Here is a 576,716-nt window from a genome sequence, read left to right as displayed (position 1 = left end):
CACACACCACGTTGCCGATCTCAAGCTTGTGCGGGGTCAGCCATTGCTCCACCTGTTTGTTAAGAGCATCCAGGAGAGCTGCTCCAGTGTGACTCTCCGCTTTCAGGCAAGACATGTCTAACACTGCATGACACCGTCGCACCTGGCATGCAGCATAGGCCCTGGGGTGCTGGGGCTGTGTAGCTGGAGAGGAGATGGCGGCACCAGACAAGGAGGAGGAGGAGGAGGAGGATGACGACAGCGAAGCGGTGATAGCAGGTGGAGAGGAGGTGGCTGGAGGCCTGCCTGCAAGCCGTGGAGGTGTGACAAGTCGGTCCTCTGCGCAGCCACGTACTCCCTGCTTGCTGCCATCGGTCACCAGGTTGACCCAATGGGCTGTGTATGTAATGTAGTGGCCCTGCCCGTGCTTGGCAGACCAGGCATCCGTGGTCAGGTGGACCCTTGACCTAACGCTGTGTGCCAGAGATGACACCACTTGCCTCTCAACTGCACGGTACAGTTTGGGTATGGCCTTTTGTGAAAAATAATTGTGGCCTGGTATCTTCCACTGCGGTGTACCAATGGCCACAAACTTACGGAAAGCCTCCGACTCCACCAGCTTGTATGGTAATAGCTGGCGAGCTAATAGTTCTGCCACGCCAGCTGTCAGACACCGGGCAAGAGGGTGACTGGCAGACATTTGCTTCTTCTGCTCAAATACTTCCTTCACGGACAGCTGGGTACTGCTGTGGGCAGAGGAGAAGGAACCGCTGAAGGGAAGAGGCGGTGTGGAGGAGGGTGGCTGTGAAGGTGCAAGGGAGAAAGTGGATGCAGACGATGCACCTGATGGAGGAAGAGGAGAAGGAGGGTGGCTTGTCTTTTGAGGGGTGCTGCTTTTCCTCAGGTATTCTTGCCATAGCTGTTTGTGCCTTCTCTCCAGGTGCCTTCGTAAGGCACTTGTCCCTACGTGAGAGTTGGCCTTTCCACGGCTCAATTTTTGCTGGCAGAGACAACAGATGGCTTTGCTCCGATCTGAGACACACACGTTAAAAAAATTCCAAACCGCTGAACCCCCCTGGGGTGATGGCGCTAGGGTGGCATCAGCAGCTGACGTTGAAGGGCATGTTGGCTGGCTGGCCATAGCTGGTGATACATGGCGCCGGACACTGCCCCCAGCTGTTTCTGAGGACGAGCTCCCTCTGCTTCTATCATGGAGTCGTCTCCTCCTACTCCTCTCTGACTCCTCCTCTGAACTGTCCACCTGGTCATCTCCTCTACGGGAACATATGTGGTATCCGTATAATCTAAAGATTTCCGTGGAGAGAAAGAAAACTGAGTATCCGTATAATCGTCATCATAATCCTCCTGGCCAGCTGCGCTTTCCTCAGACACCTCCTCAAGTGCACCAACTTCAGGTGGTCCACCATCATCCCCATCCACACACGTTACGTCCATTCTATCGCCACCTAACTCAGACGTATGAGGTGGTGTACCTGCGCCTTCTTGTTGTTGTTGCAGTAGTGGCTGGGAATCAGTGATTTCACCACCACCACCAAATAACTCCTGCGAAGTGTCAAATGCAGCGGATGTGGTGCTTGTTGTAGCGCTGGTGGCTGCGGGAGATGAGGTGTTCTGTGTTAAATACTCAATCACCTCCTCACGATTTTGGGAAGTGATGGCACGTGCCTTCTTCTGAGCACTGTATTTTGGGGCAGGTCCGCACGAAATCACAGCAACACCACCTCACACAGCCACAGACCTGCTGGTGCCTGGTGGCCTTCCTCTGGGTCTGCCTCCACCTCTTCCTCTACCTGGTTTGTCCATTTTGTTCATCTCGGGGGTATGCTAGCTATATGCAGTGAGGTGGGTTCTCACTCAACACAACAGGTAGTTAGATGCAGTGAGCTGGGTTCACTGAACAGTAAAGGTACTTAAGATGCAGTGAGGTGGGTTCTCACTCAACACAACAGGTAGTTAGATGCAGCGAGGTGGCCAGGTGGGTTCACACTCAACACAACAGGTAGTTAGATGCAGTGAGCTGGGTTCACTCAACACAATGCTAGGTATATGCAGTGATGAGGTGGGTTAAGTAAACACAACAGGTATTGGGTAGTTAGATGCAGTGAGCTGGGTTCACTCAACAGTAAAGGTACTTAAGATGCAGTGACTGAGGTGGGTTCTCACTCAACACAACAGGTAGTTAGATGCAGTGAGCTGGGTTCACTCAACACAACGCTAGGTATATGCAGTGATGAGGTGGGTTAAGTAAACACAACAGGTACTGGGTAGTTAGATGCAGTGAGCTGGGTTCACTCAACAGTAAAGGTACTTAAGATGCAGTGAGGTGGGTTCTCACTCAACACAACATGTAGTTAGATGAGGTGAGGTGGCCAGGTGGGTTCTCACTCAACACAACAGGTAGTTAGATGCAGTGAGCTGGGTTCACTCAACACAATGCTAGGTATATGCAGTGATGAGGTGGGTTAAGTAAACACAACAGGTACTGGGTAGTTAGATGCAGTGAGCTGGGTTCACTCAACACAAAGCTAGGTATATGCAGTGATGAGGTGGGTTAAGTAAACACAACAGGTACTGGGTAGTTAGATGCAGTGAGCTGGGTTCACTCAACAGTAAAGGTACTTAAGATTAGTGATGGGCGAACACCTGGATGTTCGGGTTCGGGAAAGTTCGCCGAACATGGCCGAGATGTTCGGCATGTTCGGGCCGAACCCCGAACTTTCCGAACATCCAGCTTTTGGGGGCCATATGGGGTCGCAGGCATAAGGGGGGAGCATGCCCCGATCGCGGGGGGGGTCGGAAATTCCCCCCACCCCCTCCGCTAGCGCTCCCCCCTCTGCCCGCTTCCCCATTCAAAAGTTTAAGCAAAGTACCTGTAGTGGATGGCCTGGCAGTGGGCGGCACTGTGGAGTGAAGAGGAGGAGTCCGGAGAGTGACGAGTTGAGGGAGGCCGGGCAGCGGGCGTGAGGTCAGAGAAAGGGCGGAAGTACCACAAGGGTACTTCTGCTGAACCGCCCGCTGCCCGGCCTCCCTCAACTCGTCACTCTCCGGACTCCTCCTCCTCACTCCACAGTGCCGCCCACTGCCAGGCCATCCACTACAGGTACTTTGCTTAAACTTTTGAATGGGGAAGCGGGCAGAGGGGGGAGCGCTAGCGGAGGGGGTGGGGGGAATTTCCGACCCCCCCCGCGATCGGGACATGCTCCCCCCTTATGCCTGCGACCCCATAGGGGGGCAGTATTCGGCCGAACAGGGCCCCTGTTCGGCCCTGTTCGGCGGCCATTAGAAGTTCGGGGCGAACCCGAACTTAAAAGGCCGAACACCATCAGGTGTTCGGCCGAACGCGAACATCACCCGAACAGGGTGATGTTCTGCAGAACCCGAACAGTGGCGAACACTGTTCGCCCAACACTACTTAAGATGCAGTGAGGTGGGTTCTCACTCAACACAACAGGTAGTTAGATGCAGCGAGGTGGCCAGGTGGGTTCACACTCAACACAACAGGTAGTTAGATGCAGTGAGCTGGGTTCACTCAACACAACGCTAGGTATATGCAGTGATGAGGTGGGTTAAGTAAACACAACAGGTACTGGGTAGTTAGATGCAGTGAGCTGGGTTCACTCAACAGTAAAGGTACTTAAGATGCAGTGAGGTGGGTTCTCACTCAACACAACAGGTAGTTAGATGCAGCGAGGTGGCCAGGTGGGTTCACACTCAACACAACAGGTAGTTAGATGCAGTGAGCTGGGTTCACTCAACACAATGCTAGGTATATGCAGTGATGAGGTGGGTTAAGTAAACACAACAGGTACTGGGTAGTTAGATGCAGTGAGCTGGGTTCACTCAGCACAAAGCTAGGTATATGCAGTGATGAGGTGGGTTAAGTAAACACAACAGGTACTGGGGTATATGCAGTACTGGGTAGTACAATGTGCAGCTCCCTGTCACACACACAGGTAGTCACTGAATGTGCTGGGCTGCTGGCAGTGGCACACACAATATCAATTAGCAAGGCTGTGCATGCAACAAAAGTGTCAGTTTGACACACAGAAAAAAAATGTACAGGTTGAGCTCTGAAAAGAGCTGTTGCTGGGTGCTTTAAAAGCAATAATAATCAGTCAGGAGCAAGCAAAGCAGCCTAGAACCTAACAAATCTGTCCCTAGGAGAGAAAGTCTGCAGCAGCTGTCCCTTTCCTATCTCTAGCAGGCACACGAGTGAGGCTAATGGCCGCCGGACCCTGCCTTATATAAGGGGGGGGGGGGGCTCCAGGGCTTGGTGTAGCCTGAATGGCTACAATGTGCCTGCTGACTGTGATGCAGAGGGTCAAAGTTGACCCTCATAGTGCATTATGGGGCGAATCAAACTTCCGCAAAAGTTCGCCTGGTGCAGGCGAACGCGAACCCCCTAAGCTCGCCTGGAACCGCTCGCCGGCGAACCGTTTGCTACACCTCTAATAGCCAGTGTGTATAGCCAGATCCCCCTGCTTATAGCCAGTGTATATAGCCAGATCCCCCTGCATATAGCCAGTGTATATAGCCAGATCCCCCTGCATATAGCCAGTGTATATAGCCAGATCCCCCTGCATATAGCCAGTGTATATAGTCAGATCCCCCTGCATATAGCCAGTGTATATAGTCAGATCCCCCTGCATATAGCCAGTGTATATAGTCAGATCCCCCCTGTATATATAGCCAGATGAACCCCCCCTCTCTCCCTCTCACATATGGTGGATCATGGAATGGCTGGCTGGCTGACTTCCAAACATCCCCCCGCCCTGCCTCTCAGTGAGCCCTGGCTGCACTTGCCTTATCCAGACTCCAGCTCATCCAGCAGCAGTACTTCTCTCTCCATGGACGCATACTCTGATGTCCAATGGCCTTCAGGAGGAGGAGCGCGGCCGCTGCGGCTGGATGGCGTGTTGATGTCACGTTAGAGCCAGGATGAAAAGTAGCCAACTAGCCATGGAGACCTGGGACGCCATCACCGCCGCCGAGAAAGGTAATGTATCTCTGCACCGCCCCCCTAGTGCCCCTGCTCTCATACCGCCAGTCAGAGAGACCCTCACCCAGGGGCTTAACTAGAAATCACTGGGTCCCCCTGCGAAAATGAGGATGGGGCCCTTCCCATAGGCACCAAATAATTGTAATGGGGCAGCGTTTCACTATAAAATAATCCTAATGCAGCAATGTTTCACTATAAAATAATCCTAATGCAGCAATGTTTCACTAGAAAATAATCCTAATGCAGCAATGCTTCACCAGAAATGAATCGTAAATTGGGTAGCATTTCTCCAGAAATGAATCGTAAAATGGGCAGCATTTCACCAGAAATGAATCGTAAAATAGGCAGCATTTCACCATAAAATGATCGTAAAGTGGGCAGCATTTCACCATAAAATAATCATAAAGTGGGCAGCATTTCACTAGAAATTAATCATAAATTGAGCAGCATTTCACCAGAAATTAATCGTAAATTGGGCAGCATTTCACCAGAAATGAATCATAAATTGAGCAGCATTTCACCAGAAATGAATCATAAATTGAGCAGCATTTCACCATAAAATAATCGTCAATTGGGCAGCATTTCACCAGAAATTAATCGTAAATGGGGCAGCATTTCACCAGAAATTAATTGTAAATTGGGCAGCATTTACCTATAAAATAATCGTAAAGTAGGCAGCATTTCACCATAAAATAATCGTAAAGTGGGCAGCAGTCACCAGAAATTAATCGTAATGTGGGCAGCAGTCATCAGAAAATAATCATAATGTGGACAGCAGTCATCAGAAAATAATCGTAATGTGGGCAGCAGCCATCAGAAAATAATAGTAATGTGGGCAGCAGCCAGCAGTAAACAGAAAATAATCGTAATGTGGGCAGGAGTCACCAGAAAATAATGGTAAAGTGGACAGCAGTCACCAGAAAATCGCAATGTGGGCAGCAGGCACCAGAAAATCGCAATGTGGGCAGCAGTCACCAGAAAATCGCAATGTGGGCAGCAGACACCAGCAAATTGCAATGTGGGTAGCAGTCACCAGAAAATCGAAATGTGGGCAGCAGTCACCATAAAATAATCATAAAGTGGGCAGCAGTCACCATAAAATAATCGTAATGTGGGCAGGAGCCACCAGAAAATAATCGTAAAGTGGGCAGCAGTCACCAGAAAATCGCAATGTGGGCAGCAGACACCAGAAAATCGCAATGTGGGCAGCAGTTACCAGAAAATCGCAATGTGGGCAGCAGACACCAGAAAATCGTAATGTGGGCAGCAGTCACCAGAAAATAGCAATGTGGGCAGCAGACACCAGAAAATCGCAATGTGGGCAGCAGACACCAGAAAATCGCAATGTGGGCAGCAGACACCAGAAAATCCCCCCTGCGGCCGATGGGTTTGCATCCCCGGCGCACACACATGAGCAGGCGGCAGCTGCGCTATAACATCCGTGGCTGCCGCTGCTCAGATTCAGGAGGCACTTCCGGTCTCGGTGCGAGGGGGTGGTTCCAGACACCCTAAACACCCCCTTCCGTGCGCCAGTGTATGATGGACAAGCAAAGTAAGGGAGAAGTGACAGCTGGGCCAGCCAGCCCACTTGTGGTGCGGTTTGTCGGGGGCTTGTAGGTTCACGGAAGGTGAAGTCTAGGGTTCCAGGACACCTGTGCCTATAGGCTCCTGATAGGTAAATCCAGGCCTGCATAGGCAGTCATGTGACATGGGGAGGAAGGATCAAATTGCAACTTGTGATTAGACGCAAGTGAGGGGGAATTAGACAGGCTAAACTCTCTAAATACATTCAGGGTGCAGTTCTCTACACTTTCCTTCTGTCCTGTGCAAGAGTTCAGGTCCACTTTAAAAACATAATTTACCTGTTTTATAGAGCTCTTTAGTTTTGTTTAACCATTTCAGCCCGTGAGTATCTTTCACCTTATGCATCCGAGCAATTTTCACCTCCCATTCATTTGCCAATAACTTTATCACTAATTATCACAATTAATTGATCTATATCTTGTTTTTTCCGCCACCAATTAGGCTTTCTTTGGGTGGGACATTTTGCTAATAATTATTTTTTTCTAAATGCATTATAACAGGAATATTAAGAAAAAATGGAAAAAAATTAATTATTTCTCAGTTTTCGGCCATTATAGCTTTAAAATAAATTTTAATGGCTTTTAAAGACAAAACACCACTGTAAATGGGGCTATTAATTGGTAATACGTGGTTTTAAAAAGGGATATACGCGTTAAGCAATCAAAGAGGTGAAGGCGAGTTCCAATGGCACTTGGCGGCGAAGGTACCGCTGGAGGAGGATGAGTGGCTGAGGCCAAAAAGGCCCCAGAGAGGTTTTTGTAATTTTTTTTTTATTTTTTATTTTTTTGCAGCAATTAGCAATGACATCGCAGCAGAGTTGTCAGTGGACACGGGCAGTGTGAACGCAGAGTGCAGTGGTGGTAGCGACTGAGTCAGGAGAAGGACTATGCAGGCGGTCAGTTTAGCAGCACAGAAGGACCACGGCAACATACTGGTAGTAGTAGTAGCAGCACAGCGTCATAGTGCTGGCCAAAAAATTAAATGCACCCGGTGACCCGGGCAGTGTGAATGCAGACAGAGTACATTGGTGGAAGCGAGTGAGTCAGGAGGAGGAGGACAATGCGGGCGGTCAATTCAGCAGCACAGAAGGACCATGGCAACATACTGGTGGTAGTAGTAGCAGCACAGCGTCATAGTGCTGGCCAAAAAATTAAATGCACCCAGTGACCCGGGCAGTGTAAACGCTGACAGAGTACATTGGTGGAAGCGATTGAGTCAGGAGGAGGAGGACAATGCGGGCGGTCAGTTCAGCAGCACAAAAGGACCATGGCAACATACTGGTGGTAGTAGTAGTAGCACAGTGTCATAGTGCTGGCCAAAAAATTAAATGCACCCAGTGACCCGGGCAGTGTGAACGCAGAGTGCAGCAGCGGGAAGCGACTGAGTCAGGAGGAGGAGGACAATGCGGGCGGTCAGTTCAGCAGCAGCAGCACAGAAGGACCATGCCAACATACTGGTGGTAGTAGTAGTAGCACAGTGTCATAGTGCTGGCCAAAAAATTAAATGCACCCGGTGACCCGGGCAGTGATAACGCAGACAGAGTGCATTGGTGGTACCGTGGTAGCGACTGAGTCAGGAGGAGGAGGAGGACAAAGCGGGCGTTCAGTTCAGCAGCAGCAGCACAGAAGGACCATGGCAACATACTGGTGGTAGTAGTAGCAGCACAGCGTCATAGTGCTGGCCAAAAAATTAAATGCACCCGGTGACCCGGGCAGTGTGAACGCAGAGTGCAGCAGCGGGAAGCGACTGAGTCAGGAGGAGGAGGACAATGCGGGCGGTCAGTTCAGCAGCAGCAGCACAGAAGGACCATGCCAACATACTGGTGGTAGTAGTAGTAGCACAGTGTCATAGTGCTGGCCAAAAAATTAAATGCACCCGGTGACCCGGGCAGTGATAACGCAGACAGAGTGCATTGGTGGTACCGTGGTAGCGACTGAGTCAGGAGGAGGAGGAGGACAAAGCGGGCGTTCAGTTCAGCAGCAGCAGCAGCACAGAAGGACCATGGCAACATACTGGTGGTAGTAGTAGCAGCACAGCGTCATAGTGCTGGCCAAAAAATGAAATGCACCCAGTGACCCGGGCAGTGTGAACGCAGAGTGCAGCAGCGGGAAGCGACTGAGTCAGGAGGAGGACAATGCGGGCGGTCAGTTCAGCAGCAGCAGCATAGAAGGACCATGCCAACATACTGGTGGTAGTAGTAGTAGCACTGTGTCACAGTACTGGCCAAAAAATTAAATGCACCCAGTGACCCGGGCAGTGATAACGCAGACAGAGTGCATTGGTGGAAGCGACTGAGTCAGGAGGAGGAGGACAATGCGGGCGGTCAGTTCAGCAGCAGCAGCACAGAAGGACCATGGCAACATACTGGTGGTAGTAGTAGTAGCACAGCGTCATAGTGCTGGCCAAAAAATTAAATGCACGCGGTGACCCGGGCAGTGTGAACGCAGACAGAGTACATTGGTGGAAGCGACTGAGTCAGGAGGAGGAGGACATTGCGGGCGGTCAGTTCAGCAGCACAGAAGGACCATGGCAACATACTGGTGGTAGTAGTAGTAGCACAGCGTCATAGTGCTGGCCAAAAAATTAAATGCACCCAGTGGCCCGGGCAGTGTGAACGCAGAGTGTAGTAGCGGGAAGCGACTGAGTCAGGAGGAGGAGGACAATGCGGGCGGTCAGTTCAGCAGCACAGAAGGACCATGGCAACATACTGGTAGTAGTAGTAGTAGCACAGCGTCATAGTGCTGGCCAAAAAATTAAATGCACCCAGTGACCCGGGCAGTGTGAACGCAGAGTGTAGTAGCGACTGAGTCAGGAGGACAAAGCGGGCGGTCAGTTCAGCAGCTCAGAAGGAGGACCATGGCAACTTACTGGTAGTAGTACTATAACACCAAAAAATTAACCAAGGTAGGCACTAGGCAGGTAGTAACTGTCTTTATAAAGGCAGGCATAGTTAACAACAGCACATGCAGCAGCCACTTCATGTCCCCCTGTGTCCGACAATAGGGGCCAGGAACTCACCTTCCACCCAAGCCTGGTTGATTTTCAGGAAGGTGAGTTTGTCCACAGAGGCGTGGGAGAGCCGAGAGCGCTTCTCTGTGACCACGCCACCGGCCGCACTAAAGCATCTCTCTGAGAGGACACTGGAAGGAGGGCAGGATAGGAGTTCCAGGGCGTACTGGGAAAGCTCGCTCCAGATGTCCAGTCTCTTGACCCAGTACTCCAAGGGGTCCACGGGGCTGTCGGTGTCATTGAGCCCGCTGGATGACCCCATATAGTCAGACACCATGGTGGTCAGTCGTTGCTTGTGCTGGTTGGTGGTGGATGCTGTGGCGAGCACCTCTGTTCTGGGCTGCTGCACTGCATACAGGCTCTTGCTTAGGCTCTTCAGGTCTCCGGGGCGCCAGTTGCTGCTGCTGCTGGTGGTTGTTGTTGTGCTGCTAGTGGCAATGGCAGGCACCTCTTGCTGGCTTGGCAGAGCAGTTACAGTGGGGGTGGAAGGCTGGGGGAATGCTTCCAGTAGTCTGCGCACAAGGGCCTCCTTCAACTCCCTTGTGCGTTGCTCGGTGGTGGATGGCGTCATTAAGTCTCCCAGCTTCCCCTTCAGACGGGGATCAAGCATCAAGGTAATCCAGATGTCCTCCCTTGAACGCATCTGGATCACCCGGGGGTCCCTGCGAAGGCAGCGCAACATGTGCACAGCCATGGGAAACAAGTGGGCCCTGCCAGCAAGATCTTCCTCGTCCTCGCCATTGTCCCATAACGCATGCCTGTCCTCTTCCTGTGCCATGTCGTTATCCTCCTCAAACCGCCATCCATGTACAACGCCTGCTGCACTCTGCTCCTCCTCCTCATTCAGGTTAGGGACCTCCAACTCTTCCACTACCTGCTGTGAGCCCTCCTCTGAGCTGGACTGTGCTGCCATCTGCTCCTGTTCTTCCAACTGCCTCAGGGCTTCATCCCCACGCTCAATTAAATTGTCCATTGCCTGCTCCAGTAGACAAACCAAGGGAACCCACTGGCACACAGAGGCCCGCTCCTCACTGACCATCTTGGTTGCCTCCAGGAAGGGACTCAGCACCAGGCATACTTGCTGCATCAGTGTCCACTGAGTGGCAGTAATCATGGGGACTTGCTGGTTGCTGGGGACACTTGGGTCTAGCATGTAGGCCCTAAGAGCCAGCCTTTGCTGACACAGCCGCTCCAACATGGCCAGAGTCGAATTCCAGCGAACTGGCATGTCAATGATCATCCGGTGTTGTGGCCTTCCATACTGCTGCTGTAAGGTGGACAAGAGTGCAGAGGCAGTGGCTGACAGGCGGAAAAAGCGTACCACCGCCCGGGCATCCTGCAGCAGCTCGCTCATCCCCTGGTAGGTGCGCAAGAAGCGCTGCACCACAAGATTGAGCACGTGGGCCAAGCAGGGGATGTGCTGGAGGTTTCCCTGCTGCACTGCTGTGCCACTAGGTTGGCCCCGTTATCGGCTGCCACATACCCCACTTCAGGCCTCTGGGGGTCAGCCACCTCCGCTCCTGCTTCCTGAGGGCGGCCAGGACGTTGGTGGCCGTAAGCCTCTCCTTCCCCAGGGTCACCAATTTTAAAAGATCTTGGCAGTGCCAAGGCTTGGCGCTGCTGCTGCCGAGGCGGGCTTGCTTCTCGGGTGCAGAGGGAGTGTCGTGACAGGACCCTTCTGCATCCCCCCCTGATCCCGCGTGGGTGGCACCACTAGCTGGGCTGATGCGCTCTTGTCCCTCCCTCCCTTCCATGAGTGTCACCCAGTGGGCCGTAAAGGACAGGTAGCGACCTGTCCCAAATCTGCTACTCCACGAGTCCATGCCCACAGAGTAGTCCAGGGAACGGGCCACGTTTTCCACCGCAAACTTGTGGAGTGCTGGGATCGCGCTCCTGCTGAAATAGTGGCGACTGGGGACTTGCCACTCGGGGATGCCAAATTGGAGCAGCGTCCGCATGGCGCTCCCCTCCTGCACCAGGGAGTAGGGAAGCAGCTGTGATGCATGGCCCGGGCCAGCAAGCCATTTAGTTTGCGGATCCGCCTGTGGCTTGGAGGCAGAGGCTTGGTCAGACCCTGAAAGGTGTCGCTCAGCAGGGTCTGACGACGCTGGATGCAGGGGAGAGAGAGGAGAGAGACGAACACTGGCTGCCAGCTCAATGTCTGTGTCCTGAGGTAGCCGAGGTGGAAGAGCGCTTGCGTGCTACTACTGCTGCTGCTGTGGGGGATTCACGACCCTGAGGGAGGGATGATGCTGCTGCGCTGGTGGGCCTTCTGCTCTCAGAACCCCTGCCAGCAGTGCCTGCTTCCTCTTAAACTCCGCATACTCGCGGCAGTGGCGTCTTCTCAGGTGGCCCTGGAGGGATGAGGTACCCATCTTGCTCTGACTTTTCCCACGGCTCAATCTTTTGCTGCATAACCTGCACACCGCATACCTTTTGTCATCAGTACATTCATCAAAGCAATCCCACACTGGTGACTTTAATTTACTGCGGCCCCCACTAGCAGAGGGTGCAGCGGAACAATGTGTGGTAGTAGTTGCCTGGGGTTGCATGGTGGTGGTGCCGGCTGAAGCAGTGTCCTGTCTACTTCCTCCACGCCCACTGCTGCCGATGCCCTGCCCCTCCTGCCTGACATATGGAGATATCCTTGCCTAGGCCGAGGTGACTCGTCATCCTGCTCTGCCTCTGACCATTCTTCCACGGACTCAGCAGGCTGCACATAGTTAGGGTCCACAACGTCGTCATCATCAGCAGCATCATCATAATCCAGCTCTTCCTCTGACTCCCCCGCCTCCTCTTCTGTCCCTACATCCCCAGACACAGAACCCTTTCCTTCATCACCAGAACTCAACAACGCTTGTGATTGTGGCCCGATCTCAATCTCTGCCACATCAGTCCCCAGTAAGTCCTGAGCTTCTTGCATCAGCAGGTTCCCAGATGCCGGACTGAGGGACAGAACGCTGTCATCCTGGGAGGGCTGCTGACCAGTGGGTGCTGGGGTGGATGTCACAACAAGCGTAGGACGTTGGCTGCTGCTGCTGCTTGGAGTGGTGCTCACAGTAGAGGTCTGGGAGGAAGTCATGATGTCCATGAGTACGTCAGGTTCCATTTGCTCAACCACCACACGGGGACCAGAAACGTTAAAATATTTGGACAATGGCATCCGCTGACTCGGCCCAGGCTTTGCTGCCCCCCTTTCTGCTGCATCACGACCACGTACAGCTGGGCGTCCTTTTCCTGGACGTGGAGCAGTCCCAGAAGTTGCTGAGGCAATTGAACTCCCTTTCCTCTCACCCCGCGAAACCCTGCCAGACATGTTGCTAGTAATGAATCACTGGATGCAGTGGGCACAGTACAATGTCACTGAAGGATGCACCAGGCACAGTACAATGGCACTGAAGGATGCAGTGGCACAGTACAAGGTCACTGAAGGATGCAGTGGGCACAGCAGTGGGCACTGGATATACAACTAGGTCACTGAAGGATGCAGTGGGCACAGTACAAGGTCACTGAAGGATGCAGTGGGCACAGCAGTGGCCACTGGGTATACAACTAGGTCACTGAAGGATGCAGTGGGCACAGTACAAGGTCACTGAAGGATGCAGTGGGCACAGCAGTGGGTACTGGATATACAACTAGGTCACTGAAGGATGCACTATGGTATATAAGCATGCTTTTCAAAAAGTACAAATCCTTAATCATGCTACTTTTTCTATCGAATTGATCATAATGGAAGTATGGTTTATGCTACCGCCAGCTTTAACATGTAGTGTGGGTCATGGTCTAGAGGTTAAGGACACATACCTACTACACACTAGGTTCTGGGTTCAAATCCCAGCTATGGTATATAAGCTGTTTTGAAAATCTGCAATTCCCTACTGCATGATATGGATGGATGGATGGATGGATGGATGGATGGATGGATGGAAGGATGGAAGAGGAAGAGGAAGAGGAGGAGGAGGAGGAGGAGGAGGAGGAGGAGGAGGAGGAGGAGGAGGAGGAGGAGGAGGAGGAGGAGGAGGAGGAGGAGGAGGAGGAGGAGGAGGAGGAGGAGGAAGAAGAAGAAGAAGGAGGAGGAGGAGGAGGAGGAGGAGGAGGAGGAGGAGGAGGAGGAGGAGGAGGAGGAGGAGGAGGAGGAGGAGGAGGAGGAGGAGGAGGAGGAGGAGGAGGAGGAGGAGGAGGAGGAGGAGGAGGAGGAGGAGGAGGAGGAGGGGGAGAGGGAGAGGGAGAGGGAGAGGGAGAGGGAGGGAGGGAGAGAGGGAGAGAGGGAGAGAGAGAGGGAGAGAGAGAGGGAGAGGAGAGAGAGAGAAGAGAGGGAGAGGGAGAGGGAGAGGGAGAGGAGAGGGAGAGGGAGAGGGAGAGGGAGAGGGAGAGGGAGAGAGAGGGGGAGAGAGAGGGAGAGGGGAGAGAGAGGGAGAGGAGAGGAGAGGGAGAGGGAGAGGGAGAGGGGAGAGGGAGAGGGAGAGGGAGAGGGAGAGGGAGAGGGAGAGGGAGAGGGAGAGGGAGAGGAGAGAGAGGGGAGAGAGAGAGGAGAGGGAGAGAGAGAGGGAGAGGGAGAGGGAGAGGGAGAGGGAGAGGGAGAGGGAGAGGGAGAGGGAGAGGAGAGGGAGAGGGGAGAGGGAGAGGGAGAGGGAGAGGGAGAGAGAGAGAGAGAGAGGAGAGAGGGAGAGAGAGAGAGAGAGGGAGAGAGAGAGAGAGAGAGGGAGAGAGAGAATTTTAAAATTTTTCCGGCGGAATTCCGACTTAAACGGAATTCCGCGGAATTACCCCGGTATACCGTCGGAATGGAACGGTAACGGAATTTCTATATGACGGAATGCGGAATTGTGCCGGAAACGGAAATGGGCTATTCCGACCATGCCTGCTGGATATACAACTAGGTCACTGAAGGATGCAGTGGGCACAGTACAAGGTCACTGAAGGATGCAGTGGGCACAGCAGTGGGCACTGGATATACAACTAGGTCACTGAAGGATGCAGTGGGCACAGTACAACGTCACTGAAGGATGCAGTGGGCACAGCAGTGGGCACTGGATATACAACTAGGTCACCGAAGGATGCAGTGGGCACAGTACAAGGTCACTGAAGGATGCAGTGGGCACAGCAGTGGGCACTGGATATACAACTAGGTCACTGAAGGATGCAGCAGTGGGCACAGTACAAGGTCACTGAAGGATGCAGTGGGCACAGCAGTGGGCACTGGGTATACAACTAGGTCACTGAAGGATGCAGTGGGCACAGTACAAGGTCACTGAAGGATGCAGTGGGCACAGCAGTGGGCACTGGATATACAACTAGGTCACTGAAGGATGCAGTGGGCACAGTACAACGTCACTGAAGGATGCAGTGGGCACAGCAGTGGGCACTGGATATACAACTAGGTCACCGAAGGATGCAGTGGGCACAGTACAAGGTCACTGAAGGATGCAGTGGCACAGCAGTGGGCACTGGATATACAACTAGGTCACTGAAGGATGCAGCAGTGGGCACAGTACAAGGTCACTGAAGGATGCAGTGGGCACAGCAGTGGGCACTGGGTATACAACTAGGTCACTGAAGGATGCAGTGGGCACACAAGCATGTCACACTGTGTAATGAGATGCTTATATGCCAGCCGAGCGAGCAGTGGGCACTGGGCACGGCACAAGGTCACTGACAGAATGAATGAACAGCGCTGGCAGAGAGTGGTGGTGCCGGCGGTGTGACTGGCTGCCTGCAAATAGTACAAGTGTATAACTGTCACTGGAATATACAAGTGAACACTGCAGCTGCACTAACCTGCCTGCCTGCACTACACACAGATAATCCCCACTCCCACTACACTGACTACACTGCAGCACTGAACCTGCCTGCACTACACACAGTTAAATAATCACTAGACTCCCACACTCCCACTACACTACACTGACTACAACTAACTACAGCAATCACTCACTGACTAGCTAACTGTGTACAGTATAAGAGCAGTGTTAGCAAAAAAAAAACGCTTTGTTTTTAACACAATAAATGCACTTGCTCAAACAACAATGGCCTGGAGATAATCCTCTCAGCACCACAGTCTAGCAAGGACAGAGCTTTTCCATCATGGCCGCCGCTTTATATTCAGGAGGGGAGGGCATAGCTCCCCTCCTGTGATTGGTTGCTAGGGCCTGGCTGGGGCCCTCTGATTGGCCTGCAATGTGTCACTTCCGCATAGTTTGACGCATTTCCGCTAACCACAACTTCAGCGCCGGGTTCACGAGCGTGAATGCGGATTTCTGTCCGCATTCACGCGAAGCCGAAGCAGATTTTCGTGGTTGAAAATCTATTCACGGCTTAGCGTGTCCGAGGCGGAATGCGTCAAAATGGTCGTGAATCCACGCGTAAGCGTGATCACGACCTGGCGGTGAGCACCACTGCCCTTAGGTAACTATTTATGTGTTTTTTTTTAATTGTACATTTTTTTTCATTAAAAAATTTATCTTGGTAATTTTTGATGTGGGAGGTAAACAAATTTAATAAATGTGTGTTCATTTCATTAAAAAATGTATGTAGATGTAGTTTTACTATTTGGCCACAAGATGGCCACAGTCAAAAAACATTTTTTTTTAGTCCTGGAAGCAAGCACTCTCGCTTCCAGGAAGCATAAGGAGGACGGGAAACTTTTTTTTATCAGAAAGACTGCAACATCTGATAAGAAGCTGTCAGTCTTTCTATCTGGGACTTAGATCAATGAACGGGAACTATGTTGCTGTGATGCTGTGTAGAGGTAACACAAAACGGGGCATGTCACAAATGTCAAATACTACATTACTTTTGCACAGTGACAGTGGCCTATAACTGTGATGCAGCCACACACTACATGGTATATGGGGGTGTTGAGTTGCTACAACACACCACACAAAAGCAAAAACAAATTATAAGTACAGCAGGGTCAATGTCACTGTCAATCCTCAAAAGGAGTTTTCTGGTCAAGGAAAATCACCTAGGAAACAACTACAAAGCACAATAATCACAGAAGTCACCAAAATAGACCTATTTCTCGCTGTCCCTCTATCTACAGCAGCAGCTTCTCTCCCTACACTGACTAATGCAGAATGAAAAGGGCTGCTGGGTTCATCCCTTTTATACTTTTATAGGAAGGTGGGGGGGATGGATTGTCAAGAACCGCAAGGGCCGATCCTTGATTGGGTCAATCGCTCAGAGTCAGAAACTCGGTCTCTCTGTCGCTTTGCGCATAGATGCCCATATGTGGATTTGCAATCTATGAACCGACTAGCCGAGAGGAGTGTTCTCACTCCAAAGGATTCACCACACACATACAATTCAAATGCTTGCCACCATGTGCGAGTCAGCGCACAACTGTAACTATTTTAACACACTGAGAACACTGTAACTTAACCCTTAGCTGTATGCAGGGAACGGCGCCAGATCTGTCTATCTGTGCCTGATTCAAGCATACAGGTTGTAGATACCAGATACTATAGTACACAAGGTATCGTTTTCAGAGGAGTAAGTTCGATTGGGAATGTTCAGGAACAGGTCATAACCGTAAAACGATTTTTAAATGTTTTAATAACAAAAATGCATTACACACATGTATGTACACTAATTAACACAAAGACGAAAAACACAAAAGAGTTTGTCAGCACCCCAAGTAATATTGACTGCGTGTGCTGGGGCAGAACATGTATACATAATACTATAAGAGAAAAGATACCCCTATAAACAGCACCACTGCAGACCATATGTATCAATCAAAAAAATTTTTCTTTATTACAATCTTTGCAAACACATATCAATGATACACAAAATTAAAAACATCTAAAAACAGCATAATATTGTATTTCCAGCGATATTCAACATAATAGGCCTGCCAGATATAATAATCTATTATGTTCAATCTCAGTGGATGTACAACCTGTAACCACTGGGGGCTCAGAGAATGAGCCCCCTCGTGGATGAACCCGGGTTCAGTATGAATTATAAAGTGCAAAAAACCTGTGTATAACAGTGCATATCAACCCTGCTTGGGACCATGAAAGTGCATATAGTGCTATATTTACACAAACAAACAATCATTCAGCAAATGCAATAACCTGAACTGTGCAACCTATCAGACTAAAAGTGCAATTTAAATACTGTCAGAGTCACGAATGACCAAGTGTAGGCAGCCTAATGGCCCGTTTCCACTGTTGCGACGCGATTTCGCCGGCATCCCGACGCTTGTAAAAACGCATGCAGATGCGTTTCCGCATGCGTTTTTACCCGCGATTTCGCGTGCGATTTCGCATGGCAGGGTGCCATGCGAAATTAACCATGATTCTGCCAGGGCAAAATAACATTGAAAAAGGTGCGAAATCGCACGCGAATCGTGGGTAAAAACGCATGTAAAAAACGCATGCGTTTTTCCTATTAAATACATTAGCGGCGATTCGCATGGATTCCCGACGCAGGCGAATTCTGTGGGTCCCGTCGTGCAGATTTGGCCCGCCGCCAAATCGCTCCCGCACGCCGCACATATGGAAACAGCCCCGGCCACTTCAATGTACCAAGCGAATCCGCATGTCGGCGCCGCATGCGGATTCGCTATGGTGGAAACGAGCCCTATAGGGTCTGCAAGGAAGTGAATAAGTAGAAGATATACTTAGCCGGGTATAAAAAGAGGCCGGCGCAGACTGGCTTGGAAAGACGGAAATATCCCCTCAGGACATAGCCCACATGCTCCGCGGTCGTCACTCCCCTTTGACAGGTGAAGTGGACAGCCGTGTATTAGCTGACATTTAATTTATTTTAGAAAAGGGTAATAATTAAGCGTATACAGGGAATTTGCATCTCTCCTGAATTTGATTCCTAAATCTTTTATTTGTGATTATATCTGAATGTTATGATGATTAATCACATCTAAAAAATCTGATGAATTGGTAACATACAGTACAGTAGTTTACTTGTAATCTAGTTTAATTTAAACTCACTGTACTGCCCTAGTTCATACAATTGCAAAGACTTTAGTCGTCTCCTCTTTGGGATAGTTTTGATAGACGTTAACTCTTAGATGTGAAAAGTCAATAATCTGTCTTAGTTTGGTTTAGTAGATTCATTTTTTTACGTGTACGTTCCTAGAATTCTAGCAATGCATCATGTTTCAGGAAGTTACAGAATCTGGCTGTCTGTAATAGTTTCCTTTTAGTAAAAAGGTCGTAGCAGGACACCAGCAAAGCCATATGGCAGAAGGCCAATATCCATTTGAGATGTTAACATTAATATGTCAAACTATACTTGAGGTGTGTTTGTGTGTCAACCTATGAACCACTGGTCTTTCAGGTTACTATTGTTTTAGCTTTTTTCCCTGCATCTCTATGGATTAAGGAACTGGCGCCTCCTAACATAGATGGAGAGTCTGGGCTTAAGGTGGACACTGGACAAGATATCTTCAAAACAGATCAGGTGGGTAGTGGATCTTGAATATCAGCCCACCACCTTGAGGATCCCCTTTGTGTCCAGTGCTGAATGCCCAGGGGTTACTGTAAGGCTTGGCCTTCTATACCATACTATAAGTTTTCGGGTTTTTTAAATCCCGTCTCTTTCCTTTAGGACTTGTTTACACTTTCCAATAATTCAGCACTTTTCTCACTAGGAACCTAACAGGTTTCAGTTAAGTATTTTTTTTCCTATTTTGTGCAATTGTTTTAAAATGGCAGTTTGAATTATCGGACACCCTTTCATTCATCATGCAGGTGTACCTTTAGGTGACTTTATTCACAAAATCAGGGCTGTGACTAGTAATTTAGCTGATTAAAAGGGGTATAAGGTGGGATAAGCTGTTGTGACAATTATTTGCAATGTATAGGTCTTGCCTGTCCACAGTATACTCATAATTCACTTGGGGGAGAATGTCATTGTTTAAAGGATACCAGAGCCCAAAGGAATATGAGAAACGGGGGGAGCAGGCATGTATGTCGAGCTGTCCTGATGCTCACTGTTCCCCCGTTCTCCATTCTGCCCCCTTTGCTGCTTGTAATTGGACTCCAGCCCCCACTTCCGGTTGGGCATCAGTGTGCCTGCACTTGCCCAGCTGCACGAGTTCTAAAGCACGCAACCTCGGCTGGAACGCTCTGCGCATTCGCATTACGTCACAATGATTGTCAGATAAAAAAAAAAAAAAAAAAAGATTGCTAAACAGGTACATGGAGTTACTTCTGCCATCCATTGGATGGTTTTCTTTTGGAAATGTTGGCCTCGATTCATCATTGTCTTTGAGATAGCTTTTTCTAGTGGTGCTCAAATACCCCTTTTCAAAATTCGAGTTAGGTCGAATTCGAATAGTAAATTATTCGAGATCAGTCGAATATTCGAGTCGAATAATTTTTACTATTCGATTCGACCTCGGAATTCGAGCTCACTATTCGAGTCGGTATTCGAGCTCATTATTCGAGCTGACTATTCGAAATGGCCTTAAATAGCTTCCAACACTTGTTTTGAGGGTGAATGATGCAAGAAACCTCTTTTTTTCCAAGTAACAACAGCAAGTGATTATGTGGGGATGTTCCTTTAAAAAAAAAAGTTGAAAAGAGAAGTTGTGTCCAGAAATTTGTTCAGTACTGTATATACTTCTTCTTCTTTATCTTCTATATCTTCTTCTTCTTCTTCTATATCTTCTTCTTCTATATCTTCTTCTTCTATATCTTCTTCTATATCTTCTTCTTCTTTTATATTGTCTTCTTCTTCTTCTTCTTCATCTTCTTCATCATCATCTTCTTCTTCTTCATCTTCTTTTTCTTCATCTTCTTCATCTTCTTCTTCATCTTCTTCATCTTCTTCTTCATCTTCTTCATCTTCTTCATCTTCTTCTTCTTCTTCTTCTACATCTACTTCATCTTCAACTTCTTCATCTTCTTCTTCTTCATCATCTTCTTCATCATCTTCATCTTCTTCATCTTCTTCATCTTCTTCATCTTCTTCTTCTTCATCATCTTCATCTTCTTCTTCATCTTCTTCTTCTTCATCATCTTCATCTTCTTCTTCTTCATCTTCTTCATCTTCTTCATCTTCATCTTCTTCATCTTCTTCTTCTTCTTCTTCATCTTCTTCATCTTCTTCTTCATCTTCTTCTTCTTCTTCATCATCTTCTTCTTCATCTTCTTCATCTTCATCTTCTTCATCTTCTTCTTCTTCATCATCTTCATCTTCTTCTTCATCTTCTTCTTCTTCATCATCTTCATCTTCTTCTTCTTCATCTTCTTCTTCTTCATCTTCTTCTTCTTCATCTTCTTCATCTTCATCTTCTTCATCTTCTTCATCTTCTTCTTCTTCATCTTCTTCTTCTTCATCTTCTTCTCCTTCTTCTTCTTCATCTTCTTCTTCTTCTTCTTCATCTTCTTCTTCTTCATCTTCTTCATCTTCTTCTATATCGTCTTCTTCTTCACTTATTTCTCTTTTCAAATTTTTTTTTTTAAAGAAATGCAGCTATTTTTGAGCGTAACAAATAGCTGGTGGCGCACGCATGTTGGAAGCGCCATTGTATGTGCTCCCTGGCAGTGGAAACACACAGACAGCAGGAGGTAAATTCAGCAGCAGGAGGAGGAGGATGAGTGTGTGGCAGCAGGCAGTCAATGAGGCAGGCAGCGTGACATAATAGCCCTGGTACCTAGCGGTGATACCAGGGCTGTAAATAAACACAGCAGGCAGGAGGTCCCAGACAGCGGTCGTGCAGCCCACATCGTGTCCAATACACAACTGGGACAACACAGTTTTCAACCCGGGCACCTCAGAAAAATTAAACCTTTTTTTTTTTAATGGTTTTTTGGTTTTGTTTGTAAAACAAATTACACGGATATATAGCTATTGTTTGACGTAATAGCTGGTGGCAGAGTGGCAGCAGAAGGTAAATCTGTGTACCCTGGCAGTGGGAAACACAGACAGACAGCAGAAGGGCAGTACACAGCAGCCCACTGTAGGTGTAAAATGTGTGGCTGCAGGCGACGTAATAGTCAAAGTGAACCAGGCTGGCTTAGTGAGCAGGAGCCAGGAGGTGGTAAAGGGTGGTAAGGCACATTAACGATGGTTCTTAGCCAGTTCATGTCCCCCTCTCGCCGACAACAGGGGCCAGGAACTCGCCTTCCACCCACGCCTGGTTCATCTTGAGAAACGTCAGTCTGTCCACAGACTTGTGAGACAGACGTGAGCGTTTCTCGGTGACCACACCACCAGCTGCACTGAAGCAGCGCTCGGACAGCACGCTGGAAGGGGGGCAGGACAGCACTTCCAGGGCGTACTGCGCCAGCTCGCTCCAGATCTCCAGGCGCTTGACCCAATACTCCATGGGATCAACAGGGGCATCGCTGTCAAGCCCGCTGTAGGACCCCATGTAGTCAGCCACCATGCGGGTCAGGCGCTGGCTGTGACCGGTGGAGGATGCTGCTGCATGCACCTCCTCTCTAGTCACTGCTGCCGGAGCCTCTACAGTCCTGTAGAGCTCGTGGCTGAGAGACAGCAGGTCTGTGGGGCGCTTGCTGCTGGATGCAGGCACCTGCTGCTGCCTCTGTGCTGGCTGCTGGACAGTGGGGGTGGAAGGCTGGGGGAAGGCTTCCTCCAAGCGCTCAACAAGGGCCTGCTGCAAGCTCCTTATTTGTTGCGCTGGGTCTCCTCCTGCAGGCGGCAGGAACTGGCTCAACTTCCCCTTGAGGCGTGGGTCCAACATCATGCTGATCCAGATGTCCTCCCTCTGCTTCATCTGGATCACCCTGGGGTCTCTGCGCAGGCACGTCAGCATGTGCGCTGCCATTGGGAAGAGGCGGGCCACGTCTGCTGGCACATCGACGGCAGTGCTGCTGTCCTCATCCTCCTCCTCTGCCTCGTCAGCCTCATCCTCTCTCCACCCCCGCACCAACTCAGCTGCACTGTGCTGATCCCCCTCATCAGCAGCAAGGTCAGGGACCTCCACCAAGTCCTCCTCCTCCTCCCCCTCAGAGGTGGACTGTGCAGCTGCTTGCCGCTCCTGCTGGTCCAAGGCTGCCGCTCCCTGTTCCAGCAAAGCATCGAGGGCCCTGTTCAGCAGACAAACCAGGGGCACCCACTCGCAGACCATAGCATGGTCCCTGCTCACCATGTTAGTGGCCTGCAGAAAGGGAGCCAGCACTAAGCACACCTGCTGCATGTGCCTCCAGTCATCATCGGGGACGATGGACGGGATGTTGCTGGTCTTGTCCCTTCTCTGAGCGGCGGAAACAGTGGCCAGGGCAAGGTACTGTTTGACAGCGCGCTTCTGTTCAACCAGACGCTCCAACATCGCCAGGGTGGAGTTCCAGCGAGTCGGAACGTCAAGGATCAGCCGATGGCGTGGCAGATCCAGCTCCTTTTGCACGTCTTCCAGGCTCGCACAGGCTGCAGCCGAGCGCCGTTTCCAGCAGTTCGCCCATCCCCTGGTAGGTGCGCAAGAACTTCTGCACCACCAGGTTCAGCACGTGGGCAAGACAGGGGATGTGGGTCAGTTTTCCCCTGTCTATTGCGGCAACCAGATTGGCCCCATTGTCGGCCACCACCTCTCCGACTCTGAGGCCTCTGGGGGTCAGCCAAATCCTCTCCTGCTCCTGGAGTTTGGCCAACACATGGGTTGCCGTCAGCTTGGTCTTCCCAAGGCTGACCAAGTGCAGCAGCGCTTGGCAGTGGCGGGCCTTCACGCTGCTGCTGAGGCGGGGGGTTTGGCCAGGTGTGCCGGAGGATGGCAGAGGATCGGAGGAACCTGCTGCAGTTCCCCTGACCCTGCGGGGTGGCACCACCCACTGTGTTGCTGCTGCTGCTGTGCCCGCTGCTGCTCTCCCATCCTCACCCCCTTCCACCAAGCTGACCCAGTGGACAGTGAAGGACAGGTAGCGGCCTGTCCCGAAGCGGCTGCTCCAGGAGTCCATGGTGACGTGGACCCTTTCACCAACCGCGTGCTCCAGCCCTCGCTCCACATTGGCCATCACAAAGCGGTGCAGTGCAGGAATGGCCTTGCGGGAGAAAAAGTGTCTGCTGGGGAGCTGCCAGTCTGGGGCTGCGCAAGCAAGCAGCGCACGAATGTCGCTCCCCTCCTGCACGAGCGTGTACGGCAGGAGTTGGGAGCACATGGCCTGTGCCAGCAAGCCGTTCAGCTGCCGCACGCGACGGCTGCTGGGAGGCAGAGCCCTAACCACCCCCTGGAAGGACTCGCTCAAAAGGCTCTGGCGTGGCCTTTTGCTGGCACGGGAATCAGCAGACACAGCGGAGGAGGCCACTGAGGACTGGCTGCCAGAACAGGCCTCAGTGTCGGCGGCAGGAGTTGCAGAGGGGGGAGGAGCAGTGCGTTTCCGCACTCCTGCTGGTGCTGCTGGAGGAGCAGGAGGGCGGGTGGCTGCTGTTGCTGCTGCTGCTGAAGGCTGTGCAGTGATGGGTGTGGTGCCACTGCCAGCACCAGATGCCTTCAGCCTCTGGAACTCCTGATGCTGGTGGAAATATTTCGCAGCGAGGTGGTTGATGAGCGAGCTGGTGCAGAACTTTAAGGGGTCTGCACCTCTGCTCAACTTCCGCTGACAGTGGTTGCAAGTGGCGTACTTGCTGTACACTGTGGGCATGGTGAAAAAGCGCCAGATTGGTGACAGAAACATCCCCCTACGGCATGGAAGCGCTGCTGCCTGTCTCCCTGTGGTGGTTTGGGGGGGGGCTTGGGGGGCTTGGGTGCGGCTGGTGGTGGTACTGGCAGATGCTGCTGCTGCTGAGCCTGAGACACCAGCAGGCTGTGGGACCTGCCTACTGCTGCTGCCAATGCTTGCAATGATGCGCCTCCTTGCAAGGCCCACAAGAGCATCCTGCTCCTCCTCCTCAGAGCTGCTGAGGACGACACACCCTGGAGGTGGTGGCACCCAGTCTCTGTCTGTCACTGGGTCATCAACATCCTCCCCCTCCTGAAACATGTCCTGCTGGGATGAGGACCCCCCAAACTCCTCTCCTGATGCATGGATGGGCTGCTTGACTGTCGCCACAGTCTTGCTGTCCAATCCCTCATCCCCCAAAGTGCCCATCAGCATCTCCTCCTCAAGATCGCCAACAACAGCAGACAATTTACTCATGATGCCTGGGGTCAAAAGACTGCTGAATGACAGGTCGGCGAGTGACGGTGAACTGGCCTCCTCCCCAGACCCTGCTGGGCGGCTGCTGCGAACAGGGGTGGTGGTGGTGGTGGTGAGGGTGGAGGCCTCAGATGCAGAGCTGATGGCGGGCTGCTCATCCTCCGTCATGAGTTGCACCACAGTGTCTGCATGCTTTTCCTCAATGGGACGTTTCCGACCCGGCTGGAGGAAAATCGGAGCAGGTGCTACACGCTGCTGCTGCTGTGTCTCTGCAGCGTGAGTTGCAGATGCTCCTGCTGGGCGGCGCCCAAGGCGTCCACGGCCAGTGGCTATGGGAGGAATGTTAGCCACTGACGCTGCTGCTGCTGCTGCGGAACTGTGCATGGTGGCGCGCCCGCGCCCGCGGCTTGCCACAATGCTGCTCCCTCTCCTCCTGATTCCCTTGCTGCCCTTCCCCTTGCCCAAACCGCGCTGGCTGCCACTTCCAGATATCTTCGATGTTTTGGGCGTATAGACAAAAGTTTTTTAAAAGGGCGGGTGAAAAGTGGGGTACTTTAATGGAGTGGGTTGGTGGGTGAGGTGACTGAGTGAGTGTCCCTAGTACAGTAAGTAAGTAGTAACAGTCAGGAAGTACAACTAGCAGTTACAACTTACAATAATCAGTAGTAATCACAAGTAAATTTAGTGTGTGTACACTACAGACAGTGAGTGCACGCACGCGCAAACACGCGCAGGAGCTAGCCTATGAACAGTGACTGAGTGAGTGTCCCTAGTACAGTAAGTAAGTAAGTAGTAACAGTCAGTAAGTACAACTAACTAATTACAATAATCAATCAGTTATCAGAAGGAAATAGAGTGTGTGTAGTGTGTACACAGACAGTGAGTGCACACACGCAGGAGCTAGTAGCCTATGAACAGTGACTGAGTGTCCTAGACTCCTAGTACAGTAAGTAGTAACAGTAAGTACAACTAACTAATTACAATAATCAATCAGTTATCAGAAGGAAATAGAGTGTGTGTAGTGTGTACACAGACAGTGAGTGCACACACGCAGGAGCTAGTAGCCTATGAACAGTGACTAAGTGTCCTAGACTCCTAGTACAGTAAGTAGTAACAGTAAGTACAACTAACTAATTACAATAATCAATCAGTTATCAGAAGGAAATAGAGTGTGTGTAGTGTGTACACAGACAGTGAGTGCACACACGCAGGAGCTAGTAGCCTATGAATAGTGACTGAGTGTCCTAGACTCCTAGTACAGTAAGTAGTAACAGTAAGTACAACTAACTAATTACAATAATCAATCAGTTATCAGAAGGAAATAGAGTGTGTGTAGTGTGTACACAGACAGTGAGTGCACACACGCAGGAGCTAGTAGCCTATGAACAGTGACTGAGTGTCCTAGACTCCTAGTACAGTAAGTAGTAACAGTAAGTACAACTAACTAATTACAATAATCAATCAGTTATCAGAAGGAAATAGAGTGTGTGTAGTGTGTACACAGACAGTGAGTGCACACACGCAGGAGCTAGTAGCCTATGAACAGTGACTGAGTGTCCTAGACTCCTAGTACAGTAAGTAGTAACAGTAAGTACAACTAACTAATTACAATAATCAATCAGTTATCAGAAGGAAATAGAGTGTGTGTAGTGTGTACACAGACAGTGAGTGCACACACGCAGGAGCTAGTAGCCTATGAACAGTGACTGAGTGTCCTAGACTCCTAGTACAGTAAGTAGTAACAGTAAGTACAACTAACTAATTACAATAATCAATCAGTTATCAGAAGGAAATAGAGTGTGTGTAGTGTGTACACAGACAGTGAGTGCACACACGCAGGAGCTAGTAGCCTATGAACAGTGACTGAGTGTCCTAGACTCCTAGTACAGTAAGTAGTAACAGTAAGTACAACTAACTAATTACAATAATCAATCAGTTATCAGAAGGAAATAGAGTGTGTGTAGTGTGTACACAGACAGTGAGTGCACACACGCAGGAGCTAGTAGCCTATGAACAGTGACTGAGTGTCCTAGACTCCTAGTACAGTAAGTAGTAACAGTAAGTACAACTAACTAATTACAATAATCAATCAGTTATCAGAAGGAAATAGAGTGTGTGTAGTGTGTACACAGACAGTGAGTGCACACACGCAGGAGCTAGTAGCCTATGAACAGTGACTGAGTGTCCTAGACTCCTAGTACAGTAAGTAGTAACAGTAAGTACAACTAACTAATTACAATAATCAATCAGTTATCAGAAGGAAATAGAGTGTGTGTAGTGTGTACACAGACAGTGAGTGCACACACGCAGGAGCTAGTAGCCTATGAACAGTGACTGAGTGTCCTAGACTCCTAGTACAGTAAGTAGTAACAGTAAGTACAACTAACTAATTACAATAATCAATCAGTTATCAGAAGGAAATAGAGTGTGTGTAGTGTGTACACAGACAGTGAGTGCACACACGCAGGAGCTAGTAGCCTATGAACAGTGACTGAGTGTCCGAGACTCCTAGTACAGTAAGTAGTAACAGTGAGTACAACTAACTAATTACAATATTCAATTACAATAATCAATCAGTTATCAGAACTTGGAAATAGAGTGTGTGTAGTGTGTACACAGACAGTGAGTGCACACACGCAGGAGCGGCTAGTAGCCTATGAACAGTGACAGTGAGTGTCCTAGTACAGTTACAGTATATAACTACAATACTAATACAATCAGTAGTAAAGGACAGCAGAAATACTGGTATAGAATAGAGAGAAATAAACAGAGGACAGGAGGACAGCTGCCCACACAGGCAGGCCCTGAGGCCTAAAGCTGTAAGCCTGCAGCAGCTGGCCTGTCTCTATGTAACACAAAAGCTACTAACTAAAATACAATGTCTAACTAACTAACAACAATATAGGTGTGTATAGGAGGTGTATGTGAGCAAAAACGCTAGGTAAATGACCACAATAAAGCTCTTGCTAAGCCAAAGCACAAAGGAGCAACTCTCTCTCTATGCAAGTCTCAGGCAAGGACGGAGAAACGTAACATGGCGGCCGCTATTTATAGGGTAGGGGCTGGCCAGGGTCCCCCTCTGTGATTGGCTGCCGTCAGAGGGCCTGGGAGCCCTCTGATTGGCTCTAAGGACATCAATCTGGGCTATGACGCTATTCGAGCTCGGTACCGAGCTCGAATAGCGCCGTTTGCTCGAATAGCTCGAATAGTGAATGGGCTATTCGAGTGTACGCGAATAGCCCATTCGAATAGCTGCAGCTATTCGGAGCTCGAATACCGAGCTCGAATAGCTGAAAAAGAGCTCGAATATTCGAGCTACTCGAATATTCGAGCTCTGCTGAGCACCAGTGGCTTTTTCCAGTTTGTTAAATTACCGAATTCAAAGTTTATCGATTTCTAGTTGTATTCATCAAGGTTTTTCCGCATTCGGTGTGAATTCGATAAAATATATAACAATATAACAAGATAACAATTCGGTAACCATTTGGTAACGTGCCGATATTTCCATTTTACAGCGGTAATTTAACACTAGGCCATAAGATTCCCATGGAATTGTGGGTAAAATGCAGTCCTTTGAACACTACGTAGCAATATTCTGAATAGGGCTTAACACCTGGACCAGGATTCTGGAAGTGGCTTGGGACAATCCCACAATTTTGCCAGCGATAGGAGCCTTTTCTAAAAAAATATAGTGCAGCTAGCAAATTAGTTAACCCTGGCACTGCCTGTGTTCTCTTACATGTTGATTCAAGAGAAATGCAGATGTCCTGTTATAGCAAATACATCTATTCTCTTGCAAATTGATATGGGTCTAGAAATTATTCTTGCCCTTCTGCACCCTTGAATCACTCTCAGCTGATACATAAACACTTCAAATGTCTCCATCTTCTCTGTCAGCAATGATCTGCCAGGAATAACGACAGAGCAGCGAGGAGATAACTAATCCTAGATGTAACGCTAAACCACGCCCACTTTCATTTTCATAAATTGTACTTTCTTCCGTATTATGTCATCATTCCCAAATGATTACGAATGCTCGCTAACAGCTGTAGATAACTTTGATGAATCCTGAGCTTGGAAGAACAAAGAGAAATCGAGAGCCCAATATGGTGTAGTATTGTTAAGTTGGTTGTGGTTTAAAGCAAAATATTAAGATATACTCACAAACATGGGTTACCCATAGGCAACCACTTCAAATGCAGGTGGGGAGTATTAGAACCTGACCCCACTCAGGTTATTAAGATGTCGCTCTCTGTAGATAGGAAACGGGGTAGCACCCCTCCACCGAGGGTGGAATCAAGATTTCAGCAAGGCTTGGTGTACAGAGGCGCCAGAGTAGAATAAAAATGTTTAAAAACCGTCTAAAAGAGGGGGATGTTCAGGTGGACTTACCTCCCTCAAAAATATAGAACTCAATTGAGTCACAATATATCAATACAAAAAAACGTTTTATTTAACTCCACTTAGTGCAACGCGTTTCGCAGGTGTGGTCCTGCTTCATCAGGCAAACAGGCGCTCTGAGGCGCTCACTTCTGCATCTAGACCCATTGAGTTATACTCCTGTTTGCCTGATGAAGCAGGACCACACCTGCGAAACGCGTTGCACTAAGTGGAGTTAAATAAAACGTTTTTTTTGTATTGATATATTGTGACTCAATTGAGTTCTATATTTTTGAGGGAGGTAAGTCCACCTGAACATCCCCCTCTTTTAGACGGTTTTTAAACATTTTTATTCTACTCTGGCGCCTCTGTACACCAAGCCTTGCTGAAATCTTGATGAATCCTGAAATCAACTTATCGAGTTCGGTATTTTACCGAGCTGTCGGTAATTGATTCCATAAGTCATGATGAATCGAGGCCTTTTTGATGGAAGGAGGTGAAAGGTTGTGTTGTCAGGAGCTTCTTAATACATATATATATATATATATATATATATATATATATATATATATATATATATATATATACATATATATATATATACTGTACATATTTATATTAAATACATTATAAACAATAAAACATATATAGCAATATTACTCATAAAAAATGATTAAAGCAATACACATAAACACATAATTTTTCATTGGCAAAATAGGACAAGCAACATTCAATATCCATAAATAAAATTGTCTAAAAATCCAGCATATTTTGATGTCACAAGTGAGAAATAGCCCTGCCTCTTTTAGGTAAAATTAGGTTTATAGTACAGAGAAAAACAGGTATAATAGGAATAAAAGTAAAAATAAAAATAACATAAAACAAATATATTGTTTTGTGGATGGCCCCACACTGGATGGTCTACCTAATATATATTTTTATTTGGACATTTCGGACAACCAGTAATATAAATTAAAACTTAAAGTGAATGACATTACAAACTATACCTATGTGTGCCAGCAGATGTCACTGTATACTTGCACATTCAGAAACAATAAAGGATCGTCTTTTAAATGTCATCTTGTTTTTTTGTACCTTTGCTTTTCTCCCTCGCTGCATTAAAGTGTAACTGTCGGGCATAAAATCAAAAATCAATTCTTTATTTTTATCTGTTAAACGAGTAATAAGCATGCTAACCAGGCAATCCAAAAGTTAAAATCTTTATTAGTTTTCTTGTTTATAAATGATCATTCCCCAGTTTACCTGACTCTTATTTGGTACATTGCTGCAAAAAGGAAGTTGCAGGGCATGCTGGGTTGTTGTTTTTTTTTTTGCTTCTGTACATTAGTTAAGTCTGAGAGGAAATAAAGAAGCAAAAAAAGACAACCCAGCATGCCCTGCAACTTCCTTTGTGCGGCAACGTACCAAATAAGAGTCAGGTAAACTGAAGAATGATCATTTATAAACAAGAAAAGTAATAGAGATTTTTACTTTTGGATTGCCTGGTTAGCATCCTTATTACTTGTTTACCAGATAAAAATAAAGAATTGATTTTTTATTTTATACCCAACAGTTACACTTTAAACAAAATAGTGCTGAGATGAAAAAGTTTATATATTAATTAAGTTTTTGTATCACAAAATCAAATCTATGAAACGTGAAAGTTCCCTTTGGATCCAAATATTATTTTCTTCAGTGTTGCACCGAGGTAAATACTCTATGAGGTACGGGGCTGATGTACCACTTGCTTTTTTATCCTTCATTAAAAGAATATTGATGTGAAAATAAACTGATAAAAAAATTGTATCTACCCTGCTACTGAAAAAAATGACTTTTTGAGATATCCCGGAGTTTTATTTTATGTTTTGCATTATAATTTCAAGGTATATAGGGACCCACTACACATATTATCTCCACCAAAGCAGATTGGATCTGTGATATGTGTAAGGTGTGGTGGGTATTGGGATCATTCATAGCCACCTATCTCCAGCCTCTGGACTCCGGGGTAAGCGGACTGTTCACCTTGGTTATCTACCAACTGGTTACTTTGCTTGCTTTTTAGTGTTACAGCTTATTGATTTAAGGTACTTATCAAGCTGTCCATCATTTTATATTCATGTGATGGTTGTAACGTTCGGTGTCAGCACACAGAGAGAATCTGATTATTGGTGATCTTCAGTATCACCAAGAATACAGATATATACCTGATTATTGATGATCTGCAGAATCACCAATAATACAGATATAACTAACCTCTGGACACCTGATAAAGTGTAAGTGTTTGGTGCAACAGTATATGAGCCTGGACCACCTGAGGAGCAGGTGACCCTAGACCGTATAACGAGTATCTCCTAGACAGGGTTGGAGATAACCAGAGAGCCAGCGATTCCCTGGACTGCTGGGAGTCAGACTCTACTGCAGTCAAAAGGACTCCTATGAGATAGAGTCCCTGACTGGATTGCAGAGAGGTCCCTCTGAGGGACAGGGAGTCCCTGCAGCTACTGGACACCCCACCGAGGGGGGGTGTCACAGGTAGTACAGATAGACTGAACACCCAAGGAGTGAGTGACAGCTAGAAGGGTCGGCCAGGCCGGGTTGGCAACACACGAGTAGATAAGGTACAGAGACAGAAGGCTGATTCGGTAACCAGGGACAGGCAGGGTTGGCAACAGGTAATCAGATATGCATAGGTACCGAATCAGAGAGCAGGAGAAAGGTCAAGAGAGCAATAGGTCATAACAGATATCAAGCAGAGGCCTAGTCTAGAGTGTGAGGTCCGTGGTCTCAACACCCAGGAACTGGTCTAAAGAATAACACAGCAATGACACAGTATCCCTAAGCTTAGGTGTGAGGTCTGTGGTCTCAACACCCTGGAACTGGACTAAAGGATAACACAGTAATAACACAGTAATAACACAGTAATCTGGCTAAGTGTGAATTCCCAGGTCCACCTGGTTCTAACACACTGTGAGATCTGACTGGGGTCTGAGCGCTCACACGTAAGCATTCGCAACGGCAGACAACCAGCAACTGACAGGCAATATGTATATATAGCAGAGCGCTCCTCAGCGCCGCCCAGTCCAATTCAGCCAATCACCTACTGCGCTGGGATCAGCTGATCGTCCTGATCAGCTGATCCCTCTCCTATTGGCATAAAGGGCCTGCCTGTTAGCGCGCGCGCGCGTAGCTATCCATCTGTGTGCACTACTAGGCTCAGACAAACCAGACGCATGGTGCTGCGGAGAAACCGCCGGTCTGAACACGGAACCAGCCGCCTCGCTGTCAGACCGCGCGGCGGGGTCTCCGCAATCCATTACAATGGTATTGGTCCTGCTCATATATGTCCAGTGGTTTGCTTGAATAGCACATTTGTTAATTATTTTGTTGACTTTTGCTGCTACCTAATCATCATTGCTTTGTGGTTTTAATTGTTTTTGATGAGGGATAAATTCCTAAAAAAAACCTTTGTATCCGATTATGGAGTTATTGTTTGCTATATAGATATCAGTGTTTATGAGTATTTAATGATCTGTATCATCCATGACAGTTTTTTGGTAACTATTGTCTGTGTTCTGTCTTTTATGTTACTTTCAGAAGCTATTCTCTGCAAGAAAAGAGTTTTATGGCTGTAATTCCTTATCAGTGAGGATTACGCTATAATCCAACTGGGTCCCGACTGGAGAGAAACTGTCACTTGCATACCTGATGTCAACTCTTTCAGGCAAAGAATAAAGGTAACAATGCCTAGTTATTGTATGCTTTGCACTGTTCATATACATTCACCTCATCAGTTCATTTTCACCTCGCTATTCCTTTAAATTTTGGTATGCGATTTTTGGAGGTTTACTTCCAGATGAATTTCTGAAATACGCTTTGGATTGTCTTAAGCAGGATATTAGGAATCATTTCTATGGAACAGTAATTTAGGTAGATGCTTATTTGTGTTTATGATGACATTTGACATACTTCATAACTGGCTGAATTATTGGGATGAGTGCTATGGATCTAGCCATGGTACAAAATGTAATATAATACTGTATTTAGTATAACAAATGGGCAGCACAGTGGCATAGTGGTTATTGCTCTCACCTTGCAACACTGGTTCGAATCCTAGCCAGGTCAACTTCTGCAAGGAGTTTGTATGTACTCCCTGTGTCTGTGTGGGTTTCTTCCGGGCACTCTGGTTTCCTCCCACATCCCAAAAACATACAGATAAGTTAATTGGCCCTAGACTATGATACATACACTACACAATGTATGCATAGACATGAGACTATGGTAGGGATTACATTGTGAGCCCCTCTGAGGGACAGTTAGTGACAAGACAAAATACTCTGTACATCGCTGCATAAGATGTTGGTGCGATATAAGTACTAAATAATGATAATAAAAAAAAGCTAGTCTTTACTATATTACTGTGACTTCTTTTAAACCCCATTTATCGCTATAGTAACACATATACATTGCCTGTGGGTCCTTTGCCAAAGGGAATTAAATAAGTCTTTCTGCCAGACAGATGAAGACGTGAAACATCTTCCAATCCTCAATGAAAATCGTCCTCTCCTTTTTCAGAAAGGGGTGAAGATTTAGGTGCCAGTCTGATGGGAGGAGATGTCACTTGGCAGAGTTAACAAATATACTGGTAACTGTCATGAGCATTTTAGGGAAAAAAATCTTCTCAGCAAGGGTGTAACTAGGGGGGAGCGGCCACTGCTACCACGGGGGGGGGGGGGGGGGTGTTGAGCTGTAAGGGGGTCACAACTATTATTTCACTCCCCCTGATAAAGTCCATTCATCCTTCAGATCAGGTGTTTTTGCGGCTATACTTGCTATGAGTGTGAAGATTGCTTTGCTAGACGGGCTCCAGGCTTTGAGAGTCGTCCGGAGTAGGCAAGGCAAAGGGTGTGGACATTGGGGGGCTCCATCAAAGTTTTGCTGGGAGTACCATGATTTGCAGTTACACCCCCTGCTTCTCAGCAACCATTGGTTGAAAACCTTACTCTTCAAATAATGTATGTCATGCTTGCTGTCATGCTCCGAAGGGATAACATAGAGTTTACTTTTTAAAGATGCTGCTCGGGAGACATGGATTTTCCGTTTCTATTTAGAGCATTCAGAGACTCAGCTTAAACAGGTCTGGACTATTATAACATACTACTTTGTGGACTACCCTCTAAGGGCTGGTGCACACCAGAGCGGTTCTGAAGTGTTTTTTAAAACGCTTGGCTAATGGAAGTGAATGGGCTGGTGCACATCAGAGCGGGTCGTTTTTTCCATAAACGCAAACTCGGGGGCTGCAGTTTTGAGATTTCTGAGGCGTTTCTGCCTCAATGTTAAAGTATTAGAAAGTGGAAAATCGCTCTGAAAAACACTAGATCAGAGCGGTTTTCCAGGCGTTTTTGTTACAGAAGCTGTTCAGTAACAGCTTTACTGTAACAATATTTGTAATCTGCTACACAAAAACACTCCAAAAACGCTAGGCATGTTTAGAAAACGTCTCTAAACATGCCTAGAATCGCTCTGAAATCTGCTTCAAAAACCTCTAGCGTTTTTCAGATATGCTAGATGTTTTTGGTGTGCACTGGGCCTAACAGACTGGCCCCACTCCAGTCGGTACTGAGCTCAGCTGCTCATCCCATTCATCTTTCTTCTCAATCTTCCTCTGCTGCCCCTCTCTGTCAAGCTCTTCATTGGCTACCGATTAACCAGAGGATCCAGTTCAAACTCTTCACCCTACAAAGCACTACACAATCTCTCTCCCCGGTACATGCCCTCACTAATTTCCAGATACAAACCCAATCACAATCTCAGATCTGCACATGATCTTCTGTTGTCCTCCTCTAGAATTACTTCCTCACATTCACGTTTACAAGATTTTGCACGTGCTTCACCCCTCCTCTGGAATGCCCTCCCACAACAAATCCGTCACTCACCAACCTTTGTTACCTTTAAACGCTCTCTAAAAACTCACTTGTTCCTACAAGCATATGCTCTACATTAGGCCACTTCCTGTTGTCCTAAGTCCAAATTGCACTCCTACTAGATATCCTAAAACACACCGCCTCTATATGTTTGTTGTATACTACCTCACCTCTTATCCCACCCTCCCCCAATTCCTTTCGATTGTAAGCTCACTAGGGCAGAGCTCTCTCCTCCTTTGTGTCTTGGAATTCATTATATATTTCATTTATCATTTTACTTTTATCACTTTCATTACCAATTCTGTATTTTGTATTCTGTATCGTTTTGTATTTCGTTACCAATTATTTATTTTGTATATTGGTGTACACCATTGTCTGTATTATCATGTACCCCATGTTCGTTTCTTACTTTCTACAGAGCTACAGTATATGTAGACGCTTTATAAATTAATAATAATAATTCAAAAAGTGAATAAATGATTACTAAAAAATAGTAAATAGAGCAACAAAGGTAAACAAACGTAAATATGAACCACCGTCATAATGTATTGTTAGTTTGTGAAATACACTGTAACGTGATCATATCCACAGAACCAACTTCATGATTGACAAGTTGTTATAAGGATTTGAAATTGTAATAATCCTAAACGACTAAGTGCATGAGGTCATCCAAGAGAACGATATATCTCAGCCTATTAAGCTATTTGCTCCTGTGCTGACCCTTGATGCATCTTTATACAAAACATATTGAGCAGATCAGCTCTGCCCATCTGATTGTAATCTGTTGGAAGAGACATTATTGCAGAATAAATGACAAGAAATAAAAATGGGACGTGGAATCCTTGCTATATTTCTCTCACTCTTTAACCACTTTACCCCCGCGCGTACGTATTTCTCCGCCCCTTTTTCCATCCTTTAAAAACCAGGGACGGAGAAACACGTACTTTCCGCGTTCGACGCTGCCCACGCTCCCGCTCGTAAACACGCCGCCCGCCGCTAGTAAAACCGCTGCCGCCCGCTCGCCCAGAGATCAATGAACGGGAAAATCCATTCCCGTTCGTTGATCTAAGCCCCGCAATGATCAGCTGCTCTCCTATGGGCAGCGCGATCATTGTGAGAAAAAACTCACGTGTCCAGCCTCCTTATTCTTCCTCCAAGCTTCCGGAAGGAAGCTTGGGGGTCGCATTAAAACAAAAAGTTACTGTGGCCATCTTGTGGCCAAATAGTAAACTACACCCTACACATTTTTCACATACAAATAAATGACTTTTACACATAAAATTAACTCATTACCTCCCACACTCCCCATTTTTTTTTTTTGTAATTAAAAAAAAATTAAAAAATTTACAATTAAAAAAAATACATAAATAGTTACCTTAGGGACTGAACTTTTTAAATATTTATGTCAAGAGGGTATAACACTGTTACTTTATAAACTATGGGCTTGTAATTAGGGATGGACGCAAAACTGAAAAAAATGCACCTTTATTTCCAAATAAAATATTGGCGCCAAACATTGTGATAGGGACATAATTTAAATGGTTTTATAACCGGGACAAAAGGGCAAATACGTTTCATGGGTTTTAATTACAGTAGCATGCATTATTTAAAAACGTTAATGGCCGAAAACTGAAAAATAATTATTTTTTTCCCCACATTTTTCCTATTTTCCCATTAAAACACATTTAGAAAAAAATAATTCTTGGCATAATGTCCCACCTAAAGAAAGCCTAATTGGTGGCGAAAAAAACAAGATATAGTTCATTTCATTGCGATAAGTAATAATAAAGTTATAGACGAATGAATGGAAGGAGCGCTGAAAGGTGAAAATTGCTCTGGTGCTCAGGGGGTAAAACCCCTCAGTGGTGAAGTGGTTAAAAACATCTCTAAGTTCTAACACAGAAAAGGAACCGTGCTCATCTTCCATAGACTGTATTACAAAATCAAAAAAAAGTTTGTATGGGTTGGTTTATCACCCAGTAGGTTCCAACTGGCTAATAAAGCATTATGAGACAATCTGGAAACACCTCTTTAGCACCTGTTCTTGTGTAGCTGATATCCAGGCTCAGATTTACATCACAGAAGCCTATAGGCAATTGTAGCAGAGAAGAAAAGCAGGTCCGGCACCAGTCGCAATGCTTCAGTGAATTTTTATTCCAATAGGTACAGTAAGGTTATATGGAGGTACAGAAAGGACGGCCTGACAGCCGTTTTGCAGGTTCCCCCGCTTTGTCATCGTCAGAGGCCAATGCGGGGGAACCTGCGAAACGGCTGTCAGGCCGTCCTTTCTGTACCTCCATGTAACCTTACTGTACCTATTGGAATAAAAATTCACTGAAACATTGCGACTGGTGCCGGACCTGATTTTCTTCTCTGCTACAATTGTGATATCTTCACCAGGTAGAGAGCACAGTCTGCTCGTTTTTTTCCAATTGCAACTTCCAGCACTATCGAGTGCCAGTTAATTGTACTCTTCTGTTGCTTTATATAGAAGCCTATAGGCACAGATGTCCTCCTAACACCTTAGACTCTGCCCACTGTGGTCCTTCAAACCCCAACAAACTGCACTGCAAGTGTGCTGGCTATCCCAGCTCTCACTTCTCCTTACTTACTGCCCAGTGTAGGTAGCTACGGGTGCCCCATAATATTAGGAAGCCAGAAGTACCTTCAATATTAGGTAGCTAGAAGTGCCCCCAAGTATTAGGTAGCTAGAGGAACCTCAGTATTAAGTAGCTAGAGGTGCCCCTGACTGAGATCTTGTAAGTGGAATGCCAAGAGCTGGGTGAGTAACCTCTCATTTACACTCTCATCAGGACTCAGTATAGGGAAGGAGGGAGGTGCTTGGGGAGGGGAGTGAGCCACATTTCCATCATGAGGCACCTGTAGGCATGTGCCTACAGTGCCTTATGGTAAATCCGGCGCTGCTGATGTCTATTAATAATAAGCACAGTACCATTTCTGTATGAGTATTTGTCTACACTGTTCCTTTCTTAACCCTTTGCCATTGAAGCCCGTTTTGATAAATGTAGCAAGTAGCAATTGTTTTCAGACATGATGTGTGTGTTCCCTTTATAAAAGTGTTCAGAACACTAATACTTGAATATAATAGAAGGAGGCACTCCACAGGCTGGAACTTGCGTTCAGTTTATTGCATGTTGATACACACTACATGTTTCGGGCTCCGCCCTTCATCAGGTCTATTATATATCCTTATATTATATTCAAGTATCACTGTGTGGAGCAGGGGTGGTGTACCTGCTTGGAGGAGTAGCACCGGCACCAGCTCTCCTGGTCAAGGATTGAGCCATAGAGCTAAGTTCAATCAAGCATACTTCAGAACACTAATATGCGGACAATTAAAGATTGATGCATGGAGTATCTGATAACTGTATTGACTGGTATGGGGTAGTGTAGGGACCAGTTGGCTTGAGGAAACCATGACGTTTGTAATTTAGCTTGGCCAAAAACATGCTGCATTTTTTTGTAAACTTTCTTACTCATACACAATATAGCAGTATTAGTGGCTTTTATTGCTGTCTATGTAACAAGGTGCTATACAACTGAATTTTGTTGTGTGACTAGTTAATAGTAGTTTATCTCCTAGAGCTGCTTTCACAAAGGTTACCATCCTTCAGTACAGCGTTCAAGTCCGACTTTCGATCTACAGAGAACGACTTCTTAATCCTGAGTGGGGACAGGTCTTATTCTCCCCACCTGCCTACATATTGGTTGCCTGGATGGTAACCCTGGTTTGTGAGTATTATTTTATACTGACCTAATCACACCCACATTTACAATACATACTACACTAAACTGGGCTCTCAGTGTCTCCCTTTTTATATCCTTCAGTACCGAGTCAGCTACTTAACTTATGCATTATTACTCTATGTAAAACCCTTCCCACAAAGCAACCAACCAGATGTGTCCATAGTCTAGTCCTATCAGTATCATCCAAAACAGAGATCTTCAAAGCATGGCCACAGGGACAACTGTCTGAGTGTCATGTGGCAGAAGGGAGACGTCCTTGGGCAGAGTTCAGTAGAACATTAATCCTTACTACACATACTGCTAACTGCCACCTTACATTTTACAGGAAATAATCCCCCTTTGCCATAACAACTGGTTACAAATATGTCTCTTTAAACAAATTCTGTCTCGCCTTATCACATTCCAAAGCATAGCATGGAGTTTACTTTTATGGTAAAGCTCAAGAGACATGATTCTACATTTTTTACTTAAAGCATTTAGAGTTTCATCTTAAAAAAATAAATTAAATACAACTAACTCATAAAGTAAACTTAAACAAGAACACAAACAAAGAGCAAATAAAGATATAAATATTAATATGTCAGTCCTGAGTGCTAAGACATGAGTGGATAATGTCACAATCCGCTCTTCTGTGCACAGTAAACATGTTTTTGGCCCCTTCATGATGCTGACTCTGGATATAGTAAAAAGTGGGCGGTGCATGCATCATATGTCAGTGTGAAACCCATGGTCAGCTGCTCTCTTCAAGAGAATCTGTATTTAAAAAATGTAGCATAAAGAAACATACCTATGTGTTCAGGGACATCTCCTATTACCCTCTGTCATAATTTTGCCACTCCCCGCCGCATCAAGCATAATTAAAAACAGTTTTATAAACTTTGTTTATAAACAAAAAAATGGCCGCCAAAACCGGAAGTACGTCAGCACAGCTTCTTTTGCCCTGCAGCTCTAATCCACTGAAGTGTGGCAGGCTGTTTGTTTCTTCTGAGCCTGCAGACTTGAGCACTCTGCCTGTTACTGGGATTGCTCAGCATGTGACAGTCCAGGCAGCTCATTTCACAGCCTCACAGAAGACGATTTAACCTGTTTTTACAAGCTGTAAAAAGCCTGCTCGAGTCTGCAGGCTCAGAAGAAACTTGTCACTCTATACGCAGCTCTCTCCCTGGTCAGCCTCATAGGCAGCTCTCACTGATATCAGAGAGCAGAGAGGCAGCCTAATCTAAATAACACACACGGGAGTGTGCATAGAGGGGGCGTGGAGGGGGGGGCGTGCATAACAGATCAACAACACTGAAGAGTTGGCAGCCTTCCGGACACAGGGCGACAAATCCGACAGGGGAAAGATAAGTTGATTTATTACAGAGACGGTGATAGTAGAAAGTGCTGTAGTAAGCCAGAGCACAATAGAATAGGTTTAGGAACTTGTAGGATAGTAGAAAAAAGGATGACATTTTTGTTACAGAGTCTCTTTAGGCTGCTTGCAGGTGAGTTGATGCCTGATAACATTTGTAAGACAAGAAGAATGGCACCAGCACTGGTTATACAGTTTTGTACAAATAAGCAGCCTGGGGAAAATAAAGAATAATGTGAATGTAAACAAAAGAGGATGCAGCGTTACCACTTTCACTTTGCAATCACTGATAAAAATATCGTCCCAGTACTCTAACATGATTGTAGGCACTCCCAGGTATCTCTTCCCTTATTAGCAATGATGCTCCTGGTGGCGTGTCAAGTGCAGTACAGGCTACTTTCACTTTTCACTATTTGTCCAGCCTGGCTATGCAGCCCTAAGGTGTACTTAACCTTGTAGTCCACCATATGTGAAAGTGCTTGTACTGTACCTCCAATGGGAGGACAGAGGTGCTCCTTTTGCAGCAGAGAATGTACCAGGCATGCTGGGCCATTTCTATGACAATTTCTGATATAGTAAACTTCTGATATAGTAAACCACTTTTCCTGGTCCCTTGGAGTTTACTAAAAAGAGATCACGCTGTATGTATATATATATATATATATATATATATATATAAATATATATATATATATATATATATATATATATATATATATATATTGCAGGGTTAATGCTTAATATTATAATGACGGCTATACTAGATTGTGCTGTGGGCAGCCTGGAAAGGGATCTTAGGCATTCAAGGTTTAAGTTGTTAACGGAAGAATCTGATTTAGTATTATATATTGTCTCTGTATCATCACCCATCAATTTTTATGCAATTTCTACCCCATTTCTCAGAGTTTGCTTGTAAATCCACTCCATGAAATGAATACACCAAGAGCTACACAGCTGAAGGAAACTTGCAGTGAGAGGGATATAGACATTGCCATGTTCTCTCTCCCCCTACCCCTTAAATATATGTTCCCTGACTAGCTTTTTATGGTGATCCTTTTAGCTTCATAATTGTCACACGCCTGGTACAGGGATGCAGACTCAACTCAGAATATATGATCTACATCATTGTTTTAAGATCAGTGGCCCAGAACAATTTGGGCTTGATTCACAAACCGGTGCTAACTGTTAGCACGCCTGTGAAAACCCCCTTAGCACGTCTAAACAAGCTTTTTGCGCATAAAACTTTACGCGCGCAAAACTTTATGCGCATAAAACTTTACGCGCGTACTGCACAGAGCGCATGGCGCTCCGCGCGAAGTGCCCATTAAAGCCTATGGGACTTAGCGCGCGTAAAACTTTGCGCGCGCAAAGTTAGCGCGCGATCTGATTGAGAAATCCGGTGCTAACCTACTTAGCACCCTGGTTAGCGCGTCTAAAGACTTTAGACGTGCTAAGTAGGTTAGCACCGCTTTGTGAATCAAGCCCTTTATGGGCAAAAGATCACCACTACAAGCAACCATTGAGTAATCCCAAGGATCGCACACCAACGTCCAAAAGAGGTGGTGGCTGAAGGACCAAGTAGCCAAAGTCCATACAAGTATCCAAAGCAGGAAGACTTTAACAGGAATTTTTTATTGCTCCATCACTATATACACACAATCGATCGTAAAACTTAGGATCGTTTCGGGGCCACACAGTGTCCCCTATGTTGAGGCACAGTTATATAAGGAGGACCCTGTGGGGCCCCAAAAGGATTGTTGGTTTTACGGTCGATTGTGTGTATATGGTGATGGGGCAGTAAAAAGTTCCTGTTAAAGTCGTGTGCAGATCTTCTTTGGATACTTTTTCTTACAACAGGCAACCAGGCATGAAGCAGTGATGGCAGACTTCATATTTACTAAAGATTTCCTTTTATGAAAATTAAATGGGGCATTTAATGAATGGTCACCTGAGCTGACATACACAATCAATCGATTCCGGACTCAACCCTTGCGCAAATAATCTTCAGAATTTATTGTAATAATGCATGCGGTTATACAGCAGACAAAAAAGCACAACGTTTCGGGCTACATGTCCTTTCTCAAGTGCTTCAAACTTAGACCTTCATATAAAACACACACATATTGACACACCCCTCCAAAGCATTAAAGAGAAACTCCAACCAAGAATTGAACTTTATCCCAATCAGTAGCTGATACCCCCTTTTACATGAGAAATAGAATGATTTTCACAAACAGACCATCAGGGGGCGCTGTGTGACTAATTTTGTGCTGTAACCCCTCCCACAAGAGGCTCTGAATACCGCGGTACTCTGGGCAAACTGCCACAATGTAACAATGTTCACAGACAGGAAATAGCTGTTTAAAGCTGTCTGTAACAGCCAGAGCAGCTAGAAACAGCTACATAACTTGCCCACAGTAACAATGTCACCATGTAATACATGTCAGAATGTGAATCTGGGAGAGGAAAGATTTTACAATAAGCAAACAGTGACTAAATCATTTATACATAATTATTGTAAAAATGAAGCACTTTTTTTTATTAAATTATTTTCACTGGAGTTCCTCTTTAAGGGGCAGGCACAAAACTTTTCCAGAACATTAACCCTTACTCCTCAAAGGACAACCATTTATCATAAGAAGCACTTTAAACTGAAGTCCTCGTTAAGGCCACTGGGGGACTGCGTCCCCAACCTGTCCATCCACCAAGCCTCACGCCGCAACAGCGCACTCCTAAATTCTCTACCTTCTTGGCGCTGAACCACTTCGAGTACCTGCCATCGAAGCTGGCTCACGCCATGATTAAATTCCGCAAAATGGCGTGCGAGGGGATATTCCCGTTTTTTCTCCTCATCCTTTTTCTTTTTACACGCTTCGGGATGGCGAATGTTGCTCTTATGCTCGTTGAGTCTAGTTTTAATGTCCCTTGAGGTCTGGCCAACATAGGACAGACCGCAAGGGCATTTGATTAAGTACACAACACCCGTCGAATCGCAAGTAGCGAAATCTCTAATAGGAACCGGCTTACCCGATCTAGTACTTTGTACGTTGGGCCCCCTTATGATGCCATTGCAATGCTGGCAATTGAGACATGGAAAGGTCCCTTTCCTAGGGGTACCCAAAAACACCTGGCGGGGTAATTTAGATCTCCCAATGTCCGCCCTTACCAATTGGTCTTTAATGGACTTACCCTTGCGGTAGACGAACCTAGGGGGTGCTCGGCAGATCTGGGCAAGCAGAGGATCCGCCTCCACCAGTGGCCAAAACTGGAGGACATTGTCCCGCAGAATCGAGGACTCCCTGCAAAATGTCGTAATAAAATTTACATTAGTGTCATTATCATCCTTCTGTACACCATACGTTCTCAGTGCTTCCCTATTAATAGCTCCCACCTCTACTGCTAACTCCTCACATCTTCTCTGATCATACCCTCTTATTACAAAATCCTGAGTGAGGAGCTCAGCCTGCCTCCAATATAACGTATCATCAGACGTGATTAACCGAATGTACTGGCTCTTAGGGAGACCATTAATCAATGGTCTCGGATGGCAACTACTGGCCAATAAAAAAACATTTTTATCGGTGCTTTTACGATACAAATCGGTTTCGAATCCGTCGCTTTTCCTTCTAATTTCCACATCAAGGAAATGAAGCGTCTCTGCGCTATACTCAATCTTAAATTTAAGGGTGGAATGTTTCCTGTTAATTTTTTGGAAAAACAGGCCAAGCTCCTCCTCAGATCCCGTCCATCCAAAGAACAGGTCGTCTATGAATCTGCAGTACCCTCGGATGCTCCCGGGTGCCTCATCACCCAAAAAATGGATGTCCTCAAAATCGGACATTACTAGATTTGCCACCGTAGGGGCATAAGGGGCTCCCATTGGCACGCCGAGGGTCTGCAGATAATGTTCGTCTCCAAACCTAAAATAGGAATGAGAGAGGCTAAATTCAAGGATGGACATGATAAACAAAAGCATCTCATTTGATATGCTATTATCAACCATAAGCTTATTCTTCACTGATGCTAAAGCTTCCTCATGAATTATGTTATTGTTATTGTAAAGCTGACATAACATGGTGAGATAAACATGTGTATGCAAAGTGCCAATCCAGCACAGAGCTAGGCTGTGTTCTTTTTCTCACTGTAAGGAACTCTGGATGACAATTCCTTGCAAGTCAAACTTCAAGAGAAACCGTAACCAAGAATTGAACTTCATCCCAGTCAGTAGCTGATACCCCCTTTCCCATGAGAAATCTTTTCCTTTTCTCCAAACGGAGGGGGGGTCTGTATGGCTAATATTGTGGTGAAACCCCTCCCACAGTGTGATGTCAGGACAATGGTCCTGACAGTTTCCTGTCTGTGAACCTCATTGCTTTGTGGGTTATAACAGCTGTTTACAGCTGTTTCCAACTGCTAAAAAAAGCAAGCAGCATCTCCTTCCACTGACATCACCTGCCAGCAGTAAAAATGTCACCATGTGTTAAATGTCAGAATGTAAATCAGGGAGAGGAAAGAGTTTACAATGCGCAAACACTGACAACTCTGAGTGAACAGAATAGATAAAAAAGGTCAATAGTGAAAAATGGGGGTTATAAAACATTTAAAACTATCATCTATTCAGCTGAGACTATACAAATGTAAACTTTATTTTGTCGAGCTTTTAAATACAAAACAAGATTGCAGGTTTGTAAGAAAATCCTGTTGACTAGTAGGACTATAGATACAATTGTTTATCTCATCAATTTATTTTTAGCTCAGGGTTGCTTTAAGGTAAATGTTTACCAGGGTTACCAAAGATATTATTATAAATCTCATAATTATCCAAAGATGACCGTTACCTGAGTGTGAACATCACGAGGAAGGTCGGTCTCCCTTGTGCTTCCGCAGGTGTCAGTAACTCCTGCTAATGATTATGTGCCAAATAATAATGTGTGTCCCTGTTGGTGGTGTGAAATTTTTATAATTCTTGGGAAATCAGTGGTGGCCCTGATCTATGTGACATGCCGGTGAGTAGGCTATCCAGTTTATCTGGTATGCTGATGATGCGTTTAATCAGCGATATCAGAAAACTGAAGCTGGATATTACCTTGAGCAATGGAAAAGTATAAATACACTGCTGCTGGCTGTTATTTATGAAGGAACCAGCTAATTAGGCAGGATCGTCTTCTAAACTCCAGGAAAATTCATCACTGCTCCAGGTTCCAATCCATCTCACTTTAAAAGCAGAAACATCTCCTTTTACACTTTGTGCAGGAACTTCTCCATATCTTTCTGTAGTCCAGAACTAAATTCTAAACAACTACACGGAGGTGACTATCCAACCCACGCTGCAAAATGACGCTAGCAGATGCCTTTGGATCATTCAACAAGCCTGGATTTGGACTTTTCTCCACAGCTGTTGTGTCGCTGCTTCTCATCGGCATACAGGCGATCTTAGACAACACCTTTGAATGTCCATCATCTAACTACAATGCAGTTCTTGCAGGATTCTACAGCCTCTCGTTCTTCCTGTGTCCAGCAATCATCTTTGTCTTCTTGGGATTAATATATTTTCCGGGTACCAAGGGACAGTGGTGTCCATGTTGGGCCAGTAAACATACATTCTGGTATGTCTTCCTAATGCTTGCACAGCCTCCGATAATTTGGCTCTTGATTGCAATGACAGATGGACGATTCTTGTCCTGCTTTGTGTTTGCGGCCTCCAACTATCGGCTAGACCGTAACTATTACCAATACATCTTTCAGGTAAGTGGCTTGTTAGCCCCTCTTCTTATCATTATAGCTCCTGCTATAGGTTTCTGCTCTTTATATATTTTATACAGTCTTAATACATTTTTATTCTGTGGGTCACCCCTTTTCCTCCATCTCCCTTCTACTCCTTAATAATTACATTCTTCTTTATTACACCACTCACGCCTCCATCTTCCCCTGCTTCTCTCTCTTCTGCCTACATATCTCTCCCTATCTCTCCTCCACTCCATCTCTCCCCTTCACCTCCCTCTATCTCCATCTCACCCCCTCTCGTACCCCAATCTCTCTCCTACATTTCTACCATCCTCTCTCTTTCAGCTCCATCTCTGTCATATCTCCCTCGCCGCCACATCATTTCCCTCTGCGCAATCTCTCTTCCTCTCTCTACTCTAGCTCTACTCTCCTTCTTCTTCATCCATTCTCTCTATGTCCCCTCCCTCCTCTTACCCAATCTCTCCCCTTCTCCTCCATCTCTCCTCATATCTTCTGGAAGTTGCCTTATGTCTACCCCATGTGCTTTATCTATTGACTGCTTAGCTGGAATTGCCGCATATTAGTTACTGCTGGAATCCTCATTATGTCTCTTTTTCCTCCCATGCAGACCTCGGGGATGTTGGCCATCACAGCGCTAATTATTTTGTCATACATCATATCCAAACTACCCTGTGACTTCTTCTCTGAGAGTAAGCGCACCTACAAAGTGCTGGATGATGTGGAGACCATCCTGGACCAAGATAAGCAGGAGAAGCAGCAAGCAGAAGACAATCAGATGTTCCTGAATGCTCTGCAGCAAAGAGGAGAGTTCCAGAACACAAAACTGCCCCAATACATGGTGGATGCGCAACACGTGCTGAACACCAAGCTCCATCAGAAGTGCAGCACTGCAAACCCACAGGGGGATGGAGGAGCATAAAGGGGGGAATAATTAATTAAAGGATACCCGAGGTGACAAGTGATATGATGAGATAGACATGTGTATGTATAGAGCCAAACATAAAAATAACTAGGCTGTGTTCTATTTTCTTTTTACTGCTTAACTGAGTTAACATTTAGGTATGCATGTGACAGTTTCTCTCAAGTCGGGAATAAGTCGGACTGTAGTGTAACTGTCACTGATAAGGAATTACTGCCATAAAACACTCTTCTGACAGAGAATTGCTTCTGAGAGCAGAGGGATAGATAAAAAGGGTCAATAGTTCATATATTTTACCTTTCAGGATATCGAAAGACAATACAACATTAAATAGTATTTCCTTAGCTGTAAAAGAAAATAAAAATGCAGACTAAAGGTCTGAAAAGGTAATTTTTAGGAGTAGTAGGATGCATAAAATTGTTTATCTCCTCTGTTTATTTTCACCTCAGTTTTTCTTTAATGATTATATGAATTTGAGGAATGCCATGTGAGAACAAAGAGGAATATCAAGTATAACGTTTTAAAGCTTAAGGGGGACCTGTAGTGAGTTCAGGCCTATCACCCTACCGTAAACAAGTGAATCAGAAGGTTTTAATTAAACTGTCTAACTTTAGATAGGGGATGTGAGGAAGAGTGTTACATGTATTATTTGTAAGTTATATGTAACCTGTTCATATAAGCATTTCCTTCCATTTTAAAATTGAAGGACCACTGACGCAAAAATCGTAAAAGTTAAAATACATGTAAACACATATAAATAATAAGTATGTTTCTTCCAGAGTAAAATGAGCCATAAATTACTTTTCTCCTATGTTGCTTGTTGTCACTTACAGTATGTAGTAGAAATCAGACAGAACCGACAGGTTTTTGACTAACCCATCACCTCATGGAGGGTCTCTCAGGGTTATTCTTTGTACAAATCTTTTTCAGGGAGTGTCTTTATAAAGAATAAAGGCCATGCTGAGAATCCCCCACGAAGAGATGGACTAGCCCAAAACCTGTCAGTAATGTTAGATTTCTTCTACCTACGGTAAGTGACAGCAACATAGGAGAAAAGTAATTTATGGCTCATTTTACTCTGGAAGAAACATGCTTCTTAGTTGTACATGTTTACATGTTTTTTACATTTTAAGATTTTTGCGACAGTGGTCCTTTAAGGATACACAAATGAAGGAGTTTAAATGGAAAATTGTACATTTCCGCAATGTCTGTATTTTTATATTTTGCTGTTAAATTATAAAATAAGCTGTGAATGTTGTAACAAGAAATACACGTTAATGCCTGTAGATGTAACTATATAATATTAATAAATAATACCATACCAATAATATATTTCTGATTTTATATGTGTGCAGTCAGTTATGGTTATTTACTAAGCACAGTATTCTATTTACTATTACTTTACTATTAAAACTATGCACAGTTTTCCCAGATTCCCTTATTAAAAGATATATATATACATACATTTATTTTTTTTGTATCCCAAAAGGTACTTTGAAATAACAACTGCTCAAGCTCAGTCTGTATGGGAATATTTCCTTTACTATTTCGACCTCCCAAATTAAGGTGCCTTCTATTCATACAGTCTTGATTGTACAATGTAATCAAATCTATGTAGTAGAAGGGTAAACTGAGTGAATATACTTTGAAGGTATACTTTAAAGAGGAGTTGTCATCCATACTATCTCAGAAAAAAGCCCACATATATAAGTAGATAAATATTTACTCTACTTACACAACATATGTATTGCACAGTGTTTTTATTTTAGTGATTTTTCTACAGTAAAAAAAGAGAAAATCCTTCTTAGGAGTCTCCATCTTAACTGTGTCTACTTTGAAGCCAATCCTGAGGTCATTTCCTCCCTTACTCTCCTCTGCCTGATTGTGTATGCATTGCCCGCCCTTTACTACAGAAAGTGCATTGTCTCAGCATGAGAAATATTGGTCAGAGAGGAACAGAGGTGTGGGAGGGGAAAACAGGAGGGAAAGAGGATTTAGCCAATCAGGCTGTATTAGTAAAGTCTGAGAAAAGTAAGCATCTTTTATGGATAAGAAAACTAATTGTGATTTTTAACTTTTGGATTGCCTGGTTAGCATCCTCATTACTTGATTACCAGATAAAAATAAAGAATTGCTTTTTGATTTTATGCCCGACAGTTACACTTTAATAAAGGGAATCTAAAGCAAGACTTCCACATGTACAGTACTTCCTTTTAAGCAATACCAGTTGCCTGGCTATCCTGCTGATCCTTTTGGCTGCAATTGAGTCTGAATCACACACCTGAATCAAGCATGCACTTAATCCAGTCAGATTTCAGTCAGAGCACCTGATCTCCATGCTCGTTCAGGGTCTATGCCTAAATGTGTTAAAGGCAGAGGATCAGAAGGACAGCTAGGTAATATGCATTGTTTACATGGAAATAAATATGGCAGGCTCTATATCACTCTCGCTTTAGGTTCACTTTAAGCAGGCCCTCATATTACATACAGTAGAAGTGGTAAGATGGTGCAATCAAGAAGGGTTACTTGATTTCAGATTGCCACTTTTTTTGTTCACCAATTTTCAAACTACAATCTCAACTTGTGCAGCCCCATGTTTATAAAGGGCATTCATATTGTGATCATTTGCAATCAGTGCTTTATCACCAGTGCTGCAATTCCCTTAGACTGCTTAGCCACAGCTTCATTCACTAGATGGAAGTAATGTATCCCTGGGTTTTACAGTTTCTGTTTAGAGCATTGAGAGATTCAGCTTAATGATTTTGCATCATTTTAATAAAATAAAAAACTGTGCATACTTATTTTCTAAAGATAAAAATAGAGCAACAAAGGAGAAAAAATATAGACCACTGCTCTTATAAATTTGTGAAGAATAATATTAATTAAACAATTGAAAATCCATTACCAAGTCCTTCCTTATGTTTAATGTTTTGTCACTATTTGACAAATTTGTTAAATTTAACAAATAAAAAAAGAAAATGAAAAAACAAAACAAAAACAAACACATGACTTATGGTCACCTTTACCCATCCGGATTACATATCTCTTAACCTATCATGCCATTTACAGATTCTTTCCTCCAACCATCACCTGCGCCACAACTCTCCCCATGCCACCATAGAAGAACCACAGCTCCCTGCATAGAGCTCTATGGGGGAATGCTGGGAGCTGTGGTGCCTCAAAAGGGGCAGGGGGGGCATTCAGGGTGCTGTGGGGGGCATGCTGAGTGCTTTGTTTCCTGTATCAGGGCATGCTGGGTGCTGTGGTGCCTCTTTGAGGCATGCTGGGTGCCATGGTGGGTGCCGTGGTGCCAGGTGCGGTGCTGTGGTGCTTCTATGGGGCATGCTGGGTGCTGTGGTTCCATGCTGAGTGCTGGATGCCATGCTGGGGGGAGTGGTGCCTCTATGGGGTATGCTGGGTGCTGTGTGGTGGTATACTGGGTGCTGTGGTGCCATCTCTCCCTCTAGATTGTAAGCCTTTGGGCAGGGTCCTCCTCCTTTTGTGTCCTACCTGATCATGCACCTCCATTACTGTACACCCATGCTATGCATTTGTGTGAACCTAACTTGCCTAATCTCCATGCTCCCATCCAGTGACTGACTAAGCATTACCTGGTACTCATACTGTGCATGCGGGATCTGGTTTTTCTTGTATTCCTGTATTGTCGTATTGCTGTATGTCACCCCTAAATATTTTCTGTAACCTTACCTAATGTCCAGTAGATTTAACATAGTAATATGTTGGTGCTTTATAAATACAATAAATAAATAATGCTGGGTGCTGTTGTGCCTGGGTGTTGTGGTGACAAGCTTGAAGCTGTGGTGCTTGGAGCCTCTATAGGGAGCATGCATCGTTGTGTGTGTTCCTCCCCACGACCCCAACACCCCCCCCCCCCCCAGCAGAGTAGCACAGCTGGAAGAACTACTCAGCTCCTCCAACCGCACTCCAAGTCTTGAGACATCCTCTGTTACTGGGGATTCTCCCCCTACCATCCAAGAATCAAAACATTCTCAGACACTAGGGGGAGAAGCCCAGAAGAGAAGATGTCTGCAGAATCTGGAGACCAAGTGGCCTGAGGTGAGTTCTGCTGCCTGACTCTGCCTGGGGACATCCGGGGCACGTGCCACTGATCTTTGGGGCTAGCAATGCCCCAGCTGCAAAAATTCACAAAGAGCATTAAATTGTTTGTTTTAAAGCAAACATTTGTGAAAAATGATTTTTGATGGCATTTTCGCTGGAAAGTCAAATTTTATATTATTTTTGTGAAAGTAAATGCAAAAAGAATATCGGCATTTTTGCTCATCACTGCTTCCAATCAGTAGTCAGCGCTGCGTAATATGCTGGCGTTTTGTAAATACAATAAATAAATAAATAGTGTTTACCAGTTCCACAGTTTCTGACAGACACGTGCTATGCCCAATGAGAACATATTTGTTATCATATAAATTATACAAAACTACAGTGGGGAAAATAAGGAGCTTGGGACCCCAGTGCGAGTTTTACATGCGGCCCAAAGCACTCTATTGATATGAAGCCGCAAAACCTACCAAGGACAGCTGCAGTGTCAGAGAGCTGTATTTAGAGTAAAGATGCAGTTAGTTAAGGATTACTACTATTCAATGCACATATAGAGATGTTCATTTCCAGTATAGCACCAATAAAAAGCTAAGAAGATAGATGAAGGCGGGCCCCTAATGGGCCCCTCTGGTCCAGCCAGGGACCCCAGTGCAGTCACAACCTCTGCCTCACCTAATGCTACGCCACTGCACAAATACAATATCAGTACAATATTCAGTTTATTAACCACTTTAGGATCCCTGACATGCATATCTACGCCCCTGTATACTTCACGTGCCTATCAGGGGGGTAGATATGCGTACGGTTACCTTACTGCTGCGTTCACGATCCCCACGCCGTTTTCGTTCGATTCACCATCGCAGCTCCCTCCATCTGTGATCGGGATATGAGAATCTTTTATTCGCAATCCAGATCACCGTTCCTGTGTGTCTTCCAAGAGGTTGCAATGCAATGCAAGCTCTCAGACCCCACGCTTCCGTGTTCTATTAATAGAAACTCTTGTGGTCAAAAAGATACACCTAATAATACCACTATACTGTTTTACATAGAACATTTATTATTTGTTTTATTTTTATTATTTTTAACCCCTTCCAACCCTGCCCCACAGTTACAGAAATAAAACACTTGTTAAAAAAATGAAAATAAATTACATCATTTAAAAAAAATCACATAAATAGTTACCTTAGGAACTTTTGTAATATGTATGTCATGAGAGTATATTACTGTTAATTTCTCCACCAAAAAAGTCAGTTTTGTAATAAATGAAATAGTATTAAAAATCCCTAAATGGAAAAAAATCCTCCTTTATTTCCAGATAAAATATTATCATCATACATTGCACTAGGGACACAATTTAAACGTTCCCATGCCCGCCTGCAGGATTTCTCAAGAGCCGCCCCCGCCCTCTGGTACGCCCTTCCACCACCCATCAGACTTGCTCCCTCTTTCAACACATTCAAGCAAGCCTTCAAAACCCACCTCTTTATGATGGCCTACCCACCTCCTTTCCTACCACACGTTGATTCTCTACTGAATATTTCACAGCCCCACCTAGTGTTTCCACCCCACCCTTTAAATTGTAAGCCTCTGGCAGGGTCCTCCATTCCCTAGTGTAATCTACAGGATCATGTGCTCCTGTCCTATGACAGCCTGTACTTGTATTACTGGGCCTACCTAACCAGCCTATATCGCATGATCATGTATTTTGTACAATTTGCACGTATAACTTTGCTCTATGTTGTATAACCTTGTTATGTCTGTCATCCTTGTATCATTGTATGCATTTATTGTCCAGTGCTGCGTAATATGCTGGCGCTTTATAAATACAATAAATAATGATAATAATAACCAGGACAAATGGTCAAATAAAACGTGTGGGTTTTATGTATCGAGGCACGTTTTATTTTAAAACTATAATATCGGAAAACTGAGAAATAATGATTTTTTTTTCTTTTTTCTCTTATTATTCCCTTTACAATGCATATAAAATAAAATAATTAATAGCAAAAAGTACCACCCAAAGAAAACCTAATCTGTGGTTAAAAAAAAAAATATAGATCATTTCAGTGTGCTAAGTAACAAAGTTATCGCTTAAAGGAATACTATCGATACCCAAGTGTTCTAAAATGACATTGTGCAAATAATGTCTAAGTAGCTGTGTAAACATTTTCCTACTTTTCATGTTAAATATCAGAGGCAAAAGCTGTAATTTATTGAGGGTAGGATTTAGCTATATTGGGACAAATCAATTGCAGAAGGGGTGTCTGCTTCAATGCACAGCCAGAGTTGCATATCAGACTACAGAAAGCAAATATCAAACATATCAAACTCTGAAAGCAAAAACAGTATGAAAAACTGTAAGAATTAGTTACATTTCCTCTGCTCTCTTCAGACACTTCAGTCAGAAACACAGGACACAGGAGCTTCAGCTGTTGGGAGCTCTCTTCTCTGTCAGACACAGAGCTACACATAGGGCCTGATTCACAAAGCGGTGCTAACAGTTAGCACGCTGGTGAAAAGCCCTTTATCATGCCTAAACTCAGTTTAGGCATGATATGTTTAGGTGTGATAAGTTTAGGTGTGATAAGGTGTCTGAGCGCGCCCAGACTGGTGCTACTGCTCTCTAAGGCTGCTCCAGACATTACATCTCATTTCTGCTACTTTAAACCTCTTAATGGAAAGACTGGACCGAAATTTCAGTGGATTCTAATGTATCACCTCTCCAGCAACACCTATAACCTTTCAGAACACCTGGATTACTTGGGATGGCAAAGATTTAAGCTGGATTGGATCTTCCTTGGTATCACACACTGCTGGACACTGCACACCTTCCTTGGAATTGACCTGAGACCTTAAAGACTTTCTGCCTCTTTGTGCCCGCCGTCTCCCATCCTGTGAGTAACTTTCATCGATTATCTACAGCATCTATGCTCAATAGACTATATTTTTCTACATATATTATATATTATATCTTCAAACTCCTAAACAAAGGACTGTGATTTCAAATCCATGCTGTCCATCCATACATCTCTGTGTAAGGACAATTCAGTCTATACAGGCCCGTTGATCTCTGCAGGATACCAGCCACAGCTGTGAAAATTCACACCTTGACTTTAAATAGGGCCTTTCTTAGCAGGAGCCCTGAGCTGTCTCTTGTCCATCCTAATGTGTAAACATCAATATTCAGCACAGACACTTCTAGCTGTATACCAACCAAGAAATATATATCCAATTGACAAATCAACAATAATTCTACTTAAGTCTGTTGAAATCTACAGAAAGACAAAGAGAGGATCCAGGGGACGTGGGAAAAGACGTTATTCACTGCAGAACCAAAATAACTCTGTGACAAAATCTACAGAGTACACCCAGCCAACAACCCTAATAGCTCCAGCACAATCCAGCAGAGATGACAGCCACACATCTGGAGACTGTTCCCTCCTGGAGTCCTCAATCTCAGACCTCAGCTCCCAGGGTAGCCCCATCAAGGCTGTCCTCTGCAACGTCAGATCAATAAACAACAAAACAGCAATCATACATGATCTAATAGAGTCTTCTGATCTGGCCTGCCTGACTGAAACCTGGCTTTCTGAACCTGTTGGCCCCACCCTGGAGGCAGCTGTGCCAACAAACTATTCTGTGATATACTGCAACAGGAAAGAACGCAGGGGAGGAGGGGTTGCACTTTGCTTTAGATCAGCTTTGAAAATCAGACCACTTACTGTAGGTCCTACCAACTCGTTTGAATGCTTGGGGGTGCAACTTTCAGCTGAGGAAAACATTAACATATTGCTGATCTACCGCCCACCAGAAAAATGCTCAGACTTCCTTGAGGAACTTGTAGACCTCCTATGCAACCTAACACTGGAACACCCCAGATGGATTGTTCTTGGAGATTTCAATACATGGGTGGACGTCTCCTCTTCACAATTTGGAAAAGAGCTACCTCGTGCCTTACATGAACTGGGCTTCCTCCAATCAATCAGCTCTGCTACTCACAGGAAAGGTCACACTCTGGACCTTATATTCCATACTGGGCTGTCAATAGCCAATGTGGAAATTAATCCTGTTGCCTGGTCAGACCATCACACTATCCACTTCTCCCTCTCAATACCAGCCGTCAAACACCAGGTCAAGAATCAAATAAAATATCGCCGCTTAAAAGGGCTAACACCTCAACATATCCGAGATAACCTTAGCTTTGATGAATTGACTGACTCCAGCTTGGACCCTGATACTCTGGTGTTTAAATACAACAAATGTGTGTCCTCCACCTTTGAGACCATTGCTCATCTGCGCACCAAATATCTTACTCCACACCATCATGCACAGTGGTTTGATAACGCTATAAAAGAGCTGAAAAGACAAGGCTGAAAACTTGAGAGGCTGTGGCGCAAATCTCAGTCCCCAGAAGACAAACATGCCTTAATCTTCCACTTGAAGAGCTACCAAAAGAGATTGCAAATGCAGTTAACAAACCAGCCCAACTGTTCCGCACAGTGGAAAAACTCTGCAACCCAGCATGTCAAAAACTTAATATCGAGTCTTCAAAGGACCTCTGTGACCAATTTGCCCATTTCTTCACAGACAAAGTCTCCGCTATAAGGTCCGCCATCCAACTTACAGCATCTGAGCCTAATATAGCGCCGAAGACCATTAGCAGAGACAACGTAACACCTTGGTCAAACTTCAAAGAAATTGATGAAGAAGTCACATCAAGCATCCTCCTTCACGTCCGCCTAACTACCTGTGACCTGGATCCTGGCCCAACACAGTTCATGTTGAACTGCCCCGACCTGTTCGTACCGGTATTCCTCAAAATTGTTAACTGTTCCTTACAATCAGGGATATTTCCTGCTTTACTGAAGGAAGCAATCATCAGGCCTCTCCTCAAAAAAACCTCCCTGGACCCAGATGCAATGACCAGCTACAGACCTGTCTCTAACCTCCCCTTTCTGGGCAAGCTAATTGAAAAAGCTGTATACCTCCAGCTAGAAGCCAGAATCCTACAAAATAACAGTTATGACCCATTCCAGTCTGGCTTCAGGAAACACCACAGCACTGAAACTGCCCTCATCCAAATATGCAACCACCTGCTCATGGCAAGAGACAGAGGAGAGTGCTTGATCCTCATACTGCTAGACCTTTCTGCAGCCTTTGACACAGTTGACCATGACATCTTGATAAACAGGCTACAGGAATACTGCGGCATTGATGGCATAGTACTTCAGTGGTTCCAATCCTTCTTGAGTGGCAGAATCCACAAAGTGTCTATGGGGCCCTTCCTGTCCACCCCTGTAACACTTAAGTATGGGGTGCCCCAGGGCTCAATCCTCTCTCCTCTTCTTTTCACGATTTACAGGCTACCGTTGGGAAAACTAATCCAAAAACATGGCCTGACATACCACTGCTATGCAGACGACACCCAACTATATCTTTCCTTCAAGCCTGGTGTGACAGACCCAACTCTAACTATAAACGCCTGCTTACGTGAACTACAGCAATGGATGAATGACAACTGGCTGAAACTAAATGCAGACAAAACTGAAGTCCTTCTGATTGGAGGGCAGAGCATGATAACAAAACAACTTAACTTGCAGTCTTCACCACTGGGAATAGGAGGCACGGATCTACGCAGCTCTGATCATGTGCGTAGCCTGGGACTTCTAATTGATGGGGATTTAAACTTCAGAACTCAAATCTCTGCTGTGGTGAAATCATCCTATTTTCACCTGAAGAACATTGCAAAAATCAAGCACCTCATACCCCCAGAAGATCTGCCAACCTTAGTCCACTCCTTCATCACATCCCGACTGGACTACTGCAATGCTCTCTACACTGGCCTTTCAAAAAAGGTCTTGTACCGCCTACAGCTGATACAGAATACTGCTGCCAGACTGCTAACCAACCAACCCCGTCACTGCCACATAACGCCAGTCCTGCATTCCCTTCACTGGCTACCTATAGAATGGAGGGTCCTATTCAAGATCGGCCTACTGACATTTAAATCCCTGAATAATCTAGGCCCTGGATACATGAAAGATATGTTACAGCTGCGTAGCAATCCCCGCATTCTCAGATCCACAGGTTCTTATAATCTAGTCATACCCAGAGTCCACTTGGAAACTTTTGGTCCCAGAGCCTTCTGTCACGCTGCCCCTACGTTTTGGAACTCCTTACCTCAACAGATCAGGACAGCCCCATCCCTGGACGTGTTTAAATCCAGACTGAAAACCCACCTGTTCAGTCTGGCATTTGCAGAAATATAACTTTTGTTGTGTGAATACTTCATCCTACTAATTACTGAATCTGAGAGAGCCTAAGCGCTTTGAGTCCTATGGGAGAAAAGCGCTATAGAAATGTTATTGTATTGTATTGTATTGTATAAGTTTAGGCATGATAAGTTTAGGTGTGATAAGTTTAAGCACCAACTGCGTTAGCACCGCAGTGCACAGCTGATCAAAAGTCTGGTGCACTTTGCATAGAGTTTAATGGCGCTGCTTTGCGTGCGGGACTTTGCACGCTATCTACACTTATCTAAACTTAGCATGCCTAAACTTATCACACCTAAACTTATCACACCTAAACTTATCACACCTAAACTGTCTTTTCACCAGCGTGGTGAAATGGTTATCACACCTAGGGCCTGATTCACAAAGCGGTGCTAACAGTTAGCACCCTGGTGAAAAGCCCTTTATCATGCCTAAACTCACTTTAGGCATGATAAGTTTAGGTGTGATAAGTTTAGGTGTGATAAGTTTAGGCATGATAAGTTTAAGCGCCAACTGCGTTAGCACCGCAGTGCACAGCTGATCAAAAGTTTTACGCTAGCAAAGTCTGGTGCACTTCGTATAAAGTTTAATGGCGCTGCTTTGCGTGCGGGACTTTGCAAGCGATCTAAACTTATCTAAACTTAGCATGCCTAAACTTATCACACCTAAACTGGCTTTTCACCAGAGTGGTGCAATGGTTATCATGCCTAAAGTCTCTAACTGGGTTAGCACCGCTTTGTGAATCGAGCCCCTAAAGTCTCTAACTGGGTTAGCACCGCTTTGTGAATCGAGCCCATAGAGTTAACTGATCAAGTGTGAGGGGAATTTCCCCTCTCCTTATGGCTCAGTCAGCCGTCAGTTTTGGTGTCAGTAAAGATTGAAAGTATTTTGCTAACAGTAAACAATGAAGTTGCTACTAAAATGTATACACCAGTACTTAGCAGCACTTCCCAAACAATTCCTGTGTCAACTGATAAAAATATGTGAATCAATAGTATTCCTTTAATGAATAGGAGGAGTGCTGAAATTTGAAAATTGTTTTGGTTTTTAAAGTGGTCTGAAAGTCAGCATTTCTACTGAGCTCTAAAAGATTCCTCACAGCTTTAAGGCCTCTTTCACAGTGCGACGTTAAAGTCGCACGTTAGAAAATGTTTTAACATGGACTAACGCACAGCAGTCTGTGCAACATTCACAGTGCACACATTGCATTTGTGTGTAACGTGTAGCATTATTAGAAAGTGCTGCATGCTGTGCGCTATACACGTTATTAACTGCGTTGTAATGTTTGCACATGCACTGTAATGACTTGGAAGCATACTTTTCATTGCCTGTATGCCTACTGTATGCGACGATAACAGGGCATAGAGTTGCGTTGTGATAGTTTTGGGACATTGCGTTGTTAGTTTGCGTTGCGACTTTAACGTTGCATCAAAACGCAACATCCAACTGTGAAAGTAGCCTAAACCTACAATCCCAGAAGTATTTTTTTTAGCAGAACATCACTGAAATGGTTAAATAAAGCACTTCGTCCTGCTACTCAGCTTCAAATCTGCATCCAAACTGGAGATAACAGTATCTTTGTTTACATTGCAATGTAGATACATTGTGCATAACAAGTAAAAAAACACTTTCTGAGAAGTTGTCTTTGCTCCAGGCACACACACAGCTCTGGAACGTCTCATTAGAAGATTTTAATATATAATTAAAAGCAGTTAGAATAAAATGCAATGTAGTGGTTCAGAGCAAGAAAAACTACACTTTGGAAACTTATAATTTGTAGACAGACAATATTACTTGTGCACAAAAGCAAATATGATAACTGTATGAATAATAAAAAGTAGAAATACACACTTTTATTGAATGTTATGTCTGAGTTTCAGACCACTTTAAGGGGAAAAAAAACCTGTGATCCTGAAGTGGTTAAAGCACATGCGTCAGCAGTGCAATAATGACTTCTACATGTAGACCATACATATAAAAAGCAGACATACAACAGCACAATAATCAGCCTGCCAAAGCATACCTCCCAACTTATTGAGATGAGAAAGAGGGACACTTTAAGACACCCCCCCACCACACCTCTAATCACGCCCCCACCACACCCCTAGCCACGTATACCACTAAAAATTTATAAGCAAAAGATTTAATTTTAATTTAACTCAATCCACACTGGCCCTTTCTATCAGCACTAGTTATTCTTCATATTAACATTTGCAACTAATAAATATATCAATTTAAAGGGACCCTGAGCAGTGGCTAAAAATGGAATTCTTATCTTAACTATCCTCTAGCTCCCCCCCCCCCTACTCCATGAGGTCCCTTTGGCATCCTCGGGGTCCCCTTTGTGCTCCTGCTGGCGGCTCCGTAAGGCAAAGTCACGTGCTCCTGTGCTCCTGCTGGCGGCTCTTGGCAAAGTCACGCATCTTACGGAGCCGCCAGCGGGAGCATGGAATTCTCTAACTGCTGAGTTCTTGCAGGGCTCTTAAACAGAGAGGTCATACCTGCTGTTTGATTAGGCCAGAAAGCCAGCACAGTACACAATCTGCAGATAGGCCAGGAAAACACAAGACAGGATAGAGCCACCTGCTGTTGGACAGCAGAAGTCCAGGGCAGCCAAAACCCTTTCCTTGGATCCCATGTCTGACGTGTCCTCCACCTTCTAATTGTAGACACAGGTGTTGTAGACACAATGCTGATGAAATATTGAAACTATTAGAAAATTAAAAAGAACAGGTGCTCGAGAGCAGCTCACATAAAATGTTGGCTGATATGGTCATACGACTTAATACGACTAAATCAACATAAGGCATGTATCAGTAGGTGGTCTTGGGTCAGCTCATCTGAGTCTTGTCTTGTCCGGCGGCTCCCGGAGAAATACATAGAGGGCTTACTTCTCTTGTGCAGACGGGACCCGGACCGGCGATACAGAAGACTGAGGACGGCAGCGGGGGGGATCCGTGCACATGGGGATGGAGGAAGCCCCAGGTATGTATAAAACTTTTAGTTTAAATCGTATTTCAGTAGGATAATGTTGTACAAAGGAGAAACCAGTGGTTAATTAATCAGCATGACCAGGGGCGTAGCTAGAAATGACTGGGCCCCATAGCAAAAAAAATGTATGGGCCCCCCACCCCCACGACCTTCCAACCCCACGGACCTCGGACCCCCCACCCAAACATTCCTCCAGGACCCTTCAACCCAACATTCCCACACCCCTCTAAGTACAGTATAAGTAGCCAGGTCTATAGATGTCCCCAGAATAGGTGGCCAGGGGTATAGATGTCCCCAGAACAGGTGGCCAGGGGGAGAGATTTCCCCAGAACAGGTGGCCAGGGGGAGAGATGTCTCCAGAACAGGTAGCCAGGGGTATATGTGCCCAGTATATGTAGGCAGGGGTACAGGGCCGGTTCTAGACTGGCACATATGAGGGGGCAGTCAAAAATGGGTAGGGGGCAACATGTTCGAGGACATTTTTTAAAAATGGGTGTGGCCATGATGTCATGTGGGTGGGGCTAACTAATGTAGTTATACTCGCTAATGTAGTTACATTACAAAAAAATATGAAGTAAATGCCCATAATGACAGACAGCGTTTCCCCAGTAAATGCATGTAATGAGAGACAGCGTTTCCCCACTAAATGCACATAAAAGACAGCCTTTCACCAGTAAATGCACGTAATGAGAGACAGCGTTTCCCCAGTAAATGCACATAATAAGAGACAGCTTTTCACCAGTAAATGCACATAATAAGAGACAGCTTTTCACCAGTAAATGCACATAATAAGAGACAGCTTTTCACCAGCAAATGCACATAATAAGAGACAGCTTTTCACCAGTAAATGCAAATAATAAGAGACAACTTTTCACCAGTAAATGCACATAATAAGAGACAGCTTTTCACCAGTAAACGCACATAATTAGAGACAGCTTTTCACCTGTAAACGCACATAATAAGAGACAGCATTTTACCAGTAAACGCACATAATAAGAGACAGCTTTTCACCAGTAAATGCACATAATGACAAACAGCCAGTGTCCCCAGTATATGTAGCTGGGGATATATGTGCCCAGTATATGTAGCCAGAGGTATATGTCCCCAGTATATGTAGGCAGGGGTATATGTCCCCAGTATATGTAGTCAGGGGTATATGTGCCCATATATGCAGTCAGGGGTATATGTGCCCAGTATAGGTAGTAAGGGATATATGTGCCCAGTATATGTAGTCAGGGGTATATGTGCTCAGTATATGCAGGCAGGGGTATATGTGCCCAGTATATGTAGTCAGGGGTATATGTGCCCAGTATATGTAGGCAGGGGTATATGTGCCCAGTATATGTAGTCAGGGGTATATGTCCCCAATATATGTAGGCAGGGGTATATGTGCCCAGTATATGTAGCCAGGGGTATATGTGCCCAGTATATGTACCCAGGGGTATATGTGCCCAGTATATGTAGCCAGGGGTATATGTGCCGAGTATATGTAACCAGAGGTATATGTGCCCAGCATATGTAGCCAGAGGTATATGTGCCCAGTATATGTAGCCAGAGGTATGTCCCCAGTATATGTAGGCAGGGGTATATGTGCCCAGTATATGTAGCTAGAGGTATGTCCCCAGTATATGTAGCCAGATGTATATGTCCCCAGTATATGTAGGCAGGGGTATATGTGCCCAGTATATGTAGCCAGGGGTATATGTGCCCAGTATATGTAGCCAGAGGTATATGTGCCCAGTATATGTAGGCAGGGGTATATGTAATGTGCCCAGTATATGTAGCCAGGGGTATATGTGCCCAGTATATGTAGCCAGGGGTATATGTGCCCAGTATATGTAGCCAGAGGTATATGTGCCCAGGATATGTAGCCAGAGGTATATGTGCCCAGTATATGTAGCCAGAGGTATGTCCCCAGTATATGTAGGCAAGGGTATATGTGCCCAGTATATGTAGGCAGGGGTATATGTAATGTGCCCAGTATTTGTAGCCAGGGGTATATGTGCCCAGTATATGTAGCCAGGGGTATATGTGCCCAGTATATGTAGGCAGGGGTATATGTCCCCAGTATATGTAGGCAGGGGTATATGTCCCCAGTATATGTAGGCAGGGGTATATGTGCCCAGTATATGTTGGCAGGGGTATATTTAATGTGCCCAGTATTTGTAGCCAGGGGTATATGTGCCCAGTATATGTAGCCAGGGGTTTATGTGCCCAGTATATGTAGGCAGGGGTATATGTCCCCAGTATATGTAGGCAGGGGTATATGTCCCCAGTATATGTAGGCAGGGGTATATGTCCCCAGTATATGTAGGCAGAGGTATATGTAATGTGCCCAGTATATGTAGCCAAGGGTATATGTGCCCAGTATATGTAGCCAGGGGTATATGTGCCCAGTATATGTAGCCAGAGGTATATGTGCCCAGGATATGTAGCCAGAGGTATATGTGCCCAGTATATGTAGCCAGAGGTATGTCCCCAGTATATGTAGGCAGGGGTATATGTGCCCAGTATATGTAGGCAGGGGTATATGTAATGTGCCCAGTATTTGTAGCCAGGGGTATATGTGCCCAGTATATGTAGCCAGGGGTATATGTGCCCAGTATATGTAGGCAGGGGTATATGCCCCCAGTATATGTAGTCAGGGGTATATGTCCCCAGTATATGTAGGCAGGGGTATATGTGCCCAGTATATGTAGGCAGGGGTATATGTAATGTGCCCAGTATTTGTAGCCAGGGTTATATGTGCCCAGTATATGTAGCCAGGGGTATATGTCCCCAGTATATGTAGGCAGGGGTATATGTGCCCAGTATATGTAGGCAGGGGTATATGTGCCCAGTATATGTAGGCAGGGGTATATGTAATGTGCCCAGTATTTGTAGCCAGGGGTATATGTGCCCAGTATATGTAGCCAGGGGTATATGTGCCCAGTATATGTAGGCAGGGGTATATGTCCCCAGTATATGTAGGTAGGGGTATATGTCCCCAGTATATGTAGGCAGGGGTATATGTGCCCAGTATATGTAGTCAGGGGTATATTGCCCAGTATATGTAGCCAGGGGTATATGTGCCCAGTATATGTAGCCAGGGGTATATGTGCCCAGTATATGTAGCCAGGGGTATATGTGCCCAGTATATGTAGCCAGAGGTATATGTGCCCAGGATATGTAGCCAGAGGTATATGTGCCCAGTATATGTAGCCAGAGGTATGTCCCCAGTATATGTAGGCAGGGGTATATGTGCCCAGTATATGTAGGCAGGGGTATATGTAATGTGCCCAGTATTTGTAGCCAGGGGTATATGTGCCCAGTATATGTAGCCAGGGGTATATGTGCCCAGTATATGTAGGCAGGGGTATATGTCCCCAGTATATGTAGGCAGGGGTATATGTCCCCAGTATATGTAGGCAGGGGTATATGTGTCCAGTATATGTTGGCAGGGGTATATGTAATGTGCCCAGTATTTGTAGCCAGGGGTATATGTGCCCAGTATATGTAGCCAGGGGTTTATGTGCCCAGTATATGTAGGCAGGGGTATATGTCCCCAGTATATGTAGTCAGGGGTATATGTCCCAAGTATATGTAGGCAGGGGTATATGTGCCCAGTATATGTAGCCAGAGGTATATGTAATGTGCCCAGTATATGTAGCCAGGGGTATATGTGCCCAGTATATGTAGCCAGAGGTATGTCCCCAGTATATGTAGACAGGGGTATATGTGCCCAGTATATGTAGCCAGAGGTATATGTCCCCAGTATATGTAGCCAGAGGTATATGTCCCCAGTATATGTAGGCAGGGGTATATGTGCCCAGTATATGTAGCCAGGGGTATATATGCCCAGTATACGTAGCCAGAGGTATATGTGCCCAGCATATGTAGTCAGAGGTATATGTAATGTGCTCAGTATATGTAGCCAGGGGTATATGTGCCCAGTATATGTAGCCAGGGGCATATGTGCCCAGTATATGTAGGCAGGGGTATATGTCCCTAGTATATGTAGGCAGGGGTACATGTCCCCAGTATATGTAGGCAGGGGTATATGTGCCCAGTATATGTAGTCAGGGGTATATGTGCCCAGTATATGTTGCCAGGGGTAAATGTGCCCAGTATATGTAACCAGAGGTATATGTGCCCAGCATATGTAGCCAGAGGTATGTCACCAGTATATTTAGGCAGGGGTATATGTGCCCAGTATATGTAGGCAGGGGTATATGTAATGTGCTCAGTATATGTAGGCAGGGGTATATGTGCCCAGTATATGTAGTCAGGGGTATATGTGCCCAGTATATGTAGGCAGGGGTATATGTGCCCAGTATATGTAGGCAGGGGTATATGTGCCCAGTATATGTAGTCAGGGGTATATGTCCCCAATATATGTAGGCAGGGGTATATGTGCCCAGTATATGTAGCCAGGGGTATATGTGCCCAGTATATGTACCCAGGGGTATATGTGCCCAGTATATGTAGCCAGGGGTATATGTGCCCAGTATATGTAACCAGAGGTATATGTGCCCAGCATATGTAGCCAGAGGTATATGTGCCCAGTATATGTACCCAGGGGTATATGTGCCCAGTATATGTAGCCAGGGGTATATGTGCCCAGTATATGTAACCAGAGGTATATGTGCCCAGCATATGTAGCCAGAGGTATATGTGCCCAGTATATGTAGCCAGAGGTATGTCCCCAGTATATGTAGGCAGGGGTATATGTGCCCAGTATATGTAGCCAGAGGTATGTCCCCAGTATATGTAGCCAGAGGTATATGTCCCCAGTATATGTAGGCAGGGGTATATGTGCCCAGTATATGTAGCCAGAGGTATATGTGCCCAGTATATGTAGGCAGGGGTATATGTAATGTGCCCAGTATATGTAGCCAGGGGTATATGTGCCCAGTATATGTAGCCAGAGGTATATGTGCCCAGGATATGTAGCCAGAGGTATATGTGCCCAGTATATGTAGCCAGAGGTATGTCCACAGTATATGTAGGCAGGGGTATATGTGCCCAGTATATGTAGGCAGGGGTATATGTAATGTGCCCAGTATTTGTAGCCAGGGGTATATGTGCCCAGTATATGTAGCAAGGGGTATATGTGCCCAGTATATGTAGGCAGGGGTATATGTCCCCAGTATATGTAGGCAGGGGTATATGTCCCCAGTATATGTAGGCAGGGGTATATGTGCCCAGTATATGTTGGCAGGGGTATATGTAATGTGCCCAGTATTTGTAGCCAGGGGTATATGTGCCCAGTATATGTAGCCAGGGGTTTATGTGCCCAGTATATGTAGGCAGGGGTATATGTCCCCAGTATATGTAGGCAGGGGTATATGTCCCCAGTATATGTAGGCAGGGGTATATGTAATGTGCCCAGTATATGTAGCCAGGGGTATATGTGCCCAGTATATGTAGCCAGGGGTATATGTGCCCAGTATATGTAGCCAGAGGTTTATGTGCCCAGGATATGTAGCCAGAGGTATATGTGCCCAGTATATGTAGCCAGAGGTATGTCCCCAGTATATGTAGCCAGGGGTATATGTGCCCAGTATATGTAGGCAGGGGTATATGTCCCCAGTATATGTAGTCAGGGGTATATGTGCCCAGTATATGTAGGCAGGGGTATATGTGCCCAGTATATGTAGGCAGGGGTATATGTAATGTGCCCAGTATTTGTAGCCAGGGGTATATGTGCCCAGTATATGTAGCGAGGGGTATATGTGCCCAGTATATGTAGGCAGGGGTATATGTCCCCAGTATATGTAGGCAGGGGTATATGTCCCCAGTATATGTAGGCAGGGGTATATGTGCCCAGTATATGTAGTCAGGGGTATATCACCCAGTATATGTAGCCAGGGGTATATGTGCCCAGTATATGTAGCCAGGGGTATATGTGCCCAGTATATGTAGCCAGAGGTATATGTGCCCAGGATATGTAGCCAGAGGTATATGTGCCCAGTATATGTAGCCAGAGGTATGTCCCCAGTATATGTAGGCAGGGGTATATGTGCCCAGTATATGTAGGCAGGGGTATATGTAATGTGCCCAGTATTTGTAGCCAGGGGTATATGTGCCCAGTATATGTAGCCAGGGGTATATGTGCCCAGTATATGTAGGCAGGGGTATATGTCCCCAGTATATGTAGTCAGGGGTATATGTGCCCAGTATATGTAGGCAGGGGTATATGTGCCCAGTATATGTAGGCAGGTGTTATAATTTGCATGGAGTTTGTGCGCTGCACCTGGTGCAAACAGAAACCAACGCACAAACCCGCAACCAGGCAGAGATGTCACTGTTTAGGAAAAGACTGACAAGCCAGGAGTAAATGAATAATAAGGATTTATTATCAAATGAAAGTAAGGTAATACTGTGCATTAACTCATGCACGGAAACAATCGGTATCAACTTGCAGGCAACACACATACAATACACTGCATCAAATACAGGCAGAAATTCAATAAGCATACAAGGTATGAAATCAGGGTTTATACAAGGACCTCTCTGCATAAAGTGAGTTATGCAGAGTAGATCCAGTGTATAGAACTGTGTGCACACTGACCCTGGATCCGGAATAGTAACACAACATAAGCCTAGAATATATCTACAAAATACAGATTATAATCGAGGAGGAGACACACGGATAGTCAGCAAGCATAGGTCATACACAGGAGATCAAAACAGTACAGTAATCGCTAGGCAAAGAGTAGTCGGTATACAAAGCACAAGGTCAAAACACGGGAGATCAATAGAGCAGGGAAACAAGGAACAATACAACCAGGAACAGGGAACTCAGGACAGGAGGGCTAGAACCGGGAACAAAGAGCTAGCAACTAGCCAGTTCACAGGTGTGGCTTAAATGCCATGCTGAGAGACCATGTGACAGTCCAGGCCTCCTCCCTGTCTGTGGAGAGATCTCTAGACAGTCCGCCCTCTGCTGGTGGGCAGAGGAAAGTTCAGGTTGTAAATTCATGGAGGAGGCTGGTGACATCTGCTGGTGAAGCAAAGTTAGTTCATGCAGGAATTTACCAGCAGATGCAGATCGTAACATTACCCCCCCCCCTCAAGGAGCAGCCTCCGGATGCTCCACTTGGACTTATGCCCACCTGGGTCCCAGAAAATACTGGCAAAGAGGCAGGCCATAAATTGGTCAGTAAATGAGGCCACAACCCGGGTATTACCAGGCTGACTGGACAAAAGGACCCAGAGGCAATAGGACATGTTGCAAGTCCCTCTGAAGACCTTTGGGTGAAACAGAAAAATGAAGGACACCAGGAAGAGCCATAGATTGGACATCCACAGGAGCAGGGCATCTGAGGTCACCAAATAAAACAGAAAACTGGATGCCATCAGGAAGGGATGCATAATGGCCATAAACAGGAGGAGCAGGATACCACCAGGAGAGGCACTAGACAGGAACTCATCAGGAGAGGCACCAGCAGGAGCAGCAGATGGGAGGGCATCGGCAGAAGCAGCAGATGGGAGGGCATTGGCAGAAGCAGCAGATGGGAGGGCATCGGCAGAAGCAGCAGATGGGAGGGCATCGGCAGAAGCAGCAGATGGGAGGGCATCGGCAGCAACTGCAGACTTGGAGGCAACAGGAGCAGCAACTGCAGACTTGGAGGCAACAGGAGCAGGAACAGCAGACTTGGAGGCAACAGGAGCAGGAACTGCAGACTTGGAGGCAACAGGAGCAGGAACAACAGACTTGGAGGCAACAGGAGCAGGAACAACAGACTTGGAGGCAACAGGAGCAGGAACTGCAGCCTCTGAGGCAACAGGAGCAGGAACTGCAGACTTGGAGGCAACAGGAGCAGGAACAACAGACTTGGAGGCAACAGGAGCAGGAACAACAGACTTGGAGGCAACAGGAGCAGGAACTGCAGACTTGGAGGCAACAGGAGCAGGAACTGCAGACTTGGAGGCAACAGGAGCAGGAACTGCAGACTTGGAGGCAACAGGAGCAGGAACTGCAGACTTGGAGGCAACAGGAGCAGGAACTGCAGACTTGGAGGCAACAGGAGCAGGAACTGCAGACTTGGAGGCAACAGGAGCAGGAACTGCAGACTGTAGGTCGTCAGGAGCAGGAACTGCAGACTGTGGGTCGTCAGGAGCAGGAACAGCAGACTGTAGGTCGTCAGGAGCAGGAACAGCAGACTGTAGGTCGTCAGGAGCAGGAACAGCAGACTGTAGGTCGTCAGGAGCAGGAACAGCAGACTGTAAGTCATCAGGAGCAGGAACAGCAGACTGTAAGTCATCAGGAGCAGGAACAGCAGACTGTAGGTCATCAGGAGCAGGAACAGCAGACTGTAGGTCATCGGGAGCAGGAACAGCAGACTGTAGGTTATCAGGAGCAGGAACAGCAGACTGGAGGCCATCAGGATGGATAAACTGAAAGTCATTTTCCAATAAAGCAGGCAAAGCAGCAGACTGGATAACAGTTTGTAAATGCAGGGTATCTGGAGGGATCTGTGGGAACTGAGTACCAGAAAATGTTTTTGAGGACGAGCCATCAGCAGAGATGAGTGTGCATTTAGCCTCAGCAGAAAACTGTGGGAGACCTCTTTCAGCAGAACATTGAGGGAGCTGGATCTCAGCAGGAGTCTGTGGAAACAGGGCAGTAACAGAGGTCTGTGGTGCCTGAGTGTCAGACATCTGTGCGGGTTGAACTTCAGCATAAGTCTGTGCTCTAGCAGAAGTTGAAGGGCAAAGGGCATCAGCAGAGACTCGAGAAAGCTGGACCTTTGGCTGAGCGACTGGCTGGACCACTGGCTGCATAGCTGACAAGACCCTTGGCAGAGCTATTAGCTGAACCTCAGATCGAGCAACTGGCAGACCAACTGATCGAGCACCTGGCTGGGCCTTTGGCTGAGATGTGGAGTATGGTTCTGCTGGAACGGCAGACTGAGACTCTGCCGGAGCAGCTGGCAGGAGGCTTGCTGAGACGTCTGGAGGACCCACCGCCAAACCAACTGACAGAGGTTCTGCCAAGCTGTCTGACTGGGTCACTGCCAAACTGACCAACAGGGACACTGCCAAGCCGACCGACAAGGACACTGCCAAATCTTCTGAAAGGGAAAACATTGGGCCGACGGACACTGGTACTGCTGAGCTGACAGACACTGGTACTGCTGAGCTGACAGACACTGGTACTGCTGAGCTGACAGACACTGGTACTGCTGAGCTGACTGGCACAGGCAGGGCTGAGGAGACTGGCACAGGCAGGGCTGAGGAGACTGGCACAGGCAGGGCTGAGGAGACTGGCACAGGCAGGGCTGAGGAGACTGGCACAGGCAGGGCTGAGGAGACTGGCACAGGCAGGGCTGAGGAGACTGGCACAGGCAGGGCTGAGGAGACTGGCACAGGCAGGGCTGAGGAGACTGGCACAGGCAGGGCTGAGGAGACTGGCACAGGCAGGGCTGAGGAGACTGGCACAGGCAGGGCTGAGGAAACTGGCACAGGCAGGGCTGAGGAGACTGGCACAGGCAGGGCTGAGGAGACTGGCACTGCTGAGGAGACTGGCACTGCTGAGGAGACTGGCACTGGCATGTCAGGAGTAACTGGCACGACTGAGGTAAGTGGCACAGGCAGAGCTGGCATAATAGGGACAGCAGGCTGGAGTGAAGATGGATTACGTTTCGGTAACGATACAGTTTGTAGATCTGCGGAAACCGGCAACATAACTGTTGGAGTCTTTGCGGTGGTAACTGGAAGGATGGAGGCTGTAGGAAAATATTTCCGTTTGAACTTAGATTTTTGACTCAGTCTGGAAGCAGGGGTGAGTTTAACAAAGTCCTGATGTGCAGCAGAACAGGGCAGGTATGATGTAGGTAGCTGGAACGACCATGGAGTGGATCTAACCGCAGTCTGTAAAGGAGCAGTTCTTTTATGATTTTTGGATACAGGTAATTCCAAGTCCGTGGAACAGGTTACTGAGGACAGAGAGCAGGTCTCTCCCTTGATGCCTGGGGCAGAATTAACAGGTGATGTGCTCTGAAAATCATAAGAATGAGACAAAATTCTTTGCCAAGCGATTACTAGACCAGAACCTGATTCATATCTACAAGTCTTGTGATCAACCATGGACTGGACAGCACGCATGCATGCAAAAATATATGAATCACCTTTTTCTAGATAGAACTCAAGAAATCGGTCCCAGTCACTCTTAAGGTAACCAAACATCTGATCAATCTGTTCAGGATGGAATACTGGATCAAAGCTGACAAACTTATTGCTGGAACTGACAGAGTTAACATTGGCTGCTGAATGCTGCACAAACTGACTACCAGAAAACTCAGAAGGATCTTTTTTATGCCAAATCTTTTTCCATTCATCAATCAAGGGAAGTACACAGTCAGACTTGCAAACATTCAGGTTCATCAGAGAAGTTGCAGATTTAATACATGCATCCAAGAATGTCGTATCTTTTGTGGAATAGAATTCATTAAATGACTCCCAATCATACTTTAATTCATCATTCAGTGCATTAATTTCCCATCTACTGAATGGGGGATCCCAATCACTCTTAATGGGAGCTTGCAGATTACCCTGAGCATAATTGCAGGACTGAACTGTCTGTTTGGAAGTGACAGGAATATGATTAGTTTTAATTGGCTTGGTTTGGTTTATTACTGAGGAGGAGTTATTGCAATAGACAGGCAGGGATCTAACTTGAGTCCAGGAGGTAGAAGGATCTCTTACTGCAATTAGGGTTTGCAGAATCTGCAACAATGCTTGCATCTCGGATTCTGCAGAGTTGCCCTGCTGCATAAAAGATTTAACATGCATAACAATTTGCATTAACTCTTCACGGGAATATGCTGACAATTCCTTATAACACTCATATTGGTCTTCCTCTGCTAGCAAGGAGTAGAAGTTATTGTGCTGAATAGTCCAATCAACTTCCATAGCTGAAACAAATGAGATTCCAGTATTAATGGAAGTAGCAGGATCATGAGTGGGCTTAATTGATTGAATCTGGTTAATTACTGGCCAGGATTTGGCTTGATTCAAAGGGGCAGCAGGACTTTTAACAGGGCCTGATAAATTACCCGGAACATGTATTGTGGAATGAGCAACTGAATTTTGTTGGGCTTCAGAACAACATTCCTGCAAAACTGACAAAAAGTCTTTTAAGTCATAAGGAAAGGTTCTTTCATTACTCACGGACTGAACCCATGAAATCAGCTGCTGCAGATCCTCATAGGAATCGTCTGCAAACGTATGATAGCAAAGTTTCCTTTTGTTCTTTGCTAGAATAGCATATTCAGACAGGTGCTTTAAATCCATGTCAATCATGGCTGGAGAAAAAACAGGATCCCAGACCTTTTCCTAGTGACAATTTTTTCTGGCTAGCTCTTCTGTTATAATTTGCATGGAGTTTGTGCGCTGCACCTGGTGCAAACAGAAACCAACGCACAAACCCGCAACCAGGCAGAGATGTCACTGTTTAGGAAAAGACTGACAAGCCAGGAGTAAATGAATAATAAGGATTTATTATCAAATGAAAGTAAGGTAATACTGTGCATTAACTCATGCACGGAAACAATCGGTATCAACTTGCAGGCAACACACATACAATACACTGCATCAAATACAGGCAGAAATTCAATAAGCATACAAGGTATGAAATCAGGGTTTATACAAGGACCTCTCTGCATAAAGTGAGTTATGCAGAGTAGATCCAGTGTATAGAACTGTGTGCACACTGACCCTGGATCCGGAATAGTAACACAACATAAGCCTAGAATATATCTACAAAATACAGATTATAATCGAGGAGGAGACACACGGATAGTCAGCAAGCATAGGTCATACACAGGAGATCAAAACAGTACAGTAATCGCTAGGCAAAGAGTAGTCGGTATACAAAGCACAAGGTCAAAACACGGGAGATCAATAGAGCAGGGAAACAAGGAACAATACAACCAGGAACAGGGAACTCAGGACAGGAGGGCTAGAACCGGGAACAAAGAGCTAGCAACTAGCCAGTTCACAGGTGTGGATTAAATGCCATGCTGAGAGACCATGTGACAGTCCAGGCCTCCTCCCTGTCTGTGGAGAGATCTCTAGACAGTCCGCCCTCTGCTGGTGGGCAGAGGAAAGTTCAGGTTGTAAATTCATGGAGGAGGCTGGTGACATCTGCTGGTGAAGCAAAGTTAGTTCATGCAGGAATTTACCAGCAGATGCAGATCGTAACAGCAGGGGTATATGTAATGTGCCCAGTATTTGTAGCCAGGGGTATATGTGCCCAGTATATGTAGCCAGGGGTATATGTGCCCAGTATATGTAGGCAGGGGTATATGTCCCCAGTATATGTAGGCAGGGGTATATGTCCCCAGTATATGTAGGCAGGGATATATGTGCCCAGTATATGTAGTCAGGGGTATATTGCCCAGTATATGTAGCCGGGGGTATATGTGCCCAGTATATGTAGCCAGGGGTATATGTGCCCAGTATATGTAGCCAGAGGTATATGTGCCCAGGATATGTAGCCAGAGGTATATGTGCCCAGTATATGTAGCCAGAGGTATGTCCCCAGTATATGTAGGCAGGGGTATATGTGCCCAGTATATGTAGGCAGGGGTATATGTAATGTGCCCAGTATTTGTAGCCAGGGGTATAAGTGCCCAGTATATGTAGCCAGGGGTATATGTGCCCAGTATATGTAGGCAGGGGTATATGTCCCCAGTATATGTAGGCAGGGGTATATGTCCCCAGTATATGTAGGCAGGGGTATATGTGCCCAGTATATGTTGGCAGGGGTATATGTAATGTGCCCAGTATTTGTAGCCTGGGGTATATGTGCCCAGTATATGTAGCCAGGGGTTTATGTGCCCAGTATATGTAGGCAGGGGTATATGTCCCCAGTATATGTAGGCAGGGGTATATGTCCCCAGTATATGTAGGCAGGGGTATATGTGCCCAGTATATGTAGCCAGAGGTATATGTGCCCAGTATATGTAGGCAGGGGTATATGTAATGTGCCCAGTATATGTAGCCAGGGGTATATGTGCCCAGTATATGTAGCCAGAGGTATGTCCCCAGTATATGTAGACAGGGGTATATGTGCCCAGTATATGTAGCCAGAGGTATATGTGCCCAGTATATGTAGCCAGAGGTATGTCCCCAGTATATGTAGGCAGGGGTATATGTGCCCAGTATATGTAGGCAGGGGTATATGTAATGTGCCCAGTATTTGTAGCCAGGGGTATAAGTGCCCAGTATATGTAGCCAGGGGTATATGTGCCCAGTATATGTAGGCAGGGGTATATGTCCCCAGTATATGTAGGCAGGGGTATATGTCCCCAGTATATGTAGGCAGGGGTATATGTGCCCAGTATATGTTGGCAGGGGTATATGTAATGTGCCCAGTATTTGTAGCCTGGGGTATATGTGCCCAGTATATGTAGCCAGGGGTTTATGTGCCCAGTATATGTAGGCAGGGGTATATGTCCCCAGTATATGTAGGCAGGGGTATATGTCCCCAGTATATGTAGGCAGGGGTATATGTGCCCAGTATATGTAGCCAGAGGTATATGTGCCCAGTATATGTAGGCAGGGGTATATGTAATGTGCCCAGTATATGTAGCCAGGGGTATATGTGCCCAGTATATGTAGCCAGAGGTATGTCCCCAGTATATGTAGACAGGGGTATATGTGCCCAGTATATGTAGCCAGAGGTATATGTCCCCAGTATATGTAGCCAGAGGTATATGTCCCCAGTATATGTAGGCAGGGGTATATGTGCCCAGTATATGTAGCCAGGGGTATATGTAATGTGCCCAGTATATGTAGCCAGGGGTATATGTGCCCAGTATATGTAGCCAGGGGTATATGTGCCCAGTATATGTAGCCAGAGGTATATGTGCCCAGTATATGTAGCCAGAGGTATATGTGCCCAGGATATGTAGCCAGAGGTATATGTGCCCAGTATATGTAGCCAGAGGTATGTCCCCAGTATACGTAGCCAGAGGTATATGTGCCCAGCATATGTAGTCAGAGGTATATGTAATGTGCTCAGTATATGTAGCCAGGGGTATATGTGCCCAGTATATGTAGCCAGGGGCATATGTGCCCAGTATATGTAGACAGGGGTATATGTCCCCAGTATAAGTAGGCAGGGGTATATGTCCCCAGTATATGTAGGCAGGGGTATATGTGCCCAGTATTTGTAGTCAGGGGTATATGTGCCCAGTATATGTTGCCAGGGGTAAATGTGCCCAGTATATGTAACCAGAGGTATATGTGCCCAGCATATGTAGCCAGAGGTATGTCACCAGTATATGTAGGCAGGGGTATATGTGCCCAGTATATGTAGGCAGGGGTATATGTAATGTGCTCAGTATATGTAGCCAGGGGTATATGTGCCCAGTATATGTAGCTAGGGGCATATGTGCCCAGTATATGTAGGCAGGGGTATATGTCCCCAGTATATGTAGGCAGGGGTATATGTCCCCAGTATATGTAGGCAGGGGTATATGTGCCCAGTATATGTTGCCAGGGGTAAATGTGCCCAGTATATGTAACCAGAGGTATATGTGCCCAGCATATGTAGCCAGAGGTATATGTGCCCAGTATATGTAGGCAGGGGTATATGTAATGTGCCCAGTATATGTAGCCAGGGGTATATTTGCCCAGTATATGTAGCCAGAGGTATATGTCCCCAGTATATGTAGCCAGAGGTATATGTCCCCAGTACATGTAGGCAGGGGTATATGTGCCCAGTATATGTAGCCAGAGGTATATGTCCCCAGTATATGTAGGCAGGGGTATATGTGCCCAGTAAATGTAGCCAGGGGTATATGTGCCCAGTATATGTAACCAGAGGTATATGTGCCCAGCATATGTAGCCAGAGGTCTATGTGCCCAGTATATGTAGCCAGAGGTATGTCCCCAGTATATGTAGGCAGGGGTATATGTCCCCAGTATATGTAGCCAGAGGTATGTCCCCAGTATATGTAGCCAGAGGTATATGTGCCCAGTATATGTAGCCAGAGGTATATGTCCCCATTATATGTAGCCAGAGGTATATGTCCCCAGTATATGTAGCCAGGGGTATATGTGCCCAGTATATGTAGTCAGAGGTATATGTGCCCAGCATATGTAGTCAGAGGTATATGTGCCCAGTATATGTAGCCAGAGGTATGTCCCCAATATATGTAGGCAGGGGTATATGTGCCCAATATATGTAGCCAGAGGTATGTCCCCAGTATATGTAGCCAGAGGTATATGTGCCCAGTATATGTAGCCAGAGGTATATGTCCCCATTATATGTAGCCAGAGGTATATGTCCCCAGTATATGTAGGCAGGGGTATATGTGCCCAGTATATGTAGCCAGGGGTATATGTGCCCAGTATATGTAGTCAGAGGTATATGTGCCCAGCATATGTAGCCAGAGGTATATGTGCCCAGTATATGTAGCCAGAGGTATGTCCCCAGTATATGTAGGCAGGGCTATATGTGCCCAGTATATGTAGGCAGGGGTATATGTAATGTGCCCAGTATATGTAGCCAGGGGTATATGTGCCCAGTATATGTAGCCAGGGGTATATGTGCCCAGTATATGTAGGCAGGGGTATATGTCTCCAGTATATGTAGGCAGGGGTATATGTCCCCAGTATATGTAGGCAGGGGTATACGTGCCCAGTATATGTAGTCAGGGGTATATGTGCCCAGTATATGTAGCCAGGGGTAAATGTGCCCAGTATATGTAGGCAGGGGTATATGTCCCCAGTATATGTAGGCAGGGGTATATGTCCCCAGTATATGTAGGCAGGGGTATATGTGCCCAGTATATGTAGTGAGGGGTATATGTGCCCAGTATATGTAGTCAGGGGTATATGTGCCCAGTATATGTACTCAGGGGTATATATGCCCAGTATATGTAGTCAGGCGTATATGTGCCCAGTATATGTAGTCAGGGGTATATGTGCCCAGTATATGTACTCAGGGGTATATATGCCCAGTATATGTAGTCAGGCGTATATGTGCCCAATATATGTAGCCAGAGGTATGTCCCCAGTATATGTAGCCAGAGGTATATGTGCCCAGTATATGTAGCCAGAGGTATATGTCCCCATTATATGTAGCCAGAGGTATATGTCCCCAGTATATGTAGGCAGGGGTATATGTGCCCAGTATATGTAGCCAGGGGTATATGTGCCCAGTATATGTAGTCAGAGGTATATGTGCCCAGCATATGTAGCCAGAGGTATATGTGCCCAGTATATGTAGCCAGAGGTATGTCCCCAGTATATGTAGGCAGGGCTATATGTGCCCAGTATATGTAGGCAGGGGTATATGTAATGTGCCCAGTATATGTAGCCAGGGGTATATGTGCCCAGTATATGTAGCCAGGGGTATATGTCCCCAGTATATGTAGGCAGGGGTATACGTGCCCAGTATATGTAGTCAGGGGTATATGTGCCCAGTATATGTAGCCAGGGGTAAATGTGCCCAGTATATGTAGGCAGGGGTATATGTCCCCAGTATATGTAGGCAGGGGTATATGTCCCCAGTATATGTAGGCAGGGGTATATGTGCCCAGTATATGTAGTGAGGGGTATATGTGCCCAGTATATGTAGTCAGGGGTATATGTGCCCAGTATATGTACTCAGGGGTATATATGCCCAGTATATGTAGTCAGGCGTATATGTGCCCAGTATATGTAGTCAGGGGTATATGTGCCCAGTATATGTAGTCAGGGGTATATGTGCCAGCTCCATTCCCCCCCCCCTGTCCCCCCTAGCAGCCAGCAACTCTCTCCTCCATCCCCCCCCCCCCCCCTTAGCAGCCAGCAACTTTCTCTCCCATACCCCCCCCCCCCCAGCAGCCAGCAACTTTCTCCCCCCCCCCCCAGCAACTCTCCTGCCCTATCCCCCCTTCCCCCGGCAGCCAGCCGGTGTTCCGACGTGATAACCTACACGTCGAATTTGCCTACATCCACTGTCAAACGTATACCAGGAGGGTTAGGGTTGGGGGGGGGAAGGGATAGTAAAAGTCTATGGGATGTAGGTTAGTTCGACGTGTAGGATAAAGTGTTGGAGCACCGGCACTGGTTGCTTCATGGCCGCTGTAGTAGTCAGCACAATACTTACAAATGCCATGTGCATGGCGTGGGGTCAGTGACCATGCTCCGCTCGTTCTCCTCCTCGCAGCTCTCCTCTTCCCTCTTCGCACGTCTCCTCCTTCTCCCTCCCTGGCTGGCCGGAAGCCGGAACTATACAGTAAGTGTCGGCCCGGCCGTCAGGGAGGATCAATGCGCAGCCACATAGTCCCCCTCCTCACCACCAGCCACCTTATCAGAGGAGGGGGCCAGGGGAGCCTGGCGGGTGGCGGCGCTGTTGTAAAATTATCAGGGGGGGGGGGTAGAGCCCGGGCCGGATGGCATCATAATTTAAAAAAAAAAAATACCCTGGCTCACACGGGCCCCCTGTGGCGTAGGGGCCCTATAGCAACGCTATGGTGGCTATAGGGAATGCTAGCCCACTGAGCATGACTTTACTCATCAGTTCATATCCAGAAAGGGCCAGTTGGAGTTTTTATCTCCTCAGGAAACTCTTTAGTGTATTTTTGTGTTTCTAATCCTTTAGAGGAGTGATGTTAAAATCATAGCTATGCTGGCTTTGTTCTATTCATGTCCTTGGTCAGTGTATAGCTTGCTTATGCATTAAGAGCTGAAAACTAGGCATCGATATTGCCTCTTTTAAAGAGGGCATGTCTCCACAGGTGGTTATTGCTCAACACTCCACTGAGTTGCTGGAAAAAAATGGCTTGGTTTTATGACCTCTGCTATATAATCTTCTGGGGAGACCCTGCAAAGCTATATGAAGGTGTCCTTTTCTCTGGTGATCTTGGAGACAGAGAAGGCTAGGACTTTATGCTTATGAGGGCAGCTCTGGCAGTATAGTTGCGAGCTGTTAAAGAAAGAATCTGGCTATCATCATCACCCATCCATTCTGCAATATGATTGCACCAAACAGGACACCCAGATGCATAGTTAAAGGAAACCTGTAGTTATGTAGAGGTTGCCATCTTTTCTCGGTTTTAAAATTCTACTTGTCTAGCTGTCATGCTGATCGTTCTTTCTTTCTTTTCTTTTTTTATAGGGTAATAATGAAGGCAACCTCATATTCCACTCACTATAGGTTTTCTTTAATGAAAGATAAATGAGGCATTCATTTAAAGGGTACCTGAACCCAGTAAAACTATTTAACATAAACACATGATGTACCTGCAAATGAATATTACATACTTACCTCGCTGTCAGAAGCTCACCAATTTCTTCTAACAACTATTCCTTGATTTCCTTCCAGAAACGACTTGATCTAGTCTCACTTGTCTTTCCGGCAGCTGAAAGCCTTATGCTGGGCATACACGGACCTGGTTTTCTTATCAATCGAGCCGCTGATGGCCGCTGATTGATAATTTCCGACTCGTCCGATCACCCGCCAGATCGATTCCGCGATTGATACCGGCGGGCAAAACAATAGTATAAAACGAAATGCTGATACGTGCCCGCGGGGACGAGCTGGAATTGATCCGGGCGGCAGCGGGGACGTGCCGGGATCGAGCCAGCGGCTCGAATCTGCTGGAGAAATGGTCCGTGTATTCCCAGCATTAGGGCCCTCTTCCACTATATCAGTTGCTGCCAGTTATATTTAAAAGGACAACCGATGTGAAATGTAATGTCCATGTTTCCCTATGGCTCAAATGGGTGATATTACAGGTTAACTAAGTGCTTATCTGGAAGCTGGGTCATCACCATTTTTAAAATGGAGAATAGAAAATTTCACTGATCACAGTGGACAAATAGGACGTGGTAGAGGAGAAAGAGATTGGTGAGTAGACTACGTGGGAGGTAAGCGTGATGTTTGTTTTTGTTTTGACGTTCAGATTTGCTTTAAGGTAAATGTTAACCACAGTTGCCAAATATATTATTATAAATCTCATAATTATCCAAAGATGTCAATTGGCATGAGCAGTGAGAACATCACGAGGAAGGGCGATCTTACCTGTGGTTCTTCAGTTGTTACTAATTGACACTAATGATTACATGCCAAATAATAATTTGTGTCCCGGCTGGTGGTGTGAAATTTTTACAATTCCTGAAAAATCAGTGGTGGCCCTGACCTATGTAACATATCAATGACTAGTCTATCCAGTTTATCTGGTATGTAGAGGAGTTTAATCAGAGATATCAGAAAATAATAGGAGGATATTACCTTAGCCTTGGAAAAGGATATATATATATATATATATACACAGCTGATAGCTGTTATGAAGGAAATGAGCATTCTGCTTCACAGGCAGGAACTTCTCCAAAGCTATTCCTGGGTCTAGGAAATCTCCTTCTTGCTCTAGTTGCCAAGATAGATCCATCTCACCTAAGAAGCAGGAAAATCTACGCTTTGCGCAGGAACTGCTCCATATCTTTCCATAGTCCAGAACTGAAGTCTACACAAATACACGGAGATTCAACTAACGCTGCAGAATGACGATATCCAATGCCTTTGGTTCATTTTACACGCCTGGATTTGGACTCTTCAAAACAGCTGCAGTATCGCTGTTTCTGATAGGCATCCAGGCAATTTTAGACAATACTTTTCAATGTCCATCCTCTAACTACAATGCAGTTCTTTCAGGATTCTACAGCCTCTCGTTCTTCCTTTGTCCGGCCATCATCTTTATCTTCCTGGGATTGATCTATTTCCCTGGTACCAGCAAGGGACAGTGGTGCCCATGCTGGGGCAGCAAACATACATTCTGGTATGTCTCACTAATGCTTATAAAGCCTGCACTAATTTGGCTCTTGATTGAAATGACAGATGGACGATTCTTGGCCTGCTTTGTGTATGCGGCCTCCAACTATCGGCTAGATCGGAAGTTATACTTATACATCTTTCAGGTAAGTGACTCATATACCCACCTTCTAACCATTATAGCTTATTTCCAGCATTTTTTTTATTTTTTTTTGTAAATGTAATTCAATTACAATTAAACTGATCAGCTCTAGAAATATTATAGGTTATAATAATATACATAATATTATAGGTTCTAGGTTGTATTTTCCTTATATACTTGACACCCTGGCCCATATGCAATTGTCTTTTTCTCCTGAGTTTTCACCTAGGAGATAACTGTTCAGCTTCTCTTTAATATAACTTTTCAGTACTCTGCAATTGTAAAAAAAAGTACCAAAAAGTAGGTAAATTGTACAATAAAAATTATTCTGAGTATTTCCTTGCATATAAAATAAAATAATTCATAGCAAAAAGTACCACCAAAAGAAAGCCTAATTTGTGGTTAAAAAAAAAACAATATATAGATCATTTCAGTGTGATAAGTAACAAAGTTATCGCTTAATGAATAGGAGGAGTGCTGAAATCTGAAAATTGTTTTGGTTTTTAAAGTGGTCTGAAAGTCAGCATTTCTACTTAGCTCTAAAAGATTCCTCACAGCTTTGAGGCCTCTTTCACAGTGAGACGTTAAAGTCGCACGTTAGAAAATGTTTAACGTGGACTAAAGCACAGCAATACTAAGTCTGTGCAACATTCACAGTGCACACGTTGCGTTTGTGTGTAACGTGTAGCATTATTAGAAAGTGCAGCATGCTGTGCGCTATACACGTTATTAACTGCGTTGGACTGTTTGCACATGCACTGTAATGACTTGGAAGCACACTTTTCATTACCTGTATGCCTACTGTATGCGACGATAACAGGGCATAGAGTTGCATTGTGATAGTTTTGGGACGTTGCGTTGTTAGTTTGCGTTGCGACTTTAACGTCGCATCAAAACGCAACGTCCAACTGTGAAAGTAGCCTAAACCTACAATCCCAGAAGTATTTTGATTAATTAAATGAATTTTATTAAAGTGGGATAAAAATAACATTCAATAAAAATATGTTTTCCTACTTTTTATTACCCATACAGTTACTGTATTTTCTTATGTGCTCAAGTAACAGCAGTAATTGTATATGATCAGTGGCCCGAACTGGCTTATCTACTGTCCTTTCTGAACTTAATTCAGTTTTGATATAAATGCACTTGAATCTGTCCTCTCCACTTTTTTTCTGATCAACCAATATTTTCTTCAGATATCTCTTGCAGTACCTAGAACTGTCCATTTCTTGGTAATTTGACAGCTGGTTTCCCCAAAATTATGCTTAGAAAGTATTTTTCCGCTCTGAAAAAAAATAAGTTTTATATCCAAAAGTTGGAGGTCACTTTGGGCCATATGAAATTCACTTTTTCTCCTGCGCTTTCTCCTCGGAGATAATTTTCCTACTTCTATTTAAAATAACTTTTTAGCCTTTTGCAATTGAAAAAGTACGACCCCCAACTTTTCCAATTAAAATATAGAATTTGAGATATACTCGCCGTATTAGACTACCCCTCTGCAAAACATTGCTCCTCCATCCTCAAAATGGTAAAGAACATAGCACTGGGATAACAAGTCATCCAGGGGAGGGAAAAGAGATTGGGCTGTGCTTTTGATAGAACTGGGTGTCAGTATTTGTGCCAGGCAGAGCTTTAAATTATATACCGGGTACAGCAGTCTTGGTGGAAAGGTCCTCTCTCTGGGTCCCACTATGTCCTCCAGCAGCCTTGGCGGTCCTCTCGTGTCCTGGGTCCCCCTATTTCCTCCACTGTCCCCCTGCATCATCCATGCCTGTGTCCCGTGTTTGAAAAATCCGTATCCATTGAAAGCTGCAAACTGGAAAGCATCTTGCGAGCAGCCGCTCGCGTGGGTAACAGGGCAGCTTCCTGGTTCCGGGTCACCTGACTGGTGATGCGTGCGTAGTCAGGACACAAGAGGACCGCCAAGGCTGCTGGCTGCACCCGGTACGTAACTTAAAGCTCTGCCTGGAACAAATACTGACACCCCGCGTATAAGACGACCCCCCACTTTGCAGAATATTTTCAGGGGTTAAAAAGTCGTCTTATACGCCGGAATATACGGTACCAAAAAGTAGCTGAAAACTACTTCTGTCAAAATTATTTTGAGCATTTTCTTGCTTGCTGGTGGTTTCAATGGCATTTTATTTACAAGTTTGAAAATACCACCTAAGAGAAAACTGAGGAGAAAAAGTTAATTGCATATGGGCCTTTGTTTTAAATAATGCAACCTGGTTTTGAAATCAGAGAATTTGCTTTTCACAGGCACTTCTTAGGGTAAGTCAAATCTAACAAATGATCTTTCATATTGTTTGTAATATTGGCAGAATTAATCTGATGACATTTCCTGTATCTTTTGAGGGTTCCAGCAATAGGATATCCCCTACAAGATTTTATTAATATTATTATTTAACTCTAACCACTTAACAGTGAAATCATGGTTTCCCCGTCACATTTCTAAGTGTACAAAGATGCACTTGTGATATCTATCTGGTGAGGAGCAATACCATGATTTAAAAAAAATAAATACACTGGCATAGCCTTCTGTTCTAAAGTGATGCATTAAATGTCTTGCTTTTTGGACATGTTGAAGTGATAACAAGCAACAAGCATTTGCTTAAAGAAGGGAATACTGTACGTTGCAGTGTCTTAAAGGGAAGGTTCAGGGAGGGGATTAAAAAAATAAAAATAAATTTCCGCTTACCTGGGGCTTCCTCCAGCCCGTGGCAGGCAGGAGGTGCCCTCGCCGCCGCTCCGCAGGCTCCCGGTGGTCTCCGGTGCCCGACCCGACCTGGCCAGGCCGGCTGCCAGGTCGGGCTCTTCTGCGCTCCATTTCCTGGCACTTCTGCGTCCCACGCCCGCGTGCTGACGTCATCGGACGTCCGCCGGGCTGTACTGCGCATGCGCAGAACTACTGCGCCTGCGCAGTACAGCCCGGCGGACGTCCTATAACGTCAGTGCGCCGGCGTGGGACGCAGAAGTGCCAGGAAATGGAGCGCAGAAAAGCCCGACCTGGCAGCCGACCTGGCCAGGTCGGGTCGGGCACCGGAGACCACCGGGAGCCTGCGGAGCGGCGGCGAGGGCACCTCCTGCCTGCCACGGGCTGGAGGAAGCCCCAGGTAAGTGGAAATTTATTTTTATTTTTTTAATCCCCTCCCTGAACCTTCCCTTTAAGTAGATGACTTTCAAGCTTAGTTTAATCATTAAGTTGGTTCTGAGTCTCTACAGCTGGGACTAGGTTTCTGCAAAATGCCACACGCTAGATTGGCTGCTACTCAAAGGATGACTAGACATGAAAGAGGAGGCTCCATACAGAATAGGAGGTTGCAAATAGGACACCTGGAGTTGTGTATAGCAAAATGGAAGGAGAACCAGTTATATTTAATTGATAAGTTTGAATTGTCATTTTGAATCCTCATTATGTCTTTATACCTTCCATACAGACCTCAGGGATGTTAGCTATCACAGCTCTTATTATTTTGTCGTACATCATATCGAAACTTCCCTGTGACTTCTTCTCTGAGAGCAAGCGCACCTACCAAGTGCTAGATGATGTGAAGACCATCCTGAAGAAAGAGAAGAAGGAGAAGCAGCAAGCAGAAGACAAGCAGAAGTTCCTGAATGCTCTGCAGGAGAGAGGAGAGTTCCAGAATACAAAACTACCCCAATACATGTTAGATGCGCGACATGTACTCAACACCAAGCTCCAACAGAAGCGCAGAACTGGAAACCCACTGAGGGAAGATGGAGGAGAATAAAGGGGGGATTCCAAATTATATTAGAGGGATACCAAGTAGAAAGGTCAAAAGCTAAAAATTGACCTGTAATGAGTCCAGGCTTATCAATCTACAGTTATATATGTAAATATTAATGTTAAGCAACGTGAAACGTTTAACTAGAACCAGTGTTCTAAGTAGCACAGTCTAGCTTGACTGCTGTTGTCATTTGTATGGTCACAAGTCCGCCATTTCTTTTAAAGTCGCATGCTGTCTGCTCTCCAAGCTTATGCTGGAGAGAAGACAGCATGAGTCATCAGAAAGGAGAGCAGAGAATGATCTTGTGGTCACACGTTGAACTGAGCAGCACAGTTGCACTTCAGTTTTAAGGAAATAAAGTATATTCAGTGTAAGAAGCATATGGGTTTCCATTGAACACACGATTCAAAAATGCACTGTGGATTCATGTAAACACAGCAAGGAAAAGTAAATATGGACTACTGGACTCATACAAATTTGCTTAAAATGTATTGTAACTTTATTAAATGCACTATAAAATGATCAAATTAGAAAAAAACGCTGTAGTGTGTTATCTATGATCTTCTATGATACTTTTGTAATACTGAAATGAGCACTTTGATGACGTTAGGCAACTGCATTAATGTCAGAAGAGAGCATGAATTGGCTTGGGTTGGAGAGAAGTCTGACGAGTACCTATTATGAGGCACGTCTATTGAATTGGGTGCCTGTTACGTGCTGATAGTTATTATAAATAATATAATGTTACTGATCAACTTTTCAGTCTCCTATTCTAACTCTAACCCTCCCTCCAAATGCCTCACACTATCACCCTCCTAATGTGTAACACTAACACCCCTACAAATGTCTAACACTAACCTCCTCGAAATGCCCAACACTAACCTCCCTCCTAATGCCTAACACCTCCCCCCTTCCCTAATGCTATCTTAGCCAATTTGGCTGGTGATAGTTGATCGCATTGTGTTATATCAAAGCACTAGCTGACCTACTGGCCGAATGGCTAGTAATAGCTGATCGTGCTTTGAGTCCGTCAGGAGAAAAGCTCGATTTAAATGTTCTGTGTCTGTCTGCCTGACTAAAGCACTTGCCAAACTACTAGTCAATTGCCTAATATCGAACACCCAACTCACCACATAACCACAATTTAACATAATTTAACTGATCCAAAGCTTGGCTCCTCCCTTCTCATCGTTTCAACTCTAACCTGAGATCCCATCTCCTGTGTGCATCTACTGTAAGGACAAACCATTGTACATGTGTGTAAGTTGGTTAACTGATCGCCTTTCAGGAAACTGGTCAGAATGAACGATTGCCTAAATGATTGTCTGCTGACCCCTCGTGTACACAGCCACACTGATCAAATCTTGTTAAACAAGCTGTCTTTCTTCACTGCACATTCAATCAGATTTCTGTAGAGTTCTGGATGAATATCAGTCAGAACATTGCCGATGTTAGCTTTGCACTACTCGCTATGCAATACACAGCTGGATACCAGTGCCTCTATGCACCAAAATCCAGCTATGCTCAATTTACATAAAAGTGGCCTTCACCTGTTTATGACACTGGGGAAGGGAAAAATATGTGAATCAATAGTAAAATACACCAAGGACTAATTGCAGACAGGCTACGTACTAATGGTTTGAGTCATAAGGATCGCACACCGTAAGCAATGTGAAGGCAGGTGCTGGTGGACCTATAGCCAGAGGAAATCCAAATGTTTATAAGAAAGGTCCACACACTGCAATTCAGGAGGCGTGCTTTATTGTTCCATCACCAAAAATCACATCATGTGACCGCAACGAGCCAATGATCACTTCGGGGAGTTGCAGGGTGCCCTTTGTCAAGGCGCAGTACAGATACAAAATGATAGTGTACTGGTTAAGGGTGTTGCCCTTAACCAGTTGTTGCCCTTAAGTAGGTGTTGCCCTTAACCAGTTGAGTTGCCCAGGTCCACACACTGCAATTCAGAAACTGTGCTTTATTGTTCCGTCACCAAATATCACATCATGTGACCGTATGTAGCCAATGATCACTTTGGGGCATTGCAGGGTGCCCTTTGTCAAGGCACAGCACAGATACAATATGAAAGGGTTCAAGCCTTTGACCAGCGTTTGAATCCTGACTCAAGTCAGTACATAAGAAAGTAAGGAGTCGTTGGGCAAAGCTCCCCAATATGTTTAGTTGCCCATGAAGAGCACCCTAAGTGGCTGAAACTCTGAAGAGCTTTGAGTCGGTCAAGAGAAAAGTATGATATAAATGTGATATGTCTTGCCTTATTTGTCTAGAGTGGTAGTCTAGTTAACTGAGCAAAACACAAGGAGCACTAGTACGAATTCCCAGCCAAAGCCTTCTTTAGAAGCCAGTTTCCAGAAAATGTTGCAAAGTCTTTTAGTGATCTTATTGGAAGGAGAGAAGGCAAGGACTTTCTGCTTAAGCAAAGTGAGGCATTCACTTAAAGAGAATCTGTATTGTTAAAATCGCACAAAAGTAAACATACCAGTGCGTTAGGGGACATCTCCTATCACCCTCTGACACAATTTCGCCGCTCCTCACCGCATTAAAAGTGGTTAAAAACAGTTTTAAAAAGTTTATTTATAAACAAACAAAATGGCCACCAAAACAGGTTGATGTACAGTATGTCCACACATAGAAAATACATCCATACACAAGCAGGCTGTATACACCCTTCCTTTTGAATCTCAAGAGATCATTTGTGTGTTTCTTTCCCCCTGTTCTCATGCACTGAAGTTTCAGGCTGCTCGTTTCTTCCTGCAAACAGCTTTGCCCTTGTCTGTAATTCTTCAGTATGTGAAAGCCCAGCGAGCTCAGAGGACGATTTATGCAGCTTGTAAAAGATAAGAGAGAAGAGAGAAGCTGCCCTAATCTAAATAATACACAGGCAGTGGGCATAGAGGGGCCTGGAAGGGTGAGTTCATAGCAGAACCACAACACTGAAGAACTTGACAGCCTTCTAGACACAGGCTGACAAGTCTGACAGGGGAAAGATACATTGATTTATTACAGAGACTGTGATAGTAGAAAGTGCTGCAGTAAGCTAGAACACATTAGAATAGCTTTTGGAACTTGTAGGATGATAAAAAACAGGATGCAATTTTTGTTACGGAGTCTCTTTAAGGAACATGTTAACAAGGGTTGCAAAATAATTTATTACATATCTCATTATTATCCAAAGGTGACCATTGCTTGAGCATGAACATCACGTGAAAGGTCAATCTCCACTGTGATTCCTTCCTTCTCAATTGTTGCCCTGAAGTTTCAGGCTGCTCGTTTCTTCCTGCAAACAGCTTTGTCCTTGTCTGTAATTCTTCAGTATGTGAAAGCCCAGCGAGCTCAGAGGACGATTTATCCAGCTTGTAAAAGATAAGAGAGAAGAGAGAAGCTGCCCTAATCTAAATAATACACAGGCAGTGGGCATAGAGGGGCCTGGAAGGGTGAGTTCATAGCAGAACCACAACACTGAAGAACTTGGCAGCCTTCAAGACACAGGCTGACAAGTCTGACAGGGGAAAGATACATTGATTTATTACAGAGACTGTGATAGTAGAAAGTGCTGCAGTAAGCTAGAACACATTAGAATAGCTTTTGGAACTTGTAGGATGATAAAAAACAGGATGCAATTTTTGTTACGGAGTCTCTTTAAGGAACAAGTTAACAAGGGTTGCAAAATAATTTATTACATATCTCATTATTATCCAAAGGTGACCATTGCTTGAGCATGAACATCACGTGAAAGGTCAATCTCCACTGTGATTCCTTCCTTCTCAATTGTTGCCAATTGCTGCTAATGATTATGTGCTAAATTATAATTTGTGTCCCTATTAGTGGTGTAAAAATTGCCTGAAAAATCATTGATGGCCCTGAACTCTGTGACATCCCCGTGACTAGTCTATCCAGTTTATCTGGTATGCAGGTGAGTTTAATAAGAGACATCTGAAAATAAAAGCAGGACATTACCTTGAGCATTGGGAAAGGATATACATATACACTGCTGCTTGCTGTTATTTATGAAGGAACCACAGGCAGCACCTTCTCCTAAACTACTTCTAGGTCCAGGGAAACTCCTCACTGCTCTAGATGCCAAGACAGATCTATCTCACTTTAGAAGCAGAATCACATTTGCTTTGTGCAGGAACAGCTCCATATCTTTATATAGTTCAGAACTGAATTCAGCACCAATACACGGAGGTCGCAATCCAAAATGACGCTAGCAGATGCCTTTGGTTCATTTTACACACCTGGGTTTCAACTCTTCAAAACAGCTGTAGTAACGCTGCTTCTCATCGGCATACAGGCGATTTTAGACGACACGTTTGAATGTCCATCATCTGACTACAATGCAGTTCTTGCAGGATTCTACAGCCTTTCGTTCTTCCTGTGTCCGGCCATCATATTTGTCTTCTTGGGATTGATCTATTTCCCTGGTACCACCAAGGGACAGTGGTGCCCATGCTGGGCCAGCAAACATACATTCTGGTATGTCTTCTTAATGCTTGCACAACCTCCGCTAATTTGGCTCTTGATTGCAATGACAGATGGGCGATTCTTGTCATGCTTTGTATATGCGGCCTCCAACTATCGGCTAGATCATGACTATTACTTATACATCTTTCAGGTAAGTGACTTGTTAGCACACCTTTTTATCATTACAGCTCATCTCCAGCCATTTACATACCTACTGCGTGTCTCTCAGAGAGAAAATACTTGCTGACATATTTAAACTGATAAGCTGTAGATATACTGTATGCCCTATGTTATTGTTGTTATAGTTGTCACCCTCTCCCTTCCCAGTTAGTTTGACTTCCTACTGGGACTGGCTGCTGTAAATTACCTAAAACATTCTCCCCCAATGTCAAAACTTCAATTTTAAAGTTATCTCAGACAGCAAAATAGATGTACTTGCCCTTGATTATCTGTGATTCTTTTTAGGTATTATCCACTGAATAGGAGTCCTTGGATAGGAGTCACGGGTACTCTACAGCCACTAGTATAAGTGATAGAAAAACTGATGTCATTCTCTTATTTTCTGTGGAACCACAACAGTGGAGCAGTGCCCAGGTTTGATCCACTTATCCCCCCGCCTTCATAATACAGAGGAAGTTATCTGTCACTGTGTTGAACTACACAGGGTGGGGGTTTGAGGGTCTGTAGGACTGTGTGTGTTTTACCAGTCACAGGGGGGGGGGGGGGGATTTATTCCCAGGAGGGAGTCCCACGCTAATTTATTTGAGTGGTCCCTTGGGTTGTTGCTGCATCCTAGGTCCTCTGAATGGGCTGGCAGTGTGCTGTTGTTCTTTTCCTGCTTACAACTATGTACATTTGAAGCTCTTGAGGGCCACATACAATGGCAAAGAGGGCCACATTCAGTCCAGGGGCCTTGAGTTTGACACCTGTGCTCTCCAACCTAACTGGGTACAGTTTAAATTACCAAGATACATTGGAAGCACCCCACATCCACGGGTGTCATGTCATGAACCTGGAGGCTGCAGGGTTGCAAGTTTTGACATTTTAATTCACCTTTTCACAGCACAGGAGTAATGAGTGAATCAGAAAAGCACTGGTGTTTTTTTTTTAGGACAGTGGGAACAGTGAGTGGGAACAGAGCACCACAAAAAATAAGGGCTTCAGAAATCATATCAAAATGCGTGCAGTGGAAAATGGTCCTAATATATCTTCTAGCAGTTGCTCTATGTATACAGTCAGGGCCGGATTTGTACTCTTTACCGCCCAAGGCCACTGTCACCAGTCGCCCCCCTTTGGTGTGGGTAGCTAGATGACCCCTCCCCCCTTCCCTCCAGTATAGGTAGCCAGATGACCCCTCCCCCTTCCCCTCCAGTATAGGTAGCCAGATGACCCCTCCCCCTTTCCCTCCAGTATAGGTAACCAGATGACTCCCTTAATCCCTCCTTTCCCCACCCCCTTTCAGTATAGGTAGCCAGCTCGCCTTCACACCGCAGCAGCCATCAGTCTCACTCATTTCTCCGCTCATCTCCAGTGCAGAAGCTTCCTCTTCTTCTCCGTCTCCAATGCTGCCCCAGTCCATAGCCGCTGGCCACAATGCAAACGTGCACAGAGAGCAAGGTGGCTGCGGCACAGGCGGCTAGCAGCAGAGTATCGCGGTCAGGCGCTTGCCTGATCTCCCTGCATTGTAGCATTTACAAGCTTGCAAATGCTGCACCAGTTTAGCCTGCTTCTTTGGTGCCCCTCCTCCGGTGGTGCCCTAGGCCACGACCTAGGTGGCCTTGCCCTAAATCCAGCCCTGTATACAGTACTGTATTTGTTTCATCTATATATTTAAATGTTTAGCTTGAATTATCCTTTGTCCATGTCTCTTTTTCTCCCATAAAGACCTCAGGGATGTTGGCCATTACAGTACTTATTATTTTGTCGTACATCATATCCAAACTGCCCTGTGACTTCTTCTCTGAGAGTAAGCGCACCTACAAAGTGCTGAATGATGTGAAGACCATCCTGAAGAAAGATAAGCTGGAGAAGCAGCAAGCAGAAGACAAGCAGAAGTTCCTGAATGCTCTGCAGCAGAGAGGAGAGTTCCAGAATACAAAACTGCCCCGATACATGCTGGATGCACAACAGGTGCTGAACACCAAGCTCCAACAGAAGTGCAGCACTGCAAATCCACAGGGGGAAGATGGAGCATAAAGGGGGGAAAGATAATAGCAATTAGGAAAATGCCAAATGATATGCGAGAGGAATGGCAATTAGGAAGGTAAAAAGCTAAAAGTGGACCCGTAGTTATTATAATGTACAGTTATATACTTAAAAAGAAGTGTTTAATGACAGCACAGCTGCTCTTTCCTACCCTGATAATCTATCCTTCGTTCTGTACAGCTGCTTAAAAAGTGCACTGAAATTTTGACTTTATCAGTAGTCTAAGGTAGCTCAGAGGAGGTTGACTGCTGCTGTCCTATATGACCACTAGTCACTCTTTTCTTCTAATGACTCATGCTGTCTGCCCTCAAACCTACTGTATGTTAGAGAAGACAGCATGACTCATCAAAAAGTGGTAGCGCAGTGATCTTGTGGGAACAAGCTGAGTTGAGCTGCACAGTTTCACTGCATTTTTGATTCTGCTTTATTAAAGAGAAGAAAATATATTCAGTGTAAGCAACAGCATCTGGAGTTTCATTAAAGACTTCTGATTCAAATGATCAGTTTGAATTCATATGCATGGACTCTTTAGAGGGTCCCTTTAAGGACACTAAACAAAATGTTATTCCCTTGTATCCTCTCAGCATATAAAAATTGTCCACAACTAGTACTTCTATACCCATGTCACATGACCAATAAAATGCCAGTGACATATCCCTTATCCCCAGTGATTTTAAGCTGCAACTGGTTTTCAACAGGAAGTAAGAGCCAACAACAAACCAATATTAATAACGATATGAAGCTTAATCACTGCATGACTATGACTCCATATAGAAGAGCAGTTACAGCTGGAAATCACTGGTAATCTGTGTTTCAAAGTACCGATTAATTGCTGCCAGTTTATTTCTCATGTAACCTGCCTTACATTGTTCTGAAAGCAGCAGCCACAATTTTCTGTCCAATTTTCTCACATTCCATGTGCAGCAGCTCCCTCCCATTCTAGGTGCAGCCCCCTTCCAAATAGAACATCCACGTGCAGCAGCCCCCTCCCACTCCAGGTGCAGAATCCTTCCACATAGAACATTCATATGCAGCAGCCCCCTCCCACTCCATGTGCAGAACCCTTCCACATAGAACATCCACATGCAGCAGCCCCTCCTATTCCAGGTGCAGAACCCTTCCACATAGAACATTCACATGCAGCAGCCCCCTCCCACCCCAGGTGCAGAACCCTTCCACATAGAACATCCACGTACAGCAGCCCCCTCCCATTCTATGTGCAGAACCCTTCCACATAGAACATCCACGTGCAGCAGCCCCCTCCCATTCCAGGTGCAGAACTCTTCCACATAGAACATCTACGTACAGCAGCCCCCTCCCATTCAAGGTGCAGAACCCTTCCACATAGAACATCCACGTACAGCAGCCCCCTCCCATTCTACGTGCAGAACCCTTCCACATAGAACATCCACGTGCTGCAGCCCCCTTCCATTCTAGGTGCAGAACCCTTCCACATAGAACATCCACGTACAGCAGCCCCCTCCCATTCTACGTGCAGAACCCTTCCACATAGAACATCCACGTGCAGCAGCCCCCTCCCACTCCAGGTGCAGAACCCGTCCACATAGAACATTCATGTGCAGCAGCCCCCTCCCATTCCAGGTGCAGAACTCTTCCACATAGAACATCCAAGTGCAGCAGCCCCCTCCCATTACAGGTGTAGAACCCTTTCACATAGAACATTCACATGCAGCAGCCCCCTCCCATTCCAGGTGCAGAACCCTTCCACATAGAATATCCACATGCAGCAGCCCCCTCCCATTTCAGGTGCAGAACCCTTCCACGTAGAAAATCCAAGTGCAGCAGCCCCTCCCATTCTAGGTGCAGAACCCTTCCACATAGAATATCCACGTGCAGCAGCCCCCTCCCACTCCAGGTGCAGAACCCGTCCACATAGAACATTCACATGCAGCAGCCCCCTCCCACACCAGGTGCAGAACCCTTCCACATAGAACATTCACATGCAGCAGCCCCCTCCCACTCCAGGTGCAGAACCCGTCCACATAGAACATTCACATGCAGCAGCCCCCTTCCACACCAGGTGCAGAACCCTTCCACATAGAACATTCACGTGCAGCAGCCCCCTCCCATTCTAGGTGCAGAACCCTTCCACATAGAACATTCACATGCAGCAGCCCCCCCCCACACCAGGTGCAGAACCCTTCCACATAGAACATTCACGTGCAGCAGCCCCCTCCCATTCTAGGTGCAGAACCCTTCCACATAGAACATCCACGTGCAGCAGCCCCCTCCCATTCCAGGGGCAGAACCCTTCCACATAGAACATCCACATGCAGCAGCCCCCTCCTATTCCAGGTGCAGAACTCTTCCACATAGAACATCGACGTACAGCAGCTCCCTCCCACTCCAGGTGCAGAACCCGTCCACATAGAACATCCACGTGCAGCAGCCCCTCCCATTCCAGGTGCAGAACCCTTCCACATAGAATATCCACGTGCAGCAGCCCCCTCCCACTCCAGGTGCAGAACCCGTCCACATAGAACATTCACATGCAGCAGCCCCCTCCCACACCAGGTGCAGAACCCTTCCACATAGAACATTCACATGCAGCAGCCCCCTCCCACTCCAGGTGCAGAACCCGTCCACATAGAACATTCACATGCAGCAGCCCCCTCCCACACCAGGTGCAGAACCCTTCCACATAGAACATTCACGTGCAGCAGCCCCCTCCCATTCTAGGTGCAGAACCCTTCCACATAGAACATTCACATGCAGCAGCCCCCTCCCACACCAGGTGCAGAACCCTTCCACATAGAACATTCACGTGCAGCAGCCCCCTTCCATTCTAGGTGCAGAACCCTTCCACATAGAACATCCACGTGCAGCAGCCCCCTCCCATTCCAGGGGCAGAACCCTTCCACATAGAACATCCACATGCAGCAGCCCCCTCCTATTCCAGGTGCAGAACTCTTCCACATAGAACATCCATGTACAGCAGCTCCCTCCCACTCCAGGTGCAGAACCCGTCCACATAGAACATCCACGTGCAGCAGCCCCGTCCCATTTCAGGTGCAGAACCCATCCACATAGAACATTCACGTGCAGCAGCCCCCTCCCATTTCAGGTGCAGAACCCGTCCACATAGAACATCCACGTGCAGCAGCCCCCTCCCATTCCAGGTGCAGAACCCGTCCACATAGAACAGAGGTTCCCAACCAGTGTGCCGCGACACATTCATGTGTCGCGGCAGCACCAGCTATATGTCGCCGCTCTCTGCTCCCCCTGCTCGTCTCCCCCGCAGATCGCCCTTCTCAGGGCTACAAGAAAATGGCCGCCGCCGTTCACATTTGCAGACATGCGGCGGCCATTTTCTTGTAGATCTGCACTAACTACAGGCAGAGGGCGGAGGCAGCGCATCAAGGACGGAGCCACGGTGCGAATGAGTGGCTCAGGGAGGAGAAGAAGGGGCAGAGTGGTGGCTATAGAGGGGTGAGTTAGGGCGGGGATCCCCAACCTGCCTGTGGTCCGCGGGACGCTCCCAGTTGGGCCACAGGACTGTCCTCTTCCCTTCCTGGGGCGCTATACTGGGGCACTATACTAGCTATCCTGGGGCACTATACTGGCTATCCTGGGGCACTATACTAGCTATCCTGGGGCACTGTACTGGCTATACTGGGGCACTATACTAGCTATCCTGGGGCACTATACTGGCTATACTGGGGCACTATACTAGCTATCCTGGGGCACTATACTAGCTATCCTGGGGCAATATACTGGCTATACTGGGGCACTATACTGGCTATCCTGGGGCACTATACTGGCTATCCTTGGGCACTATACTGGCTATACTGGGGCACTATACTGGCTATCCTGGGGCACTATACTGGCTATACTGGGGCACTATTCTGGCTATACTCTATTCTGGCTATACTGGGGCACTATTCTGGCTATACTGGGGCACTATTCTGGCTATACTGGGGCACTATAATAGCTATCCTGAGGCACTATACTAGCTATCCTGGGGCAATATACTGGCTATACTGGGGCACTTTACTAGCTATCCTGGGGCACTATACTGGCTATCCTGGGGCACTATACTGGCTATCCTGGGGCACTATACTAGCTATCCTGGGGCACTATACTAGCTATCCTAAGGCAATATACTGGCTATACTAGGACACTGTACTAGCTATCCTGGGGCACTCTACTCGCTATCCTGGGGCACTACACTGGCTATCCTGGGGCACTATACTGGCTATACTGGGGCACTATTCTGGCTATACTGGGGCACTATACTGGGGCACTATACTAGCTATACTGGGGCACTGAGGCATCAGCAGATTGTTTCTGAGCCCCTCATTGTCACTATTCTGGCTATACTCTATTCTGGCTATACTGGGGCACTATTCTGGCTATACTGGGGCACTATTCTGGCTATACTGGGGCACTATACTAGCTATACTGGGGCACTGAGGCATCAGCAGATTGTTTCTGAGCCCCTCATTGTGCCTGCAGCATCAGCAGATTGTTACTGAGCCCCTCGTTGTGCCTGCAGCACCAGCAGATTGTCACTGAGCCCCTCGTTGTGCCTGCAGCATCAGCAGATTGTTTCTGAGCCCCTCATTGTGCCTGCAGCATCAGTAGATTGTCACTGAGCCCCTCATTGTACCTGCAGCACCAGCAGATTGTTACTGAGCCCCTCATTGTGCCTGCAGCATCAGTAGATTGTCACTGAGCCCCTCATTGTACCTGCAGCACCAGCAGATTGTTACTGAGCCCCTCATTGTGCCTGCAGCATCAGTATATTGTCACTGAGCCCCTCATTGTGCCTGCAGCACCAGCAGATTGTCACTGAGCCTCTCATTGTGCCTGCAGCACCAGCAGATTGTTACTGAGCCCCTCATTGTGCCTGCAGCATCAGTAGATTGTCACTGAGCCCCTCGTTGTGCCTGCAGCATCAGCAGATTGTTTCTGAGCCCCTCATTGTGCCTGCAGCATCAGCAGATTGTCACTGAGCCCCTCATTGTGCCTGCAGCACCAGCAGATTGTCACTGAGCCCCTTATTGTGCCTGCAGCATCAGCACATTGTTACTGAGCCCCTCATTGTACCTGTAGCATCAGCAGATTGTCACTAAGCCCCTCATTGTGCCTGCAGCATCAGCATATTGTCACTGAGCCCCTTATTGTGCATGCAGCATCAGCACATTGTTACTGAGCCCCTCATTGTACCTGCAGCATCAGCAGATTGTTACTGAGCCCCTCATTGTGCCTGCAGCATCAGCACATTGTTACTGAACCCCTCATTGTGCCTGCAGTATCAGCAGATTGTTACTGAGCCCCTCATTGTGCCTGCAGCATCAGCACATTGTTACTGAGCCCCTCATTGTGCCTGCTGCATCAGCACATTGTTACTGAGCCCCTCATTGTGCCTGCAGTATCAGCAGATTGTTACTGAGCCCCTCATTGTGCCTGCAGCATCCGCAGATTGTTACTGAGCCCCTCATTGTGCCTGCAGTATCAGCAGATTGTTACTGAGCCCCTCATTGTGCCTGCAGCATCATCAGATTGTTACTGAGCCCCTCTTTTCTATCATACGGGACGTGTCATGTATATCTGAATGTTTGGCATGATGTGATGTGTCCCGGATATCTGAATGTTTGTCGTGATGTGTCACGACCTGGAAAAGGTTGGGAACCACTGACATAGAACATCCAAGTGCAGCAGGCCCCTCGCATTCCAGGTGCAGAACCCTTCCACATAGAATATCCACGTGCAGCAGCCTACTCCCACATTAGGTGCAGAACCCTTCCACATAGAACATCCACGTGCAGCAGCCCCCTCCCATTCCAGATGCAGAACTCTTCCACATAGAACATTCACGTGCAGCAGCCCCCTCCCATTCTAGGTGCAGAACCCTTCCACATAGAACATCCACGTGCAGCAGCCCCCTCCCACTCCAGGGGCAGAACCCTTCCACATAGAACATCCTCGTGCAGCAGCCCCCTCCCACTCCAGGTGCAGAACCCGTCCACATAGAACATCGACGTGCAGCAGCCCCCTCCCACTCCAGGTGCAGAACCCGTCCACATAGAACATCCACATGCAGCTGCCCCCTCCCATTCCAGGTGCAGAACCCGTCCACATAGAACATCCACATGCAGCTGCCCCCTCCATGTGTTCCTACTCATTTGGGGCATAACAATTTAATCATGGGGCCCCCAGCAAAACTTTGATGGGGCCCCTTAATGTTTACAACCCTTCCTTGCCTCTCTTGGTGACCCTCACAACATGGGGGTTTAATATTCAAAGGTCATAAGACAAGTGTGGCCATCAGGATCTTCACACCCATAACATGTGCAGCCCCCAAACAAACAACTGATCTGGAGTATCAGAATAAGGAAGGTTAATAGGTGGAGCCCTCTCCGCTCCTCCTAGTTACACCACTGCTCCTCATTCTTATGCAGGAACCTCTTTTCCATACATATGTTAAATAGAGAAAGAACAAGAGCACTGGCACTGCAGTAAATACGATGTGTGGAGAGGGGGAGAGGGTGGTATAGGTGCCAATATCAGGCAACATAAAAGTAATCAGGCAACATAAAAAGCGTGCTCAGGCCATGGTGTAGTCTATGGATTGGGAAGGAAGAAAAGCGCCGGCACTGCTGTCAGTTGCTTTATTATACTCATAAGTGATAACAAATTGCTGCGACAAGTGCATACATCAATCATATATAAGGCACATACCGAAAATAGCTGCAAACAGATGCAGTGGGTGCAGGGGGGAAGAGACTTACGGCCGTAAGGCTCTTCACCCCCTTGGTTAGAAAAACATACGAACAGCAGCAGAGAAGTTCTTGTTTTTTTAAGTGGTATTATACTCAAATTTCATCTATGGACTCTAAAGCATTAAACACAGCATAAAATTAACAGCTAAAACCATTTGACTATTTTTCAAGGTACTGGAAGGCTTAAGACTTTTTACATCATCTACTTGCTAATTGAACAGCTTTCCTTTGCCAACCAGCATTATCAGATTGTTTTGGAGGCGTTATATACGGTATAAACAAGGTAAAAAAGTTCCTGCTGTATTCAGGGGGGATGCACATAACTTTAGGTGGCCATACATCAGACGACCGATCGACCATCCGATTCGATTATTATAATCAATTGAAAATCGGTGCCACCAAGTGCATGCCCAATCGACGATGCAACCAATTTTGGGCTGAAATTGGTTGCATTAATTGGTCCAACATGCTGCAAGATGTCGGGCCATCGTGGTCGGTCGGGTGTGCTGTGGTAACGGCAAGCGATATCGGAATGAGCAAAGAACGTGACAAAACCCTGACACTGTCCCCCCAATAGTCAATGTGCTCCCCTGGTGCCCAGTGCACTATACATTACCTGTCCGCGTCTGCCTCCAGGCTGGCTCTGGGCGCTGTCCTACTTCGGTACATACACGCTCCCCACGTGGTTGCCGGCATACACAGTTCACACACACGCCCACGGAACTCCGTCAACCACGTGGGGCATGTGTATGGATCGAGGAGCATGGAGGAGCTCGGAGGCAGCGGTGGGCAAGCAGTGGACGCAGAGATAATGGGGAGACAATGGGGAGACACATTGACTATTAGGGGGACAGCGCCTGGCTGGCAAGGAGGCGGATGCGGTGTCTAAAGGCCGTTTCCAGATCAATTTCAGCCTGAAGTTGAACTAGAATCGGACTGTGATGTATGATGAGATTTGATCAGAGAGAGATCTGTCTCTTGGTGTATGGACACCTTTTATCTACTTTATGTGCTAATTACTTAATTAGTTAATCATATAATTTGTCCTGCAGCAGCAATTATATCAGTTAGCTTCAGAGAGATGTAAATATGTATTGAAATGACATCAGAGCAGTCTTGTAGTGTTTCGTATTCATTTTCTACTGTGTTTAATGCATTAGGGCAAAAATGTAATTTTGAGTTTAATGCCACTTTTAATTTCCTCATTCTCTGATTGGTTGCCCAAAGTGAAAGCCTCACTCCACTTCATTTTGCTGTATAACTCTATAATAAAACCCCTTTGTCTCTGAATCCCGTGTCCCTGTGTGTGTGTCCCTGCATTTGCGCTACTGCGTATGTGCCGCAGGACAGTCAGGGGGCGGGCAGACGTGTGCGCGCGTGCGACGGACGGGCATGTGGACGCGGGGACGCATGCTGGCAGCGGTGATGGACCTAGCCCGTTTTTAAACAGACTAAGGTCTCTAGTTTAATAAATAATACTGTAATAATCATTTTCTTTTGCTCAATTTTTGTCATTTAATTGCATGTTTTTATGCATTCAAAATCTGTCACAAGTGTCAAATTATCTATTAAAAATACTGCTAAAGTATAGCATGAACAAATCATATTCATGTGTTTGTGCCCCGAGAACTGCAAAAAATAAATAAATAAATAAAAATTATTTTGTATGTTGTCCAATTTTGATGATATAAATTAGTCAATTAAGTAAGCATAATAATAACATACATTTGCTTCTTTTGAAATGTAATGCTGATGCAATTACTCAACAAAGCAACATAACTAATTTGTCTCTTTATCACAATTTGAGAGGGAGTTTTCTGGTGTTAGGCTGGTTTCACATCAGGATGTTGCGTTTTAGGGGACGTTATGGTCGCATAGCGTGCCCCTAACACAACACCTGGTGCTCCCTGCTTTGGACGTCAGAGTGAGCCGCGTTGTGCAGCTCACTCTGGCGTCCGTGATGCCGTGATGCGCACTCTTGGACGCATGCGGCATCATGTGGTCCCGCCGGCCAATCGCCGCACAGAGCGGCCGTTCCAAGAAGTAACCACTGCACATCACTGAGTGCAGTGAATATTAATTAGCCATGTGCCTGGCCTCTCTCCGCTCCTCCCCAATGTTACTGAGCATGTGCAAGCAGTCTAACGCGGCTCTGCCGCTTACAAAGTACTGCATGCAGTACGTTGACTTATGGCGCAGCATTACTGTGTAACGCAACGTGGGCACTGTGAACAGCCCATTGATTTTTCATTGCTGTGCTGTGGGCTGCGTTACAGGCTGCACTAACGTGCGCCTGTAACGTCCCACTGTGAAACCAGCCTTAATGTAGGGATTGCTCAGGGTGAAATTCTGTACTGTAGTGGCAGCTCTTTTATTTTTCTTGTAATAACGAACAAACAAAAGGATCTAGGGTGGTGGCAGCTGGATCAGCGCCCCTCAGTCGAAATTTGTCTGCAAAAAAGGGCTTTTGATGCTGTATTTTGGTGGTGGTGGGGTTGTCTGTCGAGGGTCCCCCTTTTAATTTTGCCCAGGGGCCCCATTTTCACTAGTATCGGCCCTGGATGTGCAGAGACTTTGTAGCCTCTGTGTTACTTAGGTTCTTCCTCCAATTGTTTAACGCTTCAAGAATGCCTCGCGAAAGACAACATTTATACCTCAGGGCTGCCTGTCACTGGACTGTTCAGATGTCTTCAAAAGGCAGCGTACCCGATACAGAAGCAGAGGGAGGAGATTACTGGGAAACCCTGGAACATTGCCAGAGATGCAAAGCAGATAAACCACAATGTTCCTGTCAGATTAAAAAGTAATGATTTTTACAGGCCCCAGTGTGCAATGGATACATAACTTTGAATGACACTAAACTATAAAATTACGTATCTAGGAATGATCTACATCAAATCCATTGTTTTACAATCTGGGAATTACTTGAGGAGCCTCAGGGGATACAGAGCTTGGCAGGAGCATAGGAATCCATTCAGCATGCACATGTTATAATTACGGAGAGATAATTGATAGTAAATATATTATTAGATGACATTTGGTGTGGTCGCCCAGCATCATGACACATTTTAGAGTAACAGAGAGTTCCCACATGCTGCCAGGCTGGTAAATGAGAACTTTTCGGAACCAACCCATCTACAGTAAAGTTCTACAACCCAATTACCCAAAACCACACTAAAGTGTGTGTTGGATACATGTTCAATAAAAAGTACAAACATTGTAACCACAGAATCGTATATGTGGAAAATGTGTGCAAGGACAAGTCTGAATGGCTCCTAAGGGGAGGCTATTGGACATATGTGTGAAGAGAAGGGAGCAACACATGACGAGGATGTGCAGATTCATTTGGCAGCATAGACGGACATGCAATGAGGGTATTTATAGTGGCCACATAAAAAAATGTAGATTGCATTGGGGCACATTAGGGGTCTGATGCACAAATCTTCAGTAATATTGATATTTACTAATACTAACACCAAAATACACACAATCTGATTCACAGACTAATCTGAACCATTACCATTTTTTGAGAGGCGGTTTCTTATGTTTAAAATACAGCTTTTAGTAAGTACTCTATTTAAAATAGATTCCTATTGCACGATCTGCTAAGTTTAGGTAAGACACATGTAGCAAGGGGGAGATGCTGTATACTAATAGTAGCAGGGATGGATCTAAACTTTTTTGCTGCCTGGGGCAAACTTTTGAGCATAATCTCGGCTATAAAAGGGCACCCTTCTGTAGCAGAATCAAAAACCTTTTAGCCAAATCAAAAATATGGACTACATAGGAGGCGCCCGTTTGTAAAACAACATATTTTTCTTATGAAATCTTTATGGCGCATGATTAGGGGTGTGGAAAGGGCGTGGCTTACTTTTTATCTCAAAAAGTTAGGAGGTATGGCATAGAGCATGTGACTACTCTACAGTGTGGGGTGAAAGAGGGAAGTAGGGTATTTCACAGTCCACACTTGTTCAGGGGGGAGGGATTGAAACATAGGAAGGGGGGCATCCTTTGAAAAAACGCCTGGAAAAAAGGGCGCCTGATATAGACAAAATAGTGTCAGATTCGGCTACAGAAGGCACCCGGTGTAGTCTATGAATCCAATTTGTCTACAAAAGGGGGCCTGGGCCATATTCCTAAATCAGCTACAAAATGTGGCAAATATAAAATATAATGAGATTCGGCTACAAGAGGTATCCGGTGTTTCCTATAAACAACTTTTAATGAATGATTCAAGTATTGTTTTGTTAGTTGTTGAGGATATATATAAATATATATCATGCAAATGTTTGGGCAACCCTCTTAATCGTCATGATTTTCCTGTATAAATCGTTGGTTGCTACAATAAAAAATGTCAATTAAATATATCATATAGGAGACACACACGGTGATATTTGAGAAGTGAAATGAAGTTTATTGGATTTACAGAAAGTGTGCAATAATTGTTTAAACAAAATTAGGCAGGTACATAAATGTGGGCACTACAAGAAAGAAATGATATCAAGATTTAGTAGATCCTCCTTTTGCAGAAATTACAGCCTCTAAACACTTCCTGTAAGTTCCAATGAGAGTCTGGATTCTGGTTGAAGGTATTTTGGACCATTCCTCCATACAAAAAAATCTCTAGTTCATTCAGGTTGGATGACTTCTGAGCATGGACAGCTCTCTTTAACTCACACCACAGATTTTCAATTATATTCAGGTCTGGGGACTGAGATGGCCATTCCAGGAAGTTGTACTTGGTCCTCTGCATGATTTCCTTAGTGGATTTTGAGCAGTGTTTAAGGTCGTTGTCTTGTTGAAAGAACCAGCCCCAGCACAGCTTCAGCTTTATCACTGATTCCTGGACATAGGTCTCCAGAATCTGCTGATACTGAGTGGAATCCATGCGTCCCTCAACTTTGACAAGATTCCCAGTCCCTGCACTGGCCGCACAGCCCCACAACATGATGGAACCACCACCATATTTTACTGTAGGTAGCAGGTGTTTTTCTTGGAATGCTGTGTTGTTTTTCCTCCATGCATAACACCCCTTGTTAAGCCCAAATAACTACATTTTAGTTTCATCAGTCCACAACATCTTATTCCAAAATTAAGCTGGCTTGTCCAAATGTGCTTTAGCATACCTCAAGCGGCTGTGGGTGGAGAAAAGGCTTTGCTCTCGCATGCAGCACCTCCTTGTATAAAGTACGCTGAATGGTTGAACGATGCACAGTGACTCCATCTGCAGCAAGATGATTTTGTAGGTCTTTGGTGCTGGTCTGTGGGTTGACTGACTGTTCTCACCATTTGTCGCTTCTGTTTATCTGAGCTTTTTCTTGGTCTGCCACTTCTAGCCTTAACTTGAACTGAGCCTGTGGAAACAGACAGCTAAAATCTCTGAGACAGCTTTCTGTATCCGTCCCCTAAACCATGATGGTGAACAATCTTTGTCTTCAGGTCATTTGAGAGTTGTTTTTAGACCCCCATGTTGCTACTCTTCAGAGAAAATTAAAAGAGGAGGGAAACTTACAATTGTCCCCCTTAAATACTCTTTCCCATAATTGGATTCACCTGTGTATGTAGGCCAGGAGTCACTGAGCGTACCAAGCCAATTTGAGTTCTAATAATTAGTTCTATAGGTTTTGGAATAAATAAAATGTCAACAGTGCCCACATTTATGCACCTGCCTAATTTTATTTAAACAATTATTGTGCACTTTCTGCGAACTTTCCGTAACAACCAACGATTTATACAGGAAAATCATGACAATTAACACCAAACTTTTGCATCCCACTGTATAAATATATATACTAGCCGCCCCGCGGCGTAGCATACGACGCATAAGCGGGTAGCGGGCAGGAAGGGGTTATTGGGCACAGCAGTGGGGAGAGGGGTCGGACCCCCCCTCCCTCACCTAGGTCCCCCATGTGTGCTCCCCCTCCAGCTTAGGATCAGCAGGACCCCCCTCCCTCACCTGGGTCACCCATGTGCACTACCCCTCCAGCTTAAGATCAGCAGGACCCCCCCTTCCCTTACCTGGGTCCCCCATGTGTGCTCCCCCTCCAGCTTAAGCTCAGCAGGACCCCCCCTCACCTAGGTCCCCCATGTGCGCTTCCCCTCCAGCTTAAGCTCAGCAGCAGCCGCCGCCGCTATTAGTAAGAGGCAGCGGGCGGGGATGACTCACCTCTTTCACGTTCCAGCGTGCGTTCCACTGTCGTCAATTCCTGCAATGCCTCCCACTGTATTGTAAGTGGACGGCATTGCAGGAAGTGACGACAGTGGAATGCATGCTGGAACGCGGAAGAGGTGAGTCATCCCTGCCCACTGCCTCTTACTAATAGCGGCGGCTGCTGCTGAACTTAAGCTGGAGGGGGAGTGCAGATGGGGGACCCAGGTGAGGGTCCGACCCCCCTCCCCGCCACTGTGCCCAATACCCCCTTCCTGCCTGCTACCCCCTCCAGCTCGGCGGCAAGCCTAGGACCGCCCCTGGGGGTAGGGCGGTACTTCTTATTCTTGCTTGGCCCGGCCACTTCTTGCTTGGACCGCCCCTGGGGGCAGGGCGGTACTTCTTCTTTTTGCTTGGACCGGCCCCTTCTTCTGCTTGGACCAGCCCTGGGAGCAGGGCGCTACTTCTTCTTGCTTGAAGGTTGAGGCACGTACTCTATTATATATATACAGTGGGTTGCAAAAGTATTCAGCCCCCTTGAAGTTTTCCACATTTTGTCATATTACTGGCACAAACATGAATCAATTGTATTGGAATTCCACATGAAAGACCAACACAAAGTGGTGTACACATGAGAAGTGGAACGAAAATCATACATGATTCCAAACATTTTTTTTTACAAATAAATAACTGCAAAGTGGTGTGTGCATAATTATTCGGCCCCCTTTGATCTGAGTGTAGTCAGTTGCCTATAGACATTGCCTGATGAGTGCTAATGACTAAATAGAGTGCACCTGTGTGTAATCCAATGTCAGTACAAATACAGCTGCTCTGTGATGGCCTCAGAGGTTGTCTAAGAGAATATTGGGATCAACAACACTGTGAAGTCCAAAGAACACACAAGACAGGTCAGGGATCAAGTTATTGAGAAATTCAAAGCAGGCTTAGGCTACAAAAAGATTTCCAAAGCCTTGAACATCCCACGGAGCACTGTTCAAGCGATCATTCAGAAATGGAAGGAGTATGGCACAACTGTAAACCTACCAAGACAAGGCCATCCACCTAAACTCACAGGCCGAACAAGGAGAGCGCTGATCAGAAATGCAGTCAAGAGGCCCATGGTGACTCTGGACGAGCTGCAGAGATCTACAGCTCAGGTGGGAGACTCTGTCCATAGGACAACTATTAGTCATGCACTGTACAAAGTTGGCCTTTATGGAAGAGTGGCAAGAAGAAAGGCATTGTTAACAGAAAGCATAAGAAGTCCTGTTTGCAGTTTGCCACAAGCCATGTGGGGGACACAGCAAACATGTGGAAGAAGGTGCTCTGGTCAGAAGAGACCAAAATGTAACTTTTTGGCCAAAATGCAAAACGCTATGTGTGGCAGAAAACTAACACTGCACATCACTCTGAACACACCATCCCCACTGTCAAATATGGTGGTGGCAGCATCATGCTCGGGGGGTGCATCTCTTCAGCAGGGACAGGGAAGCTGGTCAGAGTTGATAGGAAGATGGATGGAGCCAAATACAGGGCAAACTTGGAAGAAAACCTCTTGGAGACTGCAAAAGACTTGAGACTGGGGCGGAGGTTCACCTTCCAGCAGGACAATGACCCTAAACATAAAGCCAGGGCAACAGTGGAATGGTTTAAAACAAAACATATCTATGTGTTAGAATGGCCCAGTCAAAGTCCAGATCTAAATCCAATCGAGAATCTGTGGCAAGATCTGAAAACTGCTGTTCACAAACGCTGTCCATCTAATCTGACTGAGCTGGAGCTGTTTTGCAAAGAAGAATGGGCAAGGATTTCAGTCTCTAGATGTGCAAAGCTGGTAGAGACATAAAAGACTGGCAGCTGTAAGTGCAGCAAAAGGTGGTTCTACAAAGTATTGACTCAGGGGGCCGAATAATTATGCACACCCCACTTTGCAGTTATTGATTTGTAAAAAATGTTTGGAATGATGTAGTCAAATGTAGAAAGGAGGCTGGCACCACCAGAAGTAGAAAAGTAAAAATTAGCTCTTTATTGATCAGTCATAAAATGACAGCATGGTCAAAAATAAGGCTTAGGCGGCGACAGCCCGCTGTTTCGAGCTGTTATAGCTCTTTCTCAAGCCGAACAGCCCATACAATGTTAGCAACAATGACCACACCCTTATATACTGGTCTATGCATCAATTAGCCAATCATTTCAAAATCAGAAACACCAATCAGAGTGCAAGGGCATGTGGATGGACCTGATGGGGAACAGGCAGTGTGTGATGTCATCAAAACATACCTCCCAGTCAGCTGACCAAGGACAGCCCATCGCAGCATGGCAGAGAAAGTTCCACATGTAAAAACAGGAAGTGCATTGTAAACAAAGATCACATGCACCAATAGGGACAGGCTCCAACGGCCCACCCATCTTAATATGGCATGGTAAACGCGTACAAATGTCCGCATAATACGCGTCCAATAGACGCGATATCAATGCATAATAGCCGCCGTAACTCGCCATCCAAACGGATTATCAAAACAATGCGTACAAAAAGACGCATAATGCGTAATAATGGACGCTAGATAACCGCGGTTATCTAGCGTCCATTATTACGCATTATGCGTCTTTTTGTACGCATTGTTTTGATAATGCGTTTGGATAGCGAGTTACGGCGGCTATTATGCATTGATATCGCGTCTATTGGGCGCGTATTATGCGGACATTTGTACGCGTTTACCATGCCATATTAACCACTTGAGGACCTAGGGCTTTCTACCCCTTAAGGACCGGCCACTTTTTTTCCATTCAGACCACTGCAGCTTTCACGGTTTATTGCTCGCTCATACAACCTACCACCTAAATGAATTTTGGCTCCTTTTCTTGTCACTAATAAAGCTTTCTTTTGGTGCTATTTAATTGCTCCTGCGATTTTTACTTTTTATTATATTCAGCAAAAAAGACATGAATTTTGGCAAAAAAATGATTTTTTTAACTTTCTGTGCTGACAGTTTTCAAATAAAGTAAAATTTCTGTATACATGCAGCGCGAAAAATGTGGACAAACATGTTTTTGATTAAAAAAAACCCATTCAGCGTATATTTATTGGTTTGGGTAAAAGTTATAGCGTTTACAAACTATGGTGCAAAAAGTGAATTTTCCCATTTTCAAGCATCTCTGACTTTTCTGACCCCCTGTCATGTTTCATGAGGGGCTAGAATTCCAGGATAGTATAAATACCCCCCAAATTACCCCATTTTGGAAAGAAGACATCCCAAAGTATTCACTGAGAGGCATAGTGAGTTCATAGAAGATATTAATTTTTGTCACAAGTAAGCGGAAAATGACACTTTGTGACACGAAAAAAAAAAAAAAAAAAGTTTCCATTTCTTCTAACTTGCACCAAAAAAAAATGAAATCTGCCACGGACTCACCATGCCCCTCTCTGAATACCTTGAAGGGTCTACTTTCCAAAATGGGGTCATTTGTGGGGTGTGTTTACTGTCCTGACATTTTGGGGGGTGCTAAATTGTAAGCACCCCTGTAAAGCCTAAAGGTGCTCATTGGACTTTGGACCCCTTAGCGCAGTTAGGCTGCAAAAAAGTGCCACATATGTGGTATTGCCGTACTCAGGAGAAGTAGTATAATGTGTTTTGGGGTGTATTTTTACACATACCCATGCTGGGTGGGAGAAATATCTCTGTAAATGACAATTTGTTAATTTTTTTTACACACAATTGTCCATTTACAGAGTTATTTCTCCCACCCAGCATGGGTATGTGTAAAAATACACCCCAAAACACATTGTACTACTTCTCCTGAGTACGGCGATACCACATGTGTGGCACTTTTTTGCACCCTAACTGCGCTAAAGGGCCCAAAGTCCAATGAGTACCTTTAGGATTTCACAGGTCATTTTGCGGAATTTGATTTCCAGACTACTCCTCACGGTTTAGGGCCCCTAAAATGCCAGGGCAGTATAGGAACCCCACAAATGACCCCATTTTAGAAAGAAGACACCCCAAGGTATTCCGTTAGGAGTATGGTGAGTTCATAGAAGATTTTATTTTTTGTCAAAAGTTAGCGGAAAATTGATTTGTATTGTTTTTTTCACAAAGTGTCATTTTCCGCTAACTTGTGACAAAAAATAAAATCTTCTATGAACTCACCATACTCCTAACGGAATACCTTGGGGTGTCTTCTTTCTAAAATGGGGTCATTTGTGGGGTTCCTATACTGCCCTGGCATTTTAGGGGCCCTAAACCGTGAGGAGTAGTCTGGAAATCAAATTCCGCAAAATGACCTGTGAAAGCCTAAAGGTGCTCATTGGACTTTGGGCCCTTTAGCGCAGTTAGGGTGCAAAAAAGTGCCACACATGTGGTATCGCCGTACTCGGGAGAAGTAGTACAATGTGTTTTGGGGTGTATTTTTACACATACCCATGCTGGGTGGGAGAAATATCTCTGTAAATGGACAATTGTGTGTAAAAAAATCAAAAGATTGTCATTTGCAGAGGTATTTCTCCCACCCAGCATGGGTATGTGTAAAAATACACCCCAAAACACATTGTACTACTTCTCCCGAGTACGGCAATACCACATGTGTGGCACTTTTTTGCACCCTAACTGCGCTAAAGGGCCCAAAGTCCAATGAGCACCTTTAGGCTTTCACAGGTCATTTTGCGGAATTTGATTTCCAGACTACTCCTCACGGTTTAGGGCCCCTAAAATGCCAGGGCAGTATAGGAACCCCACAAATGACCCCATTTTAGAAAGAAGACACCCCAAGGTATTCCGTTAGGAGTATGGTGAGTTCATAGAAGATTTTTTTTTTTGTCAAAAGTTAGCGGAAAATTGATTTGTATTGTTTTTTTCACAAAGTGTCATTTTCCGCTAACTTGTGACAAAAAATAAAATCTTCTATGAACTCACCATACTCCTAACGGAATACCTTGGGGTGTCTTCTTTCTAAAATGGGGTCATTTGTGGGGTTCCTATACTGCCCTGGCATTTTAGGGGCCCTAAACCGTGAGAAGGAGTCTGGAAATCAAATTCCGCAAAATGACCTGTGAAATCCTAAAGGTACTCATTGGACTTTGGGCCCTTTAGCGCAGTTAGGGTGCAAAAAAGTGCCACACATGTGGTATCGCCGTACTCGGGAGAAGTAGTACAATGTGTTTTGGGGTGTATTTTTACACATACCCATGCTGGGTGGGAGAAATAACTCTGTAAATGGACAATTGTGTGTAAAAAAATCAAAAGATTGTCATTTGCAGAGGTATTTCTCCCACCCAGCATGGGTATGTGTAAAAATACACCCCAAAACACATTGTACTACTTCTCCCGAGTACGGCGATACCACATGTGTGGCACCTTTTTGCACCCTAACTGCGCTAAGGGGTCCAGAGTCCAATGAGTACCTTTAGGCTTTACAGGGGTGCTCAAAATTTAGCACCCCGCCCACTTGCCAGGACAGTTAACAAACCCCACAAATGACTCCATTTTGGAAAGAATACACAACAAGGTATTCCATGAGGGGAATGGTGAGGTCATTGAAAATTTTATTTTTTTGTCACAAGTTAACGGAAAATGACACTTTGTTAAAAAAAAATAAAAAAAAAAATTCTGCTAACTTGTGACAAAAACTAAAATCTTTTATGAACTCACCGTGCACCTCACATAATACTTTAGGGTGTCCTCTTTCCAAAATGGGGTCATTTGTGGAGTCTGTCCTGGCATTTTAGGGTCTCTGCAATCATTACATGTATGGCCAGTATTAGGAGTTTCTGCTATACTCCTTATATTGGGTATACAAGTAATGCACTCTGGGCTGAAAGGAAAAATGAACGGCAAACATACCTTGCTCCACATCAATGGCAGATCTTCCTCCACATCAATGGCAGTGATAACCTCAGGAGAGAGACACCCCGTGCCACCCTGCACTCAGGGTGAGCCACCAACTTATGTGACTGGGCCTCAGAACTTTAGTATACAGCATTATGCCTGTAGGATACAGCAATATGCCTGCCAATAGAGATGACTCTGTGTGGCATTAAAGCATCATCATAGGCCCAAATCACATATAAACCGGGGGTGTCCACACTCAAGGGAAATTCAAACATGCCGTCTTATATCGCCAACCCAGGACAGATCAGCAATATCAAGCATGGAAACCGATCCTTCTTCCCATTTTTATGCTTACCCGTTTGGTCTTCAAGCTTACCTCTCCTCTCCCTGCGACAATGTGCGAAAGACCACTGAGTGTGTGCCTACTCCTGTGTCTGGAGTTCCCTAGGTTCTAATAGTGTACCTGCTCGTGGTACCTCTCAAAACACGGCCCTACGCATAGACCAGGCTGGTCAGGACAGCGGGGACAATAATAAACGGTGTCACTCCTTGTTCCAGCCCTGCTGCAGACACGGCAACGTTTTCTTCGGATGCGTTGACCTGGGGCACACGGAAGCTGATAGGCGTAATGCCTTCCATGCAGTCGGCTAGTTGCATCTGGGGGGGGGGCCTGGCACCTCCTGGATACAGGATGTCCATAATGATCTCTTCCTGAAATTGGAGGAAAGATCCAGTTCTCCCAGCCTTACTGTAGAGAACAAAGCTGTTGTAAACTGCCAATTGAATCAGATAAAAAGACACTTTCTTATACCAGCGTCTTGTTTTCCGGGTAACTAAATAGGGCGCTAACCTCTGGTCATTGAAGTCCACCCCTCCCATGTTGACATTATATTCGTGGACGACAAGGGGCTTTTCAATGACCGCAGTTGCCCGTTGAATTTGGACTGTCGTGTCTGTGTGAATGGTGGACAGAAAGTAAACGTCCCTCTTGTCCCTCCATTTCACCGCGAGCAGGTCTTCAGTACGCAAGGCGACCCTCTGCCCCCGTAAAAGTCTGGTGGTAACGAGCCGTTGGGGGAAGCCCTGGCGACTAGGCCGCGCAGTGCCACAGCATCGGATTCCTTCTAACTTTAAGTGCTGAAAGAGGGCCACACTTGTGTAATAATTGTCCACAAAAAGATGGTACCCCTTCTGGAACAAGGGTGACACCAAGTCCCACACAACCTTTCCACTGCTCCCCAGGTAGTCAGGGCATCCGACCGGCTCCAATTTTGAGTCTTTTCCCTCATAGACCCTAAAACGACATGTATAGCCTGTGGCCCTTTCACAGAGCTTATACAGTTTCACCCCATACCGGGCGCGCTTGCTTGGGATGTACTGTTTGATGCCAAGGCGCCCGGTAAAGCGTAAGAGGGACTCGTCTACGCAGATGTTCTGTTCAGGGATATAAGCATCTGCAAATGTTGATGACAGGTGGTCTATGAGGGGCCGAATTTTGTGGAGCCGGTCATAAGCAGGGTGGCCCTTTTCATGACAGGTTTTGTCGTCGTTGAAGTGCAGGAAGCGCAGGATGGACTCAAATCGTGTCCTGGACATGGCAGCAGGGTACAAGGGAACATGATTTACTGGGTTCGTAGACCAATACGACCGCAGTACATTCTGTTTCATTAGTCCCAAGTGAAGGATAAGGGCCAAAAAGATTTTAATGTCGGAAACTTGGACTGGTTTCCACCCGAAAGGCTGGGCATACATGCTCTCCGGGTGCTCGGTGATGAATTGTGTGGCTTTACGGTTGGTCTCAACCACAATTAAGTCCAAGAGAACCTGGGTGATGAACAGCTGCAAAAAGTCTAGGGCCGTTCCTAGATGAGCTGTCGCCACCTGGACTCCAGACTGGGCGGTGAAAGGGGGCACTACGGGTGCGGCGGAATCAGGGGATTGCCAATCTGGTTGTGCCAGCACCTCTGGGAGTCTATGGGTACTACGGGCCCGTCTTCTTGTTGGTGGCTGCGACGGGGGTACTACTGCACTTGCCACCGTACCAGTTTCAACTTCCATGCTGACGCTCACCACTTCGTCAGGGTCTACGGAAGCACTGGCACTAAGTCCAGGAGATGCTGCGCTGCTGGTGCCTGCCTCACCAAGAAAACTATCAACAGCGCTAGCACCACCCTGCTGCCCTTGAGGCGGATCCTGCGCCACCTGCGGTCTAACGACTTGGGGTCTGGTACGCCTGGCTCTAGCCGGGACCATAGCCTCGTCATCACTATCGGTCAGGGAACCACTGCTTTCTACAGGTTCAAAATCGGACCCGGAAGATTCGACGGATGATTCTTCCCAAAAGAACTCATCCGACTGGTCCATGTACCTGTATACCTCGTCATCGGAAAGCCCCCTTCTTGCCATTTTGGATTGCTAAATTTATGGGGTTTTCCTCCGAGACTACCCAGAAAAAAAGAGCACCTACCTAGCAAAAAGGGAGTATTTGAGAGGTATTGGGGTTGGTGGGAAGTGGGGTCTCAGAGGCAATCAAACAATCACGGGACAATCAAATCCAATTACAGCACAATCGACTCCAATCACAGCACAAGCAGATCTGATGCACTCGGAAGGTGATGGGGGGAGGGTGGGATTGGGTGTGGCGGGAAGTGGGGTCTCAGGCAATCAAACAATCACGGGGCAATCGAAGCCGATCACGGGACAATCAAATACAATTACAGCACAATCGACTCCAATCACAGCACAAGCAAATCTGATGCACTCGGAAGGTGGTGGTTGGAGGTGGTGGGGGGTGGGGGGGTGGGGTTGGGTGTGGTGGGGGGGAGGGTGGGGTTGGGTGTGGCGGGAAGTGGGGTCTCAGGCAATCAAACAATCACGGGGCAATCGAAGCCGATCACGGGACAATCAAATACAATTACAGCACAATCGACTCCAATCACAGCCCAATCAAATCTGATGCACTCGGAAGGTGATGGGGGAGGGTGGGATTGGGTGTGGCGGGAAGTGGGGTCTCAGGCAATCAAACAATCACGGGGCAATCGAAGTCGATCACGGGACAATCAAATACAATTACAGCACAATCGACTCCAATCACAGCCCAATCAAATCTGATGCACTCGGAAGGTGATGGGGGAGGGTGGGATTGGGTGTGGTGGGAAGTGGGGTCTCAGGCAATCAAACAATCACGGGGCAATCGAAGTCGATCACGGGACAATCAAATACAATTACAGCACAATCGACTCCAATCACAGCACAAGCAAATCTGATGCACTCGGAAGGTGGTGGTTGGAGGTGGTGGTGGGGGGGGGGGGGGGGGGGGTGGGGTGGGGTTGGGTGTGGTGGGGGGGAGGGTGGGGTTGGGTGTGGCGGGAAGTGGGGTCTCAGGCAATCAAACAATCACGGGGCAATCGAAGCCGATCACGGGACAATCAAATACAATTACACCACAATTGAATACAAGCGCAGCACAATCGAATACAAGCGCAGCACAGTCAAATACAATGCACTTGGACGGTGATTAGGGGGGGGGTCTGAGGGCGATTTGAGGGGATGGGGGGTTGATCAGGAGCCTGCACGGGGCAGACTGAGTCCTGATCTGATGAGAGGCAGACACAGGGGGTTACTGATCAAAGATCAGTTAGTGATTGCTGGGGAGGACAGATGTAAACAAACAGCAGGGGATGTAATCAGAAGGGGGGTACGAGGGCAATCGAGGGCCTGGGCAGGTGATCGGTTACCCCCGCGGGGCAGTTAGGGTCTGCTCTGATGGGTGGGGGTGCTGAGGGCTGATGGACAGGTGATAGACAGGTGATCAGAGGGGGATCAGAGGGGGATCAGAGGGTAATGTAGCTGTATACAAATGTATACAGTATACAGGGGGGTAGTCTGGGATGGGGTGTGGGGGTGATCTAAAGGTAGGGAGGGGGGATCAGGGGTGACTAGGAGGCAGTTAGGGACCTAAACTAAGGGGCAGCGTCGCTAGTTAGTGGCAGGTGGGGGGGGTGGGGGTTTTGCAGGGGTGCAAGGGTGCTGGGCAGGGGTCTGCTGGGGTGATCAGGGGGGGTATGAGGCCTGGGGTGGGTGATCAGGGAGGCTGTGGGCAAAATCAAGCTGCGTGCAGTGAGACTTACAAGTGCTTCCTCCTCGCTGGTGGTCTCTGGAACAATGAGACCACGAGGCGAGGAGGAAGCACGTATAAGGCACTTTGTTTACCTAACAAAGTGCCTTATACTCAGGGATTGGCTGATCCTGCGGATTCCTCCGCTCGCCGGCTCTGCTAAGTGGCCGGCGAGCGGAGACAAAATGCCCGTGCTTCGATCCCGGGCGGAGGATCGCGTCACGGATGACGCGATCGCTCCGCCCATGCCCTTAAATGGACTGCCGCCTCTGTGGGTGAGGCCGTCCTGCAGGGCTCCACTTCCCCGCCGCCCCTGTGTAGTGGGCGGTCGGGAAGTGGTTAAGATGGGTGGGCCGTTGGAGCCTGTCCCTATTGGTGCATGTGATCTTTGTTTACAATGCACTTCCTGCTTTTACATGTGGAACTTTCTCTGCCATGCTGCGATGGGCTGTCCTTGGTCAGCTGACTGGGAGGTATGTTTTGATGACATCACACACTGCCTGTTCCCCATCAGGTCCATCCACATGCCCTTGCACTCTGATTGGTGTTTCTGATTTTGAAATGATTGGCTAATTGATCCATAGACCAGTATATAAGGGTGTGGTCATTGTTGCTAACATTGTATGGGCTGTTCGGCTTGAGAAAGAGCTATAACAGCTCGAAACAGCGGGCTGTCGCCGCCTAAGCCTTATTTTTGACCATGCTGTCATTTTATGACTGATCAATAAAGAGCTAATTTTTACTTTTCTACTTCTGGTGGTGCCAGCCTCCTTTCTACATTTGACTACTGAGGATTCTGAGGATACAGGAATCCAAGGCTTGGGCACACAACAGTTCCTTCCTATGGATGAGTGCTCCTCCAACTTCTATTTTTGGTTTGGAATGATGTATAATTTTCGATCCACTTCTCATCTGTACACCACTTTGTATTGGTCTTTCATGTGGAATTCCAATAAAATTGATTCATGTTTGTGGCAGTAATGTGACAAAATGTGGAAAACTTCAAGGGGGCCGAATACTTTTGCAACCCACTGTAGATGTATTATACTATATTTAAAAGCCCAATTTCAGGAGAAATTGGCCTAGATTGTTTACTTATTTTCTGTGTACCCATCTGTATATTGATCACTTCCTGCGCAAACAAGAAGTAGGTACATCTCTATACATTTGACAATGACAGCATCAAGTAAATACGTTTTATTAAAGCTACAAAGCTCCAAGAATATAGCAACTGGAAATTAGGAAAAATCTCTCCAGTTGACCATAAGGAGCAAAAAAAAAAACTAAACAAAACCAAAACAAACAAACACGTGAGACCTCTTTTACACTTCATACATTCCATTACAGTGTGATCATTCAACAAGGTCGCACTGCATGTTACCGCTGGGTTGCGATTAGCGGGAATCACTAAGCACTAGCACTTAGGAATCACCCGCTAATCGCCATAGTGTGAATGGGCCCTAAGAGGTTTCCTTCGTGACGCTGCCTTAGATAAAGAAAGGTATAGTTTCACAGTGTTATAGAGGAACTATGGTGAAAATAACAACGAATAAAATTGCTTATTTTTACAATATTCATTTATAAATTATTTAGTCAGTGTTTGGCCATTGTAAAACCTTTCCTCTTCCTGATTTAAACTTTGAAGTGTATCACTGGTAGTGACATCTTTAGCTCTGCCAGGTGATCCATGTGGAATGTTCATTTCTGAGAGTTCTATGCATAGAGCGAGTTATATCTTACTTGTAAGTTGGAAAAAGCCGTTATTTCCCACAATGCGACAAGGTTTGCAGACAGAAAACTGTCAGGACCATGGTCATGACATCACACTGTGGGAGGGCTTTCAACACAATATCAGCCACACAGACCCCCCAAAGATCTATTCAAGAAAATCTATTCGAGAAAATTTGAGATTTCTCATGGGACAAATCAGCTACTTTAATCCTGGGTTATACTGTAGTTTCTCTTTAAATCATTTGACAAGAGTCTGCAGATTTGTAAAGGCATGGTTTCATTATATATATAATTTAAGATCTTAAATAAAACAACAGTTCAAGCACACATTTTACATGCATTCAAAAAAATAAGGAAGCAATGCCTATATACGTGTATCTGCCTGTGTAATAATTCTGCATAATTTAACTTGCATCTATCAGCAGAATGCTGGTGACTATTTGTTCAACAACATTAACCTAAAACCCCACCAATTCTTCCCATCAACAGGTAAGGAGTGTGATGTTACTACAATGAAGTGATAAAATACCTTGTACAAAGATGAAATAAATGCTTAAAGTGTACCAGAGCTGATTAACAACAAAAGCTTTATATATACCTGGGACTTCCTCCAGCCCCACCTGCACGGATCGCTCCCACGTCGCCGTCCTCAGCTTTCTCCATCTCTGGTACCGGGTCCTGTAACTTCCCTTGCATCCGGGTACCAGAGCTGGAGAAGGCTGACGGCGGCGTAGAAGCGATTTGTGCGGATGGGGCTGGAGGAAGCCCCAGGTATGTATAAAACTTTTATTGTTAATCAGCTCTGCTTTCCTTTAAATAAAGAAGTTGATTATGCAGAGAATTAAGTAGAAGATACAGTAGCCCTTATTTAATTTACTTTTTTCTCCTAAGTTTTCTCCTTGGTTATATTTCAACACCTTGTCAATAAAGCAGCTTTTTTCAACAATATTTTATTTATTTTCAGTGAGAACAAATACACATATTATATGTGAGACATTATGACTATCAGCCTTCATATACAATAATGCACGTTGTGTTGTTTGCATATAGAACCCGTATTCTCACATGCAATGTATCCAGAACAACAGAGTTGAACAGTTTGGAAAGCTGAGAGTCTTGAAAAACATAGAAGTACTCTCCCCACCCTTCTCTTGCTGCCTTTTGAACCGGAAAATATCCCATTGGAACTGAACCTGCAAGTGTTGCAACTTTTACCCAGTGTCCAGCAACTCTAGCAAACTAGCAAAACCCTCCTAAAGAAAGCCATCGTTAAGTGGCTGAAATGAGGTTGAGGTTTCTTTACTTAAAACTCTGAAAGTTTAGTGGAGATCGTGGATTGTAAGGTGTACCGCAGAAGCGCGCTGCGGCCACCAATCAACTAAGTTCCAGCGATCCCGGAGTGGTGACGTCACCCATTACAAGCAACTTGAGTGAGAGTTAGCTGGGCGGAAGTGCGGCGAGCGAATCACTGTGTTTACCAGCGTGGAGCGCAGTAAGTGCAAAATCTGACAGTGGACCCGCGGCTGTGAGCAGGATCATTGGGAGTGGTAATGAATACTTGTGGATATACACATGCTGAACTGTAAGTGCGGAATCCTTGTGGACATATCCCGAGTTGAATGCTTTACACTGATTGAAGAAGTGGGACAGTGCTAGACGAGACTATTGGGACGGATCTCCTATGTGGGAGGCACACTCTGTGTATAATCACTAGAAGTTACTATTAGAAAAGGTTCCCCCTCAAATAAAAGAGATATCCCATCCCTATTTTTATCATCCTTTTTACATTTTTTTTATATATTTTTACACAACTTTTGTCTAGAAGGACCCTTGTATGGTGTGTATGCAAGAGAGGTGTAGAATGTATGAGTAAACTTAGGGGGATCTCCATATATACAATTGTTTTATTGGACTATATACTGGGAACTTAAATAAAGCGGACATTTATTTATTTGTAGCGCGTGTTAGACTCATGGTATAACTTTTTTTGGTCTATCAATTGAGGATTGAAGGGATCCCTCTGTCTCACACGCAGCTTGTTTGATAGGAATCCCCTCCAGCGCATGGTAATTCAATTTCTCTTAGGTTAAACTTGCACTTTGAGAAGACCCAAATGATCAAGAAGGTCCATGGTAGCATACCATTAACAACGTTCCTTTTAAGCCACCAGCAAGCAAATTATCTGAATAATTTGGACAGTAGTTTTTTCACCTACTTCTTCACCTACTGAAAAGCAGTTGGCTGCATAGTCCAACTGCCAAAATTGTGCAGAGTAGGGCGGCTGGCCGACATCTTTGGATAGATCCTTTACAAGGACTGCTTTTGTAAAGCATAAAGGAGATGCTAAAATTCCCCCATGAGGAGATGGACTAGTCCAAAACCTGTCAGATTTTTACTGCTTACTGTAGGGCCCTCTTCCACTGAGGGCGATTTGCTTAAAATCGCAAAACACTAGCAATTTTTAAATCACTAGGTTTTTTACTTTAACCACTTCAGTACCACATTTTTTCCCCTTCAAAACCAGACCAATTTTCACATCACTCTCCTCCCATTCATTCGCCAACAACTTTATCAATATTTATCACACTGAAATGTTCTATACACAGTAGGATGCTAAAGTTTGGCCAACCTTGTTAATCGTTATGATTTTCCTGTATAAATCGTTGGTTGTTGCAATAAAAAACGTCAGTTAAAGATATCATATAGGAGACACACACATGGATATTTGAGAAGTGAAATTAGGTTTATTGAATTTACAGAAAAGTGTGCAATAATTGTTTAAATAAAATTAGGCAGGAGCATAAATTTGAACTCTGTTGTCATTTTATTGATTCCAAAACCATTAGAACTAATTATTGGAACTCAAATTGGCTTGGTAAGCTCAGTGACCCCTGACCTACATACACAGGTGAATTATTATGAGAAAGAATATTTAAGGGGGTCAATTGTAAGTTTCCCTCTTTTTTTTAATTTTCTCTGAAGAGTAGCAACATGGGGGGGGGGGGGGTGTCTCAAAACAACTCTCACACGACCTGAAGACAAAGATTGTTCACCATCATGGTTTAGGGGAAGGATACAGAAAGCTGTCTCAGAGATTTCAGCTGTCTCTTTACACAGTTAGGAACATATTGAGGAAATGGAATACCACAGGCTCAGTTCAAATTAAGGCTCGAAGTGGCAGACGGAGCCGCTTGAGGTATGCTAAAGCACATTTGGAAAAGCCAGCTTCATTTTGGAATAATGTACTGTGGACTGATGAAACTAAAATTGAGTTATTTGGCCATAACAAGTGGCGTTATGCATGGAGGAAAAAGAACACAGCATTCCACGAAAAACACCTTCTAACTACAGTAAAATATGGTGCTGGTTCCATCATGCTGTGGGGCTGTGCGGCCAGTGCAGGGACTGGGAATCTTGTCAAAGTTGAGGGACATATGGATTCCATTCAGTATCAGCAGATTCTGGAGACCAATGTCCAGGAATCAGTGGCAAAGCTGAAGCTGTGCTGGGGCTGGATCTTTCAACAAGACAACGACCCTAAACACTGCTCAAAATCCACTAAGGCATTCATGCAGAGGAACAAGTACAACATTCTGGAATGTCCATCTCAGTCCCCAGACCTGAATATAACTGAAAATCTGTGGTGTAAGTTAAAGAGAGCTGTCCATGCTTGGAAGCCATCAAACCTAAATGAACTAGTGATGTTTTGTGAAGAGGAATGGTCCAAAATACCTTCAACCAGAATCCAGACTCTCATTGGAATCTACAGGAAGCGTTTAGAGGCTGTAATTTCTGCAAAAAAATAAATACTGATTTCATTTATTTTTTGTGGTGCCCAAATTTATGTACCTGCCTAATTTTGTTTAACAACCTGGTGACCGCACTACGCCAATGGGCGTAGCCGCAGCGGCATGCCCAGCACCGCCTAACGACAATTGGCATTAAGCCCTGGGGCTGCAGTTTGCAGGAGATCTCGCGCAGGTTGCACACGCATCTCCTGCTTAAGGGCGGAGCTCCGCCACGCCTTCAGTCTCCAAGCGGCGATCGACGCTCGGGAGACTGTGAGACGGCGAAACCGCCATCTAATTACCATCTACAGCACTGCGATCAGCAGCAGCGCTGTACTGGGGACAGCGGTAGGACACGGCTGTCCCCCTAGGGCATAAAAGAAAATAATAAATAAAATAGTAAAAAGTAATAATAAAAAAAGATACAAATATTTATTTAAATATTGGCCTTAAAGCTGCAGTGGCCAATTTAATAAAAAATAGCCTGGTCTTTAGCACTGTGGTCCTGAAGTGGTTAAACAATTACTGCGCACTTTCTGTAAATCCAATAAACTTTATTTCACTTCTCAAATATCACTGTGTGTGTCTCCTATATGATATATTTAACTGACATTTTTTATCCTAACAACCAACGATTTATACAGGAAAATCATGATGATTAACAAGGTTGCCCAAACTTTCACATCCTGCTGTATGCAGCCTGGAAATATCAGATCAGATGCAGCAGCTACTGCCCGATTGGTCTGTTTTCAAAGTTGCATTTATTTTGCATAGAAGTAGCATACCTTTTGCATCAACTCTGAATCATTAGCATCTCATTGATCATCCCTAACACGGCATCTTTACCCTGTGTGTACCCTGTAGTGTGTCTGTAGCTTTCCAGAGCCCCTCCCTTACTTGTCACACACATAGGGCTTTTCTCCTGTGTGGACCCTGTAGTGCACCTTTAATTGTCCTGAGCGAGTATATCCCTTCCCACACTGCTCACACACATAGGGCTTCTCTCCTGTGTGGAGCCTGCAATGTCTTGTTAGGTCTCCTGAGCATGTATATCCCTTCCCACAGTCCTCACACACATAGGGCTTCTGCCCTGTGTGGAACCTGCAATGTCTTGTTAGCTCTCCTGAGCATGTATATCCCTTCCCACACTGCTCACACACATAGGGCTTCTCTCCTGTGTGGACCCTGCAATGTATTGTTAGGGTTTCTGAGCGTGTGAAGCCCTTCCCACACTGCTCACACACATATGGCTTCTCTCCTGTGTGGATCCTGCAGTGTTTCTTTAGGTCCCATGACCTAACATATCCCTTGCCACACTCCTCACACACATAGGGCTTCTCTCCTGTGTGGACCCTGCAATGTCTTGTTAGGTCTCCTGAGCATGTATATCCCTTCCCACACTGCTCACACACATAGGGCTTCTCTCCTGTGTGGAGCCTGCAATGTCTGTTTAGGTTTGCTGAGCATGTATATCGCTTCCCACATTCCTCACACACATAGGGCTTCTCTCCTGTGTGGACCCTGCAATGTCTTGTTAGGTCTCCTGAGCATGTATATCCCTTCCCACACTGCTCACACACATAGGGCTTCTCTCCTGTGTGGAGCCTGCAATGTCTGTTTAGGTTTGCTGAGCATGTATATCGCTTCCCATATTCCTCACACACATAGGGCTTCTCTCCTGTGTGGAGCCTGCAATGTCTGTTTAGGTTTTCTGAGCATGTGAAGACCTTCCCACACTGCTCACACACATAGGGCTTTTCTCCTGTGTGGAGCCTGCAATGTCTGTTTAGGTTTGCTGAGCATGTATATCGCTTTCCACATTCCTCACACACATAGGGCTTCTCTCCTGTGTGGATCCTGCAATGTTGGTTAAGTTTTGCTGAGCATGTGAAGACCTTCCCACACTGCTCACACACATGGGGCCGCTCTGTGGCTGGTGCTGGACGGGGCTTGTCGTCTCTGGAGCGAGTCTGAGCAAGTTTGCCCGCTGGCTCCCTTGCCATAGAGGAACTTGGGCTGCGTCTATCTCTGCCGGCCCCTGCGTGGTTTGCTGAACCGTCCTGGAGGACAGACAGGTTCTGTGAGGACGGCTGCTCTTCTCCTGGCTGTCCTGCAGGCAGGGGGTGGTGTGGCTGCCGGTGCTTGCTGATCCTATTGGCATCCATAACGGCTTCTCCGTACCGCTGACAGGGGTGGCTGTGACTCCAGTTTATTTGTACTGCAGAAATAAAAAGAGAGACTTACACTCTGGTATCATTTGCTGACTCCTCTCAAGAGGATTGTAATATTGACCACACTCTGACAGATTGATTTGACAGATATCTAAGGCCTGGTACACACCATGCAATTTCCCGTCAGATAGATGGGTTGAATAGATAATTTCCAACAGGTCCGATCGTTTTTCTGATCTGCACAGAAGTGATCAGAAAAAACTATCTAAAATCAGATCGGATCTGTCAGAAACTATCTATCGACCCATCTGTCTGCATGGTGTGTACCAGGCTTATGAGATGAAGAGAATCTGCTTTCGGTGCAGGTAATCAATGACATAAATGTGCAGAAAACAGCAGTGAAGTGTCAGTGAAATACTTTTTCACTAAAAAGTAGTGTTTACTACAGTGAAACACTAAACGATATATAATAAAAACCACAGTAATGTCCCAAAAGAGTAGATGGGTCAGCAGGATCAGGTACTCCAGAGAAAAACAGTCACAATCAATTAAATATTCCATCTGCGCTCTCCACTACTATCCTATGTAATAATTCCCCTCCCGTGTCTCTGCGTCCCTGTGTCCGTGGGTGTGCGTTACTGGGCATGTGCCCCACGGACAGCCGTTGGGACAGGGGAAGGCGTGAGACCTAGAGCCTGTTTTTAAACGGGCTTAGGGCAACTAGTATATCATAACCTACCATAACCTGCGCATGTCAAGCACTGACAGCCATTGGGACAGTACACAGGGCGGGCCGGCCGGCAGAGCGGGTGGGCGTGTGCACACGGCGGGGGGGGGGGGGGGGGGGGCGTGTGCGCGCGAGCGCACTGACTGGCGGTGTGAAGAGACCTAGAGCCCATTTTTAAACAGGCTTAGGTCAACTAGTGCTTAAATATAATACAATAATTTTTTTTAAAAAAATCACACAAACCAAAACTTATACAAATAGAAATAATAAATACAAATAAATAAATAATGAAAATAAAATTGATTAGACCAGTCAATTGCCTGCATACTAAAGGATTAATGATAACTATACTGGTTTACAAGCGCCTTGGATCTGTGTATTAGAGATCGCACGAACATCAAATTTTTGGCTTTCTAATGTGAACCTGAACTTGCCGCAACCGTTCGCGAACAGCCGAGCTGCCATAGACTTTAATGGGAAGGCGAATTTTAAAACCTACAGGGACAGTTTCTGGCAACACAAGTGCCTCATTCATCTTAATAAAGGTCAGGTAGTCACAGGGCCGGTCCTGGACTTTCTGCTGCCTGAGGCAAAGATCGTGAAGGCGCCCCCCATGCCCCCCCCCACCCAGCCGATTACACCCCCCCCACTGGCAATATAGCTAGCCTAGCCAGCGCAGGTTGTAAGTATGGTGCAGTGCAGACCATGCAGTTGGTGAAGCCTGTATGTCTCCGACCCGACCCCTTTTATTATAGCACTGCAGGCAGGCAGCCAGTACAGACATCATCATCATCAATCATCATCACATAGCAGTGAAAAAAAATAAAAAAAAGGGACTCCATGGCCGACCAACCGTGAAAGAAAGCCTGAGAGGACTGAGGCAGGCAGCAAAGTGACTCACCAGGGATGGGGTCTGGCGGCGGCGGCGATGGCGGAGGGCAGGCGTCGGGCATCCAGCATGATCCATCCTGCACTGGCAGGCAGGGGACAGACGGCTGCGGCGGGCATGCTCCATCTCACGCTGGCTGGCAAGGCCGGTGAACAGCGTCGGCAGGCTCGTCATCATCGTCGTCACGGTCACGGCGGCGCTCAGTTACCGTGACTGACACAATCAGGGACAACAGGGCGGGCGGCGGGTGGCAGCCACCGCCATCATCATCTAGCAGGCCGCTTTTGGAGAGGAGGCCGCAGAGTTCGGAGTCGTCGGACTCGGAGGCCGGCGGCATCACGGTGGGTGGCACGTGGCAGCAGAACTGGCGTGCGGTGCACAGCCTAGTTGGGGGCGGGTCTCAGCCAGAACATAGTCCGGGCGGCAGGCGGCCGGGTCACTCACGGTGTGTGCAGGCACGGAGGCGTCACAGCCAGAAGCAGCCAGGACTTCACTCAGAGTCTGCACTGCAGCCTGCAGGCAAATTGAGGAAGCAGCCGGGCAGCGGTAAACGAGCACACGCTATCCTCTCCAGTCAGACTAGAAGGCGGCAAGAACCAGGCGCAGTCACTTCCTCTTTATGCCTGGTGCCGCCCCTCCACTTCCTGCCACCTGAGGAACCCGCCTCACCCCGCCTCATGGGCGGGCCGGCCCTGGGTAGTCAACACTTTGGTGACCTAGGTGACTTCTCTTGTCAGTGACAATCTCTTTTGCTGTGCTGAAGGTCGTTTCTGACAGGACACTTCCTGTTAATCGCCAGGGGAACCGCTGTCCTGCTTCCTTCCTCTGCACACAGAAACCAGGTTGCGCTGCTCTGACTCACCTCTGTGATGGAGGCTGTCAGGAACCGGCCCACGTCAAGCCTGCAGAGACGGTTCCTGACTGGGGTTTGGCAAGATCGAGAGGGGAAGCAGCCTTATTCAAGCTAACACAAGGCTATCACCCCTAAATAACACTTCACTCTGCCACCACTAGCACCTGCTAGACACTTCAACAATTCCTACTCTGCTGTCGAGTGGCCTGCACTCAGTCCAGTGTTTTTGTATTTGGGTCAGCTGCGCGTTTAGGCCAAAATATGGGAACGCCATACACACAATGCAATTACCCGGTAGCAAGGCACAATCCAAGCAGTACAATCAGGCACTGAACTTGTAACACGCTTACACTGCAGTCTCTCTCTAGGACATGCGAGCTCTGCTAGTACATCAGAAGTCAGGCTTATTAAATAAAGATTTAATATTCCAAAAAAAAGTGGAACAGGGCAGAAAGAAATATATACAAAAGATTTACAAAAAAAAACAAAGTAAAAATACAATGAAACACAACAAGACAGTTTGCAAAAATAAAAACCGGAGTTAAACGTTACCAGCATACAGAACAGAGCGTTGTTTGCACACACAGTTCCGACCAGTAGCCGGGGCACCTCTAGCGTGTTGCTAGCTCCTGAGAAGTACGAGTTCTAGTCTCCCAAGCTGATTTTTTATAGGAAGACGGGTGGCCCAAGGCCAATCAATGTTCATATCCAAAATAATCTAATTTCCCCAGATTGTGACATCACTCTCTGTGATGAGGGACCTTTGTCAACTCTTTGCTTGCTGTGATATGCAAATTCCAACGGTTTCCTGTTCCTGGACTCAAGACCTATTGTATATTCGGAACAGGTCTGTTTACATGTATACAGAGTTCAAAGCAATGCAGACCATTGAAAAGGGCATCAGGAAATTCAGGACAAATGTTAGGTCATTATTTAATTAACTGCTTCCTTACTGGAGGCTAGTACAATGTCCAGGTGTCTATTCAATTTAGCTGGTCAATGCAAATTGGATTCACAGGAAGATGCAGACAATTATATCCCAAAGCCAGCTGCCAGATTAGCTTCTAACAGACATACACTTATGACATAGTACACAGCAGACAGAAAATGAAGCATGGCTTCCAATGGATACAAGTTATACAAAATGGCTGCTGTATTATATCCAACATTACAGAGGCAATTGGGCCCGGGGCTATCATAGGACGTGGTAGCCGGCTCAGAAGGTAGTAGAAGCGGTGGCCACAGGGAGGGAGGGAAGGGGGAGTAGGCTGGAGGGAGGGAAGGGGGAGTAGGCTGGCCTCCTACCTAGCTAACCTTTATACTGGGGGCAACTATACTAGCTACCTATACTGGGGCAACTATATTACCCATACTGGGGAAAAGTATACTAACTAACCAATACTGGGAGCAACTATACTAGCTACCTTTACTGAGGCAACTATACTAGCTACCTACACTAGGGCAACTATACTACCTATACAGGGGGAAAGGGGGGGGGGCACATTCTCACAAGTTTGCGTCTAGAACCGGCCCTGCAGGGGTTCATCGCTCCCCAAAGTGTCAATATCTGCAGTTAACGCCAGGTGGTCCGCTACCTGTCGTTTTAGGCATGTACTGAGGGTGGATCCCGAAGGGCTGTGGGGATGCGTTGGAATAAAGAAACTCTGCATGTCTGACGTCACCAACACATCGGTACAGCATCCTGTCCTTGCCAGCCTGGCCGTGGGAGGAGGAGGATTACTGGCAACTCTTCTTCTGTTAAATTCCTGTCCTGCTGTGACATCACCCTTAAATGCTATGTACAGCATACTTTGCAGGCTGTCTTGGAAATGCTACATCCTTTCCGACTTCTGGTAATTTAGTAACATTTCCACCACTTTGTGCTTATACTGAGGGTCTAGTAGCTTTGCCACCCAGTACAGGTCATTCTCCTTTAGCCTTTTTATACTGGGGTCCTTCAACAGGCAGGGCAGCACGAAATACCCCATTTGCACAAGGTTGGATGCCAAGGTAGCTATCTCTCGTTCCTTGTTCTCACTGATGTCATTGAAGGTCTCCTCCCCCCAGCTATATACAATACCAAGGAACCACGAAAGGTGATGACAAGCAACCTGGGACACCTGCTCGGGTTGTTCTTCCATCTCCACAAAGCCACCTTCTTCTCTGTTTGAAAATGTTTTTTCCTCTTGTACCCACTGTCCTTCTATATGCTGCAAATTTGGTCTTTGGAGTCTAGCACGTAAGGGGGCTTTGCTATTAACTGCAAAATTTGGCGGCCATTGACTTCAATGTAAAATGCAAACACAATTTAAAAAAAAAAAGGGGGTTAAATGGGAACGGCGAAAAGGAACTGTCCGCCGGCTAACTACACAGTAGAGATGGCCCGAACGGTTTGCACCGTATTATATGTATTACAATGTATTATAATACCAGTCAGTGCATACCTTTCACTGCATCTGTGTGACTGCACATTGTATTATACCACCATCAGTCAGTGCATACCTTTCACTGCATCTGTGTGACTGCACATTATATTATACCACCACCAGTTACTGCATACCTTTCACTGCATCTGTGACTGCACATTGTATTATAACACCACCAGTCAGTGCATACCTTTCACTGCATCTGTGTGACTGCACATTGTATTATACCACCACCAGTCATTGCGTACCTTTCACTGCATCTGTGTGACAGCACATTGTATTATACCAGTCAAACAACAGCTCAAAGATGTGGGGTAGAGGTCAAATGGGAGAAAAAATAGTCCTATAATTTTAGATTTGAACTATTGAACATAACTTTCTCATGCATCATGCCAACAATATATGAAGGTAAATATAAAACAAGAGGATTGGCTCTTGGGTGAATGAGAAAATAGAAAAGATGCTTTATTAAACAATTACATTATATAGATAGACATAAAACACATATCACATAAAAATAAAAACAATAAGACCCCCTTCAATGAGATGTCTGGGATCAAATGTTCAGCAATTCCCTAGGCAGCAATAGATGTAAGTAATGAGGCTGTAGTCCTCATACTTATAAAAAGAGAGTCTAATACTGGAAAAAACAGGACCATAGGGCCCGTAACTGTAGTCCACTCCAAAATAGCAGGATCGGTACAAAACCACTAAGGCACAGTCTGATAGAAGCTGGATTTCAAAAGACTTGCAATAGACACCAGGACTCAGATCGATATAAATGATGCAAAGTTAAAGCCACAAAGATGTTTGGCAATATTGGCATCCAGTATCTTTGTCATATATGCATTGGGAGCAAATGGCAGCATGCAATGTAGTCCAGAGGCATATGAAGCAGGTGCAGATGGCTTGTATATATATATATATATATATATATATAATTCCAGTATTGCTCCAGATGATTGAGATCGGCTGCTAGGGGAAGGCCGATAGCTGCCTGGAGAGCCTGACATGTTTCGCCGCATCTCGCTGCCTTTTCAAAGGCAGGCAGCAACAAAATGTATCAAAATGTATGAAGTGCACGCCGTAATGGCGTATTTGATCCCCACCAAGTCCGCCAGAGCCACGCACCCATCCGCCAACATCAATGTACACGCCCGCCAAAGCACAGATGCTACAATTAGAATCCAGATGGATTTTTGATTTGAAAGCAACGGAACCAAAGGGACTAAATGATAGCATCAATTATCGGGTATTTCTACCAGGCTAGCTGAATGGTTGCTTAGTTGCTCCTTTTTATTGTTCTGGCTTCCCCTGTTTGCGGGTCGCCTACATTCTGGGTTCGGCAGGGGTCTACTCCCCTCCCTTGCCCTTTCCTCCTGCTGCATTACTCTCTTCTTTCCTGCTGCAATATTTGTAGGCTTTATGGTTAACTGGGGTTTAATATTATTGACCCAGTTTTCACTTATTTTTGGTTGTTACCCCATCTAGGTTTCACTATTTGCTGTTCCCAATAGGAGTGGCACACATATTGGTCCTTATTCTGTGCATCTGCAGTTGCAGGGTGACCTTCTGGTCCCGTTGTAACTGTGGGGATGTATTCTGGCTTTGGGCCATGTATTTGCGTCATCTACTATGTGGCTTATGTTTATATATACATATATTCTTGTGTTCAGATTTTTAGTTTTTCATTTTCTTTGTAGGCTATATATAATAATTTTGATTTATATTATGTATTCTAATATATGTGCTGTGGTACGTCCATGCACCTTTGTTATGGTGTATGGGCATAGATCTTCCTGTATACATAGCGTCTGGTGTGGCTCCGCCCCCTTCCACCCTCTGGCTGTAGTTGGGCGCCGCCTCGCAAACCTGCCTCTCATGGACACCAGCGTGGTGTCCTGTTTAGCTTATGTGGAGCGCATTTGCGCTCCAGCGGGCCGCCGCCCACACTCTTGCACTGTGCTTTGGCGGGCGTGTACATTGACGTGGGCGGATGGCGGCGTGGCCCTGGAGGACGTGGTGGGGATCAAATACGCCATAAAGGCATGCACTTCATTCATTTTCTTTGCTGCCTGCCTTTGAAAAGGCAGCGAGATGCGGCGAAACATGTCAGGCTCTCCAGGCAGCTATCAGCCTTCCCCTAGCAGCCGATCTCAATCATCTGGAGCAATACTGGAATTTCGTATTTGGCTATGAGACATATGGATCGGTAACTATACATCACTCATGCACCTGCATCCAGTCAGACTGTGTTTGTCAGCCACCTATGCTACAACCTTTGTGCTGTATTTTTGCCCTGTGATTGGGGGACATGTCTATCTCTCTGCATGACATGATGCATGAGCCGGCTCCTAACCGATCTATTGCCACCTCTATGTGAGCTGCTGCCTTGGCTTGCTTCTATTGCTTTAGCCAGTATTGAGACTTTGGCCTAAGCTTGCTACATATATATATATATATATATATATATATATATATATATATATATACAAGCCATCTGCACCTGCTTCATATGCCTCTGGACTACATTGCATGCTGCCATTTGCTCCCAATGCATATATGACAAAGATACTGGATGCCTATAATGACAAACATCTGTGTGGCTTTAAAGTGAACCTCTGGACTAAAAATCTACTCAGCCGAACTGAAAAGGCTTGATGTTTCTTTAACAGTTTCACAGCATTAGAACTTTGTTTTTCTTACCAAAGCATCATTTTAGCTGCATTTTTAGCTAAGCTCCACCCATCAAAGAAAAAACGCCTGGGCTTTTTCCCCCTGATGTTGTGCAGGGCATGATGGGATTTCCTATGTTGTTATTCACGTTGCCTAGCAACTGGGAGAGGTGCTCAGGACACAGGACAGTGTCTCAAGCTCCCTGTCACCTCCTTTCAACCAAAAAGATGGCTGCCATCATGAAATCAAACATTTGCCTGTTCTTTTAAAACAGTGTGGGTGAACGATTATATTACCTATCTATTTTAATTAACATAACTAATGTAACTTAATGACAGTATGCTTGTTTAGGCTGGAGTTCCTCTTTAACTTTGCATCATTTATATGGATCTGAGTCCTGGTGTCTACTGCAAGTCTTTTCAAATCCAGCTTCTATCAGACTGTGCCTTAGTGGTTTTGTACTGATCCTGCTATTTCAGAGTGGACTACAGTTACGGGCCCTATGGTCCTGTTTCTTCCAGTATAAGACTCTCTTTTTATAAGTATGAGGACTGCAGCCTCATTACTTACATCTATTGCTGCCTAGAGAATTGCTGAACATTTGATCCCAGACATCTCATCGAAGGGGGTCTTATTGTTTTTATTTTTATGTGATATTTGTTTTATGTCTATCTATATAATGTAATTGTTTAATAAAGCATCTTTTCTATTTTCTCATTCACCCAAGAGCCAATCCTCTTGTTTTATATTTACCATTGTATTATACCACCATCAGGCAGTGCATACCTTTCACTGCATCTATGTGACTGCACATTGCATTATACCACCACTAGTCACTGCATACCTTTCACTGCATCCGTGTGACTGCCCGCTGTTTTATATACCAGTCAGTGCATACCTTTCCCTGCATCTGTGACTGCACATTGTATTATACCAGCAGTCAGTGCATACCTTTCACTGCATCTGTGTGACTGCACATTGTATTATACCAGCAGTCAGTGCATACCTTTCACTGCATCTGTGTGACTGCATATTGTATTATACCACCACCAGTCACTGAATACCCTTTGTCTGTGACTGCATCTGTAATCTGCACAGATTACTGGGTGGGGCTGTGGAAGACCCGGCTGTCATGGTACACATTGGCACCAATGACAAAGTTAGTGGGAGATGGAAGGTCCTCAAAAATGATTTTCAGGTACTTGGAGATAAACTTAAAGCAAGGACCTCCAAGGTGGTGTTTTCTGAAATACTGCCAGTGCCACGTGCTACATCTGAGAGACAGAGGGAGCTTAGGGAGTTAAATAAGTGGCTGAGAAATTGGTGTAGGAAGGAAGGGTTTGGGTTCCTGGAGAACTGGGAAGACTTTGCAGTCGGCTACAGGTTCTACAGCAGGGATGGGCTGCACCTTAATGGGGAGGGTGCAGCTGCATTGGGGGAGAAGATGGCTAAACGGTTGGAGGAGATTTTAAACTAGGATCTGGGGGGAGGCGGGAGGATAAAGTCTCAATACGTAGACAAGATGAGGTAAAAAGACAGTGGGAACCTATCATTATGGAGGGTGGAGAGGGGGGTGGGGACAGTGTAAAGATTAAGGAGGTTGGTAAAAATTCAAGTAGCCCATTTCATGTAAACAAAATTGGTAAATGTGGTGGTAAAAATATAAAGTGCATGGTAACCAATGCTCGGAGCCTTGCAAATAAAATAGACGAACTAGAGTTCATTCTGAATGACAAAGGCTATGACATTGTGGGAATAACCGAGACATGGATGGATGAAAGCCATGACTGGATAGCTAATTTAAAAGGATACAATGTGTTTAGGAGGGATAGAACAGGGAAAAAAGGTGGAGGGGTTTGTCTCTTTGTTAAGAATTCTCTTACAGCTGTCCTCAACGATGAGATGGAGGAAGATTGCGAAGATGTGGAGTCCGTTTGGGTAAATATTCATGGTGGAAATAAAAGTTGCCAATTGCTTATTGGGGTATGCTACAGGCCGCCTCTTATTAATGAATCTTATTTCTCAGCATCAACATGGGTTTACTAAAGACAGGTCCTGTTTGACTAACATGCTCAGCTTTTATGAGGTAGTGAATGCTAATATGGATATTGGGAATGCTGTAGATGTGATATACTTGGACTTTGCAAAGGCCTTCGACACTGTTCCCCACAAAAGTCTGGTGCAAAAGTTGAGGATGCAAGGACTGGGGAAGAGTCTGTGTTCATGGATAGGGAACTGGCTAATGGACAGAAAACAAAGAGTTGTGGTCAATGGATCGTACTCAAAATGGGAGACTGTTAGCAGTGGGGTCCCACAGGGGTCTGTTCTGGGTCCAGTGCTCTTCAATTTATTTATTAATGACCTAGTAGATGCAGTAGTGAGCAATGTTGCTATTTTTGCAGATGATACAAAATTGTGCAGAATCATCAACTCTCAGGAAGATAGTGTCATATTGCAACAGGATCTGGATAGGATGGCTATATGGGCACATACATGGCAGATGAAATTCAATGTTGACAAATGTAAGGTCATGCATTTTGGACGTACTAATGGTCTAGCACCATACAAAATAAATGGGATACAGTTGGGGACATCAAACTTGGAGAAGGACTTAGGAGTACTCATTGACAACAAGTTAAATAATCGTACTCAATGCCAAGCAGCTGCAGCTAAAGCTAACAAAATTTTGGGATGCATTAAAAGGGAAATAAAAACTCGAGATGCTAGCATAATATTGCCCCTGTTTAACTCTCTAGTAAGGCCACATCTGGAATATGGAATTCAGTTCTGGGCACCACATTACAAAAAAGATATTGCAGTTTTAGAGCAGGTGCAGAGACGAGCAACAAAATTGATGCGTGGGATGGAAGGTCTCACTTATCGAGAAAGGTTAGATAAACTGGGTTTATTTAGTCTAGAGAAAAGACGCCTTAGAGGGGATCTAATTAACATGTATAAATACATCAGAGGGCAATATAATACCTTGGCGGATGAGCTTTTTGTCCCTAGGCCTTCTCAAAGGACTAGAGGACATGATCTGCGCATGGAGGAAAAACATTTTAGCCATTTATTTAGGAAAGGGTTCTTTACAGTTAGAGTGATTAAGATGTGGAATGCATTGCCACAGGAAGTCGTTATGGCAAACTCTATACCTGCATTTAAAGGGGGCTTAGATGTTTTCCTTGCGTTGAAAGACATCCATGGCTACAATTGCTAGGTAATGCCTAATGATGTTGATCCAGGGATTTTATCTGATTGCCATCTGGAGTCAGGAAGGAATTTTTCCCTTTAGGGGCTAATTGGACCATGCCTTGTAAGGGTTTTTTCGCCTTCCTCTGGATCAACAGGGATATGTGAGGGAGCAGGCTGGTGTTGTACTTTATACTGGTTGAACTCGATGGACGTATGTCTTTTTTCAACCAAAATAACTATGTAACTATGTAACTATTGTATTATACCACCAGTCACTGTGTACCTTTCACTGCATCTGTGAGACTGCACATTGTATTATACCACCACCAGGCACTGCATGCCTTTCACTGTATCTGTGTGACTGCACACTGTTTTATATACCAGTCACTGCATACTTTTCACTGCATCTGTAACTGCACATTGTATTATACCAGAAGTCACTGTATACCTTTCACTGCATCTGTGTGACTGCACATTGTATTATACCACCACCAGTCACTGCATACCTTTCACTGCATCTGTGTGACTGCACACGGTTTTATATACCAGTCACTGCATACCTTTCACTGCATCTGTGTGACTGCGCATTGTATTTTACCACCACCAGTCACTGCATACCTTTCACTGCATCTGTGACTGCACATTGTATTATACCACCAATCACTGTGTACCTTTCACTGCATCTGTGAGACTGCACATTGTATTATACCACCACCAGGCACTGCATGCCTTTCACTGTATCTGTGTGACTGCACACTGTTTTATATACCAGTCACTGCATACCTTTCACTGCATCTGTAACTGCACATTGTATTATACCAGCAGTCACTGCATACCTTTCACTGCATCTGTGTGACTGCACATTGTATTATACCACCACCAGTCACTGCATGCCTTTCACTGCATCTGTGTGACTGCACACTATTTTATATACCAGTCACTGCATACCTTTCACTGCATCTGTGACTGCACATTGTATTATACCAGCAGTCAGTGCATACCTATCACTGCATCTGTGTGACTGCACATTGTATTATACCAGCAGTCACTGCATACCTTTCACTGCATCTGTGTGACTGCACATTGTATTATGCCACCACCAGTCACTGCATACCTTTCACTGCATCCGTGTGACTGCACACTGTTTATATACCAGCCACTGCATACCTTTGACTGCATCTGTGTGACTGCATATTGTATTATATCACCACCTGTCACTCTATTCCTTTCACTGCATCTGTGAGACTGCAAATTGTATTATACCAGCAGTCAGTGCATGCCTTTCACTGCATATGTGTGACTGCGCATTGTATTATACCTCCACCAGTCACTGCATACCTTTCACTGCATCTGTGTGACTGCACATTGTATTATACCACCACCAGTCACTGCATACCTTTCACTGCATCTGTGTGATTGCACATTGTATTATACCACCACCAGTCACTGCATACCTTTCACTGCATCTGTGTGACTGCACACTGTTTTATATGCCAGTCACTGCATACCTTTCACTGCATCTGTGAAAGCACATTGTATTATACCAGCAGTCAGTGCATACCTTTCACTGCATCTGTGTGACTACACATTGTATTATACCACCATCAGTCACTGTATACCTTTCACTGCATCTGTGTGACTGCACACTGTTGTATATACCAGTAAGTGCATAGCTTTCACTTTATCTGTGTGATTGCACATTGTATTATACCACCACCAGTCACTGTATACCTTTTACTGCATCTGTGTGACTGCACATTGTATTATACCACCACCAGTCACTGCATACCTGTCACTGCATCTGTGTGACTGCACACGGTTTTATATACCAGTCACTGCATACCTTTCACTGCATCTGTGTGACTGCGCATTGTATTTTACCACCACCAGTCACTGCATATCTTTCACTGCATCTGTGACTGCACATTGTATTATACCACCAATCACTGTGTACCTTTCACTGCATCTGTGAGACTGCACATTGTATTATACCACCACCAGGCACTGCATGCCTTTCACTGTATCTGTGTGACTGCACACTGTTTTATATACCAGTCACTGCATACTTTTCACTGCATCTGTAACTGCACATTGTATTATACCAGCAGTCACTGCATACCTTTCACTGCATCTGTGTGACTGCACATTGTATTATACCACCACCAGTCACTGCATACCTTTCACTGCATCTGTGTGACTGCACACGGTTTTATATACCAGTCACTGCATACCTTTCACTGCATCTGTGTGACTGCGCATTGTATTTTACCACCACCAGTCACTGCATACCTTTCACTGCATCTGTGACTTCACATTGTATTATACCACCAATCACTGTGTACCTTTCACTGCATCTGTGAGACTGCACATTGTATTATACCACCACCAGGCACTGCATGCCTTTCACTGTATCTGTGTGACTGCACACTGTTTTATATACCAGTCACTGCATACCTTTCACTGCATCTGTAACTGCACATTGTATTATACCAGCAGTCACTGCATACCTTTCACTGCATCTGTGTGACTGCACATTGTATTATACCACCACCAGTCACTGCATACCTTTCACTGCATCTGTGTAACTGCACACTATTTTATATACCAGTCACTGCATACCTTTCACTGCATCTGTGACTGCACATTGTATTATACCAGCAGTCAGTGCATACCTATCACTGCATCTGTGTGACTGCACATTGTATTATACCAGCAGTCACTGCATACCTTTCACTGCATCGGTGTGACTGCACATTGTATTATGCCACCACCAGTCACTGCATACCTTTCACTGCATCCGTGTGACTGCACACTGTTTATATACCAGCCACTGCATACCTTTGACTGCATCTGTGTGACTGCATATTGTATTATACCACCACCTGTCACTCTATACCTTTCACTGCATCTGTGAGACTGCAAATTGTATTATACCAGCAGTCAGTGCATGCCTTTCACTGCATATGTGTGATTGCGCATTGTATTATACCTCCACCAGTCACTGCATACCTTTCACTGCATCTGTGTGACTGCACATTGTATTATACCACCACCAGTCACTGCATACCTTTCACTGCATCTGTGTGATTGCACATTGTATTATACCACCACCAGTCACTGCATACCTTTCACTGCATCTGTGTGACTGCACACTGTTTTATATGCCAGTCACTGCATCTGTGAAAGCACATTGTATTATACCAGCAGTCAGTGCATACCTTTCACTGCATCTGTGTGACTACACATTGTATTATACCACCATCAGTCACTGTATACCTTTCACTGCATCTGTGTGACTGCACACTGTTGTATATACCAGTAAGTGCATAGCTTTCACTTTATCTGTGTGATTGCACATTGTATTATACCACCACCAGTCGCTGTATACCTTTTACTGCATCTGTGTGACTGCACATTGTATTATACCACCACTAGTCACTGCCTACCTGTCACTGCATCTGTGTGACTACACATTGTATTATACCACCACCAGTCACTGCATACCTTTCACTGCATCTGCGTGACTGCACATTGTATTATACCACCACCTGTCACTGTATACCTTTCACTGCATCTGTGTGACTGCACATTGTATTACACCAGCAGTCTATGCATAACTTTTACTGCAACTGTGTGACTGCACATTGTAATATACCACCACCAGTCACTGCATACCTTTCACTGCATCTGTGTGACTGCACGCTGTTTTATATACCAGTCAGTGCATACCTTTCACTGCATCTGTGAGACTGCACATTGTATTATACCAGCAGTCAGTGCATACCTTTCACTGCATGTGTGTGACTGCACATTGCATTATACCTCCACCAGTCACTGCATACCTTTCACTGCATCTGTGTGACTGCACATTGTATTATACCACCACCAGTCACTGCATACCTCTCACTGCATCTGTGTGACTGCACATTGTATTATACCACCATTAGTCACTGCATACCTTTTACTGCATCTGTGACGGCACACTGTTTTATATACCAGTCCCTGCATACCTTTCACTGCATCTGTGACTGCACATTGTATTATACCAGCATTCAGTGCATACCTTTCACTGCATCTGTGACTTCACATTGTATTATACCACCAATCACTGTGTACCTTTCACTGCATCTGTGAGACTGCACATTGTATTATACCACCACCAGGCACTGCATGCCTTTCACTGTATCTGTGTGACTGCACACTGTTTTATATACCAGTCACTGCATACCTTTCACTGCATCTGTAACTGCACATTGTATTATACCAGCAGTCACTGCATACCTTTCACTGCATCTGTGTGACTGCACATTGTATTATACCACCACCAGTCACTGCATACCTTTCACTGCATCTGTGTGACTGCACACTATTTTATATACCAGTCACTGCATACCTTTCACTGCATCTGTGACTGCACATTGTATTATACCAGCAGTCAGTGCATACCTATCACTGCATCTGTGTGACTGCACATTGTATTATACCAGCAGTCACTGCATACCTTTCACTGCATCGGTGTGACTGCACATTGTATTATGCCACCACCAGTCACTGCATACCTTTCACTGCATCCGTGTGACTGCACACTGTTTATATACCAGCCACTGCATACCTTTGACTGCATCTGTGTGACTGCATATTGTATTATACCACCACCTGTCACTCTATACCTTTCACTGCATCTGTGAGACTGCAAATTGTATTATACCAGCAGTCAGTGCATGCCTTTCACTGCATATGTGTGATTGCGCATTGTATTATACCTCCACCAGTCACTGCATACCTTTCACTGCATCTGTGTGACTGCACATTGTATTATACCACCACCAGTCACTGCATACCTTTCACTGCATCTGTGTGATTGCACATTGTATTATACCACCACCAGTCACTGCATACCTTTCACTGCATCTGTGTGACTGCACACTGTTTCATATGCCAGTCACTGCATCTGTGAAAGCACATTGTATTATACCAGCAGTCAGTGCATACCTTTCACTGCATCTGTGTGACTACACATTGTATTATACCACCATCAGTCACTGTATACCTTTCACTGCATCTGTGTGACTGCACACTGTTGTATATACCAGTAAGTGCATAGCTTTCACTTTATCTGTGTGATTGCACATTGTATTATACCACCACCAGTCGCTGTATACCTTTTACTGCATCTGTGTGACTGCACATTGTATTATACCACCACCAGTCACTGCATACCTTTCACTGCATCTGCGTGACTGCACATTGTATTATACCACCACCTGTCACTGTATACCTTTCACTGCATCTGTGTGACTGCACATTGTATTACACCAGCAGTCTATGCATAACTTTTACTGCAACTGTGTGACTGCACATTGTATTATACCACCACCAGTCACTGCATACCTTTCACTGCATCCGTGTGACTGCACGCTGTTTTATATACCAGTCAGTGCATACCTTTCCCTGCATCTGTGTGACTGCACATTGCATTATACCAGCAAACACTGCATACCTTTCACTGCATCTGGGACTGCATATTGTATTATTCCACCACCAGTCACTGCATACCTTTCACTGCATCTGTGTGACTGCACATTGTATTATACCACCACCAGTCACTACATACCTTTCACTGCATCTTAGTGACTGCACGCTGTTTTATATACCAGTTGTATACCAGTCACTGCATACCTTTCACTGCATCTGTGTGACTGCACGCTGTTTTATATACCAGTCAGTGCATACCTTTCACTGCATCTGTGAGACTGCACATTGTATTATACCAGCAGTCAGTGCATACCTTTCACTGCATGTGTGTGACTGCACATTGCATTATACCTCCACCAGTCACTGCATACCTTTCACTGCATCTGTGTGACTGCACATTGTATTATACCACCACCAGTCACTGCATACCTCTCACTGCATCTGTGTGACTGCACATTGTATTATACCACCATTAGTCACTGCATACCTTTTACTGCATCTGTGACGGCACACTGTTTTATTTACCAGTCCCTGCATACCTTTCACTGCATCTGTGACTGCACATTGTATTATACCAGCATTCAGTGCATACCTTTCACTGCATCTGTGTGACTGCACATTGTATTATACCACCATCAGTCACTGCATACCTTTCACTGCATCTGTGTGACTGCTAATTGTATTATACCATCACCAGTCACTGCATACCTTTCACTACATCTGTGTGACTGCACATTGTATTATACCACCACCAGTCACTGCATACCTTTCACTGCATCTGTGTGACTGCACACTGTTTTATATACCAGTCAGTGCATAACGTTCACTGCATCTGTGTGATTGCATATTGTATTATACCACCACCAGTTACTGCATACCTTTCACTGCATGTGTGTGACTGCACATTGCATTATACCTCCACCAGTCCCTGCATACCTTTCACTGCATCTGTGTGACTGCACACTGTTTTATATCCCAGTCAGTGCATAACGTTCACTGCATCTGTGTGACTGCACATTGTATTATACCACCACCAGTCACTGCATAACTTTCACTGCATCTGTGACTGCACATTGTATTATACCAGCAGTCAGTGCAAACCTTTCACTGCATCTGTGTGACTGCACATTGTATTATACCACCACCAGTCACTGTATACCTTTCACTGCATTTTTGTGACTGCACATTGTATTATACCACCACCAGTCACTGCATACCTTTTACTGCATCTGTATGACTGCACACTGTTTTATATACCAGTCACTGCATACCTTTCACTGCATCTGTGACTGCAAATTGTATTATACCAGCAGTCAGTGCATACCTTTTACTGCATCTGTGTGACTGCACATTGTATTATACCACCAACAGTCACTGCATACCTTTCCCTGCATCTGTGTGACTGCACATTGTACTATACCACCATCAGTCACTGCATACCTTTCACTGCATCTCTGTGACTGCACATTGTATTATACCACCACCAGTCACTGTATACCTTTCACTGCATCTGCGTGAATGCACATTGTATTACACCAGCAGTCTGTGCATACCTTTTACTGCAACTATGTGACTGCACATTGTATTATACCACCACCAGTCACTGCATACCTTCCACTGCATCCGTGTGACTGCACACTGTTTTATATACCAGTCAGTGCGTACCTTTCCCTGCATCTGTGTGACTACACATTGTATTATACCACCACCACTCTCTGTATACCTTTCACTGCATCTGTGTAACTGCCCATTGTATTATACCAGCAGTCAGTGCATACCATTCACTGCATCTGTGTGACTGCAGATTGTATTATACCACCACCTGTCGCTGCATACCTTTCACTGCATCTGTGTGACTGCACACTGTTTTATATACCAGTCACTGCATACCTTTCACTGCATCTGTGACTACACATTGTATTATACCAGCAGTCAGTGCATACGTTTCACTGCATCTGTGTGACTGCACATTGTATTATACCACCACCAGTCACTGTATACCTTTCACTGCATTTTTGTGACTGCACATTGTATTATACCACCACTAGTCGCTGCATACCTTTTACTGCATCTGTATGACTGCACACTGTTTTATATACCAGTCACTGCATACCTTTCACTGCTTCTGTGACTGCAAATTGTATTATACCAGCAGTCAGTGCATACCTTTTACTGCATCTGTGTGACTGCACATTGTATTATACGTATTATACCACCAACAGTCACTGCATACCTTTCCCTGCATCTGTGTGACTGCACATTGTATTTGTGATGATCCGCTCAGCTGGCTGCACAGGCAGACAGCTGTTTGTCCATTCCTCTAATCTGTGGGCTGCAGGTCTCTGGAACAGAGACCTGTCTTTCCATTGCAAGTTTCTGGTCTATTCTCTTGCTGGGGAATTTGCATACATTCGTTATGCAAATCCCCTACCTGCCTTCTTTGATGACTGGCACTATAAGAGCTTTATGTTTCCCAGAAGGCTTTGCTGGTCATTTCCTTTCCATGGTCTGTTCCTGATAGACACTGCTGGAGTGTCAGCCATTGCTATCTAGTATAGTTAATTCCTGGGGGTTGCTTTGGGCTCCCCTTCTAGCCCAGTCAGGTTGTATTATCTGTATTGCCTGTTCTGTCTTGTCTTGCCTGTTGCCATTTTCCAGTCCCAAAGGTGGTCGACGGGAAATGGTTCTGATCTCTGTTCTTGGAGTATAGCTGGTGCAGCGGTTGCTACCAGCTATCTCTTTTGTTCTGTCTTCTGGGATCGCGCTAGCTACTTTTCGCTAGCGCTGGGGATCCTTCTGTTCTGCTACTCTGTACCTGGATCGCGCTAGCCACTTTTCACTAGTGCTGTGGATCCTATCTCTCGCTTGTCCCTGTTTTCGTGTGTCTGTCTTGTCTGCTACGCTTGCTGGAGGCTCGGTGAGGTAACCATTAAGCAAGCGCTTGCGTCCTCTGTTTCATGTTTGTCTGTCGATGGTTAGTTAGGCGTGCTTGTCTCTATTGTGCTTATCACGTGGAGACCGCGCATAACCGCGTGCACTGTTGCGAATGAGTGCGGTGTTCGCGGTTAGCTAGCGTTTGTTATTTTCCGTATCTCCTTATTGTATTATTTGCTGTGCCTTTGCTACCCTCGTATTCTATTCTGATCTGCCTTGTGTCACGTCTGGCGATCGCACCTCTCGCGATCGCGTTCCTATTTCATATCTGCTGTTGTGTGTGCGCGGTCGCGGGGTGGCGACTGGATTGGCGCACACACATACAACCTGTCCCTTTGCTCAATCCCATTCGCAATCGCCTCTCTTGCGATTGCGTTCTGCGCTTCGTACAATTCCTGTCTGGCACTTGTGGAGGTACAGAGGATTGGTTCCTCTGCACTCCCCAGCGCCATCTGCCGACAGGAATTTCCCTCTACAGGTGCGTAGCACCTTTTGCTGGGTGCCTGCAAATATACGCTTGTGGAGGATTTCCGACGTGTCAGCGCACGCGTTGTGCGCTGATCACGGAGAAAGTTCCACAATCGTTACAGTATTATACCACCATCAGTCACTGCATACCTTTCACTGCATCTCTGTGACTGCACATTGTATTTTACCACCACCAGTCACTGCATACCTTTCACTGCATCTGTGACTGCAAATTGTATTATACCAGCAGTCAGTGCATACCTTTCACTGCATCTGTGTGATTGCACATTGTATTATACCACCACCAGTCACTGTATACCTTTCACTGCATCTGTGTGACTGCACATTGTATTATACCGCCACCAGTCACTGCATACCTTTTACTGCATCTGTGTGACTGCACATTGTATTATACCACCACCAGTCACTGCATACCTTTCACTGCATCTGTGTGACTGCACACTGTTTTATATACCAGTCAGTGCCTAACTTTCACTGCATCTGTGTGACTGCACATTGTATTATACCACCACCAGTCACTGTATACCTTTCACTGCATCTGTGTGACTGCACACTGTATTACACCAGCAGTCTGTGCATACCTTTCACTGCATCTGTGTGACTGCCCATTGTATTATACCAGCAGTCAGTGCATACATTTCACGGCATCTGTGTGACTACATACTGTTTTATATACCAGTCACTGTATAGCTTTCACTGCATCTGTGACTGCACATTGTATTATACCACCACCAGTCAATGCACACCTTTCACTGCATCTGTGTGACTGCACATTGTATTATACTACCGCCAGTCACTGTATACCTTTCACTGCATCTGTGTGACTGCACGTTGTATTATTATACCAGTCAGTGCATACCTTTCACTTCATCCCCCAAATATGGACAAAGCAACAGGCAGAGGCAGAGCGAGAAGCAGGCCACCCGGCAGGTCCGTTCGAGGTCATGGTGGCGTGATTTCATGTGGCCCTCGACCAGAGAGGAGTAGGAGTAGATGAGTTGCTGAAAGAAGCAGGGGGAGCTCACCGTCAGAAACAGCTTGTGGCAGTGTCCGGCAGCATGTATCGCCACCTATGGACAGCCAGCCAACATGCCATTCAAGGTCAGCTGCTGCTGCCACCACCAAAGTGCCATCATTCCAGGTCTCAGCGGTGTGGACATTTTTTTGTGTGTCTGCCTCAGTTGAAAGCAATGCCATCTGTATGCTCTGGCACCAAAAATTGAGTCGTGAAAAGACCAAGACCCATGTAGGGACAACTGCCTTACGAAGGCACATGATGAGAAAGCACAAACAGCAATGGGATAACCACCTGAGGAAAAGCAGCACACAAACGCGAAGCCACTCTCCGCCTCCTCTTCCTCCTTCAGGTGCAGCATCTTCAGCCACTTTATTCCTTGCACCTTCACAGTCACCCTCCTCCACTCCGCCTCTCCCCTTGAGCGGTTCCTGCTCCTCTGCCCACAGAAGCCAGGTGTCCGTTAAGGAAATCTTTGAGCGGAAGAAGCCAATGTCTGCCAGTCACCCCCTTGCCCGGCGTCTGCCAGCTGACTTGGTGGAACGGTTAGCTCCCCAGCTGTTACCATACCAGCTGGTGGACTTTGTGGTGTTTGGGACACCGCAGTGAAAGATACCAGGGCGCAATTATTTTCTAAAAAGGAAATACCCAAACTGTACTGTGAAGTTGAAAGGCAAGTGGTGTCATCTCTGGCACACAGCGGTGGGTCAAGGGTCCATCTGACCACGGATGCCTGATCTGCAAAGCACAGTGAGGGCAGGTACATTACTTATACAGCACATTGGGTCAACCTGGTGACCACTGGCAAGCAAGCAGTACGTGGCTGTGCAGCGGACCTAGTTGTGACACCTCCACAGCTTGAGGCAGGCCTGCTGCCACCTCCTCTACTTCTCCTCCTCCTGCTACATCCTCTTCGCTGTCGTCGTCCTCCTTCTCGGCTTAGTGGCAGTGCTACTCTACTGGTGCTGCGATCTCCTCTCCAACTACACACCCCCAGCTCCCCAGGGCCTATGCTGCATGCCAGGTACGACAGTGTCACACCATCTTGGACATGTCTTGCTTGAAAGCCTGGAGTCACACTGGAGCAGCTCTCTTGGCTGAACAAACAGGTGGATCAGTGGCTGACCCCGCACCAACTGGAGATTGGCAAAAAGGTGTGTGACAACGGCAGCAATCTCTTGTCGGCTTTGAGTTTGGGAAAGTTGACACGTACCCTGCATGGCACATGCGCTGAATCTCATAATCCAATGATTTGTGTGTAAGTACCCCAGCTTAAAGGAGGTCCTGAAGCAGTCCAGGAAAGTGTGTGGGCATTTCAGGCATTCCTACACGGCCATGGTGCGCTTGGCCGATATTCAGCAGAGAAACAATTTGCTGGTAAGGCGCTTGATTTGTGATAGCCCGACTCGCTTGAATTCAATGCTCCTCATGTCTGACCGCCTGCTACAACAGGAGAAAGCCATCAACGACTATCTGTACAGCTACGGCAAAAGGTCAGGCTCTGGGGAGCTGGGAATTTTCTGGCGAAGTACTGGACACTCATGCGTAATGCCTGCAGGTTCATGCATCCGTTTGAGGAGGTGACAAACCTGGTGAGTCGCAGTGAAGGTGCCATTAGCGACTTGATCCCATATGCTTTCTTCCTGGAGTGCGCCGTGCATAGAGTGGTGCATCGAACTGTAGAGGAGCGTGAACAGGAAGAGGAGGAAGAGTTGTGGGAACAATCATCAGCAGAACCAGATTTGTCGACAACACAGAGGAGGGCCAGCCACTGCTGCCTGCCCCAAGACTAAGTCAGTCCCCACACAGCATCTCTGCCTGCAGGCCGCTTGACTGCCTTCTTCGCCAACACGGCCGCTAGCAAAAAGACTAATAATAATTTTTCTGGTGCGTGTACATGGCTGTCTAATTTTTCTGGCTGCACTGTGGCTGCAACAACAAAATAAAAGGCATGTAGATGTGTCAATTCCCCTACGTGATCGTTACCTTGCCGCGGTGAAGGGGCTTGCGTATCACAATGAAGTAATGACCTATATAAGTGTGTTGGGGGGCACACCCAAGATAATAAGGTCATTGCTTCATTGTGGACAGACCAAATTCAATCAGCTGGACAGTCACTGTTGTTCTGTCACTGAGCTACCTCAGCCCGGCCACATGGGCTTGAAAACCGCCATCGCCTGCACTCTCGCCATCGTGCGCACCAGTCCAGCACGGCCATCACTACGCAAACAGCTGTTTGCGGTGTGCTACACAGTGAGTTTGGTCTGTCAGTGTGAAGCAGTACATTACTTACACTACCTGATCCATGTATACACACGCAAGATGTTTTCAAGCACTTTAGGCCTCCAATTTAGGAATGCAATGTGATTTCTGCCCTTTAGGGATTATAACCCTGCTCTGCGTCAAATCCGTAATTTTCCCTCTGAAAATCAGAGATTTGCGCCATCTTTACTGTTCAGGCCATCGTTGACTCACATCACTCTTGCAGTATTAAATTCTACCACCATAACACATAGGGTTCAATCAAATTCACTTTTTCTTCAAATTTTTCTCCTAGGTGTTATTTTCACAGCTTAGAAATAAAATGCCTTTTAAGCTACCAGCATGCAAGAAAATACTCAGAATAATCTTGACACTGTACCTTTTCACCTACTTTTTGGTACTTTTTCAAATTCTGAAGCGCTGAAAAATTATTTTAAACAGAGAATGAAAAATTATCTCCTAAGAGAAAACTTAAATTAGATCAGGCCCATAATGTCTTCTGCTATGGTAAGACACACAAAGACTAATGCCCTTCCTCCAGCCCCACGAGTACCGAAAGGGGGGCGCATGCTCAGAAGACCCGACTGGTACTACTGAGCCGGATCACCGAGGTTGATTGCGGTTGAACGGAGGCACTCGAGAGGACAACGAGGGACACATCGCCATCGGTGCTCATGGGGCTAGAGAAAGCCCTGGGTGAGTATTTTCCTTTTGCCATCTCAGGCACTTAATATAGCTTTAATGACAGTAGACTGACAATAGCAGATGACTGGCCTAGGTTTCATTTAAAAAGCTGCTAACAGATGGACAGGGTTTGTATTCCCTGAAAGGCAAGTTTAATATACAGATCAAATTAGCTGATGATCAGTTTTGTTCCATGATGTATTAAACACATAACATACCTTTTGGTGTTGTTTTCTGTTTCCATGGCTTACACGACCTAATGCCAAGCTCCATTCCGTAATCTTCTCCATACCAGACAAGCAGCTCGGTGTATGACAGGATATCTCTACAAGCTCGATAATAGATATTCTGATGGTATTGGAAAGCAATGAGATTTTGCTCTTCTTCATACCTTGCACAATTTACGTATCTGCAATAAAAATTTCCAACCACAAAAATTAATAGAAATGTTTTACTACCTTCCAGCTTAGAGGAAAATGTTTTCATTAGTTTAGAAAATCAGTTTTTGACAGGTTGCTAGAACCCTGATGGTCATAAGGAAGTGACAGCAATTGAAACTTACAATTGTCCACACTATAACATTGTTTTCTTTTTGTTGATTTGTTTGCACTGGTGGATATATTTTCTCCTTTTCCTGGGAACTGCCTAAGTTCATCTTTGCTGTTCTTTTCTTCATTTGTATACTTCCATCTTTTGTTCTGTAATTCTAATTCTTTTTATACTATATACTTGATCCAGTGAACATTTTTTCTTCTGTATACTTTTTTAATCTACAGACATTGTCATCTATTCACCTTTATGTTTTCCTTTAACATTTATATCCAGACTTCTAAAGAGCTGAAGGTAAATACTCCATCCTCAGGGGCAAACCCAGGATTTTCAAGGGGGGGGTTCCTGAAAGGTCTCTTACGGCAAGCCGCACACTACCGCGCATGCGTTTGCCCACTAAATACACACAATGCGCAGTGTTTCCCTTCAAAATACACATGATGCAGTAGTGTTTCACCAAAATGTATATAATGTGGCAGTGATTAGGTAGCCAGATCACCCCCCTTTATTATGGATAACGAAATTACCCCCTCCCTTTAGTATAAGTGACCAGATGACCCCCCCATTTATCTCACAGGTAGCGAGAGGAGCCTCCTCTCCCCCCAGCCTCCCATTTACAGTATATGTAGCTAGATGATCCCCAGGTAGGATAGGTAACCACATGATTCCTATTTACAGTATATAGCCAGATGACTCCCCGTTCAGTACATTCCCCCTTGTATTTCACCAGATCCCCCTTGTATCTACTCAAAAAAAATATAGCCAGTGTATATACGCAGATCCCTTGTATATAGCCAGTGTATACAGTCAGATCTTCCTTGTATATAGCCAGTATATGTAGCCAGATCCTCCCTGTATATAGCCAGGGTATATAGCCAGATCCCCTTGTATATAGCCAGTGTATATAGTCATATTCCCCCTGCATATAGCCAGATCCCCTTTGTATATTGCCAGTGTATATAGTCATATTCCCCCTGTATATAGCCAGAACCCCTTTGTATATAGCCAGTGTACATAGTCATATTCCCCCTGCATATAGCCAGATCCCCTTTGTATATAGCCAGTGTACATAGTCATATTCCCCCTGCATATAGCCAGATCCCCTTTGTATATAGCCAGTGTACATAGTCATATTCCCCCTGCATATAGCCAGATCCCCTTTGTATATAGCCAGTGTACATAGTCATATTCCCCCTGCATATAGCCAGATCCCCTTTGTATATAGCCAGTGTACATAGTCATATTCCCCCTGCATATAGCCAGATCCCCTTTGTATATAGCCAGTGTACATAGTCATATTCCCCCTGCATATAGCCAGATCCCCTTTGTATATAGCCAGTGTACATAGTCATATTCCCCCTGCATATAGCCAGATCTCCTTTGTATATAGCCAGTGTACATAGTCATATTCCCCCTGCATATAGCCAGATCCCCTTTGTATATAGCCAGTGTATATAGTCATATTCCCCCTGCATATAGCCAGATCTCCTTTTTATATAGCCAGTGCATATAGTCATATTCCCCCTGCATATAGCCAGATCCCCTTTGTATATAGCCAGTGTACATAGTCATATTCCCCCTGCATATAGCCAGATCTCCTTTTTATATAGCCAGTGCATATAGTCAGATCCACGTGTATATAGCCAGTTTCCCACTTGTATCTAGCCAGTGTATATCATCAGATCCCCCTGTAGCTAGCCAGCATATATAGTCAGATCCTGTAGAGGTGACACAGGGGAAAGAGAGAGAGAGACAGGGAGATATCAGGTTTGGGGGGAGGGGGGCAGGAGAGATGACTACTTAGAATCCTCCTGGCAGCCACAGACAAGTGAGGTTACAATAAACAAGTCAGGACCTCACACAGTACAAATATCAGCCTTCATAACAATGCTCAGTACAACTGATCTCTGCAATAGCAGACTGCCCTGTACACTATTATCATTGTGATCAGTATTGCAAGGGATAGTGACACCTCACCTCACTATCAAGGGATAGTGACACTTTGCAAGGTCCTTGTGAAACTTTCAGAAACACAGCAATGGACAACACACAAGTATATGTCCCCCCTCCCCCCCTCCACACACACACACCTTCTCTCTGATGCCATGTTAGAACTGGAGCCCGTACATCTGGCATCAGTCTCTCCTCTGCTCCTCACTCTGCTGCTGGGCAGCAGCATGTCACACAGCATGTCACACAGCATGTCACTGCAGCCAGAGCTAGAAGCTCACTTTCAAATTGGTCTCTGCAGCCGGGAAAAGATAGAGGGCGGGGCAGAGCCTGCATCCTAATGGAAGCAGAGTGCTGGGGAAACATGAGTAGAGTCCTGCACAGTGCACACAAGCCTGGACTGTTTTTGTGCTAAAGAGCCCTGGTGCCTGGAGCTGACTCCTCCACTCTCTCACCTCTGTACGGCTGTCACAGGCACAGCCCCCTGCAGTGCTGACATCCTCCCTCTGCGAGTGCTTCCGCTCTCTCTCTCCAGCCGGTACTAAAGATTTATTGTCGGCTGGTGAGGACAGTGTGTCCTTACGCTGTGGAAAAATAGTTCCTATTCACCTGCCTGCCTCTGCCTTGTGGAACTGAGGGGGGATTAGGGCGAAGGCTGATGGGGTAGAGGAGTACTAAGGGGAAATTTTAAAGTAAAAAAAAAGACTATAGCAGCCAGGATTAGCCCTGCAGCAGGGGGGGGGTTCTGGGCATCGGTAACCCCCCCTGGGTACGCCACTGATCCTGCTCCTCCTGGATCTCTCCTTGGCAATTGACACAGTCGACAATTCCCTCCTCCTCCATTCCCTTCAGTCCATGGGTATCCATGAACTAGCCTTAGCCTGGATCTCTTCCTACCTGGCCACCATTCCTTCACAACATCCTTCAATGACTCCTCCTCCACCCCCACTCCCCTCTCAATTGGTGTTCCCCAAGTGTCTGTCCTGGGCCCCTTACTGTTCTCACTCTACACCGCCTCTATTGGGAAACTCATCTTTCCTGCGGAATGCAACTACCACCTGTATGTCGACAACATCCAGATAAACTTCCAAAAAAAACCTGATCTGTCCTCCACCAAAGACAAAGTCTTCTCCTGTCTCAAATCCATTTCCTCCTGAATGGCCGCCAGATTTTTGAAGCTCAAGAATGTGCTTCTGATATTCCCTCCCCATACAGCTGCACCCCTCCCTGATGTGCATACCCCAATCAATAACACAGCCATCCCTACCCTAACCCTTCCCCCAAAGCCCACTGCCTAGTTGTCACCCTGGGCTTGGCTCTCTGCTTTGCACCTCACATGCAAAGTATTACCCAATCCTGCAACTTTCACCTCTGAAACATCTCCAGGATCTTCTCCTACCTGTCCCCTGACACCACCAAACTCCCCATCCATGCCCTAGTCTTCTCCCAGCTAGACTATTGCAATTCCCTTTTATCAGGCCTTTCGCAAAACTTCATCACCTAATTTTAATTGGTAATGAAGGCAGCAGCCAGACTGATCATCTCCTCCCATCACAGTGCCTCCACAACCCACTCTGTAAAGCCCTCCACCGGTTCCCCATCTGCTTCAAGATCAACTTCAAAATTCTGTGCTTGGCTAACAAATCGGTGCACAGGACTTGTCCGACCAACATCTCTGATCTTGACCACAGGCAAATACTGTCTTTACCCCTCTGATCCTCCATTGACCTACGCCTGGTCTTACTGCGCACTTTTCACTCCCATGCATAATTGCAAGACCTCACAAGGGCTGTTCCTACCTTCCTGAACTTGCTTCCACGAGCCTTCAGACTTTCCACTACCTTCAAAGGAGCCTTCTAGACTTACTTTTTCCTGCTCGCCTATCCCTCTTTTAGATTGTAAGCCTCTGGCAGGGCCCTCCCTCCTAGTGTCTCCAGCTTGATCATACATCCTCACTGTCAACCTTCTCACGGGCTAGAACGGACTTGATTAATTTTACCAAAGATGTTGAACTATTCATACCAAAGAAATTCAAAGACGCATAATTCTGTTTCTTGTTCTGTGCCACCTGTATGTCCTAACTTGTATGTTAACTCCATTTATCTATTGTCCAGTGCTGCATAATATTTTTACACTTTATAAACACAGTAAATAATAATAAGTCTTTAACCACCTTCAGTGAATGCAGCTCTCAGTACCGGAGCATTTTTTTTTTGTCTTTGGGAGTGTTACAATTCCACAGCTTATAATTCTTCACTACTTTTTCTGAAATAGACAATCTAGGTATTGTTTTTTTCAGAACGGATAGAGATTAATTCTAATGTTAAAATGTAATCCCACATATTACAACAAAACCAAAAATACATAAAAACACAAAATTTAAAAAAAAAATGTTTTTTTTTTACTTTGACGCTACAAAAATAAATAAATAAAATAATATATATATATATATTTTAACCACTTCGCATCCAGACCTTGTTTTCCCCTTATTGACCAGAGCAGCTTTGACTAGTGTTGGGCGAACACCTAGATGTTCGGGTTCGCGAACGTTCGCCGAACATCGCCGCGATGTTCGGGTGTTCGCGCCGAACTCCAAACATAATGGAAGTCAATGGGGACCCGAACTTTCGTGCTTTGTAAAGCTTCCTTATATGCTACATACCCCAAATTTGCAGGGTATGTGCATCTTGGGAGTGGGTACAAGAGGAAAAAAATATTTGAAAAAGAGCTTATAGTTTTTGAGAAAATTGATTGTAAAGTTTCAAAGGAAAAACTGTCTTTTAAATGTGGAAAATGTCATGTTTCTTTGCACAGGTAACATGCTTTTTTTCGCCATGCAGTCATAAATGTAATACAGAGAAGAGGTTCCAGGAAAAGGGACCGGTAACACTAACCCAGCACCAGCAGCAGCAGACGTGATGGAACAGGAGGAGGTGCAGGAGGAGAAGGCCACGCTTTGAGACACAACAACCCAGGCCTTGCATGAGGACAAGAAGCGTGCGGATAGCATGCTTTGTACCGCCATGCAGTCATAAATGTAATAAAGATAAGTGGTTCAATAAACAGGGACCACGCGGCAACGCTAACCCAGCAGCAGCAGACGTGATGGAACAGGAGGAGGCGCAGGAGAAGAAGGCCACGCTTTGTGAGACACAACAACCCAGGCCTTGCATGAGGACAAGAAGCGTGCGGATAGCATGCTTTGTACCGCCATGCAGTCATAAATGTAATAAAGATAAGTGGTTCAATAAACAGGGACCACGCGGCAACGCTAACCCAGCAGCAGCAGACGTGATGGAACAGGAGGAGGCGCAGGAGGAGAAGGCCACGCTTTGTGAGACACAACAACCCAGGCCTTGCATGAGGACAAGAAGCGTGCGGATAGCATGCTTTGTACCGCCATGCAGTCATAAATGTAATAAAGATAAGTGGTTCAATAAACAGGGACCACGCGGCAATGCTAACCCAGCAGCAGCAGACGTGATGGAACAGGAGGAGGTGCAGGAGGAGAAGGCCACGCTTTGTGAGACACAACAACCCAGGCCTTGCATGAGGACAAGAAGCGTGCGGATAGCATGCTTTGTACCGCCATGCAGTCATAAATGTAATAAAGATAAGTGGTTCAATAAACAGGGACCGCCCGGCAACGCTAACCCAGCAGCAGCAGACGTGATGGAACAGGAGGAGGCGCAGGAAGGAAGGCCACGCTTTGTGAGACACAACAACCCAGGCCTTGCATGAGGACAAGAAGCGTGCGGATAGCATGCTTTGTACTGCTATGCAGTCATAAATGTAATAAAGATAAGTGGTTCAATAAACAGGGACCACGCGGCAACGCTAACCCAGCAGCAGCAGACGTGATGGAACAGGAGGAGGCGCAGGAAGAGAAGGCCATGCTTTGTGAGACACAACAACCCAGGCCTTGCATGAGGACAAGAAGCGTGCGGATAGCATGCTTTGTACCGCCATGCAGTCATAAATGTAATAAAGATAAGTGGTTCAATAAACAGGGACCACGCGGCAACGCTAACCAAGCAGCAGCAGACGTGATGGAACAGGAGGAGGCGCAGGAGGAGAAGGCCACGCTTTGTGAGACACAACAACCCAGGCCTTGCATGAGGACAAGAAGCGTGCGGATAGCATGCTTTGTACCGCCATGCAGTCATAAATGTAATAAAGATAGGTGGTTCAATAAACAGGGACCACGCGGCAACGCTAACCCAGCAGCAGCAGACGTGATGGAACAGGAGCAGGCGCAGGAGGAGAAGGCCATGCTTTTTGAGACACAACAACCCAGGCCTTGCATGAGGACAAAAAGCGTGCGGATAGCATGCTTTGTACCGCCATGCAGTCATAAATGTAATAAAGATAAGAGGTTCCATAAACAGGGACCGGCAACGCTAACCCAGGAGCAGCAGCAGCACACGTGATGGAACAGGAGCAGGCGCAGGAGGAGAAGGCCATGCTTTTTGAGACACAACAACCCAGGCCTTGCATGAGGACAAAAAGCGTGCGGATATAGCAGCAATGCTTTTTACAGATGAGAGGTTCAATAAACAGGGACCGGAAACGCTAAACCATCCCAGATGTTCATTGGTCATGTTACTTGGTTGGGGTCCTGGAGTGTTGCATAGTCGTTTCCAATCCAGGATTGATTCATTTTAATTTGAGTCAGACGGTCTGCATTTTCTGTGGAGAGGCGGATACGCCGATCTGTGACGATGCCTCCGGCAGCACTGAAACAGCGTTCCGACATAACGTTGGCTGCCGGGCAAGCCAGCACCTCTATTGCGTACATTGCCAGTTCGTGCCAGGTGTCTAGCTTCGATACCCAATAGTTGAAGGGTGCAGATGGATTGTTCGACACAGCTACGTCATCTGACATGTAGTCCTTGACCATCTTCTCCAGGCGATCGGTGTTGGAGGTGGATCTGCACGCTTGCTGTTCAGTGGGCTGCTGCTGCATGGGTGTCAGAAAATTTTCCCACTCCAAGGACACTGCCGATACCATTCCCTTTTGGGCACTAGCTGCGGCTTGCGTTATTTGCTGCCCTCCTGGTCGTCCTGGGTTTGCGGAAGTCAGTCTGTCGGCGTACAACTGGCTAGAGGAGGGGGAGGATGTCAATCTCCTTTCTAAAGTCTCCACAAGGGCCTGCTGGTATTCTTCCATTTTGACCTGTCTGACTCTTTCTTCAAGCAGTTTTGGAACATTGTGTTTGTACCGTGGATCCAGAAGGGTATAAACCCAGTAATTGGTGTTGTCCAGAATGCGCACAATGCGTGGGTCGCGTTCAATGCAGTCTAGCATGAATTGAGCCATGTGTGCCAGAGTCCTACCAGAATCCTCATCATCCTCTTGTGAGCGTTGTGATAGTTGTTGTGATGCATCATAGTCGTCACCTTCCTCCTGGTCTGCTTCTGCTGACCATTCGCGCTGAATTGTGGAAGTCCAACGTGCACCGCTCTGGCCCTCGTCAGTGGTGGCATGAAATTCCTGCTCCAACTCCAGCTGTTCCTCCTCCTCTTCTTCGTCATAGCTGCTGGGGCCAGCGTTTCCTGAGGCGGATGGCCTGATGTTGGTACCATCACGCTGATCGTTTTCTCCTTCAGATTCCCCCAGTTGCATCATGACAGCTGTTTCCTTGATTTTCAACATTGACCTCTTCAGTAAACACAGCAGTGGTATGGTAATGCTGACTGAAGAGTTGTCACTGCTCACAAGCAACGTGGATTGCTCAAAATTTTGGAGGACTTGGCAGAGGTCCAACATGTTGGCCCAATCGGATCCACAGAAGCTTGGCAGCTGTCCGGATGCGCCTCGGTACTGCGCCGTCATGTACTGGACCACTGCACTCTTCTGCTCACAAAAGCGGGCTAGCATGTGCAGCGTAGAATTCCAGCACATAGGGACATCACACAGCAAGCGATGGTGGGGGAGATTGAAGCGCTCCTGCATCTTGGCGAGTGCCCCCGAAGCAGTACTGGAATTTCTACAATGTTTGGCCACTCGACGCACCTGGGTATGTCTTCAGGAACCGCTGAACTACTAGGTTCATCACGTGCGCCAGGCAAGGGATGTGTGTCAGCTTAGCCAACCTTAAAGCGCGAATGAGATTACTCCCATTATCACACACAACCATGCCCGATTTCAGGTCCAGCGGTGCCAGCCACAAATCCGTCTGTTCCTTTATTCCCCTCCAAATTTCCTCCCCTGTGTGCTGCTTATCCCCAAGGCAGATCAGCTTTAGCAACGCTTGCTGACGCATGCCAACAGCTGTGCTGCACTGCTTCCACGATCCTACTGCTGCTGGTGCTGGGTTAGCGTTTCCGGATGAGGTACAGCTTTGAGATGCGTTGGAGGAGAAGGAGTCAGAGAGGTAGGTGCTGCTGTTGTTATCCAGTGGGAGGGACGGCGGTGCAGCTGTTTGCGGCGTGGGCAACACCCGCGCCGTAGCAGGTGAGGAATCGCTGCCAGGCTCCACAAGGTTCACCCAGTGCGCGGTAAGGGAGATGTATCGACCCTGGCCGAACGCACTTCGCCAGGTGTCAGTGGTGAGGTGAACCTTGCAGGCAACGGCATTCTTCAAGCTTCGGGTTATTTTGCTGACCACGTGCTCATGCAACTCAGGCACTGCAGAGCGCGCAAAGTGGTAGCGGCTGGGAACCACGTAACGTGGGATGGCCACTGACATCATGCCCTTGAAGCTGTTTGTCTCCACCACTTGATATGGCAGCATTTCGCAGGCCAGAAGCTTGGCTATGCTGGCTGTTACTGCCACGGCCCGGGGGTCATTTGCTGGCAATTTCCTCTTGCGCTCAAACATCTCCGAGACAGACAACTGAACCGTAGCGCTGCACACGGAAGGGCTGTTGGTTGTTGTGTTTGATGAAGACTGGGAGACCTCAAGAGCACTACTCCGGAAAGTGACAGTGTCAGCGTCGTCTGATGTTTGTGAATGTTGTGAACCACGCAATGGCTGGGCTACTGCTGCTGCTGAGGCGGGTCTGGTGGTGAGTCTGGTGAACCCAAGGGAGGCAGTGTTGCTGGTACCCTGTCCTGCCGCGTTTGCCCAAAGAGTGGGATGTTTGGATAGCATGTGGCGGCTCATGCTGGTGGTGGAGAGGTTGTTAATACTTTTCCCCCTGCTCAGGCGGGTCTTGTACACCTTGCAAATCGCCATGGTAACATCCTCAGTGCAGTCTTCAAAGAAAGCCCAGACTTTGGAGCACCTGCCTTGCTGGCAATTTCTGTTTGCTCCTCTTTTGCCTCTCACTTGAACTTCCACGCTTGTGGTGCCTGAAATTGCGCGCCGCCTACCTTGTGGCACAAGGCGAACTCGTGCAGCAGTGGGTTCTTCAACAGACTCATCTGTGCTGCTGCTATGACGGCGATGTTCTCGTTCACAAACAAAATCTGGGTCTCTGTCCACATTGTCCATACCCTCCTCTTCCATCTCCTCAAACTCGTCATATGTCATTGTGGGGGGCCGCCGCCATGGAGTAGAGCTCCCCAGAACAACCTCTGCGCAGCTCACTCCAACATCGTCTTCCAGAGCTTCTCGGCCGACCTCCTGCAATTGCAACCCCTCCTGCCCAACTTGCTCTGGGATTTGGGTTTCAAAGTCCTCGGACTCGCCTTGTATTTCAGTGCCCGGTGCATTTCCCACAGTTAATGGTTGTGAATCCGGGCACAACATTTCTGGCTGTTCCTCCATTGACCTTTCAAAGGTGGAAGTTTGTTGGCCTGGGAATAGCTCCTGCGAATACCCCATTGTGTCCTGAGGTAATTCATCGGACTGGTTATCTGGCAGTTGTGTGCGTGGTGTCGCTGCCGGTTGTGTCAGCTTTGTGCCCACTGGCTCCTTGTAACTGGCTGAGGACTCGGACCTCGTGCGTGATGTGCTGGTGCTGCTTAACCCACTGCTGGACGCTTGAGAGGTCATCCAAGTAATTATCTGGTCCTGTTCTTTTGGATCTGTGAGGGTTGTTGTCCTGGACAACATGGGCGGTATTGAGTGGGTTTTCTTGGGTGCTCCCCTGTGGCCTGTACGTGAACCGTCAGGGGAAACACCTCTTCCCTTGCCCCTCCCTCTTTCACCGGATTTCTTCCTCATTTCACTTATCCTTAAAGTACACGCTGACTGGCAGCAGTACAGTGGCAGTACAGAAATGCTATACAGTGGTGGGTGAGCGGTGTACCACTATTGCCAGCAGTGACACAGAGCACAATGCTATACAGTGGCGGGTGAGCGGTGTACTACTGTTCCCAGCAGACACAGAGTGGCAGTAAACAATGCTATATAGTCTGGCTGAGCGGTGTACACAAAGTGGCAGTACACACAATGCTATTTAGTCTGGCTGAGCTGTGTACACAGAGTGGCAGTACACACAATGCTATATAGTGTGGCTGAGCTGTGTACACAGAGTTGCAGTAAACAATGCTATATAGTGTGGCTGAGCCGTGTACACAGAGTGGCAGTAAACAATGCTATATAGTCTGGCTGAGCGGTGTACACAGAGTGGCAGTACACACAATGCTATATAGTCTGGCTGAGCGGTGTACACAGAGTGGCAGTACACACAATGCTATATAGTGTGGCTGAGCCGTGTACACAGAGTGGCAGTAAACAATGCTATATAGTCTGGCTGAGCGGTGTACACAGAGTGGCAGTACACACAATGCTATATAGTCTGGCTGAGCGGTGTACACAGAGTGGCAGTACACACAATGCTATATAGTCTGGCTGAGCGGTGTACACAGAGTGGCAGTACACACAATGCTATATAGTCTGGCTGAGCGGTGTACACAGAGTGGCAGTAAACAATGCTATATAGTCTGGCTGAGCGGTGTACACAGAGTGGCAGTACACACAATGCTATATAGTCTGGCTGAGCGGTGTACACAGAGTGGCAGTACACACAATGCTATATAGTCTGGCTGAGCGGTGTACACAGAGTAGCAGTACACACAATGCTATATAGTCTGGCTGAGCGGTGTACACAGAGTGGCAGTACACACAATGCTATATAGTCTGGCTGAGCGGTGTACACAGAGTGGCAGTAAACAATGCTATATAGTCTGGCTGAGTGGTGTACACAGAGTGGCAGTAAACAATGCTATATAGTCTGGCTGAGCGGTGTACACAGAGTGGCAGTACACACAATGCTATATAGTCTGGCTGAGCCGTGTACACAGAGTGGCAGTAAACAATGCTATATAGTCTGGCTGAGCGGTGTACACAGAGTGGCAGTACACACAATGCTATATAGTCTGGCTGAGCGGTGTACACAGAGTGGCAGTACACACAATGCTATATAGTCTGGCTGAGCGGTGTACACAGAGTGGCAGTACACACAATGCTATATAGTCTGGCTGAGCGGTGTACACAGAGTGGCAGTACACACAATGCTATATAGTCTGGCTGAGCGGTGTACACAGAGTGGCAGTAAACAATGCTATATAGTCTGGCTGAGCGGTGTACACAGAGTGGCAGTACACACAATGCTATATAGTCTGGCTGAGCGGTGTACACAGAGTGGCAGTACACACAATGCTATATAGTCTGGCTGAGCGGTGTACACAGAGTAGCAGTACACACAATGCTATATAGTCTGGCTGAGCGGTGTACACAGAGTGGCAGTACACACAATGCTATATAGTCTGGCTGAGCGGTGTACACAGAGTGGCAGTAAACAATGCTATATAGTCTGGCTGAGTGGTGTACACAGAGTGGCAGTAAACAATGCTATATAGTCTGGCTGAGCGGTGTACACAGAGTGGCAGTACACACAATGCTATATAGTCTGGCTGAGCCGTGTACACAGAGTGGCAGTAAACAATGCTATATAGTCTGGCTGAGCGGTGTACACAGAGTGGCAGTACACACAATGCTATATAGTCTGGCTGAGCGGTGTACACAGAGTGGCAGTACACACAATGCTATATAGTCTGGCTGAGCGGTGTACACAGAGTGGCAGTACACACAATGCTATATAGTCTGGCTGAGCGGTGTACACAGAGTGGCAGTAAACAATGCTATATAGACGGGCTGAGCGAGGTACACAGTGGCAGTACACACAATGCTATATAGTCTGGCTGAGCGGTGTACACAGAGTGGCAGTAAACAATGCTATATAGTCTGGCTGAGCGAGGTACACAGTGGCAGTACACACAATGCTATATAGTCTGGCTGAGCCGTGTACACAGAGTGGCAGTAAACAATGCTATATATAGTGTGGCTGAGCGAGGTACACAGTGGCAGTAAACAATGCTATATATAGTGTGGCTGAGCGAGCGGTGTACTACTGTTCCCAGCAGCGACACACAATGACTGGGGGGGACCCTGGCTAGCGTGGCTGGAGAGCGAACTACCCTGCCTGCCTACCCAAAGCTAAACCCACAGAGAAATGGCGGAGATATGACGTGGTTCGGGTATTTATTTACCCGAACCACGTGACTGTTCGGCCAATCAGAGCGCGTTCGGGTCCGAACCACGTGACCCGTTCGGCCAATCACAGCGCTAGCCGAACGTTCGGGGAACGTTCGGCCATGCGCTCTTAGTTCGGCCATGTGGCCGAACGGTTTGGCCGAGCACCATCAGGTGTTCGGCCGAACTCGAACATCACCCGAACAGGGTGATGTTCTGCAGAACCCGAACAGTGGCGAACACTGTTCGCCCAACACTAGCTTTGACGCTTTAGCGGTGTCCCTTTTTAATCAGCAATAACTTAATCTCTACTCGTGCCACTTAAATGATCTATATATCGTTTTTTTTCAAGACAAACTAAGCTTTCATTGGTCGGTATTTGGTACGAAGTAAAATGTTCCTTTCTATGCATTTTAATAGGACAAAGTGGGAAAATTTAAAAAAATGCATTATTTCTACATTTTGACCAATTTCTATTTGGAAATAAAAAGTGCGATTTGACATAAAAACTGTGCCGCCAGTTAAAGTTGCCCCAGTATAGATATCCAGATGTGTCCCCAGTATCACCGCCTCCCCCAGTATAGCCAGATGTGTCCCCAATATCAGCCCCCCTAGCATAGCCACATATATCCCCTGTGTTTGAAAGCCCCAGAAAAGATTGACAGACGCACCCCCAGGAATAGTGCCCCTCTTCATGGCCATATGTGTCCCCGGAACAGGATTACCCCCATTATGGCCAGATGTACTCCCAGGATTAGTACTGACCCCCATTATAGCCAAATATGCCCCCAGTATATGATTATTGCCCCCCCCCAGGTGCCCAGATGCACCAAATTAGTAAATCCCCCCCTCCCCTTAGTCAATTAGATGCCCCCCAGCAAACATGAACCCCCCTTTTATATATCCTGCCCCCACCCCCCAGGATCGATAGCCAGATGCCCCCCCCCATAAGGGCAGCCCCCTCCGTGCAGAAATAGTACAAAAAATGCACAAGCAGGCAGTCTCACTCACCTTACCTCGGTCCTGCGACTGTCCTGAAGTCTGATCCTCCGATTCCCGCTCTGCAGTCAGCCGCATATTGCCGGTAACCCGGGTCCCGGCTTGATGACTTCATGTAGGTGAGTGTGGCTGCTTGCTGGTGGATTTTTTTTTTTACTATTTGTGCGCCGAGGGGGACAGATGAAGGATCGCTGCAGTTCACTACTGCAGCGATCGTTCATGGGAGGGGGTGGACTAATTGGCCAAAAGGGAACACGTTCCCTTGCGCCAATTAGTATTGCAGCTGACAGTGCCGGAGGGTGCGCTCTGAAGAGCACCCGATCGTGCACAGCAGGGCTGCAGCCAGGTCAGTATATCTACGTCGCTGTGGCTTGGAGGGTGCCACAGCTGACGTAGATATACTGTAGTGGTGGGGAAAGTGGTTAAAGGGGAGTTAAAATGTATTTTTTTCCTAAAACTTTTTTCAATGTCTCTCGAGTGTAGAGACACCACATTTGTGTATTTATTTTGAATTTGGTATTATTGCATGTCACAGAAAAATTGTATGCATTTGGTTTTCGGAAGACTAAAAATGTAAAGCAAGTTTTTTTAGTACTTCATTTATAGTAGGGCTAAAGGTACAAAACCATTGAATATCCCCCAAGATCACCTCATCTAGAAAACTAGACCACCAACGTATTCAACAAGGGGTATAATTAGGGATTTGACCCTCTGGTCTTTTTTCAATTTTGATTAGAAAAATTGAGTAAAATTTAAAAATTCATTTTTTTTCTTGAGACATGCTACTTTTTTGACAGCACATAATGCGCACATGCTGTTTGGTGACCACAAAATACCGTATTTTTGGACTATAAGACGCTCCTGACCATAAGACGCACCTAGATTTAGAGGACAAAAAACAGGGGAAAAATATATATACTAAACCTGGTACATCCATGGTAAAGGGGCATCTTGTGGATTATGCCCCCTTTGTACCTCATGCCCCCTTGTACCTCTTGTGTCTCCCTGTGTCCTCCTCTGTCCCCCTTGTGTCCTCCTGTGTCCCTCATGTGTCTGCCTCTGTCCTCCTTGTGTCCTCCTCTATGCCTGTAATGATCTGCTCAGCTGCCTGTGCAGGCAGGCAGGCAGCTTTTTGACCATTGTTTAGGTTTGCATGCTGCAGGACTCTGGAAAGAAGAGCTTCTGTCAGTTTTGCAGCTTGTGCTTGCTGAGGAATTTGCATACGTTGTCATGCAAATTGCCTGGCCACATTCATTGGAGGCGTGTACTATAAGTACTATGTGTTTCCCACAATGCTTCGCTGGTCATAAGGAGTCTTCCTGTGAAACACTCTGGAGGAGTGTCAGCCTTACTCTCTGTTTGAAGATCAGCTTAGAATAATTCCTGGAAAACTGCACTAGGCAGGTTTCCTTAGTGCAGTTAGGATTGCTTATCTGTTTGTTTGTTCTGTTGCTATTGTCCTGTCCCAGCGGTGGTCGACAGGAAATAGTTCTGATCTCTGTTCTTGGAGTATAGCTGGTGCAGCGGTTGCTACCAGCTATCTCTTCTGATCTGTCTCACTTGGATCGCGCTGGCATCTTGCGCTAGCGCTGTGGATCCTTCTGTTCTGTCTCCTTGGATCGCGCTAGCCACTTTCCGCTAGTGCTGTGGATCCTTCTGTTCTGCTACTCTGTACCTGGATCGCGCTAGCCACTTTCACTAGTGCTGTGGATCCTTCTGTTCTGCTACTCTGTCTGCCTGGATCGCACTCGCCTAGCGCGAGTGCTGTGGATCCTTCTGTTCTGTCTTCCAGGATCGCGCTAGCCACTTTCGCTAGTGCTGTGGATCCTATCTGTCGCTTGTCCCTTTTTTCGTGTGTCTGTCTTGTCTGCTACGAACGCTTGCTGGAGGCTCGGTGAAGTAACCGTTAAGCAAGCGCTCGCGTCCTCTGTTACATGTTTGTCTGTCAATGGTTAGTTAGGCGTGCTTGTCTCTATTGTGCTTATCACGTGGAGACCGCGCACGAACGCGTGCACTGTTGCGAATGAGTGCGGTGTTCGCGTTCAGTTAGCGTTTGTTATTTTCCTTGTTATTCTCATTGTATTATTTGCTGTGCCTTTGCTACCCTCGTATTCTGTTCTGATCTGCCTTGTGTCACGTCTGGCGATCGCACCTCTCGCGATCGCGTTCCTATTTCATATCTGCTGTTGTGTGTGCACTGTCGCGGGGTGGCGACTAGGTTGGCGCACACACATACAACCTGTCCCTTTGCTCGTTCTCATTCGCAATCGCTTCTCTTGCGATAGCATTCTGCGCTTCGTACAATTTCTGTCTGGCATTTGTGGAGGTACAGAGGATTGGTTCCTCTGCACTCCCCAGCGCCATCTGCCGACAGGAATTTCCCTCTACGGGTGCGTAGCACCTTTTGCTGGGTGCCTGCAATTATACGCTTGTGGAGGATTTCCGCCGTATCAGCGCACGCGTTGTGCGCTGATCACGGAGAAAGTTCCGCAATCGTTACAGTATGACCAGCCCAACCCAAAACCCCAGTGTAGACGGAAATTCCGATTTTTACGATTTTGTCGAGTTTGGGTCCTGTGTCTTTGAGAGCTTTAAAAGGCTAAACTCAGAGACCAAGGCGGAATTTCTTTCTGAATGTGTGAGGTTTTGTCTGGATCCCACCTTTCAGATTACTGATCCGTCTACGTCGGCTCTTCAGTTTGCCTATGTGCTCTTAAAAGATGATTTGTTCACCTGGGCATATGATGTGCTAAAAAATAATTCTTGGAATAGTAATCTGTATCAGTTGCTTGCAGTGATATTCTCTCACTGGTTTAAACTGCCTGGCTTACCACCTGCTCTGATTGAATGTGTAGCTGCTGATAAGTCAGCTGATCTTTCCCTTCCATGCAAAACTTTTCAGTATGACAATCAGTTCAATGTGTCTGTTGCCACTTCAGGTTTTAAACAGCAGACATGCAAAGTGGCTAAAAAGAGGAAAACTAAAAAACGCAAGCATCGGAATAAAACACTCCCTATTGATGTTTATAATGATGTTGTTCCGTCTCCGGCTTTTTTGCCCCAATCCAAAGCTTATGTGGATCCTGCTATAGGTAGGTTTGCACACTATATTAAAGCAGTTAAAAAATCTGTTCTTGTTCCTGAACTCCACCCCTATGGAGATTATCTGGATACTGGCCTGTTTGGACCCCCATTTGCTTCCTGGGATGTTGGGGCCTTGCTGGAAGAATTCGATTTTGATTGGAAAGCCTTTTGCGATTTTTACATCGCAAAAAGCGAGGAAGTCTTGAATGATTGTCTCAATTCTATGTACCTTTTGATTGATTCCGATGAATGTGACGAGGGTGATGTGGATCTGGTGATTTATGTGTGGCAGACGATTTTGGATGAGTTGCACACACGCCAACCAATTGATTCCAATAAAGAGACATCGTTGTCGGATGATTGTTCCTGCCTTTCTGGGGTAAAGCATGAGAGTCTTGACTTTGTGCAATTTGAAATGAATGAGTGTGCCGCTGTGGTTGATTCCTGTGCGAATTCTGAAGGATTCGCTCCTGACAGTGTGCAGTTTGAATCTGTGCGATCAGATGTCTGTTTCTCGGATGTTCCTGCAGATTGTGATCGGCATGAGTCTGCCGGTTTCCTCAAGGATGCGTGGGATCCTTTGTCATTTAGAAACAGATCTTTGAGATCTTACGTCTGTGACCCTGCTATGGGGAAAATTTCTCGACTATGCAGCGTCAAAAGTAAAATTAATATGCCTAATAAAGTTTATCCTGTTGATGTCGCTATTTCTTCTACAGATGAGTCTCTGTCTCACCCTGTTCACACCTGTAAGGGCCCATTGCCTGATGACAGTTGCTCCAGTGTTTCGATCCTACATGCCTTGCAGTCTGCTCCGCAGATCGCGGAGGTTTGCGCTATGGAAGCGTCAGTTTCACAACCTAAAGTGATTTTTGATTCGCAGGTTTTGCGTTCTGATTCCTCGGATTCAACATTGTTAGCCGAATCTAAGAGTGAGACAGCACTTCGGTTTTGCGAATCTGATGCTGAACCTTCTTTGCCTTGTTCAGAGACGCTTTCTCTGAACCTGCCCTGTACCATGAATGAAAACATCTTTTCCTTTCACACTGACGTTTGTGAGCCCCTTTCTTGCTCTGAGGGAAGTGCTGATTCTGCACCCTGTACTCTGGATGAGTCAATGTGGCCTTGCTTAGAATCCCCTGCAGTGTCCCTAGAGGCTCGTCTAGGTATTGCCACTATACTCACCTGTTTTTCTGCAGTTTTGGAGTTACAAGCTAGTTTGACTGCCACACAGAATTCTGGGTACAGTGAGAATGAAGTTAGGGAGTCAGTGTGTGTTCCAGTAAATATTCCTGTACATCCCGCTAATTATGATGAAGTTCAGTCTCAGGTTATGGTGGAACCATTCCTGGGACATCTGCCCTGTTCACAAGATAAAGTTCCAGTTTTGCCCTGTAACATGGATAGTTCAGAATCCTTCTTAGAAAACCTGGAAAATGATGTTTCTGAGGTCTTGTTTGATGTTCTGGATGTCTCCGAGTTCCTCCCAAAGGGTGCAGAACTTGTGGGAGATGTCTCCTGCCCCCCAAGTCCTTCTGAGGTGTTGCCCTCTTCCGTAGGCATTGCTGCCTTGCTGGCTACCATTTCAGCTCTGGTGGAGCTTCAGTCATGTGTAGTCAATGATGAATTTCTGTCAGATACCATTACAGTCATTGAGATCTCTAAGCCTGAGACCGAGTCTTCTTTTGAAGTACCAGTACCTGTGACCTCTACTCGTGATGATTTTCTGCCCGGTCCTGGTTTTGGTCTGGTCATGCCGGACTCTGAGGTTGGCAGTTCCCCGACATGTCCTGAGGTTTCTCCTGTGCTGGTGTACCCCAGTGTGCTCTGTGACCCAGAAAGCCCAAGTGTGCCTCAGTTACCAGCGTACTCAGATGCTTTCTCGGTGGAGACATGTTCTGATTTAGCCTGCCAGCTTGCATGCCCAGAAGTGGTCCCTGAAAGTCCTGATCTTGATGGGTGTCCTGCTAATTCTGAATCTGGAGCTGTCATAGGTTCCATGGGGGTGCTTGGTAGCTCTCCATGTGAGCCTGGTGAGCGTTCTGGCTTCTTGGAATCTCTGCGGAGCTTCAAGGCGTTCTGGGAGATTTCGAGAGAAGTTTTGCTTGGTACCCTGAATACGATCAACAGCGGCTTTTGTTTTGAAAGAGACACTTCAAACAGGTTTTGTGGCATATTTGGTATTTTCGGACGCTCCTTGGAAGGTGGTGGGTATTGTCTGGAGGGTGTCGGTGGCTTCTTCTCTGGTATCCACAGTCCTGATGGGTGTTACGCTGAGACTTGTAGTGCTGATGGGCATGTTTTGGTGGCTTCTGTTTCCGATGAGGTCGGTTTCGGGTGGACTGACTCTGCAATTGGACCTTGTCGGGCTGTCCCGACCTTCATGAGTCTTCGCTTGGAGTCTTTTGCTAATAGCAGTTTTGAGGGTCGTCTGGAATTCGACCCTGGAGGGGGGGGGGGGTACTGTAATGATCTGCTCAGCTGCCTGTGCAGGCAGGCAGCTTTTTGACCATTGTTTAGGTTTGCATGCTGTAGGACTCTGGAAAGAAGAGCTTCTGTCAGTTTTGCAGCTTGTGCTTGCTGAGGAATTTGCATACGTTGTCATGCAAATTGCCTCGCCACATTCATTAGAGGCGTGTACTATAAGTACTATGTGTTTCCCACAATGCTTCGCTGGTCATAAGGAGTCTTCCTGTGAAACACTCTGGAGGAGTGTCAGCCTTACTCTCTGTTTGAAGATCAGCTTAGAGTAATTCCTGGAAAACTGCACTAGGCAGGTTTCCTTAGTGGAGTTAGGATTGCTTATCTGTTTGTTTGTTCTGTTGCTATTGTCCTGTCCCAGCGGTGGTCGACAGGAAATAGTTCTGATCTCTGTTCTTGGAGTATAGCTGGTGCAGCGGTTGCTACCAGCTATCTCTTCTGATCTGTCTCACTTGGATCGCGCTGGCATCTTGCGCTAGCGCTGTGGATCCTTCTGTTCTGTCTCCTTGGATCGCGCTAGCCACTTTCCGCTAGTGCTGTGGATCCTTCTGTTCTGCTACTCTGTACCTGGATCGCGCTAGCCACTTTCACTAGTGCTGTGGATCCTTCTGTTCTGCTACTCTGTCTGCCTGGATCGCACTCGCCTAGCGCTAGTGCTGTGGATCCTTCTGTTCTGTCTTCCTGGATCGCGCTAGCCACTTTCGCTAGTGCTGTGGATCCTATCTGTCGCTTGTCCCTTTTTTCGTGTGTCTGTCTTGTCTGCTACGAACGCTTGCTGGAGGCTCGGTGAAGTAACCGTTAAGCAAGCGCTCGCGTCCTCTGTTACATGTTTGTCTGTCGATGGTTAGTTAGGCGTGCTTGTCTCTATTGTGCTTATCACGTGGAGACCGCGCACGAACGCGTGCACTGTTGCGAATGAGTGTGGTGTTCGCGTTCAGTTAGCGTTTGTTATTTTCCTTGTTATTCTCATTGTATTATTTGCTGTGTCTTTGCTACCCTCGTATTCTGTTCTGATCTGCCTTGTGTCACGTCTGGCGATCGCACCTCTCACGGGGTGGCGATTAGGTTGGCGCACACACATACAACCTGTCCCTTTGCTCGTTCTCATTCGCAATCGCTTCTCTTGCGATTGCGTTCTGCGCTTCGTACAATTCCTGTCTGGCATTTGTGGAGGTACAGAGGATTGGTTCCTCTGCACTCCCCAGCGCCATCTGCCGACAGGAACTTCCCTCTACGGGTGCGTAGCACCTTTTGCTGGGTGCCTGCAATTTTACGCTTGTGGAGGATTTCCGCCGTATCAGCGCACGCGTTGTGCGCTGATCACGGAGAAAGTTCCGCAATCGTTACAATGCCCCTTTGTGTCCTCATGTCCTCCGTTTGTCCCCCTGTGTCCTCCTAAGCATGATCACAGTACAGGGAGTCCCTGACATTGAGATGGGTTGGAGGTTCATATTGGCAGGCGTTCACAAGTCAGGAACTTACTGTATTTGGACTATTAGACGCAGTGACTTTTTCCCCCCTACTTTTGGGGGAGAAAAAGGGAGTCTTAGTCCAAAAAATACAGTACATCCTAAAACGTACTCCTTAAAGTGAACCTCCGGACTAAAAATCTACTCAGCAGCACTGAAAAGGCTTGGTGTTTCTTTAACAGTTTCACAGCATCAGAACTTTGTTTTTCTTACCAAAGGATCATTTTTAGCTGCATTTTTAGCTAAGCTCCGCCCCATCAAAGAAAACTGCCCGGGCTTTTTTTCCCTGATGCTGTGCAAAGCATGATGGGATTTCCTATGTTGTTATTCACGTTGCCTAGCAACTGGGAGGGGTGCTCAGGACACAGGACAGTTGGAACTGTGTCTCATGCTCCCTGTCACTTTATTTCAACCAAAAAGATGGCAGTCATCATGAAATCAATCATTTGCCTGTTCTTTTAAAACAGTGTGGGTAAGAGATTATATTACCTATCTATTTTCAATTAACATAACTAATGTAACTTAATGACAGTATGTTTGTTTAGGCTGAAGTTCCTCTTTAACTTCTCCTGTGCATGGAGGTACCAAATACAAATGCCTCGGTCACACTGCTAGAGAACTGAGGGGCCCAGAATCAACTGAATGCATTTTGCATGTTTAAAAACTTAAAATCCAAAGCAGAATTTTTAGCATCATACTTCATTTATAGCGGTGCAAAAGGACCAAGACCCCTGAATACCCCAAAAAACCACCTCATCTAGAAAACTAGACCCCCCAATGTATCCGGCAAATGGTAAAATTAGGGATTTGACTGTCTGGTCTGGTCTTTTTCTGGTCTGGCTCGCACACTCGCAGTTACCAACGCAGACCTGACAAACCACAAAGGCATATCCGACCGACATATGTGACCGATTTCAGCATGAAATTGGTCACATCATCGATCGGGCATGCATTTGGCAGCACCGACTTTCATCCGATTCGATTATAGTGATCAAATTGGATGGTCGAGCGTCTGCCAAGTTGCCTGATGTATGGCCTAGATTATTTTATTTCAATTTTTTTAAAGGCTTACCTGAACTCAGAGCATCCTCTCTGCTCTGAAAGATAAGCAACAGCATAATAACCTTAAAACTATGTACCCACATCACGATTTTACCGACTACCGTCGATTTTTTGAGTGCCAATTGGTAATTTCCTCGATATCACGACGTCGGTAGCCTCTAACCACGCGAACGTCACTTAGTGTCACTCCGCAATAACGACCATCACAGAGGATTGGATCGCTAAGATCCCAGGCGACTCCTGTGCAAAGTACCGCAATCATTTGAATGCCCCATTCACTCCCGGCATGTAGTGTCGCGTGACATCGTGCACACCCGCTGGCATTTCTTGTGACAGCTAATACAAATCCTGCAATAAATCTGCACTGTTTCTAAATAGCGCACTTCTTTTACATCAGACTGGCCGCGACTGGTTGAAGTGACAGGACCAGGTACCGGAACTGTGGGCAGCGGAGGACGGCGGCGTAGGAGCGATCCGAGCTTATGGGGCTGGAGGAAGCCCCAGGTATGTACAAAACGTTTGTGTTTCAACAGCTCTGGTTTGCTTTAACAGCCTGTGCTTTCAAATGAGGTTATCTGCCATCTCTGCCGCGGCAGTCAGGTGACACATGGGAGAGATCAAATTACAACTTGTGATTAGACACAAATGAGGAGGAATTAGACAGGCTAAACTCAATACATACAGGGTGCATTTCTCTGTTTTCCTCCTGTCCTTCAGGTCCACTTTTTATTTTATTTTTTTAATATTCTAATATATTTTTTAAATTATGTTTTTAATTTGTATTTTGTTTTTTTTTACTAACTGGAAACGATCTGTTCTCTCTATAGAGAACAGATCATTTCCAGGCTACAGCATCCTTATGATCACAGTGTTCACATGATCACTGTGATCATGTGACCCCCCAGAGCAGCTGATTGGCTGCTCCCTACAAGACCCGGCTACAGTACAGAGCTGGGTCCTGTAGTGTACCGCCAGGAGGCGAGGCACACAGACGGATGTCCGTGCAGCTTCTCCTCCATTGTTATGACTGCATTGATCACATGATCACTGCTGTCCTGTGATCGGAAGAGATGTGTGCAGAGCAGCGATTGGCTGCTCTGCTACTACCCACAGGACCTGGTTACAACGTACTGCCTTGCAGCTGAGAACTGACAGCCATGTGCCGTATATATACGGTGCTTGGTAGTTAAATGGTTCAAAAACATTTCTCACGTTGTGGTTGACTACCAAAATAACACTGTAAGGTGGGCAGCAAGCACCCCTGACCTTTTCTGTGGCCTGAATAAGAATAATAGGAATAAGTAGACGAGGACATAATCTTAATTAACGGTAAAGATTGTTTTCAACTTGGCGCAAAGTGAGGCCAAAAACATGTAAATCATAAGTACCATTAACAGATAGGAAATTAAAACAAAAAAACAAACAATCAAACAAACTGTTACATAACTAAAAAATACAGTAAACCTAGCCCTACTCTCACACAGAACTCTCCCCTGGTGGTGCCTAACCCTAAGACCCCCCTGGTGGTGCCAAACCCTAAGTCCCCACACTGGTGGTGCCTATCCCTAAGATCTCCCTTAGTGGTGTCTAACCCTAAGCCCCCCCCCCCATTGTGGTGCCTTTCCCTAAGACCCCCCCCCCGTTGGTGCCTAACCCTAAGTCCCAACCCGTTGTGGTACCTAGCCCTAAGACCCTTCCCCAGGTGATGCCTAACCCTAAGAACCCTCGGTGGTGCCAAACCCTAAGTCCCCACCCTGGTGGTGCCTAACCCTAAGATCTCCCCTGGTGGTGCCTAACCCTAAGACCCCCCAATTGTGGGGCCTAACCTTAAGGCCCCTCCTGGTGGTGCCTAACCCTAAGACCCAACCCGTTGTGGTGCCTAGCTCTAAGACCCTTCCCCTGGTGATGCCTAACCCTAAGACCCACCCTAACACTAACCAATTCCCCCTGCACATACACCCTTACAAATGTAGAAACAATAACATATTTGTTAAAATTTGCACATACAAACAAAATAATACAATAAAAACCATAACGTTTCAAGTTTCAAAACAATAAAATACCTCATCCAGTTAGAATACTTTTCATCTTCTCCCTCAATGTATTTATAGTGGTCTTTACCTTTAATGATCTATATTGGTTGGAGAAGAGGAGTGTTAGAATGTGTTCAGCAATGCAATTGCTAAAATATTCTGAAGAGGCTACCCTAGAATTTCCACATTGAACATCTCATGGTTTCCATTACATTTCATAGGTTTTATCACTGACATGTCATTTATTATTTAAAGCAAACCTCATGCCAACTCTTTTGCATACCTCCCAACTTTTTGAAATAAGAAAGAGGGACACTTAAGCCACGCCCCTGCCACACCCCTAATCATGCCCCGAAAACCTTCCTAGTTCCCCATGCCATTTGTGAAAAATACTGCAAATTTCACCATCAATAACGCATCACCCCTGAAAAGATATAACTTGGCCAGGTGTTCTGCCTCCACTCTCACACAAACAATTCGCAAAAAGCCGTAGCCTTCCTCAGCACCCCATAGCTGTATGTCTGGTTCTGTGACTCCAGACAGGGAGAGAACAGCGCAGCACACAAGGCATTGATGAGATTATCAGGGCAGAACTTGTTCTGATCAGTAGAAAGTAACAGTTTTCTGCTGCTGTTTTTCTTCTGCTCCTGTTATCTCTGTGGCTGAGGTCACAATACTCCGGGGATCTGTGGCGGGGAGATTGTTATGTGCCGAACATCACACTGTGCAAACTGGATCACCATGCACAGTCAGGGCCATCCACCATAACAACCAAGAATGAGCCCCAATATTATATACACTGTATATGAAACAGTTGCAGACTGCAGTGAGCAAACAGTTGTTCAATAATAATGTTCGCACACATTACACAGCCACAACTCCCATACATGTGATGTGCCAGACCAATCGCACAGAGAAAAAATGTGAGGAGGGGCTGCTTAAAAAAGAGAGGAGTGATAAAAAAGTATACCTCTAAGTTGGTTAAAAAGTATATAAAAATATAGGTATCTGATAAAAAATAGTAAAAGAGTTGCCACTTATGTGATCCAGCATTGCAGAGTAGATTGTGTGTCAGGCTCAGTTTCCAGATACAATTGCTCACTACCAGTTCAAGCAATTTCCTACCTTTATCTGGTCAGCAGGCGCCAGTCAGCCAATCAGGTGTACGGTCATGCACCATTTGCCTGCCATACCAAATCTAGCAGGAATTGCATAAATTAGTATTCAGGTGGGAGGCTTCGGTTGGATGTAATCGTTGATACATCTTTTACAGGGACCGCCGCGTGTAGGCATCTCCCACACAGTCCCCTTCCTAACCACTCACCTGTACCGCATCCTGGAAGCTGCAAAAAAGAAATTTAAAATCACAAACACTGGTTGGCACGACAGCCAGGGGCCCCAGTCTCTCTCACTGGCCGGGGGCCCCTAAACCACCATGCGTTAACTAGAGGGAAATGCGGCCGAGCCCTGGACCTTTGGTATGGCAGGCAAAGGGTGTATGACAGTACACCTGATTGGCTGACTGGCGCCTGCTGACCAGATAAAGGTAGGAAATTGCTTGAAATGGTAGTGAGCAATTATGTGTGTTGCAGTTAGCATTAAGTTTAGAGGCGATGGAGGTGAAGTCCCAGGAAGTGAGAGGTCCAGGGTTCGCCCGCATTTCCCTCTAGGTATTGCATGGTGGTTTAGGGGCTTCTGGCCAGTGAGAGAGACTGGGGCCCCTGGCTGTCGTGCCAACCCGTGTTTGTGATTTCAGTTTCCAGATAGCATGAGCTTATCACAGAGTCTGAAGACAACAGTTCCTGAAGCAAATAAGTCAGTTGCTGGAAGATACAGCATATATGTATTTAAGTGCTATCCAGAAGCCATCAGTTCACAGTAAAGAGAGACTCATACCATAGTGTGGATCCGCTCTATGTAGTGTGATAGATAAACGTACTTGGCACAGGAACTCTCTAATATATTAACTACACAAGCCCATTTCCCTGCAGTAAATACATTAGTGTAATCTCACCTATGTGGTGATATATTGGGGTGCTGATGATGTTAAGGATAATACAGGAACATATTTTTCATTTTTCATTGTGTGTCACGTGTATGGTTGAAGGAGGCTGCTACCTTGCGTCTGTATTCAGTCCTCTGGAAGTGGGATGCTAATTAAATCTACTGTAGTACATTTGCATCTCAGGGTGAACAATAGCAGTCAAGTCTTCACCTTTCATCTGCTGTCTCAGATGTGATTGTCTGTGTCTGGGTACTGGTAATTACATAACAACATTGCTTGGAACTCTGTGTACATGTAAACCTGTGGGCCAAAATACAATCTGACTAATTGAGTCTGCCAAGTTGGAAATTGGGTTTACGGAAGTGTTCTAAAATCTCTGAAAAGATCTAACACTAACACAGGAACGCTTTGAAGTTGCACACGTTAAACAGGAAATTGGATAATTCCTGGACCTGGGACATTGGGCACACATTTTGCTATAAAACAGCAGCTAGGACAGTCACAGACCATCTTCTCCCGAGAGTAGCTCATCGCTAGAGATGATCTCGAGGAAATCGGAAAATTCGTGTCTCTCCACGGTTGGACATTTGCGCTGGTAAAAGTTCAATTAACATTTATCCCATTTTATTTTTATGCAAACTTGTCTTGCTGTGTATCCTTGTAAAATTTTATTTTGTAACTTTTTACTTTGTTTTTGTAAATCTTTTGTATATATTATTTTCTGCATTGTTCAACTTTTTTCCTGGAATATTAAATCGTTATTTAATAAGTTTGACTTTTGCTGTACTAAACTAACACTCATAGCCTAGTAGAGGAGACTGAAGTGTAACGGTGTATAAGTCCATGCCTGATTGTATGATTGAGCAACACTACCGTATAAGATTGTAGTTGCATTGTGTATATGGGGCACTTCTGCACTCGACAGCAGAGTGGGAAGTCTTGGAGTGGCTAACAGTATCGTTCGGAACGACTGTTAGTGGTTTTGCTTCACTATAGTGTAAGATTGCAAGAGTGCGTGGCATTCCCGTATTCGGCCTAAAGCGCAAAGCTCTGAAGAAGCAGCAGTTCGGCTGCGATACATGTGAGGGACAGCGCAGTTGACGGTTGGCATCTGGGGCATCTCTTGGTAAGACATTTGTTTATACTTCATTATTTTTATAGAGGTCTCCGTGTCCATCCCTCTTGCTCACATGTTGCTGATTCCATTTTTACATATACATAATTTTTGACAACATTTCAGCCGGTCCCTACGGACATTTGTTTTGTGTGAGACTTGGTTTTTTGTGGCACAGATGATTATAGTTATATCTGTCTTACCAACTGACCCCAGGTACATTACTATCATTATTATTGGTCACTGTAAGATTGCTGCTAACCTTTATAGTTCATTCACAACGTCTTTATGCGCTGTACTTTGGTTTTTAATGGTTTTTATGGTTGTTCTTCATTATTAAAAGCATTTACATTTATTTTGAGTTTTGGATTTATTTATTCATTCTTTTTTGCCATACGGATGGCTTTTCTTTGTTGATGTATTCCGAATATGAAAACGCGGATTGCGTGCTGAGCACTCGACAGCCGAGTGGACGTGTCTAGCAACAGCTAGTGGTGGCAGTGAGAAGTGTTTGAGGGGTCACAGCCTTGTGGTAGCTCAACTAACCCGCAGCCGGGAACCGTATACGCAGGCATGCCGCGGGCCAGTTCCTGACAACCTGCACCCAGCAATGTCCGCTCCGTCCATTCTCCTCATTAGTTCCAGCTGGCCGCTCACTGCCTTCTCTCTGCATGTCCAGTCTGTGTAATCACGCGACATGCAGATGACAGGAAGTGTGAAGCCGGCTGGAACTGATGGGCATGGACGGAGGGGACATCGTTGGGTGCAGGGGAGATTCACTGAAGCTGCAATCAGCAACAAGAGAGGAGACCCAGAAGGGAGGTCAATAGAGAGGGAGGAGGGGATGAAGTCGGAGCTCCCCTCCGTCACATCCCTGACTAATTGCCTGATGCAGAAGTGGACAGCCCGGGACAGCAGTGGGGGTTAACCGGGATGTGGGACCATGCCCCCCCAACCCGTGACTGTCCCTCCGAAATCAGGACACTTGTGAGGTTTGTCTTTTGTTTAGCTGTTCTGTTCAAAAAATATCACCTACTTGTGTACAAACTCCTCCCCCATTCTCGCTACAATCAGCTGAATGATGTGAAGAGCAAACACCTCTCCCAATATGCAAATATCCACTGAGCCATTGATAGAATAACAGATGGAATAAAATGTAAGCTGGCTAGTCCTCTAGCTGCTGGTCAGTAAGCCAGCTGCTAGATAATCAGGGCAGGACTTATGTCTCAAAAGTATATGTACACATTAGTCCTGACATACTTTATTAACCTCCTTGCGACCGCCTAACGCCGATTGGCAGCCACAAGGTGGCTCTTCCAGGACAGTCTAACACCCAGGCCGATGCACGCGCATCCCCGCTTGAGTCACGGAGCTCAGCTCTGTCAACAGTCTGCCAACGGCGATCGCAGCTAGCAGACTGAAAAGAAACAGACATTTATTTTTGTTGTACAGCCTGCGATCTAATGCAGCACTGTTCTGGGGACAGACCTGTCACTTGGCTGTCCCCTGGAGCAGCTCACTAGCGATCCCCTCTCATAGGTTGATTTGTTTCATTTCAATGGGAAACATTAAATCATTGATGCCAATGACCCCAAAGCTCACAAAATTGGTCATTGAGTGACTGTGTGTCAAGGCTATAAAAAGTAGGTGTAGCCAACAACAAACAAATACATACCCGGGCAACCTGGGCATCAGCTAGTATGAAAAACAAAATCACGTTGGGTTTGAGTAGTCTAAGATGTTAGCCCTACCTGGTGTTCCCAGACTTCCAAAAACAAGAAGAGATTCCAACTATAACAGTGTTCTCAGGCGAATTCTTAATTGTTACAGCAGCATTTTGGGCGGAGACGTCTCCTTACTGGGCTCCTGAATGACTAACAAGGCTGAATTCTGTCCAATCTCCACAATGTGACACAAAATAAAATACAAACAAGGAGTGTTTTCACAAACTGCTTACCATCCAGGCGTAGCCACTACTTTTTGCATTGTCATCAGTTGCAACTCCTTCGTAAGGTCCAAAGTGTGTTCCTATGGAAATAACTGGGCCCTCATTCCACACTCCTAAACCAGCATTTGGAATACCGGATATTCTGACGCTCAGAGCAGGTGGAAGTGTGAGCTTTGCCCGGTTATTGGTTCCCAGTTCAACAATGGAGTCAGCTATGAAAATAGGGGATCCATGCACTTCACATTGATTCAGAAAAAAAGACTGGCATTCCTCACAATCTAGCAGAGGAAGGAAAAAACAGTATTGTCAGCAAAGGATTGCAACCATGGTTGAATATTAAAGTTGGATTATACTCCCAAAACTAAAATTGTAGTAATTATTCTTAGTTACATAAATGAACATTTGAAAGCAGTCTGAGGCTTGGAACCCACTACAAAGCGCATATCGCTAGCGTTTTTAATGAGCATTTTGTAAGCGATTTCATGAACGTTTTCAGGCGATTTTGGTAGCGATTTAAAAAAGTGTAAGCTTTTTGCCAGAAATTGTGTAGCGATTTGCGATTAGCATTTTTAATTCTGATTGGTCCTTTCAATTAACCTTAGTTTTTTTTACAGTGTGAAGTAATTTAGAAACGCTAGCAAATCGCTCTATATAGCGATTCATAAGCGGTTATGCCAACGTTTATATACTTCACATTGAAGAAATGCAAACGCTAACACCACCAAAATGCTGCATGTCCTGCGATAACGCTCCAGTGGAATTTGGCCCATCCATTAACATTAGCTGAGCATTTAGGGAAACTGCTAGCATTTTGAATCGTTCCCTAAACACTAAAAAAAATCGCTCTAGTGGGTTCCAGCCCTCACATATTTTCTGTAAGTAAAAATATTTATTTGCAATGCAGAGAGCAATACAGGCTTGCTTATCTCTGGTCATCTGCAAATGTAATCATTGCCGGCGTAAAGGAAGCAACAGGCAAAATAGAGAAAATGAGATCTACTTAACCGGGGCTTCTTCCAGCCCCTGGCAGCCAATATGTCCCTTGCTGCAGCTCCGGTGTCCCGGGGTTACCTTCCTTGGTGATGCCAACCTCGCTAGGTCGACATCTGCTGGCAAGGTCGGCATCTCCAAGGAAGGGGTCCCCGGGACACCGGAGCTACGTCGAGGGACATATCAGCTGCCAGGCGAACTTTAAAAACCTTCAGGGCATAATTGCAGACATAATTTAATTTAAAAAGGTGATAAAACTGTCCAAAAAGCCGGACAGTGGCATGGCAGTGGGGATCAAAAAAGTTGCAAGCTAATTTAGGAGCGACATTAAATAACGATATTACTAGCAATATTGGTAAATAACAATTTAAGCGAAACGTTAAATAACAAAAACGGTAAATAACAATTTAATTGTGGTATTACATTATGATTACATTTACAGATAATGTTGAACTTAACTCTAACCTAACCTCTCCCTTCTCTCACACAGAACCTTTCCCTGGTGGTACCTAACCCTAAGACCTCCCTGGTGGTGCCTAACTCTAAGACCCCCCCCCCCCATGGTGCCTAACCCTAAGAGCCCTCTGGTGGTGCCTAACCCTAAGACTCCCTGGCGGTGCCTAACACTAAGACCCCTCTGGTGGTGCCTAACCCTAATACCCCTTTGGTGGTGCCTAACCCTAAGACCCCCCTGGTGGTGCCTAACCCTAAGACCCACCTGGTGGTACCTACCCCTAAGATCCCTCTGGTGGTGCCTAACCCTAAAACTCCCCTGGTGTCAGAATTCTAGCGGTTTTATTTATGCAGGAAAAGCTGTCATATGTGTATGTTTTACATTTTAATGTTCTATGCAAAATTTCATTGTGAACTGTAAAGTTAGAGTACTTTATATTTCTCTGTGAAATCTCAGCATTTTCCAGGCTGTGAGGCCTATAAGATTATTCTAGCTACAAGAAGTCAAAACATTCTTGTTTGTTAGAGGCATCTTTCAAATGCCAAGGTCAAGATAAGCGTACTGTGGAAAGACTGACTGGAAGCAAGTTAAACTCACATTACTGCAGCAATCTTATTTTCTCATTAATTACACATAAATATTATCAATTTAAATATTAATCAATACAGTCCTTCTAAAAAAAGAAATCATTATTGTTAAACCATATATAATAGAAGCTATTACTTTGAATTACATTTAAAGCTGGATTCTGCTAGTAACAATAGTGAGACGCATATTAGCAAGAATATATTGCCATGTTTTGACTATGATTGTCCTTTGGAAAGTCAATAATAAGTTCCAAGGTTTTTGTATTGTCCCGTATTTAGGACAAATGATGCCACCTGGCGGTTTAATAGTCTTATAAAATGAATATTATTTGTTATGAAATGCTGACCTCTGCCGGTTGAAATTATATATTTATTCATAAGAAAGGCAAATATATAGAACATGATTTTATACTATTAAGATTTAATATGCAATTATTTCTTATATGATTAATTGTTTTAAGTATATAATAAGCTTTATATTTAAATAAGTATATTAGGAGCCCTGTATGCTTCAATAAGCCTTAAATTGCTGAAGGCTCTTACAGGTCCGTGTACAGTGTTATAGTGTCAACCTGACCTGGGAAAGTACAGACACTTTCCAAAAACAAATTAGCAGAAGGGTATATTATCATAAATGTGTCATGAATGCCATTGTTTAGTCTCAATGTCTGGGGCAGCCAGCAGACAAGATGGCTGGTGACGTCCATTTTTAATTAATTGCTTCAGAAATGACATGATTAGAATGTGTAAGCACTCCAAATGACGTTAATTCCCACAAGATAAGGTAATTAAGGAATTTATAAACAATAATATTATGATTAAGGTATTCAAAACAAAAAAGTGTTATGGGTATTTAAAATGTCAAAGATAGCGAGTTGACGCACAAAGTTTTAGCCAACTAGAACCTGGGATTCAGGGAAATTCCAGATTAGGCAGCCATATTGCATCCTGCCCCTATAAAAGTAGGAGCTGAAAGCTCATAGTTTGCAGAAGCCCAACAATCTCCTGGGAAGACACATGAGGCAGAAGCTACCTTATCACACGTGGTTCTAGATGCTGAAGAGATGACAGAGAAGGGGTAATATGCTTAATATTCTGGTGATTTACTTTATTAATTTTTCAGCATTAAGTTTTGTTAAGATGTTAGCAAGAAGTTTTTTAGAAGATATTTTTTATGCTATTTCTTTAAGAAGATCACTACAGGTTTTATGCAACTACTAGATACACAGCTATTGATACAGATGAGACTATCTTTGATCTTATTCTACATAACACAACTGTTATATTATTTTTTGAATGTGCTTAGAAGATTGATGATCGCTTGGCTATAAAGGCCATGATGAGATGGAATACTGTTAGAAGGAAATACTACTTAGAACTGTTCATATTTTGTATATATGCTGTATAATAAGCAAATACAATGTTTTATATAAAATCATATACTGAGTGCTCTGATTCATTTCAAGGTATACCGGCAATCTATAATTACTGTTATAGAGGGTTCAGACCCCACTATGCCGGATTTATATGATAGAAACGCTTTAAGGGCTGGTCCTTTACTGAGTTACCAATCATGAAAAAGGCAAGAACCGCTTAGGTTTTTGACACTGGTGGTGCCTAACCATAAGACCCCCCTGGTGGTGTCTAACCCCAAGACCCTCTGGTGGTCCCTATCCCTAAGACCTCCCTAGTGGTGCCTAACCTTAACACCCCCGATCCCTGCTAACAATAATACAATATATTTCAATGTAATTTGCAGCCGCCCACTAAATAACGTAACAGCTTTCTATATCATGCTAAATAACAATTGTGCCCACATATATAGATAAATAACAATTGTGCCCACATATATTGATAAATAACAACTGCGCCCATTTTTGGCCGCAACTTTTTCAACTGATCCTCAAAATATGGCTCATATTCTTACCCCTGGCCAATTTTGACTTAAAGTTGCTTTTATTTCGACCACAAAGTAATTTTTTTAAGAGAAATTAGATAGGTGTCCCTCTCAAAAGATAATAAGACGACGTACACGAGGCATTATTGTGGGGGAAAAAACATTTCTCAGCTTTCATTTACATTTGAGAAAAAAGTGTCCAGTAGAAAATTATTCATACCAATCACAAACTGTCACAGTCTGTGGGGAAATCCAAAGTTCGATATTATTCCAAATAGTCTAAGCTGTTCTAAAGCATCCTAATTACCCTGATTAATTGAGAACAGCTGTTTTAATCAACTCAACGTGTGAAAAACAGCAGCTCTCTGCAGTCGGTTTGTGGACAGTCATGGCTAATACAAAGGAGCTCAGTGAGGACCTGCGGCTGCGCATTGTGGCTGCTCACTAGTCCGGAAAGGGCTACAAGCCCATTTTTAAATGTTTTCAAGTTCCAGTGGCTACAGAGAAAAGTATTATTAAAAATACAAGGTGGTCCGCACTGTGGAAAAAGTCAGATGATGTGGTCGGAAGCCAAAGGTGACACCTGTGCTGGCCAGGAGGATAGCGAGAGAAGTGATGAAGAATCCAAGGATCACCACCATGGCCAACCTAGTGAATCTGAGCTCTGCTAGTGGCAATGTCTCAAGGCAAACAATCCAATGGACACTGCACACTACTGGGTTCCACGGATGCAGACCAAAGAGGACGCCACTTCTCCAGATAAGGCACACAACAGCTGGCTTGGCCTTTGCAAATGCTCATCTGGACAAAGAAGACTTCCGGTCTTCTGTGTTATGGTCAGATCAAGCAAAAATTGAATTGTTTAGTCACAATGATGTTTCCTTCATTTGGCATAAAAAAGGAGAAGCCTTTAGCCCATAGAACACCATCCCTACTGTCAGACAAGGTGGTGGGAACCTAATGCTTTGGGGGTGTTTTTCAGCCAATGGGCCAGGGAACCTAATCACAGTAAACTGCACCATGAAAAAAGAGCAATACATGAGGATTCTCATGACAATGACCCAAAACGCACAGCAAAGGTGATGAAGAAATGGTTAGCAGACAACAACGTTAACATTTTGGAGTGGCCCAGTCAGAATTCTGACTTGAATCCAATTGAGAATACGTGGAGGGAGGTAAAGATCAGGGTGATGGCAAGAAGACCCTCCAACCTGAAAGATTTGGAGCTTATTGCTAAAGATGAATGGGCAAAAATACCTGTGGAGACATGCAAAAAGCTGGGCTGCAATAAGAGGAAGTGTTTGATTGCTGTAATAGCCAATAAAGGCTTTTCTATTGAATATTGAGAAGGGTATGAATAATTTTGGACTGGGCACTTTTTGCTCAAATGTAAATCTAGGCTGAGCAATGTTTTCCCCCCCCCCCACAATAATGCTTCTTGTACATCGTCTTATTATCTTCTGGGAGACACTTATGTAATTTCTCGTCAAAAAATTACTTGCTGGTTGAATAAAAGTAACTTTAAGTCAGAATTTGCCAGGGGTATGAATAATTATGGGCAGCACTGTACATATGAGTACAGTAGTTACAAAAATGCACAGGCCACAACCATTCCGATTTCCATGAGACAGTCACGATTTTCACTACTCTGTCCCGCGTCCCGCCGTCTCCTTGTGCAGTCCTGACTCCAGCGACTCCCAGATTCTCTTCTGTGCAAAAGGAACACTTGCCACTCAATTCAGGTTGTACGAAGATGGCCACTGTGGAGTGTACTAACATGGTGCCTATGAACGACGGCTCAGCTCTCCACCCACCTCCCTTTGCTCTGTTCTCTCACCCAGCTGCCTGGTGCTCCGCCCACCTCCCTCTCCTCCCTTCTTCACCACAAAACTTCTTGCTTCTGGGTGGACAAAGATGGCTGGTGCAGAACGCTCTCAGGGATGGGAGCGCGACGGGGGAGCACACCTGGCCGCACATGCATAACAAACTGCGACTTGGCCAGGCTTTCGGGCAGCATTGCGGGTGAAAGGAGACACCCGCAGAGACAACAAGGTACAAGCGGCCTTAAGGGGGCTTAAGGAAGCCCCAGGTAAGTATGGAACATGAGATGCTTCTCGTCTCAATTCATTTTAAAGTATCCCTCTTTTGTATCTCAAAAAGTTGGGAGGTATGCAAATTTTGGGTGTAGAATCTCACTTTGATAACAATAATTATACTGCAACAGTTTTATATAATGCAATTAGTAAAAATGTTTCTGTACCGTGTTAGCCAAACAAATAATGTAGGTAGAAAAAAACAAAGTCTAATACCTTTTAAAGGGAACCTAAACTGAGAAAGATATGGATTTTATGGATTTTTCCTTTTAAAATAATACTAGTTGCCCGACTTTCCTGCTGATCCTGTGTCTCTAATGCTTCCAGCCGAAGCCCCTGAACAAGCATACAGATCAGGTGCTCTGACTGAAGTCAGACTGGAGTAGCTGCATGCTTGTTTCAGGTCTGTGATTTTGCCTCTACTGCAGCTAAAGAGATCAGCCGTACTGCCAGTCAACTGGCATTGTTTAAAAGGAAACATCCATTTCCTTTTCAGTTAAGGTTCCCTTTAATGGCTAACTGATACAGTTAAATGATGCAAGCTTTCTGGGATCTAGTCCCCTTCTTCAGGCATATTTCCAAATATCATCTTTTATATTTTAGATCCCAGAAAGCTTGAATAATTTAAAGAGACTCTGAAGTCTCTAAAAAAAGTATTTTTAGTTTAAAAATATATTCAATATGTTATCCCTAACTAAACCGCCGCATCCCCGCCGCTATAAACCTATAAATCTAAATCTCCCCAAACTCCCCGGGGCACACTACGGGCAGCTCTTCCGTGTGAGGCAGGGCTATGAGCTGCAGCCCTGCCTCACACGCATCTGTCAGCCCGGATCGCCGCCTCTCCCCCACCCCTCTCAGTCTTCCTTCACTGAGAGGGGCGGGGGAGAGGCTGAGATCCGCCGCTGACAGACGCATGTGAGGCAGTGCTGCAGCTCATAGCCCTGTCTCACACGGAAGAGCTTAGGGCAGCAAAACCCACGACCAAGAAAGTCGTGGATTTTGCGGGGGAGAGGTGGGGGGAGGTAGGGGGGATTTAGATTTATAGCGGCGGGAATGCGGCGGTTTAGTTAGGGATAACATATTAAACATATTTATGAAATAAAAATATGTTTATTTAGAGACTTCAGAGTCTCTTTAACTTGATCAGTTAGCCATTAAAAGGTATTATTTTTACAAGACTTTTTTTTTTTACCTACATATAATGCAATTCAAATATATCAAGGTGAGTAAACATACAGAGGTAGTCGTCATCCTGCAGTTCATTCATTTCTGTGTACATCACTGGTTTTCGGTTTCTAAGGCTGTGTGTTCTATTGCAATCTTCTTTCATGTTTTCACCTACTGAAGAGGATTCCCTAGAAGCTAAATACATGAAATAATGAATTCACACACAAAAAAACTGTATTTTCCTGTTTTCCTGCCTGATGACCCCCCTAGCATATACATATGAACAAAGGTAGATGATAGGGCTCCATAAATTAACAATAGTTTTCATAGTTTTACATTGCTATACTTTAAAGCTTAACTTCTGACACAAATACAGCGGGATGTGAAAGTTTGGGCAACCTTGTTAATCGTCATGATTTTCCTTTATAAATTGTTGGTTGTTATGATAAAAAATGTCAGTTAAATATATCATATAGGAGACACACACAGTGATATTTGAGAAGTGAAACGAAGTTTATTGGATTTACAGAAAGTGTGCAATAACTGTTTAAACAAAATTAGGCAGGTGCATAAATTTGCACCACAAAAAATAAATGAAATCAATATTTAGTAGATCCTCCTTTTGCAGAAATTACAGCCTCTAAACACTTCCTGTAGGCTCCAATGAGAGTCTGGATTCGGGTTGACGGTATTTTGGACCATTCCTCTTTACAAAACATCTCTAGTTCATTCAGGTTTGATGGCTTCCGAGCATGGACAGCTCTATTTAACTCACATCACAGATTTTCAATTATATTCAGGTCTGGAGACTGAGATGGTCATTCCAGAACGTAGTACTTGTTCCTTTGCATGAATACCTTAGTGGATTTTGAGCAGTGTTTAGGGTCGTTGTCTAGTTGAAAGATCCAGCCCCGGCACAGCTTCAGCTTTGTCACTGATTCCTGGACTTTGGTCTCCAGAATCTGCTGATACTGAGTGAAAACCATGCGTCCCTCAACTTTGACAAGATTCCCAGTCCTTGCACTGGCTACACAGTCCCACAACATGATGGAACCACCACCATATTTTACTGTAGGCAGCAGGTGCTTTTCTTAGAATGCACTGTTCTTTTTCCTCCATGCATATCGCCCCTTGTTATGCCCAAATAACTCAATTTTAGTCTCATCAGTCCACAGCACCTTATTCCAAAATTAAGCTGGCTTGTCCAAATGTGCTTTAGAATACGTCAATCGGCTGTGTTTGTGCTGTGGGCGGAGAAAAGGCTTCCTCTGCATCACTCTAGCATACAGCATCTCCTTGTGTGAAGTGTGCCGAATGGTTGAACGATGCACAGTGACTGCCATCTGCAGCAAGATGATGTTGTAGGTCTTTGGTGCTGGTTTGTGAGTTGACTCTGACTGTTCTCACCATTCGTCGCTTCTGTCTATCCGAGATTTTTCTTGGTCTGCCACTTTGAGCCTTAACTTGAACTGAGCCTGTGGTCTTCCATTTCCTCAGTATGTTCCTAACTGTAGAAACACACAGCTGAAATCTCTGAGACAGCTTTCTGGATCCTTCCCCTAAACCATGATGGTGAACAATCTTTGTCTTCAGGTCATTTGAGAGTTGTTTTGAGACCCCCATGTTGCTACTCTTCAGAGAAAATCTTAAGCAGAGGATTGATTGCAAGAACCCCACTTTGGTCTGTTGGAATCAATCGGCTGCTTAAGTGCGCAGCAGCTGTTTTGTCAGTAAAGTTCCAAACTCCAGTGGTGACGTCACCCAACTAGAGACGCTGACTGGAACCAGCAAAGCGAAAGTGCAAGGAGGAACGCTCTGGAACCCACAGCTGACAGAGTGAGATCGCGCAGAACGAGACCGCGAGAGCTGGGAGGCAGCGAACAGACCGTATGAGAATACAAGTACCTGGCAATCAGGCTGGAGTATGCGTGGAGCCAGAATGCCAATAAAGAAATGGTGGAGAGCCCACTAAGAAGCAGCATTAAAATGTAAGTTACGCAAACTATTAATTTGTGAGGAGTGCATCGAACTACAAACTATATAAACTGTATACCGGTGAGATGCGCTATGACACTTTGAAATCCAACATGGAATGAGGACATAGGAATTGAACAAAGAGAAGGAATATATATGTTAATCGTATACAGGACACTGTGAATCTACTACATTGTGCCTCGATATTCTATTGATTTTTACATTTTGAGATTTTTGGGGGGAGAATTTGAAGGGCTCTTCTATAAAGTAGGTGGTGGATAAATGTGTGAGACGTGGATGGATGGTTTGTTAATTTATGTGCAATTTTAAAATTACTGATTAGTGTGCACAATAAAGTGTTTTTTTATCATTTGAGGTCTTTTTGCATATCTTTACACATCAAGGTTTCATTTTTAAATTACTATATGTACCTGCTAAGTCACTATTTGAACTTTCTTCAGCTTCACATTCTGAAGAATCATTAAGTATCGCTGAGCATCCTTCATCTTTGGTGGACTCCTTAAAATTCTGTTTAGCATTCCTCTCTTTAGGAAAGTGGGACATCCCTCCGGTATCTTCATCAAACCTTGAAAAGAAATTCTGGAAAATAAACAAACACTTATGAGAGTCTAGTTGTGAAAAAAGTTTTTGATTCATGGGTCACAAAGAGATCTTAATTTGACAGGTGGGCCGGACCAGTGTAGGAGGCCAGCACACTCCGCCCCCCCACCCCCCCCCCCAAAGGCCAAATGTGCCCCTAGCCTTAGCTTGTCCCTCCATGTTCAAGTAGCTGATAAGCATTCTTCATTAGTATTTGTAGCCATGTGTGCTTCCAATATTAAGTAACCCCCCATGACAACCACTCGCCAATACTGTCTTGCTGGACCACAGTTGCCAAGCAGGTCTCATGCACTAGAGACTTCGGGAGGCAAATCCACTGTGAGCACAGTAAACGTTCAAGATTGGTTGGTGGGTCCATACATAATACAATCTCAATTGTATGTACAATCGATAAAATTGTCCAGATTAAATGGGAGCAGACCGATGCCACCACCTAGCTACTCCGAAAAGGAAGGAAGAACAAATTATGTCCCCTTGTCTGTCATACAACCCTAGGGACAAAAAGCTCATCTGCCAAGCTTTTGTACTGCCCTCTGATATATTATACATGTTAATCAGGTCACCTCTCAGTCGCCTTTTTTTCAAGCTAAATAAGCCCAGTTTGTCCAAACTTTCTTGGTAAGTGAGATCTTCCATCCCTCTGATTAATTTAGTTGCCCATCTTCGGACCTGCTCCAGAAGGTCAATGTCCTTTTCATAGCATGGTGCCCAAAACTGTATTCCATACTCCAGATGTGGCCTCACAAGTGATTTATACAGGGGAAGTAGTATACTAGCATTACGAGATATTATTTCCCTTTTTATGCAGCCCAGAATTGTATTTGCTTTAGCTACAGCTGCTTGGCATTGTATACGATTACCTAACTCGTTATCAATAGAGGTTTTGCACACATCAAATTGTCCATTGTTGAACTCAAACTTCTGAAAAATTTACGAGTTTGCGCAAACCGGGCAAACTGCCATAGACTTCAATAAGCAGGCGAACTTAGAAACCTACAAGGACTGTTTCTGGCCACAAAAGTGATGGAAAACTTGTTTCAAAGGGTCTAACCCGTGGATAAGGGCATGCTGGAGGGGAATACTTGCCTAAAGTCCCACCAAAAGTTACGGAGTTGACGCAGAGTCGGGTTTTAATCTCCAAGGGGCAGAAGAGTACATTCCTAATTTCCTACATTGGAGGAATAAAGGGCTGCTTTTAAATGTCCAGAGTGGTAATGTAAGGGTTATGCCCGCTTCACACTGACAGACCAAACGCCACGCTTACTGAGATTGAGCGATTACAGGTCTGTAAGGCCATTAGGTGTGTGTGTGTCTGCTGCATGTGCGCTCAACTGAACGGACCAGCTTGGGCATTGTTATTTATTAAAAAATGTGTTTAATGTCATTTACATTTTTTTTGTTAATTTAGTGCGGGCTGCTCAAGGGAACTGTATTGCTATCCCTCCTGGAAGGACTGCAATATTTTAACTTTTTTTTTATGTCAGCAGTGTTACTGAGGAAACCAGCAGTTTTGTCACAGGAAAATCACAGTAATGTGATTTTAATCAGGCAAACCAAACATCAGTAACAGAATATTTCTAAAAGGAGCAAATGACATAACATACAAATACATACATTTAGGCTAAATCATACTACAAATATATATACAGTGGGATGCAAAATTTTGGGCAACCTTGTTAATTGTCATGATTTTCCTGTATAAATCAGTGGTTGCTACGATAAAAAATGGCAGTTAAATATATCATATAGGAGACATACATATTGATATTTGAGAAGTGAAATTAAGTTTATTGCATTTACAGAAAGTGCGCAATAATTGTTTAAATAAAATTAGGCAGGTGCATAAATTTGGGCACTGTTGTCATTTTATTGATTCCAGAACTAATTATTGGAACTCAAATTGGCTTGGTAAGCTCAGTGACCCCTGACCTACATAAACAGGTGAATCCAGACCGCCAGATTATATGTATTTTGGGTGTTATGTGTATGTTGGGTGATCCATTGCAAGGTTTCACATATTTTGGGGAACTGCTTAAAGATTATGTGTATGTTGGGGGAACTGCTGCTGCCAGATTGTCTATTGTGGGGGAACCACTGCCATATTATCTTTTTTTGGGAGGAATTTCTCCCAGATTACATGTCTTTTTGGTGAAATGCTGTCAGATTACATTTATTTTTGGGGGATACACTAGGGCAGAACTCAAACTTCCTGGCAGACCTTTTACACCACTGCTAAGGTTATGTATATTTGGCCACACCCATGACCACACCCATGCTATGCTTGACCACGCCCATTTTTGGTAGGGGTTTTTAGGGTGAGTCCACTCACCTCTTTTCCCAGGACTAGACCCCTGTCAGCAGGTTTACCCAAAGTGCGGTATAGGGTAATATCCATGCCCTGACCATGCTTTGCAGACCAGGTATGAGTGACTGGTTAGATAAACTCTTGCCCCAACACTGTGTGCCAGAGATGTGGTGATTTGGCTCTGCACATGATGGAGCAGGTTTACACATACAAATGTATTTGAGAACAAAAATGTCAATGTTATTTATGGAAAAATGTAATTGTTATTTTGAAAAAAATGCTATTAGTACACTGGGATGTGGGATGTGGAATAGGCCCTGGGGGGCTGAAGATGATATCCCTACTCTGACCGTGCTGCTTTTAAATGTCCATGGTGGTAATGTAAGGGTTATAGTTTTCAAATAATAGTCAGCGCTCCACTTCAAAATATCACAAGTCAAGATGCCCCTTATGGGACCGCACTCACCCATCCAAATTGACCACTATGAGACTGGTCAAAGTAGGCTCTGATGTATTCCTTAACAATCTGCTGCCGGATATCCAGTGTGTTGTGCTCCAAGCTGAAGATCTTGTCTCACTCTTAGTCCTTAGCAGGCTGTATTTCCATAGCGTAACTCCGTAAAAGTTGACAGATTTATTGAATAAAAAACTACTCACAAGCATGCAAGATAGTCTGGCGTTTAGAGTGTTTAACGGGCTCTCCCCCGTGCCTCCCGGGTAGGCCTGAAGATTGCATCGTTCCTCCGCCGCATAGTTCCCCGCTTCTCGCGTCCTGGCGTGCTTCCTGGTTGTCCTCCGGCTCCACCCTACGCGTTTCGTCACCACGCGTGACTCATCAGGGGCGTGGCTAGCCATTGGACACCAGGATTACTTAAAGCTATGCGTAATGCGTAGGCTGCGTCGCTTACACCCCACTAAGGGAAACGTCCGTACGCTATCACGTATCCGCCCTGCTAAGGGTGGGTTAGCGTGAGTGTCAAAATGCAAGCGGTGAGATCCCGCCTTGCTGATGTCACTCCGCTGCATGCGGCGATTGCGTTCCACCCTGGCTCCTAAATGTTGGGTTGAGAGCCCGTTGTCCATAAAGTATTCATAAAACATTTACATCCATATAAAATATATAAATTATACAAAATACAAAATGTAAAATTATATAAGAAATAACACACATAAGATCTATTGTTGACAATTCAGCCGAACATATTACAAAGTCACTGTGAATTCCTATGTTAGTTGTCCTATACATTGTGCCATCTTGTGGTTACAATATATATTGCACATTCGTTACTAAAAATGGTGAAAATAGTTGCAAATAGCAGATGTCTTAGTTTAGAGAAGGAGATCGTCCCTGGATGGTTTTATATTGGATATACAATGGGCCAGTAAGTTCTATTATAGGGGAAGGACCTCTATAAAGAAGGTACACCACATCACTTCCACATCACTTCCCCTAACTGTTTGCTAAAAAACAGTTGAGGTCTAATCCAATGTTATGTCCATTTGGTTTAAGGGTTCCCATATTGTATATCCATTTCGTTTCTCGTTTTGAAATGTCCCTTGTTTTGTTACATCCCCTCCATGAATAATTTGCCTTTTCAAGTCCACAGAATTTTAGGGACCTGGGATCAGAGCTATGATGTATTCTATAGTGGTCAGAGACACTATGGCCTGTGAATTCCCTTCTTATGTTCCCTATATGCTCTCCAATTCTTGTTTTGAGCTGTCTGGTTGTTCTTCCAATATACTGTATATTGCAGGGACACCACACCATGTACACTACTCCCTTTGAGTTGCAAGTGATATTCTGTTTTATTTTGAATGTAGTACCCCTTGATGTTGAGACCACTTCCTTGTTTTTTATTGGAGTTGCTTCCCTACAGCCCACACAGTCCCTACATGGGAAGAAGCCGTCTCTCTGCCAAAAGGGGGTTACCACCCTTGGTGGATTTACACAGCTTGGGGCCACATAGCTTTTCAGATTCTTTCCCCTTCTGTAGATGAATCGTGGGTCCTTTGGCAAGATTCTTTTGAGTGTTAGATCCTCTTTCAATATAGGCCAATGTTTTTTGATTATATGTTCTACCTGCCTGTACTGGGTGGAATAATCAGTGGTAAATGGTACACATTCCTTTGGCTTGGGTTCCCTTGCAGTCTTTGGACCTTGTTCTAAAAGCTTCCTTCTTTCTATTCTCCCTATTTTCATAATCTCCCTCTGTATATCTACGTCTTCATAGCCTTTCTCGATAAATCTGTCGGCTAGTGTTTGCGCTTGAGTTATATAGTCGTTCAGATTGCTGCAATTCCTCCGCAGTCTCATAAATTGGCCTCTAGGTATAGCTTTCTTCCACTTAGGGTGATGGCAGCTTTGAGTCGAGAGGTATCCATTTCTATCTGTTGGTTTGAAATAGGTGGTCATAACTAATGAGGTTCCCCTCTTTTCAATAGTGAGATCCAGATAGTGTATCACCACTTCACTGGCCTCCATTGTAAGTTCAATGTTCATAGTATTCTTGTTCAAATTCTCAAAGAAATCTGGTAGATCTTCCTTCCTTCCTCCCCATAGCACAAATAAGTCATCTATAAATCTTCGCCAAGTTTTGATTCTTATGTCCCTCCCCTCGCCCAACACTGATTCTTCCCATCTTCCCATAAATAAATTGGCCAGAGAGGGGGCAAATCCCGCCCCCATTGCACAGCCCTTCACCTGCAGGTAGTCTAGATATTGTCCCAATCTATGTGTTAGAGATCCTGGACAATATCTAGACTATTTCCTACAGCCACTAGTAAAAAAATACAGATATTGGAGACTTTGGAAGTAGGAGAAAACGATATTCTTGTGACAGCAGACGTCACAGCACTGTACTCGAACATACCACACCAGCAAGGGATGGAAGCAGTACACTATTACCTGGCCAAAGACCTGGACATAAAGGCTCAGCAGAGAAATTTCATAATGAAATTACTGAACTTTGCATTAACAAAAAAATATTTCTGGCACCATGGAGATTACTACCTGCAGGTGAAGGGCTGTGCAATGGGGGCGGGATTTGCCCCCTCTCTGGCCAATTTATTTATGGGAAGATGGGAAGAATCAGTGTTGGGCGAGGGGAGGGACATAAGAATCAAAACTTGGCGAAGATTTATAGATGACTTATTTGTGCTATGGGGAGGAAGGAAGGAAGATCTACCAGAATTCTTTGAGAATTTGAACAAGAATACTATGAACATTGAACTTACAATGGAGGCCAGTGAAGTGGTGATACACTATCTGGATCTCACTATTGAAAAGAGGGGAACCTCATTAGTTATGACAACCTATTTCAAACCAACAGATAGAAATGGATACCTCTCGACTCAAAGCTGCCATCACTCTAAGTGGAAGAAAGCTATACCTAGAGGCCAATTTATGAGACTGCGGAGGAATTGCAACAATCTGAACGACTATATAACTCAAGCGCAAACACTAGCCGACAGGCTATGAAGACGTAGATATACAGAGGGAGATTATGAAAATAGGGAGAATAGAAAGAAGGAAGCTTTTAGAACAAGGTCCAAAGACTGCAAGGGAACCCAAGCCAAAGGAATGTGTACCATTTATCACTGATTATTCCACCCAGTACAGGCAGGTAGAACATATAATCAAAAAACATTGGCCTATATTGAAAGAGGATCTAACACTCAAAAGAATCTTGCCAAAGGACCCACGATTCATCTACAGAAGGGGAAAGAATCTGAAAAGCTATGTGGCCCCAAGCTGTGTAAATCCACCAAGGGTGGTAACCCCCTTTTGGCAGAGAGACGGCTTCTTCCCATGTAGGGACTGTGTGGGCTGTAGGGAAGCAACTCCAATAAAAAACAAGGAAGTGGTCTCAACATCAAGGGGTACTACATTCAAAATAAAACAGAATATCACTTGCAACTCAAAGGGAGTAGTGTACATGGTGTGGTGTCCCTGCAATATACAGTATATTGGAAGAACAACCAGACAGCTCAAAACAAGAATTGGAGAGCATATAGGGAACATAAGAAGGGAATTCACAGGCCATAGTGTCTCTGACCACTATAGAATACATCATAGCTCTGATCTCAGGTCCCTAAAATTCTGTGGACTTGAAAAGGCAAATTATTCATGGAGGGGATGTAACAAAACAAGGGACATTTCAAAACGAGAAACGAAATGGATATACAATATGGGAACCCTTAAACCAAATGGACATAACATTGAATTAGACCTCAACTGTTTTTTAGCAAACAGTTAGGGGAAGTGATGTGGACGTGATGTGGTGTACCTTCTTTATAGAGGTCCTTCCCCTATAATAGAACTTACTGGCCCATTGTATATCCAATATAAAACCATCCAGGGACGATCTCCTTCTCTAAACTAAGACATCTGCTATTTGCAACTATTTTCACCATTTTTAGTAACGAATGTGCAATATATATTGTAACCACAAGATGGCACAATGTATAGGACAACTAACATAGGAATTCACAGTGACTTTGTAATATGTTCGGCTGAATTGTCAACAATAGATCTTATGTGTGTTATTTCTTATATAATTTTACATTTTGTATTTTGTATAATTTATATATTTTATATGGATGTAAAGGTTTTATGAATACTTTATGGAAAACGGGCTCTCAACCCAGCATTTAGGAGCCAGGGTGGAACGCAATCGCCGCATGCAGCGGAGTGACATCAGCAAGGCGGGATCTCACCGCTTGCATTTTGACACTCACGCTAACCCACCCTTAGCAGGGCGGATACGTGATAGCGTACGGACGTTTCCCTTAGTGGGGTGTAAGCGACGCAGCCTACGCATTACGCATAGCTTTAAGTAATCCTGGTGTCCAATGGCTAGCCACACCCCTGATGAGTCACGCGTGGTGACGAAACGCGTAGGGTGGAGCCGGAGGACAACCAGGAAGCACGCCAGGACGCGAGAAGCGGGGAACTAGGCGGCGGAGGAACGGTGCAATCTTCAGGCCTACCCGGGAGGCACGGGGGAGAGCCCGTTAAACACTCTAAACGCCAGACTATCTTGCATGCTTGTAAGAAGTTTTTTATTCAATAAATCTGTCAACTTTTACGGAGTTACGCTATGGACTCTTTTTATTTATGAGGCACACTGAGGAAATACAGCCTGCTAAGGACTAAGAGTGAGACAAGATCTTCAGCTTGGAGCACAACACACTGGATATCCGGCAGCAGATCGTTAAGGAATACATCAGAGCCTACTTTGACCAGTCTCATAGTAGTCAATTTGGACGGGTGAGTGCGGTCCCATAAGGGGCATCTTGACTTGTGATATTTTGAAGTGGAGCGCTGACTATTATTTGAAAACTATTTGAAGAAGGGTTTGGCTATACCCGTTTAGAGGCGCAGACACAGAACAGGAGAACTTTATCTTTTCCAGCTAAACTCACCTCTCACAAGGGAGTTGGACTGTATTGTCAGATATTAGCAGCGCCGTTTTTTAACACATACAAATGTAAGGGTTATGCCCGCTTCACACAGACAGACCAAACTCTGACAGGCCAAACTCGGCATTTAATGCTCCACAAACAGTTGTTAATAGTTGAGAATCTCAGGACTTAAAGTGAACCATAGACGAAGTACCCTCATGTATTTTACCATATATATCAGTGGGAACATTAGAGAAAACGTCTACCCTGCTCTCTGTTTCATTCTTCACCGTTCAGGCCGTCTGTTATCACATCTGATAAAATCCTCGACTAAGCAGCATTCAGTCTGGCTTTGCACAAGAATCATTATAGCTGAGTCTGTCTTCTCTGATGTCTTTTGAAGCCCAAGCCTGCCCCCTTCTGGCTCTGCTAGAATGACTCAGCTATAATAATGACAACCTGAGGTGACCAAAGGCTTTGGTAAAACGTATCCAGCCGATCGATCAAATTTGGTCTGTCCACAATGAAGAAAAGCCCTTATCCTCTTGGGTGTTCCCCCAACACACCCATATATGTTGGAATGAACACAGCAATGTCATCCAGGTAGGCCACTGCATAACTTTGCGTTCCTTCCAGCAGTTCGTCCATGGCCCGCTGAAAGTTGGCAGGCGCATTCTTCATCCCAAAGGGCATACGAGTAAACTCATAGAGGCCAATAGGGGTGATGAATACGGATTTTGCTCTCGCCTCTCACGTGAGCGGAATCTGCCAGTACCCACGGCTCAAATGATGATTGTTAGCTGGTGGAAGCCAGCTGATCCAGCAATTCATCAATTTGTGGCATTAGATACAGGTGGTGATGTCATTCAGTCTGCAATAGTCAACACAGAACTGGGTCATCTTGTCCTTTTTGTGGACTAGAACAACTGGTTTGGCCCAGTGGATTTCTGGATGACTCCCAACTGCAGCATATCCTCAATCTCTCGTTTGATCTTAGCCTGCACTTCTGGTGAGGTATGATGGAGCCCTGCCGTAAGGGCTTGTGGGTCCCTGTGTCAACTAGGTGAGCTGCTAAGTTGGTTTGGCCAGGGAATCCTGAGAAAGTGGTGCTGAGTGCACTCAGGAGGGTGGTAAGCTGAAGTTGCTGTGGGTACGAGTGGTGGGGGTTGATGACCCAATCCTCTCGCACTTCTCGTAGCTCTGCTAACAAATCTATCAGCAGGTCTGGCTCTTTTGGCTCTAGCTGGCTGCACACTGCTAACACATATTGCTCTCTTTCCTCGTGTGCTTTTAACATGTTCACATGGAACATCTTCTGACTTTAACTCCCAGACTTACCAGGTAAGTGACTGGGTTCACTTGTTTTAGTATGGTGTATGGCCCCTCCCAGGCAGCCTGCAACTTGTTCTGCCTGACCGTGAGTAGGGCATACACCTTCTGGTCGACCCATGCTGGTTATACCAGGTCTGTGCCCTGGACAGATTTTCCGTCATAAGAGCTACAAGGGAATCCATTTTGTCCCGAAATTTAAAGATGTACTCCACCATGGAGACTTTGGAGGGATCACCTTTGCCCTTCCAGGTCTCCCAAATCAGTTTTAATGGCACCTCACTGTAACAGATGAGGCAGGTGCCACTACCCAGTACTTCCCCTGCAATTCTACAAACATTGCCAGCATTTCTTTTAATGTTCCGTTGAATCACTCGCACAAACCGTTCGTTTGGGGGTGGTATGGTCTGGAAGTGGTTTGCTTGATCTGCATCCTCTCAAAGAGAGCTTCCATTAGCTCCGACATGAAGTAGGAGTCCTGATCAGAGGTAATCTCCCTGGGAAACCCCACACGGGAGAAAATCCCACTAAGGGGGATCTGCCTATATACAGAAGGGGAACTGCTTATATACAGGAGGGGGATCTGCCTATATCAGGCATGGGCAAACTTGGCCCTCCAGCTGTTAAGGAACTACAAATCCCACTATGCATTTGCCTTTATGAGTCATGGCTGTGGCTGTCACAGACTCCTGCAATGCATTGTGGGACTTGTAGTTCCTCAACAGCTGGAGGGCCAAGTTTGCCCATGCCTGGCCTATATACATGAGGGGGGGATCTGCTTATCTACACGAGGGGGATCTGCTTATATACAGGAGGGGAATCTGCCTATATACATGAGGGGGATCTGCTTATATACGGGAGGGGGGTCTGCCTATATACACGAGGCAGATCTGCTTATATACAGGAGGGGGATCTGCCTATATACAGGATGGCAGGATGGGGATTTGGATGGCTAAACTGTACTGCAGCACCTATACAATGGCTAACCTGTACTACGGCACCTATACACTGTACTGCGGCACCTATAGCTAGCTTACCTATACTGGTGCATCTATAGCTAGATAACCTTTCCTAGAGCACCTATAGTTGGCTAAACTATCCCGGGGGCACCTATATGTGACTACCTATACTGGGGGAACTCAAACTTACTATCGATGTGCTGATTCATCGTTGTGTATTGAAAATCGTGAATCGAATTGAAATTGCAATTTCCCACAGAAATCGTGCAATTCAATCTTTTCCTAAAATCGTTCAGACCTAGTTCCCGGTGAATTTCCAATGTTCGCGTTGTCAGCGAACTGCAAACATTTGGTGTCTTCGACTTGCCCCCTATACATCATCATGGAGCCAAACTTTGACTCCTTACTTCACAGTCAGCAGACACATGGCAGCCAATCATCTAGCACCCCTTCTGGACCCCCCACCCCCTATTAAAAAGCAGTTGCGGTGGCCATGTTGGATTCTTTCGCTGCTCGCTGCTGTTAGTGAGAGCAGAGTCAGACTTGCTGCAGATAGGTAGGGAAAGCATTAGCTAGGCCTGTGTTCTTGTTCCTGACTACTTGCTAAAAGAACAAACCCCAAATAGCCCTTTCGAGGGCTGGTACATCAGTCTCCTGTTTTTTATCTTGTGTGTGACACTCCACTGACACCCATAGCTGTGCACACTACTGCTATTATGGCCACATTAAGTTGCAGGCACAGTACCACTCCAGTGCATTATTTGTAGGAATGTGCTGTGATATCTGCCCTTTAGGGATTAAAACCCGACTCTGCGTCAATTCCGTACTTTTGGTGGGAATTTTGGGATGGATCCCCTCCAGCATGCCACAGTCCAGGTGTTAGACCCCTTGAAACAACTTTTCCATCACTTTTCTGACTAGAAACAGACCCTGTAGGTTTTAATGTTTGCCTGCGCATTAAAGTCTATGTCGGTTCGCTGGGTTCACATGTTCGCGAACATTTGCTTAAAATTTGATGTTTGCGAAATCTCTAGTTCTCTAGTTCTTGCCTGGGGGCTTGCTGGCTTGAGCCCTAAGCATTCCCAGACTGGGATCACTCCTTATGGCCTGCACAAATGCAGTGCCACAGGTCTCCTCCAGCTGACTGGTAACATAGGAAGAAACGTAGCTGTGGAGAGTTGCTTTCAATGCTGGGGTCGGATGCAGGTAGGGGGGCCCCCTCAGCCCCAGCTGAGCCGAGGTTACTTGCAACACAAGAAGCATCTGCCAGCACAGGTATACAATCATTACCATCATTAACACCATCTTGCAGCACATGGCACATCATCTTTTGCATGGTTGTCATCTGCCTGAAGGTCAGAATCGCCAGAGGTAATCCCTTCTGTCAGCTCACGCGGCTGGCCATACTGTGTATAATGGCCAGAACATGTACACAGGGCCGGATTTGTACTCTTTACAGCCGCCTCCCTTCAGTATAGGTGGCCAGATGACCCCTTACTGTTAGTATAGTTAACCTGATGACCCCCCCTCCAGAATAGGTAGACAGATGACACCATACCTCTAGTATAGTTAAAGTGATAATCCCACCTCCAGTATAGGTAGCCAGATGACCCCTCCCCCTTTCCCTCCAATATAGGTAGCCAGATGACTCGTGAAGTATCGTGGTCAGACGCTTGCCTGATTTCACTGCATTGCAGCATTTGCAAGCTTGCAAATGCTGCATAAATTTAGCCTGCTGCTTTGGTGCCCTTGCTCCTATGGTGCCCTAGGCCATGGCCTAGGGGGCCTTGGCCTAAATCCGGCCCTGCATGTACACCATCATTTATATCACAATTATCACTGACACATGCATTTTCATTAGCAATGACAGGTGCAGAAATAGATAAAGGACAGTCAGTGGCTGGTACATTTAAATCTGATAACTCCCGCCTAGATGCATTAGGTACAGTAGGAAGAGCAGTTAAAGCGTCCCCATCTACCTGTTTCCTCAAAGATGAGTACAGTATCTGGTTTGGTTCAGGGAGTCCTGCTTGGGCCTCTTGAGTGTCCGCAGGGTATTTGTAGTGGCAACCACTGTTTCAACAGGGATATCGTCCAGGACCCCAAGGGGGTTTGTGGGAGCTAGGAGAAAGCCCTTTGACACCTATGTGGTTGGAAGGTTATTTAATTAAAGCTGCCATCTGGCTGCTGTTAGATGCTGCAAGGAAATGTGCGCTGGGCAATCGCACAGCATTTTTGAAAATCGTATGATGACTGAGGACAGGCGCCACAGCCCCTCCCACAGTTTAGATAGCCAAATGTGCCCCTAGTATTAGCAACCTCTACCCCAGTATAGGTAGCAGATGTGCCCCAGTATTAGCATCCTCCTCCTCAGTATAGACAGCCAGGTGTGCCCCAGTATTAGCAGCCCCCCTCCCCAGTTTAAGTAGCCAGGTGTGCCCCAGTTGTAGCAGCCCCCTCCCCAATTTAAGTGTCACGGTGTGCCCCAGTATTAGCAGCCCCCTCCCCAGTGTAAGTAGCCAGGTATGCCTTAGAATACTAGCAGCCCTCTCCCCAGCTTAAAGAGGAACTCCAGCCTAAACAAACATACTGTCATTAAGTTACATTAGTTATGTTAATTAAAATAGTTAGGTAATGTAATCTCTTACCCACACTGTTTTAAAAGAACAGGCAAATGTTTGATTTCATGATGGCAGCCATCTTTTTGGTTGAAAGGAGGTGACAGGGAGCATGAGACACAGTTCCAACTGTCCTGTGGCCTGAGCACCTCTCCCAGTTGCTAGGCAACGTGAATAACAACATAGGAAATCCCATCATGCTCTGCACAGCATCAGGGAAAAAAAGCCTGGGCTTTTTTTTTCTTTGATGGGTGGAGCTTAGATAAAAATGCAGCTAAAAATGATGCTTTGGTAAGAAAAAGTTCTGATGCTGTGAAACTGTTAAAGAAACACTAAGCCTTTTCAGTTCTACTGAGTAGATTTTTAGTCCGGAGGATCACTTTAAGTATCCAGATGTACCCCAGTATTAGCAGCCCCCTCCCCAATTTAAGTAGCCAGGTGTGCCTCATTATTAGCAGCCCCCCTCCCTAGTTTAAGTAGCTAGGTGTGCCGTAGTATTCACAGCCCTCCTCCCTAGTTTAACCCCCTGGCAGTAACCCCGAGCTGAGCTCGGGCTAGGATTCACTTACCCAGAGCTCAGCTCGAGCTGGCCCAAAACTGCCTCGCTCTGGTTTTCCTGGGTCCCGGGATCCCCTTTTCCTCCACTCTTCTTCCGGGGATCCTCGGCAGCCAATTAGGACGTCCGAGCTGTGACGTCATCGGGGGCAGAGGGGGGCACTTAAAGTGGACCCAGGCTTTTGCACATAACTTTGAATACATATATATATGTATATACACAGTGGTATGCGAAAGTTTTGGCAACCTTGTTAATCGTTATGATTTTCCATTATAAGTCACTGGTTGTTAAGATAAAAAATGTCAATTAAATACATCATATAGGAGACACACAATTATATTCAGGTTTGGGGACTGAGATGGCCATTCCAGAACGTTGTACTTGTTTCTCTGCATGAATGCCTTAGTGGATTTTGAGCAGTGTTTAGGGTCATTGTCTTGTTGAAAGATCCAGCCTCGGCGCAGCTTCAGCTTTGTCACTGATTCCTGGACATTGGTCTCCAGAATTTGCTGATACTGAGTGGAATCCATGCGTCCCTCAAATTTGACAAGATTCCTAGTCCCTGCACTGGCTACACTGCCCCACAGTATGATGGAACCACCGCCATATTTTACTGTAGGTAGCAGGTGTTTTTATTGAAATGCTGTGTTGTTTTCCCTCCATGCATAATGGGGCGTTATGCCCAAATAACTCAATTTTAGTTTCATCAGTCCACAGCACCTTATTCCAAAAGTAAGCTGGCTTGTCCAAATGTGCTTTAGCATACCTCAAGCAGCACTGTTTTCTATGTGGGCGGAGAAAAGGCTTCCTCTGCATCACTCTCACATACAGCATCTCCTTGTTTAAAGTCCGCTGACTGGTTGAGCGATGCACAGTGACTCCATCTGCAGCAAGATGATGTTGTAGGTCTTTGGTGCTGGTCTGTGGGTTGACTCTGACTGTTCTCGCCATTTGTCGCGTCTATTTAGTGGAGATTTTTCTGGGTGCCACTTTCGAGCCTTAACTTGAACTGAGCCTGTGGTCTTCCATATCCTCAATATGTTCCTAACTGTGGAAACAGACAGCTGAAATCTCTGAGACAGCTTTCTGTACCCTTCTCCTAAACCATGACGGTGATCAATCTTTGTCTTCAGGACCTTTGAGAGTTGTTTTGAGACCCCCATGTTGCTACTCTTCAGAGAAAATTAAAAGAGGGAAACTTACAATTGACCCCCTTAAATACTCTTTCTCATAATTGGATTCACCTGTTTATGTAGGTCAGGGGTCACTGAGCTTAGCAAGCCAATTTGAGTTCCAATAATTAGTTCTAAAGGTTTTGGAATCAATAAAATGACAACAGTGCCCAAATTTATGCACCTGCCTAATTTTATTTAAACAGTTATTGCGCACTTTCCGTGAATCCAATAAACTTAATTTCACTTATCAAATATCACTGTGTCTCCTATATGATACATTTAACTGACATTTTTTATTGTAACAAGCAGCGATTTATACAGGAAAATCATGACGATTAACAAGGTTGCCCAAACTTATTTAGGGGGGGGGGGGGGGGGGGGGGTTCAATTGTAAGTTTCCCTCCTCTTTTAATTTTCTCTGAAGAGTAGCAACATGGGGGCGTCAAAACATCTCTCAAATGACCTGAAGACAAAGATTGTTCACCATTGTGGTTTAAGGGAAGGATACAGAATGCTGTCTCAGAAATTTCAGCTGTCTGTTTCCACAGTTAGGAAGATATTAAGGAAATGGAAGACCACACGCTCAGTTCAAGTTAAGGCTCGAAGTGGCAGACCAAGAAAAATCCTAGATAGACAGAAGCGACGAATGGTGAGAACAGTCAGAGTCAATCCACAGACCAGCACCAAAGACCTACAACATCATCTTGCTGCAGATGGAGTCACTGTGCATCGTTCAACCATTCGGCGCACTTTACACAAGGAGATGCTGCATGCGAGGGACCATTGCTGTTTAAAAAACATCTCTAGTTAATTTAGGTTTGATGGCTTCCGAGCATGGACAGCTCTCTTTAACTCACACCACAGATTGAGATGTTCATTCCAGAACGTTGAACTTGTTCCTCTGCATTTTGAGCAGTGTTTAGTGTCGTTGTCTTGTTGTAAGATCCAGCCCCAGGGCAGCTTCAGCTTTGTCACTGATTCCTCTCACCTTGAGTAGTTCCTGCTCCTTTGCCCACAGCAGCCAGGTGTCCGTTGAGGAAATATTTGAGCGGAAGAAGCCAATATCTGCCAGTCACCCCCTTGCCCGACTTGCAGGAACTGTTAGCCTGCCAGCTGTTACCATACAAGCTGGTGGACTCCTAGGCCTACCATAAATATGTGGCGATTGGGATACCACAGTGTAAGATACCAGGCCAACACTGCCTGCCCGAAGACTAAGTCAGACCCCAAACAGCATCTCTGCCTGCAGGCCTCTTGACTGCCTTCTCCGCCACCACCAACACGGTCCAGGACTCCAGCTAGCAGCGGCGGCTACCAAAAAGAATAATAATTTTACTGGTGTGTGTACATGCCTAATTTTTCTGCCTGCACTGCGGCTGCAACAAAAAAAAAACCCAAGGCCTGTACATGTGTCAATTCCCCTTCTTGATCGTTACCTTGATGTGGTGAACTAGTGGAGAAAGATGCCACAAGATACAGCTTCCATCCATCCATACTATCTTGATGAGGAAGCTGAAAGGCTACTAACTACAGTAAGTAGCAGTGGGTACCTAGTGGAACTAGTGGAGAGAGATGCCACAATGTACTGCTTCCATCCATCCATCCATACTATCCTGATGTGGAAGCTGAAAAGCTACTAAGTTGCAGCGGGTACCTAGTGGAACTAGTGGAGAGAGATGCCACAAGGTACAGCTTCCATCCATCCATACTATCCTGATGTGGAAGCTGAAAAGCTAAGTAGCAGCGGGTACCTAGTGGAACTAGTGGAGAGAGATGCCACAAGGTACAGCTTCCATCCAGTCATCCATCCGTAATATCCTGATGTGAAACCTAAAAAGCAACGAAGCAGCAGCGGGTACCTAGTGGAACTAGTGGAGAGAGAATGCCACAAGGTACAGCTTTCATCCATACTATCCTGAAGTGCAAGCTGAAAAGCTACTAACTAAGCAGCAGCGGGTACCTAGTAGAACTAGTGGAGAGAGATGCCACAAGGTACTGCCTCCATTCATCCATCCATCCATCCATAATATCCTTATGTGGAAGATGAAAAGCTACTAAGTAGCAGCAGGTACCTAGTGGAACTAGTGGAAAGAGGTACCACAAGGTACAGCTTCCATCCATCCATCCATACTATCCTGATGTGGAATCTGATGAAAGACTACACAGAAGTAGCAGCGGGTTGGACTTAATTTGTTTGCCCCACACAACAAAGCCTGTCACTGAACGGAAACAGCGCATGATTTACCTTGTAGTACTTCTGGTCGGCCATCACTACACAAACATTGCCGCCGAGAGGACTGACAGTGTGTGGCCTGGAAGTGTCAACTAATGACAACCCTTTGTGGTGGTGCGTTAAGCAGTGAGTTTGGTCTGTCAGTGTGAAGCTGTATACTACTTACAGTACCTAAGCAAACAAGAATAATAGAGGCGCCAAAACAGGATAAAAAAATTAAAATCCGTCTAAAAGGAGGGACATGGGTGGATTCACCTCCCTCAAGTACATAAAATGACCAGGTCAAATTCAGCCGTTAATTTACAACTGTATTTATTTCAAAAGCAATCTCCAAAATATTTTGGGGATTGCTTTTGAAATAAATACAGTTGTAAATTAATGGCTGAATTTGGCCTGGTCATTTTATGTACTTGAGGGAGGTGAATCCACCCATGTCCCTCCTTTTAGACGGATTTTAATTTTTTTATCCTGTTCTGGCGCCTCTATTATTCTTGTTTGCTTATATACTTAGTCCACCCTTGGTGGAGGGGTGTATCCCCAATTTTTCCTGTCTATAGAGAGCGACTTTTTAACCTGAGTGGGGTCAGGTGATAATTCTCCCCACTTGCCGTTTTAGTGGTCGCCTGTGTGGTGACCCGTGTTTGTGAGGATAATCTTAATTGCATGCATTCTTCAGATTCTGTGAACATACTACACTAGCCCCCCCCCCCCCCCCCCCCCCCCGATCAGTGAATGGGAATATAATTCCCATTCACCGATCTAACTTCCCCGTAGAAAAACCGACGCTTTCTATTGAGAGAGTGCGGTATTTCTGCCCCCCAGGAAACTTCTCCGTGTTCTTTTAGTTCCTGGATGCAAGATCATTCGCGTCCAGGACTTTTTTCACTGTGGCCATCTTGTGGCCAAATAGTAAACGGCACCCACATACATTTTTCAATAAACAATTATTTTATTTTTACATTTAAAATTGGCTGTTTCCCTCCCACACCAAAAATTACTTGCATACATTTTTTATTAAGAAAAAAAAAATACAATAAAATAAAAACAAAATAAATAGTTACCCAAGGGTCTGAACTTTTTAAATATGCATGTCAAGAAAATACCGTATGTTATTATATCATTTTAAATTATAAGCTTATAAGTAGTGATGGACGCAAATTGAAAACATGCACCTTTATTTCTAAATAAAATTTCGGCGCCATAAATTGTGATAGGGACATCATTTAAATGGTGTAATAACCGGGACAGATGGGCAAATAAAATACATGAGTTTTAATTACAGTAGTGTATATTAATTTTAAACTATACTGGCCAAAAACTGAGAAATAATATTTTTTTTTCATTTCTTTCTTAATCTTCCTGTTAAAATGGATTTAGAAAAAAATAATTCTTAGCAAAATGTACTACCCAAAGAAAGCCTAATTAGTGGCGGAAAAAACAAGATACAGATCAATTCATTGTGATAAGTAGCAATAAAGTTATTGGCGAATAAATGGGAGGTGAACATTGCTCGGATGCATGAGATTTTCGGCACTGCGGTGCTGAACCGGTTGAAGCACTTTAGACCTCCAATTTAGGAATGTAACGTAATTTCTGCCCTTAAAACCCTACTCTGCATCAAATACTTAATTTTCCAAGGGACTTTTGGCATGTATTCCCCTCCAGCATGCCCCCCTCCAGGTGTTAGACCCCTTGAAACTGTTCCATCACTTTTGTGGCCAGAAATAGTCCCTGTAGTTTTTAAAGTTCGCCTGGCCATTGAAGTATATGACGGTCCGCCCGTTCACAGACTTTTACGAAAGTTTGCGTCCGCAGTCAGCGAACCCAAAAACGGAGGTTCGCGACATCTCTAATATGGAGGAAGGGAGGGATGGAGGGAGAGGAGGAGGAACTTAAAAAGCCAAACAGGCTGGGTATGGCTTGTTGGCTATAGTTTGCCCACTACTTGTCTAGAGTCTACATGTAGAACCTCCAAAGCAAGTAAGCGAGACAGCACTCAAATGTAGTAGGGGTCAGGCGTGCAATGGATCCACCCTTGTACCAACCGAGTAAGCAATCCAAATCTTCCAAAACGATCCGGCACAGCTCTTTTACCAAAAGATTTTCTTTATTGGATTATTATTATTATTATTTATTAGATTTATATAGCGCCAACATATTACGCAGCGCTGTACAATAAAAAGGATTACAGACAATGATAACAGGGGTGACAGAACAATACAGGTAATAGGCAATAGATACAACAATACAGGTAATAGCAATAAGATACACAACACAATGCAAAATGGATCTTACAAAACGTACACGTAAAAAGCTGTATAGTGGCTACGGTCCACCGTTTCGGACCACCATAGTCCTTGTTCACGCCACACAGCCCGCCTACAAGTAGAACTACTCAGGCTTCATTTACACTATTCACAATGTGATATGCATGCATTACGTCTATTTGTTATAACATGTTATGTATTTGTTATAAATGATGTATCTGACTAGGGCCACGCCCACATATAATATGTGCATTTTCCACAAAGGGATCAGCAGTGTGTTGGAAAAATATAATCTGTTCTATCACAGCTGAGCTATATCAGGGTACTGATGGCTGGTACTCCATACAGAAGTCAAGGAATTCAGCATATAAGATATAACAATAATCTGTATTTAAGACTAAGGTCAAGGCAGACGGCAGACCAGGGAATTCAGAATTACAGGCAGAGGAAAGTAGCAAGACAGGAAAAGGCAAGGTCAGACAGTCAGTGACAGAAATGGCAGTAGATACAGTACTAGGTTGTTGCAGGGAGAGGATCCTTATATATGGGCCAGTCAGGAGTACATAGTACATGTCGTGACTACGGTACCTGATTATTATGATTGGTCCATTTCCAAGCTACATAGTTTTGCATAAAAAGAACAAAGATTGCGTCTCTTATCAAGTCTTGCATCACAGCATGCATGTCAGCACATGCACAAGTCACATATGTCAGAGTATGCACACTAGCACAAGTCTGGAATGGATGTATGCTTCCCCAACAGTTACCAGCAGTGCTTATGCCCACAGACCAGCGCAGAGGTGAGCTGTGTGGATGCTACGTCTAGAATCAGAGGAGGTGTGAAACAATTCTCAGTAATGGTGCCCTTATGCGGTACAATAAAAACATCTGATTTTCCCATTTATTCGACCAAAACAATAGAATCGAATGAAAGTCACAGAGGATCGAAAGATTAACCCGTTTTTTTTCTTTTTTTAATAAAAATCCGATCAGACATGTTGGAAAAATCTTTATATTCGATCTAACGGAATAATTCAACAAAATTATCTAATCGAAAAAAATGAAAGAATTGTACCATATATGGGCACCATTAGGCTCTCTTTACACCCAGTCATGGTGTAGAGCTAGCAGAGGCCTGGATAACCTGGGATCTTCCAGAAAGAGGAAAAAAGCATACAAGAGACCAGGAGCTCCTTATGGTGTAGCGTGTTATGCAAATGGTATAAATAAGACTAATAAAAGTGGTAATCGCAAACCCGGACTGCGGAACAACAGCCATGGTAAAGAAGCTTTGGGTGTGATGTATCCACTCACATTTGCAGACGTAGACATCTTGAAACAATTAGGTTACTCTCCAGAAAAAAAATCAGGGTCACCAAAGGTGTAGATCGTTAGCAGCCCAAATTAATAACCACCCCAGTAGGGAGTCGTAACATAACTGGGAAGGAACGAGGCGTCCTAAAAAGTATATAAAACACTGAAAAACGGATTAAACTTTACGTGGCGGCAGCCCCAGGACCGCTCAACGCCAATTGGCGTGAAGTCCTGGGGCGTGGTTTAGCAGGAGATTGCACGCGCATCTGCACTTGAATGACAGAGCTCCGCTCCATTATCAATCTCCCAAAGACTGTTAGACGGCGAAACTGCCGTCTATTAACACTGTACAGTGCTGCGATCTATGGCAGCGCTGTACTGGGGACAGGCGTGTGACACGGCTGACCCCCCTGGGACCCACAGGAGTGATCGTCTGTCATAGGCTGATGCCTATGACAGCTGATCGCGGTGATTGGCTGGCGGGCTTTGTACAATTTTAAAAAAATAAATAAAAATTAGTGAAATTTATTTAAAAAATAAACATAAATAAATAAATAAACATGCCGGCGGGCATCAGACCCCACCAACAGAAAGCTCTGTTGGTGGGCAGAAAGGGGGGGGGGGATCACTTGTGTGCTGATTTGTAAGGCCCTTAAAGCTGCAGTGGCCACATTTGTAAAAAATAGCATGATCACTGAGGGGTAAAGCCTGTGGTCCTTAGTGGTTAAAAGGTAAGAGGAACTAATCTCAAGATGGCACAAAGTTTAGGGTAAATAAAAAAAAAAAAACAAAAAAAAACACCAGACAACATGTTTCATGAGAGTCGATCCAATTCATTAAGTCAGTAAATCGTGTCTTAGGGCAAGCATCTAACTTGGAGCGCCTGTATTATTATTTAGCATTTACTGTATATAGCACCAACATCTCCCACATCACTTTATAGAGTACTTGTCATGAACTGTCCCTTAGAGGGGCTCACAATCTAATCCCTACCATTGGCATAGTCTAATGTTCTACCATGTTATTATTATGATTATTATGTATTTATATAGAGTTGACATCTTCCATAGCGCTTTACAGAGCATGTTGTTCTGTCACCAACTGTCCTAAGAGGAGCTCACAATCTAATCCGACCATAGTCACATGCCCATTGTATTCTAGGGCTATATTTTTTCTTGTTAAAGGGAAGCCAATAAACTTATCGGTATGTTTCTGGGATGTGGGAGGAAGCTGGTGTGCCCAGAGGAAACCCACACAGGCACGAACGTACACACTGCTTGCAGATAGTGCCCTGGCTGGGATTCGAACCAGAGACCCAGCGTTGCAAGGTGAGAAAGCTAACCACCACGCCACTATGCTGCCTGTAGCATCATTAAGACACCTGCATATATCTGGTGTAATTTTAAACATCTTGTGTAACCAAAAAAAAAAAAAATGACATACAACATAACATAACCACTGTCGTTTCATTTCTGTTTGCCTTACCTTCCATTTTGCTTTTGTGATGTGCTGGTCTCTTTTGTTTTCTTTAGTGGCTGAAATGCCAAACAATACAGCTTATATGAGTATGGTTAAAAAAGTTGCTTCCAACAATAATCACAGGGGAGAGATAAAGCTATACCTTCAAGCTTTGGTGTCCATTCTTCATCTGAGTCTCCAGAACTATACGGTTTAGGCTCTATACGTCTCTGTTTTGTCATAAAGACTGGTTTTGAAGCTTCCAAACCTAAAAAAATTTGTGAAATTAAAAAATAAGTGGTACGGAAGGTTGGCATCATATATAACCCATAACAATGTACCGTATTTTGCACACTAAAAATGGAGAGAAAAAGTCCCTGCATCTTAAAGTCCGAATACATGGGGTCCCTGAGTTATGATCGGCTGTAGACAGATGGCCTGAACAGTTCGCCCGCGGACAGTTCATGGCGAACCTGGTCGTTTGCATTCAATGCAAAAAAATTTTTAGCGGGTAATAGCAAAGCCCCCATACGTTCTAGAAACACCAAATTTGAAGGATAGTGGGAACAAAGTGCAAACATTTTTTTTAAAAAAAAATTTCAATTTAAGAAAATTGATTTTAAAATTCTTGTTCTGAGTGTGGGAAATGTTTCAATGGCTGCTGATTTTAGCGGTTAATAGCAAAGCCCCGGAACATGCTAGAAACACCAAGGGCTTGATTCACAAAGCCATGCAAACTGTTTAGCACAGGTGTGCTAAACAGTTAGCACGTGAAGTGCCGTTCGCGGACTTTTGCGAGCGCAATTTGCCGCGACATGCAAAAGTCCGTGAACGGCACTTCACCTGCTAACTGTTTAGCACACCTGTGCTAAACAGTTTGCACGGCTTTGTGAATCAAGCCCCAAATGTGCAGGGTATGTTAAGGCAGGCAGTGGAAACAGGAGGTAAAAATTCAAAAAAGACCTTATAGTTTTTGAGAAAATCCATGTTAAAGTTAAGATGTAAAAGGAGCAAAGTTACTGTACTAAAACGACAGATAATGTATTAACATGTATATATATGTACTTATTTTATTTATATTAAGCCGCGCACTTGCGCAGATGCAGTAGCTGGCGTCGGCGGCTGGTACGAAGGGGACCCCAGGAGACAGGCTGGCAGCAGAGTAGATTTGCATTTTTTTTAAACCCTAATGTTTTCTTTAAGGCAGGGTCATTTTCCCCTGCCAGTCATGGGTCTCCGTTGGTCTTTGCATTTTAACGTGAATGTTTTTCCGCCAACATTTCCGCATTTGCGGCGTGTACTGCATGCAAATGTGCACGTCGTGCAGAAAAAAAGCAGGAAGCCGTGTGATTTAAAAATGCAAATGCAAAACACGATTGAATGGTAGCGATGCATGTTTCAGTGGTAAAATGCACATAAGCGCGTCTAGTGTGTTCCCTGCCTAAAGGCGCACGTGCACTTTAAGGCAGGGAACACACTTGCAAGGACGTTTTTCCTGCGATTCCCGGGTCTCCGTCGGCTATTGCGTTTTAATGCACACTGTTTTCCATGAACGTTTCCCGCATTTCCACTGTGTGGTGGCATGTACTATATACGAAAGTGTGCATCATGCATAAAAAAGCAGAAAGTGGTGTGATTTGAAAAAGCGTGGAGTTTTGGTACAATTTCAGCAAAACCGCATAAATACAAATGTTGCAAAATATGTATATTCGAGTAGGCCTGGGTCTCCATACTTTTCAGAATGGTGACATTTATGGCTTTTCTTGACTGTTCAGACACCCCATGGGTTTGCTAAGAAAGAATGACTGTATTACTTTTGGTGCAAAAAATGGGCAGCGTATTTACATGGCCAAAAAGCTATCTGATTGTGTGTATAAGGTATCATCTTAATCGTGACAAGCGAGAGAATAGAATTTGGGGTGTTTAACCACTTCAGCCCTCAGTCGTTTTCACTTCATGCATCCGAGCAATGTTCACCTCCTATTCATTAGCCTATAACTTCTTTATCACTACTTATCACAATGAACAGATCTACATCTTGTTTTTTCCGTAGTTTTACTTTTTGGCCACAAGATGGCAATGTTAGGTTTGTTTACATGACATCACTCTGAGCGTAACATGCACGCTTAGAGGGACGTAGGCGGACGTAGGCGGACGTAGTAGGCAGAAAACCAAGGCTTCCGAGAGAAGCTGTCGCTTTTTCTGCGGGGGAGAGGAATCAGTGATCGGGCACCATGGCCCGATTTATTAATTCCTGGGCTAACGATCCATGGCTGCGGGAGCGCACGGGAGCACACATGGCCTTCTGGACGTAGCTCTATGTCCAGGAGGAGAAAGTGGTTAAGACCTGAAGCCTACGTCATTTGAATTGTTATTTTAATACACTCTGTACCAAAATAAAACACTTGTAAAAAAAAACAAAAAGTGACAGAATTGAAGAGAGAATACGTACTGTAAATAGTTACCTTGGGGACTTAGCTTTTAAATATGCTATTTTTGTTAATAAGGGCTTGTAATCATTGGTAGTGTGCAATGAGAAAAACAAACAATATATTATTTCCAAATAATATATTGTCACCATACTTTGTACTAGGAACATAATTTAAATCTTCTAATAGCCAAGACTAATAGGCAATTAAAATGTGTGAGTCTTATGTACAGTAGCATTGTTTATTTTGAAACTATAGGGGATGGAATTAGAAATAGTGTATGTTTTTCCCTTTAAAATGCATAGAAAGTAAAGTAATTGCAAAAGAAAACAAATATCACCACCAAAAAGCCTAACTTGTAGTGAAAAAAACAAGGTATAGATCATTTTGTTGTGATAAGTAGTGAAAAAGTTATTGGCAAAAAAAACCAATGTGGAGCTCTGGAAAGAAATTCAAAGATGCTTTTTTCTCTCAGCTATACTTAGCATAGCTGAGAGCTCTGTCCTGTGCAGATGGAGGCTGCACCATGGGCTCCCGCTGTCCTCCCCACCTGCCCACACCTATCAGCCCCTGGCACATGGGCTAATGGGTGTGGGGGTGGGGAGGACAGCGGAAGCGGAAGTAAATTAATTACGATAAATAAAAAAATCTGAAGCACTTATCTCAACCTGTCTCTCACTGTTTCTTGTTTAACTAAGCTTTTTCTGCCAGGAAGTTCAAAGGGTCATTAGCTCTTCTTTGTTCATCATTTAAAATACAGAGTGTAATTTGTAAACTGCAAATATTAGAGAATGTTATAGAAAAACAGCTATATAACTGAAAATAAAAATATGAGACTCTTTTCTTTGCTACTAGTGTTCTACTAATTATCCGTTGCACACGTACAATTTAAAAAAAACTGATCTGAAAGCAGTGTAGAGATTGACTCTTTTTTGCTGTTGTTGAATTCTGAATCCCGCGGTGCATCCAGAGTGCCTGTATACCTGCATACTTGCTGTAGGTCAGAGGAGTGTTAACAGGAAGAGGAAGTAAAGGATCACTTCTACAGCCAGGCAAACAGCGTTTTCATATGTAAGTCAGCAATGCTCCTTCCATATGCTCATCAGTCTATTGGTAGACTAAGTAAGCTATTCATATCAAGAAGACACTGGTCCCGATCCAATTCACTTTTTCTGTTTAAAAAATGTTTTTAACCACTTGACGACCAGGGGATTTTTGTCTGATCTGTGCTGCGTGGGCTCTCCAGCCCGCAGCACAGATCAGGATTATGCCAGGGCGATCAGACTTACCCCCTTTTTTCCCCACTAGGGGGATGTCCTGCTGGGGGGGTGTGATCGCCGCCGGCTTGCTGCGCTTTACGAGGGGGGCTCTTCAAAGCCCCCCTCCGCAGCGTTTTCGGCGGTCCCTCCCTCTCCCTCTGAGCGGCGCAGGACGGATATCCGTCCTGCGCATTGTAGGATAGGCTTCAGCCTATCATATGCCGTCAATCCCCGGCCAATCAGAGGCCGGGGATCGCCGATCTGCCTTACTGCGCCGCTGCGCAGCAGCGCCGTATGATGTAAACAGCGGGGATTTCTTCCCCGCGTGTTTACATTTTGCCGCCGAGCCGCGATCGGCGGCTCTTCGGCTGTTCACGGAGACACCCTCCGTGAACGGACATGGAAATCAGGGAAACCCGCAGACGACCAGTTTACGCCAATCGGCATTAGCTGGTCGTCAAGAGGTTAAGCACTTTGTATTCAAAAGTGTACCAAAAAAAAAATAGGTGAAACAGTGCTGACCAGTGGTGTACGGCCCATAGAGCGCACAAGAGCGCAGCGCTCCGGGTATAGCTATGCCTGGGGGTGCCGCTGCGGTCATGGTGTGCTGGGGTAAACTGGGGCTACTGCAGTGTGTGACTGGCTGGTGACGTTAACACTGCCCACCTCTTCCTCTCCCAGCGCTTGTCTATGTTTCCAAAGTTCCCCTGGCTCCGACCGCTGCCCGGGCTTTCCTCATGCATTAACTTGCAGATATCATTAGCATGGCCCGCAGCTATGAGCATGCAGTGACCAATGACAACACTGTACTCATCACTTTCTGTAAGTATACAGCGCTGTCATTGGTCACTGCTCGTCTCACTTATTACTGCGGGCCACGCAGTTGCCTGCAAGTTTGAATGAATAAATACAGCCCTGGTAGTGGAGCGAGGGGAACGATGTGCAGGCAGACAAGTGCCAGGAGAGGAAGCCATGGGCATCTCTAGCACCTGTGTGGCAGCTGACTGAGGGGAACTTTGCCACCCTGAGAAGCAGGTGAGATATTGCCCTGCCCAGCCCAGTAGACTGGGGGGGGGGGGGTGGTCATTGGCGTTGAATGCATATACACCAGGCCACCTATACTTAAGGGGGGCTCCTATACTTAAGGGGTGGGGGTTTCTGACTACTGGGGGGGGGGTGCCTATATTTAAGGGGGGGGCATCTGACTATACAAGAGGAAAGAGGGAAGCCACCTATACCAAAGGAGGGCGGGGGGGGGGGGCATCTGACTACTTTGGGGGGGGCTTCCTATACTTGGGGGGGGGGGATCTGGCTACATATTGAAAGGGGGGAAGCCACCTATGCTAAAGGGGGCTCTCCTATACTTAAGGAGTGGGGTCATCTGACTACCTATACTTAGGGGAGGGGCTTCTGGCTGCCTATACTTAAGGGGACATCTGGCTACTGAAACTTAAGGGGGGCCACTTATACTTAAGGGGCGAGGGAATCTGGCTGCCTATACTTAAGGGGAACCTAAAGTGGGGAAAAAACAGCAGGTTAATTTACCTTGCGGTTCTTCCAGCCCCCTGCAGTTGTCATGTGCCCTCAACGAGCCTCCATGATCCTCCAGTCACCAACATCTCCCCTCTGCCAGCTGTATGTGCGACTGGTCTGCAGACATCCTGATCGCACTCCTGTGAATAGGAGCATTCTGTGCATGCGCAGTATGTAAACATTTCTATTGTGCATGCACTGGAAGTTTGTGGAATCATGGCAAGGTCACAGGACAACTGCAGGGGAGTGGAAGAAGCCCCAGGTAATTTAAACTGCTGGTGTTTTTTTTTCAGTTAAGGAACCCTTTAATGGGAGCATCTGGCTAAATACTGAAAGTGAGGGGAATCTCGCTAAATATGCTGAGTAGGGAGCTGGGATCTGGCTACGATACTTAAAGGACAGATCCAAGGTAATTAAAAAACAAAAATGTACTTACTTGGGGATTCCTCCAGCCCCTGGCAGACGATATGTCCCTTGCCGCAGCTCACCTCCCAGTTGGTGGCCTGGGGGTCTCCTGCAGATGCCAACAGGAATCTATTGCGCCTGCGCATGAGGCACTTACGGTCACCTGTAGTGTTCTGCACAGGTGCAGAACTGCTGCGCCTGTGCAGTACATTCCAGATCACGTCATTACGACCCCAAGTGGCTTTCTCGCAGTAGATGCCAATCATGTGGAGGGGACCGGAGCTGCAGCAAGGGTAGAGGATGGCTGCCAGAGGTTGGAGGAAGCCCTAAATGGATAGATTTTTGTTTTATAATTACCTCGGACCTTCTCTTTAAAAAAAAAAATGGGGGAGGGGGGAGGTGTCAGTAAATAATCAGCACCGGGTGTCAAATACCCTAGGTACGCCACTGGTGCTGACAACATTTTTTAGAGTATTTTCTTGCTTGCTGGTTGCTTAAAAGGCATTTTATCGATAAGGTATGAAAATATGACCTGCGGTGAAAACTCAGAAGAAAAAATAAGTTGGATTGGGCCCACTGCTGTTTACCTGTTCTCTTACAAATTGTATAGTGTACACCCAGCAATAGTCCAGAAACAGTCTCTCACCTATCTCCAGCGTCTTCTCATAGTTCTGTTTAATATTTCGATAGCGACTTTTCTCCCACTCGGCCATCTCTATCCATTCCTGTTTTGTGAAGTACCGTGCAATATCTTCAGGACGACAAGAAGCCTAGAAATAAACGTCACATTTGGATAGCATTACTGTATACGTGCCTTTTGGTTTGCTGGTGTTTGCAACAACTTTTTTCTGAAATAGTACCATCGATTAACCAGCTAAATAAATAGACAAAACAGAAGGCAGTTTTATGGGTTTGTACACGCAAATGCTTAATTTTTACATTTGATCTGTATATTACTCTGAACCCCACTGGAGAAATCTTAAATTCAGAATTTACCTTTTTAATTAGAAGTTATGGAGCAGTTATCATCTGAGTTAATTGGGGCAGATTTATAAAATAAGGCTGCAATCAGGTAAGATACTTTAAAGGATACCCGAAGTGACATGTGACATAGACATGTGTATGTACAGTGCCTAGCACACAAATAAATATGCTGCGTTCCTTTATTTCTTTCTCTGCCTGAAAGAGTTAAATAACAGGTATGTAAGTGGCTGACTCAGACAGGATGGCCTAGTGCACACCAGAGCGTTTCTGCTGCGGTTTGCGATCCGCTTGCGGGTGCGGATCCGCTAGGGTAATGTATTTCAATGGGCTGGTGCACACCAGAGCGGGAGGCGTTTTGCAGAAACGCATACTCCCGGGCTGCTGCAGATTTTGGATTGCGGATGCGTTTCTGCCTCAATGTTAAGTATAGGAAAAACGCAAACCGCTCTGAAAAACGGCACTTCAGAGCGGTTTGCCAGGCGTTTTTTGTTACAGTAGTTGTTCAGTAACAGCTTTACTGTAACAATATCTGAAATCTACTACACCAAAACCGCTACACAAAACCGCAAAATGCTAGCTGAAACGCTACAGAAAAAGAAGAAAAAGCGTTTCAAAATCTGCTAGCATTTTGCGGATCTGCTAGCGGTTTTTGGTGTGCACCAGGCCGAAGTGACTACAGTGTGACCCTCACTGATAAGAAATTCCAACTATAAAACACTTTCCTAGCAGAAAATGGCTTCTGAGAGCAGGAATGAGATAAAAAGGGGGATTTCTTATCAGTGAGGGTCACACTGTAGTCACTTCCTGTCTGAGTCAGGACTGAGTCAGCCACGTACATACCTGATATTTAACTATTTCAGGCAGAGAAAGAAAAAAAGGAACACATCATAGTTATTTGTGTGCTAGGCACTGTACATACACATGTCTATTCATCACGTCACCTGTCACTTTGGGTATCCTTTAACTATGACAAAGTCATCAATAGACAATTCACAATCCATAGCAACATTTCCAAGCTGAAAAGCTTGTATACAAATCTGTGCTAAATCTCTATTACGATCATAAATCCATGATGCACAATTCCCTTCTCAGCAACACATGGTGGTTATCCACAATGAGAGAATTGTGCTTCATGGATATTTGATATGTAAACCTGAGACAATGAAAGTGAAAGGATTTATACTTACCTAGGGCTTCTTCAACCCTGCTGTATAGTCTGTTACCTCCCTCTGTGTTAGAATGGTCTCCTCCATTCTGCCATTGTGGAGTCTGCAATCCAGCCAGATTGCTACTGCTCATGCGTGGTTCCATGCCGGTCGGAAATGCCCATTTCCGAGTCTGCAGAAATTACGATTTCTTATTCTCCACTTTTACGATTTTCTAATTTTACGATTTCTGATGAGTATTTTGTCAATCATTTTTTGCATCAGAGAAGGCAAAAAGGAGAAAAAAACAACCCTAAAAATGGAGAAATCAGAAAAACGGAAAATCAGTCTTGTGATTGGTCTGAAATAAACATTTTGCAGAAAAAAAATCTGCATTCTCTGATTGGTCTAAATAATTGGGCTAAAATTACAGAGTCTTGGTAATTGATTTCTGTTTTCCATTTTCTGAATTCCGCCCGGAAAGGCTTTTCCCACTGTGCATTATTGGCTTTGTGCTACTGCACAGGTGTGAGCCTTGCTGCTGCCTGCACAGTATGGCCACACTCATACTGGGACAGGAATGAGACCACAGACTGAAGAGGGTCTTGGATAGCATCTGTGTGGTCAAAGAGGATGGGGCAGCCTCTGGGCTACAAAGAAGCTTCCCAGGACTCAGGTAAGTATCTGCTTTTAAAAAAATTCTGCTTACAGGTTGCAGCTGGGATGTGTATGATTGCATTATGTGATTGCATGTAAACAATGTTTATCTTTATTTATGAATCAAATTGTATATTCACATACGGCTCATTCATGAAATAAGTCCATACTAACATTCTTTCCATGCTTTGCTTCGACACTATTTTTCTTGCCCATCTGGGTTGTAGAAGGCAGACGTTTATCTTCAGCCTTCAGTTGGGTAGACATCTTCTGATTTTCTGGTAAGCAGTCACTGAAAAGAAATGCATTTGTTTCACAAATACAAATTAAATGCACTATCTATCTGTTTATCTATCAGTAACCCATAGTGACTAGCCACATCATTAAAGGATACCCGAACTGAAATGTGACATAATGAGATAGACATGTGTATGTACAGTGCCTAGCACACAAATAACTATGCTGTGTTCCTTTTTTTATTTCTCTGCCTGAAAGAGTTAAATATCAGGTATGTAAGTGGCTGACTCAGACAGGAAGTGACTACAGCGTGACCCTCACTGATAAGAAATTACCCTTTTTATCTCTTTCTTGCTCTCAGGAGCCATTTTCTGCTAGGAAAGTGGTTTATAGTTGGGATTTCTTATCAGTGAGGGTCACACTGTAGTCACTTCCTGTCTGAATCAGGACTGAGTCAGCCACTTGCATACCTTATATTTAACTCTTTCAGGCAAAGAAAGAAAAAAGGAACACAGCATAGTTATTTGTGTGCTAGGCACTGTATATACACATGTCTATCTCATTAGGTCACATTTCAGTTCGGGTATCCTTTAAGGGAAGATAATAGCCAAAATACTCTGAAGATTTGGAAAGGCATTTCACAGCTACAGACTTCTCCTTAGAGTGTCCCATATATTATAGGCAACACAAAAAACGAACAATTAAGAAAAAAATAACTTTTTTTTTTTTTGCTGGTTTGGAAAGCCTAAAGCAATTTCCTGCTGAGCCCTCCGACTTTGCGCCCCCCCACCCCCCTCACAACTGCATACAGTATTCACCACTAGGGATTATCAATAAGACGCAAATAATAATTCATGTAAATTATATACAGCTTGAATTTGGACCAATCAGAAGAACTTCCTGTCCATTTTTACTGGTCCAAGTTCAAGCTGCATAACCTTTACATGAAATTTGAATGTTAGGAGATTTTTTTTTGCATTTTGTTAGTAGTAAACACGTTTCTGTACAAAACATCATTTCTAAACATCTTTGTTTTTGCTATTTACCTGCATCAGTGTTTTACTACAGCTAACATCTGGAAATATGCCTGAAGTAAGGGGACTAGATCCCAGAAAGCTTGCATTATTTAAAGGAATACTGTAGGGGAGTCGGGGAGCCACTCACCGATGCTCCGGCCCCGCCTCCCATTCACTTCTGAAATTTCAGACTTTAAAGTCTGGAAACCACTGCGCCTGCGTTGCCGTGTCCTCGCTCCCACTAATGTCACCAGGAGTGTATTGTGCAGCCCCAGTATGGTCTGTGCCTGCGCTGTATGCTCCTGGTGACATCAGCGGGAGCGAGGACACGGCAACGCAGGCGCAGTGGTTTTCAGACTTTAAAGTCTGAAATTCCAGAAGTGAACCGGAGACGGGGCCGGAGCATCGGTGAGTGGCTGCGCGGGCACAGGATGTCTGTGGGGGACCATTAGAAGCCCCGGGTAAGTTCAACTCATTTTCCCCCGACCCCCTACAGTATTCCTTTAACTTTATCAGTTAGTTTTTTTTCTACCTACATATATTTGCATTTTGTTGAACATCTATATTCACCACACAATCAATGCCTCCTCCATTGCCAGCTCAAACACCTTAGTGCTAGTTCACAGTGCTCAGTTGTGTTGCAGAATAATTCTGCATGTCAGCTCACTGCCCAAACAGTTGTATGGGCCTGTTCACAGTCGTGCGTTGTAATTGATTGTGTTATTACTACTGTGCACCTAGCCTCAGTGCTATCACAATACATCAGATATTCCACTACTCTCCCCTGGCATGACCCCACAAACATTAAGAAACTGTGTTAATGTTAACATTTCCACCTTCAGTTATGCACCCCCTCCATCCCTTCATATGAAATGTAAAATAGGGGTGGGTAAACTACATCCACAAGGGGTGATCTCCTGTAACTTGCTATAAGAGTCAGGGATAGGCAGAACAGCCAGAAGTGGGTTTCTAACCACCAGTAATCCCTCCCTGTGGAGTCAGTATAAAAATCAACGGACTCCACCTCTGACTCCTCAGTTTATGAAACTACTTACTCCAACTCTAACTTTCACTCCAGGTACCCACAAATTGCTCTGATTCTTTAACTCCGACTCCACAGCCCTGAATTACTTGTCCAGGTTAGTGGACAGTAACATATGGTGGAGTTCAAAAATGTGCCCAAGGTGTTCAAAAACTGTGGGCATTGAGTTTCAGGTGGGTTTTCACTTTCAAATCTTTTTTAAGGTAAATGAAATAGGGAGGGGGTGGATATCTTCATGGCCCTCTTGTTACAGGGTTCCCAGATTTCACATAAGTCCCAACTATACTGTAACTCCCACCTTCTCCTGGACCCCAAAAGCTGGAATAAGCCCTTTGTCCTTAACATCAGGGCTACAGTGCTTTGCAAGGGAATATACAACCCCTTCCATTGGAGAGTATCACCCAACTTTTCGGACTATGTAGGATCGTAATCGATCAGTGGCCAGAAACCCACCATTTTGGGCCCTAGATTCCCTAGCTAGATGCCTACATGGAAATAAAGATGGTCAATGAGATGAAAATAATAGAGTGGATGCAGGATTATGTACATTTTGTATGCAAATGTATGCAACTTGAAAATAGACCAAGCAAATCCTGCTAAGGTGGATTTTGATTGGACCATTTTCAGGCTGCATAAATTTGCATACAAAATTTTCAAAATCTTTCAACTCTAAAATATTTCCTTCTCATTGACCAATCCTTATGGGGACAACATGTGTTATAGCAAAACATGTGTTATGGATGTACCATGACTCGCATGAATTGCACAATATGCAGTACACTGCCGACACATGTTGTGCATGACAACATTACCAGCGGTCCATGTATCAGGCCTATTGTAAGCTAACGTGTATACAGATAGTGCCCTACTTACAAATAACTTGAATTAAAATGTTTCAGAGATACAAAGTTGTCTTTATTTTAACAACACAGTCTGCAAAATAAGAACAAACTGCATACTGGATTCACCTCAGTGATAAACCATATGCAGAATAAGAAAATACCTCCAGAAATGATATTATCATCACTGAAAACCAGAGGCGTAGCTAGGGCTTTCAGCGCCCAGGGATAAAGATTACTAATGCGCCCTCTAAGGAGGAACCTGTGGCGTGCGTAGCGTGCCATGCCGAAAAAGGGGCGTGAACACATAACAGAATGTGGGAGTGGTAATGAGTGGGGCCAACTATACATAACCTTAGCAGTGGTGTAAACGGTCTGCCAGGGAAGTTTGAGCTCTGCCATAATGTTTCCCCCCAAAATCCATGTAATCTGACAGCATTTCACCAAAAATAAACGTAATTTGGCAGAGGTTTCTCCAAAATACAGATAATATGGCAGTGGCTCCCCCAAAATAGACATAATCTGGCAGCAGCGGTTCCCCAAAAATACAGTTAATTTGGCAACATGTCCCCCAAAATAGGTGCCCCCAGTATACAGTGGGATGCGAAAGTTTGGGCGCCTTGTTAACCGTCATAATTTTCCTGTATAAATCGCCGGTTGTTACGATAAAAAATGTCAGTGAAATATATCATATAGGAGACACACACAGAGATATTTGAGAAGTGAAATGAAGTTTATTGGATTTACAGAAAGTGTGCAGTAATTGTTTAAAGTGAACCTTTACCTGCCTGGCATTCTATTAAGATCGCCAGGCTGGCGACTGGACGTTTTTTTTTAATAAAAAAAAAACTATTCCCTTCTTGTTTTGCTTTCCTCGTCGCCATGGCGACGAGCGGAGTTACGTCATCCGCCTCCGATCCAGCCCTTAGCGCTGGCCGGAACTCTTTGGTCCAGCTGCGCTGGACTCGGGCGGCTGGGGGGGACCCTCTTTCGCCGCTGCACGCGGCGCATCGCCGCGCTGCGGCGGCGATCAGGTAGCACACGTGACTGGCAAAGTGCCGGCTGCGTGTGCTCCTTTTTATTTCGTTTAAATCGGCCCAGCAGGGCCTGAGCGGCACCCTCCGGCGTCTCTGGACGAGCTCAGCTCGTCCAGAACGCTCAGCAGGTTAAGTCAGAAAAACAAATGAGTTTTACTCACCTGGGGCTTCTACCAGCCCCCTGCAGCAGTCCTGTGCCCCGCAGCCACTTACTAATCCTCTGGTCCCCCGCTACCAGCTAGTTTTGTTTTTGCCAACAGGCCCATCAGAACTGGCCACGCGTAGCTTTTTCCGCATTCCCGACTGCAATTAGTGCTATTGCGGGCCGCAACGTGTACAAAAATACGGGTTGCCGCATATCCATGCGTTCATAATGCGGCAACGCATATTTTTGTATGCGTTGCGGCCTGCAATAGCGCTAATAGGAACAGTGCTAACAGTGAGTGGCTGGGCGGGCACAGGACAGCTGTAGGGGGCTGGTAGAAGCCCCAGGTAAGTGAAACTCATTTTTTTCTTGCCTTTAGGATCTCTTTAACATTTGTTTCTATTTCTGTAAATATTCAACTTTCTTGTGCTATGTTTGAAAAAAGGTCGTAACAAACCCCTCCCACTTTTAGGCCACACCTCCAGGCCACACCCTAAATGCGGTATTTTTTCAGTCAAAAGGTGGCAACCCTGCCCACCCATGACCTTCCCACATTCTGTTGCATGACCACACCCATTTTTTGGCTTGCCACGCACGGGGTGTGTATCACCTCTTTTCCCAGGACTAGACCCCTGCATGTTCCCAGTTATATGCACTAGTATGGGGGTAGGGAAGGTCTCAGCTTGAGAGCAGGAAGGAGTCTGCTGGCATTAAAGGGACTCAGAGCTGAGAAATTTAAAAGATTTTTTACATACCTGGGGCTTCCTCCAGCCCCATCTGCTTCGATCGCTCCCACTGCCCGCAGCTTTGGGAACCAGGTCCTGTCACTGACGTCAGTAGCGGCCAGCTACGCTGGAAAAGTGCGTCCTCTATGTATCTTTTCCAGTGGCTGCTTGAGAGATACACAAACAGCACATTTCTCTTACGTTAGACTGGCTCCGACTGATGGAAGTGAGGGGACACGTACCCGAAGCTCCGGGCGGCGGCGTGGGAGAAATCGGAGAGGATGAGGCTAGAGGAAGCTCCAGGAATGTATAAATCTTTTTAATTTTTCAGCTCTGGTACACTTTAAAGATGAGAAACAGCAAACAAGTCAGCAAGAAAGTATTCTGCTACCAGCATTCATTACGGATTTTGGGAAGGCAAGAGATAGAGAATTGTATTATGCTTGTTTTGACTACCCGCAACCCGACCCGCACCTCAAATCAATTCGGTTACCCGCACCCGACCCGCATTTCGGGTAACCCAAGGGTACCCTCGGGTACCCGACTTGATGCAGGCCTCTACTGTGTGCTACACAGATGCCTTCTCTCTTGATAAAACAACCTGTACATGCTGCCTGGATACACTCAGTGCAGTGCAGCAGCAACAGGCTCTTCTCCATTCCTCCCTTGTTGGGCTGGTAGTCCATACACGGGCAATTCGAATTGTATGACCTTAAATGCAAAAGCACATCGAGTGGGGCGCTCTTATAGTGAGCATTGCCTCCACAGTACACCCTTGTGCGTATCACACACTGCGTGAGGAAAAAAAAACTACCACCACCATAGATCAGGGGACATAACAACTTTTCCCCCCTTCCTTTCTGACCTTGCTCACTAGATTGTTTCTTTCAAACTTGCATATCAAATTCCATTTCGTCTTCAATACCTATTAAAACGCCAAACAGCTTCCATAGCAAAATAACATTTTAATAAGGCTCCCAAGTGGCCCCAAGTTAAAACTGCGTACATGAATAAAACTTGTAACTTTGCATATAGCAATACCGCATCCGCTCCGGTTCCGGTAACCTCTCACGTGTCCCGGTTAGTGTATCTCGATAGTTGAACAGCGTGAGTCCTCCAAACTCCTCCCTACGCATTTCGTCATACGGGTTGTGACTCATCAGGGGCTGGAGTGCGCACGCTCCCTGCTGCATTATGTATACGGTCACCACGCCCCCTCCCCTCCCTCCCCAGCAAGCCTCTAGGGTGTAAGAAGCTACAGCGGGGCATTACAACATTAAAATATAAAACTTCATATAATAATTATAAACCCCAACTGCACCCACCCTTCCCCCACCCTTCTTATTACGCATGTGTAATTGAATCAAAGTTCCCAACATTGCTATTCACCCATCCATCTTCCATTGCTGTGTGACCCTACACATACAATGCCTAAGCTGCGATTGCTCACACATCCTCTCTCGACCTGTATTTTACTATTCACATTACGCAAGGCCAAACATATAGGCTCACATATCCCTATGCACTATCCAAAAGTCAGTATTGGGATGGTGGAAGGAAGCTCGATCCTATATCCCAGTGCAGGGGTGCCCACACTTTTTCATGTCGCGAGCTACTTTTAAAATTTCCAAGCCTAGGAGATCTACCAACATTTCCACACATGCACGCAACCCCCCTCTTCCCCTCCCCCAATCTCAGCATAGTTGACAGCACAACATGGGTCGCAGACTCCTTCACCCCCCCCCCCCCACAGCACAAGGCTTCACGATCATTCTTCCCCCCCCTAGCACATAGCTTTATGATCGTTCTTTCCCCTTCCCCAACATAGGCAACACACACACACACACAGCAACCATAGATATAGACACAAAATCCCCTTCCCCCTCCCAAACACCACCACAAAAAAAAAAGCTCAGTCAAGAAATCCACCCCCCCTCAGCACCAAAATCTATGCCCACTTTGGGCCTCCTGCCTCCATTCAGTCCCCTTTCAGTGCAGCAGCGAACCTCCAGCTTCTGTTCAGTCTCCTCTCCCGAGTGCCCACAAGATGTGGAACAACTGTTTGAAGACGCGCGAGACCTGGGGGAGGCGTGGTCAGTGGCTTTGCATCACCATTCACAGAGGCTAGAGGGGGAGGAGATGCTAACCATTCGCTCCTCTCCCCTTCAGCCACCACTCTCCCCTTCAGCTGCGCCTCTCCCATTGTATTCTCAAAGCCGCGGCTGCTAAGTAGCATATTCTGACACTCGCGGCGGCAGGGAACACACTACATGCGTTTTTGCGCGTTTTGCCGCGAACGGCAAAACGCGCACGATTTTAAAGGCTATTGAAATTAATAGCCTAGCTCAGGAAACGCTGCGCCGCATGCGTTTGTGCGCGTTTGCGTTCACGTTTTTTCCGCGTTTTGTACCCGCACAGTTTTCTGCTGCCATGCAATCGCATAAACGCGGAAACGCACACGGAAAAACGCACGCATTAGACGCGACCGCAAAACCCGACGGAAACCTGGGAAACGCAGGGGAAAACGGCCCTGCAAGTGTGTTCCCTAAGTTTGACAGCTGCGATCAGGTCTTTTTTCTGCCCCTTGTGGTAAAATTCTTTACTGCAGTTATACATTACATTGCTATCCCTACACATACAATCCGTATCCTCCTACCACCATCTTATCGTTCCTCTCTATTTAAAGTTTTCTGATCACATTATATTACATCCTCTTAGTCTTTAGAGAAAAAACAATATAAATCGATCTCGATGTTAAGACCTTCTGGTGTCATTTTATGGAGGTTGTAGATCAAGTGTGTTTCCATTTTAGATAACTCACGCACTTACATCCTCTCAACTAGGAGTCTCATTTCTCAATTGCACAAAATTGCATTAACGTAGGATCGCAACCATGTTGGTTTCTAAAGTGTGCTGATATGCTGTGATTCTCGTGCCCCTTCTTCACCTTATATATATATTCACCAATGCGATCTCTTCATGCCCTTATGGTTCTACCCACATATTGATATCCACACCCACACCATATAATGTAGACCACATATTTAGTAACACACGTAATGAACAATCTAATTTTATAGTGGTGCTCAGTCACAGAGGACTCAAAATTTAGCTTTATCTTCCGATTATCGGTGTTCAATCTACACCCCTGGCTGGTCTTACAGGGGTAAAACCCAGGCTTTTACTTCAATAGAGAGAAAAGAGACTGGTACTGCGGTTTAAAATGGAAGTGCCTTTGGGGTATACATCAATAAGGTAGGCAGCCTTCTGTGTGCTCAAGATGCTGAAGTCAACACATTCATATCATCACAAGAAGAAAAATTCATCCAGCACTACACTTAAGGGTAGCCTTAAAGAGGAACTCCAGTGAAAATAATGTAATAAAAAAAGTGCTTCATTTTTACAATAATTATGTATAAACAGATTTAGTGTTTGCCCATTGTAAAATATTTTAAATCCCTGATTTACATTCTGACATTTATTACATGGTGACATTTTTACTGTTGGCATGTGATGTAGCTGCTGCATGCTTTTTTGACAGTTGGAAACAGCTGTAAACAGCTATCTCCCACAATGCAACAAGGTTCACAGACAGGAAACTGCCAGGAGTACCACGGTCCTCAGAATTTCTTGTGGAAGGGGTTTCACCACAATATCAGTCATACAGCGCCCCCTGATGGTCTGTTTGTGAAAATAAATAAATTTCTCATGTAAAAGGGGGTATCAGCTACTGATTTGGATAAAGTTCTATTCTTGGTCGAAGTTAATCTTTAACCACTTAAGCCCAACTGGACGAGATTTCTCGTCCAGTTGGGCTGCGCGCACTCCCGCGGGTCGCGCGCGCGCGCGCGCCCGCGAGCCCCCCCGTGCGTGCCCCCGCTGCTGGCCGCTAGCCCACCGATCAGTGAAAGGGATTATAAATCCCTTTCGCTAATCGGACCCCCCCCGGAGAAAAGCCGACAGCGTCTCTTCAGACGCTGCGGCTTTTCTGAGCTCTGGTCTCCTTTCTTCTGCCTGGGAGTGAGATCGATCGCTCCCAGGACTTTTTGATTCTGGCCATCTTGTGGCCAAATAGCAAATTACACCTAAAAAAAAAAGTTTTAAGAATAAACCTATAAATATATTAAAAAAAAACCTGTTTACCTCCCACACCATAAAATACCCACATACAAGTTTAAATTAAAAAAAAAAAAAAAATTACAATAATAGTAATACAAAAAAAAAACATAAATAGTTACCTAAGGGTCTGAACTTTTTAAATATTCATGTCAAAGGAGTATATCAATATGATTTAATAAATTATGGGCTTCTAAACAGTGATGGACGCAAAACGGAAAAAATGCACCTTTATTTCCAAATAAAATATTGTCGCCATACATTGTGATAGGGACATAATTTTAACGGTGAAATACCCGGGGCATATGGGCAAATACAATACGTGAGTTTTAATTATGGAGGCATGTATTATTTTAAAACTATAATGGCTGAAAACTGAGAAATAATGAATTTTTTCCATTTTTTTCTTATTCTTCCTGTTAAAATGCATTTACAGTAAAGTGGCTCTTAGCAAAATATACCACCCACAGAAAGCCTAATTGGTGGCGGAAAAAACAAGATATAGATCAATTAATTGTGATGAGTAGTGATAAAGTTATTGGCAAATGAATGGGGGGTGAAAGTTGCTCGGATGTAAAAAAATGTCAACCCTTCGGGCTTAAGTGGTTAAAGAAAACCTGTAATGAAGAAAACCTCCCCTGGGGGGTACTCACCTCGGCTGGGGGAAGCCTCTGGATCCTATTGAGGCTTCCCCCGTCCTCCTCGGTCCCACAGCGGCAGCGAAAATCCTCCCGGAATGGCTGTGATTTAAATATTTGCCTCCCCGGCTCCAGCGCAGGCGCAGTGTCGGCTCTCTGCACGGAGATAGGCAAAATAGCCGATCTCTGTCAGGCCGCTCTATTGCGCAGGCGCAAGTTTCCTGCGCAGTAGAGCGGACCGAGAGAGCCGCAACAGCACCCCCACTGGAGCCGGGGAGGTAAATAAATCAGCGCTTTTCAGGCCTGTCGAGGGAGGATTCCGGGACTCTTCGGGGGAGCCAGCGCTGGACTGCCTGCAGCTACAGGAGTGGGGGAAGCCTCATTGGGACCCTGAGGCTTCCCCCTCCCGAGGTGAGTACCCCAGGGGAACTTTTTTTTGTTACAAGGTCTCTTTAAGTGTAGTGCCGGATAAATGTTTCTTCTTGTGATGAAACCCAGGCTTTTGCCACAGGTTATCCCTTTGTGTTTTAGGGGGTTCCACACAGCGGGGGACCAAACTATCTCTTAAATTGGGTACCCTTCTATTTACAAATGAGGGTTTATTCGGTAATGCCCTTGCCAGCGTATGATCACACATTAAAACTGGCCAGTGTTTTTTCACAATTTTCTCAACCTCTTTATGTTGCAAACATAATTTGTTGCGCAATTTGTTTAAGCTAGCACTTTGCAAGCCACCCCGGCACCGCTCTGATCCCCCCGATCGCCGCCGGTAATATTTACCCATCCGCGATCCTGCGAGAGCCGCAGTTTCACGATCCGGCTTCACTCGTCGCTATGGCGACAATCGGGCATGACGTCATGCGCAGTCCCGATCCTCCCCATAGTGAGCCTGGAGCTGAAGGCTGCGCCATCGTGGGATCCCTCGGGGGTATGTATTACGGGGCTGATCACGGGAAATTGGTGGGGACCGGAGGCACTTGGGGGACATCATTAGCTAGCAAAGTGCTAGCTGAACAAAATAGCGCAATTTTTATTTAAAAAAATCCTCCCGGGGCCATGTGATCCCCTGCGGTGGCTAGCCCGACCCTAGGTCGGGCTTACCGCCAGGGAGGTTAACAAGTAATCCTTTTCATGCAGAAACCTTTACGGGCGGCAGATCGTGTGATAACTGCTGTGATAGTAGTTGAATCAAACTCCATGTGTGATACGCACAAGGTTGTACTGTGGAGGCAATACTCACTATGAGAGCGCCCCTCTCGCTGTGCTTTAGTATTTAAGGTCATACAGTTCAGGTTTCCTGTGTATGGACTACTGGCGCGGCTATTTTGATTGAAATTGATCAGAGACTTTTTTGTATAGTCAGCAGCCTGCAACGAAAGACTGAGGAAAAAAAAGAGACTGAGCGCAAAATCACGGTGATATCATTAATTTTTGAGCTGGCCAGGAAGGTATTCATGCGCAGGCAGACTGGTGGCAAAGTAGTTTCCCCTTACTTTCCTGCAACTCTTGGGGACCTGGGAAAGGAGGGGGGAGATGTCATTGCAGTGGTGCATATGGAGCAGAAAGGATGTGCGGTGCAGTCCGGATTACAAGCCAGGAGAGTCGCCTGATTTTGGAGAAGACCGGGAAGGATTACAGGAGATTGGCAGCATGCTCCTCTACCCACTGCATTTTTTTTTTTTTACATCTGGTATCCCTTAAAAAGCTGCAGAGTGACAATGCCTCACAGCATATGCACCATATATTTGACAATAGCAGTTACCTGTCTACCCAAAGCCGGCACAAACAGTTACCCGTTCAACACTCATGGCACCCATACATTCCTCATACTACCCATGGTATAGTGTAAGCTGACTGGTTAGTAAAGCACTTATGGAGTATATAGTGCTACCCTTAGGGGCATATTGTCCACCTGCACAGCAGCGAAAAATTAGTAAGCATGAATGCATAAATTCAACTCTGGCTGCATGCTTACATTCATAGTCTCACCACTTCCTTGTGTAGTTAAAGTGATCCTTAACTGAAAATAAAAGCAAGAGTTTCACTTGCCTGGGGCTTGGAACAGACACCTGTGCCCGCGGCGTGCTGAACCGATCCTCCGTTTCTCCGCCGCGGCTTACTTTCGGTTGTGCCGACTAATCAGTTGGCGGTCCACTGCACCTGCGCAACCCTTGCCACGCGTATCCTCGAAAGCTTTTACATAATCAAACGCGTTCTGCACAGGCGCAGTAAGAGGTTCTCTCTGCACTGCGCCTGTGCAGGACGCATTCACCGACGTGAACGCTTATGAGGATACACCTGACAAGAGCCACGCAGGTGCAGTGGACAGAACCGAAAGCAAGCCGCGGCGGAAGAACAGAGAATCGGTTCGGCATACCATGGACACAGGACGACTGCGGGAGGCTGATCCAAGCCCCAGGTAAGTGAAACTCTTGCTATTATTTTCAGTTAAGGATCACTTTAAGTCTTACAGTGGGTACCCAGGTTGTAAGGATATAAGGCACTACTGCGCTGGCACACACTCTGGCACACATGTTATCGCCATGCCCTGAGTGCGGTACTGTCCAGTGACAGCCTGATGCTAAATCACCACGTCAGGTCGATGCACATGGTGGGCAGAGCGGAGCAGCGATACTTCCGCACGCAGCCACATGAGTGTGGCAGGTATCAAGCGTGACACACATATATAAACCTGCATAGAGATAACCCTGTCTTACCTCCTTGACTCTAGCATCCCAACATAAGGATGACAAGCCAGACAATGAAGCTATGCTCGCTTACTGCAGATGAACCCTCTTGGGTAGGTTCTGTTATGGTTTGTTACTTTAATTTCCTTGTTTCTTACATGAGTTGAACATATGAAGTAAAAAAAAAAAATACGTCGCTGTAATATACATATTTGTGAATTATTGTGATGCTTTGTGCTGAAAAACGTTTTCCTCAGGCTTTGTTCACATCTAAAATCGAAATAGCTGACGCCAGCGATTTTCGATTTTTTGCACGTTTTCTTTCCCCTCCCGGCGCTACACTGCACACTACGATTTTGTACAAAGCGCTTTTCTAAGCACTTTTGCAGAGCGATTCTGTGACGTCAGGAAGCAAACTCTTTTACCCGGAAATGAATAAATACAATGTATTTATTCATAAAAGCGCAAACACAATCACCAGATAAAGCGATTTGTGAGCGTTTTGCGCTTTTCCTATACCTTCTATTGTTGCAAAATCTCCCTAAAAATGGTACATGCAGCGGTTTGCTGAGCGGATCGGAAACAAACTCTCATAGGGAATCATTGCACAAGAGCTTTTGGGGTCATTTTTAAAATTGCTGTTGCTTAAAAGAAACGCAACACGCCCTAGGCGTGGACAAGCCCTCAATGCTTGTATCGTTACCACATTTGTTTCAATAAAACTTGAAAGTAAAACAAAAAAAACTAAATCAGTCTGAGAAATCAGCCACTCCAAAATGACATATAAAAAAAAAAGTGATTTCTTGCTGGGTATGGTATGGTGGCCACCTTATGATCATTGCAGCAGATTTATCTTAACTGAAAGAGAAACAGCAGCAAAACTGGTGTGAAAGCTTTCACTTTTGTATAGTATTCCCTCCATTTAGCATGCACTTGGGTTGCTAAATCTGCTCCATTGTCTTGTGCATATCTGTGTGACAGTAAGAGCCTGTCTTGAGCTCCCCATATGCAGCAAACACATACCTGTCTCTTCTAGATGGCTGTTGATGCAGCAACTGTCTGTCAGAACTTCTCTCAGCCCCCATGTGCTTCTCTGTGTGTCATGTGCTTCTGTGCCTCCTCCCTCCAGCTAGAACATTCTCTAGCTCTTGTTCAATCACCTATCTGATTCCCAGTCACTAACAGACAGAACTTTCTTCCCACCTCATTCCTTCTAATAGAGCATGATCATCTGTGGCCTGTAGTGTCAAAATCAGCTTCTGTGTAAATATCTGCTGCCTGTCCTGTCTCCATTATGGCTACTTCATAGCTCACAACTGTCCCTCTTTTGGAGGGGCAGTCCCTCTTTCCTCCTCATTTGTCCCTCTTTCAGGACTTTGTCCCTCTTTCTAATTAAATATAGAATGAATTGATTTGAATGAAATTTGGCACACACATAGGGCTTGATTCACTAAAGTGTGATAACTGTTATCACGGCCGCGCTATGCGCTTTGTGCGAGTATTCACGCGGAAAGGTTTGCACGTGCAACATTTTCGTGATTGCGTGCTACTGTGAATTTTAGCGCGTGTTAACCTTCGCAATTGCACGATCGCAAAGGTAATGCACACTAAAATTCGCGTTAGCGCAATCGCAACAATTTTGCGCATGCAAACCTTTACATCCGAAAACACGGCAAAACTCGAGCGAAGCGCATAGCACGGCCGTGATAACAGTTATCACACTTTAGTGAATCAAGCTCATAGTACATTACCTGGAATACCATGTAGGATCATGGCCAGATTTGTACTTTTTACCGCCCAAGGCCAACTATTACCAGAGTCCGCAGCCGCCCTGCATTAGAGTTTGCAGATAGCAGCAGACGGACTGACTGGGTCTGTCTGCATGTGTGCCTCATGTGCAGCGTGTTTACTGGTGGAGCTGGAAGAGCAAAGGACTCGTCTCAGAGCCAGAAGAGAGTGCAGGCTGCAGCAGGTGGCATGACTGATAGCTTCTTGTTTGCCCCCACTTTACTGCCGCTCACTCAGCCGCCCCTAAACAAGGCTGAATTTCTGGTGCCCTAGGCCATGGCCTACGTGGTTTTGCCAGAAATCAGGCCCTGTATAGGATACTTTTTATCCCCATAACCAAAAAATGGGCAGAGACAAATACAAATTTCACTGGGAAAATGTAAACTGCAGCCCTTCTTATGGTGCCCATACACGATACAATAAAAACGTTCGATTTTCCTGTTTATTCGATCTAAATGATCGAATCGAATGAAAGTTGAAAATATTTTTTTTTCAATCAAGAAATTCGAATGATTATCCCGTTTTTTCGAGAAACATCTGATTGGAAATGCTGGAAAAATCTTTATATTCGATCTAACTGAGTAATCGAACTAAATCATCTAATCGAAAAAAAATGAAAAATTGTACCATGTATGGGCACCTTTACACTGTTAGGCTTTGTTCACATCTAAAATCGCAAACCCAAGTGCTTTGTGATTTTGTGCATGATTTTTTTAGCGCCTCCTGGCGCTTTCCTTTGCGCTGCTTCTTTTAAAAAGCGCATTTCTAAAGTGCTTTTGCAGAGCGATTTTTTAATTCACTCCATGGCACAATTGAGGAAGTAAACTCTTTTACACAAAAAAAAAAAAAATTGCGAAGGCAAACGCCACACAAAGCGATTTTGTGAGCGTTTAGCACTCTTCCTATATCTTCCATTAGAGCAAAATCAGCCCAAAAATGGTACAGGCACTGCTTTGCGGAGTGCAAAGCGGATGAAACGCGCTGATATGAACCTTCTCAAAGAGATTAATTGCACAAGCGTTTTGTGGGCGATTTTGAACATCGCCTGCGCTTGAAAAAAGGCCACAAACGGCCTAAATGTGAACGAGCCCTTAATGGTAGGGTTCTCAAACTTTGCACAGTTGGTTACTGGGTGACTGGGATTAATATTCAGAAAAGTGGGTGGAGCCTACAAAAGCCAATCAAAATTCACCTATTGATTTTCAAAGGGAATATTTCATTGCTGCCATTCCTGCACTATTAATGGCACAAGCCTCAAACCTGGTACAGTTGGTCATTGGGTGCCTGGGGTTCAAATTCAGAAAAGGGATGGAGCCACAAACAGCCAATCAGATTTGTTTAATTTCAATGTAATTTATTGAAGCCAAAGACCGCCTTGGTCATTGAGTAATTGTGTGTTAGGGTAAGAAAAAGGGGGTGCAGCCAGCACCTGCCAAATACATACCCGGGAAACGCCAGGTCATCAGTGGGCAAAGACAAATACAAATTTCACTGGGAAAATGTAAACTGCAGCCATTCTTACACTATTAGGCCCCGTTCACACTTGCGGTTTTGTCAAAACCGCACCGGATGTCCGGACCGCACCGGAGCCGGACCGGACCTGATCCGCACGGTTCCTATCCGGATCCGGTCCGGATCCGGTCCGTTTGCATCCGGTTTCCGTGCGGTGTGAACACGGTTGCGGTCCGGATCCGGTTTCTTAAGGAGATACCATCCTGTTAATACCTGGGGTCTGGGAGGTCAGCAGAAGGGTCTGGGGTCATTGTTGGAGACAGGTGGACGTGTGGAGACCATCCGTGGATACAGAGACTGCAGTTGGGACCATGGATCCAGGCATTTTTTACTCGTAAAACTGGGAATTCTCTCCTTCCTGTTGTTCGCCTCCTCGTTATCAGACATCAGACATGTTGCTGCCAAAACGAGCTCCAGCATGAAATCGCTGCTGCCCCACTCTTTGAACGCTGGGCCCATGTGGTCCCCATCCAAAATGCATAGGAAGTGGGGTAGAACGTCCGGTTTTTGTAGCCAGTGTGTTGTGCGCTCTCCGGCTCTCATTGCTTTGTATTGGCCGGATGGTGCAGTCCGGCTCCGCTCCGGATACGGCTGCCGGAGGAGCCGGACCAAAAAATAGCGCATGTTGGAACGGACGCCGGAGTCCGGATCCGGTCCGGATCCGGTCCGGCTCCGGTCCGGCAGAACAGACGCATGTGAACGGACGCATAGGCTTTCATTGCTATTGCCGTGCGTCCGTTCCGTCCGTTCTGCAAGCGGTCCGGCTCCGGCACGGCGATTCCGGACGGCCACCGCTAATGTGAACCGGGCCTTAAATGGCAGGGTTCTCAAACTTTGCACAGTTGGTCACTGGATGACTGGGGTTATTATTCTAAAAGTGAATGGAGCCTACAAAAGCCAATCAAAATTCACCTATTGCTTTTCAAAGGGAATATTTAATTGCTGCAATTCTTGCACTGTTAATGGCACAAGCCTCATCACCCTCTATCACAGTATTAGCTCTCTATTGGTTCTGTGCTGGTAATCATTGGCGTAACAATAGGGGATGCAGCCCCTGCTCTCGCAGGAGGGGGGGCGCTCAAGGCTCTTTTTTGGGAGCTGGAGGGGTCGCAGCATGAGGGGAGAGTTTCGTGGCACGTCGGTGGGGAGGGGAGACAGTCGTCCCCCCTTCCTCACCTCGGACTCTCCCCTCCAGCATTGAATAGAGCGTATGCAGGCGGCGGGCAGCGGCAGATACATACCTTCCTTGCGTTCCACGTATGTTCCTCTCTCTAGCTTCTGACGCGACTTCCTGTATAAACAGGAAGTTGCGTCAGACACTAGAGGGAGAAACATCCGCGCTGGAACGCAAGGAAGGTATGTATCTGCCGCTGCCCCGCCTGCATACGCTCTATTCAATGCTGGAGGGGAGCGCAGAGGGGAGAGTCCGAGGTGAGGGAGGAGGGGACTGTCCCCCCTCCCCACCGACGTGCCACCAAGCTCTGCCCTCATGCTGCAACCCCTCCAGCCCCCCAAAACGGCCCTGAGCGGGCCCCAGGGGGAAGGGGGGCCGCTCAGAATTTCTGCAGGTGGGCCCGGCGATTCCTAGTTATGCCCCTGCTGGTAATAATCACTTCTATGGATGCTTTGAATAGTAGTAATCCTTAACACACTGTTCCTCATCCCCCTTCTTGCACCGCTGACACTGTGGTTGTCCTTGGCAGGTTGTGCTGCGCTGTATCAATTGTTATGTATAGAGTGCTGGGGGGGGGTGGTGCCCATGTAAAACTTGCACCGGGGCCCACAGCTCCTTAGCTACGCCACTGTACAGAGTTTTTTTTTTTTTTTTTTAGAAATCTATTAAAAATCTATGGAGCCACAGGGCCAACTGGCATGCGTGCGGCAGACAGGATGACAACATTCTGCCGGTGCCCAGTGAAGACCTGGAGGGGGTGTGTCGATCAGCCTCTATCATTGTGCACTTAAGCCGCCCCCTTTCTAGCAAGATCTTTCTGTCGGGAGCAATCTATGTTTAATTGATTAGGGCTGGAAATCAATCGAAAATTACGATTGAGCGATAATGTTAGGGCGTCGATTCCCAGCAGATTTTTTTTCTATGGGCAAACCTAATCCTACTCTCAAACAGAATCCTGCCACCTGACGCCTACCTGATGCACCTGCACCACCACCCTGACTTCCACCTGCACCGCCGCCTGTGCCCTGTGACCACCGGGATCTTAGCTGCAGAAGCGGCAGTAAGTCCTCCATAGTGCTGTGTGCAGCAATCATACCCAGTACTAGACGCGCCTCTCTATGCGGCAGAAGGCGCTGTGAAGACGTTCTCCTCCAGAGCCTGGTATACTGGTCCTCCTGCATGCCACTGATCCTCTTCTGTGTGTTTCTTCTGACAGGAGTTCTGCTGCACTTTTCCGAGTAGCCTCGTCTTCCCCTGCGCTTCTGACTTCCAGTGCTGTAAAGGGGCTGTCCCCATTTTTCTCCCCACCACAGCGGTCAGCTGGAGGTTCAGTGCTGTGCAGGACTGGGCACATGCCAATGCAAAATAATGGCATTTGGGAACCCGCAATGCCCGATATACAGCAGGAACTGTATCAGCGCTTGCTATATATCGTTTGGCCAAATTTCCACTCTGTCGCCTAAAGATCAATATTTTGTATTGGCACCTATGGCGGCGCCCATTTAGACCACTTGCCGCATTTGCCCTTTTTTCCTGTTCTGCCGCAGAGACCTCTCCCCTCTGTTCAGTAGCAAACACATTGACTTATCCCTCCCCTCAACAGAACCCATGATGAACTCTCTCCCCTCGCCACTCCCTAGCAGCACAGACAGTGACTTATCTCCCCCATACACATGCCACTGCAGCCGAGAGTGTCCTGGGCATGCTCTGTTCAGAAACAGTTGTAACTGTACCTGTACAGTACACTCCTGGCTGCTGCTCCAAACAGCAGTGCAGAGGATGCAGAGAGTGGACAGAACAGAACCACAGCAGCAGCCCAGTGGGACAGCCAGCCACAAAAAGGGGCCTAAAATGTCTTATAACCTAAAGAATTAGCAGGTACCTATAACTGTTTACACCCACCCTAATCTCCCCTACGCCAGTGTCCATCTCTTACTAACACCTGTATTACCGAAACCTGACATCTAACCCTAACCTCCTTTCTACTGTTAACCCTTTCCCTGTCAGCTGATTTGTCCTAAACCCAAACATCTACTGGCAAGCAGTTTTTATACATTTGCATTCATTGGGTTTACTTAGGATGTTTGACAAGAAAACTTACGTGAAACAGAATGTATTATATATTGTTTTTTCGGTAAGGAATTGGGATTGAACAATGAAACAAAAATGTGTACTTTTTTCTGGAGATATAACATTTTTGAGTGAAATATGTGTAAAAAAAGAGAAAAAAAAATTCTGTTGTTTTTATTCAAAGAAGAATTACACTTACTGACAAAAATGTTTTGTTTTGTCATTGTTTGTAAAAGGCCTGATTCTGCTAAATCCAACGATACCAGATATGTATTAGTAATACTATCCCACTTTTCTCTCCTGGAAAAGTTGCGGCCAGTACAGGTAGTGACCTGTGGTGGCAACAGCATATCAGACTGGGATAAAAGTACAGAGGACCGATTCAATGGTGGAGGAGTAGAAACTTTTCAGGATCTCTTGGGCCATGCCAAACTTCCTCCATTGGCAGAGGAAGGAAAGTCTCTGCTGAGGTTTCTTCTGGATGGTAGTGATGTTGGGCTTCCAGTTGAGATTGCTGAAGATAGTAGTGCCCAGGAGACGGATGCAGGGTACTCTAGCCACCTTAATGCCGTCAGTAAAGATTGGTGGTGGGGTTCGTGCAGACTTCCTGAATCCGATGATCAGCTTGACCATTTTGGCAGTGTTGAGCAGTGAGAACTAGCCTGTTCTCTTTGCACCGGTGGCATTTTGGCGCCCTCAATTCACTAAACTTATCTCCTGTCTTTAATAACTCTTCTAGAGTTGTTACCATGGTGATAAGGCATGTAGTATGTGCGCAGCCTGGGAGTACTGATTGATGGGAAATTAAGCTTCAGGAATCAAATCTCAGCTGTTGTGAAACATTCCTTCTTTCACCTAAGGAATATTGCAACACCTAATTCCTTCAGAGGATCTTCCAACCCTAGTTCATGCCTTCGTCACATCAAGGTTAGACTACTGCAACGTCCTCTACACAGGCCTGCATAAGAAAAACTTACGCCGCCTGCAATTAGTACAGAATGCCGCCGCAAGGCTGTTAACGAGCCAACCCCGCCATTGCCACATAACACCAACCCTGAGCTCACTCCACTGGCTACCGATAAAATGGAGAATTCTGTTTAAGATTGGCTTACTGACATTCAAATCCTTGCACAATCTGGGCCCTGGATACCTGAAGGACTTGTTGCAACTACATCACACCCCCCACAATCTTAGATCAAAAGGACGTAACACCTTGGTCACCCCCAGAGTCCACCTCAAAACCTTTGGAGACAGAGCCTTTTGTCATGCTGCCCCTACACTTTGGAACTCCCTGCCACACCCAATCAGGACAGCCCCATCCCTGGAAGCATTTAAGTCTAAACTGAAAACCTACCTTTTCAGTCTGGCATTCATGAACATCTGACTATCTCCTCTGTAACACAACCCAGCCTGAAACCCTGTATTAATCTGAGACACAGCTATGCGCTTTGAGTCCTATGGGAGAAAAGCGCTTTACAAATGTTATTGTATTGTATTGTATTGTAGTATTCAGGAAACATTTTACCTCAGGCAAGCCTAAAGTTAACTCTTCTGTCTTTAAATTAACTCTCCAATCCTTAAAATAACTCCAGAGTTAAAGACAAGCTGTTAATTAGCTGCATGTGAAAATAACTACAGAGGAGGTAAATTAACTACAGAGGAGGTAAATTAACTACAGTAGAGGTAACTTAAGGAATGAAGAGGTAAGATAACTCTCTCACGTGTGGAGGTAAGTTTTCTCTTGCTTCATTATCTCCAGCATGATCTTAGTGAATTGAGGCCATTTTCTCCACCTGCTGACAGTACACCTGGACGTTATCCTTGGTGACAAGGTCGGCAATGGTGGCCTTGTCACCAAGGAAAATACTAGATACCTAGATTGTCATGTTGATCCTGTTCTTTAAAGTGTACCGGGAATTAAGGAATATGCGTAGAGTTGCCTATACATGTGATGTAAATTCCCGCAGCAAGCAAGGGGAGGGGATTAACACCACTGTGTGGTTCGAGATGGGCAGAGCATGACACTACATACGGGTGGTGTTCTGGGCAAATATAGGAACTGTTGGGTCTTTCTGCAGTTTGATAGAAGGAGCAATGTTAATATTAAATGACAGCCCACTCTGCTGCGCACTTTACTCTGCAAGTATGGGGGGACACTGGGGGCACATTAGGAGGAAGGGAGGGAGGAATATAATGGCGGCCACCCATCCCATATCAGCGCGGCTGGCGCCTCGATCATTTTTTTTTCGCCTCCTCCTCACTCACGGCCACCCTCACCCGCCTCCCCACCCACGGACACCCCACCCTCCTCCCCACATTGTTTATTTAGTTTTAGGGATTAATATTAACTTTAAAAATGTTTTGATGGGCGTGACTAGGGTGTGTGTTGGGGGTGTGGTTAGGGGTGTGGCCTAAGTGTCCCACTTTCTGATGAGGAAATGTTGGGAGGTATGCGTGCATGTGCGCTCTCCTGCGCGTGCACGTGATTTTGCACGACCCATGGTCCTGTGATTTATTATTGCCAACTTATAGCAACAATTATTCAATCAAAAGTTTAAAAGTTCAAAACAAAAAAATGTAAAGTGACACATTCCAAATAAAAAAAACGTGGTTTTTTTATTATAGTTAATTTTTAACCCCAGCCTAGTCTATTAACCCATTATTATCCCCTGTAATACTTATACCTGTTTACACACTTTTAAGGACTGCCACCTGTAGTGATCGGATGCGATCGCTAGGGCTAAAGTTCGGGGCCCAAATGCTCAACTCTTTCTCCTCTCCTGCATCCTGTTTGTCCACTGTGTTCAATGGAATTTTCTGTCCTCCATTTTAAAAATGGCCACTACCCCATAACAGCTTCCTGGTCAGCACACAGTTAAACTGTAATATCACCCAGTTGAGCCGTAGGGAAACATGGACATTACCTTGCACATTCAGTTGTAACTGTCAGCTGCTGATATATAACGGACAGCAACTGGTATATTTCAGTTCTGACAAAATATTGTCAGAACTGGAAGGGATCACTGTAAAATGGTGAGCTTCTGAGAGGAACTGATGGTGAGGTTAGTATGTAATATTCATTTGCAGCTATGTCTTGTGTTTATTTTAAATAATTTTCCTCGCTTCAGGTTCCCTTTAAGTTAGGCAGTATCAGACTAGGAAAGCAATTCTGGTTAACATTCTTTTCCCAATACTGTCAATGAAGTTGAGAGAGAGTAAAGAAGTAAGATAGAGAAGAGAGAGAAGATACATCTGTCACGGAAGAGCCGTGAGAAAAGAAAACGCCATCGCAATCAGTTTTCTGCACCGATTGTCATTGACGTGCCAGATCATAATTAGATGTGTAGGTCCTTGCAGTCAAGCCTGGGTTTCTCTGGTTTTCTTTGTAGCTGATGGAGCTCTTTTCATAAAGTCCCCCTTTGTCTCTGACTATCCCAATGTTTGTTTGATTAACTTGGTCAAAAGAAGTTTCTCCAAGGAACCAATCACATCCAGGTGTGAATTGCTGAGCTGACAGGATTCCATTTGGTGATTCCAGCAAGAGCGAGCTTTCCAAGCAGCAGTGGTTCAGACACGGCGGAGCCACCCCATCAGCATTAAACATAAATGTAGTATATGATTCTAGCCTGTTTAAGGAATACCGTTTATATGAGAGGTATGAAAGTTATATCATTCCATTGGTCCCTATCTGGTGAATATTTTAATATTAAATTGGGGCCACTGACATACCCAGTCACCAAGTTATGCAGCTGCCTCATGCCAGAACCTGTTACCCTAATCGAGTTTGATGTCCTAAGAATTGACATATGCTGAGTAATATGAATCTGTGGTTGTTATGTGTGTGCGGGATGTGTAAGCTGAGTTATAAAATATGGGGTGGATCCTGGGTGGATGGAAAATGTCCCACCCAGAAGGGTAACTGCCTCTTTCCAGCCCCTGGGCTGAACCTGAGACCCCACCCTAAAATGTGGGTCATTCAAAAGAACTTGACAGGGACCCCTCCCCTGAGTCCTCCAAATTCCATCTTCATGAAGGCATGCTGTTGCTCTGAGGACCGAGCAGCGGTCATTTTTGTTTGAACTTCGCTCTGGAAACAAAAGAACTTAATGTGCATACTGAGAAGGATATTTTCACCTGACCTTAAGTATACATATTTTCTTCCTTTTTATTTTTATACTGTGCTACTATTGTCTCCATAATTGTTGATTGTAATGATTTTCTGTATATATTAATTATTTATACTGCATTTATTAATAAAAGACTTCAAAAAGTCATTTATTTGTTCAGCTACCCCTACTACTCAGCCACACAAAATGAATCCTAGCTTCTGAAGATCGCTGATGAGAATTGTTGTTATTAGTCAGAACAGGTTGTGTTTTAACTGTTGTATTTTCAGGTATTAGAGATGGCCCGAACCTCCGATTTTATGTTCGTGAACCGGATTCGTGAATCTTTGCCAAACGTTCGATTTGCGCAAACTTTCGCGAACCGCAATAGACTTCAATGGGGAGGCGAACTTTGAAAACTAGAAACATTTATGCTGGCCACAAAAGTGATGGAAAAGATGTTTCAAGGGGTCTAACACCTGGAGGAGGGCATGGCAGAGTGGGATACACACCAAAAGTCCCGGGGAAAAATCTGGATTTGACGCAAAGCAGCGTTTTAAGGGCAGAAATCACATTGAATGCTAAATTGCAGGCCTTGAGTGCTTTAAAACATCTTGCCTGTGTATACATCAATCAGGGAGTGTAATTAGAGTACTGCTTTACACTGACACACTAAACTCACTGTGTAACGCACCGCAAACAGCTGTTTGCGTAGTGACGGCCTTGCTGGACTGGTGCGCACCATGGCGAGATTGTTCTTCCTCACTCAGTGATGTCAGGTAATGTCTGACTGCCTTATCAACTTTCAATGGACTTTATCTACCATTGTTAAAGCTTACATCTATTTTTTTAAATACTTGTTTTGCTTGCTGTTCAGTACCTGCAACGAGAATCTTTTATGGAGGGCAAGTCTGCCATTGTGAGTGACCACAGGTAATGGCCAGGGAATCAGGGTTCGATTCCGGTCCGGAGTGGGAGCCTGAGAACTGGCTACCACCACCGCACATCCAAGTAAGGACCCATTTGCTGTATAAGTAATGTACCTGCCCTGACTGTGCTTTGCAGACCAGGCATCTGTGGTCAGATGGACCCTTGACCCAGCACAAGACAACACAAATCAAAAGCATTTGCCAAGAATGTGTTATGGAGGACAAGTCTGCCATTCATTCAACTGTGTGAAACTTTTGATGGTACTTTCTCAGTATCATGGTGACCACGGGTAAAGGCCAGGGAATCCTGGTTCGATTCTGGTCCGAAATGGGAGCCTAAGAAACGGATACCACCACCACACATCCAAGGAAGGCAGCAGGCATGCTGTGGGCAAAGGAGCAGGAACGGCTACCACACATCCAAGGAAGGCAGCAGGCATGGCATGCACGTCCCGAGGTAGTGACCAAAAGGAGGACTTTCGAGGCCCTGCTGTATATGACACTGATAGACTTTACTACCTGTAACGAGAATTTGTTATGGAGGGCAAGTCTGCCATCCATTCAAGTGAAAGGTATGCACTGACTGCCAAGTATAATACAATGTGCAGTCAAAGATGCAGTGAAAGGTATGCAGTGACTGCAAACAACTGTTTGTGTAGTGATGGCCGTACTGGTGCGCACCATGACGAGAGTGCAGGTGATGGCGGCTTTCCAGCCCATATGGTTGCCGGGCTGAGGTAGCTGAATGACAGAACAGTGACTGTCCAGCTGATCAAATTTGGTCTGTCCACAATGAGGCAAAGACCTTATTATCTTTGGTGTGCCACCCCCCGAGACACTCATGTAGCCTGCGGTCATTGCTTCATTGTGATACGCAAGCTTCCTTCACCGCGGCAAGGTAATGATCACGAAGGGGAATGGGCACATGTACATGCCTTTTGTTTTGTTGTTGCAGCTGCAGTGCAGGCACAAAAATTAGGCAGGCATGTACACGCACCAGAAACATTATTATAGCGGCCGCTGCTAGCAGCGGCCTTAAAAATTCAGGAATCCACCTGGAGTCCTGAACCCTGTTGGTGGTGGTGGAGAAGGCAGTCAAGCGGCCTGCAGGCAGAGGTGCTGTGTGGGGAGCGACTTAGTCTTGGGGCAGGCAGCCAGTCACACGGCGTGCAGGCAGAGATGCTGTGTGTGGGGACTGACTTAGTCTTCGGGTGGGCAGTAGCCCCCCGGGATCCATGCCTCATTCATTTAGATAAAGGTGAGGTACTGAACATTTTGGTGACTTATGCGACTTCTCTTCTCAGTGACGATGCCTCCAGCTGCACTGAAGGTCCTTTTTGACAGGACGCTTGAGGCAAGGCAAGACAGATGTTGGATGGCAAATTGGGACAACTCTGGCCACAGGTCAAGCCTGCGCACTCAGTAGTCCAAGGGTTCATCGCTGCTCACAGTGTCTACATCCACACTTAAGGCCAGGTAGTCGGCTACCTGTCGGTCCAGGCGTTGGTGGAGGGTGGATCCGGAAGCGCTAAGGCCCTCGTTGGACGAAAGAATGTCCTCATGTCCGACATCACCATGAGATCGCTGTAGCGTCCTGTCCTTGCCTGCGTGGACATGGTGGAAGGATTACTGGCAGTGGTACCTTTATTGCGTTGTGCTGTGACATCACCCTTAAACACATTGTAAAGCATAGTTGCCAGCTTGTTCTGCATGTGCTGCATCCTTTCTGCCTTCAGGTGAGTTGGTAACATGTTCGCCACTTTGTGCCTATACCGAGGGTCTAGGATCGTGGCCACCCAGTACAGCTCATTCCCCTTGAGTTTTTTTTATACGGGGGTCCCTCAACAGGCTGGACAGCATGAAAGACGCCACCTGCATAAAGTGGGATCCAGACGTACTATCCATCTCTTGCTCTTCCTCAGTGACTTCAGGTAAGTCCTCGTCCTCCCCCCAGCCACGAACAATACCATGGGAACGTCGAGGAGCACCAGCCCCCTGCGACGCCTGCTGCGGTTGTTCTTCTGCCACCGCCTCCTCCTCCTCCTCCAAAGAAACACCTTTTTCATCATCCGAGTCTAACTCCTCTTCCCCATACAACTCTTCCTCCTCCTCCCCCTCTCTGTGCTGCCGCAGGTGTTGAGGAAACATCTGGTTCTGATGAAAATTGCACCCACAACTGTTCCTCCCGTAACTGTTCCTCTTCACGCTCCTCCACAGCTTGATCCACCACTCTACGCATGGCACACTCCGGGAAGTAAGCGTACGGGATCAAGTCGCTGATGGTGCCTTCACTGCAACTCTCCAGGTTGGTCACCTCCTCAAACGGCCGCATGAGCCTGCATGCATTTCGCATCAGTGTCCAGTTATTGGGCCAGAACATCCCCATCTCCCCAGGTTGTGTCCTTTTACTGTAATTGTACAGGTACTGGGTGATGGCTTTCTCTTGTTCTAGCAGGCGAGAGAACATGACCAGGGTCAAATTTCAGCGAATTTCAGCGAAAGCCGAAAGGAGATTGCTGCCGTTGTCACACACCACGTTGACAATCTGCAGCTGGTGCGGGGTCAGCCATTGATCCACCTGTTTGTTAAGAGCAGCCAGAAGAGCTGGTCCAGTGTGACTTTCCGCTTTGAGGCAAGACATGTCTAAGATGGCGTGACAGTCCATTGGGTAACCTGGTGACCGCTGACAAGCAGGGAGTACGTGGCTGTGCAGTGGACCAACTTGTGACACCTCCACGGCTTGCAGGCAGGCCTCCTGCCACCTCCTCTCCTTCTCCTCCTGCTACATCCTCTTCGCTATCGTCCTCCTCCTCCTCCTTGGCTTAATGGCAGTTCAACTCTAAGCTGGGGTACTTTGACACAAATCTTTGAATGACTAGATTCAGCACATGTGCCATGCAGGGTACATGTGTCAGCTTTCCCAAATTCAAAGCGGAAAGGAGATTGCTGCCGTTGTCACACACCACGTTGCCGATCTCCAGCTGGAGCGGGGTCAGCCATTGATCCACCTGTTTGTTAAGAGCAGCCAGAAGAGCTGGTCCAGTGTGACTCTCCACTTTGAGGCAAGACATGTCTAAGATGGCGTGACACCGTTGTACCTGGCATGCAGCATAGGCCCTGGGGAGATGGGGCTGTGTAGCTGGAGAGGAGATCGCAGCACCAGTAGAGTTGCACAGCCACGTACTCCCTGCTTGTCAGCGGTCACCAGGTTACCCAATGGACTGTGTAAGTTATGTATCTGCCCTGACTGTGCTTGGAAGACCAGGCATCCGTGGTCAGATGGACCCTTGACCCAACGTTGTTCGCCAGAGATGACACCACTTGCCTCTCAACTTCACAGTTTGGGTATCGCCTTTTTTAGAGAAATAATTGCAGCCTGGTATCTTCCACTGCAGTGTCCCAATCGCCCCAAATTTATGGAAGGCCTCAGAGTCCACCAGCTGGTATGGTAATAGCTTGCGAGCTAACAGTTCCGCCAAGCCAGCTGTCAGACGCTGGGCAACGGGTTGAATGTCAGAAATTGGCTTCTTCTGTTTAAAGATTTCCTTCATGGACACCTGGCTGCTGTGGGCAGAGGAGCAGGAACCGCTCAAGGGCAGAGGCGGAGTGGAGGAGGGTGGCTGTGAAGCTGCAAGGGAGAAAGCGGCTGAAGATGCTGCACCTGAAGGAGGAAGAGGAGAAGGAGGGTGGCTTTGCTTTTGTGTGCTGCTTTTGCTCAGGTGCTCTTCCCATTGCAGTTTGTACCTTTTCTGCATGTGCCTTCGTAAGGCAGTTTTCCCTACGTGGGTGTTGGCCTTTCCACGGCTCAATTTTTGGAGGCAGAGACAACAGATGACATTGCTCTGATCTAGGGACGCCACACTAAAAAATGTCCAAACCGCTGAGCCCCCCTGGGGTGATGGCACTATGGTGGCATTAGCAGCTGACGTTGAAGGGCATGTTGGCTGGCGCCGGACACTGCCACCAGCTGTTTCTGACGACGAGCTCCCCCTGCTTCTTTCAGCAACTCGTCTCTTCCTACTCCTCTCTGGCTCCCCCTCTGAACTGCCCCTTGGTCATCTTGTCTCTTAGGATCCCACGTGGTATCCATATCATCGTCATCATCATAATCATCCTGCCCAGCTTCGCTTGCCTCAGACACCTCCAAAACTGCACCAACAGCAGGTACTTCATCATCCTCATCCTCACACGTTACGTCCATAGTGTCGCCACCTAACTCAGACATATGAGGTGGTGTAACTTGCTTAGCGCCTTCATCTTGTTGTAACAATAATAGCTGTTGTAACAATAATAGGGAAACATGGACATTACCTTGTACATTCAGTTGTAACTGACAGCTGCTGATATATAACTGACAGCAACTGGTATATTTTCTCAGAACTGGAAGGGATCACTGTAAGAAGAAAATTATGAGCTTCTGAGAGGAACTGACGGTGAGGTTAGTATGTAATATTCATTTGCAGCTACGTCATGTGTTTATTTTAAATAATTTTACTCACTTCAGGTTCCCTTTAAGCACCTCTTTTCGATGTTGATAGATCTAGCAGTGAGTGCTTCAGAACTTGTTTCATGGTGGACATGTGCCATCTTCTGTCTGATACTGGAGCTGCACCTGGAATGTTCTTTCAATTTAAAGAAATCTCAAGGTCAGAGGAATGGTCGAGGCTGCCATACTGCTTTCACATTTAATTACGGTAACACCACTTACCTGACTGTTGAATAGATATTTTGTCTTAAATTTTATTTGGATTGCACACATTCAGCAAACATGCAGCTACTTGAGTCAGAAAACCTCGTCTGCATCATACTGCATTAGTGATTCAGATTGTAATAGGGACAGATAATAAGCACAACAGATAGGCAAATAGCATCTGTAAAAAGAAAATATGACAACTTCTTTATTCCTCCCATTTCAAGTGACTGCAGGACAGGTTTGTGTACGTCACAAGTGCCTGATCTTGTTACAGATTGTATACAGAAGCCAGAATTTAAAGTATTAGCACTCACTCACTAATAACGTTATTTGCACTAAATTAACAATCATGTGTATGCATAAAGCTGAAACAAAACATAAAAAGGAAAAAAACTAAGCAAAACAAAAAATAAACCAAAACCAAAAATAAACCAAAAATTAAACTCTAAGCATCACTAGAATGACAACAGAGGCATAAAAACACAAAGTGCAGATACTACAGTAAGTACAGTATGCATATACTTATTTTTTTTTTTTTCAATCAATACATTTTTACTAATGTTTAAGAACATAAAAAGGTAACAAGCATTTCAACACTGGCAAAGGGCAAGCTTGCAACATCCGATGGTACAATAGAACAAGAATATAAACTTGAACTCATCATGGTTGGCAGTGTTGTAACAAATATAATAGTTAATCTACATAATTGAAAACAGAGTTGGTGTACATGTGTTGAATAATCTACAATGGCTGGTGGATAGTGCAGCAGGATAGAGGGAGATGTAGGATAAGCTGACCCAAATTGGAGGCTAGGTATGGATTTTTGGCCAATCAATATGTAAGAGGTAAGGAGGATCATTCTCATGACTGTGGCATCTGATAGATCTTTCCATTTGTACATTGAAGTCTACCTGTCGTTTCAGCTGTAAAAGAGTAGGGATGTCTGCAGTCTTCCAGTTCGCTGTGATAAGGCTTCTGGCAGTGCAGACTCAGAGCACCTGAGATATTAAAAGACGGTATCTAATAGGGAAGGACGTTATTCCTATGTGGAGGAGTGCTAGTTGTGGAGTTATCTCCACATGTGATTGCATAACTTCACCTAGTAATTTTGCGATTTCTTTCCAGAATGGTTGTATTAGGGGGCATTCCCAGAGGAGGTGGAATAAGGAGCCAATTCCTGTACAGCTACGCCAGCAGAGTTGGGAATTTTTGGGTGAGAAATTGGCGATCTTTCTAGGGGTATAATGCCATTTCAACATAATTTTATGAAAACTTTCCCTATGATTGATACAGGAAGAGAAGCGTTGGATATTTTTGGTGGAGGTGACTATATCTGAGTAGTCAATTGGGTACTTGAGATCGTCTGTCCAAGATTGTATGTATTTTTTCAGCTTTGTATATCCATTTTTCAACAGTTCTTTGTACCACAGGGAAATACCACCTCTGATGTCAACTGGAGAGGAGAGAAAGGCTACCACTTTTTTAGAAGTAGTCAGTAGAGGGAGACTGTGTTCCGTGAGGATATATTTAATGCGTATGTATTTAAAGATATCTTTGGGTGGGATTGAATATTTCTCTGTTAGATCTGGAAAGGATACAATTTTAGAAGTGTTAGGGATAAACAGATCTGTTATATGAGATAAGCCTGCTTCTTTCCATTCTTTTAGATCGAGGTCAGGGGTTAGTGAAGATAGTGTTTTTATAGACAATTTGAGCAAAGCAGTATCTGAATTGATTTTGGGAATTTTTGTGAATTGAGACCAAGCTATAAAGGAGGCCAAAACTGGGGGGTAGTTTGATTTTGCTGTTTTAAACCCTAGAAGCTGAAGCGATAGGAGGTGCAGAAGACTAGAGGGAGATTTGGAATTTTCTATGTGAACCCATTTTTTAGGAGAAGACGTTTTCCACCAGTCTTTAGAAGCATCTAGGAGGCATGCATAAAAGTATGTTTTTAAGTAGGGAACCCCTACTCCTCCTGATTGTTTTGGTACTGTTAGGATGTTATATGCTATCCTGTGTTTCTTCTTACTCCATAAGAAACTTGCAATCATTTTGTGTAGTTTGAGGAAGAAGCTATTGGGTACTGGGATGTGAACTGTTCGGAAAAGGTACAGTAGTTTGGGTAGAGTTTTCATTTAAAAAGCGGCAATCTTTCCAAACCAGGAGAGTTCAATCTTGGAGATTGTTTCTAGCTCTTTGGGTATTGCTGAGAGGAGTGGGAGGTAATTGATTTCATATAATTTGTTAGTAGAGGAAGGAAGTTTTATACCAAGATAGGGAATGTATTTCTTGGCCCAGAGAAAGGGAAATTTGTCAGATATTTGTTTTTTCATTGAGGGAGAGATATTGATCCCTAACATTAGAGACTTTCCTTCATTCATTTTGTAGTATGAGATTGCTGAGTATTCATTCAGGGTAGCTATTATATGTTCTAGAGATTTAATAGGGTCTGTCACTGAGATTATAACATCGTCAGCAAAAAGACCGATCTTATGTGTTTGTCCATGGATATCTAACCCTTGGATCTTGCTGTTTGCTCTTATCGCTTCAGCTAGAGTCTCTATAGTAAGTACAAAAATGAGTGGTGATAAGGGGCAGCCTTGGCGTGTGCCATTGGAAATGTGAAATTCTTTGGAGTAGAACCCTGTTACGTTGACTATGGCTGAGGGAGCATGGTAAAGGGCCATCACAGCTGTTAAGTAGGGACCTGTAAAACCAAATTTTAGAAGTACTTCCTTGATAAATCCCCAGTGTACTCGATCGAAGGCCTTCTCCGCATCCAAAGTTAGAAACAAGGAAGGCCTTCGATCAAGCTCCAGAAACTTGAGCATATTAATAATTCTGCGGGTGCCATCAGTTGCTTGTCGTCCCTTCGTAAACCCCACTTGGTCCCAAATAATCAATTGAGGTAAAATATTTACAAGTCTGTTTGCTAGCAGTTTGGCATACATCTTAATGTCAGTGTTTAGAAATGAGATGGGCCTGAAGTTTAATGGAGAATCTGTACTTTTCCCTGGTTTGGGTATGACTGATATAATCGCCTGGGTCTGATGTTTAGGCATTGTGCCTGAGTTCATAAAAGAGGAAAAAAGTTCCACCAGTTTGGGAGCTAGGACATGGTCAAATGTTTTATAATACTCGTTAGAGAAACCATCAGGTCCAAGGGATTTATTACTTTTAAGGGACTTTATGACTGTTAAAACCTCTTGAACAGAAAATTGATTGTTTAGATCCAACTGCTGTTCGGGGGATAGTTTGGGAAGATTTAAGGGGTCCAGGAATTTGTGGATAAGAGACGCATTGGGTTGGGGGATGGAATGATCATCTTTTAAATTGTATAGTTTACAATAATAATCACTAAATGCGTCAGCAATTTCTCTGGGATTATATAGTGTAGTTTTTTTGAAGGGGTGGATAAGTTTGGTTATGCAAGTTTTAGTTTGTTTATGACGTAGCATTCTGGCTAAATGGGTCCCAATTTTATTACTTTGAGAGTAATGTTTTAATTTTAGCTTTTTTAATTGAAATTCGTAGTTATCAATTAGTAACATCCTCATGCATATACTTATTTTAAAAACAATTCCAGCATAAACGGAGCACCTAATTTTCACCTCAGAGAACAGGCAATGGTTCACTTGAATATAAACCTAGGAAGCTTTTACTTCTCTCATCACTATTACCACCAACCCACTGGCTCCTACAATGGTGTGTCACAACTACTACCCTGTGACCACCAGTCCCGCTGGCCCTGGTATGATTTCCCTTTTCCATCCCACAAGTTGTTATGCCCTCAATGTTGGGTTTATTATGAAGCATGTTGGAGGAGATTTGAAGTTGTTGCCTCCACTACTTCCAGCTGTCAGATGTCGTGCTTGCTTATTCAGGGGCCAGGGCCGGTTCTCTCATGAGGCAAGGTGAAACATTTGCATCAGGTAGCAGAGATTACAGGGGCATCTTCCTGCTGTGTGTTCTAGGTCTCACTACTGCTACGTTCTGCTCTCCACTGCCATTATTCAGCCCAAATGTTGGTGGCAGCAGAGAGATCCAGAAAACATTGTGGCTCTAAAAAACATGAAGGCAGGCAGAATCTGAATTAAGGTAAACCTGATGTGACATGATGAAGTGACATGTGACTTTCTGTTTTCCAATATTGTTATTATTATTGATTTATAAAGCGCCAACATATTCCGTGGCGCTGTACAAAGTAAGAAACAAACATGGGGTACATAATACAGACAATGGTATACACTAATATACAAGATACATAATTAGTGACAAAATACAAAAAATGATACAGCATACAGAATACAAAATACAGAAGTGGTAATGACAGTGATAAAAGTAACAGGATGAATAAAATGTATAATGATTTCCAAGACACAAAAGGGGGAGAGAGCCCTGCCCTTGCGAGCTTACAATCTAAAGGATATGGGAAGAGTTAAAAAAAAAAAAGTTGTTATGTATACAAAAAAAGCTTCTCCGAGCTTGTCAGCCAAATGGTTGAAGTCAGTCCCGTTTTCTGAAGAGGAGCTTAAACAGAAAACAGCTTGAGATAAGGTTTTACTGCAGGAAAGTTCAAAACGTCATTAGTTCTGCTGGTTTTAGCTTAAAAGACAGAGTGTAGATTATAAACGGCAACAGTGCAAACTGCAAGACTGTGACAGTCTTATACAATGTTATTAATAAAGCTATATACCGTAACTGAAAATAAAAATACGAGACTCTTTTCTCTGCTTCTAATGTTCTATTGATTATCTGTACTACACATACAATACATTGTCTCAGGTTCACTTTACAGAAAGCTGACAGCACATTAGACTGCAAATACTGTCTGCATGTAAGGGGAGTGGGGTATGGAGGTTTGACTGGAGGGGGAAGGGATCCCAATATGGACCCAGATGTGATGTAGTGATGTACTGTTTGATGTGATGATAGCTCAAAAAACTTTCGTTTGGAGTATATATAACACGATACACGATATGGGAAGAAGATGTTTTTGAGTTTGTTTTTTTCTGTGGTATGAATACCAGAAAGGAAAAAAATACTTCAACTTTAAAGTGAACCTCAGACGATGGGGCATAAAGGTTTTATACATACCTGGGGCTTCCTCCTGCCCTCTCTGTGCAGATCGCTCCCCTGCCGGCTTCTGAAACCTCCTAGATTCTCCCTTAGCAGCCCTGTTCTTCGCGGCTAGTCAGGCGTACTGCGCATGCAGAACACTCCCAGCCGCGGGAGCGAGACGGGGGAGTGCATTTGGCCGCACTGTGTGTGCATCGACTGGCCCTGATTGGCTGCGGAGAACAGGGCTGCTACAGGAGCATCTAGGAGGATTTAGAAGCCAGTGTGGCAGCGATCTGCATGGAGGGGGCTGGAGGAAGTCCCAGGTATGTATAAAACTTTTATGCCCCCTCGTCTCAGGTACACTGTAAGTTTCAATTTGTTTGCAGTTCTGTTGGCTCTGCTTCTTCTTAAATTGAAGAGACGGACTGATGAACGTGTAATTTAAATGCCCTAAAATACAACCTCCTGCAATTTATCAATGGCTTGGCATGTGTCTGTGTACCCATTGTTAGTGCTGGAATAGTGGCCAGGGCAGTTAAAAGTGGTCTAACACCCAGCATTTCAACTTTGCTTTAAAAGATTGCTTACAGCTTAGAAACTATTATGCCAGATTTTTCTTTAAGCAGAAATTCACTGAATGGGTTAAACATGCCATTTTAGTTTTGCAGTTAAAGAGACACTGAAGCGAAAAAAAAATTGTGATATTATGATTTGTATGTGTAGTACAGCTAAAAAATAAAACATTAAGATCAGATACATCAGTCTAATTGTTTCCAGTACAGGAAGAGTTAAGAAACTCCAGTTGTTATCTCTATACAAAAAAGCCATTATCTCTACGACTTTCAAAGTTGTGGAGAGGGCTGTTTTCTGACTTTTATTATCTTAACTGTTAGTTAACTATTTACTTTTCCTCTGCTAGAGGAGAGGTCATTAGTTCACAGACTGCTCTGAAAGAATCATTTTGAATGCTGAGTGTTGTGTAATCTGCACATATTAGAGAATGATGCAATGTTAGAAAAAACACTATATACCTGAAAATAAAAATATGAGAATATTTTCTTTGCTGCTAATCTTCTAGTAATTATTCATAGTACACAACCAATTCATTATATCATATATTTTTTTTCGCTTCAGTGTCTCTTTAAATAGAAATCCAGAGTCTGTGCTGAGGTTTAGATACAAATGTATCTTTGTTTGGAATGGAAATAGACCTCTGAAAAGCCTGTCTGGGAAGCCCTCTGTGCTCTCTCAGAGAGGTGTTTGTTTATTTACATTGTAAATAGATACATTTGTAGATTTCTAGCTAAATGCAACACTAAAATGTCATGTTTAACCCATTCAGTGAATTTCTGCTTAAAGAAAAATCTGGCATAATAGTTTCTAAGCTGTAAGCAATCTTTTAAAGCAAAGTTGAAATGCTGGGTGTTAGACCACTTTAAATTTGGGAAAAGATCCAGCTCATATTGCTGAAGCAGAGAGGATAAAAATGATGATGCCATATATGCTGCCATTACTTATTGAGTATATGCCAACAGGAAGCAGCGGGGGATGGGCATAGATGACAACGCACAAGAAGCCAAAGCTGTTAAGAAAAGTTGAGTCATGCTGTCACATATCTAGTGAAGTTTTGAAGTTCTGGTGTTTTGTGCGCTGAACTGGATTTCCATGACTGGATGCCAAAAATTCCTACCGATCACTAGTAGTCATCATTAACTCTGCTAAGCCGGACAGCAATAAAAAAAAGGTTTATTTGATACAGGCATTCCAAGCAAAATTGCGTCATCTTTTTTAATGAACAGACACCTGTTATTAATATTTGGTTTCATGCTCTTAAAGAGACACGAGAGAGTGGGAGACGGAGGTTTAATTTACTACTGAACAGCACGTCTGCAATCACTAAAAATGGTGCAGGCAACGCAACTTGACGTTACTAATCCCAGGCCACACTATGCAACTGCTTGTGTAAGTAACACACTGTGTGTTACTATAGCAATGTGCATGGATTGTGTAATGGTAAAGGGCTCTGTTTCTGACACAGTAAGGAGTCCTTGGGCTAGACTTCCTAACACTGCTACCTCCTACTGAGCGTCCTAGTGGCTGCAGCTCAACGCTTTGAGTCTGCCAGGAGAAAATATAAATGTTATTTGTCTTGTCATCCCAGTAACGTACGTTACGCTAATTGTATAACACATGCTACTCCCCCACATGGCAAAATTACCAGTCGTTTGTGCATAAGGCCCCTGGATTCTTAACCCTCACAGTGAAAAAAAGAAAAAGAACATCATAACCATGGGTGTCCACACACACCGAAAAATTAGAGGGAAGTGCGCCGCGCTCAAAAATGGGCATGGCAATCGACAAGGATGTGGGTGTGGTCACGGGTGGAGCCAAATTTACATGAATTTACCCATGTTTCCCTGAAAATAAGACCGTGTCTTATATTAATGTTTGTAGTGCACAAAAGGAACTGGTTTGCCTGGCACTCGGCAAGGGGGGTTTATACAGAAAGGGAAAAGTCCACTGCACCTTTAAACGCCAACTCCGTCCTGATTCACTCCACTGTTAGGCATATGTGAGGGGGCGTGCTCCCGGGCCAATTTAAACACAACAGATTCCACAGAGCATACAAGACAGTCCGTGCAAAGCTTCCTAAAATCACATTTATTTCGCCATAATTTTTCGCCAGCAGGCAAGAAACATGTCACATTTCATACGACATAAATACAGTGGATCGATCTGACCTGAGTGGAGGACGGGTGCGGGAGGGTGACCAGGGGATGAGAGGACGGCGCAATTAGCCGTTTCGCGCCGGTGTGGCGCTTGTTCACGTGCGTTAGTCCCAGGGCCCTGGGACTAACGCACGTGAACAAGCGCCACACCGGCGCAAAATGGCTGTTGCGCCGTCCTCTCATCCCCTGGTCACCCTCCCGCACCCGTCCTCCACTCAGGTCAGATCGATCCACTGTATTTATGGCGTATGAAATGTGACATGTTTCTTGCCTGCTGGCGAAAAATTATGGCGAAATAAATGTGATTTTAGGAAGCTGTGCACGGACTGTCTTGTATGCTCTGTGTTATATTAATGTTTGCATCAAAAGATATGTTAGGGTATATTTATATGAACACACAAGTTCCTGTGCTGTGTGTCCTCCTGCCTCTCCACTGTGCTGCCTCTTCCTCTGCTGGATCCACCTCTTGTGTGCCTTGTGTCCCCCTTGTACCTTTAGTGTCCCCTGGTGTCCCCCTCTGTACCTGTGTCCTCCTCTATCCCCTGTCCTCCTGTATCCCGTGTCTACCCAAGTCCTCCTGGTGTCCCTTGTGTCCTCCTGGTGTCTTCCGATGTCCTTGGATCCTCCTCTTACACCAAGCTCCATACTGCTGTGTCCCTGAGCTTCAGCCTATAGTGAAGAAATATGGCAACTTGTGTTTCTTCTGGAGACGATGGTCTCACGGGGAGGACCATGGCTCCGTTATTGGGCCAATCACTGCACTTGCTAATTAGCAGTGATTGCAGTGATTGGCCCAATGAGCTGTGGCCCTGCCCTCAAGACCATGGGTTTCAGTAATAACACATGTTGCCATACTATTTCCCCTTACTGCTGCTAGGGCATACTTTCAGGGTAGGGCTTATATTTCGAGCATGCTCAAAATTCCTGCTAGGGCTTAATTTTAGGAGATGTCCTAATTTCAGGGAAAGAGGGTAGCAATGGTGGAACATTAGACTAGGAATATGGTAAGGATTAGATTGTGGGTACATCCGACACAGGTGTCCCCCAGTTTTTGGTAGTGACAGGGACCCCCCATGTTTAGTGACAGGGACTACCCCCAGTTTAGGTAGTGACAGATGCCCCCAGTTTTAGGTAGTGACAGGGACCCCTAACCCCCTCTAAAGACAGGTACCCCCCAGTTCAAGTTAGTGACAGGAACCCCTCATCCCCTAGTGATAGGTGCCCCACAGTTTTAGTTATTGACAGGGACCCCTCACGTTTAGTGACAGAGACTCACTCACCATTCCGTGATGAAGATCAGTACCCTCGGCCGTCCCTGCTGCCTATAATTTAAAAAACAGTATGCCAGCAGCCAGTGTCAGACTTCCGATCAGCCAGTGACCAGTGAGAAGGCGCATGGTACCCTCGTGGACACCGCACTGCATATGCAGAGGGTGATGTCACTTCCGCATATCAGTGCGGTGTCCGCGAGGTCCTAGCTCCCACTGCTCACTAGTTGCCGGCTGATCTGAGATCTGATGCTGGCTGCTGGCATGCTGCCTTTTACATTATAGGCAATGGGGACGGCTGGGGGGGGGGGGGGGGGGTCATTAACCTGTTAACAGCCCTACACGCATTATCTCGAGATAGATAGTGCGTGCTAGGGCTCTGCAGCTATGCAGAGTGACGCAGGGAGCTACTTTATATTTTCCTGTTCTGGGCGGCTGGATAGGCTTCTCCTCTTCACAACATGTGATGGTAACCAAGGGGATGTTGGCGGAAGAGTTGTGATGGAACAGACTTTTCCATCACCCCTCTTCCACCAATTGGAACCCTGCACCCAGTGGCGTAGCTAAGGAGCTGTGGGCCCCGATGCAAGTTTTACATCGGGTCCCCAAAGCACTATATACATAACAAGTGATACGGTGCACCAAAACCTGCCAATGAAAACTACAGTGTCAGAGGTGCAAGAAGGGGATGGGGAACAGTTTGTTAATGATTACCACTATTCAAAGTATCTATAGAAGTGATTATTATGAGCACAGGACCAATAGACTGTCAATACTGTAGTTGAGGGAGGGCCCTTTGGGGCCCCTCTGGCCCAAGGGCCCCGATGCGGTCACTACCTCTGCACCCCCTATTGCTACGCCCCTGCCTGCACCGCTGACACCACCCCCTGGGTTGCAATCACATGTCATATGATATCATGCGATCGGAACTCCGGAAAGGATCTCTGCATTGCAGCATTGCCGGTGAAGGAGAAGAAACACCATCCTGCCTCCCAGAACAGGTAAGTATGAATGCTCCCCAGCAGCAAAAAGAGCAGCAACACTTCTCAAACGGAAAAGTAAAAAAAAAAAAAGACCCTGCAGTGCAAATATAGCTTTGCTATATGTGGCTGCTAATGGGTTAATGAATATTGGTTGGGGGGGGGTGAAAACTTTTTTTTTTTAATTGTTTTTTTAAGTCACACTTTTGCACCGCCCTGTAAGTAACATGTCACCCGCAAACTGGGCAGTGCCATACAGTACAAGCAATGATATGTAAAGGTATGGGCACTTCATCTTTGTTCATTTCAATTTATCTACAAAGAAGTTTGGTGGCTGGTAAAGCAGGCTCAGCAGTGGGCACTTTTTCTCTGCTGAATCACCAAATGGCAAAATGAAGGGGTCTTCCACGGAAAGCTCATCATTCATGCCGTAGAAATGCAGATTCCACAGAGAAATCAATTCCAAGGAAAGGAACTGTTCATCCCAACAAAAGACAAATTGATCAAAACATCTTGCCTGTGGGCATAATCTTGGCAGCAAAAACAGAATGACTCATTCCTGATAACGCTGACAAATTGCTGCAGCTTCTCATTTTTTTCCATAAGCTCCAAAGCAATAATGTCGATAGTGATGTCCAGGAATTGTGTTATATTAGTTGGAAGAACATTTTTTTTCCAATTCCAGTGGAACCCCAAATTACTCAAAAAAGCAACATTGGTAATAGTATGCTAGCAGCACTTGCAATGGGTAGAGGAGGGGGAGTTCCAATGGCCACATTTGGTATGGATAGGGAGGGTTAGGGGAGTGGCCACAATTACTATTGGTTGGAGGAGTTTGCTTGCCATATTTGTTATGGGGAAATGATGGGCACGCTTATTAAAAGGGCTTATGATGGGTGCCCTCGTTATATATGACCAGAGGTTGCCGCAGGGGCAGTTGGTGGCCCTCATGGTTTGTACCATCTATCAGTATGATGGCATTTTCGGGACATTAGTGATCCAAGAGATCGATACGTTCCAGGTTTAATTATATATTTTAACATGTATCCCCAAACATGCAGATAAGTTACAGTGTGTGAAAAGATTTATGGTGCCCATACACGATACAATAAAAACGTTCGATTCTTCATTTAGATCGAATAAAAGTTGAAAATATTTTTTTTTCAATCAAAAAATTTGAACGATTATCCCGTTTTTTTGAGAAAAATCTGATCGGACATGCTGGAAAAATCTTTAAATTCGAGACTCTGTAGCCTCTGAAAATGACCCTTTTTTTAGCCAGCCTTGTTAAGCATTAATGTATTAGCTGAACCGCTGCTATCCCGCGGCAAAACGAGGCTTTAATAACCCCCAAAAGCCCGGGGCAGATTGTGGGGCTCCTTCCTGTTGGAGGCAGAGCTGTGAGCTGCAGCTCTGCCTCCATTCAAGTCTATCTCCCGCGGATCTCCGCCTCCTCCCGCCCTCTCAGTCTTCCTTCACTGAGAGGGACAGGGAGGAGGCAGAGATCTGTGGGAGATAGACGCGAATGGAGGCAGAGCTACAGCTGAAAGCTCTGCCTCCCTGGGCAGCAAAATCCACGACCAAAAAAGTTGTGGATTTTTGCCCCTGTGTTTGAGGGTTATTAGGGCTCGTTTTGCCATGGGATAGCGGCGGTTCAACTAATACATTAGTGCTTAACAAGACTGGCTAATAAAAAGGGTCATTTTCAGAGGCTTCAGAGTCTCTTTAATAAATACTAAAAATAATAATATGCATTAGTAGAGAGATCCGGAGATGCTTTAGAGAGGTTTCTTGTTAATTTTTTAAACTGTGGGCACTGTACTTGTGATTGGCTTCTTCCCTGAATGTTTTCCATCTTGGTGGTGGCAATAATGGATTCCAAGTTCATTTTATATAACCCAATGCTACTCCCTAGAGGAGTGTCTTAAAGAGAAACTGTAACCAAGAATTGAACTTCATCCCAATCATTAGCTGATACCCCCTTTCCCATGAGAAATCTATTCCTTTTCACAAACGGATCATCATGGGGCTCTGTATGGCTGATGTTGTAGTGAAACCCCTCCCACAGGAACTGTGAGGACCATGGTACTCCTGGCAGTTTCCTGTCTGTTAACCCTATTGCGTTGTGGGAAATAGCTGTTTACAGCTGTTTCGACCTGCCAAAAAAGCAAGCAGCAGCTACTGTCACTGACATCACCTGCCAGCAGTAAAAATGTCGCCATGTGATAAATGTCAGAATGTGAATCAGAGAGAGGAAAGCTTTTACAATGGTCAATCACTGACTAAATCATTTATATATAATTATTGTAAAATGAAGTGCTTTTTTATTACATATTTTGAACTGGAGTTCCTCTTTAAAACATAATTAAATGCTTTGATATGATAGTAAGCATGAGCTGGCTAATGAGAAGCTTTCATGAGGCAGCCAATCAGAGCATTTCTTTAGATTTTAAAGCCAACCCCTACTGTATGTGTAGAAGGAGCAAAAAGACTCCAATGTGGCAAGCACAAGATGGCGGCCATACTGGGGGAGTGCTGCTGATTAATCCAGAAACAGCAAAAGCACAATAAAAAAAATATAAAAAGCATAAAGCAAACATCATTAAAGGGTTGCTGGACAATTCCACTGATGTATGATAAGTACAGAAATGTACATTAATTTGAACACAACCGTGTGAAGGCATTAGCAATGTTTAATTCAATCTCCTAGATCAGTTATCTATGATGCCTGGCTCCTCCCCCGATTACTACATTAATAATCATAACATTATTACATTTATTATAAAACCTCCATAAAAAAAAACATATATGCAATAGCTAATTTTATGTGTGTCAGCAGACCGAACCTTAAAGAGACATACAGTATAATAACCAATCATAATTAAGAATCTCAAAGTGTTATAACAGAAGTCACTGATTAAGACCGTAAACCAAAAGTCTATCAGTATTTCATATAGTATATTGCAATAAAATGAGCAGCGCTACTTAAAAACAGATAAGTGCCTACCTGCAAGAGAGTGCAAGCCCCACTTGTGGGGTAAAATACACACCTAGTATACACATGATCTGTCTACCACTGGAGGATGTTGGTTTCCTGTAACAACTTGCATGCAACTTGTTAAGTGCTCGTCCCTCACACTGCGAAGAAGTCATCCTCGATGGGAGGGGACCTAACACTAACTAAATCCTAATCTATGCATATGCATAGCCTGGGTGCGCCACCAAGTAAAATTGAAAATTGCGCAAAAGTTGGATCAGCGCATCACTAGGCCGCCTCCAAATGGCCTCCAATCAGAGGTGCGCTGAGCCCCCCCCCCCCCCGAAACTGCAACCGCACCATTTCATATAGTATGGTTTGCACGGATAGAAATATACCAGTATATATATTTTTTAAACAGCATTTCAGTCACATAAACCAGGACACTGTACAATTCATACTCTGGCTAGGTATTACCTACAGTATGTCTGGGTCCATCTCAATAGTGCAGGTCAATGCAGTGGGGGTTAAGTCCAGCTATACTTTAGAGTGTTCTGCTTCCGTGCACTCTCTGCAGTAACCCTTGACAACAAAATGAATCACTTGGTTCTCCATCTCATTCTTCCCCGAGATTTCCAGAAATGTGGAACGTGATCAACTTCTCCTAAATATTTAATAACTAAAGGTTGGGCATTGTGAGAGCTTTGCTAGTATGTTTTCATAACTACAGGGCAATTGAAAAGTCACCGAATGCCTAGCTAATTTTGGCTTACTGCTTTAAAAAATCTGATACTCACCTATGGAGAGAGAAAGCTCTGGATCCTATTGAGCTTTTCCTTTCCCCTTTCAGTTCCCTTTGTTCCAGCTCTGTCACTCCCATTGCATGTAATCAACCAACTGGTTAAATACGCCTTTGGGGTCCCTTGAAACGAGAACACAAAAAGGGGACAGAGAAAGCTCAATAAGATCCAGAGCCTTTCATCTAAGCGTCTGCCTTTTTTTATTGCTACAGATTTGCTTTAATTACCCCTGAACTAGAGGGGGTTTGATTAATATAGGTGCCTTTGTTTAAATGGAGCTGTAACATATGTCACATGACCATTCTCTCAGGTCCTCATTCTAGTCAGTCAAAATCGTCAACTGACTAGAACGTTGAATATGGGGGGGGGAGGAAATGGCAGTTATCCTCCCTGTTCATGCCCCCTTGCACCACTGTAGTTGTAAAACCTGCACACGAAAAAAACCACCACACAGCTCACCCACTCCTGTATCCCTTCGCTGCCTTCTCCGCCCTGCCATTTCTCCCATTTCTCTGCCGTGTCTTGTTGTATCAGCCGGCAATTTCACTGCTATGGCGCAGACCTAGAAGTACTTTTGGGTTGGGTCAGCGCCATAGTGATGAAGATCTCGGCAGATAAGGGGGACATGGTGGCGGAATGGGAGAGCTGAGAGGGTGGAGAAGGCAGCAAAGGGATCCAGGAGTAGGTGAGTTATGCGGTTGTGCTTTTTTTGCAGGTCTATAAACATCAGTACAGGAGTACTTTAAGACAGTGGAAATAAATGTGTACAAGAAACAAGAAGGAAGGGGGATTTTTGAAGCGGGTGACTGGCTTGGCCACTTGCTGTGTGTTCTGTCTCTAAACAATTGGCAGGGCCGTTTCTTGGGCAGTGCGACCGCCCTGGGCGCAGACCAGCAAGTAGAAGATAGGGGGCGCAGGCAGAAGGGCATAACCGCTACTGAGCTGGTGACGTGCAGTGCAGCCAAATGGAAGAAGAAATATTACCAGAGCGATCACCTTCCTTGACTCCTCCTGGGCTGCCTGCAGCAGACGTCAAGTCATCATCAAGTCACCACCGGGTGATGACACCTGATGTCCTGTAGTGGTACTGCAGGCTGTCAGTGCGCGGCTCCCATGGAGGAGTCGGCTTTCCGGGCTCTCTTTGCCTGTTTTCCTGATCCCTCCTTTCTCTTGGATGAGCAGCTGGTCATTAGTAAGTAGGCAGATCTACTTGTGACCTGTGGCTGTGTGACTGTCCCTAAAGAGTAAGGGTTCGCGGGGAAGGGGACGCAATTTTTACACCCTCGCCCTGGGTGCAATTTAGCCTAGAAACTGCCCTGACAATTGGTAACACGTAGGGGTGGTGGAAATGTTGCTGAGTAGGACTCTTACTATTAGCAATGTATGTGCGTGACCTTTCACACTTACTGATAGATGTGAAGAGTTAATTTTGTTGTTCTCTTCTAGTTTGGTACAGAACAGTTATTCTCACGTGTACATTGTTTAAATTCTGGTGGTGTATCATGATTTTGTAGAAGTGGCAGCACCTGCCTTCCTGTAATAGTTTTTTTTCAATGTGACAGATGTTAAAAGGTCACAGAAAGGTAACGGCTAAGCCAGGTGGCGGGCAGCCAATATGTTTTGAAACGTTAACATTAATATGTCAAACTATACCGGAGGTACGTGTGCATGTCATCCTATGAGCAATTGCTCTTTCAGGTTGCACAATCTGAGCCCTGGATACCAGGATACATGAAGGACTTGTTGCAAGTGCATCACACTTCCCACAATCCCACAATCATACATCAAAGGATCTAATAACTTGGTCACCCCCAGAGTCCACCTCAAAACCTTTGACAACAGAGCATTCTGTCATGCTGTCCCTACACTTTGGAACTCCCTGCCACACCCAATTAGGACATCTTCGTCCCTGGAAGCATTTAAAGGAGTTCTGTTGACGTTTAAAAAAAACAAAAACTGCCACTTACCTGGGGCTTCTATCGGCCCCCTGCAGCTGGAATGTCCCACGCCGTCCTCCTCCGATGCTCTGTTCCCCGCCTCTAGCACTGGTGTAATTATTTGTCTAACTAGTCGAATAGAAGTGCGGCTGCGCGGCCGTGGCTGCGTGCACATCAGCGGGAGCTTACTGGGAGGCACAGTACTGGAAAACTTTGTACTACGCCTGCGCAGTAAGCTCCCACTGATGTGCGCGGGAGCGAACGTGCACGGCCGCACAGCCACACTTCTATTTGTCTAGTTAGACGAATAATTACACAGGCAGCAGGGAGCGGCGCATCGAAGGAGGACAGCGCGGGACATTCCAGCTGCAGGGGGCCGATAGAAGCTCCAGGTAAGTGGCATTTTTTAAAATGTCAAAAGAACCCCTTTAAGTCCAAGTAGCAAAACCACCTGTGTAGTCTGGCATTTGTGAACACCTGACTACACCTGTATTGATCTGAGACATATCTATGTACTTTGAGTCCTATGGGAGAAAACCACATTACAATTGTTATTGCATTGTATTGTATTGTATTATTTTGAAACTCTCAGGATTTCCAAGGCTGAAGTTCAGTTTGAGACAGCGGCACTTCCTGTAGTGAGAGTATGCAGCTGAATCCCGGAAGCCGTGCCATGCACGGCTATGGGATTCGCTGCTGTTTGCGTGGATAAATTCTGCAATGCTGTCCGAATCACTATGGCAAGCAATTCAGACGGCTGCTGCATTATCCTCTATGGTAGAGTTTCCCCTGCGCAATTTGCCTGCGGGGAAACTGCGGATTCGAACCGATTTCCACACTAGTGGAAACGGGCCCTCAGTCTAGCATTTACAGACTAAGGCCTGGAAAGTGAAATCTTGTGATTCTAGACTGCGGAGGTGGCTGGCGAGCAATGCATGGTATTATCACACTGTTAGCAGCTCCTTTATGTCTGTCTGTAAGACATGTTTGTAGAGAAACAAAGGAGAAAGGAGGAGCGCTCCATAGTGTGGAACCGATTTATTTCAAAACATGCGCAACATACAAATTCCACTTACTAGATAAAAGTATAAAAAAGCCTGTGGGTATGGGAAAACGCCCTAACGTTGGAACCTCAGGGGAGCCGCCTGCTCCACCGCCGTAGCCTACGGTGGTCTGTGTCTGGATGGATAGGACTGGGTGACTGACCCTTCTGGTGTACGTGTGCTGGCAGCGTCACAATGTGTTTCCTCGCTTTCCTCAGGTCAAGGTAAGGCCTGGAACCCACTACAAATCGCAGCAGCTACAAGGTGCTAGCTCCTGGTGGAATAACAGGTGCTGGTGAGAGGAACAGACTACACACCAGGCAGGAGAGGCATACATGTAGAAAGGGTGAGGCTGTGTTTAGGGGCCTAAGGGATAGCTGATAGTAGAATATTGGTAAAATTAACATTTTTCTACTATTGGGCAACGGGTAGTACAATAGTAAAACATCAGTAAAAAATACTGATATGCTACTATCACTAAAATTAACCCTATTCCATCTTGAACCCTCCCTTTATCAATACCTAACCCTATCCAACCCCCCACCGCCGTATCCACCAATATCTGTGATGGAGCAGAGTGGTAACAAGTTCGATCTCTTTACTAAAGAAAACGTGTAGAGAAAAAGCATACACCACCATTGGGTAATGCGGCTTACTTAGAACGGAGAGGAACACACAGAGAATACAGGAAATCACAATACCATAGAGATCATTGCATCATTTTACAGACAGTGACATCTTGTGGTTGCTTTACTATACAGCAGTTTAGGTAATAATGTAGTAAAACCTCTAACAATCTGCACCCCCTTTGCCGCTAAAATCCCATCCACTGATATTTGCGCTGGCTAAAAATGATAATTATTGGGTGCCGCTATAGCCACAATTAACATTAATGCCCAATTTACTGCAGTACCACAGGCACCAAAAGTACCTGCTTCACAGAGGACACAGCTGCAGTTGCACTCATTTTGCTGTCTGACTTTTAGCTTTTGCTATAAATGGATTTTAAATTGGTTAATTATAACAATACCATAAAGCAGTCTATTATTATGAGCATAGACAATGTTAGAGGCACCCAGTAAATAAAAGCAATAAAAATGTTTCTAAAGGCATGTCAAATTACCAGTTTACAGAAGTCATGAAGGCCAATTAAAGAAACCAGTTTTATTATGTACTACTATGCATTTTCTAGGCATCCACCTACCGTACTTCATCAGCAATATAACTATACTGCCTAAAGGGCAAATAAAAAGCAATCATACATAAAAAAAGTTTGTATTTAATACTTCCAAAGTAGTAATAATAACGTACTAGTGTGGGAATAATGATGATAATAATAATTACGAAGGCTACCTAATAATTTAATATTATAACAAAAAATCATAAATAAGCTATAACAGAGATCAGATTGCCACCATAAAAATGACTGTTAGATAGTAGTGTATTAAAGCAGAAGTATACATGATTTTAAGGGATGAGAGTAAAAGTGCCTATAAATCATATTATTACATACAAAACATAATATATAGTTTAAATTATCTGTTTTCTATATTTCTTTCTCTCTGATGTTTGAATAAAAATGAGCTTGAAAAAGGGGGGTGCTGCTGTATACAATGAATGACAGTTGCAGAAACTAACGTGCATACCATCTACGGCAGCTGAAAAAGTTTGGCCTACCTAAAAATCTAATGGTGCAGTTCTACACTGCAATCATCAAATCCACCATGACATCATCTATGACTGTATGATTCGGCTCCTGCTCAGCATTAGAAAAGGGGAGGCTGCAACGCATCATCCGAACAGGGGAAATGATAATTGGCTGTAGCTTACCTTCCCTGCAGGATCTTTGTGCTAGCAGGTGCAGAATGAAAGCAACCAAAATTACCTCTGATCCCTCTCACCCAGCTCACTCCATCTTCCAGCTCATGCCTTCAGGAGTAAGATTCCGGTCAATCGCTACCAAAACCTCTAGACACAGGAACAGCTTTTTTCCTCAATTGGTAGCCATGCTTAATGCTGAACCATGCTAGAGCTGCTAGGACTTGAAAGTAATCAGCACAGAACTAAAAAAGAACCTTGCTTACTGCCACTATACTGTACTTACATACTGTCCTAGACTTGTAATATATATATATACACACTCAGGGCCGGATTACCGACCAGGCAACAAAAGCAGTCGCTTGGGGTCCCATTCAGTCAAAGGGGCCCTATCAGCACATAAACCAGCCCTCGCCATCCTGTCAGCGGTGGCTGGATGGTATAATGGTTAAAGGGACTCTGAGCAGTGAAGTAACTATGGAAAGATGCATATCATTTTAAAGCTCTCTTTCTCCTCTTTCCAATGATATATAAACTGCCGCCCTATGCCTTTTAGTTTTCGCTATTTTGCCAATGCATCTTTCTATAGTTACATTGTATTATACAGGACGACTTTTCTCCAAAGTCGGCAGCTCAATTCAGCACAATGCAATGAAATATAAGGAACCCAGGGGATATAATTGCAAACATCATGCTGGTAGATGTGAGGATGTAATTAACCACTTTACCCCCACGCGTACGAATTTCTCCGTCCCTTTTTCCATCCTTTAACCCCCAGGGACGGAGAAATCCGTACTTTCCGCGTTCCCGACGCTGTCCGCGCTCCCGCTCGTAAACACGCCGCCCGCCGCTAGTAAACACGCCGCCGCCCGCTCGCCCGGAGATCAATGAAAATCCATTCCCGTTCGTTGATCTAAGCCCCGCAATGATCCGCTGCTCTCCGATGGGCAGCGCGATCATTGTGAAAAACACACACTTACCCAGCCTCCAAGTACTTCCTCTAAGCTTCCGGAAGGACGCTTGGAGGTCGCATTAAAACAAAAAGTTACTGTGGCCATCTTGTGGCCAAATAGTAAAACTACACCCTAAACATTTTTCCCATACAAATAAATTACTTTTACACAAAAAATTAACTCATTACCTCTCACACTCCAAATTTTTTTTATTTTTGTAATTAAAATTTTTTTTAAAAATGTACAATAAAAAAATTACATAAATAGTTACCTTAGGGACTGAACTTTTTAAATATTTATGTCAGGAGGGTACAACACTGTTACTTTATAAACTATGGGCTTGTAATTAGGGATGGACGCAAAACTGAAAAAAATGCACCTTTATGTCCAAATAAAATATTGGCGCCAAACATTGTGATAGGGGCATAATTTAAATGTTTTTATAACCGGGACAAAAGGGCAAATACATTTCATAGGTTTTAATTACAGTAGCATGCATTATTTAAAAACTATAATGGCCAAAAACTGAAAAATAATTATTTTTTTTCCCACATTTTTCCTATTTTCCCATTAAAACACATTTAGAATAAAATAATTCTTGGCATAATGTCCCACCTAAAGAAAGCCTAATTGGTGGCGGAAAAAACAAGATATAGTTCATTTCATTGCGATAAATAATAATAAAGTTATAGACGAATGAGTGGAAGGAGCGCTGAAAGGTGAAAATTGCTCTGGTGGTCAGGGGGTAAAACCCCTCAGTGGTGAAGTGGTTAATTAGTTGTAGGTATGCTTAAAGGCATACCCACAGGCACTGCTCGGAGTCCCTTTAAGGGCTCTGCCTCTGACACAGGAGACCAGGGTTCGAATCTCGGCTCTGCCTGTTCAGAAAGCCAGCACCTATTCAGTAGGAGACCTTAGGCAAGTCTCTCTAACACCGCTACTGCCTATAGGGCGCGTCCTAGTGGCTGCAGCTCTGGCGCTTTGAGTCCGCCAGGAGAAAAGCGCGATATAAATGTTATTTGTCTTGTCTTGTCAAATGATGCCGTGCGCTTCTGATTGTCTTCAGAGCCAGGCTCTCCTCCTAGGTCCCCCTCCTGCTACTGTGCGTTCTGCCACTGCCCACTCCTCCCTCCCTTCCCACAGAGAACCACAGCTGCAGCAAGAATGATAGCAGCAGAGGGCAAATGCTCACTCACCTATCCATGATCCAAGCGATAGAGATCCCGTCATCTGAAACCCATCTGTCTCTTCTACAGTGCACCCGCTCGCTCTGAACTTCCTGATTCTCAGATCAGACAGGAAGTAGGAAGTAGTAATAGTAGTAGTAACAGAGCGGCAGCACTCTAGAGGAGACAGATGGGCTCCGGATGACGGGACCTCTATTGCTTGGATCGCAATAGGTGAATGTGAGTCATCTGGTGCTGTCATTCTCTCCCACTGCGGCTGCCTTCTCTGCTGGACTATCGTATTCACTGGGATGGAGGCTGCATGGTGGCTGTCTAGTTTGGGAGAAAATCGGTTGTTCGGTGGTGGTTATATAATCCTGTCTGGGGAACGGCTTCCGGTTTGGCGGTGTCCAGAGCTTTCTGCTATTGCCAGGCTTGAGATGCAGGGGGAAAGTGCTGCTGCTGTGATATCTGGCGCCCTCTTCACAGGGGTGCCCCAGCCCCTGAGTGCAAATGTCCCAGCCATTCATTTCTCACTCTGCATTTTGCTGCTGCTATTCCCTGCATTGTGCACCCACAGAGGAAAGCGGGCTGTTGCCCATAGCAACCAGTAGCTCGGCTGCCCCGGTGTGTGCGGCATGTTGCTGTGCAGCTGCATCTTCTGATTCTATTACGACATGATGGGGGGGGGGGGGCCCAAATCAGTTACTTTGCTTAGGGCCCCATTTAGCCTTAATCCGGCTCTGTATATACTGTCTGTCCTTGTATTGTTTTTGTTTGTCATGGCAACTGTCAAGACAAATTCCTTGTAAGTGCAAACTTACTTAGCCAAATAAATTGATTCTGATTCTGCGTAAGAACTTACTTAAAGTAGTATCTTTTTTCACAATACAATTTTATTGGATTTTATCAGCATCAAAGGCAAGATTAACAATAAACAATTTACATAAATAATTATTAAATGCTTTGATTATCCTACTTTACCTAAGCATTCTATAGAATACCTAAAATCAAACCAGGAAAGGAAACTTAGCTCCCAACTGCCCCGTTTTTGAAGGGACAGTCGCTCTTTGGGAACCAAATCCCTCTGTCCCTCTTTCCTCCTCATTTGTTTATATTTTACCCCTTATGTACAGTGTCATTTGAATGATAAAACTGCATCTTTGGCTTTAAATTAATTGTGGTATGCATGGTGAGGGCTGAGGTCGGTGGTATTTGGAGCCTTGGAGGTGTGGCAGGGGCAGGTCTTAAGGTGTCCTTCTTTTTTATCTCATTTGAGAGGCATGAAAGTATATAATGAGAAAAGGTGAACTGTGTGCAATTACTATTTGTTATTTATTGTAGTACCGTTTATGGCATTGAATTCCTAGATAGGGATGTACAATGAGATGCAAACAATTTTGAGTTGATGCAAGACTGTGCAAATTTTGTATGCAAATTTATGAAGCTTGAAAATGGACCAGTAGCATTTTACTTCAGCGGGATCTGATTGGTTCATTTTCAAACTGCATAAATGGGCCTTCAAAATTTGCATAATACTGCATCAACTCAAAATTATTTGCATCTCTTTTTTGTTGTTGTTGTGTAAAATAACTTTTCAGCACTCTGCAATTGAAAAGGTAACATAAAGTGGGTGAAAAAGTACTGCTTGCCTCAGACTGAACTGTAGTGATATACTGTACATCAAAAAGACCCTGGTCCCTGATTATCATGGAATTCTTACTGAAAGGCTTATAATAGTGATTGCTGAAACCCAAAAATGTATAAATCTGTATAAGAAAATACTAGTCTGCAGAGACCAAAGACGTAGCATGTAACTGGAGCCCTTAAAGAGGAACTTTTTTTTTTCTTTTTTTTTTTACAATATTCATTTATAAATGATTTAGTCAGTGTTTGCCCATTGTAAAATCTTTCTTCTCCTCAATTTACACTCTGCTCCACATATCTACGCCCCTGTGGACTTCACTTCAGCACCAGGGGCGTAGATATGCATATTTGTTTGAATTTCTTGCTGTTCTCGATCGCAGCGCTGCTGCTGTTTGTTTCTGTCGCAATCCCACCGCTCCGTGATCAGTGAATGGGAACAGCTTGTCCCAAACCTGATCACTGTGCTTGTGCTGAATGAGAGCCAATGTCAGTGAGAGGCCGACATTCATGAACAAAGTGAAAGTAAACAGTTACACTTACTACTTCCCATGTGCTGTTTACAGAACAATGGAACTAAGTGTGGCGCTATCTTGTGGCCAAAAATACAAATGTGCCCATACACACTTTTATATATAGAAATACATACATCTTTATTAATTTTTAACCCCTTACACCCCTACCCCATAGTTACAAAAATAAAACACTTGTAGAAAAAAAAATAGACACCATTTAAAAAAATATATAAAAAGTTACTTTATGTACTTTATAATATGTATGTCATATGAGTATATTACTGTTATTTTTTGCAAATAAAGGCTCGGAATTATTGATATAGTACTACAAATCACTAAACGGAAAAATACACCCTTGTTTCCAGATAAAATTTTATAACCATACATTGTACTAGGGACTCAATTTAAAGACTACCTCCAGCCAAAAAAGGTCTGAATGGCAATACATATAAGTAGTCTAGGCACTGTATACAGTTAGATGAACATATAAAATTTACATCTGGTACATCATATCTGATAGAACAGACTCACATTTATATCTGTATGTAGCACTTCCTTATTCCTCCTGAAGCTGAAAGCATTGTGCCCACCTCTTCAGCCTGGTTAACTCCCCTGCCCCTCCCTTCCCTTCTCTATTCCTGTGTGGATCAAATTACTTCTCTTTTCACAAACTGTAACACAGAGAAAAGACAGGGAAACTGCAGGAGCCCATCTTATCATGTCTGTTTGCTATAATTTTTATTTCAGATGTCTGTCTGTCTGCCTAGATTCGATCACATGGACATCAGGGGTGGAGTTATGACATCAATCTCCCAGCATCCCATGCACCTATAGTTTGGAGAAAAAAAACTGCCCCGGGCCCAATTTCACACTGGGGGTGGGAATTTCAAGATTATCTGTAGAATACAGACCCTGGGGGTGAGAAAATCACACTTTATCATGGGTGATTTTATATATCATGGAAACTTATTAGGTTTGAAGCAAACTGTAATTTATAATGTAGGTACTCTTTAAACGTTGTATTAACAGGGAAAATGGGCAAATAAAATGTGTGGGCTTTAGCTAATAAAGCACATTTTATTTTTAAACTATAATGGCTGAAAGCTGAGAAATATTTTTTTTTTAAAGTATCTTATTATTCCCTTTAAAATGCATAAAAATAAAATAATTCTTAGCATAATATACAACCTAAAGAAAGCCTAATTTGTGATATATAGATAATTTTGCTGTGATAAGTAACAATAAAGTTATTGGCGAATGAATGGGAGGAGTGCAGTGTGAAAATTGCTCTAGTTTTTAAGGGGAAAAAATCTGTGGTTGGGTAGTGGTTAAAATACGTTCTCATTGATAGTCTTTTGAAGATACATTTTGCCTGCATAGTACCTTATCATCATTACTCGTGAGGTCGGTAATTTTGCACTTTGCCTAAACGGGTCTTTGGAAACAAACAAAATTAAATAAATAGTTTGTACTTTTCCTGTAACATTCATGGCTTGGTCAATGAGATGCTGATAATTATGAGACAATGTAAATGTATGCAGCTTGGGAATAGACCAATGAAATGTAGCGGCAATGATTGCCAATGATATCAGTAAGTGACAGTGACAAGCATAAATTACTGATAGTATCTCTGATATTTAAAAACAATAGTAGTAAGAACTGAAAAATGATATACATATAAATAATTAGTTATATCATAAAACAAATGCAATAGTTAGGAGACAGCTAAACTGCAATTAAATGAATGATGCAATGGATACGGTAAACTTGCGAGTACATGATTAATGTAGTATGAGATATATAATAATGATATAGTGCACTGCTGATAAATATAGCCTAAGTCTTCTCTATCCTTTTCATTAGGAATTTAAATAATTGTGTGAAACAGAGCCTTGGTTTTTAATATGTTATCTGTGTGTGGTGTGTGACTGATTTTCCAGGCCTGTGAGCTCCTCACATGCAGGTTATTAAATTAACTGAGCAAGCCAACATTTTTTCTAACGTATATAGGGCTTGATTCACAAAGCGGTGCTAACTGTTAGCACACCTGTGAAAACCCCCTTAGCACGTCTAAACGAGCTTTACGCGCGCAAAACGTTATGCGCGTAAAACTTTACGCGCGCACTACACAGAGCGCAGGGCGCTCCATGCGAAGTGCCCATTAAAGCCTATGGGACTTAGAACGCGCATAGGACTTTGCGCACGCAACACTTTGCGCGCTGTACTTAGCGCACAAACTGATTGAGAAAACCGGTGCTAACCTACTTAGCACCCTGGTTAGCGCGCCTAAAGACTTCAGACATGCTAAGTAGGTTAGCACCGCTTTGTGAATCTCTCTGGCTACTTATACTGATAGGGAAAACTATTGGCTACCAATACTGGGTGGCTTCTTTCTGGCTTACTATACTGAGGGTCTACCTATACTGGAGGGGCTTCTTCTGGCTACCTATATTAGGGGGGACCTTTGTCTTCCTATACTGAGGGGGTTACCTATAACAGGAGGGGGCTGCTTCTAGTTACCTATAATGGGGGGCACCACTGGCTGCCTATACTGAGGGAACTACCTATACTGGCAGTCTACTTCTGGCTACCCATATTGGGGGATGCTACCTAAACTGGAGGTCTACCTATACTCCGGTGGCTACTGGCACCTTATACTAAGCCCCTCTGGTGATCAACTACTGGGCGGTACCTAATATTTGGGACCTCTTTGGCTACTCACACTGGAGGCTACCTATACAGGGGATAATTTCTGGCTACCTATACTGGTGGATATAGCACCTAATATTGGGAGCTCCTCTAGCTACCTATACTGGAGTGGATAATCTATACTCTAGGTCCCTTTAACAATGTATACTGGGGGCTACCTATACGAAAAGTGATGGGGGTGGAGAGGGCACCAAGATGCCTTATCATTTTTTTTATTATCATTTTGCTATGAGGCTCCATGATTTCTAGCTATGCCCCTGCTTCCATTAGTTCTGTTGTCGGCTGCGCTAATTGCGGAACATTAAGTGAATACACCCCAATGTGTGTAGACTGAATGGATATAACAGATTATTCTATTTATTTATTGTATTTATAAAGTGCCAACATATTACGCAGCGCTGTAGAAAATCAGCACATGAAAAGAAAAAAACAAAACAAAAACACAGAAGAAACTGCTAGCTTGTGATCACTGAAGCTATCATGTAGAGCGTAGCGAATGGCTGGGACTCTTATAGGGCTTGATTCACTAACCGGCGCTAAGTGATAGCGCGGGAGTGAAAAGCCCTTTTTGGACGCTAGTGTGCGCAAACCTACTTTGCGCGAGGCCCCGTGCACTGTGCGCGCGGCGCAGGTGCGCTGATATTAGTGTGCGGTGCAACGATAATGTTGCACCCGCTGGCCCTTAAAAGTCGCACCCAATGCAATGAAAATGACGCATCGGGTGCCCCCAAAGTGGCGCTTCATAGCGCTGCTTAACAGGCACCCGATACATCATTTTCATCGCATTGGGTGCGACTTTTAAGGGCCAGCAATGCGCACTATTACCCGCGCTGCGTGCGCGGGATTGTGGCAACGCCGTGGTTTGCGCGCACTAACACTTAGGGGACACTAACCGGCTTAGCGCCGGTTAGTGAATCAAGCCCATAGCATATCACATAGTGAATTCCCATTGTATCAACATGGGCCATGCATGCAGCTAACTTAACTTAGTGGATACGCAAATGGGATTTTCATCACATCACAGGTGAACCTCAACCGTATTACAACAGGCCTATCATCTTGGAGCTTTATAAAGGATATATTGAAGTTTAATTTTATTTTTATACCTATTGTAATATTTAACTTTTGTCAATAAAAAGGCAAATGACTTACCTTGGATTATCTGCAGAGATAGCCACAGGCATAACCACTTCGCATCCAGACCTTGTTTTCCCCTTATTGACCAGAGCAGTTTTTACGTTTTAGCTATGTCCCTATTCAATCAGGAATAACTTTATCCCTACTCACTACACCTAAATGATCTATATATCGTTTTTTTCAAGACAAACCAGGCTTTCGATGGGGGGTATTTAGTCCCAAGAACAATTTTGTTTTCTAGGCATTTTAATTGAAAAAAGGGAACAAAAATAAAAAAAATGCATTATTTCTCAGTTTTTAACAATTCCAGTTTAAAAATAAAAAGTGCCACAGGGATAAAACCATTCCACCAGTTTTATGTCCCCCCTAATATAGTCAGATGTGCCCCGAGTATCAGCCCAACCATCCCAGTTTAGCCAGATGTGACCCCAATATCAGCACCCCCCGTATAGTCAGATGTGTCCCTTGTATCTACCACCCCCCAGTATAGACAGACAGTAACGCCGCCAGGATTGGCACCCCTCATTATAGGCAGATGTGTGCCCAGGATAAAATTTCCCCCATTACAGCCATATGTGCCCCCAGAATTGCCCCCCCACCACCAATTATAGCCAGATGTGCCCCCAGTATTAGGTTACCCCCTCCCCCCCAGATAACCAAATGATCCCCCATTGGCAGATGTCATCCCCCCAGTTACCCAGATGCCTGGCAGTTGTTTTGGCACCCCCAACCCCCCCCCCTCCCCCCCAGTGTGGATAGCCAAATGTATGTCCCCTCCCCCCCCATCAGGCAGCCCCTCCGTGCACAGATGCCAAAAACATGTAAATAAAGCTGCCTCTCTCACCTTACCTCGTTCCAGCGATGAGCCTGCAGCCTGAGCATCTGATCCCTGCTCTGAACTCAGCCGCGTATTGCCAGTGACCCGAGTCCCGGCTTGATGACGTCATCAAGCCGGGACCCGGGTCACCGGCAAAACGCGGCTGAGTTCAGAGCTAGGATCAGATGCTCAGGCTGCAGGCTCATCGCTGGAACGAGGTAAGGTGAGAGAGGCAGATTTATTTACATTTTTATGGCCATCTGTGCACGGAGGAGGGGGAGATGAAGGATCACGCTGTTTGCTACAGCGGTGATCGTTCATCCGTGGGGGGGGGTCACTAATTGGCTACAAGGGAACATGTTCCCTTTTGCCAATTAGTAAGGCAGCTGACAGTGCCGGGGGGTGCGCTCTGAAGCGCACCTGTTCCTGCACAAAAGGGCTGAAAGCAGGTCAGTATATCTACGTCGCTGTGGCTTGGAGGGTGCCACAGCTGACGTAGATATACTGTAGTGGTGGGGAAAGTGGTTAAAGAAAACCTGAACTGAAAATTAAAAGTCAAACTAACCATACACAGGTCATACTTACCGCCTGTGAAGTCTACTCATCAATCTCTTTTTCCTGTCCTGCGTCCTGTTTGCCCACTGTGATCAATGGAATTCTCCGTCCTCCATTTTGAAAATGGCCATTACACCATAACAGCTTTCTGGTCAGCACACAGTTAAACTGTAACATCCTCCACTTGAGCCATAGGGAAACATGGACACATCAGTTCTCCTCTCAGCTGTAACTGACAGCAACTGATATATTTCAGTTCACTTCTGACAAAATGTTGTCAGAACTGGAAGGGATCATTGTCAGAAGAAAATGGTGAGCTTCTGAGAGGAACTGATGGCAAGGTAATTATGTAATGTTCATTTGAAGTTACCTCTTGTGTTTATTTTAAATAATTTTACTTAAATTTGTACAGGTTCCCGTTAACCCCCCTGGCGGTATGATTATTTCCAGATTTTAGGGTCTTTTTAAAAGGTTTCAGCCTTTAAAATCAGGACAAAATCATGCCGCCAGAACGCCTGCAGCAGCCCCTTCTCTCACTCAGCTCCCTGGGCTCCATGGAGCCCTGCAATTTTACCCCTTCCTCTGGGTGGCGCTGTAACTCTTTGGTGAGATCAATGACGTCGATCTCACCAGAGTAATTCAGAGCTTCCGAGGACAGGAAGGAGAATGACTACCGACGTCTAGATCCCCCGGGAGGTGAGTAAAAACGCCTGCTGCGTGCTCTACTCTGCATAGAGCACCCGGCAGCTAGCCTGAGCGTAAGGGTGCGTGAAGTTAAACCTAATACATGCAATTTTGATTGGACATTGATTGGACAATTTTATTTAACTCTTCCAGGTAGTATAAGAGCTTACCTACATAATTTGTGTATATTATTCAAAATTTGTTGCCCCTCAGCCAACATGGAGGTTGTAAAATTGGTCAGTCATTAGCCAATCAAATTGAATGTGTTTACCATGCTAAAGAGGGAATCAGCCCCTGCGCCTTTGAGGAGGTGGAGAGGCAGAGGTATGGGGGGGCAACTACTAACCTTACCTTTCTCTGATACTCCCGATCAGGTGCTTTTGTGGCTACACGTTTTGGGTGTGAAGATCCTGATGGACACATTTGTGTTATGACCCTTGCAAGATGGGCTCCCATGTTGTGAGGGTAACCAAGAAGAGACAAAGAAAGGGTAGGGAGCATTAAAGGTAGTGATGGGCTCACGGGTAGAAAACAAGCCGAATCCATGATTCTAATGAGGCTTAATTGCCTCAGGTGTGTGCATGGGGGACAGGGGGTTAATTACCCAGATGTCTGGGCGCTTCTATGCGTATTACACGCTCGCACGCGTCCAATGGGACGTGTTCCATGACTCTATACCGCGCACTTCCTCCTTCGGCTGGTGAGCATGTGATATGCATAGAAGCGCCTGGACATCTGGGTAATTAACCCCCTGTCCCCCATGCACACACCTGAGGCAATTAAAGGAATACTTAATTCTAAAAAAAAAATGATATTTACTCACCCGGGACATCCCTCAGCCCCCTGAAGCTGGATGGTGCCCTCGCAGCCCCGCTCGGATTGTCCTGTCCCCGTCGGCGGCTACTTCCGGGTTCGGCGACAGCCGCCGACAGGCTGGGAACGCGAGTGATTTTCCGCGTTCCCAGCCGCTATATCACCCTCTATTCTGCTATAGCGTATATGTTATATATAGGAATACTATCGATACCCAAGTGTTCTAAAATGACAATGTACAAATAATGTCTAAGTAACTGTGTAAACATTTTCCTACTTTTCATGTAAAATATCAGAGGCAAAAGCTGTAATTTATTGAGGGTAGGATTTAGCTATATTGGGACAAATCAATTGCAGAAGGGGTGTCTGCTTCAATGCACAGCCAGAGTTGCACATCAGACTACAGAAAGTAAATATCAAACATATCAAACTCTGAAAGCAAAAACAATATGAAAAAGCTGTGACAATTAGTTACATTTCCTCTGCTCTCTTCAGACACTTCAGTCAGAAACAGAGCTCCCAACAGCTGCAGCTCCTGTCTCTCTCTGTCACACACAGAGCTACACGTAGGGCCTGATTCACAAAGCGGTGCTAACAGTTAACACGCTGGTGAAAAGCCCTTTATCATGCCTAAACTCAGTTTAGGCATGATAAGTTTAGGTGTGATAAGTTTAGGTGTGATAAGTTTAGGCATGATAAGTTTAGGTGTGATAAGTTTAGGCATGATAAGTTTAAGCACAAGGGCCATATGCAATTCACTTTTTCACCTGAGTTTTCTCCTAGGTGATATTTTTAAACTTGTCAATAAAATGCATTTCAAGCCACCAAAAATCAAGGAAATACTCAAAATAATTTTGATAGTACTTTCTCACCTACTTTTTGGTACTTTTTTAGTTGAAAAGTGCTGAGAAGTTATTTTAAATCGAAGATGAAAAATTATCTCCTTGGAGAAAAGTCAGGTGAAAAGGTGAATTGCATATGGCCCCAACTGCGTTAGCACCGCAGTGCACAGCTGATCAAAGGTTTTGCGCTAGCAAAGTCTGGTGCACTTTGCATAGAGTTTAATGGCGCTGCTTTGCGTGCAGGACTTTGCACGCTATCTACACTTATCTAAACTTAGCATGCCTAAACTTATCACACCTAAACTTATCACACCTAAACTTATCATGCCTAAACTGGCTTTTCACCAGCATGGTGCAATGGTTATCACACCTAAAGTCTCTGGGTTAGCACCGCTTTGTGAATCGAGCCCATAGAGTTAACTGATCAAGTGTGAGGGGAATTTCCCCTCTCCTCATGGCTCAGTTAGCCATCAGTTTTGGCGTCAGTAAACTTTGAATGTATTTTGCTAACAGTAAACAAAGAAGTTGCTACTAAAATGTATACACCAGTACTTAGCAGCACTTCCCAAACAATTCCTGTGTCAATTGAAAAAAATGTGTGAATCGATAGTATTCCTTTAAGTATTCCTTTAAGCATCATTAGAATCACAGATTCGGCTAGTTTTCTACCCATGAGCCCATCACAGATTAAGGGGTCCCTTCAAGTTATGCGGTGGGCCTCCATGGTTTGTTGTTACCCCCTGCTGGGCAGTTATTTTATTTCATTTAGCTAAAATGTACTAATTTCTTTCTTGGAGAAAATGCTATTTAGGCATCCAGGCCCTTTTGGACACAATAGTTCCATACAGCAAGCTGGGAAATGAAATGGAATGATTGCTTTAGATAACGTTACAAAATCACTTGTGTGCCACATGTCATAGCTACTTTTTTTTTCTACAAAGTTGGAATTTCAATTTGACAGGGTAGAATATACCTAGGCTATACTTATGAGTACTATATCATTATTATACATACAGTATCTCACACTACATATCAGAGATATGTATAATAATAATAATGATATAGTACAGCCTAAGTCTACTACGTGCTTTTTCATGCAGTGTGTAGCATATAATAATACTGCAAGGCATTGTGTATGATTTTCTAATGTTGCAGCATGTAGCACTGACGTTCGATTCAGAAAATCCTTCTCACTTACACCAGCATGTGTTTTCTCACCAACACCAATGTGCTTATGACTTTGGGCTACACCAGTGCCGTGGACCGCAATACTTTCTTTTGAACCCCCTCCCTTCCTGCAATGTCGCGAGATTCCTCTCCTCCCTCCCTCCATGCAGAGTCGCATGGTGGTGATAACAGTGGGTTAACACTCACCTATTCTCCACTTCCAGCACATGCGTTTGGGGAGAGGAAAGAGGAGGGGCCCTCAAAGCCTCTGGGCTCCCCTGCGATGGCAGGGGTCGCAGGGGTGATTGTTACGCCTCCGCCTCCCTCCATGCAGAGTCGTGAGACGGCGATATGAGTGGGTTGACACTCCCCCAATATCCCTTTCCAGCCTCAGGTGTCCATGGTCACAAGGTGTCATGTGATACAACATCAGGGTGTGCGGCATGTAATAAGCTGGCATACCTCCCAACTTTTTGAGATGAGAAAGAGGGACACTTAAGCCGCACCCTAACCACACCCCCGACACACCCCTAGTAATGCATACCCTAAAGATTTAAAAAGAAAATTATGTTGTTTTATAATTCAAAACACACTGGTCTTTTCTATCCTGGTCCATTTTTCCTCATATTAACATTTAAAAATAAGAAATATATCAATTTAAAGCATGGGAATAAAGTTTAGGGTAAATAAAATATATTTTTTTCAGTAGAATAATACATATATTTACACAGGTCTGTACATCAGTCCAGAAAGAGGGACATATGAGGATGAAAGAGAGACGGGGTCCCAAAGAGGGACTGTCCCTCCAAAAGAGGGACAGTTGTGAGCTATGCGCTGGCATGTCCTGACAGAGTATCATGTGATGCCCTGTTGCCATGGAGACATGATGTCTCCATGGCAGCAAGGCATTACGTGATACTCTGTCAGGACGTGTCAGCATATTACACGCTGGCACGCCCTGCTAGTGTGTCATGTGATGCCTTGTGACCACCCCCCTCAGAGAGTATGCTGCCTCCTCACTCCCCTCAGAGAGTGTGCTGTTTCCTCCACGCCCTCCTCACCCCTCAGTGAGTCTTCTGCCTCCTCCATGCCCTCTTCACCCCTCAGTGAGTCTGTTGTTTCTTCCATGCCCTCCTCTCCCCTCAGAGTCTTCTGTTTCCTTCATGCCCTCCTCACCCCTCAGAGAGTATGCTGCCTCCTCCACACCCTCCTCACCCCCTTAGAGAGTATGCTGCCTCCTCCACACCCTCCTCACCCCTCAGAGAGTATGCTGCCTCCTCACTCCCCTCAGAGAGTCTGCTGTCTCCTCCACACCCTCCTCACCCCTCAGAGAGTATGCTGCCTCCTCCACACCCTCCTCACCCCTCAGAGAGTATGCTGCCTCCTCACTCCCCTCAGAGAGTCTGCTGCTTCCTCCACACCCTCCTCACCATTCAGAGAGTATGCTGCCTCCTCACTCCCGTCAGAGAGTCTGCTGCCTCCTCCATGCCCTCCTCACCACTCAGAGAGTATGCTGCCTCCTCACTCCCCTCAGAGAGTCTGCTGCCACCCCTTAGAGAGTGTGCTGCCTCCTCACTCCCCTCAGAGAGTATGCTGTTTCCTCCATGCCCTCCTCTCACCTCAGAGAGTCTACTGTTTCCTCCACACCGTTCTCACCACTCAGAGAGTATGCTGCCTCCTCACTCCCCTCAGAGAGTCTGCTGCCTCCTCCATGCCCTCCTCACCCCTTAGAGAGTGTGCTGCCTCCTCACTCCCCTCAGAGAGTATGCTGTTTCCTCCATGCCCTCCTCTCACCTCAGAGAGTCTACTGTTTCCTCCACGCCCTCCTCACCCCTCAGTGAGTCTGCTGCCTCCTCCACGACCTCTTCACCCCTTAGAGAGTCTGTTGTTTCTTCCATGCCCTCCTCTCCCCTCAGAGTCTTCTGTTTCCTTCATGCCCTCCTCACCCCTCAGAGAGTATGCTGCCTCCTCCACACCCTCCTCACCCCCTTAGAGAGTATGCTGCCTCCTCCACACCCTCCTCACCCCTCAGAGAGTATGCTGCCTCCTCACTCCCCTCAGAGAGTCTGCTGTCTCCTCCACACCCTCCTCACCCCTCAGAGAGTATGCTGCCTCCTCCACACCCTCCTCACCCCTCAGAGAGTATGCTGCCTCCTCACTCCCCTCAGAGAGTCTGCTGCTTCCTCCACACCCTCCTCACCATTCAGAGAGTATGCTGCCTCCTCACTAGTGTTGGGCGAACATCTAGATGTTCGGGTTCGGGCCGAACAGGCCGAACATGGCCGCGATGTTCGGGTGTTCGACCCGAACTCCGAACATAATGGAAGTCAATGGGGACCCGAACTTTTGTGGTTTGTAAAGCCTCCTTACATGCTACATACCCCAAATTTACAGGGTATGTGCACCTTGGGAGTGGGTACAAGAGGAAAAAAAAATTAGCAAAAAGAGCTTATAGTTTTTGAGAAAATCGATTTTAAAGTTTCAAAGGGAAAACTGTCTTTTAAATGCGGGAAATGTCTGTTTTCTTTGCACAGGTAACATGTTTTTTGTCGGCATGCAGTCATAAATGTAATACATATAAGAGGTTCCAGGAAAAGGGACCGGTAACGCTAACCCAGCAGCAGCACACGTGATGGAACAGGAGGAGGCGCAGGAGGAGAAGGCCACGCTTTGTGAGACACAACAACCCCGGCCTTGCATGAGGGCAAGAAGCGTGCGGATAGCATGCTTTGTACCGCCATGCAGTCATAAATGTAATAAAGATAAGAGGTTCCATAAACAAGGACCGGCAACGCTAACCCAGCAGCAGCAGCAGCAGCAGACGTGATGGAACAGGAGAAGGCGCAGGAGGAGAAGGCCACGCTTTGTGAGACACAACAACCCAGGCCTTGCATGAGGACAAAAAGCGTGCGGATAGCATGCTTTTTACCGCCATGCAGTCATAAATGTAATAAAGATAAGTGGTTCAATAAACAGGGACCACGCGGCAACGCTAACCCAGCAGCAGCAGACGTGATGGAACAGGAGGAGGCGCAGGAGGAGAAGGCCACGCTTTGTGAGACACAACAACCCAGGCCTTGCATGAGGGCAAGAAGCGTGCGGATAGCATGCTTTGTACCGCCATGCAGTCATAAATGTAATAAAGATAAGTGGTTCAATAAACAGGGACCACGCGGCAACGCTAACCCAGCAGCAGCAGACGTGATGGAACAGGAGGAGGCGCAGGAGGAGAAGGCCACGCTTTGTGAGACACAACAACCCAGGCCTTGCATGAGGGCAAGAAGCGTGCGGATAGCATGCTTTGTACCGCCATGCAGTCATAAATGTAATAAAGATAAGTGGTTCAATAAACAGGGACCACGCGGCAACGCTAACCCAGCAGCAGCAGACGTGATGGAACAGGAGGAGGCGCAGGAGGAGAAGGCCACGCTTTGTGAGACACAACAACCCAGGCCTTGCATGAGGGCAAGAAGCGTGCGGATAGCATGCTTTGTACCGCCATGCAGTCATAAATGTAATAAAGATAAGTGGTTCAATAAACAGGGACCACGCGGCAACGCTAACCCAGCAGCAGCAGACGTGATGGAACAGGAGCAGGCGCAGGAGGAGAAGGCCACGTTTTTTGAGACACAACAACCCAGGCCTTGCATGAGGACAAAAAGCGTGCGGATATAGCAGCAATGCTTTTTGCCGCCATGCAGTCATAAATGTAATACAGATGAGAGGTTCAATAAACAGGGACCGGAAACACTACACCATCCCAGATGTTCATTGGTCATGTTACTTGGTTGGGGTCCTGGAGTGTTGCGTAGTCATTTCCAATCCAGGATTGATTCATTTTAATTTGAGTCAGACGGTCTGCATTTTCTGTAGAGAGGCGGATACGCCGATCTGTGACGATGCCTCCGGCAGCACTGAAACAGCGTTCCGACATAACGCTGGCTGCCGGGCAAGCCAGCACCTCTATTGCGTACATTGCCAGTTCGTGCCAGGTGTCTAGCTTCGATACCCAATAGTTGAAGGGTGCAGATGGATTGTTCGACACAGCTACGTCATCTGACATGTAGTCCTTGACCATCTTCTCCAGGCGATCGGTGTTGGAGGTGGATCTGCACGCTTGCTGTTCAGTGGGCTGCTGCTGCATGGGTGTCAGAAAATTTTCCCACTCCAAGGACACTGCCGATACCGTTCCCTTTTGGGTACTAGCTGCGGCTTGCGTTGTTTGCTGCCCTCCTGGTCTTGCCTGGGTTTGCGGAAGTCAGTCTGTCTGCGTACAACTGGCTAGAGGAGGGGGAGGATGTCAATCTCCTCTCTAAAGTCTCCACAAGGGCCTGCTGGTATTCTTCCATTTTGACCTGTCTGACTCTTTCTTCAAGCAGTTTTGGAACATTGTGTTTGTACCGTGGATCCAGAAGGGTATAAACCCAGTAATTGGTGTTGTCCAGAATGCGCACAATGCGTGGGTCACGTTCAATGCAGTCTAGCATGAATTGAGCCATGTGTGCCAGAGTCCTACCAGAATCCTCATCATCCTCTTGTGAGCGTTGTGATAGTTGTTGTGATGCATCATAGTCGTCACCTTCCTCCTGGTCTGCTTCTGCTGACCATTCGCGTTGAATTGTGGAAGTCCAACGTGCACCGCTCTGGCCCTCGTCAGTGGTGGCATGAAATTCCTGCTCCAACTCCAGCTGTTCCTCCTCCTCTTCTTCGTCATAGCTGCTGGGGCCAGCGTTCCCTGAGGCGGATGGCCTGATGTTGGTACCATCACGCTGATCGTTTTCTCCTTCAGATTCCCCCAGTTGCATCATGACAGCTGTTTCCTTGATTTTTAACATCGACCTCTTCAGTAAACACAGCAGTGGTATGGTAATGCTGACTGAAGAGTTGTCACTGCTCACAAGCAACGTGGATTGCTCAAAATTTTGGAGGACTTGGCAGAGGTCCAACATGTTGGCCCAATCGGATCCACAGAAGCTTGGCAGCTGTCCGGATGCGCCTCGGTACTGCGCCGTCATGTACTGGACCACTGCACTCTTCTGCTCACAAAAGCGTGCTAGCATGTGCAGCGTAGAATTTCAGCGCGTAGGGACATCACACAGCAAGCGATGGTGGGGGAGATTGAAGCGCTCCTGCATCTTGGCGAGTGCCCCCGAAGCAGTACTGGAATTTCTACAATGTTTGGCCACTCGACGCACCTTCAACAGAAGATCGGCCACGCCTGGGTATGTCCTCAGGAACCGCTGAACTACTAGGTTCATCACGTGCGCCAGGCAAGGGATGTGTGTCAGCTTAGCCAACCTTAAAGCGCGAATGAGATTACTCCCATTATCACACACAACCATGCCCGGTTTCAGGTCCAGCGGTGCCAGCCACAAATCCGTCTGTTCCTTTATTCCCCTCCAAATTTCCTCCCCTGTGTGCTGCTTATCCCCAAGGCAGATCAGCTTCAGCAACGCTTGCTGACGCATGCCAACAGCTGTGCTGCACTGCTTCCACGATCCTACTGCTGCTGGGTTAGCGTTTCCGAAAGAGGTACAGCTTTGAGATGCGTTGGAGGAGAAGGAGTCAGAGAGGTAGGTGCTGCTGTTGTTATCCAGTGGGAGGGACGGCGGTGCAGCTGTTTGCGGCGTGGGCAACACCCGCGCCGTAGCAGGTGAGGAATCGCTGCCAGGCTCCACAAAGTTCACCCAGTGCGCGGTAAGGGAGATGTATCGACCCTGGCCGAACGCACTCGTCCAGGTGTCAGTGGTGAGGTGAACCTTGCAGGCAACGGCATTCTTCAAGCTTCGGGTTATTTTGCTGACCACGTGCTCATGCAACTCAGGCAATGCAGAGCGCGCAAAGTGGTAGCGGCTGGGAACCACGTAACGTGGGATGGCCACTGACATCATGCCCTTGAAGCTGTTTGTCTCCACCACTCGATATGGCAGCATTTCGCAGGCCAGAAGCTTGGCTATGCTGGCTGTTACTGCCACGGCCCGGGGGTCATTTGCTGGCAATTTCCTCTTGCGCTCAAACATCTCCGACACAGACAACTGAACCGTAGCGCTGCACACGGAAGGGCTGTTGGTTGTTGTGTTTGATGAACACTGGGAGACCTCAAGAGCACTACTCCGGAAAGTGACAGTGTCAGCGTCGTCTGATGTTTGTGAATGTTGTGAACCACGCAATGGCTGGGCTACTGCTGCTGCTGAGGCGGGTCTGGTGGTGAGTCTGGTGAACCCAAGGGAGGCAGTGTTGCTGGTACCCTGTCCTGCCGCGTTTGCCCACAGAGTGGGATGTTTGGATAGCATGTGGCGGCTCATGCTGGTGGTGGAGAGGTTGTTAATACTTTTCCCCCTGCTCAGGCGAGTCTTGCACACCTTGCAAATCGCCATGGTAACATCCTCAGTGCAGTCTTCAAAGAAAGCCCAGACTTTGGAGCACCTGCCTCCTTGCTGGCGATTTCTGTTTCCTCCTCTTTTGCCTCTCACTTGAACTTCCACGCTTGTGGTGCCTGAAATTGCGCGCCGCCTACCTTGTGGCACAAGGCGAACTCGTGCAGCAGTGGGTTCTTCAACAGACTCATCTGTGCTGCTGCTACGACGGCGATGTTCTCGTTCACAAATAAAATCTGGGTCTCTGTCCACATTGTCCATACCCTCCTCTTCCATCTCCTCAAACTCGTCATATGTCATTGTGGGGGGCCGCCGCCGTGGAGTAGAGCTCCCCAGAACAACCTCTGCGCAGCTCACTCCAACGTCGTCTTCCAGATCTTGTCGGCCGACCTCCTGCAATTGCAACCCCTCCTGCCCAACTTGCTCTGGGATTTGGGTTTCCGAGTCCTCCTCGGACTCGCCTTGTATTTCAGTGCGCGGTGCATTTCCCACAGTTAATGGTTGTGAATCCGGGCACAACATTTCTGGCTGTTCCTCCATTGACCTTTCATAGGTGGAAGTTTGTTGGGCTGGGAATAGCTCCTGCGAATACCCCATTGTGTCCTGAGGTAATTCATAGGACTGGTTATCTGGCAGTTGTGTGCGTGGTGTCGCTGCCGGTTGTGTCAGCTTTGTGCCCACTGGCTCCTTGTAACTGGCTGAGGACTCGGACCTCGTGCGTGATGTGCTGGTGCTGCTTAACCCACTGCTGGACGCTTGAGAGGTCATCCAAGTAATTATCTGGTCCTGTTCTTTTGGATTTGTGAGGGTTGTTGTCCTGGACAACATGGGCGGTATTGAGTGGGTTTTCTTGGGTGCTCCCCTGTGGCCTGTACGTGAACCGTCAGGGGAAACACCTCTTCCCTTGCCCCTTCCTCTTTCACCGGATTTCTCCCTCATTTCACTTATCCTTACAGTACACGCTGACTGGCAGCAGTACAGTGGCAGCACAGAAATGCTATACAGTACCACTATTCCCAGCAGCGACACAGAGCACAATGCTATACAGTGGCGGGTGAGCGGTGTACTACTGTTCCCAGGCCCAGCAGACACAGAGTGGAAGTAAACACAATGCTATATAGTCTGGCTGAGCGGTGTACACAGAGTGGCAGTACACACAATGCTATATAGTCTGGCTAAGCCGTGTACACAGAGTGTCAGAAAACACAATGCTATATATAGCGTGGCTGAGCGAGGTGCACAGTGGCAGTACACACAATGCTATATTAGTCAGGCTAAGCCGTGTACACAGAGTGTCAGAAAGCACAATGCTATATATAGCGTGGCTGAGCGAGGTGCACAGTGGCAGTACACACAATGCTATATAGTCAGGCTAAGCCGTGTACACAGAGTGTCAGAAAACACAATGCTATATATAGCGTGGCTGAGCGAGGTGCACAGTGGCAGTACACACAATGCTTTATAGTCAGGCTGAGCCGTGTACACAGAGTGTCAGTAAACAATGGTATATAGTCTGGCTGAGCGGTGTACACAGAGTGTCAGTAAACAACGGTATATAGTCTGGCTGAGCGGTGTACACAGAGTGGCAGTAAACACAATGCCATATATAGCGTGGCTGAGCGAGGTGCACAGTGGCAGTACACACAATGCTATATAGTCAGGCTAAGCCGTGTACACAGAGTGTCAGAAAACACAATGCTATATATAGCGTGGCTGAGCGAGGTGCACAGTGGCAGTACACACAATGCTATATATAGCGTGGCTGAGCGAGGTGCACAGTGGCAGTACACACAATGCTATATATAGCGTGGCTGAGCGAGGTGCACAGTGGCAGTACACACAATGCTATATTAGTCAGGCTAAGCCGTGTACACAGAGTGTCAGAAAACACAATGCTATATATATAGCGTGGCTAAGCGAGGTGCACAGTGGCAGTACACACAATGCTATATATAGCGTGGCTGAGCGAGGTGCACAGTGGCAGTACACACAATGCTATATATAGCGTGGCTGAGCGAGGTGCACAGTGGCAGTACACACAATGCTATATTAGTCAGGCTAAGCCGTGTACACAGAGTGTCAGAAAACACAATGCTATATATATAGCGTGGCTGAGCGAGGTACACAGTGGCAGTAAACAATGCTATATATAGTGTGGCTGAGCGAGCGGTGTACTACTGTTCCCAGCAGCGACACACAATGACTGGGGGGGACCCTGGCTAGCGTGGCTGGAGAGCGAACTACCCTGCCTGCCTACCCAAAGCTAAACCCACAGACAAATGGCGGAGATATGACGTGGTTCGGGTATTTATTTACCCGAACCACGTGACCGTTCGGCCAATCAGAGCGCGTTCGGGCCCGAACCACGTGACCCGTTCGGCCAATCACAGCGCTAGCCGAACGTTCGGGGAACGTTCGGCCATGCGCTCTTAGTTCGGCCATGTGGCCGAACGGTTTGGCCGAGCACCGTCAGGTGTTCGGCCGAACTCGAACATCACCCGAACAGGGTGATGTTCTGCAGAACCCGAACAGTGGCGAACACTGTTCGCCCAACACTACTCCTCACTCCCCTCAGAGAGTCTGCTGCCTCATCCATGCCCTCCTCACCACTCAGAGAGTATGCTGCCTCCTCACTCCCCTCAGAGAGTCTGCTGCCTCCTCCATGCCCTCCTCACCCCTTAGAGAGTGTGCTGCCTCCTCACTCCCCTCAGAGAGTATGCTGTTTCCTCCATGCCCTCCTCTCACCTCAGAGAGTCTACTGTTTCCTCCACACCGTTCTCACCACTCAGAGAGTATGCTGCCTCCTCACTCCCCTCAGAGAGTCTGCTGCCTCCTCCATGCCCTCCTCACCCCTTAGAGAGTGTGCTGCCTCCTCACTCCCCTCAGAGAGTATGCTGTTTCCTCCATGCCCTCCTCTCACCTCAGAGAGTCTACTGTTTCCTCCACGCCCTCCTCACCCCTCAGTGAGTCTGCTGCCTCCTCCACGACCTCTTCACCCCTTAGAGAGTCTGTTGTTTCTTCCATGACCTCCTCTCCCCTCAGAGAGCCTTCTGTTTCTTTCATGCCCTCCTCACCCCTCAGAGAGTATGCTGCCTCCTCACTCCCCTCAGAGAGTCTGCTGCCTTCTCCATGCCCTCCTCGCCCCTCAGAGAGTATGCTGCCTCCTCCCACTCCCTCAATAAGTATGCTCCCTCCTCCTTGCCTTTTCTCAGAGAGTACTGATAATATGCTGCCTCCATTCCTATACATATGCTATACATATGTTGATCAGTCAAGGGATTTCATTGGTGTAGACCCTGGATGTGGCTGTATTGTGTATCTGACCTATTTGGTTTTATTGGCTGTTGTTTGTTGTAAGTAGGTAATCTTGTAAGATTGTTTTCGGAAACCTCTGACCTGCATGCTTGTTCAGGGTGTATGGCTAAGGATAAGCAGGCTGCCAGACAATTTGTATTGTTCAAAATTAAATAAATACAGTATGTCAGCCTAAACATCCCTCACACTTCAGGTTTCCCTGAGGGCCAGTTCAAGCAGGTGACTGCCGGCAGCCATGCGAGTGGTTTACTACTGGAATCGGCCGCGTCCCACATTGAGATAAATGGGAGCCGTCAATGCATTTATCGTCGTTTGCCACCAATGGCACGACAATGGAATGATGGGAACCAATTTCAAATGCTTTTTTGCTGAGTACTAGAAACACGTTTTGTATCAGCTAAATGCGCCACCAGCAGTCACCATGTGAACCAGCGTTAAAGTGTACCCGAGGCAAATGCTATTCTACAAATCGACACAGAGTCATATTCCTTGCTCAGTAACTTGCCTCTGTGTCCTCTCTGCACTGCTCTCTGATCCCCCCTCCCTCTTCAGAGTGAAGTAAAAGTTTGCATTATTAACCCTTCCACTAACTTGGAAACCACTACTTTTTCTATTAGTTTTATGCTGTATTTAAACCAGAGATTAAATTTGGGTTTCATGCCACTGTTAGGCCTCTTGCACACTGCATGCATTTCCGATTCCGCTTTTTAATCGGTTTTTACCTCTGATTCCGATGCAGATTTTTAATCTTTACTGCATGCTGCGTTTTTTTAATCCGTTTTTCTGTTGCATTTATTCAGGGAAAATCGGAAATTGAAAATCGGAATCGGAATCAGAAAACTGATTTGCAGTGTGCAGGGAGCCTAAAGGTGCGTACACACATGCGACTATAGTCTTTTGTAACGATCGTTCCCCGATCTTTACCAACGACGATCGTTACAAAAAACGAACCACCGACTATTAAGGCAAACGACGAACGAGCCAAATCGCTACAAAAGAAAGTTCTGTCTCGGCGGATTTTAACCAACGACGATCGTTTGCAAAAGTAGTACATCGTTGGAAACGATCGTTCGTACTAGGCTTGACATGCGCATTTCACTATTTCTCCATGGAACTTCTCATTTTTATGCGCAGGCGCAATAGTTGCTTTCTGTGATGTAACGTTCGTTCTAACGATCAGATCGTTACACACATTTTAAAACTACCTTTACTTAGGTCGTTCTTTCATCAATTAAAAGTTCGTTCGTCGTTCTTAACGAACGATCGTTGTCGCATGTGTGTACGTAGCATTAATCTCAGTGTCAATATCTTATAACAAAACTGAGGAATGTTTTCCCAGACTTTCATGTTATGATGGACTTTACTAACACATCTGCCTCTGCTCTGGATTTAGTTTTATCTCATGAACACACAGAAGAATAGTTTTCCAAAGTTATAGTAATTTTCAGAGCCAAACTGCTTGAGATGTAAGCCTATAGTAAAGAGACGTGAGGATGAGGATGAGGAAGACATGTGGACTTTAAAATAACTGAGGCAGATGAAACAAACCTGCATTGTTGGAGCACAAACACTATAATCTTTGATTTGTTCACTGAATTGCAATGTTATTATTTCAGAGGGAGGGGACTGTGACCTGACTGTACTGTAGCACAGATAATGGTACTTTATTCTCTATTGTCTTACAGAGCTTCAGCCAAGTGAGCTCCACCTCAGTAGAATTGAAAGCCCAGAGTGTCTCTGTTTAACCCCTTTAAGTCCACTTATGTGCAGCTGCGGATGTCTGTCTGATGACTGGACGGATGTGCGAGGATCATCTAAATGTTCCTCAGACTGATGTATAAGAAGACGTGTTACATTCTTGCAGGTGGTGTATCAAGCCAATTTTCCCCCATTCAATAATTACAAGACAGATCTATCGACCTTTTCAATGATTCCATTTTTTTACAAACTGAAATTACTGGGAACTGTTTCACCCTGGAATACCCAGACAGCTCATTGTGACTCAGAACCAAGAAGAACAAAATCCCCCTGTTAAAAACTAAAGCTAAATGTAATTTTTTGATTCTCATCAGTGCATTTTATCGATTGATATAGCTCTGTGGGATAGGGCTTGGACCAGTACTATAGAGGTACTATATACATTAAATAAGGGTGCCAGGAAAAAAGGGCGCAAGGTGAAGCCGAAATTGTAAAACATCATCTATAATAATGAAAACTAAGAAATATTTACAGTCGTAATGAGGATTGTAAAATACTGGTAAATGTTACCAATATTTTACTACAACTAATCCTAACCCTATTCTCACCCTCCCTCTACTGATGCCTAACCCTAAAACTCCCCCTAGTGGTGCCTAACACTATAACCCCCTTCCTAACACCTAACCCTAAGACCCTCCTTCCTAATGCCTGACCCTAAGACCCTCCTTCCTGATGCCTAACACTAAACCTCCCTTCCTGACGCCTAACCCTAAGACCCTCCTTCCTAACGCCTAAACCCAAAACCCCACTTCCTGATGCCTAACCCTAAACCCCCCCTTCCAAACCCTAAGACCCTCCTTCTTGATGCCCAACACTAAACCCCCCTTCCTAACGCCTAACCCTAAGACTCTCCTTCCTGATGCCTAACACTAAACCTCCCTTCCTGACGCCTAACCCTAAGACCCTCCTTCCTAACGCCTAAACCCAAAACCCCACTTCCTGATGCCTAACCCTAAAACCCCCCCCTTCCTGACACTTAACCTTAAAACCCCCTCTCTCTGCTGCAAAGTACATAAAGAAATGATACATTTCTAAGACAATACATTTCAAAACGAGAATTTACAAAATAATAATTATCAAAACAAATTTCAAAATGATATTGGGATTGAAAACGATAATTTACAAAATGATAAATATAAATGTCAAAATGTAAAAATTCTATTGAATGGGCCTGGTGCCCACTATTTATTGGGCGCCCAAATTTCTTTTTTTGGCACCCAATAGCCAATATTTTGCATTAGCGCCTATGGGGCACCCAAACAGTCCATTAGCTGCAGATGGCCAAATTTCCTGCTTCCAATATAGAGTAACCAGATGGATCATGGTGGCCCAGATTCAATGTAAAGCTATAAAGGCCTCTATCAAAAAGCTTAAAGTGAACCTCCAGACTAAAAATCTACTCAGCAGCACTGAAAAGGCTTTCACAGCATCAGAATTTTGTTTTTCTTACGCAAGCCTCATTTTTGCACAGAAGAAAACTGCCCAGGCATTTTTCCTCTGATGTTGTGCAAAGCATGATGGGATTTCTGATGTTGTTATTCTCATTCTGCTGCTTTGGTGTACATTCTTTTTTAAATTTTCAATTTGAGATTTGAAGACTAGCACGCACAGCTGAGAGGCGTGATCAGGACACAGGACAGTTTGAACTATGTCTCATGCTCCTTGTCACCCCCTTTGAACCAAAGAGATGGCTGCCCCCATGAAAAAGATGGCTGCCCCCATGAAATCACAAACATTTTCCTGTTTTTTTAAACCAGGGTGGGTAAGACATTGTATTACCTATCTATTTTAATTAACATAACTAATGTAACAGTATGTTTGTTTAGGCTCAAGTTTCCCTTTAATGAAATTTTGCCTTAAAGAGAATCTGTAACGTCAAAACGTCCCCTGGGGGGTACTCACCTCGGGTGGGGGAAGCCTCAGGATCCTAATGAGGCTTCCCACGCCGTCCTCCTTCCCTCAGGGGTCTCGCTGCAGCCCTCCGTACAAGATGACGTCAATATTTACCTTCCCGGCTCCTGCGCAGGCGCTCTGACTGCTGTCGGCTCCGAAGTAGGCGTAAATACCCGATCGCCGTCGGGTCTGCTCTACTGCACAAGCGCAAGTTTCCGGCACCTGCGCAGTAGAGCAGACCCGACTGAGATCGGGTATTTCCGTCTACTTCGGAGCCGAAAGCAGCCACAGCGCTCCCGCTGGAGCCAGCAAAGGTAAATATTGAATTGACAGTCGGGTCTGTCGCCGGCTGTTCGGAGGGCTGCAGCGAGACCCCCGTGGGACATAGGACGGCGTGGGAAGCCTAATTAGGATCCCGAGGCTTCCCCCACCCGAGGTGAGTACCCCCCAGGAGCTGTTTTTGATGCTACAGTATTTCTTTAAGGGAGAAACTGTGGTTCACCATGGTGATCATTATCATTTTCATATGTAAATCAAAGTATCAGATGTAAAAACAGACACATGAAGACAGAGTGCCTGTCATCATACACAGGAAATATTGAAGAGAACAGAAAGAAGTACTTCATTTTGCTTTTCTCTAAGCGAGGAAATCTGAAGATGAAGCTTAAAAAAATTATAACAAAATAGAGTAAAATTGTAAATTGAAGATAAGCATGTCTGTGTCCTGGCCTTAAAGGGAAGGACCATTATACTGAAATGAGCATTTTATTTGGAAAACTATACTAATACAGGATAGAGTCACCCTTTGACCTCAGAATAACCTTGGTTCTTCATGGCAAGGATTCTACAAGATGCTAGAAACATTCCGTTCGGTTTCTGGTTCATGTCGACATGATTGCATCACACAATTTCTGCAAGTTTGTCAGCTGCACGTTCATGTTATGAATCTTCCATTCAACCACACCCAACTACTAGCCTGGACGTATGACACGAGGCAAGCTGCCTCCATGTGTAACCTGTGTCACCAGTAAGCTTGAGATTCCACAGAAACAGACAATATCAGGTTCTTGTGCTGAACAGAGCTTATCACAAGGTGTACCATCCATCAACATCAGCAACACCGCTGGAAGAATGTGAGAATACAGTCACAGGAATCAGTTAATCAAATGGAATGTAGACTTTATGTCCCAAACTGTTTAATGTCCCTGGATTCTGCTTCCAATTACATAGCTCCCAACTGTCTCTTTTATGGAGGGACAGTCCTTCTTTGGGATCCGAATCCCTCTGTCCCTCTATCTTCCTCATTTCTCCCTCTTTCAAAACTGATGAACATACAGATCTGTGTTAAAGAGAAACTCCAACCTAGAATTAAACTTTATTCCAATCAGTAGCTGATACCCACTTTTACATGAGAAATATAATGATTTTCACAAACAGACCATCAGGGGGCGCTGTATGACTGATTTTGTGCTGAAACCCCTCCCACAAGAAGCTCTGAGTACCGCGGTACTCTGGGCAAACTGCCACAATGTAACAATGTTCACAGACAGGAATTAGCTGTTTACAGCTGTCTCTAACAGCCAAAACAGCTAGGAGCAGCTACATAACCTGCCCACAGTAAAAATGTCACCATGTAATAAATGTCAGAATGTAAATCGGGGAGAGGAAAGATTTTACAATGAGCAAACACTGACTAAATCATTTATACATAATTATGGTAAAAAAATAAAGAACTTTTTTTACTACATTATTTTCACTGGAGTTCCTCTTTAATATATGTATTTTTCTACTGAAAATAGAAAAAGTTAAGCTGACTCTAAACTTGGAAGCAGGAAAAAGGGTGCAGGCTGAGGGTGGACGAAAAGGGCGCCACCATAGACCCTAATGCAATTATCGTTAATACAGCGAAAAAAGCAGATAAAAGGGCGCCCAATAAATACAATTAACAACATTAGAAAATTAAAGTTTTTGAAGTATGTTATCGTTTTAGAAGCTTGCAACATTATAGTTTTTGTCATATTATTTTGTTTGTATGTACAGATTTTATGTTATTAATTGATGGCAATTAAGTTTAGGCGTGCATGAAAAAAGGACACCAGGAAAAAGGGCCCGGCTGGATAACAAAATCTCAATAATGATAAACATTGTTAACGAAATTTGTTAACGATAAATACCATTTTAAAACAGTCGGGAGTTGATAACAAAACTATATTAATGTTAAAAATTGTAACGAAATTCAACAAACCCTACTCTCACACAGAACCCTACCCTGGAAGTGCCTAAAACTAAAAAAAAAAAACATTCCCCTGGTGGTGCCTAAACTTAACCAGCCCCCGGTGGTGCCTAACCCTAATCATCCCCCAGTGTTGCCTAACCTCCCCGGTGGTGCCTAACCACCCTCCTGGTGGTGCCTAACCCTAACCGCCCCCTGGATGGTTCCTAGCCCTAACCACCCCCTGGATGGTTCCTAGCCCTAACCACCCCCCTGGTGTTGCCTAAAACTAACCGCTGCCTGGGTGGTGCCTAACCCTAACCACTCCCCCTTGTAGTGCCTAACCCTAATCACTCCCCATGCAGAAATACCCTTTACACATACAAACAATATCTTTAACCACTTCACCACTGAGGGGTTTTACCCCCTGAGCACCAGAGCAATTTTCACCTTTCAGCGCTACTTCCATTCATTTGTCTATAACTTTATCATTACTTATCACAATGAAATGAACTATATCTTGTTTTTTCCGCCACCAATTAGGCTTTCTTTAGGTGGGACATTATGCCAAGAATTATTTTATTCTAAATGTGTTTTAATGGGAAAATAGGAAAAATGTGGGAAAAAATTAATTATTTTTCAGTTTTCGGCCATTATAGTTTTTAAATAATGCATGCTACTGTAATTAAAACCCATGAAATTTATTTGCCCTTTTGTCCCGGTTATAAAACCGTTTGTTTAGGGTGTAGTTATACTAGTTATACTGTATACTAACTTTTTGTTTAATGCGACCTCCAAGCGTCCTTCCGGACGCTTGGAGGAAGTAGTAGGAGGCTGGGTAAGTTTTGTCTTTTTTCCACAATGATCGCGCTGCTTAGCGGAAAAGCAGCGGATCATTGCGGGGCTTAGATCAACGAACGGGAATGGATTTTCCAGTTCATTGATCTCCAGGCGAGCGGCGTGTTTACCCGCGGGAGTGCGCGCTAGAGCGAGCGGTTGCGCGGGCAGCGGCGGGAGCGCGGAAAGTACGGATTTCTCCGTCTCTGGGGGTTAAAGGATGGAAAAGGGGACAGAGAAATTCGTACGGGCGGGGGTAAACTGGTTAATCCATTAAATAAAGAGTAACTTTCAGGCTGCAAAAGCTAATTTAAACTTCTATTCTCCTGTGTTAAACAGTTTAGAAGGAAGCCAAAAAGGCAATACTGAAGTTAAATATCTCTCTTACTTTGATGTTTGCTGAACAGCAAGGCTCTATATTCCCAAGCTCCTAAGGAGGCCGGCAGGCCGCATAACAGAAACTAGTGCAAAGCATTCTGGGGCTGCTTCTTTTCCACACTGCACTCCCTTGGTCCTACCCTTCATTTCCCTATCCCGACGTAAGGCTGCTTTCACAGTGAGAAGTTACAGGCTCATGTTACAGCAGCTTGTAACGCAGCCCAGCTCACAGCACTGAAAAATCAATGTGCTGTTTACAGGGCACATGTTCCGTTAGAGTATACTGCATGAGTCCACTATTGTTCCTAGCCACATGGCTAATTAATATTCACTGCACAGTAGTGTTGTCCGGATCATGAACCATTAGGATCTTTGATCCTGATCTTTTTTGTGAGTCGAATCATCAGGAAGCAGGGTAAGGGAGGATATTACATCACAATTGGCTTCATACAAGACAGACAAACATGGAACCTGCCATGAGCTGTCAGGAGCATCAATCTCTGCAACTACTATATAAAAATTCTGTGAAATCCTAACGTGGACAGTAAAATGCATATGTAATATGTGTTTTTTTTTCTCTGAGACCCTATACCTAACAGCTCCTCTTAACCTGCCTGGCGTTCTATTAAGATCGCCAGGCAGGCTGCGGGAGGTTTTTTTTTTAATAAAAAGTGCCGGCTGCGTGTGCTGCTTTTTATTTGAGCCAAATCGGCCCAGCAGGGCCTGAGCGGCAGGCTCCGGCGGTACTGGACGAGCTGAGCTCGTCCAGACCGCCCAGCAGGTTAAGTAAGTGTTCCCAATAAAGAGCTAAGTGAATATATTTCATACCTGTACAACAATTACGCATGTGATTTTGGGTAATTTATTGAACACTCTAACTCTATTCCCACCGCATGCATTTCTACACGATTTTCAGAATGCCTCCAACTGGGAAAGCATAATAGCATAGACATTCTTATAGAAAGATCATATTGTTTTTCCCACTTATACAAGGTGCTGCAGTGCAGCTGGTAAATGCACTGCCTGTCCCATTTTTAGTAGCACTTCATATGCATCTCATTCAGTAATAGATGAATTGGGATCTGCAAGTGCGCAAAAATTACATAGCAAACACAAAGAGAAACATTTATGGACCTCCAGGGGTCGAGTGGGGCGTGGACACGGGGGGACGGCGTCCACTTACTATTTCCTAAGGGTGGACGCCGTCCCCCCTGGCATTTGTGGAGGGGAGCAGCGGAATGGAAGGAGAGCTGTGGGCAGCGGTGGGGGAGGGCGGACATCTCCCCCCCCTCCCTCTCCTTGGGGCTCTCCTTCCCTCGCTCTCCCCTCCAGAAGTAATGTGCGGGCAGCCGGCAGGACTTACCTCTCCTCGTTCCGGATCCGGTGTTCCGTCGACGAGGAGAGGTAAGTCCCGCCCGCTGCCCGCACATTACTTCTGGAGGGGAGAGCGAGGGAAGGAGAGCCCCAAGGAGAGGGAGGGGGGGGGGGGAGATCTCCGCCCTCCCCCACCGCTGCTCACAGCTCTCCTTCCACTCCGCTGCTCCCCTCATGCTGGGGGGACACATGACTACTTATTCTGGGGACATATACCCCTGACTACATATACTGGGCACATATACCCCCTGACTACATATACTGAGCACATATACCCCCTGGCTAGATAGATATACTGGGCACATATACCCCCTGACTACATATACTGGGCACATATACCCCTGCCTACATATACTGGGCACATATACCCCCTGGCTACATATACTGGGCACATATACCTCTGGCTACATATACTGGGCACATATACCCCTGACTACATATACTGGGCACATATACCCCCTGGCTACATATACTGGGCACATATACCCCCTGACTACATATACTGGGCATATATACCCCCTGGCTACATATACTGGGCACATATACCCCCTGGCTACATATACTGGGCACATATACCCCCTGGCTACATATACTGGGGGCACATACATCCCTGGCTACATATACTGGGGACACATACCCCTTGCTACATATACTGGGCACATATACCCCTGGCTACATATACTGGGACATATACCCCTGACTACATTTACTGGCACATATACCCCTGGCTACATATACTGGGCACATATACCTCTGGCTACATATACTGGGCACATATACCCCTGACTACATATACTGGGCACATATACCCCCTGGCTACATATACTGGGCACATATACCCCCTGACTACATATACTGGGCACATATACCCCCTGGCTACATATACTGGGCACATATACCCCCTGACTACATATACTGGGCACATATACCCCCTGGCTACATATACTGGGCACATATACTCCCTGGCTACATATACTGGGCACATATACCCCCTGGCTACATATACTGGGCACATATACCCCCTGGCTACATATACTGGGGGCACATACATCCCTGGCTACATATACTGGGGACACATACCCCTTGCTACATATACTGGGCACATATACCCCTGGCTACATATACTGGGACATATACCCCTGACTACATATACTGGCACATATACCCCTGGCTACATATACTGGGGAAATATACCTCTGGCTACATATACTAGGCACATATACCTCTGGCTACATATACTGGGACTACTATTTTTGTGGAACCGCTGTTATGTATTTTGGGGAACAGCTGCCAGATTATGTGTATGTTAGGGGAACGTCTGCTGCCAGATTATGCGTATTTTGGGGAACTGCTGCCAGATTGTGTATGTTTGGGGGACCACTGCTGCCAGATTATATGTATGTTGGGTGTTACGTGTATTTTTGGTGATCCGCTGCCAGGTTTCGCGTATTTTGGGGAATTGCTTCCAAATTATGTAAATGTTGGGGGAACTGCTGCTGCCACATTGTCTATTTTAGGGGAACCACTGCCATATTATCTGTATTTTGGAGGAACTTCTACCAGATTATGTGTCTTTTGGGTGAAATGCTGTCAGATTGCATCTATTTTGGGGGGATATACTACGGCAGAGCTCAAACTTCCCCGGCAGACCTTCACATCACTGCTAAGGTCATGTATATTAGGCCCCACCCGTGACCACGCCCACATTATGCTTGACCACGCCCATTTTGGGGGGGCATTTTCGAGGTAAGTCCACTCACTTCTTTTCCCAGGACTAGACCCCTGTGGACCTCCCGTGTCTTTTGTGTTTTGCAGTCGAGAAAAGGCGTTCGTTCTGTTTACATTACTATATTATTTATTCTTTTGCAAATCTAAGGCTGGGGACACATTGGTATTTGAATTACGATTGTTTTCACACATAGCATACAATGAAAGTCCAAGGACTGCATTGCACATCTCAGCTCTCTGCAATTAGCTAATGCTTTAAAGAGACACTGAAATGTCTAAAAAAACATCTTTTTATTTAATAAATGTGTTTAACCTAATAGCCCTAACTAAACCGCTGCATCCCCGCTATCTCAATCCCCCCTAACTCACCTTTGCAAAATCCACGACTTTCTTGGTCGTGGACTTTGCTGCCCTCTACTCTTCCGTGTGAGGCAGAGCTATGAGCTGCAGCCCTGCCTCACACGCGTCTGTCAGTGGCGGATCTCCGCCTTTCCCCCGCCCCTCTCGTTAAAGGAAGACAGAGGTGCGGGGGAGAGGCGGCGATCCGCCACTGACAGACGCGTGTGAGGCAGGGCTGCAGCTCATAGCTCTGCCTCACACGGAAGCGCTGCCCGGATTGCCCCCCGGGGAGTTTGGGGGGATTTAGTTAGATTAGAGCGGCGCGAATGCGGCGGTTTAGTTAGGGCTATTAGGTTAAACACTTTTATTAAATAAAAAGAAGCTTTATTTGAGACTTCAGAGTCTATTTAATGTCGCACAGCTTGTTGCATCTTCACGCATAGTGTGTGCAAACCACATCCGATTTGCATACAGTACTTCCTGATGGGGAAAAATGCGTTTCACATGAGGATTTAAAAAAAAAATAAAATATGAGGCTGTATTTTTCCTCATTAAAAAAGGCAGATTATGTAAAAAATGCAAGACACAAATACATGACAAACACACTTGAAAATACATGCAATAATGCAATTTAAAAATGCAAAATGCAGAAAAAAAAACACAGAAATGTATACGGCTGAAAATGTTTGATTTTCTACACAGCAAAGCATTGCATTTGAAAGAATAAGGCCCGGTTCACATTAGCGGTGGCCGTCCGGAATCGCCGTGCCGGAGCCGCACCGCTTGCAGAACGGACGGAACGGACGCACGGCATAGCAATGAAAGCCTATGCGTCCGTTCACATGCGTCCGTTCTGCCGGACCGGAGCCGGACCGGATCCGGGCCGGATCCGGACTCCGGCCTCCGTTCCAACATGCGCTATTTTTTGATCCGGCTCCTCCGGCAGCCGTATCCGGGGCGGAGCCGGACTGCACCATCCGGCCAATACAAACCAATGGGAACCGGAGAGCGCACAACACACTGGCTGAGAAATCCGGATGTTCTACCCCACTTCCTATGCGGATTGTTGCGGCGATATTGGATGGGGACACATGGGCAAGCATTTTGGAGTGGAGCAGCACAGCTGGATGCGGATCCGGAGATGTTGGCAGCATGTCGCAGGTGGAGGTGAGTGCTAAACAGCAGAGGGCCTGATTCCACAGGTCCCCCTTCTGCTGACCTCCCAGACCCCAACATTTTTTTTGTTTTTTACGTTACTTTTGCCAAACGGATCCGGATCGCATCCTGATGAACACCTGATCCGGATCGGATCCGGATCAGAACCGTACGGTTCCGATCCGGATCCGGTCCGGATCCGGTCAGGTCATCCGGTCCGTTTGGCAAACAACCGCAAGTGTGAACGGGGCCTTAGAAAGTTCTGCGAACAAGAGATTCCAATCATTGAAAACTTATGAATTTTGCTGCAATGCTGCCATCTAGTGACATTAACTCATAATTATGTTATAATACACAAAGATTGGTTAGGTATGATGTAAAAGCTCATCAAGGTGAAGAACCAGGTGATTGGTTGCTTCTTAGTAGGGATGGTTAATGAGATGCAAATGGACGAATCAAATTTTACCTCAGCAGGATTTGATTGGTTCATTTTCAAACTGCATACATTTCCATATAAAATTTGCATAATACTGCAACAGCTTGAAATTATTTGCATCTCATTGACCATCCCTACTTCTAAGCAGCCCTTCCTACTTAAAGCAGTTAGGCTGCATTTCCACTTGTGCAGTGCGAATCGCCGCGGTAAAAATTTGCATGTGGATGAGAAATTCGCATGCGGGTCCATGCGAATTTTCATGCGAATTAACCATGGCAGTGCTGGTGTGCTTTTCCATTGTTTCTATGCGAATTCACATGAAAATTTGCATACCCAAACCTCATGCGAATTTCCTATTAAATACATTGTATGCGATTCGCATAGCGGTATGCGGTATGCGAATTCTGATGGCTCTGACATGCGAATTTTTTCTGCACAGAAAAACGCAAAGGAATCCTGACAAGTGGAAACAGTCTCATCCACTTGTATTGGTATGCGAATTTGCATGCGAAAAACGCATGCGAATTCGCGATAGTGGAAATGAGCCCTAAGACAAGTGTGGGCAGGAGACTGTACAGTGGAGCTGATTTATGAAAACAGTGCAAGGAGAATTAGACTGAATCTGATTCGACCAATCAGAATCCTTTATCTTTATCTCCAGTTTTGCACCAGTTCTGCTCCAGTTTGTCATGGACTGGTTTTGATAAATCTGCCAAATTGTACACAGTGCATGCACAGGACAGTCCTTGAAGGTACAGTGGGATGGGCAACCTTGTTAATCGTCATGATTTTCCTGTATAAATCGTTGGTTGTTACGATAAAAAATGTCAGTTAAATATATCATATAGGAGACACACACAGTGAGATTTGAGAAGTGAAATGAAGTTTATAGGATTTACAGAAAGTGCGCAATAATTGTTTAAACAAAATTAGGCAGGTGCATAAATTTGGGCACCACAAGAAAAGAAATGATTTATTTATTTATTGTATTTATAAAGCGCCAACATATGAAATCAATATTTAGTAGATCCTCCTTTTGCAGAAATTACAGCCTCTAAACGCTTACTGTAGGTTCCAGTGAGATTCTGGATTCTGGTTGAAGGTATGTTGGATCATTCCTCTTTACAAAACATCTCTAGTTCATCCAGGTTTGATGGCTTCTAGTACCTCATAGGGATGCCCTTTGGATTTAGCTTAGTACAGTATTGTAATGATATGGAAAGGGGGGGGGGGGGGGTTAGTCCAATACTACTGAGTATTTCTGATTAGAAAGCTGATTTCTGATTAGAAATTTGGAAATTGGCATTCCACAATCATTTTCTGACCATCCCTACTAGGAACAAGCCTGGAGGCACCAATGTGCTAATAGGCAGACATCCCAGTTTCAAAACCCATGTTCACCATCCAGAAGTCAAGCGGACCAGAATGGACTGCCCACCCAGTCCTCATGCTTCCACCATAGTGCCCAGGCCAGCTTGTGCATATAGAGCTGGATGGATGGGCTGAATGGGACTTCCCATCTAGCTCTCTATGCTCCTTTGGCTGGCTGGTCGCCATGGATTGAGAAGTTGGATCGGAGGGGGGATGGGCTACAGGCACATGCATTGAGACAGGCTGGAGACCATGGAAAGAGCATAGGGAGCTGCATTGGTAGGGTGGATGAGGAATCCCCTCGAGCCCACACATACAACTTTCTATGCTCCAGGGCAGTGGCTTTAGCGTGGCTCTAGAATTGTGAGCCCAGGTACTACAGGTAAGGGGAAAAAAAGGAAAGAAGGGAAATGTGTTTGTAACATATTCCCACATTTGTTCTATATATTTTCTTTAATTTAAATTCATTTTAAATATCTGCAAAAAATAATATACGATTCTAAAAAGTGTGTGGCCCCCGCAAGCCCCTTTAAACCCATGTCCCCCCTGCAGGCTGACGTAACCCAATAGGCCAGTGTTCCCCAACCCTGTCCTCAAGGCCCACCAACAGTGCATGTTTTGTGGAAATACACAAAGGTAGTTAATCAGCTCTGCCGAGACTTGAATTACCCCACCTGTCTATGTTTGTGTGTTTCTGCAAAACATGTACTATTGGTGGGCCATGAGGACAAGATTGGGGAGCTCTGCAATAGGCCACTGTTCTTCCTTACATCACCTGCAGAAACTGTTCCATTGTGCATGACACTTATCTCCTACCACTTTAGAGACATAACACACTGCTTGATTGTTGCTAATCAGCATGTCTGTGCTGCTTTGAGACTTGCAGTGTCACCTACAAGCAGTAGTGTGTTCCAGGGATTTGTAGGATGTCAAAAGCAAGCTCACATACATTGGACAGGAGTCGAACCCAGGTCAACTGCTTGGAAGGCAGCTATGCTCACCACTATACCACCAACACTACATGATGAATTTGAAGTCTGTAAGATTCCAGGGCAAGGGTGGGAAGGATGAAAAGCTAGGTGGCCATGCAACCATTCCTGCTAACCTAAAGCTTACTTGTGTCTTACAACACATTGGCTTAAGACTTTACCAAATCCAATGCTCCAATATGGGAAAGCTTCTCTGTTTGCTGTTTTTTTTTTTTTTATGTGTGGTATCACAGTTCACTCATCTCTTCAACTACAAGAAAGGCCCAGGAGTAGTCTTAGCTACCGTAATATCTATGTTACAGCAGGGCCCTTATTACACTTTCTCTTACAGGGCTATGGAAAATGTTTTGCTCATGCGATAAAGCGAGATGAAAAAATGAAATCATGCCTAGCAGAGAATAGTTTCAATCAATCAACCTTACAAATTTACAACCTTACACCTGTTACAAATTTAGCTGCCCGTGAATTCCGTAAGGAGGGGAGCAGCGCAGAGAAGAGGGAGAGCTGACTCTGACTAGTGGCTACATATACTGGGGACATATACCCCTGCCTACATATACTGGGCACATATACCCCTGGCTACATATACTGGGCACATATACCCCTTACTACATATACTGGGCACATATACCCCTGGCTACATATACTGGGCACATATACATCTGGCTACATATACTGGGAACATATCCCCCTGCCTACATATACTGGGCACATATACCCCTTACTACATATACTGGGCACATATACCCCTGGCTACATATACTGGGCACATATACATCTGGCTACATATACTGGGCACATATACCCCTGCCTACATATACTGGGCACATATACCCCTGGCTACATATACTGGGCACATATACCCCTTACTACATATAATGGACACATATACCCCTTACTACATATAATGGGCACATATACCCCTGGCTACATATACTGGGCACATATACATCTGGCTACATATACTGGGCACATATACATCTGGCTACATATACTGGGGACATATACCCCTGCCTACATATACTGGGCACATATACCCCTTACTACATATACTGGGCACATATACCCCTGGCTACATATACTGGGCACATATACATCTGGCTACATACACTGGGGACATATACCCCTGCCTACATATACTGAGCACATATACCCCTGGCTACATATACTGGGCACATATACCCCTTACTACATATAATGGGCACATATACCCCTTACTACATATAATGGGCACATATACCCCTGCCTACATATACTGGGCACATTTACCCCTTACTACATATACTGGGCACATATACCCCTGGCTATATATACTGGGCACATATACATCTGGCTACATATACTGGGGACATATACCCCTGCCCACATATACTGGGCACATATACCCCTGGCTACCTGTTCTGGGGACATCTCTATCCCTGGCTACCTTTTCTGGGGACATCTCTACCCCTGGCTACCTGTTCTGGGGACATCTATACTAGAGATGGGCCGAACCTCCGATTTTCGGTTCGCGGAAGTTTCGGTTCGCGGAAAAGTTCGCGAACCGCAATAGACTTCAATGGGGATGCGAACTTTGAAAAATCGAAAAAATTATGCTGGCCACAAAAGTGATGGAAAAGATGTTTCAAGGGGTCTAAAACCTGGAGGGGGGCATGGCGGAGTGGGATACATGCCGAAAGTCCCGGGGAAACATCTGGATGTGACGCAAAGCAGAGTTTTAAGGGCAGAAAGCACATTGAATGCTAAATTGCAGGCCTAAAGTGCTTTAAAACATCTTGCATGTGTATACATCAATCAGGGAGTGTAATTAGAGTTCTGCTTCACACTGACACACCAAACTCACTGTGTAACGCACCGCAAACAGCTGTTTACGTAGTGACGGCCATGCTGGACTGGTGCGCACCGTGGCGAGAGTGTAGGCCGTGGCGGTTTTCAAGCCCATATGGTCGCCGGGCTGTGGTAGCTCAATGATAGAATAACAGTGGCTATCCAGCTGATCAAATTTGGTCTGACCACAATGAAGCAACGACCTGATTATCTTTTGTGTCCCACCCCCACCCGAGACACTCAAATAGCCGGCGGTCATTGCTTCATTGTGATACGCGAGCCCCTTCACTACGGCAAGGTAATGATCACGAAGGGGGATGGGCACATGTACATGCCTTTTGTTTTTTTGTTGCAGCCGCCCGCAGTGTAGCCAGAAAAATTAGGCAGGCATGGTCACGCACCAGAAAACTAGTGTAGCGGCCGCTGCTAGCAGCGGCCTAAAAATTCAGGAATCCGCCTAGAGTCCTGGACCCTGTAGGTGGTGGCGGAGAAGGCAAGTGGCCTGCAGGCAGAGATGCTGTGTGTGGGGACTGACTTAGACTTCGGTCATGCAGTAGCCCTCCGTGATCCATTCCTCATTCATTTTGATAAAGGTCAGGTACTGAACACTGTAGTGACTTAGGCGACTTCTCTTCTCAGTGACAATGACTCCAGCTGCACTGAAGGTCCTTTCTGACAGGACGCTTGCGGCAGGGCAAGAGAGAAGTTGGATGGCAAATTGGGACAGCTCTTGCCACAGGCCAAGCCTGCGCAACCAGTAGTCCAAGGGTTCATCATCGCTTTTCGCAGTGTCTACATCCACACTCAAGGCCAGGTAGTCGGCTACCTGCCGGGCCAGGCGTTGGTGGAGGGTGGATCCGGAAGGATTATGGCGAGGAGTTGGACTAAAGAATGTCCGCATGTCCGACACCACCCTGAGAATGCAGGAGCGTCCTGTCCTTGCCTGCGTGGACTTGGGAGGAGGAGGGTTACTGCCAGTGGTACCTTGATTGCGTTGTGCAGCCACATCACCCTTAAACGCATTGTAAAGCATCATCGACAGCTTGTTCTGCAAGTGCTGCATCCTTTCCGCCTTCTGTTGAGTTGGTAACAGGTCCGCCACTTTGTGCTTGTACCGATGGTCTAGTAGCGTGGCCACCCAGTACAGGTCATTCGCCTTGAGTTTTTTGATACGGGGGTCCCTCAACAGGCTGGACAACATGAAAGATGCCATCTGCACAAAGCTGGATGCAGACGTACTCTCCTCTTGCTCTTCCTCAGTGACGGGACGCAACTCCTCTACCTCCCCCCAGCCACGAACAATACCACGGGAACGTGGAGCAGCAGAAGCCCCCTGTGAAGGCTGCCGCGGTTGTTCTTCTTCTGCCGCCTCTTCCTTCTCCACAGAAACACCTTCCTCATCATCAGAGTCTGACTCCTCTCCTTCCCCACACGACTACTCATCTTCCTCCTCCTCCTCCCCCCTCTGTGCTGCCGCAGGTGTCGAGTAAACATCTGGTTCGGATGTAAATCGCTCCCACGACTCCTGCTGCCGTAACTGTTCTCATTCACGCTCCTCCACAGCTGTATCCACCACTCTCCAGGAAGTAGGCGTAGGGGATCAAGTCGCTGATGGTGCCCTCAGCGCGACTCACCAGTTTGGTCACCTCCTCAAAGGGCTCCATGACCCTGCATGCATTTCGCATCAGTGTCCAGTTGTTGGGCCACAACATCCCCATCCTCCCAGATTGTGTCCTTGTACTGTAATGATACAGGTACTGGATGACGGCTTTCTCCTGGTCTAGCAGGCGAGAGAACATCAGCAGGGTGGAATTCCAGCGAGTCGGGCTATCGCAAATCAGGCGTCTCAAGTTGTTTCTACGCTGAATGTCCGCAAAGCGTGCCATGGCCTTGTAAGAGCGCCTGAAATGCCCACACAACTTCCTGGCCTGCTTCAGGACGTCCTCTAAGCCTGGGTACTTGGACACAAATCTTTGCACGACCATATTCAGCACATGTGCCATGCAGGGTACGTGTTTCAGCTTTCCCAAATTCAACGCGGAAATGAGATTGCTGCCGTTGTCACACACCACGTTGCCGATCTCAAGCTTGTGCGGGGTCAGCCATTGCTCCACCTGTTTGTTAAGAGCAGCCAGGAGAGCTGCTCCAGTGTGACTCTCCGCTTTTAGGCAAGACATGTCTAACACTGCGTGACACCATCATACCTGGCATGCAGTATAAGCCCTGAGGTGCGGGGGGCTGTGTAGCTGGAAAGGAGATCACGGCACCAGCCAAGGAGGAGGAGGATGACGACAGCGAAGAGGTGGTAGCAGGCGGAGAGGAGGTGGCTGGAGGCCTGCCTGCAAGCCTTGGAGTTGTAACAAGTCGGTCCGCTGCGCAGCCATGTACTCCCTGCTTGCTGCCATCGGTCACCAGGTTGACCCAATGGGCTGTGTACGTAATGTAGCGGCCCTGCCCGTGCTTGGCAGACCAGGCATCCGTGGTCAGGTGGACCCTTGACCCAACGCTCTTCGCAATAGATGACACCACTTGCCTCTCAACTGCATGGTGCAGTTTGGGTATGGCCTTTCGTGAAAAATAAGGGCGGCCTGGTATCTTCCACTGCGGTGTCCCAATGGCCACAAATTTACGGAAAGCCTCTGACTCCACCAGCTTGTATGGTAATAGCTGGCGAGCTAATAGTTCCACCACGCCAGCTGTCAGACGCCGGGCAAAAGGGTGACTGGCAGACATTTGCTTCTTACGCTCAAATACTTCCTTTATGGACAGCTGGGTACTGCTGTGGGAAGAGGAGAAGGAACCGCTCAAGGGAAGAGGCGGTGTGGAGGAGGGTGGCTGTGAAGGTGCAAGGGAGAAAGCGGATGAAGACGATGCACCTGAAGGAGGAAGAGGAGAAGGAGGGTGGCTTGTCTTTTGGGTGCTGCTTTTCCTCAGGTGTTCTTGCCATAGCTGTTTGTGCCTTCTCTCCAGGTGCCTTCGTAAGGCACTTGTCCCTACGTGAGAGTTGGCCTTTCCACGGCTCAATTTTTGCTTGCAGAGAGAACATATGGCTTTGCTCCGATCTGAGACACACATGTTAAAAAATTTCCAAACCGCTGAGCCCCCCTGGGGTGATGGCGCTACGGTGGCATCAGCAGCTGATGTTGAAGGGCATATTGGCTGGCTGGCCATAGCTGGCGATACATGGCTCCGGACACTGCCCCCGGCTGTTTCTGAGCACGAGCTTCCTCTTCTTCTATCATGGAGTTGTCTCCTCCTACTCCTCTCTGACTCCCCCTCTGAACTGTCCCCCTGGTCATCTCCTCTGCTGGGAACATACGGGGCATCCGTATAATCGTCATCATAATCCTCCTGCTCAGCTTCGCTTTCCTCAGACACTTTCTCAACTGCACCAACTTCAGGCGGTTCATCATCCCCCTTCTCACACGTTACGTCCATACTATCGCCACCTAACTCAGACGTATGAGGTGGTGTACCTGCGCCTTCTTCTTCTTGTAGCAGTAGTGGCTGGGAATCAGTGATTTCACCACCACCACCAAATAACTCCTGCGAAGTGTCAAATGCAGCGGATGTGGTGCTTGTTGTAGCGTGGTGGGAGATGAGGTGTTCTGTGTTAAATACTCAACCACGTCCTCACAATTTTGGGAAGTGATGACACGTGCCTTCTTCTGAGCACTGAATTTTGGGACAGGTCCGCACGAAATCACAGCAACACCACCTCGCACAGACCTGCCGGTGCCAGGTGGCCTTCCTCTGGGTCTGCCTCTACCTCTTCCTCTACCTGGTTTGTCCATTTTGTCCATCTCGGGGGGATGCTAGGTATATGCAGTGAGGTGGGTTCACTGAACAGTAAAGGTACTTAGATGCAGTGAGCTGGGTTCACTGAACAGTAAAGGTACTTAGATGCAGTGAGGTGGATTCACTCAACACAACAGGTAGTTAGATGCAGCGAGCTGGGTTCACTGAACAGTAAAGGTACTTAGATGCAGTGAGGTGGGTTCACTCAACACAACAGGTAGTTAGATGCAGCGAGGTGGGTTCACTGAACAGTAAAGGTACTTAGATGCAGTGAGGTGGATTCACTCAACACAACAGGTAGTTAGATGCAGTGAGGTGGGTTTACTGAACAGTAAAGGTACTTATATGCAGTGAGGTGGGTTCACTGAACAGTAAAGGTACTTAGATGCAGTGAGGTGGATTCACTCAACACAACAGGTAGTTAGATGCAGTGAGCTGGGTTCACTGAACAGTAAAGGTACTTAGATGCAGTGAGGTGGGTTCACTCAACACAACAGGTAGTTAGATGCAGTGAGGTGGGCTCACTGAACAGTAAAGGTACTTATATGCAGTGAGGTGGGTTCACTGAACAGTAAAGGTACTTAGATGCAGTGAGGTGGATTCACTCAACACAACAGGTAGTTAGATGCAGTGAGCTGGGTTCACTGAACAGTAAAGGTACTTAGATGCAGTGAGGTGGGTTCATTCAACACAACAGGTAGTTAGATGCAGTGAGCTGGGTTCACTCAACACAAAGCGAGGTATATGCAGTGATGAGGTGGGTTAAGTAAACACAACAGGGTATATGCAGTACTGGGTAGTACAATGTGCAGCTCCCTGTCACACACACAGGTAGTCACTGAATGTGCTGGGCTGCTGGCAGTGGCACACACACTATCAATTAGCAAGGCTGTGCATGCAACAAAAGTGTCAGTTTGACACACAGAAAAAAAAAAAGTACAGGATGAGCTCTGAAAAGAGCTGTTGAGCGGTGCTATAAAAGCAATAATAATCAGCCAGGCGCAAGCTAAGCAGCCAAGAACCTAACTAATCTGTCCCTAGAAGAACAAGTCTGCAGCAGCTGTCCCTAGTCTGTCTCTAGCAGGCTAGCAGGCACACGAGTGAGGCTAGTGGCCGCCGGAGCCTGCCTTATATAAGGGGGGGGGGGGGGGGCTCCAGGGCTTAGTGTAGCCTGAATGGCTACAATGTGCCTGCTGACTGTGATGCAGAGGGTCAAAGTTGACCCTCATAGTGCATTACGGGGCGAATCGAATTTCCGCAAAAGTTCGCCTAGTCCAGGCGAACGCGAACCACCAAAGTTCGCCTGGAACAGTTCGCCGGCGAACCGTTCGGCCCATCTCTAATCTATACCGCTGGCCACCTATTCTGGGGACACCTATAGACCTGGGGCTACCTATTTTTGGGGAACCACTGCTGTCAGATTAAGTGTATTTTGGGGAACTGCTGCCAGATTAGGTGTATGTTGGGGGTATTGCTGCTGCCAGATTACATCTATTTTTAGGGAACCACTGCCGTATTATCTGTATTTTTACGTGGATTTTTGGTGAAATGCTGTAAGATTACATGTATTTTGGGAGAAGGGGGGAAACACTATGGCAGAGCTCAAACTTCCCTGGCAGACCTTTTACAGCTCTACTAAAATCATGTATATTTGGCCCCACCCATGACCACGTACACATTCTGTTGCGTGACCACGCCCATTTTTCAGCACGCCGCGCAGGGGATTTTGTCAGTAAAAACAATCTTTTGTCAGTAAATTTTTAGGTATTTGTCAGTAAAAAATAACGTGAAAGGTTACTGGAGGGGACCTGTTGTTTAACCATTTACCGCCATCCTAACGTATTAAAACGTCATGCTTACCGCTATTAACAGCAACATGACGTTTTAATACGTCGCGCATTCCCGCCGCTGCTACCGCCGTGTGTCCGCCGCTACCGCCGCCATTACCGTCGGGATCCCGTGCTGGGCGATTGGGGAAGAGGACTGAACAGTCCTCTACCCAATCGCAGTGCCTGGAGTGAATGGACGTGACCGCGAACAGCGGCTGCGTCCATTCACATAAACAGGAAATGTAACAGTTTAATAAAGTGTGTAAAAAAAAAAAAAAAAAAAAGTGAACACGTCCTATGAGTGTTCACCAGCGCCATCTTGTGGCCAAAAAGTATATTACACTTACAAAATACATACATTTTCAAGTATATACACATCATTAATAAAATTACACTTCCAACCCTCCCCCCCAAAAAAAACACTTGTAAAAAAAAAAATCAGCTTAAAAAAAATAAATAAATAGTTGCCTTAGGGACTCATCTTTTTTTATTCTATATTTTATGGGGGAAAATTAATTTTAATTTATTACATAGGGGCTTGTAATTATGGCCAGAACAAACAGAAAAATAACCACTTATATTTCAAAATAATATACTGTCGCCATACATTGTGGTAGGGACATAATCTAAACGGTTTAATTATCGGGACCACTGGGCAAATAAAACGTGTTTGTTTTATCCACAGGAGAATGTTTAATTTTAAAACTATAAAGGCTGAACACTGAGAAATAATGATTTTTTTTTCTTTTTTTTTCTGTTTTTCTCATTAAAATGCATTTAGAATAAAAAAATTCTTAGCAAAATGTACTATCCACAGAAAGCCTAATTGGTGGCGAAAAAAACGAGGTATAGATCATTTTCTTGTGATAAGTAGTAATAAAGTTATTAGGGAATAAAAGGGAGGAGCGCTGACAACTGAAAATTGCTCTGGTCCGTTAGGATAAAAACCCTTGGGGGTAAACTGGTTAACCTTTAGGATCTACAACAAACAATGAAGTTTTGCTTCTAGGAATAATAAACAACCTGCTTATCACCATTTGTCTTTGTTTTTGTTTTTTACATCTGGACACTAAGCCCCCCCTCACATCCTTTTTTTGTCTACCAAATCTGCAGCTTCTCCATAAAGGTTTATGTGGAATTGACATTACCAGACTGAATACTGGAGACTTCTTGAAAAGTAAAAGCAAATCTTATGTCAAAATTACAAAAAAAGAGTTAGATACTCACCAAGTAAGGGGAAGTTTCTGGATGCTCCAGAGGATTCCCTGAACCTCATCGCAGCCATGCTCCCCTTTGTGTACGAGTGTACACTACGCAGGCACCAGTAGAGTTCAGGTCTGTGCAGTAGCATGGAGCCACTTTTGCACAGGGCAAAGGGTGCTACTTTGCAGGCGCGAGACATACCTTACACCTGTGCACTGTGGCCATGCTTGGACACAAAAGGGGGCGTGGCCATGAGCACCATATTTGGCATCACTGTTGAATATTTTCTAGGGGTCCCTGCGCAGGAACAGAGGGGTGTAATAAGATCAGAGAAGGCCCTTGACTCGCCATAGGCTTCCCTCTACTTCCTACTTCCCCCCCCCCCCCTTTGCTTCAAGTACCCTTTAAGTCTTAAAGAGAATGTGTAAGGGAAAAAAACACCTCTGGGGGATACTTACCTCAGAAGGGGGAAGGCTCTGGATCCTAACGAGGCTTCCCCCGTCTTTCTCCATTCAATTACACGGGTCCCCCGAGGTGCGGCGAGGTAAATATTTACGTACCGCGATCCTGCGCAGGCGCACTAGCGGCTTTCTGTTCGGGGTAAGGCGGAAGTAGCCAAACCTGATCCGATCTGCTCTACTGCGCAGGGGCGAGTCCTTTGTGCCTGCACAAGCAGAGCGGATACAATCGGGTTCGACTATTTCCGCCTTACTCGAAGTAAGAGCTGCTAGTGTGCCTGCGCTGGATCCTGGAGCGGTAACTAAATCTAGCTTGTCAGGGGAGGATTCGGGGGGAGCCAATGCTGGATTCCTGCTGTCTGCAGAGGTTGGGGAAGCCTCATTGGGACCCTGTGGCTTCCCCCTCCCGAGGTAAGTATCCCCCAGAGGATTTTTAAAGTTACAGAGTCTCTTTAAGAAGCTTTTAATAGCTAAACCATAGTCCATTTAGAGTGAAACAACGGAACTTAAATTCAATCTATTTTAGATTAGTTAGGGGAGCATACAAATGTACAAGTAGCAGTAGCAGCATTTGAATATGAAGTATGAGTATGTAAATGCCAACAAATCCCTATGACTACTTGGTCACTACTTTAGTTTATACTACTTGCCTCAATAAATATGCAATTATCTATTCAGGGATAAAGTCCAAGAAGTTTTCTTTTGGTGTTCTCATGCATAGGCCTGTTTTGCTGGTTACATGGGTGTTTAATCCTTGCCAACGCAACCGAGATGCCGATATGCTTGGTGTCTTTGCATTCATTGCTTGCCATATCACTGCATGTGAAGTCATGACTAATGCATTAAATGCCCTTTTCTTGGAATTTAATAAGAACACACTCTTAAAAAGGTCATAAGTGTTCCCGTTCATCAACACGTTTAAGCCGGATATATCAAGCTTACAGAGGACGCATCTCCTGAATTTCATCACTGAATGATTGCATGAGCTTTTGATAGGTTGGGCAAGTAATAACTGTCACTCATTGTGAATTGAATATTTCTATTTTACTATGAAAGAGAGTGAGATATAATATTATAATATGCTAAAAGCAAAAACAGATGATCGTGGTAAATTATAATAATAAAATCACTGCTGAGGTGGAAGCATTTTCGGATCAGTCCTTATATTAAAAAATAATGAACAACTAGAGATCCACATTAGACAAGACAAAAAACATTTATATCGTGCTTTTCTCCTGGCGGACTCAAAGCACCAGAGCTGCAGGATGCGTTCTATAGGCAGTAGCAGTGTTAGGAAGACTTGCCTAAGGTCTCCTACTGAATAGGTGCTGGCTTACTGAACAGGCAGAGTCGAGATTTGAACCCTGGTCTCCTGTGTGAGGCAGAGCCCTTAACCATTACACTATCCAGCCACAGCCACATTAAAGGGAAGGTTCAGGGACAGTTGGGAAAAAATAAAAATCCGAATCCACTTACCTGGGGCTTCCTCCAGCCCGTGGCAGGCAGGAGGTGCCCTCGGCGCCGCTCCGCAGGCTCCCGGTGGTCTCCGCTGGGCGACCCGACCTGGCCAGGCCGGCGGCCAGGTCGGGCCTCTTCTGCGCTCCATTGTGCGTTCCACGCCGGCGCGCTGACGTCATCGGACGTCCTCCGGGCTGTACTGCGCAGGCTCAGAACTACTGAGCCTGCGCAGTACAGCCCGGAGGACGTCCGATGACGTCAGCGCGCCGGCGTGGAACGCACAATGGAGCGCAGAAGAGGCCCGACCTGGCCGCCGGCCTGGCCAGGTCGGGTCGCCCAGCGGAGACCACCGGGAGCCTGCGGAGCGGCGCCGAGGGCACCTCCTGCCTGCCACGGGCTGGAGGAAGCCCCAGGTAAGTGGATTCGGATTTTTATTTTTTCCCAACTGTCCCTGAACCTTCCCTTTAAAAAGTATAATAAGGACTTAGTGGTCCTTTTTGATAAAAACTGATTTAACAACTGTTTGGCATTCAGGTTAGGTCAGGCATATAAATGGGAATCCAGACCAAAGCCTCCAAAACCCAGGGATCAGCCACCTACACAGAAACCATAACCAACAGATACTGCAGAGGAATCAGATTTCTCTGTGCCAAGTAGAGATGGCCTAAACCTCTGATTTTCGGTTCGCGAACTTCCACAAAAGTTCGATTCGCGCGAACTTTCGCGAACCGCAAAAGACTTCAATGGGGAGGCGAACTTTGAAATCTAGAAACATTTATGATGGCCACAAAAGTGATGGAAAAGATGTTTCATGGGATCTAACACCTGGAAGGGGGCATGGCGGAGTGGGATACACACCAAAAGTCCGGGGGAAAAATCTGGAAATGCGCAAAGCACCGTTTTAAGGGCAGAAATCACATTGCAATGCTAAATTGCAGGCATAAAGTGCTTTAAAATATCTTGCATGTGTATACATCAATCAGGGAGTGTAATTAGAGTACTGCTTCACACTGACACACCAAACTCACTGTTTGTGTAGTGACGGCCGTGCTGGACTACTGCGCACCATGGCGAAATTTCTTTTCCTCACTCAGTGATGTCAGGTAAGGTCTGACTGCCTTATCTACTTTCAATGGTTCTTTCTCTACCATTGTTAAAGCTTACAATTATTTTTTAAAATTACTTTTTCTACTTGCAGTTCAGTACCTTCAACGAGAATCTGTTATGGAGGGCAAGTCTGTCATTCATTCAACTGTGTGAAACTTTCAATGGTACTTTCTCAGTACCATGGTGACCACGGTTAACGGGCGGGAAATCAGGGTTTCGATTCCGGACCGGAGTTGGAGCCTGAGAAACAGCTACCACCACACATCCAAGGAAGGCAGCAGGCATGGCATGCAAGTCCCGAGGTAGTGACAAAAAATAGCAATACAGGAGGACTTTCAAGGCCCTACTGTATATGAGACTAATCAGCTTTAATACCCTTAACAACAATCTGTTATGGAGGGCAAGTCTGCCATCCATTCAAGTGAAAGGTATGCACTGACTGCCAAGTATAATGCAATGTGCAGTCACAGATGCAGTGAAAGGTATGCAGTGACTGCAAACAGCTGTTTGTGTAGTGACGGCAATGCAGGTGATGGCGGCTTTCCAGCCCATATGGTCGGGCTGAGGTAGCTCAATGACAATACAACAGTGACCGAGTGTCCAGCTGATCAAATTTGGTCTGTCCACAATGAAGCAACAACCTTATTAGCTTTGGTGTGCCACCCCCCGAGACACTCATATAGCCGGCGGTCATTGCTTAATTGTGATACAGAAGCCCCTTCACCGTGGCAAGGGAACGATCACGAAGGGGAATTGGCATATGTACATGCCTTTTGTTTTGTTGTTGCAGCTGCAGTGCAGCCAGAAAATTTAGGCAGGCATGTACACGCACCAGAAAAATTATTCTAGCAGCGGCCTTAAAAAAATCTGGAATCTGCCTGGTGTCCTGGACCCTGTTGGTGGTGGCGGAGAAGGCAGTCAAGCGGCCTGCAGGCAGAGATGCTGTGTGGGGATTGACTTAGTCTTGGGGCAGGCAGCCAGTCACACAGCATGCAGGCAGAGATGCTGTGTGTGGGAACTGACTTAGTCTTTGGGCGGGCAGTAGCCCTCAGGGATCCATGCCTCATTCATTTTGATAAAGGAGAGGTACTGAACACTTTTGTGACTTAGGCGACTTCTCTTCTCAGTGACAATGCCTCCAGCTGTGCTGAAGGTCCTTTCTGACAGGACGCTTGAGGCAGGGCAAGACAGAAGTTGGATGGCAAATTGTGGCAGCTCTGGCCACAGGTCAAGCCTGCGCACCCAGTAGTCCAAGGGTACATCGCTGCTCACAGTGTCTACATCCACACTTAAGGCCAGGTAGTCGGCTACCTGCCGGTCCAGGTGTTGGTGGAGGGTGGATCCGGAAGGGCTAAGGCGAGGCTTTGGACTAAAGAATGTCCACATGTCCGACATCACCATGAGATCGCTGGAGCGTCCTGTCCTTGCCTGCGTGGACATGGGAGGAGGACTACTGGCAGTGGTACCTTTATTCCGTTGTGCTGTGACATCACCCTTAAACGCACTGTAAAGCATAGTTGCCAGCTTGTTCTGCATGTGCAGCATTCTTTCTGCCTTCAGGTGAGTTGGTAACATGTCCGCCACTTTGTGCCCATATCAAGGGTCTAGTAGCGTGGACACCCAGTACAGCTCATTCCCCTTGAGTTTTTTTATACGGGGGTCCCTCAACAGGCTGGACAGCATGAAAGACGCCATCTGCACAAATTTGGATCCAGACGTACTATCCATCTCCTCTTGCTCTTCCTCAGTGACGTCAGGTAAGTTTTCCACCTCCCCCAGCCACGAACAATACCACGGGAACATTGAGCAGCAAAAGCCCGCCTGCTGCGGTTGTTCTTCTGATGCCTCCTCCTCCAAAAAAACACCTTCCTCATCATCTGAGTATGACTCCTCTTCCCCACACGACTCTTCTTAAGGTGAGAGGCAGAGTGGAGGAAGGTGGCTGTGAAGGTGCAAGGGATAAAGCGGCTGAAGGTGCTGCACCTGAAGGAGGAAGAGGAGAAGGAGTGTGGCTTTTCCTTTGTGTGCTGCTTTTGTTTAGGTGCTCTTCCCATTGCAGTTTGTGCCTTCATAAGGCAGTTGTCCCTACGTGGGTGTTGGCCTTTCCATGGCTCAATTTTTGGAGGCAAAGAGAACAGATGGCATTGCTCTGATCTAAGGGACACACTAAAAAAATTCCAAACCGCTGAGCCCCCCTGGGGTGATGGCACTATGGTGGCATCAGCAGCTGACGTTGAAGGGCATGTTGGCTGGCTGGCCATAGTTGGCAATACATAGCGCGGAAACACCCCCAAGATGTTTCTGACGACGAGCTCTCCCTGCTTCTTTCAGGAACTCGTCTCCTCCTACTCCTCTCTGACTTCCCCTCTGAACTGTCCCCCTGTTCATCTCCTCTATTGGGAACCCACATGGCATCCGTATCATCATAATCATCATTATCCTCCCCAGCTTCGCTTGCCTCAGACACCTCATAAACGGCTCCAACAGCAGGTACTTCATCATCCTCCTCCTCACACGTTACGTCCATAGTGTTGCCTAACTCAGACATATGAGGTGGTGTAACTTGCTTAGCGCCTTCATCTTGTTGTAACAATAATGGCTGTGAATCAGTGAATTCCCCACCAAATAACTCCTGGGAACTGTCAAATGCAGTGGATGTGGTGCTTGTAGTAGCGCTGGTGGCTGCGGAAGATAAGGTGTTCTGTGTTAAATAGTCAACCACGTCCTGACAATCTTGGGAGTTGATGGGGCATGCCTTCTTCTGAGCACTGTACTTTGGTCCAGGGCCACACAAAATCACATCCACATGACCTTGAACAGACCTGCCGGGTGGCCTTCCAATGGGTCTGCCTCTGCCTCTACCTGTTTTAACCATATCGGGGGGATGAAGTGAAAGGTATGCACTGACTTGACTAATACAATGTGCAGTCACACTGGTGCAGTTAACAGGTATGCACGGAGTGGTATATCACACTGCGTGCACTCACGTGGGTAGGTGGGTGCACTGAACAACAGGTAGGTATATGCAGTGATGGGTATTACAAATGTGCACCTGTCACACACACATACCGTGAACAGGTACAGTAACTGATGGTATTAAATATCACACTGCGTGTGCTCACATGGGTAGGTGGGTGCACTGAACAACAGGTAGGTATATGCAATGATGGGTATTATAAATGTGCAGCTGTCTCACACACGTACCGTGAACAGGTACAGTGACTGGTGGTATCAAATATCACACTGCGTGTGCTCACGTGGGTAGGTGGGTGCACTGAACAACCGGTAGGTATATGCAGTGATGGGTATTACAAATGTGCACCTGTCACACACACGTACCGTGAACAGGTACAGTGACGGGGGGTATTAAATATCACACTGCGTGCGCTCACGTAGGTAGGTGATTGCACTGAACAACAGGTAGGTATATGCAGTGCTGCTGGGTAATACAAATGAGCACCTGTCACACACACACGTACCGTGAACAGGTGCAATGACTGGTGGTATTAACAATGCGTGCGCTCACGTAGGTAGGTAGGTAGGTAGGTGCACTGAACAGTGAACAGGTGTAGCGATTGGGATCACAAATGTGTGGCTGCCTGTCACACACACAGGTAGTCACTGAATGTGCTGGGCCTGGCAGTGGCACAGTAGGAATTACCACCAAGGGGCCAAAGGCCAGCTGCGACTGACTGACAGGGCTGTATATAATGCAAGTGGGCCACAAAAAAAAAAAAAAAAAAAAGATCACAAGAAGAAGATTAGCTCTCAAAAGAGCTGTTGAGGGTGCTTTTTTAGCAATAAAAATCAGCAAGGAGCAAGCTAACCAGCCTACAAGAGCCTAACTAAGCTTTCCCTATATCTCTCTCTGCAGCAGCTTTCACTTCTCTAATTACTGCAGGCACACGAGTGAGTGATATGACTGACACTGCCTGCCTTTTATAAGGGGGTGAGGCTCCAGGAGGGAGTGTAGCCTGATTGGCTACAATGTGCCTGCTGACTGTGATGTAGAGGGTCAAAGTTGACCCTAATGATGCACTATGGGGGCGAATCGAACTTCCGGAAAAGTTTGCGGTTCTCAGCAATCGCGAACCCCTGGAAGTACGCCGGGAACCGTTCGCCGGCGAACAATTTGAGCCATCTCTAGTGCCAAGTACCACCTCAGCAGCCCCTGCCTTTAGCAATAACTCTACTAATACTAAATGTACATATCCCACCCGTTTACAAGAAATGAATAGCAATAAAGTATCAAAAGAGACAAGAACTAAACAGAAATGTGGTTCAGCAGTAGAGGTTGTGGCTGGGGCAATTGGGGGTACATTTGGGCAGACATCTTCCTCCTCCTCTGGGCATTTTTTAGAATAGACCAACCCTTGGTTGGTCAATCTCAAATTTAGTTTTAAATGTGATGAAAGTGATGGGTAGGAATTTGTGTGATAATCTACATGTTATTAACCTTACAGGTATGGAAATCTCTGAATCAGTGGCACACATTTTAGAATGTGGTCTTAGTTTTTGCCTGGTACACCAACTAGATTGGTTTGAATTTGTTGAGAATATGCACCTGTTCTGTAGCAATATTTTAATCGTTCTACCTGATTTCCACCTCTTTCAAGCAATCTAGGCATACAATCTTTTACACAGCAGATGGATTTTTCCCTATGCAATCTTTTGTGATGGCAGTTGAGAGGGACTCTAAGATGAAGGAGGTTGATGGAAAGTCAAATTTGACTGCGGGCGAGTGTGAAGCCCTTGACCTTATATCTGCCCATGCTGACTGGACCATGAAGCCCTTTTATAAGGGGAGCAATGTGGTCATTATGACCATCATAGACTATATGGCTATGTGCGTGGACCCCTTGGGCCAGCAGTGATGCTATGTGAGGGTCATAGCCTGGAGGCTGAGTTGCTGCCAATCAGTCCTCTTTTCTATTATAGATGGGGCCGTGGATAATAATATTATTGATAACACCATTGTACTTTAGCAGGCAGCATTCCTTAAATTCCACAACCCCTGCAGAGTTGCGAGTGGGTGGCGGGGGGTTTAAAACTCACCTTGTTTGCCGATCCCCGCATCACATCATGTGATGTTGGGACATGCCAGCGTATTACACTCTGGCTGCCAGCATTCAATACACTGGCACGTCCTGACGTCACGTCATGTCATGTGACGTCCTGTTGCCATGGAGATGCAGCGTGGGAATCCATGATCTAGGTGAGTTTCAAATCCCCTGCCGCCTGCAACTCTGCCGCATACGGCATACGTCCGTAGTTTGTGCAACGCTGGTTTAGAGCCAATTTAAAACATTTTTTTTCAGGAGAAAAATACATATATTTTCACAGATCTGTACATCAGTCCTGAAAGAGGAACAGATGAGGAAGAAAGAAGGACAGATGGAATTGGTTCTCAAAGAGGGACTGTCCCTCCGAAAAAAAGGGACAGTTGGGAGCTATGGTCACCCAGAACCTCTAGGAAAGTATAAGGGCTAAAAGAGACCAAAAAGCCCACTTACTAAAAAAGCGATGCTACTGCAAATATAATTCTGCCTTCTTAAAACAGAGGGCAAAAAATATTTAGTAATGTACTAGAGTTAAGTGGAGCAGCAGTGACACCTGCTGGATTCACACTGAAATACATTAAATTTAGTCTTTCCAAGTTTGTATACAGTATATTGCCTTACTAGAAGCTATGATATTCTGCATTCTATTAGAGCAGTGGAGCTCAACCTTTTTTGGCCCGAGGGCCGAACTTCAAATCAAGAAAAATCTCAAGGGCCGGAACACATGCATACAAAATTTTGATGTAAAACGTTTAACGTTTTTCTAGTAACAGTTAACATGGTGTTGGAAATGGAAAGAAAACGACAATATAAGAATTGTTGTACTCACCATTTGATGCACATTTTCTTAATGAGAAGTTTGTGGCTGTTTGGGTGTATGCACAGGGCAGATTAATGCAGCAATGGTATCAGAGTGGCCTGTAGTGTGCTGGCTGAGAAGGCTGTCAGCTCTGCTGAGGAGGAACAGAGGCCTAATTACCCGCACGTGGCCTGTAGTGTGCTGGCTGAGGAGGCTGTCAGCTCTGTGTGGGGCTGAGGGGGCTGTCAGCTCTGTGTGGGGGTGAGGAGGCTGTCAGCTCTGTGTGGGGGTGAGGAGGCTGTCAGCTCTGTGTGGGGCTGAGGAGGCTGTCAGCTCTGTGTGGGGCTGAGGAGGCTGTCAGCTCTGTGTGGGGCTGAGGAGGCTGTCAGCTCTGTGTGGGGCTGAGAGCTCTGTGTGGGGCTGAGGAGGCTGTCAGCTCTGTGTGGGACTGAGGAGGCTGTCAGCTCTGTGTGGGGCTGAGGGGGCAGTCAGCTCTGTGTGGGGCTGAGGGGGCAGTCAGCTCTGTGTGGGGCTGAGGGGGCAGTCAGCTCTGTGTGGGGCTGAGGGGGCAGTCAGCTCTGTGTGGGGCTGAGGGGGCAGTCAGCTCTGTGTGGGGCTGAGAAGGCTGTCAGCTCTGTGTGGGGCTGAGGGGGCTATCAGCTCTGTGTGGGGCTGAGGGGGCTGTCAGCTCTGTGTGGGGCTGAGGGGGCTGTCAGCTCTGTGTGGGGCTGACAGCTCTGTGTGGGGCTGAGGGGGCTGTCAGCTCTGTGTGGGGCTGAGGGGGCTGTCAGCTCTGTGTGGGGCTGAGGGGGCTGTCAGCTCTGTGTGGGGCTGAGGGGGCTGTCAGCTCTGTGTGGGGCTGAGGGGGCTGTCAGCTCTGTGTGGGGCTGAGGGGGCTGTCAGCTCTGTGTGGGGCTGAGGGGGCTGTCAGCTCTGTGTGGGGCTGAGGGGGCTGTCAGCTCTGTGTGGGGCTGAGGGGGCTGTCAGCTCTGTGTGGGGCTGAGGGGGCTGTCAGCTCTGTGTGGGGCTGAGGGGGCTGTCAGCTCTGTGTGGGGCTGAGGGGGCTGTCAGCTCTGTGTGGGGCTGAGGGGGCTGTCAGCTCTGTGTGGGGCTGAGGGGGCTGTCAGCTCTGTGTGGGGCTGAGGGGGCTGTCAGCTCTGTGTGGGGCTGAGGGGGCTGTCAGCTCTGTGTGGGGCTGAGGGGGCTGTCAGCTCTGTGTGGGGCTGAGGGGGCTGTCAGCTCTGTGTGGGGCTGAGGGGGCTGTCAGCTCTGTGTGGGGCTGAGGGGGCTGTCAGCTCTGTGTGGGGCTGAGGGGGCTGTCAGCTCTGTGTGGGGCTGAGGGGGCTGTCAGCTCTGTGTGGGGCTGAGGGGGCTGTCAGCTCTGTGTGGGGCTGAGGGGGCTGTCAGCTCTGTATGGGGCTGAGGGGGCTGTCAGCTCTGTATGGGGCTGAGGGGGCTGTCAGCTCTGTATGGGGCTGAGGGGGCTGTCAGCTCTGTGTGGGGCTGAGGGGGCTGTCAGCTCTGTGTGGGTCTGAGGGGGCTGTCAGCTCTGTGTGGGGCTGAGAAGGCTGTCAGCTCTGTGTGGGGCTGAGAAGGCTGTCAGCTCTGTGTGGGGCTGAGGGGGCTATCAGCTCTGTGTGGGGCTGAGGGGGCTGTCAGCTCTGTGTGGGGCTGACAGCTCTGTGTGGGGCTGAGGGGGCTGTCAGCTCTGTGTGGGGCTGAGGGGGCTGTCAGCTCTGTGTGGGGCTGAGGGGGCTGTCAGCTCTGTGTGGGGCTGAGGGGGCTGTCAGCTCTGTGTGGGGCTGAGGGGGCTGTCAGCTCTGTGTGGGGCTGAGGGGGCTGTCAGCTCTGTGTGGGGCTGAGGGGGCTGTCAGTTCTGTGTGGGGTTGAGGGGGCTGTCAGTTCTGTGTGGGGCTGAGGAGGCTGTCAGCTCTGTGTGGGGCTGTCAGCTCTGTGTGGGGCTGAGAGCTCTGTGTGGGGCTGAGGGGGCTGTCAGCTCTGTGTGGGGCTGAGGGGGCTGTCAGCTCTGTGTGGGGCTGAGGGGGCTGTCAGCTCTGTGTGGGGCTGAGGGGGCTGTCAGCTCTGTGTGGGGCTTAGGGGGCTGTCAGCTCTGTGTGGGGCTTAGGGGGCTGTCAGCTCTGTGTGGGGCTTAGGGGGCTGTCAGCTCTGTGTGGGGCTTAGGGGGCTGTCAGCTCTGTGTGGGGCTGAGGGAGCTGTCAGCTCTGTGTGGGGCTGAGGGGGCTGTCAGCTCTGTGTGGGGCTGAGGGGGCTGTCAGCTCTGTGTGGGGCTGAGGGGGCTGTCAGCTCTGTGTGGGGCTGAGGGGGCTGTCAGCTCTGTGTGGGGCTGAGGGGGCTGTCAGCTCTGTGTGGGGCTGAGGGGGCTGTCAGCTCTGTGTGGGGCTGAGGGGGCTGTCAGCTCTGTGTGGGCTGTCAGCTCTGTGTGGGGCTGAGGGGGCTGTCAGCTCTGTGTGGGGCTGAGGGGGCTGTCAGCTCTGTGTGGGGCTGAGGGGGCTGTCAGCTCTGTGTGGGGCTGAGGGGGCTGTCAGCTCTGTGTGGGGCTGAGGGGGCTGTCAGCTCTGTGTGGGGCTGAGGGGGCTGTCAGCTCTGTGTGGGGCTGAGGGGGCTGTCAGCTCTGTGTGGGGCTGAGGGGGCTGTCAGCTCTGTGTGGGGCTGAGGGGGCTGTCACAGCGTGTGCCCCGGTGTCTGCCCGCGGTGTCCTGCGGAGGAGGAGAGGATCGCATGGTATTGCGTAGTATGGCACTCGGCGGGACGCGCATACATCAGCGTGTGCTCGTATTCAGCCCCGGGTAGTGCTGTGATAGTTAGAAAGCCTAGCTCATTGGTTACTGCAGGAACCTTCCTCCAATAGGAATTAGGCTGATTCCTATTGGAGGAAGGTTCCTGCAGTAACCAATGAGCGAGGCTTTCTAACTATCCCAGCACTACCCGGGGCTGAATACGAGCACACGCTGGTGTATGCGCGTCCCGCCGAGTGCCGATACTACGCAATACCACCCGATCCTCTCCCTCTCCGCAGGCAGACACCGCGCGGGCCACAGAAACTGGCTTCGCGGGCCACAAATGGCCCGCTGGCCGTAGGTTGGGCACGGCTGTATTAGAGCATCTATTCTGGCTGCAGAACTTTCAACACCAGAGGATCACTTATAAGTATGCACCATTGAGTATTCAATATATTAACATGTTTCCTGTTCTTTGCCCCCCTAAAACTGGGACATTGCATCGCATTTTGTTACAACGTATATATGACACAACCCAAAAAAAATTGTAGTGGCATGACATGTAGTGCAGTCATCAAAGCAACTGACCAATCTGCACCTTCATTTTTGTGAGCATCCATGCGTACGTTGATAAACTGGGTCAAATTTAAGCACCCCACCACCTATTAGAGAAAGTGGAAAAATAGAAATTTTATGAATAAAAAAAAAAGGAATTCTAGGTTCTTTATTTCATCTGCCACCGTTTCCCACTGCACCACCGCCTGGCAACCCCAGCACCACCGCCACTCCATGCTGAAATCTCCACCATCACTGCCATGCAGTAAATAGAGTCTAGAAAAAAGCATCTTTATGTCTCCTGCTCGGAATCCCCATTGGTTTACTTATAGGATCTATAAAATTCCTCCCTGAGGATCAAGTTTGATGGTAACTTGTGTATGATACCAAGAGATACAATGTCCTCTGCATTTAGTGGGGATATACTGAAACACAAGAAAAGTACATCACTTAGTTGAACTCTCTTCTAATACATTTGGCTCAATGCTAATATCCATGAGAAACACTGGGTTTGTGGATGTTAGGAATCATGCTCTGCCACATTCTGCCTACTGGTGGCAGTATTGACTTTGGCTACCCTGGACTTCCACTGTCCACCAAGGAGGTGGCTTTATCCTGACTTTGGCCCTCCTTGCCTTCTGTTGTTTACCAGCAGGTGAACATGCAATTCCGACTGATAGGTCGGAGACTGCTTTCTCTTTTGCTGTGGGAGGCTTCGGCAGTGTTCAGGAGCCCAAGTTCTCTAGAAGATGGGCCATTCTGTACTGCACATGCACGAGTGCGCAAGAGAGCATGCTTGCACATGATTAATATGAAGCGGCACGTTTACTGGAGCACTCAGGCTCCCGAAGACTGCTGAAGCCTACCCCAGTGAGCGGAGACTGCTAATGGGGGAGCCAGAGCAGGAACAACGAGACCAGGAGAGGAACAGGAAAGCTCTATAGGACTCAGAGCCTTTCCTCTCCTTAGGTGAGTATATTTTTTTATACTGGCTTCAGACTCACTTTAAGGACCGCCTTTACTCCTGGTAGTTGCCAGAACTTTGTATGCTGTCAGACCTTTTCTGGACACTCCATGTTCCCTACCTTCCCTTGTATCTGATTACCTATTGCCGTATTCTGCATTCTGCCCTTACTTTGCTCTTGCCTGCTCCCCCTGTACTGTTGCTTGGTTGTATATATGCTGTGGATATTTTGTATATATCTCCTGTGTTTATATCCCGTGTATATATTTAGTTAGATAGTTAGGTTCACTGGGGTTCTTTGTGCACACTGTTACCTTGTACATAGAATGTTTGTGCATGTTGTTTGCAGTGTATTTGCATAATACTGTGGTGTTTTTGTCAGGGCTGTGGAGTCGGTCCAAAAATCCACCGACTCCGACTCCTCTAATTTGCATATTACAATTTTGTTGATTAACAGTATGTAACGTGAAATTCGGCTCTTAACTGCCAACGCTTAGGAATTTTACAAGACAACTGAAGTGAGAAGGATATGTAGACTACTATATTTATTCCCTTTAGACTAAAACTAGTCCTTGGTAAGAGTACTTGTAAAAGGTACAGACCGGAACAGAGAACATCTGTCAGGCCCTAGACAATGTAACTGTGGGTACATGTAAGAATGATGTGCAGGTACTCTGCAGGGGAATGAGGAGATTCTTCCTCTATTACACATTCTTCATGCACAATCTGAACAAGGTTTATGGGTGATAGACAACACCTCTGTGTTCAATGTGCACAACATTCTCAGTGGATTCCTTGCAGCTCTGTGGGGAGAGCATATGTAGAGTATAGTACTACTGTGTAACAAAGTAAACCTGAGACAGATGAAATTAAAGTTTTATATATACCTGGGGCTTCCTCCAGCCACCTTCAGGCTAATTAGTCCCTCGCTGTCCTCCTCCACCACCTGGATCTTCTGCTATGAGTCCAGGTACTTGAGCCAGTCTGGTGTAGTGCGCATGCACACACTCCGCCGCCGGGAGCATACTACACCTGCGCAGCACTATTGTGCAGGTGCAGAACGCTCCTGGCTGTGGAAGCGGCACGTAGCCAGACTGCTCTGACTGGCTAAATTACCTGGACTCATAGCAGAAGATCCAGGTGGCGGAGGAGGACAGCGAGGGACCGAATGGCCTGAAGGGGGCTGGAGGAAGCCCCAGGTATGTATAAAGCGTTTCTTTTAATTCGCCTCAGGTACCCTTTAATTCGTAGTCACCAAACCAAATTTTAACAACATATCAATTTATTTGATTTCATGAGCAAAGAGAGTCCATACATTTGCATAAACCAGCATCAATGCAGAATTATTTCCATCTCATTGACCATCTCTATTAGTGACACGGCTACACATCAGGCTTTATACTTACAGCATAGATGTTATTTCGTATATATAAGAGATTCCTGTGTACACATCATATATATACTGTACAGTCACAATCAGATATGTATATCTGACTTAAAAAATACGGGGAGCAGAGGCGTAGCTAAGGAGCTGTGGGCACCGATGCAAGTTTTACAATGGGGCCCCCCTAGCACTCTATACATAACAATTGATACGGCGCACCAAAACCTGCCAATGGCAACTACAGTGTTAGGGGTGCAAGAAAGGGATGGGGAACAGTTTGTTACTTATTACTACTATTTAAAGTTTCTATAGAAGTGATTATTATGACGACAGGACCAATAGAGAGCTAATACTGAAGTTGAGGGAGAGCCCTTAGAAACTGGGTTTATAAATGATATCTCATAAAAATGGTCCGATTCAAACCAACAGACCACAACGGACAATGAACATGCTAATTTATCTATTGTAAAACATAGGATCCATTCAGGCCTAGGCTGACATGTCCATTCTATCAAGTGCCCTTGGCAGTGATGGAAAGCAAAGTCCCAGCCTGCATGGTTTTTCCGGACACCAGACAAAAGACAGACAGGTCATAAATAGCAATGAGACAGGGCAGTGCACCCAGGGGCTATGGAGAGAAGACGTGAGCTGGCAGACAGAAGATTGTAAGTTCTGCGGCCAACACTTCGCATACTGTAGCTCGTCATTGAACTGCCATGCTCCAGATTCACCCCTGATCAAACAATATCTTACGTGTGACCGATTGATTTGATCTATTGCAGCCAAAAAATGGATTGGGCATCATTTGTGGCGTCAATTTCTAGCAAATTTGATCAGAATGCTCGAATCTGCTGGATATTGAAAGGAAAATCAATAAACGTATGGCCACAAGCAGGCTATGAAAAAAAAAATACTGTAACTGTACAAATTACAAAGTAAAAACAAACAAACTCAAAGCATGGATTTGTGCTTGGCTTTTAGGGGCATACAGAAATGATTTGCATAGTAAGCAGTGGTGCATCATGGGAGATCTTTCTTGCTCACTTAAAACTAAATTATTGCAAATACATTCTGTCTAGAGAGGGACAAAATTATATTTAGCCTAGCTTTTTGGTGCATTTTAGCCCCTTAGGCCCGTTTCCCACTGCAGATTGGCGTCAGTGTTGCAGCGACCATGCTGCACTGCTAAAAACAGGCCTTTAGGAAACACCGCGTTAGTACACAGTAGTCCCTGTGTGACGCTAACTTCCTGCCAGCCAAGCGATCACGTGCGCCGAAGTGTTTTTCAAAAATTGCGCTTTGGCGCATTGCGCGATGCATAAAACCTGTGGTGGTTGTTTACACTTACACGCGTTGCCATAGATTTACATGACTTCCGGTCTGACACAGAGCGTCGCAACTACATGCAGTACCGTAATTGTGGACGCGCGTCTGATTGAGGATGCACCGCACCACGATGCAGGTTATGTGATTTCCCCCATAGATTTTCATTGGAGTGAGGGAGCAGTGCGTCAATTTGACGCACCGCACCACCCCAGTGTAAAAAAGGCCTCAAACTCTCCTAGCAGTTCTGGGTTACCATAAACTATTTAGGTATTCTGGAGCTTCTGTATACCCCACTGCTCCTAAATTATTACCCCCCACATTCCATCGATATCCCTAGTGAGTCAAATGTTTTATCTGAGACTAGCTGATGACTCGGTGTTGCCTGGGTATGTATTTGGCTGCTGTTGGCTCTGCCCACTTTTTCTAACCCTAACACACAAAGGGCTCTATTCATAAAACCTTACCGCAAGTTTTCCGCTCAAAACAGCGGATTTTCCCGTCCATTTAGCAAAGTGGGCATTCATAAAAGCTGTTCCCGCATGAAAATCTACGATCCCCCAGCAGAGCGAGAAATTTCCGCCCTCTCCAGTGTTTTTCTAGATTTATCTAGAAAAAAGTAACAAAATGGCCTGTCATGAAGTTTAGAGGAAGCGGTATGTGGACGGGAAATACCGCTTCCTCTGATTTTGCGGATTACATACAAGTGAATGGGACAGACCTCCCAGAGAGAGCAGTGCACGGAGGGACTCTGCCGGCTGAAGTGTTTCCGCATGCCTTCCGACAGCTTACCGCCAGCTTTCAGCGGGAGATCTCCGCTCTTGCATCGCAGCTGGCAAGATTTTTATGAATTACCACCCAGAAGTCTAAAATACTGCTGCGGTATTTTCCCTCCAGGAGTTTTTTCGCCAAACATTTTTTATGAATAGAGCCCAAACTGTCTAAAGTGACCAAGTTTGTGAGCTTTGGGGTCCTTGGCATCAATAATTGTATTTTCCCAGTGAAATGAAACAAATCTGATTGGCTTTTTGTTGCTCCGCCCCCTTTTCTGAATTTGAACCCCAGTGACCCAATGACCAACTATACCAGGTTTGTGGCTTATGCAATTAACAGTGTAAGAATGGCAGCAATTTAAATATTTCCCTTGAAAATCAACAGGCGAATTTTGATTGGCTTTTTTCGGCCACACCCACTTTTCTGAATGTTAATTCCAATCACCCAGTAACCAACTGTGCAAAGTTTGAGAACCCTGCCATTAACCTCCCTGGCGTCCTGGACCAGCTAGGCTCGTCCAGAGACGCCGGAGGTCACCGTTCAGGCCCCGCTGGGCCGATTTGAACAATTTTATTTTTTAAACACGCAGCAAGCACTTTGCTTGCTGCGTGCCTTACCTGATCGCCACCGCTCGCTGCCGATCCGCTGCTACACAGGGCCCCCCTAGCCAAGACCCCGTGCAATGCCTGGCCAATCAGTGCCAGGCAGCGCTGAGGGGTGGATCGGGTCTCCCTGTGACGTCATGACGTTCGTCGCCATGGCGACGGGGGAAGCGCTAGCATGTTTTCAGAGCCAAAGGTATGCAGCATAGAGCATGTGGCTGTCAGGAATATCAGAGGAGACCAGAAGCCTCACTAGAGCAGGTAAATATTAAACTGTCCCACTGCACTACCCTTAAGAGAGGGGAGGGGTGGGCCCTACGATCGCTATAGTTATGCCACTTAGTTTGAAACACTAAATGTTACATTTTCATAAACAATTTAGCCCGCCACTTAGACTACTTTTAGATTTTGGCCCCTTACATGATTGAGTTTGACACCCCTTATCTAGATCTATGGATTCTGAAGGGAGGGGAGTAATTTGTAAACCGAGTGCTTCAGCATGTATAGATACATGTCCTTTGCTCCAGCTTGCTTCCTAGTTTCCCATGCAGCTTCTGAATTGGCCACTAGAGCTCCGGGTGCACTGTCATGTGACCATATTGAGCCCTGAGCTCTAGTGGCCAGTTCAGAAATCTGCCGGGGACACTAAAGGATGCAAAGCAGAGCAAGAAGCTATAAATGCTGAAGCACACTCAGCAGTCCACTTTGCATATGCAGCCCCATGAACATGTAATTCACGGTATGTCATTTGGGTATAGGCCTACCCTTCCTACCACGACCACTTTACACTCAAAATGTGGGCGTCTGCTTATCCACAGTGATATTTGGTAATAATGGTAATCCAGCCCCTACAGTCTATACGCAAGTAGTAATTCACTCTGCAGCTAAGCCAGATTGCTGCGTCAGTTTACAAGCAATGCCAGCCTAGAGAGCCTTGTCCTAAAATAAAGAAATAAATGATATGACATGCTCCATTTTTATTTACCTGTAATTTTATGATTTAATATGTCCATTTTAACTTGTAGCCAGCTATGCTTTTCTGCCAAAAATTACAATCCTCTCTTCTCTAAAGCCATGGCACCTATGCTCGGTTTCCTGGTTGGGATTTCCCAGAATCCTCTTCTTTTTGCACCTGCTATTGGCTCACTGCCTCTCCCAAAGGTATAGAGTGGAGCTGATGTCCAAACAGCTTATACCGCAGTGCAGCTGGTGGGATGGTTAGGATTTATGCCTTCACACTAAAATGCATTTTTCATAATTCCTGTTTTTCTCCCCAGGTCAGTTGATTGAGGAAGATAATGTCCTTGTAGAAAATGATCAGATCACCATCCTTGGGGAGACACATTCCATACTGCGGTAAAGCTTACGGTATTCTGTGAACAGGTCCAACAGGAACAGGAACCAAACGTTGGAAACTTCCAGTAGTGAGAATAAAATGGACTGTTGGATGCAGGGCTGAGCTGAGGCAGAGGAGGCACCAGTCTCTGGGCACACAGCCCTGAGGGTGCGCCCATGCTTTCCCCCTCCCAGTGGACCCCCTAGCTCAGCCATATGCAGAGTCACGAGTGGAGCTGTAGAAGTGCTTTTCACCTCTCGTCTCTGTGCTGGGACCTTCAGGGAGGGCTGCCTGCCTAAAACTGGGGGCAATTATTTCTGTCTATCCTGGGAAAGGGGGCTACCTACTTAATACTAAGTCCACATCTGTACACTGGGGCTGGCACAGTTCAGGAGGGAAGAGTGGACAACTTTGGAAACTCCACCTCTGGAGCTAGAGAACCTTGTTCCGGCACCGGTTGGGCACTAAAATAATAAAGCAAAAGTTCAAAAGAAAAAAATAAATAAAAAAGCCTCTGTCTATTGACTGAAGCTGTATGGCTGGAAAAGCTGCAAAGCAGATACCCCACACTCCTGACACGATCAAAGGGACACACGTAAGTGCAGTTTGCTTCTCCGTGAGCGCTATGCCTCCACACACTAGTATAAACAACCACAGTCCTTAAAGCGGAATATAACCCTGCATTTCAACTTTGCTCTAAAACATTATTTACAGTATATTATATGCAACCAGCATTTTTTTTTTTACTAGACCAGCATTGGAAGGGTTACACAGGGCTTTAAAGTTCCTGGAGATTTCTGCAGACGCATCTGAAGCTGACATAGATACATTTTGTTTACATAAATGTATCTAAGTGTTGAATGTGACTCATATCTCTGACTGAGGAGTTGGAGGATAGCCAAAGAGTCTCAATAGATACATATAACTAAATAGAATGTAACAATGTGAACTTCTGCATATCTCTCCATGGAACTTTATATCTCTGTGTTTAACCCTTCCAATGCTGGTCTAGTAAAAAAAAAAATGCTTTTTGCATATAATATGCTGTAAATAATGTTTTAGAGCAAAGTTGAAATGCAGGGTTATATTCCGCTTTAAGAAATTTGAAACATGGGCACCAGTGCACTTTAGCAAACATTTATTGGACGATAGGAAGTCCAACGCCATTGAGCCAAACCATCCGTGATCAAGCACCGCTCGGTGCAAAACATTTGTTGGAGGATGGGTTCTGATGTGTGTGGTGTCATCTAGACGGGTGAAGTACTGTACTAGTTTTACCATGTGATACATTGCTATAACTGTATTACACTATCGTGCAATAAATGTTTGCTAAAGTGCACTGGTGCCCACGTTTCAAACTTCTTAAGGACTGAGATTTTTGCTGGTGTGGGGCTCAGAGGACCATATTTACACCCCTGGACACCAGGACCCCTTTTCACAAGGCACTTCTAGAACTGACATAACTGCCAGGGCACCACTGCCCATGCTAAACTTCAAGCACCTCCAATTCCACTAGAGAAGGTGGCAAACACAACGTCTGTCAGCTGCCAATTCAACGAATACTTGGTAAAATGACTCCCAGAATCTCTCTCCTGGCATGGAAACAATTACATAACACACTTGTAGATACAGTACCCCTGACCTGGTCTAACAGATACATGCTTTTAATACATTTTATGTATAGTGTGTGTACAAGTGACACAGCACCTTTCTCCCCTTCCAGCGTCCCCTGCGGGCCGAAATCCTCTGGGCGGGGAGGAAGTGTCCACCTCCTCTCCGCCTGTCCTTAGTTCCGCCCCCTCCACTCACCTCTGATGGTTCCTGCTATGTGTTATAGTACACAGCGTGCAGTGGAGCTACGCTGTGTGTGGTATTGTGATAATTTAGCTGTGAAAGATAGTGAACTAATAGCTGTATTAGTACACTATCTTTCCGAGCTAAACTATCACAAGACCGCACACAGTGCAACTCTGCAGTATGCTGTGTACTATAACACATAGCAGGAACCATCAGAGGTGAGTGGAGGGGGCGGAACTAAGGATGGGCGGAGAGGAGGAAGTACTGACACTTCCTACCTTCCCATATTCAACTATCTTCTCAGTCGAAGATTTCGGTGGAGCAGAGTGGGGGCTACAGGGAGCACTGAAGGGGTGGAAGGTGCAGCATCACACTTAAAACTGTTAACAGTATGTTTATATTAAACCGGGTCAGGAGTACTTTAAAGGGCAACTGAAGCGGGAGGGATATGGAGGCTGACATTTATTCCCTTTTAAGCAAAACCATCACGCAGATCCTCTGCCTCTATAACGTTTAGCCATAGAACCTGAACAAGCAAATGCAGATCAGGTGTTTCTGACATCCACTGATCAGGTGTTTCTGACATCCACTTTCAATGCAATTCTAGGCAGTTGCCTAGGGCCTGGAGAGAGTCTAGGGACCTGGTGGATGATAGCTCCCACCAAATTAAAACAAGCCAGGTACCTATCAGCAGTGGGCAAAAACTGCTCTCTTGCCCCGGGCAATAGTTCATCCTAATCCACTTCTGATCTCAACACATTTTTCCAATGAGTTTGAAAAAGCAAATCTCTAATGTTATTGTTAACTGTGATGTTTTAATTATTTTTGTTATCTATGATGAATATATTTTTTTGAATTGAAGGTGTGTCCTACTCTTTTCTCAGCTCTGCAGTTTGTGACTTCACATCTTATGACCACGAGGACCTTGTATTAGCCTCACTCTGAAGACAATGAACGCAGTCTCTGGGATGAACAGCACCGTGTCGGGGATCCTCGATGTGCCATTGGACTCCTAGATTAAAAGAACAGGAAAAAGTGTGCTCTGGAGCATAAACACTTCTTTGTAACTCCAACAAATATAACATATCTTCTGTTATTAGTGTGAAATGTTGTCTCTTGTGTTCTTTTCTAACGAATAAGATATTCAGTGAATGAAAGCTATTAACCTCCTGAGCGGTATGGACGAGCTCAGCTCGTCCATCACCGCCGGAGGCTGCCGCTCAGGCCCTGCTGGGCCGATTTTTATCAAATAAAGTGCAGCACACGCAGCCGGCACTTTGCCAGCCGCGTGTGCTGCCTGATCGCCGCCGCTCTGCGGCGATTCGCCGCGAGCAGCGGCGAAAGAGGGCCCCCCTAGCCGCCTGAGCCCTGCGCAGCCGGAACAAAAAGTTCCGGCCAGCGCTAAGGGCTGGATCGGAGGCGGCTGACGTCAGGACGTCGGCTGACGTCCATGACGTCACTCCGCTCGTCGCCATGGCGACGATCTAAGCAAAACAAGGAAGGCCGCTCATTGCGGCCTTCCTTGTTTATTATGGGCGCCGGAGGCGATCGGAAGAACGCCTCCGGAGCGCCCTCTAGTGGGCTTTCATGCAGCCAACTTTCAGTTGGCTGCATGAAATAGTTTTTTTTTAATTAAAAAAAAACCCTCCCGCAGCCTCCCTGGCGATCTCAATAGAACGCCGAGGAGGTTAATATGATAGTCAATGACAGGGGTGCCCACACTTTTTCGTCTCGCGAGCTACTTTAAAATTTGCCGAGTCCAGGAGATCTACCAACATTTAGGTAGCTAGGTATAGTGTAGTTAGGTGTAGGTGCCTTCAGTATAGTTAGCCAGGTATAGTGTAGTTAGGTGTAGGGGCCTTCAGGATAGTTAGCCAGGTATAGTGTAGTTAGGTGTAGGGGCCTTCAGGATAGTTAGCCAGGTATAGTGTAATTAGGTGTAGGGGCCTTCAGTATAGTTAGCCAGATATAGTGTAGTTAGGTGTAGGTGCCTTCAGTACCTCCCTCTTACCTCCCTCCAGTTCCAGCGGCGGTGTCTGGGGCTCCTCCTGGTCTCCCCTCCTTTGGCAGCGCTGGCTAGCGTGCAGATGGGCGGCTGAATGGCGGGCACAGGGGGCTACGGGCAGCGTGCGTCGATACATCGTGCCCAGCGCCGCCCCCAGCTATGACGTTGCGGCGGCGTCCTCTCCCGCTGCACCGCTTCTCTCATCCTCTGCCTCTTCCGATTAGCCAGCGACCGGCAGTAGAATCTGATAGCTGCCGGCCGCAAAATTTAACATGACGCAGCCGAACAGCCGTGATCTACCAAATAGGCGGTCACGATCTACCGGTAGATCGCGATCGACCTATTGGGCACCCCTGGTCAATGAACTGGAGACTTATTTTAAACTGGGAAACACAGAGAACCGGAGGTGATTTACAACGAAAACCACTAGACACCAGGAATACCTGTATGGAAGAGAGGGGGGGCACTAGACCCCAGGGACCACTGTACGAGAGAGGGAGGGGTGCCAATAGACATCAGGACTCACAGTATGGGGGTGGGAGGGGGTGCCGCTAGACACCAAGGATCACTGTATAGGGGAAGGAAGGGGGGAGCCACTATACACCAGAGATCACTGTTTGGGAAAGGGGGAGCCACTAGACATCAGGGATCATTGAACGGGGGAAGGAGGGGGATCCACTAGACACAAGGTATCACTGTCTGGTGTAGAGGGGAGCCACTAGACATCAGTGATCATTGTAAGGTAAAGGGAATCACTAGACACCAGGGATCACTGTATGGAGGAGGGAGGGGGAGCCACTAGACCCCAGGGACCACTGTATGGGGGGAGCCCCTTGACACCAAGGATCACTGTATTGGGGAGGGATGGGTGCCAACAGACATCAGGGATCACAGTATAGGGGAGGGAGGGGGTGTCACTAGACACCACGGATCACTGTATGGGGGAAGGAAGGGGGAGCTACTTGACATCAGAAATCACTGTATGGGAGAGGGAGAACCAATAGACACCAGGGAACATTGTACGAGGGAAGGAGGGGGAGCCACTAGACACCAGGGAGTGTATGGGGGAAGGAGGGGAGCCACTAGACACCAGGGATCACTGTATGAGAGAGAGGGGAGCCACCAGACATCAGGGATCACTGTATGGGGGGCATGCCACTAGTCACCAGGGATCAGTGTAAGGGGAAGGTAACCACTAGACACCAGGGATCACTGTATGGTGGGGGTACCACTAGACACCAGGAATCACTCTGTATGGGGAAGGGAGGGGGAAACCACAAGACACCAGGGATTACTATATGGTGAGGGAGGGGGAGCCAGTAGACAACAAGAATTACTGTATGGGGCTGGGGCATTGCTAAAATCCTGAAATATCCAGCGCATCAAGGAAAACAGGCATAGCTAGGACAGTATGTAGGTGGAGCCAAATGTTATGTAACAGTGTAACTAAAAAGTACTCACACACACACGCAGAACTTTTCCCATGATGGGGTCAAACAGGATCATAGATGTGCAACTGATAAATTTGCAGGACCTGGGTGAAGCTTTTATGTCAGTATGGACCAAAATTTCTGAACAATGCCATTATTATTATTATTATTATTATTATTAAGTATTTATATAGCGCCGACATATTACGCAGCGCTGTACAGTGTACATATATATATTGTCACTAACTGTCCCTCAAAGGAGCTCACAATCTAATCCCTACCATTGCCATATGTCTATATTATGTAGTGTAAGTACTGTAGTCTAGGGCCAGTTTTTAGGGGGAGCCAATTAACTTATCCGTATGTGTTTGGAATGTGGGAGGAAACCGGAGTGCCCGGAGGAAACCCACGCAGACACGGAGAGAACATACAAACTCTTTGCAGATAGTGCCCTGGCTGGGATTCAAACCAGGGACCCAGCGCTGCAAGGCGAGAGAGCTAACCACTACGCCACCGTGCTGCCCAATGCCATGAAGAATTAGGGCAAGATGCAGTTTATAAAGTTGCCAGCAAAGTATATAACTCTCCCTGCCATTGTGTTCCTTTCAGTTCATGTATTAGCATACCATTTAGTCAAAATGGCAAATACAGCAACAATAATCTCAAAATATCAAATTATGACCATCAACATGTACTCTATTGATATTTATCTTTTTGAACAAAATAAAATGCTGAAATTATAGGATGTGCTCCCCAACATTCCTTTCCAACATGTCTGTGTGTGCTCTGCCTCTTCTCTGGCTACATCTCATGCACTTGTGGCCTCATATCCTTGACCTTTCACCCCAGCAGCTCCAAGCAATGATGGGGAGGGGGTGGAGCTACATCTCAGTCGCATCCATTAGACCGGGCCTGATTTTGATGCTAATAAGGAGGCCTAGAGAGAGTACCAGGAGCTGGGGGCAAACTGAAGCTGTGCCACCTGTGTGGCTATAGAGTGACGCCATGCCAACCGGCACCGTGATGGGCAGTTTGTGCCCTGTCATCTGAGGCAGTGTCATGGATTCGGGGCATTGGCATACACTTGGTATGAGGGAGGGGGAACCAATAAACTCCAGGGATCACTGTATGGGGGTGGGGAGGGGGAGGTAAGTGTTAGGAGCGGAGACGGGAGAGGTTGTTATGAAAGGAGAGGGGAGAGATTGGTGTTAGGATGATCACAGATATGCAAATTGTTCCAAGTTGATGCAAATGTATGCTAATTCTTATTCAAATATATGCAACTTGAAAATGGACCAATCAACTTAAACCTGGGTTACCTGCATACATTTGCATAAAAATTTGCATAATTTTGGAACAATTTGCATCTCATTGATCTTCCCTAATTAGGAGTCAAAAAGGGGGAGTTTGTGTTTGTATAGGAGACCAGAGTTTGTAGCGACATTACCGGCATTCAAAATTATCGATAATATCCTGCGCCAAACTTCCAAACATCTATACCAAACGTACGTGATATAGAAGGTTAAATTTGTACTCCACATGTTGGGAGACTTCTGATCTTGTATAGCTATTTTGGATGGGTGTTTCTCAGCACTGGCTGTTTGGTGTTGTGGAGTTCCCCAATGTTTGTTTTCTCCCACTACAAGAGTAACCATCAGCTGTTGTGAGCTGGCATTGTGCAATAACAGAAAAGACAGTGCCAAAAACAGAATCGTTTCCCGAATGCCAACTAGCAAGACGTGAGAACTGCCCAGAATTTTAAAAAGAACTTTAACCTCATATTCAGTTGCCAATACCGCCTTTCCCCCAAGAAATCTTTACCTTTTCTCATCAGATCATCAGGGGGGTCTGTGTGGTTGATATTGTGGTGACATCCCTCCCACAGTGTGATGTCAGGACCCTGGCATGTTTGCCGCCCGTGAACCTTGTTGCATTGTGGGAAATAATGGCTGTTTTCAACTGCCAATCAAGCAGTATTTCCCTTTGCAGAAGGTTTGTTTTCGGAGAGTTCTGTGCACAGACATCACCTGGCAGGACTAAAGATGTTGCCACCTGAAATATATTTCAGAATGTGAATCAGGGTGAGGAAAGATTTAACAATGAGTAAATAGTTTATAAATCAATCAGTGTTCCCCCAGAATTTTTTTTCCAGCCGTGTGGCATGAAATAGTAGCCAGGTGGCATGAAAAAGTAGCTGGGTGGGGTGAGATGAGAGAATGCAGGGTCGGTGCTTCTGTGCGCAACTCTGCTAAAAGCATAGGAGGGGGTGAGCTGATAACAGCCGGGTGCTCACCAAAACTAGCCAGGTGGAGCACCCGGCTAAAAGAGCCAGAACACTGTCAATATTGTAAAAAAAATAAGCAATTTTATTCATTACTCTACGTAACAGTTCCTCTTTAAAGTGTACCTGAAACGAAAGAGGTCTCAGGTTTTATACTTACCTGGGGCTTTCTTCAGCCCCTTGAGACAGCTTGGTTCCTTGCCGTCTCCCTGGGCCGCTCGTGTCCCCCACTGGACAGTCCATTACTCTGACCGAGTCGCGCTTCGTCACGCATACAGGACCCAGCCACACGTGCCCCAGTCGACCACGGGAGACACGCAGAGTTTCAGGGACACGCATGATCAACAAAGCACGACGAGTCAGACTACTGCCCCTTCCAGCGGGGAACAGCAGCGGCCCAGGGAGACGGTGAGGGACCAGGCAGCCTCAAGGGGGCTGGAGGAAGTCCCAAGTAAAGATAAAACCTGAGACATCTTTCAGCTCAGGTTTCCTTTAAAGCCTAACGCTATGCGAACATGTGAGATTTTTTGTCAAAGTGATAATTTTTTATCAATTCAGGTGAAAATCTGAAGCGTCTCTTATTTAATTCCCTTATTCTCCTACATTTTATCCGCGGAGACACTTTTTCATCTTTTTTTTTTTTTTTTAATATATATATATATTTTTTTTTAGAAAAAAAAATCATGTCAAATCCAACATTTTTGCAAACATTAGGTGCAAGTAACAAGATGACATGTTTCAAATAATAGCAAAATCTTGAGAATCATAAGCTTAAACTTATAGGACAACTAACCAGTAATTACTAGCAAACAGCAACACACAGGCAATTAGTTGGTAATTCCTGCTAATTGCCGAAGCGCTAGCACATTTTAAAGCGCTAGCGCAATGATAAGTACAGTATATAACTGATCTCACTGCCGCAGATCGCGGGCGGTTCACGATTAGTGGCAATTGCAAACGCGTTACATGCAGAATTTTATGCAGATTCGAGAGTGATCGTGATTAGCATGCGATAGAAGCGATCGCTCAGCATATGCGGATTTGTACAGTAATTTTACCGCAATAATCTTTTTCAAGTGTGAATGGGCCCTAACGGCCTGTAATCCTGTGATTAAAGTCACTTCAAAATAACAGAAAGCTCAGATATAACATGAAATAATGTGAAATAACTCATCAGCTGCTCCTGTGGGTCTGGCCTGGAACCCACTGAAATCAGCAAACGCAAAACGCAACCGCTAGCGTTTTGTCTGAGCAGTTTGCAAGCGGATTCATGCGCGTTTTTGGTCGTGTTTTGCAACATTGTATTTTTTTGCCCAGCGGGTGCGTAGCGTTTTGCGTTTTTATCCTGATTGGTCCTGTGAATTATTTTTCATTTTGTTACAGTGTGCTGAACCGCAAAACGCTAGCAAAACCGCCCAGTTTAGGTTTTGCTGATCGTTTCTCCTAGCGTTTCAATACTTTACATTGAAGCGCTAACGCTCCCAAAATGCTGCAGGTCCTGCGTTTGCGTTTCTGGGAAACGCAAACGCGCCTGTGGAAGTTGCCCCATCCATTAACATTAGCCCAGTGTTTTGGCAAACTGCTAGCGTATCGCAGTGCTGCCAAAACGCTGACAAAAGCGCTCCTGTGGGTTCCAGCCCTCAGTGTGCTTCAGGCAGTTCTAAAGTAAACAGAGATTTCAGTCAGGAAGAGCTCATTCTGAATGGGGGTTGTAAGCATCCAAGTCTAACAAGAATAAAGTAAGACTCCTCTTTAAAAGCTGCTCTATAGTTGCAAAAATTTCTCACCTGTTCTTATATAATCTGTGATAAAACAGTTTGTGTGGGCAGTGCAGAAATAAACAGTAAGGCCCAGTGCACACTGGGCGGATCTGCCGGCCGCATCCGCCTGAAAATCCGCATGGCTAATGTATCTCTTGCTGCACGTTTGCGGTTTGCTAAAAACCTTAAACCGCCGGTGTGCACCAGCCCATAGAGATACATTAGCCATGCGGATGCTGATGCTGATGCGGCCGGTACACTGGGACTAAACTCTGTCATCCGCACCCAAAACCGCTAGCGTTTTGTGGATCTGCTAGCGGTTTTGGTGTGCACTAGGCCTCAGGGCTTGTTCACAATATGAGCGTTTCCGATTTTTTTTTAAGTGCTGGCGATTTTAGAAATCCCCCTAAAAGCACCTGTGCAATGATTTCCTGTGAGAGTGTTCACATGTGGGATTTTCACTTTTATTAAAATTGCAAACGCGCTACATGTACCATTTTCTGAGCGTTTTTGCCCCCGGGGGATGCTTACTTTGGGAGGGGGAAGCCTCTGGGTCCTATTGAGGCTTCCCCCATCCTCCTGAACCTAAAGGATCCAGCCCTGGCAGCCACCAAAATACAGCTGACAAGCATGTTGGCTGCTGCATAGGCGCGGTAGCGCCTGCAATATTTACCTTCCCTGGTCCAGTGTAGACGCAGTAGCGGCTTTTTGCGCGCTCAGGCGGACATAGCCAGGCCCAATCGGAAAGCTGGGGTTTGGGGGCTGCCAGCGCTGGGTACTGGAGGGTGAGGAGGTAAGTATCCCCTGGGTGTGTGTGTGTGTGGGCTGGTGCACACTAGAGCAGTTCTGAAGCGTTTTTTATAATGCTTGCAGGGGGAAAACCGCTTGGCTAATGAAAGTGAATGGGATGGTGCACACCAGAGCAATTCGTTTTTTCCACAAGCACAAACTCAGGGGCTGCAGCATTTTTTTAGATTTCTGGGGTGTTTCTGCCTCCATGTTAAAGTATAGGAAAGTGGAAAACTGCTCTGAAAAACTCTACATCAGAGCAGTTTTCCAGGCGTTTTTGTTACAGAAGCTGTTCAGTAACAGGTTTTACTGTAACAATATATGATATCTGCTACACAAAAACGCTCCAAAAAATGCTGGGCAGGTGTAGAAAAACGTCTCTAAACATGCCTAGCATCGCTCTGAAATCTGCTTCAAAAACCTGTAGCGTTTTGAAGATCTGCTAGAGGTTATTGGTGTGCACTGGGCGTGTGGTGGTGAGGGGTTTGTTTTACAGATTTTTTTAAAGTTATGCTGGAATTCCGCTTTAATGTGCATCTGTTTATGTACAGAATAATCCTGTTTTTTATGACAATTGGAAACAGTGATTTTGTTTTGCAGGCCCGCTGGGCACGACTCGGAGTGTTTTCAGCTTGCTGATGATATTATATGTGCAAAATTGGTTAATTCTGTCATCTGAAATAGCAACCAGGCACAAAGGTTGTGTTATTACAAGCAAGAGAGAGGCTGGGTTCACATATGACATAGCGTGAAAGGCTGCGTTTTATGTCACATTTTATATTAATGTTGTGTACATTTTTTGTGCGTTTTTACTGTGTTTTTGATGTGTTTGTGATCAGTTTTTCATGCTTTTTAATGCGTTTTCATATACAAAACGCATATGCGGTTTCCATATGTTTTTATTTTTTCATTTATGTAAATCACTTGGAAGACAACAGGAAGCGAAAATACAGTAAGAAAATACATATAAAAACACATAGAAAAGGCATAAAAAACACCTACCATTGCATTTCCACCGACTTTATGTGCGTTTTGGCAGCATTCCTGTATATTATGCAACAAAACCAGCGTTTTTGAAAAGGCAGCTTTAAAAACGCATATGCATTTTTTCCTGCCGCCCATAGACTTTCATTAGAGGCAAACCGCAGAGTTTTCCACAACGCTAGCGTTTCTGCTATGTGTGCACCCAGCCTTACCTGTAGGGATCGGATTAAAAAAAGCCTCAAAATATATTTAAATTCTATTGCTCTGTGGCCTGAAATGCAGATACACCAATTTTTCCAGTTGTATTTACAGAATGCAACTTATAACAGACGAGTGGAAAGGATAATAGGACCAGTTCAGAAAGAACACCCTCAAATCACCACGATAGACTCTTTGCAACCCACATTATATGGGCCTTTTACCATCATCAGGCAAGCGCTTTTGTTGTCTTGTCTTTAATCCTGCTCTCCCTAATCCACAGTCACCCCTCTCCCCCCCCCCCCCCCCCACACACACACACCTATCCTCAGGAAAATGAATGTCTCATGAATGTCCCATTGTGCGCCTGCACAGCAGAGTGGACCCGATCGGGCCTGGCTAGTTTCTCCAGAGCAGAAAGCTGCTAGTGCACCTGCACAGGCGCGCCACTGTTGTTATTATTGATATGGTCCGTTCAGGGGGTGCAATTGCTGGATCGGGCTCACTGAGGAGGATGAGGGAAGCCTTATTCGGATCCAGTGGCTTCCCTCACCTGAGTTTAATATCAGTTTTTTTTATTTCTGCAAATCACATTGTACATACTGCAATTAGCAGTAGAGTCTAAAAACACACCATGGCGCTGTCAATTATACCAGTCAGGCCTAATTTCCTCAAGAAACTTTGAGGTTGTAAAATGTATCCCATAAATATGAATGTCCTGTGCCTGGTGTCAGCCAATACATAACAATCGGTTTACATCCCTGCAATGCACATTTTTTTACTCATATTAAAGAAATTACCACCAAGGATTGCCTCACCTCACTGAGACGCACAAAGCATAAGGCCTGGGACCCACTAGCAGTGCTTTTCTAAGGGCTTGTGATTTGAAAAGCTCTTGCTAATGTAATGCTATGACTGATTTATTTAAAAAAAAAGAAATCACATCCCTCAAGTGGAATCACCCCCAAAGCATTACATTAGCAAGAGCTTTTCAGATCACAAGCACTTAGAGAAGCACTGCTAGTGGATTCCAGGCCTAAGTCTGTGATCATGTAGCAGGAATCTCCCAATCTCCCCAGAGCCCCCTGAATGGAGGAAGCGGGTTACTAACAGTCAGTTCATAGGCAAATAGAATGGTGGAGGATGTGGTCCCTAAACCTGCTAGATAGCACCTATAGGTAGGTGAGTGTAAGACCACTGTCAGAATTTCCTGAGCCCAATCCTAAGTGCCTTGTATCTCACTTTACTAGTGCAATCTAGAGTGTTGCTGTTTTCTAGTACTCTAACAATTGATCTCAGTATAAGGGCCCGTTCTCACCTGAGCGGGAATCGCACGATTCCCGCTCACGGCAAACCGCTAGCGGTTCTGCAAGAACCGCTACACAATGTAGCGAGTGGCAGTGTTCTCACTGCCGCGGTTGCGGTTAGCGATAACCGCGCTGCATGCAGCGGTTTGCCGGCGACGAGTGTTCCGCGATTTGTGATCGTGATTAGCATGCATAGCACGCTAATCGCGATCGCTCCAAAACTGCCGCAGTGTCCAGTGATTTTTCCGCGCTAATCGCGGGAAAATCACTTCCCATTCTGCGGTTCTAAGTGTGAACGGGCCCTTACAGTTGTCCTCCCCCAACTTGGCCCAAGCCTAGCTTTGTAGTGCCCCCTATAGTGTGTCCGTAGTGAGAGAGAAAAAGGGTTAAAAGTAACGGGGGAAGAAAGAGGAGAAAGAAAACTGGTGCAGAAAAAGACAATCTACCTCCAGCTGCTTTGCTCATTCCACCTACCCAATATTAGGCTGCTTCTCATTCTATTCTCTGCTAGTCTTTGTATAGCTCATCCTGCTCACACAATCAGAGGCGTATCTAATGGGGTGCACACATGGCAAGTGCCATAGGCGCCCCTGTCTCTTACCTCTCAGTGGGCGCAATTTTGCTGTGCCCTGTCACTGTTCACCAAAGGCGCGCTGTCCCAGGTCCCGCATCCCCATTAGATCGGCTGCCTGCGCCATTGCCGGTGCTCTGTCCCTGATACATTACCTCTCCAAAGGCTGGCAACGTGGAGGCGCTCTTTGTCTTATGATAGATGCGCATCTAGGTCCCCTCTCTCCAGCTTCGTTCGTGGGCGCTGCTCGCCGCTTCCTAGAAGAAGTCTCTTGAAGTTAATTGGCTAGCCGTCCCCTCCTGTGATAGGCTGTACAGTGTGGGCGTCCCCTCTCTCCAGCTTCGTTCGTGGGGGCTGCTCGCCGCTTCCTAGAAGAAGTCTTTTGAAGTTAATTGGCTAGCCGTCCCCTCCTGTGATAGGCTGTACAGTGCGGGCGTCTTGTTCGGCTGTCGGCTGATGGGGAAGGAGCACATCAACAGTACCACGCAAGACGATGAGCTACACAAACTGGACAGAGGCAAGAAGTTGTTTTTTAACACACAGAACAGGCGTTTTTGTCGGTGGCTGCTGGAATTAGAATAGCAAATAGAAGTGGCAGCGCCAGCTTGTAAACGAATGTACTAGTTTTTCCTTAACGTGATGTGACTGCAATGTGAATTTTCTGCTTCTGCTATTAGCCCGTTTTATTGATGTTATTAAAAAAGCCTTTTTAGCCTGAAAGTGATGTGATGCACATCTTGAAAACTATGGTCTGACACTTGTTTTGGTAGCTGCTGAATTGCATTCACAGTAACGTGGTGAAACAGGTGTAGTTGGGCTGTGACATATCGTGTAGTGACATGTGTATGGTTGTTGCTGTGGTCAGGTGGGTCAGCCCAAAGCACATTATTAAACGTGTGTGTGTGTGTGTGTGTGTGTGTGTGTGTGTGTGTGTGTGTGTGTGTGTGTGTGTGTGTGTGGTAAGTGTGTGTGTGGTAAGTGTGTGTGTGGTAAGTGTGTGTGTGGTAAGTGTGTGTGTGGTAAGTGTGTGTGGTAAGTGTGTGTGTGGTAAGTGTGTGTGGTAAGTGTGTGTTCTCTGTGTGTGTGTGTGTGTGTGTGTGTGTGTGTGTGTTGTATGGGGTGTGTGTGTGTGTGTGTGTTGTATGGGGTGTGTGTGTGTGTGTTGTATGGGGTGTGTTGTATGGGGTGTGTGTGTGTGTGTGTTTTCTGGAGTAAAGATATTGCCACCAGTGCTAAAGTTCTGAAAGTAAGGGTGAGGAAAGAATATTGAATTCGGAGTTTAAAACAAATGTGGTATGTAGTGGTGGAGAGGAGACAGCACATTAGAGTTGAACTGCTGCCTCAGGTGTTACATGAAGCTACACACTGCCACACTGTTATGTGGGGCAACACGTTGCCTCAGAGTTCAATTTGGGGCTATGCGCTGCCTGAGGGTGTTATTTGGGGGTACATGCAGGCAAAATTGTTAGATTTAAAAAGCTATATATTAGGGGGCGGGGCGCAATTTCATTCCTTGCCATAGGCGCTCTTTTCCCTAGATACGCCAATGCACACAATCATCCCCAAAACAGTTCTGCTCCTATGAATCCCAATTTGATCACACAACACACAAACCTCAAACCCTCAAGAGCCTGTCAGATACGTTCCCGTGGCTGAGCACGGCTGCATTGCACAGGCGAAAGACGGCCTGCGGAGAAGCACGGCTTCTTCCTCCATGCACAAGGTGCTCCGTGTTACTGCGCAGGCACAGTTATATTCGCGCAGGTGCAGTACGGCCGCACTCATGCAGGAAGGAGTGTAGCCGCAATCTTCCAAAGGGTCCAGGCAGTGGCCTTGAGGAGGACGTGAGAAGCCCTCTTCTTAGGTAAGTATCTTCTTTTTGATTTTTATAGTGTCTCAAGTTCACTTTATGCTTTTTAATTTATTTTACATAATTCCAACCCTACAGTGCTTAAAATCCTTCTCATAACACAGTACTCTAAACATTATGCCCAGACTAGTCATTAACTCCCCAGTTTTTTGTGAATCCCATTTCGAAGCGCAGGAGATTTGGGTGCAGCTGGCACCGCCATACGCCGTAATAGGGATTACGGCTATAGCTGTGCTCAGTGAGTAATTTGGGCACCGTCAAAAGACATAGCTCTAATTACTTTTAAAACCCTGTCTTTGGGCCGCCAGCAATAGCTGGAAGCCGAATTACATAATTCCCACCATCCACACCGACCTGGAAGGGTAATAGTAATTAGCGCAGGGTAAGCAGTATATCGGCTTTATGCTGTGCCCAAATCTCCCAGCGGCGATTTCATAGGTGCCTGTTAACACCCTCAATACTGTCTCTCCTAACACCACAGAGTTTCTGAATGTCCCTGACCTCACTACCATCACTCTGCATCTTTCCTCTCTACTAGGACTCCCATCCCTGATTATTTGCTATGTGCACCCCAGTGTCTGCTTATCTCCCAGCTTCTGTTTACCCCAATTGTCCTCCTAAAACTATATACACACGTTGTGATTTTTCAAGCGATTTTTTTTCCCACAACTGGCGATTTTTTTGCACAACAAGCAATCGCTTCCCCGATTTTGCGAAGTGTTTACGAGTGCACAATTAAGATCGTCACAGCAGATCTTTAAGATTTCCAACGTCTCCCGCACAAAGTGCTGCGATCGTTTAGGGCTCGTTTCCACTGTTGCGGTGCGGAATCGCCTGGATTCCACCGCGGACGAAATCGCATGCGGATGCGTTTCTGCATGCTGTTTTCCCTGCGATTTCGCATGGCTAAGAAGCAGGCGAATTTAACCATGTCACTGCCTGTGTAAATTTCCATAACAATACATGCGAAATCGCGGGGAAAACCGCATGACAAAGCCGCATGCGATTTCCCTATTAAAAGCATTGCGGGCAATTCACCCGCATCACAGCCGCATGCGAAATCTGACGGCTCTGCTGTGCAGATTTCCCCCGCACACCAAAACGCACCCGCACGACACACAAATGGAAACAATCCCATCCACTTGTACTGCCTATGCGAATCCGCATGCGGATTCGCTATAGTGGAAACGAGCCCTTAAACTCTTGTTCATGCCAGTTGCGTGTTTACATGAGTAAGAAGATGGCACTTTTTAATTACAGGTACAGTTTACATTACACCCTTGTGGCTGATATACAATATTAAAATATTTTAGATGTTGTGCACATAGGATTCTTGAGCGTGAAATCTTTTGTAAAGTTATGAATACAATAATAATACAGCATTGAAAAAAAAAAACACTACCTTTTACTCCATAAGGTAGCAAAGATGAACAGCGTTTATGTATTTGACCAATCCAGCGCTGCCGTTTCAGACCAATTTTTGAATCCCAAGCTAAACAGCCCTTATCTTCCTCCACCGCTAATGTCCCTGCCTTTACTCCTGCGCTCCCTAGATCCAGTCATCCCCCAATTTTCAGGGCTCTACCTCCATACAGGTGACCTTACACAGGAAGACATCACTACATGAAGCACAGGCTCCTTCCTTTCCATTACATATAATGCCCCTCCTCCACAGTGCTCTGTGTTCCTCCTCAGTGATAAGTGCAGAGCAGCTACTGGGGTAATAAGGAAGGGCTGCAGCTGTGTCACTATATATAGTAGCTCTAGCATGGTAATGAGGAAAAAGGCTAAGCTCACGTGCAGCTGCATTGGTCTAATGTGGTCACGTGTTGCTGCATGTGCCGTCCTCAGCGGTGATGCGCGTGTCATGTGCGTCACAATAAATGCTCCGCTTCCGAATCTCCCTGGAGACCACTTCCTATCAGCGGCTAGCAGAGCACAGATGACAGCTAGCCTAACCCACAGTCCTGAACATCGACTCCAGAAACATGAAGTGTGAGAGAACGGCCATCCCATCAGTAAGTGCACCGGAGCTCCCCCATGTGGCTGGTAGTAGGAACTGCCGTGCTGAGGCTGGATCGCTGCAGCTGAAGCAGATTGCTGTGAGTAGAAATGATTGTTTACAGTGTAAACACTTAGGGCTAGTTCACACTTGTGCGCTTTTCAGCGCTTTGCTGATAGCCATAGATCAGCAAAGTGCTGTTGCCTGTCGCTAATGTATTCCTATGGGAGCGTTCTCACTGCACGGTTTGCGATTTGTATAAATTGCAAATGTGCATGCAGCGCTTTGGGGGCAATTGCGATGAGATTCTTGTTCTCTCGAATAGGAATCACAATGCAATTTGTGGCGCAAAATTGCGATTCACATTTTGCGTTAATTTTGTGAACTAGTCCTCACAATTGCTCTTTTGAATTGTGCGTTTGCAGCAATTTGCGTTGTTGTTCTTGTTTGACAGAACGAGTATCATATCGCAATCGCTCTCAAAGCGCTGCATGCAGCAAGTTCCGATTTATGCAAATCACACACGCTGCAATGAGAATGATCCCATATGGTTATGCTAGCAACAGTGCTTTGCTGATCACCGTCACTCAGCAAAGAGCTGAAAAGCGCCCAAGTGTGAATCAGCCCTCATACATACAGTATATGTAAAAAAGGCACTTTACCTAACACTAAACCTCCCCCGACCTACTCCCAACATGCCACCCATTCCCTTATGTATAACAGTAAACAATTACTAGACACGGGCGTCTGCACATCAGGCAAATTGGGGCATCTGACCCCCCCCCCCGTCTACCCGCTGCCCCCCCCCCCGGCAGTCCCCACTGACCCCCGGCCATCCCTCTGCCAGGTAGCCCAGCGTCAGACCTCCGATCAGCCGGCAACCACTAGTGCGGGCGCTAGGACCTAGCAGACACGCACTGATATGCGGAAGTGACATCACTTCCGCATATGCAGCGTGGTGTTCACGAGTACCGTGCGCCCTCTTTCACTGGCTGACTGGTCGCCGGCTGATTCTGAGGTCTGACTCTGGCTGTCAAGGTGAGGTGGGCGCCTGTCACTACCTAACTGGGGGTCCCTGTCACTACCTAACCTGGGGGGGCGCCTGTCACTACCTAACCTGGGGTGCTCCTGTCACTACCTAACCTGGGGGGGCGCCTGTCACTACCTAACCTGGGGTGCTCCTGTCACTAACTTAACTGGTGGTCCCTGTCACTACCTAACCTGGGGGGTCCTGTCACTACCTAAACTGGGGGCGCCTGTCACTACCTAAACTGGGGGTCCCTGTCACTACCTAACTGGGGGTCCCTGTCACTACCTAACCTGGGGGGGGCGCCTGTCACTACCTAACCTGGGGTGCTCCTGTCACTAACTGAACTGGTGGTCCCTGTCACTACCTAACCTGGGGGGGTCCTGTCACTACCTAAACTGGGGGCGCCTGTCACTACCTAAACTGGGGGTCCCTGTCACTACCTAACTGGGGGTCCCTGTCACTACCTAACTGGGTGGCGCCGTCACTACCTAACCTGGGGGGCTACTGTCACTACCTAAAGTGAGGGCCCCTGTCACTACCTAACCTGGGGGGCTCCTGTCACTACATACAGAGGGGGGTCCCTGTCACTACATTTACAGGGGGTCCCTACTACCTGTACTGGGGGGCATCTGTCACTACATACACTGGGGAGCTCCTGTCACTACCTAAACTGGGGGATACCTGTCACTAACTAAACTGGGGGGCTCCTGTCTCTGTCTAAACGGGGGGTACCTGTCACTACCTGAACTGGGGGGCACCTGTCACTTCCTGAACTGGGGGCACCTGTCACTACCTAAACTGGGGGGCCCTGTCACTACCTAAACTAGGGGCTCCTGTCACTACATACACTGAGGGGTCCCTGTTACTTCCTGAACTGGGGAGCACCTGTCACTACATACACTGGGGGGACGCTGTGGGGCAGAGAAAAGGAGCGGGAGGACACCGGGAGCCCGATCTGGTGTATTATCTTACATTTGATTGATAGATGTAAAAGAAAAATCGTATATACTCACAAAGCCGGGTTGCGCATACGGCCTTCAAGAAAGATACCACCTGCCTAGGGGGAAGGAACACGAATATAGGGGGTAGAAGGCTCCCTCGGGGTACTCGAATATATACCAATTAAAAATAAATTAGTTAGTTCTAGATATCACCAGCAAGGTGTGTGTGTGTGCGTGCGTGTGTATATATATAAAAATAGAAGGTAACTTTTAAAGGTTAAAATTTATTTTCAATTGGTAAACTAACCAATATTCGAGTACCCCGAAGGGCGCCTCCTACCCCCTATATACATACACTGGGGGGCTCCTGTCACTACCTAAACTGGGGGTACCTGTCACTAACTGAACTGGGGGCTCCTGTCACTATATACACTGGGGGGTCCCTGTCACTACCTAAACTGGGGGTACCTGTCACTAACTGAACTGGGGGCTCCTGTCACTACTTGAACTGGGGGGCACCTGTCACTCCTGTCACTACATACACTGGGGGGTCCCTGTCACTACCTAAACTAAGCCCCTTAGTTTAGGTAGTGACAGGGACCCCCCAGTGTATGTAGTGACAGGAGTGACAGGTGCCCCCCAGTTCAAGTAGTGACAGTGTCAGTCAATGGAGTTGCTATTGGCAGCCTTAGTGGGGGTCAGTGGTCAAAGCTTCATGTGCCTCCAGACAACAAGCAATAAGTTTAGCCAATACAGTAGACAAGTAGAATCCGGGCACCAATGAACTGCAAATTCCATGTTTATTTCATCCCACACACAGACAGATACGAGTGCATAGGGCTGGTCTAACAGCGGTTTCACAAGCAAACACGCTTGCTTCCTCTCTGAGCAAGCAAGTGTGTTTGCTTGTGAAACAGCTGTTAGACCAGCCCTATGCACTCGTATCTGTCTGTGTGTGGGATGAAATTAACGTGGAATTTGCAGTTCATTGGTGCCCGGATTCTACTTGTCTACTGTATTGGCTAAACTGGGGGGCACCTGTCACTTCCTGAACTGGGGGGTACCTGTCACTTCCTGAACTGGGGGGGCTCCTGTCACTTCCTGAACTGGGGGGGCTCCTGTCACTATCAAAACTAAGGGGCCCTGTCACTACCTGAACGGGGGGGCACCTGCCACTACATACACTGGGGGGCTCCTGTCACTAGCTAAACTGGGGGGCTCCAGTCACTACCTAAACTGGGGGGCCCTGTCACTACCTAAACTGGGGGGCTCCTGGCGCTACCTTAACTAGGGGGCACCTGTAACTACCTAAACTATCCAGGCCAGCCAGCCCAGCATCACCACCAGCCAACCAGCCCAGAATCACTGTCAAAAAGGCCACAGCATCACCACCAGTCAGGCCAGCATTTACTTCAACCAGCCAAGCACAGCCCAGCATCACCACCAGCCAGGTCACAGCATCACCGCCAGCCAGGTCACAGCATCACCGCCAGCCAGGTCACAGCATCACCGCCAGCCCGGCCACAGCATCACCGCCAGCCCGGCCACAGCATCACCGCCAGCCCGGCCACAGCATCACCGCCAGCCCGGCCACAGCATCACTGCCAGCCAGCCAGGCCACAGCATCACTGCCAGGCCTTTCAGCCCACACATCATCCCCAATCCATGCAAAAACAGTATTGCCAAGCACAGCAGCCAGTAGAGGAGAATTTAGAAGCCAGGTGAGAGGTGTCTACCATATTAAGGGGGTATTCTGCCTATTTATGTGAAATGCTGTCTATTTATGTGCTTCATGACTGCTGAATTTGTCTTGTTGGGGGCCTCATGATTGCTGAATTTGTCTTGTTGGGGGCCTCAAGATTGCTGAATTTGTCTTGTTGGGGGCCTCAAGATTGCTGAATTTGTCTTGTTGGGGGCCTCATGATTGCTGAATTTGTCTTGTTGGTGGCCTCATGATTGCTGAATTTGTCTTGTTGGGGGCCTCATGATTGCTGAATTTGTCATGTTGGGGGCATCATGATTGCTGAATTTGTCATGTTGGGGGCCTCATGATAGCTGAGGTTGTCTTGTTGGGGGCCTCATGATTGCTGAATTTGTCTTGATGGGGGTCACATGATTGCTAACTGCGAGACTATGGGAAAAGCTGAATCATCATCATATGAGACAACAGCATTAAACCGACTTTTGTAGCTTTTTAAAACTGAAAATAAAACTGCGAGGTTCTAAAAAAAATGAATACATTTTTCAGGAATAGGATGGATGAAATTGTTTATCTTCACAATTTATTTTCAACTTGAATTTTCCATAATGTTCATGTATGAGCTAAAACGTTTGTATTTAGTTTAAATTTCTGTTGGCACTTTGCGATAGATAAGTGACTTTTGGGTTTCAGTTTGGGCACTCGGCCTCCAAAAGGTTCACCACCACTGTCCTAATCTAATGTCCCACCATTGCTAGGTTCATGTAAATTTGTCTCCACCCGTGACCACACCCACATTCTGGTCCATGACCACACCCATCTTTCGGCGCGGTGTGCTACGCGCGCTGCACAACATGACCCTGATTTTCTTCTCCCATACCCCCCCCCCACCCCACCCCTGGAAAAATTTCTGCGGACACCCATGTTACTAGATATGGGTTTTGGCTACATAATAGCCCAAATGACCTGCTTCTGTAACTAGCTACTAAAGTACACCTGTGACATTAAGCAAAAATGTACCTTGGGAGGGGGAAGCCTCTGGATCCTAATGAAGCTTCCTCCGTCCTCCTCAGTCAGCCCCATCCAGCACTGGCACCCTTGCAGCAACAGTGACAATATGTACATTCACCACTGCGATCAGATGCACTAGCGGCTTTCCACTCAGGCTCCAGCGGAAATAGCTGAACCCGATTGGGTCCGCTCTACTGGACAGTCAGCTCGCCTGCACAGTATAGCGGACAAAATCGAGCTTAGCTGTTCCCGCCGGAGCCCAAAGGGGAAACTGCTACTGCGCCTGCACACGCCATCCGACAATCAGTTTTGGGGGTGCCAGTGCAGGATCGCCTCTGCTGAGGAGGACCGGGAGACTCTTTAGTACCCAGAGACTTCTCCCTCCCAAGGTAACTACCCCCCAGGGGCACTTTTCCCCCTTCAGAATCACTTTCAGGCCTCTTTTCCAAGGATGACTGCACTGCTTGTTTGTCGGGCAGCTCAGCATCTTGACTGATCTTGTGCCGCGCTTGACTGCGATTTGGGTGCAGTTGAAATGCAGCAGAATGACATTGTTTATTACAACACGCATATCAGCTGTTCACAGGCAGTGGTGTTACCAGGTGAAGAAAAACTGCCAGGCTCAGACACAACAACATGGGGGGCAGCTAGGCCACGCCCCATGCTGAGCGCTAGAAAGCGGCCAGACAGAAGCTCATGGAAAAGACGCATTTGTATTAATTAACCTGTCACTCCTCAGATCCATGGTGTGGGCAATTTATTTTAGCAATGGGTATACATTACATGCATTCCCCCATACCCTCATACCATGTGACTTTGGGGTACGCACGTAAAGTCTTACGCACGAGAAGTAGAGACTAATGGATTGCATATATTAAACTATGCGCACATAATTTTGCTTAAAACACTTCCAAAGCGAAATATATCATCTATTTTTTTACTTACCTGGTGCTTCTTCCAGCCCCTCACAGCTGTCTTAGTCCCTCGCCGCAGCCCCGGTCCTCTTCGGTGGATAAAAATAGAATATATATTTTGCCTCGGAAGTCCTTTAACGCAGTTTATGGCACACAGTGTAGTTTTATAAAATATTTAAAGAAAAATGTGAAGAGAAAAAAAGCCCTCCGTGGCATACTTATCTCAGGAGGGGGAAGCCTCTGGATCCTAATGAGGCTCCCCCTGTCCTCCGTCCCGGCAATCCAGCGCTAGAAGGCCCTAAACACCATGAAGGTAACTATATATCTACCACGAGCCAGAGCAGGAGCAGTAGCGGCTTTCCGATCGGGATCAGGCGGAAATAGCTGAGCCCCATCAGGTCCACTCTATAGCTGAGCCCCATCAGGTCCGCTCTATAGCTGAGCCCCATCAGGTCCGCTCTATAACTGAGCCCCATCAGGTCCGCTCTATAGCTGAGCCCCATCAGGTCCGCTGTACTGCACAGTTGAGTCGCCTACGCAGTAGATCAGACCCGATTGGGATCGGCTGTTTCTGCCTGAGGCCGATCGGAAAGCTACTACTGCACCTGCGTCACAGCCAACATCCTTGTTGTCTGTGGTTTCAGGGGCTTCCAGCGCTGGATAGCCGAGATGGAGGAACCATTAGGATCCAGAGGCTTCTCCCTCCCGGGTAAGTATCCCCCAGAGGGTTTTTTTTTCTTTCAGAGTCTCTTTAAATATTAGCTGGGCTTGAAATTTCTGCTTGCAATTTTGTATAAATGCCATTTTTAAGGCTACTGTCACATTAGGACGTTGCGGTTTGATGCGACGTTAAAGTCGCACCGCAAATTAACAATGCAACGTGGCCAAAAGGTCGTAACGCAGCGTCACCAACGTATACAGCATATACAGTAGAAAATACAGGCAATGAAAAGTATGTCACCAAGTCATTACTGAGCATGTGCAAACAGTCTAACGCAGCTAAGAACGTGTATAACGCACAGCATGCAGTACTTTTACTTAACGTGCAGCTACGCAACGTGTGCACTGTGAACAGGGCATTGATTTTTCATTGCTGTGAGTTATTCTGCGTTACGTCTTGTTTTAACGTGCGACTTTAAAGTCTGAATCTTGTTTTAGCCACGTCACCCCCGACCATAAGCATATTAAAGCCCCCCCCCTTCCCCGCGGCAGGCGTATACGACAGTGGATGCTTAGCTCATGAAAATGGATGTTTATAAAACGTTGTAGTTGATCTAATTAATGTAAAAATAGGATGTTTTAAGGCAGGGAACACACTTGTCTTTCAGTTTTCTGTGCGCGTTTTCCTGCATTCTTTTTCTGCACACCAAGTGTGTTTCTATGCAGGAAAACGCTCACGTTTTTTCACAGCAGCTGATGTAATTGATAGAGAAAACTGACAAAATGTGCAGAATCAGGATGCAGAATGTCAGTTTTTTTTTCTGCACGCGAACAACATATTAAGTGGACTAGCCCATTGATTAACATGGGTTCTCAGTTTTTCTGTGCAAAAAACGCGCACGAAAACAGTCAAGTGTGTTCCCTGCCTAAAACATCCATTTCAGCAAGTGGTTTTAAATACACATTTCGCTGTTTCCTTTAGGCTGCTATCACAGTGGGACGTTACAGGCGCACGTTAGAGCAGCCTGTAACGCAGCCCAACTCACAGCAATGATAAATGAATGGGCTGTTCACAGTGCCCACGTTGCGTTGGAGTATAACGCAGCACGGTAAATGAAAGTGCAGCATGCTGTGCGTTATACTCGTATGTGGCTGCGTTCGGATGTTTGCACATGCTCAGTATTGTTTTTTTTTTATTTGCCGCATACGTCGTTTTCGTTCGATAGTATACGTCAAAACAACACGGACGCATCAAGAAACGCATAACGCGGCTCTATATATCGTCCAACTTCAATACTAACATGCGTTGCGTTAGGGGCACGTTATGCGACCTTAACGTCGCATCTAACGCAACGTCTTAGTGTGAAAGAGCCCTTAAACTAGTGCAGCATTTCACCATTACTGAATGTCATTGAAAAAATTATTTAAATCTCAGCACCATGGAAAATGCTGGCACTATATAAATCCAAACAATAGTACTACTAATAATAATAATAATAATATGCTTTTCTAATTTTTACCTTTCCTTTATTTACCCCTAGTGTATTACTGCATTTACCTGTTTTTTTTTTGTTTTGGTTTTTTGGTGTGAATATACACTTTAATTTTAATAAATTTGCTATTTATATCGTTACTGTATATACATCGGAAATTGAAAATAGCAAATAGTATTGAGGTTCTCAACGTGTGGTACGCGTACCCCAGGGGGTACTTCTGATGGTTCCAGGGGGTACTCGGGCTTGATGTACTTAACCAAGAATAACAAATTTAGAGTTTTAGAAAATGATAAATCTTATTTTAAACAACCCCAAATTAGTATTTTAGCTAATTAAAAGCAATAGTAAAGGCTTGGAAATGGTTTAGAACCAATTATAATGTTCTACGATCAATATATATTTGTCAAGGGGTACTTGTGGCAATGTTTACTATGGTAGGGGGTACTTTGGTGAGTACAGGGTTTTAAAAGGGGTACACACCGATAAAATGTTGAGAAACAAGACAATGCTCAGCCTTTGGGAGTGTAAAGCTACGTACACACATGCGACAACGATCGTTCGTTGTGAACGACAAACAAACTTTTAATTGACCAAAGAACGACCTAAGTAAATTTCGTTTTTAAAAGCGTGTAACGATCTGATCGTTAGAACGAACGTTAAATCACGTAAAGCAACTATTGCGCTTGCGCATAAAAATGAAAAGTTCCATGGAGAAATAGCAAAATGCGCATGTCAGGCCTAGTACGAACGACCGTTTCCAACGATGTACTACTTTTGCAAACGATCGTCGTTGGAAAAAATCCGCCAAGCTAGATCGTTCATTTTTAACAATCTAGCTCGTCCGTCGTTAGACTTAATGGTCGTTGGCTGCTTTTTTTTAAACGATCGGCGTTTGAAATGATCGGGGAACGATTGTTTCAAACGACTATAGTCGCATGTGTGTACGCACCTTAAGGTACCTTGTTCGCTGTATTTGGGACGGTCAGTAAGATGGAAATTAAAATAAATTGATGCACGATTATGCAACTATTGTATGCAAATGTATGCATCTTGAAAATGGACCAATCACATTCCACCCGGGCTGGATTCAATTGGTTCATTTTCAAGCTGGATAACGTTGCATACAAAACTTGCATGATCCTGCATCTCACTGATCATTCCTATGCTACATGTGTTACATTTCTTAATTTTTGGAATGTGTAATGCATGCTAAAATAAGGAGGATAAAATATACATAACAAATGGGAAATGTAAGTTTAAATGTAGCATACATCATATCCAATATCTCTATTTGTTGAGTTCTTCTAAAGGAAACCTGAGATGAAATTAAGTAAAGCATTCATTTAGTCTTACCTGGAGCTTCTTTCAGCCCCTTTAGGCTATTGGCTCCCTCGCTGTCCTCCCGGGCTGCTCCGATCCTCCACTGGCTGCCCTGTTTATCCCTCCAGTCGGCTCAGTAATGCTGTACTGCACATGCACGGCCCAGCCACGTGTGCACCCCCATCACACACCCGTCACTGGGAGTGTTCTGCACCTGCACAGCACTACTACTACTTCTTCAGACGTCATGAGTGCGATGGGGTCACACGCATGGCCGAGCTGCACATATGCTGTACAGCACGACTGAGCCAACTGGAGGGATAAATGGGGCGGCCAGCGGAGGATCGGAGCAGCCCGGGAGGATGACGAGGGAGCCATCTGCCTAAAAGGGGCTTAAGGAAGCCTCAGGTTTATTCAATCTCGGGTACACTTTGAGGGCTTGTACACACTGCAGGCGTTTTCGGCTCTTTTTTGCCTGCGTGCTTGCTTTAAAAACTCCCCTCTTACCGCGTGGACAATGAATGTTTATGAGAAGGTTCGTATCAGTGCAGGTCGTGAGCTGTGCGGTGCCATTTTAAGGTGATTCTGCCTCAATGGAAAGTATAGGAGAAACGCAAAACGCTCATAAAATTGCTTTGTGTAGCGATTGCGTTCACGTTTTTAAGAATATATACATTGTATTTATTCTTTTCCGAGTCAAAGAGTTCACTTCCTGACTTGCGTCAGGGAGTGATTACAAAACTGCTCTGAAAACGCTTAGAAAACCGCTAAGCACAAAAACAAATTGCCCACCCAAGCGCCGGTAATCGGGAAAAAGACGCCTCAAAAACTGCCCAACGAGGACGGACACGCGAGCCGAACGCAATGTGAACAAGGCCTAAAGATGCCTTACAAGGGCATGATAGAAATATGGCAGATTCCATTGCGGACCTGCTCATATGTACAAGCATTGTGTCTGTCACCCTAATCCTTGCTTCACTTGTGATTCCCGGCCATAAATCAGGCTTTCTGCTCCCAATATATTGCTAGTGATGGAAGAATGAGAGCCCCGGAACTTACATCTTTCAAAACAAGCCAATAGTGTCCGTTGCAAAGTTTCTATAATGACAGGTTCTGTTTTATTCTGCTTTGTTCTTAACTGTTTTTCTTTTACTTGTGTGCTATTGATTATGGATTTAATGAAGATTGTACAGTGCTGAAAACATAATCCCTTTATTTTCCCTCTTTTTTGTAATACTATTGCACTATATAAATCATAATTAATGATAAATCATAATGTTGGATACACTATTAACTATATTATGTATGGATATACTGTTTCATGTTATCTGAGTTTGGTAATGCGGCTCCCTAATTGCTATTTGGATGATGCTGCTGCCTAAATTATATGGGGAACATTGCTGCTTAATTATGGTATTTGGAGGACATGCTGGCTGTCACTTGGAGGACATGCTGTCTGTCACTTGGAGGACATGGCTGCCTATTATTTGGGGACATGACTGCCTGTCATTCTGGGGACATGACTGCCTGTTATTTGGAGGGCATGTTGCTTGTTATTTAAAGGAAACCAAGGTGAAAATGAGATGAAAGGAACGTTAAGGCTGCTTTCACAGTAAGACGTTACAGGCTCACGTTAGTGCAGCCTGTAACGCAGCCCACCGCACAGCAATGAAAAATCAATGGGCTGTTCACGGTGCCCACGTTGCGTTACATTGTAACGCAGCACGTTTAAAGAAAGTGCTGCATGCTATACGTTATACGCGGCTAAGCCGCGTTAGACTGTTTGCACATGCTCAGTAATGTTGGAGTAGGAGGTCTCTCCTCCTCCTCTGTGGCCAGCCGCATGGCTAATTAATATTCACAGCACTTAGTGACGTGCAGTGTTTACTTCCTGGAGCAGCCGCTCTGTGCGGCGATTGGCCGTCGGGACCACGTGATGTGGATCACGTGGTCTCCGCATCCCATAGCATAAAAAAGGCGCACCAAGAGCTGCATAACGCGGCTCTTGGTTGCGTCTTCCTACAACACCACTAGGCGTTGCGTTAGGGGCACGTTATGCGACCTATAACGTCCCCTAAACCGCAAAGTCTTGGTGGGAAAGAGGCCTAAATGTTATATTTTCTCATATACTGACACAGTCTTTCAGTGTCCCAGAAGCTAAAATATATAAACTATTGACCTTTTTAATTCTACCACCTGCTCTCAGGAATGGTTATATGCCAGGAAAGTGTTTTATGGCTGTAATTCCTTATTAGTGAGGGTTACACTACAGTCTGACTTAGTCCCAACTCCTAAATGATAACTCTTTTAGGCAAAGAAAGAAAGGGACACAGCCTAGTTATCTGTATGCTTAGCACTGTACATACACATGTCTATCTCATGTGTACCTTGCTCACATAGGGCACGATTCACAAAGCGGTGCTAACCCAGTTAGAGACTTTAGGCGTGATAACCATTGCACCACGCTGGTGAAAAGCCAGTTTAGGCACGATAAGTTTAGGCGTGATAAGTTTAGATTGCACGCGAAGTCCCGCACGCAAAGCAGCGCCATTAAACTCTGTTGCAAAGTGCACCAGACTTTGCTAGCGCAAAACTTTTGATCAGCTGTGCACTGCGGTGCTAACCCAGTTGGTGCTATAGTTATCACGCCTAAACTTATCACACCTAAACTTATCACACCTAAACTTATCACACCTAAACTTATCACGCCTAAACTGAGTTTAGGTGTGATAAAGGGCTTTTCACCAGGGCGCTAACTGGCGCTAACTGCACCACTTTGTGAATCAAGCCCATAGTGCACGGCAATATTTGCATGTACCATGAGTTACACGATTACCCTGACCTGTGGTACTCGAGTAGTGCGACCGTTGCTACGGTAATGCACATGACTAAGGAGCGTTACCGTTAGAAGCGCGTGTTACCTGCAAGTACCGCGAGTTACACAATTCATGTAACCCACGGTACTCGAGTAGCGCAACTGTTGCTGCATATAACTAAGAAGCGTTACCGCCAGGGCCGGTGCTTCCATAGAGGTAAAGGGGGCAATTGCCCCAGGGCCCCAGACCCTGTGGGGGCCCCCTAGGTGCCCCTCCAGCTATGGTAACCCATGACAGTGGCTGGAAGGGAGGGTCGACAGGGCCCCCAAGTTACTTTTAGCCAGGGCCCTATTGTTGCTAGAACCGGCCCTGGTTACCGTTAGTTACGTGCATGACAGTGGCAACAGTCACGCTACTTGAGTAACTCGCGGTACTTGCAGGCAGAAGTTAGGGTAATATTGTCGTGTGCTATGTGAGCAAAGTAACATTACCGCTATTTAGAGACTTAACCCCCACATCACGTGTCACCTCGAGTATCCTTTAAGGGACATAGCTGCCTGTTATCTGCGGGACATGGCTGCCTGTTATCTGCGGGACATGGCTGCCTGTTATCTGTTGGACATGGCTGCCTGTTATCTGTGGGACATGGCTGCCTGTTATCTGTGGGACATGGCTGCCTGTTATCTGTGGGACATGGCTGCCTGTTATCTGTGGGACATGGCTGCCTGTTATCTGTTGGACATGGCTGCCTGTTATCTGTGGGACATGGCTGCCTGTTATTTGTTGGACTTGGCTGCCTGTTATTAGGGGACATGGCTGCCTGCTATTTGAGGGACATGGCTGCCTGCTATTTGGGGGACATGGCTGCCTGCTATTTGGGGGTCACGCCTGCCAGCTATTTGGGGGACATGCCTGCCAGCTATTTGGGGGACATGGCTGCTTGCTATTTGGGGGACATGGCTGCCTGCTATTTGTGGGACACGGCTGCCTGCTATTTGTGGGACACAGCTGCCTGCTATTTGTGGGACACGGCTGCCTGCTATTTGTGGGACACGGCTGCCTGCTATTTGTGGGACACGGCTGCCTGCTATTTGTGGGACACGGCTGCCTGCTATTTGTGGGACATGGCTGCCTGCTATTTGTGGGACACGGCTGCCTGCTATTTGTGGGACATGGCTGCCTGTTATTTGTTGGACATGGCTGCCTGTTATTTGTTGGACATGGCTGCCTGTTATTTTTTGGACATGGCTGCCTGTTATTTGGGGAACATGGCTGCCTGTTATTTGGGGGACATGGCTCAGTGTTCTCCCCAGGCTCTTTTAGCCGGGTGCTTCACTAGAGTGACCAGACGTCCCGGATTGCCCGGGACGCGTCCCGGATTCGGGGTCCGCTGTCCCAGGCTGCCTGTTATTTGGGGGACATGGCTGCCTGTTATTTGTGGGACATGGCTGCCTGTTATTTTTGGGACATGGCTGCCTGTTATTTGTTGGACATGGCTGCCTGTTATTTGTTGGACATGGCTGCCTGTTATTTGTTGGACATGGCTGCCTGTTATTTGTTGGACATGGCTGCCTGTTATTTGTTGGACATGGCTGCCTGTTATTTGGGGGACATGGCTGCCTGCTATTTGGGGGACATGGCTGCCTGCTATTTGGGGGACATGGCTCAGTGTTCTCCCCAGGCTCTTTTACCCGGGTGCTGCCTTCACCCGGCTTGGTTTGGTGACCACCCGGCTATCATCGGCTCACCTCCTCCTCTACTGTAAGCAGAGTTGTGCAGAGAAGCACTGGCCCTGCATTCTCATCTCGCCCACCCGGCTACTTTTCATGTCATTCAGCTACTATTTCATGCCACCCAGCTGGAAAATTTTTTGGGAGGAGAACACTGTGGCTGCCTGTTATTTTGGGGACATGGCTGCCTGTTATTTGTGGGCAGAGGTGTCCCAACCACCAGGCAAGGCCAAACCGTGGCCTGGAGCGCCAGGTGGGGGAGGGGTGCTGCTGCGGGGGGGAGGGAGCGCCAGACTGTGCAACCCCTGTGGTGAACTGGCTGTGCCAGTTCATTCCCGCAGCCCACAGCTCACTGCTCCAGCCTGCATAGTCTTCCGGCAGGCAGAGCAGGGCTACGGGAAGATGGCGTCCGAATCCCTGTACTGGAGACTATTTGTGTCTCCAGTACAGGGCTTCGGGCGCCATCTTCCTGTAGCCCTGCATCACACACCCGTCACTGGGAGTGTTCTGCACCTGCACAGCACTACTACTACTTCTTCAGACGTCATGAGTGCGATGGGGTCACACGCATGGCCGAGCTGCACATATGCTGTACAGCACGACTGAGCCAACTGGAGGGATAAATGGGGCGGCCAGCGGAGGATCGGAGCAGCCCGGGAGGATGACGAGGGAGCCATCTGCCTAAAAGGGGCTTAAGGAAGCCTCAGGTTTATTCAATCTCGGGTACACTTTGAGGGCTTGTACACACTGCAGGCGTTTTCGGCTCTTTTTTGCCTGCGTGCTTGCTTTAAAAACTCCCCTCTTACCGCGTGGACAATGAATGTTTATGAGAAGGTTCGTATCAGTGCAGGTCGTGAGCTGTGCGGTGCCATTTTAAGGTGATTCTGCCTCAATGGAAAGTATAGGAGAAACGCAAAACGCTCATAAAATTGCTTTGTGTAGCGATTGCGTTCACGTTTTTAAGAATATATACATTGTATTTATTCTTTTCCGAGTCAAAGAGTTCACTTCCTGACTTGCGTCAGGGAGTGATTACAAAACTGCTCTGAAAACGCTTAGAAAACCGCTAAGCACAAAAACAAATTGCCCACCCAAGCGCCGGTAATCGGGAAAAAGACGCCTCAAAAACTGCCCAACGAGGACGGACACGCGAGCCGAACGCAATGTGAACAAGGCCTAAAGATGCCTTACAAGGGCATGATAGAAATATGGCAGATTCCATTGCGGACCTGCTCATATGTACAAGCATTGTGTCTGTCACCCTAATCCTTGCTTCACTTGTGATTCCCGGCCATAAATCAGGCTTTCTGCTCCCAATATATTGCTAGTGATGGAAGAATGAGAGCCCCGGAACTTACATCTTTCAAAACAAGCCAATAGTGTCCGTTGCAAAGTTTCTATAATGACAGGTTCTGTTTTATTCTGCTTTGTTCTTAACTGTTTTTCTTTTACTTGTGTGCTATTGATTATGGATTTAATGAAGATTGTACAGTGCTGAAAACATAATCCCTTTATTTTCCCTCTTTTTTGTAATACTATTGCACTATATAAATCATAATTAATGATAAATCATAATGTTGGATACACTATTAACTATATTATGTATGGATATACTGTTTCATGTTATCTGAGTTTGGTAATGCGGCTCCCTAATTGCTATTTGGATGATGCTGCTGCCTAAATTATATGGGGAACATTGCTGCTTAATTATGGTATTTGGAGGACATGCTGGCTGTCACTTGGAGGACATGCTGTCTGTCACTTGGAGGACATGGCTGCCTATTATTTGGGGACATGACTGCCTGTCATTCTGGGGACATGACTGCCTGTTATTTGGAGGGCATGTTGCTTGTTATTTAAAGGAAACCAAGGTGAAAATGAGATGAAAGGAACGTTAAGGCTGCTTTCACAGTAAGACGTTACAGGCTCACGTTAGTGCAGCCTGTAACGCAGCCCACCGCACAGCAATGAAAAATCAATGGGCTGTTCACGGTGCCCACGTTGCGTTACATTGTAACGCAGCACGTTTAAAGAAAGTGCTGCATGCTATACGTTATACGCGGCTAAGCCGCGTTAGACTGTTTGCACATGCTCAGTAATGTTGGAGTAGGAGGTCTCTCCTCCTCCTCTGTGGCCAGCCGCATGGCTAATTAATATTCACAGCACTTAGTGACGTGCAGTGTTTACTTCCTGGAGCAGCCGCTCTGTGCGGCGATTGGCCGTCGGGACCACGTGATGTGGATCACGTGGTCTCCGCATCCCATAGCATAAAAAAGGCGCACCAAGAGCTGCATAACGCGGCTCTTGGTTGCGTCTTCCTACAACACCACTAGGCGTTGCGTTAGGGGCACGTTATGCGACCTATAACGTCCCCTAAACCGCAAAGTCTTGGTGGGAAAGAGGCCTAAATGTTATATTTTCTCATATACTGACACAGTCTTTCAGTGTCCCAGAAGCTAAAATATATAAACTATTGACCTTTTTAATTCTACCACCTGCTCTCAGGAATGGTTATATGCCAGGAAAGTGTTTTATGGCTGTAATTCCTTATTAGTGAGGGTTACACTACAGTCTGACTTAGTCCCAACTCCTAAATGATAACTCTTTTAGGCAAAGAAAGAAAGGGACACAGCCTAGTTATCTGTATGCTTAGCACTGTACATACACATGTCTATCTCATGTGTACCTTGCTCACATAGGGCACGATTCACAAAGCGGTGCTAACCCAGTTAGAGACTTTAGGCGTGATAACCATTGCACCACGCTGGTGAAAAGCCAGTTTAGGCACGATAAGTTTAGGCGTGATAAGTTTAGATTGCACGCGAAGTCCCGCACGCAAAGCAGCGCCATTAAACTCTGTTGCAAAGTGCACCAGACTTTGCTAGCGCAAAACTTTTGATCAGCTGTGCACTGCGGTGCTAACCCAGTTGGTGCTATAGTTATCACGCCTAAACTTATCACACCTAAACTTATCACACCTAAACTTATCACACCTAAACTTATCACGCCTAAACTGAGTTTAGGTGTGATAAAGGGCTTTTCACCAGGGCGCTAACTGGCGCTAACTGCACCACTTTGTGAATCAAGCCCATAGTGCACGGCAATATTTGCATGTACCATGAGTTACACGATTACCCTGACCTGTGGTACTCGAGTAGTGCGACCGTTGCTACGGTAATGCACATGACTAAGGAGCGTTACCGTTAGAAGCGCGTGTTACCTGCAAGTACCGCGAGTTACACAATTCATGTAACCCACGGTACTCGAGTAGCGCAACTGTTGCTGCATATAACTAAGAAGCGTTACCGCCAGGGCCGGTGCTTCCATAGAGGTAAAGGGGGCAATTGCCCCAGGGCCCCAGACCCTGTGGGGGCCCCCTAGGTGCCCCTCCAGCTATGGTAACCCATGACAGTGGCTGGAAGGGAGGGTCGACAGGGCCCCCAAGTTACTTTTAGCCAGGGCCCTATTGTTGCTAGAACCGGCCCTGGTTACCGTTAGTTACGTGCATGACAGTGGCAACAGTCACGCTACTTGAGTAACTCGCGGTACTTGCAGGCAGAAGTTAGGGTAATATTGTCGTGTGCTATGTGAGCAAAGTAACATTACCGCTATTTAGAGACTTAACCCCCACATCACGTGTCACCTCGAGTATCCTTTAAGGGACATAGCTGCCTGTTATCTGCGGGACATGGCTGCCTGTTATCTGTTGGACATGGCTGCCTGTTATCTGTTGGACATGGCTGCCTGTTATCTGTGGGACATGGCTGCCTGTTATCTGTGGGACATGGCTGCCTGTTATCTGTGGGACATGGCTGCCTGTTATCTGTGGGACATGGCTGCCTGTTATCTGTTGGACATGGCTGCCTGTTATCTGTGGGACATGGCTGCCTGTTATTTGTTGGACTTGGCTGCCTGTTATTAGGGGACATGGCTGCCTGCTATTTGAGGGACATGGCTGCCTGCTATTTGGGGGACATGGCTGCCTGCTATTTGGGGGTCACGCCTGCCAGCTATTTGGGGGACATGCCTGCCAGCTATTTGGGGGACATGGCTGCTTGCTATTTGGGGGACATGGCTGCCTGCTATTTGTGGGACACGGCTGCCTGCTATTTGTGGGACACAGCTGCCTGCTATTTGTGGGACACGGCTGCCTGCTATTTGTGGGACACGGCTGCCTGCTATTTGTGGGACACGGCTGCCTGCTATTTGTGGGACACGGCTGCCTGCTATTTGTGGGACATGGCTGCCTGCTATTTGTGGGACACGGCTGCCTGCTATTTGTGGGACATGGCTGCCTGTTATTTGTTGGACATGGCTGCCTGTTATTTGTTGGACATGGCTGCCTGTTATTTTTTGGACATGGCTGCCTGTTATTTGGGGAACATGGCTGCCTGTTATTTGGGGGACATGGCTCAGTGTTCTCCCCAGGCTCTTTTAGCCGGGTGCTTCACTAGAGTGACCAGACGTCCCGGATTGCCCGGGACGCGTCCCGGATTCGGGGTCCGCTGTCCCAGGCTGCCTGTTATTTGGGGGACATGGCTGCCTGTTATTTGTGGGACATGGCTGCCTGTTATTTTTGGGACATGGCTGCCTGCTATTTGTGGGACATGGCTGCCTGTTATTTGTTGGACATGGCTGCCTGTTATTTGTTGGACATGGCTGCCTGTTATTTGTTGGACATGGCTGCCTGTTATTTGTTGGACATGGCTGCCTGTTATTTGTTGGACATGGCTGCCTGTTATTTGGGGGACATGGCTGCCTGCTATTTGGGGGACATGGCTGCCTGCTATTTGGGGGACATGGCTCAGTGTTCTCCCCAGGCTCTTTTACCCGGGTGCTGCCTTCACCCGGCTTGGTTTGGTGACCACCCGGCTATCATCGGCTCACCTCCTCCTCTACTGTAAGCAGAGTTGTGCAGAGAAGCACTGGCCCTGCATTCTCATCTCGCCCACCCGGCTACTTTTCATGTCATTCAGCTACTATTTCATGCCACCCAGCTGGAAAATTTTTTGGGAGGAGAACACTGTGGCTGCCTGTTATTTTGGGGACATGGCTGCCTGTTATTTGTGGGCAGAGGTGTCCCAACCACCAGGCAAGGCCAAACCGTGGCCTGGAGCGCCAGGTGGGGGAGGGGTGCTGCTGCGGGGGGGAGGGAGCGCCAGACTGTGCAACCCCTGTGGTGAACTGGCTGTGCCAGTTCATTCCCGCAGCCCACAGCTCACTGCTCCAGCCTGCATAGTCTTCCGGCAGGCAGAGCAGGGCTACGGGAAGATGGCGTCCGAATCCCTGTACTGGAGACTATTTGTGTCTCCAGTACAGGGCTTCGGGCGCCATCTTCCTGTAGCCCTGCTCTGCCCGTCAGCACAGGACTTTCAGAGGCTGGCTGCGCTGCTGCAGGAAGATTGTCGGGGGAGCTGTGCCCAGGGAGAGGAGTCTTCTGCAGGTGAGTAAATGCTTTTCTTTTTACAGGTAATTTTACATTTTTAGTGAAACGCTGCCTGCATTAGGATAATTTTCTGGTGAACGCTGGCCACATAAGATTATTTTATGGTGAATCACTGCTGCGTTATAATTAGTTTATGGTAAATCATTGCTGCGTTATGATTATTTTATGGTGAATCATTGCTGCGTTATGATCATTTTCTGGTGAAAGATTGCAGCATTACTTTTATCTTATGGTGAAACATTGCTGAGTTACAATTATTTTCATCAGAGGGCACCACACAAAGGGGGCCCCACAGGTTTTCTCGCCTGGAGTGACAAAATAGCTAGAGACACCCCTGTTTGTGGGACATGGCTGCCTGTTATTAGGGGGACATGGCTGCCTGTTATTTGGGGGACATGGCTGCCTGTTATTTGGGGGACATGGCTGCCTGTTATTAGGGGGACATGGCTGCCTGTTATTTGGGGGGACATGGCTGCCTGTTATTTGGGGGGACATGGCTGCCTGTTATTTGGGGGACATGGCTGCCTGTTATTTGGGGGACATGGCTGCCTGTTATTTGGGGGACATGGCTGCCTGCTATTTGGGGGACATGGCTGCCAGTTATTTGTTGGACATGGTTGCCTGTTATTTGGGGGACATGCTGCCTAAGGGTCTGTTTATGCTGAGAGTCTTTGTGGTTCATTATCATTACATTTTTATTACATTATATTTCATTGCACAGTCCCAGTGCAGCTGATGAATTTAATAAATGTTGACAAAGCCATTATGTATCTGGGCAAATTAATTACTAATTATACATTAAGCTTTGTGCCTCACACCTCAGAATAGTTTATCCGACCATGTGCCTCGTTATTCCTCAGTTCTCCCTGCACCTTATGTTTTGGGGTCTGTAGCCAGAGGCCCTATCACCACATTAACCACTTAAGGACCGGGCTCACTTTGCAGTATCTGTGCTGCGTGGGCTCTCCAGCCCGCTGCACAGATCGTGAATACAGCAGGGCTGCTGGGGGGGTCTGCTCCGTGTGGCCGAGTGGGGGGGGAGCTCCTCAAAGCTCCCTCCGCAGCGATATTGCGCGCTCCCTCCCCTTACCTCCCTCTGTCTTCCCCTCTGAGCGGCGCAGGACGGATATCCGTCCTGTGCCTGATAGGATAGGCTTCTGCCTATCAGATGCCGGCAATCCCCGGCCAATCAGAGGCCGGGGATCGCCAATCTCCGTCATGGCACTACAGCAGCGCCGTATTGATGTAAACAGCGGGGATTTCTTCCCCCCGTGTTTACATTATGCGTGAGAGCCGCGATCGGCGGCTCGCACAATGTTCACGGAGACACCCTCCGTGAAGTGGCATGGAAAGGCTGCTCGAACGAGCGGCCATTTCCATGCAAAACCACAAACAGCCAGCCGCCGCCTATCAGCGTTAGCTGGTCGTTAAGTGGTTAATATCAATTTATCATTATCATTCAAAGGTAAAGACAATTAATTTTACTTCACCTCTGGCCTTTGTGCCCCTCCTTCGCAAGGCAATGTTAGCAGTCCCCCTTTGTACCTCCGCTGTGTCCCTCTGTCCCCCTTTGGTGCCTCTGCTGTGTCCCACTTCCCCCTTTTGTGCCACTGCTGTGTCCCACTTCCCCCTTTTGTGCCTCCGCTGTGTCCCTCTGTCCCCCTTTGTGCCTCCGCTGTGTCCCTCTGTCCCCCTTTGTGCCTCCGCTGTGTTCCTCTGTCCCCCTTTGTGCCTCCACTGTGTACCTCCACCCCCCCCCCCCTTGTGCCTCTGCTGTGTCCCTCTGTCCCCTTTGTGTCTCCACTGTGTCCCTCTGCCCCCCATTGTGCCTCCGCTGCATCCCTCTGCCCACCTTTGTGCCTCCCCTGTGTTCTTCTGTCCCCCCTTTGTACCTCTGCTGTGTCCCTCTGTCCCCATTTGTGCCTCCACTGTGTCCCTCTGTCTCTCCTTTGTCCCTCTGTTGTGTCCATCTGCTGCCTTTGTGCCTCTACTGTGTTCCTCTGCCCCCTTTGTGCCACCTTCCCTACCCTTGTGATCCTAGAGAATGTTACAGCTGGAAGCTACTTACCTCCCTGCCGGAGTCCAGCTCTGTGCAACCATCCTCTGCGCTCACTAATCCCTCTAGTGCCCAGCATCACCTAGTGCATGACGCATGTAATTATGCAGGAAGAAATGCAGGGTACTAGAGTGAGCAGCGAGGGTCAGAGGAGGTTACACACTGCAATGGACTACAGCAGGGAGGTCAGTAGCTTGCAGCTGTGCTATACTCTGGGCTCAGGGAGCGCAAGGGGATGGAAGGTGGCTAAAGGGCAGCCCCAGGTGTGATGCAATGGGATCGGCAGGCCGTTCGTCAGTCAGGACCTCCCTGTAATTAAAAATGGTTAATAAGATACTAATGGTTTTGAGCTGAAACTAATTTTATGTTAATTGTATGCATCTTGCACTGCAATAACCCATCAAATACTGAATGAAATATGAAATATTTTTTTTTTTTTTGTGAATTGTCATGCAATTTTTCAGTAAATTATACTATTACCGCATGTTTAAAAATCTTTGTAACTTTGAGGAAAAATGTCTAACACACCGAATGCAGTATTTCTATAGTAGTGCCGAACTTGTCATCTCATAGTGGTTAGCGCTCTCGCCTTGCAGTGCTGGGTCCCCAGTTTGACTCCCAGTCAGAGCACATCTGCACAGAGTTTGTATGTCCTCCCTGTGCCTGTGGGTTTCCTCCAGGCACTCGGGTTTCCTCCCACATCCCCCCAAAAACATACACTACAGGATACATACATAGACATATGACTATGGTAGGGATTAGACTGTGAGTCCCTCTGAATGAAAGTTAAGTGACAAGACAATATACTCTGTACAACGTTGCGGAACATGCCGGCGCTATAAAAATAATAATGATATTGCTTTTCTACGAGCAGCTGAAGGTAGTGAATTCACCGCCTGTCAGCTGCTCCTGTCCACATGCTTGCTAGGGCTCAGCAAAGGAGGTGGAAAGGCGAATTCCCCTCCCCTCGACCGCATTTCTTTCATTTTTGTCCTCCTTCCCCCTCCCTCCCTGCAGAGTTGTGAGTGGATGATTAGCAGGGGTTAATACTTACGCACTCGCTGCTTCTTGTGTCACGTCTCCATGGTAACGGCATTGTCACACATGACACGCCAGTGTATCACATGCTGCCTATCAGCAGGCTATATAACCCGCGGGCCGTAGTTTGCCCACCGCTGCCTCAGTGCATTGAAACCATAGCAGTCACCTTGTGGAGTATGATACAGCACTGCACACTGCCAGCAAACCTCTCCGCCTCCACTCTCCAAATGGCACCATAATATGGCTCTGTATCATCCCCATACACGAACCTCAGACTATAGGCACGTCCCAGAAAATCGCAGTATGTAAGATGACAGATCCAAGAGTCAGGTCACATGCAGGCGCTGGTCTTGCTTGTACCCTAGCTGCACCCCTGCTTCTTGCAAAGAAGAACTGCTGGTGATACGGCTCATTAGCTGTGCATCTTGGATCTGAGGTTTGTAATATGATACCGCTGAACCAGGGCCGGTGTCACGTCGAGACAGTACTCCCATCGAATTATCATACCATCTCTTCTGCGCACGCGCATAGCCATTCTGCACATGCACAGTAAAGCTATGGGCAAACTACTGTAAGATCCATCCGCGACTAGTCGATCTTTCCTATCTCCGCACGGCAGCAGCGGAGACAAGCTGCGTTGTGCCCGAGGACGCCGACCAGCCATGTGGTGACCCCCCAAAGCATTACGCTAGCTGCCTGGCACCCCCAGACCCCCACAACAGCCGCCTGCTCACCCTATCCACACATTTTTTTAACACTGTAGTAGTGTGCACATCCGCGGCCACAGAGCATTAAGTTCTCAACTGAGCATTAAGTTCTCGCCCGCTGCAGCCGGCGACACCATAGAATTCTGGATGGGAGAGCGAGGAAGGGGGGGGGGGGCAAGGTGAGGGAAGGGGGTGCAGACTGTAGTTCAAAATTTAGCAGTATGATACTTTGACATATACAAGTATCTAACTGCTCAACCTAAATAGTCCGGGTAGGGTCCCTTGACAAAGTATGATACTTAGACCTCTTGCACGCTGCATGCATTTCCGATTCAGATTCCGTTTTTTAATCGGTTTTTACTTCCGATTCAGATTTTTAATCTTTACTGCATGCTGCGTTTTTTGATCCGTTTTTCTGTTAAATGTATTCAGGGAAAATTGGAATTGAAGATCGGAATCGGAAACGGAATCAGAATCGGAAAACGGATTTGCAGTGTGCAGGGAGCCTTAGACATCACACCGGCAGGGGCGTAGCAATAGGGGGTGCAGCGGTAGCGACCGCATCGGGGCCCTTGGGCCAGAGGGGCCCCATAGAGCCCTCCCTCAACTACAGTATTAGCTCTCTATTGGTCCTGTGCTCATACTAATCACTTCTATAGATACTTTGAATAGTGGTAATCATTAACACACTGTTCCCCATCCCCTACTTGCACCTCTGACACTGTAGTTGCCATTGGCAGGTTTTGGGGCGGCGTATCAGTTGTTATGTATAGAGTGCTTGGGGGGCCCCATTGTAAAACTTGCATCGGGGCCCACAGCTCCTTAGCTACGCCACTGCACACCGGCCTTAGATTTCACAACGCACTGAGCGGAACTAGACTTTGTAGCCCCCCTCAGATTATAATCCCTGACCGAATAAGTGAAAAACAAGCACTGGGGAATATTAACTAAATTCCGATAAAACTGATGTGCGTAGGGAGCGCACAATTTTACTGTTACTTAAGCCACTTGCATGTCGTGCATTACACTAGCAATACATACATTTATAGTACAATCCCTGTATAGTAAACCACATTTAAAGAAGCAGCGCAGTGTGGCACTCCCGTTATTCCATAACATTACACATGTGGGTAGATACTGTTATAGGCCAATAGACACTCACCGCTGCCAACACCTTATTAACGGAGTACGAAGGAAACGCTGGACATGTGCTCCGCACAAACACTTGTGAAGAAAGTAGGTTGCAACAAATTGAAAGATAAGAATCAGCAGCGTGCACCATCTGTCCAATAATTCGTGCTTTAATCCTCCAAATATGACTCCATGCAACAACAGGAAAACTTCAGTGTACAAACTTGGTTATAACATGGCCATACATACAGTTAAGTTGACAGCAGTGGTTAGGTGGGTGCCATGAGTGTGAAAGGGTCGGCGACGGCTGTTTCGCGTCCAACAGGACACTTGGTCACGCTGCGTTCCACGCTTGGAACGCAGCGTGACCAAGCGTCCTGTTAGACGCGAAACGGCCGTCGCCGACCCTTTCACACTCATGGCACCCACCTAACCACTGCTGTCAACTTAACTGTATGTATGGCCATGTTATAACCAAGTTTGTACACTGAAGTTTTCCTGTTGTTGCATGGAGTCATATTTGGAGGATTAAAGCACGAATTATTGGACAGATGGTGCACGCTGCTGATTCTTATCTTTCAATTTGTTGCAACCTACTTTCTTCACAAGTGTTTGTGCGGAGCACATGTCCAGCGTTTCCTTCGTACTCCGTTAACAAGGTGTTGGCAGCGGTAAGTGTCTATTGGCCTATAACAGTATCTACCCACATGTGTAACGTTATGGAATAACGGGAGTGCCACACTGCGCTGCTTCTTTAAATGTGGTTTACTATACAGGGATTGTACTATAAATGTATGTATTGCTAGTGTAATGCACGACATGCAAGTGGCTTAAGTAACAGTAAAATTGTGCACTCCCTACGCACAACAGTTTTATCGGAATTTAGTTAATATTCCCCAGTGCTTGTTTTTCACTTATCTTTCACCCTGTATTGTAAACTCCAAGGGAAAAGGAGTCATTTTTTCTTTTCAATGCTTCAGTGAGCAAACACAGACAGTATCTGAAGGTGACCACACACACCATACAATTTTGTATATTTCTTCTCAATTCAAGAATAGAGATGTTGGTGAACCATTCGCCAGTGAATCTCTATGGGCCGATACTACATCCGGGTCGCTATGACCCGTAGTAGTACGGCTGCTGCGCGTCTTTGATTGCGCGCCTGTTGCTAGGCACTCTCTGCGCATGAGCGTGACGTCACTCATGACGTCACGCACATGCGCAGAGAGTGCCCGGCAACAGGCGCGCAATCAAAGACGCGCACCGCCGGCACAGCGCAGCCATACTACCCCGGGTCATAGCGACCCGGATGTAGTACAGGGTGAGGGGTTCGCCGACATCTCTTTTTTACAGGGCTGTGGAGTCGGTACAAAAATCCACCGACTCCGACTCCTCAGTTTAGGATTCCACCGACTCTGACTCCTCTAATTTGCATATTACAATCTTGTTGATTGAAAGTATGTAACATGAAATTTGTCTCTTAACTGCCAACGCTTAGGAATTTTAAAAGACAACTGAAGTGAGAAGGATATGGAGACTGCCATATTTATTCCCTTTAGTCATAGACTAAAACTAGTCCTTGGTAAAAGTACTTGTAAAAGTTACAGACCGGAACAAAGAACATCTATCAGGCCCTAGGCCAGGTATGTCAAACCGGTCCTACGAGGGCCAAGATCCTCACACATTTTTGGCACAGCTCAAATGAATTGATGGGTCTGAATCAAAAAAGGTGTGGTCAATCAGGTAGAACATATTCCGCTCTTTCTCAGTCCATCCTAAACACTGGCATGGATCTGGCCCTCCAGGCCTGGAGTTCGACACATGTGCCCTAGGCAATGTAACTGTGGGTACATGTAAGATTGATGTGCAGGTACTCTGTAGGGGAATAAGGAGATTCTTCCTCTATTACACATTCTTCATGAACAATCTGAACCAGGTTTATGGATGATAGACAACACCTCTGTGTTCAATGTGCACAACATTCTCAGTGGATTCCCTGCAGCTCTGTGGAGAGTGCATATGTAGAGTATAGTACTACTGTGTAACAAAGTAAACCTGAGACAGATGAAATTAAAGTTTTATACATACATGGGGCTTCCTCCAGCCCCCTTCAGGCTAATCAGTCCCTCTCTGTCCTCCTCCGCCCCCTAGATCTTCTGCTATGAGTCCAGGTACTTGAGCCAGTCTGGCGTAGTGCGCATGCACACACTCCGCCGCCGGGAGCATACTACACCTGCGCAGCACTATTGCACAGGTGCAGAACGCTCCTGGCTGTGAAAGCGGCATGCGGCTGGACTGCGCTGACTGGCTGAATTACCAGGACTCATAGCAGAAGATCCAGGTGGCGGAGGAGGACAGCAAGGGACTGATTAGCCTGAAGGGGGCTGGAAGAAGCCCCAGGTATGTATAAAACGTTTCTTTTCATCCTTCTCAGGTACCATTTAATTCGTAGTCACCAAACCAAATTTTAACAACATCAAATTATTTGATTTTGTGAGCAATCAAATCAACTGTACTGCCACAGTTGATTTATGTACATTTGCATAAATCAGAATCAACGCAGAAATATTTCCATCTCATTGACCATCTCTATTAGGGACACGGCTACACATCAGGCTTTATACTTACAGCATAGGCGTTATTTAGTATATATATATGAGATTCCTGTGTACACATCATATATACAGTCACAATCAGATGTGTATATCTGACTTTAAAAATACGGGGACTACTTTATTGAAGCAGCACAAGTAACTCATTTTGATTGGTTTATTTCATTTTTGTGACTAAGCACAGCTATAACTGTATGTATAAATTATTTATAATGACTATTATGTGAGAAATAGAACATTTTATCATATTTTCTATGTTAATTACAGTTTAAATTCATTAGGAGTCGGAGTCGGTGCATTTTTTCCTGACTCCGACTCCAGGCACCCAATATGACTCCGACTCCGACTCCACAGCCCTGCTTTTTTACATAGTTATTTTGGTTGAAAAAAGACATCCATCCATCGAGTTCAACCAGAATCTCTATGCAAATCAATTTTTCAGATTGTAACATTAGAAAAATGTGCCCAATGTACCACCCACACGTGTTTAATGTTACCAGAATCAGAATAATCTGTTTCGCCAAGTATAAACGGGGGTTGTACCCGGAACTGGTTTTGGCTCATACAGGTTCTAGAAGAATGGGGGGGGGGGGGGGGGGGTAATGTCCAAAAGTCAAGAGCCGAGGCTGCCAAACTACGGAGCAACCATCGCAATTATGAAAAAAATGATTGAGAACTCTGAAAAAATTGCTTGGGTCTATGTATTAAGAAATTGACAATCTACCACACCATTCAATTTTCAGAAAAAAATTAGCAGAAAAATCCAGCACTCCTGATTTACTTATATCTAAAAAAAACTCCAAGAAATTCAGATTTCTTGAACGCATAAATATAAAGCTTTCTCATTTTTTACAACCGATCATTTTTATAAAATTGTCGTAAAAATCTGATAATTTTATTGTATTGTTTGTGGCCTTCTTAAGCTAGATCAAAATACACAGTGCTTAGCACTGTAGTGAGAGGTATTTGGAAGCTGCCATATTTCTTTCCTTTTAAGCCATACCAGTTACCTGGCAGTCCTGCTGATCTTCCGCCTCCAATGCTAGGTACACACTATGAGATTTTCTGGCAGATTTACTGTCAGATCAATTATTTCCAACATGTCCGATCGATTTCTGATCATTTTCCATTCGATTTCCTATAGCAGTGAACAGAAAACAGTTGGAAATTGCTCGGAAATTGATCGGAAATCAGATCGGACATGTTGGAAATAATCAATCTGACAGTAATTCTGCCAGAAAATCTCATAGTGTGTACCTAGCATAATACTTTTAGCCATAGACTCTGAAGAAGCATGCAGATCAGATGTTTCTGACATTTATGTCAGCTTTGATAAGATTAGCTGCATGCTTGTTTCTGGTGTGATTCAGACACTACTGCAGCCAAATAGATCAACTAGTATTGTTTAAAAGGAAATAAATATAGCGGGCTCCATATACATCTCACTACAGTAGTCCTTTAAATATCCAAGAATTTGCATACAATAATCACGGAACAGCTTGCACAAGAAGCATAGGTCTCCGCATGGGTAAGGTTACCCCCTCCGTTGGTCACAGCTGTCTCATTTAAATGTTGATAGCGAGTAGCTATGAGTACGTAGCTACTCGGTAAATGCAACACTACAGCTTGGATGAGACAGTAGTGTTGCAGCCATGCACAAGCAAGTCACAGATGACAGGCAATTCCCACAGGCTAGGAACAGACTAGGCAGAAACGTTAGCGTTTTTTGCTGCTAATGAAAGTCTATGGGACGCATGTAAAAACGCATATATGTATGTTTTACAGTATACAGTATAATCTCGTTCTAGTAAACTCCAAGGGACTGGTGAAAGTGGTTTACTATATCAGAAGTTTACCATATCACAAATTGTCCTAGAAATGGCCCAGCATGCCTGGTACATTCTCTGCTGCAAAGGAGCAGGGCCGGCCCGCTCATGAGGCGGGGTGAAACTTTTGCCTCAGGCGGCAAATTTCCAGGGGCGGAAAAAAATTTTTTTGCCTCAGGCGGCAAAAAGTCTAGGGCCGGCCCTGCAAAGGAGCAACTCTGTACAGGAGGTACAGTAAAAGCACTGGCACATTTGGCAGACTACAAGATTAAGTACACCTTAGGGCAGCATAGCCAGGCTGGACACATTGCTGGTACAGTATCCAGGGCTCCTTAATAATTGCAGCTGTCACTGAATAGAAGCAGCCATTCGCTTCCTGTGAGTGGCTCTGATACCTCCATAGGCAGGACTTGCAGCATGTGTCCTGCAAAACTTTCTGCTCACACTTGGGCCAATCATGAAGCCATCTTCAAAATGCAGCCAATCATAAGCCACTCCCATCTGTAAAACGCTTGGCTCCGATACCTCCATGGGTGGGACTTAGCTCTGTTAGTTTTGCAGTTAGACGGTCCACTCTGATCTGCGCAAATAAAAGTAGCCTCCTCTGCGCTCCACACGCTACCAGGAGCGTCATCACTAAGGCCTAGTGCACACCAGAGCAGTTCTGCTGCGGTTTGCGATCCACTTGCGGGTGCGGATCCGCTAGGGTAATGTATTTCAATGGGCTGGTGCACACCAGAGCGGGAGGCGTTTTGCAGAAACGCATACTCCCGGGCTGCTGCAGATTTTGGATTGCGGATGCGTTTCTGCCTCAATGTTAAGTATAGGAAAAGCGTAAACCGCTCTGAAAAACGGCACTTCAGAGCGGTTTGCCAGGCGTTTTTTGTTACTGTAGCTGTTCAGTAACACCTTTACTGTAACAATACATGAAATCTACTACACCAAAAACGCTTCACAAAACCGCAAATCTGGTGTCTGCTGCCCACATTGCGATTTTCTGGTGTCTGCTGCCCACATTACGATTTTCTGGTGTCTGCTGCCCACATTACGATTTTCTGGTCACTGCTGCCCACATTGCGATTTTCTGGTCACTGCTGCACACATTGCGATTTTCAGGTGTCTGCTGCCCTCATTACGATTTTCAGGTGTCTGCTGCCCACATTACGATTTTCAGGTGTCTGCTGCCCACATTACGATTTTCAGGTGTCTGCTGCCCACATTGCGATTTTCAGGTGTCTGCTGCCCACATTGCGATTTTCTGGTGTCTGCTGCCCACATTACGATTTTCTGGTGTATGCTGCCCACATTAGGATTTTCTGGTGACTGCTGCCCACATTGCGATTTTCTGGTGACTGCTGCCCACATTGCGATTTTTCTGGTGACTGCTGCCCACATAAGGATTTTCTGGTGACTGCTGCCCACATTAGGATTTTCTGGTGTCTGCTGCCCACATTACGACATTCTGGTGACTGACTGCTTCCCACATTAGGATTTTCTGGTGACTGCTGCCCACATTACGATATTCTGGTGACTGCTGCCCACATTAGGATTTTCTGGTGACTGATGCCCACATTGCAATTTTCTGGTGACTACTGCCCACATGGCGATTTTCTGGTGACTGCTGCCCACATTGCGATTTTCTGGTGAACTCTGCCCACATTACGATTTTCTGGCCCACATTACGATTTTCTGGTGAACACTGCCCACGTTACGATTGTCTGGTGAATGCTGTCCACGTTACGATTTTCTGGTGAACGCTGCCCACATTACGATTTTCTGGCCCACATTACGATTTTCTGGTGAACACTGCCCAAGTTACGATTGTCTGGTGAATGCTGTCCATGTTACAATTTTCTGGTGAACTCTGCCCACATTACGATTTTCTGTCCCACATTACGATATTCTGGTGAACGCTGCCCACATTACGATTGTCTGGTGAATGCTGCCCACGTTACAATTTTCTGGTGACTGCTGCTCACGTTACTATTTTCTGGTGACTGGTGCCCACATTACGATTTTCTGGTGAACTCTGCCCACATTACGATTTTCTGGCCCACATTACGATTGTCTGGTAAAATGCTGCCCACTTTACAATTAATTTACAGTGAAACGCTGCCCCATTACGATTATTTGGCACCTATGGGGGGGGCCCCATCCAAATATTCGCAGGGGGGCCCAGTGATTTCTAGTTACGCCCCTGCTGCTTCGGATATACCAAGCCGATGCAAGAGATCAGGGACGGTGACCACCTAGCCCACACAGATGTAAATACAGACCAAGAGGAGCAAGGGCCCTTTCCCACTAGGCTGCAATCCTCTTTAAAAAGCAGATCATGGCCCTTTTTTGATGATGGCAGCAGCACCACAATTAACAATTAAATAGTGGTGCTGTTTGTTCCACTAGCGCGATTCATTTTTTTCCCTAAACGCCACCATTATGAGCATACCTCCCAACTTTTTGAGATGAGAAACCGGGACACTTAAGCCACACCCCCTGACACACCCCCTGACACACCCCTAGTCAAAAAAAATAAAAAAATATATATATATATATATATATATATATATCTGACTGGCGGGGAGAAGGGTGAGGGTGCCCATGGCCCTGGGTGTGGAGGTGAAAAAAGGATTGAGGGGCCAGCCGGCGGCTTTGGTGTGTGGGATGCGGTCTGGGATAATAGTGTCCCTCCCTCCCTCCCTCCGAATGTGCCCCCCACAATGTCCCCCTGTATGCAGAGATACGAGTGCAGCAGAGCGGGCAGTCTTACCATTCCTCGTCGCGTACGGGCATCTCGTCTTCTCCGCTTCCTGCTTCCTGTGACGTCACAGGAAGTAGATGGAAGCAAGAGATGCCTGGTACGCGAGGAAGATGGTAAGACTGCCGCTCTGCTGCGCTCGTATCTCTGCATACAGGGGGACATTGTGGGGGGCACATTCGGAGGGAGGGAGGGACACTATTATCCCAGACCGCATCCCACACACCAAAGCCGCCGGCTGGCGCCTCGATCCTTTTTTTACCTCCGCTGCCTGCCGGCCTGCCAGGACACAAGGGGGGGGGGGGGGGTATTCCGGGACAGCGGGACCCCTCCCCCATCCCGTGACAGTCCCGGCGAAAATGAGACGGTTGGGGCCCCTGATTATGAGGCATACCAAAATACCCAGATGTACCCCCAATATGTGGCAGCTCCCCTACTGGTAGCCAGATATCGCTCATAAGAAGCCAACTATAACCAGGGCCGGATTTAGACTTCCCAGTGCCCTAGGCCCGGTACCACCAACCGCCCCTCCCCCCCCCCCCACACACACACACACACTCAGGGTGCATACACACATCAGACCATAGTCTTTGGAAAATGAAGAATCACAGACCAATTTTACCCCCTTCCATGTAGTATGAGGGCCATACCTACAAAGTCTATTCTATTGAGCTGAACTCCCCATCAGATAGAAATCTTTGCAAGATGCTGCACACAAAGATGCTGTACACATGCAACAGATCAGTATCTGCAAAAGATCTGTTCCTGCAAAAGATCTGTTTCTGCAAAATGCATTCATAGTCTATGATATCTGCAGATCCTCATACACACCTTGTTTAACAAACATTCATCTGCAGATCAGATCCACCAGGATGGATCTTCAGATCTGCAGATAATTGTCTGATCTGCAGATAATTGTCTGTTAAACAAGGTGTGTATGAGGATCTGCAGATATCATAGACTATGAATGCATTTTGCAGGAACAGATCTTTTGCAGATATTGATCTTTTGAACGTGTTCAGCATCTTGCAAAGATTTTTATCTGATGGGGAGTTCAGCTCCATAGAATAGACTGTGTAGGTATGGCTCTCATACTCCATGGAAGGGGGTAAAATTGGTCTGTGATCTTTCATTTTCCAAAGACTGTGGTCTGATGTGTGTATGAGCCTTTAGGAAAATGAAAGATCACAGACCAATTTTACCCCCTTCCATGTAGTATGAGAGCCATACCTACACAGTCTATTCTATGGAGCTGAACTCCCCATCAGACAGAAATCTTTGCAAGATGCTGCACACAAAGATGCTGTACACATGCAACAGATCAGTATCTGCAAAAGATCTGTTCCTGCAAAAGATCCGTTTCTGCAAAATGCATTCATAGTCTATGATATCTGCAGATCCTCATACACACCTTGTTTAACAAACATTCATCTACAGATCAGATCCACCAGGATGGATCTTCAGATCTGCAGATGATTGTCTGATCTGCAGATAATTGTCTGTTAAACAAGGTGTGTATGAGGATCTGCAGATATCATAGACTATGAATGCATTTTGCAGGAACGGATCTTTTGCAGGAACAGATCTTTTGCAGATATTGATCTTTTGAATGTGTGTAGCATCTTGCAAAGATTTTTATCTGATGGGGAGTTCAGCTCCATAGAATAGACTGTGTAGGTATGGCTCTCGGACTCCATGGAAGGGGGTAAAATTGGTCTGTGATCTTTCATTTTCCAAAGACTGTGGTCTGATGTGTGTATGAGCCTTTATGAAAATGTAAGATCACAGACCAATTTTACCCCCTTCCATGTAGTATGAGAGCCATACCTACACAGTCTATTCTATGGAGCTGAACTCCCCATCAGACAGAAATCTTTGCAAGATGCTGCACACAAAGATGCTGTACACATTCAAAAGATCAGTATCTGCAAAAGATCTGTTCCTGCAAAATGCATTCATAGTCTATGACAGTGCTGTCCAACTGGCGGCCCGCGGGCCGCATCCGGCCCGCCAGGCCACCTGCTGCGGCCCGCTCGTCTCCCTGGGATGCAGGCATGGCTTGCGCTATGGGCGCCATGCCTGCTCCCTCTTATTGTGTCCCCGCTGGCCTCTCCGGTGTCCCCGCTGGCCTCTCCTATGTCCCCCTGCTGCCGCTGCCTCTCCTATGTCCCCCCGCTGCCGCTGCCTCACAGATCAGACCTCACAGATCGCGGCGACTGATGTAAACAGAGGGCGCATGGTACCCGCACGGAGTACGTCACATGCGGAAGTGAATCATTAGTCACTACCGCATGTGACGTTCTGCCGCGCGGGTGTCATGCGCGCGCTCTGCTTGCTTCAGTCGCCGCGATCTGTGAGGTCTGATCTGTGAGGCAGCGGCAGCGGGGGGACATAGGAGAGGCAGCGGCAGCAGGGGGACATAGGAGAGGCAGCGGCATCGTCAGCGGGGACACCGGAGAGGCCAGCGGGGACACCGGAGAGGCCAGCGGGGACACAGGAGAGGCCAGCCCCAGAGGTAACGGGCTCGCTACTGGTGGGGGCACCTGTCACTAGATGGGGGGGCTCCTGTCACTATCTAACTGGGGGGGCACCTGTCACTATCTAACTGGGGGGGCTCCTGTCACTATCTAACTGGGGGGGCACCTGTCACTAACTAACTGGGGGGGCTCCTGTCACTAACTGGGGGGGCTCCTGTCACTATCTAACTGGGGGGGCACCTGTCACTATCTAACTGGGGGGGCACCTGTCACTATCTAACTGGGGGGGCACCTGTCACTAACTGGGGGGTCACCTGTCACTATCTAACTGGGGGGGCACCTGTCACTAACTAACTGGGGGGGCTCCTGTCACTAACTGGGGGGGCTCCTGTCACTATCTAACTGGGGGGGCTCCTGTCACTATCTAACTGGGGGGGCACCTGTCACTATCTAACTGGGGGGGCTCCTGTCACTATCTAACTGGGGGGGCACCTGTCACTATCTAACTGGGGGGGCTCCTGTCACTATCTAACTGGGGGGGCACCTGTCACTATCTAACTGGGGGGGCTCCTGTCACTATCTAACTGGGGGGGCACCTGTCACTATCTAACTGGGGGGGCACCTGTCACTATCTAGCTGGGGGGCACCTGTCACTATCTAAGTGGGGGGCACCTGTCACTAAAGGGGCATTCTGCTTATTTATGTGAAATGCTGTCTATTTATGTGCCTCATGACTGCTGAATTTGTCTTGTTGGGGGCCTCATGATTTGTTGGGGGCATCACGATTGCTAAATTTGTCTTGTTGGGGGCCTCAAGATTGCTGAATGTGTCTTGTTGGGGGCCTCATGATTTTTTGGGGGCCTCATGATTGCTAAATTTGTCTTGTTGGGGGCATCATGATTGCTGAATTTGTCTTGTTGGGGGCCTCATGATTTGTTGGGGGCCTCATGATTGCTGAATTTGTCTTGTTGGGGGTCACATGATTGCGAACTGTGAGACTATGGAAAAGCTGAATCGTCATCATGAGACAATAGCATTAAACCTACTTTTTTAGCTTTTTAAAACGGAAAATAAAACTGGGAGGTTCTAAAAAAAACCCCACATTTTTCAGGAGTAGGATGGATGAAATTGTTTATCTTCACAGTTTATTTTCAACTTGGATTTTCCATAATGTTCATGTATGAGTTAAAACGTTTGTATGTAGTTTAAATTGCTGTTGCCACTTTGCGATAAGTGACTTTTGGGTTGCAGTTTGGACACTCGGCCTCCAAAAGGTTCACCACCACTATCCTAATCTAATGTCCCACATTGCTAAGTTCATGTAAATTTGTCTCCACCCGTGGCCACACCCGCATTCTGGTCCATGGCCACACCCATTTTTCGCATGGAACCCTCGTGTTTTCTGGCGCGCTATGCGCGCCACACAACTTCACCATTATTTTAAATTGCATTTTGTGAAATGTGCTGCCAATCTAATTATCCTTTAATTGCATTTTTTCCGGGGGGGGGGGGGGGGGGCAGCGGCTCTAGCAAGAACCTTCGGCCCTCCACCATGGGGTCTGAAAAAAAAATGGCCCTCCATGCCCATGAAGTTGGACAGCACTGGTCTATGATATCTGCAGATCATCATACACACCTTGTTTAACAGACATTCATCTGCAGATCCGATCCACCAGGATGGATTTTCAGATCTGCAGATGATTGTCAGTTAAACAAGGTGTGTATGATGATCTGCAGATCTCATAGACTATGAATGCAATTTGCAGGAACGGATCTGTGGCAGGAACAGATCTTTTGCAGATACTGATCTTTTGTGTCTGTACAGCATCTGTGTGTGCAGAATCTTGCAAAGATTTTTTCTGATGGGGAGTTCAGCTCCATAGAAAAGACTGTGAAGGTATGGCTCTCATACTACATGAAGGGTGGTAAGATTGGACTGTGATCTTTCTTTTTCCAAAGACTATAGTCTGATATGTGTATGAGCCTTAACGATCACTTGTTTGCAGGAGGAAATGCCTGTTTAGTGACTCGTGTATACCTATGAATGTTTTCTCTCTGAAAAATGATGAATGATTGTTTTTCCTGTTAGAGCAGTGAGTCCCTAATGCCTGGTACGCACCAGATAGATGGGTTGAATCGATTTTCCGATCACTTATACAAAGTCGATTAGAAAAATGATCAGAAATCAGATTAGACCTGTCAGAAATAATCAATTTGAACCCATCTATCTGATGGCAAATTGCATGGTGTGTACCAGGCATGAAGTAGCAGAGCGGCATTCATCTCCCTCTCTGCTCTTCTGTAATCACAGATCTGTTGCATTTATTTTATAGTATTTATTGTACTGATTCTTTCACAGGTGTTTTTTTACTGTTTGCCAACACGGTACAAATATATATTTTTTTAATTTTTAGTGTATGTTATTACTTTTGGTATACAAAACAGAATGTAACAATACAAAAGTATACAACAGTACATTTGTAATTATAATTATAGAGAAGTTGTCTATCTCATACTAGACTACTGCTGCCTTTAAAATGAGCCAGCAAGGGGTTAAGATTTAGCTTATGCTGGGAATACACGTTTCGTTTTTGCCTTCGTTTTAGCCTTCGATTCGTTCAGTAAACGAATCGAGTGTTGAAAACGTATGTGAAAATAGTCATAATCTCATTATAGTTTCGATTAATAGACCCCAAAAACGAATGACTAGTAATCGAACATGCTTGATATTATCTCTCTTTATCCATCTAATCGAGCCATTGGTAGGCTTGATGGCTGTTCAGATCGATTATATGTTCGTTTATGTTAGTCCGTCCCTGTAAAAAGGGATGTTCGTTTCGTTTCTTTGCAGCCTTCGATTATTGGAAAAACGAAACCATCAGAATCGAAAAAAAAACGAAACCGTGGGTGGTGATATTAACCGTACGTTCGATTATTTCGGGAACGAAAAGGACAAAAGGCACAATCGAAACGAAGGCTAAAACGAAGGCAAAAACGAAACGTGTATTCCCAGCATTAGAAGGGGCTGCCATAAATCTCTCTAAGGAAAAAAAACCCTTATCTGTTTAAGATTTACAATCCAGGGGGAGAGAGGAGAAGGAATGGCTCAAGTCATTAACAGAGTCTGACCAGCAATACATTGTTTAGCCCAGCTTGAGTTGTAAAGTGGAAATAATTCTGTTAAAATGTTTACTTTTACTGGATCAGAAATTGTCTACATTGTGATCCATGTTTCTCTCACCCCTGGCAATAAACTGAAGCGTGTATGTTCAGTAGATAGCACTGTCTCATCGCACACCACGAAGTAAGGAAAATACACGGAGCTCTGGAATTCTGACTGTGTGTGCAGCAAAGCCGGGGCGCTTCAGAGCAGAAGAAATGATTTATTTTGACATGCAGCCTCTTATCTCTCTCAGGTCCTGCCGCCCTTTTATCCTTCTGATTTTTTTCCGCCCTAGGCCGTGACCTTTGTGGCCTTTGCAGAAATCCGGCCCTGACTATAACTACTAGCACAGCCATGACACATTTCAATCACTGCACTAGTGCCCACTCAGCTGAAGCCCATATGATAAATACATCATCAGGTAACTACAGCCAGCCTGTACAGCAGCAGCGTTATCATTAATACCATCACCCAGGACACAGGCATGGCAGAACAGTTTCCAGCAGCTAATGTCCACCCTCACGTAATGCTCTCCCATGGAGCACACTGATCTTCCCTACCAGCACACAATCTAAGTACAGACACCCAGCCACGTGTCCCCTCCCGCCAGCCTGTGTATCAAGCAGCAGCCATTATTATTCGTGCTCTTACCGGCTCCTCTCACCCGGGAAGGAACTCTGGCAGGTGGCAGCTAGTATTCTCCCTGTATGACATCCACGTTGAGCGCTCAGATTTGTGTCGCTGGCTTTTCAGATGCATGATCCGCTCAGTCTTTAGCATGGCTGCAGCCTGTGTGTGTCCTGAACCGATGCCGTTCCCAGTTACCAGCTCCATCTGCACGCCGGATGGCCATCCCCAAACAAACACGCCTCCTTACTAGATGTTTTGAGACTGAAGGGGCACGCTCTGCCCCATATGGCTTGCAGAGGGGCAGCATGAGTATACCGTACCCTGCCGCACGGAAGATGGGAGGCATGGACAGAGCTGCATTTTCCCCCCCATTCAGTGTCAAAACATCTAATAAGGACGTGTTTGTTTGGGGACGGCCATCCGGCGTACAGATGGAGCTGGTAACCGGGAACGGCATCGGTTCAGGAGACACACAGGCTGCAGCCATACTAAAGAGTGGATCATCCATCTGAAAAGCCAGCGACACCAATCTGAGCAGTCCGTGCGACCCCCCCCCCCCCTCCTTTTTGTTTACATTACTAAAAAATACATGAATACCCCATAACAATAACCTTTTACCTCCCCCAATCTTACATAGTTATCTAAATACAGTAAAGTGTGCGTGCGTGCGCTCACACAGTGCTGTCCATAATTATTCTTACCCCCTGGCAAATTTTTATTTAAAGTTACTTTTATCAACCAGCAAATATTTTTTTTGATGGGATATGACAAAAGTGTCTCTAAAAAGATGATAACATTTAACCCTCCTGGCGGGCTATTCAAAACCGCCAGGGGGCAGCGCAGCATTTTTTTTTTTCCAAAATCATGTAGCGAGCCTAGGGCTCGCTACATGATAGCCGCTATGCAGCGGCATCCCCCCGCCCGCTGCGATCAGGAAATCCCGTTCAAAGAACGGGATTTCCTGGAGGGCTTGCCCCGTCACCATGGCAACGGCTGGGATGACGTCACCGACGTCAAAGGGAGTCCCGATTCACCCCTCAGCGCTGCCTGGCACTCATTGGAAGGGCAGCGCATGGGGTCTGGGGGGGGGGGGGCGGCGCGGCGAGCGGCAGCTAATCGGCGCGGAGCGGGGGCGATCGGAATGCACACGCAGCTAGCAAAGTGCTAGCTGCGTGTTGCAAAAAAAAATACATTATGCAAGAAATCCTCCTGCGTGGCTTACCCCGAACGTATGCCATGAGGGTTAAAGGGACCCTGAGCAGTAGATAAAACTGAAATCAGTACTTACCTGAGGCTTCCTCCAACCCACCGTAGGCCGTAAGGTCCCCTGGTGTCCTCCTCTCCCAGTCCCGCTGGTGACTTCATTACTGGCGACACCCGGGCCGAGTGTGGGCCCAACACTTCGCGCGCCACATTCTCTCTAACCTTAGTGCCCCAAGGTGCCCCCGATCTTTTAGGAACCTAGCAACGCCCCTGGTTTGCATACAGTACATTGTAGTGCCTATATCCTCCTACCTTTAAAAATACATTGTACTAGGGAGGGACATAATTTAAACGTTGCAATAAGTGGGAAGAATAAAATGTGTGGGTTTTATCCACCGTAGCAAGTTTTATTTTAAAACTATAATGGCCAAAAACTGAAAAATAATGAATTTTTTTCCTTTTTTCTTTCTTATTATTCCTGTTAAAATACCTTTAGAATAAAATAATTCTGAGAAAAATTTACCACCCAAAGACAGCCTGTTTTGTGGCGAAAACAACAAGATATAGATCATTTTTTTTGTGATAAGTAGTGCTAAAGTTATTGGGAATGGGAGGAGTGCTCAAAGGTTAAAATTGTTCTGGTCCATAATTGTTCTGGTTGATAACAGGAGAGAAAAATCAGTCAGTGCGGTGTGAAAGGGCAAGTGATACAGATCATTCACTGTGCACTGATTAGGCAGAAAAGGAAGGGGGGGGGGGGGGGGGGAGGAGATGGGACACAGCTGCTCCCAGCACATGAGCAACTTGCCTTCCCATCCTATAACCTTCACCTTATGCATGCACTGCTGTGATTTCCTGTGTTGCTTGCACCGTGCCTTGGTTTCCTCTCAGTGCCAGTGGGGTTGGAGCTTCTGGGAGACTGGGGGTAGAGTTTCATGTCATTTTACAGGTGGGGCTTAGCAGTGGTTTGGGAACATAATAAAAATATGATGAAGTAATAAGATTTAGGCCTTGTTCACACCTAAGTGGGAAACGCGCGATTCCTGCTATCTGCAAACCACTAGTGTTTTTAAAAAAAACGCTAGTCCTATTCTAGTCTATGGCAGTGTTCTCACTGCCACAATCGCAGGCGTTTTGCGATTATCGCTAATCGCAAACGTGTTACCTGCAGCGGTTTGCCAGTGATTCTGGAGCGATCGCGATCACCCCCAAAACGCTCATTTTACAGTGATATTTTTTTTTTCTGTTTATCACGGAAAAATCATGCCTGCAAAACGCTAGCAGTAATCGCTAGCATTTTGCGATTTCTAGTGTGAACAAGCCCTAAGGTTATGTTATGGTATCCATTTTAAAGTACTTTGCCCAGGGGAGCTCAGGGCGGAGTTTTGTACCATTTGGGGGGCAGGGCTCAGTGGCAGTTGGGGGCGGAGCTTCACACTGGTCCCATGCCCTTTGAAATATATTGAAAATAAAATGCATGTAATGTTATAAGTGTAGCCAGGGGAGCTGGGGCGGAGTTTCATGTAGTAGGGGGTGGGACTTAGCTACGGTCAGGGCGGGCTTCACGCTGATCCCAGCACCTTTTTATATAATCTGAAAATTAAATTAATATAATGTCATGTATTAATGTAATGCTATGGAACTGTATATGTGTATATATTATATGAAGTACTTTGGCCAGGGAACCTGGAGGCGGAGTTTCGTGCCATATAGGGCGGGGCTTAGTGACAGTTTGGGGGCGTGGCTTCACGTCAATCCCGTGCTCTTTCAAATATACTGATGATAATAAAATGAATGTACTGTTATGGTACAGTATATATTAATGTAATGTTATGGTATGTGTGTATATATATGTATTACTTTGGCCAGGGGGGCTGGTTGCACAGCTCCCATCACGCCACAAGCTCGAGGCATCAGTGTGACGTCACAAGCTCGAGGCATCAGTGTGACGTCATAGTAGAGCAGGTGTTTCCTGTAAACAAAGCTCCGCGGGGACACTAGCGGGGACAGGCGAAGGAGCTGGACGTGTCTGTGTCTCGAGCGGAGGGGAGATCTCTGAGCAGCAGCCAGCGGCATCACGGAGCAGCCAGGAGCGGAGAGGAGGAGAGGAGGCATTAGCTGTGCCGGAGCGCCCCCTGCTGGACATAAGTAACGTTACTGTAACAATGTCTTAGTGAATTCCCTGGAGAGAGAGATACATATCGGGGAGGCAATTGAGTTCTGAGCAGTGAGCGGATATTCTCAGCCTTATTTCTGCCTTATGGGATATTCCGTACATAAGGCTGCTGAACACAAGGGAATAGGGCGGCTGCATGCAGAGCTGCACAGCAACAGGGAACTGCTGAAAATTACAGCTAATAAATGTCACATACATACTATAGGCAATACTAAAGTCACTTGGCCAGGGGAGCTGTGGGCGGGGTCTCGTGTCATTTGGGGGCGGGGCTTCACACTAGTGTTGGAGCGCTTACAAATAGATTGAAAGTAAACAATGTAATGTTATGGTACATGTGTTTATATTCCATAAAGTACTTTGGTTGGGGGTGGAGTTTCGTGTTGTTTTGGGGCGGGGCTTAGTGACGTTTTGGGGGCAGGGCCTCGCACCCATACCAATGCTCTTTCAAATATATTGATAATAAAAATGAATGTAATGTCATGATACAGTATATGGGTATATATTAATGTAATGTTATTTGTGTATATATTACATAAAGTACAGTACTTTGGCCAGGGAAACTGGGGGCGGGGCTTAGTGATGGTTTGGGGCGGAGCTTTACACCGATCGCAGTGCTTTTTCAAATATATCGATAATAAAATGAATGCAATGATATGGTACAGTATATATATATGTATATATTAATGTAATGTTATGGCAAGTGTGTGTATATATATGTATTACTTTGGCCAGGGGGGCTGGTTGCACAGCTCCCATCACGCCCCAATCTCGAGGCATCAGCGTGACGTCACAAGCTCGAGGCATCAGCGTGACGTCACAGTAGAGCAGGTGTTTCCTGTAAACAAAGCTCTGCGGGGACACTAGCGGGGACAGGCGAAGGAGCTGGACGTGTCTGTGTCTCGAGCGGAGGGGAGATCTCTGAGCAGCAGCCAGCGGCATCACGGAGCAGCCAGGAGCCCGCATGTCAGCAGAGAGGAGGCATTAGCTGTGCCGGAGCGCCCCCTGCTGGACCTGATAAGTAACGTTACTGTAACAATGTCTTAGTGAATTCCCTGGAGATAGAAATATCGGGGAGGCAATTGAGGTATGAGCAGTGACTGGATATTCTCAGCCTTATTTCTGCCTTATGGGAAATTCCGTACATAAGGCTGCTGAACACACAAGGGAATAGGGCGGCTGCATGCAGAGCTGCACAGCAACAGGGAGCTGCTGAAAATTACAGCTAAATGTCCCATACATACTATAGGCAATATTAAAGTCATTTGGCCAGGGGAGCTGTGGGCGGAGTTTTGTGTCAGTTTGGGGCGGGGCTTAGTGGTGGTTTGCGGCAGGGGGCTTCGCACTGGTCTTACAGCCCTTTCAAGTAGATTGAAAATAAACTGCATGTAACTGCTGAAAATGACAATAAAATGTCCAGTACATATTATAGGGAGTTTAATCAGGAAAAAAAGTGACATTACATCAGTAACTGCTAGGTAAAAACCAAGGTAACTGTAAAGGTGGCCACACACCATACAATGAAAATATCCAATTTTTCAAATTCCGATCGGTTGTCTTGAAAAATTGAGAGCTTTTCATTGTTTGCGATCGATAAATGTGATCGGATTTCCCGGGTTCGATTTTTGGAAATTGGACATATTGGAAATTTCAGACCTAGGCCTCTTTTCCACGAACTGTTAGGCAGTGAAATGCCTCTCAAACTCTCACAACTGCTTACTGCTGCCTGGTAACTGCTTGCTGAGCACACAGCTCAACAGTTCGTGGAAAAGAGGCCTAACTTTATCAAGAATTGTATGATGTGTGATGGTTGTTTTTTTTTCTGAGCTTTTAATTATTTTATTCGTGATTGGGTAAAAATTGAATAGGTGTGTGGTACATTGAATCAGTCAGAAAAACTGATTGCTATTCTTGAATTAAACAGATATTTGAAAAATTGTATGGTGTTTTGCCGGTGAGTTCTCCGGTATATTTTAAAAAGCTAAAACTGACACTTACCTGGTGCTTCTATCGGCCCACCGCCGCTAACCTGCTAATTATTCGTCTAACTAGACAAATAGAACTGTGGCTGTGCGGCCATGGCTGTACTGTACAGTACAGTAATGCAGTACTATACTGCACCTGCACAGTAAGCTGCCGATGACACCCGCAGCCGCAGATCTATTCGCCTAGTAACAGTAAAGGGGCCCATACACCAACGATTTTCCCGCCGATATACAGCACATTCGTTCACTGCGATCGAATCTGCTGTGGAATCTTTGTGCAAACGCTGACAAAAGGATCGATTTCCATCTGAAATCAATCGTTCCCGTTGATTCCCATCAATCCGTCCGTGCGGAAGATTTCGCTCGATCGCCAGCAAGTCGGGAGTGCGTCGATAGCGACGTTGGAATGTCCGACGACCGACGCCAGTGGCAATACATTACCTGATCCGGCCAGCGCGTATCCCCGGTCTCCGCTGTCTTCTTCTCCGCACTGGGCTCCGAGTCCGGCAGGCTTCACTGAACTTCCTGTCCCGGCAGGAAGTTTAAAGTGAACCTTAAAGGACTTACGAGCTCAAAACAGGAAAAAAATGTCTTTACCTGTATGAATTTGTAACGCAGCAGCAGCTTCACAGATTGTGATCGGTTTCATGCTGAAATCGATTCACAATCTGTTTGCAGTAAAGGCAGCCATACAATCCCTCTCTAATCAGAGAGGGATCTATCTGTTCGATCTGATGGCAAATCGACCAGTGTATGGCCAACTTTAGATGAACAATTAGCAGGTTACCGGCGACGGGGAATGGAGCATCGGAGTGTACCAGGCTTTAGGCCAGGCTTACACTAAATCAGTTGCTGTCAGCAAAGGACAACTGATGTGCAGCACAGCTGAAGGAATTGTCCATGTTTCTCTATGGCTATGTAAACAGTGGTGCGTTGTGGTGCGGCCGCATTGTGATGCAGGTTTCCGCAATGCACCACCTATGCAGCGTTCATGGTGTTGCCGGTGGAGTGTAATGGCATGTGGCATCCTATGCAGTGCGTTACCACAAAATGCACAGTGACAGTGAAGCATACATTTTATTGGCTGTATGCTTCACTGTAAGCAACTCAATGCGGGAATAATGTGTGGAGCGACTTTCCCATTACATTGCTTCCAGCTGTTACAAGATATGCAAAGTCCACTTTGTACCTAGCCACTGGCCCCATTCACAGCGGTGCAGTGTAACAGCTGGTTTGTCATGCAGCTTACCGCAGTGCAGTGCACCACCTATGCCACGCTCACAATGTCATACCTCCCAACTTTTTGAGATGAGAAAAAGGGAAACTTAAGCCATGCCCCTGCCACGCCCTCACCACGCCTCTAGTCACGCATATCATAAAGCTTTCATAAGAAAAATATGTTGTTTTATAATTAAAACCACACTGGTCCTTTCTATCCTGGTTCATTTTCCTTCATATTAACATTTTAAAATTAGAAATATATTATTTTAAAGGATGGGAATAAAGTTTAGAGTCAATCAAACACATTTTTAGTATAGAAATATATATATATACATACATTACATAAAAAGAGGGACAAAGTCCTGAAAGAGGGACACATGAGGGGGAAAGAGGGACAGAGGGTCAGGGCTCCCAAAAAAGGAATGTCCCTCCGAAAAAGGGACAGTTGGGAGCTATGCAATGTGGCGGGAGCGTTGCAGCATAGCAGGTTGCAGTATGGTAAGGCACTGCATATAGTGCGATACCGGTAAACGTGTGCGTCAACAGTACGTGAAGAATACTTTTCATTGACTGTATGCTTCACAGTGCTTCACTGCACCTGAGTATACTTTTTTGTTCTCTTGCAATGTGCTCCCGTTATACAGGGAATGCAACGTCTCACCTTTTAAATGTGGTTTAGCTCTTGCTAATGCAATGCAATGGGGGATGTTTACGCAATCACATCGCTCCAGAGAGAACACACACATAGGATAACAGCAAGAGCTTTTTAAATCACAAAGTGCTTAGAAAAGCTCTTGTAGTGTGAATGAGCCCTAATTAAGGGTCACTTTATAGCTGGGCTTACACTGGAAGCTGATAACAATTGGTGCATGTTATATTATCAGTTGTTATGAGCTTTCTCTTCCGGATGCTGTGCATTTTCATGCACATTTGTATGTGTAAAATCCACAGCGGACCAATAAATTGCATACAGCAGTGCGGTGTGAAAAAGTTTTCAGTTATTGCACATATATGTAAACTGAGAAATAGAGAACCATGGGAAATTCACGCACCTGCGCTGCGCATCAGTCATCAATTGGTCCGACGCTCCTTTTTTAGAAGTGTGACGGGCTGATAGTGTAGTTTTACTACTTTTTTTTGCGTGTGATGCCATAAGGTGTTACATACAGTCGCAAAAACCATTGACTTCGGAGAGGAATGGCTATGGCTATTGGGGAGGAGGAGGCCATAGGTCAGTGATGGCTAATCCTGGCACTCCAGCTGTGGTGAAACTAAAAGTCCCGTCAGGCATTGCAATGCTCTGACAGCTCTAAGCATAACTCGGGGAGGCAGAGGCATGATGGGATTTGTAGTTTTTGGACAGTTGGAGTGCCAAGGTTAGCCATCAGTGCGATAGGTTGTGGAAGAGAAAGTTTAAAACTTTAGAAGATGTTTTTTATTGTTTTATGTTTCTCATACTCACTGCTTGGTGGTCCGGCCCTCTTATTTAGGGGAGCGACGGGCTGATAGTTTAATTTCAGTGTGTGATGCCATCAAGATAGGTACTCTCTATTCGCAGATACCACCCAACTATATTTTACAGCTCACTTTGTGGGCCTTTTTATGTGTAAAATATGTGCATGTCCGTGTTTGTTTGTATTATGCATGTTAGATGGTTTATCTTTTTGTCATTCTCACCATTTTGTGGTTCGGCGCTCCTTTTTTAGGAGTGCGACGGGCTGATAGCATAGTTTAACTTCTTTTTTTTTTTTAGCGTCTGATACCATAAGGCGTTACATACAGTCACAAGAACCATTGACTTAGGAGAGGAATGGCTATGGCTATTGGGGAGGAGGAGGCCATAGGTCAGTGATGGCTAACCTTGGCACTCCACCTGTTCCGCCAGGCATTGCAAAGCTCTGACCGCTCTAAGCATAACTCGGGGAGGCAGAGGCATGACGGGATTTGTAGTTTTTGGACAGTGTGAGTGCCAAGGTTATCCATCACTGTCATAGGTTGTGGAAGAGAAAGTTTAAAACTTTAGAAGATGTTTTTTATTGTTTTATGTTTGTCATACTCACTGCTTGGTGGTCCGGCCCTCTTATTTAGGGGAGCGACGGGCTGATGGTTTAATTTCAGTGTGTGATGCCATCAAGATAGGTACTCTCTATTCGCAGATACCACCCAACTATATTTTACAGCTCACTTTGTGGGCCTTTTTATGTGTAAAATATGTGCATGTCCGTGATTATTTGTATTATGCATGTTAGATGGTTGATCTTTTTGTCATTCTCACCATTTTGTGGTCCGGCGCTCCTTTTTTAGGAGTGCGACGGGCTAATAGCATAGTTTAACTTCTTTTTTTTTTAGCGTGTGATACCATAAGGCGTTACATACAGTCGCAAGAACCATTGACTTAGGAGAGGAATGGCTATGGCTATTGGGGAGGAGGAGGCCATAGGTCAGTGATGGCTAATCCTGGCACTCCAGCTGTGTTGAAACTAAAAGTCCCGTCAGGCATTGCAATGCTCTGACAGCTCTAAGCATAACTCGGGGAGGCAGAGGCATAATGGGATTTGTAGTTTTTGGACAGTTTGAGTGCCAAGATTAGCCATCACTGCGATAGGTTGTGAAAGAGAAAGTTTAAAACTTTAGAAGATGTTTTTTTATTGTTTTATGTTTGTCATACTTACTGCTTGGTGGTCCGGCCCTCTTATTTAGGGGAGCAATGGGCTGATGGTTTAATTTCAGTGTGTGATGCCATCAAGATAGGTACTCTCTATTCGCAGATACCACCCAACTATTTTTTACAGCTCACTTTGTGGGCCTTTTTATGTGTAAAATATGTGCATGTCCGTGATTGTTTGTATTATGCATGTTAGATGGTTTATCTTTTTGTCATTCTCACCATATTGTGGTCCGGCGCTCCTTTTTTAGGAGTGCGACGGGCTGATAGCGTAGTTTAACTTCTTTTTTTTTTTAGCGTGTGATGCCATAAGGCGTTACATACAGTCGCAAGAACCGTTGACTTAGGAGAGGAATGGCTATGGCTATTGGGGAGGAGGAAGCCATAGGTCAGTGATGGCTAATCCTGGCACTCCAGCTGTGGTGAAACTAAAAGTCCCGTCAGGCATTGCAATGCTCTGACAGCTCTAAGCATAACTCGGGGAGGCAGAGGCATAGTGGGATTTGTAGTTTTTGGACAGTTTGAGTGCCATGGTTAGCCATCACTGCGATAGGTTGTGGAAGAAAAAGTTTAAAACTTTAGAAGATGTTTTTTATTGTTTTATGTTTGTCATACTCACTGCTTGGTGGTCCGGCCCTCTTATTTAGGGGACGGACGGGCTGATGGTTTAATTTCAGTGTGTGATGCCATCAAGATAGGTACTCTCTATTCGCAGATACCACCCAACTATTTTTTACAGCTCACTTTGTGGGCCTTTTTATGTGTAAAATATGTGCATGCCCGTGATTGTTTGTATTATGCATGTTAGATGGTTTATCTTTTTGTCATTCTCACCATATTGTGGTCCGGCGCTCCTTTTTTAGGAGTGTGACGGGCTGATAGCATAGTTTAACTTTTTTTTTTTTTTTAGCGTGTGATACCATAAGGCGTTACATACAGTCGCAAGAACCATTGACTTAGGAGAGGAATGGCTATGGCTATTGGGGAGGAGGAGGCCATAGGTCAGTGATGGCTAACCTTGGCACTCCACCTGTTCCGCCAGGCATTGCAAAGCTCTGACCGCTCTAAGCATAACTCGGGGAGGCAGTGGCATGACGGGATTTGTAGTTTTTGGACAGTGTGAGTGCCAAGGTTATCCATCACTGTCATAGGTTGTGGAAGAGAAAGTTTAAAACTTTAGAAAATGTTTTTTATTGTTTTATGTTTGTCATACTCACTGCTTGGTGGTCCGGCCCTCTTATTTAGCGGAGCAACGGGCTGATGGTTTAAGGCTGATGGTTTAATTTCAGTGTGTGATACCATCAAGATAGGTACTCTCTATTCGCAGATACCACCCAACTATTTTTTACAGCTCACTTTGTGGGCCTTTTTATGTGTAAAATATGTGCATGTCCGTGATTGTTTGTATTATGCATGTTAGATGGTTTATCTTTTTGTCATTCTCACCATATTGTGGTCCGGCGCTCCTTTTTTAGGAGTGCGACGGGCTGATAGCGTAGTTTAACTTCTTTTTTTTTTAGCGTGTGATGCCATAAGGCGTTACATACAGTCGCAAGAACCGTTGACTTAGGAGAGGAATGGCTATGGCTATTGGGGAGGAGGAAGCCATAGGTCAGTGATGGCTAATCCTGGCACTCCAGCTGTGGTGAAACTAAACGTCCCATTAGGCATTGCAATGCTCTGACAGCTCTAAGCATAACTCGGGGAGGCAGAGGCATGATGGGATTTGTAGATTTTGGACAGTGTGAGTGCCAAGGTTAGCCATCACTGCGATAGGTTGTGGAAGAGAAAGTTTAAAACTTTACGAGATGTTTTTTATTGTTTTATGTTTCTCATACTCACTGCTTGGTGATCCGGCCCTCTTATTTAGGGGAGCGACGGGCTGATGGTTTAATTTCAGTGTGTGATGCCATCAAGATAGGTACTCTCTATTCGCAGATACCACCCAACTATTTTTTACAGCTCACTTTGTGGGCCTTTTTATGTGTAAAATATGTGCATGTCCGTGATTGTTTGTATTATGCATGTTAGATGGTTTATCTTTTTGTCATTCTTACCATTTTGTGGTTCGGCGCTCCTTTTTTAGGAGTGCGACGGGCTGATAGCATAGTTTAACTTCTTTTTTTTTTTAGCGTGTGATACCATAAGGCGTTACATACAGTCGCAAGAACCATTGACTTAGGAGAGGAATGGCTATGGCTATTGGGGAAAAGGAGGCCATAGGTCAGTGATGGCTAATCCTGGCACTCCAGCTGTGGTGAAGCTAAAAGTCCCGTCAGGCGTTGCAATGCTCTGACAGCTCTAAGCATAACTCGGGGAGGCAGAGGCATGATGGGATTTGTAGTTTTTAAACAGTTGGAGTGCCAAGGTTAGCCATCACTGCGATAGGTTGTGGAAGAGAAAGTTTAAAACTTTAGAACATGTTTTTTATTGTTTTATGTTTCTCATACTCACTGCTTGGTGGTCTGACCCTCTTATTTAGGGGAGCGACGGGCTGATGGTTTAATTTCAGTGTGTGATGCCATCAAGATAGGTACTCTCTGTTCGCAGATACCACCCACCTATATTTTACAGCTCACTTTGTGGGCCTTTTTATGTGTAAAATATGTGCATGTCCGTGATTGTTTGTATTATGCATGTTAGATGGTTTATCTTTTTGTCATTCTTACCATTTTGTGGTTCGGCGCTCCTTTTTTAGGAGTGCGACGGGCTGATAGCATAGTTTAACTTCTTTTTTTTTTTAGCGTGTGATGCCATAAGGCATTACGTACAATTGCAAGACCCATTGACTTAGGAGAGGAATGGCTATGGCTATTGGGGAGGAGGAGGCCATAGGTCAGTGATGGCTAACCTTGGCACTCCACCTGTTCCGCCAGGCATTGCAAAGCTCTGACCGCTCTAAGCATAACTCGGGGGGGCAGAGGCATGACGGGATTTGTAGTTTTTGGACAGTGTGAGTGCCAAGGTTATCCATCACTGTCATAGGTTGTGGAAGAGAAAGTTTAAAACTTTAGAGGATGTTTTTTATTGTTTTATGTTTGTCATACTAACTGCTTGGTGGTCCGGCCCTCTTATTTAGCGGAGCAACGGGCTGATGGTTTAATTTCAGTGTGTGATACCATCAAGATAGGTACTCTCTACTCGCAGATACCACCCAACTACTTTTTACAGCTCACTTTGTGGGTCTTTTTATGTGTAAAATATGTAGAAGTCTGTGATTGTTTGTATTATGCATGTCAGATGTTTTATCTTTTTGTCATTCTCACCATATTGTGGTCCGGCGCTCCTTTTTCAGGAGTGCGACGGGCTGTTAGCGCAGTTTAACTTCTTTTTTTTTTTAGCGTGTGATGCCAGTCGCAAGAACCATTGACTTAGGAGAGGAATGGCTATGGCTATTGGGGAGGAGGAGGCCATAGGTCAGTGATGGCTAATCCGGGCACTCCAGCTGTGGTGAAACTAAAAGTCCCGTCAGGCATTGCAATGCTCTGACAGCTCTAAGCATAACTCGGGGAGGCAGAGGCATGATGGGATTTGTAGTTTTTGGACATTTGGAGTGCCGAGGTTAGCCATCACTGCGATAGGTTACGGAAGAGAAAGTTTAAAACTTTAGAAGATGTTTTTTATTGTTTTATGTTTCTCATACTCACTGCTTGGTGGTCTGGCCCTCTTATTTAGGGGAGCGACGGGCTGATGGTTTAATTTCAGTGTGTGATGCCATCAAGATAGGTACTCTCTATTCGCAGATACCACCCAAATATATTTTACAGCTCACTTTGTGGGCCTTTTTATGTGTAAAATATGTGCATGTCCGTGATTGTTTGTATTATGCATCTTAGATGGTTTACCGTATATACTCGCATACAAGCCGAATTTTTGACCCCCAAAAAGGGGGTCAAAAGTTGGGGGGTCGGCTTGTATGCGAGTCTTCCCTGGTGGTCTAGTGGTGGGTGGTCGGGTGGTCCGCGCCCCGCTCCCCCCCCTCCCCGCTCCCCCCGCGGCCGCTGCTGCTATTACCTTGTTAGACAGCGGCCGCTTCCTAATCCGCGTTCCTCTTCTTCCTCAGAGTGCATCACAGCAGCGCGCCCGGCGCTGCTGCTGTGACGATGCAGGGGGCAGGAAAGAGCGGTTCCCTTGGTAACGGCGATACAGATCGCCGCTATAGGGAGCCGCGGATTAGGAAGCGGCTATTGGGGAGGAGGAGGCCATAGGTCAGTGATGGCTAACCTTGGCACTCCAGCTGTCCCGCCAGGCATTGCAAAGCTCTGACCGCTCTAAGCATAACTCGGGGAGGCAGAGGCATGACGGGATTTGTAGTTTTTGGACAGTGTGAGTGCCAAGGTTATCCATCACTGTCATAGGTTGTGGAAGAGAAAGTTTAAAACTTTAGAAGATGTTTTTTATTGTTTTATGTTTGTCATACTAACTGCTTGATGGTTTGGCCCTCTTATTTAGCGATGTTTAGAAGATGTTTTTTATTGTTTTATGTTTCTCACACTCACTGCTTGGTGGTCCGGCCCTCTTATTTAGGGGAGCGATGGGCTGATGGTTTAATTTCAGTGTGTGTAATGCCATCAAGATAGGTACTCTCTATTAGCAGATACCACCCAACTATATTTTACAGCTCACTTTGTGGGCCTTTTTATGTGTAAAATATGTGCATGTCCGTGATTGTTTGTATTATGCATGTTAGATGGTTTATCTTTTTGTCATTCTCACCATATTGTGGTCCGGCGCTCCTTTTTTAGGAGTGCGATGGGCTGATAGCGTAGTTTAACTTCTTTTTTTTTTAGCGTGATGCCATAAGGTGTTACATACAGTCGCAAGAACCGTTGACTTAGGAGAGGAATGGCTATGGCTGTTGGGGAGGAGGAGGCCATAGGTCTGTGATGGCTAATCCTGGCACTCCAACTTTGGTGAAACTAAAAGTCCTGTCAGGCATTGCAATGCTCTGACAGCTCTAAGCATAACTCGGGGAGGCAGAGGCAGAGGCATGATGGGATTTGTAGTTTTTGGACAGTTGGAGTGCCAAGGTTAGCCATCACTGCGATAGGTTGTGGAAGAGAAAGTTTAAAACTTTAGGAGATTTTTTTTATTGTTTTATGTTTCTCATACTCACTGCTTGGTGGTCCGGCCCTCTTATTTAGGGGAGCGACGGGCTGATGGTTTAATTTCAGTGTGTGATGCCATCAAGATAGGTACTCTCTATTCGCAGATACCACCCAACTATATTTTACAGCTCACTTTGTGGGCCTTTTTATGTGTAAAATATGTGCATGTCCGTGATTGTTTGTATTATGCATGTTAGATGGTTTATCTTGTTGTCATTTTCACCATATTGTGCTCTGGCGCTCCTTTTTTAGGAGTGCGACGGGCTTATAGTGTAATTTTACTTCTTTTTTTTTAGCGCGTGATGCCATAAGGCGTTACATGCAGTCGCAAGAACCATTGACTTAGGAGAGGAATGGCTATGGCTATTGGGGAGGAGGAGGCCATAGGTCAGTGATGGCTAACCTTGGCACTTCACCTGTTCCGCCAGGCATTGCAATGCTCTGACAGCTCTAAGCATAACTCGGGGAGGCAGAGGCATGATGGGATTTGTAGTTTTTGGACAGTTGGAGTGACAAGGTTAGCCATCACTGCGATAGGTTGTGGAAGAGAAATTTTAAAACTTTAGAAGATGTTTTTTATTGTTTTATGTTTGTCATACTCACTGCTTGGTGGTCCGGCCCTCTTATTTAGGGGAGCGACGGGCTGATGATTTAATTTCAGTGTGTGATGCCATCAAGATAAGTACTCTCTATTCGCAGATACCACCCATCTATTTTTTACAGCTCACTTTGTGGGCCTATTTATGTGTAAAATATGTGCATGTCCGTGGTTGTTTGTATTATGCATCTTAGATGGTTTATCTTTTTGTTGTATATTTGCCATTCTCACCATGTTGTGGTCCGGCGCTCCTTCTTTAGGAGTGCGACGGGCTGATAGTGTAGTTTTCCTTCTTTTTTTTTAGCGTGTGATGCCATAAGGCGTTACATGCAGTCGCAAGAACCATGGACTTAGGAGAGGAATGGCTATCGCTATTGGGGAGGAGGAGGCCATAGGTCAGTGATGGGTAATCCTGGCACTCCAGCTGTGGTGAAACTAAAAGTCCCGTCAGGCATTGAAATGCTCTGACAGCTCTAACCATAACTCGAGGAGGCAGAGGCATAATGGGATTTGTAGTTTTTGGACAGTTTGAGTGCCATGGTTAGCCATCACTGCGATAGGTTGTGGAAGAGAAAGTTTAAAACTTTAGAAGATGTTTTTTATTGTTTTATGTTTGTCATACTCACTGCTTGGTGGTCCGGCCCTCTTATTTAGGTGAGCGACGGGCTGATGGTTTAATTTCAGTGTGTGATGCCATCAAGATAGGTACTCTCTATTCGCAGATACCACCCAACTATATTTTACAGCTCACTTTGTGGGACTTTTTATGTGTAAAATATGTGCATGTCCGTGATTGTTTGTATTATGCATGTTAGATGGTTTATCTTTTTGTCATTCTCACCATATTGTGGTCCGGCGCTCCTTTTTCAGGAGTGCGACGGGCTGATAGCGTAGTTTAACTTTTTTTTTTAGCGTGTGATGCCATAAGGCATTACATACAGTCGCAAGAACCATTGACTTAGGAGAGGAATGGCTATGGCTATTGGGGAGGAGGAGGCCATAGGTCAGTGATGGCTAACCTTAGCACTCCACCTGTCCCGCGAGGCATTGCAAAGCTCTGACCGCTCTAAGCATAAATCGGGAAGGCAGAGGCATGACGGGATTTGTAGTTTTTGGACAGTGTGAGTGCCAAGGTTATCCATCACTGTCATAGGTTGTGGAAGAGAAAGTTTAAAAGTTTAGCAGATGTTTTTTATTGTTTTATGTTTGTCATACTCACTGCTTGGTGGTCCGGCCCTCTTATTTAGGGGAGCGATGGGCTGATGGTTTAATTTCAGTGTGTGATGCCATCAAGATAGGTACTCTCTATTCGCAGATACCACCCAACTATATTTTACAGCTCACTTTGTGGACCTTTTTATGTGTAAAATATGTGCATGTCCGTGATTGTTTGTATTATGCATGTTAGATGGTTTATCTTTTTGTTGTATATTTGTCATTCTCACCATGTTGTGGTCCGGCGCTCCTTCTTTAGGAGTGCGACGGGCTGATAGTGTAGTTTTCCTTCTTTTTTTTTAGCGTGTGATACCATAAGGCGTTACATGCAGTCGCAAGAACCATGGACTTAGGAGAGGAATGGCTATGACTATTGGGGAGGAGGACGCCATAGGTCAGTGATGGCTAACCTTGGCACTCCACCTGTCCCGCCAGGCATTGCAATGCTCTGACAGCTCTAAGCATAACTCGGGGAGGCAGAGGCATAATGGATTTTGTAGTTTTTGGACAGTGTGAGTGCCAAGGTTATCCATCACTGTCATAGGTTGTGGAAGAGAAAGTTTAAAACTTTAGAAGATGTTTTTTATTGTTTTATGTTTGTCATACTCACTGCTTGGTGGTCCGGCCCTCTTATTTAGGGGAGTGACGGGCTGATGGTTTAATTTCAGTGTGTGATGCCATCAAGATAGGTACTCTCTATTCGCAGATACCACCCAACTATATTTTACAGCTCACTTTGTGGGCCTTTTTATGTGTAAAATATGTGCATGTCCATGATTGTTTGTATTATGCATGTTAGATGGTTTATCTTTTTGTCATTCTCACCATTTTGTGGTCCGGCGCTCCTTTTTTAGGAGTGCGACGGGCTGATAGCATAGTTTAACTTCTTTTTTTTTTAGCGTGTGATACCATAAGGCGTTACATACAGTCACAAGAACCATTGACTTAGGAGAGGAATGGCTATGGCTATTGGGGAGGAAGAGGGCATAGGTCAGTGATGGCTAACCTTCGCACTCCACCTGTCCCGTCAGGCATTGCAATGCTCTGACAGCTCTAACCATAACTCGAGGAGGCAGAGGCATAATGGGATTTGTAGTTTTTGGACAGTTTGAGTGCCATGGTTAGCCATCACTGCGATAGGTTGTGGAAGAGAAAGTTTAAAACTTTAGAAGATGTTTTTTATTGTTTTATGTTTGTCATACTCACTGCTTGGTGGTCCGGCCCTCTTATTTAGGTGAGCGACGGGCTGATGGTTTAATTTCAGTGTGTGATGCCATCAAGATAGGTACTCTCTATTCGCAGATACCACCCAACTATATTTTACAGCTCACTTTGTGGGACTTTTTATGTGTAAAATATGTGCATGTCCGTGATTGTTTGTATTATGCATGTTAGATGGTTTATCTTTTTGTCATTCTCACCATATTGTGGTCCGGCGCTCCTTTTTCAGGAGTGCGACGGGCTGATAGCGTAGTTTAACTTTTTTCTTTAGCGTGTGATGCCATAAGGCATTACATACAGTCGCAAGAACCATTGACTTAGGAGAGGAATGGCTATGGCTATTGGGGAGGAGGAGGCCATAGGTCAGTGATGGCTAACCTTAGCACTCCACCTGTCCCGCGAGGCATTGCAAAGCTCTGACCGCTCTAAGCATAAATCGGGAAGGCAGAGGCATGACGGGATTTGTAGTTTTTGGACAGTGTGAGTGCCAAGGTTATCCATCACTGTCATAGGTTGTGGAAGAGAAAGTTTAAAACTTTAGCAGATGTTTTTTATTGTTTTATGTTTGTCATACTCACTGCTTGGTGGTCCGGCCCTCTTATTTAGGGGAGCGATGGGCTGATGGTTTAATTTCAGTGTGTGATGCCATCAAGATAGGTACTCTCTATTCGCAGATACCACCCAACTATATTTTACAGCTCACTTTGTGGACCTTTTTATGTGTAAAATATGTGCATGTCCGTGATTGTTTGTATTATGCATGTTAGATGGTTTATCTTTTTGTTGTATATTTGTCATTCTCACCATGTTGTGGTCCGGCGCTCCTTCTTTAGGAGTGCGACGGGCTGATAGTGTAGTTTTCCTTCTTTTTTTTTAGCGTGTGATACCATAAGGCGTTACATGCAGTCGCAAGAACCATGGACTTAGGAGAGGAATGGCTATGACTATTGGGGAGGAGGACGCCATAGGTCAGTGATGGCTAACCTTGGCACTCCACCTGTCCCGCCAGGCATTGCAATGCTCTGACAGCTCTAAGCATAACTCGGGGAGGCAGAGGCATAATGGATTTTGTAGTTTTTGGACAGTGTGAGTGCCAAGGTTATCCATCACTGTCATAGGTTGTGGAAGAGAAAGTTTAAAACTTTAGAAGATGTTTTTTATTGTTTTATGTTTGTCATACTCACTGCTTGGTGGTCCGGCCCTCTTATTTAGGGGAGTGACGGGCTGATGGTTTAATTTCAGTGTGTGATGCCATCAAGATAGGTACTCTCTATTCGCAGATACCACCCAACTATATTTTACAGCTCACTTTGTGGGCCTTTTTATGTGTAAAATATGTGCATGTCCATGATTGTTTGTATTATGCATGTTAGATGGTTTATCTTTTTGTCATTCTCACCATTTTGTGGTCCGGCGCTCCTTTTTTAGGAGTGCGACGGGCTGATAGCATAGTTTAACTTCTTTTTTTTTTAGCGTGTGATACCATAAGGCGTTACATACAGTCACAAGAACCATTGACTTAGGAGAGGAATGGCTATGGCTATTGGGGAGGAAGAGGGCATAGGTCAGTGATGGCTAACCTTCGCACTCCACCTGTCCCGTCAGGCATTGCAATGCTCTGACAGCTCTAACCATAACTCGAGGAGGCAGAGGCATAATGGGATTTGTAGTTTTTGGACAGTTTGAGTGCCATGGTTAGCCATCACTGCGATAGGTTGTGGAAGAGAAAGTTTAAAACTTTAGAAGATGTTTTTTATTGTTTTATGTTTGTCATACTCACTGCTTGGTGGTCCGGCCCTCTTATTTAGGTGAGCGACGGGCTGATGGTTTAATTTCAGTGTGTGATGCCATCAAGATAGGTACTCTCTATTCGCAGATACCACCCAACTATATTTTACAGCTCACTTTGTGGGACTTTTTATGTGTAAAATATGTGCATGTCCGTGATTGTTTGTATTATGCATGTTAGATGGTTTATCTTTTTGTCATTCTCACCATATTGTGGTCCGGCGCTCCTTTTTCAGGAGTGCGACGGGCTGATAGCGTAGTTTAACTTTTTTCTTTAGCGTGTGATGCCATAAGGCATTACATACAGTCGCAAGAACCATTGACTTAGGAGAGGAATGGCTATGGCTATTGGGGAGGAGGAGGCCATAGGTCAGTGATGGCTAACCTTAGCACTCCACCTGTCCCGCGAGGCATTGCAAAGCTCTGACCGCTCTAAGCATAAATCGGGAAGGCAGAGGCATGACGGGATTTGTAATTTTTGGACAGTGTGAGTGCCAAGGTTATCCATCACTGTCATAGGTTGTGGAAGAGAAAGTTTAAAACTTTAGCAGATGTTTTTTATTGTTTTATGTTTGTCATACTCACTGCTTGGTGGTCCGGCCCTCTTATTTAGGGGAGCGATGGGCTGATGGTTTAATTTCAGTGTGTGATGCCATCAAGATAGGTACTCTCTATTCGCAGATACCACCCAACTATATTTTACAGCTCACTTTGTGGACCTTTTTATGTGTAAAATATGTGCATGTCCGTGATTGTTTGTATTATGCATGTTAGATGGTTTATCTTTTTGTTGTATATTTGTCATTCTCACCATGTTGTGGTCCGGCGCTCCTTCTTTAGGAGTGCGACGGGCTGATAGTGTAGTTTTCCTTCTTTTTTTTTAGCGTGTGATACCATAAGGCGTTACATGCAGTCGCAAGAACCATGGACTTAGGAGAGGAATGGCTATGACTATTGGGGAGGAGGACGCCATAGGTCAGTGATGGCTAACCTTGGCACTCCACCTGTCCCGCCAGGCATTGCAATGCTCTGACAGCTCTAAGCATAACTCGGGGAGGCAGAGGCATAATGGATTTTGTAGTTTTTGGACAGTGTGAGTGCCAAGGTTATCCATCACTGTCATAGGTTGTGGAAGAGAAAGTTTAAAACTTTAGAAGATGTTTTTTATTGTTTTATGTTTGTCATACTCACTGCTTGATGGTTTGGCCCTCTTATTTAGGGGAGCGACGGGCTGATGATTTAATTTCAGTGTGTGATGCCATTAAGATAGGTACTCTCTATTTGCAGATACCACCCAACTATTCTTTACAGCTCACTTTGTGGGCCTATTTATGTGTAAAATATGTGCATGTCCGTGATTGTTTGTATTATGCATGTTAGATGGTTTATCTTTTTGTCATTCTCACCATATTGTGGTCCGGCGCTCCTTTTTCAGGAGTGCGACGGGCTGATAGCGTAGTTTAACTTCTTTTTTTAGCGTGTGATGCCATACGGCATTACATACAGTCGCAAGAACCATTGACTTAGGAGTGGAATGGCTATGGCTATTGGGGAGGAGGAGGCCATAGGTCAGTGATGGGTAATCCTGGCACTCCAGCTGTGGTGAAACTAAAAGTCCCGTCAGGCATTGCAATGCTCTGACAGCTCTAACCATAACTCGGGAAGGCAGAGGCATGACGGGATTTGTAGTTTTTGGACAGTTTGAGTGCCATGGTTAGCCATCACTGCGATAGGTTGTGGAAGAGAAAGTTTAAAACTTTAGAAGATGTTTTTTATTGTTTTATGTTTGTCATACTCACTGCTTGGTGGTCCGGCCCTCTTATTTAGGTGAGCGACGGGCTGATGGTTTAATTTCAGTGTGTGATGCCATCAAGATAGGTACTCTCTATTCGCAGATACCACCCAACTATATTTTACAGCTCACTTTGTGGACCTTTTTATGTGTAAAATATGTGCATGTCCGTGATTGTTTGTATTATGCATGTTAGATGGTTTATCTTTTTGTTGTATATTTGTCATTCTCACCATGTTGTGGTCCGGTGCTCCTTCTTTAGGAGTGCGACGGGCTGATAGTGTAGTTTTCCTTCTTTTTTTTTAGCGTGTGATACCATAAGGCGTTACATGCAGTCGCAAGAACCATGGACTTAGGAGAGGAATGGCTATGACTATTGGGGAGGAGGACGCCATAGGTCAGTGATGGCTAACCTTGGCACTCCACCTGTCCCGCCAGGCATTGCAATGCTCTGACAGCTCTAAGCATAACTCGGGGAGGCAGAGGCATGACGGGATTTGTAGTTTTTGGACAGTGTGAGTGCCAAGGTTATCCATCACTGTCATAGGTTGTGGAAGAGAAAGTTTAAAACTTTAGAAGATGTTTTTTATTGTTTTATGTTTCTCATACTCACTGCTTGGTGGTCTGGCCCTCTTATTTAGGGGAGCGACGGGCTGATGGTTTAATTTCAGTGTGTGATGCCATCAAGATAGGTACTCTCTATTCGCAGATACCACCCACCTATATTTTACAGCTCACTTTGTGGGCCTTTTTATGTGTAAAATATGTGCATGTCCGTGATTGTTTGTATTATGCATGTTAGATGGTTTATCTTTTTGTCATTTTCACCATATTGTGGTGCGGCGCCTCTTTTTTTAGGAGTGCGACGGGCTGATAGCATAGTTTAACTTCTTTTTTTTTTTTAGCGTGTGATGCCATAAGGCGTTACATACAGTCGCAAGAACCATTGACTTAGGAGAGGAATGGCTATGGCTATTGGGGAAGAGGAGGCCATAGGTCAGTGATGGCTAATCCTGGCACTCCAGCTGTGTTGAAACTAAAAGTCCCGTCAGGCATTGCAATGCTCTGACAGCTCTAAGCATAACTCGGGGAGGCAGAGGCATGATGGGATTTGTAGTTTTTGGACAGTTGGAGTGCCAAGGTTAGCCATCACTGCGATAGGTTGTGGAAGAGAAAGTTTAAAACTTTAGGAGATGTTTTTTATTGTTTTATGTTTCTCATACTCACTGCTTGGTGGTCCGGCCCTCTTATTTAGGGGAGCGAAGGGCTGATGGTTTAATTTCAGTGTGTGATGCCATCAAGATAATTACTCTCTATTCGCAGATATATTTTACAGCTCTCTTTGTGGGCCTTTTTATGTGTAAAATATGTGCATGTCCGTGATTGTTTGTATTATGCATGTTAGATGGTTTATCTTTTTGTCATTCTCACTATATTGTGGTCCGGCACTCCTTTTTCAGGAGTGCGACGGGCTGATAGCGTAGTTTAACTTCTTTTGTTAGCGTGTGATGCCATAAGGCATTACATACAGTCGCAAGAACCATTGACTTAGGAGAGGAATGGCTATGGCTATTGGGGAGAAGGAGGCCATAGGTCAGTGATGGCTAATCCTGGCACTCCAGCTGTGGTGAAGCTAAAAGTCCCGTCAGGCGTTGCAATGCTCTGACAGTTCTAAGCATAACTCGGGGAGGCAGAGGCATGATGGGATTTGTAGTTTTTGGACAGTTGGAGTGCCAAGGTTAGCCATCACTGCAATAGGTTGTGGAAGAGAAAGTTTAAAACTTTAGAAGATGTTTTTTATTGTTTTATGTTTCTCATACTCACTGCTTGGTGGTCTGACCCTCTTATTTAGGGGAGCGACGGGCTGATGGTTTAATTTCAGTGTGTGATGCCATCAAGATAGGTACTCTCTATTCGCAGATACCACCCACCTATATTTTACAGCTCACTTTGTGGGCCTTTTTATGTGTAAAATATGTGCATGTCCGTGATTGTTTGTATTATGCATGTTAGATGGTTTATCTTTTTGTCATTCTCACCATATTGTGGTCCGGCGCTCCTTTTTTAGGAGTGCGACGGGCTGATATCATAGTTTAACTTCTTTTTTTTTTTTTTAGCGTGTGATGCCATAAGGCGTTACATACAGTCGCAAGAACCATTGACTTAGGAGAGGAATGGCTATGGCTATTGGGGAGGAGGAGGCCATAGGTCAGTGATGGCTAACCTTAGCACTCCACCTGTCCCGCCAGGCATTGCAAAGCTCTGACCGCTCTAAGCATAAATCGGGAAGGCAGAGGCATGACGGGATTTGTAGTTTTTGGACAGTGTGAGCGCCAAGGTTATCCATCACTGTCATAGGTTGTGGAAGAGAAAGTTTAAAACTTTAGCAGATGTTTTTTATTGTTTTATGTTTGTCATACTCACTGCTTGGTGGTCCGGCCCTCTTATTTAGGGGAGCGATGGGCTGATGGTTTAATTTCAGTGTGTGATGCCATCAAGATAGGTACTCTCTATTAGCAGATACCACCCAACTATATTTTACAGCTCACTTTGTGGGCCTTTTTATGTGTAAAATATGTGCATGTCTGTGATTGTTTGTATTATGCATGTTAGATGGTTTATCTTTTTGTCATTCTCACCATATTGTGGTCCGGCGCTCCTTTTTTAGGAGTGCGATGGGCTGATAGTGTAATTCTACTTATTTTTTTTTTAGCGTGTGTTACCATAAGGCGTTACATACAGTCGCAAGAACCATTGACTTAGGAGAGGAATGGCTATGGCTATTGGGGAGGAGGAGGCCGTAGGTCAGTGATGGCTAATTTTGGTACTCCAGCTGTCCCGCCAGGCATTGCAAAGCTCTGACCGCTCTAAGCATAACTCGGGGAGGCAGAGGCATGACAGGATTTGTAGTTTTTGGACAGTGTGAGTGCCAAGGTTATCCATCACTGTCATAGGTTGTGGAAGAGAAAGTTTAAAACTTTAGAAGATGTTTTTTATTGTTTTATGTTTGTCATACTAACTGCTTGGTGGTCCGGCCCTCTTATTTAGCGGAGCAACGGGCTGATGGTTTAAGGCTGATGGTTTAATTTCAGTGTGTGATACCATCAAGATAGGTACTCTCTATTCGCAGATACCACCCAACTATTTTTTACAGCTCACTTTGTGGGCCTTTTTATGTGTAAAATATGTGCATGTCCGTGATTGTTTGTATTATGCATGTTAGATGGTTTATCTTTTTGTCATTCTCACCATATTGTGGTCCGGCGCTCCTTTTTTAGGAGTGCGACGGGCTGATAGCGTAGTTTAACTTTTTTTTTTTTTTAGCGTGTGATGCCATACGGCGTTACATACAGTCGCAAGAACCGTTGACTTAGGAGAGGAATGGCTATGGCTATTGGGGAGGAGGAAGCCATAGGTCAGTGATGGCTAATCCTGGCACTCCAGCTGTGGTGAAACTAAACGTCCCATCAGGCATTGCAATGCTCTGACAGCTCTAAGCATAACTCGGGGAGGCAGAGGCATGATGAGATTTGTAGTTTTTGGACAGTTGGAGTGCCAAGGTTATCCATCACTGCCATAGGTTGTGGAAGAGAAAGTTTAAAACTTTAGAGGATGTTTTTTATTGTTTTATGTTTGTCATACTTACTGCTTGGTGGTCCGGCCCTCTTATTTAGGGGAGCGACGGGCTGATGGTTTAATTTCAGTGTGTGATGCCATCAAGATAGGTACTCTCTATTCGCAGATACCACCCAACTATATTTTACAGCTCACTTTGTGGGCCTTTTTATGTGTAAAATATGTGCATGTCCATGATTGTTTTTATTATGCATCTTAGATGGTTTAACTTTTTGTTGTAGATTTGTCATTCTCACCATGTTGTGGTTCGGCGCTCCTTCTTTAGGAGTGCGACGGGCTGATAGTGTAGTTTTACTCATTTTTTTTTAGCGCGTGATGCCATAAGGCGTTACATGCAGTCGCAAGAACCATTGACTTAGGAGAGGAATGGCTATGGCTATTGGGGAGGAGGAGGCCATAGGTCAGTGATGGCTAACCTTAGCACTCCACCTGTCCCGCCAGGCATTGCAAAGCTCTGACAGCTCTGAGCATAACTCGGGGAGGCAGAGGCATGATGGGATTTGTAGTTTTTGGACAGTTGGAGTGCCAAGGTTAGCCATCACTGCGATAGGTTGTGGAAGAGAAAGTTTAAAACTTTAGAAGATGTTTTTTATTGTTTTATGTTTGTCATACTCACTGCTTGATGGTTTGGCCCTCTTATTTAGGGGAGCGACGGGCTGATGATTTAATTTCAGTGTGTGATGCCATTAAGATAGGTACTCTCTATTTGCAGATACCACCCAACTATTCTTTACAGCTCACTTTGTGGGCCTATTTATGTGTAAAATATGTGCATGTCCGTGATTGTTTGTATTATGCATGTTAGATGGTTTATCTTTTTGTCATTCTCACCATATTGTGGTCCGGCGCTCCTTTTTCAGGAGTGCGACGGGCTGATAGCGTAGTTTAACTTCTTTTTTTAGCGTGTGATGCCATACGGCATTACATACAGTCGCAAGAACCATTGACTTAGGAGTGGAATGGCTATGGCTATTGGGGAGGAGGAGGCCATAGGTCAGTGATGGGTAATCCTGGCACTCCAGCTGTGGTGAAACTAAAAGTCCCGTCAGGCATTGCAATGCTCTGACAGCTCTAACCATAACTCGGGAAGGCAGAGGCATGACGGGATTTGTAGTTTTTGGACAGTTTGAGTGCCATGGTTAGCCATCACTGCGATAGGTTGTGGAAGAGAAAGTTTAAAACTTTAGAAGATGTTTTTTATTGTTTTATGTTTGTCATACTCACTGCTTGGTGGTCCGGCCCTCTTATTTAGGTGAGCGACGGGCTGATGGTTTAATTTCAGTGTGTGATGCCATCAAGATAGGTACTCTCTATTCGCAGATACCACCCAACTATATTTTACAGCTCACTTTGTGGACCTTTTTATGTGTAAAATATGTGCATGTCCGTGATTGTTTGTATTATGCATGTTAGATGGTTTATCTTTTTGTTGTATATTTGTCATTCTCACCATGTTGTGGTCCGGCGCTCCTTCTTTAGGAGTGCGACGGGCTGATAGTGAAGTTTTCCTTCTTTTTTTTTAGCGTGTGATACCATAAGGCGTTACATGCAGTCGCAAGAACCATGGACTTAGGAGAGGAATGGCTATGACTATTGGGGAGGAGGACGCCATAGGTCAGTGATGGCTAACCTTGGCACTCCACCTGTCCCGCCAGGCATTGCAATGCTCTGACAGCTCTAAGCATAACTCGGGGAGGCAGAGGCATAATGGATTTTGTAGTTTTTGGACAGTGTGAGTGCCAAGGTTATCCATCACTGTCATAGGTTGTGGAAGAGAAAGTTTAAAACTTTAGAAGATGTTTTTTATTGTTTTATGTTTGTCATACTCACTGCTTGGTGGTCCGGCCCTCTTATTTAGGGGAGTGACGGGCTGATGGTTTAATTTCAGTGTGTGATGCCATCAAGATAGGTACTCTCTATTCGCAGATACCACCCAACTATATTTTACAGCTCACTTTGTGGGCCTTTTTATGTGTAAAATATGTGCATGTCCATGATTGTTTGTATTATGCATGTTAGATGGTTTATCTTTTTGTCATTCTCACCATTTTGTGGTCCGGCGCTCCTTTTTTAGGAGTGCGACGGGCTGATAGCATAGTTTAACTTCTTTTTTTTTTAGCGTGTGATACCATAAGGCGTTACATACAGTCACAAGAACCATTGACTTAGGAGAGGAATGGCTATGGCTATTGGGGAGGAGGAGGCCATAGGTCAGTGATGGCTAACCTTCGCACTCCACCTGTCCCGCCAGGCATTGCAAAGCTCTGACCGCTCTAAGCATAACTCGGGGAGGCAGAGGCATGACGGGATTTGTAGTTTTTGGACAGTGTGAGTGCCAAGGTTATCCATCACTGTCATAGGTTGTGGAAGAGAAAGTTTAAAACTTTAGAAGATGTTTTTTATTGTTTTATGTTTCTCATACTCACTGCTTGGTGGTCTGGCCCTCTTATTTAGGGGAGCGACGGGCTGATGGTTTAATTTCAGTGTGTGATGCCATCAAGATAGGTACTCTCTATTCGCAGATACCACCCACCTATATTTTACAGCTCACTTTGTGGGCCTTTTTATGTGTAAAATATGTGCATGTCCGTGATTGTTTGTATTATGCATGTTAGATGGTTTATCTTTTTGTCATTCTCACCATATTGTGGTGCGGCGCTCCTTTTTTAGGAGTGCGACGGGCTGATAGCATAGTTTAACTTCTTTTTTTTTTTTAGCGTGTGATGCCATAAGGCGTTACATACAGTCGCAAGAACCATTGACTTAGGAGAGGAATGGCTATGGCTATTGGGGAGGAGGAGGCCATAGGTCAGTGATGGCTAATCCTGGCACTCCAGCTGTGTTGAAACTAAAAGTCCCGTCAGGCATTGCAATGCTCTGACAGCTCTAAGCATAACTCGGGGAGGCAGAGGCATGATGGGATTTGTAGTTTTTGGACAGTTGGAGTGCCAAGGTTAGCCATCACTGCGATAGGTTGTGGAAGAGAAAGTTTAAAACTTTAGGAGATGTTTTTTATTGTTTTATGTTTCTCATACTCACTGCTTGGTGGTCCGGCCCTCTTATTTAGGGGAGCGAAGGGCTGATGGTTTAATTTCAGTGTGTGATGCCATCAAGATAATTACTCTCTATTCGCAGATATATTTTACAGCTCTCTTTGTGGGCCTTTTTATGTGTAAAATATGTGCATGTCCGTGATTGTTTGTATTATGCATGTTAGATGGTTTATCTTTTTGTCATTCTCACTATATTGTGGTCCGGCACTCCTTTTTCAGGAGTGCGACGGGCTGATAGCGTAGTTTAACTTCTTTTGTTAGCGTGTGATGCCATAAGGCATTACATACAGTCGCAAGAACCATTGACTTAGGAGAGGAATGGCTATGGCTATTGGGGAGAAGGAGGCCATAGGTCAGTGATGGCTAATCCTGGCACTCCAGCTGTGGTGAAGCTAAAAGTCCCGTCAGGCGTTGCAATGCTCTGACAGTTCTAAGCATAACTCGGGGAGGCAGAGGCATGATGGGATTTGTAGTTTTTGGACAGTTGGAGTGCCAAGGTTAGCCATCACTGCAATAGGTTGTGGAAGAGAAAGTTTAAAACTTTAGAAGATGTTTTTTATTGTTTTATGTTTCTCATACTCACTGCTTGGTGGTCTGACCCTCTTATTTAGGGGAGCGACGGGCTGATGGTTTAATTTCAGTGTGTGATGCCATCAAGATAGGTACTCTCTATTCGCAGATACCACCCACCTATATTTTACAGCTCACTTTGTGGGCCTTTTTATGTGTAAAATATGTGCATGTCCGTGATTGTTTGTATTATGCATGTTAGATGGTTTATCTTTTTGTCATTCTCACCATATTGTGGTCCGGCGCTCCCTTTTTAGGAGTGCGACGGGCTGATATCATAGTTTAACTTCTTTTTTTTTTTTTTAGCGTGTGATGCCATAAGGCGTTACATACAGTCGCAAGAACCATTGACTTAGGAGAGGAATGGCTATGGCTATTGGGGAGGAGGAGGCCATAGGTCAGTGATGGCTAACCTTAGCACTCCACCTGTCCCGCCAGGCATTGCAAAGCTCTGACCGCTCTAAGCATAAATCGGGAAGGCAGAGGCATGACGGGATTTGTAGTTTTTGGACAGTGTGAGCGCCAAGGTTATCCATCACTGTCATAGGTTGTGGAAGAGAAAGTTTAAAACTTTAGCAGATGTTTTTTATTGTTTTATGTTTGTCATACTCACTGCTTGGTGGTCCGGCCCTCTTATTTAGGGGAGCGATGGGCTGATGGTTTAATTTCAGTGTGTGATGCCATCAAGATAGGTACTCTCTATTAGCAGATACCACCCAACTATATTTTACAGCTCACTTTGTGGGCCTTTTTATGTGTAAAATATGTGCATGTCTGTGATTGTTTGTATTATGCATGTTAGATGGTTTATCTTTTTGTCATTCTCACCATATTGTGGTCCGGCGCTCCTTTTTTAGGAGTGCGATGGGCTGATAGTGTAATTCTACTTATTTTTTTTTTAGCGTGTGTTACCATAAGGCGTTACATACAGTCGCAAGAACCATTGACTTAGGAGAGGAATGGCTATGGCTATTGGGGAGGAGGAGGCCGTAGGTCAGTGATGGCTAATTTTGGTACTCCAGCTGTCCCGCCAGGCATTGCAAAGCTCTGACCGCTCTAAGCATAACTCGGGGAGGCAGAGGCATGACAGGATTTGTAGTTTTTGGACAGTGTGAGTGCCAAGGTTATCCATCACTGTCATAGGTTGTGGAAGAGAAAGTTTAAAACTTTAGAAGATGTTTTTTATTGTTTTATGTTTGTCATACTAACTGCTTGGTGGTCCGGCCCTCTTATTTAGCGGAGCAACGGGCTGATGGTTTAAGGCTGATGGTTTAATTTCAGTGTGTGATACCATCAAGATAGGTACTCTCTATTCGCAGATACCACCCAACTATTTTTTACAGCTCACTTTGTGGGCCTTTTTATGTGTAAAATATGTGCATGTCCGTGATTGTTTGTATTATGCATGTTAGATGGTTTATCTTTTTGTCATTCTCACCATATTGTGGTCCGGCGCTCCTTTTTTAGGAGTGCGACGGGCTGATAGCGTAGTTTAACTTTTTTTTTTTTTTAGCGTGTGATGCCATAAGGCGTTACATACAGTCGCAAGAACCGTTGACTTAGGAGAGGAATGGCTATGGCTATTGGGGAGGAGGAAGCCATAGGTCAGTGATGGCTAATCCTGGCACTCCAGCTGTGGTGAAACTAAACGTCCCATCAGGCATTGCAATGCTCTGACAGCTCTAAGCATAACTCGGGGAGGCAGAGGCATGATGAGATTTGTAGTTTTTGGACAGTTGGAGTGCCAAGGTTATCCATCACTGCCATAGGTTGTGGAAGAGAAAGTTTAAAACTTTAGAGGATGTTTTTTATTGTTTTATGTTTGTCATACTCACTGCTTGGTGGTCCGGCCCTCTTATTTAGGGGAGCGACGGGCTGATGGTTTAATTTCAGTGTGTGATGCCATCAAGATAGGTACTCTCTATTCGCAGATACCACCCAACTATATTTTACAGCTCACTTTGTGGGCCTTTTTATGTGTAAAATATGTGCATGTCCATGATTGTTTTTATTATGCATCTTAGATGGTTTAACTTTTTGTTGTAGATTTGTCATTCTCACCATGTTGTGGTTCGGCGCTCCTTCTTTAGGAGTGCGACGGGCTGATAGTGTAGTTTTACTCATTTTTTTTTAGCGCGTGATGCCATAAGGCGTTACATGCAGTCGCAAGAACCATTGACTTAGGAGAGGAATGGCTATGGCTATTGGGGAGGAGGAGGCCATAGGTCAGTGATGGCTAACCTTGGCACTCCAGCTGTCCCGCCAGGCATTGCAAAGCTCTGACCGCTCTAAGCATAACTCGGGGAGGCAGAAGCATGACGGGATTTGTAGTTTTTTGCAGTGTGAGTGCCAAGGTTATCCATCACTGTCATAGGTTGTGGAAGAGAAAGTTTAAAACTTTAGAAGATGTTTTTATTGTTTTATGTTTGTCATACTAACTGCTTGGTGGTCCGGCCCTCTTATTTAGCGGAGCAACGGGCTGATGGTTTAATTTCAGTGTGTGATACCATCAAGATAGGTACTCTCTATTCGCAGATACCACCCAACTATATTTTACAGCTCACTTTGTGGGCCTTTTTATGTGTAAAATATGTGCATGTCCATGATTGTTTGTATTATGCATGTTAGATGGTTTATCTTTTTGTCATTCTCACCATTTTGTGGTCCGGCGCTCCTTTTTTAGGAGTGCGACGGGCTGATAGCATAGTTTAACTTCTTTTTTTTTTAGCGTGTGATACCATAAGGCGTTACATACAGTCACAAGAACCATTGACTTAGGAGAGGAATGGCTATGGCTATTGGGGAGAAGGAGGCCATAGGTCAGTGATGGCTAACCTTCGCACTCCACCTGTCCCGCCAGGCATTGCAAAGCTCTGACCGCTCTAAGCATAACTCGGGGAGGCAGAGGCATGACGGGATTTGTAGTTTTTGGACAGTGTGAGTGCCAAGGTTATCCATCACTGTCATAGGTTGTGGAAGAGAAAGTTTAAAACTTTAGAAGATGTTTTTTATTGTTTTATGTTTCTCATACTCACTGCTTGGCGGTCTGGCCCTCTTATTTAGGGGAGCGACGGGCTGATGGTTTAATTTCAGTGTGTGATGCCATCAAGATAGGTACTCTCTATTCGCAGATACCACCCACCTATATTTTACAGCTCACTTTGTGGGCCTTTTTATGTGTAAAATATGTGCATGTCCGTGATTGTTTGTATTATGCATGTTAGATGGTTTATCTTTTTGTCATTCTCACCATATTGTGGTGCGGCGCTCCTTTTTTAGGAGTGCGACGGGCTGATAGCATAGTTTAACTTCTTTTTTTTTTTTAGCGTGTGATGCCATAAGGCGTTACATACAGTCGCAAGAACCATTGACTTAGGAGAGGAATGGCTATGGCTATTGGGGAGGAGGAGGCCATAGGTCAGTGATGGCTAATCCTGGCACTCCAGCTGTGTTGAAACTAAAAGTCCCGTCGGGCATTGCAATGCTCTGACAGCTCTAAGCATAACTCCGGGAGGCAGAGGCATGATGGGATTTGTAGTTTTTGGACAGTTGGAGTGCCAAGGTTAGCCATCACTGCGATAGGTTGTGGAAGAGAAAGTTTAAAACTTTAGGAGATGTTTTTTATTGTTTTATGTTTCTCATACTCACTGCTTGGTGGTCCGGCCCTCTTATTTAGGGGAGCGAAGGGCTGATGGTTTAATTTCAGTGTGTGATGCCATCAAGATAATTACTCTCTATTCGCAGATATATTTTACAGCTCTCTTTGTGGGCCTTTTTATGTGTAAAATATGTGCATGTCCGTGATTGTTTGTATTATGCATGTTAGATGGTTTATCTTTTTGTCATTCTCACTATATTGTGGTCCGGCACTCCTTTTTCAGGAGTGCGACGGGCTGATAGCGTAGTTTAACTTCTTTTGTTAGCGTGTGATGCCATAAGGCATTACATACAGTCGCAAGAACCATTGACTTAGGAGAGGAATGGCTATGGCTATTGGGGAGAAGGAGGCCATAGGTCAGTGATGGCTAATCCTGGCACTCCAGCTGTGGTGAAGCTAAAAGTCCCGTCAGGCGTTGCAATGCTCTGACAGTTCTAAGCATAACTCGGGGAGGCAGAGGCATGATGGGATTTGTAGTTTTTGGACAGTTGGAGTGCCAAGGTTAGCCATCACTGCAATAGGTTGTGGAAGAGAAAGTTTAAAACTTTAGAAGATGTTTTTTATTGTTTTATGTTTCTCATACTCACTGCTTGGTGGTCTGACCCTCTTATTTAGGGGAGCGACGGGCTGATGGTTTAATTTCAGTGTGTGATGCCATCAAGATAGGTACTCTCTATTCGCAGATACCACCCACCTATATTTTACAGCTCACTTTGTGGGCCTTTTTATGTGTAAAATGTGTGCATGTCCGTGATTGTTTGTATTATGCATGTTAGATGGTTTATCTTTTTGTCATTCTCACCATATTGTGGTCCGGCGCTCCTTTTTTAGGAGTGCGACGGGCTGATATCATAGTTTAACTTCTTTTTTTTTTTTTTAGCGTGTGATGCCATAAGGCGTTACATACAGTCGCAAGAACCATTGACTTAGGAGAGGAATGGCTATGGCTATTGGGGAGGAGGAGGCCATAGGTCAGTGATGGCTAACCTTAGCACTCCACCTGTCCCGCCAGGCATTGCAAAGCTCTGACCGCTCTAAGCATAAATCGGGAAGGCAGAGGCATGACGGGATTTGTAGTTTTTGGACAGTGTGAGCGCCAAGGTTATCCATCACTGTCATAGGTTGTGGAAGAGAAAGTTTAAAACTTTAGCAGATGTTTTTTATTGTTTTATGTTTGTCATACTCACTGCTTGGTGGTCCGGCCCTCTTATTTAGGGGAGCGATGGGCTGATGGTTTAATTTCAGTGTGTGATGCCATCAAGATAGGTACTCTCTATTAGCAGATACCACCCAACTATATTTTACAGCTCACTTTGTGGGCCTTTTTATGTGTAAAATATGTGCATGTCTGTGATTGTTTGTATTATGCATGTTAGATGGTTTATCTTTTTGTCATTCTCACCATATTGTGGTCCGGCGCTCCTTTTTTAGGAGTGCGATGGGCTGATAGTGTAATTCTACTTATTTTTTTTTTAGCGTGTGTTACCATAAGGCGTTACATACAGTCGCAAGAACCATTGACTTAGGAGAGGAATGGCTATGGCTATTGGGGAGGAGGAGGCCGTAGGTCAGTGATGGCTAATTTTGCTACTCCAGCTGTCCCGCCAGGCATTGCAAAGCTCTGACCGCTCTAAGCATAACTCGGGGAGGCAGAGGCATGACAGGATTTGTAGTTTTTGGACAGTGTGAGTGCCAAGGTTATCCATCACTGTCATAGGTTGTGGAAGAGAAAGTTTAAAACTTTAGAAGATGTTTTTTATTGTTTTATGTTTGTCATACTAACTGCTTGGTGGTCCGGCCCTCTTATTTAGCGGAGCAACGGGCTGATGGTTTAAGGCTGATGGTTTAATTTCAGTGTGTGATACCATCAAGATAGGTACTCTCTATTCGCAGATACCACCCAACTATTTTTTACAGCTCACTTTGTGGGCCTTTTTATGTGTAAAATATGTGCATGTCCGTGATTGTTTGTATTATGCATGTTAGATGGTTTATCTTTTTGTCATTCTCACCATATTGTGGTCCGGCGCTCCTTTTTTAGGAGTGCGACGGGCTGATAGCGTAGTTTAACTTTTTTTTTTTTTTAGCGTGTGATGCCATAAGGCGTTACATACAGTCGCAAGAACCGTTGACTTAGGAGAGGAATGGCTATGGCTATTGGGGAGGAGGAAGCCATAGGTCAGTGATGGCTAATCCTGGCACTCCAGCTGTGGTGAAACTAAACGTCCCATCAGGCATTGCAATGCTCTGACAGCTCTAAGCATAACTCGGGGAGGCAGAGGCATGATGAGATTTGTAGTTTTTGGACAGTTGGAGTGCCAAGGTTATCCATCACTGCCATAGGTTGTGGAAGAGAAAGTTTAAAACTTTAGAGGATGTTTTTTATTGTTTTATGTTTGTCATACTCACTGCTTGGTGGTCCGGCCCTCTTATTTAGGGGAGCGACGGGCTGATGGTTTAATTTCAGTGTGTGATGCCATCAAGATAGGTACTCTCTATTCGCAGATACCACCCACCTATATTTTACAGCTCACTTTGTGGGCCTTTTTATGTGTAAAATATGTGCATGTCCATGATTGTTTTTATTATGCATCTTAGATGGTTTAACTTTTTGTTGTATATTTGTCATTCTCACCATGTTGTGGTTCGGCGCTCCTTCTTTAGGAGTGCGACGGGCTGATAGTGTAGTTTTACTCATTTTTTTTTAGCGCGTGATGCCATAAGGCGTTACATGCAGTCGCAAGAACCATTGACTTAGGAGAGGAATGGCTATGGCTATTGGGGAGGAGGAGGCCATAGGTCAGTGATGGCTAACCTTAGCACTCCACCTGTCCCGCCAGGCATTGCAAAGCTCTGACAGCTCTGAGCATAACTCGGGGAGGCAGAGGCATGATGGGATTTGTAGTTTTTGGACAGTTGGAGTGCCAAGGTTAGCCATCACTGCGATAGGTTGTGGAAGAGAAAGTTTAAAACTTTAGAAGATGTTTTTTATTGTTTTATGTTTGTCATACTCACTGCTTGATGGTTTGGCCCTCTTATTTAGGGGAGCGACGGGCTGATGATTTAATTTCAGTGTGTGATGCCATTAAGATAGGTACTCTCTATTTGCAGATACCACCCAACTATTCTTTACAGCTCACTTTGTGGGCCTATTTATGTGTAAAATATGTGCATGTCCGTGATTGTTTGTATTATGCATGTTAGATGGTTTATCTTTTTGTCATTCTCACCATATTGTGGTCCGGCGCTCCTTTTTCAGGAGTGCGACGGGCTGATAGCGTAGTTTAACTTCTTTTTTTAGCGTGTGATGCCATACGGCATTACATACAGTCGCAAGAACCATTGACTTAGGAGTGGAATGGCTATGGCTATTGGGGAGGAGGAGGCCATAGGTCAGTGATGGGTAATCCTGGCACTCCAGCTGTGGTGAAACTAAAAGTCCCGTCAGGCATTGCAATGCTCTGACAGCTCTAACCATAACTCGGGAAGGCAGAGGCATGACGGGATTTGTAGTTTTTGGACAGTTTGAGTGCCATGGTTAGCCATCACTGCGATAGGTTGTGGAAGAGAAAGTTTAAAACTTTAGAAGATGTTTTTTATTGTTTTATGTTTGTCATACTCACTGCTTGGTGGTCCGGCCCTCTTATTTAGGTGAGCGACGGGCTGATGGTTTAATTTCAGTGTGTGATGCCATCAAGATAGGTACTCTCTATTCGCAGATACCACCCAACTATATTTTACAGCTCACTTTGTGGACCTTTTTATGTGTAAAATATGTGCATGTCCGTGATTGTTTGTATTATGCATGTTAGATGGTTTATCTTTTTGTTGTATATTTGTCATTCTCACCATGTTGTGGTCCGGCGCTCCTTCTTTAGGAGTGCGACGGGCTGATAGTGTAGTTTTCCTTCTTTTTTTTTAGCGTGTGATACCATAAGGCGTTACATGCAGTCGCAAGAACCATGGACTTAGGAGAGGAATGGCTATGACTATTGGGGAGGAGGACGCCATAGGTCAGTGATGGCTAACCTTGGCACTCCACCTGTCCCGCCAGGCATTGCAATGCTCTGACAGCTCTAAGCATAACTCGGGGAGGCAGAGGCATAATGGATTTTGTAGTTTTTGGACAGTGTGAGTGCCAAGGTTATCCATCACTGTCATAGGTTGTGGAAGAGAAAGTTTAAAACTTTAGAAGATGTTTTTTATTGTTTTATGTTTGTCATACTCACTGCTTGGTGGTCCGGCCCTCTTATTTAGGGGAGTGACGGGCTGATGGTTTAATTTCAGTGTGTGATGCCATCAAGATAGGTACTCTCTATTCGCAGATACCACCCAACTATATTTTACAGCTCACTTTGTGGGCCTTTTTATGTGTAAAATATGTGCATGTCCATGATTGTTTGTATTATGCATGTTAGATGGTTTTTCTTTTTGTCATTCTCACCATTTTGTGGTCTGGCGCTCCTTTTTTAGGAGTGCGACGGGCTGATAGCATAGTTTAACTTCTTTTTTTTTTAGCGTGTGATACCATAAGGCGTTACATACAGTCACAAGAACCATTGACTTAGGAGAGGAATGGCTATGGCTATTGGGGAGGAGGAGGCCATAGGTCAGTGATGGCTAACCTTCGCACTCCACCTGTCCCGCCAGGCATTGCAAAGCTCTGACCGCTCTAAGCATAACTCGGGGAGGCAGAGGCATGACGGGATTTGTAGTTTTTGGACAGTGTGAGTGCCAAGGTTATCCATCACTGTCATAGGTTGTGGAAGAGAAAGTTTAAAACTTTAGAAGATGTTTTTTATTGTTTTATGTTTCTCATACTCACTGCTTGGTGGTCTGGCCCTCTTATTTAGGGGAGCGACGGGCTGATGGTTTAATTTCAGTGTGTGATGCCATCAAGATAGGTACTCTCTATCCGCAGATACCACCCACCTATATTTTACAGCTCACTTTGTGGGCCTTTTTATGTGTAAAATATGTGCATGTCCGTGATTGTTTGTATTATGCATGTTAGATGGTTTATCTTTTTGTCATTCTCACCATATTGTGGTGCGGCGCTCCTTTTTTAGGAGTGCGACGGGCTGATAGCATAGTTTAACTTCTTTTTTTTTTTTAGCGTGTGATGCCATAAGGCGTTACATACAGTCGCAAGAACCATTGACTTAGGAGAGGAATGGCTATGGCTATTGGGGAGGAGGAGGCCATAGGTCAGTGATGGCTAATCCTGGCACTCCAGCTGTGTTGAAACTAAAAGTCCCGTCAGGCATTGCAATGCTCTGACAGCTCTAAGCATAACTCGGGGAGGCAGAGGCATGATGGGATTTGTAGTTTTTGGACAGTTGGAGTGCCAAGGTTAGCCATCACTGCGATAGGTTGTGGAAGAGAAAGTTTAAAACTTTAGGAGATGTTTTTTATTGTTTTATGTTTCTCATACTCACTGCTTGGTGGTCCGGCCCTCTTATTTAGGGGAGCGAAGGGCTGATGGTTTAATTTCAGTGTGTGATGCCATCAAGATAATTACTCTCTATTCGCAGATATATTTTACAGCTCTCTTTGTGGGCCTTTTTATGTGTAAAATATGTGCATGTCCGTGATTGTTTGTATTATGCATGTTAGATGGTTTATCTTTTTGTCATTCTCACTATATTGTGGTCCGGCACTCCTTTTTCAGGAGTGCGACGGGCTGATAGCGTAGTTTAACTTCTTTTTTTAGCGTGTGATGCCATAAGGCATTACATACAGTCGCAAGAACCATTGACTTAGGAGAGGAATGGCTATGGCTATTGGGGAGAAGGAGGCCATAGGTCAGTGATGGCTAATCCTGGCACTCCAGCTGTGGTGAAGCTAAAAGTCCCGTCAAGCGTTGCAATGCTCTGACAGTTCTAAGCATAACTCGGGGAGGCAGAGGCATGATGGGATTTGTAGTTTTTGGACAGTTGGAGTGCCAAGGTTAGCCATCACTGCAATAGGTTGTGGAAGAGAAAGTTTAAAACTTTAGAAGATGTTTTTTATTGTTTTATGTTTCTCATACTCACTGCTTGGTGGTCTGACCCTCTTATTTAGGGGAGCGACGGGCTGATGGTTTAATTTCAGTGTGTGATGCCATCAAGATAGGTACTCTCTATTCGCAGATACCACCCACCTATATTTTACAGCTCACTTTGTGGGCCTTTTTATGTGTAAAATATGTGCATGTCCGTGATTGTTTGTATTATGCATGTTAGATGGTTTATCTTTTTGTCATTCTCACCATATTGTGGTCCGGCGCTCCTTTTTTAGGAGTGCGACGGGCTGATATCATAGTTTAACTTCTTTTTTTTTTTTTAGCGTGTGATGCCATAAGGCGTTACATACAGTCGCAAGAACCATTGACTTAGGAGAGGAATGGCTATGGCTATTGGGGAGGAGGAGGCCATAGGTCAGTGATGGCTAACCTTAGCACTCCACCTGTCCCGCCAGGCATTGCAAAGCTCTGACCGCTCTAAGCATAAATCGGGAAGGCAGAGGCATGACGGGATTTGTAGTTTTTGGACAGTGTGAGTGCCAAGGTTATCCATCACTGTCATAGGTTGTGGAAGAGAAAGTTTAAAACTTTAGCAGATGTTTTTTATTGTTTTATGTTTGTCATACTCACTGCTTGGTGGTCCGGCCCTCTTATTTAGGGGAGCGATGGGCTGATGGTTTAATTTCAGTGTGTGATGCCATCAAGATAGGTACTCTCTATTAGCAGATACCACCCAACTATATTTTACAGCTCACTTTGTGGGCCTTTTTATGTGTAAAATATGTGCATGTCTGTGATTGTTTGTATTATGCATGTTAGATGGTTTATCTTTTTGTCATTCTCACCATATTGTGGTCCGGCGCTCCTTTTTTAGGAGTGCGATGGGCTGATAGTGTAATTCTACTTATTTTTTTTTTAGCGTGTGTTACCATAAGGCGTTACATACAGTCGCAAGAACCATTGACTTAGGAGAGGAATGGCTATGGCTATTGGGGAGGAGGAGGCCGTAGGTCAGTGATGGCTAACTTTGGTACTCCAGCTGTCCCGCCAGGCATTGCAAAGCTCTGACCGCTCTAAGCATAACTCGGGGAGGCAGAGGCATGACAGGATTTGTAGTTTTTGGACAGTGTGAGTGCCAAGGTTATCCATCACTGTCATAGGTTGTGGAAGAGAAAGTTTAAAACTTTAGAAGATGTTTTTTATTGTTTTATGTTTGTCATACTAACTGCTTGGTGGTCCGGCCCTCTTATTTAGCGGAGCAACGGGCTGATGGTTTAAGGCTGATGGTTTAATTTCAGTGTGTGATACCATCAAGATAGGTACTCTCTATTCGCAGATACCACCCAACTATTTTTTACAGCTCACTTTGTGGGCCTTTTTATGTGTAAAATATGTGCATGTCCGTGATTGTTTGTATTATGCATGTTAGATGGTTTATCTTTTTGTCATTCTCACCATATTATGGTCCGGCGCTCCTTTTTTAGGAGTGCGACGGGCTGATAGCGTAGTTTAACTTTTTTTTTTTTTTAGCGTGTGATGCCATAAGGCGTTACATACAGTCGCAAGAACCGTTGACTTAGGAGAGGAATGGCTATGGCTATTGGGGAGGAGGAAGCCATAGGTCAGTGATGGCTAATCCTGGCACTCCAGCTGTGGTGAAACTAAACGTCCCATCAGGCATTGCAATGCTCTGACAGCTCTAAGCATAACTCGGGGAGGCAGAGGCATGATGAGATTTGTAGTTTTTGGACAGTTGGAGTGCCAAGGTTATCCATCACTGCCATAGGTTGTGGAAGAGAAAGTTTAAAACTTTAGAGGATGTTTTTTATTGTTTTATGTTTGTCATACTCACTGCTTGGTGGTCCGGCCCTCTTATTTAGGGGAGCGACGGGCTGATGGTTTAATTTCAGTGTGTGATGCCATCAAGATAGGTACTCTCTATTCGCAGATACCACCCAACTATATTTTACAGCTCACTTTGTGGGCCTTTTTATGTGTAAAATATGTGCATGTCCATGATTGTTTGTATTATGCATCTTAGATGGTTTAACTTTTTGTTGTATATTTGTCATTCTCACCATGTTGTGGTTCGGCGCTCCTTCTTTAGGAGTGCGACGGGCTGATAGTGTAGTTTTACTCATTTTTTTTTAGCGCGTGATGCCATAAGGCGTTACATGCAGTCGCAAGAACCATTGACTTAGGAGAGGAATGGCTATGGCTATTGGGGAGGAGGAGGCCATAGGTCAGTGATGGCTAACCTTGGCACTCCAGCTGTCCCGCCAGGCATTGCAAAGCTCTGACCGCTCTAAGCATAACTCGGGGAGGCAGAAGCATGACGGGATTTGTAGTTTTTTGGCAGTGTGAGTGCCAAGGTTATCCATCACTGTCATAGGTTGTGGAAGAGAAAGTTTAAAACTTTAGAAGATGTTTTTATTGTTTTATGTTTGTCATACTAACTGCTTGGTGGTCCGGCCCTCTTATTTAGCGGAGCAACGGGCTGATGGTTTAATTTCAGTGTGTGATACCATCAAGATAGGTACTCTCTATTCGCAGATACCACCCAACTACTTTTTACAGCTCACTTTGTGGGTCTTTTTATGTGTAAAATATGTGGAAGTCCGTGATTGTTTGTATTATGCATGTTAGATGGTTTATCTTTTTGTCATTCTCACCATATTGTGGTCCGGCGCTCCTTTTTCAGGAGTGCGACGGGCTGTTAGCGCAGTTTAACTTCTTTTTTTTTTTTTAGCGTGTGATGCCATAAGGCATTACATACAGTCACAAGAACCATTGACTTAGGAGAGGAATGGCTATGGCTATTGGGGAGGAGGAGGCCATAGGTCAGTGATGGCTAATCCTGGCACTCCAGCTGTGGTGAAACTAAAAGTCCCGTCAGGCATTGCAATGCTCTGACAGCTCTAAGCATAACTCGGGGAGGCAGAGGCATGATGGGATTTGTAGTTTTTTGGACAGTTGGAGTGCCAAGGTTAGCCATCACTGCGATAGGTTACGGAAGAGAAAGTTTAAAACTTTAGAAGATGTTTTTTATTGTTTTATGTTTCTCATACTCACTGCTTGGTGGTCTGGCCCTCTTATTTAGGGGAGCGACGAGCTGATGGTTTAATTTCAGTGTGTGATGCCATCAAGATAGGTACTCTCTATTCGCAGATACCACCCAACTATATTTTACAGCTCACTTTGTGGGCCTTTTTATGTGTAAAATATGTGCATGTCCGTGATTGTTTGTATTATGCATCTTAGATGGTTTATCTTTTTGTTGTATATTTGTCATTCTCACCATGTTGTGGTCCGGCGCTCCTTCTTTAGGAGTGCGACGGGCTGATAGTGTAGTATTACTTCTTTTTTTTTAGCGTGTGATGCCATAAGGCGTTACATGCAGTCGCAAGAACCATGGACTTAGGAGAGGAATGGCTATGGCTATTGGGGAGGAGGAGGCCATAGGTCAGTGATGGCTAACCTTGGCACTCCAGCTGTCCCGCCAGGCATTGCAAAGCTCTGACCGCTCTAAGCATAACTCGGGGAGGCAGAGGCATGACGGGATTTGTAGTTTTTGGACAGTGTGAGTGCCAAGGTTATCCATCACTGTCATAGGTTGTGGAAGAGAAAGTTTAAAACTTCAGAAGATGTTTTTTATTGTTTTATGTTTGTCATACTAACTGCTTGGTGGTCCGGCCCTCTTATTTAGGGGAGCGATGGGCTGATGGTTTAATTTCAGTGTGTGATGCCATCAAGATAGGTACTCTCTATTAGCAGATACCACCCAACTATATTTTACAGCTCACTTTGTGAGCCTTTTTATGTGTAAAATATGTGCATGTCCGTGATTGTTTGTATTATGCATGTTAGATGGTTTATCTTTTTGTCATTCTCACCATATTGTGGTCCGGCACTCCTTTTTTAGGAGTGCGACGGGCTGATAGCGTAGTTTACCTTTTTTTTTTTTAGCGTGTGATGCCATAAGGCGTTACATACAGTCGCAAAAACCGTTGACTTAGGAGAGGAATGGCTATGGCTATTGGGGAGGAGGAGGCCATAGGTCAGTGATGGCTAATCCTGGCACTCCAGCTGTGGTGAACCTAAAAGTCCCGTCAGGCATTGCAATGCTCTGACAGCTCTAAGCATAACTCGGGGAGGCAGAGGCATGATGGGATTTGTAGTTTTTGGACAGTTGGAGTGCCAAGGTTAGCCATCACTGCGATAGGTTGTGGAAGAGAAAGTTTAAAACTTTAGAAGATGTTTTCTATTGTTTTATGTTTCTCATACTCACTGCTTGGTGGTCCGGCCCTCTTATTTAGGGGAGCAGCGGGCTGATGGTTTAATTTCAGTGTGTGATGCCATCAAGATAGGTACTCTCTATTCGCAGTTACCACCCAACTATTTTTTACAGCTCACTTTGTGGGCCTTTTTATGTGTAAAATATGTGCATGTCCGTGATTGTTTGTATTATGCATGTTAGATGGTTTATCTTTTTGTCGTTCTCACCATATTGTGGTCCGGCGCTCCTTTTTTAGGAGTGCAACGGGCTGATAGCGTAGTTTAACTTTTTTTTTAGTTTAGCGTGTGATGCCATAAGGCGTTACATACAGTCGCAAGAACCATTAACTTAGGAGAGGAATGGCTATGGCTATTTTGGAGCAGGAGGCCATAGGTCAGTGATGGCTAACCTTGGCACTCCACCTGTCCCGCCAGGCATTGCATAGCTCTGACAGCTCTAAGCATAACTCGGGGAGGCAGAGGCATGATGGGATTTGTAGTTTTTGGACAGTTGGAGTGCCAAGGTTAGCCATCACAGACATAGGTTGTGGAAGAGAAAGTTTAAAACTTTAGAAGATGTTTTTTATTGTTTTATGTTCCTCACACTCACTGCTTGGTGGTCCGGCCCTCTTATTTAGGGGAGCGACGGGCTGATGGTTTAATTTCAGTGTGTGATGCCATCAAGATAGGTAATCTCTATTAGCAGATACCACCCAACTATATTTTACAGCTCACTTTGTGGGCCTTTTTATGTGTAAAATATGTGCATGTCCGTGATTGTTTGTATTATGCATGTTAGACGGTTTATCTTTTTGTCATTCTCACCATATTGTGATCCGGCGCTCCTTTTTCAGGAGTGCGACGGGCTGATAGCGTAGTTTAACTTCTTTTTTTTTTAGCGTGTGATGCCATAAGGCGTTACATACAGTTGCAAAAACCGTTGACTTAGGAGAGGAATGGCTATGGCTATTGGGGAGGAGGAGGCCATAGGTCAGTGAGGGCTAACCTTGGCACTCCACCTGTCCCGCCAGGCATTGCAAAGCTCTGACCGCTCTAAGCATAACTCGGGGAGGCAGAGGCATGACGGGATTTGTAGTTTTTGGACAGTGTGAGTGCCAAGGTTATCCATCACTGTCATAGGTTGTGGAAGAGAAAGTTTAAAACTTTAGAAGATGTTTTTTATTGTTTTATGTTTGTCATACTCACTGCTTGGTGGTCCGGCCCTCTTATTTAGCGGAGCGACGGGCTGATGGTTTAATTTCAGTGTGTGATGCCATCAAGATAGGTACTCTCTATTCGCAGATACCACCCAACTATTTTTTACAGCTCACTTTGTGGGCCTTTTTATGTGTAAAATATGTGGAAGTCCGTGATTGTTTGTATTATGCATGTTAGATGGTTTATCTTTTTGTCATTCTCACCATATTGTGGTCCGGCGCTCCTTTTTCAGGAGTGCGACGGGCTGTTAGCGCAGTTTAACTTCTTTTTTTTTTTTTAGCGTGTGATGCCATAAGGCATTACATACAGTCGCAAGAACCATTGACTTAGGAGAGGAATGGCTATGGCTATTGGGGAGGAGGAGGCCATAGGTCAGTGATGGCTAATCCTGGCACTCCAGCTGTGGTGAAACTAAAAGTCCCGTCAGGCATTGCAATGCTCTGACAGCTCTAAGCATAACTCGGGGAGGCAGAGGCATGATGGGATTTGTAGTTTTTGGACAGTTGGAGTGCCAAGGTTAGCCATCACTGCGATAGGTTACGGAAGAGAAAGTTTAAAACTTTAGAAGATGTTTTTTATTGTTTTATGTTTCTCATACTCACTGCTTGGTGGTCTGGCCCTCTTATTTAGGGGAGCGACGGGCTGATGGTTTAATTTCAGTGTGTGATGCCATCAAGATAGGTACTCTCTATTCGCAGATACCACCCAACTATATTTTACAGCTCACTTTGTGGGCCTTTTTATGTGTAAAATATGTGCATGTCCGTGATTGTTTGTATTATGCATCTTAGATGGTTTATCTTTTTGTTGTATATTTGTCATTCTCACCATGTTGTGGTCCGGCGCTCCTTCTTTAGGAGTGCGACGGGCTGATAGTGTAGTATTACTTCTTTTTTTTTAGCGTGTGATGCCATAAGGCGTTACATGCAGTCGCAAGAACCATGGACTTAGGAGAGGAATGGCTATGGCTATTGGGGAGGAGGAGGCCATAGGTCAGTGATGGCTAACCTTGGCACTCCAGCTGTCCCGCCAGGCATTGCAAAGCTCTGACCGCTCTAAGCATAACTCGGGGAGGCAGAGGCATGACGGGATTTGTAGTTTTTGGACAGTGTGAGTGCCAAGGTTATCCATCACTGTCATAGGTTGTGGAAGAGAAAGTTTAAAACTTCAGAAGATGTTTTTTATTGTTTTATGTTCCTCACACTCACTGCTTGGTGGTCCGGCCCTCTTATTTAGGGGAGCGATGGGCTGATGGTTTAATTTCAGTGTGTGATGCCATCAAGATAGGTACTCTCTATTAGCAGATACCACCCAACTATATTTTACAGCTCACTTTGTGGGCCTTTTTATGTGTAAAATATGTGCATGTCCGTGATTGTTTGTATTATGCATGTTAGACGGTTTATCTTTTTGTCATTCTCACCATATTGTGATCCGGCGCTCCTTTTTCAGGAGTGCGACGGGCTGATAGCGTAGTTTAACTTCTTTTTTTTTTAGCGTGTGATGCCATAAGGCGTTACATACAGTCGCAAAAACCGTTGACTTAGGAGAGGAATGGCTATGGCTATTGGGGAGGAGGAGGCCATAGGTCAGTGAGGGCTAACCTTGGCACTCCACCTGTCCCGCCAGGCATTGCAAAGCTCTGACCGCTCTAAGCATAACTCGGGGAGGCAGAGGCATGACGGGATTTGTAGTTTTTGGACAGTGTGAGTGCCAAGGTTATCCATCACTGTCATAGGTTGTGGAAGAGAAAGTTTAAAACTTTAGAAGATGTTTTTTATTGTTTTATGTTTGTCATACTCACTGCTTGGTGGTCCGGCCCTCTTATTTAGCGGAGCGACGGGCTGATGGTTTAATTTCAGTGTGTGATGCCATCAAGATAGGTACTCTCTATTCGCAGATACCACCCAACTATTTTTTACAGCTCACTTTGTGGGCCTTTTTATGTGTAAAATATGTGCATGTCCGTGATTGTTTGTATTATACATCTTAGATGGTTTATCTTTTTGTTGTATATTTGTCATTCTCACCATGTTGTGGTCCGGCGCTCCTTCTTTAGGAGTGCGACGGGCTGATAGTGTAGTACTACTTCTTTTTTTTTAGCGTGTGATGCCATAAGGCGTTACATGCAGTCGCAAGAACCATGGACTTAGGAGAGGAATGGCTATGGCTATTGGGGAGGAGGAGGCCATAGGTCAGTGAGGGCTAACCTTGGCACTCCATCTGTCCCGCCAGGCATTGCAAAGCTCTGACCGCTCTAAGCATAACTCGGGGAGGCAGAAGCATGACGGGATTTGTAGTTTTTTGGCAGTGTGAGTGCCAAGGTTATCCATCACTGTCATAGGTTGTGGAAGAGAAAGTTTAAAACTTTAGAAGATGTTTTTATTGTTTTATGTTTGTCATACTAACTGCTTGGTGGTCCGGCCCTCTTATTTAGCGGAGCAACGGGCTGATGGTTTAATTTCAGTGTGTGATACCATCAAGATAGGTACTCTCTATTCGCAGATACCACCCAACTACTTTTTACAGCTCACTTTGTGGGTCTTTTTATGTGTAAAATATGTGGAAGTCCGTGATTGTTTGTATTATGCATGTTAGATGGTTTATCTTTTTGTCATTCTCACCATATTGTGGTCCGGCGCTCCTTTTTCAGGAGTGCGACGGGCTGTTAGCGCAGTTTAACTTCTTTTTTTTTTTTTTAGCGTGTGATGCCATAAGGCATTACATACAGTCGCAAGAACCATTGACTTAGGAGAGGAATGGCTATGGCTATTGGGGAGGAGGAGGCCATAGGTCAGTGATGGCTAATCCTGGCACTCCAGCTGTGGTGAAACTAAAAGTCCCGTCAGGCATTGCAATGCTCTGACAGCTCTAAGCATAACTCTGGGAGGCAGAGGCATGATGGGATTTGTAGTTTTTGGACAGTTGGAGTGCCGAGGTTAGCCATCACTGCGATAGGTTACGGAAGAGAAAGTTTAAAACTTTAGAAGATTTTTTTTATTGTTTTATGTTTCTCATACTCACTGCTTGGTGGTCTGGCCCTCTTATTTAGGGGAGCGACGGGCTGATGGTTTAATTTCAGTGTGTGATGCCATCAAGATAGGTACTCTCTATTCGCAGATACCACCCAACTATATTTTACAGCTCACTTTGTGGGCCTTTTTATGTGTAAAATATGTGCATGTCCGTGATTGTTTGTATTATGCATGTTAGATGGTTTATCTTGTTGTTATTCTCACCATATTGTGCTCCGGTGCTCCTTTTTTAGGAGTGCGACGGGCTTATAGTGTAATTTTACTTCTTTTTTTTTTAGCGTGTGATGCCATAAGGCGTTACATACAGTCGCAAGAACCATTGACTTAGGAGAGGAATGGCTATGGCTATTGGGGAGGAGGAGGAGGCCATAGGTCAGTGATGGCTAACCTTGGCACTCCACCTGTCCCGCCAGGCATTGCAAAGCTCTGACCGCTCTAAGCATAACTCGGGGAGGCAGAGGCATGACGGGATTTGTAGTTTTTGGACAGTGTGAGTGCCAAGGTTATCCATCACTGTCATAGGTTGTGGAAGAGAAAGTTTAAAACTTTAGAAGATGTTTTTTATTGTTTTATGTTTGTCATACTCACTGCTTGGTGGTCCGGCCCTCTTATTTAGGGGAGTGACGGGCTGATGGTTTAATTTCAGTGTGTGATGCCATCAAGATAGGTACTCTCTATTCGCAGATACCACCCAACTATTTTTTACAGCTCACTTTGTGGGCCTTTTTATGTGTAAAATATGTGCATGTCCGTGATTGTTTGTATTATGCATCTTAGATGGTTTATCTTTTTGTTGTATATTTGTCATTCTCACCATGTTGTGGTCCGGCGCTCCTTCTTTAGGAGTGCAACGGGCTGATAGTGTAGTACTACTTCTTTTTTTTTAGCGTGTGATGCCATAAGGCGTTACATGCAGTCGCAAGAACCATGGACTTAGGAGAGGAATGGCTATGGCTATTGGGGAGGAGGAGGCCATAGGTCAGTGAGGGCTAACCTTGGCACTCCATCTGTCCCCCCAGGCATTGCAAAGCTCTGACCGCTCTAAGCATAACTCGGGGAGGCAGAAGCATGACGGGATTTGTAGTTTTTTGGCAGTGTGAGTGCCAAGGTTATCCATTACTGTCATAGGTTGTGGAAGAGAAAGTTTAAAACTTTAGAAGATGTTTTTATTGTTTTATGTTTGTCATACTAACTGCTTGGTGGTCCGGCCCTCTTATTTAGCGGAGCAACGGGCTGATGGTTTTATTTCAGTGTGTGATACCATCAAGATAGGTACTCTCTATTCGCAGATACCACCCAACTACTTTTTACAGCTCACTTTGTGGGTCTTTATATGTGTAAAATATGTGGAAGTCCGTGATTGTTTGTATTATGCATGTTAGATGGTTTATCTTTTTGTCATTCTCACCATATTGTGGTCCGGCGCTCCTTTTTCAGGAGTGCGACGGGCTGTTAGCGCAGTTTAACTTCTTTTTTTTTTTTTAGCGTGTGATGCCATAAGGCATTACATACAGTCGCAAGAACCATTGACTTAGGAGAGGAATGGCTATGGCTATTGGGGAGGAGGAGGCCATAGGTCAGTGATGGCTAATCCTGGCACTCCAGCTGTGGTGAAACTAAAAGTCCCGTCAGGCATTGCAATGCTCTGACAGCTCTAAGCATAACTCGGGGAGGCAGAGGCATGATGGGATTTGTAGTTTTTGGACAGTTGGAGTGCCGAGGTTAGCCATCACTGCGATAGGTTACGGAAGAGAAAGTTTAAAACTTTAGAAGATGTTTTTTATTGTTTTATGTTTCTCATACTCACTGCTTGGTGGTCTGGCCCTCTTATTTAGGGGAGCGACGGGCTGGTGGTTTAATTTCAGTGTGTGATGCCATCAAGATAGGTACTCTCTATTCGCAGATACCACCCAACTATATTTTACAGCTCACTTTGTGGGCCTTTTTATGTGTAAAATATGTGCATGTCCGTGATTGTTTGTATTATGCATCTTAGATGGTTTATCTTTTTGTTGTATATTTGTCATTCTCACCATGTTGTGGTCCGGCGCTCCTTTTTTAGGAGTGCGACGGGCTGATAGTGTAGTACTACTTCTTTTTTTTTAGCGTGTGATGCCATAAGGCGCTACATGCAGTCGCAAGAACCATGGACTTAGGAGAGGAATGGCTATGGCTATTGGGGAGGAGGAGGCCATAGGTCAGTGAGGGCTAATCCTGGCACTCCAGCTGTGGTGAAACTAAAAGTCCCGTCAGGCATTGCAATGCTCTGACCGCTCTAAGCATAACTCGGGGAGGCAGAAGCATGATGGGATTTGTAGTTTTTTGGCAGTGTGAGTGCCAAGGTTATCCATCACTGTCATAGGTTGTGGAAGAGAAAGTTTAAAACTTTAGAAGATGTTTTTATTGTTTTATGTTTGTCATACTAACTGCTTGGTGGTCCGGCCCTCTTATTTAGCGGAGCAACGGGCTGATGGTTTAATTTCAGTGTGTGATACCATCAAGATAGGTACTCGCTATTCGCAGATACCACCCAACTACTTTTTACAGCTCACTTTGTGGGTCTTTTTATGTGTAAAATATGTGGAAGTCCGTGATTGTTTGTATTATGCATGTTAGATGGTTTATCTTTTTGTCATTCTCACCATATTGTGGTCCGGCGCTCCTTTTTCAGGAGTGCGACGGGCTGTTAGCGCAGTTTAACTTCTTTTTTTTTTTTTAGCGTGTGATGCCATAAGGCATTACATACAGTCGCAAGAACCATCGACTTAGGAGAGGAATGGCTATGGCTATTGGGGAGGAGGAGGCCATAGGTCAGTGATGGCTAATCCTGGCACTCCAGCTGTGGTGAAACTAAAAGTCCCGTCAGGCATTGCAATGCTCTGACAGCTCTAAGCATAACTCGGGGAGGCAGAGGCATGATGGGATTTGTAGTTTTTGGACAGTTGGAGTGCCGAGGTTAGCCATCACTGCGATAGGTTACGGAAGAGAAAGTTTAAAACTTTAGAAGATGTTTTTTATTGTTTTATGTTTCTCATACTCACTGCTTGGTGGTCCGGCCCTCTTATTTAGCGATGTTTAGAAGATGTTTTTTATTGTTTTATGTTTCTCATACTCACTGCTTGGTGGTCTGGCCCTCTTATTTAGGGGAGCGACGGGCTGATGGTTTTATTTCAGTGTGTGATGCCATCAAGATAGGTACTCTCTATTCGCAGATACCACCCAACTATATTTTACAGCTCACTTTGTGGGCCTTTTTATGTGTAAAATATGTGCATGTCCGTGATTGTTTGTATTATGCATGTTAGATGGTTTATCTTTTTGTCATTCTCACCATATTGTGGTCCGGCGCTCCTTTTTTAGGAGTGCGACGGGCTGATAGCGTAGTTTAACTTTTTTTTTTTTTAAGCGTGTGATGCCATAAGGCGTTACATACAGTCGCAAGAACCGTTGACTTAGGAGAGGAATGGCTATGGCTATTGGGGAGGAGGAGGCCATAGGTCAGTGATGGCTAACCTTGGCACTCCACCTGTTCCGCCAGGCATTGCAAAGCTCTGACCGCTCTAAGCATAACTCGGGGAGGCAGAGGCATGACGAGATTTGTAGTTTTTGGACAGTGTGAGTGCCAAGGTTAGCCATCACTGTCATAGGTTGTGGAAGAGAAAGTTTAAAACTTTAGAAGATGTTTTTTATTGTTTTATGTTTGTCATACTCACTGCTTGGTGGTCCGGCCCTCTTATTTAGGGGAGCGACGGGCTGATGGTTTAATTTCAGTGTGTGATGCCATCAAGATAGGTACTCTCTATTCGCAGATACCACCCAACTATTTTTTACAGCTCACTTTGTGGGCCTTTTTATGTGTAAAATATGTGCATGTCCGTGATTGTTTGTATTATGCATGTTAGATGGTTTATCTTTTTGTTGTATATTTGTCATTCTCACCATGTTGTGGTTCGGCGTTCCTTTTTTAGGAGTGCGACGGGCTGATAGTGTAATTTTACTTCTTTTTTTTTAGCGTGTGATGCCATAAGGCGTTACATACAGTCGCAAGAACCATTGACTTAGGAGAGGAATGGCTATGGCTATTGGGGAGGAGGAGGCCATAGGTCAGTGATGGGTAATCCTGGCACTCCAGCTGTGGTGAAACTAAAAGTCCCGTCAGGCATTGCAATGCTCTGACAGTTTTAAGCATAACTCGGGGAGGCAGAGGCATGATGGGATTTGTAGTTTTTGGACAGTTGGAGTGCCAAGGTTATCCATCACTGTCATAGGTTGTGGAAGAGAAAGTTTAAAACTTTAGAAGATGTTTTTTATTGTTTTATGTTTGTCATACTCACTGCTTGGTGGTCCAGACCTCTTATTTAGGGGAGCAACGGGCTGATGGTTTAATTTCAGTGTGTGATGCCATCAAGATAGGTACTCTTTATTAGCAGATACCACCCAACTATATTTTACAGCTCACTTTGTGGGCCTTTTTATGTGTAAAGTATGTGTTTCTTTGTGATTGTTTGTATTATGCATCTTAGATGGTTTATCTTTTTGTCATTCTCACCATGTTGTGGTCCCGCGCTCCTTTTTTAGGAGTGCGACGGGCTGATAGTTTAGTTTTACTTCTTCTTTTTTTTTAGCATGTGATGCCATAAGGCATTACATACAGTCGCAAGAACCATTGACTTAGGAGAGGAATGGCTATGGCTATTGGGGAGGAGGAGGCCATAGGTCAGTGATGGCTAACCTTGGCACTCCAGCTGTGGTGAAACTAAAAGTCCCATCAGGCATTGCAATGCTCTGACAGCTCTAAGCATAACTCGGGGAGGCAGAGGCATGGTGAGATTTGTAGTTTTTTGACAGTTGGAGTGCCAAGGTTAGCCATCACTGCCATAGGTTGTGGAAGAGAAAGTTTAAAACTTTAGAGGATGTTTTTTATTGTTTTATGTTTGTCATAGTCACTGCTTGGTGGTCCGGCCCTCTTATTTAGGGGAGCGACGGGCTGATGGTTTAATTTCAGTGTGTGATGCCATAAAGATTGGTACTCTCTATTCGCAGATAACACCCAACTATTTTTTACAGCTCACTTTGTGGGCCTTTTTATGTGTAAAATATGTGTATGTCTGTGATTGTTTGTATTATGCATGTTAGATGGTTTATCTTTTTGTTATATGTTTGTCATTCTCACCAAATTGTTGTCCGGCGCTCTTTTTTTAGGAGTGCGACGGTCTGATAGTATAGTTTTACTTCTTTCTTTTTTTAGCGAGTGATGCCATAAGGCATTACATACAGTCGCAAGAATCATGGACTTAGGAGAGGAATGGCTATGCCTATTGGGGAGGAGGAGGCCATAGGTCATTGATGGCTAATCTTGGCACTCCAACTGTGGTGGTTTATCTTTTTGTTATATGGTTTATCTTTTTGTTATATGTTTGTCATTCTCACCATCTTGTGGTCCGGCGCTCATTTTTTTAGGAGCACGACGGGCTGATAGTGTAGTTTTACTTCTTTTTTTTTTTTTAAGCGTGTGATGCCATAAGGCGTTACATACAGTTGCAAGAACCATTGACTTAGGAGCCCCCGGGCCTCCCTGCAATTGCGGAGGCTGCAGTGGCGATTGTTACGCCCTTCCTATTGCTGCTATTATTATAAAGAAGGATCTTACAAAGCAACCAAAACACACAGTATATACTCTTGAATTAGCCACATCACGAAAAAGCCATCTCTGCCCCCTCCACAGCAGTACACAACAGTAATACCGGTGCTAATGGCAGCAGAATACCGCGCATTGAAGTCTCTTACATAAAAAAAACAAGATCCCTCACTGTGTTTGTGAAACGTCTATGGTTGATTTTATGGGGCACTATGTGGGGGTTTAATAAATGATTCTGCACCAGAAATTCAGTTCACATTATAAATCGCCAGCGCTATCGCATTCGCTGAACGATTTCTTGAGCTTTTTTAAAAGTGCTTTTCCCTGTGTGTTTTCTCAATTCCTGACGTCGGTCAGGAAGTGAACTTTTTGACCTGGAAAGGAATAAATACAACGTATTTATTCATAGAAGCACTTGGGAAATCGCTATATAAAGCACTTTTTCAAGTGCATTGTGATTTCCCCATACCTTCCAATGAGCCAAAGCGCTCAGAAAATGGAACATGTAGCACATTTTCGATTCCAAAGAAATCAAAACGCTAACATGTGAACACTCTCGTAGAAAAACATTGCACAAGTGCTTTTAGGGCGGTTTCTAAAATCGCCAGCGCTCATAGGGCTTGATTCAGAACAGCTATGCTTGCTTTTGTGCTATGCTATGCTTCGTGCGCGCTTTACCGCACGTAAGGGTTTACGCTCGCTATGACAAAGGTTTTCGTGCGTTAACGTTCACATGTGTGCACGCGCACACAAACGTTAATGCGTGCAAACTTTTGTCATATTGCATGTAAACCTTTACGCATGGTAAACCGCGCGCAAAGCATAGCGCGGGTGTGACAAGCATTATGACGCTTTTGTGAAGTAGTGTAGTGTGAATGAGCCCTTACTGTATATTCATTTTGCTTTTAGCCTTCCTTATCCAGGCTATGGTATATCCAAAGAAAATAAACTAGATTCAACACTTACAGCCTTTCTATTTTAGAGCACATTTTATCTCTTCTTCCGATCTAATGAGATGAAAGAAGTATTTTGTAAACATTGGTCATTTATTGACTTCAGCCAAACCCTTCAGCTAATTGACACTGTTATGCACGGCTATCTTAATTGTTTTGATGCCCCAACGAAGGTGTTTATTGTAGTGCAGTACACACCTTTAGCCACAAGCTTAAGTAACAGCTCTGTAATAGCGCCAATTAGCTAAATGATGTTCTTAACTCTTAAGTAAATAGATGTGCTCATTAAAGGTAAATTTCATTTCCATTAGTAAATAAATAAACAAATGCAATACATAAATATGGCAACAGCTGTAGATGGGTGCTGCACAAATCTTTTCGCAGTTTCAGGTTGCTAAATATTATCCTTTAATTTTAACTTGCTGCCAGCCAAAACTTTACGAAAGTGACAGCCACCTCTAATTAAGCTCTAGTTTCACACTGCAAACTGGCAGTGCGCCAGCCGCACTGCACTGCCAAAAACAGGCCTTCGGGGTATAACGTTTTACTGTGTGGTATTTCCCATCTGGCATCTGGCCAAGCAGGAAGTGATGCGTGCTTGCGGTCACTTCCTGCTCTAGGGTATGTGGAAGTGCATGGAATCATATTGTAAAAATACGCTTCTAAGCATGCGCGCCACAATGTCGTATCAGAAAATGTTTAAAAATCCCCACTAAAGACTAAAATGACTTCCGGGTGGATATAGATCGCCGCAAGTCGCCGCAGAAGCCGATTTGACGCTAGTTCTGGACTTCTGGCGGACCACACTGTGATGCAGGTTATATGAACTACCCCATAGGTTTGCACTGCAATTTCACGCACCGCACCTCCCCAGTGTGAAAGGGCCCTCAAAGTAAATGTGTAGTGTAAAAAATAGTCTGATACTTACCTATGCAATGGAGAGAGAAGGCTTTGGATCCTATTGAGACTTCCCTGTCCACTTTTGGCCCCCACATTCCAGCCCTGTCAGACGTTCAGCATGATATCTATTAGAAAATCAATAGTACTTCCACTCCCCCTTTTGTCCCCCCCTGCTAATACTGTACCCCGGTGCCTTGAAGAGTATTATCAGAGAAGAGCTCACTCACAATTACCTGTCTGGCTGACACACTTCCTCCTGTGTGCTTCTATAATCTCCTGATACCTGTACCCTGTGATCCAGCGCCATGTAAGTACTCATGCGGGGTCACAGAGTATGGGCATTGGGAGATGACAACAAATTAGTGTGAGCGTGCTCCCTTGTGCTTATACTCTTCAGGGGCACCAGGGAGCAGTATTACGGGGGGCCACCTGGAAGTGCCATCACCATCACTGCCCCCCCCACATAGATACTGCCAAACCTCTGCCCCTTTTCTACCACCAAAAACCGCCCAATTTGTAATGTCATTTGATTTTTGACTGAAATTATTGGGGCATCAATCCTCAGAACAGTTCTTAAAGGATTCCTGAGGTGAAACGAAAAAGCAGTCTTTACGTACCTGAGGCTTCTGCCAGCCCCTAGATGGCTTCTGAGTCCCTCAAATCAGCTTCCATGCTTCCCGCTGTCCTGTTGGCTGCCCATAAAACTTGCCAACCCATCGGCGGGGCGGCGCTTCTGCACATGTCGAAGACATCTGTGGCTGGAAGAAGCCCAAGGTAAGTAATGATTGCTTTTTCTCTTCAACTCGAGAGCTGTCTAGAGACTCTTATCTACCTGCTGTAATTAGCTGCACCGAGCACAAGGCTTTTTTACTCATTCTAAGACCTGGACTAACCTATTGAGTGGCACCTAACTTTTGACCCATTGACAAGTGTGTGTTAGAAAAACTGTGGAATGCTATAGCTTTATATGCACATAAAAACAAAACAATGAACTAAAATATTTGCTATTCATCTTTGCAGTACATACAATTAATCTGAAAACGCTATGTTTTTCTTAACAAACGTGGGATTACCATTTTAATGCAAAGTATGTCCTTATACAGCCCCTTGAGTGAACCTGTCCTGTACGCCTGTTGATTGGAGGTTGTAAGAACAGTTGAACATCTGCTATACCATGCAGGTACTTGGCATTTTGTTGCTGCAGGCCCTCGCTTATTGAGCTGGGATTATTGTGTTTTGTGAGACTCACACATTCTCGAGTCGATGTTTGTGGAGATGGACTATAAAAAGTTGCCTGTAGGACGATAACTAGTGGTCTATTGCCACCAGGAAAAACTGGAGTGGATTTTCCACTTTTTCCTAGCAGGGGGTTACAGTGAGATGCGAAAGTTTGGGCAACCTTGTTAATCACCACTAAAACAACGAGTCTTCGAACACATCGGGGACATAAAGCACAAAAATGACACATCAGTGGTGAGACACATGAATACGGTTCACTCACGCAACCCCTTTGAAATCACGTTTTGGGACTTCCAACAGTGGAAAGTGGGTGTGAGAGGTGGCAATTTGGATAAAAAATTGCATCAACTGGAGGCTGGCTGGATCTTTAGGCTGGACACCCTGGCGCTGCATGGCCTAAACAAAGATTTTACAGTCTCCAGTTTGATGTAGAGTACTGGCTAATTTATATTCATGCGTTACATGTATCTTCATTTCCACACTTCTTTGCTTTCTTGGATACATGTGAGAATCCCATTTCCAGGTTTTAGTGTATATCCTAGTCTCCATCTTTTTACCCCTACCTTCCAAAAATGTACGCACAAAAAATGTACGCACATAAATATATATATATATATAGGCACCCTTTACTGTAGGTCTTTATTGCTTTCTTGTGCAATCATCCCCCAGATATCTGGGGGATCTTACAGTAATCTATGTGTAGCTATATGTTTAGAGCATTGTTTTGATGTTTGGTCTCCTTTTTATCTCCCCGATTTATTTTTTGTTTCTAAATGCCATCCCTATTACTTAACCGAGTGTATGGTATGTGCATCTATATTTGCAACATGCATAAGCCTTTACGTTAACAGCTCTGCACAGCTTTGCACATCACAGCACTGTTCCATTGGATATGCTAATGGGGATTGGTTTTGCCTTTCCCCTATGTGCATTTAGCGTTAATGTAGTGGAGTGTGTCCGTTGTTACTGATACTATTGACTGTTTACCTATTACCATGGCAACTCCAACGTGCCCGCACTTATGACGCTTATTGTAGGCGTATCATTATCCCAGCCGCCTCCCTTTGACATAGCTGGCGCCGTGGTTTGTATACATTTCACTATGGCAACCAGCAGGGATTTGCGGCGAATCGGGTGGCTTTGCACGATATGGAAGAGGTGGGACTACCAGTGACGTCACTTCCCCCATCCGCGATCCGCACTCGCGTCAATTCAGATGCTAATGGTGACACTGCGTGTATGCAGCACGCAGCCTGTTTTAATCATACGGATGGGGATTCAGTGTCCACCCACACTCGTCCAGGGAACGAGCATAAGGAACATCTTAGGGGGGCGTGTATTTACACAGGTGAGACCACTTGACCTCTCCCATATGAGTACTTAATGAGTTTAGCAAGACGAGCGCTTCAGCTCTGATTTGGGCTACTATTGCTGTGGGTGTATGTGGTGGGGGACTGTTTATTATTTTTTATTTGTTATGTGCAGCTTTTCCTGATGAAGCTCTTTTTATGGAGTGAAACTAGCACTAGTTGAATTGCACTTTCACTGTACATATTGTAGCACCCTTTGTCTCTCTCCCCAGCATATCTATTACCTTCTGTGAAGGGTGTTGGTAATACTACTATGTAGGCTTATATAACTGCAGACCACCAATAAGGCTGTGGCCTCTTACAGTGTTATATATTGTCCTAATAACTTGCCAAAACAAGTTCTATTGTGTGCCCTTATCCATTGGGAATAGCTACACCTTGTGCCTGGTCTTACATTATTACTAGTGTGCACCTGGCAACAGGGGGGATCAGCAAAGACCTCCCAGGAACGGAGCATATATATGCTGACTAGTGATTGGCAGATTTTTTGAGTCTGGTTTTCTATGATTATACCCACACCATTTTTATCTGGCCTCTCATGGTGTCAGTATCTCTGCCTTTTTTTTATTATTACTTAATTGCCTATAGTCGTGTTAATAACGACAGGCAATTGAGAGTGACTGGACTTCTAGTCACTTCCTAGGACGTTATAGGTCAGGTCCGATTGGACATTAGTTTGTGATTTTATTTACCTGTACCACACTCGGTCTAGTTTTTCTCAACCTTGTTAATCGTCATGATTTTCCTGTATAAATCATTGGTTGTTATGATAAAAAATGTCAACTAAATATATCATATAGGAGACACACACAGTGATATTTGAGAAGTGAAATACAGTTTATTGGATTTACAGAAAGTGCGCAATAATTGTTTAAACAAAATTAGACAGGTGCATAAATTTGGGCACCACAAAAAAATTAAATCAATATTTAGTAGATCCTCCTTTTGCAGAAATGACAGCCTCTAAACGCTTCCTATAGGTTCCAACAAGAGTCTAGATTCTGGTTGAAGGTATTTTGGATCATTCCTCTTTACAAAACATCTCTAGTTCATTCAGGTTTGATGGCTTACGAGCATGGACAGCTCTCTTTAACTCACACCACAGATTTCCAATTATATTCAGGTCTGGGGACTGAGATGGTCATTCCAGAATGTTGTACTTGTTCCTATGCATAAATGCCTTAGTGGATTTTGAGCAGTGTTTACGGTCGTTGTCTTGTTGAAAGATCCAGCCCCGGTGTAGCTTCAGCTTTGTCACTGATCCTTGGACATTGGTCTCCAGAATCTGAGGATACTGAGTAGAATCCATGTGTCCCTCAACTTTGACAAGATTCCCAGTCCCTGCCCTGGCCACAAAGCCGCACAGCATGATGGAACCACCACCATATTTTACTGTAGGTAGCAGATGTTTTTTTTTTGGGGGGGGGGGGATGTTGTGTTCTTTTTCCTCCATGCATAATGCCTCTTGTTATGCCCAAATAACTAAATTTCAGTTTCATCAGTCCACAGCACCTTATTCCAAAGTGAAGCTGGCTTGTCCAAATGTGCTTTAGCATACCTCAAGCGGCTCTGTTTATGCTGTGGGCGGAGAAAAGGCTTCCTCCACATCACTCTCGCATACAACATCTCCTTGTGTAAAGTGCGCCAAATGGTTGAACAATGCACAGTGACTCCATCTGCAGCAAGATGATTTTGTATGGTTAACAAGGGTGCCCAAACTTTTGCATCCCACAGTAGGTGTACGGATGTACAGGTATATGCATGTACAGAAGTATGTGGTGGTGACTGCTTGGGTATTAAATTGATTTTAACATTATTTTTATTGCCTTGCTTGTAAATTAAAGGCCTTTTTTTACTGCAGAGCTGACGTTTGAGCTGCCTATACGTCACTTTATGGTTTATGTACTAATTTTAATTATTTCAGCACACAGATCGGTTGCAATCACCAGTACATCATAGCCCGCTCTCGTCCGCTCTCGAGAGTGGGCTATGATGTACCCGTGATCACAAGTATTTCTTCTAGTACCACAAGGGTGGGAAGTGATTTATCCGGAGAGGGTCCTAAGTGGCATAGCACCCTCTGAATGTGAGTGACTTGCAGATTCTTGGGTGATGTTTTTATACAAATAAAGTTGCCTTTGACATTTATCCACTGAGAGAACCCCTCTTTGTTTCTTTGGGTGCATTGAGTTGCACTTACAGTCACAAACCATTCAGGAGGGATCTCTGGAGGTGGAATGGATCTAGTGTATGCCTAAGACCGTAAACACCTAGCGCTGTGTCTTTCTATGATATATTGCTTCTGTGGATGAAAGAGGATATACCCCAGGCACGGCTGCGGTGGTTGTATTTAAAAACAGCAAGGGCTAATTTAGAATAGAATTTATCTACATTCCAGTAAGTATAGACTATTTAAAAAAAAAAAAAAAACAGAACCAAATGGACATCTTGATTACTACAGTTCTCACCTCAGGCCATGGATGAAAAAATGTTGGTTTTGGACAATTTAAAAGACTAGGGTAAAATTGTACTTAAAGTGAATCCGAGATGAACTTTTACTCATTGCATAATTGTGTTCCTTACCTATTGTTTATAGGGCATTCCTCAAGCCAAATACTTTTTTGTTTTTGTTTTAATACTCTAATTCCCGATAAACTAAACAAGCCTCGCCCACAGATTTTCAGGGAGCCTTGGCATTTTCAGACAGTAGCAAGGGCTCATGGGAGCTCAGTCTGGGCAGGAGGAGGGGGAGGTATTACTAGCCAGAAATTTCAGAGACAGTAGGGAGGAGGGGTTAGGTTTTTTTTCCCAGGCTGAGTGCTGAAGATGCAGATAAGCTTGCTTGTGTGTAATGTTTACAAACAACATGGCTGCTGTCATTGTATCACAGGAAGAAATAATCATATTTTATTGAAGCTGTTTACAACTAGATTTGCTGTGTAAACTATCTAAACTTTAGATAAGATATATAGACAAGTTACTTGTTATAGTTAGTTTTTTATCTCTGATCCGCTTTAACATAGATATTTTATGGAACAAGCACACATTTTGAGACTTTTAACCACTTCAGCCTTTAGTGTTTTTTCACCTTATGCATCCGAGAAATGTTCACCTCCCATTGATTCACCAATAACTTTATCACTAATTATCACAATGAAATAATCTATATCTTGTTTTTTCCGTCACCAATCAGGCTTTCTTTGGGTGGTACATTTTGCTAAGAGATATTTTATTCTACATGCATTTTAACAGGAATATTAAGCGAAAAATTGATTCATTTGTCAGTTTTTGGCCATTATAGCTTTAAAATAATACATGCTACCATAATTAAAACCCACGTATTTTATTTGCCATTTGTCCCAGTTATTACAGCATTTAAATTATGTACCGATCACATTGTATGGCGCCAATGTTTTATTTGGAAATAAAGGTGCATTTTTTTCAGTTTTGCGTCCATCACTATTTGCAAGCTTATAATTTAAAAAAAATATTAGTATTATAACCTCTTGACATGCATATTAAAAAAAGTTCAGACCCTTAGGTAACTATTTATGGGTTTTTTTTTTTTTATTATTGTATTTTTTTTCCAATAAAATTTTTTATTCGAGTATTTTTGGGTGTGTGGGAGGTAAACAGTTAATTTTAAATGTAAAAATGTCTATTCATTTAAAAAAGAAATGTATGTAGATGTAGTTTTACTAGTTGGCCACAAGATGGCCACAGTCAAAAATGTATTTATTTTTTGCTTCCTGTAAGCGTACTTACAGGAAGTGACGTGGGGATGTGTAACAGAACAATCGCGGCTTCTCCATGGAAGCCAGCGATTGTTCTAAGGGACTTAGATCAATGAATAGAAACTTCTTTCCCATTCATTGATCTACGGGCGAACGGGCTGCCCACGCACCCCAGCGAACCCTGGTGGCCCCGTTTTTTCATGGACGTAGCTCCTACGTCCAGCATGCATATTTGGACGTAGGCGCTACGTCCTGTGGGCTAAAGAGCTTTAAGGAGATTTTTGGAGAGATTATCCAGCCCCCTTAATTAACCTCCCTAGTGGAATGATTTCCAGATTTTAGGGTCTTTTTAAAAGGTTTTAGACTCTAAAATCAGGGGGAAAAAATCATGCCACCAGAGTCTCTGCAGCAGCCCCTGCTCTCACTCACCTCCATGGGCTCCAGCACTGCAATTTTACTTCCATCCTCTGGGTGGTGCTGTAACTCTGGTGAGATTGCCGATCTCACCACAGAGTGAGTTAGAGCCTTGGAGGACAGGAATGAGAGTGGCTACTGGTGTCTGGATCCCCCAGGAGGTGAGTAAAAGCTCCCGCTGTGCACTATACTCTGCATTGAGCTCCCAGCAGCTACACTCGGGATCACCGCCAGGGAGGTTAATGAGGTCCTTAATAGGGCTAATAATCTTATGCAACAGAACTGCTTGATTACTGCTTCAAGGAAAAAAATGAATGAAGAAATATAGCTTTCCTTTATTAATGAATAATTCAGGGCAACATGGTGAATGTAGGCACCAGAATAGGCTTAAGATAAAATGGGGCCCTAGGCAAGATAGCACTTTTTGTCCACCGCTGATGGTCACCAGGTTTTAGTTAGATTTGGTGGGGGCTAGCGTCTACCGGGCCCCTAGACTCTCTCCAGGCCCTAGGCAACTGCCTAGAATTGCTTTGTGGATGATCCAGCTCAGGCACCTACTTAACAACCATTTACCTGTTCTTGGTAATAATGCTATTTTTAAGAAGATTTTACCCCCAAAACCTACCATTATTTTTAGATGGGGAAAGACTATCTGAAATTACACTGCCTTGAGTAAACTAAAGTTTTGGAACCTGACTTTTTGAACACCGCCATTGCTACATCTAGACAAATTAGGTGCTCTTGGTGTGGTTCCAGTAGATGTCACTGCTGCACCAGTTTGATTCTCCGAGTTTCACAATTTCAGTCCACTGTGAACCATAAGACTTGGCCTATTAGTAATTTCAATAGTAAAAGTACATACTGTAAGTAATAAATATATAAATTTGTTTCTGTGGCCTCCAATGCATAGGGCACACAAAGCAAATGTATATAGACATAAGCGGAAGAAAACCACAGAGTATATAAAGGTTTTTAGATTACCGTAACAAAAATTTGAATGTGTTAAAAACTATTATTATAGAGTAAATTAGACACACCAGAGAGTGTGACAGATATCGGATCCTCTTCAGACAGAGTCATATTGGAGCTTTCATTTAGGTATCCCTTTTCCAAGGGGACCTAATGCCTGCCTGGAAGTTATGGGATCCTAAAGGAATTTCATGATTTATTATTGGTGATGATTGTAATCTACTAATTACAGTCACGCACAATTTTGTGTAATTTTTCATCATTACAGCCATACATAATTACAGTTTGAACATGCAATTGATTTTGCGTAATCCATCCGAAATTCTTCGTAAGTACATGAAATTTTGCCTAATTTTGTGTCGACTGTAGAGGTTAGTAGCAAAGCCTCCATACATGCTATCATCGCCAAAATTGCTATGTAAGTTAATGGGAACAAGTCAAATAAATCATTTTTCACAAAACATTTTTGTGTTTTTGACATCTTGGATTTTGAAAATGAAAAGGAAAAAGCGTTTTTAAACTTCTATTTTTCTGAGTTTTAAAACCATTTTTCCTTTGCATTTTCAAAATCCCTTATCTCAAAAACTACAAGGGCTTTTTTGACTGGTTCCCAATATTCCCCTTAAAGGGACTCTGAGCTCAAAATAAAAACGAAATCGATACTCACCTGGGGCTTTCTGCAGCCCAGTGTTGGTCGGGAGGTCCCACGGCGTCCATCTGGCTCTTCTCCCAGGGCCTGGCCAGAAATGGCTCCCCGGCGACAATGGGCCCGAGTGTCGGGCTCCTTCTTCCTAAAACGCCAAGTCTGTCGTCACCACGCCGGCCGCCTCGCGTCATCACGGCGGCCGGCGTGACAGTACTGCGCATGCGCGATTTAATTGCATGCGCCGTACTGTCATGCCGGCCGCCGTGATGACGCGAGGCGGCCTGCATGGGGAAGACAGACGTTACGGGAACGCGTGCGGCCCGTGGGAGTGTGCGCGCAACCCAACTGGACGAGAATGTTCGTCCAGTTGGGCTTAAGTGGTTAAACAACAACATACAAAACATGAGAAATGCATTAGGATATACATGGTTTCTTCTCCAAGACAATTGCCTGTTACAAAGACATTCTGTAGATGTTGAAGAAATGCCGTCAGGGGTGTAGCAATAGGGGGTGCAGAGGTTGTGACCGCATCGGGGCCCTTGGGCCAGAGGGGCCCCGAAGGGCCCTCCCTCAACTTTAGTATTAGCTCTCTATTGGTCCTGTGCTCATAATAATCACTTCTATGGATACTTTGAATAGTGGTAATCATTAACAAACTGCTCCCCATTCCCTTCTTGCACCTCAAACACTGTAGTTGCTATTGGCAGGTTTTGGTGCGCTGTATCAATTGTAATGTATAGAGTGCTTGGGGACCCCCAATGTAAAACTTGCATCGGGGCACACAACGCCTTAGCTACGCCACTGAATGGCGTAGTTGTGTAACGAGTGCAGCCGCGGCGGACTGCATCGCCACCGTGGCTGCCTCTAGGCCCCTGCCCGTCCCTCCGGCATCTAGGACGCCAGGGATGGGACTGTCTGTTCCCTGCAAGGTCGCTGTCGCGCGGGCACGCGCATAGACAGGACCTTTATGCGAGGAGAAGCCTCGTCAGCTGACCTGCTGATCAGCTGACATCAGAGGAGACTCACGGCGCCCCGGATTGGCTGGCTGAAAGGGGCGTGCCAGTGAGGTCTCCTCTGCTTCTTAAGCCTTCGGGCTTCAGTCTAGCACTGTCTGCTGTCGTGAATGCATCAGTGTTAGCGCTCAGACCTTAGACTAGATCCCAGGTGTTGAAATCAAGGACTTCACACCTAGATTAGGATATTGCTTATTTTGTATATCATAGTGAGGTTCCTGTTGATGATAGATGTATATGCGATAATTGCGATATACATCTATCTATAGTTAGCTTATCTGATTGTATTATTGTTGTGGATTTCCTGTGGTTGACTCTGGCTGGACTTTGACTCTGATCTTGCTTGCTGATTCTGCACTTCCGTCTATCTGCCTCAAAGTTACTGAACCTCTGCCTGATTACCGATTACTCTTCTGCCTCACGTTTCTGCTCCGATACTGTCCTCTCTGTTGCCGACTGACCATTCTACTCACCAGTGGGCCCTATCCACTGGTGAGGTGTTAGCTTCACCAGCTCCTCTGGTGAAGTAGTTCTGCTAGGCTGCAGTACAGCCTTAATCGCCTGCTCCTCAGGTGATCTGTGATTGCAGTATTATTTGTAATGCCTGCTCCCCAGGTGTCTTCTAGGCTGCGGTACAGCCTTAATCGCCTGCTCCTTAGGTGATCACTAGGTAGCAGTACGGTCTGAATCACCCACTCCTCGGGAGATTCTATATCTTAGTTCCAGTGTCCCCAGCTTGCTGGGGTTTGTACTTTATTGTACGGGCTGTTCACTGATAGTGCCTCACCAGCCCTTTTGGTGAGGCCTGGTTATTCTATTAAAGTTCTGAGTTCTATTATTACGGTCAGTGTATCAATAGTACCTCACCAGCACCTCTGGTGAGGTCTTGTCTAACTATTCTGTTATTGTATCTGTTAGTACATTCCCAGTACCCTCGGAGGTCTGGCCATATGTAGTAGTACCGAGTAGCTAGTGCCAGCCAGCACCTCTGAAGGGGCCTAGCCTTTATTAGTTCCATCTTGGGCCAGCCAGCACCTCTGAAGGGGCCTAGCCTGTGTGGTTTCTGAGGCTCATCAGATCCACTGATGAGCACCCGTTCTTTATTTATTATTCTCACCAGCTCCACTGGTGAGGTGTTGCTTGGTGACTGATAGTACCTTCCCAGCTCCTCTGGAAGGTTTGGCTAAAACTATCCGAGTCACTTGTATCACCTTTCCAGCTCCACTGGAAAGGTCTGGCGTGGCTTCCTTGCTACCTGTTTTACTAGTTCCTTGCCAGCTTCCCTGGTAAGGAATAGTTGGTCTATCTCCTAGTAGACCTTCCAGGCCATCTGGAAAAGGTCTGTTATTATCTGTCTGATTGGTGTTTGTCTCTTGCCAGCACCCCTGGCAGAGACCAGCTAGACTATTTCTATATTCTCTGTCTGTACCTTCCCAGCCCCACTGGGTAGGTTTGGTCTAATCTGTCCTCTTAGTGTACTGATTGTACCTTGCCAGGTCCTCTGGTAGGCCTCGCGAATTACTAAGTTACCGTTGTACCAAGCATTGCATTCTCAGCTCATTGTGTTGCTATACGGGTATTATTGGTGATTCTGCAGATCACACATAATCTGGTATAGCGTCTGCAGTATTTGGTGATTCTGCAAATCACCAAATACTCAGATATCTGAGTTGCGGCACGAAACCGTTACAAGTTGCTTATATTAAGTGCAAGCTAACACATCCACAGAAATAGAAGATAAATCCAGGGCTGTGGAGTCGGAGTCGGGGCAATTTTGGGTGCCTGGAGTCGGAGTCAGAAAAGAATGCACCGACTCCGACTCCTAATGAATTTAAACTGTAATTAAAAAATAAAATATGATAAAATGTTCTATTTCTCAGATAATAGTCATCATAAGTAATTTATACATACAGTAATAGCTGTGCTTAGTCCTCAAAAATGAAATAAACCAATCAAAATGAATTACTTGTGCTGCTTCAATAAAGCAGTCCCCGTATTTTTAAAGTCAGATATACACATCTGATTGTGACTGTATATATGATGTGTACACAGGAATCTCTTATATATGTTACAGCCAGAACCGTAACATATATAAGAGATTCCATCTCATTGACCATCTCTATTAGTGACACGGCTACACATCAGGCTTTATTCTTACAGCATAGATGTTATTTAGTATATACTAGCCAACCCGCGTCGTAGCATACGCCGCATCTATCTATCTAATAGAGTACGTGCCTCAACCTTGAAGCAAGAAGAAGTAGGCTTTCCATGAGAAAATGTATGCGTGCTCAAACACCAAGTTTAACCCTAGCAAGTCTGGCTTTGCAAATCCGGCCTAATTGGCTATTCATGAGGCAATGCTCATGCAAATATGCATTTGCTTTCGCATGCCAAACTATGCAGGGTCCAGAAACCAATACCCAAGTGTGGTCAGCGACGGGGAGAGCCATCGGCACCCACCTCCCAATATTAAAAACAGGCACTTACCTTAACGTCCATTGCGTTCTGCAACATGCACATTAACTTGGGGGCACCACATGAGAAAGGAGCGAAGCATGGGTCACCCCGAGCTTTAGAGCTCAGGGCTGGCTCACATACAACACTCCAGGGTGGGGGGAGGACAGGCGCAGACAACTCACTCCAGGGCTCACACCACCAGAGCAAGCCATCCACCACCTGCCTCCAAAGGATACAACTGCAAAAAATGCTTTCCATGAGAAAAATTTTGCGTGCTCAAACACCAAGTTTAACCCTAGCAAGTCTGGCTTTCCAAATCTGGCCTAATTGGCTATTCATGAGGCAATGCTCATGCAAATATGCATTTGCTTTCGCATGCCAAACTATGCAGGGTCAAAAAACCAATACCACAAAGTGCTCTCTCGCTGCCTGGGAACCACAGCGGCACCTTGGAGTGGGAGGCTGGGTGGCGCAGCCGCCCCCCCCCCCCCCAAGCGTGGCCAGCGCTGGGGAGAGCCGTCCGCACCCACCTCCTAATATTAAAAACAGCCACTTACCTTAACGTCCATTGGGTTCTGCTACATGCGCATTAATTTTCTCATGGAATGCATTTTGTGCAGTTTGTATCCATTGGAGGCAGGTGGTGGATGGCTTGCTCCGGTGGTGTGAACCCTGGAGTGAGTGCGCCTGTCCTCCCCCCCCCCCCCCTGGAGTGCTGTATGTGAGCCAGCCCTGAGCTCTAAAGCTCGGGGTGACCCATGCTTCTCTCCTTTCTCATGTGGTGCCCCCAAATTAATGCGCATGTAGAAGAACGCAATGGACGTTAAGGTAAGTGCCTGTTTTTAATATTGGGAGGTGGGTGCAGACGGCTCTCCCCGGCGCTGGCCACACTTGGGGGGGGGGGGGGGGGTCGTCCGCGCCACCCAGCCTCCCCCTCCGGGGTGCCGCTGTGGTTTCCAGGCAGTGAGAGAGCCTGGGACCCTGCGGTCCCCAGTTGTATAAAAAGGGGGCATTGGGAATCCTCCCCGTGGCGCTCCTGGAGGCCTGGAGCACACCAAAAACTGCTAGCAGATCCGCAAAATGCTAGCAGATTTTGAAACGCTTTTTCTTATTTTTCTGTAGCATTTCACCTAGCATTTTGCGGTTTTGTAAAGCGTTTTTGGTGTAGTAGATTTCATATATTGTTACAGTAAAGCTGTTACTGAACAGCTTCTGTAACAAAAACGCCTGCAAAACCGCTCTGAACTGCCGTTTTTCAGAGCGGTTTGCGGTTTTCCTATACTTTACATTGGAGGCAGAAACGCCTCCGCAATCCAAAAAATGCCTCACCTCGGGAGTATGCGTTTCAGCAAAACGCCTCCCGCTCTGTTGTGCACCAGCCCATTGAAATACATTACCCAAGCTTATCCGCAGCCGCAAGCGGATCGCAAAACGCTGCCGAACCGCTCTGGTGTGCACTAAGCCGGATAGTGCTAATGTAGCATGTAGCAGGGTGACTGCTTTGTGGTATTGGTTTGTGCATGCATTTGCATGAGCATTGCCTCATGAATAGCCAATTAGGCCAGATTTGCAATGTCAGACTTGCTAGGGTAAGGCCTCTTTTCCATGGACTGTTGATAGGCAGTGAAATGCCTCTCAAACTCTCACAACTGCTCGCTGCTGCCTGGTAACTGCTTGCTGCTGCCTGGTAACTGCTTGCTGCTGCCTGGTAACTGCTCGCTGCTGCCTGGTAACTGCTCGCTGCTGCCTGGTAACTGCTCGCTGCTGCCTGGTAACTGCTCGCTGCTGCCTGGTAACTGCTCGCTGCTGCCTGGTAACTGCTCGCTGCTGCCTGGTAACTGCTCGCTGCTGCCTGGTAACTGCTCGCTGCTGCCTGGTAACTGCTCGCTGCTGCCTGGTAACTGCTCGCTGCTGCCTGGTATCTGCTCGCTGCTGCCTGGTAACTGCTCGCTGCTGCCTGGTAACTGCTCGCTGCTGCCTGGTAACTGCTCGCTGCTGCCTGGTAACTGCTTGCTGCTGCCTGGTAACTGCTTGCTGCTGCCTGGTAACTGCTTGCTGCTGCCTGGTAACTGCTTGCTGCTGCCTGGTAACTGCTTGCTGCTGCCTGGTAACTGCTTGCTGCTGCCTGGTAACTGCTTGCTGCTGCCTGGTAACTGCTTGCTGCTGCCTGGTAACTGCTTGCTGCTGCCTGGTAACTGCTTGTTGCTGCCTGGTAACTGCTCACTGCTGCCTGGTAACTGCTTGCTGAGCACACAGCTCAACAGTCCGTGGAAAAGAGGCCTTAAACTTGGTGTTTGAGCACGCATACATTTTCTCATGCAAAGTACTTCTTCTTCTTGTTTGAAGGTTGAGGCACTTAGTCTATTATATATATATAGATGTTACGGCCAGAACCCGAAGTGTGGCCACTTCGCGTTCTGGCCAGCCACTTCGGGGTTCTGGCCGGCCAATGTGCGAAGTGGCCGCAGCGCAGCGGCCAATGTTAGAAATGGAATGTTTACACTAAGCTACAATGTATTTTACGGCCGTCTCGCTGCGGCCAAATGTATTAGAAGTTGGTTAATTTAATAAAATATAGCCGGCCGCAATGTAATAGATGAAGCCGCCGGCTTTCGCACTGCCTCCTCTCCTCCTCCCCCCCCCCCCGCCTCTCTCCTTTCCCTGCCTCCTATACAATATACGGAGCAGCCGGTGGGGACATGCGTGTCCCGGAGAGTCGTTCGTCTCTCTGCAGGAACGGCAGGATTCCCCTACCGCGAAGAACGACTCTCCGGGACACGCGTGTCCCCGCCGGCTGCTCCGTATATTGTATAGGAGGCAGGGAGAGGAGAGAACAAATATCCAATGGGCTCGCACACTCTTAGATACCAAATCTAGTTTATTCGATTGCGTGACACACCATTCCAAAAACCAACGAAATGGATTGATTACACTAAGCTACAATGTATTTTACGGCTGTCTCGCTGCGGCCAAATGTATTAGAAGTTGGTTAATTTAATGAAATATAGCCGGCGGCAATTTAATAGATGAAGCCGCCGGCTTTCGCACTGCCTCCTCTCCTCCCCCCCCCCCCCGCCTCTCTCCTCTCCCTTGCACAGAGTGTGGGATCGCACACCACAGTCGAGATGCTGAGCCGTATCAATGTCCACAACAAATATCCAATGGGCTCGCACACTCTTAGATACCAAATCTAGTTTATTCGATTGCGTGACACACCATTCCAAAAACCAACAAATTGTTTCGGGGCCCCTCAGGGTCCCCTTTGTCAAGGTAACAGTACAGAATGGTACCGCAATCGAATAAACTAGATTTGGGGCTTGATTCAGTAAACGGTGCTAATCCAGTTAGCACGCCTAAAGACTTTGGGCGTGATAACTAGGGTGCTAACTGGGTCAGCACCATTTACTAAATTTACATCGCGCGCAAAGTCCCACACTGAAAACTTTGCGTGCCCACAGCGCGGCGTGTGCGAAATGTCGACGAAAATGGTGCGTTGATGCGCCTATAAGATCGCATTGCGTGCGACTTTAACGTCACATGGTGCGACATTAAGGTCGCACCCAATGCGACCTTATAGGCGCATCGGGTGCGCTGTTTTTGCGGTGCACGTGCAAAGTTTTGCATGTGGGACTGTGCGCGCGATGTGAATTTAGTAAAGGGTGCTAACCCAGTTAGCACCCTAGTTATCACGCCTAAAGTCTTTAGATGTGAATTTATCATGCCTAAACTAACTAGGCATGATATAGGGCTTTTCACAGGCGTGCTAACACTTAGCACGGTTTACTGAATCGAGCCCTTGGTATCTAAGAGTGTGCGAGCCCATTGGATATTTGTTGTGGACTTTGATACGGCTCAGCACCTCGACTGTGGTGTGCGATCCCACACTCTGTGCAAGGGAGAGGAGAGAGGCGGCGGGGGGGGGGGGGGGGAGAGGAGGCAGTGCGAAAGCCGGCGGCTTCATCTATTAAATTGCCGCCAGCTATATTTCATTAAATTAACCAACTTCTAATACATTTGGCCGCAGTGAGACGGCCGTAAAATACATTGTAGCTTAGTGTAATCAATCCATTTCTAACATTGGCCGCTGCGCTGCGGCCACTTCGCACATTGGCCGGCCAGAACCCGAAGTGGCTGGCCAGAACACGAAGTGGCCACACTTCGGGTTCTGGCTGTAACATATATACTAAATAACATCTATGCTGTAAGAATAAAGCCTGATGTGTAGCCGTGTCACTAATAGAGATGGTCAATGAGATGGAAATAATTCTGCGTTGATTCTGATTTATGCAAATGTACTTCTTTGCTTGTGAAATCAAATAATATGATATGTTGTTAAAATTTGGTTTGGTGACTACGAATTAAATTGTACCTGAGAAGGATGAAAAGAAAAGTTTTATACATACCTGGGGCTTCCTCCAGCCCCCTTCAGGCTAATCAGTCCCTCGAAGTCCACCTCCACCACCTGGATCTTCTGCTATGAGTCCTGGTAATTCAGTCAGTCAGCGCAGTCCAGTTGCATGCCACTTCCACAGCCAGGAGAGTTCTGCACCTGCGAAATAGTGCTGCGCAGGTGTAGTATGCTCCCGGCGGTGGAGTGTGTGCATGCGCACTACGCCAGACTGGCTCAAGTACCTGTCCTGGACTCATAGCAGAAGATTCAGGTGGTGGAGGAGGACAGCGAGGGACTGATTAGCCTGAAGGGGGCTGGAGGAAGCCCCAGGTATGTATAAAACTTTAATTTCATCTGTCTCAGGTTTACTTTGTTACACAGTAGTACTATACTCTACTCTACATATGCACTCTCCACAGAGCTGCAGGGAATCCACTGAGAATGTTGTGTACATTGAACACAGAGGTGTTGTCTATCACCCATAAACCTTGTTCAGATTGTGCATGAAGAATGTGTAATAGAGGAAGAATCTCCTCATTCCCCTGCAGAGTACCTGCACATCATTCTTACATGTACCCACAGTTACATTGCCTAGGGCCTGATAGATGTTCTTTGATCCGGTCTGTACCTTTTACAAGTACTCTTACCAAGGACTAGTTTTAGTTTATAACTAAAGGGAATAAATATGGCAGTCTCCATATCCTTCTCACTTCAGTTGTCTTTTGAAATTCCTAAGCGTTGGCATTTAAGAGACAAATTTCATGTTACATACTTTCAATCAACAAGATTGTAATATGCAAATTAGAGGAGTCTGAGTCGGTGGAATCCTAAACTGAGGAGTCGGAGTCAGTGGATTTTTGTACCGACTCCACAGCCCTGGATAAATCCAATATATAGCAGACACAAAATGGGCAGTATGCAATTCACTTTTTCTCTGCAGTTTTCTCCTAGGAGATAAGTTTTCTTATTCTTCTATTTAGAATAACTTCTCAGCACTTTGCAATGGAAAAAGTACCAAAAAAGGTGAAAAAGTACTGTCAAAATTATTGTGAGTATTTTCTAGCTTGCTGTGACTTAAAAGGCCTTTTATTGACAAGTTAAAAATATTACCTTAGTGAAAACTTTAGGAGAAAAAGTAACCGTAATTGCATAACGGCCCTCGTGTGGTATTCTTAGCAGAGGACCGAACAGAACATTCTGAAACACTGCTAGTGAGAAGTAGAAGTAATTGTGCCTGTAATATAATCCAAGAACCAACTACTGTATATTCTGGCGTATAAGACTAATTTTTAACCCTTGAAAATCTTCTGAAAAGTCAGGGGTCTTATAAGCCAGGACCCATATGCAATTAACTTCTTTTTCATCTGAGTTTTCTCCTTGGTGATATTTGTAAATAAAATGCCTTTTACAGCAAGAAAATCATCAAAATAATTTTGATAGTACTTTTTCCATTGCAAACTGCTAAAAAGTTGATTTAAATTGAAGATGAAAAATTAACTCCTAGGAGAAAACTCAGGAGAAAAAGTGAATTGCATATTCCTTCGGGTGTCATTGATGCCGGGTGATACACCATATCCTGGTACCGTCTCTCAGATCTCGCTGCTGATGACTGTAGTGAAGCTGCGCAGGCGCACATGTTCGAGATCTGAGAGACAGAGAAGGAGGTAAATAGGATACATGGGTGGGCCAGAAGGGTGAACGAGACATGTTTTATGGGCACAGCGTGATCTTCCACACCGCTCTGATACACAGGGAGACAGGGAGAGCTGACCAATCCACTTAGGGGTAGTTGACCAATCCAACAAGTATAAGACTACCATCCGATTCAAGCATTTTAATCAAATTGGATAAAAATCGGTGCCGGCAAGTGCATGCCCGACCAACAATGTGACCAATATCAGGACAAAATAAGTCGATTGTGCATGCTGCAATCACAGGCCTGACTTGCTCAATCGGGTGTGCGGCAAATTCAGCAAGCGATATCGGGATGAGTGACGAACACAATGAAATCCCCAGCGCTGTCCCCCTGTAAAGACATCACACTGTTGGAGCCTTGTTCCATTGTGGGCAATAACAGCTGTTTCCAACTGCCAAAAAGCATCATCTCTTTCCACAGACATCACCTGCCAGCAGTCAAGAGGTCGCTATGTGTTAGATTTCAGAATGTAATTCAGGGAGAGGAAAGATTTTACAATGCGCAAACACTGACTAAATCATTGATAAATAATTATTGCAAAAATTAAGCACTTTTTTTTTCATTTTGTTATTTTCACTGCAGTTCCTCTTTAACAGTAATTTCTACTGTTCTATGTAACAGTTTATTGACAGCAGTTCTGAGTGACACTTCTGCCAGAGAGAATCTGGTATGAGGCTAGTTGAGTCAATGAGTAGATTGTCATTAACTTGGTACAACGGTGTGGGTGGAATTAAGCAGAACGCATGCTGCAATAGTACTGTGACATTATTACATTTATTTACATAAACAGGGCCAAGTGCCAGGGCGAAGTAAATCCTGTGAATACAAAGTTTTATAAATTGAATTAACGTAATCAGGTTACTATTATACAAAATAATTGATGATATTGTCCTGGGTCTCGGTTCTCAATCATTCTGCAGTTATTCCATGATTACTCTGATTGGAAGTAGTGGAGGAGTGATGTGGCTGTATCAGTAATATTGTGCATGCCCAATAAGTTCAAATCAGTTTTCTGTTTTACTCTGCTTCATATGATTGCAGTATCACAGGAATGGATGGTTTATACTGTACCTTAATTGTTGCTGTTTGCTAATCAGGGCCAGTTCTAGCTACAATGGGGCCTGGGGAAAAAGTAACCTGAGGCCCACACCTACTCCCCTTGGTATAGTAGTCAGAGGTTCCCCTAAAGACCCCTACACACACACACACACACACACACACACACACACACCTCTGTCTGCGTAATGCTGTAGGGGGTGGTGGATAATTAGGTGGGGTGGTGGCAGACACTTGGGGGACCCTATGGATACGGGGGCCCTGGGCAATTGCCCCCTTAGCCGATATGGCAGCTCTGCTGCTAATGGTTGCTCTGCCGATATGGTAGCTATGCTGCTCTGTTGCTAATGGGTGCTGATATAAATGTACTGGGGAGCTTATCTGCATTGCTATCAGTGGTGTGACATTCTTTCTAACATCTGGAATATCACTCACAGCTTAATGGTTGGTCTATCTGGTTGATCCTGTAGTCACAGAAGCTTAATCAGAGCCATTAGTAAACATTGCTGTATTTTACCATGAGCATTGAAAAAGGAGTTATACACAACAGTGCTCGCTGGTAGGAACTGCTCCAAAATAATTTCTTCCATGAGGAGAAGCTCCCTACTGCTTTTTGTGCATAGATATGTCCTGCTTTCGAGATAGGAACTGCTGTTTTGATTTTTCATGGAGCAACTACTCTATATCAACTCTTAGTCCCAAACTGAGGTCTACATAAAAACAGAGAAGTTACAAGCAATTAACCAAGCAACCCCACAAAATGGGGAGGATTGCTAGTGCTTTTGGGTCTTTCAACAAACCTGGAGCTGGGCTTCTCAAAACAGCAATTCTGGGTCTCATTCTCATTGGAATACAGTCAATTTTAGACAATGCTTTTGAATGTCCAACTTCTAAATACAGTCCGATTCTTGCAGGATGCTATAGCATGGCATTTTTCCTTTGTCCGGCCATCATCTTTTTGTTCTTGGGATTAATGTATTTTCCTGGTGCCAGCAAGAAGCATTGGTGTCCATGCTGGTCCAGCAAGCATACATTCTTCTACGTCACTCTACAGATCATAAAGGCACCAATAATTTGGCTCCTGATTGCAGTGACAGATGGACGATTCTTGGCCTGCTTTGTAGTGGCAGTTTCCCGCTATACGCTAGATCGTGAATTTTACCTATATGTGTTCCAGGTAAGGAGATCATCTGTTTCACCTTTTGAAATTCAACAAGATTTATATTTTTGTTTGTATCTACATGGAGGAGATCTTCTCTTCCTTAGTTTCACCCAGGCTGTGATTTGGTGTGTTTCAAGGCCAGAATATTATGGTCATCCCTAACATGGGGAAAGAGAAACAGGAACAGAAGTCTTGCAGAGCTACCAGGGTCATTTGGGAAGTATGGTAACAGCTGTTTAATGTTAAAGCAAACCTTTGACATTTGCAAACAAAGTAGACTCTAACTTCGGGAGAAGGAAGCCTCTGGATTCTCCAGAAGCTTCTGCTGTCCCTCTCCACCTTGCTGTTCCAGGGTTGTGTCCTCCCGAAGCTCGCAGCTTTTCTCCCATATGAGAATGAGCATGAACGCACTGCACCTGCTCAGTAGCACAGACCCACTTAGGCTTTAGCAGGAAAAGCTGAGCCCAAGCATGTCTGCGAACCGTTGACAGGGGCTTGTTGACAGTATTCTGAAGGACAAAGCGCTGGAACGAGCAAGCGGTGAAGGATGGGGTAAACCTCTGGATTATCCAGAGGCTTCCCTCTATTGAGGCGAGTACCTATTAGGAGCACTATTTTCCCTACAGGTAAACTTTAATCAAACTTCTATTTAAACAGTTAGCATATCTTTTTAGAAGGTTTTCAATCCCTTTGTTGTAGTAACATCACACTCTTAGTGTATGAGTTGGAGGGATTGGGATGGGGTCATATTATTGCTGCTGTATAGTTATCCACGTTCTGTGTTCACATGACAAGTGGTGAATATATAGAAGAGGTTAACCTGACAGATGCAAGTTAAGTTACACAGAAAGAATACCTTGCGTGAGAACCCTGTGGGTGGAGCCTCAAACAGCCAATCATATTTCTTTCATTTCAATGGGAACATTTACATTGATGCCAAGGAGCCCAAAGCTCATAAACTTAATCATTGATTAACTGTGTGTCAGCATTAGAAAAAATGGGTGGAGTCAACAACAACGAAAGACATACCCGGGTAACACCGGGTCATAAGCTAGTATGTTATAAAGGAGGAGAATAATGTGTTATGAAAAGAGGTTAGTCACAAAGATGATGTCAGGCTTGTCTGGTCAATGACTATAGGTCAGGCTGTATGCCCATATGACTGACCTATAGCCCAGCCCGTAACATCTGCAAAATCTACCTAGCATAAACTACAATGCACCCTGCAGGTAGATGCAGCATATAAACTGACAGATAGTAATCCACCGACAGAGCCTGTAACTAGAGTGGGGCTGAACCTCCGATTTTCGGTTCGCGAACCGGGTTCGCGAACCTTCGCGGAAAGTTCGGTTCGCCGAAAAGTTCGCGAACCGCAATAGACTTCAATGGGGATGCAAACTTTGAAAAAAAAAAAACAATTATGCTGGCCACAAAAGTGATGGAAAAGATGTTTCAAGGGGTCTAACACCTGGAGAGGGGCATGGCGGAGTGGGATACATGCCAAAAGTCCCCGGGAAAAATCTGGATTTGACGCAAAGCAGCGTTTTAAGGGCAGAAATCACATTGAATGCTAAATGACAGGCCTAAAGTGCTTTAAAACATCTTGCATGTGTATACATCAATCAGGTAGTGTAATTAAGGTACTGCTTCACACTGACACACCAAACTCACCGTGTAACGCACCGCAAACAGCTGTTTGTGTAGTGACGGCCGTGCTGGACTGGTGCGCACCATGGCGAGAGTGCAGGTTTTGGTGGCTTTACAGCCCATATGGTCGCCTGGCTGATGTAGCTGAATGACAGAACAGTGACTGTCCAGCTGATCAAATTTGGTCTGACCACAATGAGGCAACGACCTCATTATCGTGGGTGTACCCCCCGAGACACTCATCTAGGCGCCGGTCATTGCTTCATTGTGATACGCAAGCCCCTTCACCACGGCAAGGTAATGATCACGAAGGGGAATGGGCGCATGTACATGCCTTTTCTTTTGTTGTTGCAGCTGCCCGCAGTGCAGCCAGAAAAATTAGGCAGTCATGTACACGCACCAGAAAAATTATTACAGCGGCCGCTGCTAGCAGCGGCCTAAAAAATTCAGCAATCCGCCTGGAGTCCCGGACCCTGTTGGTGGTAGCGGAGAAGGTAGTCAAGCGGCCTGCAGGCAGACATGCTGTGTGGAGGGACTGGGAGCGACTTAGTCTTCTTGGGGCAGGCCAGGCAGCCAGCCACACGGCGTGCAGGCAGAGATGCTGTGTGTGCGGGGACTGACTTAGTCTTGGGGCGGGCAGCAGCCCTCCGGGATCCATGCCTCATTCATTTTGATAAAGGTGAGGTACTTAACAGTTTTGTGACTTAGGCGACTTCTCTTCTCAGTGACAATGCCTCCAGCTGCGCTGAAGGTCCTTTCTGACAGGACGCTTGCGGCAGGGCAGGAGAGAAGTTGGATGGCAAATTGGGACAGCTCTGGCCACAGGTCAAGCCTGCGCACCCAGTAGTTCAAGGGTTCCTCATCGCTGTTCACAGCAGTGTCTACATCCACACTTAAGGCCAGGTAGTTGACTACCTGCCGTTCCAGGCATTGGTGGAGGGTGGATCCGGAAGGGCTATGGCGAGGCGTTGGACTAAAGAACGTCCGCATGTCCGACATCACCATGAGATCGCTGGAGCGTCCTGTCTTTGACTGCTTGGACACAGGAGGAGGATTAGTGGCAGTGGTACCTTGCTGGCGTTGTGCTGTCACATCACCCTTAAAGGCATTGTAAAGCATAGTTGACAGCTTGTTCTGCATGTGCTGCATCCTTTCCACCTTCAGGTGAGTTGGTAACAGGTCCGCCACTTTGTGCCTGTACCGAGGGTCTAGTAGTGTGGCCACCCAGTACAGCTCATTCCCCTTGAGGTTTTTTATACGGGGGTCCCTCAACAGGCAGGACAGCATAAAAGACGACATCTGCACAAAGTCGGATCCAGATGTACCATCCATCTCCTCTTGCTCTTCCTCAGTGACGTCACGTAAGTCAACCTCCTCCCCCCAGCCGCGAACAATACCACGGGAAGGTTGAGCAGCACAAGCCCCCTGCGACGCCTGCTGTGGTTGTTCTCCTGCCGCCGTCCCCTCCTCCTCCTCCCCCAAAGAAACACCTTGCTCATCATCCTCTGAGTCTGACTCGTCTTCTGCACACGACTTCTCTTCTTCCTCCTCCTCCCCCCTCTGTGCTGCCGCAGGTGTTGAGGAAACAGCTGGGTCTGATGAAAATTGGTCCCATGCCTGTTCCTGCCGTAACTGTTCCTGGTCACGCTCATTCGCAGCTTCATCCGCCACTCTACGCACAGCACGCTCCAAGAAGTAAGCGTAGGGAATCAAGTCGCTGATGGTGCCTTCACTGCGGCTCACCAGGTTGGTCACCTCCTCAAACGGCCACATGAGCCTGCATGCATTTCTCATCAGTGTCCAGTTGTCGGGCCAGAACATCCCCATCTTCCCAGACTGTTTCATTCTACTGTAGTTGTAGAGGTACTGGGTGACGGCTTTCTTCTGTTCTAGCAGGCGGGAGAACATGAGCAGGGTCGAATTCCAGCGAGTCGGGCTATCGCAAATCAGGCGTCTCACCGGCAAGTTGTTTTTCCGCTGAATTTCCGCAAAGCGTGCCATGGCTGTGTAAGACCGCCTCAAATGCCCACAGAACTTCCTGGCCTGCTTTAGGACATCCGCTAAGCCAGGGTACTTTGACACAAATCTTTGAACAACTAGATTCATGACATGTGCCATGCAGGGTATGTGTGTCAGCTTCCCCATATGCAAAGCGGCAAGCAGATTGCTGCCGTTGTCGCACACCACGTTGCCTATCTCCAGGTGGTGCGGGGTCAGCCACTCATCCACCTGTTTCTTAAGAGCAGCCAGGAGAGCTGCTCCAGTGTGACTCTCCGCTTTGAGGCAAGACATGTCTAAGATGGTGTGACACCGTCGTACCTGGCATGCAGCATAGGCCCTGCGGAGCTGGGGCTGTGTAGCTGGAGAGGAGAACTGCCACTCAGCCAAGGAGGAGGAGGACAGTGAAGAGCATGTAGCAGGAGGAGAGGAGGTGGCAGGAGGCGAGGCCTGCCTGCAAGCCGTGGAGGTGTCACAATTTGGTCCGCTGCGCCCTGCTTGCCATCGTTCACCAGGTTGACCCAATGGGCTGTGTACGTAATGTAGCAGCCCTGCCCGTGCTTGGCAGACCAGGCATCCGTGGTCAGGTGTACCCTTGACCCAACGCTCTTCGCAAGAGATGACACCACTTGCCTCTCAACTTCACGGTGCAGTTGGGGTATGGCCTTTCTAGAAAAATAAGTGCGGCCTGGCATCTTCCACTGCGGTGTCCCAATGGCCACAAATTTACGGAAGGCCTCAGAGTCCACCAGCCGGTATGGTAACAGCTGGCGAGCTAACAGTTCCGCCACGCCAGATGTCAGACGCCGGGCAAGGGGGTGACTGCCCGAAATTTGCTTCTTCCGCTCAAACATTTCCTTCACGGACACCTGACTGCTGCTGTGGGCAGAGGAGCAGGAAGCGCTCAAGGGCAGAGGCGGAGTGGAGGAGGGTGCCTGTGAAGGTGCAAGGGAGAAAGCGGCAGAAGCAGATGATGCACCTGAAGGAGGAAGAGGAGAAGGAGGGTGACTTTTCTTTTGTGTGCTGCTGCTGCTTTTGCTCAGGAGGTGGCCATCCCATTGCTGTTTTGTGCCTTTTCTCCAGGTGCCTTCGTAAGGCACTTGTCCCTACGTGAGTGTTGGCCTTTCCACGGCTCAATTTTTGTTGGCAGAGCGAACAGATGGCTTTGTTCCGATCTGAGGCACACACATTAAAAAATTTCCACACCGCTGAGCCACCCTGGAATGTGGGCACTATGGGGACCTCAGCAGCTGATGCTGAAGGGCAAGTTGGCTGGCTGTACATAGGTGGCGATACATGGTGCCGGACACTGCCACCAGCTGTTTCTGACGAAGAGCTGCCCCAGCTTCTTTCAGCAACTTCTCTCCTCCTACTACTCTCTGACTCCCCCTCTGAACTGTCCCCCTCTTCATCTCCTCTATTGGGAACATAAAGAGGATCCGTATCATCGTCATCATCGTAATCATCCTGCCCAGCTTCGCTTGCCTCAGAAAAATCCAAACATGCACCATCAGTAGGTCCTTCATCCTCCTTACACGTTACATCCATAGTGTTGCTGCGTAACTCAGACATATGAGCTGGTGAAAATTCATCTGGCTGTAACAACAATGACTGTGCATCAGTGATTTCACCACTAAATAATTCTTGCGAAGTGTCAAATGCAGCGGAAGTGGTGCTAGTAGTAGCGCTGGTGGCTGAGCAAGATGAGGTGTTCTGTCGCTAAATACTCAACCACGTCCTGACAATCTTGGGAGGTGATGGGATGTGCCTTCTTCCGAGCACTGTACTGTGGGCCAGGTCCACACGAAATTACATTTACACGACCTTACAGACCTGCCGGGTGGCCTTCCTCTGGCTCTGGCACTACCTCTTCCTCTACCTGTTTTGTCCATATCGGGTATACACGGAGTGGTATATCACACTGCGTGCACTCACGTAGGTAGGTGGGTTCACTTAACTGCACAGGTATGCACACTGATGCGGTGGGTTCACTGAACAGAACAGGTATGCAGTGGCGGGCTCACTGAACAGAACAGGTATGCAGTGGCGGGTTCACTGAACAGGTATGCAGTGGCGGGTTCACTGAACACAACAGGTATGCAGTGGCGGGTTCACAGAACAGGTATGCAGTGGCAGGTTCACTGAACAGGTATACAGTGGCGGGTTCACTGAACACAACAGGTATGCAGTGGCGGGTTCACAGAACAGGTATGCAGTGGCGGGTTCACTGAACAGTACAGGTATGCAGTGGCGGGTTCACTGAACAGAACAGGTATACAGTGGCAGGTTCACAGAACAGGTATGCAGTGGCGGGTTCACTGAACAGGTATGCAGTGGCGGGTTCACTGAACACAACAGGTATGCAGTGGCGGATTCACAGAACAGGTATGCAGTGGCGGGTTCACTGAACAGTACAGGTATTCAGTGGCGAGTTCACTGAACAGAACAGGTATACAGTGGCAGGTTCACTGAACAGAACAGGTATACAGTGGCCGGTTTACTGAACACAACAGGTATGCAGTGGCGGGTTAACTGAACAGGTATACAGTGGCGGGTTCACTGAACAGAACAGGTATGCAGTGGCCGGTTCACTGAACAGAACAGGTATGCAGTGGCGGGTTCACTGAACAGAACAGGTATGCAGTGGCGGTTTCACTGAACAGAACAGGTATGCAGTGGCGGGTTCACTGAACAGAACAGGTATGCAGTGGTGGGTTCACAGAACAGGTATGCAGTGGCAGGTTCACAGAACAGGTATACAGTGGCGGGTTCACTGAACAGAACAGGTATACAGTGGCAGGTTCACTGAACAGAACAGGTATACAGTGGTGGGTTCACTGAACACAACAGGTATGCAGTGGCGGGTTCACTGAACAGAACAGGTATGCAGTGGTGGGTTCACTGAACAGAACAGGTATGCAGTGGCGGGTTCACTGAACAGAACAGGTATACAGTGGCGGGTTCACTGAACAGAACAGGTATGCAGTGGTGGGTTCACTGAACAGAACAGGTATGCAGTGGTGTGTTCACTGAACAGGAATACAGTGGCGGGTTCACTGAACAGAACAGGTATGCAGTGGCGGGTTCACTGAACAGAACAGGTATGCAGTGGCGGGTTCACTGAACAGTACAGGTATGCAGTGGCAGGTTCACTGAACAGGTATGCAGTGGTGGGTTCACTGAACAGGTATGCAGTGGTGGGTTCACTGAACAGAACAGGTATGCAGTGGCGGGTTCACTGAACAGAACAGGTATGCAGTGGTGGGTTCACTGAACAGAACAGGTATACAGTGGCAGGTTCACTGAACAGAACAGGTATACAGTGGCGGGTTCACTGAACAGAACAGGTATGCAGTGGCGGGTTCATTGAACAGTACAGGTATGCAGTGGCAGGTTTACTGAACAGGTATGCAGTGGTGGGTTCACTGAACAGGTATGCAGTGGTGGGTTCACAGAACAGGTATACAGTGGCAGGTTCACTGAACAGGTATGCAGTGGTGGGTTCACTGAACAGGTATGCAGTGGTGGGTTCACAGTACAGGTATGCAGTGGTGGGTTCACAGAACAGGTATGCAGTGGCAGGTTCACTGAACAGGTATGCAGGTATCCAGTGGGCTCACTGAACAGAACAGGTATGGTGGGCTCACTGAACAGAACAGGTATGCAGCCAGGAACAAGCTAAGCCTAACTAATCTTTCCCTATGAGAGACGGTCTGCAGCAGCTCGCCCTACTCTCACTAACGCAGGGACACGAGTGAGCTTAATGGCCGCCGCTGCCTGCCTTTTATTAGGGGGGAAGTGGCTCCAGGGGCTAGTGTAGCCTAATTGGCTACACTGGGCCTGCTGACTGTGATGTAGAGGGTCAAAGTTGACCCTCATGGTGCATTATGGGGCGAACCGAACTTCCGCAAAACTTCGCCTTGCGGGACCCGAACGCGAACCACTGAAGTTCGCATGGAACCGTTCGCAGGCGAACCGTTCGGTCCAACTCTACCTGTAACAAGAAATGCAATGGGCACAGTATTCACAAATATACAGTGGGTTGCAAAAGTATTCAGCCCCCTTGAAGTTTTCCACATTTTGTCATATTACTGCCACAAACATGAATCAATTTTATTGGAATTCCACATGAAAGACCAACACAAAGTGGTGTACACTTGAGAAGTGGAACAAAAATCATACATGATTCCAAACATTTTTTACAAATAAATAACTGCAAAGTGGTGTGTGCATAATTATTTGGCCCCCTTTGATCTGAGTGAAGTCAGTTGCCTATAGACATTGCCTGATGAGTGCTAATGACTAAATAGAGTGCACCTGTGTGTAATCTAATGTCAGCCAAATACAGGGCAATCTTGGAAGAAAACCTCTTGGAGACTGCAAAAGACCTGAGACTGGGGCGGAGGTTCACCTTTCAGCAGGACAATGACCCTAAACATAAAGCCAAGGCAACAATGGAATGGTTTAAAACAAAACATATCTATGTGTTAGAATGGCCCAGTCAAAGTCAAGATCTAAATACAATCAAGAATCTGTGGCAAGATCTGAAAACTGCTGTTCACAAACGCTGTCCATCTAATCTGACTGAGCTGGAGCTGTTTTGCAAAGAAGAATGGGCAAGGATTTCAGTCTCTAGATGTGCAAAGCTGGTAGAGACATACCCTAAAGGACTGGCAGCTGTAATTGCAGCAAAAGGTGGTTCTACAAAGTATTGACTCAGGGGGCCGAATAATTACGCACACCCCACTTTGCAGTTATTTATTTGTAAAAAAAAATGTTTGGAATGATGTATGATTTTCGATCCACTTCTCACATGTACACCACGTTGTATTGGTCTTTCACGTGGAATTCCAATAACATTGATGCATGTTTGTGGCAGTAATGTTTCCAAAATGTGGAAAACTTTAAGGGGGCCAAATACTTTTGCAACCCACTGTATCTGAGAATATTGTCACCAGCGGCCTAGTAGTGGATGCAGTCCAGATGAATGAAGCAGATGACTGTAGTACAAGCCCAGCTGCAGAGTAGTCCAGATATATCTTCAAGAGTAATCGTGGTCGAGGGAAAGCCAATATCAGGCCAGACAGCGTTCTATTGTTATCCAGTGACAGGCAGAGGTCGGCAACAGGGAATCAATCAGAGTAGCGTGGTCAGGAACTAGCAGAAGTCGGCAACAGGAATCAAGCACGTTATCGTGGTCAGGAACAAAGCAGTCGGCAACAGGAATCAACAGGATGAGAGCGCATACCCAGCAACAAGCCCAAGCAAATGCTATCAAGGGCAATGTCTGGGAGTGCTCTGTGTTTAAATACAAGGCCTAACTAATCAACACAAAACAGAATTGAATTCAACCAATAACATTCCAGAGTGTCAGCGACCAGCTGACACACATGCACTACTGTTTACATCTGTGGAGTGCGTACTGGGAACGCGTCCTCCGCTTTTCCAATGCTGTGCAAGAATCACCCTGCGTCTCAGTGACGTCAGCGACCCGCTGAGAGCAAGAAGTTCGGGCTGCGGCCTGGATCTCGGCACCCAAAAAACTGCAGATCTCACAAATGAGTTGCATTAGGAGCTATCGACCACTTGAAGCAGGTGGAGATGTATGAACTGACTCCACTCCACTTGGGGTGTACAACCTGGACTAGATGCGGTCGCTCTCTTGGTTAAAAGACAATGACCTTCAAAATGGTATACACCGTATGAGGCAAGGCCTGAAAACTGCAGATCTCACAAATGAGTTGCATTAGGAGCTATCGACCACTTGAAGCAGGTGGAGATGTATGAACTGACTCCACTCTACTTGGAGTGTACAACCTGGACTAGATGCGGTCGCTCTCTTGGTTAAAAGACAATGACCTTCAAAATGGTATACACCATATGAGGCAAGGTATACCCCTCCAACCAGGGAGGGGGGGGGGGTATATATATATATGCACAAAGGATGTAAGAGGCACCCAGGGGTCGATAAAACTGAGTTATAAACACACACAAGGGAAAAAGAGGAGGTGGTTTACCTCAATAATGACAGTCTCATACAACAATAAAATGTATTAGTACAGTCAATAATTTCCGTCGGTCTGAGCCCTTTTCCTCAGGCTAACTACAGTGGAAAAAGGTTTACCAGCTAAAGTAATGAGCGCCTCTTTGTGTTTTTAACTCAGTTTTATCGACCCCTGGACGCCTCTTACCCCCTTTGTGCAATAAAGGATATATCCAGTGAAGAAGCATCCCCTGAAGTTTTTGGGTGCCAGAGGTTAGGGGGTTCTTCCCTATCTCTAATTCAGAAATCATATAATTACTAGTATACCTTAAAACATACCTTAACACTAAATTCACTTTTACTGAGTCAACCCCAAATATCTCCTCAGACAAACAGATTGCTGAAGGTAAAGTCCATAATCTTTGCCACTTTCCCTGAATGGCCTTAAACAGCAGAACATTCAGAAATACTATGGGCCTGATTCACAAAGCGGTGCTAACAGTTAGCACCCTGGTGAAAAGCCCTTTATCACGCCTAAACTCTGTTTAGGCATGATAAGTTTAGGTGTGATAAGTTTAGGTGTGATAAGTTTTTAGGCGTGATAAGTTTAAGCACCAACTGGGTTAGCACCGCAGTGCACAGCTGTTCAAAAGTTTTGCGCCAGCAAAGTCTGGTGCACTTTGCATAGAGTTTAATGGCGCTGCTTTGCGTGCGGGACTTTGCATGCGATCTAACCTTATCTAAACTTAGCATGCCTAAACTTATCATGCCTAAACTTATCATGCCTAAACTGAGTTTAAGCATGATAAAAATGGTTATCACGCCTAAAGTCTCTAACTGGGTTAGCACCGCTTTGTGAATCGAGCCCTATGTGTTAGCAGTGCAGCTGATTGAGAAAATACATGCATTTCGTCCTTTAGAATTCTTGCAGCTTTACTTGACTTTAGTTTAGCTTTATCATATTGTATGACTGTTGAATATATACTTCAGTGGTGTTGATCTGAAAATGCTCTATAATCCTTTCTTCTGGAATCCTAATCATATTTTTTCCCTCTCAGACAACAGGTGTTTTGGCCATCACCCTACTTGTTATTTTGTCATACGTCTATTCGAAGCTGCCTTGTGATTGCTTCTCAGAGAATAAGCGCACCTATCGAGTGCTACATCATGTGGAGACCATCCTGGACAAAGAGAAACATGAGAAGCAGCAAGCAGAAGACAAACAAAAGTTCCTGGAAGGTCTCCATAAGACAGGCGAGTTCAAGTATAGGAGACTGCCGAAGTACATGCTAGATGCACGGCACCTGCTGAATTCCAAGCTGAAGAAGTGCAGTACTGCCGAGCCACATGAGGGGGGACATGGGGAACATGAAGAAGGAAAAGATGAGAAACATGAAGAAGGGGAAGATGAGAAACATAACAAAGGGAATGATGAGAAACATAACGAAGGGGAAGATGAAAAACATAAAGAAGGGAAAGATGAGAAACATAAAGAAGGGAAAGATGAAAAATATAACAAAGGGAATGATGAGAAACATAACGAAGGGGAACATGAAAAACATAAAGAAGGGGAAGATGGGAAACATAAAGAAGGAGAAAATAAGAAACATAAAGTAGAGAAAGATAAGAAACATAAAGAAGGGAAAGATGAGAAACATAAAGAAGGGAAAGATGAGAAACATTTAAAAGAGGAAGATTGGAAATACAAAGAAGGGGAAGATGGGAAAACAGTACAATACCCCCCACCGGATTACTTACCATAAACTCTGTATTTATGTTGAAAAACACTAATTAAAAACAAATTAAGACAAAGAACAACTCTAAGGAGAGGGATATAGAGACTGCCATATTTATTTCCTTTTAAACAATACCAGTTACCTGCCAGCCCTGCTGATCTATATGGCTGCAGTAGTATGCGAATCACACCAGAAACAAGCATGCAGATAATCTTGTCAGATCTGACAATAATGTCATAAACAACTGATATGCTGCATGCTTGTTCAGAGTCTATAGCTAGGTAGAGGATCAGCAGGGTAGTCAGTCAACTAGTATTGTAAAAAAGGAAATAAATATGTCAGCCTCCCTCTTGTTACATTTGTCCTCTAACTTGATGTAAAAGAGGTGTATTACTGTATAAAGAAGTGTAAAAGTAGATGTATGCACCCTGCAAGGCCAGGGTATTTTTTCTTAATGCTTGAGACTTCTGGATAAGTGAGTTCTGGATAACAGGGGTTTTACTGTAGTAATGGGGAAGAAAGTGGAGGGAGGGAAGGCGGTAAATTATTCTGGGGGAAAGAAGAGATGGAGGAGGGGGGGGGGGGTGTCAGGGTTGGGGAGGAGTGAATGGGGATAAAAAGGGACGAATGTGAACAGTTAGTTGGGGAGAGGATGAGAGGATAACCTCATATGAGAGGATAACAGATAAGGAGACAGATGGGGAGAATAAGAGTAAAAGTGGCCATTAATGATCCAATATCCTGAACGATTAATCATCCGACTATGTGTGCCCACCAACGATAAGCAATCCGATCCAATCGAGACGACTGGTGGTTGGGGAAGGGGCGGGGAGGAAGACAAAGTAAGGGAAGGAGGGAGAAGTGAATGGGCATAAAAAGGGAGGAATATGAAAGATTAGTTGGGGAGAGAATGAGACAGATGGGGAGATTGAAAGTAAAGGTGCCTATTAACGATCCAATTTCCTGACCCATCAACCATCAGATCAGAACAGATTGTGCAGGCCCACCAACGATAAGCGATCCGATCAGACAAAAAAAAGTTCCAAAATTCAGATTATTAAAACGATAGAACAATCATTCATCGCCGATTGGAACCAATAACCGAACACGATCCAGTTGATCATTTGCATGATCATTTGTGAGATTGCACAATTTATTGGTACCTTAAAGTAAACCAGAGCTGTGAAAAAAATAAGACTTGATACTCACCCACAGCTTCCTTCAGCAGCATAAACCCGTCTGAGCCCCACGCTGTCCTCCGGCGCCCTGCTGTTCAGCCGTGATCAACCCCAGCAACTGGCTCAGTCGGGGTCCAGTCTGGGTCTATTGCGCACGTGCGGGAGGTCCACACACGCGCAGAAGACCCAGATTGAACCCGACTGAACCTGTTACTGGGGCTGATCGCGGTTGAACGGAAGACCATGGAAGAACGGCTTGGAACTCAGACGGATCTGTGCTGTTGGAAATAGCTGCAGGTGAGATTCAAATCTTCCTTTTTCCACAGCTCTGGTTTACTTTAAGAAAGGAAAGAGAGAGAGGAAAGGCTGAGAGGAGAGAATAAGAGGAAACGAAAAGGGTGTGTGGAAGAAAGTAGATGGAGAAATAAGGCATTAGTGAGTGCAACTGAGAACACATATACGTAAAGTGAATCAAAAACAAAGAAAAACACGCCTATATAGCGAAACAAGTTTAACAACATGCATACACCATCATGCTTGGGTGGATGTCACCACTACGCGTCTTGGGGACCCTCCCCCTTTGTCAGAAATGTGTAATGGTGACGTCAACCCAACAGTGATGGCGCATGCAGTGTCCTGTCTAAGGGAAGCTAAGATCTAGACCGATGTTTTGAACAAGTGAAGCTGCTGGCCATGACTTACTCTCGTGATGACTCCTGTGGTTGGCACACATTGCACCATACCTTCTGCTGGAGATAAACAGAACATAATTGTGTGGAAAGGTGGTCATTAAACTTGTTACGCTATATAGGCATTTTTTTGTTTTGTTTTTGTTTTTTCTTTAGTTTGTCACTTGTGACAGCCATACATCATACTGTATATCGGAGCTCAATCTGGAGCATTTATTGAACTTTATTGAGTCCGCAAATTGTCCGATTTGATTGTAGATAGCCATCAACATCAGAATTCTGTTTGTGTGCTTGATATACGAGAGCTGTGCAAACTTGTGTGACATAAAGTGAATCAACTAACAGTCTCCACCCAATTTCACACAGAGTAGGGTTTACTCCCCTGCACATCTTCTTTTGTGAATATTTTTTAATGATATTAATAAAAAAAAAAAAAACACAATTCAAATGTGTCCTCTGTTTTTGCTGCTCAGCTTGAATATTTTATTCATCACATGTTCTTGCTAATCATGTCTTTCGGTTGCCACTGTCAATCTAGCCAAAAACAGATCTTAAGGGTTACCTGAAGTGACATGTGACATGAAGAGATAAGTATGTGAATGCACAGTCACTAGAACTAGGCTTGCACTCATTTATTCTTACTGTAAGGGTTAAGAATTCAGGATCCTAAATGACCATACCTCTGCAGTCAGACTACAGTCAGAAACGGCCACCTCAGCCATGAACCAGTGTACCAGCCTAATATGGGATTCCAGGTACATGCGCCTAAATCTATTGTTATAGCCTTAATCTGAAGTGTTTAGTTGCTGTTTCCTACCCTGAAATCTTCTCTTCTTTTTAACCCATCCATATTGGCACTTTGAGTGCGCCAGGAGAAAAGTTCCATATACATTTTCTGTGTCTGTCTATATCTAATAGAAAAGCCAAGCAGCTAATTTAATCCTGCTTATATTACCTCCTAAGTGATCATTCATTATCCCCTCCCTTCTGATGACTCATGTTGTCTTCTGTCCTCAGTTTTCTTCTGTCCCCCTCTCAATAGATCATCCGCTCTCAGCAGTCCAGCGATGGGATCTGCATGGCTACAGGGGCATCTTATGTGACCTAAGCAGTACAATAATACTTAACCACTTCAGCCTACAGGGTTGAAATTTTTTTGCATCTGAGCAACGTTCACCTCCTATTCATTTGCTAATAAGTTTATCACTACTCGGCACAATGAATGGATCTATATCTTGTTTTTTTCGCCACCAATTAGGCTTTCTGTGGGTGATACATTTTGCTGAGAATTAATTTATTGTAAATCCATTTTAACAGGAATATTAAGAAAGAAATGGAAAAAAATCATTATTCCTCAGCTTTTGGCCATTATAGTTTTAAATTAATACATGCTACCATACTTTAAACCTATGTACTTTATTTACCAATTTGTCCCGCTTATTACACCATTTAAATTATGTCCCTATCACAATGTATGGCGCCGACATTTAATTTGGAAATAAAGGTGCATTTTTTCAATTTGCGTCCATCACTATTTAGAAGCCTATAATTTAATAAATCATATTGATATACTCCTTTGACATGCATATTTAAAAAGTTCAGACCCTTAGGTAACTATTTATGTTTTTTTTTTTTTTTTATTATTGTAATTTTTTTTTTTAATTTAAACTTGTATGTGGGTATTTTTTGGTGTGGGAGGTAAACAGGGGTTTTTTAATGTATTAAAATGTATTTATTTAACACAAAGTGTGTTTTTGGTGTAATTTGCTATTTGGCCACAAGATGGCCACAGTCAAAAAGTCCTGGGAGCGATCGATCTCGCTCCCAGGCAGAAGAAAGGAGACCAGAGCTCAGAAAAGCCGCAGCGTCTGAAGAGACGCTGTCAGCTTTTCTCCGGGGGGGGTCCGATCAGCGTAAGGGATTTATAATCCCTTTCATTGATCGGTGGGCTAACGGCCAGCAGCGGGGACGCGCACGGGGGGCCCGCGGGAGCGCACGCGATCCGCGGGAATGCACGCAGCCTAACTGGACGAAAATTTTCGTCCAGTTAGGCTGAAGTGGTTAAAATCCAGTAGTGTTGTTCCACCCCTAATTACAGTACTATATACATTCCACAACAATAGATACGGGGTTTTAAATGAACAATTAGTCTTTTGTTCTTCCTTTTCAAATTTCTTCAAGATTGCGGACAAACATGCGAGAAACAATTTCAGGATTCCACATCACAAAAAGGACTGCCTGACATGTGTTTCACGGTCAAAGACCGCTTCCTCAGAGGCACACAGTATACACACACATCAACTGTCGGCTCACAAACGGTATATCACCGCAATCTGTTAAAAATAGAAGACTGGCATTCACTGACGATATCCCGGACGCTGGAGCGCGTCCATGAATGGCAAGAGGAAGCGGAATTTCTTATCATTGAGGGTAACACTGCAGTCACTTCCTGAGTCAGGACTAAATCAGCCACTTACATAACAGATATTTAACTCTTTCAGGCAGAGAAATAAAAAAAGGAACACAGCATAGTTATTTGCGTGCTAGGCATTGTACATACACATGTCTATCTCATCATGTCACATGTCACTTCGGGTATACTTTAATAAAGCCTGATTACCCCCTCCCCCGTAGCTAAAAAAAATATTAAAAAAAGACAGTTTTAAAAAATACATAAATAGTTACCTTAGGGACTAAACTTTTTTAACATGTATGTTGTGAGAGTATATTACTGTTATCTTTTGCCTATATGGGCTTGCTGTTAGGGATGGACGCAAAACTGAAAAGAAATGCACCTTTATTTCTAAATAAGATATTGACGCCATACATTGTACTAGGGAAATATTTTAAACGTTGCAATAACTGTGACAAATAAGAAAATAAAATGTGTAGGTTTTATGCACAGTAGAACGTTTTATTTTAAAACTACTGTACAATGGCTGAAAACTGAGAAAATGAATGTTTCCATTTTTTTCTTATTATTCCCATTAAAATGCATTAAGAATAAAATAACTCTTATCAAAATGTACCCACTAAAAAAAAACCTAACTTGTGGTGAAAAAAAACAAGATATAGATCGTTTTATTGTGATAAGTAGTAATAAAGTTATTGGCGAATGAATGGAAGGAGCGCTGACAGGGGCAAATTGTTTCTGTCCTAGAGGTGAAAACACCTGCTGGTTGAAGTGGCAAGGGCTGCATATAGTGGCTTGCAGATCTTCTGCCTTATTTTCAATCCCAATACCCCAATTTCTACTGCAGTCTTCAGGATATGTGGTGTGTCCCCTCTAAGCATTGGGAGACTTTATGTGTGGTCCCAGCACACAGTTATATCCATGTCTTAAATGTGCCAGGTATAGGGGCAGAAGGAATGCAGGAAAAAGTACCACCAGAGCACCACTAGGCTAGGTAAAGAAAATGGCAGACATTCTAGGTTGGTAACAAGAAAATCTCAGAGGGAAGCGCAGTGCCAATCCGTTCAGCAAGAGTAGTCCAACAGGCCAGAGTCATAGTCAGGTCACTTCAGAAGTACATGGTATACAAATGGCTAGGCAACAGCAGTGCTGGATGTGCCGCCTTGATTTCAAGGGCATACAGAGAAAATTAGCATATTCAAGAGTGGTGCATCATTGGGAAACCTAAGTTGCTCACTTAAAGTTTAGTTATCGCGAATACCTTTTGTATTAAAAAGGCAAAATACTGTATACAGGCTTAACTCTATAAATGCATACATGGTGCATTTATCTATGTTTTCCTTCTGTCTTGTGCAAGAGTTCAAGTCTACTTTAAAGTTGACCTATTGACTCTAATGGAGTTTGCGAAATTGGTTTGCCAAAAATGTGAACCTGTCATGGGCATTCTCGCTCAAGATATCATCACTCCAACTAACAGGGCCGGATTTGTATCTTTTAGTGCCCTAGGCCAACTGTCAATAACTGCCCCCTCCCCCACACACGTATATATGCACGCAAAATATTATAACCCCCCTATACTTGCCACACAGGCCTGTGATGGTAATCTGGCATCTTTGGAGCTTTCTTGACCTACAGACAGGTTCTCCCACTCTGCATGCAGATAGATGGAGCATGGGGGGAAAGAGTAAACCTTTGTGAGTGAAAGCAGGGTGGGCTACAAACTGCATGGATGCTGCCTACTGCGAGCCGTAGCATGAACAGGCTCAGTTTTTTCTGCCGGTGCCGTGGTTTTGCTACTGCACATACGCAGTGTGGCTGCACTTCGAGGGTCTCAGGGTCTTGGCCTGGCACCAGAGGACAAGGAAAACCTCTTCAGGATCCAGAGGCTTCCTTCTCCTGATATAAGTATCCAAATGTGTCCCTTGCAAGCCTCATAGGTTCGCTCTAAATACTTTAGATAGAGAAAGGAGGGAAGATAGAACTGGGGAGAGATAAGGGGAGAATGAAAGAGGTAGTGAGGGGCAAAAGATGGAGGATAGGAAAGAGAGAACACTAAAAAAAGAGGATTAGAAAAAGAACAAGAGAGGGGACAATTATGGTGAAAAGCGGGTAGCAAAGAGAGAGCGAGGGGGAAAGAATGAAGGCACAGAGCAGAGGAAAGGAGAGAGAGTGGTAGAGACGAGGGGGTGGGGGACAAAAGATAGAGTGGAAGGAGATATCAGGGCAGTGTTTCCCAGCCTTTGCTTCAATTTTTTCCTTCTACCCCCAAAAAAATTGAGAGGAAAGAAGACACAGATGAAGGAAGAGGAGCAAAAGAGAAGGATGTGAGAGAGATTAGGAGGAAGGAAAATGGAGAACAAGATAGGATAGGAAAAGAGAGGGAGAGTGTGAAGAAAAGTGAAGGAGGAAAGGAGACAGTGACCAGGAATAAGCAACAATAAATCAGCCAGGCTAAAAGCATTCAGCTGCAGCTTTCAAGTTAACTACGAACAGCACATTGCAGCTGTTTGTTTACTTACGTGTCCCAGCTTAGCTCACACATATCTCCCAAGACACTGATCCTTGGGTGAGCACCCAGGTCCTAATCAATCTTGTTAATTGCTTATCAGCAATGATCGCTGATAAGCTGTGCAATTGCCTGAGTCTGGCCTCTCCATGCACAGTGGCCTCCCCTTGCCCAGCCCAATTTACTGGGATCTTTCATCTGTGTAAACATAACAAACTTTGCACAAAGTGTGTAAGGAGGGAGGGGGGAAGGCCGACTCAGTAGAGCAGACAGGAATCAGGGGGAGAGAGAGCAGGCTGAAACTGGCAGACAGGCGTGCAGCAGGCGGGCATAAATAATGAGTGGCAGACCACCATCATTGTCAACACTCCTTGTCTGCCGGCAAACACCTTTTTGTCCCTCATCCGCCCCAAGCAGAGCTGAATTTCTGGCGCCCTAGGCCATGCCCTAGGTGGCCTTGCCAGAAATCCAGCCCGGCCCACTAAGCTGCTGTGATGCCGTTGCAAATCACAAACACGTCCCCTCTCATGCACAGAGTTCACAGCATCACGGCTGCTGAAAATGTGTTTGTTCTGTGTTATAGTACTCTGACTCAGCCTGGGATCCAGCCACATGCTTCAACTCTTCCTCCTGTTGGCTCCATCTCAATGCTGAGATCCCCCTCTGTCGTTATGTGACAGACGGAAATCTTGGGGCCCTGGGCAGACATGGAGAAGTTGGACTGCTGTGGCTGGATTGCAGGGAGGTGATCCTTAGAGCTCCCCTGTGCACTCTGCATCTGATCCTCTGAAGCCATCTCTACGAGTGCTGTAATATGTACGAACAGAGGCGCCAAGCAGAGTAAAACAATGTTTTAAAAATGATAAAAAGAGGGAAGTCGAGGTGGACTTACCTCCCTCTGGTAGTGGACATATACTCAAATGCAGAGTAAAAAATATACAATTTATTCACAGCTCCATAAAATCGCAACGTGTTTCGCGGTCAACAGTCCCGCTTCATCAGGCACAGGAGCATATAAAACTGTAACAGATACAAGCATGCAAATCAATATACCACAGATATGGACCATTAGCTCAAAAATATAAAAATGCGAATACAAATTTATGCAAAGCAACTCAGTATTTTTAAGATAAAAAAACCTTGTGTTGTGGAAACTGCATGCATCTACAAGCGTGTATATCAATAAGCCACAGATATGGACCATTAGCTCAAAAACATAGAAATGTGAATAAGAGTTTATGCGAATCAACTAGAAAGTATCACGTGAATCATATTGCCTTTTGAAGTAATTGGACTGTGCAAAGAACTAGACAATAGGATAAAAGTGCAATGCTTAAAAGATTGTCCATAGGCAAAAGTGAAGTGCTTATCACATTCAATAGAAGGGGTCTAAAGTGCTTCATCATGTATCCTTTGTAGACACAAAAAAAGCAATCAGCGGGCTCTCTGCCAAGAGTAGCCTCTTACCTGGTTCAGGTCCATAAAGCGTGTGAGCACCTCTGTGAGGACGGGCTTCATGCTGAGTTCTATAAACCTAATATATATGTATGGAGAGTGCAGTGAAAAAGGTCGCATCATAGGTGGCGGCCATATTTTTGGTTGGAAACAATGTAAGGTATGGAGACAAAATTCACATCATTGGTGGCGGCCATGTTTTAGGTTGGAAACACTGCAGTGATGAGGTCGCATTACCCTTGGTGGCCATCTTTAGGGTTTTAAAGTGTCACACACACTCAAAATGAAAGGTTTATGAAATAGAGGTCAAGTACAGTAGAAAAGAAAAGGGAAAAATTGGATCATAATAATAAAATAATAATTTAAAAAAAATTTAAATAAAAAAAATTAAATAAATAAATAAAAATAAATATAATGAAAAAAAAAAAAATATATATATATATATATATATGCATATATACATATACACATACATATAAACAAGAAACTACAAACATATATATATATATATATATATATATATATATATATATATATGGGGAAGGGGCAAATAGGAGGATAGGGTGATTTGGGTACCGTATATACTGGCGTACAAGACTACTTTTTAACCCTTAAAAATCTTCTGAAAAGTCGGGGGTCGTCTTATACGCCGGGTGCTACTTGCCAGGCCCGGTCTGGGCGCCAGCGCCGGGTGTCAGGCAGAGCCGCAAACACCCCACCCTCCGGCCATCTGGCGAAAAGACAGACAGACCGCGCTCCCGTCCAAAACCATTTCCCGCAATCGCCTCTGGCAAGCAGCCACTCGCACGGGCAGCAGTGCAGCCCCCGGTGCCACCCGACCAGCGACGCGCACCCCACAACACAGCCCTGTGTGAGCGAAATCAGTGGAGCGCACACGTCACCAGCCAGGCGACGCCGGAAGCTGCACCGCCACCCGCGCGAGCAGAAGCGACCACAAGAAATCACCCCAAACGAGCGCAATCCATCCATCCCCCCACACGACGATGGCAGGACGAGGCATCCACAACTCCGCCCGACACACGGACCAGGCCCGACAAGCGACAACCGGCACTCCTACTGTGGGGTAGTCCTATACGCCGAATATACCCCAACCTCTACATTCCAACTGGAAAACTTGGGGGTCATCTTATACGCCCAGTCGCCTTATACGCCAGCATGTACGGTATATGAAGGGATTATTTTGGGCACAAATCGGTTGCAGCGCTTTTAAATTAAAAACCTAAAAACAATAACACCAAAAGCAAGCAGTAATTTAATAAAAGGAAGGAAGCGAAATTCACTAAAAGAGAGCGACAATAAAATTAAAAGGTCTTTTCCAAGACCTCGTTGAGCTTATCGGGTCCCAAACTTCTGATAATTTGTATCCAATACATCTCCTGTTGTTTCAGGATCTCAAAGGGGTGTGGAAGAGATGGTGAGAGTGCTTCAATAAATGTGTGTTTAGCAAGTGTGGGTCTTTGTTGTGGTGAGTGCCGAAGTGCCGTGATACGCTGTGCAGGGGAAAATTATTGATAATGTTGCGTTTATGTTGTCCTATTCGAGTACGGATGGTTTGTGTTGTGCGGCCTACGTATTGCAAGTTGCAGGGACATGAGATCAAATAGATTACATTCTTTGTTTCACATGAGATGGGTTGCTTGATGGGATATTGATTAGAGGTGGTAGTTGATGAGAATGTGGTTGTAATATTCACAAATGGGCATGCAAGGCATCGAGGGTTGTTACAAGGAGAAGAACCTGGGGGGGGGGGGGGGGGGGGTGAAGATAGGGTAGGGTCGTCTACATTTGCGGGCGGTTGCGTTTTGCGTCTACTAGGTGCCAATAGGCTACGGAGATTAGGTGCACGTCTAAACGTGAGCTGTGGAGTGTTGGAAATGGAAGATCTCAGGTATGGGTCTGTTGTCAGGATATCCCATCGCGATTGTAGGATGGACCTGATGTTTTTATGTTGAGCACTGTATCTAGTAATGAAACATGGGTGTAGGGCGGCAGTATCTGTATTAGGGGAAGTATTGTTCGGAACCTTGGACGGAATAGTGGCTTTATATTTGGCATCTTTTATTAATTTTTTGGGATATTGTCTATCAAGGAATTTATTGGTAAGGGTAATGGATTGTCCATGATAGTCTCTGGCTTCAGTACAATTGCGATGAATGCAGCGATATTGACAGTAGGGTGTGTTTGTGGTACAGGGGCGATGATGAAAACTGTCAAAATGTACAAAATTATTGGCGTCCACTTTAAAAAAAAAAAAAAAAGTTTTTATGCAGTTGGATTCTATGAAAAGGGTTAAATCTAGGAAATCAATGGTTGTGGGATGGTGTTGTGATGTGAATTCAAGTCCAGCTGGATTTTTATTTAGGAATTCTAGAAAGGACAGTATGGATTTTGGATCCCCTCACCAAATGAGAATAAGGTCGTCAATATATCTCTTATATAATACTATGTTATGTCTAAACGGATGGTCGGGGTTGACCCGCTGCATGCGTGTCGCGCTCCCATTGGCCACTTGCTAGACATAGCTCTTTTATATATAGAACTCAACATGAAGCACGTCCTCACACCGGCGCTCACACGCTTTATGGACCTGGACCAGGTAAGAGGCTACTCTTGGCAGAGAGCCCGCTGATTGCTTTTTTTGTGTCTACAAAGGATACATGACGTAGCACTTTCTATTGAATGTGATAAGCACTGCACTTTTGCCTATGGACAATCTTTTAAGCATTGCACTTTTATCCTATTGTCTAGTTCTTTGCACAGTCCAATTACTCCAAAAGGCAATATGATTCGCGTGATACTTTCTAGTTGCTTTGCATAAACTCTTATTCACATTTCTATATTTTTGAGCTAATGGTCCATATCTGTGGCTTATTGATATACACGCTTGTAGATGCATGCAGTTTCCACAACACAAGGTTTTTTTTTTCTTAAAAATACCGAGTTGCTTTGCATAAATTTGTATTCGCATTTGTATATTTTTGAGCTAATGGTCCATATCTGTGGTATATTGATTTGCATGCTTGTATCTGTTACAGTTTTATATGCTCCTGTACTGCCTGATGAAGCGGGACTGTTGACCGCGAAACGCGTTGCGATTTTATGGAGCTGTGAATAAATTGTATATTTTTTACTCTGCATTTGAGTATATGTCCACTACCAGAGGGAGGTAAGTCCACCTCGACTTCCCTCTTTTTATCATTTTTAGAACATTGTTTTACTCTGCTTGGCGCCTCTGTTCGTACATATTACAGCACGATTAAGTCCACCCCTGGTGGAGAGGTTCTTTCCCCATTTTCCGATCTACAGAGAGCGACTTTTATACCTGAGTGGGGTCAGGTACTAATACTCCCCACCTGCCTGTCAAGTGGTTACCTGATGGTAACCCACCTTTGTGAGTATAAGAACCTTTGACATTACATTATATATTAAGTACTTTCATCTCTATGAGTGTAGCTTGGAGTTACTGCTAATTGCAGTGAAAAGGACCCGAAATACCGCCAAGGGGGGTATTTATAAAAGGCACTCCAAGCTCTGCACCTTGGCTACCCAGATATTGCTTTATTTGATCTGAAAAAGCGGACTGTGCTCCTTGAAACGCGTTATCGTTTTTGTGTCTGATTGTTCAAATGTCTTTCTTCTATTGGCATTGCCCTTTCTTCTTAGAGGTAAGCAATTTTATATTTATTACATCCATGGTTATTTTTTGGGGCGCGTTCTCCCTCCCAGTGATCCTACAACAGGACCCCCTCCCTTGCTCTGAGGCTGTGTCAGACACCCAGATCAGTGCGGTGGCAGCAACAGGCATTACCTCTTCCTCCATCAGGTCTATTGCACCTGGTGTTCCCGTTGCAGCTGCTATGTGTCACTGTCCTTTCTGGTCTCAGCTTTCTTCTCAGTCTGACGGACGTCATGTGAACAAGTCACACAATTGAGAAGAGAAACTTGGAGAGGGAGACAGAGACCAGAATGAACAGTGGTACCTAGTGGCTGCAACAGGAATGCCAGGTGCAATAGACCAGACCATGGGAGAGGTATGCTCTGTCACTGACGCTGTGCTGATCTGTGGATCTGGTACAGCTGGGGAGGGTGTCCTTTTGGGTGTAGAGGACACTCCAAGTCCGAACCCCCCCCAGCCCCCCCCCCCCTACCCTTGTGGTAGGGGCTGCTACACTGTAGTTACACCATTAGATCTTATCCAGGAGCCAACAGGTATGGTGCAGCAGTTGCTAGTTCAAGCCTGGACCCCGGCACATAGATAGAATATCAGTTAGACATCATTTTTCCATCAACAAGTATATCCAGATGGGATTTGTCCATCCCTGGGACCAACAGACTCATAGTATTATGACACTTTACTGAGAGCACTCCATTGTTTTCTCTATTACACAGTTCGCCTTGTGAGTAGCACCACTTCTAACAGTAATTCCTACTCTTCTATGTAAAAGTGATTACACACCATACAATTAAAAGATCCAATTTTATACCAATTTGATCATTTTCATTGGTTGTCCCAAAAAATCGAGAGCTTTTCTTTGTTTTTGATTGATAAATCCGATCAAATTTCCAGTTTTTGTGATTTAGAGAGTAGACATTTCAGACCAATCAAGAATTGTATGGTGTGGGATGGATTGTCAATTACTTGATGTACCGTTTCATTCAATTTTTTCTGAGCTATCAATTATTTTATTCATGGTTGGGGAAAAATTGAACATAGGTCTGTGGTACATTGGTCAGATTTTTGAATTGTTACAATCTCTCAGAAAAATTTATTGCTATTCTTGAATTAAACAAATATTTAAAAATTTGTATAGTGTGTGGACACCTTAAGAGTTTATTGACAGCGGTTCTATGTGACACTTCTGCCATAGAGACTCTAGTATGAGGTCAGTTGAGTCAATGAGAAGAATGCCTTTGACTTGTCACATCGGTGTGGGTGGAATTTAGTAGAACGCATGCTGTGATAGTACCGTTATTCCATTTATGTGTATAAACGGGGATAAAGTGCCATGGCGACGGAAATCCTGTTAATACAAAGTTTCATAAATGTACCGTAATTAACATGTTCAGGTTACTATTAAAAAAAAGGCAAATACTGATAGTGAAAGTTTTAGTTCTCAATCACCCTGCATAGCTACAGTATTCCATTAATGCTCTTATTAGAATTGAGGGATAAGTGCGGTGGCTGTATCAGTAATATTGGGCATACCCATTAAAACTTCAATACATTTCCTGTTTTACTCTGCCTCAGATCATTATAGAATCACGAAATAGAATGGTTTCCAATGTACTTTAGTTGTTGCTGTTTGCTAATGGGTGCTGACATTAATATACTGGGGAGTTTTATTGATGGTGTGGCATTCTTTATGACATCTGGAAAATCAATCATAGCTTAATGATTGGTCTATCAGGTTTATCCTGTAGTCACAGAAGCTTAATCAGAGCAAACATTGCTATATGGTACCTTGAGCATTGATAAAGGAGTTATACACAGCAGTACTCGCTGGTACGAACCGCTCCAAAATAATTCTGCTCGTCCTGGCAAATTACATCTACCCTAACGGCTGTTTCAACTCAGTCCAAAACTGAAGTCTACATAAAAACAGAAGTTACAAGCAAATAACCAAGCAACGCTACAGAATGGGGAGAATAGCTACTGCTTTTGGATCTTTCAACAAACCTGGAGCTGGGCTTTTCAAAACAGCCATTGTGGGTCTCATTCTCATTGGAATACAGTCAATTTTAGACAATGCTTTTGAATGTCCAATATCTAAATACAGTCCGATTCTTGCAGGATGCTATAGCATGGCATTTTTCCTGTGTCCAGCCATCATCTTTTTGTTCTTGGGATTAATGTATTTTCCTGGTGCCAGCAAGAAGCATTGGTGTCCATGCTGGTCCAGCAAGCATACATTCTTCTACGTCACGCTACAGATCCTAAAGGCTCCGGTAATTTGGCTCCTGATTGCACTGACAGATGGACGATTCTTGGCCTGCTTTGTAGTGGCAGTCTCCCACTATACGCTAGATCGTCAATTTTACCTATATGTGTTCCAGGTAAGAAGATCATCCGATCCACCTTCTGAAACTCAATACGATATGTATCTTTGTTTGCATTCACATGGAAGAGATCTTCTCTTCCTTAGTTTCACCCCAGCTATGATTTTGGGTGTTTCCAGGCCAGGATATTATGGTCATCCCTAACATGGGGAAAAAGAAACAGCAACAGAAGTCTTGCACAACTACCAGGGTTATTTGGGAAGTTACAGCTACATTAATTTGAAGCAAATCTTTAAAGGGATACTGTAGGGGGGTCGGGGGAAAATGAGTTGAAGTTACCCGGAGCTTCTAATGGCCCCCTGCAGACATCCTGTGCCCACGCAGCCACTCACTGATGCTCTGGCCCCTCTGGTTTACTTCTGGAATTTCTGACTTTAAAGCCAGAAAACCACTGCGCCTGCGTTGCAGTGTCCTCGCTTCCCCTGATGTCACCAGGAGCACACGGCGCAGACACAGACCATACTGGGCCTGCGCAGTACACCCCTGGTGACATCAGCGGGAGTGAGGACACGGCAACGCAGGCGCAGTGGTTTTCTGGCTTTAAAGTCAGAAATTCCAGAAGTGAACCGGAGGCGGGGCCAGAGCATCAGTGAGTGGCTGTGTGGGCACAGGATGTCTGCGGGGGACCATTGGAAGATCCAGGTAAGTTCAACTCATTTTCCCCCAACCCCCCCACAGTATCCCTTTAAGGTTTGCAAACAAATTAGACACTAACTTTGGGAGAAGGAAGCCTCTGGATGTCTCCATACACCTTGCCGTCCCAGAGCTGTGTCCTCCTAAAGCTCACAGCCCTTCTCCCGTATGAGAACGAGCAGTAGCGTAGCTAAGGAACTATGGGCCCCCGGTGCAAGTTATACATTACCTTCCCCCCCCCCAAGCTCTCAATACATAACAATTCATACGGCGCACCAAAACCTGCCAAGGACAACCAGTGTCAGAGGTGCAAGCAGGGGATGGGGGACAATTTGTTAGTGGTCACTACTATTTAGAGCATCTATAGAAGTAATTATTACCAGCACAGGACGAATAGAGAGCTAATACTGGGGCCCATCTAGTCCAAGGGCCTCGGTGTAGTCGCAACCTCAGCAACCCCTATTGCTGTGCCACTGAGAACGAGCATGACCGCACTGTGCCTGCTCACAGTAGCATGGACCCACTTTGGCTTTAGCAGGTAAAGCCAAGCCCAATTGCTTCTGTGCTGCTGTGCATGCGTGAGCTGTTGACAAGGGCTTGTTTATGGTTTTCTGGAGGACACAGCGCTGTAACGAGCCAGTGCTGGAGGATGGGGGAAACCTCTGAAATATCTAGAGGCTTCACTTTATTGAAGTGAGTATCCATTTGGGGCACTTTTTCCCTACAGGTACACTTTAATCAATTAAGTAAATATTTTATTTTAGTCACAGAGAATGTTCTGATCTCCGCATACTCACCTCCTTTGTTTAAACATTTAGCATATCTTTGTCCAAGGACTCCTCACCTATGAGTTGGAGGGATTGGGGCTGGGGGGGGGGGGGGGGGGGGAGGGGAGTCATGTTAATGCTGCTGTACAAACAGCTGTGTTCTGTGTTCACGTGACAACTATTGAATGTATAGAAGAGGGTAATCTTACAGATGCAAGTTCATTTACACAGAAAGAATACCTTGCATGGCAGATAAAAGCAAATGGATGTTACTTTCTGGATGATCCTTGTACAATCCATTTGTTTAGCCAGAGTTGGGTTTTAAAGGGAGTTTGTACTTTTGAAAAGGTAAGCCCACTTTTGACTACTGTTAGTCTTGGTCAGAACTTGGACTTATTTAGGACATGTATTTTAAAGAGAACGTTTAGGTTTAAAGCCCTAATTAATGCACATTTTCAAATTTGAATTACATAGAGATACAATCATTTTTAAATATATATATATATATATATATATATATATATATATATATATATATATATATATATATATATTCAAAATCATATTTAAAAAAACAACAACAAACTAAAGATCTAAAGATTTGATTGCAAGCTCCCAGCGGTCACTTTTTAGACATGCTTCAGCTCTCCCCCCGCCTCTCCCAAAAAGATTTGATCCCTGGCAGCAATAAGTGTAATGCCATGGGGGATAGGGCTAACTGAAGCCATATCTCTTTTGTGACTGACAGCCATATCTATCTATCTATCTATCTATCTATCTATCCATCGATCTATCTGTCTGTCTATCTACCTACCTATCTGAATCTATGTTAATCTAAATCTCTGATATTGCATTATTTCTTTCAATATATAATAATCACTCACACTATAAATTTCCCCACTTCCCACCAGCCACACTAACACTATACATCTCTCCCTACCTTCAACTTTGCCCAAAATGCACTCACATGTTATATCCCCCTATTCACACTATGCATTCTCCTACTCAGTGCTTTCCAGTGCTTGAGAGCCCATTCTCAGCATGCACTCAGACACTCCTACATTGGGCCCTACTCACAATATGCACCCCATCAGCAAAGTTTCCACTTACTTTGTGTACTCAGTCCTCTCACCTTATGCTTCCTCCCTTACCCTCAGGCCTCAATCACAGCATGTATCCCCATACTTTTGTACCGTGGACTGATGGCAAAGAGAACCTGCTAGACAAGGCCATTTTTAGGGTTGTGGAGCCTTACTTAACCTCCATTCCATACTATACAGTATATCTTGCTTTATGTAACCAGTGGGAAAAGTGGCTGTCAACATGTCAATCTCATGACAGTTTTTGAAATCTACAGGGATGTAGCAATTGCCACAACAGTTATGAGTGATATAGGGCCTAAGAGCAGGTGGGTGCCCAGAATGTTTTTAACTTGCCTGTGCATGCACTCTATATCTATTTATATCAATAGGTAAGGGAGAGGGAAGGAGCTCAAACACACACTCATTTTCTTTAAACCTTGACAGTCCAGACACATTATAGCCCTGACAATGTCTATACAATTTCATGGATCAAACACCACTGTAGTTCTAATTGCTAGACCCTACGCTTAAGGTCACCTCCACACTTGTAACTAGGGGGGAGCAGCCCCTGCAACTGCAGGAAGGCCCAGAGGAGTGGGAGCCCCAACTGCTAACCTTACCTCCCTCTGATACTCCAGATCAGGAGTTTTTGTGGCTACAGGTGTGAAGATCATAACCACACTTGTTTTATGATTCTTATATGATGAGCCCCAGACTGTGAGTGTCACCAAGGGGAGGCTAGAGAAGGTGTGTTAGGAGTGTCAACATAAGGAGGGCCTCGTCAACGTTTTTCTGGCGGTCCATGGTTTGTAGTAATGCTGCTGCTCCCAAACATAAAAAAAATATATTTAGAAATCTAAAATAACATTGTGTCGCTTGATATTATTATTTCATAATGTCAGCAAGCTAAGCTACAACAGGGCGTGACCTGAATACGTTCAGCTCTCTTCTCTTTCCTTGTTGATTTTTAATTGTGTTAATTACATGTTAACAGACACTGGGGAACTTTTAAACTCAGGCAATGAGGTGTAAAGATAATTGATTATACAAGACATAACACCCAGAGGTGAGTCAAGAAATGCATGCCAGTGATGTGCTTCAAATAAAGACAGCTCCTCCTTATTTGTTTAACCTCCTTAGCGGTAACCAGGAGATACACTTGGGGTGGAAAACCGCAGCTCAGAGCTACACTCGTGGTAGCCAGTAGGTCTATGCAGAGCAGTGCGAGCAGCGGGCATTCTCACTCACCTCCCGGGCGATCCAGATGCTGGCGGCCATTCCTCTTCCTGTCCATGGAGAGATGACCGACTGTCTTTATGACGACAGCTGGCAATCTCACTATAGAGTTACAGTGCAGGGAGAACTGCAGTGCTGGATCCTAGGGAGGTGAGTAAGTGTAGGGGCTGCTCGAGGCTCTCTAGTGGTATGTTTTTTCTTGCTTTAAGGGTATAAAGGCTCATGAAAAAATTGTACCTCTTTTAGACCCTAAAATCAGGAAGGAATCAAACTGCCAGGGAGGTTAATAGACTCCAGCTCTTCACCACCATATATACTTTGGCACGCTAGATGTGTTTTTCAATCACTACTTCTTTCAGCTGTTGTCATAGCTTCACATATACTGTCTATCTATCTAAGCCTCTGTGGCCCTCTTCTTCTTTTTCCAAGATTTACCAAGCATCAAGAATTTCTCTAAAGAATCCGGTCAAAGTATTTAAGTTTTAATAGTAGAATCAAGCCTTCTAAAGAAGTATTGACCGGTTAGATCTTCTTGCAGTCCAAGGGACTCTCAGTAGCTTTCTCCATACCCACTATTCAAAAGCATTAGTTTTTCTACACATTTATAGTCCAACTTTCGTAAGCCATATGTTATAACTGGGAAGAGCATAGCTTTAACTTAAAGGATACCCAAAGTGGCATGATGAGATAGACATGTGTATGTACAGTGCCTAGCACACAAATAACTATGCTGTGTTCCTTTTCTTCTTTCTCTGCCTGAAAGAGTTAAATATCAGGTATGTAAGTGGCTGACACAGTCCTGACTCAGACAGGAAGTGACTACAGTGTGACCCTCACTGATAAGAAATTCCCCTTTTTATCTCTTTCTTGCTCTCAGAAGCCATTTTTTGCTAGGAAAATTGGAATCTCTCATCAGTGAGGGTCACACTGTAATCACTTCCTGTCTGAGTCAGGACTGAGTCAGCCACTTACATACCTGATATTTAACTCTTTCAGACAGAGAAAGAAAAAAAGGAACACAGCATAGTTATTTGTGTGCTTGGCACTGTACATACACATGTCTATCTCATCATGTCACATGTCACTTCGGTTATCCTTTAACTTAAAAAAGACTAGAGAATGCTAAATGCAGGCCAGGGAGAAGTGCAGCAACTTATGAATTTCATAGTGTCATATAAATATTTTTTAACCTCTTGAGGACCAGAGGTTTATACCCCCCTTGTGACCAGGCATGTTTTAAAATGTTCACAATTTTAACGGTTTATTGCTTCTATATTTTTATTGATCTATATTTTTGAAAACAAACAAACGAACAGTTTTTTTATTCAGCCCCCCCCCACCCCTCTCCATACACTAAATTGGCCCTAGACTAAGATACATGCACTACACTATACATACATAGACATATGCCCATGATAGGGATTAGATTGTGAGCCCCTCCGAGGGACAGTTAAGTGACAAGGCTGTACTCTGTACAGCGCTGCGTAAGATGTCAGCGCTATAAAAACAGATTTATGCATAGAAATAAAAAAAAAAATCAGCTGATCACTGCAGCCCCCTGTTAATAGTGACTGGGTCCTAGAAACGTTCTACTTGTTCTTAGACTGGGAAGACTGGCTTTGACATTCCATATTAATTTGTTCACCCTTGGATCAGATAGTATTGTGCTGAGGAAGGGCAGCAACACCTCTATATAAGGCCTAAATATAGTATTTTTTTTTTGTACTGTAATGTTTAAGGCTAAATGTAGGGTTATTCTCTGCTTGAAATCTTTGTGACAGAGATGACCACTTCTAGGGATGGAGAAGTCCCTTGCTGTGTCCATCACCAACACCCTATGCCTATCAACATTTGGGGGAACCTTGCAACCAGGAGGGAATGGAAAACTCTCTCACTTTACAAAAAGCAATGTAGTGGTTGCTTTTTGGGAATTCTATTGGCCAAAAGCATAAAAAATAATAAAACAGTAACAAAATATAATGTTAATTTAAACCCAAACTCAAACTGTATCAACAGGTTTATTTGAGCCTCTGATGTTCCAATGTTGATAGAAGCCTTCAGAGGCCTTGACCTAAAGACGTTTCTTCTTCCATACCTCATATGTTTCTCAGTGACTGAAATCGTTTTTCCATGGCAGCAAAAACTGGTAAATTCTTGGACTGTTTTTGGCTGGACGGAAGTCTAGTTGATGATCAGTTGAGGTGGTTACAGAATCTTGCTTGAAAACAATTCAGTTGACTTTAGTGATTTTTGGTCCTCACATCTTGACTAAGGAACTGAGAGGTCCCAGTCTTCTTTCATCATATTCCACATGAAGATGATGGAAATACAGACAACAAACATATATATATAGACCTGTCAGGTTTTTGGAAGTGACATATACCAATAAAGGACATATACAGTAAAGAAGCATCCTCTCAGCTTTATGGATGCCAAAGGGGGTTCTTCCCGCTCTCTGATCCAGAAATCAAATCATTGTTAGGGCTATAACGGATTCCTGCTAGAAGTGGGTTATACCACTGAAAACTACTTAGGCAGGAGTTAAAAACCACCCTAACAAATGGATTAGCCTCCTAGCCGTCATCTGTCACTATTTACATTACATGTTGTATTGATGAAACCATTCATTTTTTAAAAAAAAAATGTACACTATTTTAGAAGGATGTTTAATAGTTTATGCATAAACCACTTTTTATTTTTTTCCTCATTCGCGGAAGAACCCCTTTAAATACTGAATGGACCCCAAATATCTCCTCAGACATATAGATTGCTGAAGGTGGGGTAAAGTCAATAATATGTGCCTATTGTCTTTAATGGCTTTATAAAGCAGAACATTTGGAAATACTATGTGTTAGCAGAGCAGCTGATTGAGAAAAGGCATGCATTTCCCTCCTTAGAAATCTTGCAGCTTTATATATTTATTGACTTTAATTCAGTTTTATCACATGTTTGACAGTTGAATATATACTGTATTTTTGGACTATAAGATTCACTTTTTGTCCCTCCAAAGTGGGGGGAGGGAGGGGGCGAATTGGATGTCACTGTGTCTTATAGTCCAAATGCTGGGAGTTCCTGACTTGTGAACGCCTGCCAATACGAACCTCCAACCGCCCCAATGTCGGGGACTCCCTGTACTGTGCCCATGCACAGGAGGACAGGGGGGATAATTTGAGGACACAGTGGGACACAATTGGGCATAGAGGAGGATAAAAGACAGAGGAGGTCACATGGGGACATAAGGAGGACAGAGGAGGACACATGGGGACACAAGGAGGGCAGAGGAGGACGCATGAGGGACACAGGAGGACACAAGGGGGACAGATGAGGACACAGGGAGACACAAGAGGTTCAAATCGGCATGAGATACAAAGGGGGCATAATGCACAAGATACCCCTTCACCATGGACCAGGATGCACCAGGTTTAGTATATATATTTATTTCCCCTGGTTTTTGTTCTCTAAACCTAGGTGTGTCTTACGGTCAGGAGCGTCTTCTAGTCCAAAAAATGCAGTCGTCGACCTGAAAATGTTATATAATCCTTTCTGCTAGAATCCTAATCATATTTTTTCCCCTCTCAGACATCAGGAGTTTTGGCCATCACCCTACTTGTTTTTTTCTCATACGTCTATTCGAAGTTGCCCTGTGATTGCTTCTCAGAGGATAAGCGCACCTATCGAGTGCTGCATCATGTGGAGACCATCCTGGACAAAGAGAAACATGAGAAGCAGCAAGCAGAAGACAAGCAGAAGTTCCTGGAAGGTCTCCATGAGACAGGCGAGTTCAAGTATAGGAGACTGCCGAAGTACATGCTAGATGCACGGCACCTGCTGAATTCCAAGCTGAAGAAGTGCAGTACTGCCGAGCCACATGAGGAGGGACATGGGGAACATGAAGAAGGAAAAGATGACAAACATAAAGAAGGGGAAGATGAGAAACATAAAGAAGGGAAAGATGAGAAACATGAAGAAGGGAACGATAAGAAACATGAAAAAGGGAACGATGAGAAACATGAAGAAGGTGAAGATGAGAAACATAAAGAAGGGGAAGATGAGAAACATGAAAAAGAGAACGATGAGAAACATAAAGAAGGGGAACATGAGAAACATGAAGGAGGGGAACATGAGAAACATGTAAAAGAAGAAGATTGGAAATACAAAGAATGGGAAGATGGAAAAATAGTACTATACCCCCCACGGTATACTTGCCATAAAATCTGTGTTAATGTTGAAAAACAGTAAATAAAAATAAATTAAGACAAAGGACAGACTTAAAGAGACACTGAAGCGAAAAAAATATATGATATAATGAATTGGTTGTGTACTATGAATGATTACTAGAAGTTTAGCAGCAAAGAAAATATTCTCATATTTTTATTTTCAGGTATATAGTGTTTTTTCTAACATTGAACAATTCTATAATATGTGCAGATTACACAACACTCAGCATTCAAAATGATTCTTTCAGAGCAGTCTGTGAACTAATGACCTCTCCTCTGGCAGAAGAAAAGTAATTAGTTCAATAACACTTGAGATAATAAAAGTCAGATAACAGCCCTCTCCAGGACTTTGAAAGTCGTAGAGCTTAATTGCTTTTTTGCATAGAGATAACAACTGGAGTTTCTTAACTCTTCCTGTACTGGAAACAATTAGACCGATGTACCTGATCTTAATGTTTTATTTCTTATCTGTACTACACATACAAATCATAATATCATAATATTTTTTCGCTTCAGTGTCTCTTTAAAGAACAACTGTAATGCAAGGGATATGGAGACTGCCATATTTATTTCCTTTTAAACAATACCAGTTACCTGGCAGCCTTGGCTGCAGTAGTGTCTGAGTTACACTATGCTTGTTCAGGGTCTATAGCTAGTCAGAGGATCAGCAGGATAGCCAGGCAACTGAAATTGTTTAAAAGGAAATAATATGGTAGCCTCCCTCTTGTTACAGTTGTCCTTTAACTTGATGTAAAAGTTGTTTATTACTGTATAAAGAAGGGTAAAGTAGATTTATGCATCCTGCAATGTCAGGGTATTTTTTTCTGGATGCTTGAGACTCCTGGACAACTGAGTTCTGGATAACAGGGGTTTTACTGTAGTAACAGGGAGGAAAGTGGACAGAGGGAGAGAAGGCATTAAATTATTTTGAATAAAAAAAAAAGAAGAGACAGGAGAAGTGGGAGGAGGAAGGGAAAGGAAGGGAAGGAGTGAATGGGGATAAAAATGGAGGGTTAGTTGGTGAGAGGATGAGAGGAGGAGACAGATGGGGAGACTGAGAGTAAAGGTGGCCATTGATGATCCAATTTCCCGAACGATCAATCATCCGATCGGAGACAACCATGTGGGCCCACCAGCGATAAGCAATCCAATCAGCCAAAAAAAAAATTCAGAAATTTAGGCCGATAAAACGATTGAAAAACAAAACAAAACGATAGAACAATCATTTATCACCCATCGGCTTCATTAAAGGAAAACAATCCAGTCGATCATATGGTTGATCAGTTTGGAGATTGTACAATTATTGGGTACCTTAAGGAAAAAGGAAATAGAGAGAGAGGAGAGACTGATAGGAGGGAGGGAGAGGGAACAAAAAGAGGTTGTGGAGGAAAGTGGATGGAGAAATAGGGCATAAATGAGTGGAGCTGAGAACGCAGATACATAAAGTGAATCAAAAACAAATAAAAACTATATAGCGTAACAAGTTTAACAACCACCTTTCCACACAATTATGTTCTGCTTATCTCCCAGCAGAAGGTATGGTTCAATGTGTGCAGATCACAGGTGTCGTCACAAGAGTAAGCCGTGGCAAGCGAGCAGGGAGCATTAATTGGACTTTTATTGTGGCATTTGAGTCTGCAGATTGTCCGATTTGATTGAAGATAGCCATCAGCATCACAATTCTGTTTGTGTGTTTGATTTACGAGAGCTGTGTAAACTTATGACATAAAGTGAATTAGCCTAACAGTCCCCACCCAATTTCACACAGAGTAGGGTTTACTCCACTGCATATCTTCTTTTGTGAATATTTTTTAATAATATTAATAAAAAACGAAACATAATCAAAATGTGCCCTCTGTTTTTGCTGCTCAACTTGAATATTTTACACATCACATGTTCTTGCTAATTATGTCGTTTGGTTGCCATTATCAATCTAGCCAAAAACAAATCTTAAAGCGGATCCGAGATGAAAAACTAACTATAACAAGTAACTTGTCTATATAGCTTATCTAAAGTTGAGATAGTTTACACAGCAAATCTAGCTGCAAACAGCTTCAACAGTTTATGATTATATATTCCTCTGATACAATGAGAGCGACCATGTTCTGTTTGTCACATACACACAGGCAAGCTGATCTGCATCAGCAGCCCTCAGCCTGTGAAAACTTCACTCCCCTCTCCTCCTCCCTCCTCCCCTCTGACTCTCTTAAATCTCTGGCTCCTCTTCCTCCTGCCCAGACTGAGCTCCCATAAGCCCTTGCTACTAAGGCTTAGTGTGCCAAGGCACTCTGGAGAAGCTGTCAGTGAGGCTTGTTCAGTTTATAGGGAATTAGAGTATTAAAACAAAAAAAAAAGTATTTGGCTTGATGAATTCCCTATAAACAATATGAAAGGAACACAATTATGCAATGAGTTAAAATTTATCTCGGATCCACTTTAAGGTTTCCCTGAAATGACAAGTGACATGAAGAGCAGTGGCGTAGCTAGGGCATTTGACACCTGGTGCTAGGTATTGAAAGACACCCCCAACCCACGGTACACTACCTGCGGCTCGCTTCGCAATGGGCATGGCTATGACCGGATGGGGCGGAGCTAATTTAAAAGTGCACCTAAGTTTTAGTCAACCTTTCTCCAGAAAATTCACATCATTGCGCAGCTTTTCTCCAGAAAATACACAAAATGTCAGAAGCTTTCAACATAAAATAACACGTAATGCGAGAAAATTTCACCAGACATTACACGTTATGTGAGCAGATTTCACAAGAAAATACATTCAATCATGTCGGCAGATTTGACCAGAAAAAAATCATTCAATCTTGCGGCACATTTGACCAGAACATACACAATGTCAGCACCAGATTTCACCACAAAATACACAATATCGGTAGTTAAACTGACCACAAAATACACAATGTCGACATTAATCTGACCACAAAATACACAATGTCGGTAGAAGATCTGACCACAAAATACACAATATCGGTAGTTAATCTGACCACAAAATACACAATGTCGGTAGCAGATTTGAGTGTTGTCAAGCTGATAGCCTGGTGGGCAGGTGGTGAAGAGTGAGCAGCCTGATTGCCTAGTGGGTAGGTGGGCAGCCTACTGGGTAGCAGTGGTGGGTAGGGGGGCAGCAGTAGTGGGTAGGTGGGCAGCCTGCTGGGTAGCCTGGTGGGTAGGTGGGCAGCCTGGTGGGTAGGTGGGCAGCAGTGGTGGGTAGGTGGGTAGCATGGTGGGTAGGTGGGTAGCCTGCTGGGTAGCCTGGTGGGTAGGGGGGCAGCAGTGATGGGTAGGTGGCCAGCCTGCTGGGAAGCCTGGTGGGTAGGTGGGCAGCCTGCTGGGTAGCAGTGGTGGGTAGGTGGGCAGCAGTGGTGGGTAGGTGGGCAGCCTGCTGGGTAGCCTGGTGGGTAGGTGGGCAGCCTTCTGGGTAGCCTGGTGGGTAGGTGGGCAGCAGTGGTGGGTAGGTGGGCAGCAGTGGTGTGTAGGTGGGCAGCAGTGGTGGGTAGCAGTGGTGGGTAGGTGGGTAGCAGTGGTGGGTAGGTGGGCAGCAGTGGTTGGTTGCCTGGTGGGTAGGTGGGCAGCCTGCTGGGTAGCCTGGTGGGTAGGTGGGCAGCAGTGGTGGGTAGGAGGGCAGCAGTGGTGGGTAGGTGGGCAGCAATGGTGGGTAGGTGGGCAGCAGTGGTTTGTAGCCTGGTGGGTAAGTGGGCAGCCTGCTGGGTAGCCTGGTGGGTAGGTGGGCAGCAGTGGTGGGTAGGTGGGCAGCAGTGGTGGGTAGGTGGGCAGCAGTGGTGGGTAGGTGGGCAGCAGCGGTGGCTAGGTGGGCAGCAGCGGTGGGTGGCCGGGCCGGTGCACCTGTAAAAGAAAAAAAAACATTCACTTACCTGCTGATGAAACCTCTCTTCCGAATCCCAGGCAGCCTCTCTCTCCGCAGCTCCTCTTGAATGTCCCGCGCCGTCTCCCGCTGCGTCATCAGTGCAGGGCTACGGGAAGATGGCCGCCGGAGCCCGCACTGGAGACAAAAATAGACGGCAAGATGGCGTCGGCGGCCATCTTGCCGTCTATTTTTGTCTCCAGTGCGGGCGTCGGCGGCCATCTTCCCGTAGCCCTGCTCGGGTAAACTGAGGGCCACTATCAGCCACCCTGTCAGTGCCCGTTGCCGGCGCCCGTGGAGGGGAAGCGCCGAAGGAGGGGACCCAGGTGAGGGAGATGTGGGGAGGTATTTCCTCCCTCCCCGCCGACGCTGCCACCACTCCTTCAGCGCTGCTTCCCCTCCTGTGTCATCAAGGCTTCTGGGGAGGCCTTGATGACAACCCCCCTGGAGCTGACACCCGGAGCGGAGTGCTCCTGGCCGCCCCATGGTAGCGACGCCACTGATGAAGAGATAAGCATGTGAATGCACAGACACACTCCTTATTGGAACTAGGCTTGCACTTCTTTATTCTATTTTTCATTATAACACCTTTTATTGCAAAGATTGCACATAACAAGTAATACATCATCAAAGTATAGCAAAAACAAGCATACAAATTGAATAAATGTACTCCAACAACATACATAATACTATGTAAGGGTAATCCTATGGGAATAAAAACAAATAACACATTCTAGTTATATCGTCTTCCAATTGGATGTTTCACTATACCTCATGAGGTAACAACCAAATTGGAGAGACTAAAATGAATCTTATCAGAGCTGCAGGCTCATTGCTGGGCTGGGATAATTGCGGATTGGACACCAATGAAAATGTGTTACTCGAACAAGTAAGTATGTATGGCATTAAAACAAAGAGAAATACCCAACCAATAAACAGGCCCAGATTTACATCACAGGAGCCTATAGGCACAGATGTTCTGGCACCTTAGACTTCTCCCTCCATGAACCTACAAACCCCTGCCGAACTGCACCTCAAGTGTGCTGGCAGTCACAGCTGTCTCTCCTCCCTTTCATCCCTTGCCTGCCATAAGTAACTACAGGTGCCCCTTAGTATTAAGTAGCCAGAAGTACCTTCAGTATTAAGTAGCTATCGGTGCCCCCAAGTATTAAGTACAGTTGTGTTCAAAATTATTCAACCCCCACTGAAATTGAGTGTTTTGGCCAGTTTGACTTTGATTTTGATCATTTCAGTCATCTTGTTTACAATTAAATCAAAGAGGCACTTGTAAGTCAGACAAATATAACATAACATTTATAATGAAATAACCACAAATGTCTTTTCTGTGCTCACATCATTATCAGTTTTATTCAACCCCCAAGTGACATTCATTCTTAGTACTTAGTACAACCTCCTTTTCCAGTTATAACAGCTGTCTAGCAGCGATCTACGGGTATCTTAGCCCATTCTTCATGGGCAAAAGCCTCCAGTTCAGTCACATTCTTAGTCTTGTGCGCTGCAACTGCTTTCTTTAAGTCCCACCAGAGGTTCTCAATCGGGTTTAAGTCTGGTGACTGCGATGGCCACTCCAAAATGTTCCAGCCTTTAATCTGCAACCATGCTCTAGTGGACTTGGAGGTATGCTTGGGATCATTGTCCTGTTGAAAGGTCCAACGTCTCCCAAGCCTCAGGTTTGTGACGGACTGCATCACATTGTCATCCAATATCTCCTGGTACTGAAGAGAATCCATGGTACCTTGCACATGCTGAAGCTTCCCTGTACCTGCAGAAGCAAAACAGCCCCAAAGTATGATTGACCCACCGCCATGCTTCACAGTAGGCAAGGTATTCTTTTCTTCATAGGCCTTGTTCTTCCTCCTCCAAACATAGCATTGATCCATGGGCCCAAACAGTTCTAATTTTGTTTCATCAGTCCATAGAACAATAGCACAAAAGTCCTGGGGCTGCCGCACTGCTCACGCCAATTGGCGTGGAGCAGTCGGCAAGTAGTTAAAATAACTTGTCAGAATTTTACAATTGGAAAAAAAATACCAAAAGTACAATCAAAATTGATTTTTGATTGAATTTTTTGACAAGATATGAAAATATCACCTAGGAGAAAACTCAGGTGAAAAAGTGAGTTGCATATGGGCCCAGGTGTTGTTTCTGCTCATTTCGGAACACACAAACAAAAGTTCCTCAGTAATGCATTTTGCCTGGAGAAAAGATGTCGCCACCTGTGATAAATGTAAGAATGTAAATCAGTGGGAGAAAGTGGGCAAACACTAATATCAAAAGTAATATTGTAAAAATATAAGCTATTTTAATCATTAGGTTATGTTTACTGTATATTAGGTTATATTTAGTAAAGTTCCTCTTTAACTACTTTAACCATTTCAGCCGCCCGGACGTGATCCTCAGGTCCAGGCGGCTGCTCTGCTGCGGTGCGCCCCCGTGCCCCTGTGCTGTCCCCCGGTAGCCCTAGGATCAGTGAACGGGAAGATGGTTTCCGATCACCGATCCATGTCACCAGCAGAAAAACTGAAGCTCTGGACTTCCGGTTCCGGCGCCCGTGCATGAGGAGCTAGGAGAAAGAGCTCCGGCTAGCCGAGACCCACACAAGCCGCTACACTGCAGCAAACGCCCGACCAGACACCCGAAACGCATCCCCGGAACACCGGGAAGCTAGGACACGCTTCAGCGCCGCTGAATGGAACGCTTCCTCACTCGCCCAGACAGTCGCACAGCGGGAAGCGCGGTGTCCAAGATGGCGGGCGGCAATACAAAGAACAGGCCTGACGGCCCCTCCAAGCCAGACAAGCGCAGCCAGGGGCAGCGGCCACCAGAGCCAGAGTGCGAATCTGATGATGACAGCCAGTCTGCGGAGGGTAAGACATGTAACCCAGAAATAAATTACAAAAAACTAGCAGCTGAAATGAAGCGTGTGCTGCTCCCAGACATAAATGAAACTATACAGGAAGCCATTACCATCTCACTTAAAAGAATACACAAAGAGCAGCAAGCACAGGGCAAAAGAATATCTGAGGCAGAGAAGAGAATCACAGAATGCGAACAAGCACTAGACACTGCTAATGACCGCATTGAAAATCTTACTAAAGAGAACACAGAAGCATATGACAGAATTGAGGATCTGGAAAACAGATCGAGACGCAGCAACATTCGCATAGTGGGTCTTCCTGAAGATTTTAATCAGGCCCAGCTCCATGACATCTGCGCAACAGAGATTCCTGCTCTGCTAGGCCTTACCACCCCAATGAAAGTAGAAAGGGCGCATAGAGTCGGTCCCTTGAAACCTAAACAACAAGCAAAAATGCCTCGCATGATCATGGTAAAATACTTAGACTTTGCAGATAAAGCGGCCATTATGACAGCCTACAAAGCACTAAAACAAGATCTAATTCTGCAGTCTCACACCATCAGACTGTTTAACGATTATTCTGCAGAAGTATCACGCAAAAGGCAAGCTTTTAGCAAAGTCTGCAGCGCACTGTTCAACAAAAAGCTCAAATTTACACTGGCATACCCTGCAATACTTAGAGTCACAGATACGAATAACAAAACGCACATATTCCGTGCCCCTGATCAAGCACTTTCATTTGTAAAATCCTTAACTGCAGAAGAAAGCGAGGATAGACTTTCATAAAATGATTGAAGGGTTAAATTTGCCAGGCTTTAATTCATGTGTATGAAAAATGAAAACTGGACTTTTAACCAAAAGACATGAAGAATGACTGTTATTTTATGTCTTGGAGAGAACCAATGTTATTGCAACACTTAAAAGTGCTTTTCCACCTGTTTCATATAGAAAGGTTACCATAGCGGTAGTGGGTTTTGTGGCTATCGGAGAGTAAGGAGATGAAGGTACGGGGAAGAAGTGAAGTCCTGTACGTAAGTTTAGGGGATCTGAGGATAGGGGGTGGGGTATGGGGGCATGGGAAAGGGGGTTTAAATAGTTGGGAAGGGTTATTTGGTCTCTCGGCTCTATGGAAAAGGGTAACATTTTCTGCATATTTTGTATGTAATATCCTGCTATCCAAATGCTATCTGATCACAGTTGATAGAATAACATGAAAATAATCTCGTGGAATGTAAAGGGACTAAGGTCACCCAATAAACGATCTAGAGTGATAAAACATTTACAAAAATTAGGTGCAGATATTGGCCTGCTTCAGGAAACGCATCTATCCACGGACCAATTCCAGTACATGAAAAAACGGTGGGTGGGGGCAGTTTATGGCTCTCCTGCAATCCACAGGAAAGCTGGGGTCATAATCTTAATAGGGAAACAAATACAACATCAAGTTGTATTAACTGAATGTGATCAAGATGGCAGATGGATCAGGATGGAAATTCAGGTGATGGGAGAAAAACTAGTGATATACAACATATATGGCCCAAATGGGGAAAATAGACTCTTTTTTGAGTCATTACTTAAGCAAATTAACAAAGAATCCTCAGATGCACTAATAGTGGCGGGAGACATGAACTCAGTGACAAATACCATAGAAGATAGAAAGCCAGCCATTTTACATCCTAGGCGCTCAGACACTAGACTTGTATCTATACTGGAAGCCACAGCTTTAGTAGACATATGGAAACACTTCCACCCATTAGACCGACAGTTCAGCTTTTATTCTCCTCCGACAAAATCCTTCTCACGCATAGATCTATTCTTAGTCCACGAGTCCCTAATAAATAAAATAGAAGAAACATCTATAGAGGACATATTGATATCCGACCACGCGCCAGTTTCCCTAATTGTCACAGATTCAAGGCCCAAAGCCTCGCAGACCATATGGCGCTTCCCGTCTCAACTTTATGGAGACGAAGCTTTTGAAGCTTCAATACTTAGCTGGTGGCAAGAATATGCATATGACAATAGACAACATAAAGACAATCCCTTCCTCTTCTGGGAAACTGCCAAAGCAGTGCTTAGGGGCAGAATCACGGCCTACCAAGCCACTAAGAGGAAAATATTAAATAAAAATTATCATGACATGATTCTAAAAGCTAGATCAGCCTACTTACAATTTTCTAAATCCCCGACTGAGGTAAATAGAAAGCTATGGCTAAAAGAAAAACTGATAGCGGACATGTGGTTCAAAGCAAAAGCGGATATCAATAGGTCCTATATGGAACTCAAATGGTTCAAGCATGGGGAAAAAAGTGGAAAAATACTGGCTAACATAGCAAAAGCCCAAGACAGCAGGAATCGAAAGCCGATTATACTTAAAAATGCACAAGGCCAGACAACAACGAACCCTAAGGAAGTCTTAGAGATATTCTCAACCTACTTTCAGAAAATATACTCAAAAACAAGACAGACGTCTGAAGGCCTAGATGCTTTTCTCAAAAAAATGAACCTCCCCAAAATTAGTCAATCTGATAGAGACTTTTTAAATGCCCCCATCACAGAGGGAGAAGTCCTGAATACTATCAAAAATTTAAAAAATTTTAAATCACCGGGGCCGGATGGGTACACGGCAGAATTCTTTAAAATCCTCAAAGGCGAGATTGGCCAATCTTTAACTGGGGTCTTTAATAAGATCCTAACAAATAAACAGTATCTACCTACGGGTACCCTAGCCTATATCAGACTTATACCTAAAGAGGGTAAGGAGCCTACAGAACCTTCATCCTATAGACCTATCTCCCTGCTAAACCAGGACGCAAAAATTTTCTCAAAAATTCTTGCAGAAAGGCTGGCTACACTACTCCCCACACTAATTCATCCCAATCAAGTTGGCTTTATCAAAGGGAGGGCGGCAGTCACGAACATTAGAAAAGTAATGATTCTGCTGGAGCATGTTCGGGCCTACCCCAAATCCAATAAAAATACAGCTGTACTCTCATTGGATGCTGAAAAAGCCTTTGACAATGTAGAGTGGGACTGGCTTGACATGCTCCTGCAGAATCAAGGGTTCCAGGGGCCTTTCTTAAATGCCATTAAAGCCATATATGACTCCCCCAGAGCCCAAATATTAGGCCAAAATCACATCTCCGACGCCATCTCACTTGAAAAAGGAACAAGACAGGGGTGCCCTCTCTCCCCCCTTCTTTTTAATTTAGCGATAGAGCCCCTAGCCAGAGTACTGAGAAAAGAAATTGACGGAATAGGAGTGGGTGAAAAGAAAGTGCAACAATGTCTCTTTGCAGACGACATCATAATTTTTCTCTCCGATCCCATGGCCCAGGTACCTAAGATTTTTAAAACAATCCAGGACATAGGATATTGGTCAGGTTTTAAAGTAAACATAACTAAAAGTATTCTGATGCCATTATCAAAAATAGCAGATACCAAAAACTGGGAATCCCTGGGGATTAACATAAATAAAAACAGCTTCAAGTACCTCGGCATCAACATAACTAGAGATCCCACATTAATATACAAAACCAATTACGCTCCACTTATTAAAGATATCCTTGCCCAACTAAACAGATGGAATAATCTTCCGTTGGGACTGGCTGGCAGAGCGGCTCTAATTAAAATGTTCTCGATGGGTAGACTGATGTACCCACTACAAACACTCCCGATCCTCCTCAAACACAAAGATGTACAAGACATAAACTCAGCCTTTAGAAAATTTATTTGGAAAAACAAAAAGAACAGGGTATCACTACAAAAACTAAAAGTGGGTAAGGAATTGGGAGGACTAAATCTACCTGACATAAGACTGTACAATCTAGCCGCTCTGCTACGCCATGTCCGGGATTGGATTTTCCAAACACACGCTTTTTCAAATTATGCACTTGAAGCTGAGATGGCTTTACCATGGAGCCCGGTAGGATTGATTCACTCAAAATACAGTACCATTCCAGTACGCCTCAAACAAAACATTATTTTCAGGGACACAATACAAACATGGAGAGCTGTTAGAAAATTATTTAAACTACCATGCCTAGTATCAAAGTATATGCCCATATGGGGGAACCCAAACTACCCTCCAAGTATACAACAGGAGACTTTTCACGCTTGGGATAGTAAAGGCCTATCAAGTCTAGGGGGAATGTTTCATTTAGACAGGGGTACTTGGCTAACATTTCCTGAATTACAGCATAAATTTGGAATCTCTAAACGGGACTACTTGGCTTATCTGCAAATAAAGTCTATGACTGGGGCCCTAGTAGCTGACAAATCAAAAATAACCACCCCCAATGATTTAGACCGAATTATTGGCCCTTGCACCCCGCCGAGATCATTGGCTGATATCTATAGAGGACTCAAAGCCTATACAACCTCAAACGCAAAGGAATTACTATGCAAACCCTGGAAAAAGGAATGGCCGGAAGACAATCCAGCAGAGACGTTATTGAGAGGCCACGAAAAGTTCTGCTCACTCATCACAGCTGAAACTTGGAGGACTGCAAATCTCCTACTAATCCACAAGGCTAAGTACGCATATAACATAAAATACAAGACTCCTCCGTCACATTACAACCCTTGGTGCCCTAAATGTAGAGAGCCGGAAGCTAATATGATGCATTGTTTATGGCAGTGCCCGTACATAAGCCACTTTTGGGAAAAAGTATGCAGGTATGCCAACAGAGTGTGCAACAAAGACATCACAAAGCACAAAGACTTATGCGTCTTCAATCATTTGGAACCCAAAGATGCAACCCCCAAGTCAATTCCATCAGACCTATACCATCTAATACTAATAGTAGCGAAGAGAACCATCTTCCAACAATGGATTAACCCACACCCTCCCACGATCAATAAGGTCAAGGAAGAACTTCTCAAACTATTCCTGTTGGAGAAACTACATACGCTGCAAAGCAAAGAAAAAAGATCTAATAAGTTTTTCAAAATATGGAGACGATTTATCCAATTAAACTTTAACCAGCAGGAAATAGACGCTCTCATGGAAAACTTCAAATACTCCACATGGTACTGTAATCAACAGCTACTAGGCACATTGGGAACTCTTCAGATCTCGAGCGGGCCAGGGGTCCAAGAGCCAACTGATTAGATATCAGATAGTACCCTCAAACTATCAACCTATATTATTACATAAGAAGCAGTGATATAAAAGTTTTATATACCCATTTTCCACTGGTGGTAGGGCTGAGAGACCAAGGGAGGGTTAGGGAGGGGATGGGAGGGGGAGGAGGGAGAGATTGGCTCTACTTATGAAACCTATGCAAATTTTACACTGTTGTAACCAATCTCGTTCTTGCTGTTATATCTGACTGTACAGAAATTGATGCAGGGTTGTGTCGCCTATGAGCAGAGCATTTGGCACCCCCTGCATAGTATGTCAACTTTTTTTGAAAAATTTCAATAAAACATTTATAAAAAAAAAAAAAAAAAACTGAAGCTCTCTTACTAGAGGCTTCAGTCTTTCTGCAAAAAAAAGTTTCCCCGTCCTCCTTGTGCTTCCGGTTAGCGAGAAGCACAAGGAGAAAAAAATACTCAAGGTGGCCATCTTGTGGCTAAATAGTAAAACTACATCTACAAACATTTTACATACCATTTTACACATATTATAACATTACAAATTAACTGTTCATTTCCCAACACCAAAAAATTACCCAAATAAAATTTTTAATGAAAAACAATTACAATAAAAAACAAAACAAAAAACAAAACATAAATAGTTACTTAAGGGTCTGAACTTTTTAAATATGCATGTGAAGGGGGTATACTATGAACAAATTTTAAATTATACGCTTGTAAATAGTAATGGACGCAAAACTGAAAAAATGCACCTTTATTTCCAAATAAAATATTGGCGCCGTACATTGTGATAGGGACAAAATTTAAATGGCGTAATAACCGAGACAAATGGGCAAATAAAAGACATAGGTTTTAATTATGGTAGCATGTATTATTTTAAAGCTATAATGTCCGAAAACTGAGAAATAAATGATTTTTCAATTTTTTCTTAATATTCCTGTTAAAATGCATTTATAAAAAAATAATTCTTAGCAAAATGTACCACCCAAAGAAAGCCTAATTAGTGGCGGAAAAAACAAGATATAGATCAATAAATTGTGGTAAGTAGTGTTAAAGTTATTAGCGAATTAATGGGAGGTACAAATTGCTCTGATGCATAAGGTGAAAAATCCCCGGAGGCTGAAATGGTTAATTACAGAGATAGACCAGTAATATCCTTACATAGCAAAAATAAACCACTAAATACACTTAAGAGTGAACAATGTCAGGCTTAAATAGGCTTAAAGTGGTATGAAACTCTGCATTTTCTCTTTGTTCTAAAAGGTTATTTACAGCATAAAATTTTCTACCACACAAAAAAAATTGTAGCAGGATAGCATTCAAACAGTTAAACTCAGCACTTTGTTCTCCAGTGGAAAGCTCCTTGCTTCCCAACCCTAACCCTCCACCCCCCTCCACCCACTCCTAACACTAACCTTTGGCACTATAACCTGGAGTTCCACTCTAGTGTAGATTAGAAGAACTTTACAATCCACTATAACTGGAACTCCAGCGGCCAACATATCTGCTAATTATCCTGTGTAGAAATTACGGCCACGCCGCTGCTATTTGTACAGCAGCCTATGATGGCGCACAAATTATCAGGCGTGATCTGTACCCAAATTAACTGATTTGTCTGCAAATTCTATTCCATTAAAGGAAACCTGAGATGTAAGGGTATAAAAGTTTTATACATACCTGGGGCTTCCTCCAGCCCCCTTCATGACAATCGCTCTCACGCCATCCTCCCCTTCCTCCTGGTTTGCCCAGTAGAAGCTCCGTTAGCTTGGCCAGTCGAGGCGAACTACGCCTGCATGTCCCTACCGCGAGTGCACGCTTCGCTTCGGCAAAGAGGTGGAGAAGGACAGCAAGGGAGCAATCCGCGCAGAGGGGATTGGAGGAAGCCCCAGGTATGTATAAAACTTTTATACCCTTACACCTCAAGTACACACAGGAAACTAACAGTCAGGACAGGCAGCTCTTCTTCACTGCACATTCACAGTCTAGAAGTGTGTCGATACCATGCAGTGCAGGTTGTGTATTGCTTCCATAATAATGACCATGGGCATAGCAATAACCCCTGTGACCCCTGCAATCTCAAGGAGGCCCAGAGGCTTTGGTGGCTCCTCCTCCTCCCTCTACCCAATCAAAAGTGCAGCCAATCAGCAAAAAAACCTCCATGTTCACTTACAATTTTTTTCCCTCCTTCCAGATGCTGCTTCACAGCAAAACACTCTCTGCTGCCATTCTCTGTCTCCCGATCACGTGACTCGCATGGGGTTCGGGAACCAAGGGGGCACCATGCTATTATTTTTGCAGGGGGGCCCTATTAAGTCTCGTTATGCCCCTGGTAATGACTGAGAATAGCAGGCAACATTATTTCTTCACAGCTGGTCAGTACTATCTCAATATCATTACTGAGTACAGGACCAAGTCCTACCCCATAAAGACATATCAATTCATGCCATGCACCGATGAGGACTTGAAAGTCCAAAACAGCTGTGTGCATGTTGGCTTGGTGTGACTCTGTAAAATGTATTAGCTACAGGCTCACTATACACCAGCGTTGCTGGATGAGCAGCCTTGCTTTTCAGGCCCGTTTTCACTGATTCCCACTAACCACTGAAGCACTAGCGCAATACAAACTTAATGGCAATGATGTCACTGCCACGATTGCCACCAATTGCGGGTGATTCGCAATTAACGGCAATCGCAAAACGTTTTGCTTGCTTTTTCCGTGATTCTGGAGCGATCACGATACAGTGCTTTAAAAACGATGACCGTTATCGTTCAGAAATCGTGAGTGTGCAGTGATTATACTGTGGTAATCGCAGTAAAATCCCTTGCTTAGCGCAAGCGTTTTGCGATTGCTAGTGTGAGTAGGCTCTTAGGGGCATAAAGAGGTGATTTGCATATTCAAATATGCTATTTGCCTCCTGTCACTTTTTTTTCTGGATACCCACAACGTCTTTTTGAACTTTTTTTTTTTTTCCTTGTTGTCACTGATTTCCAACACATACTTAGCAAATGTGGTGCTTCTAACATGTATAGGGGCTTTGCTATAACCCTCCTTAGGGGTACGATTACTTGCAGATTTTAAGGTCTAACAGTGATTCCTTTTTTTTTTCACATGCTTTTAGAAAAAAATATGTTGCTAGAGAGACCTGCAGCACCACAGGTTCCCCTGGATCCAGCGCTGCAATTCTCCCTCCGTCCACCGGGTGGTTCTCTACCCCTATAGTGAGATTGCTGTCTGTCTTCATGATGACAGACGGAAATCTCATCAGAGGATCGAGAGCCTACGAGGACGGAAGAAGAATGGCTGCCCAGCATCTGAATACCGGGAGAGGTGAGCTGAAACGCCACCACGCTGCACTGTCTCTCCATATCTCCGAGCACCTACCACAAGTCAGGCTTGGGGTTACTGCTCTCAGCTTTGCAAATTTACAAAATTGAATTGCCGAAAATGTATGTACCACCCAATGTTTGAGTACATTTCTAATGAGACAGGTATGCATTCTCACCGAAGATTTCATCCCTCCCACTGAGCTACTGTGGCACCTTTGAAAGCATGGGCGGTCCTACACTGGGGCACGCAGACGCACTGGCCCCCAAGGATTTACTGTGTCCCCCAAATGCCCCTGCTGCTCAGTAACATACAGTTAACTGTTTACAGGCTCTAGAAACGCACACTGAACAGGAGTCTATGTAGGTGTTAAGTAAACCAAGGGTCTTATCTATTTGCCATAAATACCTCACAATCCTTGCAAGATCCCTGGATGACACTTATGTTTGCATAAAAACATTCTCTCTACCTCCTTCTGATTGTATGTTCTAACATCGTCAGTCAACAGGAATAGAGTCTGAAGAAGGCTTACTGTAACGATCGGTGTAACACAGAGAGGGTCTGATTACCGGTGATCTGCAGTATCACCGAGAATACAGATATATACCCGATTATTGATGATCTGCAGTATCACCGATAATCAGATATATCTCTAACCTCTGGACACCTGGGTAATAAGAGTGTTTGGTGCAACAGAAATACTTTGAGGACTGCACCTGAGGAGCAGGTGCACAGCAGTAAGGAGTACTGCACAGTAACACGTTCCTTCCGCAAACCTGAGACTCTCCCGAGGGAGGGGTCAGGCTAGGAGTAGGAAGGACAGAGTGTGAGCGACACTAAGGAAGGGTGTCACCCCCAGGTCTGTGAGCTATCTCTTGACTGAGGAGATAGCTCTCGAGGTCGGGCAAGCCGGGTCGGCAACAGACAGACAGATCAGGGACAGAGACAGGAGACAGATGCAGACTCCTAAGACAAGCAGAGTTCGGCAACAGAGTATCAGATATAGCGAAGTACCTAATCAGAGATCAGAAGAGTAGTCAGGAAAGCAGAAGGTCATAACAAATCAGTGGCGGACATACGGCCGTGCAGGCCGTGCCGCCGCACGAGGGCCCCTGAAGTTCTGCTGCTTCAGGGGCCCATTAAGTATTGCAGGTTTTTGTTTTTTTTTTTGTGTTTTTTTTTAACCTGGGGGGCCCAACTCCTGTCCTCCCCCCTCACCTCGCCCCCCCCCCCCTCATGCGGCGGGAGAGCGGAAAATACAAGAAGTCTCCGGCCGGGGCGGCAGCTACCGCTTGGTCTCCAACTTTGGAGACATATCGGAAACTAAGCAGCAGCAGCCTCTAGCGTCTGCTGCAGCCCCGGCCGGAGACTTCCTGTATTTTCTGCTCTCCCGCCGGCTGCAGCGCATACCGGGAGGGGGGCCCCGAGGTGAGTGAGGGAGGATAGGAGTCGGGCCCCCCACCCGGATAGCTACCCACCCGGCTACCTTACCCACCCACCCGGCTACCTACCCCGCTACCTAACCATCCACCCGCCTACCTACCCGGCTACCTAACCAGGCTACCTACCCACCCACCCGGCTACCTAGCTACCCACCCGGCTACCTAACCACCCTGCCGGCTATCTACCTGGCTACCTACCCACCCGGCTACCTAACCACCCTGCCGGCTATCTACCTGGCTACCTACCCACCCGGCTACCTACCCACCCGGCTACCTAGCTACCCACCCGGCTACCTAACCACCCTGCCGGCTATCTACCTGGCTACCTACCCACCCACCCGGCTACCTACCCACCCGGCTACCTAGCTACCCACCCGGCTACCTAACCACCCTGCCGGCTACCTACCCACCCGGCTACCTAGCTACCTACCCGGCTACCTAACCACCCTGCCGGCTATCTACCTGGCTACCTACCCACCCGGCTACCTAGCTACCCACCCGGCTACCTAACCACCCTGCCGGCTATCTACCTGGCTACCTACCCACCCGGCTACCTACCCACCCTGCTGGCTACCTACCCACCCGGCTACCTACCCACCCACCCGGCTACCTACCCACCCACCCGGCTACCTACCCACCCGGATACCTACCTACCCACCCGGCTACCTACCCACCCACCCGGCTACCTACCCACCCGGCTACCTAACCACCCACCCGGCTACCTACCTACCCACCAGGCTACCTACCTACCTACCCACCCGGCTACCTACCAACCCACCAGGCTACCTACCCACCCACCCAGCTACCTAACCACCCACCTACCCACCCACCAGGCTACCTACCCACCCGCCTACCCAGCCACCCACCAGGCTACCCACCCGGCTACCCAGCCACCCACCAGGCTACTTACCCACCCGGCTAAGGGCTACCTACCTACCCACCCGGCTGCCTACCTACCCACCAGGCTACCTATCCACCCAACCACCCATGGGAGCTGCGCGCCGGATGGAGGCTGGGACAGGAGGTCTGCTGCTGCAGGTGAGTAAATGTTTTTTTTTAATTATTTATTTTAGCAGGTGTATGTTCTGGGCAGGTCTGCCACATGATTGCGTGTATGTTCTGGGCAGGTCTGCCACATGATTGCGTGTATGTTCTGGGCAGGTCTGCCACATGATTGCATGTATGTTCTGGGCAAATTTGCTACATGATTGCATGTGTTTTCTGGGCAAATCTGCCGACATGATTGCACGTATTTTCTGGGCATATCTGCCGACATGATTGCAGGTATTTTCTGGGCATATCTGCCGACATGATTGCAGGTATTTTCTGGGCATATCTGCCGACATGATTGCACGTATTTTCTGGGCATATCTGCCGACATGATTGCACGTATTTTCTGGGCATATCTGCCGACATGATTGCACGTATTTTCTGGGCATATCTGCCGACATGATTGCACGTATTTTCTGGGCATATCTGCCGACATGATTGCACGTATTTTCTGGGCATATCTGCCGACATGATTGCACGTATTTTCTGGGCATATCTGCCGACATGATTGCACGTATTTTCTGGGCATATCTGCCGACATGATTGCACGTATTTTCTGGGCATATCTGCCGACATGATTGCACGTATTTTCTGGGCATATCTGCCGACATGATTGCACGTATTTTCTGGGCATATCTGCCGACATCATTGCACGTATTTTCTGGGCATATCTGCCGACATGATTGCACGTATTTTCTGGGCATATCTGCCGACATCATTGCACGTATTTTCTGGGCAAATCTGCCGACATGATTGAATGTATTTTCTGGGCAAATCTGCTCACATTATGTGTATTTTCTTGAGAAAACCTGCACAATTATGTGAATTTTCTGGGGAAAGGGTCACCAAAACTTGGGCCCACTGTCTTTGCGTTGCACTTTTCAAGGGAACCTGAGGTGAGAATAATATTGAGGCTGCCATATTTCTCTCCTTTTAAGCAATACCAGTTGCCTGGTTGCCGTTCTGGTCCTCTGCCTCTTATTCTTTCAACCATAGACCCTGAACAAGCATGCAGCAGGTCAGGGGTTTCTGACAATATTGTCAGAACTGAGAAGATTAAGCTGCATGCTTGTTGCTGGTGTAATTCAGTTTATTACTGCAGCCAAATAGATCAGCAGGGCCGCCAGGCAACTAGTATTGTTTAAAAGGAAATAAATATGGCAGCCTCCATATCACTCTCACCCCGGGATCACTTTAAATTACAGTTAGCTCCGCCCTTATCCGGTCATTGCCACGGCCATTTTTTGCCGCGGCGCTACGCGCCGCAGGTTCTATCCACGCCCATTTTTTGCCGCGGCGCGCGAACTCATTTTTGGGCGCGCCGCGCTTCGCGCGCCGCAGGTCAGGGGGGCCCACAATTGATATTTTGCACAGGGGCCCACTGCTGCCTGTGTCCGCCACTGTAACAAATAATCAACAATGCCTAGTCTTGGGTGTGAGCTCCTTGATCATCAACACCCTGGAACTGGTCTGAGTATAACTAGATGGTAAAGATAATTCCTAGTCTGAGGTGTGAGGTCCCTGGTCATCAACACCTAGGAACTGGTCTAAATAATAACACAGATAATATACAGTTTTCCCTAGACTGAGGTGTGAGGTCCTTGATCATCAACACCCAGGAACTGGTCTAGATAATAACATAGATAATATCACAGATACTGACAAGGTCTGAGTGCTACCACGTAGTGATTGCAACGCCAGACACCAGAGAAATGACTAGCACCCAGTATATATACACCAGCGCTCTCCAGCGCCTCCCCTAAGTGCTGGACCAATGAAACCTGATAGAATTGTCAGCTGATCGGCTAGATCAGCTGACACCCTTCTGACTGCTATAAAGGCTCTGCCTCTCAGCGCACACGCGCGTCCTTCTAAACCTGTGTGGACTATCAGTCCCAGCCACACCAGACATGTGTTGTAATGCATCTGTTGGTTTGAACGCGGGACCAGCCGCACCGCTGTCAGAGCATGCAGTGGTTTCCCCCGCGTTAAGCCATACTGCTAGTGGCAAGCCCATGCGTGCAAACCGCTGCGTCGGACGCGGAATCCGCCACCTTGTTCACTGGGCATGCGGCGGTTTCTCCGCGCTCTGTCAGGCTAGTGGATGCAGGCCCATGCGCGCAAGCTGCCATGTTGAACGCGGAATCAGCCGCCTTACTCTGAGTTCTCGCGGTGGCTTTTCCGCGTTTTCTCACAGTACCCCCCCCCCCTGAGGAGTGGACTCTGGACAGCTCCTACCCGGTTTCTCAGGATATATAGCGTGGAACTCCCTCCTTAATTTATCCGCATGCATGCGACACTCAGGTACCCATGTTCTCTCCTCAATACCATACCCTTTCCAGTGAACTAGATACTGCACTGAGTTCTGTACAACACGTGAGTCTAAAATCTTTTCTACTTCGTACTCAGGTTGGTCATCTACCATCACCGGAGGAGGAGGAGTGGAACCTACATGAACTGCTGGCTTAAGCAGGGACACATGAAAGGATCTTACACCACGCATGCTGGCAGGGAGATCAATGGCATAAGTAACATTGTTGATCTTCCTGGTCACTGGAAAAGGGCCCACAAATCTGGGTCCTAACTTGGGCGAGGGCTGTTTCAGGGTCAAATGACGTGTAGACACCCAGACCAAGTCTCCTAACTTCCAATCTAAGGAGCGTTTCCTGTCGGCTTGACCTTTCTGACTTTGAAAAGCCTTCTCCAAATTATTTTTCACGATCCCCCAAATGTTCTTAAATGACTTTTGCCAAGCCTCCAAAGCTGGAAATGGAGTGGAAGCTACTGGCAGTGGGGAGAACTTAGGCAACTTTCCAGTTACCACCTGAAACGGAGAAAATCCAGAGGAAGAGCTTTTCAAATTATTGTAAATGGCAAGAACTTGACCCAATCGTTTTGCGCATCGGCAACATAACACCTTAGAAACTGTTCCAATGACTGATTCATTCTCTCAGTCTGACCATTGGTCTATGGGTGGTAGCCCGACGAAAATGACAGTTCCATGCCCATTTGATGACAAAATGTCCTCCAAAATTTAGAAACATATTGGAGTCCCCGATCTGACACAATGTTTTCCGGGATGCCATGTAGCCGGAAAATGTGGATGATGAAAAGATCGGCCAACTCCTGGGCCGAGGGGAGTCCTTTCAGGGGCACAAAATGGGCCATTTTACTGAAACGGTCGACTACCACCCAAATGACCGACATGCCCTCAGACCTCGGAAGCTCACCCACAAAATCCATGGACAAATGGGTCCATGGTTCACTCGGGGTGGGCAAAGGCTGCAACGTTCCCACAGGTGCCAGACGGGAGGGTTTGCTTTTTGCACATACTGCACACTCTCTAACATACTCCTTGCAGTCAGTTGCCAATGAAGGCCACCAAGCACACCTAGCAACAAGGTCCTGTGTTCTGGTGGCCCCAGTATGTCCAGCATTTTTGTGGGAGTGGAACATCTGCAATATCTGGAGACGAAATGGCAGTGGTACAAACATCACCCCTTCAGGCTTTCCTTCAGGGACATCCTGCTGGAAGGGACTTAGTCTCCATCCAGTTTTCCCAGGTCTCTGTGGCTGCCAACACTACTCTCTGTGGGATAATAGTCTCTGGGTCTGAGGGCTGTGCTGTCTCTGGCTCAAAGCATCTGGACAAAGCATCCGCTTTAATGTTTTTACTACCCGGAGTGTACGTAATTACAAATCTGAATCTCGAGAAAAACAGTGACCACCGAGCATGACGGGGACTCAATCTCTTAGCCCCCTCAATGTATTCCAAATTTTTGTGATCAGTGTAAACGGTAATCATATGTTCTGCTCCTTCTAGCCAATGACGCCATTCTTCGAAGGCCAATTTAATGGCTAGGAGCTCCCTGTTGCCTATATCGTAGTTTTTCTCTGCTGGTGAAAACCTACGAGAGAAATAGGCACACGGGTGTAATCTTCCCTGCAACCCAGAACGCTGAGACAGCACAGCCCCTACCCCGACCTCCGAGGCGTCCACCTCCACAATAAAGGGATAGGAGGTGTCGACGTGTCTCAAAATGGGTGCAGAGCAAAACAATTCTTTCAAAGTGGAGAAAGCAGCCAGAGCTTCGGGTGACCAGTGGTTAGTATCTGCCCCTTTCTTTGTAAGACTGGTGAGGGGTGCTATGACTGTGGAGTACACCTTTATGAACCTTCTATAGTAATTAGCGAATCCTAAAAATCTCTGGAGAGATTTTAGTCCCACTGGCTGAGGCCATTCCAGGACAGCAGAGACTTTGGCAGGATCCATAGAAAGGCCCGAGGTGGAAATAATGTACCCCAGAAAAGTGACAGATGTTACCTCAAAAATGCATTTCTCCAATTTAGCATAAAGCATGTTCTGTCTTAACTTGTGCAGCACAAATTTGACATGAGCCCTGTGCTCAGAGAGGTTATCTGAGAAGATTAGTATATCATCCAGATATACCAGAACAAATTTACCCAACACCTCCCTGAATACTTCATTAATGAGTTCCTGAAAGACGGACGGGGCGTTACACAACCCGAAGGGCATCACCAGGTACTCGTAATGCCCATCGGGTGTGTTAAAGGCCGTCTTCCACTCATCGCCCTCTCTGATCCGCACCAGGTTGTATGCACCCCGCAAATCCAATTTCGAGAAAATCTTAGCATTGGTGACCTGAGTGAATAAATCGTCTATCAAAGGCAATGGATAGCGATTTTTTACTCTGATTTTATTCAGGCCCCGGTAATCAATGCATGGCCGAAGGTCTCCGTCTTTTTTCTTTACAAAAAAGAAACCTGCTCCGGCAGGCAACCGGGAAGGGCGAATGAAACCCTTAGCTAAGTTTTCACGGATGTACTCTCGCATGGCCACCTTTTCTGGCCCAGACAAATTGTTGAGATGACCTCTAGGGGGCATACAACCAGATCGGAGATCGATGGGGCAATCGAAAGGGCGATGTGGAGGTAGTTTCTCTGCAGCTTTGGGACAAAACACATCTGAAAATTCAGAATATTGTTCTGGTACTCCCTCCACATGAATCCTGGTCTGACCCAAGGTTACCCTCACTAAACAATGATGAAAGCAATGGGCTGACCAGCTTGTTAGCTGACCAGTGGCCCAATTAATCTGAGGGGAGTGAAGGTGTAACCAAGGCATGCCAAGGATGATAGTGGAGGTTGTCATGTGTAACACAAAAAAAAAAAACTTCTCCCTATGCAGCACCCCTATAGTGACTCCCACCTCTGGTGTCTGAGACAGAGGGCGGTTATGTTGCAGGGGGAATCATCCACTGCCGTAACTTGGATAGGTGGTGTTACCGGGGTGAGAGGAATACCCAATTTCTTAGCAAATTCGTAATCCATAAAATTAGCCGCTGAGCCCGAATCAACGAAGGCCTCAGTGACTTCAGATTTATCTTCCCATGTAATCATACAAGGAAGAAGCAACCTTTTATCATCTAGGGGTAAAAGTTGTACGCCTAGGGTATTACCCCCAACTACTCCTAGACAGTAGCGTTTCCCGATTTCTTAGGGCAATTCTGTACTCTATGACCCCCCTCTGCACAATAAAGACATAGCTGCGCTGAAATCCTGCGTCTCCGCTCCACTTGAGACAACTTTGACCGACCAATCTGCATTGGTTCGGGTGGAGGTGAAACGGGAGGAGGTGGAGTCACAGGAGGCGCAGCGTAGGACACCATCCTTACATGGTTTCTACCCTGGGTCTGTCTCTGATAGCGTAGCCTACGGTCGATCCTGATGGCCGATGAAATGGCCTCATCAATGGTCTTAGGTTCAGGCTGACTTAACATAAGATCAGAGACCTCATCTGACAACCCTGATAAGAAACAATCTAAGAGGGCAAAGGTGCCCCACCTGGCTGATACTGACCACCTTCTGAATTCAGCAGCATACTCCTCGACTGGACTCTTGCCTTGACGTAACAACTTGAGCTTCCGCTCAGAAGTCGAGGCAATGTCTGGAACGTCGTAAATTATTTCCATGGCTTTAAAAAATTCATCTACAGAGGTTAGGGCTAAGTCTCCAGCGGGTAGACTGTACGCCCAGGTCTGAGAATCACCTGATAACAAAGTCTTAATAAATGTGACCCTTTGGGCCATAGATCCTGAAGATCTAGGTCTCAACTCAAAGTATGATAACACTCTACTCCTAAAATTTCGGAAATCAGATTGGTGACCAGAAATTTTTTCAGGTACAGGCATGCGTATGTCTGTGCTAGGAGGAGATCGCACTTCATCCACAGCCGTCTGAAGGGTTTATAAAGACCCGGACAAAGCGTCAATTAACGCCCGGTGATTACCCAGCACTTGGTTGATGGTATCCACCGAAGTGGTGAGTGCGCCCAGACGGTCGGTGTGTGCGTCCATTTGCATTTTTCGGTCTGGCGTTCTGTAACGATTGGTGTAACACAGAGAGGGCCTGATTACCGTGATCTGCAGTATCACCGAGAATACAGATATATACCCGATTATTGATGATCTGCAGTATCACCGATAATCAGATATATCTCTAACCTCTGGACACCTGGGTAATAAGAGTGTTTGGTGCAACAGAAATACTTTGAGGACTGCACCTGAGGAGCAGGTGCACAGCAGTAAGGAGTACTGCACAGTAACACGTTCCTTCCGCAAACTTGAGACTCTCCCGAGGGAGGGGTCAGGCTAGAAGTAGGAAGGACAGAGTGTGAGCGACACCAAGGAAGGGTGTCACCCCCAGGTCTGTGAGCTATCTCTTGACTGAGGAGATAGCTCTCGAGGTCGGGCAAGCCTGGTCGGCAACAGACAGACAGATCAGGGACAGAGACATAAGACAGATGCAGAATCCTAAGACAAACAGAGTATCAGATATAGCGAAGTACCTAATCAGAGATCAGAAGAGTAGTCAGGAAAGCAGAAGGTCATAACAAATAATCAACAATGCCTAGTCTTGGGTGTGAGCTCCTTGATCATCAACACCCTGGAACTGGTCTGAGTATAACTAGATGGTAAAGATAATTCCTAGTCTGAGGTGTGAGGTCCCTGGTCATCAACACCTAGGAACTGGTCTAAATAATAACACAGATAATATACAGTTTTCCCTAGACTGAGGTGTGAGGTCCTTGATCATCAACACCTAGGAACTGGTCTAAATAATAACACAGATAATATCACAGAACTGACAAGGTCTGAGTGCTACCACGTAGTGATCGCAACGCCAGACACCAGAGAAATGACTAGCACCCAGTATATATACACCAGCACTCTCCAGCGCCTCCCCTAAGTGCTGGACCAATGAAACCTGATAGAATTGTCAGCTGATCGGCTAGATCAGCTGACACCCTTCTGACTGCCATAAAGGCTCTGCCTCTCAGCGCACACGCGCGTCCTTCTAAACCTGTGTGGACTATCAGTCCCAGCCACACCAGACATGTGTTGTAATGCATCTGTTGGTTTGAACGCGGGACCAGCCGCACCTCTGTCAGAGCATGTGGCGGTTTCCCCGCGTTCAGCCATACTGCTAGTGGCAAGCCCATGCGTGCAAACCGCTGCGTCAGACGCGGAATCCGCCACCTTGTTCACTGGGCATGCGGCGGTTTCTCCGCGCTCCGTCAGGCTAGTGGATGCAGGCCCATGCGCGCAAGCTGCCATGTTGAACGCGGAATCAGCCGCCTTACTCTGAGTACTCGTGGCGGCTTTTCCGCGTTTTCTCACACTTACAAGCTGAAATTTACTGTTTTCTTTAAAAATAGCCAATAAACTAGAGGTTGTATCTTATAGACTGGAAGTTTTGAATCAGGATAATAATCCTGATTCAAAACTTCCTGTCTGTAAAAATACAAGCTCTAGTCTCCAGCAATGCTGAGCCACTAAGATCGGGAATTACACACACAGTGTTTCTCTCCCTCTTGCCTCTTCCCCCTTCCCTTGCTTGTAGAGCGGTGAGACACAGTCTAGGGACCAGAATGACATGTCTGTGATCTGTAAACACAGGAGCAGCTTGTTAACAAGTAAAAATTAATGCATGCCAGAAAACGAGCCAAGTACATCTGTAGGTAATGTTTCTTCAATAATAGCACCATCATTTGGACAATCTGTTTGTGATGTTTACATTTGGTTCCTATCACTGCTGAACTACTTAGCCCTAATTTTATCACCTAAGTTAAGCAACAAATATCTAAAAATCACCATACAAACATTGACTTTGATCACACAAATGGTCCCCACCAGCCAGCCATCGTGCCCCCTTTGTGCCCCCCTAAAAATTTGAAGCTGGAGCTGCCACTGTTTGAAAGTCGCAAACATGTCTCATCTCATGCAAAGTACACAGCACCAGGGCTGGCGAAAATTAATTTTGTGAGCTGACACATATTTCAATCACAGTGTCACAAGCAGCCAGAGCTGACATTGACAACTTTTTCTGCTATGCCAGGCCACATTGCAGAGGTAATTAGATTCATTTTATCAGAATGGACCTTCCTGGAAGCACAGCACCCTGCTGACACAACCCATTAATTATCTTTGGCAAAACTCGTAAAAGTAGCTCTCCACTAGCTCACTCCAAATCTCTACGGTGTTCACACCTATCCTGTCATAAATTCCTTCCCAGAAAGTTCAAAAGAATTCTCTGATGCTATCTGTGCTTTTCAACACCTAACTGCCCATGCAGGCATGCATGGCGAACTCCCTCTCCCCCTCAAATCCGCATGGCGAACTCCCTCTCCCCCTCAAATCCATCATTTCCATATTTTCATAGATTTTTAAGCTTTTAAGGATAATGAAAATATGCAAATCAAATCCTTTTTTGAAAAGTTTTTGGCACAAGTCTTCCCACACGGATCAGACCCCCAGGGGCTGAGCAATAACTGCTTTCAGCTGTAAGGTATAGTTTAATAATCCTGTTGCATATCTGTGGATTTGTAATGCTTTACTAAATGTAAATATGCAATCCATTTCTTCATGGGCACTGAAAGACTGGCAAAGGAGGAATCCTGCCAAAATCTCTCTCCGTGAAGTGTGAACTGCCCCCTGTTCCAATTACAAAAGGCTGGACTTTGCTTGTCATAGCCACTACCAGCTACAGAGTGGGTTAAAATTAAAACCCAGCGACTCACTCGGGTCCTGGTTCTTTGTCTATCATCTTTTGTCAAAATACCATACCGGCAGGCCAGCAGGACACTGGCCACAAATGGCCATCTTGGATTATTCAATACAAACACTTTATTACTTACTGGACTCCAACACAGTATTTTGAACTTTTAGACATTGTACCTAATTTTTCATCTCTTACTAATAACTATCCAACCAATCTGTTCCGCTGTCAGACTTACTTATTTGCCAGCTTCAATGTATATTTGTGTGTATAGTTTTTATAATAAACTAAAGATTCAATTGTTCAATTGTTGCCCTTTTTACCTGATTATTCTTATCAATGGTAGAACTCAATGCCCTCAAAAAGAGACACAGTACAGCATTGTCTTATTTTTATAAATTGTTGATTTGGCTACTTAGGTTGCAGTGAAGCATTTTCTTCTTTCAGGAATAGCCAGCTTCAAGGTCTCTCTACCTCATCAATCTAGAGCAGGGGTCTCAAACTCGCGGCCCGCGGGCCATTTGCGGCCCTCGATACAATATTTTGTGGCCCCAGGGCCCCAGAGCTTGTAGGGGCCCCCAGTGGCTACAAGAGGAAAAAAACATTTTTCAAATCGGCCTTATAGTTTTTGAGAAAATCGATTTTAAAGTTGCAAAGGAAAAAAAGACACATTTAAAAACCCGCCGACTTTAATGGTTAATAGCAAATCCACCTTAAATGCTAGAAACCCTAAATTTGCAGGATATGTTAAGGAGATCATTAGGAATAAGAGGAAAAAATAATTTTTCAAAAAGACCTTATAGTTTTTGAGAAAATCGATTTTAAAGTTTCGAAGGAAAATAGTATACTTTTAAATGCGGTAAATGTCACTTTTAGCACCTAACGGTAGTGTAATTTTACATGCATCAAAAGAAAGAGCAATACATTTCCTGACAGGGTTTCCAGGGGGTCCATACGCAGCCGCAGCGCTTTGGCCAGGGTAGCGCTAAACAAGGGCTGCAGACCCCCAAATCCCCCGCGCAAACATCCACGACTGTGCTGAGGGGCAGAGCTTCCAGCTGTAGCTCTGCCCCTCCTGATGTCAATCGCCGAATGGATCGCCGCCTCTCCCCCGCCCCTCTCTGTGAAGGAAGAGTGAGAGGGGCGGGCAGAGGCGGCGATCCGGCGATTGACGTCAGGAGGGGCAGAGCTGAAGCTGAAAGCTCTGCCCCTTCCAGGAAATGCCGGCGGATTGCCCCCCGAGGCGATTTGGGGGCTCTGCAGCCCTCGTTTTGCGGCGGGGACACGTGAACTCCCTTATGCGGCCCAGCCTCATCCTGACTTTGCCTCCTGCGGCCCCCAGGTAAATTGAGTTTGAGACCCCTGATCTAGAGTGTGGTGGCAAATACTGGATTTCCAGCATGAAATCAATAACTTTATTTTACCAATTGTACACACAATCGAAATTGTATCATGTATGGGCACACCAACCAATCTTAAATTATTACTTTGCTCACAGTGGATTCGCCTCCAGAAGCCTCTAGTGAATGAGAATGTTGTTGTATAGCAACTGTGGCGTAGTAATATGGGATTGGCTGGTGTTGTCACAGCTGCGTCTTCAGTTCTAATGAGTGAAGGAGGTTCCTAGGCATTTAATATGGACAGAAAATCTATGGATTTCCTGTACTTAGCAGAAGCCTTGGAACTTTTTTAATTTATTAGAACTGAAATGCAAGTGAAGTATAGTCTGGTGTTAGTCGTGAAGCATCAAACCAACAAACAATGATTTGGGTGATACCTTTAATGACTGCTGTCCACTCATCGATTTTCTAATTGAATTCCTTGCAGATTCATCTGCTGGGAATCGATTCCACAAATTGTCTTATTGATCGCTTTTTGAAAGTATTAATTAGACAGGATGGAAAATTTAAAACAATCGGTAGGAATCGACAAAAGGTGGCCATATACTGGTTGATTTTTTACTTTGATTGATTATTATAACCAATAAATGAATTGAATGAATCAAAAATCGAGTTGTCATTTTGATGACGAATCGATTCTTATCCACCAATATTCGATCGAATTCTTAAAATTAATTGATCGAGAATGTCAGGTTATTTCAACCGATGGAACAAGAATCAAAGGCTTTTCATTATGTATTAGATCGACTTTTACTCATTCTAATTCGTCAGGGTGCTTATTTTGTGATCGAAAATAGCGTCTGATCGATTAGGGGGGAAAAATGGAACAAAAATTGACCCTAGTGTATGGGAAAGAAATCGATTAATATTCCATTGAATCATTTATTTTGAATCGATTCTAAAAGCGATAGGTCTATCGATCGTCCTATAATCAATCAGTGTATGGCCAGCATAACATTATTTTGAGAAAAGAATCAATCGTGTTGGAACATTGGGTGGAAAATTGATTATTCCCAACAGGTCCAATCTAATTTCTGATTGTTTTTCTGATTGATTTTCCAATCACTTGTATACAAAATCGATCAGAAAAACTATTAGAAATCAGATCAGACCTGTCAGAAATAATCGATTTGACAATCAATCTGAGGGAAAATTGCATTGTGTACCAGGCATACGGCTAAAAGCATTAGAGGCAGAGGATCAGCAGGACGTCCAGGCAACTGGTATTGCTTAAAAGAAAATAAACAGCCTCCATATACTTCTCACATCAGGTTCCCTTTAAAGCGGACCTGAACTCAAAACGCTCAAAACGTCCTCTCTGCTCTTAAAGTTACTCAACAGCATAGTAACCTTTAAACAAAACGCATTTCTTTGTTACAGCTGATACAAATCCTAAAACAAATCTGCACTGTTTCTCCTTCCTGATTCATGGAAGCAGACATATTGTTAACATCCTGTGCTTTTAAAGAGGAGCTGCCAGCCATACTATCTCAGAAAAAAAACACATATATAAGTAGATAAATACTTCGTCTACTTACATAACATGTGTTGCACTGTCCACGTTTTGATGTTAGTGATTCTTCTACAGTAAAAATAGAGAAAATCCTTATTAGCATTTACCATTTTAAATGCAGCTATTTTGAAGTCAGTCCTGATGTCATTTCTTCCCTTACTCTCCTCTGCCTGATTGTATATGCATTGCCCGCCCTCCACTATAGAAAGTGCATTGTCTCAACATGATAAATATTGGCCAATCAGAGAGGAACAGAGGTGTGGGAGGGTAAAACAGGAGGGCAAGAGGCTTCAGCCACTCAGGCTGCATTAGCTAAGTCTGAGGGGAAAGTAGAGAAGCAAAAAAGGACAACCCAGAATGCCTTGCAACTTCCTTTGTGTGGCACTGTACCACATAAGAGTCAGGTAAACTGGGGAATGATCATTTATCCACAAGAAAAGTAATAGTGATTTTGACTTTTGGATTGCCTAGTTAGCATCCGTATTACTTGTTTACCAGATAGACATAAAGAATTATTTTTTTATTTTATGCCCAACAGTTACTCTTTAAATTATCTGTCTGTCATCTCTGTTGTGGCAGTCAGGGAGAGATCAAATTACAACTTGTGATTGATGAGACACAGATGAGGGGAATTAGACAGACTAAACTATCTAAATCCACTTGCCCTGCCCTGTGCAAGAGTTCAAGAAAACCTGTAATGAGAAAAACTTCCACTGGGGGGTACTCAACTGGGGTGGGGGAAACCTCTGGATCCTATTAAAGCTTCCCCTGTCCTTCTCGGTCCAACGGCGGTGGAGATAAAGCTCCCCAAACGGCAGGGATGTAAATATTTACCTTCCCGGTTCCAGCGCAGGCACAGTATCGGCGCTCCGCTTGGAGATAGGCGGAAATAGCCGATCACTGTCGGTCCACTCTACTGCGCAGGCGCAAGTCTCCTGCGCCCGCGCATTCTAGGCTTTATTGGTAGAAGTCCAGGCAGGTGTGTGCTAGGGATAGTACGGACAGCTAATTGCTGTTTTGCATGGATGCTTCCTGTTCACACAGCGGCGTAGTTAGAGATCATGGGACCCCATAGCAAAATTTCATGGGGCCCTCGGGTGTACTCTTAAGCAATGCCAACAGCTACTACCCTATGCATATGAGTTAATTGGGCAATTTATTTTCCCATGCAATGAACACTACACATAGTTCTTGGGCACTGAGACAAAGTTTGAGGTGGAGGAACACAAGAAATGTAATGGTGCCCCCTATGCTCCAGGGCCCCCTATGGTCCAGGGGCCCATAGCAGCTGCTATGGCTATTGCTATGCCCCTGTGTTCACAGCTTGATTAAGTAAGTGACCTGAGGGTTGATTCACAAAACTTATCTTATGAATGATCTCGCCTTATTAACTCACAATTTTTCCCTCTTTAACTGACAACCCATAGTTTATCTCTCCATCTGTTTAACTAATTTATCCATTTATCTAATGAATCTCTCCTTGGGCCTGATGCACAAAGCAGCGGTACTAATGGAAGGGAGGATTACTTGGGTAACGTGAGGTACGCTGCGGATGTAATGATGTAATAAACTACTTCTAGGATAGGCAAAAACGACTTCTTGTGATAAGACCCCGGTAGTCCCGGGTCAACAAACGAGATAGGGACTGTAGGTTTGTTCTTAACCGAAATCTGTCCATAAGTTGCCTCCAGTGCCCCCCCCCCCTCCCTGCGTCCCATGCCTTCACTGTCCCTCTCTGTGCCACCTCTGCCCCCCCCCCCCCCCACACACACACACACACACACATCGTGTCACCTCTGTCCCCCTCTGCCTTCAGTCTATAGCAACAAAATGTCATTTTTTTTTGACTGGTTTAAAAAACATTTTTGTTTAATTTTCTTTTTTAAATTGCTTTTTTTTCAAAAACTACAAGGTCTCGCTCCTACAGAATCAAATTTCACATTTCCGAGCCTTTTTGTATGGGCAGGTAGTTCTTAACTTGGGTTTGTAAGTCGGGGGATACCTGTATTCCACATCTTAACTACTTTTTTTAAATTACAAATTGACTGTTGGAATAACCTCATGCTCTTTCAGAGGTTAATGCAGGCAGAGATTCCTTTTACGAGCCCCAGGGAATGTAGAGATTGGCAGGAACATAAAGGCAACCCGTAATTACAGAGTGATAATTGACGTTGTTGTTATTAATAAAGATTATATTTGGTGTGGTCACCTACAATCATGACACAATACGGAGAATTAGAAAAGAGTTCCCACACACAGCCTGGCCCGGGACTGACATCTCTCTGCATTGACTGCAACATCCTATTCAGAGGAAAAGCATCCTCTGAATGTCTCATCACGATAGATTTCCCATAATGTTAAAGGGGGACGTAAAGAGAAACTTTAACCAACGATTAAACTTTATCCCCAGTCAGTAGCTGATACCTCCTTTCCCCTGAGAAATCTTTACCTTTTCCCAAATAGATCATCAGTGGCATCTGTATGCCAAAAAAGCAGTATCTCCTTCCACAGACATCACCTGCCTGCAGTAAAGATGTCACCATGTGATACATTTCAGAATGCAAATCAGGGAGAGGAAAGACTGACTAAAATCATTTATGAATAATTAAAATTAAGCACTTTTTTCATTACGTTCTTTTCACTTCACTGCAGTTGCTCTTTAAGTCAAAAAATAAAATGAGTTGAATTTATCTGGAGCATCTTGCAGCCCCCTGAAGTCCTCCTGGGAAGAAGGAAATTTTGGCACATGAGGCAAGTGGACAAAAGGGGCATTGCCATTGACTCTCATGTTAAATATCATCTGACGGGCGCCCAACAGGAAATTTGGGTACCTGGTGAATAATAATGTTTACAATGGGCGTCTGGTGAATAATTACATTTACAAACATACTTACCATATAATAAAGTTTACAAACATACTTCCCATAGTTATGGTTTCTATCTACGTAGAGTTTCAGAACTAAAACAATATTCTATGGAAAATACAAATACTCCGAAAATAACAAAATATATCAATTTGAAAAATATAGTTTGATGAACGATATCTGAGTTTTAGGAGTAGGCACTACTAGGGGAGTTTTAAGGTTTAGGCACCAAAAGGGGGGGTCTTATGGTTAGGCACCACCAGGGGAAGCAGGAAAAAAGGGTATCGGTGGCTAGTGGCCGAAAAGGGCGCCGTCATAGACTCTAATGCATTTATCATTAATACAGCGCCCAAAGCAGAAAAAAGGGTGCCCAATATATATTATTAACAACATTAGAACATTCAAGTTTTTGAAATATGCTATAGTTTTAGAAACTTGCAACGTTATAGTTTTTGTCATATTATGGTTTGTATGTACAGATTTTATGTTATCAATTATGTTATCGTTTCTATGTGTGCAAGGCTGTTTGTGCTGGGGGTGGTGGTTAGGGTTAGGCACCACTGGGGGGGATGGGGGGGTTAGAGTAAGGCAAAACCAAGTGTGTGTTTAGGGTTAGTCACCATCAGGGAGGTCTTATGGTTAGGCACCTCCAGGGGGGTGGTTAGGGTTAAACCTAGGCACCACCAGGGGGGGTGGTTAGAGTTAGGTACCACCAGGGGGGTGGTTAGGGTTAGGCAGCACCAGGGGGGTGGTTTGGGTTAGGCACCACCAGGGGGGTGGTTTGGGTTAGGCACCACCATGGGGAGTGGTTAGGGTTAGGCACCACCAAGGGGTGGTTAGGGTTAGGCACCACCAGGGGAGGGTTCTGTGTGAGAGTAGGATTAGGTGAAGTAGTATTGTTGAATTATGTAACAATTTTTAAAGTTAATATCTTTTCGTTTTCATCTCCTGTAACAATATTTATTGTTATTGAGATTTTGTTATCCACCTGCACCAATTTGTTATCCAGCTGGGCCCATTTTTCCTGGTGCCCTTTATTCATGCACCCTCACCAGGGGGGTCTAAGTGCTAGGGGTAGGTAGAGGGAGGGTTCTGTGTGAGAATAGGGTTAGGTGTAGTTGTAGTAAAATGTTGGTAATATTTACTAATGTTTTACTACAGGTATTATGAATGTACTTATATTTTGTTTTCATTGTCATAAACAATATTTTACAATTTTATTACATGAAGAAACGATAAAAGAAGGTTATACACAATATTACACAATTATAACGATTATACATATAATATCGTTTTCAGTGTTATAAACAATATCGTCATTTTTATTACAAGAAGAAACAATAAAATATGGTTATTGACAATCTAATTAAATTTTGGCGACACCAAGTACCCTTTTTCCAGGCACCCTTTTTTGATGTATGTGTCCTCCTGTGCCCACGACGCTGATCCTACTGTGTATGCACAGCCCTGAGCCGAGCGCACCCTGATCGTGCACCCATGAGTTTCGCGTAATGTGCATGGCCGGCCAGCTTAGCGTGGGTCGCTGCTGCTGACCGGAGGTACTTGGTCCTGCGTTGTGGCCACAGGAGAACTCCAGGGGGTTGCAAGATTATCCAGGTAAGTTTAACTCATCTTCCACAGCGCTGTTCAGAGTATATTGTCTTGTAACTTAACTGTCCCTCAGAGGGACACACAATCTAATCCCTACCATATCATATGTCTATGTAGGTATCATGATGCCGGCAACGTGTATGCGGCTAATTAAAGAGAGGCAGAAGACTGACAGGCACCGCGACACAGGACAGGTAATGTATAAACGCAGATTACAGCACATGTATACATTACACACATAATGTACATACACACACAGTGGCGTGGTGGCGGATGCGGCAGGCTCGGCCGATTCCTGAAAGATTCCATGCTGAAATTGATCAGGAATCGGGCTGTGGTGGATGGGCAGCTGACAGATCTCTCTCTAATGATTAGAGAAAAATGTGTCTCTTGGTTGACCCTGCCCATCATCGTTAGATGTATTGACTTAACTCCTAAAGGGCTTCAGGAAAGAAACGTTTAGTCTTTTAAGTACCTGGGGCTCGAGTCACAAAAGGGTGCCTTGGGCGTGCTAAATAGGGTGCTAAGCAGTAAGCATGCCCAAAGCTTTTATTGATCAAGCGCAAAGTTTAGCGCTGCCCGTAGCGTGTGAAAAGTCGCACCGGGTGCGCTTAAACCATTTAAGGCGCACCCGGTACAAGGTTTTCATCGCACCCGGTGTGACGTTTCATGCGCTACGGGCAGCGCTAAACTTTGCGCAAAACTTTGCTCGCCCTAAAGGGCATTAGGCGTGCTAACTAAGTTAGCACCCTTTTGTGAATCAAGCCCCTAGTGTTTTGTTCAGAATCAGATCGCAAATGCTACTAGTGAAAATGGGCCCTAATGCTTATAATAATGGCCCAATGTTTGTTTTCAGGGGTGTAACTACAGGGGAGCAGTCCCTGCGACCTTAGGGCGGCCCAGAGCTATAAGGTAGCACCAACTACTACTTCAATCCCTCTGATAAAGGGGTCCATCCTTCAGAATAGTTTTTTTTAGTTGCAATGGATTTGAAAATTATGATGTCCACACTTTTTTTATGACCTTGAGGCTGTGAGGGTCACCTGGGGTAGGCGAGGGAAAGGATTTGAACTCTGGGTGCCCTATCAAAGTTTTGCTGGGGGGCCCCGTGACTTGTAGTTTCAACCCTGTTTGTTTTCTTTAAAGGGACCATGAGCGCTGAATAAAAACAAAATTTGGACTTACCCAGGGCCTCCTCCAGCCCCCCCACCCCCCCATAGCTCATGAGGTCCTCGAACATCCTCTTGTCCCCTCTCTTGGTCCCGCTGGTGGCTCTGGTAAACGGCGACTCTCTGGTAAAGTTACGAGTGTGTGCCCCAGTGGAGGGCCTGTCGTGTTATCACGCTGGTCACCGTAAGCCTCCTACGCATGCGCGGTACTCTTAAGACTGAACCACGCTTGTGCAAGAGGCTTTTGGCATCCGGCGTGTTGACACGACAGGCACGCGGCGGAGCGCGCATGCGTGACTTCACCAGAGAGTCGCCATTTACCAGAGCCGCCAGCGGGACCAGGAGAGGTTAAAAGAGGATGCCCGAGGAGCTCGCTGGCTTTGGGAGGGCTGGAGGAAGCCCCAAGTATGTCCAAATTTTGTTTTTAAAAGGACCCTGAGCAGTGATTAAAAATGAAATCGGGACTTACATGAGGCTTTCTCCAGCCCTCCCATAGCCCGAGAGGTCCCTCTGTGTCCTCTGGGTCCCCTTCGTGGTCCTGCTGGCGGCTACAGTAGGTGGGCAACTTTGGCTAAAGTTGCGTATGCGCAGTACAGGAACCCGGCCATCCATCACCTGTGGGCGTCATCACATGCGTCTCTGTAAGGGCCCTGCTTGCGTGCAGTACAGTCTGTCTTATACCACACATGCGGGGGAGGGGGGGGCTGGTGAAAAGTCCTGATTTCATTTTTTAATCACTGCTCAGGGTCCCTTTAAATAAAAGAACAAAAACTGAGTTCTCTGTAAACTGGCTGATGATATTGTAAGAAGAATACCTACAATTAGCAAACAACTTCTATATAGAGCTGAAGTGTAATCTGGAATATTGCAGAGTACCCATAACCTTCTCAAATAAAACATTTTGCTAAGATCAAGTGATAGGGATATTGAGTCAAGGCTAAAAGCTATATATGTGCATTTTTATTTCTTTATGACTATTTGTTCTCTCACATGCTCTATTTAGCTAAGTTAATCGATCAAAGAGGAGCGGTGGAAAAAAATCTGGCAAATACTCCGTACAATTTAAAAGGAGCTTGAGATGAGAGACATAAAGAGGCTGCCATATTTATTTTCTTTTAACAATACCAGTTACCTGGCTTCCTGAGTTCCTGATTATCTCTTTGGCTGCAGTAGTGTGAGTCACACACCTTAAAGTGAACCTAAAGCCACACAAAAAAGGGGGCTGAGGGAAGCCCCAGGTGAGTTCATCTCATTTTTTTTGTGTGGCTTTAGGTTCACTTTAAAGTGAACCTTAAGCCAAAAAAAAGATGAGTTTTACTCACCTGGGGCTTCTACCAGCCCCCTGCAGCAGTCCTGAGCCCTCGCAGCCACTGACTAATCCTCTGGTCCCCCGCTGCCAGCTAGTTTCGTTTTTGCCGACAGGCCCATCAGGACTGGCCACGCGTAGCTTTTTCAGCATTCCCGACTAATTAGCGCTATTGCGGGCCACAACACGTACAAAAATACGCGTTGCCGCATTACGAACACATAGATATGCGGCAACGCGTATTTTTGTACGCGTTGCGGCCCGCAATAGAGCTAATTACAGTCGGGAATGCGGAAAAAGCTACGCGTGGCCAGTCCTGACGGGCCTGTCGGCAAAAATGAAACTAGCTGGCAGCGGGGGACCAGAGGATTAGTCAGTGGCTGCGAGGGCACAGGACTGCTGCAGGGGGCTGGTAGAAGCCCCAGGTGAGTAAAACTCATTTTTTTTCTGGCTTAAGGTTCACTTTAAGGCTTGTACACACGTCCAACAAAGTGCACGACCAACTCCACAACATGACCAACCCCACGACTAACTGTTGTTTACATGATTTGTATTCTTCACACACCAACCAACCAACTGAACGACCAACTCATTTGCATACTGCACATGAAAGTGGAATGATGGACTGCGCGATACGGCCACATTCAAAACAAGCGCATATTGCTCAAATGACTTGTACACACGTGGCCAACTGCATGATATCAGCCCAAAAATCATGTGAGTTGATCCACTGGTTGGATCAGGCAAACCACGTTATCAGTTGATCATCTAGTCATTTGCCACACATACACCACACGCCTGATTGTCATCCAACCGACCAAAATCAGATGACAATAGGGGAATTTATTGGACATGTGTACAAGCCTTTAAACAAGTATGCAGCTAATCTTGTCGGATTTTTGTCAGGAACATCTAATTTGCATGCTTGTTCAAGGTCTATGGCTAAAAGTATTTGTAGACAGTTGATCAGCTGGACAGCCAGGCAATGTGCATTGTTTAAAAGGAAATAAATATGTCAGCCTTCATATGCCTCTCACCTCAGGTTCCCTTTAAAGTAATTTTGAATCACTTCTAAGACATAACAACAAAAGTTGTTTAGGTGATACCTTTAACTACTTGAGGACCGCAGTGTTAAACCCCCCCTAGTGACCAGGCCATTTTTAATTAAATAGGCCACTGCAGGTTTAAGGGCTCGCTGCAGGGCCGTACATGTCAGTACATGTCAGTCTAACAATCTCCTGAGCGGCGATTGCCGCTCGGAGACTGAAGGCGGAGCGTGCTCTCCTGCTAGCCCCATAGAAGGCCGTTCTCGCCAATCGGTGTGGAGCGGTCCTGGGGCTGCCATCGCGTTCACGCCAATGGGCATGGAGCGGTCGGGAACAGGTTAAAGAAGTGTTCCCAGGCCCAGACTTAAATCACTGGAGCAGCCTATAGGCACAGATGGCCTGGCACCCCAGACTTTGCCCTCGATGAACCTGCAAACCTCACCGCAAGCGTGTTGGCTGTCCCAGCTGTCACTTCTCCCTTACTTCCCTTGCCTGTCAAAAGTAACTACAGGTGTTCCTTAGTATTACAGTAAGTAGCTAGAGGTGCCTCAAAGTATTAGGTAGCCAGAGGTGCCCCAGACTAAAGGGAGATCTTGTCAGTGGAATGCTGGGAGCTGTGTGAGTAACCTCTCAGTGATTTACGCTCTGCTTAGGACTCTGCATAGGGAAGCAAGGAAGGAGGCACTAGGAGGGGAGTTAGCCGCCTTTCCATCATTAGGCACCTGTAGGCACGCGCCTACAATGCCTTATGGTAAATCCAGCCATGAGTGTTCCCCAACCCTGTCCTCAGGGCCCACCAACAGTGCATGTTTTGTAGAAAGCCACAGAGGTAGTTAATTAGCTCTGGTGAGACACTAATTACCCTCCCATGCATGTTTGTGGTTTCCTGCAAAACTGTTGGTGGGCCTTAAGGACAGGGTTGGGTAACTCTGCTTTAAAGAGTACTCGAGGCGGTTTCTAAATCTAAAAAAGGGACACAGAGGCATGTTCCCATCTGCAGGGTGTGCCTCTGTGTGCCACGCTCATCGCTCTCCGTGCCCTCTACGACCTTGCTAGTCCCCCCAGAATTTTGGCAATCTAATGGGGAATGGGTGTCCCACTGCAGGATAGGAACGCCTGCATAACGCCCCTTCCCCGCCTATCAGAGCCTTCTAACAGGCTCTTTGCTGCTTGCTCCCGCCTCTCCCCGCCCCCTTCGTGTCAGTCAGAGGAGTGCACAGACGCTGCTTCTCCGGCATCATGATTCTAAAAGGTCACCAAAGTGAAACAAAAGCATTCCAGGCCATAGGAGTGCTGGGGAGAGGAAATAATGAGCGCAACCTGACCCAGCAACCACCTGAATCAGGTAGCATTTTTTACTTATTTATTTATTTTACTTTTAGACCGGCTTGGGTTAGCTTTGATGATTAACTGTACAGGGTTTCTTTGCAAGCTTTTGAAACTGTAAGCTATAAGTTTCTTCTTCAGGCATGTTACAGAACTGGATCAGAACCATACAAAGTTGTGTCAAAGCTTATATATCACAATCTAGCACCAAGTCTTCCTCTATTTGAAATGTAGGTACTTTCTGGCAAATAGCTAATTTGGTTAGTATTTGGGTTGTGTCTCTACCCATTGTCAGGATGAATAGAAGCAGGGTCGGACTGGGACACTGGGGGCCCACCAAAGAAATTTCAACCTGGGGCCCACACATCCCATGATTGCGGTGAAAAAAAGGCGTGACCATGCACTGGAAGGTGGGCGTGGTCATGATGTATTATGGACAGGGCCAAATGTACATGACCTTAGCAGCATTGTAATTCAGAGACACTGCTGCCCAGAAAAACTTTGCATAGAGTCCCCTCCTTCAATATAAAGTAATGTCCTACTTTGCAGAGGCTGCGACCGCATCGGGGCCCTTGGGCCAAAGGGGCCCCGAAGGGCCCTCCCTCAACTACAGTATTACCTCTCTATTGGTCCTGTGCCCATAATAATCACTTCTATAGATACTTTGAACAGTGGTAATCATTAACGAGCTATTTCCCATCCCTTTCTTGCACCTCTGACACTGTAGTTGCCATTGGCAGGTTTTGGTGCGTCGTATCAATTGTTATGTATAGAGTGCTTGGGGGACCCCATTGTAAAATTTGCATCGAGGCCTACAGCTTCTTAGCTATGCCACTGCTCTCAGCATGAGGGATTACAGCACTGAGAAGAGAATTTTTGTGCTGCAGGCAGCAATTGGAGCTCTGTCAGACAAGGAGGGGGGCCCACCGGAGACCTGGAGGCGGGGCCCACCAAGGGAAAAAACTGTACTATTGTGGCCCAGTCCGACCCTGAATAGAAGCTTGGATGAGATTCTTTACATGTCAAAAAGAGGAAGCTTCTGTATGTGACAGGGGCCTAGCAATAGCCCCTGCAAGGGATGCAGCCAGCTTGCACGGGGAGTGGGGGGCAAGCCTGGTAGGGGGCCCAGCCAGGGCTGTTTTTAGCAGCAGGAGAGGTTTCGCAGGTGGGCCCAGTGATTTCTAGTTACGCCCCTGGTTTGTGACATTACTTTGCATGGTTCTGATTCAGTTCTGTAAAGTGCCAGAAGAAGAAACTTAAAGGGACCCGGAGCAGTACCTACATTCAAAAAGTTCACTTACCTTGAGCTTCCTCTAGGCCGCAAAGTCCCCCGGCATCCTCCTGGCTCCTCTCTGTGTCCCACCGTCGGCTCCCGTTTCCCGGGACGGTCCCGATTTGGGGGGCCCCTCCTGTTGTCCCGCGCTTCCCCCCCTTCTGTCCCGGCCGCTCGGCAAGGGGGGGGGGGGGGAAACTGATCGAGTCACCAGCCGTGGGGGATGCCGTATGCTATGCGGGATGGGCTTCGCTATTTATCCCTCCCTCCCTCCTAATGTGCCCCCCAGTGTGTCCACCCCCTGCCTGCAGAGAGTTAAATGTGCAGTAGAGCGGAGTGGGCTGTCATTAATCTTACCATTGCTCTCCGTCACAGGAAGCAGGAAGCCAAGAAGAGCCAGATCCCCGCGGTACGGAGAGGCAATGGTAAGATTAATGACAGCCCGCTCCGCTGCACATTTAACTCTCTGCAGGCAGGGGGGGGGGACACACTGGGGGGCACATTAGGAGGGAGAAATAGTGAAGCCCATCCCGCATAGCATACAGCATCCCCCGCGGCTGGTGCCTCGATCAATTTTTTCTCTCCCCTCCTCCCCACCCACAGGCGCCCTCACGCCCCCCCCCCCCCCCCCCCACCCACCCACGGGCACCCTCACACTCTCCCCCCCCCCCTTTCGGGAGTAATATTAATAATATTAAAATAAAAATATTTATTTTTTAAAAACGTGGAGGGCGTGACTAGGGGGTGTTGGGTGTGTGGTTAGGGGTGTGGCCTAAGTGTCTTCCTGGATCTTGAAACGCTGCGTCATCACGCTGGCTTCTATGCGTCATCATGGCGGCCAGCGTGACAGTCCCGCGCATGCGCGGTTTAGAGTTAGATGACGTGTAGCAGCTGGCGTGATGATGCGGAGCGTCTAGATCCAGGAAGAGTCGGTCCGATACCTGGCCTGGGTGTCGCCGGTAACAGGAGATGCCGGCAGGACACAGAGAGGAGTCAGGAGGAAGCTGGGGGATCTAGCGGCCTATAGTGGACTGGAAGAAGCCCCAGGTAAGTTAAATTTTTGATTGTAGGTAGTGCTCAGGGTCTCTTTAAATTTTTGAAAGCTTGTAAAGAATTCTTGTACAGTTAGTCACTAAATGTATCACCTAAACAACTTTTCTTGTTATTGCTTCATATTCTCTCCATGACTATACCGGACCACACGCAACTGGCTGAACCACTTCTACAAATTTTTTTGGACAGATCATGGACCTTTACTCCACAAGCAACAGGTTTTTTTTTTTCTTCGCTGCCTACTGTTAAAGCTGACATCATAATAAATGCAAAAACAGAATGAATCATCTGCATTCTGAGAAAGAGATAAAGATCAAAAAATTCCATCATCACAATTATGAACACCTCATAACTAAGGTCACCATGCATGCTTTAAATGCCCAACTATAAATAGATGTAAGATTGTGTAGAGATAATTTTATCATGAAATGCATAAATACATACATTAATAAACACGGATGTTGTTCTTGAAATATATCCGTGGGAACAAAATGTAACCATCTATGATAGGTATCATCAGTGAGAATCCTATAGTATTTCTTCAGGCATTACTTTATCTACAACTACAGTGTAGTAACAATTATCTTCATCAGCCTGTTGACCTATGATCCTATCCTCGATCTTTGATGGTTGGTACTTGTCTGGATAGCAAAATTGGATATTTTGAAAGATGGATAATTCAGTGCAGTCGCAAGTCTTTCTGAATCCCAAGCACAATAGGGATGCTCTGAAGGTAATTCAGTTTATCTCCAGCTACATTTCTTCCTGGGAAAATGCAAATATGCCGATGACAGAATTCTGGGGTGGGATGGGTGGGGCATGGTGCATGCAATATAAGAAATGATGAGACAGAAAAAGAATGACAAAGACAAATAAAGAACAAGGGAGGACTAGGTATCTGTGGTCTACCTAATCCGCCAAGCGCATCCCTCCCCCCTCCCCCCGGGTCTCTTCCCAACTTTTTTTGGGTCCCCAAGAACCATCATCCTGTTCTGATCGGCACACTTTCCTAGGTCTGTACACCCTCGTTTTCATCCTCGCTGAAGTGCCTGTCCTACATGACCCGGTGCATGACTACGTAATAACATACACCGGGTCATGGAGGAGAGGCACCCCTGTGAGCATGATGATAGCAGTGTACGGAGCCATGGACTTATGGATGGGAGCGCAGCAGCCAGAACAGGTGAGTCGCTACACTGCACAGGCCACGGGAACCAAAATAAATTTGGAGGGAGACCTAGTGGGGCCCTGGTGGGGTTTTGGGTGAATTTGGCAGCCCCAAATGGCATTTGGAGAGGTTCTGTCACTTCTTTTTTATTAGCTCTATAGTGTAGTGTTTCTAACCTCCATCCTCATCATTGTCTGTGGGTGCCAAAAGGAAAAAAAGTCATCATTGTTTTAAATATTACATATTATTCATTTTTTTAGACACCGATTCTACATACTGTATAAATATCTAGATTAGCAAAACAACCCATTTAAAAATATTTTTTTGCTTTGGTCCTGAAGTGGTTATCACAAAACCTTAAAGGGATACTGTAGGGGGGTCGGGGGAAAATGAGCTGAACTTACCCGGGCTTCTAATGGTCCCCTGCAGACATCCTGTGTTGGCGCAGCCACTCCCCAATGCTCCGGCCCCGCCTCCGGTTCACTTCTGGAATTTCTGACTTTAAAGTCAGAAAACCGCTGCGCCTGCGTTGCCGTGTCCTCGCTCCCGCTGATGTCTCCAGGAGTGTACTGCGCAGACACAGACCTTACTGGGCCTGCGCTGTGCGCTCTTGATGACATCAGCGGGATCGAGGACACGGCAACGTAGGCGCAGTGGTTTTCTGACTTTAAAGTCAGAAATTCCAGAAGTGAACCGGAGGCGGGGCCGGAGCATCGGTGAGCGGCTGCGCGGGCACAGGATGTCTGCGGGGGACCATTAGAAGCCCCTAGTAAGTTCAGCTCATTTTCCCCCGTCCCCCTACAGTATCCCTTTAAGGCAGAGGCTAGCAGGATGATGGGCTGGAACGAGACAGAGTAAGGCTGGATGCCAGACAAGGTCTTGGCAGGGTCAAACTGGACTTGTTAAAGGTAAATAGGATGGCAGAGAAGTTTTAGCAGCCACAGAGTAAAGACATTTTTTTACATTGTGGAAAGCTAACAACCAGGGCTATTCAAAAGTGGGTGTTTTGTAAGCTACCGACTCATGTAGTTTTGCTGAAACTTTCCTAAGTATGAGGTCCCATATACATTATTTGATAACAAACTGGACGCTAAACATCATTTAATTAATTTTCATTAATCAATGTTTCACTATATTGTCACACATCACAAAAAAAATTGCAGCAAAAAACATGTTGTAGGTATGGACCTTCAGGCACACTGATTGTTTCAATGACCCCATGATCCCTTGCACCCAGTATTGTATTGCTGCTTGGGGAGGGGGGGGGGGGCATTCATGAACACCTTTGTTAAAAATATTTTTTATTTTACACATTCTTTTTAATTTTTTTTTATTAATGATCACTGTTACTAACAGTAATAGTGATCATTGAGGGACTGGAGGACACTGATTGGCCATCACGTGATCCCTTGGGCCGATCACTGCAGACACAGAGGTCAAGGGATCACATAAGTCTTTTGACCAATGCTGCATGTGCACGATCACTGTTACAGGAATTTCCTGTATTTATTTATGAAGAATGGTCGCTGTTACTGACTGTAACAGTCAGCAATCATTCTCACTAGCAGGCACGGATTGGCTCAGGGGACACATGTCTCCTTCCACCAATCCCTCCTGCTTTGGGTGCTGTTGAGAGCATTCCTGTGCTCGTGCACGATCGCACAAGGCACCTGGCTTAGTGCATGGACGTTCACATCCATGCTGCTATAGCAGCAGCAGCAGCAGCTGATGTGAGAGTCACATCCGTGCAGCTGTAGTAGTTACAGAGAACCCGAGGTGGGGTTTTTTTTTGGGGGGGGGGTAGATGTCCCAGAGGTATGTTCTCTGGCTCATGACGTGCCTATGTGTCCCCACACCACCGCTCTCTGCCCCCCCACCGACGCACTATAGCCCCCGAGATTAGCGACAATATTTGTTGCTATCTCATAGGTAAACATGTGGGAGAGGAATTCCCTGTTCGAAACGCCCACCAGGGGCATTCCTGCAGGGTTTCCAGAGCTGCCATTGAGCAGCTCTCTCTCTCTCTCTCTCTCTCTCTGGCCACACCCCCTGCTGCTCCACCCGCCTCCTTGCATGCTGTGAATGAGAGAAAGGATCTCTCATTCCAGCATCGTGACCCAGAGGTCGTGAAAGTGAAAGTGGGCCATTGCGGCCCACAGGAGCAGCGGGGAACAGGGCAGAGATTTTGGAGGCTACCTGATCCGCTCAGCCCCTCGGATCAGGTAGCCTAGTGTTTTTGTTTTTTTTCAAGAGCCCACCTCGGACTCTCTATAAGTAACTAATGATATTTTGTGATAGATGACTCAACACTAATGTGTGGCCAGTGAAGGTTATATAAACCTAACAAGTCAACTCTATCTATACAGAGAAATTGCTATTTTAGCCTACTTTTATAGTGTTATTTTTATTCAGTTTTTTTCTACAGTTGTTTGAAATCAGATTCCTCCTCTGCAACATCTTTCTTTTAAGTGCTTTATTGCTCTCAAGATTTCCTTGTTGCGTAGTGTATACACCAGTGGGTTTAAAAGTGGGACAAGTGCTGTATACAGCAAGGAAATGAGCTTGTTCTTTTCCTGGGAATGTTCAGACTCTGGAATGGTGTACGAGCCAAGGGAAGGCCCATAAAATAAGAAAACGTGAGATGTGAGGAGCAGCTGGAGAAAGCCTTGACTCGTCCTTCAGAGTTACGGATCTTTGCAATGGTGTAGATGATGCACACGTAAGATGCCAAAATTAAGAAAAAGGGTATAAAACCCAAAACAACTGTTATTACGGACAGAAAATTCCTGAGGTGTGTGATGTCACTGCTGGCTAGTTTTATCATAGTTTTCAAATCACAATAAAAATGATCAACCTTCTGAGAACCACAGAATTCCGCACGTGAAAGCATGAGTGATTGCGTTAATGCGTTTAAGAATCCTACGAGCCAAGAGATGGCAGCAAGAAGGATGTAAATGGTTTTGTTCATTAGGGTTGCATAATTTAGTGGGGCACAAATAGCCACGTAGCGATCATAAGCCATCGACGTTAAGAGCAGAAATTCAGTTCCAATACAAAACACAAAAAGAAACAGCTGGGTTACACAGGCGGGAAAAGTAATGGTGGCATTGTCATATTTCATGATAGCTAAAAATTTAGGAAGGATGGCTGAGATGTAAATGATGTCCTGCAGGGAAAGGTTACACAGAAAAAAGTACATGGGCGTGTGAAGCCAGGAGAGTAGACATATAAAACCGATAATCATCGTATTGGCTAACACGGTCATAGTATACATCAAGAAGATCACTGTAAAAACTATGAGCTGTGAATGTGCAGATATGGCAAACGGCAGGAGGTGAAAATCTTTTTCAGAAGTGCAGTTCTTCAGCTGTTCCTTCATTGTTTCTGCAAATAACGTTAAAAATAAATAAAAAAGTAATATAAAGACTTCCTGTGTGCATATTCATAACAGTTTTAACAACAAAAGGAGTAAAAGCTAAAGTTCAAGTAAGTCCAGTAGTTGATTTTCACGATTATCAACATAACAAAGGTAACTGAGCTCTTCCAGGTTCTGTTTTTGCAGTGTTTCATGGTCTTCTCTTATGAGTGTATTGCTAATAGGATAATGGGAAGAATTTCATTATATAAATATTTGTGGAAACCTTAGAGGGAAGACCCTCAGAGATTATGTTTCATGTGAGCATTGTTAAGAAAAAAAAATATCCCCAAGTCAATCAGCAATTATATATATTTACCGCTTAGCTGAACGTACTAGATAAATACTCATTTATTTAAACATTTCATGATCAAAATAAATATAAAGAATGATTTTATACAGATATTAAACACATAATAATATACAGATGTTAAATGCATAATAATATTTTACAAATTGTTTTAAATGTAGTAAGAAGTAATGTAATTCAATGGGCGATGCATACTTTTTAAAAAAGTTGGCGAGGGTGTTGTGGAGCGCATGCGCAAAATAATGGGATACGATGGGGATCCCTACAGGTCCTAGTGACAAACTTCCTATCCAGCAGGGAGTATGTCACTGGGCAAGGGGCACAAAGGGGAGTGCGGGGAGATGGGGGGGTGCTATGCATATGACCCTGTCGGCCCACTCTGCCGCAGGGTCAAATGTCATTTTTTGCATTGTGGTAGGATGCAGCAGGGGCATAGCATCCCCGCTGCAACATAATTAAATTGGCTTCAAGGAAATCTGAGATGAAATTAACTAAAGCATTTATACTTACCTGGGGCTTCCTTTAGCCCCCTTTAGGCCACTGGTTTCCTCACCGCCCTCCCAGGCCTCATAGATCGTCCGGTAGCTAGCCCATCTCAAGTCACCGGCAGTCCTGCACTACTGCACATGCCCGGCCATGCACGAGCCCCCATCATGCTCCTGACGCTGGGAGCATTCTGCACATGTGCAAATGAGGAGCGCGATGAGGGTGCGTGTGGGCTGGTCCATGCATGCGCAGTACTGCTTGACTGAGCCAGCTGGAGGGAAAGACCAGGCTGGCCAAGAGACGATCGGAGCCGTCCAGGAGGCCGGCGGAGTCAACGGCCTACAGGGGGCTGAAGGAAGATAAGTATAAATGCTTTTCTTACATCTATTAATTTTGCAACCCACTTGACCATTCAATTTCCTAACTTGAAATGGGAGGGGGCACATTTACGTTTGGGGGGACAGTGGCAAGGTGGTGGAGGCAGAGTCATGAGGCTGGTTTGCGAATTACATTTATTCTAGGCGGAAACGCATGCAAATTCACATGGAAAATTTGCATAGCGAAAACGCATGCGAATTTCCTATTAATGACATTGTATGCGAATCGCACACTGCCTTGTGGTGTGTGAATTCTGATGGCTCTGCTATGCAGATTTTTCCTGCACAGAAAAACGCTCCGTTTTCCTGACAAGTGGACAAGTGGAAACAGGCTAATTAAGTTGTATTGGTTGTGCCAATCTGCGTGCAGAAAACGCATGCAGATTCGCGATAGTGGTACCCACTGGAGCCAGGAAAGGTAAATAAATCAACCCTTATAAGCGCTTGTCAGGCGTGTCGGGCGAGGATTCCGGGACACTTCGGGGGAGCCAGCGCTGGATTGCCTGCAGCTACAAGGGAGTGGGAAGCCTCATTGGGACCCTGAGACTTCCCCCTCCTGAGGTGAGCACCCTCAGGAAACTTTTTTTTGTTACAGGTTCTCTTTAAACAATACACTTTGACTGACAGCTGGGCTCTAATAACCTCCCTGCCGTTCTAAAAATGTGCTGCGCACGGCAGGGAGGGTGTTTTTTTTGCAATTTTTTTTCTCTTTAGCGTGTAGCTAGCCTAGCGCTAGCTACATGCTTCCCCCCTCCCTGCGGCGTCCCCCCGTACGCGCCGATTGCCGCCGGCGCCTTTGCCCATCCGGAAATCCCGTTCTGAACGGGATTTCCATGAGGGCTTCCCCCGTCGCCATGGCGACGGGCGCGCTGACATCACCGACGTTATCGACATCGTGGCGTCAGAGGGAGTCCCGATCCACCCCTCAGCGCTGCCTGGCACTGATTGGCCAGGCAGCGCACGGGTCTCGGGGGGGAGGGCACCCTCTGATGTGGCGGGTAGCGGCGAATCGGCGAGGAGCGGCGGTGATCGTAAGTATCCGGATGTATATAAAAAAAAGATTATGCAAATTGGCCCACCAGGGCATGAGGAATCCTCTGAGGTGGGTTACCCCGAGCAGAGCTCGGGATAACTGGCAAGGAGGTTAAGCTGCAGTAGTGTCTAAATCACACCAGAAACATGCATGCAGCTAATCTGGTCAGATCTGATAATAATTTCAATAATTTCATAGGGTCTATGGTTAAAATTATTAGAGGCAGAGGATCAGCAGGATAGCCAGGCAACAGGTATTGCTTAAACGGAAATAAATATGGCAGCCTCCATATCCCTCTCACGTCAGTTGTCTGAGGCACATCAATACTTTTCTTGTATCTCGTGGGGCCATAGCTAAGTAATTTATGGATTTGGGGGTGTAGAACTATTACATTCTGGTATCTAGGGGAACCCATCTCTTTAGTTTTGGTATCTGGGTACCACTCATCTGCCTGGTAATCAATATTCAGCACCAGACTGGAGCCAAGCCAACCTATTCTGTGATTTTGATGGCAACATTTCATAGGACAAAAGGAGGCGCTTTTCATAATGTCCATAAAAGTCACTCCCTTTTAAATTAGCTCAGATTTTATTCAAGCTTTGTCTCTTTTTCTTTTCATCTATATACTAAAGTATACTATTTATTTTATACAATGAGTTGGAACCAAAAATTCAAAAACATATCTGGACCTGGGGTGCCATAATCCAGGAAATACGTAGTGTAAAATAGTATTGATATTCTGGCCATTGCCCCAGACACAGTGCCCCATTTACCTCTTCCCCACATCTTTCTCCTTGCTCAGCTGCACAGGTCAGATGGACAGCACCGTGTGGTAGGCTCATATGGTAGCAGGAAAAAAGGGTGCCAGTTGAGGGTGGACGAAAAGGCCGATATAGACTCTAATGCAATTATCATTAATATGGTGAAAAAAGCAGAAAAAGGGCGCTGCAATAAATATTGTTCACAACATTAGAACATTACAGTTTTTGAAGTATGTTATCGTTTTAGAAGCTTGCAACGTTATAGTTTTTGCCCTATTATTTTGTAGGGATGTACAGATTTTACGTTATCAAAGATATGTGTAAAAGGGTGTTTCTGAAGAGGGTGTGGTTAGGGTTAGGCACCACAGGAGGAGTGGTTAGGGTTAGGCACTACCTGGGCGGTGATTAGTTTTAAGCAACATGAAGGGGGGTGGGGGGGGGATTTTAGGGTTAAGCACCACTAGGGGGGTGTCAAATATTTGAATTAAAATGTTATTGATGTCATTTTGATTAGAAAAGCGTAGATTACTTACGTTAATAAGCCAAGTAGCGTCATATATGTACGCACCTGCTCAGATAACCCGCTACTTTAAAAAGTCACAAAATGTCAGAATGTACCAGTTAAAAATAAGTTTAAGTTTTGTGCGTCACCATAAAATTCTCTAACCGACGCCATCTTAGAAATTTTACAATAAAAAGCCCTGGCAGGTTGGTATATTTTTTATCATCGAGCCTGAAACTCTACTGAGATCGATTGAGGCCTAAAGACTACCTACCTTCCATTGTGATTCTAGAACACAAGAGAGGTAATATGCATTATTCTTGGTGAATTTATTGACAATAGCTTATATAAACGTTAAAGACTTGTCATTTCAAACTTCAGCAGCTTTTTAAGTTTTTTAGATAACTTTTTAATGCTATACTTCATATACATTCAGTAAGCATTACTATTTAAATGCAATTGCAAGCTTAGGGACAACTACCTAGCTTTGATTGATCAAGATATATCTACTTTAAGTTCTTTATACAAGAATAGAACTCTATATATCATTTTTAAGGATAAAGCTATATTTGTGTGTACCATACACGGTACAATCAGGAACTTTGAAAATGTATTTTGGATGATGGACAACAACTGGAGAGATGTATATTCCTGTATATATGCTTTATCTATTTTTTATATCAATAGGGGTTAGAGTTAGGCACCACCGGGGAGGGAGTTAGGGTTAGGCACCACCAGGGGAGTTGTTAGTTTTAGGCACCACTGTGTGGTTCTGTGTGAGGGTAGGGTTGGGTTAAACTGTATTTTTAAATTACGTAATGATTTTGAACGTTAACATATTTTCGTTATTATTTCCCGTCTGTTTTTACAACGGTATTTATCATTAACCAAGTTTGACAACGATGTTTATCGTTATCAGATTTTGTTATCCACTGGTGCCATTTCGTTATCCAGCCGGGCCCTTTTTTCACGGCGCCCTTTTTTCATGCACGCACTCATGATCAGTTTGATTCAGTTTGATTCTGTGATACACCCGCAAGACACGGCAACTGAAAGAAAATACATAGTAACAAGATATGATGCTGCAAAATTGGTTTAGCAAGTACTGCCTCTGAAGGGTGAGTTAAATGAGAGGTGTTTTTTATTTTAACCTTTTCATTGTTTCATTACATTTGATGTCATAGTAAATATAATTTTGCTCCTTTAATGGGTTATGTGTGTTTAAGCTAGTAGCAAGCAATCCTGATTAAATCCATCATAATTTAATATTGTGCATGTGTGTGAGTCCCAGCATGCCTGCATGTGTTTGTCGGTCGGTCGGTCCATGACTGTATGCAGAGATGGATTAGGATGCAATGGGGCCCTAGACAAAGTAGTACATTTGGGGCCCTCTTGGGGTGCTTTTGGTAAGCTGAACTGAAGAGAGGTCAAAGAATGTGACAGTTGGACCCCTTGACACCCACTAGGCCCCAAGCACCTGCCTAGGTTGCCTGGTGGCTAATCCTGCTCTAACTGTATGTGTGTGTGCCAAGCCATGTCTGCATGTGTATGTGTTTGATCATGTCATAGCTTTAACTCCAATGAAAGGCTTCAGTTTGGTAAGATGTTAGATACTCTTTTTGGGACTTAACCACTATTTGTCTACTCAGAGAGGAATTTTTACCATAAAGGTACCTAGACACAATAGATAAAAGTCGGCCCAACCATACAATAAAGACCACTTTGGTCTACAGTCGTTCCCCTTTCTAAAGGTTATACAGCATACGTCCAACATCACTTAAAGGCATTCTGTGGAGGGGTTAAAAAAACAAAAACCGCCACTTACCTGGGGCTTCTATCGGTACCCTGCAGCTGTCATGTCCCACGCCGTCCTCCTACTATGCTCCGTTCCCCGCCGCCGGTCCAATTATGGGTCTAACTAGACTGCGGCAGCTCCCGTGCGCATCATCGGGAGCTTACTGCACAGGAGCAGTACAAGAAAACTTCGTACTGCGCTTGTAAGCTTCCGATGACGCGCGCGGGAGTGAGCGCTATTCGTCTACTTAGACGAATATTAGACCGGGAACGGCGGCGGGGATCCGAGGATCGAGGGTGGGCGGCACTGGACATTACAGCTGCAGGGGGGTGATAGAAGCCCCAGGTAAGTGATGGTTTTTGTTTTTTTAACCCCTCCACAGAACCCCTTTAAGGATCGAACATGTTGTATCCTCACCCTGTACCATGTGCAATATCAAGGCTTAGAGATGGGTAGATTGTAAGTCGGATAGTGAAAGTAACATATCAGCCAAGGGAATATTAACAATATGTCAGTCTATACATTGGGTATCATTCATAAAGGTGTTATCGGTAATGAGACTTAGTGCGGAAAAACACAGCTGCCGGTATTTTAGACTTCTGTGTGGGCATTCATAGAAAAGGATACAGTTCCGATAGGAGTGCGGAGATTTCCCGAATTAGGCTGGCGGTAGGCAGGCGGTAGGCTTGCGGAAACAGGAGAAACTGCGGAGTTGATACATTTCTCCGTGTCTGCCTGGGAGGTCTGTGTCTCCATTAACTTAACATTGTTATCGCCACATCAGAGGGGGCGGTATTCCACGTCCTCATACCGCTTGCGGTAATCTTTATGAATTGACAGTTTGTTACATTTTTTATGATAATCACCACACAAGAGCCTTTATGAATGGAGACTTTGCTAAAGTGAGCTGTTTTCAGCATTTCCGCATGCGGAAATGCTTTATGAATGATAGCCATTGTGTGTTATGCAGCAGAAGTGCTGGGTTACAGTATTTACATTGTGTCAGGCCTAGGAGCTGTACATTTACCCGGTTTTGCATCCCTGATGTTTCAGGATTAAAATAAGATGTAAAATGCAAGTAGAATGGGAGCAGAATGCCCACCAATCATGAATGTAAATGAGTATGATTATTTGACTCACAGATGAGGGTTGACTTGATCATCAGAAAACACTGGTCAAATTTTTTGTCACTGGTCACCACTCTGGTGATACAAGGAGTGCTGGATGTGCAGGAGGCCACCGACACTTCAGTGCTTCCGTTGTGCAGGAATTAGAAGAGTGGCAAATAAATGGCAAATAATAGAAATATTTAAATACGACTGTTGGCAGAATGAGCTATATGCGCAACATGCGCTACTTCAATACCAGAAACATTTCCATGCACTATGCAGTCATTATTGCCCACTTTGGCTGATAATTGTCACATGTGTATACATGTGCATAGCTATATGCACAACACCTGCAGACTGCTACTATAACATGTGTTAACACGTGCCTGCATCTTCTCCCCCTCATCATCATTTGGTACTGTCAAATGTACTCTGCAAACACGCCTATTCAGACAAGCCTATAATGTTCTATAGGTAGCATTGGAAGGTCGCGTAAAAGGTGGATCAGCGCAACACCAGGCCGCCTCTGAATGACCTCCAATCAGAGGTGCGCTGAGCCCCCCCAGAAACTACAAACGCACCTTGAACCCAAACAGAAGCTCTGCATATACACCAAAAGCGTGGCTGTTAAGTGGGAGCATCTGACCAAAAACGAATTAAATTAGTACATAGCAAGGAAATGAACAGCGCTACTTAAAAACAGGCAAGTGCCTACCTGCAAAAGAGTGCAAGCCCCACCTGTGGGGTATAATACACACCGAGCATACACATGACCTGTCTACCACTGGAGGAGGATGTTAGTTTCCTGTAACAGCTTGCATGCAACCTATTAAGTACTCGTCCCTCCCACTGCGAAGAAGTCGATCCTCCATGGGATGGGCCTAACACTAACTAAATCCTAACCTATGTATATGCATAGCCTGGGTGCGGCTAATCAAATGAAATCGAAAATTGCGCAAAAGGTGGATCAGCGCAACACCAGGCCGCCTCCGAATGGCCTCCAATCAGAGGTGCGCTGAGCCCCCCCAGAAACTACAAACGCACCTTGTGCAATTTTCAATTTTCGATTTTATTTGATTAGACGCACCCAGGCTATGCATATACATAGGTTAGGATTTAGTTAGTGTTAGGCCCCTCCCATGGAGGATCGACTTCTTCGCAGTGGGAGGGACGAGTACTTAATAGGTTGCATGCAAGCTGTTACAGGAAACTAACATCCTCCTCCAGTGGTAGACAGGCCATTTGTATGCTCGGTGTGGATTATATCCTACAGGTGGGGCTTGCACTCTTTTGCAGGTAGGCACTTGCCTGTTTTTAAGCAGCGCTGTTTATTTCCTTGCTATGTGCTAATTTAATTCGTTTTTGGTCAGCTGCTCCCATTTAACAGCCATGCTTTTGGTGTATATGCAGAGCTTCTGTTTGGGTTCAAGGTGCGTTTGTAGTTTCTGGGGGGGGGGGGCTCAGCGCACCTCTGATTGGAGGCCATTCGGAGGCGGCCTGGTGTTGCGCTGATCCACCTTTTGCGCAATTTTCAATTTTTGATTTTATTTGATTAGCCGCACCCAGGCTATGCATATACATAGGTTAGGATTTAGTTAGTGTTAGGCCCCTCCCATGGAGGATCGACTTCTTCGCAGTGGGAGGGACGAGTACTTAATAGGTTACATGCAAGCTGTTACAGGAAACTAACATCCTCCTCCAGTGGTAGACAGGTCATGTGTATGCTCGGTGTGTATTATATCCCACAGGTGGGGCTTGCACTCTTTTGCAGGTAGGCACTTGCCTGTTTTTAAGTAGCATTGAAAGGTTACTGCTCTATCCCCTGTGTTTCCTTAACTCTTGTTTCCACCCCATCTGCCTCTAGACTGTAAGCTCACAAGGGCAGGGACCTCCTCCTAGTGTTTCTTATTTTCCTGTAATTTGTCATAGGAACATGTACCAATTTTAAACTACACATTAACTATGTACTGTATTTTTCGCCGTATAAGATGCTCCGGCATATAAGACGCAACCAGATTTAGAGGGCAAAGATCAGGAAAAAAAGAAAAAACTAAACCTAGGTGTGTCTATGATGCAGGGGTGTCTTAAGGACCCCCCCCCCCCATTCCAGTTACATTACATACTATTACACCACATAAGGGGACAGTGTTATGATTGGTTGTTCCCATGTTGCCTGCCTATGTTCCTCTATGTGGTCAGTGTAGTGATTGGCTGTTCCTGTGTCCCCCTGTGCTGGTCCTGTGCTGTGTCCCCCTGTGCCTGCTGTGTCCCCCTGTGCCTGCTGTGTCCCCCTGTGCCTGCTGTGTCCCCCTGTTCTGCCTGCCATGTCCCCTGTTGTGCCTGTGGCCCCCTGTGTTAGTGTCCCCCTATTGTGCCAGTGTCCCCCTGTTGTGCCAGTGTCCCCTGTGGCAGTGTCCCCCTGTTGTGCCAGTGTCCCCTGTGGCATTGTCCCTTGTGCCTGTGGCCCCCTGTTGTGCCAGTTCCCCCTGTGCCTGCCATGTCCCCCTGTTGTGCCTGTGCCCCCCTGTTGTCCCAGTGTCCCCCTGTTGGGCCCGTGCCCCCCTGTTGATCCAGTGTCCCCCTGTGTCATTTTCCCTACTGTTATGGCTGTGTCCCCCTCTGTAAGGGTCCCCCTGACCGTGTGTCCTCCAGTGCCGGTGTCCCCCCTGTGCAGGCAGCGTGAGTACACTTATATACATTACCTGCTCCTGCTGCCGCGCTCCTGGCTCCAATCCTGCTTCGTGATCCTCTTCTTTCATCTACCGCCAAACATCGCTATCAGCAAACCACGTACGCCGGGGTCACGCATGCCGCCGAACAACGCTGGCCGGTCCTAATTAGCCGCGCAGGGATACGCTATCAGCACACCAGGTGAGCCGGGGTGCGTGACCTGGCACACGCTGATAGCATATCCCTGCGCGGCTAATTAGGACCGGCCAGCGATGTTCAGCGGGGGCAGCAGCAGGCAGTGGTAGATGGAAGAAGAGGATCGGGAAGCAGGATTGGAGCCAGGAGCGCGGCGGCAGGAGCAGGTAATGTATATACTGCTTCCCTGCGCACCTCTGCATCCTGAAATCCGTACCTTCGCCGCATAAGACGCACCCACTTTTCCCCCAACATTTTGGGGAAGAAAAAGTGCATCTTATACAGCGAAAAATACGGTATGCATTTGTCTTTGTGCTAGTGAATGTCATGACTGTATGTGAAGAAACGCGGAAAAGCCGCCGCATGGACGCAGGATGAGGCGGCTGTTTCCGCGGCTGGCATGGCGGAACGCGAAGCGCACAGGCACAGGCCTGCTGCCGACAGTCTGACCGGGCGCGGGGAGGCCACCGCATGTGCTGATAGCGGTGCGTCCCACCCCGCGTGCAGGCCAGCAGAGACATTGCAAAGCGTGACTGATGTGGCTGGGACTGATAATCCACACAGGTTCAGAATGACGCGCGCGCGAGCTGAGAGGCAGAGTTTATATGACAGCCAGAAGAAGGTCAGTTGACATTTCCTCCACTTCTCAGTGGTCCAGCACTTAGGGGAGGCGCTGGAAGCGCTGATGTATATATACTGGGTGCTGGTCATTTCTCTGGTGTCTGGCGTTGCGATCACTACATGGTAGCACTCAGACCTTGTCAGTATCTGTGTTCTAGCATAGTTTCCAAAGGTGTTGATGATCACGGAGCTTGAACTGTATTATTTGTTATGACCTTTTGCTTGCCTGACTAATCCTCCTGAACGCTGATTCTGTACCAGTGGCGTAGCAATAGGGGGTGCAGAGGTAGCGACCGCATCGGGGCCCTTGGGCCAGAGGGGCCCCGAAGGGTCCACGCAGTATCACATTATTAGCTCTCTATTGGTCCTGTACGGATGGCTCAATAAAAAAACGTGTTTCCAGAAGACTCGGTGTGCTGATATACTGTATTGGAGGAGAACTTCTTACATCTCTGACACTGTGGTTGTCCTTGGCAGGCTTTGGTACGCCATATCACTAGTTATGTATAGAGTGTTTGGGGGGCCCCATGTAATACTTGCACCGGGGCCAATAGCTCCTTAGCTACGCCACTGTTCTGTACCTTGCTATTTCTGATATCCTGTTGCCAAACTCTGCTGGTTCCTGGACTCTGTATTTGCCTCCTGACTCTGTACCTTGCTATTCTGATTCTCCGTTGCCAAACCCTGCCTGTTTATTGAATTCCGTATCTGTCTCCTGAATCTGTACCTTATCTGTCTGTGTGTTTACGACCTGGCTTGCCCGACCTCGAGAACTGGCCTTACTGTTAGAGGCAGTTCCCAGACCTGTTAGTGACACCCTCTCCCTGGTGTCACTCACACTCTGTCCTTCCTACTCTCAGCCTAGCTTCTCCCCAGGGGGAGTCTAGGCCTACGGAAGGAACATACTACTGTTCAGTACTCAAAATATTGCTGTTGCACTCTACACTCACTTGTTATCCCAGGTGTCCAGAGGTTAGTAGATATATCTGATTATCGGTGATACTGCAGATCATCAATAATCGGGTATATTCTGTATTCTCGGTGATACTGCAGTTCACTGGTAATCAGACCCTCTGTGTTACACCGATCGTTACAGAACGCCAGACCAAAATGCAAATGGACGCACACACTGACCGTCTGGGCGCACTTGCCACTTCGGTGGAGAACATCAACCAAGTGCTGGGTAGCCACAAGACATGATCGAAGCCTTGTCGGGTTCTTTACAAACCCTCCAGACAGCAGTGGATGAGGTGCGATCCCCTCCTAGTTCTGACATACGTTTACCCGTACCTGAGAAATTTTCTGGTCACAGATCTGACTTCCGAAATTTTAGAAGTAGAGTGTTATCTTATTTTGAGTTGAGACCCCGATCTTCTGGAACAGTGGCCCAAAGGGTCACATTTATTAAGACTTTGTTATCAGGCGATTCTCAGACGTGGGCGTACAGTTTGCCCACCGGAGACTTAGCCCTCACTTCAGTGGAGGAATTTTTTAAAGCTATGGCAGTAATTTACGACGACCCAGACCTTGCTGCGACTTCTGAGCGGAAGCTCAAGCTTTTACGTCAAGGCAAGGGTCCGGTTGAGGATTACGCAGTGGAATTTAGGAGGTGGTCAGTTTCAGCCAGGTGGGACACTTATGCCCTCTTAGATTGTTTTTTATCGGGACTGTCAGATGAGGTCTCTAATCTCATGTTAAGTCTGCCTGAACCTAAGACAGTCGATGAGGCCATTTCATCGGCCATTCGAGTCGACCGCAGGCTGCGCTATCAGAAACTCGGGGTAGTAGTCAGGTAAAAATGGTGTCCTACGCTGCGCCTCCAGTAACTCCACCTCCTCCTGTCTCGCCTCCACCCGAACCAATGCAAATTGGTCGGTCAAAACTATCCCAAGTGGAGCGAAGACATAGGATGTCTGAGCAGCTGTGTCTTTACTGTGCAGAGGGGGGTCATAGAGTACGTAATTGTCCCAATAAGTCGGGAAACGCTACCGCCTAGGAGTTGTAGAGGGTAACACCCTAGGCGCGTGTCTCTTACCCCTAGAAGATAAACGGTTACTTCTCCCTTGTACTGTTACATGGGAAGATAAAACCGAGGTTTCTGATGCCTTTGTTGATTCAGGCTCGGCAGCAAATTTTATGGATTTTGAATTTGCAAAGAATTTAGGTATTCTGCCCACCCCGGTAAAACCACCCATTCAGGTTACGGCAGTAGATGATTCCCCCTTGCAAAGTAATCATCCGCTGTCTCAGACACCAGAGGTGGAAGTCACTATAGGGGTACTACACAACGAAAGATTACAGTTTTTTGTGTTACACATGACCACCTCCACAGTCATCCTTTGCATGCCATGGTTGCACCTTCACTCTCCACAGATCGATTGGACCACGGGGCAGTTAACTAGCTGGTCCCCTCATTGTTTCCAGCAGTGTTTAGGGAAGGTGACATTGGGCCAGACCAGGATTCATTTGGAGGGGGTTCCAGTACAATATTCCGAGTATTCTGATGTGTTCTGTCCCAAGGCTTCTGATAAGTTGCCGCCACATCGCCCGTTTGATTGTCCCATCGATCTCCGATCTGGTTGTATGCCCCCAAGAGGGCATCTTTACAATTTGTCTGGGCCAGAGAAAGTGGCCATGCAGGAGTACATTCGTGAGAATTTACCCAAGGGGTTCATTCGCCCTTCCCGGTCACCCGTTGGCGCAGGGTTCTTTTTTGTTAAAAAGAAAGAAGGAGGCCTGCGGCCATACATAGATTACCGAGGCCTGAATAAAATCACAGTAAAGAATCGCTACCCTTTGCCCCTGATAGATGACCTGTTTACACAGGTTACCAACGCTAAAATCTTTTCAAAACTAGATTTACGGGGTGCATACAACCTGGTACGGATTAGAAAGGGCGATGAATGGAAGACGGCCTTTAACACGCCCGACGGGCATTACGAGTACCTGGTGATGCCCTTCGGGCTATGTAACGCCCCGGCCGTCTTCCAAGAACTAATTAATGAGGTATTCAGGGAGGTGTTGGGCAAATTCGTGTTAGTATACCTTGACGATATACTTATTTTTTCAAACAACCTCTCTGAGCACAGGACACACGTCCGATTTGTATTGGACAAACTAAGGCAGAACATGCTTTACGCTAAATTGGAGAAATGCATCTTCGAGGTAACATCTGTCACCTTTTTAGGGTATATAATTTCCACCTCGGGCCTGTCGATGGACCCTGCCAAGGTTTCTGCTGTGCTGGAGTGGCCTCAACCTGTGGGGTTAAAATCTCTGCAGAGATTCTTGGGCTTTGCCAATTACTATAGAAGGTTCATTAAGGGGTACTTCACTGTCATTGCACCCCTCACTAGTCTCACTAAAAAAGGGGCAGATACTACCCACTGGTCTCCAGAAGCTCTGCAAGCGTTCTCCACGTTAAAATATTTGTTTTGCTCTGCAACCATCCTAAGGCACGTTGACACTTGCTACCCCTTTATTGTTGAGGTGGACGCCTCGGAGGTCGGGGTAGGGGCTGTGCTGTCTCAGCGATCAGGGTTGCAGGGTAGATTACACCCATGCGCCTATTTTTCTCGTAGGTTCTCTCCGGCAGAGAGAAACTACGACATAGGCAACAGGGAGCTCCTGGCCATCAAATTAGCCTTTGAGGAATGGCGTCATTGGTTGGAAGGAGCAGAACATACGATCACAGTTTACACTGATCACAAAAATTTGGAATACATCGAGGGAGCTAAAAGATTAAGTCCCCGTCAGGCTCGATGGTCTTTCTCGAGGTTCAGATTTATAATTACGTACACTCCAGGTAGCAAGAACATTAAGGCAGATACCCTGTCCAGATGTTTTGAGCCAGAGACAGCACAACCCTCTACCCCAGAGACCATTGTCCCGCAATAACTGGTACTAGCAACAACTGAGACATGGAAAGACTGGACGGAGACATTAGGGCCCTTTCAGCAGGACGCCCCGGAGAGGAAGCCTAAAGGGGTTATGTTTATACCATTGCCATTCTGTCTTCAGATCTTACAGATGTTCCATTCACACAAAAATGCGGGACACCCTGGGGCCTCCAGAACACAGGATCTGATTGCCAGGTGCGCTTGGTGGCCGTCTCTGGCAAAGGATTGCAAGGAGTATGTTAGAGAGTGTGCAGTGTGTGCAAAAAGTAAGCCCTCCCGGCTGGCACCTGTGGGAACGTTGCAGCCCTTGCCCACCCCGAGTGAGCCGTGGACTCACTTGTCCATGGATTTTGTGGGTGAGCTTCCCAGGTCTGAGGGCATGTCGGTCATTTGGGTGGTAGTCGACCGCTTTAGTAAAATGGCCCATTTTGTGCCCTTGAAAGGACTTCCCTCGGCCCAGGAGTTGGCCGATTTGTTCATCATCCACGTTTTCCGATTGCATGGCATTCCGGAAAACATTGTGTCAGATCGGGGAGTCCAATTTGTTTCGAAATTTTGGAGGGCATTTTGTCACCAAATGGGCATGGAACTGTCATTTTCATCGGGCTACCACCCACAGACCAATGGTCAGACTGAGAGAGTCAACCAATTAATGGAACAATTTATGAGGTGTTACGTTGCAGAAGCGCAAAATGATTGGGTCAAGTTTTTGCCCTTCGCAGAATTTGCGCACAATAATTTGAAAAGTTCTTCCACGGGATTCTGTCCTTTCCAGATGGTTACTGGAAAGCTACCCACATTTTCCCCACTGCCAATTGCTTCCACTCCGTTTCCAGCTCTGGAGGCCTGGCAAAAGTCATTTAAGGACGTATGGTGGATCGTGAAAAGTAATTTGGGGAAGGCGTTTCAAAGTCAGAAAGGTCAAGCTGACAAAAGACGTTCTTTAGAGTGGAAGTTTCAACCAGGAGACTTAGTCTGGGTGTCCACACATCACTTAACCTTGAAACAGCCTTCAGCCAAGTTGGGGCCCAGGTTTGTGGGTCCATTTCCAGTAACTAGAAAGATCAACAATGTTACTTATGCCATTGATCTTCCTGCCAGTATGCGTGGCGTAAGATCATGTTTCTCTGCTTAAACCAGCGGTCCATGTGGGTCCCACTCCTCCTCTTCCTGTGATGATAGATGACCAACCTGAGTATGAGGTAGAGAAGATTTTAGACTCACGTATAGTTCAGAACTCAGTACAATATCTGGTTCATTGGAAAGGGTATGGTATTGAGGAGAGATCATGGGTACCTGAATGTCGCATGCATGCTGACAAACTGAGAAGGGAATTCCATGCTTTACATCCTGAGAAGCCTGGAAGGAGTTGTCCGGAGTCCACTCCTCAGGGGGGGGTACTGTGAAGAAACGCGGAAAAGCCGCTGCATGGACGCAGGATGAGGCGGCTGTTTCCGCGGCTGGCATAGCGGAACGCGAAGACGCGGCGGTTTGCGCGCACAGGCCTGCTGCCGACGGTCTGACCGGGCGCGGGGAGGCCACCGCATGTGCTGATAGCGGTGCGTCCCACCCCGCGTGCAGGCCAGCAGAGACATTGCAAAGCGTGATGTGATTGGGACTGATAGTCCACACAGGTTCAGAATGACGCGCGCGCGCGCTGAGAGGCAGAGTTCATATGACAGCCAGAAGATGGTCAGCTGACATTTCCTCCACTTCTCAGTGGTCCAGCACTTAGGGGAGGCGCTGGAATCGCTGTTGTATATATACTGGGTGCTGGTCATTTCTCTGGTGTCTGGCGTTGCGATCTCTACGTGGTAGCACTCAGACCTTGTCAGTATCTGTGTTCTAGCATAGTTTCCAAAGGTGTTGATGATCACGGAGCTCACACCTTAGCGTTAGGAATATTGAACTGTATTATTTGTTATGACCTTTTGCTTGCCTGACTAATCCTCCTGAATGCTGATTCTGTACCTTGCTATTTCTGATATCCTGTTGCCAAACTCTGCTCGTTCCTGGACTCTGTATTTGCCTCCTGACTCTGTACCTTGCTATTCTGATTCTCTGTTGCCAAACCCTGCCTGTTTATTGAATTCCGTATCTGTCTCCTGAATCTGTACCTTATCTGTCTGTGTGTTTACGACCTGGCTTGCCCGACCTCGAGAACTGGCCTTACTGTTAGAGGCAGTTCCCAGACCTGTTAGTGACACCCTCTCCCTGGTGTCACTCACACTCTGTCCTTCCTACTCTCAGCCTAGCTCCTCCCCAGGGGGAGTCTAGGCCTACGGAAGGAACATACTACTGTGCAGTACTCAAAATATTGCTGTTGCACTCTACACTCACTTGTTATCTCAGGTGTCCAGAGGTTAGTAGATATATCTGATTATCGGTGATACTGCAGATCATCAATAATCGGGTATATTCTGTATTCTCGGTGATACTGCAGTTCACTGGTAATTAGACCCTCTCTGTGTTACACCGATCGTTACACTGTACAGTGTCTTGAACTTCTCATGTATATATGTTCCCCAATATTTGTTTTGTACTATGTACAGTGCCAGGGCCGCCATCAGAATTTTCTGGGCCCCATACTGGGCAAATCTACTGGGGCCCCCCTTACTACTCTGTGCGCCACATGTCAAATCACAATCTAAAAAGGTAGATTGTAGTAGCAAGTAAGTAGTGATAGGTGTATTGTAGTGGCCAGCAGATGTAGCATGCCTCCTCCACCTGCCACTTTAGACTCACAAGGGGGCAGAGCCATGTGCAAAGGCGGGGCCACAGCATGACAAAGCAGAGTCACAATGCATTGTAGTCCTCCCCGGCTCCCCCCTACATTGACAGGTGTCAGGGGGAGAGGGGAAAAGCACCAGCCCCCATAAACAGCTCATGTGGCTGAAAGGGGCCGCGCCACAGGAGTGATTGACAGCTGCCACTGACTGTCTTGAAGCTCCCTACAGCAGTACCTCATATACTGCCCTTTCTGTTAGATTTCTCTGTTAGATTTTCTGTAAGGCTCATATACACGACGTACTAAAGGCAACGACGGGTCCGTCATCACCTCCCGCTGGCGGGTTTTCAGCAGACAGTACAGCGTGTGTACAGTCTGTCGGCGGACTGATAAGGCTGTTTCTGAACGATCCACCGGGAGGTGACAACGGACCCATCGTTGCCTTTAGTACGGCGTGTGTACGAGCCTTAACACAAAATTGTTTGGTGTATTCCCAGCATTAGAATAAGCTTTGCACTCTGTCAGAACCGGGACAAGGTCCTGCAGCACCCAAGGCTGAGACACCAAAGTGCGCTTCCATCCCCCCCCCCCCCAGCCATCACACACTGATTGCTATTAGACTAAGAGGCGCCCCAGACTCTTCTAACACCTTAATGGCCTCAATTCACTAAACTTATCTCCTGTCTTTAATAACTCTTCTAGAGTTGTTACCATGGTGATAAGGCATGTAGTATTCAGGAAACATTTTACCTCAGGCAAGCCTAAAGTTAACTCTTCTGTCTTTAAATTAACTCTCCAATCCTTAAAATAACTCCAGAGTTAAAGACAGGCTGTTAATTAGCTGCATGTGAAAATAACTACAGAGGAGGTAAATTAACTACAGAGGAGGTAAATTAACTACAGGAGAGGTAACTTAAGGAATGAAGAGGTAAGATAACTCTCTCACGTGTGGAGGTAAGTTTTCTCTTGCCTTATTATCTCTAACATGATCTTAGTGAATTGAGGCCTTCTCTAGTTATCTGGCTTGCAGTCACTGCCATGTATCCCCTTTTCTTATTTATCTCTGCTTCAAAAACAATACGGGAATGATAGCTGAGTAAGTTGTGCGTCCCCTCCTACTCTGCACCCTGAGGCTGGAGGCTCTCTCGCCTCTGCCTTGGCCCGGCCCTGCACTCTGTTTCCGGGCATTTCCTTCACTCCGTGCTTTATGTGGTTGTTCTAGCTGCATACAATTCTGTGAGGGGCTCAGTGGCCTAATGGATAAAGCATCAGCCTCTGGAGCTGGGGATTGTGGGTTCAAATCCCACCTGGGTCAATATGTCTTCTGACAATTGTACTACAGCAGATATTAAAAGCTATTTGCTATCTATGGTTTATATGTTTCTCTATTGGCTTGGAAAATTACATATAAAAATACAATGATAGATTATCGAAGGTGTAAAAATGTACACCATTATTTGTGAATAGGACAGAATCATTACTTGTGTTCTCATCATCCTTCTCTACTGGTGACCCCCTCGCACTGGCCACCCTTTTAGCTCCTACATCCCTCCAAGTACATTTGAACAACTCTAAAATTTGCCTTTGAAATGTTGCGCTCTTTTGTCCATAGGCAGGACAGCCATCAGGGAGAGACAAATGACACTGCAATGAGGGGCCCAAGGCTTCTGGGGGCCCTGGGCCCTCCTCAAAGTGCTGGAAGGGCTGCATGTGCTGGCTGCAGGCCTGTGGCTCACTAACCAGCACATGGCGTTCCAGCACTGAGAGGAGAGTGACATCAGCGCTTGAACGTGGGGAGCAGATGATTGATCCCGCTACAGCGGACTTTCTGTACTGGGGCACCACCTATATCTGGCTACAGGCTACATACACTGGGGCTGAACCACCTTTATCTAGCTACCTATACTGGGGCACCACCTATACCTGGCTACCTGTACTGGGGCACCACCTATACTTGACGACCCTTACTGAGGGCACCACCTGTACCTGGGTACCTATACTGGGGCACCACCTATACTTGGCTACTTATACTGGGGCGTCTATAGCTTGCTACCTATACTGGGGGCAACTATACCAGGCTACCTATACCAGGGCACCATCTTTAGTTCAAGGGGGACAAGCTGAGACAGAAGGTGTATTGTAGTGGCCAGCATGCCTCCTCCACCTGCCACTTTAGACTCGCAAGGGGGCAGAGTCATGTGCAAAGGCGGGGCCACAGCATGACAGAGCAGAGTCACAATGCATTGTAGTCCTCCCCCCTAATTTGACACGTGTCAGGGGGAGAGGGGAAAAGCACCAGCCCGCATCAAAAGCTCATGTGGCTGAAAAGGGCCCCGCCACAGGAGTGATTGACAGCTGCCACTGACTGTCTTGAAGCTCCCTACAGCAGTACCTCATATACTGCTCTTTCTGTCAGATTTCTCTGTTAGATTTTCTGTAAGGCTCGTACACACGCCGTACTAAAGGCAACGACGGGTCCGTCAGCATCTCCCGCTGGACGAGTTTTCAGCAGACAGTACAGCGTGTGTACAGTCTGTCGGCGGACTGATAAGGCTGTTTCTGAACGATCCGCCGGGAGATGACGACGGACCCGTCGTTGCCTTTAGTACGGCGTGTGTACGAGCCTTAACACAAAATTGTATGGTGTATTCCCAGCATTAGAATAAGCTTTGCACTCTGTTTCCGGGCATTTCCTTCACTCCGTGGTTTATGTGGTTGCTCTAGCTGCATTCAATTCTGTGAGGGGCCCAGTGGCCTAATGGATAAGGCATCAGCCTCTGGAGATGGCAATTGTGGGTTTAAGTCCCACCTGGGTCAATATGTCTTCTGATAATTGTACTATAGCAGATATTAAAAGCTATATGGTTTATATGTTTCTCTATTGGCTTGGAAAATTACAATAAAAATACACTGATAGATTATCGAAGGCAGGGCCGGGCCGAGGCATAGGCTGGAGAGGCTCCAGCCTCAGGGCGCAGTGTAGGAGGGGGCGCACAATTCATTCAGCTGTCATTCCTAATTGTGTTTAAAGCAGAAAGAAATAGGAAAAGGGGATACATAGCAGTGACTGCAAGCCAGATAACTAGATATTAAGGTGTTGGGGAGGTTGTGGGCCCTGTGGCACCTCTTAGTGTAATAGCAATCAGTGTGTGACAGCTGGGGTGGGAGGGATGTAGGGGCGCACTTTGGTGTCTCAGCCTTGGGTGCTGGAGGACCTTGTCCCGCCTCTGATCGAAGGTGTAAAAATGTACACCATTATTAGTGAATGCAAGAAGTTTTGAATCAGGATGATACCATTTATTGGCTAACTTAGAGATGGATAAACAGTGAGCTTTCGACTTATAAAAAGCCTTCGTCGGACTGGTTCCTGACCAGAACTGAAAAACACAGCTTATATACACTGACATACAGAGGAGAAACATTCTTTAGCAAACATAAATGTAATTAGATGCCTTAACTGTTACTGAGGAGACTTTCCCAGGCATCCTATCTAAATTGATAAGATCAATAGAATCCTCAACATGACATAAAGCAGACTCTGGTGATGAAGAGACATCGTAAATTCCGAATTCAAATGGTAACTGGCCTGGTTACATGCACCATTAATTCTAAGCTTAAGAGAATTGTGGCATTTAAAGCCAGCACCTGAAAGCAAATAAAATGAATAGTGACAGTGAATTCCATCTTACACAGCATATGGCACAAAAATGAATGAAAAGATAGAAAAATTAAAATTAAAAGAACTGTGGCATTTAAAACCCATCGTACCAGCACAAGAAGTTGGAGTCCTTGTTTAAACCATCTTGTACAGTTTTGAACCAATGTATAAACTTAGTTTCTTGTGTTAGTCTCATGTTTCCCGATTTGAAGCCACCCATTAATACAGTGACGCGAAAATCGCTTAAACTGTGTCCAGGTAAACAAAAGTGTGTTGGTATTGGGAGATCAGTATAATTTGTAATATCCTTTTTCCTGCTGTTAATAGTGAATCTGTGGTGTGTCATGCGATCCCGCAGTGGTTGACTTGTTTCTCCCACATAATTTCCTTTGGGGCATTTTGCACACATGATCAGGTATACCACATTAGATGAGTCGCAGGAAAAGGTGCCTTGTACTTTGTATTCCTGTTGTGTACCCGGTATTAGTATCCTGTCAGTGGAATGGATGTATTTACAGGTCCCACATGTTTTCCCTCGGCAGGGGAATGTTCCATTCTGTTCTTGCCTATTTAAGGCACTCCTCACTATCATCTGCTTAACCACCCTGGCGTTCTATTAAGATCGCCAGGGCAGCTGCATGAGGGTTTTTTTTAAATAAAAAAAAAAATATTTCATGCAGCCAACTGAAAGTTGGCTGCATGAAAGCCCACTAGATGGCGCTCCGGAGGCGTTCTTCTGATCGCCTCCGGCGCCCAGAATAAACAAGGAAGGCCGCAATGAGCGGCCTTCCTTGTTTTGCTTAGATCGTCGCCATAGCGACGAGCGGAGTGACGTCATGGACGTCAGCCGACGTCCTGACGTCTGCCGCCTCCGATCCAGCCCTTAGCGCTGGCCGGAACTATTTGTTCCGGCTGCGCAGGGCTCAGGCGGCTGGGGGGACCCTCTTTCGCCGCTGCTCGCGGCGGATCGCCGCAGAGCGGCGGCGATCGGGCAGCACACGCGGCTGGCAAAGTGCCGGCTGCGTGTGCTGCTCTTTATTTCATGTAAATCGGCCCAGCAGGGCCTGAGCGGCACCCTCTGGCGGTAATGGACGAGCTGAGCTCGTCCATACCGCTAAGGTGGTTAAGATTGGGTGGCTGTCGGAACGCAAGGAGGGGAGGTTCAGGGAATATCTTTTTCAGTCTCTGATCCTTGTGTAGAACAGGATGAAGTTCTTTTGCAATCTTTCTTAAGATTTCCAAGCGTGGGTTGTAGGTTACTACCAGTGGGACACGGCTCTCTTCCTGCCTCTGCTTGTACTCCAGGAGCTGAGTCCTAGGGATGTTGTTAGCTTTCCTGATTTGGGTCTCAGCCATTAGAGGATTGTATCCCTGTTTTATGAAATTCTTCTTCAGGTAACCCAGGTGTTTGTCTTTGTCATCCTTGTCAGAACAGATCAGATTGCATCTTATTGCCTGGCTGTAAATTATGGAATTCTTTATATGTTTGGGGTGGAAACTGTCATACCTGAGGTATGTGGGACGATCCGTCGGTTTGCGGTACATGGACGTTTGTAAGCTGTTCTCTCTGATGTATATGGTGGTGTCAAGAAAGTTAATCTCCTTGTGAGAGTAGCTCAATTTCAGTTTGATTGTGGGATGGAAAGCATTGAAGTTCCTGTGAAATTGGACAAGATCCTCCTCACTTGCAGACCAGATGATCAAGATGTCGTCGATAAAACGGAAGTAGGCAATGGGTTTTATATGACAAGTATTCAGGTATTCTTCTTCAATCTTTGCCATGAAGAGATTTGCGTACTGCGGTGCAAACCGTGAGCCCATTGCCACTCCCATTTGCTGCAAATAGAGGTCCTCCGCAAAAGTGAAATAATTGTGTGTGAGAACGAATCTCATTAGTCCAGCAATTGAGTTTATAGGTGTGCCCAAACCTTGAAGATATTTGCGACAGGCCGCAATTCCATCATTGTGGGGAATGTTGGTGTACAGAGACTCTACATCCATAGTGGCAAGAATGGTGCCATCAGGCACTGGGCCAATGGCTGCCAGTTGGTTCAGGAGGTGTGTAGTATCCTGTATGTAGCTGGGTCTTTTACAGACTAGAGGCTTCAAAATGTTTTCCAACCACCCTGAGATATTATCTGTGAGAGTTCCATTCCCTGAGATTATGGGCCTGCCTGGGTTCCCCTCTTTGTGGACTTTGGGAAGCATGTAAAAGCAGGCGGTTCTCGGCTTTTCCGGGATAAGAGTCTGTACATGAAGCCTGGTGTTTACGGGCAATTTCTTTACCATCCTATTGAGTGCCATCCTGTACCTTTTTGTTGAGTCCTCCTGTAATTTGGCATAGTGCATGGTGTTAGACAACTGTCTTTGTGCCTCCTGGATATAGTCACCGGTGTTCATGATGACTATGGCACCCCCTTTATCCGCTGGCTGGTGAATAGGACAGAATCATTACTTGTGTTCTCATCATCCTTCTCTACTGGTGACCTCCTCGCACTGCCCACCCTTTTAGCTCCTACATCCCTCCAAGTACATTTGAAAAACTCTAAAATTTGCCTTTGAAATGTTGCGCTCTTTTGTCCATAGGCAGGACAGCCATCAGGGAGGGACAAATGACACTGCAGTGAGGGGCCCAGGGCTTCTGGGGGCCCTGGGCCCTCCTCAAAGCGCTGGAAGGGCAGCATGTGCTGGCTGCAGGCCTGTGGCTCACTAACCAGCACATGGCGTTCCAGAAGAGTGACATCAGCGCTTGAACGTGGGGAGCAGATGAGTGAGCCCGCTACAGCTGACTTTCTGTACTGGGGCACCACCTATATCTGGCTACAGGCTACCTATACTGGGCCATCACCTATACCTGGCTACCTACACTGGGGCTGAAACCACCGTTATCTAGCTACCTATACTGGGGCACCACCTATACCTGGCTACCTATACTGGGGCACCACCTATACTTGGCGACCCTTACTGAGGGCACCACCTGTACCTGGGTACCTATACTGGGGCACCACATATACTTGGCTACTTATACTGGGGCATCTATAGCTTGCTACCTATACTGGTGGCAACTGTACCAGGCTACCTATACCAGGGCACCACCTTTAGTTGAAGGGGGACAAGCTGAGAAAGAAGGTGTATTGTAGTGGCCAGCAGGTGTAGCATGCCTCTTCCACCTGCCACTTTAGACTCACAAGGGGGCAGAGCCATGTGCAAAGGCGGGGCCACAGCATGACAGAGCAGAGTCACAATGCATTGTAGTCCTCCCCCCTAATTGGACACGTGTCAGGGGGAGAGGGGAAAAGCACCAGCTCGCATCAACAGCTCATGTGGCTGAAAGGGGCTGCGCCACAGGAGTGATTGACAGCTGCCACTGACTGTCTTGAAGCTCTCTACAGCAGTACCTCATATACTGCCCTTTCTGTTAGATTTCTCTGTTAGATTTTCTGTAAGGCTCGTACACACGTCGTACTACAGGCAACGACGGGTCCGTCATCACCTCCCGCTGGGCGGGTTTTCAGCAGACACTACAGCGTGTGTACAGTCTGTCGGCGGACTGATAAGGCTGTTTCTGAATGATCCGCTGGGAGGTGACGACGGACCCATCGTTGCCTTAAGTATGGCGTGTGTACGAGCCTTAACACAAAATTGTATGGTGTATTCCCAGCATTAGAATAAGTTTTGCACTCTGTTTCCGGGCATTTTCTTCACTCCGTGCTTTATGTGGTTGTTCTAGCTGCATATGATGCTGTGCGGGGACCAGTGGCATAATGTATAAGGCATCAGCCTCTGGAGCTGGGGATTTTGGGTTCAAGTCCCCCCTGGGTCAGTATGTTTTCTGACAATTGTACTACAGCAGATATAAACCATAGAAAGCAAATAGCTTTTAATATGTGTCTCTATTGGCTTGGAAAACTACATATAAAAATACACTTATAGACTATTGAAGATGTAAAAATGTACACCATTATTAGTGAAAAGGACAGAATCTTTACTTGTGTTCTTATGATCCTCCCCTACTGGTGACCTCCTCGCACTGGCCACCCTTTTAGCTCCTACATCCCTCCAAGTACATTTGAAAAACTCTAAAATTCTGTGAGGGTCCCAGTGGCCTAATGGATAAGGCATCAGCCTCCGGAGCTGGGGATTGTTGGTTCAAATCCCACCTCGGTCAATATGTCTTCTGACAATTGTACTATAGCAGATATAAAAAGCTATTTGCTTTCTATGGTTTATATGTTTCTCTATTGGCTTGGAAAATTACATATAAAAATACACTGATAGATTATTGAAGGTGTAAAAATGTACACCATTATAAGTGAACAGGACAGAATCATTACTTGTGTACTCATGATCCTCCTCGCACTGCCCACCCTTTTAGCTCCTACATCTCTCCATGTACATTTGAAAAACTCTAAAATTTGCCTTTGAAATGTTGCGCTCTTTTGTCCATAGGCAGGACAGCCATCAGGGAGGGACAAATGACACTGCAGTGAGGGGCCCAGGGCTTCTGGGGGCCCTGGGCCCTCCTCAAAGCGCTGGAAGGGCTGCATGTGCTGGCTGCAGGCCCGTGGCTCACTAACCAGCACATGGCGTTCCAGAAGAGTGACATCAGCGCTTGAACGTGGGCAGCAGATCAGTGAGCCCGCTACAGCGGACTTTCTGTACTGGGGCACCACCTATATCTGGCTACATGCTACCTATACTGGACCACAACCTATACCTGGCTACCTACACTGGGGCTGAAACCACCTTTATCTAGCTACCTATACTGGGACACCACCTATACCTGGCTACCTATACTGGGGCACCACCTATACTTGGCGACCCTTACTGAGGGCACCACCTGTACCTGGGTACCTATACTGGGGGCACCACCTATACTTGGCTACTTATACTGGGGCATCTATAGCTTGCTACCTATACTGGGGGCAACTATACCAGGCTACCTATACCAGGGCACTACGTTTAGTTGAAGGGGGACAAGCTGAGACAGAAGGTGTATTGTAGTGGCCAGCAGGTGTAGCATGTCTCCTCCACCTGCCACTTTAGACTCGCAAGGGGGCAGAGCCATGTGCAAAGGCGGGGCCACAGCATGACAGAGCAGAGTCACAATGCATTGTAGTCCTCCCCCCTAACTTGACACGTGTCAGGGGGAGAGGGGAAAAGCATCAGCCCACATCAAAAGCTCATGTGGCTGAAAGGGGCCGCGCCACAGGAGTGATTGACAGCTGCCACTGACTGTCTTGAAGCTCCCTACAGCAGTACCTCATATACTGCCCTTTCTGTTAGATTTATCTGTTAGTTTTTCTGTAAGGCTCGTACACACGCCGTACTAAAGGCAACGACAAATCCGTCATCACCTCCCGCTGGACGGGTTTTCAGCAGACAGTACAGCATGTGTACAGTCTGTTGGCAGACTGATAAGGCTGTTTCTGAATGATCCGCCAGGAGGTGACAACGGACCCGTCATTGCCTTTAGTACGGCGTGTGTACGAGCCTTAAAGAGAATCTGTATTGTTAAAATCGCACACAAGTAAACATACCAGTGCGTTAGGGGACATCTCCTATTACCCTCTGTCACAATTTCGCCGCTCCTCGCCGCATTAAAAGTGGTTAAAAACAGTTTTAAAAAGTTTGTTTATAAACAAACAAAATGGCCACCAAAACAGGACGTAGGTTGATGTACAGCATGTCCACACATAGAAAATACATCCATACACAAGCAGGCTGTATACAGCCTTCCTTTTGAATCTCAAGAGATCATTTGTGTGTTTCTTTCCCCCTGCAGCTATCTTCCACTGAAGTGTCAGGCGGTTTCTTCCTGCAGAGTGCAGACAGCTCTGCCTGTATGTAATTCTTCAGTATGTGAAAGCCCAGCCAGCTCAGAGGAGGATTTATCCAGCTTGTAAAAGATAAGAGAGAAGCTGCTCTAATTCTAAATAATACACAGGCAGTGTGCAGAGAGGGGCCTGGAAGGGGGAGATGCATCACAGAACCACAACACTGAAGGACTTGGCACCCTTCCAGACACAGGCTGACAAGTCTGACAAGAGAGAGATAAGTTGATTTATTACAGAGATGGTAATAGTAGAACGTGCTGCAGTAAGCCAGAACACATTAGAATAGCTTTTGGAACTTGTAGGATGATAAAAAACAGGATGCAATTTTTGTTACGGAGTCTCTTTAACACAAAATTGTATGGTGTATTCCCAGCATTAGAATAAGCTTTGCACTCTGTTTCCGGGCATTTCCTTCACTCCGTGCTTTATGTGGTTGTTTTAGCTGCATATAATTCTGTTAGGGGCCCAGTGTCCTAATGGATAAGGCATCAGCCTCCGGAGCTGGGGATTGTGGGTTCAAGTCCCACCTGGGTCAATATGTTTTCTGACAATTGTACTACAGCAGATATTGAAAGCTATTGGCTTGGAAAATTACATATAAAAATACACTGATAGATTATTGAAGGTGTAAAAATGTACACCATTATTAGTCAATAGGACAGAATCATTACTTGTGTTCTCATGATCCTCCTTGCACTGGCCACCCTTTTAGCTCCTACATCCCTCCAAGTACATTTGAAAAAATCTAAAATTTGCATTTGAAATGTTGCGCTCTTTTGTCCATAGGCAGGACAGCCATCAGGGAGGGACAAATGACACTGCAGTGAGGGGCCCAGGGCTTCCGGGGGCCCTGGGCCCTCCTCAAAGCGCTGGAAGAGCTGCATGTGCTGGCTGCAGGCCTGTGGCTCACTAACCAGCACATGGCGTTCCAGAAGAGTGACATCAGTGCTTGAATGTGGGCAGCAGATGAGTGAGCCTGCTACAGCGGACTTTCTGTACTGGGGCACCACCTATATCTGGCTACAGGCTACCTATACTGGACCACAACCTATACCTGGCTACCTATACTGGGGCTGAAACCACCTTTATCTAGCTACCTATACTGGCACACCACCTATACCTGGCTACCTATACTGGGGCATCTATAGCTTGCTACCTATACTGGGGGCAACTATACCAGGCTACCTATACCAGGGCACCACCTTTAGTTGAAGGGGGACAAGCTGAGACAGAAGGTGTATTGTAGTGGCCAGCAGGTGTAGCATGCCTCCTCCACCTGCCACTTTAGACTCGCAAGGGGGCAGAGCCATGTGCAAAGGCGGGGCCACAGCATGACAGAGCAGAGTCACAATGCATTGTAGTCCTCCCCCCTAACTTGACACGTGTCAGGGGGAGAGGGGAAAAGCATCAGCCCACATCAAAAGCTCATGTGGCTGAAAGGGGCTGCGCCACAGGAGTGATTGACAGCTGCCACTGACTGTCTTGAAGCTCTCTACAGCAGTACCTCATATACTGCCCTTTCTGTTAGATTTCTCTGTTAGATTTTCTGTAAGGCTCGTACACACGCCGTACTAAAGGCAACGACGGGTCCGTCATCACCTCCCGCTGGGTGGGTTTTCAGCAGACAGTACAGCGTGTGTACAGTCTGTTGGCAGACTGATAAGGCTGTTTCTGAACGATCCGCCAGGAGGTGACAACGGATCCGTCGTTGCCTTTAGTACGGCGTGTGTACGAGCCTTAACACAAAATTGTATGGTGTATTCCCAGCATTAGAATAAGCTTTGCACTCTGTTTCCGGGCATTTCCTTCACTCCGTGCTTTATGTGGTTGTTTTAGCTGCATATACCATATTTTTCGGACTATAAGACGCACTTTTTCTCCCCCAAAAGTTGGGGGAAAAAGTTACTGCGTCTTATAGTCCAAATGTAACCCACCTTGGTGCTTTTTTCCTAGTGGGTGGCATGGCAGCCGTAGCAGTGGTAGTCCGCAGTGGGAGGCAGCGGCAGCAGCGCGATCCACATAGGAGAAGCCGCTGTTATAATCCACTTGTCCTTTGATCTCCCCAGGGTGCCCCCGCAGCGCGATCCACAATGACTCTAAGCGGCATAGGGAAAGCCGCTGTAATCATCCGCAATGCTTTGTTCTTTTTAATCTTTTAATCCAGCCCAGCGTCAGCCCAGTCGTCATCCGCAATGCTTTGTTCATTAATCTTTTAATCAGTCCAGCATCAGCCCAGTAAGCCCCGCAGCAGCGCGATCCCAGCTGACAAAGTATCGGAACATCTTCAGCCGCTATAGCGGCAATCCTCCAGGGCTTCCGTACTTGAATTGTTTAGTTGCGTCATCAACATGACCCCGGCACACGTGCGCTGGGGTCATGAGAGAGCGGAAGTAAACAATTCCAGTACGGAAGCCCCCGAGGATTGCCGCTATAGCGGCTGAAGTTGTTCCGATACTTTGTCAGCTGGGATCGCGCTGCTGCGGGGCTTACTGGGCTGACGCTGGACTGATTAGAAGATTAATGAACAAAGCATTGTGGATGATGACTGGGCTGATGCTGGGCTGGATTAAAAGATTAAAAGGAACAAAGCATTGCGGATGATTACAGCGGCTTTCCCTATGCCGCTTAGAGTCATTGTGGATCGCGCTGCGGGGGCACCCTGGGGAGATCAAAGGACAAGCAGAGTGGATTATAACAGCGGCTTCTCCTATGCCACTTAGACATTGTGGATCACGCTGCTGGGCCTGCTGGGGAGATTAAAGATACATTGGGACAGCATTGTGGATGATAAAAGCAGCTACTCCTATGCTGCTTTGGAACACCTTGGATCACGTTTGTGCTGCTGATGGACCACATGGACACTCAGACCGGACCCAGCTACTGCCACCCAGGCTGGTGAGATCTCCTGTAATTGAATGGGTTAGTTAGTGTAGCTGGGGAAGGGGGGAGTTGTGTAGTGCAGTGTAGCTGGGGGGAGGGGCAGCAGGGGTTAGTGAAGTGTAGTTTAGTATAGTTTGTGATGGCAGCAGGGGTTAATGTAGCTTGGCAGTGAGACAGAGACATCTTGGGGGAAGGACAAGTCTATAAGACACTCCTGGACCATGGATGCACCCAGGTTTAGTATATATTTTTTTCCCTAGTTTTTGCCCTCTAAACCTAGGTGCGTCTTATAGCCCGGAGCGTATTATAGTCCGAAAAATACGGTAATTCTGTGAGGGGCCCAGTGGCCTAATGGATAAGGCATCAGCCTCCGGAGCTGGGGATTGTGGGTTCAAGTCCCACCTAGGTCAATATGTTTTCTGACAATTGTACTACAGCAGATATTGAAAGCTATTTGCTTTCTATTGGCTTGGAAAATTACATATAAAAATACACTGATAGATTATTGAAGGTGTAAAAATGTACACCATTATTAGTGAATAGGACAGAATCATTACTTGTGTTCTCATGATCCTCCTCGCACTGGCCACCCTTTTAGCTCCTACATCCCTCCAAGTACATTTGAAAAACTCTAAAATTTGCATTTGAAATTTTGCGCTCTTTTGTCCATAGGCAGGACAGCCATCAGGGAGGGACAAATGACACTGCAGTGAGGGGCCCAGGGCTTCCGGGGGCCCTGGGCTAGTGTTGGGCGAACACCTAGATGTTCGGGTTCGCGAACGTTCGCCGAACATGGCCGCGATGTTCGGGTGTTCGCGCCGAACTCCGAACATAATGGAAGTCAATGGGGACCCGAACTTTCATGCTTTGTAAAGCCTCCTTACATGCTACATACCCCAAATTTACAGGGTATGTGCACCTTGGGAGTGGGTACAAGAGGAAAAAAAATTAGCAAAAAGAGCTTATAGTTTTTGAGAAAATCGATTTTAAAGTTTCAAAGGGAAAACTGTCTTTTAAATGCGTGAAATGTCTGTTTTCTTTGCACAGGTAGCATGCATTTTGCCGCCATGCAGTCATAAATGTAATAAAGATAAGAGGTTCCATAAACAGGGACCGGCAACGCTAACCCAGCAGCAGCACACGTGATGGAACAGGAGGAGGCGCAGGAGGAGAAGGCCACGCTTTCAGATACAACAACCCAGGCCTTGCATGAGGACAAGAAGCGTGCGGATAGCATGCTTTTTACCGCCATGCAGTCATAAATGTAATAAAGATAAGAGGTTCCATAAACAGGGACCGGCAACGCTAACCCAGCAGCAGCACACGTGATGGAACAGGAGGAGGCTCAGGAGGAGAAGGCCACGCTTTCAGACACAACAACCCAGGCCTTGCATGAGGACAAGAAGCGTGCGGATAGCATGCTTTTTACCGCCATGCAGTCATAAATGTAATAAAGATAAGAGGTTCCATAAACAGGGACCGGCAACGCTAACCCAGCAGCAGCACACGTGATGGAACAGGAGGAGGCTCAAGAGGAGAAGGCCACGCTTTCAGACACAACAACCCAGGCCTTGCATGAGGACAAGAAGCGTGCGGATAGCATGCATTTTGCCGCCATGCAGTCATAAATGTAATAAAGATAAGAGGTTCCATAAACAGGGACCGGCAACGCTAACCCAGCAGCAGCACACGTGATGGAACAGGAGGAGGCGCAGGAGGAGAAGGCCACGCTTTCAGACACAACAACCCAGGCCTTGCATGAGGACAAGAAGCGTGCGGATAGCATCTATTTTGCCGCCATGCAGTCATAAATGTAATAAAGATAAGAGGTTCCATAAACAGGGACCGGCAACGCTAACCCAGCAGCAGCACACGTGATGGAACAGGAGGAGGCGCAGGAGGAGAAGGCCACGCTTTCAGACACAACAACCCAGGCCTTGCATGAGGACAAGAAGCGTGCGGATAGCATGCTTTTTGCCGCCATGCAGTCATAAATGTAATACAGATAAGAGGTTCAATAAACAGGGACCGGAAACGCTAACCCATCACAGATGGTCATTGTTCATGTTACTTGGTTGGGGTCCAGGAGTGTTGCATAGTCGTTTCCAATCCAGGATTGATTCATTTTAATTTGAGTCAGACGGTCTGCATTTTCTGTGGAGAGGCGGATACGCCGATCTGCGACGATGCCTCCGGCAGCACTGAAACAGCGTTCCGACATAACGCTGGCTGCCGGGCAAGCCAGCACCTCTATTGCGTACATTGCCAGTTCGTGCCAGGTGTCTAGCTTCGATACCCAATAGTTGAAGGGTGCAGATGGATTGTTCAACACAGCTACGCCATCTGACATGTAGTCCTTGACCATCTTCTCCAGGCGATCGGTGTTGAAGGTGGATCTGCATGCTTGCTGTTCTGTGGGCTGCTGCATGGGTGTCAGAAAATTTTCCCACTCCAAGGACACTGCCGATAGCATTCCCTTTTGGGCACTAGCTGCGGCTTGTGTTGTTTGCTGCCCTCCTGGTCGTCCTGGGTTTGCGGAAGTCAGTCTGTCGGCGTACAACTGGCTAGAGGAGGGGGAGGATGTCAATCTCCTCTCTAAAGTCTCCACAAGGGCCTGCTGGTATTCTTCCATTTTGACCTGTCTGACTCTTTCTTCAAGCAGTTTTGGAACATTGTGTTTGTACCGTGGATCCAGAAGGGTATAAACCCAGTAATTGGTGTTGTCCACAATGCGCACAATGCGTGGGTCGCGTTCAATGCAGTCTAGCATGAATTGAGCCATGTGTGCCAGAGTCCTGCCAGAATCCTCATTATCCTCTTGTGAGCGTTGTGATAGTTGTTGTGATGCATCATAGTCGTCACCTTCTTCCTGGTCTGCTTCTGCTGACCATTCGCGCTGAATTGTGGAAGTCCAACGTGCACCGCTCTGGCCCTCGTCAGTGGTGGCATGAAATTCCTGCTCCAACTCCAGATGTTCCTCCTCCTCTTCTTCATCATAGCTGCTGGGGCCAGCGTTTCCTGAGGTGGATGGTCTGATGTTGGTACCATCACGCTGATCGTTTTCTCCTTCAGATTCCCCCAGTTGCATCATGACAGCTGTTTCCTTGATTTTCAACATTGACGTCTTCAGTAAACACAGCAGTGGTATGGTAATGCTGACTGAAGGGTTGTCACTGCTCACAAGCAACGTGGATTGCTCAAAATTTTGGAGGACTTGGCAGAGGTCCAACATGTTGGCCCAATCAGATCCACAGAAGCTTGGCAGCTGTCCGGATGCGCCTCGGTACTGCGCCGTCATGTACTGGACCACTGCACTCTTCTGCTCGCAAAAGTGGGCTAGCATGTGCAGCGTAGAATTCCAGCGCGTAGGGAAATCACACAGCAAGCGATGGTGGGGGAGATTGAAGCGCTCCTGCATTTTGGCGAGTGCCCCCGAAGCAGTACTGGAATTTCTACAATGTTTGGCCACTCGTCGCACCTTCAACAGAAGATCGGCCACGCCTGGGTATGTCCTCAGGAACCGCTGAACTACTAGGTTCATCACGTGCGCCAGGCAAGGGATGTGTGTCAGCTTAGCCAACCTTAAAGCACGAATGAGATTACTCCCATTATCACACACAACCATGCCCGGTTTCAGGTCCAGCGGTGCCAGCCACAAATCCGTCTGTTCCTTTATTCCCCTCCAAACTTCCTCCCCTGTGTGCTGCTTATCCCCAAGGCAGATCAGCTTCAGCAACGCTTGCTGACGCATGCCAACAGCTGTGCTGCACTGCTTCCACGATCCTACTGCTGCTGGGTTAGCGTTTCCGGATGAGGTACAGCTTTGAGATGCGTTGGAGGAGAAGGAGTCAGAGAGGTAGGTGCTGCTGTTGTTATCCAGTGGGAGGGATGGCAGTGCAGCTGTTTGCGGCGTGGGCAACACCCGCGCCGTAGCAGGTGAGGAATCGCTGCCAGGCTCCACAAGGTTCACCCAGTGTGCGGTAAGGGAGATGTATCGACCCTGGCCGAACGCACTCGTCCAGGTGTCAGTGGTGAGGTGAACCTTGCATTCAACGGCATTCTTCAAGCTTCGGTTTATTTTGCTGACCACGTGCTCGTGCAACTCAGGCACTGCAGAGCGCGCAAAGTGGTAGCGGCTGGGAACCACGTAACGTGGGATGGCCACTGACATCATGCCCTTGAAGCTGTTTGTCTCCACCACTTGATATGGCAGCATTTTGCAGGCCAGAAGCTTGGCTATGCTGGCTGTTAGTGCCACGGCCCGGGGGTCATTTGCTGTCAATTTCCTCTTGCGCTCAAGCATCTCCGAGACAGACAACTGAACCGTAGGGCTGCACACTGAACGGCTGTTGGTTGTTGTGTTTGATGACTGGGAGACCTCAAGAGCACTATTCCGGAAAGTGACAGTGTCAGCGTCGTCTGATGTTTGTGAATGTTGTTGTGAACCACGCAATGGCTGGGCTACTGCTGCTGCTGAGGAGGGTCTGGTGGTGAGTCTGGTGACCCCAAGGGAGGCAGTGTTGCTGGTACCCTGTCCTGGCGGCCACAGAGTGGGATGTTTGGATACCATGTGGCGGGTCATGCTGGTGGTGGAGAGGTTGTTAATATGTTCCCCCCTGCTCAGGCGGGTCTTGCACACCTTGCAAATCACCATGGTACCATCCTCACTGCAGTCTTCAAAGAAAGGCCAGACTTTGGAGCACCTGCCTTGCTGGCGATTTCTGTTTGCGCCTCTTTTGCATCTCACTTGAACTTCCACGCTTGTGGTGCCTGAAATTTCGCGCCGCCTACCTTGTGGCACAAGGCGAACTCGTGCAGCAGTGGGCTCTTCAACAGACTCATCTGTGCTGCTACGACGGTGATGTTCTCCTTCACATACAAAATCTAGGTCTCTGTCAACATTGTCCATACCCTCCTCCTCTTCCATCTCCTCAAACTCGTCATATGTGATTGTGGGCCGCCGCCGTGGAGTAGAGCTCCCCACAACAACCTCTGCGCAGCACACTCCAACGTCGTCTTCAAGATCTTCTCGGCCGACCTCCTGCAATTGAAACCCCTCCTGCCCAACTTGCTCTGGGATTTGGGTTTCAAAGTCCTCCTCGGACTCGCCTTGCATTTCAGTGCGCGGTGCATTTCCCACTGTCAATGGTTGTGAATCCGGGCACAAAATTTCTGGCTGTTCCATTGACCTTTGAAAGGTGGAAGTTTGTTGGGCTGGGAATAGCCCCTGCGAATACCCCATTGTGTCCTAAGGAAATTCTTCGGACTGGTTATTTGGCAGTTGTGTGCGTGGTGTCGCTGCCGGTTGTGTCAGCTTTGTGCCCACTGGCTCCTTGTAACTGACTGAGGACTCGGACCTCGTGCGTGATGTGCTGGTGCTGCTTAACCCACTGCTGGACGCTTGAGAGGTCATCCAATTAATTATCTGGTCCTGTTCTTTTGGATTTGTGAGGGTTGATTTCCTGGACAACATGGGCAGTATTGAGTGGGTTTTCTTCGGTGCTCCACTGTGGCCTGTACGTGAACCGTCAGGGGAAACACCTCTTCCCTTGCCCCTCCCTCTTTCACAGGATTTCTTCTTAATTTCACTTATCCTTAAAGTACACGCTGACTGGCAGCAGTACAGTGGTAGTACAGAAATGCTATACAGTGGCGATTGAGCGGTGTACTACTATTCCCAGCAGCGACACAGAGCACAATGCTATACAGTGGTGGGTGAGTGGTGTACTACTATTCCCAGCAGCGACACAGAGCACAATGCTATACAGTGGTGGGTGAGCGGTGTACTACTGTTCCCAGCAGAGACACAGAGTGGCAGTAAACACAATGCTATATAGTGCGGTTTAGCGGTGTACTACTATTCCCAGCAGCGACACAGAGCACAATGCAATACAGTGGTGGGTGAGCGGTGTACTACTGTTCCCAGCAGAGACACAGAGTGGTAGTAAACACAATGCTATACAGTGGTGGCTGAGCGGTGTATTACTGTTCCCAGCAGCGACACAGAGCACAATGCTATATAGTGGTGGGTGAGCGGTGTACTACTATTCCCAGCAGCGACACAGAGCACAATGCTATACAGTGGTGGGTGAGCGGTGTACTACTGTTCCCAGCAGAGACACAGAGTGGCAGTAAACACAATGCTATATAGTGTGGCTGAGCGGTGTACTACTGTTCCCAGCAGCGACACAGAGCACAATGCTATACAGTGGTGGGTGAGCGGTGTACTACTGTTCCCAGCAGAGACACAGAGTGGCAGTAAACACAATGCTATATAGTGTGGCTGAGCGGTGTACTACTGTTCCCAACAGCGACACAGAGCACAATGCTATACAGTGGTGGGTGAGCGGTGTACTACTGTTCCCAGCAGAGACACAGAGTGGCAGTAAACACAATGCTATACAGTGGTGGCTGAGCGGTGTACTACTGTTCCCAGCAGCGACACAGAGCACAATGCTATACAGTGGTGGATGATCGGTGTACTACTATTCCCAGCAGCGACACAGAGCACAATGCTATACAGTTGTGGGTGAGCGGTGTACTACTGTTCCCAGCAGAGACACAGAGTGGCAGTAAACACAATGCTATATAGTGTGGGTGAGCGGTGTACTACTATTCCCAGCAGCGATACAGAGCACAATGCTATACAGTGGTGGGTGAGCGGTGTACTACTGTTCCCAGCAGAGACACAGAGTGGCAGTAAACACAATTCTATATAGTGTGGCTGAGCGGTGTACTACTGTTCCCAGCAGCGACACAGAGCACAATGCTATACAGTGGTGGGTGAGCGGTGTACTACTGTTCCCAGCAGAGACACAGAGTGGCAGTAAACACAATGCTATATAGTGTGGCTGAGCGGTGTACTACTGTTCCCAGCAGCGACACAGAGCACAATGCTATACAGTGGTGGATGGGTGAGCGGTGTACTACTGTTCCCAGCAGCGACACAGAGCACAATGCTATACAGTGGTGGGTGAGCGGTGTACTACTGTTCCCAGCAGAGACACAGCGTGGCAGTAAACACAATGCTATATAGTGTGGGTGAGCGGTGTACTACTATTTCCAGCAGCGACACAGAGCACAATGCTATACACGGTGAGCGGTGTACTACTGTTCCCAGCAGACACACAGAGTGGCAGTAAACACAATGTTATATAGTGTGGGTGAGCGGTGTACTACTATTCCCAGCAGCGACACAATGACCGGGGGACCATGGCTAGCCTGGCTGGAGAGAGAACTACCCTGCCTGCCTACCCAAAGCGAAACCCACAGACAAATGGCGGAGAAATGACGTGGATCGGGTATTTATTTACCCGAACCACGTGACCCGTTCGGCCAATCAGAGCGCGTTCGGGTCCGAACCACGTGACCCGTTCGGCCAATCACAGCGCTAGCCGAACGTTCGGGGAACGTTCGGCCATGCGCTCTTAGTTCGGCCATATGGCCGAACAGTTTGGCCGAACACCATCAGGTGTTCGGCCGAACTCGAACATCACCCGAACAGGGTGATGTTCTGCAGAACCCGAACAGTGGCGAACACTGTTCGCCCAACACTACCCTGGGCCCTCCTCAAAGCACTGGAAGGGCTGCATGTGCTGGCTGCAGGCCGGTGGCTCACTAACCAGCACATGGCGTTCCAGAAGAGTGACAATTGTACTACAGCAGATATTAAAAGCTATTTGCTTTCTATTGGCTTGGAAATTACATATAAAAATACACTGATAGATTATTGAAGGTGTAAAAATGTACACCATTATTAGTGAATAGGACAGAATCATTACTTGTGTTCTCATGATCCTCCTCGCACTGGCCACCCTTTTAGCTCCTACATCCCTCCAAGTACATTTGAAAAACTCTACAATTTGCATTTGAAATGTTGCGCTCTTTTGTCCATAGGCAGGACAGCCATCAGGGAGGGACAAATGACACTGCAGTGAGGGGCCCAGGGCTTCCGGGGGCCCTGGACCCTCCTCAAAGCGCTGGAAGAGCTGCATGTGCTGGCTGCAGGCCCGTGGCTCACTAACCAGCACATGGCGTTCCAGAAGAGTGACATCAGTGCTTGAACGTGGGCAGCAGATGAGTGAGCCTGCTACAGCGCACTTTCTGTACTGGGGAACCACCTATATCTGGCTACAGGCTACCTATACTGGACCACAACCTATACCTGGCTACCTATACTGGGGCTGAAACCACCTTTATCTAGCTACCTATACTGGGACACCACCTATACCTGGCTACCTATACTGGGGCACCACCTATACTTGGCTACTTATACTGGGGCATCTATAGCTTGCTACCTATACTGGGGGCAACTATACCAGGCTACCTATACCAGGGCACTACCTTTAGTTGAAGGGGGTCAAGCTGAGACAGAAGGTGTATTGTAGTGGCCAGCAGGTGTAGCATGCCTCCTCCACCTGCCACTTTAGACTCGCAAGGGGGCAGAGCCATGTGCAAAGGCGGGGCCACAGCATGACAGAGCAGAGTCACAATGCATTGTAGTCCTCCCCCCTAATTTGACACGTGTCAGGGGGAGAGGGGAAAACACCAGCCCACATCAAAAGCTCATGTGGCTGAAAGGGGTCGCGCCACAGGTTCAAGTCCCACCTGGGTCAATATGTTTTCTGAGAATTGTACTATAGCAGATATTGAAAGCTATTTGCTTTCTATTGGCTTGGAAAATTACATATAAAAATACACTGATAGATTATTGAAGGTGTAAAAATGTACACCATTATTAGTGAATAGGACAGAATCATTACTTGTGTTCTCATGATCCTCCTCGCACTGGCCACCCTTTTAGCTCCTACATCCCTCCAAGTACATTTGAAAAACTCTAAAATTTGCATTTGAAATGTTGCGCTCTTTTGTCCATAGGCAGGACAGCCATCAGGGAGGGACAAATGACACTGCAGTGAGGGGCCCAGGGCTTCTGGGGGCCCAGGGCCCTCCTCAAAGCACTGGAAGGGCTGCATGTGCTGGCTGCAGGCCTGTGGCTCACTAACCAGCACATGGCGTTCCAGCACTGAGAGAAGAGTGACATTAGCGCTTGAACGTGGGGAGCAGATGAGTGATCCCGCTACAGCGGACTTTCTGTACTGGGGCACCACCTATATCTGGCTACAGGCTACCTATACTGGGCCACCACCTATACCTGGCTACCTACACTGGGCTGAAACCACCTTTATCTAGCTACCTATACTGGGGCACCACCTATACTTGGCTACTTATACTGGGGCGTCTATAGCTTGCTACCTATACTGGGGGCAACTATACCAGGCTACCTATACCAGGGCACCACCTTTAGTTGAAGGGGGACGAGCTGAGACAGAAGGGGACAAGAGGTAACACGGGGATAAAAGAGGCACAGGGGGAACATAGGCAGACAAAATCGGCACAGGGAGAAAAGAGATGACGCTGGAACATGAGGTCACACAAAGGGACACAAAAGAAGCACAGACTGAGGTGAGACAGAGGGGGACAAAAGAGGCTCAGGAAGAAAAGAGAGGGACAAAGGAGAACGGATAAAGAATAAGAATGGACCTACAAGTCCCTATCTCATTTGTTAACTGGGGCCTACCTGTATTTTGCTAGTATTTGGCTCCACCCACAACATGGCATGACCAAGCCCACTTTTTGCTGCATCACGCTGCGCATGCCACTTTCTTTAGTGTTGGAGCCATGCACATTTTTCGCCACAGCTCACTTCACCCACGGACACGGGGGTGGGGTGGCTAGTGGGCCGGCACAGCAACCAGTTGGTGGGCCCGGGGTGGGGGGAAGGGGGGCAGGTCTGATTATGTGTGAGGGGCCCAAAAATTTCCGATGGCGGCCCTGTCCATAGGTAGCACGTTTAGGTTAAATTCCCCTGAGGTTATCAGGCAGGACATAATAAGCAAAGAGTTAACCTCCCTGGCGTTCTGATTCCCCAGGATTTCCGTGCAAAAAGTGGTTCAATTAATTTCCAATAATTTGCAACCTTTTTTTTTTTTGCAATCAATTTTTTTTAAATATTGAATTCAATACAGGTTATTGTACTGAATTCAACTGAAAAAAAAAATGTTTGCAGTGAGATGTTGATGACGCTGTGTGACCCTGGTGTCATCAACGTCGATCGGCGGGGGACATGTCATCGCTGAGGGAGAAGCAAAATCCGTACATGGACATGGAAGACGGCACTGGGGAAGCAATCAGAGGTACGCAACGAGGGATCAGCACGCCAATGGTAAGTATAAGACCCAGATGTGAAGCCAGGTGTATAGGGAGCCACATGTAGCCAGATGTCAGGGTAGCCAGATGTCAGGGTAGCCAGGAGTGTAGCCAGATGTCAGGGTAGCCAGATGTCAGGGTAGCCAGGAGTGTAGCCAGATGTCAGGGTAGCCAGGAGTGTAGCCAGATGTCAGGGTAGCCAGATGTCAGGGTAGCCAGGAGTGTAGCCAGATGTCAGGGTAGCCAGATGTCAGGGTAGCCAGGAGTGTAGCCAGATGTCAGGGTAGCCAGATGTCAGGGTAGCCAGGAGTGTAGCCAGATGTCAGGTTAGCCAGGAGGGTAGCCAGATGTCAGGGTAGCCAGATGTCAGGGTAGCCAGGAGTGTAGCCAGATGTCAGAGTAGCCAGATGTCAGGGTAGCCAGGAGTGTAGCCAGATGTCAGGGTAGCCAGGAGTGTAGCCAGATGTCAGGGTAGCCAGATGTCAGGGTAGCCAGGAGTGTAGCCAGATGTCAGGGTAGCCAGATGTCAGGGTAGCCAGGAGTGTAGCCAGATGTCAGGGTAGCCAGATGTCAGGGTAGCCAGGAGTGTAGCCAGATGTCAGGTTAGCCAGGAGGGTAGCCAGATGTCAGTGTAGCCAGATGTCAGGGTAGCCAGGAGTGTAGCCAGATGTCAGGGTAGCCAGGAGTGTAGCCAGATGTCAGGGTAGCCAGATGTCAGGGTAGCCAGGAGTGTAGCTAGTTATGGGTAGCCAAGTGTGTAGCCAGGTATATAGGGTGCCAGGTGTAGCCAGGAGTATAGGGTGCCAGGTGTAGCCAGGAGTATAGGGTGTCAGGTGTAGCCAGGAGTATAGGGTACCAGATGTCCCCTCCCTCCCGATCCCCCCCCCCTTGATCCTCACTTTTGGGCTGGGGGATCCCCCTCTGCGGGCGGGGGGATCCCCCTTCTATGCGGAGGTATTTTGGGCTGGGGGATCCCCCTCTGCCAGCGGGGGGATCCCCCTTCTGTGCGGAGGTATTTTGGGCTGGGGGATCCCCCTCTGCCAGCGGGGGGATCCCCCTTCTGTGCGGAGGTATTTTGGGCTGGGGGATCCCCCTCTGCCAGCGGGGGGGATCCCCCTTCTGTGCGGCTGTATTTTGGGCTGGGGGATCCCCCTCTGCCAGCGGGGGGATCCCCCTTCTGTGCAGTGTGCGGGTGGCCTCTACCCCCCCATCCTCGCCTCCCCCCTTCCCTGTCTAAGCCCTTGGAGAAAATAGAACTACTCACCCAGGGGCCCTCTCCAGCGCAGCACTTCTTCCTCCATCGCGGAAGTCCCGTCTGTTTACAGTTACATTACGAGACTTGGTGACGTCACCAAGTCTCGTAATGTAACTGTAAAGAGACGGGACTTTGCGATGGAGGAAGAAGTGCTGCGCTGGAGAGGGCCCCTGGGTGAGTAGTTCTATTTTCTCCAAGGGCTTAGACAGGGAAGGGGGGGGGGAGCGAGGATGGGGGGGAGGGGTAGAGGCCACCCGCACGCTGCACAGAAGGGGGATCCCCCCGCTGGCAGAGGGGATCCCCCCGCCCAAAATACCTCCGCACAGAAGGGGGATCCCCCTGCTGGCAGAGGGGGATCCCCCAGCCCAAAATACCTCCGCACAGAAGGGGGATCCCCCCGCTGGCAGAGGGGGATCCCCCAGCCCAAAATACAGCCGCACAGAAGGGGGATCCCCCCGCCCGCCCTAGCACATTCTCTCCCTAGGGAGAAGCATGCAGCAGCCTGCAGAGGCTGCTGCAGTGCTGCAGATCACAGCGTGAGAGGGGAAAGTTCGCTAGGCAGGTTAAAATAGGTCATAATGCTCCGGATACATTTTTGGAATTCTTTGTCATCCTATAGCAGTACATATGCTTGGGACAATGTTAATTTGGAGAGGAGGCTTCAGGAACATTTAGGAATTGTAACGATTGGGGAATTATCTCCGAGGTCAGCGCACAAGCTGTGCGCTGACACTGCGGAAATCCTCCACAAGCGTCTGAATAACAGAACCCAGCTTTGGTGCAATGCACCTGTAGAGGGGAATTCCCACCGGCAGATGGAGCTGTGGAGTGCAGAGGAATAAACCCTCTGCACTGCCACAGATGCCAGTTAGGAATTGTACGAGGGGAAGCAATGCAGGGCAAGACAGCCTCTAGTGAGAGAGAGAGAGCACAGCGACAGAATGTATGTATGTCCACCAATATAGTCGCCACCTGGCAACGGTGAACACACACCAGCGAAGACCAAGTGGGAAAGCAATCGCCAAAATGGCGATTGCTAATAGTGACACGAGACTGAGTAAAGACAGAGCATAGGTGAAGTAAGAAAGGCACAGCAAACAATAACAATCAGAACGCCAAGGAAAATAACAAACGCACTTGCTAAACGCGGCAACAGCGACAAAACACGCTAATGGCGCGGTCTCTGCACGAAAAGTGCAACAGAGACAAAACGCGCCAACCCTGACTAACAAAAGAACTGTGATAAAACGTGGAAAAGCCGCCGCATGTACTGCCGGCAAGGCGGCTGATTCCGCGTCCAGCGCGGCAGTTTGCATGCAGCAGCGTGCATCAGGTGTGGCTGGGCCTGCTAGTTCACACAGGCTGAGGAATACGCACGCGCGCGCTGAGAGGCAGAACCTTTATGACAAATGAGGGATCAGCTGACCAGGTTGGTCAGCTGACCTCGAAGCAAGTGGCTATTGGTTGATCGCTGATGGGTGGCACCGGAGGGCGCCGCGCTATATATAGTCACTGCTGGTCAGTCTCAAGTTCTCTGCCGTTGCGAACACTAAGTGTAAGCACTCAGACCTTAGTCAGATCCTGCAGTGTGTTAGAACCAGGAGGACCTGGGAATTCACACTGAGCCAGATTACTTCTGTGTATTATTGTGTTATACTTCAGACTAGTTCCAGGGTGTTGACACTACGGACCTCACACCCAAGATTAGGGACTCTGTGTTATTATACTGTTATACTTCAGACTAGTTCCAGGGTGTTGAGACCACAGACCTCACACCCAAGATTAGGGACTTTGTGTTATCATTCTGTTATACTCCAGACTAGTTCCAGGGTGTCGAGACCACGGACCTCACACCCAAGTCTAGGAATACTCTGTACCATCATATTATACTCCAGACTAGTTGCAGGGTGTAGAGACCACGGACCTCACACCCAAGACTAGGCATTGTTGTTATCTGTTATGACCTTTTGCATTCCTGACTATCCCTCTGCTTTCTGATTTGGTACCTACGCATATCTGATTATCTGTTGCCAAACCCTGCCTGCCTTTGGATACCGAATCAGCCTTCTGTCTATGTACCTTGTCTGTCTGTGTGTTGCCGACCTGGCTTGCCCGACCTAGAGAACTATCTCTCTCCTTAGAGATAGTCTCCAGACCTGCTAGTGACATCCACCTTTCAGGTGTCACTCACTCACAGGTTCTTCCTACCTTCAGCCTGGGACTCCACCCCTTTGGAGGCCTCAGGTTGTTGGACGGTTTTTGTACTTCCCAAAAGGCAGTATCGCCCATACTGCCAGAGACCACCTGCTCCTCGGGTGGTCTTACTCAAAGTCATTACTGTTGCACCAAACACTCACATTATAAGGTGTCCAGAGGTTAGTTATACTTGGATTATCGGTGATTCTGCAGATCATCAATAATCAGGTATAATCTGTATTCTTGGTGATACTGCAGATCACCAATAATCAGATTCTCTCTGTGTGCTGACACCGATCGTTGCAAGAACACAGAAAACACAAACAAACAAATAACAGAAACGCTTGCTAATCGGTTGCCTTACCTCAGGCAACAGCAAGAGTTTACTCCAGACCGACAGATAGACAGACAGCAGGAACAAGTGAGAGAGGATCCACTGCTCTTCTGCAAGAGCGAGTGCGATCCGTACACAGGAACAGGGCTGAAAAGATCCACTGCTCTTCCGGAAGAGCGAGTGCGATCCGCACAACAAGAGAGACAGAAGGAGTAACCAGCAGCAACCGCAGCTGAGGTTAAACTCCAAGACAGAATACAGAGAGATGCGATCCAAACAGACAGAGTGATTCACTACTGCCAACTGCTGGCGACCGTGCAATCGCAAGGACAAGACAAGACAGAATAGGCAGTACAAATATAACACAAACCTGACTGCACTAAATAGGAATGCAAGGAGCACTCCCAAAGGGTAACTACTCTAAGCTAGCAATAATAGCCTATAATGAGCAGAGGGCTGAGACTCCAGGCAAGTTAGCAGGAACAAACCTTCATGACCAGCAGTGAACAGAGGTGCTAAATTCACTGCACATTGATTGCTGTGTTTGTTGTCCCCGTTTTATTGCCTGAAGCAGTGGGTCTGTTCCCA

General features: G+C 45.8%; 4 protein-coding genes and 3 non-coding genes across 13 annotated transcripts; 5 read left to right on the top strand and 2 right to left on the bottom strand.

The window, feature by feature from the left end:
- Window positions 1-79,477: 79,477 nt before the first annotated feature.
- Window positions 79,478-84,192, top strand: LOC137531660 (uncharacterized). The gene is made up of 2 exons (XM_068251603.1): window positions 79,478-79,983; window positions 83,420-84,192. Exons 1-2 carry the CDS (start codon window positions 79,570-79,572, stop codon window positions 83,732-83,734), a joined length of 729 nt encoding a protein of 242 aa, XP_068107704.1. The 5' UTR covers window positions 79,478-79,569; the 3' UTR covers window positions 83,735-84,192.
- Window positions 84,193-119,451: 35,259 nt separating this feature from the next.
- Window positions 119,452-342,259, bottom strand: LOC137532547 (histone-lysine N-methyltransferase PRDM9-like). 3 transcript variants are annotated; one of them, XM_068253168.1, is made up of 12 exons: window positions 342,041-342,259; window positions 332,305-332,535; window positions 213,680-213,797; window positions 211,366-211,489; window positions 205,257-205,361; window positions 205,121-205,170; window positions 183,284-183,452; window positions 180,948-181,073; window positions 173,697-173,965; window positions 168,651-168,718; window positions 144,785-144,975; window positions 119,452-120,991 (listed from the first exon to the last, which is right to left on the bottom strand). In XM_068253168.1, exons 3-12 carry the CDS (start codon window positions 213,770-213,772, stop codon window positions 119,667-119,669), a joined length of 2,520 nt encoding a protein of 839 aa, XP_068109269.1. In that variant the 5' UTR covers window positions 213,773-213,797; window positions 332,305-332,535; window positions 342,041-342,259; the 3' UTR covers window positions 119,452-119,666. The 3 variants fall into 3 exon arrangements, with proteins under 3 accessions (XP_068109269.1, XP_068109270.1, XP_068109271.1); XM_068253169.1 differs by lacking the exon at window positions 342,041-342,259 and adding an exon at window positions 341,646-342,008; XM_068253170.1 differs by lacking the exon at window positions 342,041-342,259 and adding an exon at window positions 338,529-338,609.
- Window positions 342,119-489,157, top strand: LOC137532548 (putative uncharacterized protein DDB_G0292636). 5 transcript variants are annotated; one of them, XM_068253172.1, is made up of 3 exons: window positions 342,303-342,345; window positions 453,517-453,779; window positions 464,451-465,673. In XM_068253172.1, exons 2-3 carry the CDS (start codon window positions 453,528-453,530, stop codon window positions 465,153-465,155), a joined length of 957 nt encoding a protein of 318 aa, XP_068109273.1. In that variant the 5' UTR covers window positions 342,303-342,345; window positions 453,517-453,527; the 3' UTR covers window positions 465,156-465,673. The 5 variants fall into 5 exon arrangements, with proteins under 5 accessions (XP_068109277.1, XP_068109275.1, XP_068109274.1 ...); XM_068253176.1 differs by lacking the exons at window positions 342,303-342,345; window positions 453,517-453,779; window positions 464,451-465,673 and adding exons at window positions 342,119-342,261; window positions 486,745-489,157; XM_068253174.1 differs by lacking the exons at window positions 453,517-453,779; window positions 464,451-465,673 and adding an exon at window positions 486,745-489,157 and having other exon boundaries at window positions 342,119-342,345.
- A 43,119-nt stretch (window positions 489,158-532,276) lies between these two features.
- Window positions 532,277-533,237, bottom strand: LOC137533458 (olfactory receptor 5V1-like). The gene is given in 2 exon segments (XM_068254844.1): window positions 532,277-532,493; window positions 532,496-533,237. Coding segments are annotated over 2 exon segments (942 nt in total). The 3' UTR covers window positions 532,277-532,293.
- A 17,764-nt stretch (window positions 533,238-551,001) lies between these two features.
- On the top strand, window positions 551,002-551,074 carry TRNAQ-CUG (transfer RNA glutamine (anticodon CUG)). The gene has a single exon. It is a non-coding gene; the product is annotated as a tRNA-Gln (tRNA).
- An 8,642-nt stretch (window positions 551,075-559,716) lies between these two features.
- Window positions 559,717-559,789, top strand: TRNAR-CCG (transfer RNA arginine (anticodon CCG)). The gene has a single exon. It is a non-coding gene; the product is annotated as a tRNA-Arg (tRNA).
- A 2,682-nt stretch (window positions 559,790-562,471) lies between these two features.
- On the top strand, window positions 562,472-562,544 carry TRNAR-CCG (transfer RNA arginine (anticodon CCG)). The gene has a single exon. It is a non-coding gene; the product is annotated as a tRNA-Arg (tRNA).
- The last annotated feature ends 14,172 nt before the right edge of the window (window positions 562,545-576,716 follow it).

The sequence above is a fragment of the Hyperolius riggenbachi genome, chromosome 9 (genome assembly GCF_040937935.1).
Source record: "Hyperolius riggenbachi isolate aHypRig1 chromosome 9, aHypRig1.pri, whole genome shotgun sequence".
Taxonomy (NCBI): domain Eukaryota; kingdom Metazoa; phylum Chordata; class Amphibia; order Anura; family Hyperoliidae; genus Hyperolius; species Hyperolius riggenbachi.
This window is presented reverse-complemented; position numbering and strand designations above follow the sequence as displayed.

Excerpts from the sequence above, each read along its gene's own strand:
- LOC137532547 (XM_068253168.1), bottom strand. The coding sequence starts at position 213,772 with ATGTCTACCCAACTGAAGGCTGAAGATAAACGTCTGCCTTCTACAACC. Across the intron at positions 211,490-213,679 it reads AAGCAAAGCATGGAAAGAAT|GCTTCTTGTCGTCCTGAAGA; the intron begins GTTAGTATGGAC and ends GTTTATTTCTAG. Across the intron at positions 120,992-144,784 it reads ACAGAAAACAACACCAAAAG|TACAAATAAACTGGAGTCAC; the intron begins GTATGTTATGTG and ends TTATTTCTGCAG.
- LOC137532548 (XM_068253171.1), top strand. The coding sequence starts at position 453,363 with ATGGGGAGGATTGCTAGTGCTTTTGGGTCTTTCAACAAACCTGGAGCT. Across the intron at positions 453,780-464,450 it reads TTTACCTATATGTGTTCCAG|ACAACAGGTGTTTTGGCCAT; the intron begins GTAAGGAGATCA and ends TTTCCCTCTCAG.
- LOC137531660 (XM_068251603.1), top strand. The coding sequence starts at position 79,570 with ATGACGATATCCAATGCCTTTGGTTCATTTTACACGCCTGGATTTGGA. Across the intron at positions 79,984-83,419 it reads TATACTTATACATCTTTCAG|ACCTCAGGGATGTTAGCTAT; the intron begins GTAAGTGACTCA and ends CCTTCCATACAG.